Consider the following 528,776-nt stretch of genomic DNA (forward strand, 5'->3'; position numbering starts at 1 on the left):
TGGTATCTTTTACACGCTCCTCCAAATCCACAAATCAGGAAACGCTGGCAGACCAATTATAAAACGTATGCATACACACTCACTGAACAAATATCGGGCCTAGTGGAGAATATCCTAAAACCACTAGACACAAACACCAACAGCGTCATACTAGATACTACTGATTGCCCCAATAAAATTAACAACATCAAACAACTACCATCCAACACACTACTACAATAGTTACCATCGATGTAGAATCCCTGTAGAGTAACGGGATGTTCTGATTTATGGGTTCCACCTTTTCCTTAAAATAGTCAGCAAAGTCCTGAGGTGAGATGGAGGAAGAAGAGGCAGCAGAGGGTGGTTTAAGTAGATTGTCAAAGACAGAGAAGAGTCAACGTGGGTTGATTAATGAAGAAAAGTAGGTTTGTTTAGCTTGAGAGAGGGCAGAGTTGAAACAGGATAGCTTAAATTTTGTAGTGAAGGAAGTCTGCGAGAGTGTGAGATTTCCTCTAGAGGCATTCAGAGGAACGAGTGGAGGAACGCAGCATGCGCGTGTGGGAATTTAACCAGGGTTAGAAGGGAGGGGACGCCAGCGAGAAAGCGGGGCATCTAGATCAAGAGAGGAGGATAAGGCAGAGTTGTAGTTCCTGATTAAGTTGTGAGGGTCTGTAGCAGAAATGAGAGAGGAGAGGGAGGAGCGTAAAGTGGAATCAAAGGCTGGTAGGTTAATAGAGCGCAGGTTTCTGCAGAATCGAGGGTAGATGGAGGGGGAGAAGCGAGAGAGAGAATGAGATGAGGTGATGGTCAGAGACAGGAAAGGGGGAAATGGAGAAATCAGAGAGAGAAAAGTTTTTTAGAGAAAACCAGGTCATTTTTGTGGGTGCTGGCTGCAGTCCACTGTTGAAGGCTAAAAGAAGAAGTTAGAGAGAGAAAGCGGGAAGCCCAAGGGAGAGAGGGGTCATCAATGTGGCAGTTGAAGTCTGTAACAGGGAACTTATCCCTGTTCAGAATATGCGACTAATCCAGCAGTGTGTTGGTTAATTGGATCCAGCAGTTAACCAACTTCACCTGCTGATTAGAGGTTTGTTAGAAAAAGCCTGTTCCCAGAAACAGGAAGGAGATTTTCCTCAGTACACAAGGGTGCTGACAAGAGGAAAGAGGTCTTGAGCAGAAAGTCTCTGCTGAGATCAAGACACCCAAAGACCTATATTCCAGGACACAGGGGACCCAGGAACCTACCAGAGACTGACATGAAGGGCTACCTGCTTTAAGGTATCTATTGAGACTTTGGGGAAAAGGGTGGTAATGGGATTATCCCTTCAGCCCTGAAGAAAGGGACTCGGGAAGTAAGTTAGCCCTTAAACAGGACAAGGCGTTTGTTGTTTTCATATGTTTTGCTGTGTTAAAAGGGACAGGCGCAATAAAGCCTTATTTTAATTTCACCTTAAACGGTCTCCATTGCATACCTCTGCACACATCTCTTACAAAGTCCCCAAGGAGAAGAACAGGGGAGTCTGAGTAGAGAAAGAAAGAGAGACAGGATTCAAAGTGAGAGAGAAAGGCAGAAGGGGGATGAGTACAGGTAGGTGGGCGATACATGACCGCCACGTGGACAGGGAGAGAAGAGAATATCTGGACAGTGTGAGCCTCAAAGGAGGGGAAAGTAAGATAGGGATGAATAGGAAGGGTACGGTAACGGCAGAGAGAGGAGAGCAGGAGCCCCAATGCCTCCAGATTTTCAAATATAAATGGGAAGGGGGTACAGAAAAAAAAGGGAGGGGGGAGAAACAACCATTTTGTTACAGAATTCTTATAATCATCAACTTTCACATTGCATAGCATACAACATTTTATAAAAGAAACATATCCTACACTCCTCACTCCTAAAACCTCTTTCCCAATGAGGTCATCCCCCTATCTGACATCCCAGGGATCCCAGACCCTATCAAACTTCCTTGTGGTATGATTCCAAAATGAGGTGAGTCTCTCCATTAATTGGACATCATTAACCCTTCTAATGACGTCTCTCCTGGAGGGCGGAAGTGTCTTCCATGCTGCTGCTACAGCTCATCTAGTCGCCGTTAAAATATGCAGAATCAATTTAACTGTATAATGGTTCACACCTTCTATAGGCTTAGCTAGAATAATTAAAATTGGGTCCACCGGAATCTCAATCCCTGTCACATCTTCTATTAACCACAGAACTTTCTTCCAATATGTCTGCATTACTGGACAAAACCACCAAATATGTGCTAGATCCCCTATCTGTCCACATCCTCTCCAACATGCATCAGTAGCCTCCGAAAACATTTGCTTTTACCTTTTAGGAGTATAATACCAGCGTAACAAAATGTTATAGATATTCTCTTTTGTCACTGTGCATATAGAGGTTTTACCCGCATTCCCCCATATATCTTCCCAGTCCTCTCTCGTTATTTCAGTCTGGAAGTCCAGAACCCACTGATTCACATATTTATGGGCACGGGTATCCTTTTGGGGGATTAAACCTTGGTAAAGGGATGAAATCAGACCTTTTTGATACTTTCTTGTTTTACATAAATCTTCAAAACGTGTATATCTGGGGAATGCCTCCTCATAAAAACTTTGACGAACAAAGTGTTGGATCTGCATATATTTGAACATCTCAGTTAGGGGTAGGCCATATTTCCTCATTACTTCATCAATGTATCTTTTTGTATTAAATCTCCCGTCTCTTGAATCCCTCTGTCTCCAGATTTCAAAACTCTGGCCCTGGAAACCCGGAAGAAACCCCTTGTTCTCTTAACCAGGAGATACAATGAGAGTTACAAGCTTGTAGGTCTTTTTTATCTTTGAGAAAAGCTCAGGATAGTTATATTTATATAGTGAGTTGTAGTCTCTAGTAAGGCGTATCACCAGATATTTAAAATAAGTCTTTTTCCACTTGTTGTCAAAGTGCCGTTTAAGAACCTCAACCTCCATTTCCGTTAGCGTAAAATTTAGTGCTTCCGATTATCCTACATTTACTTTATACCCTGATAGCTCCCCAAACCCACAGATGGTGGATTGCAGTTTCGGAAGGGATGTCAAAGGGTTGGATATTGTAAGGATAATATCAACCACAAAGAGTGATATTTTGTAACACTCATCTTTTATTTTAATCCCTTGTATATTTGGAGAAGTTCTGATTGTGGCCGCGAGAGGTTCGATTGTTAAGGCAAAAAGGAGACGGGAGACGGGGCACCCCTGTCTAGTCCCATTCTTAATTGTTATCAGGTTCCTCTCCCCCCCCCCCCCCCCCTCTGGAATTTTCAAAATTGCTGTTGATGTCTGTTGATCCCTTGCAAAAAAAAAAACCTGAAAATCCAAATGCCTCTAACGTTTTATCCAAAAAAATCCCATTTTATCCTGTCAAACGCCTTCTCTACATCCAGACTCAACAATACTGCTTTCAGTTTAGATTTATGTATCTGTTCAATCACATTGATAACACTAGGAAAATTATCTGATGCCTGGCGTTCAATCACAAACCCCACTTTGTCATGATGGATTAATCTAGGAAGGATTGTCAGCCTGTTAGCCAGAATTTTACTATATTTTTCAGATTCGTATTAAGCAATGAGATTGGCTTATAGCTACCACAACATAGAAGGTCCTTACCTTCTTTATGGATCACCACTATATTGGCTTTCGTCATCTGTGGGGGGATTTGTTTTCCATTAAGAAAATCGTTAAATAAATCCAATAGACATGGTCCTAGAATTCCTACCAAATTTTTATAGTACAGATTTGAGAAACCATCTGGGCCAGCCGCCTTTGACGGCTTCAATGAGCTAACTGCCCTTGCTAGTTCTATCTGGGTTATTTTTGCATTTAAAATTTTATGGTCGTCGTCTGTCGGTTTTAGGAGGTTGCAATCTCAAAAATAATCCTCAAACTGAGTCGGGTCTGAGATTTTAGCATTTGGAGCTGAGTTATGTAGGTCATAGAGGTCCGTATAAAATGTTGAAAATCCCTCAGTTATCCTAGAGGGGTTGTAAGTCACTTCTCCTGCCTTCATTCTAATAGCATTGAAGTTCTAGACCTGATCCCTCTGAGTTTATTTGCCATTAAACGGTCCGCCTTGTCTCCCTTATTTTAATAAGTCTGTTTAGTCCATTTAAGGATCTTCTCTACATCTTCTAGTTGCAATTTCTTAAAATTCTTAGCCAGGCTAGAGAAGAACTTATCAATTTTCCTCACCAGTCGTAACCCTCTTCGCCTATCTATTGTCAACCTGGAGAGATCCTGGAAGATCTTGATAGTCATTTTCGAAATCAATTGAGCCTCTGTTTCTGCACACTTTTATAATCTATTCTTTGGTTGCATATTGATAGGAGTCTCAGAACCACGTCTTTGCTTCTTTTTGGGTCATCAAATCTCCGGCCCAGGGCTCTGTGAGCTCTATCCATCTGAAGATCGCCATCTTGTAGCTGGGGGTCAATTGACAAGGACAGTCTCTTAAGGTATGGCTGGATGGTTTACGTGGACACTGACTCGGGGATATGGCGAATTCGTAGGTTCTGTCTTTGCTCCCTGTTCTCCAGATCATCCATTCTATCCCTCCATAGCTCTTATCTCATCGTTGAGATGCAGGACCTCGTTGTCAGTATTTGCCTGGTTTTGTAAAGATACGTCCATCTTATTTTTCAGCTCCGTAGTTCTTTTGGCCAATAAAGAGACTTCTGATTTAAATTCCTTTACAGCTCTATCCAGGGCTGCCTGAAAACATGCTTGCATTTCTTTAAGCATATTCTGGAGGTCCTGCTTTGTAATCACTGTATCTCCCTCAACCATATAGTATTACTCTCACCTTCAATAGCAATCTCTTTTCCTGCTGTACTTTTCTCTGCAGAATTTCTTAAAGTTGCTCTTCTCTCAGGATTGTCCCCCTCTGGTCTCACAGCCTGTCTCTCTCCTTTGTTTGTGTGTGTGTATGTGTCCGCCGATGCCCGCTCCCAAGCGCTCTGTGCGGCGCCATCTTTGTTTTTTTACCTTCCCCAGCCGCTGACTGTCCGCGGCTGAAACGGGAGAGATCTGGGGTCCCTGGCTTTGGGTCTTTCTTCGGGGGCATCCCCACCGGTATGTCCCGCGTGGGGGGGATTTATGCACTGATCAGGGGTTACATATATTAGCGGAGTGTACGTAGCTTCCTCAGCTTGCGTGCATCCGCGTTGACGTCACGCACGCGCCCCTGAACGGCAATTCTTAACCATACACCTCCACAAACCTTACAAATATTACAGATACATACATGATCTGTTTTTAATATGGACAGAGGGTGAATAAAATCTAAAACAATTTTATGAGTGCTTCAATTCATCCCCTCCCCCCCCCCCATCAATTAAGCTCAAAATAGAGTATTCATCAAACCTAGTGAACTTCCTAGATACAACAGTAACACTGAAGAATGGCAAACTACACACATCTGAATACAAGAAACCCATGCACAGATGTAGTTATCTCCATAACTCCAGCTTCCATCCCACTAATACACAACAAGCCATCATACACAGCCAAGCTATAAGATATCAACGAATATGCTCTAACACTAAAGACAGAAATAGCCACCAAACAACCCTTACTGAATAATCAAGAAAAAAGGGATACAAGCCAAAGACTATTGCCACAGCAATCATAACTGCACTTAAAGCCCCACGAAAACACCTGCTCCAATATATATATATATATATATATATATATATATATATATATATATATATATATATATAAATAAAAAAATAAAAAACAACCACACACATACCACTAGTTGCTACATACAACCCTGCCCTAGAGGGAATGTGAAAAATAATCAAAGATCTGCAAGCCATGCTGACAAAGGATGAAACATTAAAATACATCTTCCCTTAACCTCCATGCATTCCTCTAAACCGCCAAACCTCTAACAGAAGTTAGTCAACAGAAAATCTCATAAGGAATTCAAGGAAGCTGAGAATGACACAAGACCCTGCAACATCCACGCTGCAAACTTTGTAAACATATATGCCAAGATCCCAGAGTCAATCACAAACCTAGAACACTCCGTGTTGAAGGATCGTACAGGCACATGCAGGAATGTGGTATATATGATTGAATGCAGCAAATGTGACCAAGGATGCTACAATGGTGAAACCAGCGAAAAACTTCAAACCAGAATGAACCTACACAGACACACAATAACACACCAAGAAGAAAGATATTGCACCCCAGTGGAACATCTCTTCTCACAGCCAGATCATTCCGTAAATGATTTAAAAATCTAAATCATCAATGGAATGTTTAAAAGCACTCAAGAACGGTAAACATTTTAACACAAAATGATAGTGCTCTTTGACACTAAAACTAGAGGACTTAATGCTGATATGGGGGTTCTTACACACTATAATAATTGTTTGTAATCTTTCTCCCTACCTTTTTGTTCATTTTCCTTCCAACCCCTTCTCCAACACTATGCACCGCCTTCTCACTGCTGATAGCTATAAGGTCCTACATGTTATCCACATTTCTCACTATCCCTTTCATCCATTTATTGATCTCTGTTTGTTTACCATCCCATTTGCCATGAATTCTCCACATCTTCTGCCTTAGATGGTAATCTTGTTTTTTTTTTTACCTCTGTGTTTAACTCCTGGAATCTCTGTAAATCAGTATTGCCGACCTGAGGAAGAGAGGAGAACTCTCGAAAGCTTGTCTTATAATATCAATTGTTAGTCCAAATAAAAAAGGTATCACCTAATACTGAAGTACTCATTTACTCTTCACTATCGCAACAGGACTAACACGTTTATTTCTACTTAATTCAACTTAAACTTTCAATTCACATGTGGCTGAAAATCTTTCACTCTCCTGACAAAGAACTGTACAATATTACTCAATATGCTGCCTGGTCCTCGGCTTACTGTAGACAACATCCATCTATAAAACCACCAACGCAGAAGTGTTTGCCAGGACTATAGGGACTATTCTGTTTTATGCATAGAGCTGCAGTCCTCTTCATAGCTGTAATTGCAAACAGCAGAGTCTTCACATTAGTGTACTATCACTTTTTTAAAATCTACTTTGTTTTTAATATGCTCTGAAGCTGACTTCTCCTTGCTTTAGAGATTTCACCCGTATTTAAATGAAACTCAGCTCTTGCTGAGCAAAGCGAACACAACTTCTTAACATTAAATAAGTGGTGGAGGTCAGCAATGTAATTTTCCTTAGAACCCAATTCTTTAGCTATAATTAGAAGGCCCTTCTCCAGTGTGCAGTGAAGTCATTGTTCAATTAAAAGTGCTCAATCCTGATGGAAAATGCTAAATTATAGTCCATTTCCAAACAAATATAATTTAAAGCCTCATTACTGGGTTTGAACGAGAAGATAATCATTTTGAAGGTAATGATTTCTTGCTTGAAGAATACATTGTAGATAGACACCAATAGGTTTAAATGTTTTGTATTTCAGATCTCTCAAACTTTGTAAATGTATGCTTTTTTTTTCTTCTTGTATTATTTATGTACTCCTCATTTATATTCATTTTACCTGTTATAACTTACGGCAAAACATTTCCTTTTAGGCCTTTTTTATATCTAGACTTCCTGACCTGACTACACTACGCAACACTTTGTTATACCTCAACCTGTCTTTTAACGAATTTCGACACTTTCCTACGGAAGTAAGTTACTTGATAACAGCCTAATTATTGTTTTGGCAATTAGTACTGCTAACACTTTTTATGCTACAGAGTCTTATAGACAAATCCACTGTTACTTCAGCAGCCCATTTTGAGATTCCTTTGATTACATTGTTAGATAGGATAACATAAAAAATGACAGAACCACAAATGAAAATAAATGATTTATTTAATGCAAACATATCACATATTCCATGCTTTTCTTTTTCTAGCGCTTCTGGGGGACTTGCAATAGTGTTTTTCTGCTTCTATGTTTTTACATTTTTGTGTGGGATTGGACAGTTAAATCCTAATTCATGGTTGTTTGAAAATGCTTGGGAAAACTAACTGTGATTGATTGAGGGACTGGATTAATTGACTGTTTATTTTTACTCTTCTGTATCGATGGCTGCTTTGTTTTTATCTTTATTATGTAAATCCCTCTTTTTTTAATATTTTATTTGGAAAATACAGGTTTCTTATAGTTTTGTAATTTTGTTGTTTTTGTTTTATCTTGTTTATTCTTTTATATGGGCACTGATATTCAAGGCCTCCATTTTCACAGGCTCAGTACCACAAGATTGGCATAAAGCAGATGTGGTGCCTATATTTAAAAAGGGAGCTAGATCAAAATCGGGGAATTAGTGACCTGTAGGCCTGACATCAATAGTGGGAAAGCTAAGGTTTAATATGGGATAATTTGCAGGGATACTTAATGGAAATCAAAATTATTAGTAATAGTCAGCATGGATTTATGAAGGATAGGTCATGGCAAACTAACCTTGTGTTACGGTTGTGCTCGCCACAAACCAAGACCAGACCGCGGGGCTGAGGTGGGGTTATATAATCACCGACCTTAATCCGCACAGACTGATCCGGAGTGCGCAGTTCGTAGTCATACATAGCAGGGTCAGGATTGGAGAAGGCAGCATCGTCGTTATTCAAGCAGGAGTTCGGCAACGGGTAGACAGGAGCTCCCCGCTTCAGCGTAGGAGCGTGAAAGTGACCTCTGCGCGAGGAGCGGCTTCGGCCCATGACACCGGTGTCTGTAGGAGAAGACAGCAGGCTGGCCGAGAAACACCTCAGGGCAGTGCCGGGAAAAACCAGCGCTTCAGCACAGGGCTCCAAAACAGGCCTCTGCGTGGAGAGTAGCGGCAGGTCTCAGGAAATGAAAGGTAACCTCTGCTAGGGGAGAATGCAGCAGGTACCAGGAACCAGTGCTGGCAAACCAATGCTTCAGCACAGGAGTCCGGGACAGGCCCCTGCGTGGAGTGAAGCAGCAGACCTCAGGAACACAGGAACTCTGGCCTCTGCGTGGAGAGTAGCAGCAGGCCTCTGGGAACACGGGAAGACAGGCCTCTGCGTAGAGAGTAACAGCAGGCCTCTGGAACACAGGAACTCAGGCCTCTGCGTGGAGAGTAGCAGCAGGCCTCTGGGAACTAATAACGAGAACTAGAAAGGTTAGTAGACAAACGAGACAAGCCAGGAGGCTTGTGGCTGAACACATTAACGTCCAGAGAAGGATTATGCTCAGCACTGAGTCAGTGCTAAAGCCTGCCCTAGTATATAAAGGGCAGTGAGCCAATCACAGGAGGGAGGTGTGTGAGAATTCCTCCAATGACGGAGCACCGACTAGGGCAGCAGAGATAGCTAGCACAGGTGCTTATAGATTGCCAGACGGAGTAATTAGAAACTGCACAGTTCTGCAAGGCTATAACCAAAAGCAGAACCGGATTCCTTACACCTTATTAGTTTCTTTGAGGAGGTAAGTAGGAATTTAGACCAGGTTAATGCAGTTTATGTGGTCGACTTAGATTTTGCAAAGGCTTTTGATACGGTTCCACATAAGAGGTTAGTGTACAAAATAAAGCAAATTGGATGCAGTAAAAATATTTGCACCTGGATTGAAAACTGGTTGAAGGATGGACAACAAAGAGTTGTCATAAATGGAACGTTTTCAAGTTGGGCTGAATTTGTGCGTGGAGTACCTCAGGGATCGGTACTGGGACCCCTGCTTTTTAACTTGTTTATTAATGACCTTGAGGTTGGCATAGAGAGCAAAGTCTCCATCTTTGCTGATGATACTAAATTGTGTAAGGTAATAGAATCAGAGCAGGATGTAATTTCCCTCCAGAAGGCCTTGGAGAGACTGGAAACTTGTGCAGTTAAATGGCAGGTGATGTTTAATATAGATAAATATAAGGTTATGCATTTGGGAAACAAGAATAGACAGGCAACTTACAAATTAAATGGGGATAAATTAGGGGAATACTTGATGGCGAAGGATTTAGGAGTGCTTGTAGACAGCAGGCTTAGCAATAGTGCCCAAAGTCATGCAGTAGCTGCAAAGGCAAACAAGATCTTATCTTGCATTAAACGGGCAATGGATGGAAGGAAAATAAAGATAATTATGCCCGTTTATAAAGAATTAGTAAGACCACACCTTGAATATGGAGTACAATTTTGGGTACCACTCCTTAGAAAATAAATTATGGAACTAGAGAGTGCAGAGAAGAGCCACCAAATTAATAAAGGGAATGGACAATCTGATTTATGAGAGGCTAGCTAAATTAGATTGTTTTACATTAGAAAAGAGGCATATAATTTCAACCGTCTCTCTCTCCAGCTGTGCCCTTATCACTATGTTCATTAACACCTGCTATGCCATCCTGTACTCCCCAACATTCTCTCAATGTCTCATTATTTTTCTAAGGCCCCTTTGTATTATGACCTTTTTCATTTCTCTGCTATTCCTTAACTACTTTGGTGCTAGCTATGCAGTTAGCGTGAATACAGACAACATGGTGTGTCTGTTGTTCAGGCATGAACCATACAGTTAACCCATTAAGGCCGTTATCCCCTTATAGAACTAGTAGTCCAGAAGACTACTGATCCCGAGGAACGCAAAAAAAAAAAGCACTATTAAATCATTAGCCAATTTTTTATAAGGTGAAAATAATAAATGTATTTTTTATTCCAGTATTGGCAATCCTGATTTCTCCCTGGATCAACATCTGTTTAAGTTTTTGGGTATATGTTTATATTCCTCTCTAAAAAGATGTCTAACTTTTTCTTAAATGAGCAGTTAAGCTTGCCCTTTTTTTTACATAGGAAGCAGAGGGTCTCCGGAGCTGCCCCATATAAATGTCAGCTTTGGGGACCCCTTCTTCCAAGGATGCTTACCGGGTAAAAGATGCTGCCAGTAGCATCTACGGATGGAGAAAAAAAAATGGCATTTTTAATGTCCCACTGTAAGGATTCCGCTCCTGGGTTTGGCTGGAACTCATATTTACAGAGCTATTCAGTTTCCAGTCAAGCCCTCCCTAAACCTGCAATCAGGTATCGCCTGCTTCTTGCTACCTCCTGTGCAGCTCTGGCCTGATTGGCTTCCTGTGCTATTTAGCTGCTGCCTTTCCTCCAGGAAGTTGCTGAGCATAAACCAAATTCTCCTTAGATGTAACTGTGTTTGCCACAAACACCTCTGTCTTAGTCTTTCCTGTTTCTCGTGCTGAAGCGCTGGAGTCCCCAGCACTAAGTTTCGTTGTTCCTGTTGCCTGTCTGCATGTTCTCCTTGCAGAGGCCTGCATCGTTGTTCCTGTTGCCTGGCTGCATATTCCTCATGCAAAGGCCTGCTCCGCTGTTCTTGAGGCCTGTCTGCATTTCTCCCTTGCAGAGGCCTTCCTCATGGGCCGCTCTCGTTCTTCACGCAGAGGCCATTCCTACGCGGCAGCTTCTATGCTGAAACGCTACGCACCTATCTTCCTGTTGCTGAACCCCAGCCTGGATATCGTTTACCCTGCCTTCTCCAACCCTGACCACGGCTTGTCTACGGATTACCCTGCCTTCTCCAACCCTGACCCGGCTAAGTCTGACCACGGAATCCGCACTCCGGACCTCACTCCGTGGCCTAAGATTGGTGTATTCACTTCCCCACCTCAACCCCGTGGTCCGGTCCCGGTTTGTGGCGAGCACGATCGTTACACCCACGTAACGCGGGGCAATAGGAAGCCGCAACATCATCCATCATGGCTTCATTAGTGGAAAGGGTTAATCTGGGTGTTTGGGCGCAAAGGGCTGCAACAAAGGAAAAGAAACTGTATGTAGAAGAGAACAGTGTTCTTATACTATTATAAAGCAGTTTCTTAACAGAAGATACAAGTAGAAAAATAAAGCAGTGCACTGCCCAAAGTAACAGAAGGAGGCTCACGGTTTTTAGCAACAAAAAAATAGATTTATTACATAAAAAGTGGACAAAAGGGTCCCCCCTAGGCCGCAGCAGGAGTCCACCAACTAGTTTCAGGCAAAAATGCCCTTTATCAAGGTGTACAGAACAACCCAAAAAGCCCCAATTTATAATACAGCACTGATCGTGCTATCACGACCAATCAGAAAGCAGCACCTATTAGATGTGTCCCAATTGGCCATTGGGATCACATCAATACACTAAACTTTATTAGACCTCACATGTCTGCAAATACAAGGCAATGAGTATGGGCAAACAGGTAGTGCGCTCTGATTGGTGCACTGACTTCTGGAACAATTGTAACTTTATTAAACTGACATTTAAAAACGTCCGTGACAACAAAAAAGGGGCTTCTTAAACCTTAGTGCAAAGATAAAAATACAACAAAATATAGAGAACAGACATTCTACATAAAGACTAACATTAATAATAAACTTAATAATAAACTTAAGAAAAGAATATTAATAACAATTACAGCTTAAAATTAAAAACATAAACATATGTATAAAGTGCTATTAATCAAAATTGTGAGAGACATAATAATACATATTATACATAATAATACATTTTAACAATGTCCTATATGCCGAGCACGATCGTTACACCCACGTAACGCGGGCCAATTGGAAGCCGCAACGTCATCCATCATGGCTTCGTTAGTGGAAAGGGTTAATCTGGGCGTTTGGGCGCAAAGGGCTGCAACAAAGGAAAAGAAACTGTATGTAGAAGAGAACAGTGTTCTTATACTATTATAAAGCAGTTTCTTAACAGAAGATACTTAGCTTGAGAGTCTCTGTTTGAATTCGAAGAGTCCTTCTGCAGTCTCAACAAATGGGGAACTGCACCTTAATGAAGGAGTACATAAAACAGCATGACATAATAACGTTTTAATAAGATTAAAAGATGATTGCAAACTCACAAACATAAAATTGCGAGCGCAGTCGAATTTCAAGCTTTCCAGCTATGCACCATGGGAGTCTTGGGTTCCTGCACTGGGTCTGCAACATTGTTTGCTCACTCTCGGGTTCGTGGGATTCTCCAGGGGCTGTCCGCTCCCCACGGTGTTGCTTCCCTTTGTTTTCCCCCTTGTGTGCGTCAGTACTTCACAGACCTTCTCCTAGGTAGTGCTTTGGACCAAGTTCCTGTCCTCCATTCGGTGTGTTGGGATGAATCCTGGCGCTGTTTAGTCAAAACTCTTCCAGGTTCCGTGACGTCAGAGCTGGACTACGGTGGCTCAGGACGGACACCCTACGTGTTTCATGAATTCAATTCGCTTCGTATAGGGATAGTTCATGAGGGTTGGTGAAGGCTGTTATATACCCACCGGCCTACCTGCTCGCTGTAACTGATTATTAATTTGGAACACCCTTGGGTGATCAGTGTGACGCTGTAGCTTATGTGTTACATAATACTTTATTTTAGGTATGCAGCCGTATGTGGATTACAGTGCTTGTGAGGCTAATTATAGCTATTTATAGATTCAATACATTATATAGAAGCAAATTATAAATATATTCGTTTTTTTTAAAGAATATTAAATAATTTATGGAATAAATAAATAAGCACATAGATGGAATTGCAGAGAGGAAAGCAAATTTGTGGCATAAGGGTATAATGAGTTAAATTGGTATTGTAGATTATTTAACTCAAGTATAATTTAAAGCATAGTAGTTTCTAATAGGCTGTAATAAATTAAAAAAATATATCTCTAGTACAATAAAAAGGGGAAAAATCTATGTAGGGGGTGGGGGGGATTTAAAATAATTTCTATAAAGAGTTAAAAAGACTATATAATAAAAGTAATTGAGTTGGTCCTCTTTATGAATTGATAGAGGAGGATAAGGCTAAGCTATGTCAGTGCATTGTTGGTATAAATTAATGTAGAAGGGAGAAATTGCCTTTAATATTGGTAGTATACATTTTATGTGTTCTTGTTGGTGAATTTCCCAAATAAAACTGCATTCCCATTTTATTAAAACATAAAATTGTTTTTTTACAGAAAGGACACAATCAAAATTTATGTTAAGACCTGATGGTTTCAGAGTATGTATCCAATAGGATTCTCTCTCAGAGATTTTCCTAACATAATCTCCACCTCTCCAGTCCACTGCAACGTGCTCAATGCCCCAAAATGTCAAGTCATTGGGGTTTCTATCATGCTTGAATCTAAAATGATTGGAAACACTACGGCTCTGAAGTCCTTTTTCAATATTCCGAATGTGTTCACCTATTCTAGTTTCCTTTCTGTATTTCCTATGTATTGGAGCTGGCATGTGCATTCCAAAATGTATACCACTCCAACCGTGTTGCATGTAATGTTTTGTTTTATTTTAAAAGATTTTTTTAAATTTATCGAGTGAAATTCTCTACTTGTTGTTTCATGTTTTCTATAATTTCTGCACGCTTTACAGTTCTAGCATCTGTGAAAACCACCAGTCTCTGTTGTGAGCCAACATTCTTTTTTTTTGTCTGTTTTAGGTAGCTGGAGACTATGTTTTTAATGTTAGGAGCGTGTGAGATTTTCAGATATGATATTTTTAAGCCACTCATCATTTTGTAGGATGTGCCAATGTTTTTTCAAGATATTTCTTATATTTGTGGCCTGTTGGCTATAATTGGTTATATAAGGCATCATCTCACTGTTGGAGGTGTCTTCTCTTTGTCTTGTATTGTAAACAAATTAAACCAATGTATAACATATTTGTGGAAAGGAAATATGACACAGGTCATTGATAAAGCATTACAAAAAGTTGAAGGGACCACCAGAGAAGAAATGCTTATTTACAATACAAGACAAAGAGAAGACACCTCTAACAGTGATTTTCCTGATGTTGCAGGGTCATCCTTAATTCCTTCTGCAGTTTCCACTGTAACCAGAGAATTTCCTTTCTTCTTTTTCTTTCTCTTTGCCTTGAGAAATTCTGAAGAATCAGTGGTACTGTGCTCACATTTATTGCTCAAGACTGTTTTCAAAGTGGGAGCCATAGATTCAGACATAGGGAAACCAACCTCCCCCAAAAAAACAGTAAAGAGGAAATGTGTCTATAAAGCAGAAGCATACGAATGAACAACAGAAATACCAAGCATGAACACGGTGACAAAAGATAGGAGAGCTGGTCTTTAGATTTTAGACCTTAGTATCAGTCATAGAAATATCATAAATTGCAGGGGGAAAAATCACAGCATACAGCAAAAAAAAACAAAAAAACAATGGGAGTACTCTTGTTTTTTAAATGGTAACCTGTGAAAACAGCAGTGGTATATCCAAGCAAATAAATCAAAGTAATGCAAGTCTGAAAATCTGCAGTGGCCCAACCAGGTAATGCAGAGAGAGACAAGCCTTGTCTTGAAAATGAAAGTCTGAGAGTCTGAAGTGGTGACACCAGTTACTGCAGGGAAATCCAATTTTTTTTTTAAGGGAATTCGTCCCAGGGAGAAAATACACAACAAATCCTGCAGAACACTTTGTGGCAAAAAAACTTAAAGATCCAAATGGGTCTTCCAAACACCAACAAAAGCACTTATCTTCCACCAATACAAGCAGAAGGGGTCTGCTGAAGCTGGCATGTTGAGGATCTGTTTCGGCAAGGTCCAGAGATGCCTTTGCTTTCTGTCACAAGGGAGACTCCAGGAGCAGATAGGACCTTGATGGCCGGAACAGCAGGGGCAGGCAAGGATCGTCGGCGTCACAGGCTTGGGTCAAGGACAGGCACCAGGAATCTTAGTCAGGGTTGCAGGCAGGGGTCAGCAGCAGGAAGGCAGGAACAGGACAGAGGAGCAAGACTGGACAGGGAGCAGGACTGAGCAGGGGAGCCGGAAACAGTCAGGGGCAAGCCAGTTCATAGGCAAGGGCCTTTAATATGTACAGAGCTCGATACAGAACATAAATATATCAGGGTAGAGTGAGTCAGTAACAAATAAAGCAAAGGCAAAGAGGTGCAGGAAACAAGAAACTAAAAAGGCATGCAGAGACAGAAGACAGGAGCACCAAAGAGGAGACAGACAGAGGAAAAACCCAGAACAGACAGAAAATAGCAGCACACCCGATGGGCAGACAAAGGAACTGTGAGAGGGGAGACTTAGGAAACTGTGTCAGGGTTATTCCTGACACCCCCACAGAGAAATCAATAGAGGAGGAGGTGTTCGCAAAAGAGACACTGAAAGTACGATGGGAGAGGTAAGAGGAAATCCAGGAAACAGCTTTGTTACGAATACCAGGAATATGGAGAATATGAAGGAGAAAAGGGTTGACCACAGTATCAAATAAGAAACATAAAGTTAAATCCTTTATCAATTGTGACACAAAATCTGTCATTTATATTTTAACTTGTGGCTGTGGTAAGCAATATGTTGGAAGAACAATCGGACCGCTCAAAAAGCGAATTATGGAGCACTTACGATTACTAAAAAAAAGGGGACCTAAATCATCCGGTCTCCAAGCATTCATCTTCTTGTAAACTAGTAATGAAAAGTTCAGTCCGCGCTCTGGCTCTTTAAGCTTGGAGTGTTGGTCCCTCTCAGTTCTCTTGCTGCTTCTGTGTTTATGAGGTGTCTCCCCCACCTCCAAATGTGGTCTCCACCGGAACCCCGATGGTGATACCAATATCAGCAAAACAAGAAAAAACACAAAAGCGCACCAAGATGAGAGATAGATATTGTATTAGCAACAAATAATAAAATTAGTAACTTACATATAAAATTTCTTTAATAATCCCCGATTCTGGTGTCTATCACAGGAGTAGGGCATCACATAGGAAGTATGAAGGGTAATCTCAGTTCTGAGAGATCAGACCCGCGCGCTGGGGCTGTCTCTGTTCACTCTCCTGTCCTCCACGTGTGGTAGCGTGGTGCAGAGTGTAGCACACATGTGCAGGAACCGGGGCCTTCAATAGGTGTCCTTAGGATGCCTGTCCGTTTTTGATAGCATAGAAACGATCGGAAATAAGCAGGAACGGTACACTTGAGTGTGTACTGGTGGTGGGTAGTAAAACCGCCAGCCACAACAGTCGCGACGCGTTTCGTTTAACAAAGTAAACTTCTTCAGGCGATTTCTGGGACACCTGTTTAGGGGTCCTTTATAGGTCTAATTCTGTGCGTCATTGGTTAATACCTAATGGCTGCATGGCCAATCAGGCTCATATACTGATAGGGGCGGGCCACAATAGGAAGACCTCCCTGTTAGTGCATTTAATCCAGTAATGAATTACACTAATTGAGTATATATATAAGTGTAAATAGAAAGGTAAACAGACCTTAAAGGGGAGCCAAAATCATGTGTCCCAAATAGTCAAGTGCAATAAAATATGCATAGTAGTAGCATAAAAAACAAAGTATATGTGCATACTGGATAACAACATTAATAACATTAAATGACATATAAATAACTTTTAAAATATGGGAAATAGAACAAATGGAAAGGTGGGTGGGGGGAGGGGAAGAATTGAAGAAAAAGTGGAAAAAATAAAAAAAAAAAATAAAAAAAAAGGCTTATAAAATGAATAAAAACCACTGTAATGATAAAATAGCTAAAAAAATCAGATAAAAAACAGATAAAAAAGGTATTAGACCAATGTTTGTATCAAATTGCAGTATGCATGGTTTCACCTCAAAAAAGGGGTTAATTCCACATAGTCGTTCAAGCCCCCCGGGTACTTGGATTGGAGGGTAAATATCCAGAATTGCTCCCTTTTTGCAATCTGAAGATCTATGTTACCAGCCCGTACATTAGTTGTTATATGTTCGATGCCCATATATTTAACCCCTATAGTGCTACACGGATGGACATCCTTAAAGTGTGACAACAGATGTGTCAATGGTTTATTAGATGCCAGTAGCTTGGGAATATTAGTGATATTTCTGAGGTGCTCCATCACTCTAATTTTGAGCTGACGTTTAGTACGGCCCACATACTGTAAACCACATCCACATTGCAGGATATAAATGACATAAGTGGTTACGCAATCGATGTAGCTATTAATTTCATATCTAATATCTGCCGCTTTAGATTTAAAGTAATCCTGAGTAAGCATTCGTGGACAGATTTTGCACCTATTGCATCTGTGGTTACCTTTAATGCCTAACATCTCCCTAAGATCTTTCTTTTTGTTTGAATCACTGCCTTTGAGGAGACTAGGGGCCAAGATACTTTTTAGATTGTCGGATTTTGTGAACACAATCATTGGTCTTTCTGGTAAAGTTTTTGCCAAGATTGGATCCATCTGCAAAATGTACCAGTATTTGTTCAAAATATATTTGATCTTTCTATGAGAACTATTAAATTTTGTTACGAAATATGGTGCGTGTTTCTCATTTTCCCTTTTATTATTTTTATGGTCTGTTTCACTGGAATCTGAAGTGGGCAATGTGATAAGAGAGCCATTAGTCACTGGATTCTCCAATGGTTGAACTAGTGTCTTTCCAGTGGAAACACACTTTTGTTTACCATTGGGTTTACTATTCTTAGGTTGAATCAGTTTCTTCCTATTAATGTTTAATGCTCTTTTGTAGGCTCTATCTATAAGAGTCACATCATAGCCCTTTTGAAAGAAACGCTCAAAGAGTATTTGAGATTGTACCTTGAACGTTTCTATATCAGCACAGTTACGCCTAATGCGCAAAAACTGGCTGAATGGGATGTTATTAATGCATCTCCTTTCATGTCCACTTTCTGGGTGTAGAAAGGAGTTAACATTAGTGTTCTTAAAATGGGTTTTCGTGTGTAACTCGTTGTTGATTATGTAAATTTCTAAGTCCAAGAAGATGATCTTACTTGGACTTATTTCACTGGTAAAAGTGAGATTGAACAAATTATCATTCAACCTTGCAACGAAGCTATCAAACGAGGTATCATCACCGTCCCAGATAACAATCACATCATCGATGTATCTGCGCCACATAATCAATTGCGGCGCAGATACATCAATGCCCCATATGTTGGCCGATTCCCACCATCCCATATACAAATTCGCGAAAGATGGTGCAAAACGTGTCCCCATTGCAGTGCCACACAATTGTAAATAAAACTCGTGTTCAAAAAGAAAATAATTGTGTTTCAATATAAATTCAATTGAACTGTGAATAAACCTATGTTGGAGAAAAGGTAAAGTGCCGTGTAGTGCCAAAAAGTGATCAATAGCATCCAAACCCCCTTCATGTGGAATAGAGGTGTAGAGTGATTGAACATCAAGAGTGGCTAGATGATAAGAAGATTTCCATGTGAAATCTGAAAGAATAGTGAGAAGTGAAGTGGTGTCTAGTAGATGGGAAGGTAATAGTGGTACTAAAGGTTGAAGAAAAGAATCTACATAAGAAGGAAGGTTAACAGTGAGGGAATTAATACCTGAAATAATGGGTCGCCCAGGTGGATTCGTGAGTGATTTGTGAATCTTGGGCAAATGGTACATTATAGGGATGGTGGGAGCCGAGCAGCATAAGAATTCAAACTCTTTTTTGTTAAGTACGCCTGATGTTAAGGCGGATTCCAAATGTACATTTAGTTCTAGTTTGAATGCAGCTGTGGGGTCTCTAGGTAACTTACAATAGGACAGTGAATCAGACAGTAGTCTGACAGCTTCGCTGCAATAGTCTACTCTGTCTTGGAGTACTATACCTCCACCCTTGTCTGCTTCACGTATAATTATATTAGGGTTTAATTGTAGCGTTTTTAGCGCATGTCTTTCCTGTGCAGTTAAATTGGAGTTCTTATTCATAAGAAAACCTTTCCCTAGTCCCAGAGTTTGAAATTCCCTTTCGACCAATTTATTGAATATATCAATATGATGTCCCCTAGAATGATAAGGGTGAAAAACAGAATTGGGTTTGAATAATGAATGTTGTATAGATATACTTTCGTTGGTATTGGTAATGCCCTCATCCATAAGTGACATCAAGTCCACTAGTTGTGTCTGTTCACTTGTAGACAATTTCTGTACAATAGGATTGATGGTATCAGGGGTGGTTTGATAACCCCTTTGATCCGAAATAAAGTGTCTACTTAGAGTTAACTTGCGATTAAATTTCTGCAAATCAATGTAAAGATCAAAATTGTTAACTCTACGTGTAGGGGCAAATGAAAGGCCTTTGCCTAAAACATTCATTAATGTATGGTCTATACGGGAATTAGATAAGTTAAAGATGCCCTTAGATCTCAATGTTGGGTCATCTGGGTAAGTTTGAGAGGGGAGTGTTGTTTTTCCTCCCTTTGTCCTAATTCCCCTATGCCCTCTCCTGAATCCTGCCTTTTCCTTGTGAATTTTTGGGGGGCTCCCAATAGAGGCGGATGGTTGGAGTCCCAAGTTGATATTGATTTTCTCATTTTTTCCAACCTGTTTAAAAAATCCTCATTCTCTATTCCCTCATTTGAATCCTTCAAAACTTCATACTTGTTTTGCAACGGTATGGCATGTGAGATATGTGCATGTTTCTCCCTAAAATTGGTATGTTTCTTAGGGGCACTAGTATCTCTCCTATTTTGCGGAGTATGTGATTTATTGCTATACCTCCTATTTTGTTTGGCATAATGAGGGTTAGATTGTTGTGGTCTATGTGTGTGGTTCACCTGTGCGGAGTGATCCATAGTTTCATTCCTCTGGTATTTGGATGGCCGTCTAGTATGTTTTTCATGGGTGGGTCTCGCACAGAAATTAGGGTCCCTTGGTGTCCTTGGGATAGAAACATTAGTTTTTGGGTTAGTATGTTGGGTTTGTAAGGGTCCTTTAGTTTGGTTAAAGGCTGTGACATTAGATGGATTAGTGTCACGTATAGCAGGGTCCCCGTCTGCAGTTATTTCCTTTCCTGTATCCCAACATCGCTGAATGTTAAGTGCATAGTCCCTCTTATCTCTAAGGAATTTTTTGTTTTTATTGATCAAAATCTGATTTTCTGATCTCCTTAGTTTGACATTCATTTCTTTAGTCAATTGGGGTAGTTTGTCAAGGCAGGGGATCTCCAAGATTTCATTCTTAGCTTGTGTTATTTTACCATCTATTTCAATGATTTCTTTCTTTCTCTCTAGAATTAACAACCGCATTAGCTCCAGTGAGCAATGGTCTTGGATCCTTTCCCATTCCTTGACAAACTCAGGACTATCTGTGTTATATGTGGAGGGTTTAAGGACTCTAAGTCCCCTTGGTATGCGACCCACCCTTATGTATTCCTCTAATGTGGCCATTTCTAGCCATGACTTAGTTTCTTTTTCCAAAAGTTTATGTAATTCATTCATTAGGGAAATTAAACATGGTGTTGCCACCTCTTCTATTGGTATATCTGAGAATATCTTACTAAACAGCTCTGGTTTGTTAAACCTGTTTTTAAGACAATCCAGAAATTGGCTGGTGTTTGATTCAGCCATAATACGTCCGTATAGGGATGGTGACAGGGGTGGGGAAGACAGAGAGAGTGGAGGTGGAGGTAGGAGGGGAGAGGGAAAAAAGGAAAAAGAGGTAGGAACAATGGGAGGGGGGGGGAAAGGAATGGGTAGGAGGGGAGGGCGAAACATGTTAAAAAACTATTAAATACAGTACAATAATATAACAAGTAATGCACAAATAATACCAATTAAAACAAGAATATGTAAAATTGGAAAAAATTATTAAAAGAGACTTAAAGTTGCTGCGTAAACTGGATGGGAAAAAGGAATGTAGTGACTGGGTGACTCAACAAGTGAGTCACACAGATTACCAGTAATGAAAAGTTCAGTCCGCGCTCTGGCTCTTTAAGCTTGGAGTGTTGGTCCCTCTCAGTTCTCTTGCTGCTTCTGTGTTTATGAGGTGTCTCCCCCACCTCCAAATGTGGTCTCCACCGGAACCCCGATGGTGATACCAATATCAGCAAAACAAGAAAAAACACAAAAGCGCACCAAGATGAGAGATAGATATTGTATTAGCAACAAATAAATAATAAAATTAGTAACTTACATATAAAATTTCTTTAATAATCCCCGATTCTGGTGTCTATCACAGGAGTAGGGCATCACATAGGAAGTATGAAGGGTAATCTCAGTTCTGAGAGATCAGACCCGCGCGCTGGGGCTGTCTGTTCACTCTCCTGTCCTCCACGTGTGGTAGCGTGGTGCAGAGTGTAGCACACATGTGCAGGAACCGGGGCCTTCAATAGGTGTCCTTAGGATGCCTGTCCGTTTTTGATAGCATAGAAACGATCGGAAATAAGCAGGAACGGTACACTTGAGTGTGTACTGGTGGTGGGTAGTAAAACCGCCAGCCACAACAGTCGCGACGCGTTTCGTTTAACAAAGTAAACTTCTTCAGGCGATATCTGGGACACCTGTTTAGGGGTCCTTTATAGGTCTAATTCTGTGCGTCATTGGTTAATACCTAATGGCTGCATGGCCTATGGCCTATGTGACTCTTATAGATAGAGCCTACAAAAGAGCATTAAACATTAATAGGAAGAAACTGATTCAACCTAAGAATAGTAAACCCAATGGTAAACAAAAGTGTGTTTCCACTGGAAAGACACTAGTTCAACCATTGGAGAATCCAGTGACTAATGGCTCTCTTATCACATTGCCCACTTCAGATTCCAGTGAAACAGACCATAAAAATAATAAAAGGGAAAATGAGAAACACGCACCATATTTCGTAACAAAATTTAATAGTTCTCATAGAAAGATCAAATATATTTTGAACAAATACTGGTACATTTTGCAGATGGATCCAATCTTGGCAAAAACTTTACCAGAAAGACCAATGATTGTGTTCACAAAATCCGACAATCTAAAAAGTATCTTGGCCCCTAGTCTCCTCAAAGGCAGTGATTCAAACAAAAAGAAAGATCTTAGGGAGATGTTAGGCATTAAAGGTAACCACAGATGCAATAGGTGCAAAATCTGTCCACGAATGCTTACTCAGGATTACTTTAAATCTAAAGCGACAGATATTAGATATGAAATTAATAGCTACATCGATTGCGTAACCACTTATGTCATTTATATCCTGCAATGTGGATGTGGTTTACAGTATGTGGGCCGTACTAAACGTCAGCTCAAAATTAGAGTGATGGAGCACCTCAGAAATATCACTAATATTCCCAAGCTACTGGCATCTAATAAACCATTGACACATCTGTTGTCACACTTTAAGGATGTCCATCAGTGTAGCACTATAGGGGTTAAATATATGGGCATCGAACATATAACAACTAATGTACGGGCTGGTAACATAGATCTTCAGATTGCAAAAAGGGAGCAATTCTGGATATTTACCCTCCAATCCAAGTACCCGGGGGGCTTGAACGACTATGTGGAATTAACCCCTTTTTTGAGGTGAAACCATGCATACTGCAATTTGATACAAACATTGGTCTAATACCTTTTTTATCTGTTTTTTATCTGATTTTTTTAGCTATTTTATCATTACAGTGGTTTTTATTCATTTTATAAGCCTTTTTTTTTATTTATTTTTTTTATTTTTTCCACTTTTTCTTCAATTCTTCCCCTCCCCCCACCCACCTTTCCATTTGTTCTATTTCCCATATTTTAAAAGTTATTTATATGTCATTTAATGTTATTAATGTTGTTATCCAGTATGCACATATACTTTGTTTTTTATGCTACTACTATGCATATTTTATTGCACTTGACTATTTGGGACACATGATTTTGGCTCCCCTTTAAGGTCTGTTTACCTTTCTATTTACACTTATATATATACTCAATTAGTGTAATTCATTACTGGATTAAATGCACTAACAGGGAGGTCTTCCTATTGTGGCCCGCCCCTATCAGTATATGAGCCTGATTGGCCATGCAGCCATTAGGTATTAACCAATGACGCACAGAATTAGACCTATAAGGGACCCCTAAACAGGTGTCCCAGAAATCGCCTGAAGAAGTTTACTTTGTTAAACGAAACGCGTCGCGACTGTTGTGGCTGGCGGTTTTACTACCCACCACCAGTACACACTCAAGTGTACCGTTCCTGCTTATTTCCGATCGTTTCTATGCTATCAAAAACGGACAGGCATCCTAAGGACACCTATTGAAGGCCCCGGTTCCTGCACATGTGTGCTACACTCTGCACCACGCTACCACACGTGGAGGACAGGAGAGTGAACAGAGACAGCCCCAGCGCGCGGGTCTGATCTCTCAGAACTGAGATTACCCTTCATACTTCCTATGTGATGCCCTACTCCTGTGATAGACACCAGAATCGGGGATTATTAAAGAAATTTTATATGTAAGTTACTAATTTTATTATTTGTTGCTAATACAATATCTATCTCTCATCTTGGTGCGCTTTTGTGTTTTTTCTTGTTTTTCTTGTAAACTAGGTGGCGCTGATATGTTCTAAATGAAAACAGATCTCACCACCCATCAGAGGAGGGAATAGGATCAATCGATTAGATCACAGGGAGATGTACTGGATATATATGTCATGGACCCGGACCCCGTTGCATCACAAATACTGACTGGGACCTTAGTAATTTTTTATACAATTGTTTATGTAGAGACCTTGATGGATACTTTGGTATATTCCCTTTTGCGTTCTCGTTCTCTCTCTCTCATTCTCTCTCTCCTCATTTCAGCAATATATTATCTTTGACCAAATATTGCCAGCCACTATTATTTAAATTATATTGGGTTTTTTTTTAAATATTTGTGAGCAATCAACATATCATTTTTGGTTGTGTAATTGTTTAAAATTTTCACTAAAAATTTGATAGGCATTGATAGGAGCAATATATGTCTCGCATATAAATTATAGCTACATATCAGAATAATGAATGCATATTTAGAGATCTAGTTTGTTTGTCTTTTTCATTAGCTATATTTTGTTACATTTGCATTGTTTATACATTTATGATTACATTATATATATATATATATATATATATATATATATATATATATATATATATATATATATATATATATACATACATATATATATTAGTGTTCAACAAATCACCCAAAAATCTACTCGCCGAACAAAAAATCTACTCGCCACCTAGCCCCGCCCCCAGACCCGCTTTAAAAAGAAAAATGAATAAATTCCTAGTAAGAACAACATTCGTTTTTGACATTAGTTTATTTATTGTATTACATTATACTACAATTAGTCCTTGTTATGTGTCTGTGTGTGTGTGTGTGTAAATGTTCCTGAACCCCATAACTAGTGCCTGGACGCCCCCGTGTCACAATATCTAAAGCAGCAATCCCGCCTGGGATCTTACCTGATCCGCAGTCCCTCAATGTCCAGGTACCCTCATTCCCGCAATGTTATACATTAGAGGGGAGGTGTTCCCTACCTGTCTTCTGGTTTAGGGGGGATTCCGATGTCTTCCGTGTGAAGCTCGAGAGTTAGATCTGGAAAAAGCAGTATAGGTTATTTCGGTGTAGGTATAGGGCTGTAAAAATATATAGGGTAAATAAGAGATCCAGAGTATGAGAGAGAGTGTGGGTGAGAGAGAGACACACACACACACACACACACAGAGCGGCGCACGCACACACACACACACACACACACAGAGACACACAGAGAGAGAGAGAGACACACACACCCACACACACACACAGAGACACACACAGAGAAAGAGAGACACACAGAGAAAGAGAGACACAGAGAAAAAGAGAATGAGAGAGAGAGAGAGAGAGAGAGAGAGAACACACACAAAGAGAGAATGAGAGACAAAGAGAGTGCGACAGAGAGAGGAGAGGGCGACAGGGAAAGGGTGAGGGCGACAGGGAGAGGATGAGGGCGACACAGGGAGAGGGTGAGGGCGACACAGGGAGAGGATGAGGGCGACATGGAGAGGGTGAGGGCGACAGAGGGAGAGGGTGACACAGGGAGAGGGAGATGGTGACACAGGGAGAGGGTGACAGGGAGAGGGAGAGGGTGACACAGGGAGAGGGAGAGAGGGTGACACACTCACTCACAGACACACACACACAGTCAGTCACACACACACACAGTCACTCAGTCTGTCACTCACACTCACCCGCAAGGCAGGGGGTCGCACATGGCAGCGGGGCCCTCTGCACTGCAGCAGGGCCCTCCGCACGGCAGGAGGGCCTCTGCAAGGGACTCTGCTTATTATGCTTGCTATATCAATGATACTGTTGCCAAGGCAACCTCATGACGCTGTCTGTTATGTTTTACTTCATACATGCGCAGTTGAGTAGAGCAATTAAGGAGGAGGGCTCTGGCAGTAATGTGTGCTGTGTGCACGCGCAAGACCGCAGGATGCCAGCAGCAACGTTTGTACTGGTGATAGCAGTGCCCGGTGGTTCTGAGCATGCGCAGTAGGGAGCGCTAGTAGGAGGAACATACTTCATGTAGGGCGCATGCGCACCAACATCTAGTGGTATCTCATGCACATTGCAGACATTCTGACTGTAGCGTCACTCAGGAAGTGACTTTATGATAAATTCTAAGATGGCGGTGCGTTCCAGGACAGGGCTGTGGTTCACAGACAACACACACACACGGTTTTCGCGGGCTTTGGGGGTTCTCACACGGGTGAGTGCAATGTTTTATTGATTGGTGTGGGTATTTATGATGTTTCACTGGCACTCATTCACTGCACACCCCTGAGGAAGGTCACGTTCTGATGACCGAAACATTGGATGCAGTGCCATGTACTTCTCATGAATACAGTTTTTTTGTACTCTTCTGGCTGTGTGCTGTCTCTATTTCCCGGACCAACATCTGGTAAATATCTATTTATATATATATATATATATATATATATATATATATATATATATATATACCATAATGGTTTTTGAGGCAAAAAGTGACACTGTGTGCTCATTTGCATGTCATTTCCCAGAATCCCTTGCTGCAGTGAAAGTGCTGTATGCTGGGTGATAATGGGGAAAGGCGGGGTTGCAGACCTGGCTAAGACATGCAGATGAGCATACAGTTGTATTTGCATATATATACAGTGTTCGACAAACCTATACCTTTGCACGCCCCGGGCGAGTGGATTTAACATCGTGGCGAGCTCCTATTGGCCCAGGCATCACACGTTTGGTACTAGGTGGCTAGTAGATTTTTTTGTTGGTCGAGTAGATTTTTTGGTGATTTGTCGACCACTGTATATATATATATATATATATATATAATATATATATATATACAGGTAAACCCAGTTATAACGCGACCCGTTATAACGCGATTCGGTTATAACGCGGTTTTCCCGTGGCTCCAGGTTTAAAAAAAAAATAATATTTTTTTTTTGCACACTGCACACACTGCACACACTGCACACACACTCACTGCTCACTGCTCACGCACACACTCTCACTGCTCACACTGCACACTGCATACAGCACACACTCTCACTGCTCACTGCTCATACTGCACACAACACACACTCTCACTGCACACACACTGCTCACTGCACATACTGCACACACACTGCTCACTGCTCACACTGCACACTGCACACACTCACACTGCTCACACTGCACACAACACACACTCTCACTGCACACACTGCTCACTGCACACACACACACTGCACACTGCTCACATTGCACACTCTCACTGCTCACACTGCTCACACTACTCACACTGCACACTGCACACAGCACACACTCTCACTGCTCACACTGCACACAGCACACACTCTCACTGCACACACTGCACACACTGCTCACACTGCACACAGCACACACTCTCACTGCACACACTGCACACTGCACACAGCACACACTCTCACTACACACAGCTCACAGCACTCTCACAGCACACAGCTCTCACAGCACTCACATGTCAGCAGCCCCCCCCCCTCACATGTCAGCAGCCCACCCCCCTCACATGTCAGCAGCCCACCCCCCCTCACATGTCAGCAGCCCACCCCCCCCCTCACATGTCAGCAGCCCACCCCCCCTCACATGTCAGCAGCCCACCCCCCCTCACATGTCAGCAGCCCACCCCCCCTCACATGTCAGCAGCCCACCAGCCCGTTTTTCACACCCACCCCCCCCCCCCCCCACCAGCCCGTTTTTCTCTCACACACACACCTTTTAGATCAGCTCAGCACATCCTCTCTCCCCGGTACTAAGCCCCGCCCCCTGCATGCTCTGACCTCTCCGGCAGCCTGCTACCGCGCACCGCAAAACCTGGGGGCTGGGAGGGAGAAGGAGGGGGCTGGGAGGGAGAAGGAGGGGGCTGGGAGGGAGAGGGAGGGGGCTGGGAGAGGGAGGGAGGAGGGATGAATCGCCGCCATTTTTTGAAACTTTTTATTTATTTATTTATTTAATTAACTGGCGCCCGGCCAGAGTCATCGCGGGCCGCACAGAGAGGCCAGACCGGCCGCATGCGGCCTGCATGTTGTGCAGACCTCTTCCTTCCCTCCTCACTCCCTCCCGATCAGGCACGCGGCGGCCATTTTTTTTAAAAATTAGCGCGACCCCGTTACTAACGCGGTGGTCTCGGGGTGGACCCCGAGGACCGCGCTATAACGGGGTTTACCTGTATATATATACACACACTATTTAGTACATCAATAGAGGTTCCTGTCTTATTATTTATCATTCTTTATCTTAATTTAATTTATCTGAGGTTATTTGGATTAAATTGAATTAAATAAAATTCAAGTATATATTTCTTAGAGATTTCTTTGATATTTATACATATTCGTATTAGGTGTTAGCCTCTTATTATTTAATGAGGCTTTTTTATTTTTGAGGTACTTCTTTGATTTGTTTATAAACGTGTATATGTATTACTTTAACAATAATTTGTTTAGTTTTGTTATTGTGTGTTATGTTATAATAAAGTTTTATTGTTTGCTGAGTATTTGGACGTGCGTGGTGACATGTCCAGTTTTGGAACGTAACCGCACACGGCGCAAACCCTCGACACTTCCGGGTACGCTTGCTATTTATATGCTCAGATTTGGGGTTTGGAACTAAACCTTGATAAAGCACTTGGGTGCGAAACGCATAGGTAGTTCTTTTTGTACCTCCGTCTTTTTCTCATGACCAAATAAATATTTTTTATGGCAGTCACCCTCTCTATTTTATTGATTTGGTGGTATACCGCACTTTTTCCATTTTTCCATTAAAACTCGCATATAACTGCACAAAAGTTCTCTTTTTTCATTATTTATCATTGCTTGTTTGTTTTGCAGATTTACAAACTTGAAAATTTGGAAGTGCTCAAGCTAAGAAATAATCCTATAAAAGAGATCCCTTTTGGTATTCACAACCTCAAAAAGCTCAGGACCTTCATCATGTCATTTTGCTTTTTATTTTCCCTTCCAGCTGGGTATGATGTCCATATTCTGTGTATATACAGTATAACAGTTATAAATTTCACACAAAACCAAATTTTGCATGTAGCAAAATACATACATGGTCTCTCTCTCTCTCTCTCTCTCTCTCTCTCTCTCTCGCCTCTGTAAACCTAACTTACCGTGGCTCCGGCGGCTTCCTCCCTGCGTCGCCATGGCAACGCGGCGTCAAAATGACGCTGCGAGGTCATGTGACGTCACGTTGCTATGGCAACGTGACGTCTAGGAGGGGGTAAGTGGTGGTTGGGGGGGGGCGAGGGAGTGAGGGGACCGCCGGGAAAAAAATTGCGCCCCCCTGTACTAGAGAACTCAATTGTAACAATGTAACCCTGTAGTAAAGAGTTTGTTTGTAGAGGTTATACAGTAATCATCATATTCTTCAGGCCATGATAATACTTTTCAATTAATGTTTTCACGGGAAGAGGTTGAGGTGGGGGAATTATATGTTTTCATTCCGCAGACCAGGGGACAAAGATGCAGCATTCTGTTGAAGAGTACAAGTGGCAATAATATAGTGAGTGTAGTGAGATGTATGGAGGAGCAAGGTAATGTAGAACCTTAAAGTAATGTATGAAGGTTTTATTCATAATGTGATGACAAGCTTGCAGAGGCATTTAACGAGGCGAGAAGCAAAAACTGATCCGATAGAGAATGAGGGATGATTCTAGCAGCAGCATTATAATTTGATTCTAATACAGAAATCCGAGATTTAGAGAGGTCAGTGTGCGGAAGATGGCAATAGACAACATAGAATGATGATATGTATTAACGTTTGAGGCCCTTCATTATGCAGTGAAGCTGCTTCCCAGTGCTGGAGAAGACATCCACGCCATTAAAATGAATGGGACTAAAATCTTCTCCAGCTCGAGATGCAGCTTCACAGCATGTTGGATACGTGCCTTAGTTGTACAGTGAAAAAGAAAAGCATGGCATTTTGCAGTGTTACACGTGAAGTAACAACAATATTTAACAAAAGTGCTAATGTACAGTAAGAGGAGGGGAAGAAGTTGAATGTCATGCCCATGCAATTTGTTAAGGGGTTCTGTAACTAGTAATAGTATCAACTGTGATGAAGCCTGACTTAGGTGGCAGAAGAGGGAACTTTGTCTTTGATTTATTAAGCTAAATGTGACAAAGTACCATCCAGGATGACATAGCTGAGAGGCGGTTATAGAGTTAAGACTAGATTTGACTGCAGGTCAAAGGTGAAGATAGGTTTGTTTGCAATCAGCTTTGTGGTAATACTTGAAGCAAAAGGGGTGTTTATTATACTACAGAGTGTTGTTTGGCATGAGTGGTCTTGTTTTAGGATAGTGCCGTTATGATAACAGCTGCTAGTGGCCTAGGCCCTAGACTATAAAATATACTGGCATGTATTCTATGTATAACAAAAATATATAATTGCAATAGAAGGTATTTATAGTATAATAAATCAGGGGAAGTAATGAGGGAAAGATTGTGCTGAAAGGAAAATGTGAGACAGCAAATGAGATATACAGCGATGTCATAAACGGCTTTCAGTTAATAAAAGGAGCATAAAACAACCTAAAGCTTCTTGTGCTTTGAAAGCATTGTTGAGATTTTATGCACACTGAAGCCCGAAGTAAGAATATATTATGCTGCTACGTTGCCTTTCTCCAATTCTGTTTGATAAATCGGACTAGTTGGAGGAGATTCACTAAACTCCAATAAGGGGTATCTGAGATCGATCATGCACCACCTGACATCCAAGTTAATGGCAGTTAGTGTAAGATCAAGCTCCGAAACCCCTTATCGGAACTTACTGAATCCCGACCCTTGTTTCTTCATTGTAGAAATGTGCGGAAAAGGGCAGCAAACTCACATTACCAACACATCCTGTTTCACTTAGTGGACAATTTTAAAATTGTAATTAATATTTACAATTTGAGGTTCCATCTTTTAATGCACTTCAATTATTTATTGTGCTAGTTGACATTGTAATTACTTTATCACTTTGATTTATTGAACCAATTCCATGTCACTTTAATGCAATATTGTGCTCCAAAAGTGAAGGTTTATTATTTAAGGATATTAACCTTTAATATAGGTACAGGTTATTGTCACCGGTTTTTTTTTTGACAGTATGTTTTTTCAATCTTCCTTAGGTTATTTCAGCTGCAATATCTTCAGGTATTGGATGTCTCCTACAATAGCATTTCATCAATTCCAAATGACATTTGTAATCTCAGGTAATAAAAAATAAGTGCTTCCCACTCTTGTTTTGTTAGACATGTTTAAAAGATACCTCTTATTATATTGTATTATTCTAAATCTTTTCTGAGCAGCGTTAGTTGATTCATGAAAGATTGATACTGTACTAACATGCAATTGAATTCTAATTTTTGTGCGACCACACACATCACACTTCCTTAAATCTGCTCTTTAGTTTCATAGGAACATTTAGGCCAATATTTACTAAGCAGCACAATGGCCAAAAGACACATTATGGGCCCATTCAAGTGACTTCTGGTGTCAGAAAATATCTTAAGGTTTAGCACTTCTTATGGGCCTAAATTTTGAAGTCAGGGTCAAAACTCATTGGTGATACTAAACCAACACAAGACAAAGTGTAAAGACTCCCAATAAGTACCCCATAATTCATATAAAAAAATATATCCATTCTTGACATCACCATGTTCTGCTAACACAGATATTTTATTACTCATGTAAGATCTTGCCCCTTAACACAATAATCCAATACTTATAACAAACTGTTCATCATATACATGATTAGGCAGCATGTGTATTACACTTCCCTAATAGATAATATATTAATAAAAACATACAATTATTCAAAATTATAAGGCATGAATGAAATCCCTGCTCACTGATTGGTCAAAATTCCAGGGAAGTCTGAGGAACCAGGGGACAGGAGATTTCATTAACCGGGGGGTCGGGAGGGGAGAGGTCTGATGAACTGGGGGGGGGGGGGGTGGAAGCGGCAGAGGTCTGATGAACCTGGGTAGCGGGAGGGACACCGGTATAATGATCCTGTAAGTGGGTGGGAGGGCAGATGATCTTGGTAATGGAGAGTAGAGATCAGACTGTGGGCTGGAGGAGTGGGTGGGAGGTCCAGAGGAGAACTGGAGACAGGCTGAATGAGCGCAGAAGGTGATAGACGGTCTCTTGTTAATTGTTTTTATTTTAATAATGAAAATGATAAAAATGTAGCCTTAGTAAGCAAGTTATCCACTCAGGAGAGGGCAGGATAGGGCGTTACCTGGCCACGAATGGTCTGTAGTTTAAGGGCCCCGGCTTTGCTTCTGGTAAATGCCCTGTTGTCCTTTGGCGATTATTACTTAAATCACATCCGTGGCATGATTGATCAGTTAATCTCATAAATTCAAGCATTAAGAGAATGAAGTATTATGGTGCACCATAAATCAGAAACATTTATTTTAGATCATACATTTATTACATTACATACCATGTCTTTTCAATCCACAAGTGTATAAATCAGAGTTGTGCATTAATTAATCACATCAATTGTATAGCAAACAGTGGTCAAGACCATTGTTGAGTGGACCTATATAAAGGAGGTAAAAAGCGGAGCACAGCGATGGCAAAAATTGGGGAGATGTAAATGGCTAACACGGTACAGATACCTCTACGTGTGTGTGTGTGTGTGTGTGTGTGTGTGTGTGTGTGTTATATATAAATATTTATATATAATAATATAAATGTATTATATATATATATATATATATATATATATATATATATATATAAATTTATATATATATATAAATTTTATATATATATATATATATTTATATATATAAATTTATATATATATATATAAATTTATATAATACAAGGCTCCTTACCAGGCAGACCATAGGATCCAGAGAATCCAGGGAACACACAGCAAGGAAGAGGCAGCACACTTAGAAATGATAAAAAAAATGTATTCAACAGCAGGCACAATCACCGACGTTTCGATCCTAGGGTCAGGACCTTTATCAAGGGAGTGCTCACCACACAGTGACTTCCACCACCTATATATACCCAACAACACCTATCAGCAATAACCAATAAAATAATACCAAAAATACATACACCTGTGTGACTGCAGCCATCTCCGTCGAGTAGGCGATGACGTCACTACCACGCGTCTATCACACACGCTGCCAACATTGAGGAGCATCGTAGGTAACTAAGGAAACCCCCCACTACCAGAAATCCCTCTCCTGCGCATGTGTGGCGCTCAAGTCCCGGCTGCATAGCAGTAAAGGGCATAATAAAGGAGAGAAGGGGGTTCCCAAAGTGCTCCGTCAGAGTTGCTCAAAAGTGCATGGAGTCAGAGGCAGCAGACTGAATTACACAGGATCTGTATAAAGCACCCAGTGTGAATATGAATAAAGTACCTAAGTGAAAACACCAAGGCTGGGCAGGGGAAATGAACAGGGGAGGGGGAGCAAGGGGGAGGGGGAGCAAGGGGGAGGGGGGGAAAGGGGAAGGTGGAGAACAGGGATGGAAGGACATAATCTTAAGGGGGAAACTCCTAAATTAAGTCAAACATGAATAAAGGGCAATAGTAAAAGGCCAGAACAAAAGGCCAGACAAAGCCATCACAATGATCACATATGGGGGACACTGAAATAAATGGAAACACTCAAATGAAGCACCCAAGTCTGAAGTCCTCATTGAGGCCAAAAGGGGACATAGTTTTAAGGTCGTGTATCATTTTAGCCTCCAACTGCAACAACAGTCTATTCCGGTCTCCACCTCGAGTCGAGGTGACAGCATGTAGGATGGGCATACATCTTAGTGTTGACAGACTGTGTTTCTCCTGTCTGAAGAGTCTAGCCACAGGAAGAAATTTGTAGTCCTCTGTGTTAGAGTCTATAAGCGCTTTTCTAATCGTTGACCTATGGACAGCCATGCGTTCTTTGAACATACAGCTAGTTTTGCCTATGTAGTAAAGCCCGCAAGGTGGAGACCGGAATAGACTGTTCTCTCTCTCTATATATATATATATATATATATATATATATATATATATGTATATATATGTATATAGGTAACAGAGCAGATGGCACACAAATACAGATGAGGACAGGTGCTTAGTCCCATATGGATGAATACAATCAAAGGCTCCTTACCAGGCAGACCAGAGAATCCAGCGAATCCAGAGCAGGCACAGCAAGGAAGAGACAGCACACTTGTTGTAACAAGTGTGCTGTCTCTTCCTTGCTGTGCCTGCTCTGGATTCGCTGGATTCTCTGGTCTGCCTGGTAAGGAGCCTTTGATTATATATATGTATATATATATATATACAGTGTTCGACAAACCTATACATTTGCTCACCCCGGGCGAGTGGATTTAACCCTCCGGGCGAGTAAATATTGGCCCAAGCAGCACACGTTTGGTACTAGGTGGCGAGTAGATTTTTTTGTGTGGCGAGTAGATTTTTTGGTGATTTGTCAACCACTGTGTATATATATATATATATATATATATAGACAACAGTCTATTCCGGTTTTATATATATATATATATATATATATATATATATATATATATATATATATATGTACCGTGTTAGCCGAGCTTTAATAATCAAAAATGAATAGACGATACCGCTCAGAACGGTATCGTCTATTCATTTTTTATTTTATATATATATATATATATATATATATATATACATACATACATACATATACATACATACATTTATACATTTATTTTATTTGATGGGGATGGACGCAAGAATTTAGTTTAAGCGCATTTTTTAAGGAGCTAGACTTATAACCATTTACATCTCCTCAATATATGAAAATGAATGTCAAGTAATGCAATAAATTATAAATCTTTTAGCATAACTCCTCCCTACCACCACTTATACACACATGCAAATGACAAATTGCAAGCATGCCTCTTTTGTGCTCATAATTGTCCGTCAGCTTTTTCTTGGCGTAAGAGATGCAAGTAGACGCAAACAATTATTAATGCATTCATATGTATGAACACAATACAAAGAATAAGAAAACATGCACCAAATGTAAAAACATGTATAAAGACATAACAAAATATATGCTACTAATTGTTTTAGGTTAAAAAAAGATGTAAGACACTTTCAATATGTTTTAAAAAAAAACACAACAGTTCTTTGTACATAGCCCCCAAAATCATTATAGCTCGCTGCACAACCCTTTCTAAAATGGGTCTTAATCAAATGACTGTGTAACTGCAGACACAAAGCAACGTAGTTAGGACAAACTGCTTTCTTGGACCTACACACAAAACTTCCATTGTATCTTTAGATGTCTAAATAATTTCGATAAACAATTATGGCAAATAATACAGTACAACCGGCCACGTTGGTGTCGAAGAATTGCATTTCTCAGCAGTTACACTTAGAGATCTTCACAGATGTATTCTACACGTGTGGCTTCATGGCACTGTACATCTCTTACTTTAGATTAATATTATGGTGACATGGAAGACTCATATTAACCTTAGTATCCGTGGAACATCACACATTTATTTCTGTTGCATTTCTTGTCGTTATAAATACCACTGTGTAACAATTCCGGTAGATGATCTGTGACCAAAGCAAATGTCATGTACATCTCTTTAGATTACTTGAGTTCCTGAATGTAGAAGGAAATGGCCTTCCAGCTTTGCCTTGTGGAGCATTGAAACTTCAGCTGAAACAACTACTTGTGGGGAATAATGCAATGCATCCTCTCTTTTGGAGAGAAAACACTTGGATTGAACCACAGAGACTCGCTGACCTGGCAGCCCTTTCCTTTATCAAAAATAATGTGTGGCAACATGTTAAGGTTATTCCCGAGGAAGCCAAGAAAATACTGCACAAGTAAGTCACTTGACAGTCACATTAGGAAGCTTTCAATGTAGTGGCATGCTTATAGTTTGTATGTGTTTAAATGCAAGTTAAATCGAATTTCTATGCATCCAAGGCTGCAAATTAGGTTCTTCAAGACCAGATTATCTGTGCCTACACATTTCTGTACAGAGCTATATAAACTGGTAAGAGGTGTATATATAAACAATATTATACAATGGATATGTCCAATAATTGCACTCTTAAAGCAGCAGTCCAAGTTGTAGTTTAAAAAAAAAAAAGTGTGCATCGATACAATCCACACAATAAGTAATTCGCTAAATTGCCGATCGATCTGTTCTCCTGTGATCGATCAGCGAAGATTCAGCTTGCGGGTTCACTAAATGGCTCTCGGTGCAGCAGAAGAGGACCAAAGATACAAAGATCTGCGCGGAAGATCCTGTAACCAGGCAATCCCCAGATACATTATGGCATGGGTGATCTTACTGTCCTGCATTGTGTTCATAATAAAAAGTAATAATTCTCCCCGGTGAGAGAACCCGTTGCTAAAAATGTTGAATCCTACCACTGATATAGGTGGGGGATAAGGTAATTTTATACAATCCAAAAATGATACAATACAGTATATCAGAAGAGTCCTACAAATAGAAAAAACAGTAGGAAGCTAGATGGGCTGTTTAAAAAAAAAAGGTTATTTCAAGTAAACATTTGAAGGGGAGCAGCTTTGAAAAATATATTTAAAGTAAATAATGTTGAACATACAGATCAAACGAAACCTTGGTGATGTCTCCAATAGTTTACCTGGTACGTTATATATTAATAAACTATAGAGAAACCCCCGCTACTGCTTGCAATAGTGAATTAATAATGGTGGGTGTAGGTGCTGATGGGGCAATATAAGAATGATAAACAATGGAGGAAAGAACCCCGTAGAGCACTCATACACTGTGTTGAGATGATGTTGTAAATGTAAAACGAAACTTTATTAGAAACATAGTAAAACAATGGGGATTAAAATAGGATTAAACTCTGTATCACTACGCTTAATTACCTAAGGGATATGATAGTCCCCAGGTAGGTAGTCGTTAGTGAAGTGTTGCTTGAGTACACTGGCCCCCAGCCACCTTAATTTGGGAAGCCTGGGGGAAAGATAGATTGAGGGATTATAAATACTATTCTTATATGGAATGCCAATTATATACTTGTAGTGCATTGGAGCAATAGTATTGAAATGACACTGCTAATGGTGGGTTGATTGCACAGCCTGTAGTTGGCAATTGAGTGTCATTTAAATCCTGATAAGATAATGCACCTATGTTGCCTTAGGGTTAAATGAACAGTGTAAATTGCTGCCCCAAGGATACAAAACAGCTATAGCTCTAGATCATATTGTTAAGACCTCTAGCTCTAGCTGATATTGCACAGTGTAGTTATAATAAAGTGTGCTGCACTTCTAAAACCTGTTGCTAACTGCAGTAGGTGATAGATTAAATAGAGCACCGTATAGACAAATAGTGGCAGTTGCTATATAATCTGCCCCAGACCTGAAGGGTGTGCTATTTAACCATATAAGATTGTGAACTGACTTAATCAGTAGATTGAAATAAACATAATCTCTGATATAGAGCACCATGTGTATACTGATTGCTATACCTGGAAATCCCTGTATGGGAGTTACTGTGCCGAGTAGTTGGTGTATAAGTGTAAAAACTATTCAGCTCAGCAAGTGTAGAACATGAACAGTACCTTAACAGCCCTGATTAGAGCTACTCTGCTGTAACAGTGAATGGTAGTGAGCAACAGCACAGGTAAGTATACTCTACAGCTGCTGTATAGTTTTTCAGTATAGATATATATAATCCCTAGAAGAGGAGGCTCCCTTAGACCATCAGGTAATACAGGAGTGTAAACTGTGCAGGAGCTGAGTCTCAGCGCTGCCTGCTCTGTCATTAAGCACAGATAGCAGCGTCTGTGTCAGAGGGCTCAGTGCCTGCACCTAACTGAGGAGTTCTGCCGACGTGCACATTTCGCTAGTAGTGCTTAATTATGGCCAGTGTGGAGGGGAGATCCCATGAGAGCTTGGGAGTATTTATAGCGCTGGTGGTTATGACCTAGAGCAGGCCAGCCCAACTCGTAAAGTGAGAAGGGCCGAACTGCTCCAAGGAAAAAAAAATCGGGCCACACGGGTTAAATCATCATCATCATCATCTCTCCTCCACCACCTCTCATCATCATCATCCTCATCCTCATATCTCCCCCAGAACCCCTCACTATCAATCTTTACGATACTCCCCATCTATCTCTCATACCACCATCTCTCCCCCTCACCCACACAATAACCCCCTCCACATCAAACACACAATACCCCCCTCCACATCCCCCCCAGCCCATTCCATGTCAGCATCCCCCCTCACAAGTCAGCATCCCCCCCATGTCTCTCTTCCCTCAATATGACACTCTCTCCCCCTCCCCTTAATGACACTCTCTCCCCATCCCCTCAATATGACTCTCCCCCTCCCCTCAATATGACACTCTTTCCCCCTTCCCTCAATATGACACTCTTTCCCCCTCCCCTCAATATGACACTCTCCCCCCCCCCTGCAACTCACATCACACCCTCCCCCTGCAACTCACATCACTCTCACCCTCCCCCTGCACCTCACATCACTCTCTCTCCCCCCCTGCACCTCACATCACTCTCTCCCCCCCCTGCACCTCACATCATTCTCCCCCCCTGCACCTCACATCACTTCCCCCCCCCTGCACCTCACATCACACCCTCCCCCCTGCACCTCACATCACACCCTCCCCCTGCAACTCACATCACTCTCACCCTCCCCCTGCACCTCACATCACTCCCCCCCTGCACCTCACATCACTCTCCCCCCCCTGCACCTCACATCACTCTCCCCCCCTTGCACCTCACATCACTCTCTCCCCCCCCCTGCACCTCACATCACTCTCCCCCCCTGCATCTCACATCACTCTCCCTCCCTGCACCTCACATCACTCCCCCCCCTGCACCTCACATCACTTCCCCCCCCTGCACCTCACATCACTTCCCCCCCCTGCACCTCACATCACTTCCCCCCCCTGCACCTCACATCACTTCCCCCCCCTGCACCTCACATGTCAGCAGCCCCCCCCTCACATGTCAGCAGCCCACCCCCCCTCACATGTCAGCAGCCCACCCCCCCCTCACATGTCAGCAGCCCACCCCCCCTCACATGTCAGCAGCCCACCCCCCCCCTCACATGTCAGCAGCCCACCCCCCCTCACATGTCAGCAGCCCACCCCCCCTCACATGTCAGCAGCCCCCCCTCACATGTCAGCAGCCCACCCCCCCTCACATGTCAGCAGCCCACCCCCCCCCTCACGTCAGCAGCCCACCCCCCCCTCACGTCAGCAGCCCACCCCCCCTCACATGTCAGCAGCCCACCCCCCCCCTCACATGTCAGCAGCCCACCCCCCCTCACATGTCAGCAGCCCACCCCCCACCAGCCCGTTTTTCACACCCACCCCCCACCAGCCCGTTTTTCACACCCACCCCCCACCAGCCCGTTTTTCACACCCACCCCCCACCAGCCCATTTTACACACCCACCCCCCACCAGCCCGTTTTTCACACCCACCCCCCACCAGCCCGTTTTACACTTTGCAAATTATATTAACTGGCAAGTGTACTGTAGGAGGTGAGACACTAGTAAATGCAAAACCATATCATGATGACAATTATAGGATGGTTATAGTTATAAGAAAGGACTGAACATGAAACCTTCATTTAACGCTTTTGGTGAAAATGCTTGCAGGGTATAGATCCAACGTGACTCTTTTTGTAAGAGGATCACGTCAATATCCCCTTTCCTTTGGCCCAATGAGAATTGATCTATGCCTCTGAAGGACATAAAATTTGTGTCACCATTATGGCAGTTGTTAACATGCCTTGATACCGGGGTGTCTGTTTTGTTTCTGATTGTGCCTAGGTGTTCAAGTACACGTTGTTTAAATTGTCTTTTAGTTTTACCGATATAGATTTTACCACATCTGCACACCCCTTGATAGATTACTCCAAAGCTTTGGCAGTTTATGTACTTCCTTATTTGGTACGTTTTAGTATTGTCCCAGTTATGGAAGGTTTTCGTTGTAGTGACATTTTTGCATGCTTTGCAGTGTTGGCAGGAGAAACTACCCATGGGTTTTGGTGGTAGCCATGTGCGTAGTGGTGACTCTGTAAAGTGGCTGTAGACTAAGATGTCTTTTAGATTGCATGCTCGCCTGCTTACCATAGAAGGGTAGGCAGGGATGACATCTTTGATGTCCTGATCGGCTTGCAGAATGTGCCAGTGTTTTTTGAAAATATTTTTGGCCAAATGTCATTGCTTATTATAAGTGCCAATGAACCTTATCGCCTTTTGATTGTATGTAAAGGTTTTGTTGGTAAGTAGGTCTCTTCGCTCAGAGTTTTTTGCTCTTTTGTAGGCTGTTTTAGCCTTTCTCTTTAAATCTTTGGTTCATGGCTTTGGCCTGAGTTTCAAACTCTATGATGGTGCTGCAGTTTCTCCTTAACCTAAGGGATTAGCATACAGGTATACCTTGTATCAACGTTTTGGGATGGTGGCTAGAGGCTTCTAGCAAGTTATTGGTGGCTGTGGGTTTCTTATAGACTGTGGTCTCTATGAGGTTATTGAGCCTTCTTTAGATTCTTAGGTCGAGGAAGCATATTGATTGTTTGTCATGCTCCAGAGTTAGATGTAAATTCAACTGATTACAGTTGAGATTATTGACAAACTCTTTTAGTAATGTTGCTGAACCTTGCCAGAGAATGAGCACGTCATCTATGAAGCGTGTCCATAGAAGTACATGTGACGTGAAGTGTTCTAATTCTTCCGTGAATACGTGCTTGGCCTCCCACCATCCCAGATAGAGATTGGCATAGGATGGGGTACATTTCATGCCCATGGCCGTCCCTTGTGTTTGATGATATATCTTATTGTCGAACAGGAAATAATTCCTTGTCAGGACAAATGTTAGGAGTTCTATCACAAACTTACTGTGGGTGGTATAGTGTTGGCCCCTTGTTTGGAGAAAGTGTAGATTGGCTACTAGGCCTTTCTGATGGAGGATACTGGTGTCTAAGCCCTCCACATCTAGGCTCACCAGTATAGTGTCCTCATTAATAACTATACCCTCCAATCTTTGAAGGACATCCTTGGTGTCCTTGATGTAGGATGGGAATGATGCCACATAAGGCCTCAGCACCTGATCAATGTAACTGCTGGCATGTTCTGTCAAATTTCCGACCCCAGAGACAATCGGGCGACCGGGTGCTGGCACTTTTTATGTATCTTGGGTACACTGTAAAATGTTGCTATTCTCTGGTTTCTTGTGAGGATAAAATCGTATTGTTGTTGACTTATGACCTTGTATAGTAGGCCTTTGTCCAGGATGGAGCGCAGTTCTAGAATATAATCACTGGTTGGATCTTTGTCTAGTATTTCATAACATGTACTGTCAGACAGCAACCTGAGGTTTTCTGTTTTATAGTCCAAGGTATTCATTATGACTAGGTTGCCACCCTTATCTGACGGTTTTATTGTTATGTTGTCATTTGACTCCAATTCCTGGAGAGCTGTTATCTCTGGATATGTGAGATTATCCAGTATCTTAAACTTGGGTAATGACTCCAGGTCCTTAGTGACAAGGTCACAGAATACATCTATATTAGCAAACTGTTCACTAAAGGGTAAGAATTTAGACTTTGCTCTGAGATTTGTAAAGGGCCCTTCACCTGGGGTCCTGTTTGACTCTTCTAAGAGAGATGTAAGGTTATCAAGTGTTTCAGTGTCTGAGGTTGAGGGGTGGAACATCCATAGCCATTGCTATCCTTTGTTCACGCAGACGAAAGAATTTGTGTAATTTTAATTTCCTAGTAGATTGGTATCCTTTACCCATTCAAAGGTATCAGATGAAGGGGAAAACGACAGTACCTTTATGTGTTCTTTGTTCAGTGTGAAGTCAGACAAATTGAATATTATGGTTTTATCAGTGGTTTCTGTTAGTAAGGTAGCTGTTTCTCCCTTGGTTTGTTCCGTTGGGGTTGGGGGTCCTTGCTCCTTAATAACCAGACCTTTTCCTCTTCCCTTTGAACCCCTCCCCCCGTTCTGTTCTAAAAAATGTGGAACCTGGGGTGGTGGGGCTAAAGTAGATGTTACTTCACCTAGAATAAGTCTTTCCTCATCCGTGTCAGAATTAGTCCAGTCAGTGGACGAGTTAAGACACTCCACTGTCTGTTTCTGTGTTGTTTTCTTAGATGGTTTGGCAAATTTATACTGAAATATTTTACCTTCTTGGAAGCTTTTTGTGTCTTACAAATTTTCTACGCTTCCTCTTTTAAATCAGCTGTGAACTTGTCTATGTTGGATTTAAGTCTGGACTCTAGGTCACTAAACTTTGGGTCAGATCTCCAATTATCAACCTCCTTCAGTTTTAGCTCTCGCTCTGTGTTCAGTGTGGTTAGTTTATCTTTCTGATGGTCCACTAACAATTGCATCAGCATGATTGAACACTGAGTTAGTACTAGTTCCCATGAGTGATGGAATTTTTCATCAGTTATATGGTGTGCTGGAGAGAGGTTGACTCTTAGGCCTCTTGGTATTATACTGGCTTCAAGGTATCTTTCAAAGCTAGTTACCTCCCACCAAGTCCTCAGTTGTGACTTTAGTGTCCTATCAAGTTCAGTGAAGAAGCGTGAGATGTCTTGTTTAACCTCTGTGGTTACAGGTGTGTGCTCAGATGAGAATAGGCTTTCTGCTTCCAGTTGCCAGTCCTGGTAGTTAGGTAGACATGACAGGAAACCTGACAATGGTGTAATGCGAGCTGGGGGCTGGAATAAGGTCCTGAAAACCTCATTGTAAGCTAATAAACTATAGAGAAACCCCCGCTACTGCTTGCAATAGTGAATTAATAATGATGGGTGTAGGTGCTGATGGGGCAATATAAGAATGATAAACAATGGAGGAAAGAACCCCAGTAGAGCACTCATACACTGTGTTGAGATGATGGTGTAAATTTAAAACTAAACTTTATTAGAAACCTAGTAAAACAATGGGGATTAAACTCTGTATCACTACGCTTAATTACCTAAGGGATATGATAGTCCCCAGGTAGGTAGTCGTTAGTGAAGTGTTGCTTGAGTACATTAGCCCCCAGCCAATAGAAAAACCAGTAGGAAGCTAGATGGGCATTTGAAGGGGAGCAGCTTTGAAAAATATATTTAAAGTATATAATGTTGAACATACAGATCAAACAAAACCTTGGTGATGTCTCCAATAGTTTAGCTGGTACGTTATATATTATACTATAAACAAATTGGTAGTTCTGCCAGGTGCCTGGCCATTTTGCTAACATTTATATTCTTCTTTCCAGCTGTAAAGTCTGTGACTGTTGCAGAGGATCCCTGTATGGTCAAGGACTTCGCTTTATCAGACCTTGCGACAAGATCTTTGGGATCCGCAAGCTTCCTTTTATGTTTCACGCCTGCTCGCCGTCCTGTTATAAAAGTTTCATGTCTCAGACGAAGTCTCTTGCACAAAGACTATATGAAAATTGATCCTAGTTGTCGCCTTATTGTTATGCACGAGCCCCAAGCAACAACTTGTAGCATAGGGAAGTTATTCATATTCTTGCTGCATCTTTCCAGCCATAGTCTCTTTATACCACATCTTTTATGAAGTCTTACAGCTATCATAAATCCAAATTAACTTATTTGGGTATACAAAGGGGTTGTAAATGCGGGTAATCAATAATGAGGTTTAATATTTTTTTTTTTTTAAGTTGACATTCAGAGGAAATAAATACATTTTGTAAAGGTTTCCATTTCATTATTTTAAATGAGAATTTATATCATGTATAAATAACTTCTGTTAATCACTTTTTTTGTCTTTAAACAAGAAGCGTTAGAAGTATGTTTAATGGTATTTTTGTTTTCAGGCCTGAAGGTCAGCATGGCAAAACTAGAGTTTCAAAAAGGACATTATAGCTTTACCTGAATAATTAAGGAATGCAAATCCAGCAAACCTAAACAGAGTAATTGGATTTAATTGCACTTCATACATTTTCAAAATACACATAAAAACAAACATATAGCTGTATGCTAGATTTCAACATAAAGCTCGTTCTCCCACCCCACACGTAAAATATCCCTCCACACTCTTACCAGGTGAGGTGAGATCCAGACTGGAGCAGGCACATTACAGAACTGGGTGAGGCAGCATGAGTGAGCTGGTGTGGGGGAGGGGCCTGTGCTACCACTTCCATGCTGTTCCCACACTTGACCGTAGCAGGTTCCCACACAGGCTAACCGGGCACTGCCATTAGCATGGCAAGCCTCAAGTGCGGGAGCAGCATGGAACAGGCAGAATAGTTTCCCTCCCCCACACCAGCTCTCCCGTTATGTTCCAGCACCATCAATCCTAGTCTGTGAGACAGAATGGTTTGTTTATGTTTGACAGCCCTGACCTAGACCCTAACATGCAGTGAAGAGGCTTCCCTTTGCTGGAGTAGATATTAGTCCCATTTGTTTGAACAGCCCTGATCTTTTCTCCAGCACAGAAATGCAGATTCACAACATTTTGAATAGGGGCCTTAGTACTACTTTGCATTGCCAAACATGTATTCCTGGTGTTTAAACATTGTATGTTGGATGATTGGCACAAACTTGGGGAGCTTTGCTATTTAGTATTATGGGAACATTTTCACATATGGTGGGTAAGGCCTGGGACATAGTGAATGGAAGCTCGCTGAGGCGGGTTGAGCCGCGCTGAGTAGATGCAGAAAGCCCCTGCATCTGTCATCAGCGCGGCTATAGTTTCCCCCTCCGCATGCGCGCTGATGCATGCGGAGGCTCTGAAACTTTGCAGAGACAGGCAAGTTTCAAATTTGCCGCTCGGGGAAGCGATGTGAGCAGTCACATGACCGCTCACATCCAATGGGAGCGAGGGACTAGCCCTGCCTCCTGGCACGCCTCCGCTCCGCCCCCAGAGCACGCTCACTGCAAGGACAGGAAAAGGCTCCATTTTGAGCAGGCGAGGCAGAGCAGGCGCACGGCTGAACCCTCTATGTCCCAGGCCTTCGAATTAACCTCTTCAACTGGATAGAGTTGATCTCTCCTCCAGTACAGGGAAGCTATCAGAACAGTTCGGAATAAGTTGAAACACAAACAATGCAGTAATTCTTCAGCTGCTTTTTACAAATTAGTATGATGGGAGCCATACCAAAAAATATGCTCACAAAGAATTCATAACAGTTAGCCTTCCCATACATAGGTGTGGCATACATTTAGTAACTTGTGATTGGATAGAGTTATACATCTGACTCATACACTAGTGTCCGATAATATTTCAAATTAGGAGATAACATTTCTATCCTATCGCGTGTAAAGAATGTGTATGGTATAGTGGGATGTCTTAGGAAAGAAAATAAATGACATCTGCCCAAGACCAATGCCCATGGGCAAAAATATAAGCACCATCCAGAGACAGACACCAAAGAGATTTATAGAAAGTTTCTTAAAGAGACAGTTACACAAATCCTTACACATGCACCATACATAGATATACATGGCTACTCACCCTTTACATACAAGACAAAAAAAAAAATTCATGCCACTACATAATATTTTCGATCTGTTTAATTATAAAATAAGGTTTTTGTGATGTGCCAATTCATAATGGACTACTTTTTCACTCAACTGTTAACTTGGCTTACTCATTCCAAGATTTAATATGGATTCCTGCAACAAAGGGTAGAGGCAGAACAAAGTTGCTGGTAGTGAGGGTGAAAGGTACACTCTTCTCTCCCACTGCTGCTTGGTGCCTCACACCAAATTGCATTTTTCTTTCCATTGGTTTTAGGAAAAATGTAAGGGTCAATTTTTCCAACGACCATTAACTGGAGTTGTGTGGTTATGAACTCTTCAGAAAAGAAAGGGTTAAATGCATCATTTAAATCCTTTCAGTATTACAATTCTGGTGATGTAGGAAATAGTTACACTAGCGTTTTCTGGTTATTCGTCGTCTCCTTTCCCAGAAAAAAAAATAAAGTGTGGCAAACCTGAGTGCGTTGGAACATGTACCAAAAAATAAACCCTGTGGTGATCTCCTTGGCCAGTTGGAGAAATATTGATAGATGGAGAGCAGGGAATTTGTACACTATGGTGATCCAGATTAATTGAACTGGTTTGCCCTGCACCCAGCAATAGCTTCGTTAGGCTAAGGCCCCGCTCCCAGAGTCAGCGCACCCGCACTGCTGACAAGCGGTGCGCTGAGATACACAGACCGCGATATGCGGTCTGTAGGGAGCCGGAGCGGGAGGTGGGCGGGTGGTGGGCGGTTTGACAGGGAGGGGGGGCGTGGCTTGAGCGGAGGGACCCGCTACTCTCCCCCCCCTCCCTCCACGGGCTCGGGCTGGAGCTGGAGCTTCGGTGTAAGTATTAAACACACACACACGCAGGCACTCATACATACATACATACACACACACACACACACACACACACAGGCAGGCAGGCACTCACGCACTCATACACACACAGGCAGGCACTCACGCACTCATACACACACACGCGCGCGCACACACACAGGCAGGCACTCACGCACTCATATACACACACACACACACACACACACACAGACAGAGGCAGGCACTCACGCACTCGGGCACACACATACACACACATACAGGCACGCACACACACAGACACACACACAGAGAAAGGCACTCACCTGCTTTCACTCCACACTCCTCCCCGCTCCCCGAAGCCTCCCCTCCCCATTGGCTCACAGCCTCACGCGTCAAAGCTAGAAAACACCATTCTGTGGTGTCTCCAGCGGCTGACGCGCGACAGCGTGTAGTCAGCTGTGCCGCCAGTGGGGACCGGGACCGACTCGCGAGGATTCCCCTGCTGGTGGGGAACTCGCTACATTGCCGCCCGCGCCAACGAGCGCAGCGGGACCGAGGCCTAACTTTTTAAATATTTCTACACAATACTGTACAATTAATGTTCACTTTTTTCCTGCTTATAGATTAATTTTTAACCCTTAAAGGAGCCCAGAATCCGAATTGATATGGCTTCCAAGCCCCTCACACTACAGCCTGGAGCTGTTAAGTGACATTAGGGCATCTTGAAAAGACGCAAAGCAAGATTTTCACGTGAAGAGCTCAACTGTCACAATCGTTGGTGATGGCATTACCGCAAATCCACGAGTCAGTTAAGGTTAACGCAGAGTCTAAAGATGGGGGTATATAGGGTACAGAACACAGGGGGTGGAGACCTCTCACCAACTATGTAAGGGGAAGAGAGAAAAAAAAACAGTTCACTTTCAACTAATACCCAAAAGCCAACCTAATTGTATGTGTCCGATGACAAACAAACACTAGATTGCATGAGTTTACCAACTTGGCTATGGGTTGTCGAAAATCTGAAGTAACCAAGTAGGCCCCATCAGGATTGTTTGATCTTTAATTTTACATTTAATTAAGCTGTGTTTATGTGCATGTACGACCAAATTAATGATGGGGCAGTACAAATTATGAAATGTCTCATAGAGATCAACATGAAATTCTGTAGAATCAGGAACCCTAGTTCTTATTAGAAGTATTTCTCAGTGGTGCACAGATCATTGCTAAACACAGGTGTAAGAGGATGGGAGATTCTAGGATCCTCTGCTGAACAAGGGATGAAGACATAGGAGGTCAGAGTGCAACTTGTTTCTTAACGGCTAAGGACCAAAGACTCATGCTAATCTTCATAGGCAGAGTTATCAGAAGAAGAAAAAAAATTCCAGGAAATGTTATGTTGTGTGCGTCAGGAAACAGGCGAGGTAAGTTCAAACGCTGACATTGAACAGATAACCTAAACTTTAACATTACAGAAATCCCAGTTACTGTATGCAGCAACGAGGGCTATAAAAATGTTTAACATACCACAAAGCATAAAAGGTATGCTTTCAAGCGTTTGTGCAAAACTGTAGCAAAAGCAGTCACACACACACACACACACACTATAGTTTCCTTTGTTAAATCAAATGCAATTCTTTTCCCGGAATGTTGAACTTTAGCGGTCAGACTTGGTAAATAAGCCTATAAACGGATATTCCTTTACAGAACTGAAAACATGCTCTTAAACTCATATTTCTCTTTTTTTAATGTGTGATTGTATATAGTAATACATTTGTAGTCTTAAAGGTCACACTTCACTTGGTTTATACTAACTGTTCAATAAATGATTTTCAAAATATAAACACTACTCAGGTCTAATAAAACGGTGTTTTAAAACTAAAAATCAAGAGGATTGTCTATTATTCAATTTTTGGTAATAAGCTTATCAAAACGTCACATTCAAAATTGCCTGTCGCTAAAGAATTTACATAAAACGTTAAAAAGCGAATATTTGAAGTTACTGTATTTAAATTGGCCAAATGAAACAATCAGTGCAGCCATGTTTGATTCCAGTTACATGGTCATGTGATCACAAGCATAGTTCTGAGAGCCGATCAGCCCTCTGTCCACAAAAACTGCAGTGCTAGGCTAATCTGTGTGCCAAGGCTTGCGACATTCACGGAACGTCATCAGGGCACTAACAACTATTAGAAAAACAATCAAATCAATAACTTTTTTTTAATTTACTACATAACTGAAATATAACCCGCTTAAAAAAAAAATCTTCTTTATAAAAATTCAATATAAAAATCTACAGTAATGCCTGTATCCCCAGTTAGAGCACCATGACCATTTCTTAAATAAACCTCCTGTAAACATTTCAAAACACAAAACGGCATATAAAAAGCTCTTTGTACAGCTTGCTGCATTGGGGTGACGTCCTCTTCATTGAGCGATCGGGGATGCGCTTCTTTGCAGGGTTTTTTTCCTAGCTTCGATCCTGCGACATTTTGGGCAGTCATTGGTCTTGAAACATTGCTTGTGATAGCATGTTTTGCAAACTAGATATATATTAAAAAAAAAAAAAAAAAGTTTAAAAAAAGTTATTTTCTAATTTGTCTTTTTTTTTGTTTAACAATTCTACATTTTTTTCACAATTTACAGCACTGTAGTAGTTGTAAGTTTATATTACGGTGAACAAAGTAGATATTTAAGGATAATTCCCAACTGCCAGATTCCTGCATTTTTATTGTCTTGTTCAACTGGAGAAAATGGGCAGGGTGGAAAAATAAGAAGTTCCCAGAGAATACAAGCAGGCACAGTGACCAAGAGGGCACAGATTTAAAGTATGTGCAATATTTTCTTAACCAACTGAATCCATAACACAACGAATAAGAGAGATATTTATATATCTATAAGGGCATTCACCAATGCAAATGTATTTTTGCACTGCACCTCTAGGAATATTCTTCAGGAAAGGTTTCCATGCGTTTGAGAAGTCTCTCTAAAGTGCAAGTATAAATAATGCTGCTGAAATCACTCTCCTAGAGACAGACAGGTCACGTCAAAAACAAATGCACTGACGCGTGCGCTTATAGTAAGCGTGACAGCTTGGTTGCAATCGCTGGAAGTGATCTCAATTAAATTTTTCTAGCGACCGTAGCCTGACGTCGCCGGCATTATAAGCGCGGCCTTAGAGTGTAAGCTCTTTGGGCAGATAGTCCCCTATTGTTTTATGTCTGAAGTGCTTATTCCCATTATGTGTTCAAATATTATGTCACATATTACCTTTGAAATTCTATATATTGCACACCTGGATGGTGCTATATAAAGGTAAATCCATCAATTCTAAAGGGCATTGTATGGATAAGTGTCTTATCTCTTAACAAGCACCGGTTATGAAGTTAAAAAAAATAATTGTATATCCGTGTTTCACCATTTGTTGTTACATACCTTCACATCTACTACATGTTGCAGTCTGGAATGGGAAGATGATATCAGCGCTCTGACAAAACTCACATACAAAACCCTTGGCTTGGCACAACTGCAAAATAAATAAAGACCTTTAAGGGGGTGAGGGGAGAAAGAAAAAAAAAACCCACCACAAAATACGAAGACTAATAGAATTTAAAATGGGCATTATGATTAAGGTGTGCAACAATTAATGTGCTGACTTCCAGTAAACATTGCAATAATTCAAGAATTGAAGTCAAGTCTTCATGCTCTTAGAGCCAGGAGTTCCAGTTCACTGCTGACAGATCAGAAAATGAAGGCGTAATTGTCTTGGGTATGTGGCAATTTGTAGTTTACAGCAGCAGTTATAGCCAAAGAGTTGAACGTTCATCAGGTGCAAACAGTTTACTTCAATGGTGACTTCATAGTGGAAATAGTAGTGATTAAAGGAAATGCTTAGAAACCAGCTAGAACAGTTCCAGAGATATAGAGGGGCAACATGAAATCAGCAAATACGGACATTTTAAATGTCAGTTTCAATTGCTCTACTAATGGCTGATGCTTGTGTTACAGAAAAGTTGGTCCGTGTGCACAAATATCAGTTTTAGGATAGCGAACAAACAAAATTGAAAATCGTACCTCACAAATGTCCACATGATCTGTAGAGGTGGTTAGGAGCTCACGGAGAACAGGCAAGAGCAACTTCTGCTTGACCTTCACTAGGTCATATAATGTGAAAAGATGCAGCTCATCTGTTAGGTGGGAGGGCAGTTTTCTAAATGCCTTTAATGCACCATCACTGTAGAAAGAAAGGAAAAAAAAATTTGGAACAGTCGAGAAGGGAAGGGAAAATTTTCAAACATTTGGGAAGTTGTAGGTTTAATCCCTTGAGTGCTGCCTGATCCAAAAGTCACCATGTAATGCTACATGACAGTAAAAGTTGTGCACAGCAAAACGAGAAAATATCAGACTGTGCAAAAAAGAAAAAAAGACTGTTCCTCTGACACGTTTCACACCCATCAGGACTCATTGTCAAAGAGGAATGAAAATCTCAAAGAACAGCTTTAGTCTCTGTGACGATCGAGAGGATTTGGCCCGGGATTAAAGGGGTTACACCCCAATTGGCCACCCTCTAACCTCACCAGGGAGACAAGGGGGTTAACTGGGCTGAGGTCCAGAAATGTGATTTAACCTTTCTTATAACATGAAAATGTATATTCCCCTGTGTAAATGTATTGTTATCCTAGTGTTTGCACCCACACATACACTAGGGTTGCTGCGGGAGGGAAAGGGTTAATGTTAAAACAGTGATTCTAGCTCTTTGTTTAAATTACCCTCAAAGATGCCTGCCTACTAAATGCAAATGGTCAGGAGGGCTACCAAATGGTTAGGAAACAGCCCTGATCAAAGGCCCAGCCACTCTACCTGTTTGCAGGAAGCTAGAGTGGGGGGTGAGCGTTATAACTCACACTTACAAACCATAGTATCCTGCCATGTGGTAGACTGGCCCAAACGCCTCTGATTTAGGAGTGGGGCTACAGAATGAGTGACCTTATTAAATATAAGAATATTATGAGATGTCCTTGGCTGAACGTGCTAAGAGTTACATAGGTGTATTTGTGGGACTTAGCCCCAACTAATGATTCTAAACACTTGATATCTAACAGATACTAAGAGCTAGATATTAATATCTCTCTAAATTTTAGTACTACCTGGTAATATTTAGTCTCATTGGGAGCGTCATGTGTGACGGAATGTATTAATGTCTCGCGTGCCAGTGAGTACTACTGAACTGAAGTTATGAAGTTATTTACAGTGTATATGGAATTTTGGTTTGTTCTGGAAACTGCAGACTCCCTCTGTTATGATAATGAGCAGGAAGGACATCTTGCTAGAATTTACATAGCCTGGTAATCAAAGGCTAAATTGCCTAATTGTTTATGTTGGAGGCAGGAACCAAGAAACTGAATATTTTTTTTAAATGTGATACTTCACACTAAACAAGGGAAGTCCAAAAGCTGCTTCAGGAAGCTTCAAAGACTTTTGCTAGCCTTTTCGGCATCTAGGGTTAAGAGATGAGTTTGACATGGTATTTAAGTCAGAGTCACACCTTACTCAAATGTCTTTTCATGCCTGTGTCTTCATGCATGAGTGTTTATTCATGGGCTGCATGTATTGCTGTGATGCCAACTGAATTATGGAAGAAATGGCCCATCCTGTATCCGGATGGCTTTCTTGTCCTAATCTTTAAGTAAGTGTCTATATTTTGCCTGTTATTTGTACATTGTGTGTTCACCTTTATCAAGGAATAAATTATATTTTATCATATCTAAGTCTCGTCCCAGTTCAACCTATATATATATATATATATATATGTGTGTATTATTAATAGCCTGTCACAAAGCTCCCGTCACAGTCTCCTCCACCGGAAGGGACACTTAAACATCAGTAACAGCTGATTCAATGGCACCATTGAATAATGCGACCAATAAGAATGCACAAATCCAATCCTAATCTAAGGTCTCTTGTTCGGCTTGGCTACATGCTGGGAGCACGCCGTGGAGTAGTTCCTGGGAGATTCAACTATGCGAGTGATTTACGTCATTTATTCAGAGTCTACAGCAAGGTAGTAGTCCCTCAACGCCAATTATCTGAGGGAGAGTTCTCCGGCACCTGGGGACACAGAGCAATCGGCGCCAGCAGTAAGTTGGTTGCTTCTCAGACCCTCAGGAGGCCATTCTTGTGCGAGTACAAATAAAAATCCACAGGTATTGGAGTATTTATGTGCAACACGGACCGATATCATTTTACTCACTACCACCAATAGTAGAATACAGGCACACATACCAAAGACATTTGTATTAAGAACTGTACATTTTCTCACGTGCAACTCAATAGCTGATACTATCAGCTGCAGTGATATTTAAAGGATATATTGTACGAGACCTACAACCAGTTTACTCTGCTGCCATAATGAGTGACCGTTGCGTCACATTCATCACTAGTAGGGGCTGGCAGAGGGTCTCAACAGCATCTCCCAAAACATTAAATATGTTAGAGGGATGCTTTCTTTTGAAAGTTAAAAGGGGGAACATCAGCATTGAAAACCTGGGACAGAGATTCCCTCTGAGAGATCCCAGCATTCCCTGGTAACCGTTTAATGTTCCTGTGGCTTACACATCTGTTTATGGCATGGGGAGGTTTCTCAGTAGTTTGAAGATGAAACAGGGAGGTCACCTTTTTCATTTATGGTGGAATTTGCCTCTTCAAAAAAGACTGTCTGGTTTATATATAGTGTTTTCTATCTATAGACCTTTAATATGGCTGCCGGGGGTGGGTGGCAGAAGTCTATGGGAAGGTTCGACCAAGTTTTAAAACGTTGGACATAGATAGTAATAAAAACCTAGTTTTACTACAAAAAAATAATAATGCATTAATAAAGTATCATTTTATTAAGAACGTTGTATGCCAAATCAAGGGAGGGATATTTTTATTTTCTATATTGTATGCGTTTGACGCAGTTTCAAGTTCTTTTATACTATTTGGCTCTTGGCAAATACGCTGTTCCGGTAACTACCAAGAAACGGGAATGTAATGATCTACAGCTTCTGCTATATTTCATGGGTTTTTAACTACTGTCGTAATGTCCGGCACGTTAGCCTTTTGAACACTTTGCCAATGTAGCTCTCCCTCATATTAAGCTGGCAGCATCTCCTGCTTGTAGAGAACAAATCTGACATTATACTGATCAGATATCAGTTTAAAGCAGCAATACTGCTTTTTTTAATTTTATATATAGTTATAGGATTGAAGTAAGGGTCTGTATGGAGCTGAACAGTGTTCATTTCAGCTCTGGGGAAACCCCGCTCCCCGATATACACACCTCTGTAGGGTTCGCTGCTAGCCGTCCCAGATGGGACATGTGGGGCTATCGAAACGGCAGATTTAAAGCTCACGCGTCATGCGGGCCAACAGGAAGCTGTGATCTCATCCCTTGCCGCTTCCTATTGACCCATGTGACCAGGACAATTATACCTGCGGAGCTGCTACCAGCATCACTTACAGAGATCAGTATCTCGAAAAGCAAGGGGTCGCTGGAGCCTGAATGAATGCAGTTTAGCTTCCGGAGACACTGATTCCCACCTAGGGGAAGGGGGAAATTGTTTTGGGGAACATCTGCTCCTCTAAGGAATAGAATGTGAAGCTTTACTGTCAGTAACAAAACACCTTGTGAGCACAGAAGTTATATATTGTAATAATGAAAACAATCAAGGCTTAAAGGGACATTTGCTCCCACAAACTCATGTCTAATAGGTGTTAAAACAAAGTATTTTCAAATAATTTGTAGTCAGTTAAGGGGGAATTTCAGCTCAAAAACAGCCCGATCAGACACACAGGATAAGGCTAAGGCCCCGGTCACGGCGCTGTAATGCGCGCCCGCGCTTTTGGCTGCGCGTTCCGGCGATTCCCCGGTCTGCAGCTCACTGCAGGAGCAGAGACCGGGGGGGCGTGGCGGAGGAGTGACGGGGGCGCGGCCATGACGTCACCGGCAGGTTCGCCCTCATTGGCTGAACCGCCGGGGGGCGTGCCTAGCCGCTCGACGCGAGTTCCTGCTCTCAATTCTATTGAGAGCAGGAGTAGCTCTCGCGCGAGCGCTGCGGCCCCCCCCTCGCAGCGGGCCCGGCGCCATTGGGGGGAGGGCTCTCGTGAGCGCAGCGTCCGCTGTAGCAGGCAGCGGGGGCAAGGCCTAAGCCCCTTAAAGTCTTCAAAGTAACCAAATTGTTGTTTCGCCTAAAATTTGTATCTAATCAAGAGAACATTTTTGTGAACTGCTGTATATACAGGTGAATTGCTAATCCTGAGTCTTCCCCTTTGTTATGTTTAATGTAATTATGCTGCTTTAATCAGTTAAAGAGATAAAATGAGGGGGGAAAAACCCAAAGTAGTAGACGAGATTTTGACTTTATTCTGACAGTTTCACGTATAGAATTTAAACAAATCTACAGAGACCAACGTTTTGCTCCATATTCCAATACACAAAATTTCTACATCACACACATTAATTACCTTTTGGCAAATCTGCAGGTCTTCAGCAGTTTTTTCATCAGAATTAGCTGTTCTTGAATTTCCTGAACAATTTAAAAAAAAAAAAAAGCACACGAGTAGAAAGTTTTACAGAGCAGAATTTGCCAATGTAAACACCCGAAACTAAAACAATGCCGCCAAACACTGCAGCAACTTACAGCTTCACATCACATTTTCCTATTACAAATCATCAGAAGGTGGCCACTCGCAGCTTATGGAAACCCAAAGCACCATCATTGTGAAAGCACCAACCCCCCCCCCCCCCTCATACTCCACATCAGTTATAGTTTGCTATTGGACAACTATTTAAATACCCTTTAAAAACCAGGACATAATACCGGTAAGAATCTTGGGAATTCGTCTCCTGCAGGTGGAACACTGATTATCACATCAAGTGACCCCTTCCAAACGCAGTGCTCCACTCCTAACAACCTTTGTGTGGATTGCATGCGTCGATCAATACAAATCGAGTCACAATGGCATCAGTAAACACCACGGCTCATAACAATTCGTATATAATACAGGATGATCATTGTGCCCTTTAATTTCATCTGCATATTGAACAGTGTGCTACCAATTTAAAAAAGATAGTGCATTTTTACAACTGGGATTATCCTGACAAAGCAAAAAAAAAAACCACAAGTATTACTACTTACTTTTACTCGGTCTAGGTCTTTCACTTTTGTATATAACGCCTTGTTGATACATTGCACATCGAAGTAGTGACTCCGCCATATATGGTCCACAAGTCGTTTTGCAAAGTTGCACACATAGTACTTGCTGAAGTCCCATTTCATCAGAATCCGGCCGGGGATGGAGCTCTCTGCGTAGCCATGACAGCAGTCACAGAAGTACTTCCCCAGGTAATCGCAATACCGCAGTCTTCTGATATACTCTAGAGAGAGAAAAGTGCATCTGTGTCAAGAAAGGCATGTACCCTTATGTCCTATTCATTTCAGATTTTGTTTGCTTTTAAATATTTATGCGAAATATCTAATCTGTTAAAATGCAGACCCCAAAAACAAAATGCCAGAGAAGGAGCGTACAAACCACCAAGATAAGGAGACTTCTGCACTGGCGGAAGCTTTAAGAAGTTCAGTGTTCGGAAAGAAAGGTCAAGATCTAATCCTTACAGATTGGCATGAGAGTTTAAATCTGACACTATCAACAGCTTCATTACACTGGGGAAAATTTTTTGTTGAAAATGATAAACAACCCCCCTCCATCCCCCCCGAGTATTTGGTATTTGGCAATGTAAAATCATAGACATATAGAAAAATTACAATGTTCTTGGTCATGTCCCTCTATTGCTTCTCTCATACTGCAAAGTGAGCATGCACATTTATACCCAACTGTTTTACAATAAGGCCTCGGTCCCGCTGCGCTCGTTGCCGCGGGCGGCGGGTCGCGAGTTCCCCACCAGCAGGGGAATCCTCGCGAGCCGGTCCCGGTCCCCCCTGGCTGCACAGAGCACTACACGCTGTCGCGCGTCAGCCGCTGGAGACACCAGAGAATGGTGTTTCCTAGCGTTGACGCGTGACGTGTGTGGCTGTGAGCCAATGGGGAGGGGAGGCTTCGGGAGGAGGAGAGGCTTCGGGGAGCGGGGAGGAGTGTGGAGTGAAAGCAGGTGAGTGCGTTTCTCTGTGTGTGTGTGTCTGAGTGCGTGAGTGCCTGTCTGTGTGTGTGTGTGCCCGAGTGCCTGCCTCTGTCTGTGTGTGTGTGTATGAGTGCGTGATTGCCTGCCTGTGTGTGCGTGCGTGCGTGCGTGTGTATGAGTGCGTGAGTGCCTGCCTGTGTGTGTGTGTGCGCGTGTATGAATGAGTGCCTGCGTGTGTGTGTTTAAACTTACCTTCCAGCTCCAGCCCGAGTCCGTGGAGGGAGGGGGGGGAGAGTAGCGGGTCCCTCCGCTCAAGCCACGCCCCCCCTCCCTGATCAAACCCCGATCAAACCTCCCACCTCCCGCCCCGGCTCCCGCTCCCTACAGACCGCAGATCGCGGTCTGTGTATCTCAGCGCACCGCCTGTCAGCAGCGCAGGTGCGCTGACTCTGGGAGCGGGGCCTTAGCCTAATGCTGAGCCCAATTACACAGTGGGAAAGCCAAGAAAATGCACCGCTCTTGCTCTGCAGTATTAATATTAAGGCTGTGGTCCCAGTCAGCACCGTAGCACGCCTGGCAGGCGGGGGGGGGGGGGGGTCTTGCACAGCGCTTCACTGCAATGTGAGGACTTGGGAGAGGAGAGATTGCGATGGGAGGGGGCGCGTTTCAGAAAACATCATAGAGCGCTGCTGCCAAAATGCGCACCGAGGCAGGTCCTGGGCCCGGTCTGATTGGGGGGGGCGGTGCTTGTGCACACAGCGCACGTACAACGCACTGGGACCACAGCCTAATGCTTTCCCAATCTCGCACTCCTTTTGCTTCAAACTATGATTACATTTCTACAAATATAATTTTCAGCGATTGGGAAGATCACATGTGCATCGATCTCTGTGGCTTACACCCACGGTGTGTTCCAGTCTTAATAGTTTCTGACAAGTCTGCATGGAGAGTGCTGCCCACGTCCTCTTCCATTGCACACGTTATATTGCATATTTTACAAATGACAAATTATAGGTAACTTTACTTTAATTTCACCGATACTTACTTGGTTCTAGCTTTGTGCCACAGCCAGTGCACAAATAGTTCTGTGATGCCACAACAACATCTCTCCTGCAAGAAAACAATAAGATTTGACGGTCAATTCAATAACATACCAGAAAAACACATTTGCATGAAGAAAATATTTCTACATCTCGAGCAGAAGGCAATTAGGAAATGTGAAATACATTCAGCAATAAAAGGATGGGTTGAAAAATTTCTTGATTTTCATACCCCAACAGAAAAACATCCCCCCTCCCCTACCCCCCTGCTATTTTGTCATCTAAAAATCATCATGCTTAGAAACAGGACTCAAGAAAAGTAGACATGCAGTTTTGTCAGTAGGTATAGATAAGCAAGGCCATTTACTCAGTTTTTAAGCAATGTGCCTGGAGAGGGGGCTGGGAGAAGAGGATGTATTCATGGAAGGATAGCCAGGATGAAAATCACTGCTCTCTAAAAATATTGCTTTTCATTTGAAGTTCGTCAAAGAGCACATAGATGGTCCACAAGACTTATGAAACAATGTTCTCTGGACAGACCAGTCAAAAGGTAGAACTTTTTGGCCTCAATGAGAAATATTATGTTTGGCAAATAGCACACACTGCGTTCGAACAGAAGAACCTCATCCCAACTGTCATGCATGGTGGTGGGAGTGTGATGTTTTGGCTGTTTTGCAGCCTCAGGATCTGGAGGGCTTGCAATCATTGACAACCATGAATTCTGCATAGTCCCAGAAGATTCTAGAGAATGTAAGGCTGTCCCTGTGAGCTGAAGTGAAAAGGGGTCATGCAGCAAGACAGTGATCCTAAACATACAAGCAGATCTCCAAAAGAATGGCTGCAGAAGAAGAAATTCCATGTTTTAAAATGGCCTTCGAAATGTTGTGGCAGGATCTGAGCAAGCTGTCCATACAAGGAAGCTCTCAAAAGTTGCAGAGTTGAAGCAGTTCTGTAAGGAGCGATGGGCCAAAATTCCTCAAAACCGATGTGAGAGACTGACCAGCAGTTACAGGAAATTTAGTTGAAGAAATTGCTGCTCAAGGGGGCGCCACCAGGTACTGAATCTAAAAAGGTTCATATACTTTTTCACACATGGATATTGAATGTCGAATCATTTGTGAATAAATGTTGAAAAAGTATCATGTTTTGGTATCATTTGTTTCATCAGGTTATCTTTATCTAATTAGGATTTATATTTCAACCCTAAAATGTTATTAGATCTTAATGTGTGACAATCCTAAGGGGTTCACAAACTCTCACCACTGTACAGTATATGTATTATACACCATACTGCTCAACTTTTTGGCATGTTAAAGCCTTTTCTTCTATGACCAACATAGAATTACGGAGTAATTCTGTTCAATTGCAGGAGTGCAATTAGAAAATATGGTACAAATACAATTCTCATTGATATTAAATAGTCACTCAGGAGTTATTATATTAAAAAAAAAAAAGGTAACATTACACTCAGAGGTCCAAAGGTTTAGTAATAATTGTATATTTTCCCGGTTTATATCGCTGGGGATTACACGGAGCTACGCTCTGCCTAAATAATTTCAAGTCGAGGTTTCTCCGGCTCCAAATACGGTCCTAAAATGTGCCTTAAGCTTCAAATTCTCTTCTGTACTATACACGTCTATCATCAAAATGTAAAAAAATAAAATGTTTATAGGTGAAAATATACCTATAGATCTATAAAACAAAAATAGTAGTATAGTGTCACAGAACCAGTAAGTGTATAGAAAATCCAAGCAATGGTTTGTGCGTAGAGTGGTTGATACAGCTACAATGTGGAAGACAAAAAGTGCGATTAGGAGTAAATGGGTCACTGGAAAAGTAACCATTGTTGCAGTCTGGTTTAATGAAGTACGGCTGTACAACCATCCTGTAAACCCGCTTTCAGTTTTCCAAAACCAAAGTACGTACAAAACAATAATAAAACAGTAAAGTAGAAGAAATAATGTTCTGGATGAGTGAATTTTACACTGCATTGATGAACACACACAAATGCTAAATAACATACTCACGTAAAATCAGAGACTGTACAGACTAATAACTTACTTGAGGGCATGGTGAATGGTGCATATGATCTGGAAGCGAGGTGGAGCCCAGTCTGAAGTGCCCCTTATTCTAGACTTCATCTTTATCTCCTCGGCCATTGTCAAGCTCGATTCAAATCCCTCTGCAATGGCCTCTTTGCTCACGAGCTATAGAACAAAATATATTTTCAGCTATACATGGCCACTACTTAAAAATGACTTTCGGACATTTTTTTTTTTTTTTTTTAGATGTCATCATCTTTGCCATAGTACCAAACATGACCCATTATGTAATCTGATAGTTACCCGATAGCCCAGTATCTTAAAATAGGTTGTAAAGAAAGATGCATATATAAATCTTTTATACAGTCAGTGATTAGTTGTTTGCGCGTCAGACAATACCCACTTTCTGAATAAAGTGGTCTGGCAAGCCAGGTAGTTGAACTTCTGCTTCGGTTTGTAGCCACTTCTTCCTGAAAACTCGGTACAGCTGCTGGGCGATGTCTTCAGCACGGTTTGATTCGGGTTCAGGGCCGGGTCTGAAAAGGGAGCATACATTTTTCAGGCATTTGCACCAAGAACCTACTCTTGTCCACAGAGAAGCGTGTATTATGCTAGCATAGAATGACAGGACTGTACCTTTCCGGTGTGTTGCTGGTGTGCCGAGAGGCTGCTATGGTCCTTTCATAGTCTTCTACTTCTGTGTGAATGGAAGAAAGTAGAGCAGATTATTCCTTTTCCCCAGAGACAAGGACGCGCAGACAGCATCTGGTCTGATGTAGCACTCTACTCTGACCCAAATTATTATCCATGGGTCATACAGTTCTACTATTCAGTAAATCGTTTATTTTCAAACATTATGCACACAAATGTTAGCCGATTTGCAATCCATTTTTCCTCTTAATAGAAAAAGCGCTTGGGGGGAGGGAGGGGAGAACGAGCCTTTTTTTTGTTCCCTTGCAAAAACAAATATTCCGTTTATTTCTTTTGGGTCTTTGACACTAACTAGGTGATTGCTTGTGTTGAATCACATTGGTGCAATTCTCAAATAGAACATGGTCGTTTCTTTGCATTCAGATTGCGTTTATAGTGATGAGCTCGATCTCCCTTAATATCAAGCAAAAACCTTCACATAAAAATGTTATGGCGTCCACTAGTCACCAACGCTACAGCCCCATTGGCAACAGCTGCACATGCACTGGAGCGTCTGGCGGCGCATGCACCCATTTCAGCCGCGAGCCATGACGTCACGCGGCTGGTTAGCCCTCATTGGCTGAACCACCCCAGCGATGTGGCCAATGCTCGGCCGCCGTGCCGCACAAACGCCGACTGGGGCCTGGCCCATAGACGGCTGTGCTCTGGTGTGTGGTGCCATAGTGCGCGCACCAGCGGCCACTGGGGACCTAGCCGAAGGACATGAGCATGCTAGCCCATGCGATGCCACAAGGTCTCCTTGGTGTAGACTCTCTTAGGAACCTGCACCAAGTGTTTATGGTGCTAAAATAAAATGGCATTTACCAGATTTAACAAATTAGATATATATATATATATCTAAAATATAAATATCTATAATCAATATTTAAAAAGCAGCAAGACCCTGTTGGAGAGAATTTTTTTCTTCATCTTGCCTGGGTTGGTCCACTGGTAGAATTGGGGAAAAAAAATAAAGTGCCAAAACCATTACAAAAACCGCACCGTCACATCAATGTTTGTAGCCTGCCGCTAAATAAAGATTTTTTTTGCATATATGTGCATGTCAAAACCAGCACACAAAAAACACCTTACAAATATTTCCAGAATCAGGGGGTGCACCCAGATGTCAAAGGCACCACTGAGTAGCTCCAGGGGACCCCGCAGTTCAGGCACAATAAAAATCAAAGTTCTCAGTTTGGTTTGCTGCTTTTGAGTTGTTTTCTCAAGCTAGTTGGAAGCAGACACGAGGTGAGGGGGTCGTTCCCAGCAATTCTATGTTGAGGAAGAGGACCCGATGCATAAAATCACACATTTCCTATTCTCATGGTTGGTACTGGGCAGCCTTTGGGAATCTCATAGTGGGTAAAAATTAAAATCAGGCCAGATAATTTAAAGACTACAATTATTTAACGACAGCCCATGGCCTTGTTCAGTGGATCATAAACCGTTGGGCATTGTCATAGTTTACAAACGTCAAAATACATTAATACTCTGGTTCATCGTGTTAGTGTACAAATGGTGTGTATTTGCACAATACAACCTGCAGCCCACTTCATCTGTACAATCCTAAAAGTGATTAAATCTAATAGTGATTACATCTAATTAACTTAAGAGTAAATATATAAATCATTAAAGAGTTCATTTGACACCGGTGTAAAAATAACATGCAAATAGATTTTTAATACCCAGAAAAGATAAAAAATATATTTTTTTTACCAATAATTACAAACTCATCACACTCTTCACTCTCAGAGCAAAGTTTTAGGCCATCTTGTTCCTGTTCTGGAGAGGAAAGTTTCAGGGCATCTTGTTCCTGTTCTGGAGTGGGATCTAGGTCAGAAGTCAGATGCAGTACAGCAAAACCTTTAAAAATAGAGAAACGGATAAAATTGCATGTCGCTCTTTTCCCACCTCACTTTGCTAGCCCCATCTCATATTCCGAGGAATGACCCTGTAGCAGCAGTAACATTATTATTTAGTGTGCTACTGTGCTTTACAATTACATTTGAGTCAAATCGGCCACCTACAAGATGGACATGTTGCAGCGCATACTGGCACAGTAGCCCAATATGCCACCTGCCTAAAAAGAGAAGTCACTATTCTTATTTACATTTCAGTTACAGGTGGCCCATGGAAATAAAGACATGCTTTGAATGAAACACTTTCCAAATGTCACCTGTGCGTCTGATCCAGTAGATCACATCAATGTTACAATCTGCTTTTTTGGCAACTTTGATATCAGAGCAATATGAAGACAGACTGGTCTGGATCATCATCACACACTGTAGGTGACCTATAGTCTGTCAGACATCCACACAAGAAGCTGCTATCAAACCCACAGATTTGGGTAAGCACGGCCAAGTGATGCCAGTGCTTAAAACATGACAAAGTATTTACTAAACCCATTTTGCCAGGCCATAAAATAAGACGGATGATATTTACCCTCATAGCCGCTGTCAACAGAAGTGGCAGACTCTGAATCATTTTTTTGCCTGGGGTAGCTAAGATCTTCATGATCTGTTTGACCCCAGACATCTCCATTGCCGTCATATGGATTCCATGGCTCACAGCGCACACGCCGATAACTGCATTTCATTTTCTCAACAGCTGATATAATCAGATCTGCCACTATGAAGTGGGAATTTTCCTGGGGGGGTGGAACGAAAGGACCATTGGTGTGTTGTACATTGGTTTTACACATACTTAGCACAAAATGTGTAATCTCATGAACGGCATGTTCTTTATAAGTTACACTTCACTTGCTGGATTTCTTAAACAGAAGTCTATTTTCCCATCTTAAAGCTGCAGTTCAAGTGGTCGTTTTCTCATTGAATTTGTGCATCAATACAAGCTACACACTAACAAGCGATTTGCTAAGTTGCTGATCGATCCATTCGCCAGTAATCGATCGCTGAAATTCGGCTGGGGTTCAGTAAATGTATCTTGGGTAATCTTCTGCTGCCCTGACACAAAGTTCTGTGAGGAAGATCATGTGACCAGACAGGCACTAGATTAAATTGTTTCACTGCTAGAGAGGGCAGGGATCAAAAAGGTGATGCTGTTACAAAAGGGGATGTTTCTTTGTAACTGGTTGCTATAGAAACAAAAATGCCTGTTACATTAGAATAGTTAAAAAGGTCTTTAAAATTGTTTTTACAATTATTATTTTTTTAAATGCTACAAGTATTCCCATAGTACAGAACTGATTTGAGGATATTGCTTGAACGGCAGCATTAAAACAACTTAGTTTTTATTTTGTCCCACAAGCTGAAATGACAAGTAATACAATGTAAAGATTAGATGTTGGTGCTGAACCAGCCTTAGGTGGTTTGCTTTGGCTGCAGCACTTCCATAAACCAAGACAGTATGAAGTGTAAAATGATTGTGTGCATTAGGGCAGCGGTGCGCAAACTGGGGGGTGCGCCCCCCAGGGGAGGGCGGGAGATTTTGCACGGTGGGGGGGGGGGGGGGGGGGAAAGGGGGACTCGCAGGCGTGATGCCTCTAACTTACTTACCTGCTGCTAGCCGGGTCTTCGGTGACGTGTTGCCATGGCAAAGGAAAGTAAAGTAGGGGGGGCACGAGCACCAGGGTGGTGGGGTGGGGGATGGGGGGGGGGAGTAGCACGAATAGTTTGCACACCACTGCATTAGGGCATGGGTGTGCGACTCCAGCCCTCACGGACCCCAAAAACAGGTCAGGTTTTCAGGATATCCCATCTTCAGCACAGGTGGCTCGCTTAGTCCAAGACTGAGCCACTGATTGTCCCTGCTTCAGCACAGGTGGCTCAGCCTGAAAACCTTGAGGGTTTTAGAACTGGAGTTGAGCACTCCAGTTCTATTTCTGCCACTTAATGCACAATTTTCAGATCCTGGGACCCCCACATTGTTAGATCTACCAGTATCCAATTTAAATGGCTGCCCAATAGGAAACCGCAACCGAATATGTTGCAGATTCGTATTTGCTGGAGATTTAGCTGCCATTTTGTTTCGCTTAGAGGGAGGAGGGAGAACTTCACTGGTAAGGATCTCTGGAACAGGGGATACCCAGCGCTAAAAACAAAGCTGGGCTCGGTGCTCAGGGTCCCCCCCCCCCATCCCATCAAGAAAAAACACTCCCACCACCAAATTAGTTATTGTAGGCTACTAAAACCAGGGGGTCCTCCAGAGCAGAACCCAAAGCATTAAAGCTTTGGGCACTGCCCTATTGCCACCACCTGCAAAGGAAAAATGGCTGTAGGGTCCCCCAATCAGAAGCTGCAACTTTTTTGCAACTTTCTACTGGCTGCCAAGAGTGAGACAGACAGACAACCATGGGTCCCTGTCACGTGGAGTTCTAGTGTGCGCATGAGACTTCAGCTCCAGAGAACCCTCCGATTCATACATGGAATGCGTTTTGGCCAACAAATTGTATACAATACAACATTTAGCTTCAGGTACCATGATAAAATATGTTGTCCAAACTCCATCCTGAAAAGCCACTAACAGGCCAGGTTAATGATGTCCCTGCTTCAGCAAACTGACAGCCACCTGTGCTGAAGCAGGAGCATCCATAAAACCTGGCCTGCTGGTGGCTCTTGACAGGGTTTGGCCACCCCTGAAAATTAGTAGGTTTTATAGCATTGCGGTTTACCCATGTTGTGGAGTACTCCTTTTGGTTTCCTCGGTAGTCAATAAAATAAATCTTTGTGCACAAATTACAAAAAATTGCCAAAAGAGGGAGGGGAAACAAAGGGAAGGGAAGAGAAGAGCAACCCTGTGTTTCATCACACCGGAGTTTAATTAAATACAGACTTATAGTGCACAATGTTTATTTACATGAGGGAGGTATGAATTTTTGCACAGGTAATTTATAAAACAGCTTCAAATAAAACAAACAGTACTAAATGAAAACAATAGAAACTTAATACTAAAACTCCTGTACCAAGTTTGTCATCGTGTTTTGAGTCACAAGTTAATATGGAGGGGAAAAAAAGTACTATGGGTCATACAAGTTTACAAATGACGAAATATCTAGTTATGCACTTTATGGATTACTAGCTGAGAGACCCGGCGTTGCCCGGGATGTGAACCATGGCGGGTTGCGGCCTGTGGAGGAGCTCCGTGCAGTGGGCTGAGGTGAGGAGCGGGGGGGGTTAATGCTGGGAGCCTGTGGAGGAGCTCCGTGCAGTGGGCTGAGGTGAGGTGAGGAGCTGGGGGGTTTAATGGCGGGATGCGGCCTGTGTAGGAGCTCCGTGCAGTGGGCTGAGGTGAGGAGCGGGGGTGTTAATGCTGGGGGCCTGTGTAGGAGCTCCGTGCAGTGGGCTGAGGTGAGGAGCGGGGGTGTTAATGCTGGGGGCCTGTGTAGGAGCTCCGTGCAGTGGGCTGAGGTGAGGAGCGGGGGGGTTAATGGCAGGTTGCGGCCTGTGTAGGAGCTCCGTGCAGTGGTGTACGGCGAGGTGAGGAGCGGGGGGTTAATGCTGGGGGCCTGTGGAGGAGCTCCGTGCAGTGGGCGTCGGCGAGGACCGGGGGGGGGGGGGGGTTAATGGTGTGTTGCGGCCTCCGGAGGAGATGAGCGGGTGGGGGGGGGGGGGGAGTTAATGGTGTGTCGGTAGGCCTGGAGCAGACAGCGATGTGGGCTGGGGGGGGTGGGGCTGGTGTTTTGAAGAGGCGGTGTGTGGATGTGATCGTGCGGTGTATATTTGCAGTGGTGAAATAAATATTTATGGAGGAAAGAGTCTGTACCTGATTGGTAGCAGGTGTGCAGGGTTTTGTCTGTTGAGAGTTGTGAAGCGTGGTCCCAAAAAAGTTTCAAATGTCTCAGAGGTGCAAATGTCTCAGAGCAGTGAGGGTTAGGTGCTGCGATTCCCAAAGCTCAGTGAGGGGTGGGAGAGTGTGTCAGTGGTGTAGCTCAGTGAGGGTTGTCACAGTGTGGCAGTGGTGTTGGCCGCAGACCAATGAGAGGTGTGCGGGGGCGGGCATAGTGCGGGGGCCGGCATGGATGACCAATGAGAGGTGTGCGGGGGCGGGCATGGCCTGAGGCGGAGTGACAGGCCAAAGGTGCAATGCGATTGTCCCTAGGGACCGGACATCCGGACATCCGGACATCCGGACATCCGGACATCCGGACATCCGGACATCCGGACATCCAGACATCCAGACATCCAGACATCCAGACATCCAGACATCCAGACATCCAGACATCCAGACAGGCATACAGGCATACAGGCATACAGGCATACAGGCATACAGTGCTTTCAATTATATATAGTAAGATTACGTATTTTTAAAAAAAAAAAAAAAAGGGGGGGGGCAAACCATGTCCAATAGTACTAGGTACAGATTTCATATTGAAACACTGCTTCATCAATATGAGCAAGCATTGTGAAACTGGTGGGTTCCAAGAATTTTGGGGTAAGATTGAAAATGAGAACGTGGGGTCATTCTTCCGTTAACATCTCCTGGCCAGTTTAACCTGCCAACGTGTGCAATGTGGTTGTAAGGGCATGGGGCAATACAAGTAATAATAATAAAAAATGTGACAAATTATAAACGTCTGTAGTACAAGGTAATGTATTACGTCGCTGCAGGTCATTTGCATGCATCATACCACCTTTTACAGCTTGTTCCAGAGCATGAACAGTGCAGATTTGCAAACTGGATATATGCACAAAATACAGAAAGTAGTCATTTTTTGTTTCATACCTTTAAGCATGCAAGTAGTGGCAGGCTAAAGCTTTTTTAGTATATTTGCTAAAAAGCAATAGCCTATTATGAGTGGCAATATATATCCATCCACAAGTACAGTATGAGACAACTGTTTGTAAACTAATGGAGGTGTATTCTATGCCTCATAAATGCTCCATAAGTATCAACTACTCAGATTCATCAAAAAACAGTTCCTAACACAATGGATCTAGAATGGATCTTCCCAACTATTCTGCACAATAAAGAAGACAAATACCCCATGCCAAGGCTCCTGAAACAGAGGAGCATTGTTTTGATAGCACTGGCTACCGTTCATGTTACAGGGCTTTTTGTTTTGTTTTTACCTTCTCCAGGTACAGAGTTTGTTCAAATAGATCTTCAGTAGAGCGACTCAAAGCTTCGTTGCTTGAAATCAAACCACCCTCGGTAGCTGCACAAAGAGAACAAATATTAACAACCACCCAAAACAAAACAGCAAACATGCCGGAAACTCTTTGGGGGTTTCCATAGTTTGCAATTTACACTTGATTCATGTCCCGTATCGTCTTAGTGCAGCCAACAGCTACTGTATTCTCAGGTCTGTGTTTGAGGATGAGGACAATGAAATGGGTTTGGGCTTTGTGATCTGGTAAGAACATAATTAGTCTGGCACAAAGCCATATCTGCTATTAACTGAGCCAGGTGAGCAATGTCCTTCAGGACTAGCAGCACAACTATTGTAATATTAAACCTGGAAATTTTTATACATTATTCCCTGATTAGGCCTCAAAACTAGTAAAAGCAATTTAGGTGTTAACAGCAATGCATGCCAGAAGGCTATGAGAGTTTAACTCATGTTTGTACATTTTGAATTATAAACTAAAGCTGCAAAATTCTGGGCATTATTGAAATCCCTGCTCTCTGATTGGTTAAAATTCCGGGCATTATTCATTCAGTAATGGCCAAAATTTTTGCAGCTTGCAATGTGTTTTATTTCCAGCCAATCAGCTTTCAGAACAGCTCTGAGAAGGGGCAGGGGATTGGTCAGGAGGCAGGAACAGCTCTAAGACTTGGCAGGGAATTGGTCAGGAAGTAGAAGCCAGGCAGTGACACCTCCCCCTCCCTCCATGAACAGAGCTGACAGATTCAGTTGAATTGGGGAGGGAGAGCCTGCCGTGTCTGCCTGCGTGTGTGCCTGCGTGTGTGCGTAGAGCTGCAGTGTATACACACACACACACACACACACACACACACACAGGGGGCGGCAGTGTGTGGATATAGATAGCTGCAGTGTAAGTGTATACAGGCATACCCCGCATTAACGTACGCAATGGGACCGGAGCATGTATGTAAAGCGAAAATGAACTTAAAGTGAAGCACTACCTTTTCCCACTTATCGATGCATGTACTGTACTGCAATCGTCATATACGTGCATAACTGATGTAAATAGCGCATTTGTAACAGGCTCTATAGTCTCCCCGCTTGCACACAGCTTCGGTACAGGTAGGGTGTCGGTATTGCTGTTCAGGACGTGCTGACAGGCGCATGCGCGAGCTGCCGTTTGCCTATTGAGCGAGATGTACTTACTCGCGAGTGTACTTAAAGTGAGTGTCCTTAAACCGGGGTATGCCTGTATAGAGGTGGCTTAAATGTATTTACCATTTTATTTATTTAAAAAAAAAAAAAAACCTATTTAAAACCACACAAAAGTGTCTATTATTTATGAAAAATACCTACATTTAGCCTATAATGGTAATAATCCCCTCCGAACAGGGCATTACTGGCCAATAATGCCCTGGCTGGGTTAAAGTCCCTCAGCTTCGCCTCGGGCCTTCAACTCTTCCAGCCAGGACATTGACCAGTAGTGCCCTGTTCTTCGAGGATTATTACTTAAATGCTTTAATCTTTAGACTGGACTGGGATCTGGGGAGAGCACCATTTTGACCTCCTGGACACTTATTTCAAACACTTCCATCTCCTGTACCAAACAAAAAAATAATAATAAATATATACATTTCAGAAAAGGACAAGAGGAAATATTTTAAAGGAAATTTAAAAATAAATCCCACATTTGTAACCAAAAATACTCAACAGGTCAAACGTGCTCTTCAGGAAATCCTTTTATGTAAGCTTGCGGACAAATACTCCTCGTTAAAGGGCACTTTTACCCAACATTGGATAAGCGCTTATTTTACTAGTCCTCAAGCGTTTCAGAAGTGAAAGGGACTTCATCACAAAAGGCATAAAAAAAGGGAGAATGAGACCAAACATATAGATGTAGCAGACGTTATTGCACAATGACAGGTTACTGTTACGGTTAAATGAACCCTGTGTCTATACCAGGGGTGGGTAACTAGTGTCCTCAAGGGATACCATCAGCTCAGGTTTTCAGGATATCCCCGCTTCCGCACAGGCGGCTCAATCAGTGTCAAAGACTGCACCACCTGTACTGAAGCAAGGATATCTGTATGGAGTGATTACACATTAAAAAATACCACCACACCTTTAAAAACGTCATTATGAGAAGAAGTGCTGCTGGGTGTCACTACATTTCGTAAGTGAACAATACCAATGCACTCATTTCTCTCAATGCTGCAGTAAGCACTGAAATTATTAACTCTAGCATGATTTTAACCATTTCAGTGCCTGGGTGTTACAAGGGCCGGCGTGCTTGTGGTCATTCTGTTCAATAAACCTCACGGACTAGCGAAATGGAGGGGCTTCAGCTTTTGGTCAAAACCCAAGACCACCACGGGGCCACTTTCATAATAATTGAAGCAGGCAGTGTAGAATGTGCCTAATAGAAGCCCCCTCACTCTCGTCCATGTAAGCACATGGTAGTTTATGATGCATTTGGAAGAGCAGATCGAGCGCCTTCAAACATATCAAAAAGTGGCTGTGTATTATGGTACCAATTTATTTCTAATAAAAAGGACTAAGTATGCAATGTTGTAAATTACCTTGGTGAATATTGGCATATGACAGTGACCGAGGTTTGAAGGATTTGCCGTCTTGTGCTGTATACAGCTCAGGGTCTGAGATCTCTGTACTTGAGGGCAGAGTGTGTACACCTGAAGTGGAAATTCGTGGGTTCTGATTCAGAGTCAAATTCTGACCTACAAGATTAGGTGAAGAAAATCTTCTTGTCTCCTTTTGTAAGCCCATCAGAGGCAAGTTCACTTGTGAGATGATCTCAGATCCAGTCAAAACTACTTCCGTGCAACCCTCATGTTTCGGAAAAGTTACAAGTTCCAGTGGCGTTTTATCCTTTAGTGCATTTGTGACCTTAATTTTGGGTGGTGAATCTTTCGGTGCATCTTTTGGCATAAAGTCTGTCTGTGTATTATCCCAAGATGCTTTGTTTCTACTGAACCGTACATCACTAAGTGGACAGATGTTTATTGGAATGCATTCAGGATCAAAGTCATCCATCAGATCACCATCACTGCTATTATTCTCCCAGTTTTCCGCATCACTGTCCTGAAAATCGCTCTCATTTAACATTAGCTTTGATTTTAAACCGCTCGATATGTTTAAAACAGAAGAAAGAATTTCCTTTATGGCAGCAGTACTGTCTGGGTACGACCCGCAGCTCACCGCTAATCCTATTACTGCTGGCCTGGGTAGCACATCTGTGTGAAACAAAAATCACATTAAAATAAAAAGGAAATGAAAATAGTCAACATAATTATCATATTTAAAACCAGAAAGGGGACAAAAAAAAAAAAAAAACATTTTGACTGTAGAATATTTAAAAAAAAGATATACACACGTTGTCCAAGCACATACTTCATTTAGCTCTTTGGAGAAATGCAAACATCTATGTATGGTCAATGCAGAGTAGGGGGAAAGCATACAAAATCTAGGAAAAAATAAACACATGGGTGTAAAAAAGCACAAATGAAATACCTGCAGAAATTGACATGGTTGGTATTCTTGGTAACATGCTTACAGGATGATTTGAAGCATCCACTGTCTTCATTGGAGCTCAATTGTTAAAATAACTGGTCACCTACAAAAGATAAAACCACAAGGTCATTGCAAGTGTACACAACTACGTATTTACTGGGAAGTCAAAGCTGCTTTGCTCCTCTATTGCATTTAGAACCAAGATCACTGGTTCCCAAAAACAACTATTTTTTTCTCCATTTTCCAAAAACACTTATTAAAAAGGCAAAGTTACATGTTTTCTACCTATTTTGGCTTCCATGAATTTTATTAGAATTGCTGTTGTCTATGTGGGGCCGACCATGTTTCAAGCCCCCTTACCTAGGAACTGCGGGGTCATGTGACGTTACCCTGCGACGTCATTTGGAGCTTCGCCCCAACATAAATTACAGGCCTCGCGCACCCCGGCATATACTTTAAATGATTTGGGGAAGAGCGGGAGCCTCTAACCACCACTCACACACGCCATCTTTCCCTCCCCCCCCCAAAAGTGTAAAAAAATAAATAAACTCGCGTCCCCCCGTTTGCGCACCCTTGCTTTAGAAGGCCTACCGAGCAGAGGAGCATCAGCCCAATGAGCAACAGAAGAACCAAGGAGTGCAATATCTTTGAAGTCTTAAGTTTGTTACATTTATGTACGGTCGAAACAGCTGACGGAGTAGGTTTACTGGCTATGCAATTTAACAGGCTGTGCTGAAAAGCTGTGTAATGTGGCAGGCATAAACTTATAGGGGTCCATGGCAAAATAGATTTGAGGCAAAATAGATTTGAAGCAAAGGTGACACTGCTCATGTGCATGTCATTTCCCAGAATCCCTTGCTGCAGTGGAAACTGTATGCCAAGAGATAAAGTGTGAATGTGCACACAAGTGATTTTAATTTGCTCTATGCCCTACAGTGGAGGGTTTTTGTCACTTTTACCCACCATAACTTATTTAAGGTTATATTTAGGCAAGAAAAGGGTTGGAGTTTTTTGTTCAAAACAGGATGATCCATGCTCAACCTTTCAGGGCTAGAAACAGGCCCGGTTATGTGAAACAAAAATTAAACTTAGTTAAGCACTGAAGCAACTTGCTTGGTTATGCCTTGTCCTGAAAACGTGGCCTGTTGATATCACCTGAGGACTGAGCTTATGTGATATATATTTGTTATAAAATTGTAGTCAATTAAATTATAGACAACACCCTCTCAGCAATGTTACCCATTGGTATTGAGGGTCAAGAGGACATCTGGATCAACAGCTTTACCTTATACAATATTTTTTTTATAATGCACGTTTTTGGAATACAAAAGAAACTGTTTTCGGAAGTTGGAAATATATGGAGAAAATTGAGAAATTAATCACTTTTCACTAGTGAAGCACATCGTTCGCTTATCACCGACATTAGAATTTTAAAAGGCAAGCAACAAAATGCATATAGTCGAAATAAAAAACAAAAACACCTGTCAGCTACACTTCAGAAAGGCAGTTGTATCTGCCAAAACGTCAGAACATTGGCTAAATAAATAGTTTTGTTTTTGCAGAAATCCGGAGTGCCCTGCGTCCAATTTGGCTTGCTCTTGTAGCTCTGAACAGAAGACTGAATTGCTCAACAAAATGACAGAAAAGGAGGCCACTCCCCACTGCTTTATCATGGCGAGGGGTGGGGGGGAGAAACAAAACTAAATTCTTCACAGCCGTTTCCCCATCAACAGTTCAACGTTTTTACTAGCTTAGAATAGATTAGAATAGAGCAACTAGGGTATATCTGTGCTTAAGCAAAATGCCAAAGAAATAAACTAGCACCACAGATGCTACGATAGTACGCGGTTTTAGGTTTCTACCACTTTTATACAATTCCCTGTGTAATTTTATTTATGCCAACAGTGTACCTAGTGCTTTACCAAATTTCAGTAGAGGAAATAAAAGTACAATGGGGATAAGAGCATAAAGGGAAACCCCTCCCTGAAGAGCCTAGCAGCTATGCGTATATTGGGGAACATACAGACGGTGGGAATAAAAGTGCATTTATAAGAATAAGTGCAAGTCAGGGAGGTCTGGTGCATCTGGAATCATAAGTGTAAGCATAGAGAAAGTGGGTAAAAGGAACATTCAAGTTGGAGGTGATGGACTATCCAGACAGAGGCTGCCTATGAGCAATATAGTGGGCGCGATTGCTGCGCCATATGCGCGAGGCAGTTTTAATTGGCTGTGGTTAGCCAGCCATTGTATGCTAGGGCCGCGCACGCACTCGGTAGTGAGCGTGGAGCCGGGCGATAGCGGGGAAGACTCAAAAGGTACGTTTTCGCGCCTCTACCACTGGTGGGTTGTATGTATGTATGTATATAAATATTTTATTATTTTACCGTGTCTTCATTTTAAAAATATATAATAACTTACACATACACAAACCTGTCACTCCCGGCAGCACGACCACCATACTCACAAATAGTGTGCGTCATGTGCACGCGCGTTCACACAGGCGCTCACCTACTATAGAACGCGCCTAAGGATCGTGATGCAAGAGGCAGCACAGCCACCTAAAAATAAAAGTTGAGCCCAGGCTGCCGCCTCCATGCCACTTCAGGTACCTTAATTTTCAAGCAAAAATAGAAGTTTTATACACCCTCCCCTCTAGTCACATCCACCAGAGGCCCCCTTGTGGTTTCTGTCCTGTGCGCTTTGTGCTTGATGGCACTATACAAAAAACTTATATAAAAGAAAGCTATACATACTGTCCCAAGTGGTGTATATTGTGGCTTTTTGCATGAGCTGTGTCACATGTAGCTTTGCCATTTGCTAGATGACCCCTGCGGAGAGGAGGCTTTTGAGGCTTGGAGACCCCTTCCTAAATCTCACACAAACCAGCACCCTTGGTTGGGGAATCATTAACCGGTTCTGGTCTGGATTCCATCTTATTTTCCCCCGTTTCTGTTAGATGTGAGCCTGCAGGCAAAAAATAAAAAAGCCCAGCTTCCAGTATGCACCTGCATGAGAAGTCCGGTGTGGGACAGTGCAGGAGAGTGGCAGGCCAGCAGCAAGGGAGATGCTGGGCCCAGCAGCAACAAGAGAGGCCCGACTCCAGCATGCGCAGGCAGGGCCCCCCCAAAGCCACTGCCAGGACAAGGGTGGGGGGCAGTGTGTATATTGGGGGGGTTGTGTATATTTTTTTATTTGGGGGTGGGGGGGGCAGAGAAACATCTCAAATGTAGCGATTATTCAACAGAAAGTGAAGCCACGCTGGCCTCGTATATAAATCTCTGTGTTTGGACCTCACCCACACAAATAATGGAGTCTCTGCCGGGTTCGATTCTCGTGATAGACTTCTTTCTCCATTTACTTACAGGCATACCCCGCATTAACGTACGCAATGGGACCGGAACATGTATGTAAAGCACTACCTTTTTTCCACTTATCGATGAATATACTGTACTGCAGTCATATACGTGCATAACTGATGTAAATAACACATTTGTAACAGGCTCTATAGTCTTAAAGATGTGCTGAAAGGCGCATGCGCGAGCTGCCGTTTGCCTATTGGGCGATATGTCCTTACTTGCGAGTGTACTTAAAGTGAGTGTCCTTAAACTGGGGTATGCCTGTATATGTGAGGGAGGGCAGGGGGGGTATTGAGTGTGGGGTAAATTGAGTGAGAGAGGAGTGAGTAAATACATACACACACCGGGGCAAGCATATTTTGATTTATTTTGCGGGTTTTTTTGCCCAAGGGTAGAAATGACAAAACTTTTGCGCTGAAAAACAATGGGGTGGGGGGGTATGGAGGTCTGGGGGAAATAAAAAAGGGACTTATTGTGAGATGCATTTTATTCCCCCCACATTTTTTCCTTTCCCCAATTCTGATTGAAGTAGGTTTGTCATATGTTAATGCTTATATAGTATACTCATATTAGTGAGTGTACAGAATATGTATGTGGTTGTGGGGGTGTAATATTCATACATGTTGTGAATCTCGGAATAGGTTGCAGACCCCTGGCCTAGTAAGTTATAGGACACGAGAGAATTAAGCCTGTGTAAAGAAATCAAACATTCTACAAGCAATAAGCAAGAGCGACAGGATATGTCAGTGGGTTGTAGGGTATTGTTCTTGAGAATGGGTCAGACAATAGTATGAAAAGGAGATCAAAACGTGACAAAATGGAGGCATTCAAAATATAATGGAGCATGGTAACCAGCATAGAACTTTTTAAAGGAGATGGAGGTCGCTCCTCAACTAGAGAACATTATTTAATGTTTTCATCTTATAGATTTGTATATTTTTATGTTCCAATTTATGTATTTTTTTCTTCTAAACTTGTTTCTTTTTTTAGTTTGTCATGTGCCTGAATGATCAATATTATTGATTTTTTCACATCGGCTTGTTAATCAATACCTTCATACTGGCACCAATGATCGTTTATGATCTTAGAATGCATCAGTGTATTATGCTTCACGAGTGGGCGGTCTCCGTCATTACTCTGCTTGGAGTTCCCGGATGCAGCCCTCTCGTTTCATTGGATGGCGGCACCCGTGTCCTCACAGGTGGGCGGAGTTTTCTGGCGGGGGATCTCCCCTATTTGTCGGGTTGTTTAGTGAGAGACCATTCTCTTTGGCAAAGGGCTGATAAGCCTGAAACGCATTAGAGGTCTCTCCCTTTGTTGTGAGCGTTAGGTTATTGGATGACAAAGTATTCGTTTTACTTAACCTTTTGATCCAGTCACCGTCATTTTTTCATGGTTCAACAAGCAGTGCATTGCTAGCACTCTCGCTCTCGGGACATCTCTCAACACCCTCAGGGTGAGGTCACAATCAGCACTGTGGCACGCGTGCACAGCGCTGCGATCTGGGGGGAGAGGGAGCGTCGGCGACGGGAGGGGGCGTGGCGGTGGGTTTGCAGGGGAGTGGCTATGACCTCAAGCGGCTGGTTCGCCCTCATTGGCTGAACCGCCGGCGGGGGCGTGGCCACACCTCCGTCACAAACTTCGATCTTAAATTCCCCTGCCTGAAAACCTGTCGCGCACCGCTGGGGAAAGGTGCGCGACAAGGTACCAACTGGGACCGGCCTGACTGGGGGGGCGGAGTTTGAACGCACAGCGCACGCCGTAGAAATTACTGGGGCCGCCCCTTAAAATAACAGTGTCTTTAACACGGTCGGTGCACCTTTGTGGCACATGATTGCTCTCTGGAGCGATCACGTGATCCTGGGAGGGGTGGGCCTGCCTCTTCAGTGAGGTACACAATTAGACCCTACAAAAAACTGTCAGGGAGCAGTGATTTACAATGTACATCTTATTGATGTGCATTGTACGCCATTAGGACAGTGAAGGGGTAAAAGCGCAGTCCGCGCTGATGGCCATTTGCAAAATATAATAAAAGGATTTACTTTTAAGGCACAGTGCAGGGTATTGCAGCACCAACGCCTAAGGGCTTGTCCAGGGTGGCGCTGAGAGGGCGCGCATGCTCATGCTAGACACGTTGCGACAATGCACATGTCCTGCGTGAGCAGGCGGGCCTTCTCGGCACCCACCGAGCCAGCAAATTTGAATTTGCTGCTCGCAAGCGCGTCACGTGAGCGGTTCACCCAAAGAGGGCGAACCAGCTCCGTGATGTTGAGGCCGCTCCCCCACACTCACGCACCTAGCCGGCCAGGAAAAGCACGGCCAAGCAGGGTGCAGCGTGCCTCTACCCACCCTGGACGAGGCCTAAGAGACATTGAACAAAAGCATAGTGGTAGACTGTGTACGAAGTTACCTCAGTGCAATCACTAAATAAGGAAACAGGACTCGGCGACGCATGCATTTTACAATCTGTGGAAGGTACCCAATGTTAATGTGCAGACAAAACCACATGCAGCCCTCCCATCACCCTTGTGTGAAAGCAACAGACCCAAGGTCTTTTTTTAGTTTATTTTACCATTATAAAGATTTTTCAAGCTCAGTTTCCCACATTACCCCAATGCCTCAGAGCGTGTAAAACTACTTGACCAGTTCTAAATCACACAAAAATTGCATGGTCAGTCAAATGCAGGTTTCTGAAAGACGAATGCTCTTTGTGATGGTTACATTTTAAAGATAGTCATTACAGGTATACCCCCCCCCCCGCTAGACGGACCTTCACTTTACGGACCCTCGCGAGTACGGGCATTTTTACAGTAGCACCATTCCCGTGTGTCGGACAAGTACAGACACTTATTCAGCACTAGATTGTCGTAGTTGTGTGACGCGCCGATTCCCCTCGCCCAATTGAAAACGCCAGCTTGCGCATGCGCCTGCGAGTAGGACACAGGCACGTCCTGAACAGCAATACCGACTCCCTGCCTCTACCTAAGTGAAGAAAAGAAAAAAAAGGTAGTGCTTCACTTTACGTACATTTTCGCTTTACATACATGCTCTGAACCCGTTGCGTATGTAAAGGCGGGGTATGCCTGTACTTTAACATGGATTGTTTTGGGAGAAAGGGGGGGGGGGGTTGGGGGAAGGAGAGCGCGCAGGTGAGCAGAGATTGCGGTATCTTATCGATTCAATGCAAATCATTGATTTAATGATTGGTGCTTACAAGACATACTTTGCATCGTTAAACTATACATTAGAGCCAGTGTTATTTTGCAACATATCATGCAGTACAGGCATACCCCGCATTAACATACGCAATGGGTCCAGAGCATGTATGTAAAGGGAAAATGTACTTAAAGTTAAGAACTACCTTTTTTCCCCACTTATCGATGCATGTACTGTACGGCAATCGTCATATACGTGCATAACGGATGTAAATAACGCATGTGTAACAGGCTCTATAGTCTCCCCGCTTGCGCACAGCTTCAGTAAAGGTAGGGAGCCGGTATTGCTGTTCAGGACGTGCTGACGGGCGCATGCGCGAGCTGCCGTTTGCCTAGTGGACGATATGTACTTACTCGCGAGTGTACTTAAAATGAGTGTCCTTAAAGCGGGGTATGCCTGTAAAGTAAAAACAGTAGAACAAGCATCATCTTTGTAACACTCCAATCCCTGTGCTGCCAGGAGGGATGTATAGCAGAGCAATATATTCAGTGGCATTGCAGTTTGGGCAGAAAGATACACACACTGATGAGTCCTACATTGTAAAGGAATTCTATTCTGCAAAATAGGTTTTTACTTCAGTGGAATAATAGATGTGAAAAACAAACATTTCACAGAGGGTTAGGAAATAAGAATAAATACTGTACAGTAAAATAAAGCCACTTTCCATATTTTTTGTAATTAGATCTTTATCCATCCCCCATCTGGGATCACTAAAGTAGTGATTTGCAATTTGCACCAGAACACCTATACATTTAAAAACATTGCAACCATATTGTTCTAGGGAAGGACTAGGTAGGCACGTCACATTTTCAATAAATAACAGCATCAGTAAATATTTAAACTACAGGAGGCATGGAGTTTAAAGGATTACTCGTTTTCCCTGCAATTCTTTACAATAAACGTCAGACAGAATACTCAAACCCGTTTCGTTTCCAAATCTGCGGAAACCATCCTTTGTGGTTTGGAGATTTACACAAAATGAAACCGAAGTGAGCTTATTTTTACAAGATTTAACAAAATGTGTTGTCAGCTCCATGTTAAAGTCGTCTGCTTTGCTAGCCCAATTTCACAGAAACTGATGACATCAGCTTCACATGACACGAGCCAAATACGTAGCAAGTTCATGGACCTTGAACGCTGACCGAGATTAGGCTCTACAAAATGCATTACATTTAAATCTTAAATACTATTTTGAAGGACTTTCAAAGGTCATAAGTTCTATTTTTAGTCGTGCACTGATAAAAATAAATGGAAGGAAATAGTTAGTCATGATCAGTGAGAAGCATGTTAAATAAAAAAATGAGGGGAAAAAATTAAAATTAAAATTGTATAGCCAAAACCAAGTAAATAGAAGGCTCTTTTTTTCTCCAAGTTTGTTATGCAAACCCAGCAAAATTAAAAAATCTGTGAGAAATTGCACTTACATTTTATATCTTATCCCTTTTGTGTAAGGCCTCGTCCATGGTTCTTGCGGGCGTGCTGAGGCGTTCATTGGGCGAACCGCTCACGTGACCGGCCCTGCGCTCCGGCGAGTACTGAAATTTAAAATTCTGGTAAGACCGAAGCTTCCGGACGCTTGCGGAAGCGTAGGCGAGCCCCTATTAAAGCCACTCTAATTGCGGCTGTATGGGCTCAGTGCTGAGCGGGAGCACGCCTCCGCCAGCAAGCAGCAACCATGGACGAGGCCTAATGCTGCTACAGTAATAAATACGTTGCTCTTCCCATGATAGAAGATAAGAGCTTGTGTGAAGAAATGCTTTATAGTCCTGTAATAAAATGAGGGCAAACCAGCTCTGTGACGTCACAGTCACCCGTTGCGTCTACTCCATGGCCACAAATCTGCTACAGGCGTGCGTGACACCACGCAAATGCTCGCACACCAACCATGGATGCGGTTTTAGCGTTTGCTAGGCTTCCCCCTGGGTTGCTATGGGGATCCAGACTTCACGTAGTGGTATATTAAGGAGGGACGTTTTAGAAGGTTCCAGAAGGAAAAGAAAGTTAAAGCGCAGATACCGTCTCGTGTATAAACCCAGTGAACACACTAGTGACAAGTGAAAAATGTATACAACGGAGGTAGTGCAGCTCCGGAAATGGACTCAATCCAAGTCCAGAAGGGTACATGAAGGCCTGTACTATGCTTTAGAATGCAATTGTTAACGTCCCATCCTGCTGAATGGGGAGTTGCAGTGAGAGCAAGGGAGCAGGGTTCTGACATTGCAAAACAAGTCTGTATTAAAATTATATGGAGGACAACACAATACATACTCATATCAATATATTAAAAACACGTTAACATTGTCCCCCGTCCACCTCCCAGTATGTCTGTCCTGTCGTCGTTGTCCCCCCCTTTTCTCCTATATGTTAAAATGTTTATTGGAAATTTCCATGTACCCTTCTCAGTCATGTGCTCATGACAACTCTGTATCCCTGGTTATATATTTCCAATAATAAAAAAAAAAAAACACGTTAACACAAATATAATAAATTGCAATACATGAGAATATGAATAAATAGCAGTACATCACAGAGCCACATTTAGTGCTGATCATATAGATAAAAAATGAATTAAATCCCCACATCTCTACTTTACACGAAAGTTGACTGCATTTCCCAAGTTAGCCATAAAAGGAGTAGACACACACACACTTTTTTTTTTTATTCAATTGACAGGCCAACGGCAGGAAATAGTTTCTGTGCCACTATAGTTAAGTACAGAGACTACCAGTAATGATTCCCATAGTTCTAAAAGTGCTTTGTATCCAATAATTGTATATTAAAAAAAAAAAGTTTATTTTCCACCTTACTTTGCTATAATAAGTATGACATTCTAGGTTGTGGTTTTTTTGTGTTTTTTTTTTTAGCATGCCATTTGTTTATCTCATTCTCCCAATGCTCGGAAGAGAGGGGGATACAAAAATAAATAAAAAATGCCACTGAAATACAGCAGCTGTGAAAACTTCCAGTCTTCACTGCCTCACAACAGTAGCCAGCATATGGAACCATCCAAGAACTGCCATATCAAAGCGCTGATCACGTCAACATTGGACAGCACACATTCCTCAGTTATAATGAATCTAAAGGGACATGTTTAACATCATGCATTGAATATTTGTGACAAAAGATTTGTCCCAAAGCTGACAAGCCATTACATTAAACTTTCTATTACAAATTATAACTTGAAGACAATGCACAGAGGCAACAGAATATTTTCTTGCAAACTGAATGATCCAGAAATACTGCAGCCTGTGCTGCTCTCTGCAGAGTTACTGGTTTAATCAGTCCTGCACTTGCGATGGAGTTATGAAGCAGGTCTGTTTACATCACCAGTCTTCTTATTCATCCATTCAGAGACGTGGCAAACAAGAAAGTATCTCCCGACCCAAAAACTGATAATCTATAGATATAGTCAACATTACTTGTGTAAATGGGATGAGTCAATTCTACCTAATCATTAACACGCTCTCCTTAAAGCTGCAGTTCAGGCTTTTTTTTTATTATTATTTATAGGTTTTTTTTTACAATAGTTTCATGTGGGAAATCTCTACTTACCTAAAGAACTGCATAGCTGCTGGTCAATTCGTTCTCCGTCTATTGATCGGCAAAGTTTGGCGACATCTTTAAATATGGGGAATGTATTTCCTCTGTTTCTGTCACTCAGTGGAAGCTCATGAATATTCATGAGCACTCCTGCACCGACATGTGCAAGAGGGAGGGCAGGGCTCACAAAGGGGTGTGCCAGGGCTTGTGACAGGACATGAAGGGGCAGTGCCTTAGTAAATGGTTGTTAAAATAGAATACAAGAAAATTGGTCTTTCAAAGTTGTTGTTTTTTAAAACAGAAAATGCTAAAAGTATTTTTTCTTACTACAGAACTGATTTATATAAAAAAAAAAACACACATGCAGGATATTGCCTGAACTGCAGCTTTAATGCGTGAAATATGTACCAATTATTATTGCGTTGTTTCTCGTTAACAGAGGGGGGGGACACACAACGTTGGCTACATCTGTAACTGTTAAACTGAGCCTTACAGAGTGATGCAAGGAGTCAATGCAAGGTTAGTGGGGCATGGTTAAGAAAAAGTACAAGTGCATTTAGAGACGGGACAGTGTCAATTTTTCCAGGACTCCGATATGCTTCAGTGACAAGGCAGGTTCTCACTTAAAATGGAGTGTGATAGCATATACAGTACCAGTTACAAAAAACACAAACTCTAAAATAGAAATGGATAACTAAATATATTTTTTAAATACATATGTGGTATTAATCATGTACTTCCTCATTTGTATAGCAACTGCATTCCAGGACAGTAACTGAAAAACTAAAAAAAAACTTGACAAAGAGGGGGGGGGGGGGGGGAGATAGGAATATATATATATTTCTTTTTTCTTCCTTTTTTCGTTTTTAAAGCAAGCGATTTGTCTCATATTTTCTTTGATATCCCTTCAATGAGATCAAAGGGCATCTTTTTTGATGCTACCTGACCTCCCCAATCAGCAGTTGTCAAACCCAGAAACAATCTTTTACTCACATTCGTTAGACATAAAATCATTGCCAGCTTGATGGCGGTGCCATTGCACCAAGCTCTGCGGTAATAGGGGCCCCGCGATCTTCCCCACAACAGTTAGCCCGCGCTTATAGTGCCGGCGACAGCAACGCTGCATCAAAGCAAATGTATTACCACCGTTGCGTGCGATAGTAGGTGCGACGCGGCGGCTTGATCACTGGAAGTCACTTCAATTTGATTTTTCCAGCGACCGCGTCTCCGACACTATAAGCGCGGCCTTAACGGATTGCCCAGTGAGAGCGCGGGGGGCCTCTGTAACCCGGATCTAGTGGTAGTGATTGACAGGTCACTAAAGCTCAGTGAGGCGTGAGGGAGATTAGTAGAGCAGGAGGCAAGAGGCCACACGAGAACTGGGGGCTGAGCCCTTCTGTACTGTTCCCGCCCCTGCTCTCATGCACACTGTGGCAGGTTGAGGCAGTGAAAAACATTAATATGTGCTGCTGTCCTTTTAACTAGGATTGCAAGCATCACAGTAACATTTTCAATAATAAATAAGGCACCTTTAATGAATTTCTCCCTTTTCTTGCCCGACTCCCCCCTCTTATGCAATCATGCGCTAGAAATACCGGCTTGCGTATAAATTTAAAGGTGCACACTCTACAAGAGCCAAAATGAACCAATGGCTGTAATTTGATTATGGGGGTAAGTGTGTGCGATTGATCTTTATAGAAAATCACACATCCAAAACAGATTTTTTAAATATCCACTAAATCGGTAACAGAGGAGCCTGCAATTCAGTGCAGCACAAGACGTAGTTTGGAAACATGGCTTACTGACAATTGAGGGTTTCTTTTATTTTAGAGATACTCTTTTGTGCGATGTCACAGTGTCGAGTAGGAACACAGGCAAAATGCCAGCCCACCCCTCCCCCCTTTTATTGACAGGGATAACATCTGGAGGAAACACTAGACCAGCGGGTGCTCAACTCCAGTCCTCAAGCCCCATCCAAAAGGACAGGTTTCCAAGATATCCCAGATTCAGCACAGGTGGCTCAAAATCAGAGGCGCAGTCAAAAGACTGGGGTTGAGCACCCTTGCACTAGCCCGACATGTCCATTTTGAGTCCCAGTTATATACAGGCATACCCCGTATTAACGTACGCAATGGGGCCGGAGCATGTATGTAAAGCGAAAATGTACTTAAAGTGAAGCACTACCTTTTTCCCCACTTATCGATGAATGTACTGTACTGCAATCGTCATATATGTGCATAACTGATGTAAATAACACATTTGTAACAGGCTCTATAGTCTCCCTGCTCGCGCACAGCTTCGGTACAGGTAGGGAGCCGGTATTGCTGTTCAGGACGTGCTGACAGGCGCATGCGCGAGCTGCCGTTTTGCCTATTGGGCGATATGTCCTTATTCGCGAATGTACTTAAAGTGAGTGTCCTTAAACTGGGGTATGTATGTATGTATGTATGTATGTATATAAATAACTAAAAAACAAACATGTTCCAAATTGAAATTAGGTTTAAGGAAGCCAATTACATTTAGCTGCTTACAATGTATTTTGTGAGCTACATGGGATTGGCTCTTGAAGAAAAAGATACCGTTTGTTTTTCCTTTTCCATTTGATTCGTGTTTGGCTCGGAAGCATTTAAGCAAATGTAAATCTAAAAATCACAATAGAAGTATTTCCCGATACAATATGAGAACATTTTGAATTTAAACAGATTGCTGATCTAATCTATAAAAAAGGAGTGGCATTTGTATAAAGATCACTACCAAATAGGCCTGCACACAGTGAATGTTACAGCTTTTCACTGGTGCGGTTACTGCTATATTTAAGCATAGTGCTTTTTCTCCCAATTTCAGTATAGTGCGCGGTACGCAGCGCTACGAATTTTTACAGACCGTTCCTGCCCAGGTGAGTCTATGCAATCTATGATTTTGGTGCCTGAGGCACAGGGAGATAAAGTGACCTGCCCATGGTCATAAGGAGCTGCACCAGGAATTGAACCAGGTTCCCCTGATTCGAACTCCATGTAATTGTTTTACAACCAGTGTCTTACTCACTGAGACACTTTTGTTTTGCTTGAAAAAGGCAACCACAGCCACCCAAACATTATTTATGCTCTCAATCTAAAATACAAATACATAAAAAATAAAAAGTGCAATAACACCCAAATTCAATTGTGTCTCAACATATAATATGAATGTAGCGCACTTTTCCCCCACGCTATGGGAGATGTGTGTGTGTGTGTCCTGTGGCTAACAGGAGGCCTGAACCTCCGCTGCTGGGAGCCCGGGGCGTACCTGATCCACCTGTGCGGGATTCCGTCACCAGGCGGAGGCGCTAACTATGTTAGATAACCCCATCACAGTACCCAATGCAAGAATACACACACTAGTATACTGTAAAGGTTTACTGTAGGCAAATAATAATAGGACTAACAATACAACACCCACACCAAAATAGGTCATGCACGGCCGTAACCACACAGTGCCCTCCAACACAGAATCCACACCCGAATGGGATATCCCCCCAAAGAACGGAGATGCCCCTGGGCACTCAACCACCCTGGTGTCCACAAGAGCCAACCCACCCAATGTGCGAGACAGTGCTGCCCAAAACTAAAGTGTTATTTGTTGGTGCACTTGGAGATACCCGTCGGGTGCCCCAGCACCTGATAGCGCTGACTGAAGACAAGGGGGGGCATGAAGTCCCACGCCGCCGTCGTCATCAGCAACGAGTCCGTCTCCATGTGGGGTGGTGTCCAGCTGGCTGGTCCCACCATGAAGAGTCTCTGTGCCTTGCGGTGGTGGTCTGGTCCCAGACCACAGGCCGCAATTGCTGTGCAGCGTCCTTCTGTGTCCCTGACACTATAAATGCTTAAAGGGGCAGTGTCCTGTCCCTATAGCAGCCACAAACTGAACAAGGGAGTGAGTCAGGGCCTATGAGGGTTTCTGGCCTAGTGCAGGGGCCAAAGACACCACACACACACACACCTCTCCTTGTCCCAGCTCCAACTGGCGTGGCTTGCAGCGTGCCAAATGTACCCACTAAGTTACAGGGGATCCTTGCAGCCCTATTGGCTTAGCCTAGCCACCTGATCAGCAACCCCTACGTATTCTGGGGGCTTTAGTCCCTTGCGGATCTATTCCCCTAATGGCCGTCTCGCGCCCAACACTGCATGCGCGGCATCTCGTGCATGCGGACCCTACCAAGATAGCAGCTCCCTGCAAAGGGAACTGTCAGTGACGTGATCACCTCCGCAGCAGCAGCCGCAACACTCCCCGCACTCTGCCCATCCTCCGCTGCCGGTCGCAGCAGAAGGTAAGGGGATAAAGGGGGACAGGGCCACATGAAGAAATGGCTAATTACAAGTACCACTATAGAATTTTCCCTGATAAATATAATTAATTACTAGAAACACACAAAAACCCACTGACTTCTAAACTCATGAATCAGGAACATTGTATGGTCCTATTTCCTCACCCAGAATTCCATGCATCTTAGCCTGACTGATAGGTCTCTGCCCTCACGTGGGAGAGCTACTGAGACTGGAAATCAAGGTTCATCTACACCAGGCCTGCACAACTCCAGTCCTCGAAGGCTGCAAACAGGCCAGGTTCAGTCATACTGAGCCACTAATTGAGCCAGCTGTGCTGAAGTAGGGATATCCTGAAAACCTGGCCTGTTTGTGGCCTTCGAGGACTGGAGTTGTGCAAGGCCTGATCTACACTCTAATCTGCCAGGTTGTGCCATCCCAGAAAAGGAAGAATTTTTAAAAAGGGACTGTCACACTTAGAAAGGTAAATTAAATTTTAATGCAGGCCTTCAAAAAACACAAATGGGGGTGGTTGTTCTTGTCTAGAAGATTTCAGCTTCAACAGGGCTACTTGTGTGATATCTCTTCTATTATAAACAAAAAAAACAGTTCTAAAGATTTGGGTATACTATTTATTTAAATGTTAAACACAATCATTTATATAAAAGCTAAACAAAATACACTGCAAATTCCCTTCGTTTTCTGGGAGCCAAAGATATGTCATTTAGGGTGGTTAACTCCTGGAAAGTCAAATAATTGCTCTTCAAACAACTCCTACAGGCCCAACATGCCTTTTTGGTATTGGACGATATTCATTTTGATACTGCCTGATATAGAAGCCACCCTGCTTTACCACAAAGCACCTTGCGCAGGACTTTGGGGGAAATTATAGTCAATCACAGTGGACAAGAGGAAGATTGTGAACGTGTAGCGTGATCCCCTTGCAGTGATTGATAGTACTGTGGCTAGGCAAGTTACAATTCTGCCCTGCTCTCAAAACAAATAATTTGCTGGAGGGGGTCTCCTATTGATTTGTTTATACGGCGTTGCACATCCTTCCAGGAAAAGGATTTGTTTTCCCCTCCCCCACAAAGAAAATAAAAACAGTGGCATTCAACATTCCCCTTTATGGATCAAGGAAATTCCTTCTACCCCTCCGTAACCAATTACTTTAAAAAAAAAAAAAAAAAAAGCTCAAAAAATATTTTTGGATATTTTGGATGCTGAGGATTCTTCAATTAGTCTACCTAATCTATTTTGCACACATTTAACTAAAGTGTACTTCCATCATATATATACCCAAGGCCACTGTGGCGCGCGCCACAGACCACAACCCTCTATGTGGCAGGCCCCAGTGGATGTGTGTGCGCGCGCAAAGCGTACGCTGGCAGGAAAGACAAGAATTGTGTCTTCCCATGCCGCGATCGGCACACACCAATGGAAGGTCAGATATACCCAGCCATGGCCCCGCACTCCCTACAGACCGCTGCTTTCAACTGTGCACGTGCTGCCAGGACGCCAGGCGCGCGCGTGCGTGCAGTAGTGAGGACTGGGGCCGTAGCCAACTTTTACCCACTACCTAGCCCTTACTTTATTTTCTTGTCCAGCACTTAAAGTTCATCTTTTGCTAAAAATTCCTCTTTTGGCATTGGCTTTAAATCAATTAGTACATAATTACATTTCTAACAAAATCAACATTTTGATGCCAATGGACACATTTGGGACAGTCAAACAGTAAAATTTTGGGTGAAACATGCAGCAAGTAAAAATACCACTTATGAGCACACATTCGCGTGTCAGGCTAAAGCCTGCATGCAGGCGGCACGCTGAGTGGCAATTGAACACTACCTGCGGTCTGTAGGGAGCGAGAGCTGGGGAGGGGGGGGGCGTGGTTTGAGCAGAGGGCTCTCCGTGCTGTCCCCCCCTCCCCCGCCGGTCCGTACACACACACTCCCCCCCCGCCCCCCTCCAACCTTTTGGAGGTGGGGGAAGCTGCCTCTCTAAGTTGATAGGCTCACCAGCGCACCACCGCTCGGGATCGACACTCTCTTGCATCCCCTGGCGGCTGACACATCACAGCGCTTAGTGAGCCATACAGCGAGGGGAGACTGGGACTGGCTCGGGAGGATACCAATACTCACGCGGCCAAACTGAAGGTGTTTAGAAAAACAAAGGATTAGCTTTGTCTCTCTCAGATAACATTTTTAAGATTACTCAGAGCAACCAATATTTTTAGACTTGATGACTGCTGCATAAACATTACTGGTGTAACCAGCTCTGTCTGAAAGTCTTTAGCAGTCTATACTTGGCATGTGTTTACAGTTTGAACATATGCCATAAAGGAGAAGCGAGTTAAATTTGAATGTGCTTTTTCAAGGTGGACATGCCTATTTTTTTTAAAAACCTTGCTAAAGTTTGTTATTGAAGGTTACATTGTAAATGAAAAGGTAAAAAGCAAGTTTCTTCTGGCAGCTCCAAGAGAGAGTGAGTGTGTAAGATAGCTCTTAGCTCTTATCTTTATAAGAAATAATTACAATTGGATTTCTTAAGGCCCCCACAGGGAAGGATGAGTCATTAGTTGACAAGATATCAGTTAAACAGTCAGCAGGCCTGACATTCCCCTGAACAGTTTTGCACATCAGAAACCACCCCAGAGAATTGGTTAGCGTTTGCAGGCTGATGGCAACATTTGGTGGATGCATCTATATAGTGGGGTGTTTTTTTTTTGTTTTTTTAAAGAGCTACCCAACACCAACAGTCCCTTGTATTGAAGGTTAATAATGTTTTAAGAAAGCCATCCATACCAACAAGGAATGGGGTGTGTCATGTAATTAAACAGATGTGAAGAAAATATATATTTTCTTCATTAGTCTTCTTTAAACAGAGACCAGGAGTTTCCAGTACACTTTCCAACTCTGAATACATTTTCAGTTCTCTTTTTGAGTGTGACCAACGTGAAAGGAAGTGTGTGCGCCCACAAAAGGCGACTAAACTGCACAATGGGTGAAATGAGAAACAAGGTTAATGTGCCGACAACAGCATTGCAACATATATAGGACACCAACGCTAAAACCTACATAAAGGATGAGTCCATAGAAGGACAGTCAGCGCTGAGTCGTACGGACGCTGCGCGATGAGCCCCGTCATCCTCAGTAAGGATGTCTTGAGAGGGGTCTCCCGCAGGCGTGCTGAGGCGCAGGGATTTTCAGCCGACAGCAGAACCTGTTTCTGAGCGCGATGTCGACTGAAAACCTCCAATCAGAGTGAAACAGCGTCAAGACGCCGTGACGTCGGCGCTTCGCTGGCTATTGGCCCAGTGACGTCAGTGCCCTGCCTCCCAATCGCGCACGCTGGCTCGTCTGCTAGTTCATGCAATCACTCCTGATTGAGCTGACGAGACTCAGCGTCAGCGCGGAGGAGCGCGGCTCCCCCCTCTATGGACGCAGCCTAAAGAGGGACTAGTAGTCGCCAGCCTGGAAAACTAGTGTAAAAAAATATTGTGCCTACACAACAGAAGTGTCTCATTAAGAGCAGTGTGATCTTTGCGGTAATAACCCTGGTTTTAGTGCACTAGTTTTACAGGAGACAAAGAAAAAAAAGAAAAAAAGGAGGGGGGGGGGGGGGAAGAGAAAGGGACCACAGTGACCAAATCATAAGTAATTATATCTAAAACCTGTCGCTTTTTCCTCCGCAATATAACAAAGATACCCTTTTCTCTGTTGCTCGACTGCTAAAACTCTGACACAAGCCCTCATTCTCTCCCGCCTCGATTACTGTAACCTCCTGCTATCCCTGCTATCCGGCCTTCCTGCCTCTCACCTGTCTCCCTTACAATCAATCCTAAACGCTGCTGCCAGAATCACTCTACTATTTCCAAAATCTGTCACAGCGTCTCCCCTGCTGAAAATCACTCTCCTGGCTTCCTATCAAATCCCGCATCTCGCACTCAATTCTCCTCCTCACTTTTAAAGCTTTATACTTTTCTGCTACTACTTACATCTCAGCCCTAATTTCTCGCTATGCACCATCCCGACTTCTGTTCTGCTCAAGGATGTCTTCTCTCTACCCCCTTTGTATCTAAAGCCCTCTCCCGCCTTAAACCTCTCACTTTCTGCCCCGCACCTCTGGAATGCCCTTCCCTCAATACCCGAATAGCATCCACCTTTAAGACCCACCTCAAGACACACTTGCTTAAAGAAGCATATGAGTAACACCGTGGCCAAAACTATACATATAACTTGGCCCCCTGCAGAAACTTACCTGAACGCCCTCCTACTGTCTCTGCATGTTCTCCCCACCAATTAGATTGTAAGTTCCCCGGAGCAGGGACTCCTCTTCCGAAATGTTACTTTTATATCTGAAGCACTTATTCCCATGATCTGTTATTTGTATTATTTGTTATTAGCTGATATACCCGGCGTTGCCCGGGCTTGCAGGGGCATGGAGCGGAAGGGCGGGGGGGGGGGGCAGGGAGGGAGGGAAGGAAGGGGGCAAAGGGCAGGGAGGGAGGGAAGGAGGGGGGCAAAGGGCAGGGAGGGAGGGAAGGAGGGGGGCAAAGGGCAGGGAGGGAGGGGGGCAAAGGGCGGGGGGACATGGAGCGGAAGGGCGGGGGGACATGGAGCGGAAGGGCGGGGGGACATGGAGCGGAAGGGCGGGGGGACATGGAGCGGAAGGGCGGGGGGACATGGAGCGGAAGGGCGGGGGGACATGGAGCGGAAGGGCGGGGGGACATGGAGCGGAAGGGCGGGGGGACATGGAGCGGAAGGGCGGGGGGACATGGAGCGGAAGGGCGGGGGGCATGGAGCGGAAGGGCGGGGGGCATGGAGCGGAAGGGCGGGGGGCATGGAGCGGAAGGGCGGGGGGCATGGAGCGGAAGGGCGGGGGGGCATGGAGCGGAAGGGCGGGGGGGCATGGAGCGGAAGGGCGGGGGGCATGGAGCGGAAGGGTGGGGGGGCAAGGGGGCATGGAGGGAGGGGGCAAAGGGCGGGGAGGGAGGGGGCAAAGGGCAGGGAGGGAGGGGGGCAAAGGGCAGGGAGGGAGGGGGGCAAAGGGCAGGGAGGGAGGGGGGCAAAGGGCAGGGAGGGAGGGGGGCAAAGGGCAGGGAGGGAGGGGGCAAAGGGCAGGGAGGAAGGGAGGGAGGGGGCAAAGGACAGGGAGGAAGGGAGGGAGGGGGGCAAAGGGCAGGGAGGAAGGGAGGGAGGGGGGCAAAGGGCAGGGAAGGAGGAGGGAGGGGGGCAAAGGGCAGGGAGGGAGGAGGGAGGGGGGCAAAGGGCAGGGAGGGAGGAAGGAGGGGGGCAAAGGGCAGGGAGGGAGGAAGGAGGGGGGCAAAGGGCAGGGAGGGAGGAAGGAGGGGGGCAAAGGGCAGGGAGGGAGGAAGGAGGGGGGCAAAGGGCAGGGAGGGAGGAAGGAGGGGGGCAAAGGGCAGGGAGGGAGGAAGGAGGGGGGCAAAGGGCAGGGAGGGAGGAAGGAGGGGGGCAAGGGGGAGGGAGGGGGGCAAAGGGCAAGGGGGAGGGAAGGAGGGGGGCAAGGGGGAGGGAGGGAGGGGGTCAAAGGGCAGGGAGGGAGGGGGTCAAAGGGCAGGGAGGGAGGGGGTCAAAGGGCAGGGAGGGAGGGGGTCAAAGGGCAGGGAGGGAGGGGGTCAAAGGGCAGGGAGGGAGGGGGTCAAAGGGCAGGGAGGGAGGGGGTCAAAGGGCAGGGAGGGAGGGGGTCAAAGGGCAGGGAGGGAGGGGGTCAAAGGGCAGGGAGGGAGGGGGTCAAAGGGCAGGGAGGGAGGGGGTCAAAGGGCAGGGAGGGAGGGGGTCAAAGGGCAGGGAGGGAGGGGGTCAAAGGGCAGGGAGGGAGGGGGTCAAAGGGCAGGGAGGGAGGGGGTCAAAGGGCAGGGAGGGAGGCAAAGGGCAGGGAGGCAAAGGGCAGGGAGGCAAAGGGCAGGGAGGCAAAGGGGAGGGAGGCAAAGGGGAGGGAGGCAAAGGGGAGGGAGGGAGGCAAAGGGGAGGGAGGCAAAGGGGAGGGAGGCAAAGGGGAGGGAGGCAAAGGGGAGGGAGGCAAAGGGGAGGGAGGGAGGCAAAGGGGAGGGAGGGAGGCAAAGGGGAGGGAGGGAGGCAAAGGGGAGGGAGGGAGGGAGGCAAAGGGGAGGGAGGGAGGGAGGCAAAGGGGAGGGAGGGAGGGAGGCAAAGGGGAGGGAGGGAGGGAGGCAAAGGGGAGGGAGGGAGGGAGGCAAAGGGGAGGGAGGGAGGGAGGCAAAGGGGAGGGAGGGGCGGAGTCGGGGGGCAAAGGGGAGGGAGTCGAGGGGAGTCAGGGACCCATTCCCCTGCGTTTCCTCACCTTGTACGCGGCCGCGCTCCTCCTCTTCCTCCTGGTACCGGCCGCCCTCCTCCTCCACCTCGGGCTCCTCAGTGGTGTCCGTGACCCCCGGCGATGCTGAGACGCTCCGGTGAGGAGGTGCTGTGCCCTTCACGGGAGAGGCGGAGAGAGCCGGAGGAGCGCTCTCGGGGATGGGGAGCGGCCTGTGTGAGCGAGAGCCGCAGAGAGGGGGGGGGGGGGAGTGGTGTGTGGGAGGGTGAGAGCGCCCGGGGGAAGGGTGTCAGAGCGCCGGGGGAAGGGTGTCAGAGCAGAAGGGAGGTGAGAGCGCCAGGGGAAGGGGGTGAGAGCGCCGGGGGAAGGGGGTGAGAGCGCCGGGGGAAGGGGGTGAGAGCGCCGGGGGAAGGGAGCGGCCTGTGGGAGGAGAGAGCATGCTCTGAGGGTCAATGAGAGCCGTGGAGGGGCGGGACACAGAGGGGCAGACACAACCTGCCAATGAGAGCCGTGGGAGGGCCGACCGACGGACCAAGCAAATGGTTTCCAGACACTCACAAACAAGATTGAGAAATAAATCTATATCTATATCTATATATATTATGATTCTCACGTGTATTACTAATGTGAAGCACTATGTACACTAATGGTGCTATATAAATAAAGACATACATACAATTACCAGCAATGCAGCAGACTTGAAGTTTTACACAACTAAATCCATTAAGAACATTTTAAAATAATTTTTTTAAAAAACAAGCCCACAACATGCATAAAAAAAATAATTATGTCACTAGTATACACTGCAGTTCTCTCAGGGTCCCCAATAAGGATGTTTTTGTTCACACATGAATTCTGGTGACAAAGTCAATTTCTGATGAAATTGAAGATTTTCACAAACCAAATTCTGAAAATATTCGCACATTTGGTCCCAAAACGACCAATTGGGGGTTGTTGCATTCAGCCAAAAGCACACAAACCGTGCAGCATAACGGCACATTCTTAATGGAAATAAATCTGGTTGCGGTCCATGTCACCGATCCCCAAACAAACACTCACCCAGATCAGAGGGACCCTCTCTAATCCTGCCCAGAATGCACAGACATACACCTACTCCCGCTGCCTTCCCCTTGCTTGTGTGTTGGGACAGGTGAGCGGAGCAGAGTATGTGTTAGCAACCAGGGCAGACATCCAAACAATGAGCAATGGGAGCGGTAACTGGTTCAGCTCAGAAATTAGCTCTCCAAGCACCGGCACATTCATGAGGTCAATGAACAGTCACTCCACTGCAAATCAACGCGTTGGAAGCCTCTCCAGCAATGATGGGGTTAAGCCTTTCAGTGCCAGAGGGGCTAGCAGCACATTGCGGTGTAGGGTTTGATTTCCTCATTGTATATCAGCTCTCCCGCCCAAGTGCGGGTACATAGCAAACTGGGAATAAAAGGTTCATCCAATCTGCCAAAATTGCCATATACCAAAGGGATGTTTTTTTTTTTTTTTTTTAAACCTTTCTACAGGGTCTGTTCCACCTGCGAAGGTTAAAGGAATTTTAAGAATGTGTGCGAATGTTTAAAAGAGGATTGCACCTTTACTACCCATGCCATTATAAACACGTCCATTACTTGTTTGCAGTGTTTCAGTAATAAAACCAGTCCGGAAAGTATCCAAATACGATTGGGGTCTTTTAGGGGTTGGGGCTAATAGAAAAAGCATTTCACCTGTGTACCACTAACAGCAGCCATCATCGCCCTCTTTGCAGTGTGTTGCTGTCCCCTCAGGCAGTGACAGGGTTAAAGGACCTTCTTTACAACAACAAAAACACACCAGGGGGAGGGGAGTGTTATCCCTTTCATTGGAGAGCACTTAATTGCAGGCCTGGCCACCAGATAGATGTGGACACCAATATTGTGTAGCAATTCAGAGACCTACGGCACCGAAATGATCAAGCCACTTCAACGCAAAGCAATGTAGCCATTCACCTGCTGCACTTATGGCCATTGGTTGTAGATCATTTATCTCCTATTGTAATGTGCTGCGTGCCTTGTTAGCGCTACATAAAAATGATACAACACAAGGGCCCCCGCCAGCACTAATAACGTGGTTAAATATCGTGTGCTGAGATCCAGTTTAACCTTTGAACTCCTCCAGCCAGCTGCTCCAGTTCTGCAGCCTGTGCCTCCCAGGGGGGCTGACCCAGATTAGCATTTCAATACAGCGCTCCCAGGAGACAGAAGAAAGAGCAAGAGACCAACTCTGCCTCTTACAAACACAGGCTTTCAATGCCTTGCAGGACCTGAAACTTTTAGGATTAAAAACTAAAAAGAAAGTGGCAAGGGGTAAAGAATGTTGTTTTATAATTGGTACCGACAAGCCCAAAACCAGAGGGGAATATTATAAGGAGGCAATAAGATCACAAAGCTGAGCGTTGTTACATCATTGTGTATGCATGCATCCTTATAGCAGTGACACTCAGACTGTAACTAAACTGTGCAACAGGTGGTAAATTGTACATGGGATTTGGAGTCAGGATTTTCCCGCTGTGCATAACAACTATGAAGTCCCGAGTGCATGGCTGATACTTTATATAAGACATCAAAATAAAAGAGGAAACTTATCACTGTCCTGAGATTTGTATTTATCCTACATGACTGGGTGCAAAACATACTGACCGAGGCTGTACTGCTGGGAGGGTATAACTACATTATAGCAAAGTGCCAGGCAAAAAACCGCCACGAATTGACATAGAAAACAGCAACACAAAGGAGAACTTGCACGGACATAAAAGTATGACCCAGTCTGCCCTTCTTAAACTGCACTCACCTTAATAAAACCACCGCCAGTATGTCTCCAGATAGTGTCCACGACCTCCTCTTGTGTGTGTTGTGTGTATTTGCCCTTTGCGCCAGCACAGACCTTGCTCTACTGCACTGGGAAAACCAAGACCCTATTGTGTGATGTCCCCTCGTGGTGCCGCCGGCAAGTCGTGCATAGGTAACTCAGCCCTTCTCATCACCACCAGATCCAGTTTCAGATACGGGCACCTCCCATAGCTTTTGTTTTGTGACTGCTAGACCAATAGGATTAGTATCTAAATAGAGCCAGCCCAGAGGCAGGGCGACACATGGATACTTTAATGGGGAGGAGATGTTAGGTAAGCTGCAGGGTGGGCGTCCCCCCAGCAGCTGGCGATACTCTGCTGGGTGGTAACAGCTCCTGTTTGGACTTTGTGAAAAGCTGCACTATCTCACTGTGTGTAATTATGTGAGTTCATGTGAAGCAGCAGATCATGTTTGACGATAACAAACTTAAATGCTGCTTGACATCAATGCTATGTTGGCTCGTAATATAGCAGTGAAAGTGGTAAATTAGTTATTAAAATCGGGTAAAAATAAAGCAATTTTTTAGTTTGTATCCTATTTGCTGTAGTACAGTATACTTTTGTATTACATTTATTTTGACAGCTTGGTTTTCTTCTGATATATTAAAAGGCCAGCTCAATCATGCTAATAGTTTAGATTTTGTTTTTTTTTCAGGGAGATCTGCATGGGTAACACCAAACAAAGGGCTTTCACTTCTTCCTAATATTGTGCTGCAAGGGTCAACCATGACCAGTGTTCAAAGGGTTAACTGACCAGTCATACTATTATATACACACAATTACACATTACATTTATTTTACCAGGAAGTAATACAGTGAGAGTTACCTCCCGTTTTCAAGTATGTCTTTGGCATAGAGATGTGGTTGGTGACAATACATGGTTACATTCAATGAACAGGGGTTATACATTTAATTGTGCAAGAAAGGTGAGGTTTTTAGAGCGCATGCAATCCTTCTCTGAGAGGTGCTATCTTTATGCTAGGGGTGGATTGCATATCAATGAAGATGGATCATTGGTAAGGGAGAGGATGTTAAAACGTTTGGAGGAGATTTTAAACTAGGAAAGAGGAAGGGAAAAGAAACAGATAATGAACTAGACAGAATAGATGGGAATGGAGAAATAGCTAGTGGTCATGGAGTCAAGCTGGAGTTTGGCAGGGAGACACCCATATTAGATACAGATAATACTAGTAAACTCCTAAAGACTAAATCCAATTGGAGTAGAAAGGCAGGAGCAGATAAGACAAGAGTAGCACAACTGGGGGGAGGGGGATTATGGGTAATGCAAGAAGCCTGACAGATAAAATGGGGGAGATTCCATTAATAGATAAAATGGGGGAGATTCCATTAATAGCTACAAAGGAGCAATATGGTATTATTGAAAGTGGGACGAAACTCAGGACTGAGCAGGTCATTTAGAGGGCAATTCCCTTTTTTTGGAGGGATCGAGCAAATAGAAGCAGTGGTAGTGTTTATATTTTAAAACCTATTTTAAGGAAAGATGTTTATGAAGGGAATGATGAAAATGTAGAGATCTTGTAGAAATTAGCAGTGGAGGTAAAAGTACAAAGAAATTGTTTGTAGGGATATGCTATAAACCACCAAATATCTGAGATTGAGGAAGCCAAAATACTTTTGCAAATGGGGAAGGAATCAAAACTACTGTAGGTTGTGTGCATAATGGGTGATTTAAACTTTGGACATAGACTAGAGCAGTGAGATTGGCATTACAATGAAAGCAAACTGTTTTTTGGGAGAATTACATGACCCAAGTTATTGAGGGCATTACTAGATTTGGTAATATCAAACAATGTAAAAGTATAAACAAATATGTAAGTCCAAGAATATTTGGGAAACAGTGATCATAACATAGATTTTAATAAACTGAAGAAGGATCTACAAGGAATACAATGGAATTCCGTTTTTGCTTGAAAAAATGTGGAAGATAAATGGGCAGTCACATTGTTAGAAAAGCACACTTACCAGTGTATAACCTTGGGTAATAAATATATATATATATATATATATATATATATATATATATATAAAAAACAAGTCTAAACTAATGTGGCTACATAAACGGGTAAGGGAGGAAAACGGAAAGGAAGAGGAAGGCATTTACAGTCTTAGGTCTGTGGTTAGTCAGCCTTTCTATAATGGTGCCGCGCTGCCGTGCGCATGGAGCCGGCCAACAGGGGGGAAGACAGGGAAAAGTAAGATTTCGCGCGCTAACGCCGCTGAAATGTGTGCGTGTGTGTGTGTGTATGTGTCAAAGTTGAATAAATAAAAATTATTTTTATTGTGCAACATTTTTTTATTTTAAAAATATGATTTAAAACATTATTAACTCACACAATCTATACACACATACACACACACAGTACCTTCGCCCACAGCATACACACAAAGCGTGCGTCACGTGCACGCGCGTTCGCTCAGGCGCGCGCACATGCGCCCACACCTACTATAGGACAAGCCTAAAAGTCAGAAATGATGGAGGCATTATATGAGGAATGTAACAAAAGTTGGAAAGGTGCAATCAAATTAGCAAAAATTGAAAATTAAACAAAGATTGCAATAGAAAGCGACAACCATAAAAAGTTCTTTAAGGACTTTAATAACAAAAATATTAGAAAAGATCATATAGGACACTTTCAGTGTGAGATGAGCAGGCAAATTCTTAGAGATAAGGAAAAGTAGAGGAAGAAAACAAATGATTTTCCTCTGTATTTACCAGAGAGGGCTCAATTGCCAAAATAGTGCCACAGGAGAAAGCCACAACCTCTATATTTACGAACAATTGGTTAACTGAGGAAGAAGTGCATAGATTCTTAAATTCTTAAGGAGCAAAGTTAAGTAATAGCCAAACCATTACATTTAATATTCAAAGACTCCATTTCCACATGCTCAGTACCACAAAATTGGCGTAAAGCAGATGTGGGACTATATTTAAAAAGTGAGCTAGATCACAATCGGAGAATTACAGACCTGTAAGCCTAACATCAATATCAGTGAAGTTAATGAAGGTTTAGTACGGGATAATATTCAGGAATACCTAATGGATAACAAATGAGTCATAGTCTGCATGGATTTATAAAGGATAGGTTGTGCCAAACTAACCTTATTAGTTGATGTGATCTACTTAGGTTTTGCAAAGGCTTTTGATACGGTTCTACTCGAGGTTAGTGAACCAAATAAAGGAAATTGGGCTCTGTAAAAATATTTGCACCTGGATTGAAAATGCTTGAAGTATAGACAGAGAGTTGTCGTACATGGAAAAACACAACATTTATAAATGGGGATGGATAATCTGATTTATGAGGAGAGGCTAGCTAATTTTGATTGGTTTACATTTAGAAAAGAGGCATCTAAGGGGAGATATGATAACTAGATACAAATATAATCAGGGTCAATACAAGGAGCTTTCAAAAGAACTATTCATCCCACGGGCAGTACAAAGGACTCAGGGTCATCCCTTAAGGTTGGAGGAAAGGAGATTTCACAGCAACAAAGGAAATGGTTCTTTACAATAAAGGAAGTTAAAATGTAGAATGCATTACTCATGGAGACTGATGGCAGATACAATACTGCAGATATATTAAAAAAAAAAAGGTTGGACATCTTTTTAGAAAGGAAAGGTATACAGGGATATACCAAATAAGTAAACATGGGAAGGATGTTTATCCAGGGAGAAATCTGATTGCCATTATTTGCAGTCAGGAAGGAATGTAATCCCCCCTCCCCCCTCCCCAATGAGACAGGATTGGATGATATTTCACTGGGGTTTTTTGTTTGCCTTCCTCTTGATCAAAATACTGCAAATGCAAATATAGGACAAAATATATTGTCTAAATGTAGCATAGGTTGAACTTGATGGCCATATCTTTTTTCAACCTCATCTACCATGTAACTATGAATTGCTTATTTAAAAAATACCAATAAACTGCAAACTTGTTGGCACTAACGTAGTTACTGACTATTACATGGCCTGAGTTTGATTTCAAACGCCGCAAAAATTATTTGGAAGGAAATCAGAAATAATCATCACCCTGATTTATTCTTTGAAAGTCTTTCAGATAAATAACACACACTTTCTTCATTCTGAACAAAAACAAGATTATATCTTGTGTAATGCAGCATAAATAATAATAATATGTTTTCATTATAATTTATTTATAAAGCGCCAGCATATTTCTCAGCGCGTACGATATACATAGAATTTTGCGGACACAATGAGTCCCTGCCCCGAAGAGTTTACCATATAGTTTTGATGCTTGTGGCCCTGGGATAAACGGTTACAAGAGCAGACATTGATTTATATCAGCCTCACCTGGTATAAAGAATAAAAGGCTTGGTAAACAAAGTTTGTTTTGTTTTATTGAGTGTCATGGATTGCACCATTTATTGCTTGAACATCGATCCTCTCAATACTCACTTTCTCCCATGGCCGTTCTTTGACATTTTTCCTTTTCTATAGCCCTGCGATATCCTTCTTCATGAAAGGCCTATGTGCTTCCTTCCTATTAGCACAGGAAAACTCATTCCTAATCCCAGTCTTTGTTTCCTTTAATTCACTGCATACTTCCTCCTCCCTTTCAACACTGGCAAGTGGCAGATCAATAGAACCACATTATCGCAGGAGAAGAGTCCAGACTGCGCTCCGCGGCTGGCGTCATATACGGTAAAGAAGACAAGTATTGGCAGTGCAGAGGATTAGTAACAAGGGATGAAAATCAACAGGACAGCTCCTGCAAATCAAGACTGTTCACAATTTCTGTGCCAACATTTTGCCGAAAGTGCCATTGCTATTTTGGCCTTAGAGTTATACAATCGCTGTGACCTACAAACGCTTCACCAGTTCTCCTGTGGATCTTAATAAATGGTCCTACAGTGTGCTTCTCATCTACTCATAGAAGTGTCTATTTACCCAGCAGCCATCTAAATAACCTCCCTCTCTTTATTTAGCTAGCAATTATTTGCTACCAGATTATTAGGCATATTAAGGTTCTAGTGAGGGTAAGAGTTAGGCTGGCATGTTAGGGTTAGGTAAGGGTTAGGCTGGCATGTTAGGGTTAGGTAAGGGTTAGGCTGGCATGTTAGGGTTAGGTAAAGGTTAGACTGGCATGTTAGGGTTAGGCTGGCATGCTAGGGTTAGGTTGGCATATTAAGGTTCTAGTGAGGGTAAGGGTTAGGCTGGCATGTTAGGGTTAGGTAAGGGTTAGGCTGGCATGTTAGGGTTAGGTAAGGGTTAGGCTGGCATGTTAGAGTTAGGTAAGGGTTAGGCTAGCATGTAAGGGTTAGGCTGGCATGTTAGGGTTAGGTAAGGGTTAGGCTGGCATGTTAGGGTTAGGTAAGGGTTAGGCTGGCATGTTAGGGTTAGGTAAGGGTTAGGCTGGCATGTTGGGCTTCGGTAAGGGTTAAACTGGTATATTAGGGTTAGACTGGCAAGCTGGCGTTCGGTAAGGGTTAGGCTGGCATGTTGGTGTAAGAGTTAGGCTGAACAAAGTATATATTCTGCTGCCAGTTAAATAAGGTTGAACAAGTCCCTTATTTAACTGGCTGCAGGTTAAATAAAGTAGAACAAGTTGGCTTCCTTCTCTCAAGAAAAAGATAGGTGACTTTGGCTGCACTGCAGATATTTTTTAAAATGTTAATAGTTTTGTCCAAGAATTTGCCAATCATACCACATGACCAGGTACAATGGAGAAAGTCTGCTCCGCTATCACTACACTTAGATAATGCCCTCTTTCATTTACCATACACAGTGTCTCCTTTGTCTTGGGGGCTATGTACGCTATTATTTATTCTTTTAATGTGTATTTCTTTTTAACACAGATGAATTCACTTGTTTTAAAGGCTTCTCACAATGACCTCATGTGAAATTACATCTGAAAAATCTTTGTTCCAAGCTTTTACTATATTTTTCTATTTAATTTCCACTTTCTTCTCTATTATAGAGTCATAAAACATTCTTCATTCCAGCTTGTATTTTATAGGTAGTTCTAGGTAATCTGAGATTTCATTTTTCAACTAGAAATTGTCTTTTATTTTTTTTTATTTTTACATTTTATTAGACTATGTAGTGTCTTACTATAAAAAATATAAACATCTGTGTATATATAACATTTAGTTTTCAGTGTTTCAAACGTTATTATTTATATTTGACATCTCGGACATGGGAGCGCAAACTTTTGCTGCTGCGCCCCCCTGTCTTGCCTGCCCCAGTGCTTGCTCCCCCCCTACCTTGCAGCTGCGTCAAATGACGCTGAGGGGTCATGTGACCTCACTTCACATGACCCGCAGCGTAATTTGCCGCGTGTGACACCACATCCCATGACCCGACGCCACGTTGCCATGGCGACGCGTCACACAGCCGGCTGAATCTCGGTAAGTTTAGTGTTGCAGCGGCCTCACGTGATCCCCCGACATTTAATTTAATTGCCTTGGGGAAGAGCGCGGGGCCTCTGCAACCGCCTCCCCCGTCCCCAGAAAAATCTCCCGCCCCCCTGGGGGGGTGCACCCCCCAGTTTGTGCACCCCTGATCTAGGAGATCTTTTATTTGTTTTACTTCTTTTTCTTTCCAGGAATTAAACAGTGCATTGTCTAAACCCCGAGTACACATTGGATTTTTCCAAACGAATTTCCACGCCTTGTATGTGTCTCTTAATAATATATTTTCTTCTAGACTATGTGCGGCTAACTTCCCTGCAGCATGGAGATTGCTGCATAGAAACCGCTGCATGATTTCCTCCTCTGATTCTTGGATTCCAAATGAATTTCTATCTAATTTCCAGTCTGACGCATATCTGAAGAGAGAAGCCATGTTAAATACTTTTATGCTAGGTAACGCTAGTCCTCCATGCCTCTTTTTTTTCATTTTATCCTCACGACCCTAATTCTTCTTTTTCTTGCCCTCCAAATAAATAAAGCCTGCAACTTCTGTATTCTAGTTTTTTGCGTCTTTATATGTAATCAGAATAGGGAGCATTTTAAGAGCCTCCAGACAGCTTTCCCGGGGCCCAGGACGAGAGTTTCCGTGTCGACAGCCTTGAGAATCCCCCCTTTTTCTCCGCCCCCTTGTCACATACCTTGCTCTCTCACCTCTGTATTTCTCTTCTCCGCGCACTCCCTCATACTCTCCCTCCCCCCATGTATTTCTTTCCCCTCCTGTGTCTCTCACTCTCCCCCTTCCTTCTCCAGCGCTGCCTGGGCCTACCACAGCCACCAGGCCCGGGACAGCTGTCCAAGCTACCCCATCTGTCAGTGCCCCTGAGCATTTGCAGTGCATATATAATTTTTGGAAAGATTATTGCTTTTATTACTGCAATCCTTCCTAGAGTTGACACATTCAGATTTTTCCACAAGATTAGTTGTTTCAATATCGTATGAAAATTTGTGTATATCATTTTTCTAATTTTGGAGATTATAATTCCTAAATACAGTATTTTATAAACGATCGTTGGCTAATTTAAATGGTTTCACCTTTTTGGCTTCAATACCATTTTCGCCTGAGGGATTTAATGGTAACACTTCAGATTTATCTGTATTCCTTCTTTACCCAGAAAAGGGGCTAAACATCTAAATAATTGTTATTATTTCTGGGATAGAAGTTTTAGGATCTGAACCAAGTTTTAGCATGTCATCCATCAATAGTGCCAATTTTAGAGTTTGGTTCCCTATTTTGAGCCCTTCATATTTCTCAGTTTCTCAATTTAATTGCCACGCGTGGAAGTGCCATTGCAAATAACAGTGGTGATAGTGAACAACCTTGTCTCATCCCCCTTTTTTATTCTGAATGGTTCAGACACATACCCATTAATTAAAGCTCTAGAATGTTTTTACTAAATTAACAAAATTGCCATCAATTCCAAACTGGCGTATTTTTTAAGGAGATGCTCCCAAGCTATCAAATCGTAATCTTTTTCAGTATCTAAACTTAGTATAAAGGGATTTGTGTCATTGGCTCTATTCTGCTTAAGATGTTGTATTGCCGACAAAACCTTCCTTATATTTTTAACTGGATTTCTTCCCCAAATGAATCCAGTCTGGTCTGTTGGAATTACATTGGGAGAATAGCTCTAAGCAACATACCTTTTTACCATTTTGTATATTCTACTGCACATTCAAGAGTGATATAGGCCTATTAGAGGCTGGGTTGTTTTCTTCTATACCAGGTTTTGGTAATGCTCTGATACATGCACTGTTAAATTCTTCTGAGATTGATCCCAAAAGTAAAATATATATCTTTGTATTCGTCAGGACCCGGGGATTTGAATTGTATTTATTTTTATTAAAATTGAGCTTTCGCCAATGTAATTTTCCTGTTTAGTTTTTTCCACTTGGCTTGAAATCCATTTGGGGAGATTTTTTTTCCCCCCAGAAATTCATACTTTTGCAATTATTTTTATTATATTCCACATACAACTTCCTATAGAAATTCTGAAATATCTGTAGCCCCCTGTAAATAGCACAGGCTATACCTATCTTCATCCTACTGTGGTAAGTCCTGTTAAGGGCAGGCACCAGTAGTCATCATTGGTTTTCCCCCTTCCAAGCCCTGCCCTGAGTAGTAGATGCAGGCCTCTGATTCTGCTGCAGGCACGAGACAGAGGGGAGGCTCTGCTGACATCATGAGGGGTGGGGCCGCCTCTATATTTAGCAGCCAGCTCCCGTAAGCGGTTGTTGTTCTGTCCGAGGAGTTGGAGGAGACAGTGCGGTCTCACCTGTGCCATCGTGCAGGAGCAAAGAGAGGAGTGGAGAGACTAAGCCACTTTGAGTAGAGCTGATAGTATTATAGACCCGGTGGACCAATGCCCCTCACTCCCTGCCTGGGGTGATGGGGAGAATTCATTCCCCACCCCGAGGATAACTTCAGAGGTGGTCAGCGGGGTATTGATGCCCCAGCCCAGACCATCCTGTCGGAGGAGAGACTTGGAGGGAAGGAGAGGAGGAAAGACCTGTGAAGGGAGGAGAGCGGAGTAATTAGCAGGACATTGATATTGTTGTTGTGGCTGCTGGTCGCCACTACATTTGGAGTCGCTGATCTGACAATAAAGAGACAATCCTTTTTATACAAAGACTGTTGTGTGAGTCTGGAGCATTCACCCCTGGACCAGGGAGGTTCTTCTATACAGGTCCTATCCCATATTCCTGGGAGTATAGAAGATGGAGGCGCTGCACCACTAAGAAAGCATGGAGGCTACCACCCCAGAAGCCTGGTCCTGTCTCACCAATAACAACGCGGGAAGCTCAGGCCCTCCTGTTCCTCGCAGGTATGCACCACCACTACGCATGTGATCTGCCCTCACGCACCCTAGACACCACAGATGAGTCTGGGGGGGGGAACAAGGGTTACATATGGAGGCGAGCTGCTGAGATGCCAGAACAGGTCAGGCTTACAGCGAGGCGGAACGGGAAGAGTGAGATGCACTCTCCGTGCAAGTGCTGGAGAAGGAAGGGCGCAATTGCACATACCGAGGGTAGTCAGGGGAGCGTAGACTCTCACACAGTACGCCTTGGGCGCCTTAGGAGGTGGCATAGGAGGGGTGAATAGCTATAGCTGTCCGAGTCCCTTGAGGCAGATAGCGTGAGGCAACTGGGGGGTCAGCCTGTTAACTAGTCCAGGGACCATGGCCCAGGGCCCGCGCTATGAGTGGCCAAAAGTAGGAGATGCCTGTACCTAAGCAAGAGAGGTACACTAGCTATCACCCACACAAACGCACCACAGAGCACTTGCACTGTAGACACCGAGTACAGTGCATGGAGGAGAAGAGTTCCGCTGAGCCTGGGGTACAGCCACCTCATTTTAGTGGGATACAGAAACAGAATGCAGAGCACACATTTGGAGGTCAGTCAGTGTTTAGGTACGAGATACCCAGTAGACACTGAGAATAGGGCACATATACATTTGGAGGACTCATCCAAGATGGCATCCGTCCCGACATGTGCTCCGCAGAGCAAGAGAGCTGATCTAAGATGGCAGTTCCCGCCAATCCTGGAGCAAGCACGTGAATTGTGCAAAGAGACAGTGAGAACAATGTGGCTGGAAATGTGCAAGAGTCTGGCGCCAAACCCAGATTCCTTGCAAGAGGAGCGGAGCGGCGCGAAAGCCGAAAGCCCACCCACCTGTGCCGTGACTGGTCAGAAAGCCAGGCCACGTCACACCAAAGGAGAAAAGGCCCCGCCTCTGGATTCCACCAGAGGGAGGAGGCCCCAGGAGAGCAAATCAGGAGAGTCTTCCCCAGGGAAGGGAGGGACCGGAAGCCAGAGCGAAGAGCTTCACTTTTGTCTGGCATTCGAGGCGCAAGGAGCTGAAACACTGAGCTGTTCCAACCCTGAGCGAATCATGTCCGAGATGCATACTTCAATTTACCAGCTACCAGGAGGCTTACTGGTAGTGGAGGTAGCTGAGCACGAATACCTCCGGTGTTTGTGCGTCCACTGCGGGATACTGGGCGCGGTACCAAGCACCAAGGCCCGATACCCTCAATGTGGCACGTTTTACCTTAGGCCGAACGAGCCGTGGCCTTTGATCGAGACCCCGCGGGGTGCCTCTCCGGGAACATTGACGGAGGTGGCGGAAGGCAAAGACAAGACTGCCCTGGTTCCCGTTACACCCAAGCGGGAGGAACTAAGGCCCAGCCCGCTACCAAGCCGAGCGAGCTGTCGACAGAGATGAGCGCGACCGCAGTGGAGGTACCGGAGCGAGACTACTTTGTACCTAAACCCACTGGTTGTATCGCCGAAGAACCAGGTGACTCCCTAACGGAGGAACCGATCTTGATATCCTCGGAGGAAGAGGTTGGCATGACATCGGTGGCAATGCGCCTACCGGCGAACCACCCCAAAGGCATCAAAAGGGAGCAGACAAGTCCGGAAACCATCTCGTCGGCGAGCGCTGGTGCGGCTGGAGGCCCGTAAGAGTCCCACGGCCGTGGTGACTCCCAGTGCGACGGAGACGGAGACCAAGACGACCCTAGAGGAGCCCGATATCATCAAAAAGCAGCGGAGCGGTAAGGAGACTCCACCACCCCCTTACTCCCACCAGGCGCAGACCATAACCACGGCGGGCGAGAAGGAGAGGCTTGAGGCCTACTTTCCGGCCGTGCACTGGATGCTCCGCCACCGCCCATGCCGGTCCTCGACGCACTTCCGGTGCGTGACCACGGAGCGGGTGGAGATTCTGCGGGCGACCCTGATGACGTCGTTTCCGGTTCCACCGGAATGAGAAGGCCTGGAGGAGTGTTCTCCTCACGAAGCATAGATACGGCCCTTGCCCTGACTACCCTACAGAGTCGAGGCCCCTCCAAAGAAGCCAGAAGCATGGCAGAGAGCACATCTAAGAAAATGTCCCTTGGGCGTGGTATCACCCGCTTGCTGGACAATGACATGGACGTTCCCCCAGCCCCAGCCCATAGCTCCATTGCCCCGGCCACTGCCCCTGCCCCGTCACGAGTAGTGCCACCGGGACCTACCAGGGATAAGTTATGTAAATACCCCAAATACTCCAAGGACTTGCGGGATTGGGAATTGAGTGATGAAGGGTCGGATGGGGAGATACCGTATTCAAGTGTTATACCTGTACCTAACCCTGTGCCGTTTTCTCCCGCAGCTATAGGGAGGGCCAGTGGGTCCCACACTCCAGTAGAGGCTGGGCCTACCAGCAAAGTGGTTCACAAGATGAATCCTACGGTGTATTATAATGCCAAAGGGAGGAGAGATTGCTCACGATCTACTGATGCGGGTACGTCCGGTGTATCATCTCAGGTAGAGTCTGATGTAGAACACACTAGTCATTCCGCAGAGTACGAGCACCATGACAAATGGTGGGCACCCCTATTCACCGGATACCACGAGGGGATGGACCGTACGCGGTTCCTATTAATTAAGAATAATATTGTTGACCATTGGTGGGCGGCTGGTTCTTTTACTCCGCAAGAGGTGGAGGATGAATTAGATCATAGGTACCGGGAGATAGAACAGAAACTTGTTGTATCCAGAGCCCCCAATATCTTATATGATGAAGTAGCTCCGGAAGAGCCTGTGTTTTGGGTACTGCCGCGCAGGGCAGGACACCGCAAACTCACCAAACTAGGTCGAGCTGACCGGGCCATAGTTGCTTGATACCGGCAGTCCCACGGATATGATTATCCCTATGTGCCTGAGCCCATCATGAGGGAGATAGAAGAGAATCGGGATAACTGGCTCAGGGAGGCTGTGCAGGAATATCTTCGGACCAAGCTCGGTCAGGGAGGGTATCACAATGAGGATAAGATAAGCGAATTAGTCCGCATATGGAGCATAGGTAGATGTATCTACATGCATGGTGTAACCTATCGGCCTGAGCATGGGCCGGTCCAGTCGTTTGCTGTGACCATCACGGATCATAATGGGCGGAGGGTAAGAAAGCCCGATCCAAGGCATTATCTGTAGGGCTCTCCATGTTGGGAGTACCCGGTTGTATTATTATTGAACTACCTCATTATGCCCTGTATGATGACAATGTCTCATGTGTGCTGTTTCCCAGGATGTTCGCCGCAGAATGGGTCTGCTAAAACTAGGACCATTGGATTCCACCATAGGTAGAGCGTAGCCCCCTGTAAACAGCACAGGCTATACCTATCTTCCTCCTACTGTGGTAAGTCCTGTTAAGGGCAGGCACCAGTAGTCATCATGGCTTTTCCCCCTTCCATGCCCTGCCCTGAGTGTTAGATGCAGGCCTCTGACTCTGCTGCAGGCACGAGACAGAGGGGAGGCTCTGCTGACATCATGAGGGGTGGGGCTGACTCTATATTTAGCAGCCAGCTCCCGTAAGCGGTTGTTGTTCTGTCCGAGGAGTTGGAGGAGACAGTGCGGTCTCACCTGTGCCATCGTGCAGGAGCAAAGAGAGGAGTGGAGAGACTCAGCCACTTTGAGTAGAGCTGATAGTATTATAGACCCGTTGGACCAATGCCCCTCACTCCCTGCCTGGGGTGATGGGGAGAATCCATTCCCCACCCCGAGGATAACCTCAGAGGTGGGCAGCGGGGTATTGACGCCCCAGCCCAGACCATCCTGTCGGAGGAGAGACTTGGAGGGAAGGAGAGAAGGAAAGACATGTGAAGGGAGGAGAGCGGAGTAATTAGCAGGACATTGCTGTTGTTGTTGTGGCTGCTGGTCGCCACTACATTTGGAGTCGCTGATCTGACAATAAAGAGACAATCCTTTTTATACAAAGACTGTTGTGTGAGTCTGGAGCATTCATCCCTGGACCAGGGCGGTTCTTCTATACAGGCCCTCCTGTTCCTCGCAGGTATGCACCACCACTACACATGTGATCTGCCCTCACGCACCCTAGACACCACAGATGAGTCTGGGGGGGGGGGAACAAGGGTTACATATCTGTAACACTTCCTTTGCCTTTCGATTTTAGTGATTCCTTATTGTATTGTATGTATTGTATGTCTTTATTTATATAGCGCCAAAAGTGTACTCCGCGCTTCACAAAGAATACAGTACAGGGAATTATAATTATACAATAAGTGCAGCAAAATCAGACAATAGGAAAGGAAATCCCTGCCCGAAGAGCTTACAATCTAAGGGGTTTAATGGGAAACTTACAGAGACAGCAGGTGAGGGAGTAAGTGCTGTAGATGCCAGTGCTTGGTCACAATGGCTGGTAGGAGTGACTGAGTGTGGGACATTAGCCATGAGGGCAGGCTATTGGGATGCTTGATTTGTGGGGTAAAATTTAAGGAAGGTCAGTGTTAACCCTGTTATTCTGAAGCCAGGGTCACGTGTGAAGTGTGAATAGCTCCAGTTAGCTTTAACTCAGCCCCCTTTCCAAAGCACACCAAGTCCTGCTATGTTTTCTTCACTTTATTAGAAAAGGAGCAGTATATACAGGCACTTGTGGAAGGCATGTTGTGATGAGAAATAAACAAAATATTCAGTGCGCAGCTGCTAATATCTACTGTGTGGTTAACCCAATAAAACACCACCTGGTGAAGTGAATAAACAAATATACAAGCAACCTCTATATAACTGGCGTCTGCAGCTGAAGTAATAGGGGTAGAGGAACCCCTATAGCAACTGAAAAAAAAGAACAAAAGCGCAAACGCACATAGTGAAGTATGCAAAGTAAATATATATATATTTTTTAGGGTAAGATATCTGCGTATCTATGTCTATGTACATGAATTGCTGGTAACCTTTTAATCTGATGTACGCAGATATCTTACCCTAAAAAATATATATATATTTACTTTGCATACTTCACTATGTGCGTTTGCGCTTTTGTTCTTCATGTTGTGATGAGAGAGTGCTTCTCTATAGGTGCTTTGTAGTTAAGGGCAGGTAAAAAGGAGATGGCCTTGCCATGAGGAGTGTATTATAGAAGAGTACTCACTCCGCCAGAGTCAGGGATGAAAAGGAAGTGAGGGGGAATCTGGGTAACAGGAATAGTCTGGGGACAGACTAACTGTCAGCAAGACAGGGGGGAGGGCAGAATAGCCCATTCTAGGAGAAAAGCTGAGGTTGCTATAGAAACTCACTGACTAGGGCTGTGTAAAAAACATATGTATCAATAAGGTTGCCTTTCACATGCAGCTAGCTGCTGGGACAGGGAAAATAACAGGCAGCTAAACTAGGGAGACATAAATCCTATGAGCTGCACAGGGAGATAGAAAAATATGAAATCCTGTTCCAGGACACCTGTGATATTGCTTTGTGGTTTATCATTTTGTAACACATTTGCTAAAACTTTACTTATCTTGTTACCATATTTGTGAAATGTATATCTTTGATATGACATTGCCATTTCTTCTATTTTGTTTGATATCAACTCTTATTCTTCTTTCGCATGAGAAAAAAATTTCTTTGTGGTTTAATTTAGATTTTGTTGAAATTTGGTAAGCTTTTTTTTTATGCATCAATGTACTGTATTGACTATTTAATAATTTTGCTATATAGGTAATTAAGTCCCCTCTCAAGACGTGGTTGTGTCCCAGAATAGGTTTATATTAGAAACATGTTATAATATTAATAATAATAATAATAACTTTATTTCTTGTAGCGCTTTTCTCCCAATGGGAACTCAAAGCGCTTCACATATACAATATAGTGCGCAGTACACAACACATTGACATTTTTACAGACACAGTCTTTGCCCAGCTGTGCTTACAATCTATGTTTTTAGGGCCAAAGCACAGGGAGATAAAGTGACCTGCCCAAGGCCACAAGGAGTTGACGCAGCAATTGCGTATCTGTGGCGCATTCTTGGTGAAACAGCAATGAATGAAAATGAATATGTGACAGTGACTGAGTGAATAAGAATGCAGACCAGATACATCACTACTTCTCTGCTTCAGTTCCTCTCCATATCGTCACAGAATGCAATCACATAGTCTGGTGTGTGGTTAGCCTCATACAAAGGGAAACAGATGTAGAAACATGAATAGTGTGATAAAGTTTACTACAGGTTACACACAGACAAACACAGAGGGGAAAGGGAACACTCACACTTTCCCCACTGTTTGAATACAGTGAGTGACTCAAGGTGCACTCCAATCTTGCTCGCAGCTCTGGTCCTCTGTGTACACAGCTGCGTATAGGGCTTCCCAGTTCATCTATCCGTCTCCACACTGCAGGGCTGGGTGACGTCAGCTGTTGGAGCTTTGGGCACAGTGGCCTCTAGGAACCTAAAGACCCTACGCGTTTCACCAAAATCCTCGGCTTCCTCAGGGGTTCTGCTAGGTTCAATTAGTCCTAAGGTATTTAGAAGCAAAATAGAAAAAAGCCGATTCAAGCTCTAGGAAAAGAAATGCCGATAGACAAATGTAGTCCAATTAAGTAGTATAGAAATATACTGGGTAATGTCTATGGAGGTATAAGTGAAGATATATCCATGGTATGTTGAAATAAGCAAATTAAGTGGATAATGGATGAACAGAATGAGGGAGCAACGTAAAGCTCAAGCGGAACAACCGGTGTAGGTAATGGCTATAGAGAAAGGTGAAATACCTCTAAGTCACGACCGGATTGGGAAGTTCCTCCTCTCTGGTTGTAGTCCTCAGTGGTGAGGAGTGTCAGTTACTCCGTGTGATCACCGTCTCCGATCCAGCTGACTGTTTGGCTCTGCCTTCGACTTGTAGCGAAGGTGGGTGTGCAGAGCATGGAACTGTATAACCTCAGCGCGTCACTCCAATCAGGGGTAAATTACAGCGGAATGATTAGGCTCCAGCAGACATCAGTTGTATCAATCCATGAAATTTCATGAATACAATGTTTGATCCTACTCAGGTGTTTCTGATTATGAAGGAGGGGTTAAATAGTAATTTCCCTGTCAACCCTTTGTACTCCTTGAGAAAGCGCCTGTTGGGCGTGAAACGCGTGGGTGGAGTTTTTGTTTTGTTTGTACTCATGTTTTGTGTTTTTAGTATGTAGTAAATAAACCTTTTTTATTTTTTTCATCAACTGGGTGAGTTTTTGAGATTTTTCTTGGGTTTCTCTGTCCCACCAATCTCCTTCTGTTTCACTAAGGTATTTATACCCTTCACTCTACATAGTCTTAACTTGATGCAGCTATTCACAATTGTAATCAGAACCTAATCGGCGCAGAGCTAGGTGACTGAGGACATGTGTCACTGTTTATAGTACACATTCACATACATTATACTGTATAATGGAAAATATTAAAATTATACAGTAATTAATGCTATATATATACATCTAATCCTATAGACACTATACAGAAACTAACTGCATAGAGGGGAGAAGGAGTGGCTCAGTGAGTAAAGACACTGACTGGCACTGAGAGTTTGAAGCAGGGGAGCCTGGTTCAATTCCCGGTGTCGGCTCCTTGTGACCTTGGGCAAGTCACTTTATCTCCCTGTGCCTCAGGCGCAAAAAAAATAGATTGTAAGCTCCACGGGGCAGGGACCACAGCCTGCAAAATGTCTCTGTAAAGCGCTGCGTACAACTAGCAGCGCTATACAAGAACATGCTATTATTATTATTATTATACTCCTCGCATATATTTTAATAATATAACATCACACTGAGTAACTAAATATATTAAATTAAGTAGATCCTTGATGAGGTTAACAACAGTGGAGACAAAAAAATTACGAGTTACCAAATACAAAATATTCAAATGTTTCTAGAATTTACAGCTGTTGGCCAGTTTTAATGATGCTTCTTATACTGACAATCAGTTGATATCTGGTCAATAGGGTTACATTAAACCTCCTCGGTTTAAACAGCCGGATATCTAATGGATCCAATCAAAAAACCCTGAGATTATAGGTCCATAACAGGAGTCATTTTATGTTGTATTGTATTGTATTGTATGTCTTTATTTAAATAGCGCCATTAATGTACATAGCGCTTCACAGCAGTAATACACGTGGTAATCAAATAAATAACAGATAATATAAATAACAGGTCATGGGAATAAGTGCTTTAGACATTAAGGAAGAGGAGTTCCTGGCCCGAGGAGCTTACAATCTAATTGGTAGGTAGGGAGAACGTACAGAGACAGTAGGAGGGAGTTCTGGTAAGTGCGTCTGCAGGGGGCCAAGCTTTATGTATCGTGTTCAGAATATCCACAGTGCTATTCATATGCTTCTTTAAGCAAGTGTGTCTTAAGGTGGGTCTTAAAGGTGGATAGAGAGGGTGCTAGTCGGGTACTGAGGGGAAGGGCATTCCAGAGGTGTGGGGCAGTCAGTGAAAAAAGCTGTGTGTGCTGTGCACGCGCATAGTAAGTGAAACTTCTTTGACTTTTGTCACAGAAATTGACTTATAACGCGCGTGCTCGGCACACGTGTCAGTCAGTGTATGTGTCAGTCAGTGAGTATGTATGTGTGTCAGTCAGTGAGTATGTATGTGTGTCAGTCAGAGAGTATGTATGTGTGTTTGGGTATGTATGTGTGTCAGTCAGAGAGTATGTATGTGTGTCAGTCAGAGAGTATGTATGTGTGTTTGTGTATGTATGTGTGTCAGTCAGAGAGTATGTATGTGTGTCAGTGTGTGTATGTGTGTCAGTCAGTGTGTGCATGTGTGTCAGTCAGTGTGTGCATGTGTGTCAGTCAGTGTGTGCATGTGTGTCAGTCAGTGTGTGCATGTGTGTCAGTCAGTGTGTGCATGTGTGTCAGTCAGTGTGTGCATATGTGTCAGTCAGTGTGTGCATGTGTGTTAGTCAGTGTGTGCATGTGTGTCAGTCAGTGTGTGCATGTGTGTCAGTCAGTGTGTGCATGTGTGTCAGTCAGTGTGTGCATGTGTGTCAGTCAGTGTGTGCATGTGTGAGTGTGTCAGTCAATGTGTGTGTGTGTGTGTGTCAGTCAGTGTGTGAGTGTGTGTGTCAGTCAGTATGTCTCTCTCTGTGTTGTGTGAATGTCTCTCTGTGTCGGTCAGTGTGTGTATGGTTGTCAGTGTGCGTGTGTATCAGTCAGTGTGTGTGTGTGTGTGTGTCAGTCAGTGTGTGTGTGTGTGTGTCAGTCAGTGTGTGTGTCAGTGTGTGAATGTGTGTCAGTCAGTGTGTCAGTCAGTGTGTGCATGTGTGTCAGTCAGTGTGTGCATGTGTTTCAGTCAGTGTGTGCATGTGTGTCAGTCAGTCTGTGCATGTGTGTCAGTCAGTGTTTGCATGTGTGTCAGTCAGTGTGTGTGTGTCAGTCAGTGTGTGTGTGTGTGTGTGTCAGTCAATGTGTGTGTGTGTGTGTGTGTGTGTGTGTGTTTGTGTGTGTGTGTGTGTGTGTGTGTGTGTGTGTGTGTGTGTGTGTGTGTGTGTGTGTGTGTGTGTGTGTGTGTGTGTCAGTGTATGTCTCTCTCTCTCTGTGTTGTGTGAATGTCTCTCTGTGTCGGTCAGTGTGTGTATGTGTGTCAGTCAGTGAGTGTATGTGTGTCAGTCAGTGTGCGTGTGTCAGAGTGTGCGTGTGTGTGTATGTGTATGTGTGTGTGTGTCAGTCGGTGTGCGTGTGTCAGTCAGTGTGCGTGTGTCAGAGTGTGTGTGTATGTGTATCAGTCAGTGTGCGTGCGTGCGTGTGTATGTGTATCAGTGTGTATGTGTATCAGTGTGTCTGTGTGTGTGTGTGTGTGTGTATGTGTATGTGTGTGTGTGTATGTGTGTGTGTATGTGTGTCAGTCAGTGTGTAGGTGTGTCAGTCAGTGTGTGTGTGTGTGTGTGTGTGTGTGTGTGTGTGTGTGTGTGTGTGTGTGTGTCAGTGTGTATGTGTGTGTGTGTGTGTGTGTGTCCTGCCCCCCTCTCTCCTGACTCTCCCCAGCACACTTGTCCTCCCCCCAGCACCCTTATCCTTTCCCTGCAGCACCCTTTTCCTGCCCCAAGACCCTTTCAGCAGTCCGCCCCCCCCCCCCTTCCTACCAGATCGCGGCACAGAGGAGATGGAGGCAGTGTCGGCGGGGGGGAGGGAGGCAGTGTCGGCGGGGGGAGAGGGAGAAGCGCGTCATCGTCAGCTGGAGCCGACTCGGAGGCTTCTGATGGTGCTGTGGGGGACATGGGGGACATGGGGGACGCAGCGCACTCATCAGCCCCCTCCTCCCCCCCCCCCGTTACCGGAGCAGGAGCAGTTCTATGCCTCGGCCGGGGCATGCACCGGGAGGAGAGGCCGCAGGAGATCAGGGCCTGCATAGGGCCCCGGGGAGCAGTGTGGGCTTCAGTGTCCCTGTGAGGAGAGTCATGGCGTCTTGAGCGTCGCCATGACTACCGGGCATGTGCAGCATATCAATGGGCGGGGAACGGCGGCAGTTAGAAGTGGCTGTATCTCCTCGGGCTGCGGTCCGGCACCGGGTCTCTGAGGAGTGGCGGCAGCGATTACATTTTAAGGGGGAGCGGCGCTTGTTAGGAGCTGCGGCGGCGAGTAAATGTTGAGCGGGTGGGAGTGTGTAAGCGGCCGTGTGGGGGGGAACAAAGACGATTAGGAGCTGAAACGAAACGGTTAGGAGCGGCGCCGGCGGCTATCGCCGCCGCCGCATGTGATTTGCCAGAACTCAGCCCGGCCTCAACTGCCAGCACTGTGACGTCAGCACTTTGACGTCACATCCGTTTCATTTTCTATCCCCACAATCCATTTTTGTCCCATCACGAATGAGGTGCCACTAAAGAAGTTTCACTTCAAAAGGTTTAAGGCGGGAGAGGGCTTTAGATACAAAGGGGGTAGAAAGAAGACATCCTTGAGAAGAACGCAAGAGTCTGGATGGTGCATAATGAGAAATTAGGGCTGAGATGTAAGGAAGGGCAGAAGAGTGTAAAGCTTTAAAAGTGAGGAGAAGAATGGAGTGTGAGATGCGGGATTTGATCGGAAGCCAGGAGAGGGATTTCATGAGGGGAGATGCTGAGACAGATCTCGGAAAGAGTAGAGTGATTCTGGCAGCAGCGTTTAGGATAGATTGTAGGGGAGACAGGTGAGAGGCAGGAAGGCCGGACAGCAGGAGGTTACAGTAATCAAGACGGGAGAGAATGAGGGCCTGAGTCAGAGTTTTAGCAGTCGAGCAACAGAGGAAAGGGCGTATCTTTGTTATAATGCGGAGGAAAAATCGACAGGCTTTAGAAATGTTTTGAATGTGAGGGGCGAATGTGAGAGAGGAGTCGAGTGTGACCCCAAGGCAGCGTGCTTGGGCTACTGGGTGAATGATCGTAGTTCCAACAGTAATGTGGAAGGAGGTAGTAGGGCCAGGTTTGGGAGGAAGTATGAGGAGCTCTGTTTTAGCCATGTTGAGTTTAAGGCGGCGGAGGTCCATCCAGGATGATATAGCAGAGAGACATTCAGAAACTTTGGTTTGTACAGCAGGTGTAAGGTCGGGTGTTGAGAAATATATTTGTGTGTCATCAGCATAGAGGTGATAATTAAACCCAAAAGATGTTATTAGGTCACCTAGAGAGAGTGTATACAGAGAAAAGAGAAGAGGTCCCAGGACAGAGCCCTGGGGTACCCCCACAGAGAGATCAATAGAGGAGGAGGAGGTGTTAGCAGAAGAGACACTGAAAGTACGATGGGAGAGGTAGGATGAGATCCAGGATAGAGCTTTGTTCCGAATGCCAAGAGTATGGAGAATGTGAAGGAGAAGAGGGTGGTCCACGGTGTCAAATGCTGCAGAGAGGTCGAGTAATATGAGCAGAGTGTAATGACCTCTGTCTTTGGCAGCATGGAGGTCGTCAGTTATTTTAGTGAGGGCTGTTTCCGTGGAGTGAGCAGTGCGGAAGCCAGATTGTAGAGGGTCTAGGAGAGAATAGGTGTTGAGAAAATGGAGCAAGCGAGAGAATACAAGATGTTCAAGGAGTTTAGAGGCAAAAGGCAAGAGGGAGACAGGTCGATAGTTAGAAAGACAGGTAGGGTCAAGCTTGCTGTTTTTGAGTAATGGTATGACTGTTGCATGTTTGAAGGAGGATGGAAAGGTTCCAGAGCAGAGGGAGGAGTTAAAAATTTGCGTGAGCGTAGGGATTATAGTAGGAGCAAGAGGTTTTAGGAGATGGGAGGGAATGGGGTCAAGAGGGCAAGTGGTAGAGGGAGAAGAGGCGATCAACAGCGACACATCCTCCTCTGAGACAGTGGAAAAAGAGTCAAGGAAGGCAGGAGGAGAGTTAGGAAGAGGTGTAGGATGGGAGGAAGAAACAGAGGGGATGTTCTGACGTATGGATTCCACCTTTTCCTTAAAATAGTCAACAAAGTCCTGAGCAGAGATGGAAGAAGGAGAAGCCGCTGAGGGTGGTTTGAGTAGAGTATCAAAGACAGAGAACAGTCGGCGTGGGTTAGACTTGTGCATGTTGATTAGTGAAGAAAAGTAGGCTTGTTTAGCTTGCGATATGGAAAATAGCTGAAGCGCTCAAATAAAGGTATATCTCAAAATGATAATAAGCCAGACCACTGTACCAGGGTACTAACAATTGATATAGTACCTATTGTGTCATATAATGGGTACTATCCTCCTGAAGACAGGTGGTGTGTGGTGCAACCCACTCACCATCAGTCTCATTGGCAGGTTCCCCTGAAAAATATGCAAATACTCACATCCTGGTAGGGCAGGCAGGCAGGCTGTGCAGCTACTCAATGCAATACAGGGAAAAGGGAGACCAAAAAGCGCACCAGCACAAACGGAGCAGGAAGAACCCAGGACAAAAAAATGATTAAAAGGGCACTTTAATGTGGCAAAAGACCCATCCAATGCATTTCGAACGTCGCAGCGTTCTTTTTCAAGGATAAAACACAATGTGATAACATCCATTATATACCCTCTTACCTGTGGGCCATTTCGCGCCAAAAATCAGAACCTGATGACGTCATAACAGAGCGACTCAGTGCCGATCTAAGGGCAAAAGGAAGTACCAATGGCAGTGTGGCCATCTTGGATGTGGGCAAACATAGGAACACAATAACAAAGCTTTATTGACCATTCCAGCAGAACAAAATACATTGCTCCTAACTGGACAAGCATATTTAAACGAAATAAAGCTATATTAAACTAAACTAATGCTTAATAAAGGGTATTATTATATCAAGAAAAAACATGAACAAGGTGGATTAAAAAACTAGCTGTGTTGCAACTAAGTTATATACAAAAAAAAGTTAAAAATAAAAACCTCTAGACATGATTAAAAATGTGCAAGAAAAGTAAATTTAAAGACATATTACACATACATACTGCATAACACAGATTGTGTACCTAAATCATAGGAACCAGGGAAATACAACCATTATAAAATATGAAGTATTATCCACAAGATACATCAAAGAACAATTTAAGCTTACATATTAGCATAATATTTGCATGATAAGGCATAGGTTCAAAGGTTATAATGATAAGAATATAATGTCCAATATAATGACAATTGTCTTATTTAATCTGTATTACCAACTAATTACACCATAATACGTCTATCACAAAAATGTTTACAAAAAATGTGTTAGTTGCCAGTCAATGTTCAAGCCCATAGGGAAGCGCGTTTGGAGAGTGAAGATCCAATACGCCTCCCTACGGTCCAGAAGGTTGATATGATCACCTCCTCTAGATTTAGAAATAACTGTTTCAATCCCCAAAAAGGAAAAATTATTAATTCCTCCCTGACCACATTCAGTGAAATGTTTTGAGACTGGATGATTAGTGTCTCTCAATTTTATGAGCCTTAAATGCTCTAACATCCTGACCTTAAGGGCTCTAGTCGTCCTCCCCACATACCTCTTACCACAACCACATGTTATTAGATAAATCACAAATTGACTTTTACAATTTATAAAACTGTTAATCTTAAATTCCTTATTTGGTAATATATTCACACCATGTGGCGGTGGCAAGGCAAACAATTGGATCCATGAGAACAATTGGATCTCATGTTTCACCAAGTAAACTCAAATCTTCTGGTCTCAAAAAACCTTTTATCACTAGGGGTTCCTTCAAATGTGGCTCTTGTAGTGCATGTAAACACATGAAGCCTGCCAAAAGTTTTTTCCAGTTTGCCTTGCCACCGCCACATGGTGTGAATATATTACCAAATAAGGAATTTAAGATTAACAGTTTTATAAATTGTAAAAGTCAATTTGTGATTTATCTAATAACATGTGGTTGTTGCAAGAGGTATGTGGGGAGGACGACTAGAGCCCTTAAGGTCAGGATGTTAGAGCATTTAAGGCTCATAAAATTGAGAGACACTAATCATCCAGTCTCAAAACATTTCACTGAATGTGGTCAAGGAGGAATTAATAATTTTTCCTTTTTGGGGATTGAAACAGTTATTTCTAAATCTAGAGGAGGTGATCGTATCAACCTTCTGGACCGTAGGGAGGCGTATTGGATCTTCACTCTCCAAACGCGCTTCCCTATGGGCTTGAACATTGACTGGCAACTAACACATTTTTTGTAAACATTTTTGTGATAGACGTATTATGGTGTAATTAGTTGGTAATACAGATTAAATAAGACAATTGTCATTATATTGGACATTATATTCTTATCATTATAACCTTTGAACCTATGCCTTATCATGCAAATATTATGCTAATATGTAAGCTTAAATTGTTCTTTGATGTATCTTGTGGATAATACTTCATATTTTATAATGGTTGTATTTCCCTGGTTCCTATGATTTAGGTACACAATCTGTGTTATGCAGTATCTATGTGTAATATGTCTTTAAATTTACTTTTCTTGCACATTTTTTTAATCATGTCTAGAGGTTTTTATTTTTAACTTTTTTTTGTATATAACTTAGTTGCAACACAGCTAGTTTTTTAATCCACCTTGTTCATGTTTTTTCTTGATATAATAGTACCCTTTATTAAGCATTAGTTTAGTTTAATATAGCTTTATTTCGTTTAAATATGCTTGTCCAGTTAGCAGCAATGTATTTTGTTCTGCTGGAATGGTCAATAAAGCTTTGTTATTGTGTTCCTATGTTTGCCCACATCCAAGATGGCCACACTGCCTTTGGTACTTCCTTTTGCCCTTAGATCGGCACTGAGTCGCTCTGTTATGACGTCATCAGGTTCTGATTTTTGGCGCGAAATGGCCCACAGGTAAGAGGGTATATAATGGATGTTATCACATTGTGTTTTATCCTTGAAAAAGAACGCTGCGACGTTCGAAATGCATTGGATGGGTCTTTTGCCACATTAAAGTGCCCTTTTAATAATTTTTTTTGTCCTGGGTTCTTCCTGCTCCGTTTGTGCTGGTGCGCATTTTGTCTCCCTTTTCCTTGTTTAGCTTGCGAGAGGGCAGAGTTGAAACAGGATAGCATAAATTTGTAGTGAAGGAAGTCTGCGAGAGTATGAGATTTCCTCCAAAGGCGTTCAGAGGAACGAGTGGAGGAATGCAGCATGCGCGTGTGGGAATTTAACCAGGGTCTAGGGTTAAAAGGGCGAGTGCGGCAGAGAGAAAGCGGGGCATGTAGATCAAGAGAGGAGAACAAGACAGAGTTGTAGTTCCTGACCAGGTTGTCAGGGTCTGTAGCAAAGCTTAGAGAGGAGAGGGAGGAGTGTAACGTGGACTCAAAGTCAGGTAAGTGAATAGAGCGCAGGTTTCTGCAAAACCGGGGGGGGTAGATGGAGGTGGAGAAGGGGAGAAGCGAGATAGAGAGAATGAGATGAGGTGATGGTCAGAGAGAGGAAAAGGGGAAATGGAGAAATCAGAGAGAGAGAAGTTTTTAGTGAAAACCAGGTCCTTGTGGGTGATAATCATCAACCTATAGAAGCATATATACAAATTAAATGTTGAAATTTGAACAACATTTGTGCTGTATTTAATAGATGGGTTTAGAGACTAGCATTTAAAAACAATAAAAAAAACAATACTGAATTAAATCAGTACACAATGGGATAAAATGATAAAGAAAGATATAAGGGAGAAACATAAATAAAAATATAAACACAGTACATGAATTATTCATTATAAATTGATAACAGAAGTCCCTCTAATAACAGGAAGGATTATCTTCTGTGTACTGTGGTGGGAATATAGTGTAGCATGAAAAAAGATATGATTTTGAAGGACAGGTAATAATAAAAATATATAATTTGGGTCATGGGTACATCATTGAAATAACTCTAGACCAGAAAAGCATTTATATCGAAATCCACATTGAGAACGAAGGGTTTGAGGGTTTTGAGTTTATGTATCCAAAAACTTTATTTTTGGGAAATAGTTTGTGTTCTATTTCCCTCTCTCCAATTTCTTGGGACATATTCTATTCCCAAAAAGAGTTACTTCTCTACCAAACTTGATGGAATCACATGGTACATCCACCAATCCGATTGGTGAATGTACCATGTGATGCCTTTCCTTTTTTGGAGTGATGTGACGTCACCTTAAAGGGAGGGAAGCTATGCAATCAGGTCCCATATGCTTCCCTTCCTATAAATTGACATCACATCACCCAATGCATGACTCATTGACAAAGCGCCCTTGTTTGGGGCTAAACGTGTCTGAGGATTTGCTGCCTTTTTTAACTCATGACATTGGCTTAAATAAACTTTATCTATTTGTTTTTTTCTCAAGTCTGGCTGCCTTCATTTTTGCGCTGTGCTCTGCATTTTTCTACTGTGCTCTGCATTTTTACACTGGTCTATTTTCTATAGTAATGTATTTTTTATTGTATGTAATTTTATTGCACTGTTTTGTTTATTTGAATGGGCAAAATCACTATTATCCATCTTTGGTTAGGGGGGTGGGTGAGGGGGTAATTGCCCCATGGTGGGTGTTTAGACCTTGCGGTAGGGGTTAACTCCTCCATTACCTTAGCGGTTCTATCCGCTAAGGTAAGGGAGGGGTTAAACCCTCCCGGAAGGCCTAAACATTCACAACGGGGCAATATGAAGGTGGTATATGGCGGGGGTGGGTGGTTAGGCCTCCCATGGTGGGTAGCGGGAGGGGTTAACCCCTTCATTAACTTAGCAGTAGTGACCACTAAGGTAATGAAGGGGTTAACCCCATCTCACAACCCTCCCGGTAGTCCTAACCACCCATCCTGGGGCAACTACAAGCTTCACCCAATCTCTATACCCCCAACAAACCAGGCACTGCTATTTAACCCCTTAATTACATTAGCGGTTAGCCACTAAAGTAATGAAGCAGGACTGTACATTTATTTTTATTACATATGATTGAAGCAGGGGGTCTCCGGTGCTGAAATGCATGCGGGTCAGCGCCGAAGACTCCCGGCATCAATCCTACATAGTAACAGTAGATTTTTCTCCTTCCTATACACATCACAAATCTGATCTCGCCTCCGATCTGAATATGTTTAAGGTGCGATATGCATATCGAAGCTACCTGAATAGCAGTTACTGGCATAAAATGCGAGTTTGGGCATTTTTTGATCTACCGCACGGCTTGTCTGAGCCAGAGTGCTGAGGATAGTTAAAAAGCCGTTTCCAGACCATTTTGACATGTTATCGAAGCTTTCTGAATAGCTACACATGCAATATATCGTGTGTACTCCTTTTCTAATGTTACTTGTATGTCTGAAGCTCTTATTCCCATTATTTTTGTATTATTTGATATTTATATTATTATGTCACATCTATTACTGCTGTGAAGCGCTACATACATTAATGGTGCTATATAAATAAAGATATACTGTACATACATACATACACATACAGTATATTTAAAAGTGGTTTTGTTTTTCAATTCTAGACGTATGGCATTTCTTTATCTAGCATTGTTCATGATTTCACTTACGTCTGTGTGTTCATTTCACATAAGATCTCACTTATCTCTTGTTGCATGTCTAACATGTTTGTGGGATGCAGCTACATAGCGACAGATGGTGTTTCTTTGTTGTGCTAATTTGCATGGAGTCAGGTACTGTCTGGCAAATGGTTTATAATTACAATGTTTATTGAGTTTGCTGATTGGGCCACACACTACTAAGAAATAATTGTGGCCATTGTATTTTATTCTCATCTATGCAAAATCAAACATTCCCATGGTTTGTTTAAATGTAAAAAATATTGTTAATGTTGATGTAGTCATTAAATAACTTTCCCCGTTCTTTGAGTCTTTTATAGTTTTTTCCCCTCCGTGGATATCAGCCTATATGTTTAAGATTTTTCAGAAGTGTATAAAATGACTGCTATAGAATCCCACTTGAATGGTTTTGCTGTCTATTGGATATTTATTATTTATTTATTTATTTTATTTATTTATTTATAAAATATTTTACCAGGAAGTAATACATTGAGAGTTACCTCTCGTTTTCAAGTATGTCCTGGGCATAGAGTAAAACAAATAGTACATGGTTACAAGTACAGTTACATAAATAAACAGGGTATACATTATATACAAGACATTGCGTGCACAGTTAAAGAAAATATATATTATGAGCGTATGAAACAGTTACAGACCAGGTTAAAATGTGAGACAGCCTTAGATTTGAAAGAACTTAAACTGGTGGTGGATGTGAGAGTCTCTGGTAGGTTGTTCCAGTTTTGGGGTGCACGGAAGGAGAAGGAGGAACGTCCGGATACTTTGTTGAGCCTTGGGACCATGAATAGTCTTTTGGAGTCTGATCTCAGGTGATAAGTACTGCAAGTGGTAGGGGTGAGGAGCTTGTTCAGGTAGCTGGGTAGCTTGCCCATGAAGAATTTAAAGGCAAGACAGGAAAGGTGAACTTTGCACCTAGACTCTAGTGTTGACCAATCTAGTTCTTTGAGCATTTCACAGTGATGTGTGTTGTAGTTGCATTGGAGAACAAAACGACAAATTGAATTGTAGAGGGTGTCAAGTTTGCTAAGGTGGGTTTGAGGAGCCGAGCCATATACTATGTGTATTGTATGATAAAGACAACAGAACAAAGAAAGACCTCACACCCAACAGCACTCAGAGTTAAAGCATCACTGTTGTCTTAAAAAAAGAATTCACACCAACTGCAGCATCTTGTGGAGAAATTCAAATGCCCTTTAATTTCAAAGAACAAGTCAATACATCAAAATACAATGTGTCAGGCTCAAAAATGGCCTTTCATCAGGTATGTGTATATACATGTGTATATACACTTCTTAAAACAACGGTAATGATGTAACTGTGAGTGCTGTTGGGTGTGCTGTCTTTCCTTTTTTGTGGTGTTGTCTATATGTGACCACACTTTTCTGAGACAAGCACCCCAAACTAAGAATGCTTTGAAATTGACTGATCAATTGTTTTGGATATTAGGTGATTACACCTTTCTTTTCTATATTGTGTAGCCATGCTGTAAAATGGTCTGCAGTTTTCTCTCCTGCTGGCAGTAAACCTGGTAAGTTACAGGGGTGCCAGCAGTAATCATGGAGGTTTGCCCTCACACCCTGGTGAGGTGCTCTATGTATGGATGGGAGTGGCTACATACTCTGAGTCAACTCAGACGTCAGTGTTAGTGACGTCAGAGATGTGCCTGTTTCCTGAGGTATATAAGGCACAGCACTGCCCAAAGTTAGTGCGTTGGAGGAAGGAATAAGTCTGTGTTAAGACTTGGGAATGAAGGGCCCACTAGTGCAGTAACTAGAGGCCCGTTTCTACATCAAGTAGCATCAAGCCTGATAAGGCCACACTGTGTCCAGGGACCTTGCACAGGGGTGATCTCCCTACGGGGAGAGGGGATCCCTCTCCATTGGGAGGGCGTACCTTTCAAAGGGACAGCGGAACGAAATGTGTGGCTGAGAAAGCTGGCTGTGAGGGGCAGCTTGCCTATACAAGATCAATAAAGATGCCCTGTTCAAAGACAACCCCACTGTGTGAGTGTGAAGTTACTCTCCAGTGGAAGGCACCACCAAGAAGGAGTTCCTCATCAGAACCATCTTCCTGCGGAAGCAGAGATCCTGATGAGGTGGAGGCGCTGCACGTGATATAGGTAGGACTCGCACACACTACCTCAGCTGCCTGTCTGGGTTGACAATCCCCAAACACCATCATGCGGGAGACTCAGGAGTCCTGTTGCCAACAGGTGCACCACCAGACACGACCATGTAATGGGGGCTGGATAGACCACAGGGGCCAATATGAGATTGGGTGGGTCAGACTAGAGGGAATACCCGTTACAATTGTATGATCAAGAAATACAGCATTATTGTATGAGCGATACTGCTTTTGGCTTTCACAAAAAAACTTTTGGGAGGCATTGTACACGGAGACGCACACACACATGTATAGGAACGCACACGTATAGGAATGCGCATTGCAATCACTGCACAAAGTAAATGCCCTTTACATTACAAATTAAGTTTTGAGTCAATCCAAAGCATTCCAGTACTCCTAAAGGAATTACTCACAATAGCAGAGTGTTTACGTGTAATCTATGAACATCTAAAGAATTTGTTTTTATATTTAGCTCCCAACAGCAGAGCACATTCCTTCATGCATCTGTTATTTAAGGCACTGAAAGATTAAGCCACTTTGCTTTGAAACGTGTTGCTAGCCTTTGAAACAGCACAAGAATTAGACAATCATGTTCACCGAAATTGATTTGCTACAATATAAAACCCTACTGATTGTGATTCAACTGTCTTCCATCTGGAGAACCCACACACATTATTGGACCATACCTGCTCATGCACTTCATTCCTCCGAAACACCACAGGAGTGAGGAGACACCACCATTGTGAGAAATGGCTCTCCTTTGGTTATTATTTAATAAGGTTTTAAGGCAGTAGAGCAAGAAATACACCCATAATACGTGAGCTCCAGCCTAAATCTCAGTGTTGGGGCTATTTTAAGCAAAGAGCATTTTAGATTACTTGAAAAGCATACAGTAGTGTTTCTCAACTCTCCTCAAGAAATCCCAGCCAGATCATATTTTAGGAGTAACCAATGACTTACCAAATACAATTGTAAGCTTGGTAGCATGCTTATTTAATAATATTTGTATTGTATTTTAGGTAGCGCAGACAGCATACATTAAACATGTTAAATTCTTACGTTCAATAGCAAGACTCGGGCCGCACCGGGAAGAAATAAAATACATAGTCACTCTAACCTATTCATACACTTTTTTTCTTGAGCTTTTTATATTAAAAAGATGTAAACGTTACTGGTATCGCTCTCCTCCATCCCCACGCTGCCTCTACCCATCTAGAGAAGAGGAAACAAAATCCTGGGAAGTGGCCCTGAGAGAGGGGGGGGGGGAGATAGACTGTCTTCCCCCCCCCCCCCTCCTCCTCTCATGCTCTCTCCCACTCTCTTACAGGCTCACACCCCCCCCATCCCCCACAATACCCACATAAGAAAACCACAACCCGCTACAATACCTAAACAATACACCCAGTAATTTACATTGGGGAGAGCCTCTAGTGACGTGCGGTTGTGAAAGTTGGGACCCGAGTTCCAGCTGGGTGGGCCCTACTTCTAGCGTACATCAGTGCGGTCAGGAGGCCTGGACCAGCAGAGGGGAGAGGAGGCAGGGACCAGCAGGGAGGAGAGGATGCAGGGACCAGCAGAGGGGAGAGAAGGCAGGGACCAGCAGAGGGGAGAGGAGGCAGGGACCAGCAGGGAGGAGAGGATGCAGGGACCAGCAGAGGGGAGAGAAGGCAGGGACCAGCAGGGGGGAGAGGAGGCAGGGACCAGCAGGGAGGAGAGGATGCAGGGACCAGCAGAGGGGAGAGAAGGCAGGGACCAGCAGAGGGGAGAGGAGGAAGGGACCAGCAGGGAGGAGAGGAGGCAGGGACCAGCAGGGGAGAGAAGGCAGGGACCAGCAGGGGGGAGAGGAGGCAGGTACCAGCAGAGGGGAGAGAAGGCAGGGACCAGCAGGGGGGAGAGGAGGCAGGGACCAGCAGAGGGGAGAGGAGGCAGGTACCAGCAGAGGGGAGAGAAGGCAGGGACCAGCAGGGGGGAGAGGAGGCAGGGACCAGCAGAGGGGAGAGGAGGCAGGGACCAGCAGAGGGGAGAGGAGGCAGGGACCAGCAGGGGGGAGGGAAGGCAGGGACCAGCAGAGGGGAGAGAAGGCAGGGACCAGCAGGGGGGAGAGGAGGCAGGGACCAGCAGAGGGGAGAGGAGGCAGGGACCAGCAGAGGGGAGAGGAGGCAGAGACCAGCAGGGGGGAGAGGAGGCAGGGACCAGCAGGGGGGAGAGGAGGCAGGGACCAGCAGAGGGGAGAGGAGGCAGGGACCAGCAGAGGGGAGAGGAGGCAGGGACCAGCAGAGGGGAGAGGAGGCAGGGACCAGCAGGGGGGAGAGGAGGCAGGGACCAGCAGGGGGGAGAGGAGGCAGGGACCAGCAGGGGGGAGAGGAGGCAGGGACCAGCAGAGGGGAGAGGGGGCAGGGACCAGCAGGGGGGAGAGGTGGCAGGGACCAGCAGAGGGGAGAGGAGGCCGGGACCAGCAGAGGGGAGAGGAGGCAGGGACCAGCAGAGGGGAGAGGAGGCAGGGACCAGCAGGGGGGAGAGGAGGCAGGGACCAGCAGGGGGGAGAGGAGGCAGGGACCAGCAGAGGGGAGAGGAGGCAGGGACCAGCAGAGGGGAGAGGAGGCAGGGACCAGCAGAGGGGAGAGGAGGCAGGGACCAGCAGGGGGGAGAGGAGGCAGGGACCAGCAGGGGGGAGAGGAGGCAGGGACCAGCAGGGGGGAGAGGAGGCAGGGACCAGCAGGGGGGAGAGGAGGCAGGGACCAGCAGAGGGGAGAGGGGGCAGGGACCAGCAGGGGGTATAAGATTCCCCGTAGCCGTGTGCAACTTCCAGCGCCGGGTGGCTGTTCCCCCGCAGCGATGGATGTCCCAGCTCTTCTCGCTGGTTCTTGCAAATGGTCTGTCAGCTGAGCGGCCATAGGCCACATGGCGAACCCTTTTGGACAGTATGTGGCCCGAGGGCCACTGGGCTGTATGTGGCCCATGGCCCGTGTGTTTGACAACACTGGCATACACCAAATGTTTCAGGCCCCGCAACAGTAAAAAAAATTGTGCCTTAAGCACACGGATAGTGACTTACCAGAAGTCACACCGAGAACTGACATTGGGATTCAAACTGGGTTTACTAGCTTCAAAGGCAGTAACATTAGGCTAGGTCCGCAGTGGCCGGACGACGATGGTGTGCGTGGCGCACACAAGGTACGGCCATCTATGAGGCCGGGCCCAGAAGATGCCTGCGCGCCCTGGAACAATGCGCGATGTGCAAGAATTTTGCCTTTTGGCGCGACGGCCAAGCATTGGCCACGTCACTACGGCGGTTCAGCCAATGAGAGCAAACCAGCCGCGTGACGCATGGCCCCCACCACCCCATCGCGAGTTCTCAGTAGTCCACCTGGTCGCGCTGATGCCGGGAAGAGCACCACAAGGCACCCTGTAGCATGCGGCGTGCGCACTGGGGTCTTAGCCTTACTACTAAGCCACTATGTGAGTGAATGAATGTGAATGTGGGATTGGTTACTTATCCTCTAAACCAGCGGTGTGCAAACTGTGGAGTGTAAGATTATTCAGAGGGGGCGCGGGCAGCGCCTGCAGGGGCCCCACGCTCTACCCCTATGGCATTTAAATGAATGCCGGGGGATCGCGTGAGGCATCTGCAACTTCACTTACCTTCTCCTCAGCGAAGCGTCGCCATGGCAAGCCGCGGGGTCATGTGACATCACGTTGGCATGGCAAAGTGATGTCACGTGACCCCACAACGTCATTTGACGCCAGGTGCCAGAGAGGAGGTAAGGGAGGGGGGGCGCGAGTAGGAAGGGAAGCAGGGGGGGGGCGAGTAGGAAAGATTGCGCAGAGCTGCTCTAAAGAAAGCTGTGCTTCCCTGCAGAGAGGGTTTAGAAACACTGGCATAGAGGCACTTTATATTATCGTACACTTCAGCATGCGCATTTTCCGAGATGAGCAGAATTCATTTTATTTGTACTCTTTATATTAATTTAGTTTATTCATGGCTAAATGGTACATATCTGTGAGAGTTGTTCAAGACTGCTGTGTCATAAATGCTTCTATTCCTCTGCCTTTGTAACATTCCGTTTCCTATATATGTCTAGACAGTGTTCTTGCTTGAACTATAAGTCAAAAAGGATTAAGTCCAGTGTCACTCTCCAACTTTGGGTCACAATAACCTTTGTATTATTTGTTCTTTGTTGTCATCAGACATATATGTATGAAGGAGAAGGAGTGGCTCAGGGAGTAAAGACACTGACTCTGTAAACAATGACTGAGTTTGGATCAGGGGAACCTGATTAAAATCCCGGTGTCGGCTCCTTGCAACCTTGGGCAAGTTACTTTATCTCCCTGTGCATCAGGCACCAAAAACATAGATTGTAAGCTCTCCGGGGCAGGGATTGTGTCTGTAAAAATTCCTATGTGCTCCGTACTGTGCACTATACTGTAATTGTAAAACGCGTTGAGTCCCATTGGGAGAAAAGCGCTATATAAAATAAAGTTATTACAGTATTGTTATAACGTACTGTATGTCTTCTATTTCTTTTTTCTAGGACGGTCATTGTGTTAGTCACTCGGTTTCCCCTTCCCTGATGTTTCTGTAATGCATTATATAATATTATTGGGGTACTGTAGTATGTGACTTGTGTCCTGCAGCCACCACTCTCCTCTTCTTAATATAGCAGTCCCACCACATAAAACTGAGTTTAACTATACCTTTAGCAGGTAATGTACCTATTGCACCTTTTTCTGCCAGTGTATAGAGCTGAGGAGAGCTGCACTGCCCGTTTCTTACTGGTTGATGCGAAGAGCCTTCAGCTAATTGCAGCAGCATATGACTCATTTCATAAATGATCAGAAGGATATAGGGATGTTATTATCACTGTTTTTATGTACATATAACCATAGACGAGTACATAAAAAAATACCTGTGTTTTATTAGTGAAATGCTTTTTGCAATACATATGTAACACCCTTCCCCCCTACCCCCCCCCCCCCCTTTTACGGGAGATCTACCTGTTGTACGCGTATACTGGTGATTATTAGCTCACCCGCTGTAGGCCAGGAAGCCTGAGTCTCCGCGATGGTAGTGGGAATAGCAACGGGACATATCGGTACTTCATCGGTGCAGCGCCTCCATCCTGTAGGGTAGATGCCGGGGGCAGATGATATTCTTTACAGGAACCCCCTTTTCCAGTAACGACACAGAGAAGTGGAACCGTTCACCTTTTATTTGGCGGGCCATCTCTTGCAAGAGAGGTCCTTCTTACACCGACCATCATATAATATCTTCCCTCGCATCTTGCATCACTGTCATTCCATGACCAGGCCCCCCAAGGGCTTGACGCCCTTGAGGCTTGTCACCACCCCTTACCCCCTGATGGGGTAAGGCAGATACCGTCTCACTCACAGAGGAGCAGGCTACATTCTGGAATGTCTCTATAAATTTTGGTTAGGAGCCTCTTACATACCTGGGGAGGGGTTAGTGACGCTGTCCCAAACTGGCAGGTGTTAGAGGAGGTCCCGGTGTCACACCATACTGTGTGCGACCCCTTAACACCCACCCCCCCCCCCCCCAACTGCCATCCAGCCTGCTCCTGGCTATGGCAACAATACAGCTAGTGTGCCAACAGACTTACATCCTGGCCATGTGAAGGAATTTAACCCTGACACTGCCTGCACTTACCAGGATTTACATGGCAGGGCCGGGAAACACATAGCCAGGGGCACTAGGCTACACATATGTTGTACGTTTTATAACATGCTTGTAAGCTCCTATATCTTACATTGACAGTACCTTTTTTCATGTGCCCAATGTTGGAGGGTCTGTATGAGTATCTTGCCCCCATAGCATATCCTGCTCTTGAAAAAAATTCTAGCAAAAAAACATGATTTAACCTTTAGATTGCTATAGTCTTTGTGGAAATCTTTCATTTTAACCTCCTGGACACTTCATATTTCATATTTCATATTTCAAACGCTTATATCTCCTGAAGAAAGCATCAGATAAAAAATGCAACCTTTGGAAAGGGCAAGAAAGGATGTTTTACTATGCAGCCTGAACAATGGCTGTGGTACACAACTTCTATAAAATCTACATCAACCGACTTAACTGGCAACATAATACCATCCTCATAAGAACTGACAGTACGGAGTCAGACGAGATGTTCCACCAAGCCCAGCATCCAGTGTCTTTCACTGTAGAAAGTACTGGAAGCTTCTGAATGGCCATCACTTCCTCTCCATGAATAATTCTACGAATGCTATTTGCTGTTACAGTCTCTAGTAGTACCAGGTTACAAAGGTTAAATGTATGAAAAAGCGCTTCCTTTTATTTGATTCATGGTAGATGAAAATGGCAAAGTGTCCTCTCTGATCCTTGTGTTATGCAGTGTTTATTTTTATTTTTAGAATAACATTTCCACATCTATTTTCTATGCAACCTCCTAGTTGGATTTAGAAGTAACTGCTGTGAGAAGGCACCGTCCTTGTCCGTGTTTTGAACCTCTCTCAGACGTAAATGAATCTCTGAAGGCCGAGTATGTAGCATGAGGTTTATTTCAAGTACATAGTTCCTGTCCTTAGTTGACAGAAATAGGGCATTGGCCCTTTAACTGAGCAAACCAAACCACAAAATAAAAGCCTAGCTCCCACTGAAGTTCTAACTCAGTGGTTTCCAACCTTTGTTTGGTTAAGGAACCATACGTGAAATTCTGAGGAACCCCAACCCTCTCTAATAGCAACTCTGTGATCAGATGCATTGTAACGTGTTTGGTATTTGCTACAATTTTCAAATGACCAGAACATTTCAGGGAACCCTTTAGAGATACCTAGGGGACCCAAGGGTTCCTGGGAACCCTGTTTGAAAAACACTGCTAACGAACCTAGTGGTTGATAATGCACCTAGTGGCTGGTTACTTCTCATTGGCCCAGTGTTGAACTGAACTAATATCACAGTTCTACTACGGTGCAGCATAAAGCATTCTGTTTTCTAAAAGTCCCAGTCAACTGGAGTCCTTTGAACAGGCTTCTTCATTGTCTACCCCAATGGACAGTGATCTTCATTACTACCCCCAGCAGTGTAGCTCAATGTCTCAGAAGGTGAGACCTTCGTCTAGCACAGTGATTTCCAACCTTTTTTGTTTGGAGGAACCCTTGAAGTATTTCAAAAAATCTCGGGGACTCCTCTCTGGCTGACACACATTAGGTTCGACAGGGGTCAGTCACAAAATTTCACACCTAACGAGCCACTTCTATTTCCCACCCCCTACCCATGTATTTCTCAACCATCCATCTCACTAACTGTCCTCCCCTCCTGCCTCGCATGTATTTATCCCTTGCGTCTCACTCTTACTCCCTCTTTTCCTCACTCACTCCCTCCTGCCCCCCCCCCCCCTCTTCTCTCACTCGACCCTATCTTCCGTCAATTACCCCACTCTCTCTCAATCCACCCTACAAAATACATACCAAAAAAAACCACCTGGGGGGGGGGGGGGGGGGCTGTGGTCCATAGGAGGAACCACTGAGACTGCTTCAAGGAGCCCCAGGGTTCTACGGAACCCTGGTTGGGAATCACTGGTTTAGCACATCGAGATAAATGAGCCAAGATTTTAACAAACAAAACTATTAAGGTCCAAGTCCTCATTCACACCCTTGGGGAAACTGTTTGTAAATGAGTCATTACTGACATGAGAACTCTCTTCCCATGAGTGCTAAGCCCATGTCCGTACATACTGCGCTATATATATATACATATATATATACACACACACAGCTGTCTCTTACACATACACTCCATGTAATTCCATCCCTATATATGCAATACACACACACACACAGCTGTCTCTTACACATACACTCCATGTAATTCCATCCCTATATATGCAATATAACAAAGATACGCCCTTTCCTCTGTTGCTCGACTGCTAAAACTCTGACTCAGGCCCTCATTCTCTCACGTCTTGATTACTGTAACCTCCTGCTGTCCGGCCTTCCTGCCTCTCGCCTGTCTCCCCTACAATCTATCCTAAACGCTGCTGCCAGAATCACTCTACTCTTTCCTAGATCTGTCTCAGCATCTCCCCTCATGAAATCCCTCTCCTGGCTTCCGATCAAATCCAGCATCTCACACTCCATTCTTCTCCTCACTTTTAAAGCTTTACACTCTTCTGCCCCTCCTTACATCTCAGCCCTAATTTCTCGCTATGCACCATCCCGACTCTTGCGTTCTGCTCAAGGATGTCTTCTTTCTATCCCCTTTGTATCTAAAGCCCTCTCCCGTCTTAAACCTTTTTCACTGACTGCCCCACACCTCTGGAATGCCCTTCCCCTCAGTACCCGACTAGCACCCTCTCTATCCACCTTTAAGACCCACCTTAAGACACACTTGCTTAAAGAAGCATATGAATAGCATTGTGGATATTCTGAACGCATGATACATAAAGCTTGGCCCTCTGCAGACGCACTTACCAGAACTCCCTCCTGTCTCTGTACGTTCTCCCTACCTACCAATTAGACTGTAAGCTCCTCGGGGCAGGGACTCCTCTTCCTTAATGTTACGTTTATGTCTAAAGCACTTATTCCCATGAATTGTTATTTATATTATCTGTTATTTATTTGATTACCACATCTATTACTACTGGAAGCGCTATGTACATTAATGGCGCTATATAAATAAAGACATACAATACAATACAATACAATAGGGACCACATAGTTTCCACACACTATTGTAGTTATACCACAGCCTCTTACACTTCCACACCTACCCACAACATTGATATACACCCCCACTCCACACACACATTTTGTAAAGCGCTGTGTACACTGTGGGCTCTTTACCTATTTATATACACACACACACACACACACACACACACACACACACACACACACACACACACACACACACACACACACACACACACACACACACACACATACTCTCACATCACTGACATTCAGGGACATTTTATCACCTCTAGCCATAAAACCGCACTGGGGAGGGATTGTTTTCCATCACAGATCACATTCCAGTATGCACTGTTTTTAAGTTAAAACCCCCTTTTTTTTTAGCTTCATTCATTGTAACATCGCTGGAAGAAGAGATCAGTGTATCTCGAAAGCTCGCAAGAATAAAAGCATTTCGTTAGCCACAAAACGGTATTGTCTATTCTTTTTTGATTATATATATATATATATATATATATATATATATATATATAAAGCAACTGTAAATATTACTGTATGTTCATTTGCATGTCTTAGACAGGTCTGCAACCCTGTCTTTCCCCATTGTCACCCAGCATACAGCACTTCCACTGCAGCAAGGGATTCTGGGAAATGACATGCAAATGAGCACTCAGTGCCACCTTTTGTCTCAAGCTCGTATTACACAAGCCAATCCTCAAGCCAATGCATGCTGTTTTAAACACAGCTTTTAAACAGAGGCTGGGATGAGATGCAAAGCCATTAGACCTACTCACATACATGTTTCAACCTTGATGGGTATCATCAGTGTGAGGCTGGTCTTAATGGCTAGCAGGTTTGAGACTAGACTAGGTAATCACCACTGTCATTAAGGTTATGGTGGGTAAAAAAAGTGACAAAAACCCTCCACAGTAAAGCATAAAGCAACTGTAAATATTACTGTATGTTCATTTGCATGTCTTAGACAGGTCTGCAACCCTGTCTTTCCCCATTGTCACCCAGCATACAGCACTTCCACTGCAGCAAGGGATTCTGGGAAATGACATGCAAATGAGCACTCAGTGCCACCTTTTGTCTCAAGCTCGTATTACACAAGCCAATCCTCGAGCCAATGCATGCTGTTTTAAACACAGCTTTTAAACAGCTTTTTTACCCACCATAACCTTAATGACAGTGGTATATATATATATATATATATATATATGAGTGACAATAGGAAAAAACCTGGCGCTTACCTTAAGCTTAATATATGAGGTGTGCTTACAATGTGGCAGTAAGTTAGACCACGGCTCTATGACAGATGCTTTGAGCCAGCATGGAGTTCCCCTCTGCTGCAACCCCAGGGAAGGGTTAATCCGGAACCCTTTTAAAGATATAGAGACATACAAGCAATGGGGGAGCGTGGGATTAAAAAAACATTTGACAATAAAAAACAATAAAATACAATAAAATTAATGTGGTTACAACAATATTGCTGGGGGTTGGTGAAAATATTAAATACACTTACACGGCCATGTGCAAGCGGACACGGTAATGTGGTTTCTTTAAGCAATTCCAGTCACTCCCAACAACAGGTAATGGTGGTTTAGAGGGTTTTGAAATAAATATATAAATATATCTGTACTCACACGGCCATGTGTGAGTCCTTGCAGGAAATTGGTAACTTTGGGGTTAAATTAACCCATCTGCATCTCCCCCCAGTGTAGACTCTTCTTTGTTTGCAACCAACGTGGGATTCTAACTCCAGTCTTGGGCATCAGATGGGGACTCTCCCCAGTGGTGGTAGTAGGGGGGGGAGTAGGTAGAGAAAGTGAGGCACGTTGTCAGTGGGGTTTAAAACACATTTATTAGTTTTAAAAGCAATTGGTACAACAAGACTCACATACATACATAGTGGTTGGACCCCTGGCCTCCTCGTGCAGTCCAGGATACAGTTTAAGCAGCCGTTATTGCCAATCACGCGTCCGTGATGCAGGAGGAAAAAAAAAAAAAAAAAAAAAAAAAAAAAAAAAAAAAAAAAAAAACGCGTGATTGGCAATAACGGCTGCTTAAACTGTATCCTGGACTGCACGAGGAGGCCAGGGGTCCAACCACTATGTATGTATGTGAGTCTTGTTGTACCAATTGCTTTTAAAACTAATAAATGTGTTTTAAACCCCACTGACAACGTGCCTCACTTTCTCTACCTACTCCCCCCCCTACTACCACCACTGGGGAGAGTCCCCATCTGATGCCCAAGACTGGAGTTAGAATCCCACGTTGGTTGCAAACAAAGAAGAGTCTACACTGGGGGGAGATGCAGATGGGTTAATTTAACCCCAAAGTTACCAATTTCCTGCAAGGACTCACACATGGCCGTGTGAGTACAGATATATTTATATATTTATTTCAAAACCCTCTAAACCACCATTACCTGTTGTTGGGAGTGACTGGAATTGCTTAAAGAAACCACATTACCGTGTCCGCTTGCACATGGCCGTGTAAGTGTATTTAATATTTTCACCAACCCCCAGCAATATTGTTGTAACCACATTAATTTTATTGTATTTTATTGTTTTTTATTGTCAAATGTTTTTTTAATCCCACGCTCCCCCATTGCTTGTATGTCTCTATATATATATGAGTACCTTTTTTATTTGGACTAACAATTTATGTCATAGGACAAGCTTTCGAACGTTTTCCTCTCTTCCTCAGGTCAAGCAATACTGATATACAAAGGTTTCTGTGACTTAGACAGGGATTGGAAAAGAAGAAAAAAGGAAGAATAAAGAACAGAGAGGCACTGGAGGGGTGTTAAAACAGAGATAAGGAAGGTGAGCATTAAGGATGGGGGGGGGGCTGTACATCCACAGCAGCCCAGAGGGGGAAGAGGATGCTGGGGGGGAAGGTATAGGATGGCACAATAGCAGGGAAGACCATTACAACAAATTATGATAGTGTGTGAGAAACCCCATGTCTGCATTAAGTCCACTTGTTTTGGTGTCAAAGAGTCTTATCATTCTGAGCTGAAATGTTTTCCGTTCTTGGGTGCGTTTGAACATTCCATTGAGAATTTTGATTTTTAAATCATTTATGGAATGATCTGGTTGTGAGAAATGATGTCCCAAGGGTGAGCAGTCTCTTCCTTTTTCGTGATGGAGTATAGAGTGTCTGTGCATATTCATTCTGCCTTGTAGTTTTTGGCTGGTTTCCCCAATGTAGCATCCTTGGTCACATTTGTTGCACTGAATCATATACACTATATTCATATATAACTACATTTGAGTTGCAGGTAAAGAATCCCTTTATTGGGGATTGCTTAACCGCTCCTCGGTTGACTAAACAAGGAAGCTCCCTTTATAATATTGTTAGAGCAATTCAAACCTGGAAAAGTAGCCCCCAAAATGTACTTTCCTTATGTTCTGTGGGCAATCAATCAGTGCGGAAAAAGCAGCAAAGATTTAAATAATTCCCTATACTTACAATCAATCCTCAAGATTTCCCAATGTGTAGAAATAGTCTTACATATGGAAGTAAAATTACATTGTATGTAGTGACGCAGGGTATTCCTTCACCACTTCTCCTATTACATTGTGGAAGCAATGTCCCTTGCTTTGGTTTCCCAAGTACCTCCTTGAGTGTTGACTTTGGAGATAACTTTTCATAGCCCCTCTTTATAAATGTGTTAATCAGTGTGCGCACTACGCTCATGTGCATATGCATTGGCGTCCTAGTGCCTCATCAACATATTAGTCCCTAGCCATAATGACAAGGGCTCTGTCCTGTTTAAAGACTAATGATTCGTCCCTATTCAATGTATCTAGAATATTCTGTTCTGGTTTTGTCAAATTGTGGTTCCACCACCCCATTTAAAGTGCACAGGATAATTGGATAACATCTTCAAAGATCTAAAAAAGGGAATTAGCCCTACCTTCAATGGTAAAGAATTTCCCTCAAAAGTGGCTACAAATCCTCATCCTCTTCTCAACAGAGTCATTTCTTCTAAACACCCCACTTTTTTAAATGTACCTGAACCGGTTGTACCCCAAAGCTAACCCCTAGTTCTCTGACCTGTGGGGATCCCTGGTACCCGAGATCTTTATTGATTGTTGTACTGGAGTAAGACACACAAAAACTACAAATATGGCGGTGGGGTCTCTAATAGAAAGTCGCAATGTCATGTTGAGATTTGCCAAGCTCAATAGCTCTCCTTTTTGACACTTATATACATATATATTTTGTGGGGGCTCAGGGGTTCCCAAAATGAGCTTGCTGGGGTTCTGTGTGTTGTTTGTTAACTCATGTTGAGATTGTAGCTTCCTATTGGCTACCGAAGCAAGGCTGACCCCACAAGCATCCGTGGCAGTCCCCGGAAGTCGGTGGACCATGTCTCAACTTCGAGAGACCCCTGGTTCAGATAATATCAAATAAATTCCACCCTTGTGTGGAAAACTGCTTTAAGGAACTTTTTCCAAAATTCCAAATGTTGTTTTTACATAAGGATTTCTCAAAATTAAAAAAAAAATAAACTATTACATTCACTGTAAAGAACAATGTAGGATGAATATGAAATACAGAAAATAGTGGGAACGTGTCTGTAATTAAAACAGAACGTGCATTTTAACACCTATTGTTCTAGCTCTACATTGTACGCGTCATCAGATTAATGCGTCTATTAACTGATTCGCGTTTTCTTTAAATTTGATGTGAAACTGTCAGTATTTACGACATCATTCGCCTACTGCTTTTCTTACCGTTGGTTTACGAAGAGGAACATCCTCTTTTAATGTTTGTTAATTTTAGACGCTGTGTTTATGTGCGTTTTCGTGGAGTAGTTTTGTTGTCTAGTTAAGTAGATGGGGTTTACTTACTTACAGTAGTAGCGTATATCAAGTTTTGCCTATAGAAATTTCGAAGTAAACCTGCGTTCCTTGGAAAACGGAAATGTGTGTGTGGAAACAAGACGCCCTTTTTGTCACTGCATTGAAATGTTGGCAATGTTTAGTGGCTAATTTAAAAGGCAAATATGAATATAATGCTGCACTAGGAAGAATAAAAACACGATTGGAATTTTTAGTCAATTGACCCCTAAACGTGAAATTTCCTAAAAATAAAAACTACAAAAAAATATATTTTTTTGGAATGTTCCAATACTAATTTCAGCAATTTCCTTTTGTGTGCATATCCTGCTTTTTGTATTTGTAAAAAGTATTAGTTTTTTTTTTGTCAGAACCCCTTTCTTAATTATTGCTATTGTAACCACTTTGGATGCAGCTCAAAGTCTGCCTGCACTTATACTGGGGCAAACCCACATACAGTACATTAGCAGGTAAAACAAGTTTATTTATTTCTGAACCACACAGCAATGTAATCAGTTTACAATCCAATCATCCTCAACTGATATTTTAACTTATTTCCCTCCTGTGTAGAATACGTTGCTATTTTCGTCAGATCTGTGTAGTTTGAACCTCATAAAGGTAATTATTGTTCTCTTTGGCTATTGATGCCACAACAATTAGTTGAACCCTTGGGCTGCCCCTCTGACATGCTTTGTATGTCAGGGCTATTCAACTCGCAGCCCTCAGACTCTCAGCAGCCCAAGCAACAGGTAGGAGAAGCAGCAAAGTGCGAGATTTTTCATACAAAAACTCACTTGTAATTTAAGGCAGTGGTATGCGAACTGGGGGGCGCGGGAGATTTTTCTGGGGGGTCGCGGGCGGTTGCAGACGTCCTGCGATCTTCCCCCAGGCATTTCAATTAAATGCCGGGGGATCGCGTGAGGCCTCTGCAACAATAAAACTTACCGAGATTCAGAAGCTGTGGCGCATCTCCATGGCAACGCAGCATTAAATTACGCCACAGGGTCATGTGATGTGATGCCACAGGCTTCAAATGACGCAGCAGCTGCAAGGTAGGAGGGAGGGCGCAAGCTCCGGAGCAGGCCAGACAGGGGGGGCGCAGCAGTAAAAGTTTGCGCTCCCCTGATTTAAGGTACATGTAAATATATAGGATACAGACGTTCTACATTCTTGCAAATGTTAACATATTACCATATTCAACTCTTTAAATGAATCTAAAATGACATTATAATAAGCTTGTGATCTTTCTACTTTGAAGTGTTTTGTGATCTGGCCCCTTTGAAAGAACTGTTTTTTTTTTTTTCACAATTTATTTTTTATTTTTTTATTAAGCATTAAAAAAAAGGAACAGAAAGCATAATCCAGACCAGATGTTTGTTGCTGCTAAACCATAGTGACACTGCTATATTCTTACATCACTGTGCAAAATAAAACGTTTGCAGTAATTGCGATCAACACAAAGTATATACAAACTAAAATGGTTATTAAAAAAATGACAAGTTAATGGTCCCTGCACCGCGTGCTCTCCAACATTACCCCAATGCAAACAATGTACGACCGTTTATTTAAATGCTACCCCTCCTGGGTGACGTCATTCAACCGCCTCAGCCAATCAGATGCTAGCTTGCCACCCCCTGCTAGTCGTTGCCAGGGTGGCCCCTGCCCGCTGGTGGTGAGAGCCAATCGGAGAGGCCGTGGATGGTTTCGAAAAAATTCCAAAAAGGAACAATGAGCAGATACAAGGTATCAAGCGGCTCGCTGCTCCGCAGAGTCCCGCTGCAGACCAGAGACATCGTTACAGCAGCAGCAGCCTGCTCCCGCCTCTTCCGTGCTGGAGGGGGCTGCAATGCATTGCTCCAGCACCCGAGGCAGCGCCTCCCCCCCTCCGATCATTACATACAACTACACGAATAAAGAAATAAAGTCAATGTGCTATGATTTTTTTTGTTTGTTTTTTTCTTTAAAGTCTGCACACCGTCCCCTCTGTCTGCAATATACCACAAGTCCTTGCTGCAGACAGCCCCCCTCCGCCTCTCATGCCTTCTTGGACTTGGGCAGTTTGGGCACGCTGGGTTTGGCGCTCTTCTTCACCTTCTTGCTCCCCCCGCTCGCCCCTTTCTTGTGGCTCTTGCCCTTGGCGGCAGTTCTGCCGCTGCTGTTACTGCTCTTCTTGGACTTCTCTTTCTTGGCTTTCTTGTTGCTCTTCTTCGGGCTGCTGCCGCCGCCGCCCCCGCTGCTGCTGCTGGCGCTGGCCGCCCTCTTGGCCGGCTTGGGCAGGGGGCTCTTCTTCTCTTCCCCCCCAGCTTCTTCTTGTTCAGCCGGAACGAGCCGTTGGCCCCGATGCCCTTGACCTGCAGCAGGGGGTCGTTCTGCACCAGCGCCTTGATGGAGTACTTGAGGTAGGTGCGGCCGTTCTGCTGGTCGAACCAGGCGACCTTCTTGGCCTCGCTGTAGATCTTGGCCAGGGATGAGCCGTTCCTCTCCCCGAGCTTGCGGATCGTGTCCACCACCAGCTGGCTGTACCTGCTCGGCTGGTTCTTCTTCTTGTTTTTTTTCTTGGCAGACCCGCTGGGAGCTGCTGCAGCTGCTGATAAGGATTTACTTCTCTTACTGGGGGACCTTTTATCAGCGGTGGATGATGCATCATCATCGTCATCCTCTTCTTCCTCCTCCTCCTCTTCTTCCTCCTCCGCTCCTGCCCCCTCTTCCTCCTCTTCTTCTTCTTCCTCCTCCTCCTCCTCAGTGGTGGGGAGATTCTCCTCTAGCTCTAAAGACATGGTGCTTTGGAAGGGGGGGTGGGGGTGTGTGTGGGGGTGTCTCGGTGCGCGGTATAGGCGGGGGGAGAGACTGTATAATGCGCAGCTCTTTTCTCCTCCTCTGCTCGGCTCACAATGAAAGAACTGGTTAAAGAACCCAACTGTACGTCATGAGGGCTAACACCCCATAGGCCTTTATGTGTATTGTAACTTAGTACCTTATGCCTTATTTCCGGTCGTGCGTAAACCTTTCAGTCTGCACCTCCGTGCCTGCTCTCCGCTCCTGCTCGCGCCCCCCACCTTACCTTATCTCCGGCGTCAAATGATGCCATGGGCTCACGCAATGTCACGTTGCCATGGCAACGCAACGTCATGTGATCCTGCGGCGTCATCTGACGCTGCATTGCCATGAGCCACCGGAGACAAGGTAAGGGAAGTTACAGAGGCCTCACGCGATCCCCCGGCATTTAATTTAAATGCCTTGGGGAACAGTGCGGGGCCTCTGTAAGCGCCTCGTCCCCACCCCCCCAGTTTGCACACCCCAGCCCCTTAGTACACAAGCCCTGTGTATTTTTGAAGTGAAACTTCTTTAGCGGCACCTACCACATGAGTAAAATTCAGTGGCAGTGAATGGAGTTGATGGATATGGAAGTCAGTGGTGACGGAAGTGACGTCACTGCTGGCAGAAGAGGCCATCAGCAACATTCACTGCCACTGAATTTTGCCAGCTTCCACCAGCAGGAGCCAGGAGGAACACACACACAGACACACTCCACCAAGTGAGCCCCAAACACAACCCCGTCACCCTCCCCCCCCCCCCGTGAGCCGCCGAGCACTCCCTCCTGCGCCCTCCACCTCGGGGAGCCAATGAGCACACCCTCCCGTACCCCCCATGATGAGCAGTCGAGCACATACTCCTGCCCCCCTGTAATGAGCCATCGAGCACGCCCTTCCGCCCCCCGTAAGCCACCGAGCATGCCCTCCCATCCCCTGAAGGCCGAGCACGCCCTCCCGTCCCCCCTGTGAGCCACCGAGCACACCTTCCCGCCCCTCTCCCCCCCCCCCGTGAGCCGCCGAGCACGCCCTCCCGCCCCCCCCTCCATGAGCCACCAAGCACACTCTCCCCGTGAGCTGCCGGGCACCCCCCCCTAGTGAGCCGAACGCCCCCGTACCTCCACCGGAGGGCTGGCTCCAACAGAAGGCACCAGCAGCAGGACACAGCCCCCCCCCCCCGTGTCTCCCTACCTCCGCTGGGAGGGGTGGTGCTGCTCGGGGGGGAGGAGTCAGGAGAGAGGGGGGCAGAATAACCCTGAGAATAACACACACACTGACTGACTCACACACTGACTGACTGACACACACACACACACACACACACACACACACACACTGACTGACACACACACACACACACACACACAGACTCTGACTGACTGACACACACACTGACTGACAACACACTCTGACTGACACACACACACACTGACACACACACTGACTGACACACACTGACTGACTGACAAACACACACACACACACACACACACACACACTGACTGACACACACACTGACTGACACACACACACACACACTGACCGACACACAGACACACACAAGGAATTCAGTTACTATAAATATAGAAGTGCAAATAGCTAAAACACACGTTCTAAGTCAAACGTCTTTGCGTTTTGGTACTGAAATTGTGTTTTGATTATTAATGAAAAACATCACCATTACAAATACAATTTCTGTGACAAAACAGTGACAAAAGACAAAGAAGTTTCACTTAAAATGCGCGTGATCCCCACACACACAACTTTTTGTTGTTGTTTGGCTTGTGTGGACAGTAATGCAGAGGGAGCCGTGGTGGGGTATATACAGGTATAGAGGATGATGGTGCTTGAAAATGTAAGGAGTATTATTTTTTTCTACTGCTGCCAGCAGTGAAGGACTGTAGAGTAAGTATAGTCAGGTAAATGCAAATAATAGAGGGGCTATGATGTGTCCTCAAATACTGCAGCAAGGAAAGAAGATTGCTGCTTTTCCCCCACATGGAGTTTTACATAATTCATTTAAAAAAAGCTCTTGTGCTTAAGTGCACCATCAAAGTACATCAATTTAAATGCAAACATGTAAAAGCATTCAGATAGCAACAGACTTAACACACAATCAGCATTACCCTCCTGCATATTGAAGAGCATGGAAGTTACAGTAAATAAACCGACACAATAGTAACTGATAGTGGGAGCTTCATTGTAAAGTTAATTTGTCCAAAGTTAAGTTGCGTATTTTTGCCTAAGTTTGCGGACGTGGTGAAATGTGCTGGCTATTTTTTCAACTGAGAAAAATCTAACTTGTTAAAGAGTTTAAATATACACAGGGGACACGTCGCTACACCAAACAAACATACAAAAACCTGGAAATAATCTACCTGGTGCAAGGGAAAAAACACAAAATGTCACACACAAATAATCAACTAAGATTATACAAATTCCCTTAGTAGGGTACCCTACTAAAGGAATAGGTTATTTAGTGGCCTTTGATGAGATGACAATACACTCCTCATTGTCACCTACTTAAAGTGCAACTATAGGGGGCTTTGTATAATCTTAGTTGATTATTTGTGTGTGACATTTTGTTAAAGAGTTTGCAAGCAGTTCCCCAAATAAGAATCTACACAGCATGCAGGGGAAGTAGAGAGGTCGCGTTTTGCTCAAATTCTGTTCAGAATTTGGGGCGAAAATTTAGTTTGAGGTTTTGCTTTGACGCGTCAATTTCGTCTGCAACTTTTTGAGGTGATAAGTTTGTTAGAAGTTTTCGATGAATGTTTCAGCTTTTAAAAAAAGTTGGAGTGATATATAAGCAAAGTGAATTTGGGCAAATTCACACCTCTTCATTTCGCAAACATTTGAATGGCTCCTGCCCTAACCGAACAGTGTTAGTGCTGAAGAAAGAAACATTCTACATATAAACCAAATTAAATTCAGTAATTTGCGAGTAAACTCACTGTGTTTTGCAATGTGGTTTACATTTCTGTATATTTTTTCTTTATATTCTACATGTAGAAAATGGGCTTCCTACTATACATATTTTTTTATTAAAGGCTATTCTTTACTGAAAGATTTTGTTTACTTAATCAGTGATGTTTACACAATCACTGTCAGTGTTGCAGCATTGCAGATTTAATCAAATGGTAATTAACACTTTGAGCTTCACAGTATGTGAACTTACTGCATGTTGTGCAGGTATCATCATTTCATTAATAATGTTCAAATTGTTCTATGAGAGCTGATCAGTGGAGAACCCGGCTGCAGAGAAGCGGAGCAGGAGACAGACTGCAGATAAAGGGGATCCCCCGCAGAGTCCTAGGGAAAGTGGTATCAGACTATATATCTGTGCAAAGTACAGGCTTGCAACTTACAGTGGTAATATACGAGCTCCAACGGGGTACCAGTACCACACAGAATAGCCTGATCACCCAGGATTGGGAGGCCTATTACAGTGGCTATAACACACATACATGAGCAGCACTTAGGTTGGACTTTGATGTTATGATTTGTATAGTACTTTGTATGTAGGGATTCTAGTCCCAACAACCACGTGGTCATTAACTACCTGTGGGTTATTATATCTATTCATTCTGTTCGTAAACCTGTTATATATATCCTGGTGTGGTGTCCCTTTTTTACTGGCCCCGCGCACGTGTGGCGGCTAACATAATTATACAGACTTAGGCCCTGTAAGAGATATGTGCAGAGGTGCAAACATGGAGACAGATTTGGGGAAATTAAACCGTGGCTTTTATTCAGCCCGTAGCTTTAAGCAATACATTTTCAGGAAGCACACAACTAAATAAACATCCTATCCCTTTGTAAGGGCTAACTTAGTCTCCCTGTCCCTATCTACAGGGCTGGGAGGCTAAGCCTCTTTCCAACCTATGACCCCAAAGTCCAAAAAGGGAACTGTAAGCAGGGGGCCCTTTATGTCAGTCTCTGGGTCTAGGTTGGTGTCTGGAGCCACCCTCACACCATGTTTATCCCCCTCCTGTTTTTCTCCACTCTTTCCCCCCGCCCCTTTTTTATTCACCTTCTATATATATTCATTTATCATTTATTTGTTCATTTTTATTTCCATGTCTATTAAGCATAATTCACACCAATTTTTATGATAATAATTTTTATTATCGTATTTAATTTTAATTTATATTTATATAATGTTGGTAATACAGTAGAGGCAACGTTTATTCTAACATTTGCTGTAAACTAGCCGGGTTACATTCTGGGTATGTGCTGGGTATGTTCTGGGTATGTTTGAGGCACGTTTAAGGCATTTCTGCATTGACTAACGACCCATAGGATTAACACAGCAGGGATCCCTGGCAGTCCAATTCAGTTTGAATGGGACTGCCAGGGACCCCCGCTGTTAATCTGATAGGCCATTAATCAATGCAGAAATGCTGGGGCTAGTTTAAGGAAAGTTTAAGGCATGTATTCAGAATGTACCTGGGTGTACCTGGGTCTTTTGAGGAATTGCCACTGGTTTTTGTTAGAATAAGAGTTGCCTCTACTGTATATGTATGAGGTGACACTTCTATACCAACATATGTAGTTCACTGTGATACCTATCATGGGACGTTTTCATGTCTATAAGGAACAAATTGAATACTCTGTTTCTCCAATTATTTATAATTGACCCCTGCTGTGCGGGTATAAAGTAAGACACTGGCCCTAAACGTGACTCCTGATGAAGCACAAAACCGTGCAAAATGTGTAGTGATCACGTTACACCACAGCTGTCCCATGTATTTCCTTCAGACATGTCGAAGCCTATGACATCAGAGTTTTCACTGCTGACATGTGATGATGCTCGTCTTCAAGGAAGCAGACCCGCAGGGCAGAGGTAGGGATGCAGAATAACCCACCAGAGCCAGGGACAGAGTCCTGTTAGAGTATCCAAAGTCGGTAAGCAGGCAGGAGGTCAGGGCTGGCGGCAGTGTTGCAAAGTTCAAGAGGCAGGCAAAAAAGGGCAGGCAGAAAGCAGCAAGGTCTGGGTCATGGTAAGGAGTCAGCAACAGGGGAATCCAATCAGGAAAAAGGGTAAAGCATGACCGCGCACACAAACAGGAGCTGCAAAACGTAGAACTTTGCTCTGCGACTCCCACCAGGAACTGCAGCCTTCTATAGCAGGCTGCCAGTAACCAAAATGGCCGAACTGGCCACAAAGGGCAGGCAAGCTGGAAACCCCGAACTGTAGCAAAACCTGGAATGGATCGGCAGAATCCTTACAGTACCCCTCCCTTCAGGAGAGACCTCCAGGCGATCTAGCCAGAAATTTGTGATGAAATGCCCGGAATAGGCTGAGGACATGGACCTCCATGGACTTAACCCATGAGTTCTCTTCAGGGCCATATCCCTTCCACTGGACCAAGTACTGTAGTCCGCCATGAGATCCTGGCCATCCACCAAGATCGGTCTTGGAGGAGGGAGGCTTGGAGAAGAGAAAGTGTTCTGGATGAACGGTTGAGGAGGGAGACAAAGAACACCGGAGGTATCTTGAAACTAGCCTGAATGCCACCGGGTTGATCTGTTTCAGGATCTTGTAAGGTCAAATGAACTTGGGCCCGAGTTTGGAGGAGGGCAGGTTCAGCCGGATATTCCTTGTAGCCAGTCAAACCTGATCTCGCTCTTGAAACGGGAGAGATGGTCGTCGACGTTTATCCACCTATATCTTTGCTGGTGGGTGGCTTTGGCAAGATTGCCCTGGATCCTCCTCCAGAGTAGTTGGAGTTCTTGGATTTTGTCATCGACTGCAGGAACTCTGGAGAGAGGACCGGAAGGAGAAAGGGCATCAGGATAGTACCCTTAGGCGGAAAAGAACGGTGATTCCAGTGTTGAATCATGCTTCATGGAATTGCAGGAAAACTTGGCCCACTGGAGCAGATCAACCCAGTCGTCCTGTAGCTCAGAAACAAAATAACGGAGGAATTGTTCTAAGAACTGGTTGGCCATTTCCATGAGTCCTTTGGACTGGGGATGATAGGAGGAAGAGAAAGCAGGGCGATACCCATTCTTTGGCAGAAGGCTTTCCAAAATCTGGAGATGAATTGGGATCCACGGTCCGAGACTATATCTGTCGGGACTACATGGAGGCGGAATATCTCCTTAATAATATCTCCGATAGTTCAGAGGCTGTGGGTAGATTCCTGAGAGGAACAAAATGGGCTTGTCGTGTAAATCGATCAACTACTACCAGTATGGTAGTCATGCCTCTAGAGGGAGGCAGCTCCACAATAAAATCCATGGAAAGGTGGGTCCACGGGCAGGTAGGAACTGGCACAGGCTGGAGCAACATGCAGGGTAACGTTCTCGACACTTTAGTCTGGGCGCATACAATGCAGGCTGCCAAAAACTCCTTCACATCTTTGCGGATCTCTGGCCATGAAAAGATCTGTTCAAGGAAATCACATCTCTTCCTAACTCCCAGGTGACCAGCCGTCTTGGAGTTATGACCCCATTGCAATACCTCACTTCGAAATAGGGGAGACAAATAGTTTAGATGAACGAGTGTACGTTGACCTGAGATCTTCTGCCTGGGCCTGTGAAATCTGTTGCAGAAGTGAAGATCAAACTGCAGAGATGATCTGAGAAGATGGAATGATGGGCTCTTGCTTTATCTCCTTGGTGTGGTCTGGAGAAAATTTCTTGGATAGAGCATCTGCTTTGATGTTCTTGTATCCTGGATGATAGGAGATCACAAAGTTGAAATGAGTGAAGGATAGAGCCCACCTCGCCCGACGTGTCCCGAGTCTCTTTGCTCCTTCAATATCTTCAAGGTTCTTGTGATCTGTAAGGATTGTGATCGGAGAAGTTGCACCATCAGGCAAATGTCCCCATTCTTCTAGAGCCATTTTCATGGCCAGAAGTTCCCGATTTCCAACATCATAATTTATTTCTGCTATAGAATTTATTTTAGAAAAGAAGGCACAGGGGTGGAGTTTCCCATGATAATCCTTCCTTTCAGAAAGAATGGCTCCGGCTGCCAGATCAGATGCATCCAAGCACGAAGGGTTTAGTAGGATCTGGATGGATCAGCACAGGTGCGGACGAAAAGCATATCTTAGGATTCACCCCTTTCTTAGTAAGAGCCGTAATGGGTGCAACCACCTTGGAGAAGTTCCTGATAAATCGTCGGTAGTAGTTGGCAAACCCAAGAAATTATTGAGTTGGTTTGAGGGCTGTCGGTAAAGGCAAATCTAGCACTGCCGATACTTTCACACGATCAATCTCAAACCCAAGGGAAGAGATGAAATACCCAAAGAAGGAAATCTTCTTTTGTTCGAACTGACGTTTCTCGAGCTTGACAAAGAGGGAGTGGTCCCGAAGTCTTTGGAGGACCAGTCTAATCTATGCCCGATGCTCGGACAAAGAACTGGAAAAAATAAGGATATCATCCAGATAACCATGAGAAATTGGTCAAGTAGATGCCGGAAACTCTCATTGATGACATTTTTAATTATGACTGGTGCATTGCATAACCCCAATGGCATGACCAGATATTCGTAGTGGCAATAACGGGTATTAAAGGCTGTCTTCAACTCATCACCTTCTCTGATTCGAATTAAATTTTAAGCTCCTCAAACATCCAGTTTGGTGAAGATCGTAGCCTTGCGTAAGCGGTTGAACAGTTCAGGACTGAGGGGTAGAGGATACCGATTTGTTACGGTGATTTTATTTATTCCTCTGTAATCGATACATGGTCTGAGAGAACCGTCTTTTTTGGAAACAAAGAAGAAACCCACACCAGCCGGGGAACTTGATTTGCAAATAAACCCACGCTGACGGTTCTCTGAAATGTATTCCCACATAGCCTTGGTTTCTGGTTCTGGAAGGAGGTAAGTGCGGCCTCAAGGAGGCATGGCCCTTGGGAGCAGATCAATTGCACAATAATAAGGTCGGTGTGGCGGTAACTCCTCTGCCTGTTTTTTGCCGAATACATCGGCAAACTCCTGGTAAGAAACTGAAAGGCATGACGAGGAAATCTCTGTAGGTAGTCGAACCTTGGATATGGTGCGGGACACCGGAAGACAACATCCATGGCAATGTTGTCCCCAGGCTGTCATTTGATTAGTTGCCCAATCGATCTTAGGGTTGTGGTGCCGCAACCAGGGAAGTCCCAGGATCACTGGAGGCGAAGTAGAGCAAATTACATAGAATTAGTGTCTCTTTGTGAAGTATCCCAACCGTAACCAGCAAAGGATTAGTCTCAAGGGTGATGGTCCCAGGTACTAGAGGTCTTCCATCAATGGCCACTACCGCTAACATAATCTCCCTAGTATGGAGAGGAAGGGAGTGGAGTTCGTGGTCAATGAAATTACCTATGGCTCCTGAATCCACAAAAGCCTGAGTGAAGATGGAGGCTGGTCCCCAGGAGAGTGAAACCGGCAGAAGCAGCCATGAAGGTTGGGATGGAGAAGGAATAGAAGAAGTGTCCCGGAAAGTCAGTTCGTCCTTTAAACACTCAGAAATCCCCTGCTGAAATGCTGCCAGCAGAGTTTCATTGTTCCAGCCCGTCTCCGCAAGGGTTCGGAATTCAATAGCATACTGGCCCAAAGTACGGGTTCCTTGCCGGATTCAAAGAAGCGAAGCAGAAGCAGAAGACCCACGACCGGGAGCGTCAAAAACTCTGTTGAATGCTTGGAGAAAGGCAACGGCGTCGTTAACCAGTGGGGATTCTTTCTCCCAGAGAGGGGAGGCACAGGCCAAAGCTTTGTCTGTCATTAGGGAAATGACGTCCTCTACAAGTCATAGGGTCCCTTCCATAACGTAAAGGCATCAGGATCCGTGGTTCCCTGGGCATAGAGTAGGTCTGCACAACATACGGCCCGCGATGAGTCCGGCCGGGCGCCAGTTTAATAAATATTTTTTTTTTTTAAATGGCGGCGATTCCCTGCGGTGCCTGCGCGCATGCGCAGGGCCCCCCCCCCCCCCCGCTTGCAACGTGGGACGGAGGGGGAAGTCACAGCCAGCTGAGCTCTTCTGCGGCCGCTCCCCCCCTGCTCCCAACGTGGATATGTGCAGGGGGGTGATGTGAGGTGCAGCTAGGGGGTGAGGTGAGGTGAATTGAGGTGAGGTGAAGGGGGGGTGATGTGCAGGGGAGGTGATGTGCAGGAGGGATGATGTGAGGTGCAGGGGGTGAGGTGCAGGGGTGATTGGAGGTGCAGGGGGGGTCATTGGAGGTGAAGGGGGGTCACTGGAGGTGCAGGGGGTCATTGGAGGTGCAGGGGGGGGGTCATTGGAGGTGAAGGGGGGTTATTGGAGGAGAAGGGGAGGTCATTGGAGGTGCAAGGGGGGTCATTGGAGGTGAAGGGGGGATCATTGGAGGTGCAGGGGGGGTCATTGGAGATGCAGGGGGGGTCATTGGAGGTGCAGGGGGGCATTGGAGGTGCAGGGGGGGTCATTGGAGGTGCATGGTGTGATTGGAGGTGCAGGGGGTCATTGGAGGTGCAGGGGTGGTCATTGGAGGTGAAGGGGGGGGGTCATTGGAGGTGGGTCATTGGAGGTGCAGGGGGGGTCATTGGAGGTGCAGGGGGGTGATTTGAGGTGAAGGGGGGGTCATTGGAGGTGAAGGGGGGGTCATTGGAGGTGCAGGGGGGTCATTGGAGGTGCAGGGTGTGATTGGAGGTGCAGGGGGGTGATTGGAGTTGTAAGGGGGAGAATGATGTGAGGTGCAGGGGGGGAGAGTGATTTGAGGTGCAAGGTGGGAGAATGATGTGAGATGCAGGGGGGGAGAGTGATGTGAGGTGCAGGGGGGGAGAGTGATGTGAGGTGCAGGGGGGGAGAGTGATGTGAGGTGCAGGGGGGGAGAGTGATGTGAGGTGCAGGGGGGGAGAGTGATGTGAGGTGCAGGGGGGAGAATGATGTGAGGTGCAGGGGGGTGGGATATGTGTGGTGTGCAGGGGGGTATTATGTGTGTGGGTGAGGGGGAGAGATGGGGGTATGAGAGATAGATGGGGAGTATCGCAAAGGTTGATAGTGAGGGGCTCTGGGGGAGATATATGAGGATGATGATGAGAGGTGCTGGAGGAGAGATGATGATGATGATGATGATGATGATGATGATGATGATGATGATGATGATGATGATGATTTTACCCGTGCGGCCCAATTTTTTTTTCCTTGGAGCAGTTCGGCCCTTCTCGCTTTATGAGTTGTGCAGGCCTGGCATAGAGGATGACGGAGCTGGCACCGGAGACGCTGCCAATAATGGTCGTGCAGGGGTAGAACCCACCTGGAGTGTATCCAGCCGGATGATAATGTCCTGAAGCCGGCTAGAAATTAGTGCCATCTGTTGGTTTTACTGGGCGAGGCGTGTCTCTTGATCTCCGAGCAGTTCCCTTGGAGAGATACGGCTCGCACTACCTCAGCGGTGTCCATGTTATGCCGAGCAAAGTGTGATGATGCTCGTCTCCAATGAGGAAGTGAACGCGCAGGGCTGAGGTAGAGATGCAGAATAACCGACCAGAGCCCATGGACAGATTCCTGTTAGAGTATCCGAAGTCGGTAAGCAGGCTTGACGTCAGGGCTTGCAGCAGTGTTGCAAAGTCCAAGAGACAGGCAGAGTTCAGGGCTGGTGGCAGTGTTGCAAAGTCCAGGGGGCAGACAAAAGGTCAGGGCAGGCAGAAAGCAGCGAGGTCTGGGTCACGGTTCGGGGGCAGTAACAGGGAAATCCAATTAGGCAAAAGGGTAAAGCGTGACAGCCTAGACAAACAGGAGCTGCAAAGCTTAGAACTTTGCTCGGTGACTCCCACCAGGAACTGCAGCCTTACATAGCAGGCTGCCAATAACCAAAATGGCCAAACTGGCCAAAAAGGGGCAGGTAAGATGGAAATCCCGAACTTCAGAAAAACCTGGCACGGATCGGAAGAATCCTTACACGTAACCCAGAAGTGCTGGACGCTTTGTACCCATAGCACTAGATCTGTTCCAGCGTGCGGGATGTGGAGTCGCTCAGCGTTGCACAACCCTGGACTTCCAGCTGGTCCGGCAAATAGCGAGCAGTAGCTCGCTCGCCGTACATTACCTCATTGTAAGTTTCTACTTACTTTTTATTATTGTCTAATACAATTTTATACTTGCCTCGAGTGCGCTTTGTGTTCTTTTCCCATATTTTTTGAGATTGCCTTTGGTGATACCTCGAGCAGCTTGGAGGGCTCGTACACCGCAGCGGCAAAGGAGTTTAAGTCATCCGGATTTATTTGAAAAAACCTTGGAAGCACGAGCGCGGTTTCAGCTTTTCTTCTTTATCCTATCTTTGTATTCACAATTTATTTATCCCCAGGAAGGCAAACAAAAAAAATCCAGATCACTGCATCAACATCCTTCCCATGTTTACTTATTTGGAATATCCCTGTATACCTTTCATTTCTAAAACGATGTCCAACCTTTTCTTGAAGATATCCATTGTATCTGCCATCACAGTCTCCATGGGTAATGAATTCTACATTTTAACTGCCCTTACTGTAAAGAACCCTTTCCTTTGTTGTTAGTCGTTTGTACTGCCCTTGGGATGAATAGTTATTTTCAAAGTTTCTTGTATTGACCCTGTATATATTTATAAATACTTATAATGCTCCTTTTAGATGCCTCTTTTCTAATTTATATGTATCCCCTCCTTGCCCAGCTTAAAAGGACTTGTTCCAATGAAATACTATATATAGTACAAGTGCTATGCACAGACACTTATTACCTTCTCTCAGGGTGCTGGTGTCCGCCGGGCTGGTTGTTGTAAGCTTTGATATAGCATGAAGATGGTAATAAAGGGAGCCAGGAACGTTATGGCACAAAACAGGACTGGTTTTATTGACATAGACATTCTTAAACACAGCTTCTCTGAGATCCATACAGTTTGACCCGGGAGGTACACACAGCGTTTGTCATCCTTTTCATAGCTTCCACAGTGGCAGGAACATACCCTCCATTAACTGAATAACAGGAGTTATTTCCAGACCCCTACCAGGGCTAGCTTCAGGGGCATCTTCAATCTAGGCTATCATTACCTGTCATCCTGTGCATGGTCCCTTTAGACCCTACAACTGGTGATCTGCAGTGCCTAGGTATGTAATTGGCGTTAGAGCAATCCCTATGTGGTAATCCCCCCAGTGAGTCCCTGTTCTAGGGCTTCCAGGCAATGAGTAACCACACACATTCCTCCTAATGGCAAAGAATGAGACGTGGCATTTCCACCTGATAGTGGTCATTTTAAGGCAAGGGACACTGTCCCCTAACATATGAAAAATAATAAAGGGGACCATTCCTCTTAGACATAAAGTTACCCACATAACAGGGTGAGCCCCCTCCTCTACACCTCCTGGGATCTAAGGCCAGAATCTCCCACCCCCAATATTTATACTTAATGATGGCATAATGGGTCACCATAGTAACGGGGAGTGATTTGGCTCCTTATAAACTATCCCCACCCTTGATGACAGAGAAGTTCTCTTATAGAATGGGAACAGGGCTTTAATTTCAGTTGGACTGATTTGCAACAATATTTGAACGGTCATTACATCGCAACATGCTACAATAGTTAACCCTCTATATGCAAAATAGTAAGCCCAACAGGGGGTGGGGGGGCGGGGGTTACATATTCAAATGTAATTTCGCAAGCCTTTCATCATAAATCAGATTTACCAATCCTTCATTAATTTAGTGTCTGTTCTCTGTACTTTTTCTTGTTCTATAATGTATGTTTTATGGAGTGGTGCCAAAAACTGTACTCCATATTTAAGGTGTGATCATACTAATGATTTATATAGTGGCAACATTATACTTTCTTCTCTTCCATCCATACCAACGTTTTATGCAAGATGAGAACTTCTTTACCTGCCTGACATTAAGCACTATTGCTAAACTTGCTGCCTACAAGCACTTCTAAATTGTTCTCCATTAAGTATTGACTTCATTTTGTCCCATTTAATTTGTATGTTGCCCGTTTATTTTTGCTTCATAAATGCATAACTTTACATTTATCTATATAAAACCTTATCTGCCATTTACCTGCCCAAGTTTCCTGTTTATCCAAGTCCTCCTGGAGAGAAATTACACCCTGCACTGATTTTACTACCTTACGTCATTTAGTATCATCAGCAAAGATAGAGACTTCGCTCTCTATGCCAACCTTACATAGTTACATAGTAGATGAGGTTGAAAAAAGAAATGCGTTCATCAAGTTCAATCTATGCTACATTTAGACGACATATACTTTAACCTATATCCATAGTTACGGTATATTGATACAGAGGAAGGCAAACAAAACAAAACAAAACCCAGTGAACTATCATCCAATGACATCTCATAAGGGGAAAAATAAATGTATTTCTGACTCCAAGAATTGGCAATCAGATTACTCCCTGGATCAACATCCTTCCCATGTTTACTTATTTGGTATATCCCTGTATACCTTTCCTTTCTAAAAAGATGTCCAACCTTTTTTGAACAAATCTATTGTATCTGCCATCACAGTCTCTGTAACAAGACTGTTACAGTCTCCATGGGTAATGAATGTCACATTTTAACTGCCCTTACTGTAAAGAACCCTTTCCTTTGTTGCTGGTGAAATCTCCTTTCCTCCAACCTTAAGGGATGGCCCCGAGTCCTTTGTACTGCCCTTGGGATGAATAGTTCTTTTGAAAGCTTCTTGTACTGTCCCCGAATATATTTGTATATAGTTATCATATCCACTCTTAGGCCTTGATTTTACCCGGTCCGACAGTGCACGCGCGCTCTCTTGTGATGTCACAAGGGCGATGCGCACGCCCAAAACCTGCACTGCAGGCAGGAGGCGACAGGGAGGAGTAGCCGTGAGTGGTTCGCCCTCATTAGCTGAACCGCTCACATGACACGGCCGCTGCACGCAAAAATCGAAATTGGAAATCTGCTTGGGAAAGACTTGCATGGTTGCTCTGCAGCGCTCGCGCCGCAAGCGAAGTATGTGCAGCTGCATTGGATTTAATTCATTTGTTCCGCAGAACACAGTGTCGCGTGCTCGGCCGTTTTTGGCATAAGCACGACTTTAGACGCCTCTTTTCTCATGTAAATAAATCTAATTTAGCTAGCCTCTCCTCATAAATCAGATTAATCATCCCCTTTATTAATTTGGTGGCTCTTCTCTGCACTCTCTCTAGTTCCATAATGTATTTTCTACGGAGTGCTGCCCAAAATTGTACTTCATATTCAAGGTGTGGTATTATAAAGGGGCATAATTATGTTTACATCCATTGCCTGTTTAATGCAAGATAAGATCTTGTTTGCCTTTGCACCTACTGCGTGACTTTGGGCACTATTGTTAAGCCTGATGTCTACAAGCTCTCCTAAATCCTCCATCATGGATTCCTCTCATTTATCCCCATTTGGTTTGTAAGTCGCCGGTTTATTCTTGTTTCCCAAATGTATAACCTCACATTTATCTGTATTAAACCTCATCTGCCTTTTACCTGCCCACGTTTCCAGTCTATCCAAGTCCTTCTGGAGAGAAATTATATTCTGCTCTGATTCTACCTTACACAATTTAGTGTCATCGGCAAAGATGGAGACTTTGCTCTCTATGCCAACCTCAAGGTCATGAATAAGTAAGTTAAAAAGCAGGGGTCCCAGTACTGATCCTTGAGGTACTCCACTTACAACTTTAGCCCAACCTGAGGTTCCATTTATGCCAACTCTCTGTTGTCTATCCTTCAACCAGTCTTCAATCCAGGAACAAAGATTGTTACCCAGACCAATTTCCTTTATTTTGTAAACTAACCTCTTGTGTGGCACCATATCAAGGGCAAAATCTAAGTAGACCACATCAACTGCATAACCCTGGTCTGAATATTAAATACAATGGTTTGGCTATTACTGAACTTAGCTCCTTAAGAACCCTTAGGTGCATGCCATCGGGGCCATGTGCTTTATACATGTAGCCGGGTCCCCCTTTCCCTCCCTTACCTCCGATGCGGGAGCGGAGAAGGGGGAGCTACGGATGCAAAGGCTGCGTGCAGTCAGGGAGTTGCTCTGGAGCTCTGCAGTGGACGCCTAGGCAGGGCGCCACCATTATTGATTGCTGCGCATGCGCAGAGGCATCTTGCACATGCATAGAAGAGTCCGAGGTCGCGGCGGCCATCTTAGAGCGGTGCGCATGCGCAGGACCAGTGTAGTAGCGGCGGCCATCTTATACATGCTCTGCAGGGGAACTACACATCCCAGGATCCCTTGGGGCGGCTCGATCACGAGGCGCGCAGCAGCCAATAGGGCTCAGATGATCTCTATGAGGAAAAAATACAGTTTGGCATGAAGGAACGCGAGCTGACAGTTGGAGCCAGAAGGCAGAAAGGGAAGGTAGTGTCCTGGTGCCAGTGGCTCCCAGACTAGGCCTAGATTTGCCCCTCAAGCCCCAGTTAGGCCCAACAATTGTGAGTTTGTGGCTGCTACGGGGAACGGCCCCCAGATAGGTACAGTTCCACTGTAGCTTTAGCATTGTTAAGCAACGCACGATGGCTTGCGGCTTGTGCTCTGGGACCAGACCACCCCCGATAAGAGACTCTTAAAGGTGAGACCCTCCAGCGGGAGTTCACCCCACACAGAGGCTGACGCCTTCGCGGACGGACCGTATAGACCTACGTCGGTGGATCAGACGGATCACTTGTGTTATTCGGCAGTACCCAGCTACTGGAGCGCCCGGGAAGGTACCACATCTAAGTGCACCAACGGTCCACAGGGGTAGCGCTACTCCCTTCACTTTGGTGGGAACTGACATTGGGGGAAGGACACCAGGGATATTGGTGCCAAGCACCCTATGTACTTTGGGGACACTCACCCTGTGTTATTGTATTGTGTGTGATATACAGTGTGGTACAGGTTGCCGTATCCTATGTTGAGTAAGCCAGTTGATATATACCCAAAGTGTGTGATTACTATTGTATTGGATCCTGCGAGGGGCTTATCCCGCTACACTGGGATCCCTTGCAGGTGGAGGCCCTGACCCGAGGCGAACAAGAGATCACCCAGGCTCCCAGTGGCGGAGGCTCAGGCCTAACAGGTAACGGCAGTACCGGTAGTTTCTTTAGTGACGGAAAAAAAGGGCTACAGTACATACATTTTAAATTTATCAAGCCACCTATGCACTTCCTCCTCTGTTAACAAATTGTTTGCTAATATTGAGTTTGTGGCTTCCTCCTGTGGCACTATTTTTGCAATGGACTATCCTCCTAGGTAAATTCAGAGGCAAATCATTTATTTAATACCTCTGCCTTCTTCTTATCTCTAATAATTTGCCTGCCCATCTCACACTGAAACAGTCCTACAGTATATTCTCTTTTCTAAACTTTTTGTTTTTCATGTACTTGAAGGGTTGATCTTACCAACTATAGTAATCCTTTTTTAATTTGACATTTTTGCCAATCTGATATGCAACTTTTGTTCCATTCCTTATAATTCGGATAAGATGCCTCCATCCCTTCTGACTTTAAGACTCTAAATGCCTGCCTCTTCCTTTACATATTTTCCCTTATCTCTTTATGTCGCAACATTGGTTTAGACTTGTTTCTTTTATATTTATTCCCAAATGGTATACACTGCTAGATGTGCTTATCTAACAATGTTTTAAAGACTGCCCATTTATCTTCCACATTTGTATTCCTCGGTTTATTAATATCTGCCTTTCTAAAATGTAAAGTCTTTGTTGAATCCAAGTAATCTGTTTCCAAATGTCCCTGACTTGAATATTTGTTATTACTTCCACATTGTTTGATATGACCAAATCCAGTAAGTAGAGGAGGGAGAAAACCATGCTGGGGGGAGGAGGAGAGAGAACTACATGCTGGTTGGAGGGGGGAGAGGGGAGGAGAGAGAAGAGAAAGTTATAAAGGGGGAAGAGGAGAGAAAGACATTGGGAGAAAGAGATAGATAAGGGGGGGAAAGAAATGGAGAAATGGGAAGGGAAGAAGAAGAATACGTTGGGGGGAAAGAATTGAGTGAAAGACATGAGGGGAAAGGAGAGAAAGACATGAGAAGAGGGAACAGCAGAGAGCGACACGCAAGGGGAAAAGATAGAATGGCAATAAGGCCTCGTTCAGGGTGCTGGCTTCGGAGGGAGGGCATACTGACGTGCGAGCTGCCGTGGGACACAATGTATTCAAATTGAATACTGGTTGTCAGGGTGGCAGCTGCCCTGTCTCCGAAGCCAGGAGTTGACGCTGCCTACAGTTTCAATAAACAACCCAAGTCGTTTTTGAAGCCGCAGCAGCATCACTGGGACCTCGGCAGCCAATGAAATCATTCTTGAGAATGATTTCAAGACTGCAACTTGGATCCCGAACCTCAGGTCTGTAGCCCCGCCCCCTCTCTGCCTCCTCAACTCCTGAAAAAGTCTGCTGGGGATGAACACACATCGCCCAGCAGACTGCCGCCCGCCCTCCAACTCCTGCCTCTGGCACCCTGAACGAGGCCTAAGGGTGTGAGAAAAACACTATGGGGAAAACGAGAAAACAAGGTGGAGGAGGGGGGGAGAGAAGGATAAGGGGATAAAGAGACATGCTAGGGCAAAGTAGACAGAAGTTTACATTGTATAAATCAGGTATGCAACATGACGCGATACATCAAAAATCATTTAAAACAACAAATTATGCGTCATATGGATAAAGTCTTCATACACAGGACATACATTTTATGAAGGCTTGTATTACTTTTTAGCACCAAAATGTTGAAGTACAAAAAATGCACACAGTTTGTTTTGTTGCAGTTTGTGTGCTGTTTTTCTGCCTGACCTTTGCACTACTGAAGAAAGTATGCCGTCATCTGTTTTTCCCAGTCCGAGAAATAAAGTCCTTTATTTGTAGAGATATTACTGTGTGGACTCTTCTCTGACCCTACCTACAAGGCAATCCTGCCACAGTGACCATACTCTAATTTTACCACTGCACGTGATAACATTAGTAATTGTTTATTATGAATCTCTTTCCATATCATCTCTTTTCCCCTCATTTAAGGAGGTAATATCAGGTACCATATTTAATGCATAGTCCACCTATTCATACTAACCCTTATGTTCAGGGGTGTCAGTGATCTATGTAGCCATGTAAATATCTTACTACACTGTACACTATAAACTGCAAATCAATCAACATATTACTTCTACATTTGGTATTAAAAAATGGGAATACCCCTTTTCCTAGATTATCTAGAGGTGGACATATTTGCTACATATGTCATTCAAAGAGCATTCTATTTCTAACAGTACGGTTACAATAGCTCTATGTTAGTTAACCAATGAGCATGTTAAGTGAATTTTCTTATGGGGATCAAAAACAGAGACATCAAGCGAAACAATTCCAACTCTCTAGCAAAACGAGAGAATAGTTAAATAATCCAAAGGAGAGAGAACCTTGGCACAAACAAAGAACTCCATATCCATGTGAACATATTGCAAAGACTTTACCAAAAGTGTACTACACATTCGATTATTCTTTTCAAATAAATAGATCATTTTCATCTACCAATCTCGGTAAATATGAGATAACCCTTTACGCACAGGGATAGCACAAGTCCGTACATACAACCACAAGTACTGACGGCACAGACCATATGTTTACAGCTGTACACATATTACCAGGGAATTGAAGAACACAGCGTATGTTACAACCAAACTTAGAGAGAAATCAGATGGTGAGGCATAACCAAGGGGTGTGGATGACAGCCACTGGAGCGTCATGAGACCTGATTGTCCACTGCCATAGACAGTAAAAGGTATATCGAACCTAGAGAGTATTTATAAAATATTTTACCAGGAAGTAATACATTGAGAGTTACCTCTCGTTTTCAAGTATGTCAGAGTAAGCATGGCAGAGAATGTTAGTGTTAAGAAACTGTAGCTTCTGGAACTTTGTACCTCTATAAGTGCTGTAAGTTATGTCACTACCCCTCACAGTTCATATAATACTCCTCATTCATACTGTTGGGAGTCAGCATTTGCAGTGTATTTATCCAATGCAGCTCTTTATGTTTCAGCATTGATACTCTGTCTACACCTCTCCTCAGTTGAGCTATGCCATCAATTACTTGGAATCTTAGTTGGCAGACATAGTGTCCTGCATCATGAAAATGTCTGGCCACGGGAAATGTGAAATGTGAAGTTTTCCCAAATCCACAATGCAATGAACAATTTGCACATTCTCCAATGTAATGAAACACAATCCACTGTGACTGGGACTGCTAAGGTACTCCCGGGGATCCCACTGATGATGGACTTGTGGCATGCTCCTGCCGACGGGAAGATACTACAGCTGAAAAAATGGAGAGGCGGTGCACAGCAATGTGAAAAATCAAGGGCTGGAACCGGTAATCTTTGAAAAATGTATTGGCGCATCTCGAAACAGGGTAAAAAAAACACTCATGTGTTTTGCGCCTTGCTGCTCTTTATCAAAGAGGTGACATAGCTAAGTAGCCTTCTGGATCTGCTATTGATTCTGAGGCTATGAGGGTTCTCAACATCAAATTTACACAGGAAGAGCTTGAGCTCCTAATAAATAGAGTGGTTCAGAACCATTCCAAACTTTTAGGCGCTCTATGCTCCCGCACTAGCACTGCATTAGGGGGGTCAGGCATTCTCGATGTTTATTGCACTAGGGAGTCAAAAGAGCCTGGCAGCGAACCTGCCAATAGGTGGCACTGGTGTTTATTTGCTGTTTATATTTGAGTTATTTCAGTTTGTATATGTTTTTAATGATGTGTTTTTTTCTTGGCACACACACTGAATTAACTGTGTGTGATTGAAATGTAATTTCCAAACTTCTGTATCTTGGTAATTCTTGTTCTTATATGTAGAATAATTTTTGTACACCCGTACTTAAGACTCAATATTATGTAGCGGTCATGTAAAATGCCTACAGTCATCTCTCCTGCTGGCAGTAAGGCCTGGTAAGTGTGGGCATGCCAGCAGTAATCATGGAGGTTTCCCCTCACACCCTGGTGGGGTGCCCTGTGTATGGCTGGGACTGGTCACATGCTCTGACTCCATGGTTAGTGATGTCAGAGGTGTGTCAGCCTCAGAAGCTTACATAAGGCACAGCACTGTGTCTAAAAGTTAGTTGCTGTGGAGTTGCTGGAAAGTTCTACCTGAGTTGCTGTCTAGTTCAAGTCCAGTTGAGGAAGAATTCTGTCAGTTATGATATAGTAACTCCATGGGAGGCTGTGTCCAGGGACCTGGCACAGGACAGTGATTCCTGCGGGAATAGTGAATCCCTGATCTAGGTGATATACCTATCTAAAGGGAGCACTGGCGAGATGAGCGGCTGAAGATACTCCTTGTGGAGGGCAGCTGCCCTGCCGTGTCAATAAAGATGAGTTCAGCCAGAAACCCTCTCGTGTATCTATCTGGAATGAGTGTACAGAGAGGAGCACCATGGAGGAGTTCCTCGCCAGGATCATCCCCTTGCGGACGCAGGGACCCTGGTGAGGTGGAGGCGCTGCACTGGAACTAGGTGAGACTCAGCACACTACCTCAGCTGCCTGTCTGACGGGTCCTCCCCACACACCATCATGCGGGAGACTCAGGAGTCCTGTAGCCAACAGGTGCACCATCAGGCATATCTACACTGTAATGGGGTCCGGTTAGACCACAGGGGCCAATGTGAGATAGGGTGGGTCAGGCCGGGCCAGAAATACCGTTACATTTGGAGGCGCTGCTGAGATCAGATCCGTCAACAGGACAGGCTTTTAGCTAGGTCACTTGGAAACAGGGAGAGTGTCTGCTGCCACTTTGTGCTGCGTAGGGACGGACCTAGGGGTAGTCAGGGGGCTGACGGGATATTGTCAGTTCGCAGGGACAACCTAGGGGCCTGAAGGGAGTGAGGGGTCTGGAGCGGGCTATAGCTGACCGAGTCACCTTGAGGCAGTGCTAGTTGGTAGGATGCCAGAAGGGACAGAGAAGGTAAAGGATTCGTGGTCCATCCGCTCCAGAGAAAATAAGGTAAGAACTCACCAGCAAAAAGGGGTTAAAAACTAATTTATTGGGCTACATAAAAACAAAAAATAGACAGTGACAAACTCTCCCACGCGTTTCACGCCCACTATGGCGCTTTCTCAAGGAGTACTGGGTAAGGGGAGGTCCTGGGTATTTAACATACTCCCCGTCATGCAAAACAGCTGATGTAAATAAACACTTGATTTTGTTTTGCAGATAGTAAAGAAACAAGACAGAACAGAAGAGAAGCAGGATGAGAAAAAACAGAATAAGGGAAAACAGAATAAATGTATATACTATATACAAATGAAAAAAGAAGGGTAATGATGAATAAGTGAAAATAAACAAATGAATGAATGAGATACATCTTGGACAAAGATGATTCCTGATGTTATGTCCCAATAAAATATTACCAAATCATGTCATGCCTCATATGTAATGATTGACTAACCAATGATTATAGCCTATCCAATTAGATAGGTAGAAAATTAACTCACTGGTATACAAATAAATTTTAGCATACAAAGCTTCGCATGAAATTGCAATAGAAATAATATTGCAATAAATAGGTAAGTGGACGTATAATAGTGTTGAACCATCTGAGTCTCTAATATGTTAAAACATCATAAAGGAATTTCAAAAAATAGTAGTAAGTCACCCTGGCAACCGATAAAGAATACAGAGTGATACTGGAGTCTGCTCACATGCACGACTAGAGGGGGGATATAAATGGTGGGATAAAGATGATACATTAATAAAGTAATACCTTTTGAAGCACATTATATGTGCTCCACACCGGGCGGCCAGCCAGGGTCAGGGATTGAGTGAGTACCTTTCCATTCTCCCGTTAACAGCCCTCTCTTGCGTTATTAGTCACTTACCTTGCTCCTTATCACAGTCCTACCCGACTTTATATACCCGGTGTCAACTCCATTTAAATGCTTTCATATTGACTTTGCCCTGCCTGGCACCTTTGTCTACACTCTTTTGAGCTCCTACACGGTTAATTTTTTCTATGCCAGAAGGGACAGCCTGTTAACTTGGTCAGGAGTCCTGGAGAGGGTCTGCGCTAGGCTGACCAAGACAGGTAGACGCCCCAAGTACTGCATGGCAGAGCCAGCCAGAGTACCTAGCCATTCCAGACACTCACCGTAGGGAGCACAGACTGGGAGGAAGGAGTCACAGCAGACACTGAGAGAGTGAGCCTAGCCTGAGGTAGTGCAACACTGGGTCACACCTAGATAAGGTACACATGTGGTGGTGCATCTGAAGCTAATCTTTATTGTACCGGTGTGGTGGCTGCCCCGCAGAGTGGAGCCCCATGTACGACAACTGTTACGAGAGAGTGGAGGATCCGCGTGGCGCGGAGAACGTAAAATGGCGGACAGAGGCTGATGGGGAGGGCACCCGTGGCGTGCAACCCACTGAAGAGCAGACTGTCGCCGAGTTGTCATTGACCAGGCTGCTCTGGAGCGGAGCGAAGGCTATGGCTGCCCCGTTTTTATCCTGTATGGGACAGCGAGGGGCCACCCTTGAAGAGTGTGAAGAAATTGTTATAATTGGGGGAGAACCCCGTGAGGAGAGCGAACGAATGGACTTTTTGGGTGCAAAAACCAACCAAAATGGCGGTTCCCGCTTGCTAGGGAAACCGCATGGGACAGTTACAGAAAAAATGGCTGCTGCAGGACTTGCACAGAGCTGGCCGGGAATGGCGCGAACAGCAGAGCCCCGCCCTGAAGGGGGGCATGGCGCGAAAGCTATGGCTGCGCCGGGATGGACAGTGACTAATTCAGCCCCTGTGCTGAGTCAACCGTTGAGTTTATGGGACCCTCCCCTGATTTCTACCAGGGGGAGTGACTTTCAATTATGGCCTGTGGGGATGCACCCACTGGGCCCAGGGACTGATATCCAGACGGCGCCACTACAAAAAGTAGTTCCGGCCGTGGAGGTGATTTGCAAGCAAAGGTACCTTGTGCAAAAAGCTGCTGCAAGGAGAAGGCGGGAACTAGCCGCGGGAAAGGACTCCAGCTCTGGGGAGGAGACTGGCGCGAAAACGCAGACCGCGCCCACCAGGACTGAGAGAGGTGCGGCCTTAATTAGGGGGCATGATATTCCCCTGTGGGACCCGCCCATTATTGCAACCCCTGGGGGCGGGTTCCAACTCTGTCAGAGAAAGGAGGAGCCGAAGCAGGGAGTGGCGGATCCAGCAACTTCCACCAGTCAGTTGCGAGGAACCACAGAGAAGGAGAGACCTGTACAGGAAGTGACTCCTGTACAAAGAATGGCCTGCTCCTCCACTGTGGGCACTATGGTCTCCACCCAGCCCTACTCAGTGCCCGGCGGGGTGCTGGTGGTGAGGGTGGCCAATACTGAGACGGTGGTCGGGCTCTGCCTACAATGCGGGCTGCCCGGAGGTACTGTGAATACGGTGGCACGTTGCCCTCATTGCGGGACTTTGTATCTGTGGCCTATGCCCACGTTCATCCCAATACAGCCTGCTGACCCCCCGGTGGATGTGACACGGCGCTCTGCTGAGTCCCCGGGCGCGCTGTGGATCAACCGCGCGAGTCCCGGAGACAGGGGACTGGAGCCGGTCAAGTCGGCTGGGTCACTGGCCATTGAGGCGGCTGGATTAACCCCCGCGACAGGGGCAAAGAGACTTTCACCCCGCCCCGCGACCCCTAGGTCGGGGCGAGGGGACTACTCTGATGAGGACCTCCGTGAGCTGGCGGTAGCAAAAACGGAGCGGAAAAGACAGACGGGAAGAACGACGCCCCGTGGGGTGAGTGACCGGACGTCCCCCGCAGATCGGCGATCCGACCGACGGAGTCCCGCCATTCCAGGACCTGGCGGAGACGGGAGAGAGACGCCTACACCCCTGCGGACGGGTAAGCCAAGCAGCCCTATTACTTACTTGGTTGCAGCCGACGGCGAAGCGCTGGAAGGGCCGCGCCAGGCCCAACGCGCACGTGGAGAGACGGCATCACTTCCGGTGGCGACGGCGGAGCAACCGGATGTCGTCATAGAGGAAGAGATCCCGCATGGGGGTCCCACGCGAGATGGCGACGCTTCCGGTTCCGGGGAGGACGTCACTTCCGGTGGCGACGGCGGAACCCAGGAAGGGGAAGCAGCGACGCTTCGGCGATTGGGGGAAGGTCCCCGACCGCTCGTATTGCCCAGAAAATGGAGAGACGGTTTCAGGACTGATGAGGGCGAGGAGACATCTTCCTTGGACCGGTCCACGGACAGTCAAGAGCGGGTAATAACCCCGTGGGGTCCTGTTCCATGCCCCTATACCCAACCCCATGCCCTAGCTAATGCCCCTACCCCTATCACACGGTCACCGGGTTCACCGCCCAGCTTGGAACTTGTGGACATACCTTTGGGGGGGGAGGAAAAACGGACTGGGGAGAGGCAGCTCAGTGGAGCTACGGAAGGCGATTCACGGGGAGGGGGAGAATTGAGGGTGGCGGATACAGCACCCCAACCGGCAGTAAAGGCTCCGGGGTCCTCGAGGTGGTTCAACTCGCGATCCACAAGGTCGTCAGGGGTATTTTCATTTGATGACGACAGGGAACCAGGACCTAACCCATTTAAGGAGACCCGGTGGTGGGCCCTGTTATTTGAAGGGTACTCCGCGTGGATGGACCGTACTCGGTTCCTCATCCGGCGGGAGGACGTGGTAGATTTCTGGTGGAAAGAGGGAGAGTTTACACCCGAGCAGAGGGACAGGGAATTACAGAAGAGGTGGTTCCAGCTGGAGCGTAGAGACATAGCGCCCATGGGTCCTGACACACTGTCAGATCCAGTCGATCCTGATGAGCCCCTATCATGGGTGTTACCTGGGAGGGCAGGTAATGCTGATCTGACCAGGGTCAGTAGGGCGGAGAGGGCTATAATAGTCAAATATAAAAAATCCCATGGGTTGGAGTATCCCTATGTTCCGGAGCCCCTGATGGATGAAATTGAGGACAATAGGGAAACGTGGCTCCAAGAGACTATAGAGCTGTATTTAGTCAATAGGGGGAGCGCCATTGTAGGTAAGAAGGCGGAAGAAAGGATAGACACCCTGATGCGAGTGTGGAGCATAGGGAGAAATGTTCACAAACATAGGGTGACCTATGTGCCAGAGAGAGGATCGCCTAGGCATTATTATGTCACGGTCCTGGATATGGGTAACCGGGAAGTGAGGAAACCTGACCCAGATCACTATTATTAAGGGGGTACTGAGACATTACGCGGGTTCGTGGCTGCTGGTCGGGGCGGGCTTGGCGGAATGTACTGAAGTCATGTTTACAATATGCTGAAAATTTGTATGGATGTTAACCTAATTATGTTTCTGTTGCAGTGCTTCCTGGCAAGAGGTATCTAAATTTAGGTCCCAGCGAGGACGATGGGATTCACCAGGGGGAGAATGTAGCGGTCATGTAAAATGCCTACAGTCATCTCTCCTGCTGGCAGTAAGGCCTGGTAAGTGTGGGCATGCCAGCAGTAATCATGGAGGTTTCCCCTCACACCCTGGTGGGGTGCCCTGTGTATGGCTGGGACTGGTCACATGCTCTGACTCCATGGTTAGTGATGTCAGAGGTGTGTCAGCCTCAGAAGCTTACATAAGGCACAGCACTGTGTCTAAAAGTTAGTTGCTGTGGAGTTGCTGGAAAGTTCTACCTGAGTTGCTGTCTAGTTCAAGTCCAGTTGAGGAAGAATTCTGTCAGTTATGATATAGTAACTCCATGGGAGGCTGTGTCCAGGGACCTGGCACAGGACAGTGATTCCTGCGGGAATAGTGAATCCCTGATCTAGGTGATATACCTATCTAAAGGGAGCACTGGCGAGATGAGCGGCTGAAGATACTCCTTGTGGAGGGCAGCTGCCCTGCCGTGTCAATAAAGATGAGTTCAGCCAGAAACCCTCTCGTGTATCTATCTGGAATGAGTGTACAGAGAGGAGCACCATGGAGGAGTTCCTCGCCAGGATCATCCCCTTGCGGACGCAGGGACCCTGGTGAGGTGGAGGCGCTGCACTGGAACTAGGTGAGACTCAGCACACTACCTCAGCTGCCTGTCTGACGGGTCCTCCCCACACACCATCATGCGGGAGACTCAGGAGTCCTGTAGCCAACAGGTGCACCATCAGGCATATCTACACTGTAATGGGGTCCGGTTAGACCACAGGGGCCAATGTGAGATAGGGTGGGTCAGGCCGGGCCAGAAATACCGTTACAATTACATACCACAGTATGCCAAAGAAATATACCCTACATACCTTTAATCATTAAAAAGCATATTATAGTTTATTACATGAAAATAACACAATTTCAGATGCATTTGTTGATATGTTTCCTGCGCAGGGCCTAGCCTGCAGTTGCAGACTGGGATGGGTACTATGTTGCCTTATCCAGGGGCAGGCCTAGACTGGCAGTTATAGTGTCATTCCTGGGGAGGGAACTGACTGGGTCACATGTATATGGTGTGATACCTGTTAGTACCCGGACCTGCCCTGTTATGGGGCGGGGTTACAAGCCCTTCCCCCAGGTATAAAAGCTGACAGCCCACCAATTGAGTGTAGTTTATTACGGGACAGTGTGATACACTTTTCCCTACAAGAGGGTCAAGGAGATTGGGAGGGGCTCTTGGGGTCTGCTCCAGTATATAGGAGCACAGCTAATCACCTTTGGGGATTCGCGTTTATGTACCTTTGGTAAGGTGTAAAACACTGGGGTGATGGGATTCTGTGACTTTAAGCACTTCTTTTGTTGTTGTGTTCTAATATTATTTTCTAGCACTTTCGTAAAGGTGATATACATTTGCTTTTTCATATCCAATCTGGGGTTCCTATCCACCTTTATGTAGCCGTTTGTTACATTTAGTTGTTTCAAGATTTCCGATCTATACTTCAATCTGCCCATGATGACCACATCATTACCCTTGTTTTCTGTCTCAAAGGACTATTGACCTATTCTCTTGCAATTCCGTAATATTTGATTTTCTTTTTGGGTCATATTGTTCAGTTCTAGTCTCTTATTTTTGCTCCCCCAATTTTTTTTAAGACGTTCAAAGTCTGTTGCCACCAAATCTATGTAAGTTTCTGTTGTGCGGTTTGTATGTGGTGCTACAGACTTTCTTAGGTCATTGATATGATCTTTTAGTGACTGTAGTACTTTGTCAGTGTCCAAATCTCTATTGTCCAACTCCGTTTCTTCATGCACTGGCCCCTGATTAATTTCCCCTGTGGAGAAAAAAGATCTTAGAAGGAGATTACGGAAAAATATATAGTTCAGTCTGCATTAGCACGTTGCTGTGCTGTTACTTATTAGCAGTATGTATCATTTCATATAAGCTACTGAAATTAATAAATTCATTTTATTTTTGAACAAGGGTGAGACAAGTAAGTTGTTAAGTCATACTTTTAACCAGATGAGTGCCGGTCCGTACATGTTTATTTCTGTAATTCTATAATGCTCACAGCAAAGACGTGCGGTGCGTGTGAACAGCAATTTCCTTCTAGAATATTAACAAACCTTTCTCCAAAGTCATGCTGGCCTGGATTAAGTAACTAGATTTCAGTTTAGTAACCAACTCTATTTCACAACTATTCTGAGACGTGATGCCCATGTCGAATGAAATCTTTCATAAGCGCACTTGCTTAATGTATTGAAACGTCATAATAAATTCATACCAGAGACGTCATTCATAATATAACCTTTATGTCAGAAGTGATGATACTGTAAAAAAAAACACACAATTTCACAAGTTTGAGTAAGAGTCATTGATATAGCAAACCTCTTCATTTTCAGACCCTTGAATCTAATATTATATGGTATAACTATACGGGATTGTGACATGGCCATATACATGAGGTATATATGGGTATTTTAAAATAGAGCTCTCAGTTTATTTATTTGTGTAAGTATAATCCATGTGGATTTATTGTGTGGCAGGTATATGATGTACATTACCACTAATCAAATGCATATTGTTCAAGTCTGTCACTTAAAATGGCAAAAATGTACCACAATAATATACATTCATTTTTCATTGATTTTCAGCAAAACACTTTTAATGGCATTGTAACAGGGTCAGCCCTGTTAACAAAAGCCTAGGCCTGTTTGGGCAGTGAATAGTTAACTTCTGCCTAGAGGAGGTATCTGGGCTGAGCCCTTTAAAAACAGGCAATCTGCAGTCTAGTGCTAGTGCCCTGGACTACAGAAAGATACAGGGTCCACGGTCTGTTGCCTTGCTATGTTATGGACTCTTGAACTTTGACTAAGGTCTGTTTACCCTCTTGTACTTTTTACTATTGAACTTTGCCTGGGAAAAATGTATACTTATACCGTTTAAATTGTAGCTGAGAAAAGGCTTATTTTTTTGTTAGTTAAATTTGGCTAAAAAAAGCCTACATTGATTACTCCAAACGCAAGTCTCCTGTCATTACCACTGCGGGCATCTCCTACAGTTGGTGGTAGAAGTGAGATGCTAGAAGAGGCCCTTGGATTTCAAAGGGGCCCCAGAGATCATCATGGAAACATGTTTTCAACAATTGCGGCAACAGCAGGCCTAGCTAGCAGAGAGGCAGGCCTAGCTAGCAGAGAGACAGGCCTAGCTAGCAGAGAGACAGGCCTAGCTAGCAGAGAGGCAGACCTAGCTAGCAGAGAGGCAGGCCCAGCTAGCAGAGTGGCAGGCCCAGCTAGCAGAGTGGCAGGCCCAGGAAATCGAGAGGCGGGCCAAGCAAACAGAGAGGCTCCTCCAATTGCTGAATCCAGCTCCGTCATTGGTTAGACCAGAGCTTCCAGGCATTCCGCTGCTAGTGCTGCTTAAAATGAACAGATCCTATGCTCCTACCAATTTGGGCTAAAATATACTAGTTTTCTCATGATCCAGGGGGAGCATGGGGGATAAAAACACACGAGAAAAACAATCTAAGTGTAGATGTAACCAATATAAATAAATAATCCCTGGTGAATCTTGCCCCTATGTGCAGTCTACTCACAAGAAGGTGTAGCCATGTATAAAAATGGTATACAGTTCTTTCTCATGCTGGCAGTAAAACCTGGTAAATATGCAGGATTGCCAGCATCAATCATGGAGGTTTGCCCTCACACCCTGGTGAAGTGTCATATGTATACAAGGGGAGTGGTAACATGCTCTGTGTCCACGATTAGTGACATAAGAGGTGTGGCTGTTTTATGAGTCTATATAAGACACAGCACTCACAAAAGTTAGGGATCAAGTTGGTTCAAGTGTGTTAACCAGTATGGTTCAAGAGTTATGATTCAGTTCTGGAGGTCTGCAGCAAGTAAGGCTGTCAGACCTAGTCAATAGTATCTGCACTGTGATCAGGGACCTGACACAGGTGGTGATCTCCCTGCGGGGAGAGGTGACCCAACTCCATTGGGAGGGAAGAACTTTCTGAAGGGATGTGCAGCAAAGAGATGAGCGGCTGAGTACGACCGCTGTGAGGGGCAGTCTGCCTATGATGATAATAAAGATGCCCTTATTCACCGAAACCCTCATGTGTGAGTGTGGAGTTACTCAGCAGAGGAAGGAACCAAGAAGGAGTTCCTCATCAGATACATCTCCCTGCGGCCGCAGAGATCCTGATGAGGTGGAGGCGCTGCATCAGATGTGAGTAGGACTCAATCCCCACTACCTCAGATGCCTGTCTTGCTGATATCCCCATACCAACCCAGGGGGAGACTCAGGAGTCCTGTAAGCCAGGAGGTGCACCACAACATACAGACGTAATGGGGACCAGTTAGACCACAGGGGCCAATCTGAGATTGGGTGGGTCCAGAAAAACCGTTACAAAGGTAACGATAATCAAGCAGAGGTAACAAAGGGTAGGCCGTGGACATCGATAATGCAGAGCAGCTCCTTCACTTGGGGAATGCGACCTCAACAAGAAAAAAATATACGCGATAGCACAGATCATATATTTAAAACAATTTATAAAACTCTTAAAAATGCACACTTACAGTGTTGCCAGAATAAAAAAGCATGTAAGCTATAATAAGCTTCAAAGTGACCACTGGGAGATATGTGCCGCCTCTCACCGGACCGATCCCGACGGGAACTTCGGCTGGACCCCACGTTGGTATGCTGGAGACGCCGCTCCGTCGCCGATCCCCGGATGTTGACGTCACTTCCGGTTTCGCTTCTGCGGTGTAAACTGGGATTCCTATCTCCACAGTCACGTCACGAATGGGCGGTACCACTCTACGCGTTTCGCCAACCAATCATTCGGCTTCCTCAGGAGTGTACCTCCCCCCTCACTATTCAAGGCTTATATGCTACAATCAATTAAAATATAATAAATGCTAAGTGTTCAACTTTCACCTGAACTCCGGCATAACGGAAGAATACCAAAACATGGGATAGTGATTTACTCCGTAAAAACGGATGAACACCAGTAAAAAAAATCCGAATCTTCTCACATATGGATATCAATCTTGGGGCATTAATTAACCACAATGAGCTAATGATCAACATTATACATAATCAACAACACATAGCATGTATCTAATTAGAATCTGTCTTAGTGAAGTGATTTATACAGGGACCAAACAAATATTAAAATATATGGTAGATATTGCACCTATATAGGGACTTATACAGGGACCAAAAAATAAACATTGGAACTTATACAGGGACCAGAAAAATGTACAAAACGTAAAAAATTAATCTAATTCCTGGCCTAACAGTAAATTCGTAGATTTATAATCCCTCAATTTATAACCAAAGGAAAACAGGGGAAAAGAGAAAATGATATTAGTGACAATGTCATAAACAGCAACCTTCAGACATTGAATAAAGAAAGCAATAAACAGACAACACTCAAAGAAAGGGGGCAATGTCAATTTCTAAATTTAGACCTCTTGGAGCCATTGTCTTCATTTTATGGATCCAAAAGGTCTCTCTTTTCCTTAATTCTAAATTTCTATCTCCCCCTCGCCAGTGCTGTTGAACGTGTTTAATCCCAATAAAGGTCAAACCGCCATTGTCCCCTTGATGAAATTTTGCAAAATGGTTTGACACACTATGTGTCTCTAATTTTCTTTTAATGCTACTCAAATGCTCCAGGATCCTAGTGTGGATAGGTCTTTCAGTTTTCCCCACATACTGCATCTTGCAGGGACACTCCAAAAGATACACTATGTGGTCCGTTCTGCATGTTATGCATGAATCTACCTGAAATTTTTCCCCTGTTACATTTGAGCAGAATTCGACATTGCCAGTGGTCCTGAATTGACACGCCCTGCATGTTCTACACCAAAAAAAACCTTTACTTTGTTCTAACCACCCATTTCTTATTTTCTTAGTTCTGAGTGCACTGGGTGCCAACTTATTTTTTAAGTTTGATGCTTTTCTAAAAATTACACTAGGTTTTTCCGGAATATTAGGTCCTAGAATGGGGTCGTTTTTTACGATGTCCCAATGTTTACTGATAATAGATTTTATATCTCCTGCTTCCCTGGTGTAAACCGGTAAGAAAAGCAAATTCAAACCTACCATCCCTGTTAGCAATTTTTGGTTTAGTTTTTAATAAATCCATTATATTTTTACCTTCTACCAGTTCCATGGCCTTATCTAAAATGCCTTTTTGATATTTCTTATCTACAAATCTCTGCTTTACCATATTGGCCTGTGATACAAAAGATTCATTCTCAGTACAATTCCTCTTAATACAGGAAAATTGACCTGCTGGTACATTATCCATCCATTTTGGCAGATGACAACTCGATCTTAATATATAATTATTTCTATCTGTAGCTTTAAAGTATGTTTTTGTCTTGATCTTACCCTCATCTATGTAAATCATTAAGTCCAGAACATTGATATGCTCCTGGCTTGATGTATTAGTAAATCTAAGGTTACTGTCATTTACATTCAATGTATCCAAGAACCTTTGTAAAGATTCTGGTCCCCCATTCCAAACCAGGAACACGTCGTCTATGAAACGGCCCCAGAGGACCAGGTTCGCCCCCGGTCCCTCCTCAGACCAGATGTTTTGGTATTCCCATACGGCCATAAACAAGTTTGCGTAACTTGGGGCGAACCTGGAACCCCATCGCCGTTCCACATTTCTGAAGATAATAGTCATCTCCGTAACAAAAAAAGTTGTGACAAAGAATTAACCTGATGCCGTCCACAATAAATTTTGCCTGAACATCAGGAAGATCTTTATCTCTCTTTAATATCTGTTCAATGGCCTCACATCCCTTAGTATATTGAATGGACGTGTAAAGCGAGGTCACATCGCAAGTCGCCATCAAAAAATGCTGTTCCCAATTTATTGTTTCCAGTGTATTCAAGATATCAGTAGTGTCACGTAAATATGCTTTTTGTTGTACTACATACTTTTGTAGAAATTTCAATGTATAATGAAAGATTTGCTGTAAGTGAGTCAATCCCCGAGACAATAGGTCTGCCTGGGGGATTGACTACACTTTTATGTACCTTGGGAAGGTGGTAAAACACTGGCAGCTTCGACTTATCATTATATAAAAAATTGTACTCGTCTTCATTTAGTATTCCTAGTTCTTTACCCTCATCCAGTAAACATTTTAGTTCATCTGTAAATAGTCTTAGTGGGTTTGATCCGAGTTTCACATATGTACACTGGCGACACACTTTATTCGAGCTCGGCTAGTCCCACGAATTCGGGTATACCCGGGTGTATTGAGGTTTATGACTGTTTTCTGCCCGAGTGCATTGAGGTATTTTCCAGGCAGGGATTGAAGCATTTTATTCCCGCTGGCTGCAATACTGCACAGTATATATATATATACTGCATTACAATTCATGAATTTATGCCATCTGGTAGACACACGAAGCATTGCAGCCTATTAAATCCTAATCATTATCATTTAACAGATCAGCCGCCCGTCAGCCAGGCATGAACCCAGGCTGGGAAGGCAAACGCAACGGGGCTTGTCAGAGTTGAGGAGCGGCGCATTCCAGGTATCTGCCAGGTACATACTGGGTATTTGCTCGAATAAAGTGTGTCGGTGCAGTATCCTGATCATTTAACAATCTATGAGATTCTTGATCATACTTTACTTTGTCCATAAGGACCACTCCCCCCCCCCCCCCCCTTGTCAGCTTGTTTAATAACAAGGTCTTCATTTGCCATGAGTTCCTTTAAGGCTAGATTTTCCTATTAAGTTAGATTATGTTTAATTTTAGATTTATTCAGCATCAAATCTTCAAAATCTTTGTTAATCATCTGGAAGAATACTTCCAGATGGTTACCCTTGGCAAAAAAGTGGGTTAAAGGTGGTTTTTGGTTAGAGGTCTGTATGGACAAAATTCAAATCCTGTTGGATAACTGGTGGGATACCTGTATCTACTCTCGGCTCTAGATTTTTACCCAAAAAGTACCGTTTAATTGTAAGTTTACGGAGGTATCTATTAGGGTCTATGAATAAGTCGAAGTTGCTATGTGACCTCATAGGCGCAAAAGACAAACCCTTCGAGATCACGCTCTGTTGTGGGCATGGTGACGTCGGACCCGTGACGTACACCAGAAGGGACGGTTGGGTAAGGAGGAATACACACAGCGCTGGATCCAACCGATTTCCACGTTTTTTTCCCTTGGTATAGTCGCAGCACATATAACTACACTAGCGTTTAAGCAGAGACAGTACTGCAGACTCTTTTGGATACTTCCACGGTTCCTTTGGTGATATCGCAGCACATGCAATAACATTAGCGTCCCAGTAGAGACAATACTGCAGGCACTTTGGGATATTTTCTATGTGCCACGGCATGCTACATTAGTGACATCCATATAAGTTTTGCTCTGTGCGGTTTGGGCAAATTGGATATTTATTCCCCGCATATGCCTTGACCAGCGACCTATGATTACTGTGTTACTTACCTCATTACTAAGTGGACATTAGTCCAAACACTTAAGCTACGGTTTATTATACACCTGCTTATCTCCCGGCTCCACCTTCCTTTCCACCTGAGGATTTTATCCTGTATGTATTTGTATATGTTGGTTTGTTAAATATAGTTTAATAAAATGTTGTTATTTTTGGTTTTAAATTAGCACTTGAGTCTGCTATTATAGGGGATTGGACCCTTCTTTTGGTCCTATATTTATATACAATGCCCACTTATCACAGTGTCTGATAGGGACACTGTAACTTTAGAGTGCAATATTTAGGGCTTTAGGTGACCCCTAGTGGTCACTTGCTCAAGTGTTGATTACATCTACACTTAGACTGTTTTTCTCATGTGTTTTTATCCCCCATGCTCCCCCTGGATCGTGAGAAAACTATTCTACCTTTTGGGGAAGAGTGAAGACAACCCCACCGGAGGGTAGAAGCAGGGGGGTGACACTTTTACATTGTTATTGCACTTGGTTTTGCACTTGTTAATATTTGTATCTATTTCACCATTGTATTATGATTAGAAAGCACTGTTTATGGTGTTAGCGCCTCTATATTCACCATATATTGCACACTAAAATATACTAGTGACATGTTTACATTTAGAACCTAAGTCTGTGTGACAAAGGAGTCATTTGGTTGCATCTTTTGATCAAAACATGATTCATGCCTGCCAACCTCATCAAGGTCAACTCCGTTTAGCAGGTTACCTACACTCAATGTATGTAGTCCAGGTCTTGGGGAGCGCAGGTATACATGAAAAAATACAAAAAACACACAATAGTGCAATATATTTCTAACAATGTGTAGACTCGATCTTCAGAATCCAACAGTGTGTTCTCACATATTCGCATTTCTTTTAAGATATCCAAAATCAGTGGCAATGTTGTATCCCTATACGTCTTGATGTGTGGTGACCTTCGTGAAATAAGACTGATATCATTTTTATCTATAGATGAATAAAAATGATACACTCACATGATGTCAAATAATAAAAGCATATATCAACATAGAACGAGTACAGCCAGTTGGTATTCTTGATGTTGTCACCACTCCTCTCCTCAGCTGTGCTTGCGTCTCTCGCCTCAGGCTCCCGCACTTCCGGGTTGAATCCCGGATGATGAATAGGGGAAAAGGCAGCACTGTGTTCGGCGTCATACACTGTGATGGCAATTTCACTCTACGCGTTTCACCGGCTCACCGTTTTCATCAGGAGTGTGTGACGGTGCTCCTCTCCAATCAGGAAGCGGACCCGCAGGGCTGAGGTAGGGATGCAGAATAACCGACCAGAGCCCAGGGACAGAGCCCTGTGAGAATATCCATAGTCAGTAAGCAGGCAGGAGGTCAGGGCTGGCAGCAGTGGTGCAAAGTCCAGTAAACAGGCAAAGGGTCAGGGCAAGCAGCAAGCAGCGAGGTCGGAGTCTGTGAATTATGTCTCTGCTATAGCGGCATTTGAGCTATTAAGAGTTCGAACGGGTAGCGATTGTACAGGGACAGGTAGTGGATTTATATACCTGATCCCTCTTTCCAAAATATTTTTAAACACTCAATAAAAAGGTTTTCAATTAATAATACTACAATATACATTCACACAGAGAGTGCATTCTGTAGGGTTCTTTGTCTCCTTTATTGGAGGCAATCCCAAAGCAGACTATCTGGATTAATCTCCTCAGTGGACTCGTTGGGGGTATAAAAACCCACAGAGACACAGTACAGGGATCTCGAGCACAGGGAGAGACTCTGTGCTGCCAGAGAATTTTCAGAGGAAGAGAGACTCTGTTCCAAGCAACACCGGTCCCTAGAACCCGCCAGAGGGAACCCCCACAGATACCACCACAGACCCTGGAATGGGGAGAGCACCCTGCCTACAGGTACCTCTATTTTAGACTTGTGTCATAAGCTTGGTAAAAGGCTTCGCCTTCCAGCCCTCAGATAGGGACTGCTGAAGTTAGTCAGTGCCCTGCATAGGGTTAAGGCTGGTTATTGTTTTCTATTCTAACTTGATTTCTGTCTAATGCTGCTGATTAATAGAGCCTACGTTTATTTTCACCTAAAAATGTCTCAGGTGTGTTACCCTCCATGTACATCTCCTACACTTCCCAATAGTGAGAGTAAGCTTTTGGTGAAGTGGCAGGGGGCCTTTGAGGTTCTATGTTACACACGAAAAGGGAACTATAGGAATGCTCAGCTAGGTTCCAGGAAGGGCAAGAACATATACCACGTAAACTTCCGGAAACCCAGGAAAAGCGAGGAAAATTGGGGGTTATTGAATTCTCACAGCAACTGGTGCAGTCCCCTTGTTCTAGTACCCAAACAAGATGGGAAAGTATGGTTCTGTGTAGACCTGAGGAAAATCAATGCGGTCTCACAGTTTGATGCATACTCAATGACCAGAGTAGATGAGTTGCTTGACTCCATAGGAGACGCGGACTACATAACACTTTGGATTTGACAAAAGGGTATTGAAAAAAGAATCCAGACCCAAAACCATTTTGCCACCCTGACGGGTTTGTTTCCATTTGTAAACATGCCATTTGGATTACGTGCGGCACCAGTAACTTTCCGTTGGTTGATGGACAGGGTGTTGCGTCCCCATAGAAGTTATGCATTTGCATATCTTGACAATATTATCATATTCAGCAAACACTGAAGCTCATTAGGAGAGGCAGCCCTGACTGCAAACCCAAAGAAATGCACCTTGGGAAAGGCGGACACTAAATACCTTGGTTATACCGTGTGAGGTGGTAAAGTAAGACCTTTAGCTAGTGTAACCATGCAGTAAAATGGCTGCAGTCATCTCTCCTGCTGACAGTAAGGCCTGGTAAGTTATGGGCATGCCAGCAGTAATTATGGAGGTTTGCCCTCACACCCTGGTGAGGTGCCCTATGTATGGATGGGAGTGGTCACATGCTCTGAATCCATGATTAGTGATGTCAGAGTTGTGCCAGCCCCCAGAGGATACATAAGGCACAGCACTGTTCAAAAAGTTAGTTGCTGAGTAGTTAGAGGAGGAGTTGCTAAGCTGTTGGAAGGTTATGTAAGAGACTATGAGACAAGGAGCAAGTCTGAGTGCAGGCTTGGGAGGAGACAGCTTATAAGACTGTGACCAGGGATCTGGCACAGGGACTATCTTCCTAAGGGGAGATAGGGAATCCACCAATTAGGGAAATGACACCTTTCAAAGGGAAGTGCGGTGAACATGAGCGGCTGAGTACACCCACTGTGAGGGGCAGCTGGCCGCCGCAAGTCAATAAAGATGATCCTGTTAAACCATACCCTCATGTGTAAGTGTGGAGTGATTACACAGAGGAGTGCACCACAGAGGAGTTGCTCACCAGGACCATCCATAAGCGGACGCTGGGATCCTGATGAGGTGGAGGCGCTGCATTGGATATAGGTAGGACTCAAGCACACTACCTCAGCTGCCTGTCTTGGTTGGCAATCCCCACACAACATCATGCGGGAGACTCAGGAGTCCTGTTGCCAACAGGTGCACCACCAGACACTACACTGTAATGGGGACTGGTTAGACCACAGGGGCCAATGTGAGATTGGGTGGGTCAGGCCAGTTGCAGAAAATCCGTTACACTAGCAAGGTAAATTGTCCTATTCCGCAGACAAAAACACAGGTCCACTCATTTCTATGGTTAGTGTTATGGAACAAGAGCCACATTTCTGACTCACCCCCCTCTCTCCTTTGCAGTTTCTGCCTGTCAGAGTTTATTCCCAGCTGCATGGAGTCTGCAGACACATACTGTGCCTGCGTGGCTTGCAACAATGTTGCACTCCTTGCCTGCGAGCATGACATCAGTGAGCTGCTACAGCAGTCTCTGAGATCCTCACCAGAATGGGCTAGTCTGCCCCCCCTCCTGTTTGTTCAGACATGGTCTGCCCCATGACTTTTCCTTTGCCCACACCGCACCTCACTTCCTTTTCAACCCTGGAGACAGTGAGTAAAGAACATTTCTCTGTTTATAACCCTTGGTGAGGCCATCTCTTTTTACCGGTTTCTAACTAATAATCACCACTACACACCATCCACAAGTATCTGTACCCTACTACCTTTTCCCAATAAAGTGGAGGAAATATTACAGGACTTGGAGTGATTTAAAAGGGAACTGTGTTAATGCTATCGGGAGCCATTCATACCAACGTGCCCTGGCTTCAGAATAGTAAAAAGAGGACCGTGTGCCTTGGGAAATACACACAGAGGAGCTGCTACCCACAGCCTTTATGCTAAAGATACAAGCGAGCAGCTTACGTAGCAAATAAATAAACAGCAGTCTCTCACCACATTGCACAAGCACGTTGCTACACAGAGCCACAAGCCTCTACACAGCAAACTACCACAGCTTTATGCAAAGACAGTGAGCAGCCTTACTTTGCTAATACTACACAAAGGAATCACACAGCAGCTACTACTCAAAGACTTTATGCTATACAGAATAGTCTCTGCACCCCAGGACAAGCAGCAGCTTCACTCTGCCAGACAGGGCAGCAAGCTTTATACAGCAAACTGCACACAGCCTTGCAACTAACAGTGCTTCTCTCACAATACCTAATTGCCTTTTTCTCTGTCTGAGTCCACCCGCTGCTCAGCCCCACAGTGAGGAGCCAACGGACATCTGTAAGCACAGCTACCCCAACGCTGCACGCTGCAGGACACCGCTCGGCATCATCTGAGACAGACGCCCATCGCTGACAAGGTAAAAGACCGAACGCCACACGCACTGGCAAAGGCCTACACACACCTACAGCATGGCAGAACTCAGAGCCTCACCAGACATCACGCAGGAAAGCGATCTCTCAGACACAGAGACCGCTGCGCATCTGCAACAGGCGCAGGCAGGCCTAAACGGACAGTCACACTGACACAAAAGGCCCGCGAAAAATATGAGAATGACATTGAAGCACACCGCGAAAGGTTAGAGAAGGCCTGGGAGGACACTGGTCGTGAAATATGTAACGTTGCAAGCACTAGTGATCAGGAGAAACAAATTAGGCAAGCTATAGCCCAATTGAGGTCAAGTCACAAACGTTACCAAATGCTGTCACAAACATATCTCGCCTACCTAAAAAGAATTAACACAGAGGAAAGCCTCAGCGAACGCGACCAGCAGGAGGCAACTGACCTGGAGCGTGACGGCTTCGTGCAGACCACTATTACTGAGGCCGAAGACCAGAGAAAAGACCTTTTGCTGGAAACTGCATCGCAGCGCTCAAGCACATCCAGACACTCATCAAGGTCAGCAAGATCAGTGCAATCTCACGCGTCTAGCGCAAGCGTGAGTGCTACCAAGGCGCGAGCCACAGCAGAGGCCGCACGTGCCAGGGCCGAATATGGTCAGAGAGAGGCAGCCGTAAGGGCAGAAAAGGCGCGCATAGAAGAGGAGGAGCAGGCCGCCTCCGCTGCCAATGCCGCCGCCGCTGCTACTGCCGCCGCCGCCAATGCCGCCGCCGCTGCTACCACCGCCGCTGCCAATGCGCGTAGAAAGGCCGAATTAGACGCGGATCTAGAGGCTCTAAGCAAAGAAGAGGACGCCGCTGCCGCCATAGCCCAAGCTGAAGTCCTAGAAGCAGCTGCGAGACAGGACGGCGGGGAGCTACCGTACAGACGGATAGCCTCAGAGGATCCAGCCCAACGCACTGAAGACTACGTAAGGAGCCTCTTCAGTGTAAACACCAGCGCACCATCTCAACACGGAGGGAGTGACACCACAGACACCGAAGACTCGCTAGGTCCACGAGGAGAAGACGCTGCTCCGTCAATGGCACACGCTGCCTGGGATAGCCACAGCCGCAACAGTGATCCACACGCCAGAGCGCACACGGATGCACCACAACAGGCTCGTAATCCAGGTACACCCACGCGGGAGAAAACAGCCCCTCACACTGGCCAGCAGCCATCACGCGTCCACGCCAAGGAAGAGGCGACCGCACAGACCGTCCCAGCAACTACCTCAGAACGGGGCAAACGCTCCGACGTCTCAGGTCTGACAGACATAGCCAAGTACATGATCCGGCGCGACTTGGTGCACGCAGGACTCATCAGCTTCGACGACCGCCCTGAGAACTACCGGACGTGGAAGTTCACGTTCAAAGACGCAATCGACAGCTTGGACTTCTCAGCAAGGGAAGAGCTCAACCTGTTAGTTAAGTTCTTGGGGAACGTATCCAGGGAGCAAGCGCAGAGACTTCGGACGGCAAACGCACATCAACCCCAAGTAGGTCTGGACCTAGTGTGGGAAAGGCTAGAAGAGACCTATGGCAGCCCTGAAGCAGTCGAGGATTCACTCTTCAAAAGAATCGAGAGCTTCCCCAAGATCACGAGTAAAGACTACTCGAAGTTACGAGATCTTGGAGACCTACTGCAAGAACTGGAGTTCGCAAGGAAAGACCATTCCTTAATAGGTCTCAACGCCCTAGATTCAGCTCGTGGAGTGAGACCCATCCTGGAGAAGCTACCCTTCAACCTCCAAGAAAGGTGGCTTTCACAAGGTTCCAAATACAAAAGGGAGAAGCAGGTTGTCTTCCCCCCATTCTCATTCTTCGTGAGCTTCATCTGCGAAGCGGCAAAGACAAGAAACGACCCCAGCTTCGTCTTAGGGGCGCAAACCACATCCAGCGCCAGCCACCCGAGGAACGAAAGGTCAACAGCAAGGTGCAAGGACTCCAGAACACCCATCTCGGTCCACAGGACGGACGTGCCCCCTACGACCCACGCGAGTCCCAGCCAGACGGCCGACAGGGACAAAAAACCAAGGGACCTTAACAAAGAATGCCCTATCCACAAAAAGCCGCATCCACTTAACAAGTGCTTCGGATTCAGGATGAAACCCATAGAGGAGCGAAAGAACCTACTCAGGGAATGGGGAGCCTGTTTCAAATGTTGTGCTTCCACAACTCATTTATTCAAGGACTGCAAAGAAGCTATGAAATGCACAGAGTGCGATAGCGACAGGCACATAGCCGCTCTACACCCGGAAGCTATGAAGCCCAAAGCAAGCAAAGCCCCTAACCCTCCGACAAAGCAGGCCGGGGAGGAAGAAGTGGGAGACACACCCCCCCCCGACGTCAGTAGCATCCAAATGCACAGAAGTATGCGGAGAAGGAGACGACGGTAGATCTTGCTCTAAAATATGTCTGGTAGCAGTGCACCCAGAGGGACAACCCCAAAGAGCCAAACGGATGTATGCAATCATCGACGACCAGAGCAACCGATCGCTGGTCAGGTCAGAATTCTTCGATATGTTCGGCATACAAGACAGTACTTCTCCTTACACTCTCAGAACGTGCGCAGGGCGAATGGAGACTACAGGGAGAAGAGTGAATGGCTACACCATATGCTCAATAGACGGCAAAGTGAGCATGCCCCTTCCCACACTCATCGAGTGCAATCACATGGCGGAAGATAGGACTGAGATCCCCACGCCAGACGTGGCGCGACACCATCCCCATCTAAAAACCATTGCCGATCATATCCCACCACTAGACGAAGATGCCCAGATCCTGCTGCTACTTGGCAGAGACATCATGAGAGCACACAAGATCCGCGAACAGCGAAATGGGGACCACAACGGCCCAAGCGCCCAAAGGCTCGATCTAGGATGGGTGGTAGTTGGAGAAGTATGCATAGACAGGATACGAGGACCCGACAACGTAGGCGCCCTACAGACGAACTTGTTGGAGAACGGTCGTATATCCCACTTCAAACCTTGTCCGAACCACTTTCAGGTCCACGAGAAGCTCGAGACCAAAAGGAACTACGGAGATGCGCCTGTGGCAAGAAAATACCCCAATGACCTAGGGAGTACAGTGTTCCAGACAACAAAGGACGACGACAAACAGGCGCCATCAATGGAAGACAAAGAATTCTTGAGGTTAATGGATAAGGAGCTCTTCAAGGACGAATTGGGCAGTTGGGTGGCCCCACTACCTTTCCGCTCGCCAAGAAGACGCCTCCCAAACAACAGAGACCATGCCATGTCTAGGCTCGCTTCGCTCTGCCGCAACCTACAAAGGAAAACGGAGACCAAGGAACACTTTGTGGCCTTCATGCAAAAAATCTTCCACAGTGGCCATGCAGAGTTGGCGCCCCCACTGAAAGAAGGCGAAGAATGCTGGTACCTCCCGTCATTTGGCGTCTACCACCCCCAGAAACCTGGCCAAATCCGAGTGGTATTCGACTCCAGCGCTCAGCATCAGGGAGTCTCCCTAAACGATGTTCTCCTCACCGGGCCGGATCTGACGAACAGTCTTCTGGGAGTGCTGATCCGCTTCCGCAAGGAACCTATCGCCGTAACCGCAGACATTCAACAGATGTTCCACTGCTTCCTTGTGCGAGAAGACAACCGTAACTACCTAAGATTCCTGTGGTACCAAGATGACGACGTAGAAAAAGAAATCACGGAGTACCGCATGAAAGTACATGTCTTCGGGAACAGCCCATCACCTGCAGTGGCAGCCTACGGCCTCAGAAGAACGGCCCAAGACGGAGAAGCAGAGTTCGGGAAAGACGCCAGGAGCTTCGTCGAAAGAGACTTCTATGTGGACGACGGATTAAAATCAGTTCCCACCGAAGAAGAAGCCGTAGATCTACTCAAGAGGACACAAAAGATGTTAGCGAAGGCCAACCTAAGGTTGCACAAAATAGCTTCCAACAGTGCCACAGTGATGAAGGCGTTTCACGCAGATGATCAAGCACCAGATCTCAAGAATTTGGATCTGGGGACCGACACGCCTCCCATACAGCGGAGCCTGGGGATAAGCTGGAATCTTAAAACGGACACCTTCACGTTCCAGGTAGCCATCGAAGAAAAACCCTTCACACGTCGCGGAGTCCTGTCCACCGTTAACAGTCTCTACGACCCGCTAGGATTCGTGGCTCCTGTCACTATACAAGGGAAGTCCCTCCTCAGAGAAATGTCCTTCGAAAAACAGGAATGGGACACCCCACTACCTCCAGAAAAACGGAAAGAGTGGGAAACGTGGAAACACTCCCTGAAGGCCCTCGAGCAACTGCAAATCCCACGCCCCTATTCACCTATATCTCTCACCGCCGCACACAGCAAAGAGCTTTGCGTGTTCTCAGATGCCTCCACCAAAGCTATAGCAGCGGTGGCCTACCTAAAAACCATGGACGTGTATGGAAGTTGCCACATCAGGTTCATCCTTGGCAAAGCTAAGCTGGCGCCACAACCTGACCATACTATACCCAGACTCGAGCTGTGTGGTGCAGTGCTAGCAGTAGAACTGGCGGAGCTTATCGAGAATGAGATGGACAGCAAACCAGATGCCGTCAAACTCTACACAGATAGCAAGGTGGTACTGGGATACATCTACAATAAGAAAAGGAGATTCTACGTATACGTAGCTAACCGTGTAGAAAGAATCAGGAAGTCAACCCAACCAGAACAATGGCGCCACGTGCCCACAGAGCAAAATCCCGCAGATCACGCCACCAGATCAGTACCCGCATCTCAACTGCAGAATACGTCGTGGCTCACAGGACCAATGTTTCTTGCGCAGCCTGCGGAAACGCTACCAACCCCAGTTGACGATTTTGAACTCGTGGATCCCGAAAAGGATACGGAGATAAGGCCCCTACAAGTATCCGTGGTACTCACCAATGTATCGCACAAAAACGCATTCGGATCACATCGATTCCAACGCTTCTCAAAGTGGACGGCCCTTCTGCGAACAGTAGCCCGTCTCGGGCATATAGCCTCCTCCTTCCGCCAGACACCAGACGGTAAAACTACCGGTTGCCACGGCTGGCACATCTGCAAAGAGCTGCGCACCGTAGAGGAAATTACGAAGGCTAAGGAAACTGTTCTGAGTCATGTTCAAAGGGAAACATATGCGGAAGAGATCAATTGCATTCGCGGAAAGAAGAGTGTTAACAAAAACAGTCCACTTTGGAAGTTGAATCCCTTCATCGACAACGACGGCCTCATGAGAGTAGGAGGCCGCCTCAATAAGTCCCAACTGAGCAGGGAGGAAAGCAACCCTCTCATCATCCCTGGCCGGCATCACATCGCCACTTTGTTGGTGCGTCACTACCACGAACAAGTCATGCATCAGGGACGACACTTCACCGAAGGCGCCATTAGGGCGGCGGGCATTTGGGTCGTTGGCATGAAAAGGTGCGTGGCCAGTAATCTCCACAAATGTGTTAGGTGCCGAATGCTGAGAGGCAAAAGCCAAGACCAAAGGATGGCGGATCTACCTGTCGACAGACTTAACACAGAACCCCCCTTTACCTATGTAGGACTCGATGTATTTGGGCCCTGGATGGTCATCTCACGTAGAACTAGAGGCGGGCTAGCAAACAGCAAACGATGGGCGGTACTCTTCACCTGCATGAGTACACGAGCTATACACATCGAGGTTATAGAATCTATGGATGCTTCAAGCTTCATAAATGCCCTCAGAAGGTTCTTTGCAGTCAGAGGACCAGTTAAACAAATACGCTCCGATTGTGGTACCAATTTCGTTGGAGCATGCAAGGAATTACAAATAAACACTAAGGACAATAGAGACAATAGTATCCAAAGATACCTGCGCGACCAAGAGTGCACGTGGACATTCAACCCTCCTCACTCCTCTCACATGGGCGGAGCATGGGAGCGCATGATCGGAGTGGTTAGGCGTATCTTGGATTCTATAATGCTAAAAACCGACCTGACTCGACTCACTCACGAAGTGCTAACCACATTCATGGCCGAAATATCAGCAATAGTCAATGCTAGGCCCTTAATCCCAGTGTCAACAGATCCAGAATCGGCAAGCGTTTTGACACCAGCAATGCTGCTGACCCAGAAAGTAGGGAACGTCCCCACCCCAGTCGAAGGCTTCCACTCTAAGGATATGCACAAACGACAGTGGAGACAGGTGCAGTACTTGGCCAACACATTTTGGGATCGCTGGAGACGTGAGTATCTGGTGACACTCCAAGAACGCCACAAATGGCAAACAGTGAAACCAGATATCCAAGTGGGGGATGTGGTCTTGTTGAAAGATAAACAGGTGGCAAGAAATGAATGGCCCATGGGACTTATAATCAGAACTATCCCAAGCGAAGACGAAAAGGTTCGCAAAGTGGAAGTACGAGTGGCCCAGAATGGGATCGTTAAAACCTTCTTAAGACCCATTACAGAGACTATCCTTCTAATGCCCAAATCGGACTGTGATGGGGAAAAACTGGTTACCAGTGCCGTGGACTTTTAAGAGACATTGTGGTGCGTCAAGCTAACCAAGAGCTGCGCACCCACCTGGCTTCCCTTACTGGAAAGCCTGGCCAAAGGACTTTGATGCCAGTGGTACCAGCCGGTATCACATTGCTATGGAAATATGGACCTTTGCAGTATATTGTTATGTTGTATGTATTGCACATATGTTCCACATAGCTTGCCATATAGTGGTATCTACAGATACCAGACGGGGAGTGTTATGGAACAAGAGCCACATTTCTGACTCACCCCCCTCTCTCCTTTGCAGTTTCTGCCTGTCAGAGTTTATTCCCAGCTGCATGGAGTCTGCAGACACATACTGTGCCTGCGTGGCTTGCAACAATGTTGCACTCCTTGCCTGCGAGCATGACATCAGTGAGCTGCTACAGCAGTCTCTGAGATCCTCACCAGAATGGGCTAGTCTGCCCCCCCTCCTGTTTGTTCAGACATGGTCTGCCCCTAGACTTTTCCTTTGCCCACACCGCACCTCACTTCCTTTTCAACCCTGGAGACAGTGAGTAAAGAACCTTTCTCTGTTTATAACCCTTGGTGAGGCCATCTCTTTTTACCGGTTTCTAACTAATAATCACCACTACACACCATCCACAAGTATCTGTACCCTACTACCTTTTCCCAATAAAGTGGAGGAAATATTACAGGACTTGGAGTGATTTAAAAGGGAACTGTGTTAATGCTATCGGGAGCCATTCATACCAACGTGCCCTGGCTTCAGAATAGTTAGCCAGATATTACCAGAGGTTTGTCTCTCACTACTCCACGACTACGGGGGCACTGACTGACCTCATAAAGAAAAGCACCCCCTACCCAGGTAATCTGGACATAAAAATATGTCAGTGGGTCTTTCATGAAAGTACTGACTTAAAAAAGACTTTTGTTGTCCAGACAGATGCCTTGAATATAGGCCTGGGTCAGTCTTGTCCCAAGAATTTAATGGCGTGGAACATCCTATTCTTTTCCTAAGCCGAAGTTGTTCCCTAGGGAGGTTAAATACATGGCGATAGAAAAGGAGGCTTTGCAGTGCACCGCCATCATCCCTCCCACGCAGGGAGGAAGTCTTCGTTGTGATTGCACCGGGCTGAGAGCACGCAGGCTCCAGGACTCCACAGGCGGAGGTCGTGAGTACCCTCATGGGAGATGTTAATACTAAAGGTCTAGCTCTAGGGGTCTTGGACTTTTAGATTTATGGGTTTGGGCTCCACTTTCATGTGGGTATCCTTACATCCTAAGACGTCTCATTACCAGAATTATACCCCCAAGTGTGAGCACTAATGACCTGAATTTGAATATACTCACATTTTATTCCTGGATATGTCAATACATGTTTATCATAGATAAGAAGATTATTATTTAGATACAGTATCTTGATATCTTTTGGAGCATTGGACTGGGAGATTAGTCTCCGTTTTTCTATTGCAGTGAAATGGGCAGTTGAGTCCCTAAAATATTATTTGACTGGAGTCTATTTTCTTATATTTACTGATCACGCTCCGCTAAAGTGGCTTCATGCATTTACAATTGTAAATGAATGTGTACTTTCTCCCATCTCTATTTTTTGTACCCTTCCTTCCCCCCCATATTTAATTTTCTTCATTCCCCCCTCTCCCTAAATTTTTTTAATAAAAATTAAGTTAAAAAAAAAAAAAAAAGAGCCATATTGGTTGTAGTTTTGGAAATTTGGCATAGAAGAGCTTTTGAATCATACAGTATAGGAGAGGGTTCAAACACCAATACCGTGGATCGAACTGGATCCAGCATTACCTGTCATTCAAGTCCATTTGCTAGAGTTTGATATTCATACCCATAGCACCATACTTGTATCAGCACCGTTCAAATAAATATTTTTATACCAAAAAAAAAAAAAAAACTGGCTTCATGCCATAAAGGACTGCAACCCCAGGTTAACAAGGTGGTACCTGTCCCTCCAGCCGTTTTCGTTTGATATACAACACAGGCCCGGGAAGGAGAATGTGAACACAGACTTCTTGTCCCTGGAGGGAGTTGAGGGACGGGCCCCAGATGCGGATAGACCTTACTACACACAAATAGCAGGGGTAGGGGGGAGAGTGAGTGTAGCAGGGTCAGCTCTGTTTGCAAAAGCCTAGGACTGTTCGGGCAGCAAATAATTAATTCCTGCCCAGAGGAGCACTAACAAGCCACCTGGGCTGACCCCTTTAAAAACAGGCAATCTGTAGTCTAAGGCAGGGGGGCGCAAACTTTTTTCCCTGCGCCCCCCTGCCGGCGGTCCCCTCACTCCTACGCCCCCCTAACCCCTACTTACCTGCACTCCGGCATCATGACGTCACGTTGCCATATCAACGTGACGTCACATGACCTCGCAGCGTCATTTTGACGCCGCGTTGCCATGGCGATGTAGGAAGGAAGCCGCGGGAGCCTAGGTAAGTGAAGGTTTACAGAGGCCCTGCAGCTCCCCCGGCACTTAATTTAAGTGCCTTCGGGAAGCGCGCGGGACCCCTGTAAACCCCTCACCGGCAGTCTCGCGTCCCCCCTGGGGGTCGCGCCCCCCAGTTTCCGCATTGCTGGTCTAAGGCTTTGATTATACCAGATGCTGGCAACACGATCCGGTGACGTCACCCTCACGCTGCGGCCGAGCGGCATCTTTATCAAGGGATTTGAGGCAGTCGAGGAGACAGACGAGCAGACAAGGAGGCGTGTCCGTGAGCGGTACGCCCTCATTGGCTGAACCGGTCACTTGACGCTGCCGTCGCCTGGGAATAACAATTTGGAAAGTCTGTTCAGGAGCCTGCTGCGTTGCAGTTCGGATCTGCACGGCCGTCGTGATGGCATGTTAGGTTTCATTTAATTAATACCGTTTGTTTTTCAGTCGCCAGCGATGTTTAGGTATAATCACGACCTAATACTGCTGCTCTGGACTACAGAAGGATACAGGCCATGTTGCCCTGTTGTGTTATGGATGCTGGAACTTTGACTAAGGTCTGTTTACCCCTCTTGTACTGTCTACTGTGAACTATGCCTGGGAAAAAGCTATACTTATACTGTTGGACATTTGGCTAAGAAAAGGCCTTATTTTTTTTGTTGATGACATTTTCCTGAATAAAAGCCTACACTGATTTCTCCAAACACAAGTGTCCTGTCATTACCTCTGCGGGCGTCTCCTACAGGCATACATATTATATTATACATTGGCAGCCTTTTTTTATAATGTCAACATCTTGCATCAGCAACATCCTACATGTCTGGATTGTATCTACAATTATATCACAGTCATTTCAGGACAATTAGCCTATACCATATCTTTCCATAATATATAGTTTTTCAGCACTTCACCAAATGACTCCCAACTTAGATCTTCGAATGTATACTTATTCCTAAGGCTGAAGTGAATTTGTCCACTGATTACAAACAAATTATATATCTAAATGTAATAAAGACATTTGGTCCTTATTTTTGAACAATGTTTACATTGCATGCAGTGAAAACAAAGAGAAAGTATTTACAAAGAAAATTGAACTTTAGGCAAGTAAAAAAGTAGTACTCTTTCTAGCACCATAACAATGCTGTTTTTTCCTTTTGTGTATGTTGAAGGCCAAAATGTAGGTATTGTGGAGACACAATCATTATGGAAATGAGTCTTTCTGGATTGTCCTGCCACACCCTAGTACTTTATACCACCCAGTCAATCAGAGTTGCCACCACTTTGTGTTTGACCCGGAGACTATGGGTTTCGGCCACGTACTCCAGGCTACGTGTTTACCCAAAATATCTCCGGGCGGCGGCATCTCCCGGCATCTACCCCTGCAAATCCCGTCAACATGGCTGTGCGACGTCAGATGGCGCCACGTTGCCATGTCAAAGGGACGCTAGGTGACGTCATGGTGTCACGTTGCCATGACAAAGGGGCATCACGTGGTGCCAGTTGCCGTGATGTTACATTGCCATGACAACAGGGCATCATGTGACGCCTCGGCTCCTTAAGGCCTCCTATTGTCAAGGCAACTTGACGCCGCGTGACACCGTGACGTCACAGTGTCATAGCAATGCGCGCCATTTGTCGTCACAGAGCCATGCTGAATGGACCTTGCAGGGGGAGATGCCCCCGAGAAATGCCACCACAGGTAAGAGAAATAGTTATATAAATAAGATAAATAAATGTTAAAATGTTTATTGCAAAAAGTCTCCGGGTTAGCCTTCAATAGGGGGTGGTACCCTGCAGTCAATACATGTTCCATACATCCTATGTGTTTATATCCTGGAAGGTATTAACATTGATACCCTTGCTAAATAATTGTATAAGTGTTGAGAATAAATTATATTGATATAGCTATAAATACAGCTCAACCCCCTTATAACACTGTGCTTGGGGTCCAAAGAATCACATCGCCTTATAAGCGGATCGCGTTAGGAATAATGTACAATTGTATGCATTGTACAATAAAGTGTTTAAGACACCAATAATCGTGTTATAAAGTATTCATAAATACGAAAATTGGGAGCCACACCTGCACCGCGTTATAAGTGGATTCGCATTGTAACGGATCGCGTTATAATGGGATTGGCAAACAGGTATGAGCAAGGCTACTCCGCACCGGCCTTGCCGGGGCTATGGGGACTATGTGAATATATTTCACCTTATTGTCCCTGTGTTGTTCCCCTCCTGTCCTCCCTAACATCCGTTTATATTTCTCACTGCATCACTGTTTATTCCCCATTACCCGGTGTTAGCTCATATATTGTTATTATTGCATTTGCAGCCGGACCACCTGGAGCTTGTACGTGGTTTTTGTTCTCTTTATAACGGGATTGAGCTGTAATTGTCATATTTTCCAGATTTACCTAGGTTGCTCACACATCTGGAAGTAAAATTGCATTTCCTTTTACTGCCTATTTCTGTTATGACCTCTCAAATGCAGACTTTGCTTGTTAAATCTAGGGGTAGAGAGGAGATAACGGATTTTGGTTTCAAATTCGAAATTGATTAGACAAATAGATTCGACAATTCTTTCATTGTTGTATCATTTTCTAAAACATTGATTTGCTCGGTTGATAGTTTGAAATGGAATTGCTTGTGGAAGGACCTTCTATCGTTTTCTCTTCTTGCTGAAAGTAAATGATAATGTATTACTTTGGCATTTATCTACTTGTTTTTTTTTTTCTCATATGAGAATGTTGTTATTTTCCAACACAAGGAAGACTTCTGCACAACATACTAAATGGGGGCCTATGTACACAAAAGTTATCACTGATTTGCAGAGATTTTTGCCTGTTGATTTTCCTTTTCAGGGTTGGCAAGACTAAAGCCATTACGTGATTCCTAGAACTTGATTGAGACATAGAGGATCACTTCCTCCTTTCTGGAGACCCCGTGCCTGCTCTCCCAGTAATGCAGAATTAAATTAGATAAGTGCTTTTATTTACATGCAGTAACTTATCTGTGCTGTGCACCTTGCTGTGTGTGACACACTTTTGCTAAGCCTTTGAAAAACATCCCTTAAAGCTGCAGACCAAGCAATATCCTTCATGTGTGTTTTCTTTAATAAATCATTTCTGTACTATGAGAAAATATTTGTAGCATTTTTTTTTTAAACCACTCTGACTTACATTTTTAATCTATTATAATGTAACAAGCCCTTTTTGTTTCTATAGCAACCATTTACAAAGTCACAGATACTGAGTCAATGCTCCTCTGCAGTCATTTAGTGAACCCCGAGCCGAATCTTCGTTGATCGATCAAAGGAGAACGGATCGATCGGCAACTTAGCTAATTACTTATCAATGTATGCATTGTATTGATGCATATATTAAAGTGAAAAAAATTAATTAAATTAAAAAACAGCATCTTGGACAGCTGCTTTAAGAAACCGTGTGTAAACACAACTTCACCTCCTTTATTGTCATTGTATTAAAGTTCCTTTACAAAGAATCTTACATGGCCCCTTTTTGCCTAATGTTATTAAAATATGAAGTAATAATAAGAGCAGACAAGTGAATGTAACACAGCATACTCAATGCACCTATTGCAGACCGGATAGCTATAAATTATTTTCTATGAGTCTCACTGATTTTTAGCATCAGTGTCTCATAGACTTCAATAGTGTCTCACTGATTAATAAGAAAAAATCAGCACTTTACTATTTTTTGGCCCTAACATACTAAATCTCAATGATTTCTGTCCTCGGAGGTAGAAATGGGCGATTTTTTTCTTTTGCGAATTTGGATCCGCCTCGGATTGGTCGGTTCTTTTATTCTGCAGATTTCCGTGAATCGGTCTCAAAAAGAGTGTTTCGTCTTTTCCAGATTTTTTTTTTTTAATATCACTGACATGCACCATCCTTTGGCGGATTCCACCATCCTTTGGCGGATTCCACCATCCTTTGGCGGATTCCACCATCCTTTGGCGGAGGGTTCCAGTTTCAACGTGTGTGGACTCATCAAAAACCGCCATTGGATACAATCCACACGGATTTTTTAGGGATCCAATCCACGGATTCCGCAATCCGCCAACAGATTTTTCACCGCGGAATGGATTTTGAATGAAAAGCCCGGGAAATTCCAGGAAACGGATTTTGACAGTTTCGCCCGTCTCTACTTGGAGGTACTTGACATCTCTGTTATTGCCTTCGACCAAGAACTTCTATCATCCAGTGTTGCTTAGCATTTACTAACTGGTCCACACGGTGGTGCTACATATTAACCAATGTAATAAGGCTTATTGTATTGAATAATGTCTGATTTATTCTGTTGCAAGAGAATATGACGGGCATTACTGTTTTAACAACATATTTTCTTCGGGGCCGACGTTCCTCTCCTGCATGTTCACGTAAAATATGATTAATATTGTGATTATATGTCTAAAGCATATTATTTTTAAAGCCTTTTAGATTATTTACTGCAGTTGGGGAAATAAGAGTATTGTAATTAAGGCATTACCATTTTTTGTTTTTCTGTCTTACTCTCCTGAAAAGAATGTTACCATCTTGTCCCTATAGAGTCTTTAACCAGGATCTATATATATATATTTTTTAAATTGAGAATTAATACGGGTAAGTCAGACAGTGAGTGTCCTGGTTGGGGAAAGGACGGTCCCACAGGAGTCTTGTATTGATGCCGGTTATGGTGAATCTGTGGTGATTCATCCTGGTCTAAAGGACCTGTTTGGTTTCTTCAACTTATGGGGAGAAGCACTAAGCTCCGTTAAATCAGGGAACATAAAGTGACATTACCTAGAACCATGGCTGTGTTCTTTTCATTCCTATATTCTGGTTAAGGGCCAATCTGTTTCAGATGAGTATATTGGAGAGGTCAGGAAGCTACTTGTCAGCTGTCATGGGTGGTTCTTGGGAAATAGTTTTTAGAGTTTTGCAGAACGAATTTCCCAGAACGTTGGAGATTTCCAAAATTCTGTACACAATAGACATTAATCTATTAAGTACAGGTATTCTATTCTTTATATGCTAAATAAAAATCTGCTCTTCTCCTTGACCAACAAAGCTACTAGACCTTTGAACTGCAATTTGTCAGTAACCTGACATTTTAGGTAAGTATTTTATATCTTAACCACCAAAACTACTCGAATACAGCAGATGTGTTTGAGGATCTGACAGTATCTAACAGTAGATAATAGCAATATTTTGTGAATGTAACCCTTAGGCTTGTCCATGACAAATCACTACACATTTCTTGTGGTCTTTTCTTTGCAGATATATTACTTGTCACAACACAAACATGAAATATTGTCAGAAACTTAGCGAGGAGATGTTACCTGTTACAACTCTTAATTAAACCATGTTCCACTTTATGAACTTGTCTAAAATGTAATAAATCTAACAAACGTAACATGTTGCGTACACCATTGCCTGGGGAATCCTGTTTAACACAGGGGAGTGCAAATTTTGGTGCTGCGCCCCCATGCCAGCTCCCACTTGCTCTCGCTCCCCCCTTAACTAACTCGGCGGCGTCATATGACGCTGCGGGGGCATGTGACGTCACGTGACCCCGTTGTCGTGGAGACGTGCGTGTGACGTCACTCCGCATGACACCGCGGCGTCATTTGACACCGCGTTGCCATCGCGACGCGTCACAGCAGCCTTCAGAATCATGATAAGTTCAGGTTGCAGGGGCCTCACACGATCCTCCGGCATTTAATTTAAATGCCTAGGGGTAGAGCGTGGGGCATCTGTAACCGCCCACGCCCCCCCCAAAAAAATCCTGCGCCACCCACTTTGCGCACCGCTGGTTTAACATATAGCTATAAGAAGAATCTAAAAGAGAATCTCAGGTTAACTCAATCAGCCTAAATGGAGTGTGCAGTATGATTCAATCACCTAGTTTGGGAATAACAGGGAAAACCCCACTAGTTCTGAGACACTCCTTACCTTGTCCCCGGCGGGGAGGGGGGGAGCGCGGAAGGTAGGCAGCTAGGAGGGGGGGGGCGAGACTGTTGGGCTAATTCCGCGGCTGCTGCCCGGGGCAGGAGACGGGCACGGGGGGAGCTGGGTTGGCGGGTGTGGGGGAAGCTGGGTTGATGGGTGTGGGCTCGCAATGGTGCTTCCCCTCTGTCTCATGTTGGGAGCGGGGGGAGTGCCTGGGCCCACAGGCAGCAGGCCGGACACCCTGCTCCCCTGCGTATGCGCGCCGAGACCTCAGCTCTGCGCATGTGCACGTGGAATCGCCGCCATTTTTTTCCTGTCTTTTTTTAATATAAAATGGGCAAGGGGACTGTGAGGATTCGGGGATTGCGTCCCTTGCGGCGCGGTTCCTCCTCTTTACATAACAGTACTGCAGCGGCGGCTGCCTCCGATCTGCCCCCCGCTGGTGCGCGCACCCCCGCTCTGTTTACAGAGCGCGTGCGCACCCGCGCCTCTTCTACCAGGTCACAGACCTTAGCTCCGCCCCCTCAGTCACGCCGCACCTCCGCTGCGCGCGGCGTGCATGCGTGATGTCGCGCAACGAGCCCCAGCTGCGAGTCAAGATTGCTGTGAGCCCTTGTCTCCTGCAGCCTATCCTTTGCATCTGCAGAGGCTCCGCCTCCACTCCGCCCCTTCTCTTACTGGTTCCTGTCTCCTATAAGAAACTTCCACTTCCTGTCATACCTTGCTGAACATAACCTTGTGTAGCCTTTGCGTGTGCCTGTCTTGTCCAGCCCAGTCTTGTCTTGTTCTCTGCAGTTAACCTCTCATGTACTGACCTGGCTTTGCATTTGGATTCTCTCTGGCTCCTGACCCCTGGCATACGGATAACGACAACGAGTACCTCTCCAACCCCAGACCACAGGCTTACGGACTCCAACTACGTGTACCTCTCCAACCCACGGACCCCGGCAAGTATTGGATTAACCCTTTCTACATACCCAGACCCAGCAACGCTACAAATCACCTTCTGGGCTCGCCCTCGCTACTGTGGGTGTGTGGCACAGTCCTTCCCACCTCAGTGCCGGGGTCAGGTCTTGTTTGTGGGCTCGCGCAAGCGTTACAGTATGTTCAGCCCAACAAACATTGACCCCCCTGAGGTGGGCCAAACCACAACTGTTGCTACTCTAGTGGGAAACATACCCCAGGAACCATGTCTTCCGTCACCCAATCGGTATGCGGGTGAACCCCTAGGATGCCGAGGCTTTCTAAACCAATGTGATGTCCACTTTGAATTAACCCCTTCTCGCTTCTCTACTGATAGGTCTAAAGTGGCTTATATCTTTTCATTGTTAACCGGAGATGGACTGGCCTGGGCAAATCCTATCTGGGAGTTAATGCCTGAACTCACGCAGAACTTTATTTCTTTCAAAAAAAGGTTTCAGCAGGTTTTTGACACTCCTGGCCGCAAGGCGACTGCGGCCTCTTCTCTTTTTCATATCACCCAGGGCCACTGGACCGTCGCGAAGTACGCTCTTGAATTTCGGATTATTGCAGCGGAAACCGGTTGGAACAATGAGGCTTTAACTGCAGCCTTCTGGCATGGCCTCTCTGACTCCGTGAAAGATCAATTGGCTGCATGTGAAAGACCCACTGCCCTGGAGGATCTGATCTCTACATGTATACGGATGGATCAACGCCTCCAAGAGAGACGAAGTGAACGCCGGATTACACGTATGCCGGTACCTATACCTATCTCTCCTACTCTCTCTCCTTCTTCTGTTCCAGTTCCTGAAGCACCAGACCCCATGCCGCTGGGTACTCACCATTTGTCCTTTACAGAAAAACAGCGCCAGAGAAGCGAGGGGCTATGTCTTTATTGTGGCCTAGCTGGTCATTTGGCGTACCGCTGTCCTACACGTCCGGGAGAACGCCAGCGGCCTAAAAGGTATGATGGAGTTGCTTTGGATACAATATCTTCTTGTTCCTCTTCCAAGGAAAGTATGCCAAAAAGGATCCTTCTACCTATCATAATGGAGGGTACGGACTTTCATATTTCTGCACTTGCCTTCATCGACTCTGGGTCTGGAGGAAATTTCGTGGACCAGAATTTTGCAATAAAACACCGGATCCCACTGCTTAGGAAGTCCACTCCCATAGGACTCGAAGCGATAGACGGTCGTCCACTCCAGCCTGCCTTTATCACCCTGGAGACCGTGATCTTCACCCTTTCCACCAAGGATGGACACAAGGAACAAATCTCGTTGGACGTCATTCATTCACCATCTGTACAGGTAATCTTGGGTCTCCCCTGGTTACAACTGCACAATCCCGTGATTGACTGGACTGATAAACGACCCATACGTTGGTCTACCCCATGTGCCATTCCTTGTGCTCTCACTTCACTCTCTCTTGCCGACTTAGAGACTGCGGATCCTTCCAAGGGGTCCCTTCCAGAAGTCTACCATGAATTTATTGATGTTTTCGACAAGGTCCGTTCAGAGACTCTTCCTCCACATCGTCCCTTCGATTGGCCCATTGATCTGAATCCTGGTGCGTTCTGCCTAAAGGCAAGTCCTACCCCCTGTCCCTTCCTGAGTCCTGAGCCATGTCCGAGTATATCCAGGAGAACTTAAAAAAGGTTTTATTAAGAACTCCACCTCTCCTGCTGGGGCAGGGTTCTTCTTTGTAAAGAAAAAGGACAGATCTCTTCGCCCCTGCATAGATTATAGAGGCTTGAATAAGATAACACAGAAGAAACGTTACCCGTTACCACTCATATCTGAATTGTTTGACCGTCTACAAGGTGCCTCCATTTTCTCCAAACTTGATCTCCGGGGTGCCTACAACCTGATACGCATAAGGGAGGGAGACGAATGGAAAACGGCCTTTAACACCCGCGACGGCCATTATGAGTACCTAGTAATGCCGTTTGGACTCTGTAACGCCCCTGCGGTCTTTCAGGAGTTTGTTAATGAGATTTTCCGTGATGTTCTCAATTTATTCGTCATTGTATACCTTGATGATATACTAATTTTTCCAAATCCTTGCCTGAACATATCCAGCATACCAAGCTAGTACTCTCTCGGCTTCGTCAGAATCGTCTGTATGCCAAGATGGAGAAGTGTATGTTTCACCAAAATTCTACTTCCTTCCTGGGTTATATAATCTCCGAGAAGGGATTTTCCATGGATCCTGAGAAACTAAAGGTGGTATTAGATTGGCCCCAGCCCACGTCGCTTAAAGCCATCCAGCGATTCCTTGGATTTGCCAATTATTATCGTAGGTTCATCCACAAATTCTCCACACTGGTTGCTCCTATTACCGCTTTGACCAAGAAAGATGCTGATCCTTCCTCCTGGCCACCGGAGGCTGATCTTGCTTTCGAGTCTTTAAAGAAGGCCTTCACCACCGCTCCCATTTTGCATCACCCCGACACCTCCCTTCCCTTCACGTTGGAGGTCGATGCTTCGGATATTGGAGCCGGAGCAGTGCTCTCCCAAAGACATTCTCCTCAAGATCACCTGCATCCATGCGGCTACTTTTCCAAGAAATTCTCCCCCGCGGAGATCAACTATGTTGTAGGTAATAGAGAACTTTTGGCTATCAAACTTGCACTCCAAGAGTGGAGACACCTTCTTGAAGATACCGAGAAACCGATCCTTATTCTTACTGACCCCAAGAATTTATTGTATATTGAAGGTGCTCGACGCCTTGGTTCCCGTCAAGCTCGCTGGGCTCTTTTTTTCTCAAGATTCAACTATGTAATCTCTTACATTCCTGGTACAAAGAATTTGAAGGCCGATGCTTTATTCCGTCAATTCATTTCCGGAGACCGATCCGACGACCTTCCTGAGACTATTCTTCCTTCAAGATTGATCATTGCAGCAAATTCCTTCGATATTTTGGACAAAATTCTGGACTCTCAAACCCGGATTCCAGAGGGCCTGGAGGTACCTGAGGGCTGCCTATATGCGGCAACCAAATTCCGTCAAAAAATTCTGGAGTGGGGTCATGCTTCCAGGTCGGCAGGTCACCCTGGGATCAGAAGAACCACCGATTTAATCAGACGTACTTTCTGGTGGCCAGAGATGTTGAATGACATTAAGGAATTTGTTTAATCTTGTTCCATCTGTGCTCATAATAAGTCCGTCCGAAAAAAGCCTTCTGGTCTGCTACGCCCGCTCCCCATTCCTGAACGTCCCTGGTCCCATTTATCAATGGATTTTATTGTGGAGCTGCCCATTTCCAATGGCATGAATACCATCTTGGTCATCGTGGATAGGTTCTCCAAGCAGGCCCATTTCATACCCCTCAAGGGCCTCCCTAACTCTGCAACTCTAGCTGATATCTACGTCAAAGAAGTCTTTCGTATACATGGGGTTCCTGTTTCAATTGTGTCCGACCGTGGATCCCAATTTGTATCCAAGTTTTGGCGAGCTTTTTCTCAAAGACTCAATATCTCGCTTCTTTTTTCTTCTGGGTATCACCCGCAAACCAATGGACAGACTGAAAGGGTAAATCAATCATTAGAACAATATCTAAGATGTTTTGTTTCTGATACACAGGATAATTGGGCTGATCTCTTACCGTGGGCTGAGTTCGCACATAACTCCCTTAGAAATGAATCCACCCGAGGGGCGTGTCTATGACGTCATCCAGGACAGTCGGGTAAAAGCTGAGCTCCAGAGACCCTCCTGAATAACCGCAGATCTAAACCCTTTTATCCCGGGCAAAAACCCTGAAAAAAGCCCCTGACAACCCTCTAAAACCAGAGAGATGGCTAATAAGGGTAAAAATCCCCTGACTCAGGGAGTGGGGAAGTACTTCTCTCCTGCAAAACAGCCTGCTGAGACAGGGAATAGAAAGCAAGATGGCCCCCAGGCTTCGGGCACACGAGGCAAACAAGGCCTCTCAGACTCAGCAAGCCCTACCGAGACCCCCCCTTCCCCGGACGGGGGGATCACAAAGGCATACCTGGAGGAACTCCATGCCAAGCTCCAACGTTCACTACAGGCTAATATAAAGGACGCGGTAGCGGAAATTAGGCATGATATCCAGGGGCTGCAGGAACGCACTACCACACTGGAGACCAGGCTGGATGAGGCCTTACACCACCAGTCAGAGGCCGATGACGAGATCATACGCCTGGGCCAAGAAATAAATATACTACGTGACGGACTGGAGGACCAGGAAAACAGGGATCGCCGCCAGAACCTGCGGATCCGCGGCATCCCTGAGGCGGTCCTACCCACGCATCTGCGCGCATACCTGAAGGACTTCTTCCTCTCCATATGCCCAGACCTTGATTCCCGGGACTTGGAAATGGATAGGGCGCACAGAGCCCTGGGCCCGCGCTCCGAGGACCCCAACCGTCGCCGGGACGTGATCGTGCGGCTCCACAGCTACTCCACCAAAGACAAACTAATAGGAGCTAGCAGAGGGAGGGACACGATCGCGTTCCGCAGCGACCGGCTTCAGGTCTATAACGACCTCTCCAAGCTTACGGTGGATCGACGCAAAGCACTACGTCCCCTAACATTACTCCTTCGTGCGAAAGAAATAAACTACAGATGGGGGTTCCCTTTCAAATTGATTATTCCCCACAAGGGTAAATTCCTCACCATCCGGCACCCTGAGGATATGATGCACTTAGTAAAAACCCTGGGCCTTCCCGTGGACTCCCTCCAACCTGCCCACCCAGCTGGTAACCGGGACCAGGAACAAGATGACCAACCTGTGAGAGCCTCGGAGCGGATTGCCGAGCAAAGACAATCCCGCGACAAATAAAGACACACTCAGAGACAAACCAACCTCCCGCCCGGATCCACGCCAACATCAGCCTTGAAACTCACCCAAAATGGTGCCTGATGCGACCTTACCCCCTTACCTTCCCATGGAGAAGACCTCCGGATCGTGGCAGCGGGGTGCCCTTCTTCCTCCCCGGTCCCAGAAGCCCCACCAAGGATAATCGGAGGGCGGACACTGCGCAACCAACTGCGGATCTTCGCGGCTACTCGCGGTGATCCACAAGGAAAACGCCATCGCCTGCTCCAAATTTCTCCCCAAAAATGGCGTCCGGAATGAACTTACCGGTCCACGTGGCGCCCCTGGCTGAGTTGCAAGCTCCCTCCACAAAATGGCGCCCGCTGGGGACGTCCCCGCCCGCGGGGCTCCGTGGGACCTGCTGGCGCGCCATGGCTGACGTCAGCAGGAGGCGCGCCTCACATCCGGCGCCAACGGAGACCCCGCCTGCACCCAGAAGCCGTCTCCGCCCGCGGAGCATCATGGGGCTCACGGACGAGCCGCAAATGACGTCAGCAGGGTGCGCGACCCGCGCCCGGCGCCGACGGAGGCCTCGCCTGCTCCTGGTCCAGGGGGCGATACCGGGGCCAGAGCGCCGGGCCCCCCGAGCGACTCCCAGCGGCTGAGTGACACACCGCTGATACCACAGGGTACTCCCGGCTCGGGGCAGCCTGGCGCTTCCCCCTCTCGGCCGATGGGCCCTTCCGGGGCAATCTTATACCCTCACCGGATCCCGGGCTCCCTCTCCCTCCCTGGAGGAGTGCTGCCAGCGCAAGTCTCCACAGCCCCACATGAGCCCTTCCGCGGTTATACTTCCAGGGATGGGGTCTGTAAAACTATGATACTCACATATATTCCCCTCTGAGTCTCTTCCTACCACCCCTAAGAGTCAGCTGGGTACCCCGCTCACTACCCTATAGTTGTGTTATCCCCCACTAGAAGGATTATCAGGATTTGACACTGACTCCTTCCCTCAAGCTCCCATTCCTTTATCGTTAGCGTTATAGAGGTTCCCCCATTTTGATGTTGATTCAGGGCCCCATGAAAGGGTTCTGTTGTTGCTGCTGCGAACGTTACTGTTATTGCTCCGAATGGAGCTCATGTTATTATGCTCGCTTCACTCACAGGCTGAGACTAATTGTTGCTCATATGGATATATGTATCTCCCCCCCTGTTCCCATACCCCCCCCCGTTCCCCTACCCCCCCTTGCCCCCCCCTCTCCCCTTCCCCCCCTCTCCCCTCCCCCCCCCCTCTCTCCCCTTCCCCCCCTCTCCCCTCCCCCCCCCTCTCTCCCCTTCCCCCCCCTCTCCCCTCCCCCCCCTCTCCCCTCCCCCCCCTCTCTCCCCTTCCCCCCCCCCTCCTCCCCCCTCTCCCCTCCCCCCCCCTCTCTCCCCTTCCCCCCCCCCCTCTCTCCCCTTCCCCCCCCCTCTCTCCCCTTCTCCCCCCCTCTCCCCTCCCCCCCCTCCTCTCCCCTCCCCCCCCTCCTCTCCCCTCCCCTCCCCTCCTCTCCCCTCCCCCCCCTCTCCCCTCCCCCCCTCTCCCCTCCTCCTCTCCCCTCCCCCCCCTCTCCCCTCCCCCACTCTCCCCTCCCCCCCTCTCCCCTCCCTCCCCCTCTCCCCTTCCCCCCTCCCCACCACCCCCTCCTCCCCACCACCCCCTCCTCCCCCCACCACCCCCGCCCCCCCTCTCCCCCCCTTCCCCCCCTCTCCACCCCCTTCCCCCCCTCTCCACCCCCTTCCCCCCCTCTCCACCCACCCCCCCTCGCCCCCCTCTTCCCCTCTCCCTCCTCCTCCCCCCACCCTACCCCTACCACCAACCCCCCCACCCCCGCCTTCACCAACTCACTACCCTCTCACTCTGCTAAAACTGTTCCCACCAACACACAGGTGAGAGAGACACTGCTCGGACTAAAAGCAGGAGGCAACGTTGGTATTGAATGCTATGCTTATGATATGTCAGAACTGTTCTCCCCCCCCCCAACCCCCTCCCGTATCATCCCCCTTTTCCTCCCACACCCTCCCCCAACTCCACCCCCCCACCCTCCTCTCTTTCCCCTCTTCTCACACCAAGGACCACTCCACGGAGGGGACGCACCCGAACCTCACCGCCCCGGGAGGGCCCAAGAGACCTCAGGCTCATTCAACACTTATAGACACCTACCCGAGCGGTCAAGGTACACTATATGAGCGCCTGTAAACACAGTACAGAAGCTAGGTACACATTAATCGGACTCTTCCCAGAAGCGGTCCCCTACCCAGCCTAACCCTGAACCCCCCACCCACTCACCTCCCCCCCACCGCCCACCCTCAGAACTGAGCAGCCCTGCGCCTGCCCTCTCCCCTTCCCACTCCCCATAGTGCCCATACAGGAGAGAAACCACATCTTCTAGGACACCCATGGTCTGCATGTTTTGGCTGTCACTTCCAATAGCTAAGGGTCTCTACTCGGCCCACCCTTACTGGAGACAGTCGTCGGACCCGCCCCCCTAGGGTCTTATACCACCCCAGCCGGTCTTTAAACCAGATCGGTTTCAAACTTTACAGACCCCAATAGGGTCTACCTTCCCTCTTTTCAACCTCCGCTGATCCTATCCCAGCGGTTCCCCTCCCACCCTACCCCCCGTCCCACTTGGCTGTCCAGCTACCATCTTAACTTAAAGTTTACAAATAGTCAACGTCCATTCCAAGCAGAATGTCACGCCAACAAGCTCTAAAGTTTATTTCCCTAAATGTCAAGGGCCTCCACAACACCAGAAAAAGACGCCTGGCCCTACAGGAACTTAAGAGGTTGGGAGGCGATGTTGTTTTCCTCCAGGAGACACACTTCACATCTCAGGAGCCGCCTAAAACATTCCAGCATGTGTATCCGATGAGCTACTTCGCCTCATATAGTAGTAAACGCAGAGGGGTCGCCATTCTGATTCGTCAGGGCACCCCATTTAATCTTGCTAAAATCCAGGCAGATCCAGAGGGAAGATTTATTGTGGTCTACGGTTCGCTCTCAGGCTCGGCAATCGCCCTTATTAACCTATATGCCCCAAACGAGAACCAGACAGATTTCTTAAAAACAGTTCTGGCAGAAATTGACCCCCAATACCTATCATCGCTACTTATTGCAGGCGATCTAAATATGGCTCTCAACCCTAAAGAAGATAAATCGAGCCTCCCAGGGCGACAACAATCCACCCAGTCACAAAGACTGGGGAAAAAATTCAAGGACATAATGGGGGACTTTTCACTTTTAGACATCTGGAGAACACAACACCAGGGACAAAGGGATTATACCTTTTACTCGGCCCCTCACCAGACATATTCCCGTATAGACTACTTTCTTGCTACCAAGAACATCCTAGAAGCCGCCCTAGATACTGACATCGGCCCAATCACGTGGTCAGATCATGCTCCCATCACCCTGACCCTATCCATCCCATTCGTGAAAACAACCTCGTATTCCTGGAGACTGAACGACTCCCTACTGAATCACTCAGAGACAGTACGGGAGATCAAAAAATCCCTTAAGGAATATTTCCGGACAAATATAGGTACTGTTACCTCTCCAGCGAGCCTGTGGGAAGCCCATAAGGCGACAATTAGAGGACATTTCATCTCGATTGCCTCCCATAGGAAAAAAACTAAACTTAAACGAACCAAAGAGCTAACAGACAAAATAATAAGTTTAGAACAACAGCATAAAAATAACCCTTCCCGGAAAATTTATAAACAGTTGACTTCTACCAGAAGCGACTTAAGAATAATCCAAATGGACAATGTCGAAAAAGCTCTTAAATGGACGGGTCAGAGGTATTACGATAAAGGGAACAAGGCCGACAGACTTCTTGCTAGCAAGTTACGAGGCATACACAAAAGATCGCAAATAACGGCTATTCGGAATAGTGCTGGTGAGCTCCTATACAATGAAAAAAAAATTGCAGAGGAATTCACTAAATTTTACTCTAAATTATATAACCTACGGGCTCACTCTGCTAGCCCAGACCCGAAGGAGCTATCGGCTACCATTGATTATCTAGCTGACTGCGACCTCCCCTCATTAACAGAGGAGGAACTCCTTCTCCTGAACGCCAAAATAACGGCGGAAGAACTAGAATGGGCCGTTAAGGCCTCCAAAATTTCTAAAGCACCGGGCCCTGATGGTTTCACAAATGCCTACTATAAGAAGTTTCTCCCCACTCTGTCCACCCACCTTTTACAATTGTTCAACTCATTCTTAGAAGGATGTCCTATCCCATCTTCAATGTCGTCCGCCAATTTGGCCATAATCCTTAAAGAAGGGAAGGACCCCACACAATGCGGTAGCTATAGACCAATCTCACTGTTGAACAATGATCTAAAACTATACAGTAAAATATTGGCGAACAGACTTAATCCAATTCTCCCGAGACTAGTACACATGGACCAGGTCGGGTTTGTCCTGGGCCGTCAGGCCTCAGACAATACCCGTAAAATCATTAACCTCGTTGACCAGGCCCACCTTACAGACTCACAAGCTATGTTACTAAGCTTAGACGCAGAGAAGGCATTTGACAGAATTGACTGGCTGTTCCTAGACCAAACATTAAAAAAATTCGGATTCAGGGACTCCTTTCTTACGGGTGTCCAGGCGCTCTACCAAACTCCATCCGCCTCAGTTAGACTATCGGGTGGAGGAGCGGAACAAATCCACATTCGAAATGGTACCCGACAGGGTTGCCCCCTCTCCCCTCTCCTTTTCGCTCTCACGATTGAACCACTGGCGGCCAAAATAAGACAAAACCCAAACATCCAGGGTATACCTATGGCCACGGAACAATACAAAATTTCCCTATTCGCTGACGATATTATCCTGACCTTGACCAGACCCCTAACTTCCCTCCCCAACCTCCAGATGGAACTGACGGAGTTTGGAAAGGTTTCAGGATATAAAATAAATAGCGACAAATCTGAGGCCCTAAATATTAATCTTCCCGACCCCACAATCAAACTCCTCAAGCTGAATTTCAACTACCGATGGTGCCCCTCATGCATTAAGTATCTGGGAATTAATGTATCTAGGCACTATCGGGACCTATATAGGGATAACTACCCGAAACTATGGGATCAGATCAAAAGGGATCTAGATCGGTGGGAAGGTTATCAGATCTCATGGATTGGGAGGATGATCTCTACCAAAATGAATATACTCCCAAGAATGTTGTACCTATTCCAGACGCTCCCAATCCAGGTCCCGGCCGCCGATCTAAAATATATACAGAATAGACTACTCCACTTCATTTGGCAGGGTAAGAGACCCAGGGTAGCCAGATCAGTCCTGATGACCACGAGATCCAGAGGAGGGATGGGGGTGCCTGACCTATACAAATATTATCTAGCCGCTCAGCTCAGGCAGGTAGTAATGTGGAACTCAGACCCGACCCGATGTTGCTGGGTGGGAATGGAAACTCGGTGTGCCAAACTGCCTTCTCTGCAAGCCTGCCTCTGGAGCCTGAACAGAGGTGATGGCCACTTACACAATCTTAAGCTACAGGCCTCACGATTCACGTGGGACACCTGGTCCAGATGCAAACTTAAATTTAACCTCACATCCATAAACTCACAACTCACCCCCTTCGTTAATAACCCTAAATTCCCTCCAGGATGCGGATCTAAGCTGTTCGCCCACTTTCACACACGGGGTATAGAGGCGATTGCCGACGTACTGAGCCTAGGGAAGCTCCTGAGCTACCAAGAACTGAGGAACAAATTTAAAATTACAAAATTGGACACCTTTAAATATCTACAAATTAGAAACTTTGTCAGAACTACGTGCCCTCATCCAGAATACCCCACTCTCACGACGTTTGAACTCTTGTGTGAGGACAAGTCTTACCAGAAGGGACTTATCTCTGATATATATAATATCCTAATGCGCTCAACGTCCCCTACACAGCACGACTATATGCTGCGATGGTCAGCTGACCTAAACGTTGATATAGAAAGAGAGACTTGGGAGGAAATCTGGCAGGCAGCCTCAGAAACTTCCCTTTGCACCACAATTAAGGAAAACATCTATAAGATCATGTTTGGCTGGTATCTTACCCCAGCACGATTGAACCAGATCTACCCTCTGGCATCAGACCAATGTTGGAGAGGCTGTGGTAATAGAGGGGACATGGCCCACATCTGGTGGACCTGTCCAGAAATTGTGAAATACTGGGCCAAGGTCCAAATTCTTATAAAAGAGGTCACAGGCCTAGAAATTCCTATTGAACCACTGACCTTCCTGTTGGCTGCACCCATGCCGAATATAGTTCGGCCCACCAGGAAATTAATATCCTTCATTCTCACTGCGGCGCGATGCTGTGTTGCGGCCTCCTGGAGGAAAACAGCTACGCCAGCGCTCAATACAATAAAGAAAAGGATTGGGGAAGTTATGACCATGGAAAGGCTCACAGCCAACATCAAACAAAGAACCCCGGCCTTTGAGGATATCTGGGAACCCTGGTTCCACTTTTCCAGAGCGCCCCGATCAACCCAGGGAGGTGGGAGACTAACTCCCCCCCCATAAGACAAAATCGGTACGAACCTCATCAACCACACTCTATCAGCCCTGTAGGACGACAATACCCTCCCCCCCCCATCCCCCTCCCCCCCTTCTTCCTCCCACCCCCTCAACCACCCCTCCACACCTTCTCTCTATGAAGGCTCCCCCCCCTTCTTTTTTTTTTTTTTTTTTTTCATGGACAACTTAGGTTGCCCTTCTTTCCCCCCCTGTAAAAAAAATATATGTTTTGGAAAATGTTAGGCAACAAAATTTGTCAGAAATGTTGTACCCTCTAAAAATGCCTAATAAAAAAAAAGAAAAAAAAAAAAAAAGAAAAAAAAATCAGTCGCAATTCCCCCGGTTTCAAGTACCTCTCGGGGTCCGAAAGCTTGGAACAGAACCACTTGTTGGGCCATTAAAATGCATCATACCCCATTCTCTCCCTCGTTACTGCATGGAAAGGACCAGCATGGCTCCTGTGCTCCTGCGCTGAATCGTGTCTGGTAACGATGGTTCTCATGCTATCGGGGTGCACATGGATCCCGTAACCCCTCACCTCCTCTCTCCAGCACAAAGTAAGGCGTTGCTGAGAGAGACTGGCGCTTTAAAGTAATTACTTACAACTTAAACATATACATACATATTATATGAATGTGTAAAGCATGAGGCAATGTATAATGCCACATTCTTACCTATGCTGGCAATCGTTTGGTGTTTGTGTTATAAAGCTGTCAAAATCCTGATTGTTTGCTTCAGCCAGTGTAACTCAGCAGCTACAATGTATCCTTATATTACCACAGTAACCTTATCTATTGTTACAGTTTGAAGTAGCAGTTCAAGCAATATCCTACGTGTGTTTTTAAATAAATCAGTTCTGTACTATGAAAAAAAAAAAAAAAAAATGAATCCACCCAAGAGTCGCCCTTCTTCATCAATTACGGCTATCACCCTAACTCTCTTCCCATTTCTTCTAATACCTCTGGAGTCCCTGCTGCTGATGCCAGAATCAAAGCTCTTCAAGAGTCATGGAATAAGATTCGGAGAACTCTCCAGGAATCCGTTCGGAGACAAAAGACCCAGGCGGATCGATTTCGTCTAGAGGCGCCCAGGTTTAAGACAGGAGACAAGGTATAGCTCTCATCAAAGAACATCAGATTAAAGACACCTACCTTAAAATTGGCTCCCAGATTCTTGGGACCATTCAAGATCCTGGAACAGGTAATCCTGTGGCGTACCGCTTGGACTTACCTCCTTCTATGAAGATACCATCGGTATTCCATGTCTCTCTTCTGAAACCTGTCAAACAGAGTTCCAGGTATCCTGATGTTGTTTCCCCTCCTCCTCCTGTGTTGGTGCATGGTCAAGAGGAATTCGAAATACGCTCTGTCATTGACTCAAGAATCTCCAGAGGGAAGGTGCAGTTCCTTGTACACTGGAAGGGTTTCGGTCCTGAAGAATGTTCTTGGGTCTCCTGTGACCAGATTCACGCTCCCGGCTTGCTCAGATGCTTCCACGCCAGGTACCCAGACAAGCCATTTATGGATCGTCCGGAGTTCGATCCTCAAGGTGGGGGTACTGTGAGGATTCGGGGATTGCGTCCCTTGCGGCGCGGTTCCTCCTCTTTACATAACAGTACTGCAGCGGCGGCTGCCTCCGATCTGCCCCCCGCTGGTGCGCGCACCCCCACTCTGTTTACAGAGCGCGTGCGCACCCGCGCCTCTTCTACCAGGTCACAGACCTTAGCTCCGCCCCCTCAGTCACGCCGCACCTCCGCTGCGCGCGGCGTGCATGCGTGACGTCGCGCAACGAGCCCCACCTGCGAGTCAAGATTGCTGTGAGCCCTTGTCTCCTGCAGCCTATCCTTTGCATCTGCAGAGGCTCCGCCTCCACTCCGCCCCTTCTCTTACTGGTTCCTGTCTCCTATAAGAAACTTCCTCTTCCTGTCATACCTTGCTGAACATAACCTTGTGTAGCCTTTGTGTGTGCCTGTCTTGTCCAGCCCAGTCTTGTCTTGTTCTCTGCAGTTAACCTCTCGTGTACCGACCTGGCTTTGCATTTGGATTCTCTCTGGCTCCTGACCCCTGGCATACGGATAACGACAACGAGTACCTCTCCAACAACAGACCACAGGCTTACGGACTCCAACTACGTGTACCTCTCCAACCCACGGACCCCAGCAAGTATTGGATTAACCCTTTCTACATACCCAGACCCAGCAACGCTACAAACCACCTTCTGGGCTCGCCCCCGCTACTGTGGGTGTGTGGCACAGTCCTTCCCACCTCAGTGCCGGGGTCAGGTCTTGTTTGTGGGCTCGCGCAAGCGTTACAGGGACTCGGGACGCTGGGCCCCCTGACTCACAGGGGCCCAGGACGCCAACCCCGGCAGAACCCCCTGTTGGCGGGCCTGCTCATCCCTCCCTACCCCCCCTTTCGTCCCTCTCTCTCCCCCCTTCTTCCTTCTCTCTCCCCCCTTCATCCCTCTCTACCCCCTTTCATCCCTCTCTCTCCCCCCTCTCTCATCCCTATCACACTCCTCCCTCTCTCTGTTCCCCCCTTTACACCCTCTCTCTCTGCTCCCCTTACATTCTACCCCTTTATTTTCCCCCTTACACTCTACTGTCTACTTACACTCCCACACTTCCCCCTCTCTCTTGCCCCTGTACACTATTCCCCCTCTCTCTTGCCCCTGTACACTATTCCCCCTTTCTCTTGCCCCTGAACACTTGCCCCCTTTTACTCTCTCTTGCCCCCTCTTACTATCCCCCTCACTCTTCCCCACTCTCTCCACCCACACTTCCCCATTCTCTTTTGCCCCTTTACACTCTCCCACCTCTCTTCTCCCCTTACACATCTCTTTCCAAAAGGGTTCCCTGCAATTTTCTGGTAACTTAAAATTGTACCAAATACAGAAGAATGTACAATACATCTGATCTCAGACACGCTATTAGAGAGAGTTGGAGTTCCTTACAATGCATCTGATCTCGGATGCGTTTTAGAGAAGGTTGGGGTTCCTTACAATGCATCTGATCTCAGACACACTATTAGAGAGGGTTGGGGCTCCTTACAATGCATCTGATCTCAGATGTGCTATTAGAGAGGGTTGGGTTCCTTACAATGCATCTGATCTTAGACACGCTATTAGAGAGTGTTGGGGTTCCTTTCAATGTATCTCAGACAGGCAATGAGAGTGAGTTGGGGGTTTTCAGAATTTCACAATATAATTATAGGGTTCCTTAACCAAAAATAAGGCTACAAAACACTGCCTTGGCTCTTAAAATGCTAACATATTGTGTCTTTTTTCACAGGTATGCACTGTTAACTCTTATCTCTGCAATTAACAGCTGCTGAGCTGAAAATATTATGGTAGTAAACTCAACTGCTAAAATAGGTATGAGAACTGCTGTCTGATTACAATTAACATTTGTCTTTTGTACCTTGTGTTAATTGACCCGTGTGCGAGCAGAACTTAATTGTGAACAGGTGACTTCTTATGCTTATGTAACGAGTATTCCCCCCCACCCAATCGCATATAGTGGGTGTGTGTGGGGAACCTTATGTTACCTGGTGTGGTGCGTTATACCTGTCAGGCTCACAGGAGGCCAGAGCCTCCCCTAGTGAGAGCCTGGGGTGAATCTCTGGAACGTTCTCGTCGGTCAGCGCCTCCACCTATGTAGGATTCTATAGGAATGTAGAATGGGCCTAGCATAGGAACCCACCCAGAAACCACATACACCAGGGTTATGGCTAAAAGGTTTACTGAACAAGCAAATAAAACAGTAACATCACATCACATCATATTGTATAGCAACACAACACAGAGTATCATACTTTAACATAGCAACATCATCAGTATGCACAACGATATATATGCCACCCTCTGCCACTAGCTGGCAGCTATAACCTTGCCCCTAACTGGGCTATAACCTCCTTACACAGTATCCCCAAAGTCCTTGTACCCAAAGTCCCAAGAGTCCCACAACCCCATCCACGTGTGGAACAGCGCTGCCCACTAAGATGAAGTGTATAGGTGGTGCACTTGGTGACTTGGATAATACCTGCCCGGTGCTCCTGCTACCGGGTGCGCAGATGACCTTTGCTTGGAATCCCTTGCTCCAGGAGATGATCCAAGATGCCTCCGCCTCAACGGTGGGTAGCTCCCTCATGGAATGATCCACCTTTATAATGTCTCTTATCTCTGCTAACGCAGAGGGTGTATTACCTTCACAGCAATTGCCAGGATAGTCACGGTTCCTGGCTGGACCCTCACTTGTCTAGGTTCTACAGGACCCTGTCCCTAGTCTAAGGGGAGTCCCTGTAGTAACCACAAGCTGAGGTGAGTGGGGCCTAGCTGGGGCTAAGGGGAGACTTCTGGCCTATGTACATATATGAAAGATAACAAAAGTATAACAATGAGATTCTTGCAATATTGTTAAAATGGTATCAAAATTGTATACAAATTCATGGCTATTACCATATGTGGATACATATCTATTACTTTATTAATTCTTTAATATACATTGATATGGTATTGGTTTATGTATATTATCCTTCAATGAATAATCAATTTTCATTTGGTCCTAATATTTGGGATTTATAAGATTCATATGTATATTTATTATCATTTTTTCCTTCTATAAATCTAAATACGTCCTCCAAGTGCAAAAGAATTATCAACATATTTTATATTTAGGTTGCTGCACATCACTTGGCTTTGTTTTTAATTTGTTATTAACCATTTGTATATTGATTTTTGTCATCACTTGTTTGTTGCATGTTTATTGTATATTCACAGTATATCTTTGTAGACAGGATTCGTCTCCACATAAGGGCTCAATTATAATCAGTAATTCACTAATGGCTTTCAACTGATTTAATTAAATATCTAGCCAATAGGAGACAGAAACCTGCCTACTTAAGATACTGGTGAACAGATTCATTGTACTCTTTGATAAAGTTCCTAACGGAATGAAACGCGTCAGAGGATGTGAATCTCTGTGATGTCCAGCACCAAGATTTGAATAAATATTGATTTTAATTCGTCTGTGGCTGAGTTCCTATGTTTGCAGTGACCGCCGAAGTTTTCCTCAATTTTGCTGATTCTACCCTCACGGCTGGGGCACGCTAAGGATCCCCTGCACTACGGAGCAGACGCCACGATACCCCCTCCCCCTGCAGTCACGGGGATAGCCGGCATTCGTGATGCGTCCTGTATAACCCTCCCGGACTCACCAGGCTGGCGACGGCGATGACGTCATTCGGAGGCGCCGCACACGTGGAGTAATGCCGGGAGTTGAACGGAGCAAGCAGTGAAGACACCAGGCGGGTTAAGGGCAGCAGGCATCGGTTGGCTTATACGTGAGTACAGGAGAGGAGTTTCTAAACAAAGCTTCTCATCCTGTCTCCTTACGAACCCCTGCACAACGGCCCCCCCCCCTAAGGTTTATAAGTCTGCATAATTGTTGCTTCAGTTATATATTCAACGCTTCATATATTGATTGCAGTGGGATCACTTTCTCCCCTTTTTCCACCAAGTTTCAAAGTATACCAAGGCTTATCACTCGACCCATATCTACATATACACTTTCTAGAGCACCGAACATCATGGGGTTTACTCCCCTTATTCTATATATAGTGCAGGAGTCTACTGTCCTCCCTGCACAAACACACCCTCCTCTCTCTGTGTCCCAGCTCCTAACTGACAATCCCTGTCTGCACACAACATTGTTGCAACTTTGCAGTAGAGAAGCTGACACTCTATTGGCTGTCTGGCTGCCTGTGACCAGGGTGAAAGTGCAGTCCCCAGAGGCTGCTTGGAATTGTAGTTCTTGGCACAGCTCTTTCCTATGGGGACCACGTGCGTGATCTTTACTGCGTGTGTCTGAAGCTGTAATGGCCGCCGCTACTCTTAACTGAGCATGCGCAACTTCCAATAGCTTCTGCACACATGTAATGGCCACCTCTATGCTTGCCAACCTCTGTGCATTGCACGGCACAGGCGCGAACTCCCGCGCCAACCTCAACATAGCCACCGCGATTGCTCTGCTTACGCGCAAGCCTCCGCACATGCGCGAACACATTAAACATGGCGGCATTCTTCTGCAGCTGCTGCCACCAGTAGCCCCCAGGAACGCGCTCGCCCCCGCAGCAGCACACACGCAAGGGGGAAAGAAACCTGCAGACAACGGGACCAGAGGGACCCAGGCTACAATCTCCCCCTGGTGGAAATACCAACGTCCCCGCTTGGAGGACAGCGTCACACAGCACAATAAAGTTATATAATGAAAATGCAGTGCATAGTATATACAACTTATCACAGGTGCTTTAACGTTATTGGTACATGGCATATCACACACAGTAATACCCGAGGCCAGCTGAGTGTTAGCTGTTTGCTGAGACCAAGTGTGGGATGCCCCTAACTGATAATGTGGGGGTACCTCACTTTGACTTTGGTGAGCCTCCGCCTGGGTAGTCTCCGTTACCGACACTGGAGTCTCTGTAGACTCTTTGAGATTGTGGTCATGTGCAACAGTCACTGGTTCCATACTACTTCCTCCCCCTGGTGGAAGGAATAGCACAGTATCTCTTGGCCAGACCTTTACCCGGCCATCCGCGGCATGGATGCGGTAGTCCAGGAGGCCTTGACCCTTTCCGCGGTCCACCACATGGTGAATGGAGCGCTCCTTTTTGGACTTAAAGGAGGCAAATTTCACGGTATGACTCACAACACAGTCCTTGTCCCTACGCACTTGGGAGGCTTCCACTGGGAAGCGAGCGATTAGCAATGTCTCCGTACTCAAAGTCTTTGTTACATCCTGCAGGGGGTAAAGGGTTGATACCTTACCACTGCGGTGATTCATGGTGGCCAACAGGTCCTCGGGGACGCTGTCAGTTCCTACCTCGGCTGTCTTGGGACCTGTCCCCGGCACTTCTGGGGCAGTCCACTCACTGTCTTGAAACTCGGGAGCGTTGGATCCCAGTCCTGGGACCATTTGGGTTGGAGCGCACGGGCTCACACTCAGTTCAATCACAGTAATACTTATGGCAGCACTGGACATCATGATGGGGCTGACTTTCCTCTTCACCTGGACGATAGGCGGTGGGTACTGGTCCACTCGCACCACTGGACAGCAATCTTCTAAGGGGGACACCTCCGCCAGGACGCGATGCCGCGTGGAGCCAATCGCCCTTATAGCCAGATTTAAGGAGCTACCGTGCTCCGCTGTCACCTAGAAGCTCACACCCAACACCCCTCGGGCAGTCAACTCACCCTTGTCGTTGTTAAGTACTGATCCCAAGCCTAGGACCGATGGTACCATCGTAGTAGGCCAGACTGGCCATTGTAGGGCACACGGGCCCACATCAGGGTCCTCTGCAATTGAGGTAGTTGGTTTTTTGTCTGCAGCTTCACTTGAGTGGTCCGCCGGTTGGCGCATCACCACAAGTCGTTGACTACTGTCTTCAGTAGTACAGGATGGGGGTAGGGACATCTCCGCAGGGCAACAGCGTCGGGGTGCCTCGCATTCACTGGCGGCAACCGGCATGAAGCGGTCCTGCTCCGGTGGTACCAGTGGTAGCGATCCCCCTTCTCCCTGGGTAGTCACCTTACCCTTCGTTGATTCCGTCATCTGTGGTTTCGTCATCTGGGGTTCTGGTTTTGGAACCGAATCTGGAGCCGTCTCTGTCATCGGGGCTTGGTACTCCTCCAGCGTATTCAGAAAAGGGCTAGACACAAGATGGTTTGCTCCATTCACAAAGAAAATAGCTCCCCAAACAATTTATTTTCCCAGGAATTCACAATAAGGGCCCAAACACCTCAAGCTGGTCTGTGGATACTTCCAGGAACCCTTTAGGCAATGAGTAATAGGCAAAGTCCATATCCCCCTTCCTCACTTTATGCAGACACGGGCACAAAAGAAATGGTTGACTTACTTTCCTCGCTCGCCATGCCCCTGGTAGCTGAGGTTGTGGTTTGCTGCATCCTGTATCTTTCTTAGGGGGAACAGCTGTTGCTACTGACAGTTCACTGTGCTCACTCCCCCTGGTGGAATTTAGAGGAGGGGAGGCACACTCTTTCAAGGAGTGTTTCTGGCTCTGCGCTGAGTCACTCATTTCGCAGGGGAGGGGCTCTGATTTTCGCGCCAAACCCGGACAGATTTTTGCAACACTTTTCTGTGCAGGCTGGCAGTCAGCAGCACGTGCGCTCTCCTGACTTGGCGGGAGACGCCATTTTAGGTGTGACTCACTTTTGGCATTTCCTGATGAGAAAACCTACATTTTGTGCACAGTTCCGTTAACTACGCTAGGGCTTTCTGCATATACAAGGGGATAGCCTTCTGGTGGGGTACCTGGGGCTGATAAAGTCCAAGAGCCATTTTCCATGCATAATTCCTGACCCGTCGCTATCCATAGGCGACTCCACTGGACAGTGATGTCAAACCTTTGCTCCATCTGCTTCCACCCTTGGTCTAGGCCCAGAAGTTTCTTTAGGGCCTCCCAAATTTCAATCCTATCCACATGACTGGGAACGTTCCCTACTACCACCACGTGACTAGGCAGTACTTTGCGCCAGCAGGCCCAAGAATGGACCTCAGGGATTGAGGGTATGAACATGGTGGACAATTTGACACAAAAATAAAATAGGGCACCCCAGGTCTGATCTCAGCCGCGCCTCCAAATGTAGCGACTATTCCCCCCCACCCAATCCCATATAGTGGGTGTGTGTGGGGAACCTAATGTTACCTGGTGTGGTGCGTTATACCTGTCAGGCTCACAGGAGGCCTGAGCCTCCGCTAGTGAGAGCCTGGGGTGAATCTCTGGAACGTTCTCATCGGTCAGCGCCTCCACCTATGTAGGATTCTATAGGAATGTAGAATGGGGCTAGCATAGGAACCCACCCAGAAACCACATACACCAGGGTTATGGCTAAAAGGTTTACTGAACGAGCAAATAACACAATAACATCACATCACATCATATTGCATAGCAACACAACACAGAGTATCATACTTTAACAGTGCAACATCATCAGTTTTCACAACAATATATATGCCACCCTCTGCCACTAGCTGGCAGCTATAACCTTGCCCCTAACTGGGCTATAACCTCCTTACACAGTATCCCCAAAGTCCTTGTACCCAAAGTCCCAAGAGTCCCACAACCCCACCCACATGTGGAACAGCGCTACCCACTAAGATGAAGTGTATAGGTGGTGCACTTGGTGACTTGGATAATACCTGCCCGGTGCTCCTGCTACCGGGTGCGCAGATGACCTTTGCTTGTGTAACGGGTCTTCCCCCACCCAATCTCACATTGGCCCGTGTGGTCTAACCAGTCCCCATTACATGTTCGTGTCTGGTGGTGCACCTGTAGGCAACAAGGCTTCTGAGTCTCCCGCTTGATGGTATTAGGGGATGTCATCCAGACAGGCAGCTGAGGTAGTGTGTGCAAGTCCTACCTATATCCAGTGCAGCGCCTCCACCTCATCAGGATCTGTGCTTCCGCAGGGATATGGTCCTGGTGAGGAACTCCTTCTTGGTGGTGCCATCCACTGCTGAGTAACTTCACACTCACTCAGTGGAGGTATATTCAAACAGGGCATCTTTATTGCATGGTTGGGCAAGCTGCCCCTCACAGCTAGCAGCTCAGCCACTCGTCTCACTGCAGCACTCCATTAGGAAGGTCCCTTCCTCTAATTCTGCATCTCTCTCTTAAGCTGCTCTGTCTCTCTCTGCTCCTCTAACTCTGCTGCGTATGCTCACTGACTCACAGCTAGCAGGAGACACTGCACTGTTGCAGACCTTCACGTGCCTCTCACTGCACAGAGGCAGCACAACAACAGGAAACTGAACTTCTAACTTTAGGCAGTGCTGTGTCTTATATCACCCCCCCCCCCCCCCCCCGGAGAACAAACATGCTCTGTATCACTAAGTGGGAACACACTGCATGTTGTCACTTCCTTTGGGGACATATGACACCTCACCAGGGTGTGAGGGCAAACCTCATTGATTGTTGCTGGCAATCCTGCATACTTACCAGGTTTACTGCCAGCATGAGAAAGAGATATGTACACCAATCTTAGACATGGCTACATTTGGAATCCCTTGCTCCAGGAGATGATCCAAGATGCTTCCGCCTCAACGGTGGGTGGCTCCCGCATGGAGTGATCCACCTTTATAATGTCTCTTATCTCTGCTAACGCAGAGGACGTTATACCTTCACAGCAATTGCCAGGATAGTCACAGTTCCTGGCTGGACCCTCACTTGTCTAGGTTCTACAGGACCCTGTCCCTAGTCCCAAGCTGAGGTGAGTAGGGCCTAGCTGGGGCTAAGGGGAGACTTCTGGCCTAGTGCAGGAGGCTACTTTCCTCCCTGCACAAACACACCCTCCCCTCTCTGTGTCCCAGCTCCTAACTGACAATCCCTGTCTGCACACAATATTGTTGCAACTTTGCAGTAGAGAAGCTGCCAGCTCTCTTGGCTGTCTGGCTGCCTGTGACCAGGGTGAAAGTGCAGTCCCCAGAGGCTGCTGGGAATTGTAGTTCTTGGCACAGCTCTTTCCTATGGGGACCACGTGCATGATCTTTACTGCGTGTGTCTGAAGCTGTAATGGCCGCCGCTACTCTTAACTGAGCATGCGCAACTTCCAATAGCTCCTGCACACATGTAAGGGCCACCTCTATGCTTGCCAACCTCTGTGCATTGCACGGCACAGGCGCGAACTCCCGCGCCAACCTCAACATAGCCGCCGCGATTGCTCTGCTTACGCGCAAGCCTCCGCACATGCGCGAACACATTAAACATGGCGGCATCCTGCCGCAGCTGCCACCGGGAGCCACCGGGAATGCACTCGCCCCCCACAGCAGCACACACGCAAGGGGGAAAGAAACCTGCAGACAGGGGGACCAGAGGGACACTGGCTACACTTATATATTTAGAGACAGTGTGGGGAAGCAGCATATGCAGGGGTTAGCAACGTCCCATCCTTTAAGTGACCCACAATATGGAGTTATTCAGGAGTTCAAGAGGAACGACAAGTGTACAACAGAACAAGTTTTGGCCTTGAATTTCAGAGTTTCATGTGCGCTACACTTTGTGTTCTGAATCCTTGAAACTGCTCTTCATCACTTTTTACCAGAATACTGTTGTAAGTTCATATCTCTTATATATAATGTTACTGACTGCAATTCTCTTACCTACTGTAACTTTACTTAAACATCTTATGCTTTCTCAGCTAAATAACTTTTCCCATATATACTCAGGCTTTGTAATCATACACCCGGCCTTAATCCAAAGCTGTGCACGACCTACTGAATGTTGGTAGCATGTTCTGAAATATAGCCCACCTATCGCCAATACATCAAACCACCATTGCAAACATCAATCCTTTGCAAAACACAAACAAGTGTTTACATTTCTAATCCTTTTGTTACTATCATTGGCAGGTGATATTGAATTAAACCCAAGCCCTCCCTTTTCCACTAACTTCCACACCACTGAAAATGTATTTTTTAAATTCACAAAAGAACTATCTGTTGTCCATATAAATATTCGTAGCTTGCTGCCCAAAGTACATGAACTAAGGGCCTGGTGCTTCCTGTATAAACCAAAAGCCATAGTTCTTACTGAAACACGGCTACGTCCCATAACTCTTGATACATCTTTTTCTATTCAGGGTTACTCAATCTTTAGGAAGGATCAGTTAAAGAGAGGAGGAGGGGCTTTATTTTGATGATTCCTTACATTTGTGTTCCTAAATAACCCATGTAGCCCACCCTCCTTTGAAAATGTAGTTGGCAAGGTTTACCTCCCTTATTCTAAACCTATTGTTATTGTAGCTACAGTTGGATTTTAAAAATACAAATTGCTTGTAGCATCCATTGTAGTAATCCCGAAGGAAGGGAAAGACCCAACCCAGTGCCCTAGTTATAAGCCAATCTCTTTAATCAAAATCGACATAAAGCTTTTAACTAAAATATTGGCAACATGTCTTAATAAATGTCTGGGCACCCTAGTCCACCCAGACCAATCAGGTTTTATACCAGAGCGGCAAGCCTCAGATAACATCAAAACGACTATGAATATCAATTCATAATAGCAACATAAATAAGAGGACAACGATGATTCTGGGTTTAGATGCTGAGAAGGCATTCGATATAGTAGCCTGGCCCTTTATGTTCCAGATCCTGGAAAGGATAGGCTTGGATTTATACGAGGGATACAGGCACCCTACTCCACCCCCACGGCCATGGTACGAACATCGGATTACACATCACACCCATTAACAATCTCAAGCGGTACCCGCCAGGGCTGCCCCATGTCCCCTCTTTTATTTGCTTTTTGTACAGAGGCTTTAGCCTCCACAATACAACTAAATCCCAAGATATCAGGGGTGATTATTGGGAAAGATAAGCTTAAGTTATCACTGTTCGCTGACAATGTCTTACTAACATTGTCAGACGCACAAACGTCACTACAGGAACTCATCATATCCATAGACAAATTTGGGAAGCTCTCTAACTTTAAGATCAACCCCTCTAAATCAGAGACATCAAGCTTACACATATCTCCAGAAAATCTTGTAAACATTAAATGACAATTCCCAATAAAATGGAAAACAAACAAACTAAAATATCTTGGGGTTTTTATACCTAAACCATACACTGAAATTTACGACATGAATTACCTAACAATTATGAGAGCTTTGAAGAAAGATCTCAAAACATGGGACTCATTCCTATTATCATGGTCTGGCCGTATAGTGTCGGTTAAGATGAATCTGCTGCCACACATTGTATATCTTTTCCAGGTTCTCCCAGTGGAGGTTCCTATACACCATATTAGAGACTTAGAGAAAGCTGTAACTGATTTTATTTGGCCCGGGAGAAACCCCACAATTAAGAGGAGCACCATGATTAAATCCACTATCTCAAGGGGTCTAGCCTAGCCAGATCTCATGTGTTACTATAAAGCCACCAGGCTTAGCCCCCTGATTTACTGTGCCCTAGCAAAGGGAATAAAACCCTGGATCAATATAGAAAAATCAGAAGCTGAAACTACAAATATGGAGGTTCTCTTGTGGTTAGAAAAATCTAAGAGACCCACCCAGGCCCATACACACCCAGTTATAATACACTCACTGAAAGTTTGGGACACTATCTGCAAACAAAAAATCACATCAACTATACTGTCCTCCCTAGCTCCCCTAGTAGATAACCCAGACTTCTCACCTGCTCATCAAACCGGAACTTTTATGTCTGGCAAAGGACGGGAATAACCGGGTAAAGGATATGGTTACGAGGAACAAGGTGAAGACATTTGCCGAAATCCAGACAGAGTACAATATACCCCTCAGATATACCTTTCAATATATGCAACTAAGACACTATGTATCCTCGCTTAGAGCCAGCAAAGACATCTATAGACCACTGACAACATTTGAACATCTTTATATGAATTCTGCTTATCACAAAGGGACAATAGCCCTACTTTACCAAACTCTAGTTGCCCCAGCTAACACCCTCAAGGATAAAAACATACGTCGCTGGGAGAGGGACATTGGGCAGAAACTGTATGAGGATGATTGGAGTGATATATTTGAGAGTATGGGTAATTTATCCAGGTACTCATCTATTAGAGAGATTTATGTAAAAATATTGCACAGATGGTACTAAACTTTCCCCCATTGCATGCCTTTTTTCCAGCGAACTCTCTCTTGTGCTGGAGGAACTGTGGCCATGTAGGCTCATTCAAGCACATATTGTGGTCGTGTCCTAAGATCAAAGGGTTCTGGAAAAGAATCAAAAGGCTAACTCTCCAGGTTATGGACTTTGTCCTCTGTGGAATATTGAATCAGTATTGATGAGTAGGCCTGCAGAAAATTTAGATCGCAGATGCTCTGATCAAACATAATTTTTTCTGCTGCCAAAAACAAAATTGCTAGCAACTGGAAACAATTTAATCCCCCAACAATAAAGGCAGCCCGTAACAAAATTAATAATATAATGGTTATGGCAAAGCTATCGTGCCTCCTTAAGGATGAACACACTCAATTTACAAATATCAGGAGCCCATGGATATCCCACTACGCTCAGACATGTAATTAATTGTGACAGTGGTCCTGCTGAACACCTGTGAGGTCCTGGCCCTCCAACACCGTGATTCATGGGTTGCCTCCAGTGAATTCAAGGTGTCCATACTGCACTGCCCTCCAGTCCATTATCAGTACTCATTAAATGTATATCTGTTATGTTATTTGTGTTATCCATGTGTATCTATTACCCTCCCCCCTACACTATTTCATTTCTGTATCCACCTACCATTCCCCCACAAATGTATTTTTTTTTTAATTGAGTTAAAAAAAAAAACAACAGCAACAACATATTGGGTTTATGACAGGTCAAGTGTCTTCCTGGCTCTGTCCAGAGCTTCAAAGAGAACTTAATTGGTGGGTTATCACATATGGCCCACTATAAGTACAAGATGTGTTGTATGGAGCTGATACACTCAAGATAAGGGTAGTTGTTTTGCCAGAGATGGGATTAAAATATGGCTCTCTTGACAACTTTTTAAACAGGATCCTATTAGAACTACTTTCAAATGTATTCTCTGCAAGGTTCAGGGGGCGTGGCTAAGAAAGTATTCAACCAAAGAGTGACTATTAAAAATGAGAATATTATGTGACGTCATCTACTCTGCATAAAGACAAAATCAAAGTGTACCACACACTACATGGGTAAGAGCTGCCAAGGGCAGATATCCACTTGTCATTCAAATTTAGAAGCAAGGCATTCAGAATTAGTCTTGTTACATCCGTCATAATCATCTGAATCTATTGATATGACTCACATCTAAGTATTAGAGAAAGGAAGTTATGAGTGCATTTATAGATTTAAACAAAGAGTTAACATATCTTTTAGGAGTTTTTTTCTCTGTTGTAAAACCGTTAACCTAGCAGCTAATTTACAACAGGGGGAGGGCTTATGTGGTATGTGGAAGAATGGAATATAGTTATTGCCCTGCACTTATGAAATCAGAATTCAACAGAGGTGTGTTGGATGAAAAAACATGAATTTTCATATTTCTACGCCAGTGACTTCTCTGGTGGAAAACCTATGACATGGTAACATACTGTATAGTGATTTATGTTTTGTCCTGTTATTTTAAGAAATTGTTCTGCATTTATTGTAACTGTATGTTCTTATAATTGTCTTTTTTTTGTAATCTGAAGCACTGTATTTTTATATATATATTAAACAATTATTTTTATACAGTAAGTAATGCTTTGGGGCTCTGCATGAACTGTTGCACGCTCTGGAGAGAGTATTTAAATTTTCAGACACATTTTGCTACAATAGATTTTTGTCTATTGTGCATAGTTTTTTCTATTATAAACAGGGACCTGAAACCCTGGCAGATATATTAATTTATTTTATTTATAAAATGTTTTACCAGGAAGTAATACATTGAGAGTTACCTCTCGTTTTCAAGTAGTTCCTGGGCATAGAGTTAAGATGACAAATAATACATGGTTACAAATATGTAGCCACTCTTCCCGGGATGAGTAATGTAGACCCCTACTCTGTACTAGGGTCTGGCTACATGACTGTATGTGGTGCATACCTGCTGGCAACAGGAGGGCCTGAGTCTCCCGCGATGGTATGGGGGATAGCAGGAACAGGTTTCTGGGGTGGATGCCTTCGTATTCATTCAGTGGTGCAGCGCCTCCATTTCTAGTAAGCCCCAGGAATGCGGGGTGGAATCCTTATAGAGAGTATTCCCACACAGGGATGAGAGATTCCAGTCTCACACACACACGGTAGATATCTTTAAAAGCAGCAGGTCTTTATTCACAGCAGCAATATCAGCAACAACAGCAGCAGTCTCAGCAGTCAGGTACAGTGCGTCCACTCCACTCTGATTGCTCTCCTTCAGGATGGTATCTTCCCCTGCCACCACCCTGGGCCAAGGGCACCCAGAGTGGGGCTAGCTCTTCCCTCACCCCCTAAGCAGGGTGAGAGGCATTGGTCCACCTCACTACACTGTAATTCTAGCAGCTCTACTCAGAGGCTGCTTCTCTTCTCCAACTGTACACTAACTGTCACACTGGACCAACCAGTGTCACACAGACTAGACTCTCAGCTCACACTAGACACTAACAGACTCTTACTAAATAGGAAGTGCACTGCTCTTTATGATTTCAGCAGGCCCCTCCCGTGTGCCTCTTGCCTTGACACAGGGTCAGGTGACCTACCTCCACCACTCAGGGCAGTGCTTGAAGTGGGGGAAACCCATGATAACTTCTGGCAGCCTGCCCATACCAGGGCTTATACCAAAAGGAGGAAAGAACTATATCCCAATTTCTTACCAGGGCTACAAATACATAGTTACATAAGTGAACAGGGTATACATTATACAAGACATTGCATGCACAGGTAAAGATAATATATATTATAGGCGTATGTAACAGTTACAGACCAGATTCAAATACAAGACAGCTTTGGTTTTGAAAGAACTTAGACTGGTGGTGGCTGTGAGAGTCTCCGGTAGATTGTTTCAGTTTTGGGGTGCACAGTAAGAGAAGGAGGAGAGGCCGGATACTTTGCTGAACCTTTGGGACCATGAACAGTCTTTTGGAGTCAGATCTCGGATGATAAGTGCTGCATGTGGTAGGGGCGAGGAACTTGTTCAGATAGATGGGTAGCTTGCCCAGAAAGTATTTTAAGGCAAGACAGGAAGATTAACTTTGCGCCTAGACCCAAGTGATGATCAATCTAGTTCATTACATATTTTGCATAATTTATCGGGTGGTGGAAGCGTCTGGATATGATTGCAATTGAGCAAAGGATTAATATTAACTCAATTAAATTACCTTATGTAGGAGAAAGGTGAGTTGGCTAGAGTAGCCATGTGTACTGTTTGAACCCAGGGGAGATATTGTTAATTTGAGGGACCTTTGTGAAGGTGAAAAGTGGGCCAGCTTGCAAGCTGTGTATTAAACCTTGTACTGTATGCGGGTCACGTGCTCACAGGTGTGCCATACGTGACAGTCATCAATAATATTTTTGAGCCCTGTAGCCATCAAGAATTTTCCATTATAAAAAATGATGACGTAATTTTGTCTGATCATTCAGTCAATGCCAACACATTCAATGAATAGTTTGTAGAGTGTGCTTCTTCCTTATTATCAGCGTGACGTTAATATAGAAGCCCAGATTGAGCGCACTTCAATATCAGTGCCTGCTCACTGTTCACATGAATTCCAATTTAGCCCCGTGTCTGAAGAGAAGATTCTACAAGAACTCCTTGTAAGGGTTCCAGTCCAGGCTTTGGCTGGAACTTGCCCTTACCTGGCTGCTGTTAACTTGGTTATTGGCTGCACCTGTTCCAGGGATCAAATTGCAGCCAGTGACTCCCAGCCCCTGCCTGAGCATTGTATACGTTTCCCTGTGTTCCTGGCCACCTTGAGTTCTAGTTGCTGAGCCTTCCTGTTCCTGAGCATTCACTGTTCCTGAGCCTTCCCCTGGCTTGCCTGTCTCAGTGGCTTGCCTGTCCCTGTGGCTTCTGCTGCTGTTGCTAGCCTGTTGCTGTGGCGAGCCTGTTGCTGTGGCTAGCCTGTTGCTGTGGCTAGCCTGTTGCTGTGGCGAGCCTGTTGCTGTGGCTAGCCTGTTGCTGTGGCTAGCCTGTTGCTGTGGCGAGCCTGTTGCTGTGGCGAGCCTGTTGCTGTGGCTAGCCTGTTGCTGTGGCGAGCCTGTTGCTGTGGCGAGCCTGTTGCTGTGGCTAGCCTGTTGCTGTGGCTAGCCTGTTGCTGTGGCTAGCCTGTTGCTGTGGCTAGCCTGTTGCTGTGGCGAGCCTGTTGCTGTGGCGAGCCTGTTGCTGTGGCGAGCCTGTTGCTGTGGCTAGCCTGTTGCTGTGGCGAGCCTGTTGCTGTGGCGAGCCTGTTGCTGTGGCTAGCCTGTTGCTGTGGCGAGCCTGTTGCTGTGGCTAGCCTGTTGCTGTGGCGAGCCTGTTGCTGTGGCGAGCCTGTTGCTGTGGCTAGCCTGTTGCTGTGGCTAGCCTGTTGCTGTGGCGAGCCTGTTGCTGTGGCGAGCCTGTTGCTGTGGCGAGCCTGTTGCTGTGGCGAGCCTGTTGCTGTGGCTAGCCTATCCCTGTGTCTTCCCTGTTGCGGAGGCTATACTGTTCATTTGGAATCCCTGTTGCTGACCCCGGACTGTGACCCCAACCTCGCTGCCTGCCGCCTGCCCTGACCCTTTGCCTGCTTACGGACACTCTAACAGGACTCTGTCTCTGAGCTCTGGTCGGTTAATTGGCATCCCTACCTCAGCCCTCCGGGTCTGCTTCCTGATCAGAGACGAGCACTGTCACACTCCTCAAACTAAACAATTAATGTGGGCCTGACCAATTAAAATCTAAGTTCCTACCTCTTGGTTTCCCCCATCATTGCTAAACCAATTGGCTGCATAATCAACTCAATTTTGTTGTCCGTCCAAATCCCTAAGACCTGGAAAACTGCAACCAGTTATCCCGGCCTTCAAAAGTGGTGACAAATACAACGTCTCAAACTACAGACCTATCTCTATTCTACCGCTATTATCCAAAGTCATGGAAAAATGCGTTAATTACCAATTAAGCAACTTTTACACATTTTCGTAGTTAATTCCAGTCTGGCTTCCGACCAAATCTCTCCACAGTAACGACCCTAAAGGGACAGTTGATTGTTGCAATATTCCAACATTTTGCAAAAACTTTTGATACAGTTGACAATGCTATTGTTAAACAAGCTCTAGTACGCTGGTATTGGACCACCTGCTCTAAACTGGGTTAAATCTAATTTATCAGAACCTAACCTGTGTCTATCTCAGGGTTCAACTGTAACCACCTGGAAATTACCTGTGGTGTCCCCCAAGGCTCTGTTCTGGGCCCTTACTTTTTTCTGACTGTCCACTGTTTGTAGGACAACTTCTCTGCTTATGTATGCTGATGATACTATCCTATATACATGCAGTCCCAGCCTCTCTGCCCTTGAACATTTACTGCAATCTGATTTTTCAAAGGTTGAAAACTGGATCACTCAAACAAAACTGTTTTTAAACACTGACAATGACAAACTATTGTGTTTGAGACCAAGGCTAAATTTCGCAAGCTTCCCATGACAGAGCTACTGATTAGAACCTGCTCTAACATTAATCTTGCCTCAGCTACTAGCTTTAAATATTTGTATTTATATGTATATATTGGTATGTGGCTTGACTCCAATTTAACATTTTGTTTGCATATTAACAAACTGACATCCAAAATCTATCCCAAACTGGGTGTACTTTATAGCAATAAATCATGCCTAAACCCATTGGTCCGAAAGCGCTAATGACAATTATGGGCTATGGGGATATAGTGTATCGTTCATCACTCCAAATTCACATCAGCAAACTTGAAATTCTTTACAACTCAATATGCCATTTTGTCATACTATGTAACTTCAACAGCCACCATTGATAAGGTGATCATACTTTTAAAGTGACAATCGGGGACAAAATACAATATTATTTATTAATCAGTTCACCTCTTATACTCCCTCTTTTGCTCTCAATGCCCCCCTCCTCACACATCTACCCCGCGTGAATCACTGACACACACAGTTCCCCCTCCTCAGACACACACACAGCTTCCCCAGACACACACACACACACACACACTCAGCTTCACCCCGACACACAGCTCCCCCCCCCAGACACAGCTTCCCCCACCAAGACATAGACCCACAGCTCCCTCCCCACACACAGCTTCCCCCAGACATATGCACATAACTTCCCTTCGTAAGAGACAGATACACACAGCTCCACCCCCCCCCCACAGACACAAAGCTACCCCTGTACAGACACACAGACTCCCCCCCACACACACACAGAGACACACAATCACTTTACCTTTGTGGGGGGGGGGGGACTGACTGAGAAGGCCCCATGCTGCTCCCATGGGCGGATGCGGACATTGGGCCCGCCTTTCGGGGGCAGGCCCTATGTCCGACGCTGACGCGATGGAAACAGTGGAAGCCGGGCTGCAGCAGCGGGTAAGTAAAACGTCTCATATGTTTCGGTTTTCAAATTGCCACTCCAAGAGGTTCAATTTCAAAACCGGTACAAATTTGATGTTTTACTCACCCCTTTGGTACAAGGCCTCAAAAACTAGAACTGTCTTGGTCAAACCAGTATGTATTGTCACCTTAACCACTGTGATATGTTAACTGAACTAGGTTGGCTACCTCGAGTCCAGACACAACATCTTTCCCGTCTCACCTTCAAGTACTTTTTGGACAAGATACCCAATTATCTGAGCAGGCTTCTCATACCTACTGTACACAGCACTTATCACATTAGATCCACCTCCACAGACCTGCTTATTGTGCCACGGTTCAGTAAAGAGTCCAGTCGCTCTTCCTTCTCGTACCGATCACCCCACTGCTGGGACAATTTACCTGAGTCCGTCAAATTCACTTACTGTCTAAGTTCCTTCAAGACTTTAACTGTTTCCAACTTAAAGCATGTTTGGAACTGTAAATTGTAATGTTGTCAGCTTTACTTTGTGCCCACGACATACTTGAAAACCTTTTTGTCTTGGTAAAATATTTTATATATAAATAAATTAAATAGAGGGCAACTGGTGAGGCCATTTTTTACCTCCAAAAATTAAAATCTTCCATTTAAGTGTAGAAGAGATTCCTAAAACATTTAATCTCCTATTTAGTATGGTAAGAAGTCTTAATTTAATAAAAGGTTATTGAAAGTGAAAGTCTTAATAACGATGTAAAATCAAAGTTTCACCATATTGTGTGAGGAGGTGACTGTTAAAGAAACATAAGGAATGCAAAACACATGAAAGCAACAACCCCCCTAATAGGTTTTTTTGTATCCCCATTTTATTTTACAGCATGGGAACAGGTGGTCCGTGGAGCAGGACAGGGCTATTATCAGCTCCGGGGAGTCCTCAGCTCCTGATTTACTTACTGTCATATATTTTAGGGTTGACAGGTATCCTGTATTGAACCGGTCTGTCCTGTATTTGGACACTCTGTCCAGTAAAATATTACAGGTAATTCTGGACATGTTTGTGTCCGGTATTACCTGTCTGGACATAGTTGTGACGGTGCTCGTCTCCAATCAGGAAGCGTACCAGCAGGGCTGAGGTAGGGATGCAAATTAATCGACCAGAGCCCAGGGTCAGAATCATGTTAGAGTATCTGTAGTCGGTAAACAGGCAGGGGTCAGGGCTGGCAGCAGTGATGCAAAGTCCAGTAAACAGGCAAAAGGTAAGGGCAAGCAGAAAGCAGCGAGGTCGGGGTCACGGTCTAGGGTCAGCAACAGGGGAATCCAAACAGACAAAAGGGTAAGGCGTGACAGCGTAGACAACCGGAACTGCAAACGTTAGAACCTTGCTCGGCGACTTCCAATAGAAACTGCAGCCTTATATAGCAGGCTGCCGGTACCCAAAAAGGAAAAAAATAAAGATATCGTCCAGATATACCACGAGAAATTGGTCAAGTAGATCCCGGAAAATCTCATTGATGAAATGTTGAAATACGTCCGGAGTGTCGCATGAGCCGAATGGCATGACTAGATATTCGTAGTGGCCATCACGGGTATTAAAGGCTGTCTTCCACTCATCACCCTCTCTGATCCGAATTAAAGCAGCAGTTCAAGCAATATCCTACATGTGTTTTTTTTTTTTTTTTAAATAAATCAGTTCTGTACTATGAGAAAATACTTGTAGCATTTAAAAAAAATGTTTTAAAGATATTTGTAATGTTTCTAATGTAGGAAGCATTTCCAAAGTTGGAAGAAACTTGAAGGCATGACGAGGAAGTCTCAGTAGGTAGCCGAACCTCGGAGATGGTGCGAGACACAGTAAGACAAGATCCATGGCAATGTTGACCCCAGCCTGTCACTTGATTGGTCATCCAATCAATCTTAGGGTTGTTGTGCCGCAACCAGGGAAGTCCTAGGACCACTTGAGTTGATGGAGAGCAAATGACATAGAATGACAGTCTCTTTGTGAAGTGCCCCAACCGTAACCAGCAAAGGCTTAGTCTCGAGAGTGATGGTCCCAGGTATCAGAGGCCACTACTGCTAACGGAATTAATGGCCACTACTGCTAACGGAATCTCGCTAGTACGGAGAGGAAGGGAGTGGAGTTCCGCAAATGCATGGTCAATGAAATTCCCTGCGCTCCTGAATCCACACAAGCCAGAGTGAAAATGGAGGCTGGTCCCAAGGAGAGTGAAATCGGCAGGAGCAGCCGTGAAGGTTGTGACGGAGAAGGAATAGAAGAAATGCCCAGAGAATATTCCTCCATCTTCACTGGGCACTGGAGTTTCACGATTTAGGACAATTACGGGCAAGATGACCTTTGATCCCACAGTACAGACACAGCCCCCTGACATGTCTCCTAGTTCTCGCCTGCTCAGGTAATTTGGTATCACCTAATTGCCTCAGTTCCTCCTCAGAGAGGTGTAGAAAGAGGGGTCTGAAAGTGGGGGGCAAGTCGGATTATTGGGATTTTTGAGGGGCGGTCTCGCTCGGTCTGTCGTTCTCACATCCGGAGATCCATTCTGATACAGAGAGCAATTTATTAAGAGAAGGAGTAAAGACACTGACTCTAGCACTGAGTTTGAAGCGGTGTTGGCTCCTTGTGATTTTGGGCAATTCATTTTATCACCCTGTGCCTCAGGCACCAAAAACATAGATTTTAAGCTCTATGGGCAGGGACTGTGTTTGCAAAATGTCTCTGTAAAGAGCTACATAAAAACTATCAGTGCTATACAAGAACAAACAATTATAATTATTATTATTAATTCCTCCAGATCCTTGGAAGTGTCCCGGCAAGTCAGTTCATCCTTTAAACCCTGCCAAAATGCTGCCAGCCGAGCTTCATTGTTCCAGCCTATTTCTGTAGCAAGGGTTCAATGGCAGATTGGCCCACAGTACGGGTTCCTTGCCGAATTCAAAGGAGCGAAGCAGAAGACCCACGACCGGGAGCATCAAAAACTCTTTTGAATGCTTGGAGAAAAGCAACGGCGTTGTTAACCAGTGGGGATTCCTTCTCCCAGAGAGAGGAGGGCCAGGCCAAAGCTTTGTCTGTCAGTAGGGAAATTACATAGGCTACCCTGGATCAATGGGTGCAGAACATGGAGGGCTGGAGTTCGAACTGAATCGAAGACTGGTTCCAGCAAGTCAGTTCGTCCTTTAAACCCCCAGAAAGCCCCTGCCAAAATGCTGCCAGCAGAGCTTCATTGGTCCAGCCCGTCCCCGTAGCAAGGGTTCGGAATTCAATGGCATACTGGCCCACAGTACGGGTTCCTTGCTGGATTCAAAGGAGCGAAGCAGAAGACTGCGACCGGGAGCATCAATAACTCTTTTGAATGCTTGGAGAAAGGCAACAGCTTTGTTAACCAGTGGGGATTCCTTTTCCCAGAGAGGGGAGGCCCAGGCCAAAGCCTCGTCTGTCAGTAGTGAAATGACATAGGTGTAAGGATCGGGGAGTTACGTCACCCTCTGCGCGCTCCCCACTCACCTCCGCTCTCCGTTCCCGCCGCCGGCACGGATGCCACTCTGTCAGGGACTGATCCGCGGATGACTCACGTGCACGCACTCCACTCCAGGTTTTATGCCTCCACTACAGATGCGCATTCTCGCGCCGATGTTGGGGGCGCGCGGCACGCGTTCGGCACGCACAGGTCCCTCCTCAGAACACTATCAGGAATACTCACCTCACCTGATTTCTTCTCCGGATTCTCCAACCACGTCCCTTGCTGCTGACGCTCCTCCACTCTGCAGGTTCTTCATTGGTTGCTCTCTCCTACTTATGCTCAGCTACCACACTGGCAAATTGGCTGAGCATAATTCAATGTTCTGTTGTGTTCATTGCTTCCTTTCATCGCAGTCTCATCTTGTCCTTTTATTCGCAGCTCTCTGTTATCGACCCGTCTGGTTTTGGACTCCGCTCTTCTGTTCCCCTGACCCGGCTATCTACGATAATCCGCACCTCTCCAACCCGTACCTCGGCATCGGTACAACGACCATTCTCCTCTCTCCAACTCAGAACCCGGCTAATAGTACCTGCAACGATCCGTACCTCTCCAACACAGACCCCAGCAAGTATATCGTCTATCCATACCTCTCCTACCCTACCCAGCTACCTCGAACAACCTACACACCAGACGCGCCCACGCGGCTGTAGGTGGTGTTATATCCATCCCCACCTCGGCCCCGCAGTCATGCCTTGTTTATGGTGAGCATATCGTGACAGTAGGCTACCCTGGATAGATGGCTGCAGAACATGGAGGGCTGGAGTTCGAACTGAATGGAACACTGGTTCAAAAATCCTCTACAAGTCATAGGGTCCCCTCCATAGTAGAGGCGTCAGGATCCGTGGTTCCCTTGGCATAGGGGATGATGGAGCTGGTGCCAGAGATGCTCCCAGCAATGGCAGTGAAGGGGTAGTTCACCTGGAGTGTATCTAGCCGGATGATAATGTCCTGAAGTCGGCTAGAAATGAGTGTCATCTGTTGGTTTGCTGGGCGAGGCGTGTCTCATTATCTCTGAGTAGTTCACCTTGGAGAGATACGGCTCGTGCTACCTCAGTGGGATCCATGTTTGGCAGAGCAAAATGTAACGGTGCTTGTCTCCAATCAGGAAGCGGACCCGCATGGCTGAGGTAGGGATGCAAATTATCCGACCAGAGCCCAGGGACAGAGTCATGTTAGAGTATCCTTAGTCCAGTAAACAGGCAGAGGTTAGGGTTGGCGGCACTAAAGTGAAGTCCAGTAAACAGGCAAAAGGTCAGGGTAGGCAGAAAGCAACAAGGTCGGGGTCACGATCCAGGGTCAGCAACAGGGGAATCCAAACAGGCAAAAGGGTAAAGCGTAACAGCATAGACAACAAGAGCTACAAACATTAGCAAACTCTGCGACTCCCACTAGGAACTGCAGCCTTATATAGCAGGCTGCCAGTACCCAAAATGGCCAAAGTGAGCAGAAAGAGCAGGCAACTTGGAAAATCCAAACTGTAGCAAAACCTGACACAGATCAGCAGAATCCTTACAATAATGATCTGAACGTCGTGGGGAGGGGGGCGCAGAATTTCCCAGAGCAGGGCTGTTGCGAGAGGGCTGGGCAACGTCCTCCATTCCGATTATCTGCTGCTAGGTAATGTAGCCAATCAAGATGAGGGGTCAGGAGCCCTGAGGGTGAGGCTTCTGAGGCGCGCTCGAGAGAGACGTGTGGGCGCGTGGATAGTGAGGGTGTGTGTCTCGAGTGGATCGCACCTTTCACTATTGTGTATTTTTTGAGTATTTTTGGAGAAGCCTCCTGGCAACCCTTCATATATTACTTTAGCTTCTGAACTTCCTTGCTTGTGTAAAGCTATATTATTTGCACTTGTCATCCTACAGACCATAAAATACGATACATACTGTATATATATAATATATAAATATTATATATTAGCATAAATAGGCACTCTAAATTTGAAAAATATAGCATTTATTTCAAAATTTTGGCTCCCAATGGAGCCTTACTAAAGTTGCTTCATTGGGAAATGAAATGTCGATATAAATGCTATATTTTTCAACTTTGGAGTGTCTGTCTATTTCTGCTAACATGTATTAGTGACTTGCGTTACAAGGTAGTTTCAGCAACCATATTAAATCCCAGTATTTAGAAGTCTGCAGAGATCCCTGTTTCTCTCTCTCTCTCTCTGTATATATACATGTGATGGGGAGGAAAGGGTTAATACCTGATTTGCCATGCATTACTGTTGTTGCCCTGTCCCCGCCATTTTTATTCCCCATTTGCAGGCCATTCCCTGTCTGCGAGGGTAAAAGACAAGATGCATTGCTTGCCATACCCTCTAACCGACACATGATGGCATATCTTAAATGTAAGGCAGGAGGTTTTTTTTTTTGTAAGTCCAAGCAGGAATTACTTTGACATCCAGCTGTGATATGGGTGAATGAGCTTGGGCTATTTTTATGACCAAGCTTCAAAGGGCTGTAGTTATTTTTATGACGGAGCCACAAAAGGCTCTCACAGATTTAGAGTCCCCCTGTCTAAAAGAGTGTCAATTATGAAAAGACCCAGAGACCCATAATGTATACAATACTGGCATACTGATGCACAGCAGATGTCAGGCTAGTGACACCTTTGAGTCAGAAACCAGACACAGTGGCACCAAGTTATGGGTGTAGCCCATGTATGCTAAGTGGCATGGGCGTCAACCTGACCCATGCGCCCTGCCCACCGGACAGCCCTTTTGACCAGTCTTATGAACTGTGGGTAACTTGGCTATTCGTGGTTTTTTTTGTACCCACGAGGGGATTGGATCCACATGTTAAAGATAGCTTTGGACAGTCTATAACTGTGGCTCCCCAAGTATCCCCAGTGTGATTCCTGAATTTTAATCCATGATGTAAAGATGCAAGACTTTGTTCCAGTACAGTAGCAACCAGTCCAGGAGTGAAGGGGTTAATAACCACATAACCACAGGACTTTTAAAACCAAGGCTGCATTTCTTGCACTTGCAAGCAGAGGACAATTTCTTTTGTTTCAAAGGACAATTTCTTTCATTCCCTTATTCCAGTAAGTGTTGTTTTCAAGTGTATTCTGCAGATGTCGTGTGTTTGTCTATTAAGGAAATAAATCACAATTTATTTTGCAACTTGTTCTGTTCAATCAAGTACCCAGAAATATAAATATATATATATATTATATTATATATATATATAAATATAAATGTGTTGATAAAAGTTGGTGTCATCGTGACAATACACATAAATAAATGTAGTATCCTACTGGTTGGATCTACTAGAGATGGGTGGGTATTATGGTAAAAATAAGACTGTGGTTGACTAGCTCTAGTTATCTAGGATCATTATATTGTGAGTGGTTGCTGATTATGTGTCTATTGTGTAAATATATCTAATATTTACAATATGTCAATACTACCCCAGGCAGGTAACATACGTGGTCCCTAGCGGGTTAATATTAGAAATTTGGGCCATATCAGCTCCTTGGATAAATCACTTTATCGCCCTGTGCCTCAGACACACGAAATGTGATTGTCAGCCCTATATAAGAAAAAAATATTCTTATAGCTAGGGGGAAAGTATAAATATATAGAGCTCATGTAAATCAGGGAGTGCCTGACAGTGACAACATCTAAGGCCAGGTGCTTGATAATATATAAGGCAAGAGAGCCTTGACACATCTAGACCAAGAAGCTGTCACATGAAAAGTTTGCTCCAACCAGAGGGAGAAATACAGGGATGAATACCAAGGATTTAGAGCAGCTACCGTAAGTGGAGCCTCTTTTAACTGTTTAAGGCACATAGCAGTATGGGTTAGATGTATAATGGATGGTTAACGGGGATACCCAAGATGGCACAGGACCACAAAAAAGGTCCTGTGTCTAAACTTATGGGATCACCAAATCTACTTTCAGCACAAGCCCCCTGCCTCTCACGTGCAGTGCCCTCACTGAGGAAGATATGGGGACCCACCTTGATGGGTGAGAATGTATTTTGATTTTGCAAGATTTACTGTATCTTGAAACCTATGCTATTATTTTACGTTAAAGACTTATTTTGGTTAAGCAAAAGTTTCTGGGCCCATTTTTACTTTATTAATCCTCCCCCGCTTGCCGCCAGTCCTAAGTATTCATGTAACCATTTACTGTACCAACCTCCTGAGTCACACCGTGGACCAGCCATACCCACAGGGCTGACCACTAGACAACCCTGTGGATTGCCCAGCCTTACCTTGCATTTACTATGTGGGTAGGATACAAGTAATATACATCTTTCGCCTTCTGTGTCTATAGTATGTAGACAATTACAAATAGAGAAAAAGACTTCACCCTGATGCACTCAAACCCAATGTAATGATAAGGTTGTATGTGTACAACTCAACTAAGCAGTGAAGATATATACACAGTGAGAAGAGTTCAAACATAATAAAATAATAAGGACATTAAGAGTTGGTATATATGAGGCTAACAACAGTCATTAAAAACTTAACTAAAGGGAGTAATTACCTACCCTGCATTATTTTGCGTATTGGCAATCTAACCTTCCTTAGGTTATGTGCAGGCCCTTATTATTTTATTATATTATGTAATGGGTATTCAGCCACCCAATCGCATATAGAGTGTATGTGAGGGGGAACCTATATGTTACCAGGTGTGTTGCTTTACCTGTTAGGCTCACAGGAGGCCTGAGCCTCCGCCAATGAGAGCCTGGGGTGTATCCTCTTGAACAATACTATATGGTGCAGTGCCTCCACCTGCGATGGCTCCCAGCAGAGCGCGAGTTGTTCCTCGCAGGACACATACAAATGAACACATACACTGGATGTAAAATAGCAACGGTCTTTACTATATGCAGAATGTAACTTAACACATACATCAGCAATCCACAACAAGATATATGTACCACCCTCTGCCACTAGCTGGCAGCTATAACCTTGCCCCTAACTGGGCTATAACCTTCTTAGCCCCTACTGGGCTATACCCTTACACCCCCTTCCCAACCCCGTGTCCCGAGAGTCCAAGCCCACCCAAGTGTGTGAACAGGCCTGTCACATGTGAGGAGCAAGGTAAAGTTGGTGCACGTGTGGAAGGTTGCAAATACCTGCCCAGGTGTCTCTACACCTGGGTGTCTTCGCAAAGGGTCTACCGGCGCCGCTTGGTTCAGCGCTGATCTGTACCTCTGCGTGGGACGGGGTCCAGCCGGATGTCCCACCGTAAGGACAGTCTCTGGATCAGCAACGCCGCATACAGGAACATGCGGCATACACTATACTCGGTCCCTGTACCAAAGAACTGCACAGAGTCTCTCTCTCTCTCCCTGCACTAAGGAACTGCACAGGGTCTGTCACTAGGTCCCTGCCTAGCACACAGCTGAAGGGGCACAGGGTCCTTACCTAAGGGCATGTCCCTATGATCACCCACCCACACTAGTGGGGAATCAGGGCCTCAACTCTAGCCTGGGGATTTCTGGCCTAGGGCAGAAGCTCGCAGCTCTCTGCCCCCCTTCTTTCCCCCTCTGTATCCTTAGCCTGACTCATGTGCTTCACAGTCTGCTTCCTGACTCTGCACACAACATTGTATCCAATTCCCTGCTGCAGAGAATCTGCAACTCTCAGGCCTCGTTCAGGGTGCCAGAGGCAGGAGTTGGAGGGCGGGTGTTCGGGAGGGAGGGCGGCAGTCTGCTGGGCGATGTGTGTTCATCCTCCCCAGCAGACTTTTTCAGAGTTGAGGAGACGGGGAGGGGGCTACAGACGTGAGGTTAGGGATCCAAGTTGCAGTCTTGAAATCATTCTCAAGAATTATTTCATTGGCTGCCGAGGTCCCAGTGACGCTGCTGCAGCTTCAAAAAACGAATTTTTTTGTTTATTGAAACTGTAGCCAGCGTCAACTCCGTACTTCGGAGACAGGGCAGCTGCTACCCTGACAACACCAAGTAACTTTAAATACATTGTGTCCCACGGCAGCTCGCACGTCAGCACGCCCTCCCTCCGAAGCCTGCACCCTGAACGAGGCCTCAGTGGCTGGCTGGCTGCAGGTGACAGGGATCATAGGGCATTCCCCAGAGGCTGCTGGGAGATGTAGTCCACTCAGGACCTCTTTCATATGGGGACCGCGTGCGCGATCTCTACAGCGCCTGTGCGAAGCTGTAATGGCCGCCGCTATGCTTAACTGCGCCTGCGCAACCTCCCAGAGCTCCTGCACACTTGTAATGGCCACCGCTACCCTTGCCAACCTCTGTGCATTGCGCGAACCTCGTGCCAACCACAACATGGCCGCCGCGGCTATCTGCGCATGCGCAACCCTTCGTGCATGCGCGAGCATCAGGACCCTGACGGCGCTGGCCCAGATGGCGGCGCTCACCAGGAGAAGTCGCCGTCCCCTTTCCCCTTTGCCACAGGGGTAAGGCAGGGGGCAAAGGAAGATCAGGGGAACCGGGGGTGACCCCCTTACAATTATAACTCCCCCCCCCTCACACCTCCCCTGACCTACCTGGGCAGTAGCAACAGTTAACCTTGTGTTCTCTGCAGTATGTACACACAACAATTCATATTACACTCAATAAAGGTAACTAGTGCTTCCAAAATAGGTATTACTGCTGTTTTCACTGTACATCTTCCTCAGATCACAATAAACATAGCAGCACATCATATGGCCATTCAGATGCTTTAGTATGGACTCTGTAGAACCATTCTTTCTTCAGACAATGTAAATAAGTGTGTGAGATATTTAATATTATGTTTCAGGTTGAGTCAAGGATTAGTGGACTACCTGGAATTTCAAGGGATAGCACATACCAGTGACCACTCCAACGTGTGATTTAATGTGGTATATTGTCCCAATTAGTCATATTTTCATTAGGTGGTCAGTGACATGCATCTGTCAGAAACAAGATTTGCAGAATTTTTACAAGGTCATTATTTTATATGAAGAATGTGCAACTGCTCATTTAAGAGCATATACATTTCACATGGTCATGCAAAAGTATTTAAAGCAGCAGTTCCCCATGTGTGTTTTTTTGAACCACTTACGTCTCCGTTACAGTAAAGCGCAATTTCCAGCCACGGGGACCTGCTGGTTCCTTAGTTACCGGTAAAAGTAACGCCTTTCAGTGTCCTCCAGGGGAAACAAAATGGCAGTTTAAATCTCCGTCACATGGGTCAATCCGAATCATGGCCTATTTGCAAGCGGATTTAAAAACCAGGAAGCTCCCTTTACCAATAGGCACCTCTGGAACCAGGGGTTCTCATATTGGTTAAAAAAGAAACAGGAGCAGAGGGGCAAACTGCAGCTTTAAAAGACTTACTATGAATGTGCTGCTGCAATACGAGCCCCTGCATTATACTTTGGAATTGGCTTTGTCATGTATTTTAGTTCACTCACCATTTTTTAGGCCATGGGTGCGCAACATTTTTAATCTGCCGTCCCCCCCCCCTACCTTGTCTCCGGTGTCAATTGATGCCGTGGGGTCATGTGACATCGCGTTGCATTGCGAAGCCAGCGGAGACAAGATAAGGGAACTTACAGAGGCCTTGTGTGGTCCCCCGGCATTTAATTTAAATACTTTGGGAAAAAGCACGGGGCTTCTGTAAGCGCTGCGCCCCAACCCCCAAAAAAAAAATCTCTCGCCCCCCAGTTTGTGCACCCCTATCTCAGTCTGACTATACTGCCTGCGCGCCGGCACGCAACGGAGCACATAGCCTCGCGCACTCCTGCAGCATGACGAAGTTGGTTCGCCCTCATTGGCTGAACTGCTCACGTGACGTGGACGTCACACAGCCGCGCTTGAAAATACATGTTTTGTCTCTCCAAATCGCGGTCACGCCATCGCGCTCCATCTTGCGTGCACTAGGAGCGGCCTCATTGGCATTAGGCAATTTGTGCTTATCGTGCGCGCTAGCACAATCACGCCGACTATAAACTCAGCCTTAGGCAACCTAACCGGAGCACAGATAGTGATTAAACTTGAGGAAATAGCAATAAGGTGTCAATCTGTAAAAGTCCAGGAATTAGGGTTGCCCAAAAATAGTGGACGCAATGGTGAAAGGTGTGATGCACTGGAGACACACGCACACACACACACACCAGAGACACAAAACTTTCTCTGCTCCATGCTGTTTCCTCCTCTCCTTGGCCTCACCCTCAGGCTCCTGACACCTCCTCCTAATTGGCTGCCATACCCAGCAGTAGCCAATCAGGATGGAGGAAGCTGCCCAGCTCCCTAGCAACAGACCTGCTCTCTCCCTGCTCGGGGAAATCCTGCTGCCCCCCCAAGCCAGTCGGGTCACTATGTCCAGAGAGGTAATACCGGAGACAGATACATATCCAGTATTATCTCTAATTTATTACTGGACAGAGTGTCCAAATACAGGAGAGTCCGGGTCAATACTGGACACCTGGCAACGCTAAAAGAAATGGCTAAATCTGCCTCATGCTCTGTATGATACATGCTAATGTATTTTGCTCATTACACTTTTAAGACAATCCATAACTCCTTTTGCTGATATAGTATCTAGCTGCTGCTTTCGATAGTACCTTCAGTTCTAATGTTCCACCTATAATTTATTATTGGTTATGTATGATTTGGTATCTAATACATACTGTGAGCAGTCTTATAACATTCACCATTTTAATACATCTCAGTTCACCTGATAGATTTTTTTTCTCTTGCTGACGTCTATTGTGAATTTACTATTAACATTGTTTGTCTTGGCGAATGAAACTGCAATAATGGAAATGAAATATATATTTCAGAAAACAATAAGACAATGATTACAGTATCCTGTTTTTATGACATATTTAATATGTTTAAGAGATTATGGAAAGTGCCCTTCGAATATAAACCACAGAGGACATGTGGATTGCAAAATGCAGCCTTGCACTGTGACCATGCACCGCTTGGAACTAGATGGTGCCATTTATCATAGTTGTCTAAAGCAGAAGCCACAAACATAGCCGACTATAAATCCATTAAGGTGCGTACTTTGGCGTGTACACCGTCATTTCTCTCCAGATGAGAGCAAAACCAAAACAAACTACAAATGGATATAAAGTCCAAAACAGAATGACTGTTAGAACCCTGGACCACCTTTTGTTACACATTCTCTCTCCCCATAGTAGCCAAGGCGTAAAGCACAGGTGTTCTGTATCTGCTCTGGACTGTGGCCACAATGCTGGATGGTTACTTTTCATGAGGAGTATGTAGGCCACCGTAGAGTGCAGTGCAGAGTCCTCGGCATTAAGTTCTCACTAACACACTACAGGCATACCCCGCATTAACGTTCGCAATGGGACCGGAGCATGTATGTAAAGCGAAAATGTACTTAAAGTGAAGCACTGCCTTTTTCCCACTTATCGATGCATGTACCGTACTGTAATAGTCGTATACGTGCATAACTGATGTAAATAACACATTTGTAACAGGCTCTATAGTCTCCCCGCTTGCGCACAGCTTCGGTACAGGTAGGGAGCCGGTATTGCTGTTCAGGACGTGCTGACAGGCGCATGCGTGAGCTGCCATTTGCCTATTGGGCGATATGTCCTTACTCGCGAGTGTACTTAAAGTGAGTGTCCTTAAACTGGGGTATGCCTGTATTTGACAGTGGCCAGAGAGCTATACCAATTCTACTTTGTTTCGGAATGATTTTTATAAGCCCCAAGAATATTTCCGTTTGACATAATGCAGAATTCAGTTTACCCAGATGTTTTACAAAGCACACATTCATAGGGAAATGGAGAACACTAAATAACCTGTTAAAGTTTCACAGCGGCAAGTAGAGTCTCCAACAACAACAAAAAACTTCTTGAAAAGCCTGAAGTCTAAACTAACTCAGAGCAAATCAACTAAGGAAAACAAACAAAGCGTAAAAGTGTGCATTTCCTGGTAGTAAAACCGCAGTAGGAGTAACAGCCAGGTGCCATACAGTAATTATTGACATGTGCAGTCTTGCTACATACTGAAATTATATGAAGGTCTAATGCGCTGATTCTCAACCTGCGGGGTGCGCCTCCCCAGGGGGGCGTATCAGGATTTCAGGGGAGGCGTGTGTAGTTTGAAAAAACAAACAGTCAATATTACAATATACATTTTTATTTAGAAAAAAAAAACAATACTTATTGCTTTCTCACGATCGAAAGTATGCAGCTTATTACAGCAACTTATGACGTGCAGTAGTGCACCGATTATGTTGTTTCCTTTGTCTTGCTGCATTTCAGAGTTACGCTGTAGTTCGGCGTGTGTGTATGGTGCCGCTGCGCTACTAAACAGCCACGTGATATAATGCTATTGCATTTTGTTCTGTTTTATGGAAAGTTCGTGTTTTATTTCAAAATAAACATTAGTATTTTAATACCGCTGAACTAGAGGCAGGAGACACTGTTATGGCCTGTTCACTTGGTAATCAATTTACTTGCAGAAACGAAACAGTAACCTTTTAAATACAAATCAATATAAATATGAAATGAACACATATTGTCTCCCACTAACTTAGTTGCAATGTCATTGACTGAGAAGCAGGTGGGCCTGGTTTTCCTCTCACTGTCAGCCTCTTGTGACCTTTGGCAAGTAACATTATCTCCCTGTGCTCAGGCATCAAACAACTACATTGTATGTTACTGTATGTGGAGCATGTCTGGGGCAAATTCTATGTCCAGTACTTTGTGTATTCTCATAAGAATAAAAACATTATACACTTTATTAAAGCAGCTATCCCACCTATACAATTGTATTATTATTTTTTTGCAATTACTGCATTCATTTGTTTACATAAATTGATTCAGGGGGTCTCTCTCCGGAGCTGAATAGTGCTATTTCGAGCCCCCGATAATTACTGGTGCACTCACCGGTGCTTCCCTCCTGGGGGAAATATATGTTTGTCAAATGTCAACGGATCAGCAGGTCATTAGGAAGCAGCAACATCATGAGTTGTGGCTTCCTATTAGTCAATAGCAGCGGCCATGGTGAATTCTCCAGCGAGTGAACCGGCAGTGAAAATGTTAATTATCTTGGTAACCACAATTCCAAATATGTATAAAAAATTTTTTTTTTTTTTAAAGAATTACGTTTCTGTGATTGATGCTTTAAGGCAGCGGTGCGCAAAGTGGGGGGCGGGAGATGGTGCTGGGGGGGCACGGGCAGTTGCAGAGGCCCCGCGCTCTTCCCCCAGGCATTTAAATTAAATGCCGGGGGATTGCGTGAGGCCCCTGCAACTGTTTACTTACAGGGATTCAGCCGTCTGTGTTGCGTCGCCATTGACGCCGCCTGCTTTAAGGCATAGAGGCCTGAGCAGGAGATACTGGCAACCACCCCCTACAGAAGTACGTATCTCAGGAAACAGGGGGTCCCTGGAGCAGAAATGAATGCAGTTTAGCTCCTGAGACCCCCCGTTTCCCACCTAGGGGACATTTTTTTGGGGGGGGAGGAGGGAGTCTGAGGGAAGAGGGGGTGTGAGGGAAAAGGGGCACCTTAATAGTGCTTTCCTAAGACCGCGCGTATAGTGCCCGCGTCGGGCGACGGGACGGGTGACGTCACCCGTTGCCGCTAGCGAAAGTTATATTTCGCTTTGCGGCGTCGCGGGCATACTGGCATTTGATTGGTTCAGGGGCTGTCACATGACGCGACAGCCCTTGAAAAATCAAATATTGCCAGGAACCAAAATTCGCGATGCAACGTGCTCCGTCGCATTGTTGCCATCGCGCTTACTATAAGCGCACGTGACGGTGGCAATGCATTTGTTTTTGGGCGACGTCGCGTCGCACATCGCGGGCACTATACGCACGGCCTAAAGGCAGCACACAACCTAGGGTCGGGCCTATGACATGTGAATGTGCTCACAAGTGTTGTTTTCAAAATACAGAAATTCTCAAGTTTATATCAAAGCCTCTACAGCTCTAAAGCTCACTACATTTCAGGAGACGGACCTTGACAGTAATAAGTACAATTGCTTATTAAACAGAATGGCTCGTTTCTTTATTTTTTTCCAAAAGGATTTGGACCAGGGAGTACTCTGGAGCCAAACCGTGCAATTTTCAGCTCTTGGGACCACTGATTTCCAAGGAACTTGCTAGTGATGTTAAATCTCCACCAGGAGAAACAAAATGGCTGCCAAATTTTGCTGGTCCCGCAGGGAAAATTGGAAGACACAACATCATTGGTCACCACCTACTATTGAACAGCCATTTAAAGTGGCTCTAACTCTTGGAGTTTTTTGCAAAAAAATATTTGACTTTGGTAATAATCAGGGGGTCTCCAGAGTGGAACCGCGTTGATTTCAGCTCCGGGGACCCCTATTTCCCGAGATAGATATATTGGAAGGGGCTGCCGCTGGTAGCCCCTGCTGGGCACAGAAAATGTTCATTAAAAAAGGTCCCTCGGGACCTATAAACAGATTTGAGATACATACATCTCAAGGTGATGCCGTATCTTGAGGAGCACAGGATTCCCGAGGCTGAAATTAATGCGGTTCAGCTCCAGAGACCCAATGCTTCCCACCTAGAGGGAAATATATATACAGTTGTGTGAAAAAGAAATACACCCTCTTTGAATCCCAGGGTTTTACATATCAGGACATAATAAGGAATCGTCTGTTCCTTAGCAGGTCTTAAAATTAGGTAAATACAACCTCAGATGAACAACAACACATGACATATTACACCGTGTCATGATTTATTTAACAAAAATAAAGCCAACATGGAGAAGCTATGTGTGAAAAACTAAGTACAGCCTTACTGATTCCATATAAATTAAGATGCTAAGTAGCAGACAGGTGCTGCTCATCAAATGCCCTTGATTAATTGATCATCAGCAAGTGTGACCACCTCTATAAAAGCCGAAGTTTTAGCAGTTTGCTGGTCTGGAGCATTCAGGTGTGTGTTAACACAATGCCAAGGAGGAAAGACATCAGCAATGATCTTAGAGAAGCAATTGTTGCTGCCCATCAATCTGGGAAGGGTTATAAGGCCATTTCCAAACAATTTCAAGTCTATCATTCTACAGTGAGAAACATTATTAAAAAGTGGAAAACATTCAAGACAGTTGCCAATCTTCCCAGGAGTGGACGTCCTAGCAACTTCACCCCAAGGTCAGACCTTGCAATGCTCAGAGAAATTGCAAAAAAACCATCACATCACTTCACACCCATCACACCCAGTTACACTGGCGACACACTTTATTCGAGCTCGGCTAGTCCCACGAATTCGGGTATACCCGGGTGTATTGAGGTTTGTGACTGTTTTCTGCCCGAGTACATTGAGTTATTTTCCGGCAGGGATTGAAGCATTTTATTCCCGTTGGCTGCAATACTGCACAGTACATATATATATACTGCATTACAATTCATGAATTTATGCCATCTGGTAGACACGCGAAGCATTGCAGCCTATTAAATCCTAATCATTATCATTTAACAGATCAGCCGCCCATCAGCCAGGCATGAACCCAGGCTGGGAAGGCAAATGCAACGGGGCTTGTCAGAGGTGAGGAGCGGCGCATTCCAGGTATCTGCCAGGTACATACCGGGTATTTGCTCGAATAAAGTGTGTCGGTGCAGTACATCTCAGACTCTACTTATATATTCTCTTGAAATAGGGTCATTTAGTTTAACCCTTTGGCCAAAGCGTTGTAAGCTTGCGAGCCACGTCAAGGCAGACACCTGTTCGCAAGTCCTAACACTACCAGATAAAATACTAATATACCTCTATTAGGATTAAAATTCTCATTTACCTCTATTAGGAGGGAGAAAGACCACAGTGGGTCTATATCCAGCAGAATGAAGAACTTGCAAACTAGGGAAGTGGGGAGGGGCGGGCTTAAAACCTGGGAAGGAGGAGCCACTAACCTCCACCAGCTGGAACAGCTGAGAATGGGTTAACAAAACACAGAACCCCAGCAAGCTCTTTTTGGAAACCCCTGAGCCCCCACAAAATATATATATGTATATGTGTATGTGTCAAAATGGAGTGCTATTGAACGTGGCATATGTATACAACAGACGACAGAGAAGCCCAATGCTACATCCAACATGACAGAAATACACAGTAAAATACTTATATATTCTCTTGAAATAGGGTCATTTAGTTTAACCCTTTGGCCAAAGCGTTGTAAGCTTGCGAGCCACATCAAGGCAGACACCTGTTCGCAAGTCCTAACACTACCAGATAAAATACTAATATACCTCTATTAGGATTAAAATTCTCATTTACCTCTATTAGGAGGGAGAAAGACCACAGTGGGTCTATATCCAGCAGAATGAGGAACTTGCAAACGCTCAATAGCACTCTATTTTGACACATATACATATATATATTTTGTGGGGGCTCAGGGGTTTCCAAAAAGAGCTTGCTGGGGTTCTGTGTTTTGTTAACCCATTCTCAGCTGTTCCAGCTGGTGGAGGTTAGTGGCTCCTCCTTCCCAAATTTTAAACCCTCCCCTCCCCACTTCCCTAGTTTGCAAGTTCCTCATTCTGCTGGATATAGACCCACTGTGGTCTTTCTCCCTCCTAATAGAGGTAAATGAGAATTTTAATAATAATAGAGGTATATTAGTATTTTATCTGGTAGTGTTAGGACTTGCGAACAGGTGTCTGCCTTGACGTGGCTCACAAGCTTACAACGCTTTGGCCAAAGGGTTAAACTAAATGACCCTATTTCAAGAGAATATATAAGTATTTTACTGTGTATTTCTGTCATGTTGGATGTAGCATTGGGCTTCTCTGACGTCTGTTGTATACTGCACCGACACACTTTATTCGAGCAAATACCCGGTATGTACCTGGCAGATACCTGGAATGCGCCACTCCTGACCTCTGACAAGCCCCGTTGCATTTGCCTTCCCAGCCTGGGTTCATGCCTGGCTGATGGGCGGCTGATCTGTTAAATGATAATGATTAGGATTTAATAGGCTGCAATGCTTCGCGTGTCTACCAGATGGCATAAATTCATGAATTGTAATGCAGTTTATATATATATACTGTGCAGTATTGCAGCCAGAGGGAATAAAATGCTTCAATCCCTGCTTGGAAAATAACTCAATGCACTCGGGCAGAAAACAGTCACAAACCTCAATACACCCGGGTATACCCGAATTCGTGGGACTAGCCAAGCTCGAATAAAGTGTGTCGCCAGTGTACATATGCCACGCTCAATAGCACTCCATTTTGACACATATACATATATATATTTTGTGGGGGCTCAGGGGTTTCCAAAAAGAGCTTGCTGGGGTTCTGTGTTTTGTTAACACATCTCAGACTCTACAGGCCTCAGTTAGCATGTTAAATGTTAAAGTTCATGACAGTACAATTAGAAAAAGACTGAACAAGTATGGTTTGTTTGGAAGGGTTGCCAGGAGAAAGCCTCTTCTCTCTAAAAAGAACATGGCAGCATGGCTTAGGTTTGCAAAGTTGCATCTGAACAAACCACAAGACTTCTGGAACAATGTCCTTTGGACAGACGAGACCAAAGTGGAGATGTTTGGCCATAATGCACAGCGCCATGTTTGGCGAAAACCAAACACAGCATATCAGCACAAACACCTCATACCAACTGTCAAGCATGGTGGTGGAGGGGTGATGATTTGGGTTTGTTTTGTAGCCACAGGACCTGGGAACCTTGCAATCATTGAGTCGACCATGAACTCCTCTGTATACCAAAGTATTCTAGAATCAAATGTAAGGCCATCTATCCGACAGCTAAAATTTGGCTGAAATTGGGTCATGCAATAGGACAATGATCCCAAGCACACCAGCAAATCTACAACAGAATGGCTGAATGGCTGAAAAAGAAAAGAATCAAGGGGTTGCAATGGCCCAGTCAAAGTCCAGACCTCAACCTGATTGAAATGCTGTGGCTGGACCTTAAGAGAGCTGTGCATAAACAAATGCCCATAAACCTCAATGAACTGAAGCAACGTTGTAAAGAAGAGTGGGCCAAAATTCCTCCACAACGATGTGAGAGACTGATAAAGTCATACAGAAAATGATTACTTCAAGTTATTGCTGCTAAATGTGGTTCTACAAGCTATTGAATCATAAGGTACACTTAGTTTTTCACACATGGCTTCTCCATTTTGGCTTTATTTTTGTTAAATAAATCAAGACACAGTGTAATATGTCATGTGTTGTTCATCTGAGGTTGTATTTACCTAATTTTAAGACCTGCTGAGGAACAGATGATTGTTATTATGTCCTGATACAGTATGTAAAACCATAGAATTCAAAGAGGGTGTACTTTCTTTTTCACACAACTGTATATATTTTAAAGGCAATGCCCCTTTAAGTCACTTGGAGAAACCAGGCAGTTATGCCAGTAACTTCACGAGTATGTATATTGGCGTATAAAGCGGTTCAGCTCTGGAGCACTCCCGGTTCCAATCCACTTTTAAAAAAAAAAATGAATCTTAATTATAAGGCGGTGTTACTGCTTTGACGTCCAAAAGGAGCAACAATGTCATTTTCATGGGAAAGTACTGACTTCTATTAGTAAGACTCCACCACTGTTGATGAAAAAAAAAATCAGATGTGCTGGCCCATACTTACAAAGCGATGTTATACTATAAGACACTTGACCTTGGAGCCTTCGAGGAAGCTCCCCCTCCCTCCCCACAACTTACATATAAATAAACACACAACAAAGATCTGGAGGTACAAAGGCCACGGCTTTATTTACACAAATAATAAACCTTGATAAGTGCCAACCCTACCAGCGTGTTCTCCACCCCCAAGTAAAGGCAGATGGTACCCAAACTATGGCCCACCACCAAGCCGGGTGCCCCACCGGGCTAGCCGTTTAGCTAGACTGGACCCCAGGGAACCACGCACAAATGAGACCTGCCCACTCGCAACCCCCAGCCACCACAGGGCTTTTCTGCACCATAGAGCCACCGCTGGCAAGGTTAATGCGCACTCCCCCCCCCCTAACAGCCGCTGCGAAGAAGGCAACATCCGCCTTGGAATGCCCACCTCAGCCGTGGCAGATATCAAAGTCTTTCATTCATTTTCTTCCTTTATTATTTTTTTGGAAAAGGGGACATCAAAATACAACAATATAACCACACAACTGTCATGGTATCACACAAAACAAAGGGACGGGTGGGTGGTAACTTCTTGGCAGGGAGCGGACTTCTTTTCTGCCTTCCTCTGAATCCCCTTAGCCCTGCCCCTATGACTCGGTGAGGAAGGGGGGGGGGGGGGACAGCGTGGGTCCGACTGCGCCAAAAGGTGAGGAGGAGGGGGAGGGGGTGGAGAGGTGAACCTAATCCCAGCGGTCAGGTGCCCTGTCGCCGAGGGGCCCCAGGTTGCTTGACCTTGGCGCATGCGAGAAAGCTCCCCCTCCCTCCCCACAACTTACATATAAATACACACAAGAAAGAGGTACAAAGACCGTAGCTTTATTTAGACAAATAATAAACCCTGGGAAGTGCCAACCCTGCCAGCGTGTTCCCCCCTGGGTAAAAGCTGATGGTACTCAAACCATGGCCAGCAAGACCCACCGAGCTGGGCACCCCAACGGCCCGGCCGTTTAGCGAGATGGGACCCCAGGGAGTCACACACAAATAAGCTCTGCCCACTCACCAGCCCCAGCCCCCACAGGTCCTATCTGTACCATAGAGACCCCGCTGGCAAGGTTTACACGCACTCCACCCGCCCACCCCCAGGGCTATTTAATCTCCTTAAATTAGCCCTGTACTCCCAGACTCGCAAGGACCCTTTCAAGCCCCTCCTAAAAAGTGTCATGTTAAATAGATCTAACCCTATTTCAGATAAATGTACCCCGCCTGGACGAATGAATCCCCTACTCGCTGAATCAAACTCTGGGTGACTGATCACCCAGCCAACCTTCAACATAAATTTAACAACTGCCTTATTCATTTCCTTTTTGGTTGACTCCACCTCCCCAGCTTGCTGCGCCCCGCTACAGGCCTTCCTGTGGACAATGTCTGACCATATCACATGGACCACCCCCCAACGCACTTGAATCTGAGAGAAATCATTCCTCATTGACCCAACCCTTTAGGGAAACCCAAGCGCCCCGGCCTTGCTGGTCTGTCGTACCAGGAGCCTGAGTGATCTGAACCCCAATTAGAGAATGTTCCCGGGAGTAACCGCTTTTCTATGTCTTCCTTCTTGGCCTTGCCCATTTTGACCTTGCCAGTGCATTCCTATACCTGGGGAGCAGTGATAATATCTCCACATACTCCCCTGCCCATACTTTTCCTTTTATTTCTGCCAGCAAGTGTAAACCTAACGGGCTTTTGAGGCATGCATAAGTATCTGTGAAACAAATATCAGATACCTTCCCCGCCTCCACCATACCTACAGCCGCTCAAGTAACCACCACTGTCACCACTGAGGAGGCTAATGCCATCTCCCCACTTACCAATCCCAAAGGAACCGGGTTGCTCTGAGGGGTCACTCATTCCCAAGCTGCTGCCACCCCTGGCAGTGTAGCCCTCACTGCTGCCACAGGGGTCACTGACAATTCCCCTAGCCCTCTTGCAAGCCCCCCCCTGCACTCCAAAGGCTTCCAGCACCCCTCCCACAATGGCAGCCACATTCACCGCCTCGGCAGGACCTGCAGGCCCACTCTACAGCAGCTCTCTCGCTAGCGGGCTTGTGTCCTGCCCTGCAGTGCATGGCTGCTGCCCTTCACCCTCCTATGAGGGCAGCACAGACACCCCCTGGCCTGACCCCTTCAGGGGAGTACCGCCCCGTGCCTCTGAGATATCCAGGGACCTCTGCCCCTCCGCACTTTCTGGTGAGAAGTGGGGGAGAGGGGAGGCTAGCCCCAGCAGTCAGATGCCCCGTCGCCGAGGGGCTTCAGGCTGCTTTCCAGCTCCAAAAGGCACATTCAATAGAATGGGCTGTATGGTATATTTTAACACCACTTAGTAAATAAAGCCCACTGACTCTGAATGAGTAAGACTCCCAGGAAATCAGCTGAGTTGCATGTCTGGGTGTTACAGCCTTGTCACTGACATAGTGCCATACTTGTGGCTTTGTGACATGTTACCAGGAGCACTAAACATCAGATCTCCTTTGAGACACATTGCAATATAATCTAACTTTAGAACTACAACAGTTAGAGAAACATCAGTTAAAAAAACAAAAACACATCTGTTGCAGCAGTTACTTTACCATCTCAATGTCCATTTTTTATTTGAAATACACTGTAAGCAAAAGTGCCATCTAAATAATGCTCCATCAATGAAAATCCAACACAAAGGATGGATGCTGGGCAGCTAGAAATCAGTTCCACCTTAATCTCCAGAGGGAGAAAAAAAAAAAAAAAAGTAGGCAGGAAATTTCCTCTGGCTATGACTAATCAGACAATAGTGTTTCATGGCCGGTCACAAGCTGTCTAATGAGACCAATCAGGGATTGGCTTACATGTCACTTTTTGAAGGACTTGCTTGCAGGCATGTGAAGTTTTTCACTGGCAGGAAACAGGCTGGGAAGGGAGAATTCGTGGTACCTTTCTGCACTCTGCATGCCAGGATACACAGCAGGGGGAGGACATGCGCCCTTTGCCTTCAGACTCCCAAAGGCAGGAAACCTACAGGAAAGAGCCTGCTGCTGCTGGTTCTGCAGCTGCCTAAACTCTGCTGCTCCATACTGTACTGTACATCTAGACACCACACTCACAAGCAGATGGGAAGATGGCGACGCTGGGAAGCGAGTCTCAGCTTTTCTCTGCCCTCCCAGCTAATGCTCTGATCCAAACCCAATACCAGCACCACAGCACTAGCAGCAATGTGACTAACTTCAGCTTGAACCTGCCCGTGAACCGCGGCTTGGAGAGAGTTCTGGAGGAGGCTGCAAACTCCGGAGTCTTAAATCTCAGTGCCAGGAAGCTGAAGGAATTCCCAGCCAGGACTTGTGTCAGCCACGATCTGTCCGACACTGTGCAAGCAGGTAAGCAAGGCGATGCTGTGCTGCTGCTGCTGCGGTGGATTAACCCCTCCAGTGCTGGGGAGGGGATCTCATTGCAGTGCAGGGATGCAGCACGGGAGGGCTCTTGAGCAAGAGAGTGAAAGTTGGTGTCAAGGAGCAATATGATTGTGCATGGAATTTGTGATGCATCTGCTCAGCTGTCATCATCTACTTACCATGTTATCCTCTAGAATTTGCAATAATGTGTATCTTTGTGTGTGTACACACACATATATATATAACTTTAGTATTGGGTGATGGTGATACTAGTACTCATTTATTTTGCATCTCAACTGGACTAACACGGCTTCTGCAGTTTAATATATATATATTATGTATTTTTGCTAGTTTGTGCAAGATTTGTTTTAGCAAACTATATATTTAGGGTGACTGAGTCTGCAGTGCCCATAATATAGATACATTTGAATGTGTGTGCTTGTTGCTTCTAAGGCTGAGTCCAGGGTCGTGCGGAGGCGCGCTGACGCTTGTCAGTGAGCCCCTGTAGCCGCAATGAGTGCGGTTTTAGCAGGGGCTCGCGCACGCGTGCGGAAGCGTAGGTCTTACCAAATTTCTAGTTTGAGCGTTCACGGGAGCGCAGGGCCGGTTATGTGAGCAGTTCGCCCAATGAGGGCGAACCAGCTCCGTGACATCACTGGCCCGCCCCCCCGACACCCCCCCGGACGGAGCGCGAACTAAGGTCAGGGAAAGCACCCACTTTCCCTCAGGCTCAGCGCGCCTCCGCACGGCTGAAGTCACCATGGACTCTGCCTAAGCAAAATGAATTGTCTGAGGTTGCGAAAAGTACTTGTGTTCACCTTTTTGGAAGAGATGACAGTGACTTTTTATTTGCATGTAATAAGCAGTGACATTGTTTCTCCATATTTGCATGTGTAATGTGATCTCTCTGAGATGAAAGAGCGCTGAAGCAGGGTGGGTGAGGCTAGCTAATGATTAGTGGTATAAGTTAGCAGCATGCTGTAACTAGTCCTTGAGAACAGCCTGTTCTGCAAGTTGTGCAGTGACAAATCTCTGCAGTCTTAGGGCCTCATGCAGAGAGCAGCGAATTGTAAAAATGGCGAATTTCATAAAAAGGAGCTTTTTTGGAGAGTTTTAATCTCCATATGCAGAAAAGTGCGAATTCTGCTATGTTTAACATGGATGCGTCTGGCGAGTTTAAATTGGCGAGATGCGCGCTTCGGAAACATGTAAAAACAAATTCGCGCCTTTTTTTTTCCCTTTGCAATGGCCGCGAGCGCCAGTTTTTTTTGGCGAGGCAAAACGGAGACAATCGCGCCATTTTATTGGCGCGAACAGCCGCTAGATGCCGTTCGCGCCTCTCTGCATACGGATATATTTTAAACTGGCGAGATTGCGGTTCTCGCCAGCCGCGAGGCGAGTTTTACAAATAGAAATGAAAAATTGGCGCGATTTTCGGAAATCTCCATTTTCTGCTGTTTTCTGCGCGATTATCTCCAAAAAATGGCGAATTTCGAAAATTCGCTGCTCTCTGCATAGGCCCCTTAATCTAAACAGTCTGCAGACTCTCTGCTGAGCAGAATATAAATGGCAAATCATGTGCTCATGTTTAATCACTTGTTCCTCAGACACTGAAGGTGTTAACATAGCTACTTCATAAACCCACATGCTGCCAGAGCAATCTGTAATACAGAGCAATGTATTGCAGGCCTCCCTTGTGACAGTACAATACATGTTTGAAGAAGAGGGTATTGTCAGCTGGATGGGTATACCGAGATAAACATACATGGGTTTATAGATCACAGTGACTGAAGTGTATTGGTTTTTGGGTTTACCAATATCAGTATACTGTATATTTTTTCATTTGCTAATTAAACCTCTGCATATATTTTGAAACAACATGTGATCTCTTAATTTTGTTTTCACAGATTTAGGGGCTTATTCTATATCGGCCAAAGTGAGTGACCCTGATGTTTTGGGCAGCAATTGACTTCAATGGCAATATTTGTCCAAAAACACTCAAACAGCCGCTTTGGTGGATGTGAATTATCCCCTTAATCTAGCAGAAAACAATGGGGTCCACATAGATTTCCCCCTTTATTTAACCTGACTTTGATCTCTCACAATCGGTCTAGCACTACTTTATTTATTCCATGGTGGACTACTAGGACAAAACAAAAATAAAATAAAAAAATATATATAGCATTTTTTTCTTTGTTAAATCATGTGCTTTTCTTAATCTAAGTTTTGCTGCTGGGAATCGTTATTAAACCCTAATTAGTGCAGTTCTTGTAGAGAAATATGTACAGGAACATTAAGAAAGGAACACAATCAATTAACATCCATACTCCAATAAATAAATTAGCTTTAAATAAAAAGGATTTGGAGACGCATTAACCATGGTCAGTTAGTATACCACCCCCCCACCCCTCCCCAACACCCAATTCCTTTTAATTTCATAATCCTTGCATGAAGTTTCCTGCTGATCCCTAAAAAAAGGTGCAGGATCTCAGCTACTCCACAAAAATAGCCCTGACCCTACTATTCCCCATAATTCCAGAGAGTAGCTTATCAATTGTACAAGCTGCTCCAAAATGCGAGTCTCCTTACTTGTGTCTTTTTAGCATGATTATGCGTTATTAGAAGCATTAACTGGAGATATATGGGGTTAAGTTAACATTACTGATGGCAATAATTTATATTTTGCTATAGATAAGTCTGGCAAAGCTAAAATTGCATCAGTACGTCACTTTAGCTTTTATGGGAGTGTTTCTACCTTTGTAAAATAGCCCCATTGTGTCATTTCTCCTGTTTCCTCATTGAATTGTTTACAAATGACTTTTCCCTCATGTCTCATGTCAACTTCCTCCTCACATTCACTCATTGTTTTGGTGCCTCAGTAACAATTGCCTTAGAAAGCTTTGGCCTGTGTGCATCTTACTGTACTTGACCATGTACATGGTAAATGAAAGCTGGATCTGTGGGGGAGGAGAGAATTTCCATGGATCTAGCATTTTTTAAAAACTTTTTTTGGTATACTGACGTTATAAGCAATAAATGCAAATTCTTCCCTTTGGTTATTGTATTGGAAACTATAATTTTTATCAATCTACTTACAGATATTTACCATTCTCAACAACATGAACGTTTTTGTGAATGGCATTTATTAAAGAACCATTAGAATCATTTTTCTGCACTGTCCATTACCAGATGTGTGTATATACATGTGTGTATATACATTTAAGTTACTCTAGGTTCATTATAAAAGATGAAAACTGTATATATAATTTTAACATTTCATGCATTGCATTTTGGAGTCTTAGGTACAGTATATGAAATTCTTAAAGTTTGGCTGTAACTATCACTAAATTCCTTGCATTCTGTATTTTCACAAGTTTGCATTATGCTCCAAATACTTATATGCAGTGGTTGACAAATCACCAAAAAATCTACTCGCCACACAAAAAAATCTACTCGCCACCTAGTACCAAACGTATGCTGCTTGGGCCAATAGGAGCTCGCCACGATGTTAAATCCACTCGCCCGGGGCGAACAAATGTATAGGTTTGTCGAACACTGCTTATATGTATGTACAGTATATCTTTATATAGTGCCATCCATACAGTATACATAGCGCTTCACAGCAGTGATACACCTGACATAATATAACACATCATGGGAATAAGCGCTTTAGACATAAAAGTAACAAAGTAACTGTATTTGTAACCATGTATTATTTGTCATATTAACTATGTCCAGGACATACTTGAAAACGAGAGGTAACTCTCAATGTATTACTTCCTGGTAAAACATTTTTATAAATAAATAAATAATTAGGAAAAGGAGTCCCTGCCCCGAAGAGCTTACAATCTAAGTACTATAACCTTCTCAACCTCCTATAGTATTTTTTTGTTTCCTTTCTCTTTTTTGATAATATTAGCCAGATGTGGCATAGATGATCTCCTTCCCTAGGAGCTAATTCTTGCCTGGAACTTCTTCCCTTCCATGTTCTTGTCTCTCCGTCCAGAACATTTATGTTTTTCCAATAAACACGTTCTCTTTGTCCCCTTTGCTCTCCTTTCTGAGCTTAATATTAATATGATTTTTTTTTTGTTTAAACTTGTATTTGATTGGTTTTATACATAGTGGAGGCGGGGAGGTGGTACAGAAAATAACAGGCAGTGGGAGTAGGGGTTAGGATCGGTGCTGGGATACTACATTGAAGGTACAGTCAATCTTTCCCAGGGATGGATACATATTATGAGAGGTGCCCTAGGGGGCACAAAACACCTCAAATACCCACAGTTTCTGCTTGGCAGTGATGTCCCAGAAGTAGCCACATCAACTCGCATGTGCCCTCCATGGTTCCCAAATGTTTATGAAACTAGTATGTCTGTCCTCTGGTAGACTGGTGAGTTTTTCCGTAATCATTATATTGTTCATCTTATTTTTTACTATATTGATAGCAGGTGGTTTTTCTTGTTTCCAGTGGCTGGCTATCACCGCTTTAGCTGCTGAAAGGATATGTTTAAGCCAGGAGTCTGAGTTTCTATCTATGTGGTCTATCGGTTTATTGATCAGAAATGTGCCCACGTCCCAGAGAGGGGTTATGCCCGTAACCTGGTTATCAGCCTCTTAACTTTCCTCCAGTATGGAGTAATTTTGGGACATGACCACCAGATATGTTTAAACGTGCCTACATGCCCGCAGCTTCGCCAGTACAGAGGGGATAAGTTATGGGAAAATACATGAAGGCGTGCTGGGGTATAGTGCCATCTGTGGAGGACCTTAATATTTATTTCTCTGATGGATGAGCTTGTGGAAGACCTGGCGACCCTTTTGTATATATATCTTCCCATTCCGCCCCTTCAAGACATATACCCATGTCCCTTTCCCAGTTGGTGGCATTTTGGTTAAGTGAATCGTTTGGCCTTGATATCTGTATCTGGTCAAACAGAGCTATTGTGCCTTGTTATGGTATTCGACTCTTGAGTAGAGGTGTTTAAAGGTCGTCAGTGGTCTACATGTAGCTGATTTGTTTGAGAACAAGGATATGTAGTGTTTCACTTGTAAGTATTGGTATAAGAATTTGTTAGGGACTTTATGTTCTGTCTGGAGCTTGTGGAACGTCCTTTAGTCTGTTGCTCTGCAGGAAGTCCTTGGTTTTGTTAGACCCAGGCTCCTCCATTTAGGGAAGGAATGGGGGGGAGCTGCTGAGACAAATCATGGGTTGTCTATAATTGGGACATTGGCTATAGGGTGGTGGAGATATTTTTGTTTTTACAGATTTGGTCCCAGATTCGCAAGGAGTGGGACAGGACTGGGTGGTCTTTCCTCCTTCTCGGAAAATAGAAGGGCTGACATGTCGTCAACTCTTGCCTCTATTTTTTTTTCTATGTCTACCGAGGGTTTAGTCCCTTTTTGGAGGGACTAGTATAATATGATTATTTTTTTACATTCATTTGCAAGGTACCAAGTTTACAGTACAATTAGCAGGAAATAAGCGGAACAGATAAAATAGGATATATTCATAATAAGATTAATTTGGCTAATGAGTAGTCCCTTTCGTATGGAAGCTTGCAATTTTATGGACTATAACCAATAGTACAGTATCTCTCAATGTCAGACTAAGCTATTGGAGAAGGTTTTCTTTCATTCTACGTCCATACATTTCAGTTGGAGCAGGAAGGTCAAAACGGTATGTGTAGCTCAGTAAATATGACTGTCATTCAGGAGTTGTTGGTTTTTTTTTTTATAGGAGCAGTGGCACTGATTAGGTTATTTGAAAAATAGGTTTACTGCTTTCTAACCTGACTGTTAGTTACTGGTGCTGAATTTAGCTGTTGTCTTTCCGGCGGATAATAAAGTTGATGAACACACTGGGCTATAAGTACTAAATAGCGCTACGTTATGAGGAGGCTCACGGTTTTATCACCTTCTGGTAAATCTGGCCCTTTGTCCCCAAACTCTGCAGTGTTGATTATTGAGCCGTTTAGCTCAGTGGAAGTGGGGTCTGCAACGTGTTCCAGAGAAATATTTGTATGATGCTTGCAGGAATGAAGATGTCACACTAGAGACAGCGATATTACCTATTTAGTCGTGTTAACAATACAGCAAGCGAGGGGTTAACTTTACTTTTTTAAATACACATTTTCTACGTCTCCTGTATCCTATGTTGTCATGGTATCTGCCTTAAGTGACCAAGAAAATAATTAAATAGGAATATGTTTATAAGTGAAGTGACTGGTGACAGTGTGCAGATGTACCAGAGATTTGAGCTGATCTGGCCATAGTGTCTTCAAAGCGGACATCATAAAAATTCCTGGGTCCCCTCTGGCTAGCAGACAGAGGTGAGAAGAGAGTCAGTATATTACTTATTAAAGAGCCCCATGATGTAAAATAATTCAAATCTGTTGCAATTGACAAGGATAAAAGATATAGATTTGTTAGGAGCTGAAATAAAGGATGGTACTGACAGTAAATATGACAGGGTGTTTGAGTTACATATCTCAGATATTTGTTTCCCCTTCAAAAGTAGAAGTTGTGTTGGCAAAAATGTTATCTACACCTTCGGCAAAATCTTACAAATGCAATGATGAGGGTAGCATTATTCTAGGCGTTATAGGGAGAGTGTTATGGGGTATTTTATACTCTTACATTCATTTGGGTTTAAAATCATCCTCTCTCCTCCAGCCTTAAAAAGGTCAAGGAAAGATTGATGAGTTTAAGTCACATCCACAAAAGACTGTGGGCTTATTTGTCTGTGTTTTGCAAAGGAAAAATTGTCTTTAAAAGCAAGGGCCTGATAGTACAAAAATCAGAATACATCGTAGAGGGCTGTTATACCAATAACACGGGGATTCTCATATTTCAATCTCATGACCTCTTGAAGAGTCTAGTAGGTGGTTGCGTATTAGGCATTTTGTTTTATTATTTTATTAAACCGTCTGCATATATTTGTATGTTTTTGTAACATTCCTTTTCAGTAAACAAGCACTGTACCTTTTTCGTATATTAAATCTAAAATATTATAAGTACTGTTTTTGGGCTCTAATGGAGCCTAGTACCTTTTTGAAGAGATTAACTAACTACATTTTCGGACACATTTTGCTATATTGGATTTTTGTGTTTATTTCATATTTTTCTAGTATCAAGAGGACCAAGGACTCCTGAGGGTGACCTTAAATTATTCTGGTGGTGGAAGCACATTTAGAGCTGTAGTGTGAATTTAGGGCCGGCTGGGAGTTTGGCGGGGGAGAGTGCTGGGCCTCTTACCTTCTGCCGCATCTCCTCCTGTTCTGCATCTCCTGAAACTGCATTGCGTTGTTGTGACGTCTCGTTCTCGCGGTGACACGTCATCACAAGGAGAAGAGGCCAGAAATGAGGAGCAGGAGGTTGAAGCTTACAGTTCTGGAGAAAAGGCAAGAGCCACTAACAGAGGGTCTTGCACGTCAATTAGGGAAAGAGTGTGTGGCCTCTGTAAGCGCGGGGCTAGGTGCGGCTGCACTGATGGCACTGCCATTGAGCGAGCCCTGATTTGGTTTTGGGGGAGTTATTCTCATTTTTAGTGCTCTGCTGGGAGGTAAGAGAGTCAGCTGGATAGCTGGATGTTTTTGCCCCTTTCACATCCACAGTCGTGCACATGGGTTGTGGCGTTCATGACAGAAGAGGTAAAATATTTTTGGGACGTCAGACAATATTGCTATTGATAATGTCCCCTGTGATGTCTGTATAGTAGATATAGCTCAATGATCCCACTATTTTAATAACGGTAATTTCTCATATTAATTATGCATATCTAACATACATGAAAACCAATCTATAGGAAATGTGACATGATTACAGGATTCATGACATTACTAGAGAGCAAAGAGCTATGGTGAGGTCTAACGCATGAAGCTCCTACAATGTTTCAACACAGTGACATGATCAGATTATGTAGGCTACATTAGATATATTCAAAAATAGAGGAGGAAATGGATCATACGAATAGAGTATTTTTTATCATGCATTTGGGGCTGTAAAATATATTCATTATCTGATAAGCTGCATGTTACCATTTTTGACATTATGAACAGTTTAAGTACTCTGTGAATTTATAATTTTCTATGATGAAATGCTATTTCCAGTACTTACCCACGTCTGTTTTCCTTTTTAGTTTACTAAAGTTCGATTCTTCTACTGTATGCATCACAGCACATCCAGATTTGAGACTGAGCATTTAGGTTCTTAGTAGCCAACATCCTAGTACAGATTATAGTGTCTAATGCATCACTTTGTGGTCCGTGGCCATAATTTCTGAACTGTTTTATGTTTGAACAAATAATCCTGTGCATTGGCAGAATATGTTTTTGTGTGGTATGTTCATAAATCACTCCATAGTCAGTGGAGGACAGGGGTGTTGAGCTGTGAAATCTAACAGCTCTTGATCTCCTTCCAAGAAAAGGGCTGAAAATTCTTTAATAACATTGTTGTGGGTGTATAATGGGACTCGTCGTAACAGAGTTTTTGAACCAAAGGAGGAAAACGCAAAAAAAATGCTTATATGCTAAATAGGCACAAGTAATTTTGTAACTGAATGTCTGTCTCGGTATTTTAATTAAGAGGACTAGGAACAGAAGGTGTTTATTTATTAGCTCGTTGTAATTTTTCTGAAAATTGAGAGGGCATGGTAAGAAATGTACTGAGGAAGTAAACCTATTGGTTATAATACGTGTAGATATGATGTAGGTTTATGATACTTTGTAGGGGATCAAAACATGGTAGTTCTTCATTGAGGAAGATCTTCCGAAACCTCTCAGGACTTTATCAAGGATACTGTCATTTTTTCCAGTGTATAGTGTACCTTAGGCCGTGCCCATAGTGCCGTCGATGGCGACGCGACGGGTGACGTCACCTGTCGCCGTCACCACCGGTGAAAGTTATATTTCGCCGGGGCGGCGGTGTCACGTGTTTCCGGCAATTTGATTGGTTCAAGGGCCGTCACGTGACATGACAGCCATTGAAAAATCAAATTTTGCCGGCTACCAGTTTTTGTCGTCGTCGCGCGCACTATAAGCGCACCCGCGGCGGCAATTCATTTGTTTTTGGGCACCGTCACCGGCACTATAAGCACGGCCTTAGGCTGCGCTTATAGTGCCGGAGATGCGACGTCGCTCAAAAACAAATTCATTGTCACGACGGGAGCGAAGCTGGCGGCGTGAATTTTTTAAGCAGGTCAAATTTTATTTTTCAGAGGCTGTCGCCACATGTGACAGCCTCTGAACCAATCAATGACCTGGTCACCCGCGACATCGCCGGAAAGCGAATTACAACTTTTGCTAGCGGCGACAAATGACGTCGCCGGCGCTATAAGCTCGGCCTTAAGAAGAAACCTGCAAGGTTTTGAAAGCTTAATCTACTGGTTTTGCCCGATTTATAAGACACCTTTTATTTTTTAAATAAAGTTAAATTGAAAAGTACATGCCCGCCCACTTTGTGAGCCAATCAGCAGTCGGATCTATGAGGAAGAAGGGTAAAATGGAGGAAGCTCCACCATGGGAGCCTGAAGCTGCCATGTTTGGGCCCGGAAGCTGAAACTGAGAGACACACAGAGAGATAGACATACAGTAGAAACAGAGACTCAGAGACCCAGAGAGATACAGACACAGGGTGTGTGTATGTGTATGTATGTATGTATTGTGACAGAGCCACTAACTCAGTAGGCTGGAATAGTGAATGGAGAGACGCTGCAGCCAGTTCACAGAGTGTTAATCTCCTCAGACAGAAAGAAGCACACCTGCAGCCTGATTAAACAGGGGCTGAACAATCAGTGAAACAAGTGCTTTAAAAAGCAGGAAGTTGCTCACACAAGGTGAGCTTGTTTCTCCACAGGAAGGTGGAGAGAACTCTCCCGGATGGGAAGCCGTTGCTGTTGCTCTGGTCCCCCAGTCCTGCGAGGAGCTAGGCTGCTGGGACCAGCTGGGACCCCAACCCAGGATAAAGTTACAGATACAGATTGCTGCGAAGAGCTTGTTTTTCCACAGGAAGGTGGAGAGAACTCTCCCGGCTAGGAAGCCGTTGCTGTTGCTCTGGTCCCCCAGTCCTGCGAGGAGCTAGGCTGCTGGGACCCCAACCCAGGATAAAGATCAAGATCGTGCGAGGCTGGACACAGCCTGCTCCCCGGAACCGTGTTCCTGTTGCTACTGGAGCGGCAAAACAGATAAGACTTTATTCTTATACGTATCGTTATCCTTTGTGTAGCATGTTTTGGGCATGACCAGATTAGCTGGCTGTCCTGTTAGTAAGGGCTCAAGAAGTGAGTTAGTGTCCCTAACGGGACTAGGCTTTAATTTTCAAGAAAGTAGTTTCTTAAAGGGACAGTGCACCCGTACTTTATTTTGGATGTGGCTAATAAACCACTATAGTTGAACATTTCCCACCGTGTCTAGCGTCTTACTGACCCTGCCGCGAGGCCGTCCTGCCACAGTATGTATGTATGTATGTATGTATGACGTTTTTCTTTCTAGCTACAACTGAAATTAGGGGATTGCCTTATATTCAGGGTTGCTCTATAAATCAGGCAAATACGGTATATTATATATAATTCAGAAATGTCCGTCACGCTCTCTAACCTACAATCTTTCTGCTACACTACAATGTTATACATTGATGGGAAACTGTAAAACTCTTTACAAGTACTTTCCAGAATTTTTTTTTTTGTGATCCCAAAATGTTCTCAGAATAGTTTTAGTTTCTGTTTTGCGGGAATATTCGATATGTTGTGAAGTGGCAGATTGCAGTGTGGTAGGCTGAAAACTCCCATTGATTTACTGGTAGATGGGTGTTTTCAGTGATTAGCTGCATTGTTGCATTTTGAATAATCCCACAAGGGGCTGAGTCTACATGTGACAAAGTGGCAGATCGGGCAGCTTTTGGGCAAATTCCCCATTGAAGTCATTGGTGAAATTTTGGCCGAAAATAGTCAGTCAGCTTCAGCGCATATAGAATCAGCCCCTAAGTTTCCGCTCTCCCATCATCCATTGCTCTTTTCAGATGTTTTATAGGTTACTTAAAAACGTACAATTTAAAACAGGTACCTAATCACTATGGGATTCTACAAACTTGAGTCCATTCATCCTATTCATATCCCGCGGACACAAGTGCTAGTAAACTATAATTTCATCTATTATGAACTCGCGTTTTTGTCTCCTACACGGTATCAAACATTCAGCAGATCTCTTCTATACTTCTCCAAGACCAACATGCTATAATAAAGGATACTTTAAGGCAGGGGAGCGCACATTTTTCAGTCTGCGCCCCCCCCCCCTGCTCGCGCCCCCCTCCTTACCTTGGCATGGCGATGCGTCGCAGAGGACAAGGTAAGTGCAGTCGCAGAGGCCTCACGCGATCCCTCGTCATTTAATTGAAATGCCTTGGGGAATAGTATGGGGCTTCTGCAACCGCCGCGCCCCCTGGAAAATCTTGCACCCCCTCTTTGCACCCCCCTGCTTTAAGGCACAAACACCAGTTTGCAACAAATTGTCGCTGTCATTTTCTGGCTTGTTGTATAACGCAGAACATGACAATTGCTTTTCAGTTTTTATAGGAAATACTACCTCTGCATTTGAGCAGCTAAATATTAAGTACATTGGGAGTCACTTTGTAAGGAGCTAATTGTGAACTCCTGTCTAAATAAGGGAAGAATGCTTCAGTGAGTACAAAGTTACACAGCTAAAAATAAATGATCCAAACTAGTTTTAAGTGTTGGAAATCCGGTGAGAGAAAAAACAGAGCACAGCAGCAAAAAGATGAGAGGGCTACAATATCGAAACGAAATAAAATCAATGTAATGAAAAAGTGACAACATGGCACAGATGGGGTAAGTGAACTCTAACGCGTTTCACGCTTCTCTCAGCGCTTCGTCGGAGAGTATGTGAATCTATTGGGAATGGCGATTTATGTAGTCTTTTCCCCAAACCGGGAATGACGTGACGCCAGGTGCCGTGTGAAAATTGAATGAGTAAAACTAAAGCCGAAGGAGAAAAATCTATCAGCTGTGAACAGTGACACCATCCGGGTGGGGGACTAGATGTATCATAAATGTTACTTTATGAAAAAGGCAATAATAATAATAATAATAATAATAATATAGAATGTATCAACATACACTGATCTGTATATAAAAAAAATCCTTTCTTACTATGGGGCAATAGAGAAGCAGTTCTCAATCGTAGAGAGATGTATTGGATTTATACCCTCGAGCCACTTGTACCAAGGGGTATGAATACAGATTGGGGGCTCCAGCATTTTCTTGTCTAGTCCTTGCATTATAGTCATGTTATGTCGTGGTTTATCATTCATTCTTCTTCTTGACATGCGCATAATGTATTTCTCTAATTGGTGCATACAGTGATGTATATATGTTTGCTGTCTCTATGTCTGGTATTGGCTTTTTAGGAATGCTATATCATTTGACTGGTTTGTTTTTATTTATATACACTATTATTAAGTTGTGATATATTTTTATTACATCTTTGTAAATTTATTTTTTGATTACTGGATTTATCATAGACTTTGTTTTCGAGAGTCCTTTTCTCTCAAAATTTGTCTTTAGTTCTTAATTTTATTGTAGTATCATTGTATCAATAAATGATCATACGTTTTAGCATACCATTAGCAATACACAGTACAGTATATGTATTAATGCATAATTAGAATCTCTACAGGGTAGTATACAGATCCATGGTGTTGAAATTGTACTATTCTTTGTTGTTTATATATCTATAACGAGTTAGAATATGTGCCATGGACCTTCTATAGTTAGCTTTGGAGACTGACTTAGAACGGTCATTCAGAGAATGAATACTGTAGTTATACAGGCAGTCCTCGGTTATCCAACGGAATCCGTTCTGGAAGCAGCGTTGGATAGTGAAACCGTTGCAAAGCGAGTCCCATTTTAATCAATGGCGGTGAGCGTTGGATAAATCATTCAGGCGTCGGATAAAGCATTCCGGCGTTGAAAAACGGCACATAGGGTTGCATTGTAAAGCGTTGGATATGCCATTCGTTGTAAAGTGAAACGTTGGATAGCGAGGACTACCTGTATATATTGATTTGCTTGCATTCACAAAATATTTTTTTGCTCCATAGTAAGTTATATTGTTGTTTTTAAAACATCATTCCCGGTTTGGGGGAAATGCTACATAAATCACCACTCGCAATAGATTCACATACTCTCCGAAGCGCTGAAAGAAGTGTGAAACGATTTAGAGTTCACTTACCCCACCTGTGCCATGTTGTCACTTTTTCATTAAATTGATTTTATTCCGTTTCGATATTGTAGCCCTCTCATCTTTTTGCTGCTGTGCTCCGTTTTCTTTCTTTCCTGCATCTACACACAGCGTGAGGCACGCCGACATAGAATGTACGGCATTGGAGTGTGAGTACCACCATTTCCTTACCACATTATGGTTTCTAGCAGTGGGAGGAATTTTGCTGGACATTGTAAGTGTCAGCTCTATGGAGGGAGTCCAACAAGGAAGAGAACCGGAGAGTGGCTATCTGCATTATAAACCAGGACGTTTACATATACCGCCCCTAATTGTGAGCTTTACACACTTGGTGATCGCTGCGGGCAGACCCCTCTGTAGCTCAGTCTTAGCTTCTTGCTCCTTAACAAGCTGTTCGTGGAGGAGATCATAGTCATGCTTGGCACCTCGCAATGCATCTTTAACCTGGCTCAAGGAATCATCACCTTTTTTCTCTCATCTTTTTCCTTTGCCGTCTCCTTTTTAATCCACGCCGTCATCACTGGATATTCCGCCATTCCCAGGAGAATTCCACCAGTCCGTATAGGCTGCAGAAAATCTCAGCTCCCTTCGGAATTACAATTTCCTGATGTCGCAGGCTCATCATTAACAGTTTCTATAACTTCCGCTGTCAGTTGCGAACTTCTTTTCACTCTTTTTTTTCCCCCCCTTTGTTTTGGTTGGGTTTGAGGCATGAGCAGTACCGAGCTCACTTTCTTTGCTCGAAACCTCTGCATTTTCTCCTCGCCCACCACGCGTTGCTTGCTGTCGCAGTCGCTGGAGGCAATCTTCCTCATACCGCCGGTACTCTTCATACTCAGGATGTCTGTCACACACACTGACACACATAGACGACAGGATCCAAACTCGGGCTCCTTAAAATCCGTCCAGGCTACTAAGTTTTTTGTATTTTCGTCCTTTCTGGATAATGATTGGCTGAATGCAAAATAAAATATATCATCAGGATCAAAAATAAACAAAATATAGTAATGTGGTAAGTAGGATTTCACCTTCTAACATGTGAAACATTGTGAACGCTAATATTATGAAAGACTTTATTTTATCTGGCACTTACAAAGCCCTTTTGTGCACCACAATTTGCATTCTCATTTTGGGGGAACATGTCAAAATGTGTCAGGGGAGATGCTCCAGCCAGCCAAAGATATGTGTATATTGTTAGAAGTGACAATAAAAGTCACTGAATATTTCATTACTGTGGTGTTTGTGAGGGATGGCTGGTGCACTTCGTTTATATAAAGTTATAAAGTTATAAACAATAATGTTTGTTATCCCAAGAACTCTCAAGAATTGACCACACACTGTGGAATATTCATCCAAAAAAATCCCCTGGCTAAAAATCTTGGAAATATCCAGTGCAGTAAAACTGCTCCAGATTTGTTCAAGGAAAGAACCCTATTGCTTTCAACAGACAAAAAAAGGCCCCTGTAATACAAAAAGAACACAAGTTGAAAGAGAAACTTTTAGTGACTAACTCGTGTTTTAATATAATGCAAGTTGTTGGGATCACCCAGGTACCTTCTTCAGGCCTGAGTGAAGGCCTGAAGAAGGCCTGTTATAGCACTCCCTCTCATGCCAGTTCTCACTTTCCCCCTCTGACTTCCTGTGAAAATGCAAGGGGGTGTACATTCTGGTGCCGGAGGGGGGCCCAACCAAGTGGTCAATACCGGAAGTCGGATCCGTCTTCCGGCCGGGCCTGACTTCTGGGATCGGACCGCCGGGCAGAGCCCCTCACCGCCGCCGGGCCCGGGACAGGTGTCCACACTGTCCCCCTTGTCGGCGGGCCTGTCTTCTATAGCTGGATCTCTGTGCCCATTCTGTGCCCCCTACCAGGCAGCGCCTGGGGCAGTTGCCCCGCTCGCCCTGCTCTGCCTGGTGTGAAAGGGAATCAAATAACAGGCCAGGTACAGAATTTGTCCCTTGTCTCCTGCTTTGAATGCTGCTGAGAAAACATACAATGACTTCATTAGGGGCAAACTGCCTTGACATGTTAAAAAAGGCATCGGTTTAACAGCAAAAATGCCTTTGCGGATATCTCTCTTTGGGGCAACTCCGTTATTAACTTAAGTTAACGTCTCGTTCAGTGCTAACGAGGATCTTCAAAGCTCACTAACCATGCGTTAAGTCCTGTCTTGCTGCGAAGACGGCCTGGCGTTAACTTTAACGGCCATTAGTGTTAATGAAGTGGAAAACATCAACGCAAATCCACAGCAGGCCGCTACAGTTAACGCAGGCCTTAACTCTATGTTATTTTATGTCATGGATACACCTGACGTTAGGTGCTTTGAGCACCTAATTCCGGGTCGCAGAAAATGTTTTGGTCTTGTGCATGGTGCTAAAGTGAGTACCCTGGACTAGGCCAAAAAATGTAGCCAAGACCTATGTATTAACACCATGGCTAGCTTAAATGCGTCCATAGTCGAACGCGCTAGCTTCCGCACTTCCTCCTCTCGGCGTCGCGCTTCAAAAACTAACTTGTTTGTATTGCGAAGTGCCGCTCTCCCTGTAGCGCATGTGCACGCGCTAGCGCGCACTATTCACATATGCATTGGCATCCTAGTGTTTGTTTCGGCGCGAGCTATGTTGCTCGTGACCATGAATTTAGGTATAATGTATGGCCACTATGGCTTTGGAGGGGTTCATTCATTATTTTATTTTTTTATTTGCCAGGTATATATTGCATTGAAATATGTACCTGCCTTCTTCCTTGGAATATGGAGAACGCGAGACAGGCAGATACCACCGTGAGGGGGAGGAGTGAGTTTATCCCAATGGTAGCCTTATGTTAATGAGGGCCGTAACGGATGTTGTTTATGCGCAAAATTAGCTTTGCGGATCTCCGTTAAATTCAGGGAAAATACCTATTTAGGTAACGTCACATTATTTGCCCTGATTTAATGGAGCTTTGTGGATCTGCCTCCTCGTGTGTAAGAAAATATATTCCTTCATTACATACATGAATAACATAAAGAGGTAGAAAGCACCTTTACAGTTAGACAGCTGAAACTGGCCATTGACATTAAACCACACGGAACACCTTTCACATGCTTCCATTCTAACCAAATATATGTACTGAGCCATAGCAGCTTAAAGCTCTGAGATGAAATCGGGGTAATGGGGCAGAGAGGGAGTGTAACACAGAGTACCACCAGATGTGGTATACGAGAGGATGGCAGGGGCAGGTAACCAATTAAAATTAATATGGGTGTGTGACAGAGTGAAGTCAACTCCTATCAGTTACGCCTGGGAGACATATGTCTGAGTGCTTCATCCAGCACTCATAAGGGTTAACTCAGGTGGAAGTTAGGAAATCAGAACTCTTTAGCTGACACCTGAGAGCCAGCAAGAGGAGAGAGAGAGCGAGAGAGAGAGCGAGAGAGAGAGAGAGAGAGAGAGAGAGAGAGAGAGAGAGACTGCTGCGTGAGCCCTTAGCCAGAGGGATTTCACCAAAGACTACTTCAACTAAAGTAAGGATTATTCATTTGTTTACTGACTGCTTAAAGTACCCTTATGGTTTGGTTCTGGTTTAGCCAGCCTGCTAGATAGGTCTGCTGTGTTATTAGTCAGTTTTTCTCCCAAAGTGGAGCAGGATTTATTTTGTTAAAGGGACAGTGTACCCGCATGTTATGTTACTGTGGAGAAATAAAGCCACTGAACGTTTTTATTTATCCTGAAACTATACATGTGGACTGTTCCCTGACCTCGGCTACAGGCCGTCCTGCCACAGGGTGTATATGTAAAAAGCGGATTACTGGCACATTTCCGGTGGCATTTTTTAAAATAAACTTCTTAACTTCATCCACTGATTTTACTAGCATTTCACATCTTGTGTGCCTGTGCATAATTATTGATGATAATTTAATGATGTCTATCCCTCATCTTAGGCTCCTCAGTGTATAGGTTGATTCTCATAAAATTATTTAGTTAACATAGTGCAGAGATAATAAACCAAAGCCTTGCATCTGTTATAAACATGTCATTATACATGGGTGGTGTTGCTTTAGTGGACTTCATTTATTCTTGGGATGTAAAGTTTGGGGTTATTTATTTATTTTTAAATGACACTAATTACAGACAGATTAATAGTTTTGCTTTGTTCAATGCTGTTCACCCCAAACAATGCAGAAACAAAAAATGGAACGGTGTAGCCATACTAGCCAAGTCTCCCTATTTATTTGGGCGATGATCTGGTTTTGCTGACCATGTCAAGTTTTTCTATGTTTGTCCTGAAAATAATTCCCTCAACCTATTGCAAGGAAGACATACTGTAATACTTGCCGAGGTCAGTCAGGGAGATGAAGCCTTGGCGTTTTGTTGGTGATCTCACACCCATATAATTTTTTTTTTTTATGAAGCAGCTTCGGGGGTCCCCCTGGTTTAAGTAATACTATTTTTTGTTGTTGGGGGGGGAGGGGTATTTGATGCCAAAGTCCTCCCGGAGTGATCACTTGATCAGGGTCTCGGGGTACAGGAAATGGAGGGAGCTTAATTTCGGTTCCGTTTGGCCTAGCTGATCCGTTGGAGCAGCCAGGCCGATCACTGCTTAAAAAATGAGCATATGCCCATGACGTTAAACCGCTTTTGAGGCAGTGAGATTATCACTGAGTTTTGGTACTATTTCAGCCCAATGCCAAATTGAACTAGTAACAGTGATATGTTTAATAGGTTAAAAGCGGTTGGATTGCTGCCTTTATAAACATCGTAAGAGTACACTTATTTTTTTAATTGTTTTTTGAAAGTGTAGAATGCAAATGCTTGTGAACATAGTAACCAAAAGATTGTGGAGGATACTGCTGCCCACGTCACAGTCTTGTCACTTGCTTGGTTTGTCTTCTGGTTGAGCATTTGACATGCAGGTGCTGTGTATAAATGTGACTCCGTGTTTTGGATTAAAAGAAACAAAGAGTGACTGCTTTTTTTTTTTATAGAAAGACATTAATGACCTTGTTTTAATATTCTAAATCTCTCCCTGCCATTCTTTCATCGTTGTCCTACATAGGGCTGCATCTTTACAGCATCAAACATTGTTTGCCATCTCTATAAGTTGGCAAACAATGGCCTGTAATGCATCTAAATATCTTGAAGGGAACACTTTCCCTATTCCTGTTACTTCTGACATCTTTTACATTGAAGTGTTGTTTTCCCTGTTCTTCAACCTCTGCTTTTCTTTTTCTTGGCTAAGCATGTCCTAACATAATAAGATCCAGTTATTGGAATAGGAAGAGTTGGCCATGTACCTCATGAGCCAAGACAGATAGTTACAGTTCTGCTATTATTTGTCTTGTTTTTCAGGCATTCAAGCTGCCTGCTTTAGCTTTATTCTTTGCTGGAAGATACCAGAAATATGTATCCAAAAGCATATGCCCCATGGTGCATTTATACACGTGATTTAATATACCATCTCTTTTTATACGAGTGCATTTTACAGGTTGAGGGAGTGTAATATAATTTGATTAGGGTTTGATTAGTAGTTTTTAAAAAAACATGATAATTTTTTATTATTTGATTAGCAGAAAAGTTATTTTACAATGAATGTACTGAGTAACCCATCAGTTGGCAGAAGGCCCAGCAACTCATTGGCTTTTAGAGAGAGGTTTCTTGTAAGTTTAGCACATTGGAATATTACTTTAAATTGGGTGGATAAAAACACAGACAGGAATGTAAAACGTTCTAGAGCTATATTGTGAAAAATAGCAAATCAAAGTCTTCACATGTAACTGTTGGGTCCTGTGTTGATACAGGAGGGCCCCAGGCATGCGGTGGTTCCGTTGTAAAGGCCCGCCGCAAAGTGAAAATCGCTGAAAAGCGGAACCGGCGATTTTCTGCATATGTGCATGCGCAGACCTGCATTTCCCTCTTCTGCACATGCGCAACCTCGGCTTTGCTGTAGTAAGAAATGTGTTACTTAGTATATGATGCAGGTCTATTACATCAGTTCAGACAGATGTTATTAACATAGAAAAATGGAAGAATGATGGCCAAATATTCAGTATTGGACTTGTCATATTGCAATATGTGTCACGTAAACACCTGATATTATCCATCTCTCTATGTAACTACTACCCAAATTGCTTGCTGACGCAAGTGCAACAAAAGAGTGTACTTTGACACCAAGAGATGCTTCCCCCAAATCTGCAAATCATTCTGTATTTGAATGTATGTATGTATGTCTTTATTTATATAGCGCAAAAAGTGTACTCAGCACTTCACAAAGAATACAGTATAGGGAATTATAATAATACAATAAGTGCAGCAAAATCAGACAATTGGAAAGGAAATCCCTGATCAGAAGAGTTTACAACCTAAGGCCGCGGGCATGGTCAGCGCTTAGCCGCTGACCCGCGCTCACGCTTGGCAGTGAGCCCCTGCAGCGCAATGAGAGCGGCTTTAGCAGGGGCTCGCGCACGCTTCCGCAGGCGTGCGGAGGCGTAGCAGACAGAAACATTTAAGTTTCAGCGCTAAGGGGAGCGGAGGGCCGGTCACGTGAGCGGTTCGCCCAATGAGGGCGAACCAGCTCCGTGACGTCACTGGCCCGCCCATAGACACGCCCCCGGACGGCGCGCGTAGTAAGGCCAGGGAAAGCACCCGCTTTCCCTCAGCCTCCGACGCCTCCGCACGGCTGCAGTCTCTATGGACTCAGCCTTAGTGGTATGATGGGAGACTTAGAGATAGCAGGTGAGGGAATAAGTGCAGTTGATGGCAGTGCTTGGCCACAATGGTTGGTAGGCGTGACTGTGGGTGTGGTACAGTAGCCATGAGTGCAGGCTGTTTGGGATGCTTGATTTGTGAGGCGAGTTTTAAAGGTTAGCCAGTATTAAATCAGATAGGCTAACCCCCTTAGAAGGGGAAGAGGTTGCAGAGAGGCGTGGGTTAGAGCAGGTGTATATATGTCTGGGTCCAGGATTAGGAGAGATTTCCCCAGCAGCAGGAAGGAGAAGATAGAGAGAGGAGGTGACTAGAGGATTTGTGTTGAAAATGTAAACCAGGGCTCTACCAATTGTGACCCACTAAGGGCCTTGGAGCGGACTTGGACTGTCTTCTCCTAATAAGTTCTTTGCCGTTGTTTAGACGGATAAGTGTAATTTTTCACACTGAACCTCACTGTTAAGCAAATGTAATGTAAATATATATGGTACAAATGTTATGAATACTTGCAAAATATTAAAAGAATAGTTATTGAAGTGAAACTTCTTTAGTGGCACCTATTCTGATGGGGTAAAACGGGAGTGATGGGGGACAAATGTGAAACGGAAGTGACGTCACGGCTTCCCCCCCCCCCCCCCCCCCACATCTACTGTGACATGCGGCGGCGATAGCCGCCGGCGCCGCTCCTAACAGCCGCTGCTCCCCCACACACACCCGCTGTGACATGCCGCCCACACACCTGCTGTGACATGCGGCGGCGGCGATAGCCGCCGGCGCCGCTCCTAACGGCCGCTGTTACCCCCCACACGGCCACTGCCATGGGTATAGCAAGATAGCTGCTGCAGAGCTTCCGGTGCTGCGGGTGTAATAAGATGGCGGAAGCCCCGCAAGCACTCCGGCTGAGAGAGGAGGAGGAGCCGCTGCTCAGCCTCTCTCCTCCCTCTTCCCTACCTCCGCTTCCCTGTGTCCCGCTGACTAAAGGGCGCCGCTCTCCTCACACGGCCACCCGCTGCGCCGCTCCTAACGGCCGCCGGTCCCAGCTGCCATGCCGCGCATGCGCAGTTGTGATGGCGCCACTGACGGACGCCACACATGCGCAGAAGCGGCAGGCAGCGGCGCCATTCCCCCCAAACGTGCACTGCCATGCCGCGCATGCGCTATTCCCCGCGCCCGCTGACATGCCGCGCATGCGGTAGTCATGGTGACGCTCACGGACGCCACATGCCTGCCTCCTGCTGCTAGCTCATCTCCGGGCCGGTCACCGACCCCCTGCCCGGCGGGATGTCTGTCGGACATGGAGACCCGCGCCCTGCTGGATATCTGGGGGGAGGCGGACGTGCAGGGATCCTGCCCGACCCGAGTCCCGGGATCCTGCTTCTCCCCCTGGACCCCCGTGCAGGGGAGGTGAGCAGGCGGAGGAGACCTAGGAGCTGAGGGGGGCCGAGCAGGAAGACGAGGAGTCGCCCCAGCCTGGGGAAGAGGGGGGGGCCCAAGTCATCCCAGGACAACTTCACAGGAGGACTACAGGGAGGGCTCTTCCTGCTACACCGAGCACCCGATCAAGGTGGAGGAGGGGCCCAGCGTTGACATCCGTCATTCATATATACTCGTACTCTCCTCCTGTGTCACACACACGAGCACTCAGACACACACTGTCACACACACAAGCACTCAGACACACACTGTCACACACAGACACGCGCACACACAGTCACGCGCGCGCTCTCAGTCACGCGCGCGCTCTCAGTCACGCGCGCGCTCTCAGTCACGCGCGCGCGCTCTCAGTCACGCGCGCGCGCTCTCAGTCACGCGCGCGCTCTGTGACGCGCTCGCTCTCAGTCACGCGCGCGCTCTCAATCACGCGCGCACTCTCAGCCACGCGCGCACTCTGTCACGCACACTCTCAGTCACGCACACTCTCAGTCACGCACACTCTGTCAGTCAGTCACACGCACACATGAGGAATTCACACTTAGCTATTTGCACTAATACAGGGGATGTGTGCCGAGCACGTGCATTCTAAGTCAAATTTATTTGCGTTTTGACAATGAAATTGTATTTTGATTTTTAATTAAAACATCACCAACACAAATACAATTTCTGTAACAAAAGTCAAAGAAGTTTCACTTACTATGCGCGTGCACAGCACACACAGCTTTTTTTTTTTTTAAGTCTTTGAACATATTTAAGATTACATTGTGATATTCATTTTGCCCTTCTCTTAATTTTTTTTTCTGAACTGGCCCTTTTGGAAAACTAGTTAAAAACCACCGATGTAAGCTCTTTAGAAATGTTTAGCATTCTCCTCCAGTCTCACGTAATTAGCATGTTGGCTGTAACACTGTTACTTCTCTGATAGAATATGCAAGCAATTTATAGCGAAACTTAAGAAATTAGATCTCTGGACAAAGCAATGTTTTTTAATTGAAGCTGCCAAATGTATGTACAGTATGTATGTGGGTCTTTATTTACTGCGTATAGTGCTATCCAGGTACATAGCACGTCCAAATGGGTGAAAAGTGTTATTTAGCGTTTGTTTGGTCTTTGAAATTTGTGCGATATTCAAAGTTGGCATGAAAAAAAGAATCTGGTAAAACAAAGTATTTCCATGGCATTCAAAAAAGTGTGAGACTGGAACAGAAATCTTGTGGGAAAGAGGAACAAAGACCAATCACTGTTGTCACAAACTATATGTACATGAGATTAAAAAAATTGTAGAGTTTTCTCTTGCATATATTGTATAATCATAATTGCATACGACGAGAACTTGCGATTTTTATCACTACAAACTGTCTTCCATTTAGTGGCAAACTTGCAATGATTTTCTTACACTTTAAAGTAGAAGTCCATGCTACGTGTTCTCTGACCCCATGGGGTGGAGATATTTGGGGGTTTAACTATTTTCACCATGGAGACATAACGGCTGACGCGGTCAGTCAGTGAGATGACGCCTTGGCTTTTTATTTATGATGCCACGGTCATATTTCTTTTTAATTATTTATTTTGGCAGCTCTGTGGGACCCTGGGGATCAGCAGTACCCCCTACCACACCCCCTTCTTGTTTTACAGCATGGGAACCAGACGCTATTTGTAGCTATGGGGGAACACCAGGATCCCAACATACGTACTGATAAGGCACCTCCAGTACATCCTGGTATTTCAATCCTGCATGTCACGCGGGCCAGTGGCAAACCGGCATGGATGACGTTGTGGCTTCCTATTGGTCTGCGTGATGTGCTAGATTTAAACCACCATTTTTTTCATTTGGAACCGACAGAGACACTGGTAACTTCATCAGTATGTATTTCAGGAACCGGGGTGGGTGGTGTGAGGGGGTAAAAAGATACAATTATTTGCAACAGAACTTAAAATCTAATTAACAACTATTTGGTATGTTTCTGTGAGTTGACTAGGCAAACCCCTCCCTTAATTGTTAGTCAAATGCATGTGATCAGAGTATTATAGACAGTCTATCTTGGTTGTGAGCCATATGGCTGTGTAACATCTTAAGTGTCACATTTAAAGTGTCTGTAGAGTTAATTTTGGAGTTGAAATTGGAGGTTAAGATTAGAGGAAGATCTGGACTCTGCACAACAACAACAACAAAAACTTTGCAACGGTGAGGACTTTCTTAATGCTGTGATTATTTATACTCTTCCTATCACCAATAACTGGGAAGTCTCTCCTCCTGCATCTCACTATGCCGTCCCTATAGCTTTTTCTGTTTACTGTTTCCTCACTCCTTTGTGAACGCCTCTGTTCTCTCCAATGTCCACACACCCCACTGCACCATTATTTATACACCTCTCTTCCAACAACTTGTTTACACCTCAATAAAAAACACCCACACAAATCCTCTATTCACACCCTCTATCTACTCCTTCCTGCTGCTGGGGATCTACCATAAGCCTGAACGCAGACATACACACCTGATCTCACCCACGCCTACCTGCCATCTCTTCCCCTGTAAATGGTGTCAACCTTCTGATTTAATACTGACTAACCTTAAAACTCGCCTCACAAATCAAGCATCCCAATAGCCTGCACTCATGGCTATTTTCCCACCCACAGTCACTCCTACCACCCATTGTGGCCAAGCACTGCCACCTCCAGCACTTATTCCCTCACCTGCTGTCTCTGTGTCTCCCATCATACCACTTAGATTGTAAGCTTTTCAGGGCAGGGATTTCCTTTCCTTTTGTCTGATTTTGCAGCACTTATTGTATTATTATAATTCCCCATACTGTATTCTTTGTGAAGCGCTGAGTGCACTTTTGGTGCTATATAAATAAAGACATACAATACAATACAATACATTTGGGGACTGGAGTTGCTGTTTAATGTATAGGCTCATATGTTTCTATTACACTACAGTTGTTAGCTCACATAAACCATCCAGCAGAAAAGTAAAGCGAAAGAATGCTGCAATTAGTGCCCGCTGAACTATATCATTGAGCTGCACTTGTAATCCTTGGTTTCTGGGAGCCCCTCGAGTAGAGACTATTGTAAGGGAGAATTGTGACTTTGAAAAGCTAGTACCGCATACTCCATAATTAACTACACGTTGCTGAGTAAGCATTACTGCTGTTTTATAATAACCTCAAGTTTGCATGTGAAGCTATTTGTTTCAGCTAGGATCTTATCCAGGTCTTTTGTTAACATGATGAAGTGAGGCTGCCAGAATGAACGGAGCAACATAAAGTCAATTTTTGGAGTGATCAGGCCTCTTAACCTTTCTAGTGCCTTAATGATATACCTTGTATGCCAGAAGCCATTGTAACAAACCAGGTACATCATAGGCACTTGCAGATGTTATAGAGAAAGATCTGGCTAACCACTCCACTGGAGAGGCCAACCTGATCGAAACAGAAGTGGAGCCGCCTCAACTTCTGTTTCCAGGGCTTGGTAGCAGACATGATCACCCAGGAGCTGTACTTATTCCTTCCTCTACTGCAGTGGTTTTCAAACTTTTTGGGGTTAAGGAATCCTATCATTCTATTGTCAAATTCTGCGGAATCCCAAAAACCTCCAATAGCGCGTCTGAGATCAGATGCAGTATAAGGAACTCCAACCCTCTCTAATTCCGTGTCTGAGATCAGATGCAGTATAAGGAACCCCAACACTCTCTAATACCGTGTCTGAGATCAGATGCATTGTAAGGAACCCGAACCATCTCTAATACCGTGTCTGAGATCAGATGCAGTATAAGGAACCCCAACCCTCTCTAATACCGTGCCTGAGATCAGATGCATTGTAAGGAACCCCAACCCACTCTAATACCACATCTGAAATCAGATGCATTGTGAATTCTTCTGTATTTGGTAGAATTTTCAAATGACCTGAAAATTGCATGGAACCCTTAGGGGGGATGCAAGCGATACCCCTGTTAAAATACACTGCTTTACTGTCTGTATGTGTACCAACATACAGCACAACTTAGATAAATCTGGGGCAGATATTGCTTTTCGTATCATGTTCTTTTAGGTTTCAGGCACTTAGATTTCCTTGTATTCTAATGTTTATTTTGTAAGGTGCTGGGTACATTATTTATTGGTACTATATAAATACATGCAGACATTAATATTGCAATTATACAAAGATTTCCAAAGCATTTTATTATTTTTTTTCCAACACTCAGATGCCTTTATTGCAACAAGTAGTTAGCCACTTCCTGCATTGTTCGACTCTTGCCGATTCTCAATGCTTCTCCTTGTTCCCACACTGTTGGTTATTTTTGGAAGCCACAAAAATAATGTACCATGGAAACAAACTATTAAAGTTAAGTTGTGCGTAATTCTACATACAACCAGTCTTACTCCTTTATTTCTATTAAACAAGATCTTTACAACATTTTGGAAAAATGTCAAAAGACAACAGGTGGAAACCCTATGAATTCCATGGGTTAAAGGAACATTGCACATAAGCTATTCATTATGTTCATGTGGCTGTTTGGGTAATTGAATTGCAGAAGGATGACTGCACTCTTGAATGTTCTTATTTCCCTTTTTATAGGCACTTTAATTACATGTTGTGTTGTTGACACGCAGTGAATGATTCACCCAAGCTGCTTATGTGGAAGTCACAAAGACTCATTCCAACCCAATTATTTCCCTACATGGGGGAGATAAAGGATGTATACATTCCGTGTGACATTTGAATATTGTACAATTTATGTAGAAAAGGTTAATGTCCTTTTTATAGTGCTTTGGACGGTATGAAATAGAAGTCTGCCATCTGCCAACTGCTGCCCAATTATGGACACTTGCACACCTAGCTGATTTGCTACCTCCAACTTAAAGCAACAAAACACCACGCACTACATCTCCCCCCCCCCTTTTTTATTATTGAATAGGATTGAAGTAGGGGGTCTCTGGAACTGAACCCCATTCATTTCAGCTCCGGGGACCCCCTGCTTCCAGAGATGCTTACCTCTGTAGAGGGTGCCGGTATCTCTGTGGAATTTAAATGTCCAGGTCATGCGGGCTAATAGGAAGCCGCAAGGGATGACATCACGGCTTCCTATTGGCCTGCGGGACATTTCGTTGGGCACACCAGTCCCCTGGCTGCAGAGATACCGGCACCCCCAACAGAGGTATGTATCCCTGGATCTGAAATGAATGGGGTGCAGTTCCGGAGAGACCCCTGCTTCAATCCTAGAACAAAAAAAGATGTATGCGAGGTGTTGTGCTGCTTTAATTCCTTTAATTGCTAATGAAGTTGGCCAACGTTGGTTCAACGTTTCTCATTCTATAGCCAGATGCCTTCACAGAAAGTGCCTCTCCAATTATGAGGGCAAATTGATGTGCATTTGGTAATATCTTTAAGTGTATGGCAGAACAGATGAGACGGCTTAATTGTTTTCTTATGATTTATTTTTAAATTTACTTCAATAAGTAAATCAATTACCCAAACCTAGTAATTAAATTAGGGATATCCAAAAAAAGCAAGTGGGAGACAAAACAATACATTTTGCTGACATGACTGGTAGGCCATTTGAGACACCACATTGCATAGTATTCTCACACTAAAAGGGTTTCCCCTCTCTCCTATCTATGAAAATATGTTGCTATCACTATATGCTAAACATTGTCTCTCTCCATCCTCAAGTAAGCGGTGGTGGTGCTTAGCAAAGTAGAACAGACCAAGCAATTGCCGTGAGCCCACATTCACTCGCAATATGTTTGACTACCTTTAGCAAAAAGAGAAAAGAAAAGTAATCCCAGCTGTTGTTCAGACCTCTGAATGGTGAAATGATTATGTGGATAAAAATTAACATTTAATAAATATAAATTAAAATTATTGGAGATAACTAAATAATGCCAAGTAAAAAAATAACACCCAAATAAAGTGCCTAGGTGAAGATGCTCAGTGTGACAGCAAGTACCCTTATATACACAAATAGTATATTGTAATCAGCAACACTAGTGGAAGGCCTAAGTAAGTCCCCTGGTTGGAGGATAGGTAGAATAGATAGAAATTGCTGTAGCTTTCTATGGTCAAAAAGTAAGTGTCCAATGAAGCCACTAGTTAGGCTACAATTCAAATCTATGTACCTCGTAACATGGGGATAATGACTAATGGAAGTGTTGCTAGGGTCTACAAGGATATATGAAACAGAATCACTAACCTGTAAGTCATAATAAGTGAGAGATCAATGCATGGAGCGCAAACCATCTAGAACAGCTGCTCGGTAGCAAATCAGCTAGGAACTATATTGCTATAAAGTAACAGTGTACATTTGCCACATAGGATACTCAGAATAGCAATCTCACTAAATGTGAGAAAGAGCTGTTACTGTTGCAATATGTAGTCCAATGGTAGCGATAGGTCTAGTAGTATTGAGCACAGTGAAGTAACCGGCCAAATAAGGAAATCCCTATCTTGTTAGTGCCATACCCGGTGGCATCTCCAATGGACCCGGATTGCTGAGAAATGCAGCGCGTAGAACTGAGTCTTAGGTGCCGAGTGATATTCAGCGCTAGCCACGTTTCATTTGCATCAGCCCCAGGATATTGTTGATTCGCTAAATTAACAACCATAGAAGGACTTGTATCAGTATAATAAAGCCGTCACACAAGGCATGAAGCGCTAAAGTCAGGTTACAAAAGGGGGCCACTGCGTTACATGGACGCCCTAGTGCGGTCGGTTAACCCCTATGACATCATAGCCTTTCACCCAATGTCACCCGCTTTCTCAAGGCTCAGTAGTTACAGTAATCCCGCAACAAGGATTACTTTTCTCTGTTTAGTATATTCTGTGTGCCTATCCCAGAGGAGCACCGACCTCACTTATTGAGGCTGAGCAGGGGCTTCCTTATATGTGTGTGACTACATTTAGCACAAACGTAAATCCAAATGTGCATTCAATAAAGTGGCAGAGGAGCGCGAGTGCACACATATTCCTGTTTAAAAGACGCCAATTAAAAGGTTTAGTCCCCAGCAAGACCAAGTGACCTAATTGTATTAGTGATATCATTAAATACAATTTTGATGAAGCGCTGAGAAGCGCATCCGATTTACTTGCCCGTACCTCATTCCATGATGTTACGAGTCCAATAAATTAGTTTTTATCATATTTTTGTGCCTAGCCCCATCATTTTTCGCAGTGCACCGCTTTTTCCATTTTCATGGATTTCTTTTTTTATTAAAAAGGTTAACGGGGTAATTCTATATCTGCCACAGCGGCCGTTCAGGACGTTGTCCGCCAGAAAACACCATTGACGTCGATAGAGATTTCCTGCTAAAAAAGGCCTGAATGGCTGTTTTTTGAACAATTTGCTTTGTCTTAAGTACAATTTAACTGTTCTATAAATATTTGTTCCTTCTACTACAAAATGATCTAATTACTGTATCTTCTATTTTGGAAACACATTGGCTGCCCTGTCTTTATGTCTTAGAAGCTGCTAGTTATTTCTTATCAACCCAGGTCATTAAACTCACCATAAATGCCTGGTTACAATGTTGAGAAACATTTCCCAAACAGAATTTCAAAAATAGTCTTAACATTATTATTATCTCTGTGTTTTAATAGCATCAATCACCTTGTATTAACCTGTCACTCAGTAGTTCAATTTGGTCGCACCTGATCTAGCTCAGCTTCCCATAGGAAGCTGCTACATCATCGGTTGTTGCGTCCCATTGATGGGCATGTAAATTCCCTTTAAAAACCAGGAAGTAATACCGGTAACTTCACCGGTAAGTATCTCAGGAACTGGGGCATCTCGGGAGCTGAAATCAGTGTGGTCCTTTAAAGAAAAATGAAGGTTTGATAGGGTTTTTTGGAGCCATATTTTCAAGGAATCATTTCAGCAAATGCCCATGTCACAGTATGTGTATCAACATATCTGCTGCAGCCATAAGATTTATTCATTGGAAAGACCATTCTGCTCTCTCGCCTACACATCTCTTGCCTACTGTTTATTTTTACATGGGTGGGAAGCAGGGGGCCCTTGGAGCTGAGCCATGTTACATTCAGCTCAGGTGACCCTCTGGTTCCCGAGCTTTTTACCAGATAAGGTACTAACAGTACGTCCTTGTATTTAAATCCCGCGCATGACATGCTCCACTGGAAGCCGTTAGGTTGTGTGTTCATCCAATCTATCAATTAGGAATTCAGGTTTACTGTGTAATTTTTTTTTAAATCAGTGTTTATTTTTGGGGGTATTTTTATTTTAGGCGAAATATTGGTGGTTATTAGTGTTAAAAATGAAAAACAAATGCGTTGCCTTTGTTTCCTACCTGTTGTTGGGTTGCTATAAGAGGTGGCACTCAATAGGTTTTACCAGAAGTGAAAGATAATCAGTCAGTACTGTTTCTCCACCTAAAACCGGAATCCCTATTCATACTCCTGAATGTGGACATGTATACAAGTATTCTGTTTGGGGTATACTGTAAGAGGAGAGGATTGTTGGTTGGCGACATATGCTTGTCTGTATGTAGTTTTGGCTAGTAGACTTCTCCACTTGGTAATACAGGCATTTAAGTGTTTTCTGTCATTCACATTAGTTTGAAAAACACATTGAATTGAAGAGACCAATGAAAATACATACCATGGTCATAAATGTGCATCAATACAATCTGCACACTGACGGGTGGTTATTTAACTTGCTTATTGATCCGTTCTCCTGTGATCGATCGGCAAAGATTCAGCTCGGGGGTTCACTAAATCACTATTAGTTCTGTAGAAGATTACCCAAGATGCAAAGTTCTGTGTGGAAGATCATTTGACCAGGCAGGCACTAGATACAATGTGTTCACTGCTAGAGAGAGGGCAAAAGGGGTGTGCCAGAGCCCGTATCAGAAGAGGAAGGGAATGTGACTTTGTAAATGGTTGCTATAGAAACAAAAATGCTTGTTACATTAGAATACATTAAACATGTCTTTAAAAATTGTTTAAAAAAAATAATTGCTACAAGTATTTTCTCATAATACAGAACTGATTTATTAAAAAAAAACACGTAGGATATTGCCTGAACTGCAGCTTTAGAGTAGTTACAAAATGTGAGTGTGATTGCTACATATTATGTTGTGAATACATTGTACTCTTCATACACTATGCCCTGCCTTTTCTTGATCTGTACGCGTCCTAAGTAAGGCTGCGTCCATGGTATGGACGACCACGCGGACACGTCCGCACGCTGCGCAATTAGACTGCCTCAAGGCAGTGATCGCGTCCATGCGTGCGCGGAGGCTGAAGGGGAGAAATCAGTTAAAACAGATTTCTTGCGCAATAGGGCGGTCACGTGAGCGGTTCGCCCAATGAGGGCGAACCAGCTCCATGCGTCACTGGGAACGCCCCCAGGAACGCCTCCCACGGCCCGAGTACTATGGCCAGGGAAAGCACCCGCTTTCCCTCAGCCTCCGCGCGCCGCCGCACTCTCTATGGACGCAGCCTAAGTGTGAGGCTCAGGGAGCCACACCGCCGTCGGCATGCTCCCCACTTACCTTCACCGCCGCGGGCTCCTCCACGCCGCTCGCTCCCGCCTCCTGCCACGCCGGGGCAACCACCGCTGCACTGGCGTGCTTGCCTGCGCCTATTCTTAATAGCGCTGATCACGGCTGCATGCGGTGCACACACACGCTCTAACTGAAGGTCCATCTCCTCACGCAACAATTCCCTCGGCACCTGCACCTTGCCCTACCACAGTCCTCACCTTGCACACACCTCCACGCTGCAGGTACTTCATTGGACGCTATCTCCTACATATGCTCAGTTGTCCCTCTGGCAAATCGGCAGAGCATAGAACCAGTTGCGTTGTACTTACCTCTGCCTTGTTTTGCTTTTCCTTATTCTATGTACCGACCCGGCTTTCCACGACGATCCGCAACTCTCCAGACCTGACCTCGGCATTCAGACAAACGACTATTCTACTCTCTCCAAACCTGACCTCGGCAACTGGACAATGACCACTCTACCCTCTCCAAATCCGAACACGGCTAATAGTACCTGCAACGTTCTGCACCTCTCCTTCTCTGACCCCGGCAAGTACATCGACCATCCGTACCTCTCCAACCCCGACCTGGCTACCCCGACCAAATTTACAATCCAGACGTGCCCTCGTGGCTGTGGGAGGCGTTATATCCTTTCCCACCTCAGCACCGTGGTCCCGCCTTGTTTGTGGTGAGCACAGTGTAACAGTAAGCGACGTAAGAAGATGACACTGAAGGGGGCAACAAGTAGCTGACCAGTCCATTTTAACCCTTTTTTACCTGCATTGGCTATACTCACCTGCGCTCTACCAATCCTTTATCATTACGCTTAAGAGTATGTCCGTATCTAATAGCCCAATTCAGAAATGAATGTGGGCCTGGATCCCAAAGATAATCAATGTGCAAGTCTAAACAGCATTCTGTGCTTGTATCATCACTGCTCTATAGTAGATTGGCTTATCTTGTAAATGTATTTCCTCATAGAGAAATACACGCAATTGCATTTGTAGCCAGGTCCCCCTTGCGTACTGACCCCCCCTCCTTCTGGTGCGCGAGCCGCGCGTTGCTTGGAGTTGCGGCCGGTTGCCAGGGATGCGGTCAGGCCAGTTGCCGCGGTCTCGGCGGTTCGCGGAGCAGGGCGCCGCCATTGTGAGATGCGTTGCGCATGCGCAGGGCATAGGAGCGCCGGAAGGACTCCAGGGAGATCACGCATGCGCGAGAGGGGGGCGAGAAAGCCCGCGAAGCCCTAGCCTACCAGGGAAGGCTCGTGAAGAGGACTACAAGTCCCATGAGCCCCAGCAGCGCCCCACGTGACGCCAGGGAGGCAATAGGGCTGAAGAATCTCCCTGGAGAGGAGATTGATACATTTCGCGGGCAGAGAGCACATTGGCAGTTGGTGACTGGAGCAGCTAGGGGAAGGAGGTAGGGTGCAGGAGTCAGTGACTCTCTGCAATAGGCCAGCAATCCCCTAGGCCCCAGATAGCCCTGAGTCATCCTAGCTGATGTATTGTAGGGACAGGCCCTAGGTTAGGGACGCTGCCCCATTATCTAGTTGCTAGTATTACATCAAGAATATTGAGTGGTGGCTGAGAGAGAGTTGGACTGTTTCCAGAAGGGGATCGCCCCTGTGGGATCCTCCAGTAGTGGATCCGGGTATCGTGCCAGAGGTCGCCTGGATCCTTTGAGAAGTTCGCTGCAGGTCCGAGCACTGGAGTGCTCGGCAGGTAATCCATACCCCCACGTGCACCAACAAGGCCTATCACCAGACATAGTGGCTGCGCAGTCACACACATACATTGGTATATGATTTGGTATATGATTTGGGAGTGCGAGACATTGGGTGTGGGTTTACTGGACACGGGTGGGATCACTCTGTGGAGGTGTAAGCGTCCGCCGCGACGCATAGAGGTTAGCATCCGCCGCGACGCATAGAGGTTAGCGTCCGCCGTGACGCATAACATGTGGGCACCCGCCGTGGTGCAAATTAGCGTAAACGTCCTGTGCGACGCAGTAAGTGTCTCCTCCAGAGAGGGACACAGGTTATATAATGTTGTTGTGATATGTTGTTTTGCGGGAGAAGTAAAGTCACTAGTTATTATATATCACTGTGTGTGAGTATTGATTGTCCTGCGAGGAACCACTCCCCCTCTGGTGGGAGCCATCGCAGGTGGAGGCGCTGCATCGTTGTAAGTGAGTACCCCTAGTATAAGAGCCCCAGGTTCCCCGTAGCGGAAGCTCAGCATTCCTGCGAGACAACAGGTAATGCACCACACCTATGGTAACATTGTATTTTCCCTTGCACCCCAAACTATATCTGTGATTGGGGGGGGGGGAAACCCGTTACACATTTTTATCCAACGTCTGCCTGCATAAGTTCTTTTTTTTAATGAGGCTTGGCGATCTGTATTAGAATAATGAGACTAGAGGACTTATATTGCCTCTTGTATTATAAATACAAGGTTTTCTTTTAGTGTTAGTAAAAAAAACAGCACCAAATCATTGGACAATACTGTAACTGTGCAAGGCATTGTGAGGGAGTGCTACACCTCATTTTTTGCTTTTGAGGGGACAGATCATTTATAGGTGATTGATATGATAGTGATGCAGGAGAGAGATGTATGGCAACTGACAGGAAATCTTATGTTTCTCTTCTATCTGCAGCAGACACAATGAGTAGCTCTTAATACTGATATCAAAGCAAAAAAACAGGGGGCTCAAGAGGAAAATGAATAAACAAAATATACATTTGGAACGTATTGCTCTTATGAGGAGTGGGTGCTGGAAATTCCTGGTGGGATGAGGCCTACATCCCACCAAACTAATGTTTATACAAGAGTGAAATATTAGTGCTGTAGCCCACCTAAGTACAGAAAGCAAACCTAATTTAGTACTTAGTTTAAAAATGCAATATTTCGACCCTCACAATATGGGTCTTCCTCAGGGCAAACGTCTAAAGGGTCAATGTGGTCAATACGATGTTCATTGAACACAATGTGGTTCTCAGAAAGTCAGAGACGTGTTTAAAACTCAGAAGGCTCCCTTCTTATTCCATATAGGCCAAGATAAGACGGCTCTGTCTAAGGGGGAGATTCTTTAAGCTCTGATAACCAGTATCTGAGTTAATTTGCCATTAACTTGAATGCCAGTTAAGGCCAATCAAGCTGCAATAACTGTTATCAGGGCTTCATGACTGCCCACTAAAAGTCTCAACATTGCTACCAAAGTATCACCAATATGCTGCTGTTGAACATGTACTGTGAGTATAGTGTGTACAGTATTCACTTCTTCGATTGCAGTGGAGATAAATGGTGGAATGCATAAACTTTTACCTCTGATTTCCAGAAGTACTACCCCACTGGCTCATTAATTCTATGCCTGAGACACATGGCGATCCACCCCGGAATGGGATGTTTTGACGCCGCCGGCCTTCCATCGCCAGGACACTATGCCGCAGGGCAGCTCGCCGCAGGACACCTCGCCGCAGGACACTTCGATCCCCCTGCTATTAGATATGACAAAAAATATGGAGTGACTATAACTGTATCATACATCTTGCATATCCATCCAAAATCCTATGTGTTTTTTTTGGATTCCTTCCTCCCCCTTCTTTATGTCTTTTTAATGAGTTTTAATGTATTAAGCTTCCTTGGGTTCCTATAGCAACCATTGACATTGGCACAGCACTTCCTCTTTTGAAATAGGCAGCCATAGTGTGAATGCGGGGAAGCAGGGTCTTTGCTGATCTATCACAGGAGAACTGATCGATCGGCAGCTTACGTAATTGCTGTACAGGTACTGTAAGCAACTGCTGCATCTATTAAAATAAAACAAAATACAAACTGTTTTGCCACTTTCAGTCCCGCCCCATTCAGCTATGGATTTTAATTTAACAGAATTTGAACTCCAGAGGTTCTCCAGAGCGGACTGGCACTATGTTTAGCAGAAGGGATCCTCCAGTTCCTGAGATCGTTACCGGTTTAGTTATCGACGTTTCCTCAAGGAAACATCCGACCATTAGGAAGTAGCAATGTAATCCCCCTGATGATGTTGCGGCTTAACCTGCAAGATTTGGCAGCTATCTTGATTTCCCTAAAGGGGAGGAAAACACCCGCAACTATAAGTGTTACTATCTTGGGGTATCCAGACCTAAAAATAGCGTGGTTCATCTTCAGAAAATCCCCCGGTTCCAATTCTGTAAAACAAAAACAAAAATCATAGTTAAAAACAACAAACAAAAAAACAAACTGTAACTAATAAAGGGGTTTGCTGCCCTATGGATGATGTCATTCAACTACATGCGTTTAGCTTTAAGAGATCTCATGAATTGTGTATTCTAGTTTTTTTTTTTTAATGAGAACTGCTGGGTTTATTTTTGGCTTCTGTGCTGCAAAGTGAATGCAGCTTCTGTGGAATGTCAGAACATTGCCTGATGCCGGGTTTCTCTGCGCGAGTGGAATAACAGCAGCAATTGTCAGAGGCATTCAAGTTATGCAGTCAAATGTTTCTTTGTGGGCTCACAAAACATTTTATTTGCCCCCTGCCCAGAGCTGCGCACCCTTTTTGTCTGTTAATCCCTCTAGCATAAATAAATCAGGAGTTTATAAAGCTACCAAAGAACAATCATGATTTGGCACTGAACGTATGTTACATCATATCTTTTTTTCAGTAGAGAACGTAAAACTAGAGATGCGCACCATATTAGCTGCCACATTGAATAAAGGGATGGCAATGTGGACTAAGAAGGAAAAAGTTGCAGCTGCCTCACATATGACCTTTTGATTTCACTTGATTGCGTTTTAAAAAACTCTGGATGCTTGCACTAACTTTATTTCAAACAATTCACCGTAAATGAACGCCTTGTATGTTATTTTTAGCAATGCAAACAATAGACAATAATTATAATTACAGACATGATTACAGGTGGTTGCGAGGGGCCGAGAATGGGAAATTTGTGGCAATGCCAGAGATTTTGCTGTGATCAGGTAACTTGAGTTTAGGGGCTTGGTATAAAAAAAAATGGCAGCTTTTGCAGGATATGGACAATATTCAGTTATCAGACATTCATATTAGGTACTCATTTGATCCTCTGCTTGATTTATGTGCAATTTATTTCTTTTTCAGTGAAGTTGGTTGTTTGCATGTTTTTTTTTTTTAATGTAGTCTGCACTAGTCTTTCACTGTATACACTTTGGTTTAAATAACAAGAAGCAGATTTTCCTTGCTTGACTGAAAAGTAAGGACTCTTCAAATTCTTAACCATATCCTATAAAGATCTTGGGCGCACCCGGTTTTCAGAATAACCAATTTATTAGTAAAATGTGAATAAACTGAGTACATTTGTAGATGAAATCATGGTTAGTTCTTCTGTACACAACATGTTATCTGAGTCACGTTCCCTTGGGATACGTCTGAGAACCACTCTCAGACTGTAAACAAAGGAGGAGTTTGTGCATGCTAAAGTTATCAACAAATAATTATTACATGAATTACATACAGTACAACAAGAACAACTGGCATTGGTAACATGTCTATGCATGCTACAAACTTCTTAGTTAAGTTTAATAACATCTTAATTCCTTGCATAAGTAATTCAAAAGGACACTGACAAAAAATCAAAAAGTGTCTGCTATCCAGACTCACCCACTATCTTTTTTTTTAATGCTTGATAAGTTTTTGTTTTTTGATAATCCACAAAAATGTAAAATGTACATACATCCTCTTGATCAGTCACTGTAATATATGTCCATAATTAAGTAATAATCCCCGAAGAAGAGAGCATTACTGGCCAATAATGTCTGGAAGAGTTGAAGGCCTGAGGCGAAGCCGAGGGACTTTAACCCAGCCAGGGCATTATTGGCCAGTAATGCCCTGTTCTGAGGGGATTGTTACTATTATAGGCTAAATGTAGGCTTTTTTATTTTTTTTTATTTTTTTCATAAAAAAATATACACTTTTTTATAGTAATATTGATTTTTATCAGCATGATTGTCTACATTCTTATCCTTTTACTGCAAGTTTATTAAAAGGAAATTGTACATACACACAGCCCCCGCCCCCCCCCCCCACACACACACTGAACCCCCCCTCTATATACACAAACACTCTGCAGTCCCCCCTACACACTGCAACCAGCCCTCCTCTGCACCCACAACACACTGCATTCCTTCTCCACCCTCTACACTCACAAAACACACACACACACCACACACAGCAGCCCCCCCCTCTACACGCACAAACACAGAAACACACACTGAAGCCCCCTGTAAACCCACAAAACTGCACACATACACAACCCCCCCCCCACACACACACCAAAACACACTCTGCAGCCCTCCTCCACTCTACACCCAGCCCCCCTCTACACCCACAACACACACTGCAGACACACATACACCAACAAAACAGACTGCTGCCCCCCACTTCATCCACAAAACACACACACCAACAGCCCCCCACTCTACACCCACTGCTGCCAGGCGCCACTTCATTAGGATTACACAGTAGTACTTCCACATCAGTGGGGGTTTCAGGTCTTCCAAACCTCGGGGATGCAATGAGGAGATGTGCAAGTTTGAATTTCCTGCTCAGATCGGCACGAGCCTCTTTTTGTGGTGTCTCAGGCACAGCCTCGGAGCAAACCGCTTAGTCATCTTACACGCTAACTCCGGAACAGTCGGTAGAACTGTGATTGGCTCCCATTTACATACTGAAGTTTACCCGTCTCCAAGGGAAAGCATGGAAGACAGGGTCTCTACCAATCACAGCACAGATGCTGCATGCGGGCCAATCACAGTGCGAGCGCTCATCTGTGGTGGTCAATCCAGGCGTGACTGCGGCCAGGGTGGCTCCCAGGCGTGCTTACAGGAGAGTTGGAATTACAAACCCAATTGGAAAAGCATCAATGGTTTCCCTGGAGTAATTGTCATGTGGTGGGTAGGGGGGGGGGCTGCATTAAAGGGACTCCAGTCACCCAAAACATACAGTAGACAGATGCACACTTCAAAAATTCACTCATATTATTATAGAAGGGTTATCACAAATTACCTTTATGGAGGTCACATTGTGAACCGAAATGCATAATTCAATATCAACTACCACATATAGGAGATTGATATTTGCAAAATATTAAAACTACAATTCCACATTGTTCGAATACTACCTGCTAGTAATTACTCGTGACCATAAAGCTCGTAATCTCCACTTCTGCAGGAGGTCTCCAATTTCTCTGTAATACAGACCTCTTCAGTTTAAGTAATTGGTGGAGGCAACACACCATACAAAGTCCAGGAAAAGAACATGTATAGACTGCAGGAGAGAAGTGACAAAGTTAATCTTTAACGATTTCTTGGCAACCACCATCATCAATATCAACAACCAACTTAACAGTTTGAATATGTTATTCAGAGCTGCCAGTAGCTTCCACTGTTGCCTTCGGAGCAATGCATCTATAAGTGGAGGTTAAACGATATCCAGTTATCTTCCATACTATTCTCAACACTGTTTTAGGTGTTATCCGAATGTGTTATCTTGGCTGCAATTTATAAACACAGTTACTGCAACGTTTGGGACAGTACATACCTGCTGGTGATACAGCTTTATAATGGTCGTATGTTGAGAGAAGTTTATTTTTTCAGATCTCCTTTTTTTGTAGACCAGTATAAAGAGATTACAGGGTTAAACTCTCACTGTAAATGTCTCTTCAGAAAATATGAGAGAAGGCTGTATGGGAATTAGTTTAGAACATACAGTGTGTTGTAAATGAGTGCTACACCCTTTACAATGAGCCCCATGGGCTTTCAGTGCAGTACTTCAACAAGATGAGTTTACTCTTGACAATACCACTCAGCACTCATTGAGCAGATGTGATTGAGCCCCTGAGGGACCTCTAATTATAATGAGAAATAAGAGTCAATTCTGAGATGTGGATGTGTAATGTTGCCAGATTTTCTGCCTGGATGGAAGGCATTTGGCGAAAGGCTTTGTGCTTTTTCCCATTGTTTTTTAAAGCAGATACCCCCCACCCCGAAAATCCTATACGAGTTGAGATGATATATTGTTAGTGTCTTGCTCCCTGAAAAAAAAATGTTTTAGTGTTACAGTAGCTACTGAGGTTACCGTTCACTTTTTAACTTCCCAGACACTTAATATTCCAAACTCTTGTATTTCTTGAATGGGGCATCAGATTTTTTTAAATAAAAAATAGTGTTGGAAAAGGCAGCAAGAGATCTCTCAAAGTACAAAAACAAAGTCTGGCAATGTTGGGGAGTTTGAGGAATGTTCGACATAGAACCAGTCAGATTCTAGTGCTGTTTTCGGTTTCATCAATGAGTTCAGTGATCTTACAGGCCCTGCAGTCAGCATGATGATTAACTTGAGGTTGCAATGAAAGCAGACGTTATTGCAACCATTGATGTGATGTGATATGTGAACGCTAATAACGTGGCTCCATTGGACACAATGGTAATGCATGCGTTATCTTTAACAAACACAATATTTTCCACGTTGTCTAGCGATGATGGGGATAACAACGTCTGCTACATTTGTAATTTATGAAAATAGATGTATGTTACTTGCTCACCAACTGATCACAAATTATTCTCCCTCTATTTGTCCTAGTTAGTTTGTGTGCCTGTTTGTTTCCCATTTTCATAGTCTTCATTAACACTACTATCAGTTTTAACTTTATAGGTGAACATTTTGTCTCTCTGTCATTTTCTGCGTACAGTAGATCAGACTTTTCTTTGCAATTAATAATTGCTTTAAGACCTGAAACAATAACCATCTGGAAGTATTTTTATACCTACATGGGGCCAGGTCCACAACGCTCCGTTAAAAGACCTACGTTAACGTCACATGTTATGCCTTAGCGTGTATCTTCAAAGCCCTCTAACGTAATGTTAAGTCCTATTGCATTAACTATAGTGGCCGTTCGTGCTAAGGATATACAAAAGAGGAGCCCCCCTCACAGCCCTTATCCACACAGATCCATTAAAGTTAACACAGGGATTTAACATGACCAAGTCATACCTAACAGTGGAAAGAGAGGTAACGTCCCGTTTTGGGCCCTGACTTAATGATGCTTAGTGAATCTGGCCCATAGTTGTTTAGAATAATTTAATAAAACCTTTTTTTATATTATGTTTAATTCAAAAAATAAATTCTTGTCAAACTTTAGATTAATTTATTCATTCAAAAACGCTCTTATACAAATGATCAGTAGACACAGTTGGGCTACTCCTCGTTAGATCAAGTGTTCAATTTAATAAAAGTACAAGAAGTACTGTATGTGATTCTCATTTTCTTTCAGAAGCCAATATATATATATATATATATATATATATATATATACACACACACACACACACACACACACACACACACACACACACACACACACACACACACACACACACACACACACACACACCAAACTATTCCAACTCCTCGGGCTATGGTTAAAACATGGTGAGCAGAGAATAACCTATTTTAAGCTCCTATAAATCTATTTATGTCTCGAGAGTTGGGAGTCTCATCCTAGTAAAACAGCAGGACCCAGAGATCTCAGAGTTGCAACATACAGTATGAGAAAAGTATTGGAGTAGTCTAGATTTCTCCTTTCCAGTTGTCCCACTCATCAGTATACTGTAATAGGCTTCTTTGGAGATATTCAATCACCCCTTATGGTAACAATTCTACTTATTTGTATGCTGTTAAAAAAATATTTTGTCTTTTCCTTATACTGAATTTAGGTTTGTTAGTTATTTATGTTTATCTGTCTGATTAATGATAACAACATAATAACTTTACAAACAAAGACCAAAAAAACCCCCTCCATTTTCTTTTTAAATTTTAGGATTGCCTAATCACAAAAAAGATTAGATACAGATTGTACAAACCATCCAAACCATATTTTCACCAGGGACATATTTTTACATTTAACCTATTGTATTTATTTATTTTCCAAGCACAAAGTGCAAGTGTGCAACTGCACATCCGGCACTATCGGACGCGATCACATGACGGGAATCAGGCCTCAGATACAAGAAACAGAAGTGGGGCGGGCTCTGTCAGAGTTGTCAGCCCGCTGTCAGAACCCCTAGAAAATGACCAAGTGTCTATGAATTGCCTTGTACATCAGGGATGGCCAACTCCAGTCCTCAAGGGCCACCAACAGGTCAGGTTTTCAAGATATCCCTGAGCCACGTGCTGAATCAGGGACTGCCTATCAGTACTGTACAGTAGAAGTAAAATTTGATAATGGTGTCAATGACATCACACCAATCATATGGTGTTGCAGGTAGAGAATGCTACAAGTGTATGAAGGGTCATGGGTTCGATTCCTGCATGGTATGCTAAAATAATTAGTGTAGGGGGGAGGTGTGCAATAAAGCATTGAATGTTATAAAAAAATAAAAAATAAACCTTGGAGATGTGGAGCACGTGGGCAGCCTGATGAAGCAGGGAGAGGACACATCCACACTAGTACAAGGAAAGGATCCGAAGCCGATCTCAGTACATACCCAACCAGGCAAGTGGAAGTGGAAGTGAAAAGCCCTGCACAACCTCCGACTGCAAACTCCACAGGAACAATCTCACGTGATCTCTACAGATCCTTTCCTTGTACTAGTGTGGATGTGTTATTGACCTGCCTCACCTTTCCGCCCCATGTTGGCCTTCAGCCAGCTATTTAAACCTTCGTTTTAATTTGTAATTGTTTTATCTATTAAGGATTGGTTGCGTATGCCCCATACTTATATTGTGTTTATTTTTATTAAAGATACATTGTCCCTTAGTGCGCCTGTCTGTCATTTGTTTTCTTGTTTGTGAGCTCCCCCTTGGGAGCTCACTCTTATAGGGGGTGTGTGGAGTCCCCCAGACTGACTGCAGCAAGAGGGACTTATGCAGTGACAGCCCTAGCGCGGAGTGACACTCCTGTTGTTTATGTATTTACCACTATTAAAAAAAATGGGCTTGTTCTCTTCTACAGTTGTTGTTGTACTTCAACCATCTAGAGAATTTCAAGATACCTCCCCCAACACACACAAATGAAAGAAACATCACTACACTTTTCAAAAAGTTATCTTTTTTTTTTTTATCAGAACACGGTGACTCCAAATATAATATAATTAGTGAGTGATGTAGGCACTCCAAAAAAAAGAATCGATCATACAGAGTACAAGTGCCAGTGCTCCATACTAGAAAGGGATATCCAGCACATCCCAGGTATTAGCCGTCAAGTAGAGGAACGATAGGAAGAACGGACAAAATAAAGCACAAAAGTCCGACTTTGTCAATCTGAGGGTTTACCTTGACAAAGTCTGACGTTTGCAGGCGAACCGTTGGTCTCTCTGGCTTATGAAATATTTTTCCTTTATTTATTCCGTCGTGCCTGTGCCTATACTTTTCTCTACTTGACTGCAAATATAATTATATTTATTTATATTATTTTGGAGGAAATTTAAAAAAAAGTAGGAAAAAAAATATGTTGATCTGATATATGTTGTGTAAGACGCTGCTTTGTTTATCGGTGAAAGAATTAGTGAGACCTCTCCTCAGCCAATACCAACCTAATCCCAATATATGAGGAGTGGCGGTGTGAGATTTACTGTAGAAATCCTTGATACAATACATAGAGCTACAGTAGGTATCAAAGATCCCGACCCAAAAAACAGACAAAACTGGAGGGAAATAAACTGCGTAATAATAATTATCAAAGCAAAAAATCCTGGCGTGTGCATTCGATTTCTTTGCTAAATCTGGTGAAGTTATTATGCTGCAATATTATGTCCAATTTTACAGCCGAGAGACTTTGATACATCACATAACTATACATGTTTATTTTTAACGTTCCTTCTAAAGAAGGACATTTGCTAAGCAAAGAACTGGGTGGCAAAATTAGCCGAGGATTTTGTTAATATGTTTGGTATATCATTTACCATGACTTAGTTTGGAAACATTCTGTGCTTCTTTTAAAGCGAAACTGAGAGGAAGCATTCACTGCTATATTGGTCTAGCCTGTTCTAGATCATCTTGCACTGCTTGTCACTTAATATTTTGGCTTTTGAGGGTAAGTGGCAAGTGATTTAAAGTGCCACATTAACTGCAATAGCAGACCATAGGAAAGGAAATCCCTGCCCTGGAGAGCTTACAAGCTAAGAGGTATGATGGGACACTTACAGAGACAGCAGGCGAGGGAATAAGTGTTGTAGATGGCAGTCCTTGGTCACAATGGGTGGTAGGAGTGACTAGGTGTAGCACAATAGCCATGAGTGCAGGCTATTGGAATACTTGATTTGTGGGGCAAGTTTTAAGGCCAGGATTAAATCAGAAGGTAAGCACCTTTTTACGATACGCATTCTCCTTTAAGTCCTTCTCTTGTCGCTCTTGAGGGGCCTCCACATGCAGTTCTGGTTGCACGTCTCCCCACACCTCGTCAACCTGCTCCTGGCATTAGCCAAACTGGCTATATACAAGTCCAGGAAGCAGCGTTTGGCTGGGGAGGTATCCCTTACTTGCCAGGCCCTATTCCGGGTGCTGGTGTGCTCCCATAGCAGAGATCACCCACGCTGTGGCCACTGGGCAAGTACCTGCATTTACCTCCCAGTGGGCCTTAAGCGGGGTGCTCTGCCAGCCAATCAGTTATAAGGGTTTTAAAAATATATCTGGTTCATTAAAGGTAAACCAAAATGAACCAATGGTAAAAATCAGACATAAGTAATTTGAAATATTTTTTTTTTTTTACGTTCGCTTGAAAACATGGTAAACTGAGACATGGGAGGTTTGATTTCCTCTTGTGTTATGTTACATCCCTACGTGCTGAAAAGAAGATTACACTGGCAAACCCATGATTTTTCCTTCTGATCCTTACTGGCCCTCCAACAGGGGCAGGGAGAGCCTGAGGTTGAGTAAACACTGGATAGACAAGCACTCACTCCCCCATTCAAATGCCCCAAAGAAAAGTTAATTATTCTTAATTTGCATAGTTCCAAGTATGATTACATTTGTTTAAGAAAGACAGGTACACGCAGAAAAAGCGTTCGATAGGGTGGCCTGGCCCTTTAGGTTTCCAGCGCTCAGAGAGGTAGGACTACATGAAAATTTTATAAATGGTATAGCAGCCCTATATTCCAACCCAACAGCTACAGTCCGCACTTCAGGCTACACCTCAGCACCTTTTAAGATTACAAACGGCACCAGACAGGGTTGCCCGCTATACCTCCTGTTGTTTGCAATCTGCATAGTCTTAGCCACAAGAATAAGATCAAACCCAGAGATAAAAGGCATTCCAATAGGCAATGAAGTCTACAAGACATCCCTCTTTGCAGACGATATTCTACTTTCCTTGACCAGCCCAGAGTCATCCCTGAGAAGCTTGTTTGATACATTAGATGAATTCGGCAAAATTTCAAATTTCAAAGTCAACAAGACTAAATCTGAAGCTATAAATATTTACATACCCATAGAGAAAGAACTCAAAAAGAAATTTCCTAGAAAGTGGAAGACAGATAAGATAAAATATCTGGGGGTTTTCATTACACAACAATATGGGGATACGAGGATATTTATAACGCAAACTACCCAAATCTAATCAAAACTTTAAAAAAAGATCTGTCGAATTGGGCGATCCATCAGATATCCTGTTCAGGTAGGATTGTTTCAGTTAAAATGAACCTACTACCAAGAATATTATACTTGTTTCAAGTCCTCCCAGTAACGGTCCCAGCGAATGTCATTAGGGACCTGGAAAAAGAGAGAGCCAAATTTATCTGGAATGGCAAAAAGCCTCGAATTAAGAAAAAATTAATGACACTCCCTCTGACCAGAGGAGGCCTGGGGCAATTTGACCTAGCTAAATATTATGAAGCAGCTAGACTGAGTCCGTTAATTTATTGGTCTGCAACCCCAGGTACAAAGCCATGGGTAGATATAGAAAGAACGGAGGCCAAAATGCCAAATATGGCAAATCTTTTGTGGATAAAAAAAGATAACAGTGCAGACCACTATAAATCCCACACAGTCTTAACACACTCTTCAAGCATCTGGGACAAAAACTGTAAATACAAACAGATCTCATCTATCCCTTCGCCTCTGACACCAATCAGACTCAACCCAGAGTTCCCAGCATCGCAACACTCAACTGTTTTTAAAAGATGGGAAGAAAATGGGCTATCCTTTATTGGTAGCATGCAAAAAGGGGGTAGAGTTAAGCCATTCCCTGTTTTAAGCAAAGAATATGATATCCCGAATACACACACACTCCAGTATATGCAGCTTTAACATTATGTTTCCTCGATACGGCCACAAGAAATGTGGACTAGATCCCTGACCACTTTAGAGAGGCTGTATCAATCAGGCATATACAATAAAGGGACAATCGCCCAGTTTTACCAGGTACTGATACAGCAACATAGAGGAGCAAACAAGCAAAAATATATCAGATTGGGAAAAAGATATAGAAATACCATGGAGGAGAAGGACTGGGAAGAAATATTTGAAAGAATAGCTAAAGCTTCCAGATGCTCAGCGGTTAGAGAAACGAATGTGAAAATCCTTCACAGATGGTATTACACGCCTGTGCGCCTCCATTCTTTCTTCCCATCAACCTCCCCTATGTGCTGGCATAATTGCGGACAAGTGGGCACGTTTAAACATATCTGGTGGTCTTGCCCCAAGATCATCCTATACTGGGGAAGAATCAGAAGACTAATAAAGGGCGTACTAGGCTTGGACTTGACATGGGATATGGAAACTGTACTTTTATTAAAACCTACAGAAGGTCTCGAAAGGAAGGCAGACTATTTGATAATACAAATTCTCTCGGCAGCTAAAGCAATGATAGCGAAACACTGGAAACAGAACGATTCCCCACCAATCACAACAGTAACGAATAAAATGAACCATGTTATGACTATGGAAAGACTAACCAGTCTAGTCCATGATAGATTTAATAGCTTCCTGACAACCTGGGACACTTGGGCGACTTATATATGGCAAAATCCAAATCTGACCTAAGACCGTGAACTCAGATACGACTTCAAACCAAACCGTTTGCATTTCTAACACATAGGATGTCTTTTATATAAATATATGTATACCTCTACTTGCAAGATCCCTGCACGGAGACCATTGTGGATGATTCCCCCGAACCCTCCCCACCCACCCTTTTCATTTTCTGTTACCTCCCCACCCACCCTTTTAAGTTTTGAAAAACAATAAAATACAAGTTAAAAAAAAAAAAGAAAGACAGGTACATGGCTTCCTGTTGTAAAAAAAAAAAAAAGTGATTTATTTTCCCCATTGTGGTGAATATTTTTTTTCTTCGTTTCTAAAGTGTTTGATATTACTATGGGAGCCACAGACTGCACTGGGCTCTGGGGAGACATCCATTTTGACCACCCAAACCTCTCTGATCTCCTGGATGAAGCAACAGATTTAAAAATAAAAAAGATCCCCTGAAAGGACAGGAAGAAATATTTAAAAGTAAATATAGAGAATATTTAAAAAAAAAAAACACATTCAGCATGGACTGCTTTGTTAAATTAGCTATATCCCAAACTTACAGTTACTTTTTTTTGTGTTATCTGGACCAGAGTTTCCGCGGAGCCTGGGAGACTGAAGATTGGCTCAGGACAACCACCGAAATCTTAAAAAACAAACAAAAAAGAACCAAACATGAGCAGCACGTATTGTATGTCTATATTGTATGTCTTTACTTATATAGCGCCATTAATATACAGAGCGCTTCATTGCCGCTTTAACAGAGTTCTTGCTAAGTAGACAAATCAGACACTCTGTTGACTGACATAATACAATACAATGCAGGTAGCGCAGACAGAAATTCACACCAATATAGTGATATAGCAACTGCAGAGCTAGTATAACCAGCCTCCCACTGATGAGGAGACAAGAAAAAAAGCGCAAAACGCAAATAGTGAAGTATATCAAAATCAAATTCAGGGATCCCTGATGAAGAAGCATTCCTAGCTTCGAAACGCGTTGGATTATATCTATATACATTTTTATTCCTATGTGGTACCTTACAGTGTATTTGCATTGCCATTATTGTGTGTCCCAGCTATTTTGAGCTTTTATTGGACTCACGCAGCCCCTGGCCTAGCCGCTTGGACTTGCCCTGCACCTAGCTGCGTCCCTACGGGTGACGTCATACTGGCGCGCATCTACCGGGACTGATTCCTCATGCCGAGCAGTGTTTGACCTGACTGCGTTCGGGACTATCTTCTAGTGTGCTCACGCCGACAGCAATACAACTGCTTGGAGCTAACTTGTTGCTCGCGCTGAATGTGGAAGACAAAGATAGATGGTCCGGGCTGTTTCCAGTTCCACTCTTTGGATCATCCGGCTGCAGACTGCTGATACCACGCCAGACACAGAGGGCTTCTAGATCTTGCCGTGTGGTAACCTTTGTGTGTTGATACACGTAAATGCTAATGTTCTATGTTTTAAATGTACGCACAATACTCACCAATTTTACGTAAAATTTGATTTTGATATACTTCACTATTTGCGTTTTGCGCTTTTTTTCTTGTCTCCACTTCTAGTTCGTGAGAGTGCCGAGCCACTCTCTATTTAAAGCTGCATACGCCCACTACCAACGGTCCTGTATGGTTGTGTATATATATATATATATATATATATATATATATATATATATTTTTCACTTCCACAGTAGGGTTGTGCCTTACAATATTCGCTCAATGTTCAGTGTTTAAGGAATTTATTTATAGACACTGTCTTTCACACAATTAAGCTGTTTTAGGGTTGCGCACTATATTCTTTGTACACTCCCACTGATGAGACCCAAAAGGTCGAAAAGGTTTACTGGCTACAGTATGCATCTTAACCCAGGCTGTGCTGAAAAGCTGTGCAATGCAGCAAGCATAAGCTTGTAGAGGTCCATGTCAAAATGGATTTGAAGCAAAAGGTGGCACTGTGTGCTCATTTGCATATCATTTCCCAGAATCCCTTGCTGCAGTGGAAGCAGTGTATGCTGGGCGATAATGGTGAAAGGCAGGGTTGCAGACCTGTCTAAGACATGCAAATGAGCACACAGTAATATTTCCATTTGATATATATATATATATATTTCTCCACAGTGCTGCCTATAAAAACGGTCTCTAGTACCGTGTGAATGAAGAATGAAGTGATACAGAATATAAGGCGTAATTGTGTGTGGATAAGGTTATAACAATCACGTGCCGTGCTCAAAATATGGGATAAAGCTCTCACAGCCGGTCCGTTTTGGGCTGATAACCAAATGCAGTGGTTGATGATCAAACTGCAAGCTGAAGTTCTCGAAAGTAAACATAAGAAGAACATGGCATAATATCATTTAATGAACAATGACAGAACAGGGTGGGTATGAGAAACTCACATTTTCCCAGTCTGTTCGGTGCAGTACGTGTGTTAATGGTGCACTTTAACCACTCAGGATAGTCCCAATATCGCAGCGTGATTGCCAGAAACCCTGGGGAACCCCTGAGGAAGCCATTGACTTTGTTGAGGCGAAACACGTAGGGTGTTTTGACCCTCGGAGGACACCATAACAGCCAGCCTAACTCCATTGGGACACCGCACTGTGTGCGCGCGCAGTAGTGGAAGTGCCCACAGAGAGAGGGGAACTGCCGGCAGGGGGGCGCAGGGAAAAAAAGTTTGCGCTCCCCTGCCATAACTGACCGTCAGTGAGTGCTTTAGCCCATATTTTGAGCACTGCACATGATTATTATAACCTTATCCACACTCAATTGTACCTTATATTCTGTTTTCACTTTCTGTTATCCTAATTTGTGATATTTCTGATACAATTGCTTTTAAAACCATAGAACAGGGGTGGCCAAATCCAGACTTCAAGGCCCACCAACACGTCAATTTTTACGGATATCCATGCTTCAGCACAGGTGTCTCAATCAGTGCTGAAGCATGGATATCTCTAATACCTGCCCTGTTGGTGACCCTTGAGGACTGGAGTTGGCGACCCCTGCTATAGAACAGCGGTGCACAAACAGGGGGCGCAACCCCCAGGGGGGCGCGACACGGACTGCTGGGGGCGCAGGGTTTACAGAGGCCACGCACACTTCCCGAAGGCACTTAAATTAAGTGCCAGAGAAGCAGCGAAGGCCTCTCTAAACCTGACTTACCTTGGCTCCGGCGGCTTCTTAGACGCGTCACCATGGCAACGCGGCATCAAATGACGGCGCGAGGTCAAGTGACGTCACTATGCTATGGCGTCACGATGCCGGAGCTGACGCTGGAGCCGAGGTAAGCGGGTGTGGGGGGGCTTGGGTGCGGAGAGAGGGGAACTGCCGGCAAGGGGGCGCAGGGAAAAAATGTTGCGCCCCCTGCAATAGAACATTGCTATACTGACTGGAGTGAAACCAAATAGTTAAATGAATAAACCACCAAAAATGAAGCTGCATCATAATAAAACATGTTTCTCTTGCTTAAAACAACGTGGTTTTTGGATTATCGGCTTCAGAATCTGCTTGAAAGCGTGTTCAGTTTCTACAAGCAGGATGTTTTTGTTTTTCAAATGTTCCTTTTCTGGAATCTATTCCAGAAGCACATTTGTCATTGTCTCTTCACTTACATGCTTACAACATAATTTTCGACATACTGTACATAACCGGCTCATAAAGAGCAGTTATTAAAGCAGCAGTCCCCTGGAGCCTGATTGATTTGCCATACCACTGGGACGACGTAGGTCAGGAAATCTGTATCTCTATACGGTCATCGCACCCATGTAAGCAAATATGCACAGGTTTACAGCTGCATCCGTATATAACAAGATATAAGCGTGTGTGGGTCTTCAAACGTGTAAGTGTACATGACGTGCATGACGTATCACACATTCAATTCTCCTCGTCACTTTTAAAGCTTTACACTCTTCTGCTCCTCCCTACATCTCAGCCCTAATTTCTCACTATGCACCATCCCGACTCTTGTGTTCTGCTCAAGGATGTCTTCTCTCTACCCCCTTTGTATCCAAAGCCCTCTCCCGCCTTAAAAATAAATTGCACTGGTGAAAACACCTGGAGTGCAAGATGGGTGCGCTAATAATACACAGACTACTTCAAAACGTAGATACCAGGGAGGGGGTGTAGCAAAGGAGGGATACTCCAGAGTGCATGAATCACAATTGTATAATGATGATGAGAGTATTAGACAATACAGTTGCTTACAATCCTAATGTGCAAAATGATAAATATAAAAAAACCATAAATAAATAACCACTGATACTTGATGCAGTCCCTAAAAACGGCTCAGTACTAGTTTACCTCATGTGTCATGCATGATTCTATTGAAACGTCCAATACAAAAGTCCAATTGAAAGATGAATATATGGAAAATCCTCCAAAAATTGGTGAAAGAGAATCCTTGTAGGTGTATACTACTGCCTGCCCACACAAGAGGATACCACTCCTCTTATAGATAAACCTCAAGGGAAAAGAAAAGAAATTAAGTGGAGGCGCAGTAACAAGTAAATTCAACTTTATATTAACCTTTGAAGACCATATAAACATGAAAATTGCACATAAATTACACTAGTCCGTAGACACAAACTAAACAACCACATAGAATAAATGTAGTTCTGATAAAAATAGAATTGCTATAATGGTCAGTTCAAGAAATTATTTATTTATTTATAAAATATTTTACCAGGAAGAATACTGTACATTGAGAGTTACCTCTCGTTTTCAAGTATGTCCTGGGCACAGAGTTAGGACAAATAATACATGGTTACATATACAGTTACATAAATGAACAGGGTATACATTATATGCAAGACATTGCAAGCACAGTTAAAGAAAATATATATTATGGGCGACTGAAACAGTTACAGACCAGATTAAAATGTGAGACAGCCTTAGATTTGAAAGAACTTAAACTGGTGGTGGATGTGAGAGTCTCTGGTAGGTTGTTCCAGTTTTGGGGTGCACGGTAAGAGAAGGAGGAACGGCCGGATACTTTGTTTAGCCTTGGGACCATGAACAGTCTTTTGGAGTCCCATCTCAGGTGATAAGTGCTGCATGTGGTAGGGGTGAGGAGCTTGTTCAGATAGCTGGGTAGCTTGCCCATAAAGAATTTGAAGGCAAGACAGGAAAGGTGAACTTTGCGCCTAGACTCTAGTGATGACCAATCTAGTTCTTTGAGCATTTCGCAGTGATGTGTGTTGTAGTTGCATTGGAGAACAAAACGACAAATTGAATTGTAGAGGGTGTCAAGTTTGCTAAGGTGGGTTTGAGGTGCCGAGCCATATACTATGTCTCCATAGTCAATAATTGGCAATAGCATCTGCTGTGCGATACGCTTTCTGACCAGGAGACTTAGGGAGGATTTGTTCCTGTAAAGTACCCCTAGTTTGGCATAGGTCTTGGTTGTCGGGGTATCAATGTGCATTCCGAATGTTAAGTGGGAGCCAAACCATAAGCCCAGGTATTTAAAACTAGTGACAGGGGTTAGGGTGGTGTTAGCGTTGGTTCTAATCTGGAGTTCTGGGTTTTTGTAAGTTTCAGTGCAGTGTGGTTTCAGTGGTGTGTATCCCTTTAATTCCGATCTCTGCTGCATGAGGTTTTTTTTTTTCTCAGACTGTTTGTAGGCAAAAAGCATTAAAAAAAATTTCACATAAAAATCTCCGGTCCTTTTTAACTACAAAGACACCTCTTGTCCCACCTCGGACACCATATGTAGACGGACGTTCACAGAGGTACACAATTTGGAGACGTTTATAATGTGAAATTATAATAAGGCTTTATTGTGCCTTTTCCTTTTCATCAGGAAATCCATCCAAACACAGGGGGGGGAACAAAGCTTCTATTCACTTGGGAGTATTTCTAGTGAAACACTATGCAATAATTCACATCTCCCTTAGTAAAGCATTTCTCGCAGCCCAAAAACATATACCATGAAATAAGCAGATATAAGCAGTCTCTTAAGAATAAAAGTCTTATCTGTTTCTTGGAGGGAAAATCTTCTCACTTCCTGGTTCAGCTTCAGGTGTAGTAGTTTTCCCTGTGTCTTGAAATCAGCTCTGCTGTGCAGAGCTCAAGACTGGTCAGCTCCAAAGGTCAGCTCTCAGTCAGAGCTAAGGAGTCACTTCCTGTCTGAACAGACAGGTTTTTGTAAGCAATCTAATCAGGCAGGTGGTGTTTAGTAATTAACTACCACACTGCTAGATTAAAGGCACATTACTGAACAGGGATAAGTCCCCTGTTACAAGGGGTTTTATGGATTAACCATGTTTCTGTAAGAACGATGGCTCTGGGTTTATGAATAAGGCACCATGCCCTTAGTTCGTACAGTTTGGGCAGCAGGCTCCGGATATTTATATGGGCGACAGATAGCCCTTTTTGGAATTTGAAGGGGGAATTCTCAGAGCCATGGGACAGATTTGAAATGGGAGGACCTGGGTTAGGTTCAATATCACCTGCTAACGAGAGTAATAGTATGAGCAGAAATTTGGGTAGTTGTTTGCAACTTGTAAATTTGTGGTGTTTGCCATTAGAGTGAGCAGTGGTTGGTGTGCTGGTTTTTAGAGTTCTCCACCAACATTCCGTAGATAGTAAAAGGCTTTTGAGTAGTCCAGGGTGTATGGTGATGTTGGGTGTGGGCCAGGATGGAGGAGTTTGTAGTGGATAGAGGGAGTAACATCTCCATGAGGCCAGGAGAAAGAAGTAGTCTAGTGACTGTGGAAGTCTAACAGGAGGGGGTAACTTGTAGACACCCAGGACTGTACATCTGACGGCGCATGCCAAGGAGACCCACAACCCCTGCTTACTTACTTATATATTTTCTTTAACTGTGCACGCAATGTCTTGTATATAATGTATACCGTGTTCATTTATGTAACTGTATTTGTAACCATGTATTATTTGTTTTACTCTGTGCCCAGGACATACTTGAAAACGAGAGGTAACTCTCAATGTATTACTTCCTGGTAAAATATTTTATAAATAAATAAATAATAATCACGGAGGAAGTGAGTCCCAACAGTGTATACGCCCGATCCAGCCCTGAAGCAGGAACTATCTGGTATTAACCCCAGACAGGAAAGACTTTGCAGGAACTGACAGCCAACAGCTGCAATCCAGACAGCACCCACCCAAACAGGCAATATCTCTGTCCTTTTACACACCACTATCAGTTCATTTCTTGAACTGACCATTATAGCAATTCTATTTATATCAGAACTACATTTATTCTATGTGGTTGTTTAGTTTGTGTCTATGCACTAGTGTAATTTATGTGCAATTTTCATGTTTATATGGTCTACTAGGTTAATATAAAGTTGAATTTACTTGTTACTGCGCCTCCACTTAATTTCTTTCCTCTCCCGTCTTAAACCTTTCTCACTGACTGCCCCACACCTCTGGAATGCCCTTCCCCTCAATACCCGACTAGCACACTCTCTATCCACCTTTAAGACCCACCTTGAAACACACTTGCTTAACACCGCATATGAGTAGCTCCTTGGCTTATACTTTACACCCCATGCAGAAACCTTGGCCACCTGCAGACGCACTTACCAGAGCACGTTCCTACTGTCTCTGTACATTCTTCCTACCTACCAATTAGATTGTAAGTTCTTCGGGGAAGGGACTCCTTTTTCTAAATGTCACTTTTATGTCTGAAGCGCTTCTTCCCATTGTGTGTTATTTGCATTATTTGTTATTTATGATTGTCACATGTATTACTACTGTGAAGCGCTATGAACCTTAATGGCGCTATATAAATAAAGACATACATACATATGTGTGTGTTTTTGGTTATGCATATCAGTGTCTTTGTCTTTCACTCCATGTTATTGTGTATACTGTGTACATCAGTGTGTCTGTGTTTGCATCATTGTGATAGTGTATTAGTGCATTGGGGTTACAGAGGAACAAGTGCTGGCAATATTGGTCAGCAGATTATGAATGGCAGAAGACACCATTAAAATGTGTACTTACAAAATATTTGCCCTGTCTGACTCCCGTCTCTATTGGTCCTGGCTGGTTTGGGACAAAATGACAACCTCCAATGTCATTGTGAAAAGGTCAATGAATCGGGTGATAATAGGTTTTCAAGTAGACTTTGCTGCCATTTTACAGGATACATTAGTGAGACTCTCCCTAGGGTGGAAGGAGCGGCTCAGTGACTAAAGGCACTGAGTGTGCCGCAGGGGAGCCTGGTTCAAATCCGAGTGTCAGCTCCTTGTGACCTTGGGCAAGTCACTTTATCTCCCTGTGCCTCAGGAACCAAAACATAGATTGTAAGCTGTGTGGGGCAGGAACCTGTGCCTGCAGCAATTCTATGTACAGCGCTGCATACACGGTCAGCGCTATACAAAAAAAAACATTATTATTATAATAATTATTATTCTATGACCACGTGACTACAAGCATTTTACACTGATTACCATTACCAGGCCACACATTTTGGATGATAAAAAAACAAGCAGGATGGAAAAGGAAGGCAATTTTGGAAAAATTTGAGTATTTTGATATTTTTATTGGAGCAACAAATAGCTCAGTTGACGGTATACACGTTTTAAAAGGTTCTTCTTTAGGCCTCAAAGTCATCTATTTGTTGGCCCAAGAAAATATATCATACTACTGTACCTACTTTTTGTTCCGTTTTCTTTCTATGTTTTGGTTTTCACTTAAACTAATGGGCCACATTTTGAAAACCTGAATGATTGTTTGTTTTAATTGTACTTCTGACCCAATAAAGCATGCTTTATCTCAACAGCCCTTTTTCATTGCATGTCAGCTAAAAAAAAGTCCCTCTTTGTCTGCTATTTTTATATCAGCATTAGAAGTTAATAGCACTGTTATTTCCTTTTCTAGCTGGCTTTAATGAATATCCAGCGGCATGTCGTTTTGTTTAGCCAGCGCTGCAGCAAGTTAAAATGAAGGACTTCAAATAGTTTATTTGTTAACATTCCCAACAAGAATCCAAGACTACAGTTAGGGTTGCCAGGTGTCCGGTAAAAAATTAGAGGTAATACCAGACATGTATGTGTGCGTGTGGGGGGGGGGGAGGGGGAGAGGGAGGGGACATGTATGTGTGCGGTATTACCTCTCCGGACTTAGTAACCAATCTCGGGATTTCCCCGGAGAAGGGATAGAGCGGGGTTGCTGCTGCTAGGGGGCTGGGCAACTTCCTCCATTCTGATTGGCTGCATTACACAGCAGCAGCCAATCAGAGGATGTAGCAGGAGCCTGGTGGTGGGGCCAAAGAGCGGAGGTAAAGCATGGAGCAGAGAGAGGTGAGGCTGTGTCCTGTGTGTATTTGTTCTATTTTGTCCTGGTGTGTGTGTGTATTTGTACATGTACTGTTTTGTTTTGTGTGTGTGTTTATTTTCTCTGGATGTCCTGTGGGGGTGATAATGACAGGCAGGGGGGATGAGAGAGGATGAAGGGAGGGGGGTGAGAGACTGAAGGGGGGGGGTGAGAGGATTAAGGGAGGGTGGATGACAGAGGCTGAAGGGAGGGGGGATGAGAGAGGATGAGGGGAGGGGGGTGAGAGGATAAGGGGAGAGAGGATGAGGAGGGGTGCAACAATCTTGGAATTTGTAGGAGGAGCATTAAGATCAGTATTGCTCGCCATGTACAGTATGACTGCAGGTTATTTATAAATGATCTGACCATTACGTCATTTGTTCTAAATTTCACTCTAAGCATGCACCAATTTGCACTATTTCATATTCTATTTCCTAAATAAAATCCTCGGAAGGGCACTCGCTCCCAAGACTCTTCCCCAGATTTTTTTACGAAACAGAATATAAATTGGTGAATACTTGGAGTGAAATTTATAAATAACATTCTTCCTCATCAACGATTCTCGCGCGAGTCGCACCTTTCACCATTTTGTCTAGTATTTTTGGACAAGCCACTTGTCAACCTTAACTACATTACAGAGCATGCATTGGCTTTAAGGGTTGTTCATGTAATGTGAGCTTGAGACAAAAGGTGGCACTGTGTTCTCATTTGCATTTCATTCCCCAGGATCCCTTGCTGCAGTGGAAGTGCTGTGTGCTGTGTGATAATGGTAAAAGGCGGGGTTGCAGACCTGTCTAAGGCAGCGGTCCTACTAACTACTACGGTGCACGCCTCACCGTGCGCTGTACGATCAAACCCAGCCCCCCCAGTTACTCCGGTCTCAGTTCCTACCCTGTCACGCACCTTTCCTCAGCGGTGCGTGACAGGTTTTCAGGCAGGCAGGGGAATTTGAGTTTGGCATTCGCGAATGAGGCGTGGCCACGCCCCCGCCGGCGGTTCAGCCAATGAGGGCGAACCAGGCAAGGCATGGCCACGCCCCACAAACCAACAGCCACGCCCCCTCCCAAACCTTCCCTCAGACCGCAGATCGCGGTGCAGCACTGTGCACGCGCCGCCCCCCCCCCCCCCCCCCTCTGCCGGTCGCGCGTGCCACAGTGCTGACTGGGGACTCAGCCTAAGACATGCAAATGAGCATACAGTAATATTTCCATTTGCTACATTACAGACATAGAAATGGAAAGACAAACTCTGCCTTTTGTGGAGTGATAGAAATGTTTCCCTATACGTTTGCACACAAATGAGTAGCAAGGGCTTTATAAGTGTAAGTGGGATAGGAAGGACTGTATGTTCTCAGCTCATAATAATAAAGAAAAACAGACCCAATGAGATGTATGAAACTGCTAAATATTGAGCAGAAGGCTGCAAACAAACCAGATGTTCACAGTTCTACTATGGGTTACTCTAGCCGTGAAGTTTTCTAAATGAACAAAAGCCTTATATTGAACCACCCACTACTTTGTAAAGTGACAAAGGGCCCTCTATCAGAGTTAAAGGTTCGTATACCAGAGATATAAGAAATATCCCCTATTTATCTGAAACTTGTGTAAAGCCGTTAAAGCCCACTGAATGTGTCCACAATGCGGTCTCTTCTCTCACAATGGCAAAGTGCAGGGTTAATGGTGATAATGTTCTACTAAAGAGGAAAGGGACCTGGGAATCAGACAGTAGGCGAGCAATGTAACAGCAATGGGGAAAGCCAATAGGATGTTAGGTCGTATTCGGAGAGGTATTAGTAGCAGAAAGAGACAGAGGCCGTGATGCCACTTTAAAGATCATTATTAAGACCTCACCTAGGCAGCGGTGCGCAAACTGGGGGGTGCAAGATTTTCCCGCAGGGGTGTGGTGGCTATAGAGGCCCCGCGCCCTTTCCCAAGACATTTTAATTAAATGCTGGGGACCGCGCGAGGCATCTGTAACTTCCCTTACCTTGGCTTACAGCAAAGCGTTCTCACGGCAACGTAGCAAGGTCGCGTTGCCATGGCAACATGACGTCACATTACTCCGCTGCAGTCGGTATCCGTGGCTCTCGGTGCACCCGGTGCTTACCCAACCCGTGCTTGGGACCCCCGCTCTACCCGTCAACCGTGACGCTCTTCTTCCTCCTCCTGTTACATAGTTACAGAGTAGATGAGGTTGAAAAGACGTACGTCCATCAAGTTCAACCAATGCTAAATTTAGACAACAGATACGTTACCCTATATCTATACTTACTTATTGATCCAGAGGAAGGAAAACAAAACCCCCCAGTCATATCATCCAATGATATCTCATAAGGGCAAAAATAAATTCCTTCCTAACACCAAGAATTGGCAATCTGATTAATCCCTGGATCAACATCCTTCCCATGAATACTTATTTGGTCTATCCCTGTATACCTTTCCTATCTAAAAAGATGTCCAACCTTTTTTTGAACAAATCTATTGTATCTGCCATCACAGTCTCCATGGGTGAATTCCACATTTTAACTGCCCTACTGTAAAGAACCCTATCCTTTGTTGCTGGTGAAATCTCCTTTCCTCCAATCTTAAGGGATGGCCCCGAGTCCTATATACTGCCCTTGGGATGCATAGTTCTTTTGAAAGCTCCTTGTACTGTCCCCGAATATATTTGTATATAGTTATCATATCCCCTCTTAGACGCCTCTTTTCTAATGTAAATAAATCTAATTTAGCTAGCCTCTCCTCATAAGTTAGATTGTCCATCCCCTTTATTAATTTGGTGGCTCTTCTCTGCACTCTCTCTAGTTCCATAATGTCTTTTCTAATGTAAATAAATCTAATTTAGCTAGCCTTTCCTGTGACCAGCCACCATGCTATAGTCACGCGCGCATCCCGCACGGAGGTAAATACCCTCTGGTCCCGCCTCCAGACTCCGCCCACGTAGAGGCGCCATTGGCACACAGCGCGCACATGCGGTCCGCGGTCAGCACGCGCACGAGTCACGTCATCTGGCGTCATCAGGGATATCTCCCACACCTGTCTCCTGCATCCCTTCAGCCTATCACGCCCTGCCTTACTGACACGCCTCCTCCAGCCTTTTCCTCATTGGTACCTCTCTCCTTTATATGCTCAGCCGTCACACTGGCAATTCGGCTGAGCATAAACCTTCCTATGTGCGAATTGTACACTGCTACCCTTGCCTCCACAGTCTTGTCTTGTGCCGTTCCTAGCTTCTCTGTTCCTGACCCCGGCTATTCCTCTGGACTCTGCTCTTCTACAATCCCGACCTCGGCAAAGTACCACGACGATCCGCACCTCTCCAATCCAGACCACGGTAAGTATCTCTGACTATCCATACCTCTCCAACCCTGACCGGCTACCTCGACCATTCTACACTCCAGACGCGCAGGGGGAAAAGTTTGCGCACCCGACCTAGAGTAAGGTATTCAGTTCTGGAGGCCATATATAAAAAAGGGCATAAATAAATGAGGGTTTGTGTAAAGAAGGGTTATTAGGATAGTGCAGGATCTACACATTAGCAGGAAATTCTCAAGGGGGGGGGGGATATGCTCAAAACTTTGAAATACCTAACAGTTTTGTTAACAAAGGAAGCATATTTCCGAGAATGTTGTAAAAATTGTCACGCGCAGGGTACCTGGTTGGTGCTGTGAAAATATAAACATACGTATAGAAAAAGAGAAGTGCTAGAACAAGAGCTGATGCTCTGAACCCGGAAGGTGGCAGGTTCGGGAAATGTGAGGAAGTTCTTACTCATGGAATCCACCAAACACAAGAGATAATAAAGGCTAAGGCCGCGCTTATAGTGCCGGCGACGGCGATGCGACGTCGCCGAAAACAAATGCATTGTCGCCGTCGTGTGCGCTTATAGTAAGCGCGACGGCGACGGGGCGACACGATTTTTGGTAGCTGTAATTATTTGATTTTTCAGGGGCTGTCGCCTCATGTGAGGAAACAATAGTGAAACCCAGTGATTTAGACCGGCGCTAAAAACAGTGCTAGTGATTAAGTGATGAATTCACATATAAAGCGAAGTGTAACTGCAACAAACTCTCAACCTTCCTATATGGAATATGTACAGATTCCCCTCAAGTGGAATGGACGCGGATGGTTGGAAGGGAGCAGATTGCAGCAGGAACACCCCAAAAGATAAAATACAAATGGTAATTGTGCAGTATATTAGGTTAAGGCGACAGAGTAAAATCTTGGCCCTATAGATTGCCTACTTACAACAAGTAAGTGGTAAAATCAGCAATGGACAGGATCATAGGTGTTATGTAGACTGGAGTGACAGGATTCCAAACGAAACAGGTAAATGATGTTGTCAGCATATGGACAGGACCGCAGGGATGTGGCAGACCGCAATAACAGGATCCCAAACGACTGGAGATGAGAGATTTTGAGGTTTGCCGGGACAAATCTAGTCACCCTATACATGTAACATATTTTCCTCAGCAGTAGTCAAATGAAAGGACAGAGTCTACCTGTGTGATGTGGATGTCTAACTGTCTTTATCATAAGCAGTTAAATAAAACTCCCATTGAAAATGCGATACTGCCAAACTCTAAATACATTGCTAGTAAGCATCCCACACACATCTGATTTATATATACTGTATATATATATACTGTATATATATATATATATATATATATATATATATATATATATATATACACAGTATATATATATATACTGTATATATTTTTTTTTTTTTTTAAAAGATGCGTAGTTTCCCTTGTTCTTAGCATTGATCACTTTCAACTTTGACTGATTGTAGCATATTTGCTTTAGAGTAATACATTGGGAAGTGTAAAATAAATAAAACGCTGTTGTTGCTATTGTAGTGTCAGAGTTGAGTGCAAATGGTAAATGGCTGACATTTTCTAATGATTTTTGTAATAGCAGAAACCATAACGCCTTCACTATAAATCTAAATCATATGGAAAGCATGAAAGATTTATTTATTTTCTTAATTAAAAAGGCCATGCAAGAAAACACTATTGGCAGCTATCTGCACAGTACACTTCTTTATGTGACTACAAAGGGCTGCAGTCCCAGGACAAAAAGGGCAATTGCTCCTCTTTGTTCCTATTTCACTAGAGAAAGAACATTTTGGTACTTATGAAGGTCAAGAAATAAGCAGTAATATGCAGCTTATAGTTTCAGCACCTTCCTTTCAGTGTGAAATTAGCGTTTACCGAAAAGGTTCTTCCTCTCAGGGTTGGAGAGGCAAATTGGTCTCGATGCCAGCTTTGCTCCCTGCAGAGTTCAGAGTTATCTTGTCAGAACACCCTCAAGCACGTGTGCACAGGCTGTCTCCAGCCCTCTCTAATTAATAACTGTGAGACTTTTCAAAGCATAGGATGATGCATGATTTTTGGCATATGCAGGCTGCAGCCTGTTATTAATTCTATGACAATTGTGTGAATATTTAGTCTGGTTTACTGTACCTTATACTGTGGAGGGCGTTGTCACTTTTTTTGTACCTTGAAAGTGACAGAACTGTTCTTAAGTCATTCTGTATTTTTTTTTCATTTGCTCATAAATATAATTTACGCTATCTGTAAGACCTTTTTCAATTTTATTCTATTTTATCACCCAACTCAAAGTTGAGGCCTCTATGAATGTTTTGATTTTTTCAAAGTACTGTATATCTTTTTTCAAGATGTTTTCCTTAATGTATTTGAGCACCCTCACACAATCTTTGCCAGTTCTTATGTTATATGTGGCTGCCATTAAGGAATAAAACCGAAAACCTTATACATTACTTGCATCATGATAAGGCCAAAAAATATTCAATATTTTATTAAATCTGGCACACCAGAGGTTAATGTGTGTTGCAAGTCGTATCTTAAAAATACAAAGATTTTTTTTATGGCAGATCGGACCCTACTTGGCATTTATGTGTTTGTCTATAAGTGAAGTTATCTGAGGCCAATGTCTGGTTTTAGGAAATTGGGGAGTCACAACTCATTTCTGGACAGCAGAAATAACACGAAACCTCTTCATATAAAGCGGTTCCTGAAGGGTTCTGGGAATACCAGAGGGTGCGGCTAGAAAGATATTCCATGTTACTGTGTATTTACTAAAAGTGAAATGGCATGGGTGTATTAACTCTTGTCACAAATACAAGTCACGTGTTCACAGGTGTGATGTTCGGAACAATTACCCACGAATAATATTAGATGCGGAGGTCATGAAATAGGAAATGGTAAAATCCACGTGTTACCGGCATAACACACGTCTGAATGGATTCTGATTTAAGGATTAAAAATCACCCATTTTAAACCTAAAACTTTGCCTCTGTGACAAAAAACAGACAAAACAAAGGCTGGCTCTTAAATCTCCCACCTATCACTCTTACTTCCCTGTGAGGGATTTATGGCTGGTTAACCATCAGGTTAATGATACCCGCGTCCTTGCGATCAGATTAATCCGTTGTGATAGTTTCCCTCTCAAGGGTACAAGGGTACTATCAAGGGTACTCTCCGATATTTGCAGTACAGATATCTTCTCACAGTTCATATCCGTTCCATTATGTACTTTTACCTTTTTTAGATTTATAATTGATGTTCTGGGTTTTACCAGATATGAATTACCTTACATAATGGGAATCTATAATGATAACTAATAGTGTCCTTTCTGTGACCTCTGAGTCTCCTGGTTAGAGAGAGCCTCAGAAATGTACGACATCCTTTAAAGCTTTCCTGGCAGATAGAATAATATCTGTCGTGTCATTTTAATGTAAGCATGGCTTATGCTTAAAGTTTTTCTTGCCACCTAAGAAATAGTGGCAAAGTGGGGTGCGTGAGATTTTCTGGGGAGTGTGGGGGGTGCGGCTGTTACAGAGGCCCTGCTCTTCCACAAAGGCATTTAAAACAAATGCCGGGGATTGCGCGAGGTCTCTGTAACTTTTAACTTACCGTGAGTTCCAGCGACGTGTCTCCATTGCGACCAGCGTCGCGTGATGTCACGTTGCCACAACGTGATGCCGGAGCCATGCGGAGGGAGGGGGAGCCGGAGGAAACAAGGGGGCGCATGCGAGAAACCTTGCACAGCCCTGACCTAAGGCATGGACCTAAGGTATGAGATTCCTCGGGTAAACCCACCAGAAACCGGAAATAAAAGACCTTTAAAAAGAAAGCGAACTCCTTGGTTGTTGGACTGCTCCCATTTCATGGCTTTATAGTGACAGTCATCACTTAAATTCAGGAATATTTAATAAATTACGTAGGCACATTGTAGAAATGGCCGTTATTTCAGGTTATCAAGTTAAGCTTAAAACCAGAAATATTTTTTTTTTTTACAAATGATTTATTACTTCCATTGAAGCAGGGAGTGTAATGTCTGGATTTATTAATGTTAATAAAATATAAAATCGGCATCAAACCACATTTTGTATTGTGTATTTAAAGTGGTATAGTGGTAAGCATGGGGGTCTCTGGAATTGAACCACGTTGATATTAGCTCCTGGCCGCCTGGTTCCAGAGCTAATGATCTCCGATGGCGCCTCTGGTACCATCTCTGCAAGGGAAACAATAAAGGAGTTTTAAATCTCCCGCGGTACACAGCCCTAAAGGAAGCTGCAATGTCATCCAGTCCGGCTTCCTATTGGCCCGCGTCACCCGGATGATTTAAGAACAAAAAAGTACCTACAAAGGTAAGTATCTCGGGAACCAGGTGACCCCGGAGCTGAAATCAACTCGGTTCATAACCATTTAAAAAGAGCAAAAAGAAATTGTATTTCCCCTAACTATGAATAGAGTGTGATTGATTGATTGATTGATTGATTGATTACAAGACAACTGTTGGGAGATACCTGAAGAAGAAAAGGGGTGTGGCTAACTTATGACATACAGCTGGTTTGTGAAGTCTGAAGAAGGGCCAGTTAGTGACGTGAAACTGATGTAACCACTTCTGATAATAGATAACAAAATAAGAATATTGGGGGAAAGTGTTCTTGCGTCAGCCTGTTCAGACAAAATAAAGGCGCAAGAAGGGAGAATAATCAGGTAGACGTGGAAGGAAAGGAAACCCTTAACGACTAGCACTATTTTTATACTGTAACTGTAAGGCCTCGGGCATGGTCAGCGCTTAGGCGCTGACCTGTGCTGAGGCGCGCTGGTGCTTACCAGTGAGCCCCTACAGCCGCAATGAGAGCAAGCGTGCGGAAGCGTAGGTCTTATACAAATTTTAGATTTGGCGCTCGCTGGAGCGCAGGGCCGGTCACGTGAGCGGTTTGCCCAACGAGGGCGAACGAGCTCCATGACGTCACTGGCCCGCCCCCCGACACGCCCCCGGACGGCGCGCGGACCAAGGCCAGGGAAAGCACTTGCTTTCCTTCAGCCTCCGCGCGCCTCAGCACGCGAGAAGGCACCCTGGACGCAGTCTAATAGTGAATGGAACTAAAACTTAACTTGTACTAAAAACTCCTTATAAAATATAGTCCCAAGATAGGTGTAGAGTGTATCCATATCAATCGTGGAGACGCTTTGTCAGTCCGGCTGCACAATTGATAGGCATACACTCCACACATATCTTGGGACTATATTTTATAACAGACGACAGAGAAGCCCAATGCTACATCCAACATGACAGAAATACACAGTAAAATACTTATATATTCTCTTGAAATAGGGTCATTTAGTTTAACCCTTTGGCCAAAGCGTTGTAAGCTTGCGAGCCACGTCAAGGCAGACACCTGTTCGCAAGTCCTAACACTACCAGATAAAATACTAATATACCTCTATTAGGATTAAAATTCTCATTTTACAAACAGGTGTCTGCCTTGACGTGGCTCGCAAGCTTACAACGCTTTGGCCAAAGGGTTAAACTAAATGACCCTACTTCAAGAGAATATATAAGTATTTTACTGTGTATTTCTGTCATGTTGGATGTAGCATTGGGCTTCTCTGTCGTCTGTTGTATACATATGCCACGCTCAATAGCACTCCATTTTGACACATATACATATATATATATATATATATATATATATATATATATATTTTGTGGGGGCTCAGGGGTTCCCAAAAAGAGCTTACTGGGGTTCTGTGTTTTGTTGACTATATTTTCTAAGAAAGTTTTAGTTCCATTCACTATTACACTCACAGTATAAAGGGTGCTAGCCGTTAAGGTTTGCCTTTTCTTCCACGTCTACCCCATTTCTGATAATAAGCTTGAGTTCCTTATGCATGTACATAAGGAGGTATGCCATCATGTTAAATGGACTGGAGTGTTCTGTAAGGCCCGTAGTATAGTGGGCGCGCTTGCTGCGCCATGCGCCCACGGCACTTACAGTTGGCTGTGGTTAGCCAGCCATTGTATGCTAGGGCCTCGGGCGCGCACGGCAGTGAGTGTGGAGCCGGGTGATAGGGGAGAAGACTCCGAAAAGTAATATTCGTACCACTCAGTGTCTGCAATGTATGTGTGTATGTATGTGTGTATGTATGTGTATATATATATATATATATATATATGTGTATAAAGTTGCACAATATTAATAAATAATTTCTTCTCACAGCATGTCTTTTTTTAAATTTTTAATACACACACACACACACACACACACACACACACACACACACACACACACACACACACACACACACACACACACACACACACACACACACACACACACACACACACACACACACCTTTCCCAGTGACACACAAACACACAGTGATACACTCACAGTACCTTCCAAGCCTGTCGCACACAGCAGCACGGACCATACGCACGAAAAGTGTGCGTCACGTGCAGGAGCGTTCGCACAAGCGCGCCCACAATATTACTGGCCTAAGACACATGATGATACCATATTCGATCATGGTGCTGGGAGGAGGGGGACGGTGTAAGGGCTATTTCCTGTATAAACGTTGGCAGGTTTAGTTAGAATAGATAGCCAGGATGACATCACGATAACAGGCGAAAGAAGGTTTCCTCCCAGAGAAAAGAATAATACGCAATCTCTTGGAAAAGAACAGAACTTATTTGATGTAACCACCTGCTGTGTCTGAATGTAAGTAATATCTTCGGATAATAAAAGTTTCATTTTTGTGTGCTAAAAACCAGCAAACATGCCCTGCTTGAATAACTGATTATTTTGTACGTGCAATATTATCTCTTATTATTAATTCAATATAATTACTTATTAATCCTGAGTCGTGCGCTGTTTCTTTCTTTTTCATAAAAACCAGAATGAAGAGTTTTTTTTATATTGCTGTTGATAATTTTTGTATTTTTTTTTTAGCATGTTCTTGTATAGCGCTGCTAGTTATACGCAGCGTGTTACAGAGACATTTTGCAGGCACAGGCTCCTGCCCCGTAGAGCTTACAATCTATGTTTTTGGTGCCTGAGGCACAGGGAGATAAAGTGACTTGCCCAAGGAGCCGCCACCAGGAATTGAACCAGGTTCCCCTGCTTCAAGCTCTCAGTGCCAGTCAGTGTTGTTACTCACTGAGCCACTCCCTCTCCCATGTTAACACAAAAGACACAGTACATTTTACAACATTAAATAAGGCCAGCCAATGCGATCAAATGCCTTTTCTGCATCAAGTGGTAAGCATGCAGAAGGACCATCTAATCTGTAGCCATATGAAATATATTGTTTAACCTTCTACTAGATGTCCTATTAATAATACTGTAAAGCCAACTTTGTTAGGGGGGACTATTGTTTCTAGACATCTATTGATTCAATTAGCGATTATTTTGGCTCCAATTTAATCCCTGAATGTATTAAAGGTACAAGTCTATAATTGGCTAAGGTAAAACTTTATTTGTAAATGAATTATTGTAGACTCATTGCAAACAGTCTATAATTGGGTCTAAAAAAATCTTTGTAGAATTCAATTAAAAAGCCATTTCCTCTTGCAGATTTACCAGAAGAAAGATATGCCTCAACTATTTGTTTAGTTATTTGTTTTTCTAGATCTATTATTTGTTCGTGGCTTACTATTATCGCTTATATATGTTTGTGAACATGTGTAGGCAACATTGCTATTAACTTATAATATGGCTGAATAATGACAAATAATCCTTGCTAATGCACCTGACTAACGTCATAAGCATTGGGGGCGATTTATTTTTCTTTTATAAATGGCTTAAATAAATTATTGCTATTTTTCTTTTTTACTTTTGTACACTGGCATTCCTGTGCTTATTTGTACAGTAGCAATTGGACTGTGCGTTCATAGTTTGTTTCCCCAATTTTTGTTATATGATTGCACTTTCTGTTTTGTTTCTATGTTTGCAAAATAATGATGATCCTGTGTAAGAGAAAAAAAAAAAAAATCTTGATTTCTAAGGCCTCGGCCATGTTTCTTGCTTGCTGGCGGAAGCGCGCTCCCGCTCAGCACTGAGCCCCTACAGCCGCAATTAGGGCTGTGGATTACAGGTACCTTGTCAGCCAGCAAGTGTGGTCACAGAAAATCAATCTTTCCTGAGATAGAGACTTTGCAGTCTAGATGGTTTACACCTAAACTTTCAGATAGCCAATAAAATGATATCTCTCAGGAGTACTCAACGCCAGTCCTCAAGCTCCCCCCAACAGGTCAGGTTTTCAAGATATCCCTGCTTCAGCACGGTGGCTCAATCCGTCCCTGCTTCAGCACAGGTGGTTCAATCAGAGGCTGTCGAAGACCTGCGCTGAAGCTGGGATATCCTGAAAACCTGACCTCTTGAGGGGGCTTGAGGACTGGCGTTTAGCATCCCTGAGAGCCAATAAAACGATATTGGACCACTGCAGGCACCTTACAAAACTGCTGTAGTCCTAAATGATTTAGTTGCAGAGTTGGCATATCTCAGGCCTGCACAACTTGTAAAGTGAGAAGGGCCGAACTGCTCCAAAGAAAACTGATTTGGGCCGCACGGGTAAAATCATCATCATCATATTTCCCCCAGCATCCCCCATCATTATCCTCATCATATCTTCTCTCCCCCCACTCCCACAGATCATCATATCACCCCCCCACCCAACACACTGACCTGCACAGGCACAGACACTGACCTGCAGACACAAACACTGACCTGCACAGGCACAGACACTGACCTGCAGACACAAACACTGACCTCTGCACAGGCACTGACCTGCAGAGACACTGACCTGCAGGCACAGACACTGACCTGCAGACACAAACACTGACCTGCACAGGCACAGGCACTGACCTGCAGAGACACTGACCTGCAGGCACAGACACTGACCGGCACAGGCACTGCCACAATGCCACTGCCACTGCCACTGCGACACACTACCACTGCCACACAGCCACACGCTCTGAGGAGCAGCTGCAGGGGGGTTTGGGGGATGTCCTACCTTTCACTGTGGAGCATGGCTGGAGGGGGGGAGCCATCTTGGGCCCTGGCAGCAGGCACCTCACTTCCTGCTCTCACTAACAGGCTCCGCTGTCACTAAGATGCACAGTGATGAAAATATGGTGCTCAAGTACATGAAACTATATATTGTTGAAAGGAGAAGAGGCTAACTGGGGAATAATCAATGCTGATAATTAGTACAGACCTATAATGGGGCTCTAGTCACCCTGAAGGTAGGGGTAGGTGCATGAAACACCCTCCTTTACCTCATTGGGCTGGCCTCAGGTAAAGTACTCACAGTAATAAAGCCTCCAGTTGCTGTCTCCAGCGGCGTGCAGCTGTATCCTGGTGAGGGAAGTCCAAAGTGGTATGTGTGCAGCGCACAGCCAAGAAAGGGATGATGAGCAGGTCTGGCAAAAAATCTTTATTTGGGTTCCATAAAAACGGGGGTTACAACCTTCGACGCGTTTCGTGCACCGCAGGCACTTTGTCACTTTCTTGACAAAGTGCCTGCGGTGCACGAAACGCGTCGAAGGTTGTAACCCCCGTTTTTATGGAACCCAAATAAAGATTTTTTGCCAGACCTGCTCATCATCCCTTTCTTGGCTGTGCGCTGCACACATACCACTTTGGACTCCGCTGTCACTAACCCTGCCCCCACCCTCTGCAGTCAGACCGGCCTCAGCTCTGTTCTTGCTCTCCTCTCTGCCTGCAGGGGATCGCATCAAACTGCTGCCGTTCCTTCCCTAATAGGCAGAGGGGGTTGGAGGGAGGGGGTGGGGGGGGGGGGGGGGAGTGCATCGCGGGCCGCACAGGGAGTCCGGCCCGTATGTTGTGCAGGCCTGGCATATCTTATCGTCGAAATTCCATCCAGTTAAAGCCTGTTCCACATTGTTCTTTCTCATTAGATGAATATACACAAAGGAGGTTCTTTTTTAAGCACATTCATTTTCTTCCTTTGCTGACGTATTGGTATCAGCAGTTTCGGTCTAGTAGTAAATACAGCTCTTTCATTGTATCGCTTCATTATAAAACAGTGTCATTTTATTCCCATGTGCCATTTACTAAAACCAGTAGAACGCTACCTACAGGTTGTGTGATTCCTAGAGATTACTATCCTGCTAAATACAGTGCTGGAAATACTTGTAATAATGATTAGGGTTCAATTTCTCATTACATTGTGTGGAGAGAAAATAATTGCGCTGCAGGAAACCATGGTGTTTTGTTTCCTTTGTTTTAACATGATCATTTTCTAACTGGCATTTCACCAGTCAGTTTAGACTCAATTTAACTTCTGCTGCATCCAATATGCAGCAAATAAATGTGAGTTACATTTGACAATATGTAATATAAATACTATTCACGCACATCACTTGGCCTCGTTAGTTTGGAGAGGAAGCCAAATCAAGTTTAGTCTTTTTAAGAAGAACTTCTAAAAAGTCATTTCTCTGCAAAAATGGTCCAAAATTTAGATTTGTATACTGTACAACCAACCGTATTCTATGAGAAATATTACTGTAATACTGAAATGACATGAGCAAGATTTATTCATATTTTTTCCTATATTACGTTGATAATGCATTCAGCACTGTACATAAAACTGTTGCAGGCATAATGATTCTCTGCCCCAAAGAGCTTACAATCACATTTTGGTGCCCAAGGCAAAGGTAATTCAAGTGGCGTGCCTAAAGTCACAACGACATCTGACGCTGAATTGAACTTGAAAAGCAGCAGCTTTATCACTATTCCTTTAACCATATTCTTAAGAAACTAGCAGAAATAAGTTCTTCATGGGCAGACTAATTGGGCCACGTAGACCACAATTCAGGTCAACTCTTTTTTTCACTTCGTTGTGCTAAATACTGTACCTTTTTTTAAATACCGGTAGTTGCTCTCAAAAGTAATAAACTCTCTCTCTGTCTCTCTTTCCTTCTTTTTCTCTTTCCTTCTTTCTCTTTCCCTCTCTTTCTCTCTATCCCTCTTTCCTATCTTTCCATTTTTCCCTCTCCTGCCCAAAACCTGCACCTCTCAGGGAGTGAAGGTTATTAGTCATAAATTGGGCAAAAGATGCATACATATGATGTCACATTGTGAGATTCTCCTGCATAGACCATTTAGAAAACAGCAGGGCCCCGCTTCTCGGCGCTCTGCTATTCGGCGATTTGCCGATACGGCGGCACCGAGACGGGGGCCACCATGTTGGATCCTAAGTCGCGCATGCGCAGAACAGACTGTTGCGCCCGGCGCGAATGCGCAGACCGTAGTTTCCGCGTGCAGACCGTAGGTTGCGCATGCGCAGAACGGCAGAAATGTCGGTTTGCGCATGCGCAGAACTGAAAATCGCCGGATCCGCCTTCCGGCGATTTTCACTATACGGCGGGCCCCTAGAACGAAACCCGCCGTATACCCGGGGCCCTCCTGTAAATACATAGAGGATGCCAGATTTTGATTCCGTTTTCAGGCGACTTTGCATTGTCAGTATCGGAGTTTAAGGCAGAGGTCCCATTTGATCTGAGATGCATATTAAAAAGGACTTTCTTACCAGTGGTTACCATTTGCAGTTGTCCATACAGTTGGCAGTTTCAGCAAGTGTGCATCAAATACATTTTCAAGTTCACTTTCATGGCTTTTTGCACGGACACTTAATCCAAAAAAGAATACGCATGTTAAAGGAACTCCTGGCATTGTACTGAATTCATTAAAGCCATGTTGCTGATGTTTGATCTTCTTAATTAACCCAACATTTCTTGTACATTTCATGTCTAACATGCGAAATGTGCGTAATATAATGTAATCTTAGATTGATAGTAATCATGACGGACAAACATTAGAAGGGCATGTGTCTAAAGGGTATGTTTCTAGTTCCTCTGCAGAGTGTGGGAGCGATTTATCATTGAGTGAGCACTCCCTGAGCTGTCATCTATAGCAGGGGTGCTCAACTGCAGTCATCAAGCCCCCCAACAGTCATGTTTTCAGGATATCCCAGCTTCAGCATAGGCTCAGTCAAAGACTGAAAACCACCTGTGCTGCAGCAAGGACTGATTGAGCCACCTGTGCTGACGCAGGTACTGATTGAGCCACCTGTGCTGAAGCAGGTACTGATTAAGCCACTTGTGCTGAAGCAGGGATATCCTGAAAACCTGACCTTTTAGGGTGGTGGGTGGGGGGGAAAGGAGAGGACGGGGGCTTGAGGACTGGCGTTGAGCACCCCTGATCTATAGTGAATACATTTGGTGAGGAAATCTTGTGTATGGTGTACTTTTTTTTTTTTTAATTGGATATGCTTCCAGGGAATAAATAGACTCTCAGCCGTTTCTGCAAAAAGGAAGTCGAAAAATAGCATTGTGTCTATGTGGGAGCACAAGCAGCAATGTTCCGTGGCGTAGCACTTTTAATTAAAGATGTGGAGGGGAGACGTGTTGTTTTTCCCAGTGGGAGATAATTAGGCCATGTGAGGGGGTACATTTGAAATTGTGAAATACCAAATCGGCTCACCCTAAGGAAGTCCCTCCTTACTTTGACGACATTTTTCAGGCAGTGTTTTCCTGTTCTGCTTACACTATAACGTGATGAAATAAAATACAGCACAGAGTTGTTTAACTGGCACTACACCTCCGTGCGGCTGTGTGTTGTGTTTCTCGGGTACATTTGAAAACATTTGGAGGTTGTGGAAAAAAACAAACAAATATGGCAAAAAGGAGGAAACCATAACATGGTGTTTTATATGATTTTAGATAACATGGTCTTAGCACTAGATCAAATCTGCTGTATTGTGGATAGTTTGTTTTAATGAGCTTATTCAAGATCCAATAGATACTAAATCCATGTGTAACCCTGTGTCTGCCCAGCAACACAGAACTCTGCCCCCCAGCAGGTTCCTCTCCATGGACATGTGACTATGATAAGCCAGTTGCAAGGCTGGTGAAGGAGAGACTATGAGGGGGAGTGAGCCTTAAGAGCTGGGGGCAGCCATGACAGTTCAGATCTGCACGGAACTGAGGAAGTGAGGCTGTATCCAGGGCCTCCTGCATAACGGGACCTGCACGTGTCATATGAGGTCAGGAAAACTGATCAGCGGAGAACCCAGCTGCAGAGAAGCGAAGCAGGAGACAGACGATAGAGGAGAACCCACTCAGAGTCCTAGGGATAGTCGTATCACACTACATATCTCTGCGAAATACAGGCCTGCAATTTACAGTGGAAATACATGAGCTTCAACAGGGTACGGTACCACACAGACCAGCCTAATCACCCAGGATTGTGAGGCCTACTACAATGACTACGACACACACCCATGCGCAGTGCTTGAGTAACTGTGATGTTATGATTTATATTGTATTTTGTATGTAGTGATCCTAGTCCTAAGGACCACGTGGTCACTGACTACCTGTGGGATAAATCTATTCATTCTGTTCATGAACTATATATATACATATATATCCTGGTGTGGTGTCCCCTTTTACTGACCCAGTGCACGGCTAACCTAATTATACGGACTTAGGGCTGTTATATATACTGTGTGCAGCCGTGTGAGCCTGTGCGAAGGCGCGTGCCTGTGCCACACACGTTTTGTGTCTATACTGTGTGCGAGTGAGGTACTGTATGTGTATGTATATGTGTGTGTGTGTAAATGTATGTGTAATTTATTATTTATGTAAAAAAAAAAACACATTGGTAAAAATAAAATATTTATTAACATTATGCAGACACACACACACACAAATACATATATACACACACACACACATACATTTCAGCACCGGTAGCGGCGTGAAATCATTCTATTCCCCGTCTTCCCCGCTGTAGGCCGGATGCACGCTCACTGCCGTGCGCGCATGCGGCCCTTGTATAGAAGGGCTGACTAATCTCAGCCAATTATAAGTGCCGCACGCGTGCACGGTGTAGCACACGCGGCCACTATATAACAGCCCTTAGGCTCCACCTCATAGTCTGAAGTATAGTCAAATAAAGAGGGGTTACACATGCTAAGAATCTTGCTCTTCCCATTTTTTTTACTAACATTATTTTTTAAAAATAACTGCTTTGGATGCATTCCCAACATTTATTTTCATGAAGTGTGAGCGTTCATTTGCACAAACATACAAAGGCCAGAGCAGTGCATAAAAATAGGCGTACGATGGTCTGAAGCAGCCGTCTAATGCAACCGACCGGAAAAATGAGCTCTCTTATAATGACGTGAATGATTTGACTAGAAATGTGTCTATTTCACTAGAAATTGCACCATGACCTAAAATGAAGGGGTATTTAGCATATTTTAATGTTGTTATGATTATTTTTAGATAAGTACGAATTGCACACTTCATGCCATATTGACATTTCATGCAAGATTGTGTTAAGTCTGTATCTATTATTATTTGTTCCTAATAGTTTAATTTTCTAACAGCACAGGAAAATCCAGTTGGTGCCCAGCAAATGATAATAATGACAATAATAATATTATTATCATTATTATTATCAACTTTATTTTATAGCGCTTTTTTCCCAATGGGACTCAAAGCACTTCACAGTTCCAAAAACAAAAAAGAAGAAAACATTAAAGGTTATAAAAGAGACCAAACACAGGGAAAGATACCATACAGGATGGGACGGTACTGTAGTTATTAAATACCGGACAGGTTGTCGTTCATTAATTAAATGCTTGGTTAAACATGTAGGCCTCGGGCCTGTTTTTATGGATTTCCAGAGAGGGGGGGTCTCTCGAATTGTACGGGGCAGATTGTTCCAAAGAATGGGAGCAGCGTGGGTAAAAGCTCGGGCCCCAAAAGGAAGTTAAGGAGATTCTGGGAAAAGTTGGGAAGCCTTCATCTGCAGATCGAAGTGAGCGAGTGGGAGTGTAGGGAACTAGAAGCTCTGTCAGATAGCTGGGAGCCTGGACATATAGTGCTTTCAATGTCAGCAAGCCACTCTTTAAATAAATTCGCCATTTTACAAGCAGACAATGCTGTTAACATTACCATTTCTCTAAGATCCCTATGAATTTCTGCCTCTGGTGGGTTGCTGGTTTGCAAACTGACACATTTCTCACCTGAAAATACAACAATACACCATAACCCCTGTTTAATATGCTGTGAAACTGCTTCTCCATGTCAGGAAACCCTCTCATCTCAATTCAAATGATACTGAACATCATCATACAGTACAGTTCCAAATGCCCAGAGATCCCTCTCCTTGGATAAGGTTGTAGTAACAATTTGTAATACTAGATTTTAAATAGACTGAAGGGGTCACAAGATTACCCAACACTGAATAAGTCAAGAAACCTACAGTAAAGTGAAGTGCCTGTTACAATTTGCCTTGTGACCCTGCAGTTCACAATGAAAGTAACTGCAGTGCTCCTGAAGGCATGTAGTTTCATCACAGGTTGTGATGTCTTTTAATGACACAACAGCGTTCTTCATAAATAATATACAGTAGTATCGCAAAACTTTCAAACCATACTTGTCATCTAGTACATATCAGTCTGAAGAAGTATGCATTAGGTACAGACCTCTGTACGAAAGGTCGCTATTTAATTTGACATCAATGAAGAACTTTGTTGATGCCGTAAAAGGTATCATAACCTATTGTGTGTCCTACAACATATATGACCTTATTTAGTTATGAAAGAGGAGTGTAAAGAAATCCCGAAGACCTCTTTCGCATGTCTAAAGTTCCCCTTAATGTGTCGTCAAATTAATAGTAAATCATTTCAAAACACTTTCATACTAAAAATAAATTAAGGCAATTTTTATGTTATTTTTTTACCATTGTTTTACAATTGTATCCAGTTTCCCTTTTTCCCCCTGTACTCCGAACAAAATTAATAAACTATAATAAATATTGAGTAAAAAAAATAAATAAAAAAAGACAGATTTTATATTGCACATTCAAGTGCATTTATTGCTATGCTGTTTTGCATTATGTCCAATCGTAGTAAAACAGCAGACTAATAAAATGATCAACAGTGGGAAACATTATGAAGAAAAAGGGAGTGTCCTTCAATAAAATCCTGCATTAGATACAAGTCGTTTCAATGAAGCGGAAGTGGAAGATGACAGACACTTACAAATAAACCCTCTCCGTTAGGTAATAAACGGTTACATTGGGGTTGTTCTGGAACCAAAGGGAGTACGCTGGGCAATGTATGGTCAGACAGCTTAACTAGTTTCCTTTTGCAAGCACCACAAGTTCTTATCTTTTCTTCACTTTATTAAAAGGCAGCAGATAACAAAGTTACTTGTAGATGGTGTAGTGAGAGAGAGTTTGTCTCCAATAATAGTGCTTGATAGTAGGGATAAAAAGGTAAAAACGATGCTTCTTACCAAGAGCTAGAAGGCATAAGTAGTGCTGCTTAGCCTGCTGAGATTGAAAGAAAGCAAAATGGAGGGTATCTCACAGGAACAGAGCCTGGGCTAAGGAAAGTGAATACAAGCAGGGGGTAATGGAACAGTCCACTATGCCAGGGGAATAACAGGGGTTGTCATAGCAACCACTTGCAGTAGGCTAGGACAGCGGTGCGCAATCTATGGGGCGCGACCCCCAGGGGGGGCGCGAGACTGCCGACGGGGGCGCGGGGTTTACAGAGGCCCCGCGCGCTTCCCGAAGGCACTTAAATTAAGTGCCGGGGGAGCTGCAGGGCCTCTGTAAACCATACTTACCCGTGGCTCCGGCGGCTTCCTCCCGGCGTCGCCATGGCAATGCGGCGTCAAAATGACGCTGCGAGGTCATGTGACGTCACGTTGCTATGGCAACGTGACGTCATTACGCCGGTGCGAGGGTAAGTTGGGGTTGGGGGGGGCGCGGGAGTGAGGGGACAGCCGGCAGGGGGGCGCAGGGAAAAAAGTTTGCGCCCCCCTGGGCTAGGAGATAGAGAAAGTAACTAATGTATCCATATCGCCTGCACTGGGAATAATAATTGCAGGGAAAGTACTACAACATAAAGGGCCAGCAGGCAGAGCTGCAAAAAGGGGGAAAAGAAACAGAACTAAGATTCTAGTTCCAGGACAAGGGATCAGCGCTTCCCTATTTTTTGCAATTATTATTTCAGGTGGCACAATTCCAATGTCGATCTTTATTCAGTCGTAAACCATAAATACATTGTACCTGCTACTTTCCCGCATGGGTAACCCAGTACTGTGAACAGTGTGAATAATGAGGAAATGAAGTCTCCCGACTAGTCTCTGCAGGTTTGTATTCCACAAACAGACAAAGGGAGCCCTCTTAGAAGCACCTTCTTGTAAAACTTACCTTCACATGACTGAATGTTTATGAGCGTGAAAACCCAAGTCTTGGATATTGCAAAAGAATGTCAAATTTGCTTAATGAGTCTGCATAAGACATTATTGAGGCAGATTCACTATGGTCCGTCGTAGGTTAACTCAGGGGTGCCCAACTTCAATCCTCAATCCCACCCAACAGGTTTTCAGGATAACCCGGCTTAAGAACAGGTGGCTCTATCAGTCCCTGCTTCAGCACAGGTAGCTCAATCAGACTGAGCCTTTTCTCCTTTCTTCTTCTTGAAGAGGAGGGACAGAGCACATCCTTAGGAATTACATGGACTCACTTTATACATTTTTTATTATATTTTCTGGCATTCGTTGACTTAAATAGATGTTAATACTGGATCAGGCGCATTAACCCAGGGGTGCTCAACTCCAGACCTCAAACCCCCAACCAAAATTTGAAGAATTGTTGAAGACATTCAATTGGGATAACAAAGGAATCAAAATCAATGGTGAATACTTCAGTCACCTACGTTTTGCTGATGACATTGTTATTTTTGCCACAAGTCCAGTAGACCTCCACAAGCAGCAAACCAGAGAACGAGCGGAAGAAAGAAATGTGGGCCTCCATATGAATCTCAGCATGACCTAAGTGATGTTCAACAAATGTGTAAACTTTGCAAAGATTGAAATAAATGGAATAGAACTAGAAGTCAGACTATGGTCCTTATTCTGTAACGTGCTATCACATGAAAGCTCCCTCATCTGCGCTTATCACGCGTTACAGAATAAAGGCCTATATCTATCTTGGCCAGCAAATAACAATGGATGGGAACCAATAGGAAAATGGAGATGTAGCTTTAGCTTTTTGTTTCGACTTTGTAGCTCACAAGACAAGAATTAGGCCTCGGTCCCGCTGCGCTCGTTGGCGCGGGCGGCGGGTCGCGAGTTCCCCACCAGCAGGGGAATCCTCGCGAGCCGGTCCCGGTCCCCCCTGGCTGCACAGAGCACTACACGCTGTAGCGCGTCAGCCGCTGGAGACACCAGAGAATGGTGTTTTCTAGCTTTGACGCGTGACGTGTGTGGCTGTAAGCCAATGGGGAGGGGAGGCTTTGGGAGGAGGAGAGGCTTCGGGGAGCGGGGAGGAGTGTGGAGTGAAAGCAGGTGAGTGCCTTTCTCTGTGTATGTGTCTGAGTGCGTGCCTGTGTATGTGTCTGAGTGCGTGAGTGCCTGTCTGTGTGTGTGTGTGCCCGAGTGCCTGCCTCTGTCTGTGTGTGTCTGTGTGTGTGTGTGCCCGAGTGCCTGCCTCTGTCTGTGTGTGTGTGTGTGTATGAGTGCGTGAGTGCCTGCCTGTGTGTGTGTGTGTGTGCGCGTGTGTGTGCGCGTGTATGAATGAGTGCCTGCGTGTGTGTGTTTAAACTTACCTTCCAGCTCCAGCCCGAGTCCGTGGAGGGAGGGGGGGGAGAGTAGCGGGTCCCTCCGCTCAAGCCACGCCCCCCCTCCCTGTCAAACCGCCCACCTCCCGCCCACCTCCCGATCAAACCTCCCACCTCCCGCCCACCTCCCGATCAAACCTCCCACCTCCCGCCCACCTCCCGCTCCGGCTCCCGCTCCCTACAGACCGCAGATCGCGGTCTGTGTATCTCAGCGCACCGCCTGTCAGCAGCGCAGGTGCGCTGACTCTGGAAGCGGGGCCTTAGCCTTAGAATTAGGCAAACAAATAAAGTAGAAATAATATACATAATTGTGAGTATTTTTACACTAGAAGACTCACCCAAGGGCGACTTTTAGCAAATAGCTTTTTTGTTATGAACTTGTTTCCTGCAGCAAGGTTAAATAAATACATTTAATATCATAATTAGTACTAATAGGACTCTGTACGACGCGTAAGGTACTATGCACAGAAAAAAACAGACAAAATTGATTTACATAAATTCAACAGTCTAGTACAGTCTATATGATGTTACCGAACGGCATGATGATTCATTAGTAGAATAAAATAACTTTTATTGATAACTGATGGGTGTGCTGTGCTTTTATGGGGATTGTGATGAAGTTTAAAAGCTCTTCTTCTCTGTGTGAACTGCAGCTGCAGAAGGAAAGAGAGCTCAGGGGAAGAATAAACAACCCAGACAGACGTTTACATCTGTCCCCTGAGATGAGTTTAAAGTGTATGAGACCACTTTCCTGGGGTTTGGTTTCTTTACTATTAGTACAGTACAGCAGCAGACTTTATACTAAAAGAACACTCCATTAGCATTACATTCTTTTCCATTTAAGCTTAAAAGGTGCATCAAAACATTTATTATGTGATTCTTTAGTGGCTCTGTTGATTCAATATTTTGCATCAAATGTAAAACGATGGAACGAGAATTTACACATACATTTGCAAACACTGTCGTTTTGACAGATAAATGTACAGTATGTACCTGTAAATGTAAAATGGGGAAGTAATTACATGTATTCTCTATTCTAGCCAGTTTTAGAGGAACTTTAATGAATTTGACTATTGACAAACTGATAAGGTTCTCAATCCACTAGTTTATGTGATACGGGATCATCAGGGTTGAGAAAATACCACACATGCTGATTAGCTTCTCCTTTGTATCATCCAAAATTGGTTTCAATTAGGGTTGCCAGGTGGCTTGTCCAAAACCACTGGACAAAATGGTGAAAGGTACGACGCGCGCGAGAATCGTTGGGGGGAAGAATGTTATTTATAAATGACCTGACTGTTAAGTCATTTTTTCTAAATTTCACTCCAAGTATTCACCAATTTGTATTCACCAATTTATATTCTGTTTAGTAAAAAATCTGGAGAGGAGTCTTGGGAGGAGCGCCTTTCCGAGGATTTTTTTTTGGAAATAAAATATGAAATAGTGCAAATCGATGCAAATTGGTGCAAATTGGTGCATGCTTGGAGTGAAATTTAGAACAAATGACGTAATGGTCAGATCATTTATGAATTACTGACCTGCAGTCATACTGTACATGGTGATCAATACTGATCTTAATGCTCCTCCCACAAATTCCAAGATTGTTGCACCCCTCCTCATCCTCTGTCTATCCCCTTATCCTCTCACTCCCTCCTCTCATCCTCTTTCACCCCCTCCCTTCATCCCCCCTCCTTTTATCCTATCTCATTCCCCCTCCCTTTTCATCCTCTCTCACCCCCTCCCTTCATCCCCCCTCCCTTCATCCTCTCTCATCTCCCCTCCCTTCATCCTCTCTCATCCCCCCTCCCCTCACCCTCTCTCATACCCTTGCCTTCATCTCTCTCATCCCCCCTCCTCCCTTCATCCTTTCTTATCCCACCCTCCTTCATCCTCTCTCACCCCCTCCCTTCATCCTCTCTCACCCCGCCTCACTTCATCCTCTTCCATCCCGCCTCACTTCACCCTCTCCCACCCCAAAAATCCTACAAAAAATGTTTGACCCTAAATAAGTCTAATCCATTGGGGTCTTCATCTTTAGCGCTTGAAGTCTTATCCAAAAAGTTAAAACATAAAGAGTCCAACAATCTTCAGTCTGGAAAAAGGGCTAAATCCACTGAGCAAGTGGAAACCTTCTTGGCCCCCAATCAACCACCATCAACTTTTACTGAAGAAAGGGATTCTCAGTTGTTTGTAAAGGCTTCTACATTTCTGCACAGAAGCTATTGTCCCCTCATCCCCCTGGATTTTAGCTTTACATACTGTGAGTGTGTATGGCATTTTATATAAATGTTGAGTTGTGACATAGAATGGTTAGTGCTGCTACTACTGTATTTTATTCTCTTAGCGGTTAGTAAAGTATTGTTTTACAAATCCTTGTTAACCCCTATTTGCATACAAGAGAGGGGTTCATAAGCCAGCTAGGGATTGTGGGTAAATATACAGGGTGGTCATGAAGGCATGCTTTTGTCATGCATACAAAGGGGTTAATTAAAAGTAGATATTTTGATATCGGCTTTGTTTCCTAGCCAGGCCTTGTGGACAACTTTCTTATACTGTAAACATCGCAGCAATTATATGGATTTCCCATATCACCATCTTGCACTAGGCGAACAGAAAACTGCAAAGTTGACCATTGAAATCCTGTTATGCAGTTTATTGAATAGTATGTGAGTTAGGGGTGTACCGAGTACCCGGTACCCGGTGTTACCCGGCACATTTCCAGCTACCCGGACATTACCCGGACCCGGCAACTGAGAAGTGGGTCCGGCGCCGGGTAATGTCAGGATAGCTGGAAATAATCTTATTACTTACCTTTCGGACGACATCTAGGAACAGCAGCCGCGGTCCTGTGGCGGTGGCAGCATCAAAGGTGTTTTCAGCCGGCGGGGGACAGCAGGAATCCATTCCACAGCACCGCAGCAGGTAAGCAGTGTGAGTGTGTGAGCCGCCGGGGAACCATGTGCCCGGAACAGGAGCGTTCCTATTGGACAGACGTCTGTCTAATAGGAACGCTCCATCTCCTGCTCCGGTCACAGGGTTCCCCGGCGGCTCACACGCACTGCTTACCTGCTGCGGTGCTGGGAAATGGATTCCTGCTGTCCCACGCCAGCTGAAGACACCTCCGATGCTGCCACCGCCACAGGACCGCTGCTGCTGTTCCTAGATGTCGCCGCCACCCTGCAGGTACAGTAAGTGCCAAACCGGGTAACTGGGTACCCAGCCAGGTAGAACCATTGATTTTGGCCGAGTACCCGTTACCGGGTTTTTTTTTTAACACTACCCGGTACAACATTATATAAATGTTGAGTGACAAATTAACAATGGTTAGATAATTTTTCTTAAATAATTGATGTAGCTTCATATACATTATCAAGCAAAAAAAATGTTTATTGAACACGGTGAAGCATTTTTTTGCAGTATATTGAAATTAACCCTAAAAGTGATCAAGCCCTAAATCCCTTTACCACTTCAGAGGTAGGTAATTTAGAGCAACAGCATATCCTCAATCCAGTCAGGGGCCTACAATGGTGACCTCCCAGGGAACTTTCTCAGACTTCGAGAAAACTATAAAAATAAGTTTAAGCTTTGCCTATCTGAAAATGTATTTTCTTTGTTTTATACTCTGGTGACCGCTGTAACAGAAATTTAAGATGGGAGTTTAATGCCAATGAAGCTTAAACTATGTACAGTAAATTTGCTTTAGAACTAATATAAAGTTACTGAAAATAACCAGAGAACTGCTGTCTTATTATTGGTTTGCTTACATTGAGAATAAATATTTAATAAAGAAAGAAATGTGTTCGTTAACATTAATATAATTCACTTAAAGAATCAAACGGATATCTGATAAACATAGCAGCAGCGCTAATTATATTTCTAAATTGTAACATCCTTGTGCACAAAACCGTGTTGTTACTGGGCCAAAAAATTGCCTCCTGTCTGTCTTGTTTACTGGTTCTTGGGCATCAGGTTTATGAGGCTACTCATTTCCTGTACAGCTATTTACATGTACAGATATCATTATTATCTATGTAGCCATGTCTGGTTTTGGCTACCAGTCTGCCCTCCCTGACATGCAAGCCCTGGTAACAGTCCCCACAGAAGCATCTTCCTTGAGTGACAGGGGAGGAGGTGGGACAAGGCCTGTGTTCTGCCCAATCTTGGGTTCAGACCTGGTACCTTCTTGTACAGCGCTGCTAGTTTACGTTGCACTTTACAGAGACATTTTGCAGGCACAGGTCCCTGCCCCTTGGAGCTTACAATCTATTTGTTGGTGCCTCAGGCACAGGGAGATAAAGTGACTTGCCCAAGGTCACAAGGAGCCGACACTGGGCATTGAACCAGGCTCCCCTGCTTCACACTCTCAGTGCCAGTCAGTGTCTTTACTCACTGAGCCACTCCTCCCATATAAAGGCCAGTAATGTACCTCAGAAGCCTGTCCAGAGGTTCCCACTACCACCGGTGGACAACTTGGCATCCTGTGAACCAGCGGATAATCAGCATCATGCACCATGTAACGGCAGAATCTCCCAGAGGGTGGGGGAAACATCGCTACACAAGTAAATACAAATATTTAAAACAAACAAAAAATAACATTGTTTATTTGAAATTATTACTGTATTGTGGAGGAAAAAAGGTTCTGTTTTTTTTTTCTATTAGTATTATCCTGAATTGAAAAAAACTAGAGCCATTTCTTCCGAAGTGAATAATAGTAATAAAAATAATAAGAACAATAATTGTATAGTAGAGTATTTGCACGTGTATGATTCTCAGAGACATGGATTCTACATAAGAAACTTTCCATTAGTTTTCAAATAGTTTCTCTCTGGTTGGCACACACTATGCTGTAGTGAGAAAATCAGGGCATTAATCAGGAGGCAGAAGCTGTAAAGTGTGTGGAATGAGGCTAGGGAATTTGTGCCAGGTTATTTACTGAGCAATACTGCAGAGGAACAAAAAGGCAATACAAGGTTACAGACTAGACAGAAGTGTCATGGTTTGATGGAAGAGAGCACTTGTGAAGGGCAGAGTGCAGGAACATGAATAACTTTGTCAAAACTAGTTGACCGTTTTTGTTCACTTTCTTTACGGCAGGTTGGTGCTCTCAGGAGATAGTGTACGCATTTGCATGTATGAGTATGCAGATTCCCCAGCATTTGCACCATGAAAATAGGTATACTGTATTTGCTATGTCAGTGCGTGATTGAGGAGCTTCCAAGCAAGTGGCACCTACGCAGCAGACATTGACACGCGTGAATTATAATATGCAAAGATCACACAGGCGGGTCCTCGGTTATCCGACAAAATCCGTTCGGCAAACCGCCGTTGGATAGCAAAATGTCGGATTGCGAATCCAAAGTTAAACCGCGGCCGTGACCGTGGGTTAATCCGTTTTGACATCGGATAATGCGTTGCGCGGAATGCATTATGACGCGTCGGATAATCCGTTAGACGGATAACAGAATGACAGATAGCAAGGACCACATGTATTACCAATCCAATGTCGTTGTTTTTTGGGGGTATATACTTTGTGGCAGGATGACTGGTGATCAGTGAGAAACAGACCGTTTGCAGCAGGAGTGGAATTCATTATGGTTTATATTATCCACAGACTTAAATCAAACAATACAGTACTTGTGGTTACTGTCCCTTTACAGCAGGCCGGCACAACTCCAGTCCTCGAGGGCCGCAAACAGGCCAGGCTTTCAGGATATCCCAACCCCAAGTCATACTGAGCCACTAATTGAGCCAGCTGTGCTGAAGTAGAGATATCCTGAAAACCTGGCCTGTTTGCGGCCCTCGAGTACTGGAGTTGTGCAGGCCTGCTTTACAGCAAAGTAAACGGAAAACCTCCACTCAGGATGCTAACAAAGCAAATTAACTTCACTAAATACCAGCACTGGGCAGCTAAGCTGGGTCCCAGTCAACAGCCAAAATGTGTAGCAGAATTCCAATGTGTAGTCCTCACTCCTGGGTAGACTTGCTGCATCTCAGGACTCCAGGCTGACGGATTTCCCATAGACCTCTGTGTGACTCAATGGCTGCGTTCTCAGGCTGCCTGTTAAGCCCCACAGCCCTGGCTAACTGCTTAGAGATGGAGGCTGTTGCCTGCAGAAGTTAACACCAACAGCGCACGCGCCAATCTTCTGCTGATATAGAGTCTATGACGCTGTCACAACAAGTGTGTGTGTGTGTGTATATACACTGTTGAGAACCCCTTTTATTTTTTGGCATATCTTGCAGAAAAATTACTACATTTAAATGAAAATTTGAGCAATTAGTTGTCATTCACGGTAGATTACTACTATTTAAGAATTATTTGATAATCTAATAAATATTTTTGGGAATTGGTGACGGCATGATGACCTCATCAAGGGCAGAGTTACAAAATGGTGTTTAGCAAAGAAGATATGCACATTATAAAGTGCTTGAGACAGCGCAAGAATTATGGATAGATACACACAAACACATCAGAGAAGTTCTTAGGCTGAGGCTCCGCTGCGGTCGGCAGGCGACACACCAGCCCCTTGCCTCCAGTCTGCTGGTCCCCGCTGCCTCCGTCCGACGTGGCTCACTGCGTGTTGTGACGCGTCAGCCGGCCGGAGCTACAAGCCTCTGGTGATCAGAAGCGCTGACGCGTCAAGTGGTACACGAGTGAGCCAATGAGGAGGGAAGCAGGGGAGCTACGGGAGGGAGATGGCTTGGGAGGGAAGTGTGCAAGAGCAAAGTAGATGGCCCGATCTATCCCTCTCCTCCCGGACCCACAGCCTCCCGGACCCACAATCCCTACAACTCCCCCTCCTGGGGACCCACAGCCTTTGCTCCTTCACCCACAAATTCCTCCACCCCTCTCCCCAAGCTCAATAGCTGTGCCCCCACCCCCGACCCGTTTTGGCCACGCCCCCCCGTACCGACATTTTTTACTGCAGACTGCAGATCGCCGTGACACACTGTCAAAGAACTACTGTTCGAAACGCGTAGGAGGTTGCTCTCCTCCGTTTGTTGGATGTTTTCACATCAATAAATATTTATTTTTGTTATCCTGGGACCCACTTCATTGGACTGTGCGCCAGTTTCCTCTTTTCTCTACACCTTTTAAAATAGCTGCCATTTTGAAGATCTCTACTCTGCATTTGTTTTATTTCATGAACTATTGTTATAATAATTTTCCGATTTTAATGGATAAAATACAGTTGGGTTCACAGTTCCTGAGAAGTCCTTGGATCCCAACTTAAAATCACCTTCAGAAAACTGAAAAGGCTGTTATAGCGATTGGAGAAAGCTAGGAAAACCATCGATGGACCATTCAGGGTTTTCAGTGATTGCTATAACATCAACAATGATATTGAAAAAAGAGCACCTGTGATTTATTCTCAGACTATATGTCCTTTTACAGCCAGAAATAATGTTTCTCCTTTAGTTGTGATTACAAAATAAATACTCTCTGTGAAAGGCCTGACAGTGATATTTACCCTAATTTTGAGCCAATTCAAATATAGTTGTGTAGCCATGCTCTCTGTGGCTACTAGTCTGCTTCCCACCTGGCAGTAAGCCCTGGTACAATCACGCTGCAAGTAGTCAATATGGGGTTTTCCCCCTCCTTGATGTTGCACTTGAGTGACAGCGGGTGCGGTGACATCAGGCCTGAGCATGTCCAATCATGGGACGGACCTGATGTCCTCCTCCTGGTTGTACTTAAGGGCAGTGCCGCCCCAAATTCAGTAGTGCCTCTACCCCCTTGAGAGAGGCAGGCCACACAACCAAGAGCCTGAATATTGGGCCTTCTCTGGTCCTCTTCCCTTCGGGGGAGAGTGAGTGTGTACCATGCCTCTGCTAGGAGGTGAGGAAGAGCTGGGACTGCTGCGGGTGCCCTTGGCCTGTAGTGAAGGTCCAGGGACCATCCTTCAGTGGGTAGCTGAGAGTGACTGTGTTGGGAAGAACCTGCCGTGTACAGTGCTGCACAGAGAGAGAGAATAAACCGTTCCTGTTTGCATATACGTCTGGCCTGGTGTGTGATCTTACTGGGGGGAGAGGTAATCGGTTCTACCGTCGGAGATCATCTTCAGTTCCCTGGAGCCTACAGCAGATGGAGGCGCAGTGCTGCTAGAGAACCACGTGGGTAATATACCCCAGAATCTTAGTCCTGTGTCCCCACTACCATCGTCGGACAACTCAGCCCTCCTGTTACCAGCAGGTATCATGCACCACACGATCCGTAATGGCTAAATCTCCCACCGGTGGGGGAAACACTGTTACAGTTGTAACAAGCCAAATTGGATTAAACCAGTATTAGTGCTTTTTAATCTTATGGTGAAATGCAAGTTCACTGTAGAATTACTGATTGTGATAGAGTTATTATAGCTTATCAGGGCAGTACAATGATTTAAAAATATTTCCCAGCCTTACTATATATAGTAGGCCAGTGTGTCTGGTTTCAATACATTGCCCAATGTCAAGACATCTGGTGTGTCTGTGCTATTTTCTGAGCCTTGAGAATACCAGGATATGTCTGTGTGTGTTTCTGTCAGTGTGTGTGGTTGTCTGTGTGTGTGTGTGTGTGTATGCCTGTCAGCATGTGTCTGTGTCTTAGTGTGTATGCCTGTCAGTGGGTGTCTGTGTGTCACAGTGTGAGAGCCGCAACGGGAGATAGGGGAGGGGTGCGGGGTGGAACAGTCGCCCCCCCCCCCCTTTTTTTTTTCTAAAGCAAACTGGCTCACTGAAAATGCAGACTGGCTCCTCAGTTTCTTATATTTTTGGCCCCCCACGCGATATGCGTAACATTTACAATATGGGAAAAATATAAAGGCTCATATTTAATAAGCAGGGATTCCATAAGCCACCTCCCAGCCCTGGAAGACAACTTGAATGGGTCATGTGGTCCCTTCCGGTACCAAAAGGTGCTTATGGAGTAGCACTGCCTGGTAAATATGCCCAGAATACCTCAATTGCGTTCCTGTAACCATGTCTATACTTTATTTCCTACTTTTATCTTTTAAATTCTCCTTTACAACATCCATAGACAGGCCTGCAGTGAAGAGAAGACTCCATTCTATTCTCTTCCTGTTTTTGAACATTAAGAAAAAAATATTACATTATATTGATTGACACCTCATGCAATCAACATAATTAAATCTAATCAATTAGAGCAACTGAATGGCAGATAAAGATATATTAGAGTAAGGAGCATAACAGACGAATAAAACATCTTCTGCGATAAAAGATGTGTACTTCATAATTATGAGAATATCTGGAAACCAAGCATTAAAAAAATAGGGAAAATAGTTAATAGTTTAGTCCTGTTTATCTATTATTTTGACTATTCCTTTTATTTAAACTCAAGATATTTGAAAGCGCAATCCTCACTAAATAGTTCAAAGTGTTTTTAGCCAGCGTAACAGGCGTAATATGTTTTGGCTAAAACATATAAATATATAAATAATTAAAGCAGCAGCGCATGTGTTTTTTTTCTAAAAAATATAGGTGGGATGCAGTGGTTCTCCGGAGCTGAACACGTTAGTTTCAGGTCCAGGGACCCCCTGGTTCCTGTGATACCTCCATATGGGGTGCTGGTAGCAGCTCTGGTGTCACAGGGAGCGACTGCACGGCTGGAGTTCCGGGTCTGGGACAGGCTAGCAGGTGGGTAGCGATGGTCAGGAAGCATGCAGAGGTCAGGAAGCCGCAAGGGATGACTTCAGGGCTTCTTATTTGCGGGACGTTTAAATCCACCATTTCGATAGCCCCACACAGCACAGCAGGAGGTCCAACCTATGGAGGTAAGTATCTCGGGAAGTAGGGGGTCCCGGGAGCTGAAACTAACGTGGTTCAGATCCGGAGACCCCTTGTTTCAATCCTATAATGCAAAAAAAAAGTAAAGCAGTATTGCTGCTTTAATAAAATATGTATTTAATAATTAGCTGGCAATATTGGATGAGAAGTAAGATTTTTTTCTATTGTAAATCTGTGGTCTTATTCTCTTTAGTACTCCTTTGGACATTGAGTATTCAGTGTTGTGAATATTGGATTTTTAGGCTAGTTAAGATTAGTTATTTGTATTTTTAGCCAGCTGCATTGGTCCTGGTTATATGCAGATTTGCTGTGGGTTGTGATACATTGTATGGGACCAACATGAAAGTACTTTATAGATGTCATTATAGTGTACAGTAGGGCCCACTAATACGGCAGGTTCCGTTTCATGGCCCCGCTGCAAAGCGAAAATTGCCAAAAAGCGGAACCGGTGATTTTCACCGTCTCCTACCCTTGTGCGCATGCGCAGACTTGCAGTCTCCCCTTCTGCGCATGCGCGAACTCCGTTCTGCGCATGCGTGACCTCAGCCGCCCCCGTTCTGTGCATGCGCGACCTCGGCCATCCCCGTTTTGCGCATGCGCAGTCATGGCGACCCCCTTCTCGGTATTGGCGGATCGCCGAGAAGCGGGGCCCTAGTGTACAGAGCTTTCCAAACCGCACAGGTCTCTTCTTCAAGTGTACTGTGAAATTGTAAGTATGTCAAGCAGAGTATATTGGAGGTTGCCCCCCAAACTGGTGCAAATTGCATTATTTTGACATTGCGTCACTTGGCAAATGTATGAAGCTGCTTTGCTCCAGTTTTCCTCCATTTGCTCCTCTGAGCATTGTGTGAATCAACACTAGAACACTCTCGTTCCTAGCACCAGGAAAGGTTACTCTACTGCCTGGACCAATTCGAGGGACTTTATTGTCTCTCATTCAATCTGCAGTTCATTTCAGTCATTTTTGGCCATCTTCACCTTCAGCTTCATGTCCCTCAGACTATCACCCAGCATTATAATTCTAATGTTTTTTTTTCTTCTAATGCACTGCCAGTGTACGCAGCGATGTACATAGAAATTTTGTAGGCACTAGTCCCTGCCCTGGAGAGCTTGTAATCTATTTTGTGGTGCCTCGGGCACAGAGAGATAAAGTGACTTGTCCAATGTCACAAGGAGCTGACACCAGGATTTGAACCAGGCTACCGTGTTTCAAACTCAGTGTCATTGTTCTTAGAGTCAGTGCCTTTACTCAATGAGCTTCTGCTATCAAGTTTTACATCCAAGGCATCCAATACACCTCACAATCATTCTTCCCCGGACAGACCCTCCACCATGGCAAATCCATCTATAAAGTTACCTATAAAGGGTATTCAAAAAAATACTCACTACCAGTTTTGAATCGTCGCCTCCTGATTGAAGGTCAACTGTTTTGTTATGTTCTCAAACCCTAAGCTATGTTCTGCCTTGAACCAGCAACACACTTAGTAATTACAGCGATGAGCCAATTAGTTTTTCATGAATTCCGAATGTCGTAGAATTGACCACATTTTTTACCGTATCAGCTGCCTATCTCACAAAGTCCAATCTCAGCAAATCACAAGCAGTATCAACTTCATCGTCACTAACACCTACCAAAGGCTGATTTGGTCCAGCTGAAGCATTTGACCTCCTGCAGTCTCACATTGCTAACCGAAACACTGAAACCCTCTCCTTCCTGTTAATCATCAACCACTACTGCTACTCCAACTCGGCCTTAATCCCTTCTCCTTTCAATTCGCTCCTCCAGAATTGGTGTAGCTTCATCAGCCTCCAGAAACAAAGTTCCACCTAACATCATCAAAAAACTGGGCAGATGGAGCTCCTCCTGCTCTAAATCTCACATCCCTAGTGCCAGAAAATCCACATTGCTTTCCAATTATCCTCTTAGTGCCAAGAGATTGGGCTAATCTTTCAGCCATGGTCTCCTTATTGGCCCTCTTTGAGGCTTAATCCATACACACGTCCATGCCAAAGTCAATTCCAATTTCAACTCGTCTCATTCCTTCTCGGCCTAGACACACAATTCTAAGGCTGAAGCCTGTGATTTTGGGGTTGGCTGTAGGCTTCATTTCTACACATCAGTAACACAGGATAGGCCTTCTTTCAGATATAACCTGTACGCATGACCAGGCCAAAGTCAATTCCCATAACAACTCGTCTCATTCCTCCTTAGCCAACCGTAGGCCGCACACACAATTCCTATTAAAGGAGCAATCCATGTTTTTTTTTTTCATTACATTTTTAATGCAGGTTTGAAGCAGGGGGTCTCTGGAGCTGAACCCCATTAATTTCAGCTCGTGGGATCCTCTGCTTCCGGAGATACTTACCTCTGAAGGGGGTGCCGTTTCTCTGCAGTTTAAAGTACCCTCGTCACATGGGCCAATAGGAAGCTGCACCAGGTAACGTGAAAAACAGCCATAACATGAACTTTGGAGTGGGTACTGGTACCCCCTACGGAGGTAAGTACCTCCAGAAGTAGGGGGTCTCCGGAGCTGAAATGAATGAGGTTTAGCTGTGGAGACCCCCTGCTTCAATGTTGTCTTAAACAAAATGAAAAAATACGGCTTTGATTGCCTCTTTAAAGAGACCGCACATCAAATGATGCCTTTAGCACAAAACCAGTGTTTCACATGAGTCAGTCTGAGTCTTTCCTACTGCTGTCTTGTTTATTCTCATTCAAAATCTGACCGAGATCCCATCTTCTATAAAAACAGCAAAAGTAGGAACTTCACTGTCTGTAGAGTCTGAGCTGCCAATGATTTATAGCCAACACACACCTGAGTGGAATGATAAAACACAATGCAATTCAACTTACTTAGCATAGAGTTAAAATTGCAATACACTTGTGTTTAGAGCTATATGTTGCAGTTCAAAATAGTTTTGCACTACACCTGTACAGTTATACTAAATAATAATAACGCATTGTACATGTTAGAAACATATTTGGTGGAACGTGTGCTTGTTTGCTTTGTTTATTTGATGTAATGCTATCACTGCATGTGGATAGTGCATGTGTCATTTTATTTACAGTATATAGTGCCTACACTGTACGAAGTGCTTTACAAAACTACAATACGAGGAAAATAAAGCAGCAAGTAAATGATATCATAAGGCAAAGTGTCTCAATAGCTCACAATCTAAGTGGTAGACGTTGGATCTCTCATTACACCCTTACTGGACTTTTGCTCTCAAACCAAGGTCATCTCATCTTTGCACCTTTTACCTCTACAGCCCTCTCCCGTCTTAAACCTTTGTAACTAGTCTCTCCGTAACTATGGAATGCTCTCACTCAATATTCACAAAGCACCTTTCCACATTCAAAACCCAGCTGAAAAGTAATCTCTTGAAAGATGCATCTCAAAAAAGGTTGACCTTTCTGACTGCACCTTTACTAACACTCTTTTACTCCTCCTGTGTCTGTAAACCTCACAACATAATAATTAGATTGTAAGCTCTACAGGGCAGGGCCTCCCTTTGTATTACACTGGCGACACACTTTATTCGAGCTCGGCTAGTCCCACGAATTCGGGTATACCCGGGTGTATTGAGGTTTGTGACTGTTTTCTGCCCGAGTGCATTGAGGTATTTCCCGGCAGGGATTGAAGCATTTTATTCCCGCTGGCTGCAATACTGCACAGTATATATATATATACTGCATTACAATTCATGAATTTATGCCATCTGGAAGACACACGAAGCATTGCAGCCTATTAAATCCTAATCATTATCATTTAACAGATCAGCCGCCCGTCAGCCAGGCATGAACCCAGGCTGGGAAGGCAAACGCAACGGGGCTTGTCAGAGGTGAGGAGCGGCGCATTCCAGGTATCTGCCAGGTACATACTGGGTATTTGCTCGAATAAAGTGTGTCGGTGCAGTATGTGGTCATTTACCTGTTGCACTTATCCCCATTGTTTGTACTTTATTTACCTTGCATTGTCATTTTGTAAAGTGCTGCGTATGCAGCCGGTGCTATGTACATACAATTATGCATACATACAAACAAGACTTGCAGGAGGAGAAGTGCAATGATTCAAAGTGCAAGTCACGAAGGTCAAGTGTATTTGGAGTCAGTTGTGTAGGTCTAAATAATCTAACTACTGTATATCCTCCTTTTTAAAAGGTGACATTTTCAGCGGGCATTTCAAAATGTAAAGAGAAGGGGCTTGATGAATATTGAGTAGAAGAGCAGGAGGGAGAGATGAGTGAAAAGGGTTTAAGACATGAGAGGGCTGAAGATGTGAGAGATTAAAAGGGTTGAGTGTAAGAGGCGAGTAGGAGCATAACGAGAAGTCGGAGTTGAGATATATGGAGGTGCAGAGGAGCGTAGAGCCTTAAAGGAAAGAGGAGAATGTTGTAGTTGATACAGAGATTATTAGGAAGGCAACGGAGAGAGTTCAGGGGGTCAGAGGCAGCTACAGGTCTAGAAGAGCCACAGCATTCTTTAGAAGTAACAAACTGAGGTATGTAAAGAAAGAAGGTGCTCCAGAAGTGGGTGAGTTAGTAGTTAGTAGGGAAGGAAGGGTCAAGTGTGTTATTCTTGAATAGATTTATATATATATATTATATATATATATATATATATATATATATATATATATATATAAATATATATATATACTGTATATACACTGTGATAGGCTAAAATAAAAAAAGTAACAATAGTGTGTGTGAGTGTATAGGCACAATGAATAATCATTCTTAAAGCTCGTAAAATGAGCCTTAATTCCAGGTGTACTTATAACCTTATTACAAATATCCACATGATCATGCCCTTACTTGCTGAATTCAAAGCGTGTAAATCTCCTTTAATGTATACATTAACCTTCTTAATCTGTTTATTCACTTTCTTCTTGCAAGTTTGGGTACAGAACTCGTGCATGCAAATCCTTTAAGAGGCAATTGAAGCGGGCAAATTATTTTGCGCTTTAACATTGTTTTTTTATAGCATAGGATTGAAGCAGGGGGGGTTTCCGAAGCTGAACCCCATTCATTTTAGCTCTGGGGACCCCCTGCTTCCTGATACTTCCCTTCGTTGCAGGGATCACCCAATGGTCGCTTTTCAAAGCTCCCGCACCCTGAGGGCAAATCGGAAGCCCTGACGTCATAAAGTACGGCTTCCTATTATCCCACGTGACGCGGGAGCTTTAAAAAGCAGAGAGATACCGGCACCCCCTCCGGAGGTAAGTATCAGGAAGCAGGGGGTCCCTTGAGCTGAAGTGAATGGGATTCAGCTTCGGAAACCCCCCCTGCTTCAATCCTATGTTATTAAAAAAAAATGTTAAAGCGCAAAATAATTTGCCCGCTTCAATTGCCTCTTTAAAGGATTTGCATGCACGAGTTCTGTACCGAAACTTGCAAGAAGAAAGTGAATAAACAGATTAAGAAGGATAATGTATACAATTAAGGAGATTTAAGCACTTTCGGAGACTCGCTGCTTTAATCCTATAAACAAAAAAAACTATTGCCTGCTTGAATGGCTCCTTTAATTTCCCCCTTATGTCATGTGTAAACTGTATCACTAACTCTCAGACAGATCAATAGAAGTGCAGCCCCCTACCTGTTTCTTTTACTCAGTCAGGTGAAGAAACACTTTTCATCCTAGGTTTATATCTTAGGACATTTTTGTTTAAAGGCATATTTAAAAAAATATCATGGCTCAGAACTACGGCAAATTTTGTCGGCGTGGTTCTATTGCAGGTGTCCCCAACCTAAGGGTACACTTAAGGCTGCGTCTAAGATGCCGCTGACCGCGCTTAGCACAATCAATTTGAATCTGTCCGGCCACGCTCACATACGCTTGCTGGCGCTAAGCGCTTGCCGGGACTGATAAAATTGTGTTTGAGGCGTGTTGAAGGGTCACATGACCTCACCCCCGCTCGCGCTAACCAGAAAAGTTGCCGGACCTCCGAACGCTCATGCTTGGAAAGTTGTTGACGTCACCACTCTCAATCATAAGCGCGGTCGGCGGAACGGGGGACGCAGCCTAAGAGTTCAAGAGAGAGTGGCGGGCACCAACCAATTAACACACACGCTAAATACACTTTCCCTTGGGGGAGGCCTTCAGTGCCGGGCCCGCTCACAAATGCAGAAGTTGGGCCGGACTTCCGGCACGAGAGGGATGCACGCAGCAGCTGTTTGCGGCGATTGACGTGTTGAAGACCCCTGTTCTACGCCGTATTATGATCTGGTTAGCCAGTCCGTCGCGGGCACCGACAAAAGGCTTGGCGGGCAGGCAGAGGAAGAGGTGGTTATGTTGCCATGTGGGGGATCCCTGTTCTATTGAGCATAGCCTCCTGCTTTCCAAGTGTCAACTAAAAAGTCACTAGCATTCATGTTGTTCTGTCCTCAATCATCAGTTACCACAGAGATGAAAAAGTAAGCCTCTGTTTTGACAAAGGAGATCACCTTGTGATTTAAGGGGGTAATCTTTAACGCTATAAAACGGGAAAACTAGAAAATAGGATTGCATCGTACATAAAGTATCCCTCCACTGAATAAGAACCTGGTTTTATCCAGGACCAATATAACAAGTACAGATTGTAACTCTAAGCACAAAGGCTTTCAGTGAATCAAACACCTCTGTTTATACATTGAGAGAGAGATGGGAGTCCCAAGCTCCCTAGCGGCGCCACTACACTACCGAATCCAGCAAGGTATAAATGTTAATGTTTCACTGTTGCACTTCTCAGGGACGTCCCATGGGTGGATTTTAACCCCTTATTATCTCACAAATAAACGATACCGTGTTAGAATCTCCCCAATAGCCTCTGACCCGGGGAATGTCTTGCATGGGGTACACTGATGAATAAACAAACTCACTGTTTTGCTGAGAAAGGGCTCCTGGACGTCAGCGTGCTCCAACCGGGATAAACATAAATTGCGGATAGGAGAAAAAACTCAGGCGGTGCATCTGCTCCCAAGAAGAAATACTGCAGACCAGGACTTCTTACTGGTCAAACAACTTTATTTGGCACATAGCAGCCGAAAGAAGACACTCTTACGCGTTTCGCGCGTCACTCCGCGCTTTATCAAAGAGGATATGATAAAGCGCGGAGTGACGCGCAAAACGCGTAAGAGTGTCTTCTTTCGGATGCTATGTGCCAAATAAAGTTGTTTTGACCAGTAAGAAGTCCCGGTCTGCAGTATTTCTTCTTGGGAGCAGATGCACCGCCTGACTTTTTCTCCTATCCGCGTTCTCTGTTTATAGACTAGGAAGATTTATGTTTTCTGATTGTGCTCACATATTTGTCATTCACGATTTTAAAATGACACCATATGTAAAATTAGTATTGTCTTGTAGTGTTGTGATATTACAGTGTTGTGTAGTTATATTACACGGTATTACAGTGTTGTGTAGTGATATTACATGATATTAGAGTGTTGTGTAGTGATATTACATGGTATTACCGTGTTATGTAGTGATATTACATGGTATTACAGTATTGTGTAGTGATATTACAGTGTAGTGTAGTGATATTACATGGTATTACAGTATTGTGTAGTGATATTACAGTGTAGTGTAGTGATATTACACGGTATTACAGTGTTGTGTCGTGATATTACACGGTATTACAGTGTTGTGTAGTGATATTACATGGTATTACAGTGTTGTGTAGTGATATTACACGGCATTACAGTGTTGTGTAGTGATATTACATGGTATTACAGTGTTGTGTAGTGATATTACACGGTATTAGTGTTGTGTAGTGATATTACATGTATTACAGTTTTGTGTAGTGATATTACATGGTATTACAGTGTTGTGTAGTGATATTACACGGTATTACAGTGTTGTGTGGTGATATTACATGGTATTACAGTGTTGTGTAGTGATATTACATGGTATTACAGTGTTGTGTAGTGATATTACACGGCATTACAGTGTTGTGTAGTGTAATGATATTACATGGTATTACAGTGTTGTGCAGTGATATTACATGGTATTACAGTGTTGTATAGTTATATTACATGGTATTACAGTGTTGTGTAGTGATATTACACGGTATTACAGTGTTGTGTAGTGTAGTGATATTTCACGCCATTAAAGTGTTGAGTAGTGATATTATATGGTATTACAGTGTTGTGTAGTGATATTACATGGTATTACAGTGTTGTGTAGTGATATTACACGCCATTACAGTGATGTGTAGTGATATTACACATTATTACAGTGTTGTGTAGTGATATTACATGGTATTACAGTGATGTGTAGTGATATTACACATTATTACAGTGTTGTGTAGTGATATTACATGGTATTACAGTGTTGTGTAGTGATATTACACAGTATTACAGTGTTGTGTAGTGATATTACATGGTATTACAGTGTTGTGTAGTGATATTACATGGTATTACAGTGTTGTGTAGTGATATTACACGCCATTACAGTGTTGTGTAGTGATATTACACAGTATTACAGTGTTGTGTAGTGATATTACATGGTATTACAGTTTTGTGTAGTGTAGTGATATTACAAGGTATTACAGTGTTGTGTAGTGATATTACACGGTATTACAGTGTTGTGTAGTGATATTACATGGTATTACAGTGTTGTGTAGTGATAGTACACGGTATTACGGTGTTGTGTAGTGATATTACATGGTATTACAGTGTTGTGTAGTGATATTACATGGTATTACAGTGTTGTGTAGTGATATTACACGGTATTACAGTGTTGTGTAGTGATATTACACGGTATTACATGGTTGAGTAGTGATATTACATGGTATTACAGTGTTGTGTAGTGATATTACATGGTATTACAGTGTTGTGTAGTGATATTACATGGTATTACAGTGTTGTGTAGTGATATTACACGGTATTACAGTGTTGTGTAGTGATATTACACGGTATTACGGTGTTGTGTAGTGATATTACATGGTATTACAGTTTTGTGTAGTGTAGTGATATTACAAGGTATTACAGTGTTGTGTAGTGATATTACACGGTATTACAGTGTTGTGTAGTGATATTACATGGTATTACAGTGTTGTGTAGTGATATTACATGGTATTACAGTGTTGTGTAGTGATATTACACGGTATTACAGTGTTGTGTAGTGATATTACATGGTATTACAGTGTTGTGTAGTGATATTACATGGTATTACAGTGTTGTGTAATGATATTACACGGTATTACAGTGTTGTGTAGTGATATTACATGGTATTACAGTGTTGTGTAGTGATATTACATGGTATTACAGTGTTGTGTAGTGATATTACATGGTATTACAGTGTTGTGTAGTGATATTACACGGTATTACAGTGTTGTGTAGTGATATTACACGGTATTACAGTGTTGTGTAGTGATATTACACGGTATTACAGTGTTGTGTAGTGATATTACATGGTATTACAGTGTTGTGTAGTGATATTACACAGTATTACAGTGTTGTGTAGTGATATTACATGGTATTGCAGTGTTGTGTTGTGTAGTGATATTACACGATCTCTGGTGTTTGTTGTATTGTTGTTCTGCATGTATTAAGAGTGTTTTTCAGGATCATCATTGCCTAAAATTAGCTGTCATAAGGCACATATGACATTATAATTAATAGATTGTTCTGATTATTATCATAAACCATGAAATCATAAGGTTATAAATACTCTATCAACTGGGGATTATGGATACAGGACTATGAATACATTTTTATTTTGAAAAGTAAATTCCATAATGGTCATATTGTTTATTTTGTTTGTTTCAGAAATGTAACTTGGGGTTAAGAGCATGATATTGCTCAATGGTCTTCTGGGTAGGCGTACATTTATGGATGGACGTGCTGAAGAACAGCCTTGGACATGATTTTGTCAGTCTTTTTCTCTAATAGAGATAAGTACTAACTTGCCCTTCTTGGCTGCTTTAGATATTACTAAAATATTCCGATGTCAAATTATCTGCTGCAAAAACAAAACAAAAAAAACCCACAACGTTATCTTACCAGAAAATGTGTTATTGTCTGTACAGATCACTCCCTTAGTAAATTTAAAATGTCTTTGTTCTGCAAAAATCATGTTTAGTTAAAGGTATGATAAGATAAGTCTCAGGGCTGTTCCATACTTCGTGCGCTTGCTGCACACGCGGCAGTTATAGATTGCTGAGGTTAGTCAGCCTTTCTATAATGGTGCCGTGCGCGCTTTCGTGGAATCGGCCGACGGGGGAAGATGAAGAAAATAATGTATTTGCGCCGCTACTGCCGCTGAAATGTGTGTATGTGTGTATGTGTGTGTATGTATGTGTGTATGTACTATTAATAAATAATTTATTAACGTATTTATTTCAAACGCATTTATAACACACACCTATACACACACATACACACACACAGTACCTCACTCGCGCACAGTACACAGTATATATCAAGCCTAACGCCTACTCCCTTTTCTTAGAAGCAAGACATTGTATGGAACATGCATTAGCTACTGTACCAAGGAAGGAATTATCATCTTCTTAAGAAATCCTGCAAGTTAATACAGACAAGTCTGGTGCCTTGATGATGTTTACTGGCCACGGTCAAATAATAATAAAGAATTGACTATCTTACAGCTTTTATTATAACTTCCCGTCTCTCCATAGAGCCACACTCCTCTGTCACGACCAACTGGGTATTTCCAAGTAGGACTGGCGTGTTTCATGTCTTAGCCAGATCTGGTTGTATTATTATTATTATCTTATATTTATATAGAGCCAACATATTCCCCGGTGCAGGACAATATGGGGCAAGGAACACAAACAAAACACATATAGTACAATTTAAAACATAATGATACAATAGGACCAATCTCCACCCTAGGTAACTTCCCACCGCCCTCCCCCAAAACCTTAATGGAATCCAGCTGTCAGGCTGGGACATTTTCTAACCTGAGCCACACCTTATCCTACAATGAGCAGCCACCTTACCTTCTTGTTTCAACATTGTCCCTTGTTCCCTCTAGACTGTAAGCTCTCACGAGTATGGCCCTCATTGCCTCTCGGTATCTGTTTGCGAATGTTTGTCCTCACTTGTATGTAACTGTTTGTTTTTGTAATATACATAACTCTGTATCCCATGGTTTCACGCTGGTAGAATATGTTGGCGCTTTGCAAATTATCCATTGTAATAATCAAATAGGTTCTGTGGTCTACAAAAAGTACTAAGATCGGTAGTTCAAATTGCTTTTATTTTCATGAACGGTGAAGTTTCTATCATTTATTGTTACTAGTGTACTGCATTTACAGTAGTTCAGTTCAATTAGTGTTTTTTTTTAAATGTTATATTTTATTAAAGTTTTCATACATTTTGTTGGAAGTGCAGAAGAAAAAAAAAGGGAAAGTGGATACAATTATAAAATACAATTATAAAACACATATAAAAATATAAAAGGGAGGATTTTGGGATAAGCTTTTGAGAAATGTGCTTAGGTGATAACGCTTATTTTCTCTTTCTTATTCGTACTAATAACTAGAACTCGAGACCCAGTGTTTCATTTCCAGTAGACCAAATTGGTATTGATGACACGCGACTGATTTGTAAACTATTGATTCATTAAGAGATTTTTCTATCCAAATATTCCATATTCGTAGAAACTTTTTGTAATTATTTTGAAGAGTGGTTATTTGGGACCAGGTAGATTATAACCAACATGTTTCACAAGACGTCGTAAAAATGAAAGACAGGAATTATTACAAAGTGGATGTATTTTTGTTTACAAAATCGTCACTAAAATGATTTTGTGTTTAATAAGCCAATGAAATGTAACACTGTTTAATTTACAATGTAATTATGTCATACTCCATATGTTTAATTAGTTGCAGTGAAATAAAAGTGTACACCTCCTAGAGCAGGGGTGCGTAAACTGAGGGGGTGTGTGCAAGATTTTCCCGGGGGGGTGCGGCAGTTGCAGAGGTCCCGCGCTCTTCTCCAAGGCATTTAAATGAAATGCCGGGGGATCCCGTGAGGCCTCGGCAACTTCCCTTACCTTGTTTTCGTCACCACGTCGCCATGGCGAAAAATGAATCTGCGGGGTCACATGACGTCACGTGATCACGCATCGTCATTTGACGCCGAAGACACCCCTGTACTAGAGTATCTGTAACTGGAGTACTGTATACATTATATTGTGTCAGCTTTCATTTTAATAAACAAAGAATAATAGTTTCTGGATGGCTTTCAAGTGATAAAATCAGTATCAAGGCATGCGTCCCAGTAAATTGAAAGCCATTGTTGTATTACTTCTCCTTCTTAAGTACACTGTAAAGTGCAGGAAATACACTCTGGCCATTGCTTGGGAAACAACATACTGTTGTGTAATCCAAAACACACTGCAATTCTAGATCTGTTACTTGCCTACTCTATAATATATGAATCAATGCAGTACATTTAACTGAAAGAAAATTAAAGCATTGCTTTTTCACTGTCCAATTGGGGATGAGTAACAATTATGCATGTGGGGTCATAATTGCTTAGAGCAGGGGAGCGCAATCTTTTTGTGCTGCGCCCCCCTATCTTCCCTGCTGCGTCGTCCGCGCCCCCCCTCCCTACCTTAGAGCTGCATCAAATGACGCTGAGGGGTCATGTGACCTCACATGACGACGCGTCACATAGCAGCTGAATCTGGGTAAGTAAAGTGTTGCAGGGGCCTCACGCGATCCCCCGGCAATTTAAATGCCTGGGTGAAGAGCATGGGTCCTCTGCAACCACCCACGCCCCGCCCAGCAAAATCTCACGCCCCCCAGTTTGCGTACCCCTGGCTTAGAGCAGCAATCCCCCAATGTTTTTTTTAAATCACACGAAACCAGTGGGTTAAATGGAGCTGAAATGTGTTTGAGCATCTGAAACATCTTGGTTGCAACGGTATTGATATATTTATGTGCAAGTAAAAAACACAATTCTCCCCCTAGGGTAATCAAATGGAAACAGGTGATGTCATGGTTCCTATGGTTTTCTATTGACTGAGTGAGGCAGACCATGCAGCTGTATTGATTTTCTGAATGGGAAAACACAGTACATAAAAAGGTTACTACCGTGGGAACATAGGGTTCCCAGAACTAAATGTAGCTCCCTTTCCCCCTGTGTCAGGGCGACTACGTATGCTGCTTTACCTGTGTGGCAAACAGGAGGCCCGATCCTCCGCCACTGGGGAGCCTGGGGTGTATGTATATCTACTAAACAGCGCCTCCACCTGAGAATGGTCCTCACATAGTAGGATAACCCCTCCAAGACAATATGCCCAGTAATACACACACAGAGTATGGGAAACAGTATTTACTGGGAGGTAATAAACAATGACATCAATAGGAACAGCAATAGACATACAGTATATGTATACCAACAGGCGGAATATCCCCACAGTACTTGGGTGCAGGGGCACCAGTGTCCCAATGACCTTTCCCATCCCCAAGTGTGAGACAGCGCTGCCCACCTGAATGTTGGGGCACTTATGCGGATACCTTCACAGGCACTCCAGCCCCCGGGGGTAGCTGAACAAAAGTCAATGGGCAGACTGCTCCAACGACGCCTTCCGCATCTGCGTGGGGTGGTCTCCAGCAGGAGCGTCCCACCATATATAGTCTCTGAACGTAGGTGGTCTGATCCCAGACCACAAGTTACGCGTCACCACGTGGCGTAGTCACTGTGTCCCTGATACTGCACAACACAGGAAAAAGGGTCCCTAACTATGGGTTTCCCTATACAGCTGTAGGTGCCTACTGTGAGTCGGGGACTAACTGGAGCCTGCGGCTAAAGCTGGCCTAGTCCCAGGGCTACTGGCACCTGGGACCCTACCTCCCTCTTCTGTACCCTGCTCCCAAGTGACAAACTGCCCTAACTGTTATCACTGTTCTAACTGTTTTAAATGCAGCAGCCTTATTGGCTGCCTGGAAACATGTGGTCTGCAGCCCCTGAGGCTGCTGGGACTTGTAGTTCCCAGCGGATCTATGAGTGTAATGGCCGCCACTGGCATTATACTGTGCATGCGCCAGGTGTACAAAGATGGCCGCCACAACTTTAGATACTATCTGCACATGCGCGAGTCTTCTCTGCGCATGCGTGCGTACAAACAAAATGGCGGCACCCTCGGCGGAGCACAAGCGACCTGCTCGCCGGCTAACAATCTCCCTTCAGCAACCACCCAGCCGCCCCCCTCACGCAGCTTGGAGGTAAGAGGGGGACCTGGCTACATCAAAATAGCAAAATATACTTAACATGGAGGTTTTCTGGATTATTGACACTATTTAACATGGATGATCCAGGTTTACAGGTCACCTGAGCTTGTTGCAACTTCAGATGCAATGAACGTTTGGTGGCGAATGCGCCGATAGATAGCTTCCTGCTTCTTCCTGGACTCAGAGTTTTCCCGCTTCTCAAATCCTTTCCCCGTGATCCACCGGGGCAAAAAAGGCACAATATACAAAAAAAGAAAGAGCGCAGAGAAACAACTCTATTTAGTATATAATTCACATGAATATTTAATGAAGTATATAAAACACTTGCAATTTAAAATCACACCATGGGCATCGCTGGTATCTAATCCCTGTATCGCCTGATGGTGAGGACTGTACGACCCCCTGCTCCTAGGAATAATCATTTATCCCAATGGATGCCTTCCTATTGGCTCATCTGCATCAACGAAATGTGCTGTAATTGGACAGTCACCCCATATACACAGACAACATAGATTGACATAATTAACACATACCACAAAAAAAAACAAAGCAACATAGAAATGTACATAAAAAACGTTAAAAAAAACATTAAAAAATATAAATAATTAAAAATGCATTAAAAAACATCATATTACTGAGTATCTCAAATGAACATATTGGACCTACATCCCTCTTTGAACCAGTAGAACCTATTGCATCTAGCACAAATTCAATACTTACCCTAATTTTACCCACATAAAATGTAATTTAAAACACTATTTAAATGCATTAAAATGTTAAAATGGTACCACTTCACATATCAGCAACTCAAAAATACCTTATTGGAGCCCAACCCACTCTATTTTAAAAATGGCTGTAGCTCCAGTTGTTAATTTAGCCCCAAGGGGCCATGCTACATAACGTGTATATTCAGAATTGTTCTCGCTGAAGGAGTTTCAGATCCCTATCTCCTGTCCTAGAATCCTTTTTAATTATTTTACATTTTTAATGTTTTTTTTAATAACGCTTTTTAAGTAAATGTCTATGTTGCTTTGTTGTTTTTTGTGGTATGTGTTAATTATGTCAATCTATGTTGGGCCAATAGGAAGGCAGCCATTGGTATAAATGATTATTCCCAGCATTCCAAAACCCTCCTGATGAAGCGTGAATACACGGGAAATGCGTAGAGGGAAATAAGCTGTGTCAGTGTCCGAGGGCTGGACGTGGTGTCAGGACACTGATAATCTGCCCCCGTTCACTGAAAGAACCGTGAGAGCGCCGTTCTAGCTAACCGGCAGCTCTCGCGAGACTGGTTGGACCCGCAGTGCATCCTGGGATCCGTAGTTCGGTTACCTCAAGCAGGGTGGCCGTTCGCTGCTACAGCAAAAACGGAGCACAGAGAGTGAACTTCAGATGCAAGCCTTTCATTAACTTGGCTTGTTGGTAAGCCTGCGAGGAAACAGTGCGCCCCTTCCTGTACTGCTGTCATTTTCCAATATTGGACTACTTTCAGATATATGACCATGCATTTGATTGATGAAATCCAGACTGTAAACTGCTCTATTTACTGGACTAGCAGCAGCAACCCTACTGGGCAAATGTTTCTTTTGACTGCAGCATTTTTACTGTGAATGATTGAACTCTGGTCAATTGCTCTGTATTTTGCAATTGGCTTAACTCCTGATAAAGTTCTAACATTAAAACTTTTGTACAGTGGCCGAAATGAGTTAACTTTGGTTAAACATGCAGGTAGAGATAGGTCAAGCTACAGAGCAAGGAGAGGAGTACTTGGGGCTATGGGTCATGGCACTCAGTATACTGTAGAGAGAAGCAGCATAATGCACAGTTAGTGATGCATTAATTTAATTAAAGTGAATCAAAGTTTACAGAATTGTTAATTGCATGTTGCCCTGCTTTTTACCATACTGAATGGAGGGATGTGTGGCCTTTACTCAATTAACCGTGTTAGTAAGTGGTGCTTGTTGGTGGCTAGCCGTATGAATGGCTATTAAAGGTTACTAACAGCTAGTGCTATTCATAGAATGAGCTCCTAAGCTTGATAAAGAAAGCTCCTTATCCTCTGATTATACTCCTACCCCAATAGAAAGTTCCACTTCACGGGATGCCAAGACCAATTCAATAACTTGATTGGAAATGTGATCATTTTCTCGATGTTATCGCTATGTATGAAAGACTTACTGGTGAGGCCAGAATGTACAACAGTTGAAAAGAACTGCCACAAATGGAACATTTGATTAGCAGCTTAATAAAACAGCATTTTTTTTGTTTTGTTTAATTATAGGCAGCCTTTGATTACCTTTAATGAAAACAAATTACATAAGCTGCCGATCGATTAATGCTCCTGTGATCGATCAGCGAATATCCTGCTCTCTGGGTTCACGCAATGCCAGGCACTGAATCAATCCTTCAGTCAGTGAAATGCCTCAAATACAGTATAGGTAAACGGCAAAGAAGCAAGAACCCACTGGTAGCACTCAATACCCTCAATGAAGTAATATGATAATATTAAAAATAATCTTTAATACAAAACTGATTAAAATAATGGGTGTTAAAATGGGTGTTAAAATACAACTAAGAATATCTGTGTATTGGGAGACAATCAGCCCTACCCTCACCATGAGCTGCCGAGTCACCACGTAAACTCCTGCCGAGTATCGAAGGGAAGTACACGCGTGCAGTCTGACAGCTGCGAGTTGGAAGGCTGCCACGTCAGTACTGACTGCGCGCGTGCACGTGACGGGTGCCGACGCACGCGGTTCGCGATTGAAAGCTTGAGAAAGCGTTCACAGATATTCTTAGTGGCACTAGAGTCTCTGACAGTGGCAGCACATTCATGAATATGTGCACAGGTATACTCATAGCCACACCGTCTATAGGGACCAAGTAGCCACTGTACTATTGTTCTGTGTATGATAGCTAGCTCTTTGGCATCAGGAGTTTATTAGCTGTTCATAGGTGAAAATATGGGAATATAATTAAGTGGGATGTATGACTCATTATAAATCTCTGGAGCAGTACAGTACCTGTGAGGAGAGCACACACAGAGAAGTGTGCACAGATATATTGCCTTAGACTTAGGTATCTCTATCTGCTTCATATTATCCATCCACTTAACCCATACATTACCTTGGGACTTGTCTGTTACCTAAGACAGGTTTTTTGCAGCCCCTCCCCACCCTTTGCCTATACCCAACCACCACATTTAGGGAATACTGCATATCATTTCTCTTGGAACATTTGATTTAATTCACCTAATTTTGTTCCCCTATTATTTATAACCCGGAGTGTCACATACACTCAACCTAGGGTTAATATATATGTGTGTCATTTGTTGTATTTTAACACCCATTATTTTAATCAGTTTGGTATTAAAGATTATTTTTAATATTATCATATTACTTCATTGAGTTTATTGAGTGCTACCAGTGGGTTCTTGCTTCTTTGCCGTTTACCTACCACGTTACCCATTAGCACCTTACCCCTTTACACTTATTTATCATTTAGCTGAAGCGGGGTTCACCTTGACAAAATCAAATACAGTATAGCCTTATATTACTCAGGTAACATTGTCTATTCTTCCAGCTTGTAGCTCAGCCAGTCCCCTGCTGGGAACACTGCAACACTTAAAAAAAATGCACTCAGTATTATCTAATACTACAGAACTGATTTATTTATTTATTTTAAACCCACACATGTAGGATATTGAACGTTTTGCTGCTTTAAGCTACATAATATCAGGTTTGCCAACCTAGCCCAGGTCAGCTGAACATGGTGATCTCCTGGACTTCAGTTATTTTAGTTCTCTTTTCAGAAAATAACGAGGGCTAATAAAAACTGATTACCTTGTGAAAGAGGTGAAAAAAGGAGAACTGAATCAACATGTCTTTGCTTGTATTAATGCAGTTGGTAATCCTATACATAAAAACACAGCCAAAACCATTAGTAACTGCGCATAATCCCCAACAAAACCACGATGCCGTTTATGTTCCACAATGTATTTTTAATTATGTTTCTCTACCAGGCCATACGAAACAAATATTATGAAACAACAATTACAAATGAGGAGAAGGAGCTTCATGGTTTCACTTTATTCCTGTTCCAGTATACTGTATGTGTTAAGTGGTTACTTTTCCTAAAAAAAGGATGTAGCTATGGAGTCATTAAATAAACACACAAAATGCTGCCTTAAGTTAAAAATCTGCTCCCCCCTCAAAACGTGTTCATGCTTCCTAATAGCATTTAATATGCCAAAGCAAACTTAGTTTGTTGTGAGTTTAAATCCTGTCCACACATACACTCAAATACCGTGCTTCTTGTCTGTTTAGTATACGATTTCCTTTCATCAACCCACTTGAACCTTCTTAGCTTAGCAGATTTGGTTTCTTGAAAACCTTTTGATACCAGTCTTTGGCCTGTGTCTTAAAAAAAACATAGCTGTCTACATTGCAGACAACATTTCCGGGGAACATAGTTGCTTCGATCTGCTGGAGAGTTTCCACAATAACTTTGTGTCACTTCCCACCAAATAATTTGTTTTCAGAAACTGTTTTTCTGCTGCTAGCTGTTACTCAAATGTAAATAAAGGCTGGTAATCTACCTTTATGATCAAAATCGGGCAGCTATGCTGACCCAAGAGAAAATTGTTCTTCTAAGGTGTGATATTTTTTATTAAAAAAAGTTATTGTGGGGACATGCAAATGAGCACAGTGTGAAACTTTTTATTTGTCATCCATTTTAACCTGAACCCCTATAAGTTTATACCTGCGTATTACACAGCTTTTGAGCTGTGCATAGCCTGTAAACCTTAAGGTTGAAACAGCTGTCTGTGAGTAGGTTTACTGACTATATACTTCTTTAACCCAGGCTGTGCTGAAAGGTGTGTAATACAGCAGGCATAAGCTTGTAGGGTCCATGTTAAAATGGGCAAAAAGTAAAGGGTGACACACAGAATGCTCATGTGCATTTCATTACCCAGAATCCCTGGCTACAGTGGAAGCAGTCATTGTTAAGCTATAAGGCCTCGTTCAGGGTGCAGGCTTCGGAGGGAGGGCGTGCTGCCGTGCGTTCTGCCGTGGGACACAAAGTATTCAAATTGAATACTGGTTGTCAGGGTAGCAGCTGCCCTGTCTCCGAAGCCAGGAGTTGACGCTGGCTACAGTTTCAAGAAACGAAAAAATCGTTTTTTGAAGCTGCAGCAGCGTCACTGGGACCTAGGCAGCCAATGCAATCATTCTTGAGAATGATTTCATGACTGCAGCTTGGATCCCTAAGCTGCTGTGTGTAGCCCCGCCCCCTCCTCAACTCCTGAAACAGTCTGCAGGGGATGAACACACATCGCCCAGCAAACTGCCGCCCTCCCTCCCTCCCTCCCTCCGAGTCCTGTCTCTGGCACCCTGAACAAGGCCTAATGGGGGAAAGACAGTGTTGCAAACCTGTGTGAGACATACAAATGTGCTACAAGTGGTATTTTTATTTACTGTATACTTTTTATTATAACTCACAAAAGCGTACAGATATGTTGTTATATCTTTCTATAGCTTTCTATATGGTCTCAAAAAATCTCTGGCCTGCCTACTTGCATCTTCTTCTGTCCTGTCTTTTTCTCATGTACTGTATACACCCCCATGATATACCCCCATGGGTCTCCTAATGCCTCCAGTTCTCTCTTATAACTTCACACATCATGCAGCTCCATTTCGTGTAACTAACAGTTGTATACATAGTTTGCTAAAATAATACCTCGTCATTCATAGTTTGCAATGACGCTATATTCACTATTTCACCGTCTATTGACCATTACCACCTATAATAAATATACTATGGTCCGTGGTGACTTTTTTTCTAGTAAATCTATTTTTGCATTCCTGTGTCAATATTGTTCAGTGGCTCCTCATCTAAAGTGCGTCCTTGAGCACATTATTCCAGATTTATTTAGAAAATGTTTTACCAGGAAGTAATACATTGAGAGTTATCTCTCGTTTTCAAGTGTTCCATTGTAGGCGAGCCCATTGATGTTTAATATTGACGTTGTGTGGTATAGAAATGGTAGGTACTCTAAATCAAGCTCCTTATTAACATAACATTCAAAATACTTTTAATTATGGAAAATATTCTAGCGGTGCAGCTGTGATGTTTCACTTGAAAGAGTTGACAAGATTAAGCCATTTGGACTGGAAAACGTCAGCGAAAAGAAGACCTGCAATGGGATTAGATGAGACAAAACATCTGTTATAGCAGCAATCCCCTCTAGTTGCTTTTTTAAACCTTATTAGGCATCTTACAATTGACTTTTTCCTTTCAAAGCTCACTCTCTCTGTGCAAGAGACATGGCATATCAAACACTTTTCATCCTAAATTGCTAACCTGGTCATCCCTTGTGCTGACATCTGTGTCTTCTGCTGTAGAAGACATGGAACAGCTGGGAATCTCTTCGGCTCTTGTGTGATTGAGGCGACACAGCAACAAACATATGATGGGGGTTTATATAGAGATGAATAGGAATAGAATTTACGGTATTTCTGTTCAGCCTCATTACGTGCAGAAAACGTTTGTGGAGTTAGACGTATTACTACCGGAGGTCATACATGCTACCCTCAAAAACTGCACACTGCGGGACTGCAATTGTGACAAATTGGCACTTCCTATTGATAGCGAGTCTGGCTGGAGCTTGAGTTATGTCCCTATGCTGCACACATATAATGCTACATTTGGGTGGAATTTATCTGCAAGAGCACAGGGACTGGTGGCTTGATGAATGAAAAGCTGGAGACGTAATAAAATAAGTGGACTCATGATTTTTTAAGTGATATTATTTCACACCAGGGGCCATGAAGGGATGCAGCATGAAAGGGTCAGTCTCTTGTAGGTCAAATGTGAAGTGAAGGACAGTGGCTTATTTAATAGCCTGCCATCAGTGGAGTTAGCTTGCACCTTTTTTAAACACACTAGATAAGAAGTATTTAAAAATATTTTTTTACATGTAACTTTTCAATGGTGAACAAAAGCTTTGGAGGGCGTCTACGATCTCTTTTGGTGATCAAACTGTTTGTCAGTCTTCAAAACGTGTTGTTTTTTCTCCAGTTGTTTTCAAAATAATTATGAAGCTATCACAAGTCAAACAGATGAACACACTTTGCTGATTTGTTTGAATTCAGCAGCCTCCGAGAAAGGGAAAACAGATGCAAGTAAGCGAAACTATTACTTTAAGGCTGATTCAGGAAGACGATAAGTTATTTAATTTTTTATTTTTTTTAATCAGCTATGAGGGATTGGTCCTTTAAGAATATAAATCAGTGTCTCGGATTCCTTAAAAATACACAATATGATACATATTAAATTAGATATAGAGGTAGTTCTCGCTATCCAACGTTTCACTTTACAACGAATGGCATAGCCAACGTTTTACAATGCAACCCTATGGGCTGTTTTTCGACACCGGAATGTGTTATCCGACGCCTGAATGCGTTACCCAACGCTCACCGCCACTGATTAACATGGGACTCACTTTACAACGGGTTTACTATCCAACGCTGCTTCCAGAATGGATTCCGTTGGATAACCGAGGACTGCCTGTATAAGAAGTGACTGCAGCTGTACATTCCCTCAGGAAACTGTTAAAAAAAGCACAGCATTGTAAGCATTTCTTGTGAACAACTCCCTTAGATTCCTGCTATTTCTGATATAGACTCAAAATGCCTGCTCTTAGTGTGCAATTTCCTTTTCTATATACACCCAAAACTATGCTGCTATAAACATACAAATATTACATCAATTTAACATTTTTAAGAGCCATCTCACCTGCCTTAAGCAAGTAACCCGTTTATATCCTTATATAAATTATATCATTATATCCTTATCTACTGTATGTCCACTCCCCTCTCACCCAAAAGATACCATACCCTTAAACGGTTAACCTGCTGCATTACAGAAAGTCTCGTCCCAGGCCAGGATCTTTTAGTCCTCAGTTTACAATAGCACCTGCTATGCTACAAGATGGGGCAGTGATGGTTAGCGCAGAGGCAAGAATGGCTGAGCTATTCGAGCTACAGTATGTGTGGCATTTAAGAACTGCTGATCTCTGACATGTCATTGCACAAGGCACAGGGTGCTGGTGTCATCCTTCAGCCCAACCAATTAAAGCCTTAGGCACTTAGGAACCCCCTAATTCATTGTCAGGGTGTAAGCTGAGTGCAGCTGCAGCCTAATGGTCCTTACTTTGTATTGCTTTCTGTCTGCCATTCTGATTCTCAGAACTGATGGCTGGTTGTCCCTGGTTTTGGGTAGTGTTACGTAGTCAGCATTTTTTTTTAAAGTTATTAGCTCTGGTTGTGAGAAGTTTAGATCTGTTGTTAAACCTCTTATTGAACAAAGACCTTCAAAGCTATAATCCCATATTTACTGAGCGGTGCTATATCATAAATCCTTTTTCAGCACTGGAAGGCACCCTCTGCCCATTCACTTGTATGGCCTACAAGGTATCTTCCGGCTTGAGAGGTGTTTTATATATTAGCACTGCTTAGTAAATATGGGCCACCGTGTGTACAGTACACAACTCTATATAAGCTATTCTATTTTTGAAGGTGCCACAACCCATGACTAATGTACACTTCAAAATGGCTTAGACAATGTCACTTTAAATGAGCTAAAGCAGTGGTATTGTTACATTAATATTAACTGTGTGTGTGTGTATTTTCAGTGTGTTTCCCGTGGGAGCTCTCTGACCCTCAAATATGAATATAGAACAAGCACATAATGTTATCAATCATTTATGGTTAATAGTTCAAGGTTTTAGTGCATTAAAATAAAATAGAGCTTCCTAACTGAAACAAGCCTGCAACGGACTGGAGCCTTATCTATTGACCTTGCTAGGAAACCAGAGTCCTACTGTGAGAATTGAGCTTGCTATCTGAGGCCAATCAATTGGGCTTTCCCTTAAAATGCATATTATAAACAAAATATTCTTAACCAACAATGTTTTAAGAAGTACTTGTTCATATTTCCTCTGAATTGACCTATCCCGGCTTTCAATGCAAAGCTTTTTACTGCAATTCCTATATCTTATTTAAGTCTTTGACGCATGGAATCTATCTTTCCTTTCTTCCATGTTGTACATGGCGAAGATCTTTGAGTCTTTTATCCGAAGGCTATTATTACAAACTATGAACCTTTTCTGTGCCTGTATTTTCTTGATGTACTTCTAAAAATAGGGCCGCAGACTGCTACACAGTACTTCCTGCAATCTCACCAATGATCTAAACTATAGTCTCTTGCTGCTTCGGGGTTTAGCATTTATAATCTGCACAATGCCATGGCCTTTTTTCTCCATATGACTGTAATGTTCTCTAAAGTCTAAAATATTATTCACTGCCTGCCCCAAGATCTGTAAATTCATTGTCATCATCGTTGTTTAACAACGTTGTCCTATTTTCAACCCTTTTTAAATGTATTTAAAAAATATATATATATATTTTCTTTTCAACAAAGCCTTTCCATTCATGAAAGGCTAAGGTCTGTATTGGGGGGAATAGAGACCATCAGGTTCAGCTTCGTACCCTGAGTACATCTTTGTTTCTATTCACAGATATATATATATATATATATATATATATATATATACATGTAGAGGTATCATGTTCCAGAGACACACGATCAGAGTTCACGATCTGAGGGTTGCCATACTCAAAGGTAATCTTAAAACCCCGAAAGAGAGACGGTTGCATGAATACAAATTTATGCAACTGTTCGGGACACTTAGCAGTGGCCTAAACAGAGATCGAAATTTTATGAGTCATTACTGACACTAGCGAACTCTCTTCCCATGAGCGCTAAAGGCCATGTCTGTACATACTGTGCTATATGTATGCACACACAGCTGTCTCTCACACAACTAATACTCCTTATTTTTCCATCCATATACACCAATAGGGACCACATAGTATCCACACACACTTTTAGTTGTGCTACAAACTCTCACATTTCCACACCCACCCACACCATTTATATCCCTCTCACTCCACACACACCTTGTGTAGAGCACTGTTTATACTGTGGGCTCTCCATTCATTTTTATGCACACTGATACACATACACACTCTTTCTTCACTTGCTTTCAGTTACCCTTTGACACCTCTAGCCATAAAACACATCCACACCGGGGGAAGGACAAGCACAGATAACATTCCAAGAGACATTGTTTTTAAGTTATCCTTGCTTCATTCATTGTAACATCGCCGGAAGAAGAGATCAGTGTATCTCGAAAGCTCGCACAAATAAAAGCATTTCGTTAGCCACAGAACGGTATCATCTATTTATTTTTTGATTATATATATATATATATATATATATATATATATATATATATATATAGGTAACAGAGCAGATGGCACACAAATACAGATGAAGACAGGTGCTTAGTCCCATATGAATGAATATAATCAAAGCTCCATACCAGGCAGACCAGAGAATCCAGGGAATCCAAAGTAGGCACAGCAAGGAAGAGACAGCACACTTATTAGTAAAAAGAATTGTATTAGTAAATCAGGCACAAAACACCTATTTTGTGCCTGCTTTACTAATACAATTCTTTTTGCTAATAAGTGTGCTGTCTCTTCCTTGCTGTGCCTACTTTGGATTCCCTGGATTCTCTGGTCTGCCTGGTAAGGAGCCTTTGATTTTATATATATATATATATATATATATATATATATGTATATATATGTATATGTGTGAAAAGACATGTGAGCGCTTGAAACTTTGCATGAAAACTCATGCTGGTCACATAAACAGAACGTACAAGGCACCTATATTTCTTTTGCACCAATAAGGGCAACAGAACTCCTGCTGAGATATACAGTATATGAGGTTTCCTGGTTTGTCTGCCGGACAAGATTTATTGTCTGTAAACCTTGGGTTTTCGTCTTCTTTGCCAGTCTCCTCTTTGCTGTGCAGTTATTTCATATAAAAACCTATTAGTTAGAAAAGGAAAAAGACAGTAAATGATTAAATCAATTTTCACCTTTAGAAAGCAATATTGTTGAAATAAGAGAAACGGCATCATTATCGTCTCCCGGGACTCCAATACTTCTATTATTATTATTTTATTTTTTAAAAGGGGGATTTAAATGGCCTTCCAATCTGCAACCGATGATGTTACCACTTTGTATTGGCCTAAGACTTGGTGGCCATTTTGTTTCCCATGGAGAGAGATTTAAGCCAGGTAACTTCACTGTTGCGTGTCTCTGGAACTGAGGGGTGCTGGAAGCTGAAAATAGTGCCGTTCAACTCCAGTAAAACCCCATTCGGTTCCCATCATGTAAAAAAAACCCAACGGGGGTGCAAAAAAAAACAAATTGATATAGAGAGGATATCTAGCACACGTCTCGTGTGTGTGAAAAAAAAAAGTTGCAACTGCCGGTGCTCACGGATAAAAGGGATAATCCAGTGATATCCCAGTAGGTTCACAGGAAGAGAGGAATAATCCAGGCACACAGTCTTCTCTTTAGGGGATTTAGTCAGCAATAAAGAAACCAAGGTTTCGACCGCCACGCAGTCTTTGTCAAGGTGAGCCAAAAAAAACAAGTAAGGTGGTTGCTTTAACCCTTTAGCTGCTGGAAGATTGACGGCATGTGAGTGCAACCAGTCTTCTGGCTCTGAACGAGGTGATTTGTTTTTGTGCATCGATCACGTGGCGCGACCTCAATTCCAGTCATGTTCAGTGAAATACAATGTCACACAACATATAAAACCCAAACTACAACCGGATTTTAGAAAACCGTGACATTAGGCAACAGGAAAAAGATACAGATATGTGTCTTGTAAGATATTATTGAGCACTTTTATTTCTGCATTATGCAATATTTTTATTAGGCAACTTTTATTTTTGCCTGCTGACAGATCTGACTGTTACTTGCGAAGGGGAATCCCCTGAATCTCAAATCATTTTGCAGGTCTCAGGTGACGCCAACAAATCACATCAGAATAATCCTAAAGAATACAGGGAGAAGGCTTGGTCAGTCTGGCCATTAAAGTTCAAATAACAATTCAAACAACCAGTAAGGAGCCAATCTGTGAGTATGTTTCTAGAATCACCGAAACATGACATTGATTGATATTATCATGCCACACAAAGCCAATATTTTAGCATTTCACAAAAGGGTTACAGGGCCCTTCTGGACTTTGGCACAAACAAGGACATTAATTCTCACGGAATGTGACAATTACAGTAATTATAGGACAGAAGCATTGAATTATTATGGTCAGCCCAGACTCTTAGAAGTTGAAAATTAATGCTTTTATTCACCGAGGTGTCACAAATCAATGAATTGATAAATAGTGATGTTTTTTTTTTCTTGCATTAAAGCTATTCAAGAAGCGAGCCTTTGCATACCGATTTGAAACTATATGATAAGCCTGCTATTTTGGTAACTGTTCTCAATTTGGAAGTAATGTCTTCACTTTTTAGGGAAATATATGATTTTAAGCTATAATAAACTGTGCAAATCTGGAAAAGTGTATCTGGGTAGGTTCTGGTTAGATGTAAGACACACCGCTCCATTTGTTTAGCAAATTAAGGGCAGCTGATAGACATTTTCAGCATCACAAGGAAACAAGGGTACACATTCCCCCCCCCCCCCTGGATTACTTCAAACGAGCAGTCCTGCCTAGGATGAAAGGGAACGAAGGACAAGTAGCATGTGATAGCTCAAATGTAGCCGATTATAGGTGCAAACCCACATAGTCGGCCAGTTGAATTTCTTAGGGGTCTCTGATAGGGTTACCAGGTGTCTTATCCAAAACATACTGGATACAATGGTGAAAGGTACAAAGCGCTCCAGGAAAGTCGGTGGGGTGGGGTCTGTGGAGAGTGCGACCTCCCCAGAATCATCATTATCTCATCTCCCCCCCATCATCTTCATAGTCATCCCCTCATCATCATCACCTCATTTCCGCCCATCATCATCATCCCATCTCCCCTCATCATCATCATCATCATAGCCCCCCTCATCATCATCTAATTTCCCCATCATCATTTCATTTCCCACTCCCATCATCATCATCTCATCTCCCCCATCATCATCATCATCATCATCATCATAGTCCTGCCATCATCATCCCATTTCCCACTCCCACGTCATCATCTCATCTCCCCCATCATCATCATAGTCCTGCCATCATCATCCCATTTCCCCCCCATCATCATCTCATCTCCCCCCATCATCATCATCTTATTCCCACCCCTTTCCCCCTCATTATCATCATCTCAGCCCAAATTGTATTTTGTCCTTACCTTATCTCCTGGTAGGCCGGAGACAGCACCGGAACCTGTCTCTGGGCCGCCGGGGTGTGGGCTCCGACCGGTCATCCTCTCCTCCACTCAGACAGCACAGGAGTCCTCCTGACTGCTCTCGGCCACCTTCCGCGGCCCACTCTCTTAGCACCAGCACTTTCAGCTGCTCTCGCGCTTGCCGCCGCTCTCGTGCTTGCTGCTGCCCTCGCCACAATGCTGCACTCCAATTTTATACCGGACACACAGCAGAATTACCGGCCTGTCCGGTTGAAATCCGGACATCTGGAGAATCAAAAGGGTGCTGCAGGATTTCCCCGATCTCACGGAGCAGGGCATTTGCTAGGGGGCTGGGCAGTTTCCTCTATCCTTATTGGCTGCTGCTGGGTAATGCAGCCTATCAGGAGGAGGTGTCAGGAGTCTGTGGGGTGTGGCCAAGCAGAGTAAGGCCTCGGACATGGTGCAGTGAGCGGCGCTGACCCGTGCTGAGACGCGCACATGCTTACCAGTGAGCCCCTGCAGCTGCAATGCAGGGGCTCGCTCACGCTTCCGCACGCTTGCGTAAGCGTGTGTCTTACCAAATCTTTTGTTTCGGCGCTCACGGGAGCGCATGGTCGGTCACGTGAGCGGTTCGCCCAATGAGGGCGAACCAGCTCCATGACGTCACTGGCCCGCCCCCCAGACACGCCCACGGACGGCGCGCACTCTAAGGCCAGGGAAAGCACCGCTTTCCCTCAGCCTCAGTGTGCCTCCGCACGGGCAAAGTGTCTATGGACTAAGCCTAAGGTCTCGTCCAGGGTGGGAGCGCGCTCGCTGGTGCTCGAGCGCCGTGACTTCAGGCGCTGGGCGATTCCTGGCCAGCTAGTTGCGCGCATGGGGGGCGTGCCCGTGACATCACGTGAACGGTTTGCGCTCTATGGCTGAACCGCGCACGTGACCAGGGCAAGCTCCACAAATAAAAAAATATTTGTCTCGCCTCGACACGCTCACGTGTACGTGCACCAGCGCAACCTGGACACAACAATTTACTTCAATTGTTGAGCAAGCTGTCAGCCTGGACGAGGCCTTAGAAACAGCATGGACTGGTGATAGGTGAGGCTGTGTGTCTCTATCCTGTATGTTTTTGTGTGTGTGTGTGTTTTCTGTGACTCTCCCCCTCTGATTCATGTGACTCTCTGACTCTCTGCACCCTCTGCCTCCTGTGACCCCTCTCCCTCCAGGGACCTCTCTGCCTCCTGTGACCCTCTGTCTACCTCTGTCTTCTGCGACTCTCTGTCTCTTTGTCCTGTGTTTTCTGTGACCCTGTCCTGTTGTGGGGGTGCCTCAGCAACTGAGCACTGTGGTTAGGGGTGCCCCGAAAGAAAAAAAAAAGGTTGAAAACTACTGCACTAGCTGATCAGACAATGACATCACACAAAAGAGGAAATCAAACCCTTCCCAAGCCTAAGTTAAAAAAATAAATAAATACTTATAGGTGCCAGATTTCGATAAAAAACACGTATCAATTAACCTGATGAAATCCCTTAAATATGTCACTGTAATTAGTTCACATTAGTCCTATGAGTAAATGCTCCTTTCACTTCTTTAAAAAAATTTTTTTTTTTACTTTTTCATGCGAAAAAAAATAAATTGTTTTGGTGAAACGGCTCCATTTTACCATATGTAGGAAGGTTGTATTTGAAGTGTCTCACATCTAGCACAGATTGTTCTGCAAAGAGGTTAACTTTTGTTATCCCAAAACAAAGGGGACAACTATTCTTCTGTCGCTGCTTGTGATTGATGTGCAATTGAAGCGGCAGTTTAAGGTCTACATAGTCCTTTTATCTACACCGCAAACCTTTCGTATAATGTCTCTACCTAGCCTCAGTAACAAGCCAAACACATTGTCCTCCTTCATCGGCAGACATGCAACCTTACTGCACTCGTCCTTGACCTTCGTTACAGCAATACTCTGAAAATCGTCTTATATTTTATTGGCCGGTAACCCGTACACATCACGATATCTGCATGGGAATATTAATACAGCAGCCCTATGGGGCCTATTAATTAAACTGCCAGTTTTGCCATCCAAAACCACCCGAGTTTTTGTTGTTGTTGCATATTCATAAAGAAGGAGAAGTGACTCAGTGAGTAAGGACACGGACTCTGATAACATTGATCCTGAGTTTGAATCAGCTCCTTGTGACCTCGGTTATCCGACACAATGCGTTACTCAAAATGGCGTTGGATAGCGAAACGTTGTAAAGCGAAACATGTTTTCCCATAGGAACAATGTTTAAATGAAAGGTTCCGTTCCTGAACCTGAACCTTTATATATATAAATACCTTCGCACTGGGCTCTGTTTGTGTTTGTTTGTACTACATATTGCCATTCCCAGTAGCACTCCTTTTTGACATTTATATACATATATATATATATATGTTGTGGTAACTTTTGGGGCTTAGATGAACTTACTGGGTATCTGTGTGTTGAATAAGGTATTACTCAGGGAAAATAAAATTTGCACCGGTTTTGGTAACGTCACATTATTTGCTCCGATTTAACAGGGCTTAGGCAATCTGGGCCTTACATGTTTGGTTGATGATGAGATCATAGTACTTTACAACAGGAATAAAGGAAACAAGGTTGGGAAATGACAAGTTGCCTGAATTTACTGCAGCTGGGATTCACTAGACAAAGGGCGGCCAACTCCAGTCCTCAGGGGCCATCAACAGGTCAGGTTTTAAGGCTCTCCCGGTTTCAGCACAGGTGGTGCAGTAATTGACTGAGCCACCTGTGCAGAAGCAGGGATATCCTTAAAACTTGACCTGTTGGTGGCCCTTGAGGACTGGAGTTGGTCACCCCTGCACTAGACGATGAGGATGTATGAGAGCTGTCTCCTGCGTTAACTGCTAATGACGTGAGTGGCAGATAACGCGAGATCGCAATTGCCATTAGATATCGGCTAGTACTGCAAATATATAAACCACCTCTTTGTGATTTGCTTATTGTTATTTGTATGTTTTTCCACAGATTTTTCAAAGAATAGACTGGCTGAATTTCCAATGGAGGTGTTTCAGTTTGTGTCACTCGAAGCACTGAATTTATATCACAACTGTATCAAAATGATTCCAGATGCTTTTGTCAATTTGCAAATACTGACATACTTGAATATAAGGTAAGTTACCGTAGCAATATTACCTTTCCTTATTATCACACTTAAACCGCTTCTTCTTTTTAACATAGCATGCATGGCATATATCTTGTGTCTGCATTTATCCATTAATAAAATGAAATGCCCTTTTACTTTATGTAGCGTTGTACAGAGCATAAGGCTAAGGCCCCGCTCCCAGAGTCAGCGCGCCCGCACTGCAGACAGGCGGGGCGCTGACATACACAGACCGCGATATGCGGTCTGTAGGGAGCGGGAGCGGGAGGTGGGCGGGAGTGGGAGGTTTGAGCGGGAGGGGGGGGCGTGGCTTGAGCGGAGGGACCCGCTACTCTCCCCCCCCTCCCTCCACGGCTCGGGTAAGTAAAGCAACACACACACACACAGACAGAGGCAGGCACTCATGCACTCAGGCACACACATACACACAGACAGGCACGCACGCACTCAGACACACACACAGACAGGCACTCACGCTGCTTTCACTCCACACTCCTCCCCGCTCCCCGCTCCCCGCTCCCCGAAGCCTCTCCTCCTCCCGAAGCCTCCCCTCCCCATTGGCTCACAGCCACACCACACCACAGGGGGGACCGGGACCGGCTCCGCAGGATTCCCCTGCTGGTGGGGAACTCGCGTGTGGCCGCCCGCGCCACCGAGCGCAGCGGGACCGAGGCCTAACAGTTCAGGAAGCAATATGTCACTGAGATGTTTTTCCTTGTTACTGTAGTAATTTATTTGCTCTTATATTAGAGTGTGTGTGTGTGTGTGTGTGTCAAATGGAAATATACTGTAACTGTATGCTCATTTGCATGTCTTAGGTAGGTCTGCAACCCCGCCTTTCACCATCACCCAGCACTTCCACTGCAGCAAGGGATTCTGGGAAATGACATGAAAATGAGCACACAGTGCCACTTTTTGCTTCAAAATCATTTTAAACATGGTTCCCTATAGGCTTAAGCTTGCTGCATGGTCACAGCTTTAAGCACAGCCAGGGTTAAGATGCATAGCCAGTAAACCCACCCACAGACAGCTATTTCGACCTTAATGGGTCATCAGTGTGGGGTTGGTTACACTGGCTATGCAAAGCTGAAGCAATGAGGATGGGGTTTACCATACTTAGTTAAGTTATGGTGAGTAAAAAAAGTGACAAAAACCATCAACAGCAACGCATATAGCAAATGGAAATATAACTGTATGCTCATTTGCATGTCTTAGGCATCTTAACCCTGTCCATTTCCATTTGCTATATGCTTTGCTGTGGAGGGTTTTTGTCACTTTTTTTACTCACCATATATATATACATTTTAAGTTATGGTGGGTGAAAAAGGCGACAGAAAACCTCCACCGTTAGCATATAGTCAATAAAGAATATCACTTGTGAGCACATTCACATGTCTTAGACAGGTCTGCAACCCTGCCTTTTCAACCATTATCACCTAGCATACAGTGTTTCCACTGCAACAAGGGATTCTGGGAGATTACATGCAAATGAACACACAATGTGTCACCTTTTGCCTGGAATATCCATTCACATGGAGCCCATTTAATCATGTCTGTGAGTGGTCTGTACTTGCTTTGCTAGTCCCATGCTGTGTTTAAAAGCTGTGTGAATGGCGATGCATCAGATGTGTGAACCCGATGTGTGTAACTGTTAGGGTGATGTTTTATTGCATAGAAAAGATAGATCATGCTGCCACATCGTGGCATCATGTTTATACAGGGGAAAAATAATAAGTGCAATATAAGCGCTAGTGTAAACAGAATAATACAGTGTTATAAACAGTACATATACAGTAGAACAAAACCTGTGATACAGTTAATGAAGGTAGTCCTTGAGCTGCCTGGGAGGTAGATCCGGTATCTTCCAACCGGATGAGAAGATTCGTGTGGAGTAGCCTCCTATGGCGCTAAGGATGTGGAATGGAATCTTCTATGGTGTTTCTTCTAACAGGGAATACCTCAGAGAAGGTGACAAGAAACAAACAAAAAACACCGCAATAGTGTATTATCTTGGGGCATAAATGACCATATGGGGCAAGATATAAAGAGCATTTATTGGTTAAAACAATTGTAACCTCAATTGACATAAAACATGTGTATAGTTAATAAACAGTTGACTTTTCTCCTGCTAGGACAAGGAAATAGTTCTCCTGCTAGTTTAAGAATTGTGCTTCCAAGCGCTTGTGCTTTAGGAAGCTACTTTGCTCCGCCGTTGAGTAAAATTGAAATCCTACTCACCGTCCATGAGTAGGACATGTACAGTGGTTCGGGGTCTTTTTGCAGGGTTAGCCGCTTGCCGTGGGGTGCAGGACGTCCTTTCGATGCGGGGGGAAGTGTTGCGGTCCTCGTGGTTTGCTGCAGACAGAGTAGTTTCACCGTCTCCTCCCGCTGACGTCACCGTCTGATTTGCACAGCTACGGTGTCCCTGGAAGACCAAGAATCCTCCTACGCGTTTCGAAACTCCTCAATGCTGGGTTTCTTCGTCAGGGATGTCTGATACATGGGATTGTGCTTCCTTTTAAACCCTTGATGGTTCAATTGTAGTAGTAATACAGGACACTCATTAAGACTTTATTTGGGCGTTCCCATCAAATTACTACTACAATTGAACCATCAGGAGACGGTGAAACTACTCTGTCGGCAGCACCCCACGGCAAGCGGCTAACCCTGCAAAAAGACCCCGAACCACTGTACATGTCCTACTCATGGACGATGAGTAGGATTTCAATTTTACTCAACGGCGGAGCAAAGTAGCTTCCTAAAGCACAAGCGCTTGGAAGCACAATTCTTAAACTAGCAGGAGAACTATTTCCGTGTCCTAGCAGGAGAAAAGTCAACTGTTTATTAACTATACACATGTTTTATGTCAATTGAGGTTACAATTGTTTTAACCAATAAATGCTCTTTATATCTTGCCCCATATGGTCATTTATGCCCCAAGATAATACACTATTGCGGTGTTTTTTGTTTGTTTCTTGTCACCTTCTCTGAGGTATTCCCTGTTAGAAGAAACACCATAGAAGATTCCATTCCATTCCACATCCTTAGCGCCATAGGAGGCTACTCCACATGAATCATGTTTATACAGATGCATCAAATGCAAGATTATTGTTAATCAAAGATCTTACGTTGTTGATCAGTAATGTTTTTGCAAACTCAGACCGCATGTGTCTGTTAGCAAATTAAAAAAGAACAGTGCAGAGAGAAATATAGTTTGATCCCATAATAATATGTGGCAGAATAATGCCGTTTGTACCTCATTCTGTTGCATGTCAAACTGCCACACACAGAACACAACTGGAGCAACGTACTCACTGAAATGAAATTGTCCCTATATGGATGTTTTGTTTCAAAATACCCTTGATATTTCTCACCCATAGTAATAGTTGAAGGTATCACAGCTTATGAAGAGGCCACAGGTGCAGCCTTTTATATCCCAAAGGGTGACACGTGCCTCTCGGTCAGATTAACAAGGTCAATGATAAATATTAAATAAAGCCCAGTCCCACTTGGAAACATATATCAGAAATGCTATGAAGTAAGCAAACACTGCCATTTAATACCTTTTTTTTTTTTACCATCGGTTACTTTTGTGTCACAATCTAAGAAGTGTGTAGTAGCTTTGCAGATTTTGCCGCCAAAAAGGTTAACATGAATATCAAATACACAAGAAAAACAAAGAGACAGAAGGGGTGGTCTAGAGAAAAATAACAAGAAAGGGCGACACTATAAAATTAATAGTCTGAGCATCAAGATGGTTTTAGGGTAGCCCTGTCCAACTCCAGTCCTTGAGGGCCGCAAACAGGCCAGGTTTTCGGGATATCCCTACTTTAGCACATGGAATAGAAAAAATAGGGAGAGGAGCTCCCGTGGGTGTGCTCTAATGAACTCTAGTGGAAGTGGTATATTACTGATAGGACAAAGTGTGGGACGGCAAAATAAAGTATGAAGGTTTGAATGGTCACGGTGGGGGTAGGTGTGAAACCACTATCACTGATTGTAATCCGGATGAATATGAATGTCTATGGTAATTCAGTGTCCCTATAAGGCGTGAGTAACCACCTCTCCGTGTCTGGACCCAGCGCTGGGGATGTAAAAATCTTTGTCAGTCCTTGGTTACACGGTATATAACTGAGGCATGCTCACCTAGCCAAAGAGTGGAGGATACACTTGCCTTGAATCCGATGTAGTGATCTTACTTTAATCCATGGGCTGGAAGTCTGGTCTCACGGGAGGCGTCAGTGCTGCAACAACCTCTTCTCCCGGCTGACTCGTGGGAGACGTCGGCTTCACTATGACGTCATTCCTCAACGACTCTACCCGACGGGCGTCCTGATGGAGTTCCACGTTCCCCGCTAGAATTGCGGACACCTCTTCACCACCGCGTCACCAATAGGTAGCTGGCCCGATGATCCATGGATGAGGGCTCTAGATAATGCCGTCCCAATGCGTGCTCCAATGCATGATGTGGAAAGAGATATGAAGAACAAATTGGGCACTGCAGATAGTGGGAAATGAGTCTGGTCGTAGGTAAAATAAATTATTGTATTTTATTAGGGCATGAGAGCCAAACGATTAAAACAGCACAAAATATCCCCTGACGCGTTTCCCGCCGCTCAGGGCACTTTCTCAAAGGGTGAATGAAGTCTGGACAGATGATGCCATATATAGTGAATCCCTTCAGTCAGGTGCCTCTAATCAGTGATTGCTGCTCGAGATGGTAATTAAAGAACAGCCAACCATGAAATACTATAGAGACACACCTAGACCGAAAGTAAGCCAGCTACATATGACTGAAAAAATAATAAACAAATATACTTATCAATAAATCTAACAACAGTATAATCAGTGATCATAGAACTAAAATAACACCACTCATATTGAAACCCTAAGTGTGGTGATGTGCATATGAAGAAAAATATGTGTTAATCATAGTGAATAAACTGACAATAAACATTGTAGTGAAGTGTGGTTAGATACTGTATGAGACAAAAAGATGTCTATACAGGCATACCCCGCTTTAAGGACACTCACTTTAAGTACACTCGCGAGTAAGGACATAGCGCCCAATAGGCAAACGGCAGCTCGCGCATGCGCCTGTCAGCAGGTCCGGAACAGCAATACCGGCTCCCAACCTGTACCGAAGCTGTGCGCAAGCGGGGAGACAATAGAGCCTGTTACAAATGCGTTATTTACATCAGTTATACACGTATATGACGATTGCAGTACAGTACAAGCATCGATAAGTGGGAAAAAGAAGTGCTTCACTTTAAGTACATTTTCGCTTTACATACATGCTCCGGTCCCATTGCGTATGTTAATGCGGGGTATGTCTGTAATTAAGTAAAGATATAAATATGTGAATACCCAACTTATATGTGCACTAAAAGTATGTCAATGTGAAAATCTAACAAAATATATTGAAAAAATAAAAGAAAATGAAGAAATATAAAAGATTGAAAAATATACATAAATACAAAATTACATGAAAATAAATATATAAAAATGAATATATATGAAGAATTGTTAAAACAGCATAATACACACCATATACTGTCGAAACATATACGACAGTAATATAATGTGGATCTCCAACCTTGGGACTAGGTATGCTGTATGGACCTGAATATAGTATATAAACACTCTGTGTGTCTTAACTAATAAAGATACATTGATAAATGTATAAATGTATATTATAATAATTGCCATGATTAAAGTCTATATGCTAGAACGAGGGAACAATGTCCAAAAGACAATATTAATAAAAAATACCAAGAACAATGAATATAAAATGCATGAATAAACATTGGCTTAGACAAATGTTAGATTTACAATGGAATAATGTACATTCAAAAGTGCTTTGTAATAAACTTACAAACATTATTATTTATATGTTATTAAAGTTAATCAATAAACCTATGGTTAAATATTAAATAAATTGTTGTAAATATGCAAAAACATAAACTCAAATATATGAAATGAAATACAATATATGTTAATCAATATTTGATACATAATTAATTCTATACACCAAAATTGTATATATCTTATAAATCTGTCACTTCATGTACATAATGGTATAGCGTGATATCTAAGAAATCATGAATACAGTCAAACAATAAAACAAGCAATATAAGTGATTATTCATATATAAGTGATAACTTTTCCTAATGAAAATGTGTGAGCTCCCAGTCAACATTGATGCCATTGGGATATAAAGAATCAAGCTTAAAGATCCAGAACATCTCCTGTTTGTTGAGCAGGTTCAATCTATCGCCCCCGCGTACGTGGGCCGGAACATGTTCAAGACCTGAAAAGGAGAAGTTCTGGATCCCCCCCCTCGGACATTCTGAGACATATCTGGGGACTGGATGCAACAGATCTCTTTTTTTCATGGCTCTAACATGTTCCATAATCCTCTTTTTGAGAGGTCTAAAGGTCCGTCCTACATAGATTTTTTGACAACCACATTTCAGAAGGTAGACAACATGACTGGTGTTGCAATTGATGAAAGTTTGTATTGTTTTAGAAATTTTGGGTTTTATGCATGTGATGGTTTTAATTAAGCGTGCATATTGACACACTACACAAAATCCACATTTGTGAAATCCCTTTGGAATGTTCCTCAATCTCGCATGAGAGTCTCTAGAGCTGAAAAGAGAAGGAGATAAATAGGACCCTAGTGATTTATCCTTTTTAAAAACAAATTTGGGCCCCTTATCTACAATAGAGACCAAGTCTTTATCAAGTCGTAGAGTCTCCCAATGTTTTAGTACAATGGATCTCACTGTATGTGCCTGTTGGCTTTGTTGGGTAATGAAAAATGGTGTACAATCTTTAAAATGTGATTTATGTTGTTTAGATCCCTTGTTAGTGAAAACGGATTCCTGTCGATCCATTGCCCTAACTACATTGAGAGCCTCATACAGGTCTGCACTTTTATAACCTCTAGCTTGAAACCTTGCCAGCAAATCTAGAGACTGTTTCTCAAAGCTCTTCTCTGTAGAGCACAATCTCTTGAGCCTTAAAAACTGGCTCTTGGGGATACCCTTTTTAAGGTATTTAGGATGGTTACTGCTGCCTAATAAAAATGAATTTCTTGAATTGGGTTTCCTATATAGTGTGATCTGAATATCACCATGTATGTCTATATACAGCATCATATCTAAATAATAAATATGTTGAATATGGTGCTCAAATGTGAATTTTAAATTATAATTATTAATATTGAGCCCATCTATAAACAACTGAAGTGAAGAAGTGTCTCCGTCCCAAATAAACAGTAAATCATCAATATAACGTGTGTAGAATTTTATATGGTGTCTAAATATGTTGTGTTCACTATAAATGAAAAGTGACTCCCAGAAACCCATGAATAAATTCGCATAGGAAGGTGCGAAGGATGTACCCATAGTCGTGCCAGTGGTTTGTAAATAAAACTGTGTGTCAAAACTAAAATAATTATGTGTCAAAAAAAAAGGGATAGATTCCAAAAGAAATGTGCACAGTGCTGGTGATAAGTTGGAACGGTCCAGAAAATAACATGTGGCTGCGATACCTTGTTGGTGTATGAGGACTGTATACAGTGACATTACATCCATGGTCACCCATCTATAATTACTTTGCCATTTAATATGTTGCAATTTATCGATTAAATCACCACTATCTTTCAAGAAAGAAGGTAAAGATTGAACAATTGGCTTTAAGTATGCATCTATGTAACGTGAGAGACCATCTCCCAAAGATCCAATGCTAGACACGATAGGCCTGCCTGGCGGACGTGTCAGCGATTTATGGATCTTTGGGAGATGGTGAAAGATGGGCACCACTGTATGTGTAGGACATAGGAAATCCAATTCTTTGGAATTGAGGACATAAAGTACATGACCCATTTCCAACAAGTCTTTTAATTCTCTTTGAAAGATATTGGTAGGATCCGAAGGGAGTTTTTTGTAGGAATTAATATCATTAAGTTGTCTACAAGCTTCCTCTCTGCAGTCACATGAAGACTGTACAACAATGGCTCCACCCTTGTCAGCATTTTTTATGACAAGGGATTTGTTGTTTTTAAGGTTGTGGAGCTCACGTTGTTCACTGGATGTGAGATTCTTGCACAGAGAGGGGGCTAAGTACTAAACCATTTGCCAATGCTCTAAGGTCCCTTTCCACCAACTTCTCAAAAGTGGCAATATAGGGGCCCTTAGAAGCATTGGCACAAAATGTGGATTTATTGCGCAAACGTGTATGTTTATGACCAAAAAAGTCTGAAGGAATACCTCCTGAGGGTGTGGAGTCAATAGTCTCAGTTGCCGTGTCCAGGTAATTTCCGGGTAGCTGAAAATCCACCGGGTAATTCCGGGTACTCGGTACATCACTACTCTCAGCCCTAACGTATCCCATTATTGTATTTCTCTCCCCTCTTGTGCCAGCTTCTGATTTGGGAGTGGTCACAATGAGAAATAGGAGGAATTTGGTTTTTGTTACAGGACACACAGCTTAAAATGGGACGTATTATCTTTGTGTTGCGTTGCTTGCATAGAGGTTGAGGCTTTGGGTGCTAACATCTAACTTACAATAATTCACCACCTATTCTTGAATTTTAACGGTAGTTTGTTATACAAATATGTCTACTTGAAATTAAAAAGAGCTGATGAACAGGTATGTATTTAATACATGACATTCAGTGAACATCACTATGGACTTTGAATTCACAGCTGCATTCAATCTGAACACCTTCAGTGCACGTCTACGTCGCCCCAAAGGCGGACAGCCTTTGGTGCAGCTAAAGGGTGTGAGCCATTTGCTGCCATTCGGCTACTGTTTGGTGATGTTAAAGCTTCTCTATTTCAATCTGAAACTCACCAGCCCTTTTATCCCCTGTACCCAATTTTCCAACTCTATCTGTCCATGAAATGTCTGTGAATTGACTGTAGAACCCTATTCATTTAATGTAACCATGTATTGTTATAACTGTGTGCCCAGGACATACTTGAAAATGAGAGATAACTCTTAATGTATTACTTCCTGGTTAACCATTTTTATAAATAAATGGCCCCTAGCGTGCCAACACTTATAATGGTCGCTAAGGTAAACGAGGTTAACACTAGTTTTTAAATGTTGTAATGGATCAGTATTCATTAGTTAATCTATGAGGAATTCAGCTCAGTGTATTCAAATGGAAAGGCCACAAAATGCATTTTCCTGCCTCATTTTTTGCAGGCTGTTTCTTCCTCCCACACATTCATTTTTGTACACTGAGATCTGGCTGCGAAACAGGCTTTTCGCACAACCCCTACTCCTTCTCTTGGACATTGTTCAACTACACTTCTGACAACACACAAAAAAAAAAAAACACAAGGGAGTTTGCAGCTCTTTTTCTAAAGCCTCTGTGAATCACTTAAGCAAATTATAGTTTGGCTTTTGTTTTCTTCTCTGTTGCAGTCGAAATCAGCTTTCCTTTTTGCCAGCCTGCCTATGTGGCCTTCCTCTGAAAGTCCTAATTGCAAGTAATAATAAGCTTGGCTCCCTGCCAGAAGAAATAGGTCAGCTGCAGCAGCTAATGGAACTGGTATGTCAATGGCTTCAATACTTGTATTCCTCTGTTTTATTTTTGGGGTGTTACTAACGTAAGTCTGGTGCGTGGGATCAGAGTGAGACAGATTTACGCTAAAATCTTTTGGGAAATTGTTGAACTTCGACTAACGAGTTGGAAATGGGTACTTTCTTGTGAAATAAGGCAGAAACATTACAGGAAATGAGAGCTTACTGAAAACATATTTATGAAAGGAGAAGGGGAGCAGATTGGTGCTAAATTGATCACGTGTGAATTAGGTTATTATCAACGTTGATTAACAACAACGGGGAAATAGGTGTAATAGGTATATAGGTGACACAGTATGTAGTACGGTGGGGCACTACTCAGACTGGCAACTCAATACCTTGTACGAAATGGAACTAAGCAACTGAACAGATATCCTGTGCCGGTTTCTCCTTAATACAAGCACGTTGCTTATTAAAAAACCTCCTTATCATAATCAGACTGACTTCCATCAGGCTGCTATTAACCCATAGTGAATCGACCCCAAATATTCAAGGTTTTTATTTTCTTCTATTGTGTGTGGTCGTATAGTGCTGTCTATTCTTCCAATGATCAAAAAGTAGCCGAATGGGTGTCACTGTGGCTTCAAAGCTGTGGCCTGTAGGGGGCTATGATCTATCTAAAACAAAGGTACTATAGAAACAATATAATTATCCCCAACCTTCTTTCACATAGATAACAGAAGCTGTAATTATTGAAGGGAGCTAATCATGTTTTGGGTACTTGATTCTTGACGTTAAGAAAAGCATAGACTACTGGTTGTGTGTACTGTAATAGTGCTTAATAATGCATCATAGTGTAGCACATTTCTTTTTAGTGTGTGGGAAGGAAAGGTACCCTTCTAGGACTTCTGTTTTATATCAACTATTGTACAGTGAAATCCTTTTGGGCGCAGATAGAATTAGCTTTCCAACAATCCCCCTGGTGTAATGTACAGCACATTACTGACAACAAGATCAATCCAGAACTATATTAATATGACTATAATTACACTGTCCATACATGGTATTATTGAATTGGGTCATCATTAACATAGACAAACATGATTCCAGTGTGTACTATGTCCACATTCCAGATATATCTTGTTTCATATAGTTCCCCTGCACTTCATCAAACTAAAGCAATTGCGTGAAACTGAAGTGTTGAAGTGCACTGAGTGTGATTAGTATTTGCTCATGTTACTGACATTGTGTTTGGTTCAGGATGTCAGCTGCAATGAAATCACATCTTTGCCGCAGCAAATAGGTCTTCTGAAATCCCTCCGAGAGTTAAACGTAAGAAGAAATTATCTGAAGGTCCTACCTCAAGGTAAGTGTTAAAGGGAGCTGGTGACAGATAGGTAAAAGCATGAACCAGGCTGAGTTAATAACATCAGAGACTCTTACTAGATTACAATTGTGGGCCACTTGCCAATTGTTAAATAATGTACAAATAACAACAAGGTGGCGCAATTAATTTCTGGACATTTTGCTTGCACTCATGTTATGCATTCTCTCCCACTGCATACTTCTTAATCAAGCGCAAGACAGTTCTGTGTGTTCATGCAAATGTTGGATAAAGCCAGGTCCATATTGCCTTCGCCCGTGCGGAGGCGTGCGCGGCCGTAACGTCACCCGCGTGAAGCGGGTGTGTTTTTCGGCCATGGTAGATGCGCCGTCGGTGGGCGTGTCTAGAGGGCGTGCCAGTGACGGCACGGAGCAGGTTCGCCCTCATTGGGCGAACCGCTCACGTGACCTGTCTGTCGCACCAAGAAACCAGTTTCAACTGCTTGTTGCGCCGTATGGGCGCAATCACTGCCCTAAGGCAATCTGATCGCGCCACGTGCGGCCGCATCCGCACGGTCTACGGCAGCATGGCTCCAGCCTAATATTACGCCAGTGCAGCCATTTACGGAAAGTCATGTCAAATAAGGGGCAAGGGTTTTGGTCTGCTAGAGGTGCATTGCCCAAACTTTATTCTGATAATAAATGTTTGTTGTCACCTTTAAATAAAACCTTTTAGCTCTGTGTTATGTGGCACGCCATAAATATATGGTCATCCTTTTTAGAATGTTGAGAATAGGAAATAATGGATTACATTCATCTATTGTACTGTTTATTTGTTTTTAACATAAAAATGAAATTATTTTACAATACTTTGTATTCGGGTTTGATTCTCAGAAATATTTTGGGAGATCTTGCCTTTAAGATACAAGCTGAACCTCCCACCTCCTCCGGTTGCAGAGATACTTACCAGTGAAGTTACTGAGCTGTTGCCCCCTCCAAAATGGCCATTTGAATCTCACGTGTCCCGCAAGTCAATAGAATGTCATCCATTGCGGCTTCCTATTGGATGACCAGCACAAATATATAGGTCACCTTAAAAATTAGTATTGACAAAGACTTTGCCAACTGGAATAGAACCTTCGTCTTTCGACTCTAACCCAGGGGGTGCTCAACTCCAGTCCTCAACACCCCCCCCAACAGTTCAGATTTTGAGGATATTCCAGCTTCAGCACCGGTGGCTCAATCATTGGCTCAGTCTTCGACTGCATTAAGGAACAATAATATTGGCAAATTCATTATGATATATGTTGAGTTGGTAATAAATCAGTTATTAAGGCTTAAAGTAGACTTGAAGAACAGATCTACAGGTCTGTAAAGTGGCAATGGCCACTACATATGTATGATGTATTCACAGCTTTGCACACTACAATTCTGTCTATGAAAAAAATCTCATGTTGGTCCATTAAAAGATAATAAACCATGCAACAAATCTACAGTTCTCCAGGATGAGTATGACTACTGGTACTTTGAATAATACAGCCATATAAAGTCTTAATGCATTTTGAGTTTTATACATTGCTAAGGGTAAGGGGAGTGCCCTGCCGAAGTCAGGGGTAGCCAACTCCATTCCTCAAGGGCCACCAACAGGCCAGGTATTAGGGATATCCCTGCTTCAGCACAGGTGGCTCAGTCATTCTTACTGAGCCACTGATTGAACCACCTGTGCTGAAGCAGGGACATCCTGAAAACCTGGCCTGTTGGTGGCCCTTGAGGACTGGAGTTGGCCATCCCTGTCCTAAGTATTTGCCTAGGTAGAGTAAGCCTAGATCATATGCATCCACCCATTCCTATCACAATAGCATTAGTTGTCGTAGTGCCGTAAAACTGAAGCAGCCTTTTGGTACTGTGCTGTGTTATGTATCGTAGTGTTCAGCGCCGCTCAGTGAGTGTCTTGAATATCATCTTGATAGTGGCTCATTTACTCATTGATTCCCAAAGTCAGTCCATTCCAGTAACAATTCAGTAGTGTGAGTTGGTAATACACATTTCCCTTTTCTGAGGAAAGTGTCCATAATTAATGCCATAGTCAATTTGAAATCATATATCTAGGAATGTCATGTGTCATGTGACAAAGCAAATACCACCATTTCGTGAAGGGGGGACCTGAATGTATTTTGAAAATGAAGACCTCAGAAAAATGATTTTGAGAAAAAACACAAGAAAGGAAGTCTTACTGTATATGTAGCAGTCATAAGGGGAATATAAGGTGCACTCGCACGACTCCACAGAAACGCGTCGGGTGCGCGCCCATCACCGGGCCAGGGTGTGATCACAATTGCAAGAACATCTCTCAATTGAGGGGAAATGCGGCACTCCAGAGGATCCTTCTACATCATGCCTGCACAACATGCGGCCCGCTTGACCTCTTTGTGCGGCCCGCGATGACTCTGGCCGGGCGCCAGTTAATTAATTAATTAAATAAATAATAATAAAAAAAGTTACATTTTTTTTTTAAATTGGCGGCGATTCATCACCCCCCCTTCCACCACTACCCCCCCTCCTCCACCCCTTCTCCTCCACCCCCGGTTTTGCGGTGCGCGGGGGCAGCAGCATGAGTTTTTTTTTTCAATAGCAGGATGCCGGGGGCGGGGCTTAGTACCGGAGAGAGGATGTGCTGATCTAAAAGAGGTGTGTGTGTGTGTAAAACGGGGGGGGGGGGGGGTGTAAAACGGGGGGTGGGTGTGAAAAACGGGCTAGTGGGGGGTGGGTGTGAAAAACGGGCTGGTGGGGGGTGGGTGTGAAAAACGGGCTCTGTGAAAATTGGGCTGGTGGGGGGTGGGTGTGAAAAACGGGCTGGTGGGGGGTGGGTGTGAAAAACGGGCTGGTGGGGGGTGGATGTGAAAAGGGGCTGGTGGGGGGTGGGTGTGAAAAACGGGCTGGTGGCGGGGTGGGCTGCTGACATGTGAGGGGGGGGTGGGCTGCTGACATGTGAGGGGGGGTGGGCTGCTGACATGTGAGGGGGGGTGGGCTGCTGACATGTGAGGGGGGGTGAGCTGCTGACATGTGAGGGGGGGTGGGCTGCTGATATGTGAGGGGGGGTGGGCTGGCTGCTGACATGTGAGGGGGTGGGCTGCTGACATGTGAGGGGGGGTGGGCTGCTGACATGTGAGGGGGGATGGGCTGCTGACATGTGAGGGGGGTGGGCTGCTGACATGTGAGGGGGGTTGGGCTGCTGACATGTGAGGGGGGGTGGGATGCTGACATGTGAGGTGCAGGGGGGGGGAGAGAGTGATGTGAGGTGCAGGGGGGAGGGAGAGAGTGATGTGAGTTGCAGGGGAGGATATGATGTGAGTTGCAGGGGGGAGAGAGTGTCATATTGAGGGGAGGGGGAAAGAGAGTCATATTGAGAGGAGGGGGAGAGAGTGTCATATTGAGGGGAGAGAGAGAGAGTGTCATATTGAGGGGAGGGAGAGAGAGAGTGTCATATTGAGGGGAGAGAGTGTCATATTGAGGGGAGGGGGAGAGTGTGTCATATTGAGGGGAGGGGGAGAGTGTGTCTGAGGGGAGGGGGAGATTGTCATATTGAGGGGAGGGGGAGAGTGTCATATTGAGAGGAGGGGGAGAGGGTGTGATTTAGGGGAGGGGGAGAGAGTGTTATATTGAGGGAAGAGAGACATGGGGGGATGCTGACTTGTGGGGGGGATGCTGGCATGGGATGCTGACTTGGGGGGGGGGGGCTGCTGACATGGAAAGGGCTGGGGGGATGTGGAGGGGGTATTGTGTGTTTGATGTGGAGGGGGGTATTGTGTGGGTGAGGGGGAGAGATGGGGGTATGGGAGATAGATGGGGAGTATCGTAAAGATTGATAGTGAGGGGTTCTGGGGGAGATATGAGGATGATGATGAGAGGTGCTGGAGGAGAGATGATGATGATGATGATGATGATGATTTAACCCGTGCGGCCCAATTTTTTTTTCCTTGGAGCAGTTCGGCCCTTCTCACTTTACGAGTTGGGCAGGCCTGTTCTACATTAATATAATTTTTCAACTTTGAAAAAGTCCTCTGGAGTGCTGCTTTCCCCCTCAATTGAGTGATTTAATTCACACTGTGTTTGTGTATATATATATATATGTGTATATATATATATATATATATATATATATATCTGCAGCAAGATGAGAAGATCCACCATCAAAAAGGGGGAGGTGACGTGAGTTCTTGGGGAGGTGCCACAACCTCCATACAACTGATGTATATATATATGTGTGTGTGTATATATATACACACACACACACACACACACACATGTCCAGGACATACTTGATGACGAGAAGTAACTCTTATTGTATTACATCCTGGTTACTCATTTTTGTTATAAATAAATGGCCTCTAGCATGCCAACCCTTATAATGTTCAAAAAAAAATGTAATATTTAAAAGAGGAATGTGCAAAACACTGCTGTATAAATTCCTGCAATCCAAGGTATATAAAAAAGGTACTTTAGTGTTATTCTTATGTCAAATCAACTCACACTAACTAACTTCTCCTTTTTGTCGCTTCAGAAATTGTAGATCTTCCCTTGGTGAAATTAGATTTTTCCTGCAATAAAGTGCTGGTTCTACCGCTTTGTTTTAGAAAAATGGTGCAATTACAAGTATTAGTACTCGAAAACAACCCGCTCCAATCTCCTCCTGCACAGGTAAGCGAGTCTGAACCAATCTGTTAAAGCAGAGTGACGGTCTAGTGCGGGGCAGGCCGACTCCAGTCCTCAAGGGCCACCGATAGGCCAGGTAATCGGGATATCCCTGCTTCAGCACAGGTGGTGCAGTCATTGGCTGAGTCAACTGTACTGAAGCAGGAATAGCCTGAAAACTTGGCCTGTTGGTGGCCCTTGAGGACTGGAGTTGGCAACCCCCTGCACTAGTATGCCCGCTTCACACTACCCATCATGCACCACTTGGCTTCCAGCAACACCTTTTTAGAGCGCACAGCAACAAATGAAAGGGGTCTTGTCTCATGAAAGCACAAATTTGGGCCGCTCGTATTTTTATGTGTATATATAATTTATATTTTTTTACATTTCCTGGCTCATCAGGAGGACAGTATTGCCTCCGCAATGCCTTCACCCACAGTGCTGCCCGTAAACATTTGTCTGGACATATTCTTAGCCACAATATCCTTTTGTTGACTAACCCTATTTTAGTGTGGGGTTCCAAACCAGTCCTACAATAAGAGGCCTATGGGTGCCGAGCAATTTTATAATTGAACGAGATTGGCTCCCAGGCAGTTTCCTGCCTGTGAGCGAATCAGCAACAGTAGATTCCTACTGCTGACAGCTTCCTGCTGGTGGCCATTTTATGTTTGTGCACATACACCGACGTGAACGTGTGTTAAACCAAGGATTAAAAAACAAGTCCATTCAAACAACTGAAAGTAAATGAGCAGTACAGCTTGCTGCTTTTTTCCCCAGAGGTGCTATTGCTGTACTATTTGGGGTAATGTTAGGGTCAAATGTGCATTGGGATTTCGTGTTGTTGACACTCGTAACTATTATTATCTTAAGTTTAAAATTGTAATTTAGTGAGGAACCACACAAACTCCCAAGGCACATTTCACAATAACACTATCCCAAGTAGTACAGCTATTGCACTTTTTGTATGTAAGTCTCTAAAAATGTAAAAATAGCCATTATTCAATCCATATGTTATTTCTGTAATACTGTTTTTTTTTGTTTTTTTTTAAATAAACATTTCTTAACTAAAGTTCCAGCTGCCCAGATGTGCCTGGATATGCTGCTAACTCTCTTACACTCTTTTGGAGCTTAGCTGAGCCACTGTGGATCACATAGTTTGTTACAGAAAGGTAGATTTTGGATGCTACGTATAAAGTTTCACGATATGTGACTGTCGTAAAACAGGCGCACAGAAGATTATTGCGTCTCCGTACACCAATGTATAATACTAATTTGTATTTGTTCAGCGGTTTGTGTGTCAACTTTTTTTTCACAAACAAAAAATATATGGTAGAGGTGGAGATAGAGGTGGAGTTTGGATGTTGTGTGTGGTGCACATATGTAAATTATATATAATAATCTTCAAGTACACCATCAATGTGTGAAAAGTGTAAGTCAAGTTTTTTGGGCATGATAGACAAATACACACAACACCCCTGTAAGCTCAAAACTCGGACCCACCACACCATATATATTCATGTCAAGAAGGTGTGCTGCTGGGTATGTGACAATGTATATAACAAAAGACAGAGAACCCCAATGCGACATCCTACATGACAAATCATATAATTAAATACTTATCTGCCTGTCTTTCATAAGTGAGAGTCACTTAGTTAAATTATTTGGCCAAAGCATTTGTAAGCTTGCAGACTACGTCTGTAATATATAATGTTTACATATGTAAATTACATATTATTAAACTTCAATTACGCCCTCCATGTGTGAAAAGTGTCAGTCAGGTTTTTTGGGGGGCGTGATAGACAAATGCAAGTAGACATGAACAAGTCTTAGGCTGAGTCCCCAGTCAGCACTGTGGCACGCGTGCCCGGCGGGGGGTACGGCGCGTGCACAGCGCTACACCGTGATCTGCGGTCTGAGGGGAGAGAGAACGTTTGCGACGGGAGGGGGCGTGGCTGTGGGTTTGCGGGGGCGGGGCCATGATGTCCCGCGGCTGGTTCGCCCTCATTGGCCGAACCGCGGCGGGGGCGTGGCCACGCCTCCGTCGCAAATGCCAATCTCAAATTCCCCTGCCTGCCTGAAAACCTGTTGCGCACCGCTGGGGAAAGGTGTGCGACAAGGTAGGAACTGGGACCGGAGGAACTGGGGGGGCGGGGCTTGATCGCACGCCGCATGCGCTGTAGTAGTTAGTGGGACCGCAGCCTTAATGCATTGACATGTATGAACATGGCACACACCATACAAAGAATAAGAGTGTGCCAAATGTACGAGCATGAATAATGACATGCCTACATGAGATTAGGTGAGAAAAATTTTCATGCAATTCCCTCCTTGGAATAATTAAAAAAAAAAAAAAAAAACTATTATTATACATGGCCCCCATAATTATCTAGTGTGCAAGTAATAAGAGAGAGATAATGACCTGCTAATTCATAGAGTATTCTTCTACACTCAACAGATCTCTCAATGATTGGATCAGAAATGGTCATTAAGATCAAAGCAACATTTAGATGTAAATAACTTTTGATAATTAGAATGATTAAGAGGAAAAATGTAGCTGGATGAATTCACCTTGTGTGATGTGTGTTGATAATTGTGCGTGCCTTGTGCTAAGTTGCTGCCTCTATTTATATTTTAAGAGAAAAAAGCCAATACCAGTCTAGATGAATATAGTTAGTATGAGACTGGGCTGTTATCATTCAAAATGCCAAATAGGACTGCGATTTGAAGGTACCATTGGTGTATGGTGAAAACAATTCAGGAGGGAAATCACTTCTTTAAAATGTGTTCATTTTATACAGTACACTATTTTATATCCGGGGCTCCATACTTTGATGCTGTGAGGCATATATCCAAATGCCTCAGCCTTTTAGGCTTAATCCATAGCTCAATAGTAGAAGGCAGCGAGCACTTGTAGAGTTGAAGGAAAAAATGTTTACTTATTGAATTGTACATATTCCTCCTATGCGTTTTGATCCTATCTCAGAGCGAAACGCGTAGGAGGAACATGTAAAATTCAATAAAGAAACTTTTTTCTTCAACTCTACCAGTGCCCGCTGCTTTGCTACTATTGAATCTATTTACACAATGGGATCTACCACAGGATCAGACCCCTGACAGCAATTAGTGCGCTACAATTTATTTGTTCAAGTACAGTGAGTTCCTAAAGGAGTGCAAGCTCTAAAATGCCTATTTTCTAAATTAATCCATAGCTCCCCATTAAGCTGACGTGGCTTTAACAAAAAGAAGCGTTCCACTTTTTTTTACCTTTTTTCGTAGATTTGTATCAAGGGCAGAGTACACATATTCAAATACTTGAGTATACAGGCTTGTCAGATGGAAAAGACGGGTGACGCATTGTATCTTCATTCCATTGAAAGACCAATTCTGCAGCACAACATTGAAGAAAGGTGAGTTGGTTGACAGCTTGAGTTTTGAGATTGTCATAGTAGATTAAAATTTGTGAATAAAATGTGCATTATTTGAACACGGGGCGCAATGTGTTGCAGGGTCCTTTGGCAGAACAGTCCAATGTTGTGTTTGTTTGAAGAAAAGAAAAACACACAATCCTATGTTTTCACTATATTTATGGAATAATAATAGAACATGATGGGTTCAGTTTAACACGGATCCCATTTTCCTTAAAAAAGTTTACTTTTAGCTTTCAACCAGGCTTTCTAAAACTGGTCAGTTGATAATTTTTCTCAACTTTTCTTGCTTTTTTTTATGAGTTTTTCTCTCTCACTGTTTTTCTACTTCTATTCCCTACGATGTCGTTGCTTTCTTACCAGCACTTGACATGATGGCCTCTAGTCCTATTTATAGACTCCCAGGGTTGAGTACAGGCATGACCTACCGTATGGCACTGACTTGGAGCTTATTACAAGCAGACATAGTGCTAACTGGGCAATTAATAAAAATACAGTATATGAATACTAAATACATGCTTGTAGAAAGATGCATGGCTTAGTAAGTTAAGGTATTGCAAAGGTATAAACCAAGAAGGGGTGCTATTCTATGAAATACATTCAATGGGCTGGAAGGTGTCATGGGATAGCACAACTTAGTAGATAGTGGCCATAAGGTTTACACAACTGATCACTGCTTTTCTGCCTGATAACATTATCTTCAGGGCACTTTCCTTCAAATATATTACAAGGCATACTTTCCCTATCTATGAATGTGTGTAACGGGTTTTCCCACCCCAATCGCAGATTATACTGTGGGTGCGGGGAAACATACAGTGTTACTCGGGTGTGGTGCGTTACCTGTTGGCTCACAGGAGGGCTGAGCTTCCGCCACGGGGAACCTGGGGCAATTATAACACTATGGGTAACCACTTACTCGGTGCAGCGAATTCCACCTGCGATGGCTCCCACCATAGGGGGAGTGGTTCCTCGCAGGACACATACAACAGTGATGTATAATAACTAGTGACTTTACTAACAGGCAATATTTTCTCAACCCAGGGGGAGCATGTGGGAGAAAATACAACAAAAAAACACACTAAGTGCAGACTGGAATGTACAGGTGTGAGATGATTGTGATGCTTGGCCTCTAAGTGCTGCCTACTCACAGGATGTAGGTAGGATGTGTATAGTGGCGTGATCAGTAGAATCTGGTGGGTCCCTCTGAGTAAACACAGGAGGTGGCTGGAACTGGGGTATCATTAGCAGGTGTACATGGAAAGATAAAAACAGACCTCCATGGTGCAGATCAATGGTATACAAAAAACTTTATGAAAGGATATAAAATGTGCACTCACAATATTTAAAAGCAAAATAAGCGTTTTTCACTATATAAGTGATGGGAGGGTAGGAATGGTTGCCTCAGCTCACCGCACCGCCGATATCCTGGATAGTTCTCCTCCGCAGGCTCCCTGCTACACCCAGGCAGTGTGGGGATCTCCAGCTGCGGTCTCTCCGGTGCGTCGCGTCACTTCCGGTCTGCACGATCAGCTCCGTCGCGTCACTTCCGGTTCGGCGGTTGATTGGCAGTTCGCGGGCACCAATCCTCTCACCTCCTGGGCGGGTCCACTCTACGCGTTTCGCCAATGGAATGGCTGGCTTCGTCAGGAGTATGGACCCCCCCCTTCCAGTGTTGCTTTATATACCCTATACAATTGCTAGTTTAATTAACCTCTGCAGTACTGGTATGAAGTCTATAGACATGGTTAGATGTATTCACAAATTCATGCTAAAAAACGGGGTCAGAGTGGGGAGATTTGAAATACCTCTCCAGTCAATTGATAATCCTTTTGATTAATTAATAAGTAAATTTAGGCTGTAGGTAGTGGGGGGAGAAAAACGAATAAACAAAAAGTGGCAAAAATGTATCGGCTAAAAAATAAGCTTAATAAAAGATCTATAAATAATCTATAAAAATACTATAAAAATACTATAAAAATACAATTCGTTATAATAAAGTTCAGTAAAGTAGGTAAATTGAGTAATGAGGATGTGAATACATCCCTAAAAACATGTTCCAGCATGGTTCTTAGTTAAAGGGACAGTGCAGTAGCAGCATGTACATCACTAAAATTCATGTTAGGTACTATTAGTTTTTATATAATATTTCCAAAAAGACTTTAATCTATTCTGAACTAGACCTTATGGACAGACACCTCTTACATGACACTCAAAAAGGAATATATAATATACTAACAAAGTCTAAACCTATAAACGACGCATATGGAAACGGAGGTTCCTGATTAACCTATGGAGGGCGGAGATGAATAGAGAGGAAAGGAATCCATATTAGAATACATGTGACAATCACAAATGCTATAATAACGTATACGATTATGGCAGTGTAAACAATGACAATATAAGGAAAGAGACAGTCCTTAAAAGCATATAAAAAAAAATATATATATAAAAAACATATAAAACCACTAGAATTAATGCAAGGATTTTATTTTAGAGAGGCTTTTTATTTCAGGAAGGGGGCCACATCTATCTCCATGTTTAATCCTCTGGGATGGAGTGATCTCAATTTGTGTATCCAAAAGGACTCTCTTTTGATAAGCTCTGTATTCCTATCTCCTCCACGCCAGTGTTGTTTAACGAATTCTATTGGCATGTACGTTAGTCCCTTGGGATCCCCCTGATGTTTTTCTGAGAAATGATTAGGAACACTATGAGTGACTAACTGCCTGTTAATGCTGCTAAGGTGTTCTAGTACCCTTGTTCTGACTGGTCTTTCTGTTTTCCCCACGTACTGCAACCCGCATGGGCACTCCAGGACATAGATTACGTGGTCTGTCCTGCATGTCAAACATGATTCTATCTGGAAAACTTCTTTTGTCACATTTGAACAGAACTCGTTTCTTTTATCTGATTTGAATTCGCATGCCCTGCATTTGTTGCAGCCAAAAAAACCTTTTCCCGTTTGAAGCCAGCTATCAGGATTTGTGTCACTTTTTTTCTTCAATGCACTTGGGGCCAATCTGTTTTTGAGGTTGTTTGCCTTTCTGAAGATAATGTTCGGTTTCTCAGGAATGGCCTCACCCAGAATCGGGTCATTTCTGAGAATATCCCAGTGCTTGTTAATAATGTTCCTTATGACTTTCGCTTCCCCACTATAATTTGTGAGGAAAGCAAAGTCAAATTTCTCATTTCTCCCTTTTTTCTTTTCTTTAGGTCTAAGTAGATCCTCGCGATTAATACCCTCCACTCTCCTTATATCGTTGTCCAGCTTCTCTTCCCTATATTCCTTCTCCATAAATCTTTTTTTGAGATACTCTGCCTGTTCACGATACGTGGTATTGTCACTGCAGTTCCTTTTTAGCCTAGTAAACTGTCCAGGGGGTACACCATCCATCCACCTGGGCAGGTGACAACTTGATCTTAATATATAGTTGTTTTTGTCAGTTTCTTTAAAATAGGTTTTTGTTTTAATCCTATTCTCATCAATAAAGATAACAAGGTCTAAAAAATTTACACTTGTTTGGCTAGAACTGCTCGTGAATTTTAGATTATTCTCATTCACATCTAGAGATGCCAGAAACCCTTCCAAGGATTCCTGACCCCCCCTCCATATCAGGAACACATCATCGATGAAACGGCGCCAGAGGACAAGATTCTCCCCCAGAATGCCCCCCGGCCAGATCTTATCATCCTCCCAAACGGCCATAAATAGGTTCGCATAACTGGGGGCGAATCTTGTCCCCATCGCCGTTCCACATTTTTGGAGATAGTATTCTTCTCCGTACCAAAAGAAATTATGATTTAAAATAAATCTAATGCTGTCTATAATAAAACCAATCTGAGTCTCAGTGAGGTCCTTGTCCCTAGATAGTACCTGTTTGATCGCTCTACACCCTTTTTCATGTTCTATTACTGTGTAGAGCGATGTTACATCGCAGGTGGACATAATAAAATGTTCTTCCCATCTTACTTTATTTAAGGTATTAATGATGTCTGTTGTGTCCTTCAGGTATGCCTTCTGCTGCACTACATATTTCTGAAGGAATGTATCTATGTACAGTGACAGATTAGCCGTAAGCGAGTCAATCCCCGAGACTATAGGTCTGCCTGGGGGATTGACTACACTTTTGTGGACCTTAGGTAGATGGTAAAAGATAGGTAATCTAGATCTGTCACTGTACATAAACTGATACTCATTATCGTTCAATACATTTAATTCCTTCCCCTCATCTAAGAAGTTTTTCAACTCCTCCGTAAATTTTCTCATTGGGTTTGATTTTAATTTCTCATACGTTTTTGTATCTCCTAAAAGTCTGAGGCACTCCCTGTCATATGCCTCTCTGTCTAATAGCACTATTCCCCCTCCTTTGTCAGCAGGTTTTATGACCAGGTTATCATTATCAGTGAGGTCTTTAAGGGCTGTTTTTTCTTCTTTTGAAAGATTATTGCGCATTTTCCCTTGATTTGCAGCTAGGTCTTCAAAATCTTTATTAATCATTTTAAAAAAGACCTCTAGATGGTCACCTTTGGCATAGTGGGGATAGAAGGTTGATCTCGGTTTCAAATTTGTATGGATAATATTCCTCTCTTCTAAAACCACTGGTGGAATAGTTGGTTCGGGCTTCCTCGCTCCCTCTCTACCTAGGAAGTACCTCTTTACGGTCATTTTACGGAGGAATTTATTTGCATCTATGAATAGGTCGAATGAGCTATGACCTCTCATAGGTGCAAAACTCAAACCTTTTGATAATACACTGTGCTGAGCTTTATTAAGTGTTACCGAACTTAGATTAAAAATGTTTGTCTCCCTCACTTGTTGCTCCTTTTGTATCCTCTTTCTTCTCCCTCTCTTTCCTCTGAATCTCTGCTTCTTTTTGAATCTTTCCTTGTTTTTGGACAGGGTTGCGTCCCCTTGTCCCACAAAGTGGAAGGTCCCTCTCCTAAAAAATCTTTCTCCCTATTGTGATTTTTGGGGCTTACATCCCTCTCTTTATCCCTTCTATCAAAAGAGTTCACTCTTCTCTCCGTCTCAACTGGAGATTTATTTGCTTTAGATGCTCTTTCTTTTTCTCTTTGATCTCTTTTTTCTTTATTTATAGGGGTATAATTGGACCTTCCTCTTTCTTGAGATTCATGCCTCGATCTGGACTGGTCTCTATATGACTTTGTATTTGTTTTCTCCCCTTCTATTTTAGTTTTATCTCCCATATATTTAGATCTTTCTTTACTTTCATGATGGTTTTTCTTAGAGAATTGTTTTTTATGGGAACCCTGGTGTTCACCTACATCTCTGCTCTTTCCTCGTCCCCATGTTCTCTTATTTGTCCTATTTTTCTTCCATGTACGTTGCTCCCCTTTATTATAGTCTTCTTCATCTCGTATAAATTTACGCATTTTTGTTGTTTCTACCTCCTTTTCCAAAGTGTTTAATTTCTTTTGAAGTGCTGTGTCTTTTTCAATAAACTCTGGTGTATTAATAAGTGGTGTAAGAATATCCTGTATGGCATCTATTTCCTCCCCTAATATCTTTAGGTGTGCTTTTTGTTGTTTAATAATGAGATCAATTAGTGTCTGAGAACATAAGTCTAGCACCTCATTCCATGTTTTAAGAAACTCATTATCTTCTAAATCAAAGGAGGGAACTATAGGAATCCTTAGACCCCTAGGAATCCTATTGCAATTTTTATATTCTTCTAGGAATACAACATCTAACCATTTTCTAGTATCTTTCACTAGGAGTTTTTCTAGTTTCACAAATTCAACCTCAACAAGGTGTCCCACACTTTCATCTACTATAATTTCGTCCTCTAGTTCTTTGTTAAAATTAACATTCCTTAGTAATCTTTTCGCGAAGACATTCAAACTACTTTTAGCATTCTCCATATTTAGACTAGCAATAAGCAGCCAAAACACCAAAGACAGACAAGTAAATGTGATAACGTGATTGGTGAAAAAAACTGGCGCTAATTAAGTGCTAGTGATCACTTAAATTATAGTGAATATATATAACTCATAAATAGTGATATCAAAGAAAATCGTGACTCAAATAGTGCAAAGGTGAAAGTATAATATAAGTTGCAACCCCCTGCTCAGACCCTCTGGAAGGGACTGTCTTGACTGGTCCCAGAAGATCAAACGATATTTTCTCAACCCAGGGGGAGCATGTGGGAGAAAACACAACAAAAAAACACACTAAGTGCAGACTGGAATGTACAGGTGTGAGATGATTGTGATGCTTGGCCTCTAAGTGCTGCCTACTCACAGGATGTAGGTAGGATGTGTATAGTGGCGTGATCAGTAGAATCTGGTGGGTCCCTCTGAGTAAACACAGGAGGTGGCTGGAACTGGGGTATCATTAGCAGGTGTACATGGAAAGATAAAAACAGACCTCCATGGTGCAGATCAATGGTATACAAAAAACTTTATGAAAGGATATAAAATGTGCACTCACAATATTTAAAAGCAAAATAAGCGTTTTTCACTATATAAGTGATGGGAGGGTAGGAATGGTTGCCTCAGCTCACCGCACCGCCGATATCCTGGATAGTTCTCCTCCGCAGGCTCCCTGCTACACCCAGGCAGTGTGGGGATCTCCAGCTGCGGTCTCTCCGGTGCGTCGCGTCACTTCCGGTCTGCACGATCAGCTCCGTCGCGTCACTTCCGGTTCGGCGGTTGATTGGCAGTTCGCGGGCACCAATCCTCTCACCTCCTGGGCGGGTCCACTCTACGCGTTTCGCCAATGGAATGGCTGGCTTCGTCAGGAGTATGGACCCCCCCCTTCCAGTGTTGCTTTATATACCCTATACAATTGCTAGTTTAATTAACCTCTGCAGTACTGGTATGAAGTCTATAGACATGGTTAGATGTATTCACAAATTCATGCTAAAAAACGGGGTCAGAGTGGGGAGATTTGAAATACCTCTCCAGTCAATTGATAATCCTTTTGATTAATTAATAAGTAAATTTAGGCTGTAGGTAGTGGGGGGAGAAAAACGAATAAACAAAAAGTGGCAAAAATGTATCGGCTAAAAAATAAGCTTAATAAAAGATCTATAAATAATCTATAAAAATACTATAAAAATACTATAAAAATACAATTCGTTATAATAAAGTTCAGTAAAGTAGGTAAATTGAGTAATGAGGATGTGAATACATCCCTAAAAACATGTTCCAGCATGGTTCTTAGTTAAAGGGACAGTGCAGTAGCAGCATGTACATCACTAAAATTCATGTTAGGTACTATTAGTTTTTATATAATATTTCCAAAAAGACTTTAATCTATTCTGAACTAGACCTTATGGACAGACACCTCTTACATGACACTCAAAAAGGAATATATAATATACTAACAAAGTCTAAACCTATAAACGACGCATATGGAAACGGAGGTTCCTGATTAACCTATGGAGGGCGGAGATGAATAGAGAGGAAAGGAATCCATATTAGAATACATGTGACAATCACAAATGCTATAATAACGTATACGATTATGGCAGTGTAAACAATGACAATATAAGGAAAGAGACAGTCCTTAAAAGCATATAAAAAAAAATATATATATAAAAAACATATAAAACCACTAGAATTAATGCAAGGATTTTATTTTAGAGAGGCTTTTTATTTCAGGAAGGGGGCCACATCTATCTACATGTTTAATCCTCTGGGATGGAGTGATCTCAATTTGTGTATCCAAAAGGACTCTCTTTTGATAAGCTCTGTATTCCTATCTCCTCCACGCCAGTGTTGTTTAACGAATTCTATTGGCATGTACGTTAGTCCCTTGGGATCCCCCTGATGTTTTTCTGAGAAATGATTAGGAACACTATGAGTGACTAACTGCCTGTTAATGCTGCTAGTGTTTTCTCCCACATGCTCCCCCTGGGTTGAGAAAATATCGTTTGATCTTCTGGGACCAGTCAAGACAGTCCCTTCCAGAGGGTCTGAGCAGGGGGTTGCAACTTATATTATACTTTCACCTTTGCACTATTTGAGTCACGATTTTCTTTGATATCACTATTTATGAGTTATATATATTCACTATAATTTAAGTGATCACTAGCACTTAATTAGCGCCAGTTTTTTTCACCAATCACGTTATCACATTTACTTGTCTGTCTTTGGTGTTTTGGCTGCTTATTGCTAGTCTAAATATGGAGAATGCTAAAAGTAGTTTGAATGTCTTCGCGAAAAGATTACTAAGGAATGTTAATTTTAACAAAGAACTAGAGGACGAAATTATAGTAGATGAAAGTGTGGGACACCTTGTTGAGGTTGAATTTGTGAAACTAGAAAAACTCCTAGTGAAAGATACTAGAAAATGGTTAGATGTTGTATTCCTAGAAGAATATAAAAATTGCAATAGGATTCCTAGGGGTCTAAGGATTCCTATAGTTCCCTCCTTTGATTTAGAAGATAATGAGTTTCTTAAAACATGGAATGAGGTGCTAGACTTATGTTCTCAGACACTAATTGATCTCATTATTAAACAACAAAAAGCACACCTAAAGATATTAGGGGAGGAAATAGATGCCATACAGGATATTCTTACACCACTTATTAATACACCAGAGTTTATTGAAAAAGACACAGCACTTCAAAAGAAATTAAACACTTTGGAAAAGGAGGTAGAAACAACAAAAATGCGTAAATTTATACGAGATGAAGAAGACTATAATAAAGGGGAGCAACGTACATGGAAGAAAAATAGGACAAATAAGAGAACATGGGGACGAGGAAAGAGCAGAGATGTAGGTGAACACCAGGGTTCCCATAAAAAACAATTCTCTAAGAAAAACCATCATGAAAGTAAAGAAAGATCTAAATATATGGGAGATAAAACTAAAATAGAAGGGGAGAAAACAAATACAAAGTCATATAGAGACCAGTCCAGATCGAGGCATGAATCTCAAGAAAGAGGAAGGTCCAATTATACCCCTATAAATAAAGAAAAAAGAGATCAAAGAGAAAAAGAAAGAGCATCTAAAGCAAATAAATCTCCAGTTGAGACGGAGAGAAGAGTGAACTCTTTTGATAGAAGGGATAAAGAGAGGGATGTAAGCCCCAAAAATCACAATAGGGAGAAAGATTTTTTAGGAGAGGGACCTTCCACTTTGTGGGACAAGGGGACGCAACCCTGTCCAAAAACAAGGAAAGATTCAAAAAGAAGCAGAGATTCAGAGGAAAGAGAGGGAGAAGAAAGAGGATACAAAAGGAGCAACAAGTGAGGGAGACAAACATTTTTAATCTAAGTTCGGTAACACTTAATAAAGCTCAGCACAGTGTATTATCAAAAGGTTTGAGTTTTGCACCTATGAGAGGTCATAGCTCATTCGACCTATTCATAGATGCAAATAAATTCCTCCGTAAAATGACCGTAAAGAGGTACTTCCTAGGTAGAGAGGGAGCGAGGAAGCCCGAACCAACTATTCCACCAGTGGTTTTAGAAGAGAGGAATATTATCCATACGAATTTGAAACCGAGATCAACCTTCTATCCCCACTATGCCAAAGGTGACCATCTAGAGGTCTTTTTTAAAATGATTAATAAAGATTTTGAAGACCTAGCTGCAAATCAAGGGAAAATGCGCAATAATCTTTCAAAAGAAGAAAAAACAGCCCTTAAAGACCTCACTGATAATGATAACCTGGTCATAAAAAATGCAGACAAAGGAGGGGGAATAGTGCTATTAGACAGAGAGGCATATGACAGGGAGTGCCTCAGACTTTTAGGAGATACAAAAACGTATGAGAAATTAAAATCAAACCCAATGAGAAAATTTACGGAGGAGTTGAAAAACTTCTTAGATGAGGGGAAGGAATTAAATGTATTGAACGATAATGAGTATCAGTTTATGTACAGTGACAGATCTAGATTACCTATCTTTTACCATCTACCTAAGGTCCACAAAAGTGTAGTCAATCCCCCAGGCAGACCTATAGTCTCGGGGATTGACTCGCTTACGGCTAATCTGTCACTGTACATAGATACATTCCTTCAGAAATATGTAGTGCAGCAGAAGGCATACCTGAAGGACACAACAGACATCATTAATACCTTAAATAAAGTAAGATGGGAAGAACATTTTATTATGTCCACCTGCGATGTAACATCGCTCTACACAGTAATAGAACATGAAAAAGGGTGTAGAGCGATCAAACAGGTACTATCTAGGGACAAGGACCTCACTGAGACTCAGATTGGTTTTATTATAGACAGCATTAGATTTATTTTAAATCATAATTTCTTTTGGTACGGAGAAGAATACTATCTCCAAAAATGTGGAACGGCGATGGGGACAAGATTCGCCCCCAGTTATGCGAACCTATTTATGGCCGTTTGGGAGGATGATAAGATCTGGCCGGGGGGCATTCTGGGGGAGAATCTTGTCCTCTGGCGCCGTTTCATCGATGATGTGTTCCTGATATGGAGGGGGGGTCAGGAATCCTTGGAAGGGTTTCTGGCATCTCTAGATGTGAATGAGAATAATCTAAAATTCACGAGCAGTTCTAGCCAAACAAGTGTAAATTTTTTAGACCTTGTTATCTTTATTGATGAGAATAGGATTAAAACAAAAACCTATTTTAAAGAAACTGACAAAAACAACTATATATTAAGATCAAGTTGTCACCTGCCCAGGTGGATGGATGGTGTACCCCCTGGACAGTTTACTAGGCTAAAAAGGAACTGCAGTGACAATACCACGTATCGTGAACAGGCAGAGTATCTCAAAAAAAGATTTATGGAGAAGGAATATAGGGAAGAGAAGCTGGACAACGATATAAGGAGAGTGGAGGGTATTAATCGCGAGGATCTACTTAGACCTAAAGAAAAGAAAAAAGGGAGAAATGAGAAATTTGACTTTGCTTTCCTCACAAATTATAGTGGGGAAGCGAAAGTCATAAGGAACATTATTAACAAGCACTGGGATATTCTCAGAAATGACCCGATTCTGGGTGAGGCCATTCCTGAGAAACCGAACATTATCTTCAGAAAGGCAAACAACCTCAAAAACAGATTGGCCCCAAGTGCATTGAAGAAAAAAAGTGACACAAATCCTGATAGCTGGCTTCAAACGGGAAAAGGTTTTTTTGGCTGCAACAAATGCAGGGCATGCGAATTCAAATCAGATAAAAGAAACGAGTTCTGTTCAAATGTGACAAAAGAAGTTTTCCAGATAGAATCATGTTTGACATGCAGGACAGACCACGTAATCTATGTCCTGGAGTGCCCATGCGGGTTGCAGTACGTGGGGAAAACAGAAAGACCAGTCAGAACAAGGGTACTAGAACACCTTAGCAGCATTAACAGGCAGTTAGTCACTCATAGTGTTCCTAATCATTTCTCAGAAAAACATCAGGGGGATCCCAAGGGACTAACGTACATGCCAATAGAATTCGTTAAACAACACTGGCGTGGAGGAGATAGGAATACAGAGCTTATCAAAAGAGAGTCCTTTTGGATACACAAATTGAGATCACTCCATCCCAGAGGATTAAACATGGAGATAGATGTGGCCCCCTTCCTGAAATAAAAAGCCTCTCTAAAATAAAATCCTTGCATTAATTCTAGTGGTTTTATATGTTTTTTATATATATATTTTTTTTTATATGCTTTTAAGGACTGTCTCTTTCCTTATATTGTCATTGTTTACACTGCCATAATCGTATACGTTATTATAGCATTTGTGATTGTCACATGTATTCTAATATGGATTCCTTTCCTCTCTATTCATCTCCGCCCTCCATAGGTTAATCAGGAACCTCCGTTTCCATATGCGTCGTTTATAGGTTTAGACTTTGTTAGTATATTATATATTCCTTTTTGAGTGTCATGTAAGAGGTGTCTGTCCATAAGGTCTAGTTCAGAATAGATTAAAGTCTTTTTGGAAATATTATATAAAAACTAATAGTACCTAACATGAATTTTAGTGATGTACATGCTGCTACTGCACTGTCCCTTTAACTAAGAACCATGCTGGAACATGTTTTTAGGGATGTATTCACATCCTCATTACTCAATTTACCTACTTTACTGAACTTTATTATAACGAATTGTATTTTTATAGTATTTTTATAGTATTTTTATAGATTATTTATAGATCTTTTATTAAGCTTATTTTTTAGCCGATACATTTTTGCCACTTTTTGTTTATTCGTTTTTCTCCCCCCACTACCTACAGCCTAAATTTACTTATTAATTAATCAAAAGGATTATCAATTGACTGGAGAGGTATTTCAAATCTCCCCACTCTGACCCCGTTTTTTAGCATGAATTTGTGAATACATCTAACCATGTCTATAGACTTCATACCAGTACTGCAGAGGTTAATTAAACTAGCAATTGTATAGGGTATATAAAGCAACACTGGAAGGGGGGGGTCCATACTCCTGACGAAGCCAGCCATTCCATTGGCGAAACGCGTAGAGTGGACCCGCCCAGGAGGTGAGAGGATTGGTGCCCGCGAACTGCCAATCAACCGCCGAACCGGAAGTGACGCGACGGAGCTGATCGTGCAGACCGGAAGTGACGCGACGCACCGGAGAGACCGCAGCTGGAGATCCCCACACTGCCTGGGTGTAGCAGGGAGCCTGCGGAGGAGAACTATCCAGGATATCGGCGGTGCGGTGAGCTGAGGCAACCATTCCTACCCTCCCATCACTTATATAGTGAAAAACGCTTATTTTGCTTTTAAATATTGTGAGTGCACATTTTATATCCTTTCATAAAGTTTTTTGTATACCATTGATCTGCACCATGGAGGTCTGTTTTTATCTTTCCATGTACACCTGCTAATGATACCCCAGTTCCAGCCACCTCCTGTGTTTACTCAGAGGGACCCACCAGATTCTACTGATCACGCCACTATACACATCCTACCTACATCCTGTGAGTAGGCAGCACTTAGAGGCCAAGCATCACAATCATCTCACACCTGTACATTCCAGTCTGCACTTAGTGTGTTTTTTTGTTGTGTTTTCTCCCACATGCTCCCCCTGGGTTGAGAAAATATCGTTTGATCTTCTGGGACCAGTCAAGACAGTCCCTTCCAGAGGGTCTGAGCAGGGGGTTGCAACTTATATTATACTTTCACCTTTGCACTATTTGAGTCACGATTTTCTTTGATATCACTATTTATGAGTTATATATATTCACTATAATTTAAGTGATCACTAGCACTTAATTAGCGCCAGTTTTTTTCACCAATCACGTTATCACATTTACTAACAGGCAAGACAACATATCATCGGCAATATCATAATAACCTGCGTCCCTCTCTAGAGGAGACACTTACTGCGTCGCGCAGGACACTTCTCCAACACCAGGTGATCCCACCCAGTGTCCCGAGAATCCCCACCCAATGTCCCGTACTCTTGGAGAGAACGTGGGTGACTGCGCAGTCCCTATTAAACTAAGGGCCCGTTGGTGCACTTGTTGACTTAATAGTACCTGCCCGAGCATTCCCGTGCTCGGATCTCCAACTGGCTTCACAAAGGATCCGGCGACCGAAGAACACCGGAACCACCTCCAGGACGATCCCACCCAGAGGACTGCTGCCGCCGCAACGATGAACTGCGCCCACCTCAATGCATGGAGGCAGCCCCCGCTGAGTCCCTAACTGACTCCTATAGCTACATGGACAATACTGCACTATAGGCCGTCCCTACAGCACAGCAACCTTGATGTCTTAGAGGGGAACTCCTAGGGGCCTACAGGGGTTAATAACCTGCCCCACTCCCCTAACTCTTCCCAATCCTGACTATTACTTAACTGGTCCCAGCGCCTGCAGCAACAAGCTGTGACCTACTGGATGCGTGCAGCCAACGTGCTACACAACACTGTGTCTGCCTGTCAGACCTAACGGCACTGACAGCCGTGACCCTGACCAGACAGCACACTTACACTAAGGGCAGCGTCCCTATCTTGGGCCGTCCCTATTCAATTACCCACTAATCTGGTGGGGAGTTGGGGCCTATCTGGGATGTGGGTACCTATCTGGGTGCAGGAGCTGCACTCGCTCCCCGCACCCTTCCTTCCCTCACAGCTCCCTGGCTCCAACTGACTAACGTGGTGCATTCGCGCGAAAATTTATCAAATCTGCAGGGACATCTTAAGCCCTATTGGCTCCCTGGCATCACGTGGGGCACGCAGAGGCTCATGGGACTCGTAGTCCCTGCTCAGAGCCTTCCCTGGTAGGCTAGGGCTTCGCGGGCTTTCTATCCACTGCCCTGCGCCTGCGCAAGCTATAGGGGGCTGCGTGACTCTCTCACTACCTTCCCTACTCTCGCGCGACTTCTCCCTAGCTCTGGGGCCTTGCCTGCGCGATCACTGCGCATGCGCAAGTCTCTCTTCAATGGCGGCGCCCTCTTCGCTAGCCGCCGGGACCCTAGCGACGCGACCGTGGCCTTAGCAATGGCCCGATCGCGTCCACGGCAACCGGCCGCATGCAGGGGAAGACGCGCTGCTCCCTGCTCCGGCCCCCACCCTTGGAAGCAGCCGTCGGGTCCGTCGGCACCCGCGACCGCGCTGCAGAAGAGGAGGGGGGTCTCCAGGAGCCACGGGAGCTCCAGGCTACATGTGAATGGAGAGTTTTCTTGCCTTCTTGCTTAAAAACACTTTTCCAGCCAGTTATATTCCTCAGAAAAGAGATTCTTGGCCCGTTTATTCGTGTAACGTCAATACCATTGCTTAACAATGTTTCCGCAGAACATCATCTTTACTTAAATCATTTAACAAGCTTTCTACATTTCTTTACTGACCACAGTCTAGCAAGTATGTGTTTCCCTCTGCGGCCCGCATGTTGATAATGCTGTGTGCCTTGTGCTAAGTAGCTGCCGCTGTTTAGATCTTAAGGAGAAAAAAGTCAATACAAGACTAGATTAGTATAATTATTATGAGACTGGGCTTTTATCATTAAAAATGCCAGTGAGGATAGACACAGGTTGCTAAACTCCAGTGAGCCTCGCTCTGCAAAGCAAAATCACGCTGGGGGAAAAAAAAATCAATAAAAAATAAAAAAAAACACAGTGATCCACAGTGCAAACCCTGGAGCACCGTGGCCATCTATCTGGGAAGCAAATTCGCTGGGACAGCTAAGCAGAAGAGAGCTGAGAAAAAGTGACAAGAAAACAGAATCTCCTAAAATGGCCCCTGTATGAAGAGTTAGGCTGAGCTCACGGTGCCTGGTTCACGACGTGCGCGCGCACGTTGGGCACTCTTTGATGTTTAGTGTATTAACGTGTACAATCTAGAAACTACTCCTGGCGGCAAAGTACAGCGTTGACGCTGCGACACTTTGCCGCCACAACCGAAATGGAAATTTCGGGCTGCAGTCGCGTCACGTGAGCTGGTTCAGCCAATAACGACGAACAAGCTCTGCGATTCGTTCACCACGCCCCCTGCCACACCCACAATTGGGTCGCGACCCAACTCCTACAGCTAGCACACAGATTGCTGGGGCTGCAGGAGTGAGCGGCGGAGGCGTGCACAGAAGAGCGCGGCCGAAGAAGGCACCATGAGCTCGGCCTTACAAGGCAGCAGGGAGAGATAGAGGAACAGCAACAGGATACAGCCCTTAAAGAGACAGACTGAATATGCTACTATGGCTAAAACGCTTGCAAATGAGTTAATACCTGCAGTAAATAAAAGGTTTGACTCCCTGCAAAAGTCCCTTGAAGATTTTAAAGAGGAACTCTCCTTGCAAAAGTGGGAGATTTGCAAGATAAACTGGGAGAAACTCAGTCAGAAGTCCAGGAACTAAAAAAAGAAAAATCAAGCCTTGGAGGAAAAGGTAAATGATCTTGAAAATAGATCCAGGAGGAGCAAAATAAGAATTATTGGGATACCGGAGTCTGTAAAACCATAGCAACTTATGGATTTCTGCTCAAGATGGATCCTGGAGATTTTGGGGTTACCTTTGGATCTGGCTACAATCAAAGTAGAACGTGCCCATAGGCAGGGTCCAGCAAAATATCAAGGAGAAAGACCAAGAGCAGTGATGGCTAAATTGTTGGACTTTAGTAAAAAAAAAACAGACTTCTGCGAGCTTACAAGGATTCAGGAGGAATTGCAGATGAGGGATCCAAGATATTAATTTTCCAGGACTATTCGGGGCCGTCTCTAACAAAAGGAGAGAGTTTGGAAAACGTTGTAGCTCTTTGTTTCAACAAAACAAGAGATTTACTTTGGGGTTTCCAGCCACTCTGTGACTTTTTACGGCGAATGGCGTAAAAATCTTCACTGAGGCCACAGAAGCTGAAAAGTACACGTGCGCACAACAAAGATATTGAGGACAGGCGAGTGGACCGTAATCAGAGGCGAGCGCAGGATCGTCATTCGCCAACCGGAGAAAGAGGTCGCAGCGAGGATACAACGCAGAGCTGATTGCAGCAGAAGATACCTGGTTTAAGTATCAAGACTTAATTATGGGTCTTTTTGTTATAAGGAGTATATATGGAGGCTGATTTCTCCAACTGCTCCTATATAGTTTGAGACTCTATGTAGATTTTAACCGTACAGATATGTATGTTCAATATTTGTAGGGTTAATTTTGCAAGAAATGATTGCAAATATAGCAAGTTGCTATTATATAATTATAAATAGTTTAACGTGTTAGAAGCTCAGGTGTTAGAATTAGATTAGACCAGTGCAACAAACAGTATTGTTCAGTAAGTAGAAGGCGGGCTGGGGGGAGCTGAAGGGAAAGTAAAACTGTTGTTTTTTGGGTTAGTTTTGTGTTTTTTTGTTATGTATTTTACATGCCACACTTGGCTGTTCATCCACACGGTCTCTCCACTGTGCTAAGAATGATGATGAATAGCTCCACTGGGTATATCCTTTGAGAGTGTAAGTTCCCTATGATAATAATTTCATGGAATGTTAAAGGAATCAATTCCCCTATTAAAATTAAATTCTGTAGCACCTTAAGCGTCTTAAAGCCGAAGTTGCATTAATCCAGAAAACTCCTCTAGATGCGACAGAAAGTGAAAAACGTAGGAGAGACAGGGTGGGTAAATGTATATAGTCCCCAGCAGTAGGGAAAAAAGGACGAGTATCCATCTTAATAAACAAATCTTTGCCTTACGAAGTTCTCTCCATTGGAGGTGATGTGGAGGGGAGAGTGGTACAATGCCTTGTCAGAATATATAATGAGGAATTAAAAATATAAATGTTTATGGCCCAAATGAATCAAAATTTTGTTCAAACTGTGACTGATTCTATACTCGCTGGAAAAGACAGTAATTTGATAGTAGGGTGGGATATTAATTGGGTAATGGATCCATTTATTGATCAGTTCAGATTCAAGGTAAATCAAGGTTAAAGTTGGCGCAAAAAGGTGCACAGGGGTTTAAGGATATTTTGGGTCCGGAAGACTGCTGGCGAATGTTTAACCCTTTGGAAAGAGAATACACTTTTTTCTCATACCCACATAATTAATTCTCCAGAATAGATTATATTTTTGCCAATTGTCAGGTAATAGGGAAGGTCACAGATACTAAAATAGAAGATATAATCATCTCGGATCATGCCCCAGTATGGGTGGAGGTTAATATGGGACAAAGAGCACATGGAGATAGAATATGGAGATTTCCTTCTTACTTGTATAATAACGAAGAATTGAAAGCATTTCTTCAAAAAAATTGGTTTATTTTAAGGAAACGAATGCGGCTCATTGCAACGCAGGAAAGTTATTTTGGGAGACTGGGAAGGCAGTTTTAAGAGGGAAAATAATTGCATATATAAATAAGAGAAGGAAGGAGATTGATTTGTAGCTCAACTAAGGCGAACAAAGAGTTAAATAATAGATTCTGTGCTTTTAAGCTAAATCCCACTACAGATAACAGAGATGGTTATATGAGAGCCAAGGATATGTGCGACGTTTGGCTGCATAGAAAAGAACAAAAGAAAATGCAGTTTAGAGATCTAAACTTTTACAAGCGTGGAAATAAAGCAGGGAAACTGTTGGGCAATATGGCTAGAAAACCTATGAAGTCAAATCATATTCTGAGAATAAGGGAAAAATCGGGAGATATCACCACTAATCCTAGAGAGATAAATAAGGTTTTTCAACATTTCTACCAAAATGTATATAGTAAAAGCAATATAGACAAAGAGGCACAGTGTGGGTTTCTGGGAAAAATTAAGCTCCCTAAGTTAGAGAAGAGCAGTAGATATCAAATGCTCCTATAACGATTGAAGAGATAGAAAATTCTATTAGAATTTATTGATGAAATTGGGGCCCCCCTAAAAGAAGTGTTTAAAGAAATTCTAGATGAAGAATATAAAGAGACGGGTAAAACTGCCGTTGTAAGAATAATTCATAAAGAAGGTAGAGACCCCTTGAACCCAGAACCCTATAGCCACATCTCTCTTTTGAACCAGGATGAATGAACCTATCAAAAATATTGGCCAATAGACTTGCTACAATCCTACCTAAATTAATACATGCAGATCAGACGGGCATTGTAAAGGGCAGAGCCTCTGTTAAAAATACGTTAACTATGTTAAATATGTTAACTATGTGCTAAACGTTTCTCACCGTATGGAACAAGCGTAGGGAATGCTCGTATGGCTGGGATAATTCACTGCTTCAAAATGATGGGGGATAGCAACTACACAATGGTTATACAGTACTTTAAAAATCTACTTATATTTTATTTGAAGGTACTGGAATACTAACAATCAAATGTTTTCATTTGGGGCACATATAGCATTGAAGACATATTCCCAACAAAAAAGGATTCAGACTCAGGTGTTGGCAGTGACAGTGGCGAGAAGCGGTTGTCAGCCATAGAGGTAACCTGATATTGTCTATGTTATTGTCTTAGTTGTGATTTCTATTCAGTGTTCATTATTGATCTGGCAAAGCCAGAGCCGGAAAACTGCACGTGCCTTCCACAAGCTCGGAATATAATATTTACTTGCCTGTTTTTTATTTTTTATTATTTCTTCCAAAACTCACAATATGTTTCCATATCCTCCCCCATTGTGCACTAATCTCCCCTCATCATCTCCACCACAGATAGCTCCTCTCGTTACTTGTAGGCACAAGGCAGATAACATGGTTCCATGGGGCCACATGTCTCCCCATTGCTCTCTCCTTCTTCACTGTAGGCAGCCACATGGGGAATCAAAGGACACTAGATTGGCGCTGTGGATCACTTTACTGACATCACATGGTCCTTACATTCTCAGTGCGGCTTCTTGTGTTACAAGTGAAGCGCAGAAGCTGTGCTCGCCTCGTGACCTTGGGCAAGTCACAATTTCTCCCTATGCCTTAAACACCACAAATGAGAGTTGATGGTAACACTCACGATGGGGGCGATTCATTAAGGTCTGTTATGGGTTAATGCACCTGCATCTGATCAGGGTTAACGCCTATTTAAGTCAATGGGCGTTAACGCCGGATCACGTGCGTTAACGCAGTACCGACTTTAATAAAAGACCTCCTAAATTTGCCCCAAAAATGTATGTCAAGGCATTACCAGTGCAAGATAAGGAAACATTATTATTATTATTATTAATAAATTAAAGCGCAGTCAGAAAAAAAGAAAGCAGCAGTGAGCACGGAGCCCACGATTCACACCACGCAGGTGGAATACATGCACTTGGCCACTGGGAGAGTGCACTTTTTTGAACCCTGTGCTAAGTCTCATAACATACTGTGTGGTATATTCTGCATTCAAATCTTGCTACATAATTGCGACAAAAAGCAGCACAAGGTTTACCAGAGAAAATATTACAATTGCTGTCAATAGAATGTGAGCTGTTTTTGCAGCATTTTGCCCCAGTTTGGCAGACTGTGATACGGTACATGCATATATTTAGATAAAAGAATATCTAGCATATATTTCACTGTTTGTGTTGTTCCAGATGTTGTCTATTCTACACAGTGTTGTTTTGACACATCAAAGACTATAGCGCATATTAGCTCCATTACTTCTAAAAGTAGCCGAAACCCATTAGGGGTTATTAAGCAATATTAGGGATTATTAGTGTCAGAGCTGCAAATCTGTGGGAAAAATACTAGTTCAAAAGCAGAATTATCAACAAAATAACGTTTAAGTGCTCACAATCTGCTTTATTTTCTGTAATAAATCTGGAGCTGATCTTCTGCAATAGTCATACAGCCCATAGATTCTGAAACAGGATCCACATTTCCTGTACCTGGGTTGCATGGCTCACTGGCAAGGAGTTGGTTAATTAGAATTTAATCTCTGGTCACATGGAAAAATATCCTTTACATAACCAAATCAAAGCTTTGGGGGCAGGAAAAAACCCCACTACTGAAATTAAAATCCATAAAGCAATGGACCCAAATGAGTTCAAGCCCCATTTAACTAATTGATTGATATTCACTTTGTGAAACTCCTCCTTCGCTTTCATCACACATTTCGTTCTTTGCAATGGAAATCATTTCTCTCTTTGATCCCTTCAAATCAGTTCAGGCCTTCCTTCCTGGCAGGTTAAAAAAAAATAAAGCTCCCCAGCTGCAGGAAATGAGATAGAGGTTTTCACCTGTGAAAGAACAGTGCTGGTTTAAGTGTAATGACAGGGCCACCTTCATTACCCTCTTAGGAAACATCTGGCTACAAGGGTGTCATGCCAAGCCACAGTCAGATATAACAAGCTCTCTGATGCTACTGCATGACTGGCCAGATGATTTCAAGAGATCTGAAATAGCTTAGTCTCAGAACACTTTGAAGTCTTGCAGAGACTCGTCACATGGTGTTTAAACTTTGCAACTGAATGTGACCCGGCAATCGTGTGTCTTTGTGCCAAATGTTTCTCTTTTTAATTTTGTTTCTCAAGATGCTTGTTATCTTGGTACACAGATTTACTAAGGAACCTCAACAGAAAATGTGCCTGTTGTTACATTACAGCAGCAGTCCCCTCTACTGTTTTGTCCCACCCCACCAAATATTTTTCCTTAAAGAATTTTAACAGGGTGTCCCGCCGGAGTCGAGCCCTGCCATTTGTAGCTTTGGGGATTCCTCCCTTGCCTGGTTCACAGGACACTGGTTTAGTTGCCCGTGTTTTCTCTCCCTTCAGGGTCCCTGGAGTTAAAAAAAATAACAAGGTTCACCACTGGAGGATCCACAGTTCGAAATCAGTAAAGAAAAATCAATTTACAAATGAAGCAGGACTGCTGCTTTAATTGATTAGTAAGATGACTGTGTCGTCTCACTGAGACTGCCATGTTGAAGCAAAAATGAAGAAATTAGATGGGCAGGGAAATGCAGTGCAGAACTTGCCTTCTGCAAAGGGGTTAATACTGGTGGTACCAGGAGTTTACAAATCTACCCAGGGAGCTGGCAGTGCTAGTGTCCGTTTTTGTTTATTCTAAAATCCCTTCCTTCTTACTGGTTAGCCACAATTTTATTTTATGTTGCCCACACTTTAATCCCCTCACTTTGCTTTGCAGTGAAGTGCAGACGGGCCCATTCAACATTAAGCCAAAGATGCCCATACTGTAGTGATCATTTTCTATTTAATTATGTTAACCCCTTTATTGAGGAGTATGTGATGTGTTAATTATGCACCCGGCTCTCTTTTCTTAAATATATCACATTGCCAACAAATCTCCCTCTTCCTATGGATTTCTTTTTTTTAAATATCAGGTTCAAGTTCATGTGTACCATATGTAATAAATGTAAGCAATGTATACTTTTGGTTAGAATACTTTTTATTTTATATATTATTTGCAAAGACCAGAATTCTGAAGATTGCTTATGACTGATAAAAAAATATATTAGACATATTGTTTTTTTTGTGTCGACATTGAGTCTGTATTCTTATTTTCAGCCTTGTGATGAAGACCCAGTCAGCCCCAGTATGCCAATGTCCAACATCTTGGAAGAGGAAAACCTTGCCAAAGAAGACTTAGACCAACAGTTCAACAGCCAAGCAAAACGTAAGAGATCAAACTAATAGCGGGTCTATTATTCTACTGAATCCACATGAGTGTCTTTAACCGAAGAACATGGGACTTCCCTGCATTTGGCTAATCACTATTTGCCTCTTTGCACCGTCAGCCTTAGAGTATGTTAAAAGTGCACAAATTTCTGACATAATTTTCATGATCCAGTAAACATTGCATTGTTACATGGAGATCTATTAAGCTTTATGGACTTTTGCAGTTGATTGTCACATCATATTACAGTAGATTTGGATCATATTAGACCAACTTGGATGTAATATCAATGTGTTATATATAAGGTACTGTATGTCTATTATTGACTGTGGTTTAAACCCAAATGACCATGAATAATGCGTTGCAGAAATTATACTGATATAATAATGTTATCTGAGTCACTTTCTTGCTTGCTTTTCACCACACCTACAGTTTCAGACCTTATGATGAATACCACGAAATCAGTTTTTATTTTGTCTTCCACGCACATTAGCACTTTTCTGACTGATAATTATTTACACAATGCTACTTTTCTTGCTTTAGTTGAGTCTCATCAGAATTCTCCTCTCCTGAATGTTGCTGACAAATCAGAAAAATCAAGGTGCCAATTTCAAAACGAGACAGGTGTCCTCCGCACTGAATGTATTAGTTACAATGAGGTATGTCTCACATGTATCACTTTTTAATAGAAACTCTCCTTGCTCTTTCACCAAGTCCACAACTTGAGGGGACAGAGGGGTGTTTAAGAAAGTGCATAGGGTATGTATTCGCATTCTCAAATCAATAGTGATTGAAGCTCATCTTAGGTAGACTGAGGTAAAACCTTAAAGTCTTAAGCGCTATAGGGGGTCCTGTATGTAGCACATTGAAGAGCAATATGTAATGGCAAACTGTTTTGGAAGTGACCTTATATCCTCAATATCAAAAACAATATGCAAGTAGATACATTGTTTCTGTTTTGTAAGTGCGAGGTTTGGTATACACATGAACGGACATCCATTGTCATTGGGTCCAGTCTCTTGCAAACCTCAGTACCATTCCCTTCATTGACCAACTGGGTTCTTTATTAAGGCTTGCTAAGGTGTTTATTTTTTTTTATTGAATTCTCTGTTGGCCACACGCACACGCACACGCACACGCACACGCACACGCACACACAATGTTTGACAAGAAGGATACAAATGAATAGGCTGGATGATCATGTATTGTTCGGTGCTCTTATTTTAAATTAAATGCTTCCTTGGAAAGGTATATCTGACCTGTCTGTATAATGTACGTCTATACCAGTCAATCTGTTCCAATTGGGTTAACATCATTAGGCTACATGTGTGTGTTGGGTATATAGTATAGTTACTAGGTTGGCATTGAGGTGCCACAATCTGACATGTCTGTACTTTTTGCCGCTATAGAAGTCCATCTGTTGCAGTTGGGTTAACAGCATTAGGTAAGCTGTGTGTGCTAGTTATGTAGTATACTGGGTTGGCATAGAGATATCAACATCTGACTTCTTGCAACTTTGTAGCACTATACCAGTAGATCAGTTCTAGTTGGGATATCACTGTGGTTACCTGGGTTGGGTTATTAGTCTGGAATAGGCATACCTCCAACTGACCACTCTCTCTTTTCTAACACACACATTAACCTCTAATAAATTATTTTCAGTTACATTATTTTAGTTTGCTAATTGTTTTTATGATTCTATACTTATTTTAAGCATTTATTTTAACTTCCTTTATGGTGTTATGTTAGCACGTTCCTGTTTTATCTTCATTTTTCCCCCCCATAATGTTTTTAAAAACAAAAACAAAACCCCAACTAATCACATTTTGGCAAAATCAGAACACCAGTGAAAGTGTCTGCCCTTGCTTAAAATATACATGAAGACGGAAAATAGCACACAATGGGTTAGATTTACTAACCTCCGGTACGGGTTATCGCACCGCTCTCCAGCATTAGCTGCCATGTGAGTCAAGGGCAATTAACGTGGGATTGCCATTTGATAACCTATATGAGAGGTTAGTAAATCCCAACAAATAAATCCTTGGCTTAAAAAATCTGCAATACCATAGAAGGTGTCAGAGCCCCAAATTCCTCAGGTAATATGGGTGCAGTGATGATGACTCAATCTCACTCACACAGTATTGGATGAATTAGAGCGTTATAAAGCTCCCCAGAGAAGGGGTCAAGCTTCAATCGTGATGATCCCAGGGGTCATATGGGTATTGCAGTTCAGTTTCAGAGAAAGACAAGTGGACAAAAGAACACGGTGCAATACTGTTTTATGGGTAAAAAGATAAAGGGGTGGAGGTACACACACATAGTTTCCAAACAAAAAACGCAGGTAGACCACAATTGCAGGTCAAAAGCACGGCACTGCCTTCACAGTCTCCGGGTCCAGGCGCCCTCGTCTATGCTTGTGACGACACTTTGGGAGCGTGGAAGATTTCCTCCGGTGCTTGTTAGTGAAGGCGGTCTGCAGAGTCTGATAGGCCATTGTATTTCACTCAACCAGCTTCGTCACGGGCTATCTTATCCATGGAAAGATCCTCCTAATACACCATCAGGGGATGGTGACGTCACATCGCAATAATAAGTCCCAAAAATGTCCTAAGAGAAAAAAACTCATATTTACACAACCAGATCTAAAGAACACAGAATGCTGTGCTGTAAAAACAGAGATAGATATTCAGATTAGAGAGATGCATATTAATCTTCATCATTTAGATCTGGTTGTATAAATATATGAGTTTGTTCTCTTGGGACATTTTTGGGACTTATTATTGCATTGTGACAGCCTTCGCTAACCGGCACTTGATGAAATCTTCCACTGTCCCCGAATCGTTATTGCCAAAAGTGACGTCGCAAGCTCCAGCGAGGGCGCCTGGACTGTGAAGGCAGAGCTGCAGCGCCGTGCTATTGACCCGTCATTGTTGTCTACATGTGCTTTTTGTCCACCAAATTTGTGAGTGTACCTTCACCACTTTATCATTTTTACCCATAAAACAGTATTGCACCATGTTCTTTTGTCCGCTTGTCTCTCTCTGAAACGGAACTGTAATACCCATATGACCCCTGAGATCATCAAGATTGAAAATTGATTGCTTGCTCTGATGAGCTTTATGACACTTGAATTTATCCAATACCATGTGAGTGAGACTGAGTCATCATATCCATTGCACCCATCTAGGTGTCTAACTATACTTCATTATATGTTCTTTCATTTTACCAGAGGACTTTTGCGCTCTGACGTTTGTTGGCATCTTTGTGAGGGATGTGGGCAGGGCCGCCAACAGAAATCATGGGGCCCAGGACGGCAACCCCGGCAGATCCCCACTGTTGGCGGCCTTGGATGTGGGGAAGTCCTTTTTGACGGAGCCGCAGCCTTCTCATGGGTTCTACTTCCATCATTATATTTGCACTTGGCAATTTTTATTGGCACTTACTTTTTAAGAACGCTCCATGTGGAGTTCACTGGGTTTTGTCACCCATCACGATGTATAAATACTCCACATTTGTTTATTGCCCTATTACATGTGATGGTGTTTATTTGCGCTTGTTCACTTGGTTATTAATACCATAGTTGGTGCCTGAGGCATAAAAGTATAACATGACTTTCCAAGGGTCATCGACACCTGTCGCTCAATCTCAAAACTGACATCTCTTGGATCAAATACCAGTACAGTTACCTAAGCAGTACCCATTAAGATCTTGTCCCTCGTAAAATAAGGAGTAACATTTTTTAAATGTTAACAACACATTTGTTTGTTTGTTTTTAACAAAATAGTAAATCAAGAGGTACCGAATCATTTTTTTATAAATGGAATCAAAAACATTTAGAACAAAATCCCCCAAGAGTGCCATATTTCAGTTTATTCACATTCAAATAAGTCCCATATTTGGTAAGCTGCATTATGCCATAAGACACTTTTCAGCATCAAAAGATACCTTATGCCCATTTCAAATGAATGAACTGTACGGTGCCTTCCAGCACCAGAAGGCGTTGTATGGCATAGCGCTGCTTATTAAATATGGCCCTATATGCTCTGTCAAGGCACCATGGGACACATACGTAAAGGGCCACTATGGGTTATTGCACCCGTTCCGGTGTTAACTCCCATTGACTTGAATGGGAGTTATTGCCGTAATGGGTGCGCTAACCCGTACCGGCACTTGATGAATAATAATAATGGCTCATATTTACTAAGCAGTGTCTTGCGCAGTAGCACAGCTAATGAAATATGGCTCTATATGTCTAGTAACTTCTAGTTGTTTTATATGTTCTTTGAAGACAGCATACTGTGTACATGAAGATTATCTGAAGAAGGAGTCATTATATGGCATCAACATCTTGTATGCAAGCTCAACATATAATTCACATCCGACAACATGTTTCTCAGTATCTTTATTTGCCAAGTGATTTCCTAGATATTTGTTAGTCTTGGAATTTGACCTGTTATATCTGCATTGCCTGCTGCATTTACGCTCACTGTTGACCGAGGAAAAACAACTAGCAGGTGAACAGTGTGATCAGTTAGAGAATAGATTGCATGACCTTGTGTGAAGTGTCTGATTCCCACAGTGTGGGGCAAAATGTTCCTTCTTATATACAAAATCTAGGCTATTGCTGTGATTCATTTGTACCCCTCCCTCATTCTAGACCAGAGGTGGCCAACTCTTGTCCTCAAGAGCCATCAACAGATCAGGTTTTCAGGATATCCCTGCTTCAGCACAGATGGCTCAATCAGTAGCTCAGCCTTTGACTGCACCACCTGTGCTGAAGCAGGGATATCCTTAAAACCTGACCTGTTGGTGGCCCTTGAGAAACAGTGGTTGGCCACCCCTTTTCTAGACCATGACATCCTACATATCAAAATACGGCTAGGAGAATGAAGTGCTATCATATTTTCTATATAAATATTATATTCAATATAAAATATTGTCTGACTATAGGGCAGTTCTTCTGAGTTTGATGAACCTTTACAAATAGAAGAGGAAGCACTATGGCTAATACAAAACTCGTGAGTATATTAAGTAACTGTAACGTCTGTGCCTATTTTTGTTTGACAACGTATATTTTTGTGGCTGCTCAGTCTCATGCTACTATAGAAACACAACAGGACTCCAACACTACTAGTATGATAATACACTGCAGCTACGTTGTAAACTGGTCAACAAGTATTACAAATGAATAGATACAGTATATATGGGCTGCTACAGCAATTATTTTACATGTCAGACTCTGACCACTTGAACGTCAACAGCAAAACAATTGTTTGGCAATTTTTTATTTCTCATAAGCATGCAGGTACATAGAAGTACATATTTTTATATTTCTTTCAAAACACAATTCATCTAAACATATACACCGTGTAATCTGTACATATGTCTATGATGTTATCTAGATTTAAATGTCCACCCAGGCATCAGAAACATGTGTAAAAGTTCTGGTTTGGTTTGTGAATAAAATGACTAATTAGTGTGTTATTTATTTTTACATTTGCAGGAAAAATACTTCAGAAGATCAAGGAATTAATACAACAATGATAGACCAGTTAAGAGAAGCAGTGGATATGTTGCAAGATCCTACAAGGTGTGGCATAATGTTATTAAATCATTTTATACTTACTGTAAGAGATGTGTGCAGAGGTATGCAAATGGAGACCGTTTACGGTGAAATTAACCTATGGTTTTATTGAGCCTGTCCCTTTAATCAGCACAGCAAACAAAAATAACAAACACCTATGCCTTTGTAAGGGCTAACTTACTTCCCCCCAGTCCTTCTATTACAAGACTGGGAGGACAAGTCCCTTTTCAGCCTACCACCCCAAAGTTTCAGCAGTGGGGGCGGGACATTTGTCTGGGGCGCGCGGGTGGTTGCAGAGGTCCCACGCTCTTCCCCCAGGCATTTAAATTAAATGCCGGGGGATCGCTTGAGGCCTCTGCATGCAAATAACTTACCGGGCTTCTGAAGAGCTGGCGGAGTGACGTCACACGTCCATCTCCATGGCAACGGGGTGACATCACGTGACCTCCGTGGTGTAATTTGACGCTGCCGAGCAAGGTGAGGGGGGCACGAGAGCAAAGTGGAGCACAGGGGGGTGCAGCTAAAAAAGTTTGTGCTCCCTTGGCATATCCAACGCTTTACAATGCAACCCTATGGGCCGTTTTCGACGCCTGAATGCGTTATCCAACGCTCACTGCCACTGATGGGACTCACTTTACAACGGTTTCACTATCCCACGCTACTTCCAGAACGGATTCTGTTGGATAACCGAGGACGCCTGTATTGCACAATTAAGTTGTCCCAGTTCCATTCCACTCTGCATGTCATTGTTAACTTTTAGGAGGGTAGTTACTGTGGAGTGTTTTGGGCAAAAGCCATATTGTAGTTGGCTAGGGAAATATATGTTGGTATAGTAATCGCTTAATTAGGAGTTGACACATTTTTACATGACTGAATAGTATTGGGAGTAGAGAGATTGGTCTGTGGGTGGAGACAATGTTTTTGTCCCCACTTATGGAGACTGGGACAACTCTGGCTGTTTTCTAGGTCTTAAGGATATGGCCTGCAGACAAAATAGAGTTGATTAGGGATGCAAGCGGTTTGGGGCATGGAGTCATAAGAACTTTGATTGCACTAGGTCAGGTCTACATTGGCTGTTTAGTTTTAATGTTAGAAGCGCCTGTGTAATCTGTTGAGTTACTAGATTGGTATCATTAGTCCCCCACGTGACTAAAATATAGTCAACAACCCTGCAATAATTAATCTACACGCAGGTTTAATGCTTGGTATATTGTGTTAATGCATTACTTTGCCTGCTAAGATTTTGCATCATATTTCATTACAATGCTTTCAGAGTCCCAATGATGAAAAAAGATGTTAACACAACTTGTGTCAAAGTGGATTTATCAAGCTGTTCACAACTTTCCTTGGCTGATTGAGCCAGAGTTACTTGATTGGGAATGAATAGATTTCATGATTAGGAACAAAGAAAATGATATGTTAACATTGCTGCAGGTGTTGGACTAGGAGTAAGGTGCTGCAATGTAATCAACATCACATTTGCAGACAGAACATGAACCTCATTCACACTGAGGGGAGACACAATTGGGAAATTCAAAACATGTAATGCAACAAGGATTTTTAATACTTAAAGAAGAATTGAATGAATAATGTAAACCATAGATCAGTGTAATGTACACATTGCAAATATGTCATTAATTATGCTCCGAACAGTCATCTTTTCTGGTTATAATGCATTGAAGTTGCTAGGTTAAAATACTACTTCATCAGAAGAGCCATCTTGTGTTGATTCTTATGTTGTGCAACTTCTGTTAACCACTTCAAGACTGAAGGCGTTGGCTATACATTGAAGACCTATGTGCTAAGCGTCACAAACTGCTTTTTTGATGCAAAATTGACACACAGCAATGTTATTTTAAAGCGTCTGCACTGATCATTATTATTTTAGCACTTTTTACTTCCTTTAAGAGATCTCGTGTCGCCCTTTCCAACACTGTTTTTATTTTTAAATCTCTTGCTACGTTCAGGACATATAAACTTTTGAAATATTAAGTGTCCAGGATGTGAAAATGGAGCTCTCATCAGAGCCCAGTGGAGTCTAAAGGTGACCCAGATTAAGAAGATGAGGCTTTTCAACACAAATGCATGTAGGCTTCTGGGGGGTGAGGGGGTATTGCTGATTTAAATTGTGCATGTGTGTGCCTATATACTTTCTGGAAGTCTCTCAATCTATCCATCGGCGTAACAAATTAGTACTTTTTTTTTTGGCTCACAGAAATAGACTTTGATAGCAGTACAGGTGTTAATGGTATGTACTAAACAAATGTTTCTATGCACCAAACGTGCATCAAACTCGTCCGCCGAGTTCAACTTGGCGTAAACCCTAAAAATTAATGTTTCCCCCGGAACCCTCAATAGCCACTTAATCTGGCTTTGGACCTTAGTAACTTTATGATACATTGCTACATAAGTTTCCGTCATTGTTGGGCAAAGGCAATATCTTGAACAATCAGCCCTAAAAAAAAAACCCCCATAAAACGTACAAAAACCACTTATTTGAGCACCCATTTTATGCAGTACTGTATGTAGACACAGGTAAAACATACAGGTTGTAGAAAAATTTGGGTGAGGCGAATGGTGAGAAAAGGATTGCCAGTTTATTCCTGCTTGGGATCCCCAAATGCTAGCATCGCCCCTAACGCATAGGTTTCTTTCAGAGGCGAGTTTTGCTTTCCTTGGAGTTGCTGCGCAAACTTTGTGAATTGCAGGCAGCAAGACATTTTCCAATGTGGTGGTTGAGAATGGCCAAAGCCGTTTTATTAAGAAACATATGTAATAAATATTTTTCTATATGTCTCCCTACATATGTACACAATACCTAGAAACCTAAAGCTGTTTATTATGATGGTTTGGGGGCGGGGGAGGGGAGGGACTTCCTTTCCAGATCAGGTTCTCCAGTGCATTTTTACATAATATATGTAGCAGATGTTACAGCCCCCGTTAGGACACAATTTTGCATTACCGATGGCGATTTACTGCATCTGCACTTGTAACAACATTGCAGGATTTCTAAAAAAACAAAAAAAACAATAAATATAGAATAATGTTGCACATGTTACTGCTCAGTAACAGGAGCGGTAACGACTACTAGATCTGTAATTGATCACAGTTGATCCTATCTACTCCTCCTCCTTATTTCACGTGCACTTTTCTTCACTTCAGAATGGATCTTGCTACAGTACATACAGTTCTTAGGCCAGGTCCCCGCTAGCTACTGCAATGCCCACTGTGGCGGATGCTGCAGGGACAAGATCCGCCCCACAATGGGGCCGGGCCCGCTGCGAGGGGGGGCCCGCCGCACTGCGCAGAGAGAAACTCCTGCTCTCAAGAGAATTGAGAGCATGAGTCGCGACAGAGCACTAGGCCACGCCCCTGGCGGTTCAGCCAATGAGGGCGAACCTGCCGGGTGACATCATGGCCACGCCCCCATTACTAGTCCCTGTCACGGTAGCTTATGACAAGATATAATGAACACCAAATATCTGGGTTGAACTGAACGAGGCTTAGATATAATAAAATATAATTTATTCCTTAAATAAGGTGAACACAGCAATATAGTACAATTAACAGGCAAGAAGATAACACTTACTTAGGGTTGGGGGATGGAGAAGTATCCGCTAGCAATTCTCCATCAATCCAGTGACATTCAAGATGGAATCAGAAGCACAACTCCAGCAATCCAGTGACATTCAAGATGGTATCAGAAGCACAACTCCAGCACAACTAAAAACTGTAGGGTTGATACAGTTTATATACCTGTGCAACCCTATTCTTAACATTGAACACATCCTATTGGTGAACAATTATCTGTATCCACTCTCTAATGTGGAGACACAGACTAACAGACTAACCCATGCCCTCAGGCAACAATCAGACTGGCAGAATTTGTTGATTGATTAATACTTAATCCCTAGACATTGGGTAACAATCCAGGCAGTTAACTTTTTGATTGCTGTGCTTAGGCTACTCAGCCGCCTGCCCTTCATGACCTATTAGCCTAGCAAATGGCGTCTGCATTTTCAGAACAGATCCAAAATAAAATACATATACACTTTAATATCTACACATACTAATAAGTTCCATTCTGGTGGGCTCAGTGGGTCGACCTTTGCCCGTTTTTAATGCCTACAGTGACTCCACATGTTGGCCAAATATGAACTCTCTGCGACCTCCAGAACTGGTAATACAGAAATGCACTTTAAAACATTAAAATACATGCTTATAATGAAACATGGGAACAGGGGAACATACATTTTCAAGGTACAACAAGGTGCAAACCGCATCCCTGGACCGCAGTCCAGTTAACCCCTTGTCTCTCTGGTGAGGTCAGGGGATGGCCATATGGGGTGCAACCCCTTTAATACCGGGCCACCCCCTTTCTCCCCCTACAGTCCCCTCCCCCCTGCCGCTCACTGCAGACCGGGGGACCCGGCTGCACGCGCGCCGCCTGCCTCGCAGACGCGCGTGCAGAGCAGGCAGCGGGGCCGCAGCCTTATCGTGTACATGATGAGAAATGCAATGACTATTTTACTAATAACTGCAACTTAGCTATTTTAAAAGGGTGCATACAAGCTTCAAAGTGATGTAGAGCAACACGTTTCTTAAAATGGTAATAAATATGCTCACAATGAGACAAAAACATACCAATGGTGGGAATAATATGCTTTTTAGTTCATTATAAAATGCGGTTGCTTTATTTTCAATGCTGCAAATATATAGTGATACTTGATACTTGATGTTCGCGCTCACCTGGGGGCATGGCCTCATTGGGCGAACCGCTCACATGACACGCTTGCGAGCAGCAAATTCTAATCGCCGAGCAGGCGCTCCCGCCCGCTCACGCTGGCCACACACATTGTCGCAATGTGCCTCATCGTGGCGAGCGTGAGCCCGCCCGCTCAGCGCCACCCTGGACGAGGCCTAATATGCTGCTTATTTTCTCTTGTTTTCCAGGTTAAGTATGGATATTGAAGATGGCATTAACCTGTACGCTTTGCAGACCTCCCCAGCTTCTGACCTGAACAAGTCTACAGTGAAGTGTGTTTCTCTACCTTTTTAAGACATATATATATATATATAGCATAACTTTTTTTTTAAACGCATGCATCTGTTTAGTACATAACAAGACATTTATTTTCCCCCCACAGTGGACAAGTGGAACTACAGATGTCTCCAATATATCAGGTAGTTCCTAATTTATTTGTCTTTTATTTATTTATTTTGAACCTGTAACATGTGTGTGTATTTTAAAGCTAAAAATAACAGCATGCTTTTAAGATGGAAAATGTGTTAACACATTTATAGAGGGGCCTATACAATGTTAGAGGGCAATGAATCTAAATATGTTCAGTTATATGACCTATGATTTATGATACTACATCACTAACACTTTTGATTTGATTTTAATGTGCAGAATGACGTCATCATTCAGACCCCAGCACCTCAGGATTTCCAGGAAGAGGTAGGTTACATTTGATTTTGATTTAGTTCTACAAGCTTGAATTGATTTTTTTTTTTTTCATGCAGAATGAAGTGATTAGATTTGACATTCTGCCGTATGAGATCCTAAAGGAATTCAGCTTCACATACATAGTTATTCATTTGGAAAAATGAAAAGCGATTTGTCCAACGAAATAAAAAAAAATTATGGCGCTGGATTAATACAAGCCAACATTAATTTGTACCGTATTAATTAGCTTTGCCAACCCTTACTCTGCCCAACTGGTTTATTTTATCATTTACGAAATGATATGGCTCCTTTTATTTGTCTTGAGTAATCTACATGTTTTGTTTTGAGTTCTTGTTATAAATATCATTCAACGGATAATATATATATATATATATATATATATATATATATATATATACTGTATATATATATACTGTATATATACACACACTCTGTAGTCTGAGACGACTGCTAATTACACAACGTTGTAACAGAATATCTCAGAGTTTACATAGGATTAAATGGCAGTGATAATGCAGAATATCACAACATATCCCAGCATAACGTGACAGAGGGAGCAATAACCTTTGCTACATGTGGAAGGCTATGCCTGTATTTATCGCGTGGAGGAGTAGAAACTCGTGTCCTGCCTATCAGTCTCAGTTTAACTAATCCAGCTGAGTTATGCCTTTTAAATGTCAGACACTTTCCAGTCTCTACTGCTGTCAAATGAGAATCCACCATCCACCCTCCTCCTCCTTTCCATACACCCTCCTCCTCCTTTTCATCCACACTCCTCTTCATCCACCCTCCTCCTCCTTTCCATACACCCTCCTCCTCCTTTTCATCCACACTCCTCTTCATCCACCCTCCTCCTCCTTTTCATCCACACTCCTCTTCATCCACCCTCCTCCTCCTTTTCATCCACCCTCCTCCTCCTTTCCATACTCCCTCCTCCTCCTTTTCATCCACACTCCTCTTCATCCACCCTCCTCCTCCTTTTCATCCACCCTCCTCCTCCTTTTCATACTCCCTCCTCCTCCTTTTCATCACACTCCTCTTCATCCACCCTCCTCCTCCTTTCCATACTCCCTCCTCCTCCTTTTCATCCACACCCCTCTTCATCCACCCTCCTCCTTTCCATACTCCCTCCTCCTCCTTTTCATCCACTCTCCTCTTCATCCACCCTCCTCCTCCTTTTCATCCACCCTCCTCCTCCTTTCCATCCTCCCTCCTCCTCCTTTTCATCCACCCTCCTCCTCCTTTTCATCCACCCTCCTCCTCCTTTCCATACTCCCTCCTCCTCCTTTTCATCCACACTCCTCTTCATCCACCCTCCTCCTCCTTTCCATACTCCCTCCTCCTCCTTTCCATACTCCCTCCTCCTCCTTTTCATCCACACTCCTCTTCTACCCTCCTCCTCCTTTCCATACTCCCTCCTCCTCCTTTTCATCCACTCTCCTCCTTAGTGTGGGCCCCACAAATCAGGGCAAATAACGTCAGGTTACCTAAATAGGTAATGGATGTTATTTTCCCTGAATTTAACGAGTATTCACTAAGCTAATTATATGCAAAAACAACGGTCGTCATGTTACTCCTTTGCATCGGGTTAAATTAGCACATCTTGCGTTAGGTTCAAATAACCTGATGTAAATTCCTGTCTTACCTGAAGGTGGCGTTAGCTCCGTACAGACTCTGAGAGAAAGAGTCCTATTTTACTAGCAGCCCAGTGCTATATAGATCCCCTCAAACCCACCTTGAAAAAAAGTGTAATGATTAAACTAATGTAACTGTAGGTTAATGTTAAGTTAAATAGCAGGTCATTGGTTTGAAGGGAGAGCCCTGAAATCTAGAAATGTAGCTTGTTCCTGGGACCACCTCTGCTTAGGCCTCGTCCAGGGTGGAAACTGGCGCTCCAGCACTGCGCTCTGCTCGGCCGTGCTTTTCCTGGCCGGCTAGGTGCGCGCGCGCGTCTGGGGGCACGGCCACAACGTCATGGAGCTGGTTTGCCCTCATTGGGCGAACCGCTCACGTGACGCGCTTGCGAGCAGCAAAATCAATTTTGCTTGCTCTGCAAGCGGCTGAGCGCCGAGCAGGCGCGCCCGCCCGCTCACGCAGGCCACGTGCAGTGTCGCAACGTGTCCAGCGTGAGCGCGCCCGCTCAGCACCACCCTGGCCGAGGCCTTACCCAGTTCTGATCTCCTCCCCTGTAGATGAGCTGTAGCCTGTATATACTTGATCATTTATTGAAGACAAATAAACTCGACCTTTACTTTCAGGCCCTGTACGGCCCTTGCCTCTCCCTTGCCAGCTCACAGTATACAAAAGGCTGCTTAATGTACATTTTTATTCAGAAATTAACAATTAACAACTAGAAACTGGGCATAGCACTGTGTGTAGGCTGTGGCTAGAAGCCAAACAAATTCAGCTGAAAAATGTTTAGTTAAAAAAATAAATAATGAAATCACTAGCTTTTTGAGCTCGGCAATACTCATGCAGATAACTTTCTGCTGACCGAGATCTTACCTGCTTGGCTCATCTATTCTTGCATAACAATCAAGTCTTGCCTATAATGTTGTGCTAATTATTTCTCACCATAAGGAAATCTTATGGTTCATTTACTTTCAGCCATGATTGTTAGAACATATTTCCATTCCTAATGTAAAGAAAGTATAATGCAACCAAGAATGCATGTTACACTACCCATTAAGGAAAGTGTGCTTGAATGGGAACCAGTTGTAAAGCTGTTGCTTTTATTCAATGTATAGCCCAGACTGCTGTACAACAAATATAACGGTACAAATTGCATTTGTGTTAACAAGAAGTGACTGTAATTGTTACAGTTCCCTGAACAAACACTAATTTCTATCCTTCCTGTTGATACACAGACTGAAGACAGCACTCCTACAATGTCCCCAATACACAGCACAGTGGCCTTTGGCCTGAAACCTCGATCCGGTAAGTGTGCCATCTTGAGATCTGGAAAAAAGTACAAAGAGCATACAATCTATTCTTGTAGAAATATACTGTCTATATTCACACAGCTATTTGTCCTCTAAACATATACAATTCCACACCTGAAAGTAACTCATATTGTACATTTGTAATATCCACTTACCATGATGTTTCTTCAATGGTGTGGCTCAGTTACACATGATCACAAGATGGTTGATGCTATTAACTATTGTTTGTATGAACCAGGTAGAGATTGAAAACATATATTGATGTGATGAACAATCATGAATCAACTGATTACAAAAAAGAAATGCCTCCTATGTTTGTAAACAAAGCAAAAATGTCATTTAGTTAAGTACATTATAGAAATATATCATAATAATAATTGTTAATAATAATAGCATGTTCTTGTATAGCGCTGCTAGTTTTACGTAGCACTTTACAGAGACATTTTGCAGGCACAGGTCCCTGCCCCGTGGAGCTTACAATCTATGTTTTTGTTGCCTGAGGCACAGGGAGATAAAGTGACTTTCCCAAGGTCACAAGGAGCCAACACCAGGAATTGAACCAGGTTCCCCTGCTTCAAACTCAGTGCCAGAGTCAGTGTTTATGACATATCATATATATATCATATCATGACAAGTCACAAACATATCTGTTGATATTTACCTGAGGAATGCTCCCTATATATTGCTTCAAAAAATCACATCTAAATTCTGATACAAGAGCAGGGATATTTTATAAGCTAGTGTCAATATCATTAGCATATTTTAAGTACCTTTCTTATTGATGGTGGCGGTGTATTCTTCATCACAATTTGAAGGTGACAATTTAGCACACATACCGAGTAATGTTTACTAGAGCTCCTTGGAGAAACGCCTTACAACATATTTTTTTTCCTTATGTTTGAATTTCCAATGCTTATGTAGGCTCTAATACAATGTACTGTATTTGCTGGGGTTATTGTATATTGAGTAGTTTGCATTGGTTGTACCTCTATTTTTAACCAGGACAATAAAGGTAATGTGGAAAGAGGGTTATTAAATGCTCTAAAAATCTGTGTGATCCATGCAAATTGTATTTAATTTGCCAAATGCATACCTCCACCTAATGCACGCCTAGCAGAAAAAACTGAAGCACTCTCACTGGGAGATCACCATGCCAGGAGCCTCAATTACACTCCTTCCAAGATCCTCAATTACACTCCTTCCAAGTTGTAACAAATTACGTATGAGACATGAAATGGGTGAAACCAGCCCACAGATTTAAAAAAAAAAAAAAATGGTTCTAATTCATAGGATTCAAACCCTTGAAGGGGTTTAATCCACAGGTGAGCTCAAGTCAACAGACCATGACTCGTATACATTAATCACCAGCCTCCACGTGGCCTGGTGCTTCCCTAATGATTTATTACCCTACACCATGCTCACCACACTTGATGTTTATTCCATCTCTACTGACAACTCACTTTGGAGCCCCTTATGGTCGGGTTTCTCGTTGTCCCCGCATTCCTCCATGATGGAAACAATGTGCATGATGGGGGGGAGGAGTACATGCTGCTAATCTCACCTGTTGCCCTTAGTGATTTAGCCTTTAGATCCCCATTAAGCACCACCACCACCCCTGACTAACAGCCTCTTAAATCATCTGGGGTTATTAAAAATGTCCACCACCCCACTGTTTTTATTATGAATTACTTAATTGACACTGTTGGTTAATTATTTTGAAATCTGTATCTAGAGGGTCTGAGAGATACTGTGGCAGGATACGGTGTTAGAAAGGAAGTAGAGTTGTAGGTAACCAATGCACTGTGGAGGTTTGCAAGAAGCATTTGTATGATATCAAAAGGACACGCCAGAAGAAACAGGTGATGACAGCAGGACTTCCTAGACCACTTTTTTTTTTAAGCAACTCCTCTCACTGTGCTTAATGTGAAGTTCTCTGGCCAGAATGGGGAAACTTCCAGGAGACCCAGACTTTCAGGAGAGAGCATTAAGAAGAATGTCTTTTAGAGAACTGTAAGTATTCATGTTGAGATTTTGTATGTACACACTGGACACTTATTAAAAAAATGTGTTCTCTTTGATATCTTTTAGCTCTCATACTCTCATATTAGTTTATCCTTTATTACATAACATTCAATATATGTATCATTTCACAATGTTTCCATTTTTCCTTAAGACTTATTTCTTTCTTGTGTTGTCTTATTTTTTTCAGCTAAGGCGTCCTTCTTAATCACAGAGTATTTTTTTCTATCTGCTACAAATCATTATATATTATTTATTAACTCAATTCTGCCCCAGAGCAGATAGAGTCAGTACTCAGGTTAGTTCCTGCCCCCTGCCAAGCTGACGGGTTTTTGTATGAAGTCCTTCAAGAGAGGCCATCTCCACTCAATGCTGTCTTCATAAATCGGGACCCTGCCCCTTGAGAATAGGCCACTGGAGCACTTGCTTATCCTGGATGTTCTCTTCAGCTGAGGAATGGGGAGGCTGGAACGTTGCAGCTTGATTTCTTTAAACGTACAAGGGGCTCCTTCCATTAGCTCCTTGATTCTTAAAAGATTAAAGAATTGGCTTGGTTAAATTTCTCTGATGGCCACTTGAGCCAATAGATGCATTCAAGTGTCATGACCACTTGAAATCTCCAAAGAGGGGAAGTTTTGGATTAAGTATATAATATCCTAATAACATGCCCGACGTTCTCTTTCCATCGTATTGATCAGCCCTCATCTGAGCCATTATTCTACGAGGAGCCTCAATTTTGTGTTTATATGATGGCTGCAGGAGAAAGTAATTAGTTATGTGTCTAATAGGAACGTTGACATTCATATCAGCCTATTTTCGACCGGTTTTATTCGCCGGCCAATAAGAGGAACAAACTTACTCGTTGGTGATCCAACGAGTAAAAAGAAAAACCTATATTACGACTACATGATATTGTTCTAAATGTGTTTGTTCAAAATTTACTGTAAAGGGAAAATTATATATATATTTTTTGTTTATTTAAATCGTTTTCCCCTTATTGTGTTTACTGTTGCTTTATCATATTGATAATGAATTGATTATGTTTAGCTTTTTGCCTTGCTTTTACCAGCATTTCCTATACAAAAGTAAAAACCAAGGCAAACTATAGCTTAAGACTAATCACTTGCATTTTGTATCCAGTAATACTAATTGTAATGATTGCATTCCGTAGGATCTCATAATATGCATGTGTATAAGCGCCTTTCCCTTCAGCAAGTGAAAAGTTGGGCATTTCTATAAAAAAAAATGTTTAACACTTTAATAAACATTTTATTTGTAACACGTACGTTTTCATACAGCCTGTGGTGCATCTACTGTATCTGTCCTCTCTTCAATGCTTAACATGGCCTGGTTGCATATAATAATGTCTCACACGCAACTTGTGCCATCTATTTTGAACCAGTTTAATTAAAAAACAAAGGACATAACTGTGTGTAAAAAAACAATGGGAATATTATTAGTACTGTATATTGAGCACAAGAAATGCAACCACATTTTCCAGCAATTTGCTTTGCTGCTGTTGTCCTTTTCCTCCTGATTAAATACTGTAGCCTCATATGAAGGAGTTTTGCAAAGTTACACCCACCATTCTTATACAAATGAAACCATTCTGTTGTTTTCAGTGAAACAAAATGGTACAAAATGTGGGCCAAGGCACTTTCCCACTGTCTACCCGATGATACGTTAAATCAAAATATATGAATACATGGGCTAATAACATATCATTTGTTTGAAAATAGCATTAGGATACTCAATGATCAAAGTGCAGTTATTAAAGTGTACAAAGGAATAAATTATAAAGTCTTATCGCTTTTTATTTTAAGACTTAGTTATTTGTTTTTTTTATTTAAAGAAAAATGTACTTTTGTGAACAATGTCTCCTATATGCTGTTATATCACAGCAGATATCTTGCTGCCTTTGTTTGAAAGATACAGACTTGTACATCCTGAGCATACTATATTTACTATTACCTTACTAATAACCTTACTAATTGTACTGTGACCGCCGAAGACACTGTCTAACATAGAGATGCTATAGATCAGTCCTCGTTGACTGACCCACCTGTGCTGAAGCAGAGATATCCTTAAAACCTGACCTGTTGGTGGCCTTTGAGGAATGGAGTTGGCCACTCCTGATATAGATGATACGGTTAAATAAAAGGTGGCATACAATTCTCAATTTAAAACATTTATAATACCAACTACCCTGTAAAACTTTCACAGGTAAAATAGCCTTTAATATAGAATTCTGGAGGGATATGGAGGATTCTCATAATTAATTGGCAGTGCTATTCAACTGGTGAGATCAGTTAGCAGATGGATTATAGAACAACATTATTATTCCTTCTCTATAAAAGCTGTCAAGTCAATATCAAATCTTTTGCCCATAGATCTTTCAATGATTCTCAAGAGACAATCGTATTGTAGAAAATACGTATACAAAAAATGCTGGCTCTGCCTTCAGCAAGACAAAAAACTTTTACTCTAGAAGTGTCTAAGCAGCGTGTACTTGAACAATCATTTCCATACCAACTGGACAGAGACGTAATGAAAAGCAGAACATGCAAACACTACGAGATATTTAATGATTATTTTTTGATTTGAAACAAAATGTTCATGAGGTCCTGGCACACGTTACCAAAATACTGAACTAGTTTATATTGGAAAAATGCAAAATGAATAACCAGCAAATAATCTGCGCTGCCTCTTTCTTTTCACTGACACAATATGGTTGTGATCAGCAAAGAATGAAAACATGTTAAGCATTAGATTAAAGATATTGAAGCAGCGGTACTATTAGCGTGGCACTGGTTCTCATTTCCAGCAAGTACTGAGCAGTGTTGTGACATCTTTGCAAGAAGGGACATACTATATTGTATAGACCCACTGGTTCCATGTGTTCTGTTCACCACCATGTTTTAGAAAGCAATCAATGCATTATTTGGAATATCTTGTTAATAGTGTGTCTAACATGGCTAATAACGTTTGTTTTCTGCAATCCATATACAGTAGTAGCTGCATAGAAGCAGTTAGTATAATAGTATGATATGTTAACATATATTATTGCATGGTTTAACAAATACAGCAGTTTACAGAAATGGTGTCATTTGTATATTTTGTGCAATTCGTTCAGACATATTCTGTAGGTAACATACAGTTGTGTGAAAAAGAAAGTGCTGTACACCCTCTTTGAATTACTGTATATGGTTTTACATATCAGGACATAATAACAATCATCTGTTCCTTAGCAGGTCTAAAAATTAGGTAAATACAACCTCAGATGAACAACACATGACATATTACACCGTGTCATGATTTATTTAACAAAAATAAAGCAAAAATGAAGAAGCTATGTGAAAAAGTAATTACACCCTTACTGCTTCCATAGGAATTAAGATGCTAAGTAGCAGACAGGTGCTGCTAATTAAATGCCCTTGATTAATTGATTATCAGCAAGTGTGACCACCTCTATAAAAGCCGAAGTTTTAGCAGTTTGCTGGTCTGGAGCACTCAGGTGTGTGTTAACACAATGCCAAGGAGGAAAGACATCAGCAATGATCTTAGAGAAGCAATTGTTGCTGCCCATCAATCTGGGAAGGGTTATAAGGCCATTTCCAAACAATTTAAAGTCCATCATTCTACAGTGAGAAAGATTATTCAAAAGTGGAAAACATTCAAGACAATTGCCAATCTTCCCAGAAGTGGACGTCCCAGCAAATTCACCCCAAGGTCAGACCGTGCAGTGCTCAGAGAAATTGCAAAAAAAACCAAGAGTTACATCTCAGACTCTACAGGCCTCAGTTAGCATGTTAAATGTTAAAGTTCATGACAGTACAATTAGAAAAGGACTGAACAAGTATGGTTTGTCCGGAAGGGTTGCCAGGAGAAAGCCTCTTCTCTCTAAAAAGAACATGGCAGCACGGCTTAGGTTTGCAAAGTTGCATCTGAACAAACCACAAGACTTCTGGAATAATGTCCTTTGGACAGACGAGACCAAAGTGGAGATGTTTGGCCATAATGCCCAGCGCCATGTTTGGTTAAAACCAAACACAGCATATCAGCACAAACACCTCATACCAACTGTCAAGCACGGTGGTGGAGGAGTGATGATTTGAGCTTGTTTTGCAGCCACAGGACCTGGGAACCTTGCAGTCATTGAGTCGACCATGAACTCCTCTGTATACCAAAGTATTCTCGAGTCAAATGTGAGGCCATCTATCCGACAGCTAAAGCTTAGCCGAAATTGAGTCATGCAACAGCCCAATGATCCCAAGCACACCAGCACATCTACAACAGAATGGCTGAAAAAGAAAAGAATCAAGGTTTTGCAATGGCCCAGTCAAAGTCCAGACCTCAAACCGATTGAAATGCTGTGGCGGGACTTTAAGAGAGCTGTGCATAAACAAATGCCCACAAACCTCATTGAACTGAAGCAACGTTGTAAAGAAGAGTGGGACAAAATGCCTCCACAACTATGTGAGAGACTGATAAAGTCATACAGAAAAGGATTACTTCAAGTTATTGCTGCTAAAGGTGGTTCTATAAGCTATTGAATCATAAGGTGTACTTAGTTTTTCACACATGGCTTCTCAATTTTGGCTTTATTTTTGTTAAATAAATCATGACACGGTGTAATATGTCATGTGTTGTTGTTCATCTGAGGTTGTATTTACCTAATTTTAAGACCTGCTAAGATTGTTATTATGCCCTGATATGTAAAACCATGGAATTCGAAGAGGGTGTACTTTCTTTTTCACACGACTGTACATAGTAACTGACTGATATATTGATTTGTTTAATGCATATCTAACATACAGTACTATTGGTGCAAGTTTGATTTATTTTAGTCCTCTTTTGCTTTATATGGACCTCCTCTGACAACCCCTCCTACAGACACATCCCTCACTCTTCCTCCTATCTCCTTCAACAAACTTACACAGGCACAAAATTGGGACTGCTATAGCCTGGATATCTCAACAGAAGGAGACATTGACAATGGTAGGTAGTAGGTACTGTACCTAGTGTCTGTCAAATACATTGGTTGGATATAAAGTGTGGATCATCAACCGCATGTTCAGAGAGATGGATTGTACAGCTGTTTGCATGCAACGTTCTGTCCATAATAAGTGCCTTTGTAACTCGTGCTTAGTTGGAGCCATAGAACAATTACCTTTTCTTATGTTATTATTATTCAGCAACCTTTTTTCCCAAATGGGTTTTTTGTTTGCAGGATTTGCATACACTAGAATATAGAGTTTGATTACAAAATAGGCCTCCAAAGAGAGAGAATCACTTAATTAAATGCCAAATAAATACTTCGTGAAAAATTGCCCACCAGAGTTACTAACAATAATGTAAGTGTACATTTTCCCCGATCGCTTCGTGATCATGTTTCAGTTCGGCTACAATACAGTAGCTCAGTTTTCCGTCAGAGACTTGCGCTACGTGTCATCATATTTATTGTATTCATGTTGGCCATATTTGAGGATGAGCTACCCTTGTTTAGTGGTCAGTTGTCTGTGTTTTGGAGTACATGCCTGATTTAATAAAACTGTGTTACTAGAATATTTAAAATTGCACGTACTTCAATATTTACTTTGTAACAACAATCCCGGACAATGCATATTACAGCATTCTTACTAGAACATAAATACTCCACACTGGGGTAAAGTATCTCGCGTGACTGTGCCTAGTCACAAAGCAATATACAAATGTGCGTAAATATGTCTATATCTATCTAAATACTGTGTGTGTGTAAATATATATAAGAAAATAAATGTATGTATATTTGAAGCTTTCTATCTTTTTTCTTTTAGCATTCACTATGCCATCATGTCTGTTTTTTCTTTTTATCCCCATTGATCTATGCATATTTACCCAAGCTGTTTTCTAGCTTATTAGTTAGCAATGCCCCATTCTAGACACTGAAGGCGAAAGCTTGTCACCAATAGGGCAATAGCCCAAAACACTCTGGGCCTTTTCTATGCAGTTGGGCCACTGTGGTAGAAAGGCAGAGTTTCAGCAGGATGAGGCAGGAACACAAGGTGGGGTTGTGAAACGGCAATGTTCGATTTTACTTACCACCCATCCTCTGTGCTTTGACGGTAGCTAAGAAATAGTAATGAGGAAGGGGAAGAATAGTGACAGCCCTAGAACCAAGATTACAAATGATCCACAGCCTTTTCTTTCATTGGTGTCCTACAAGTTAACATCAGTAGCTTGAGTCATGCATGGCATAATCACGTTAATAAGGCATAATGTTTATCTGTTATTACTCCATGTGTTACCCATCGATGAATGAGACATACAGTATATGACTTTTGATAACCTGTGTGTTTACTATTACCTGCTAGGAGCATCATCAATGCATTCCTGTAGAATACATTTCTGACTCATCTGGCAGCAGGGGTTCGTGTGCAGGAGGTGTGAGAATAAATAGTGGGTCCAACAGCAAAATAGCTTTGCACACAAAAGTTTAATGGGAGGCACTTTAAGCTCCAGACCAAGCAATATCCTACGTGTGTTTTTTTTTTTTTTTTTTAAATAAATCAGTTTTGTACTATGAGAAAATACTTGTAGCATTTAAAAAAAACAAACAAAAAACAACAACTCTGAATAACATTTTTAATGTATTATAATGTAACAAGCATTTTGTTTCTATAACAACCATTTACAAAGTCACATCCCCTTCCTCTTCTGAAACAGGCTCTGGCACACCCCTTTTTGAGCCCTGCTCTCTCTAGCAGGGCACCAATTGTATCTAGTGACTGCCTGGTCACATGATCTTCCCCACAGAACTTTGCATCTTGGGTCCTCTTCTGCTGCACTGACGCCATTTAGTGAACCCCCGAGCCGAATCTTCGCCGATCGATCACAGGAGAACGGATCGATCGGCAACTTAGCTAATTACTTATCATTGTGTGGATTGTATTGATGCACAAATTAAAGGGACAAAAAAACAAAACAAAAAAAAATGTAAATAAAAAACGGCAGCTTGGACTGGTGCTTTAAAGGAGCAATACAGTATTGGACATTTTTTTTCCAAATCAGTTCTGTAGTATTAGATAATACTTACTACATTATTTTATTTTTTTAATTCAACTCTCAATTACATTTTTAATAAGTTTTAATATAATGAGCATCCTTTGATTTCTATTGCAGGATTTAGCCCACCTCCCCAGCAGTGCAAAACCTTTGCAACACTTTCCTGTTTGTGATAATTTGTTGCCTATATTCCCAGCAGTTTGAGCTGCAAACTGTAACAATAGATAATGTCACCTTAGTAATATAATGTTACATTGTAGCTGCTGAGTTACACTGACTGAAGGATTGATTGAAACGGAAAGGCAGCCATTTAGTGAACCCTGGGAAGCAGAATCTTTGCTGATCGATCCCGGGAGAACGAATAGATCGGCAGCTTAGTTAATTAGTTTTCAATAAAGGTAATCAAAGGCTGCCTATATTTCAAAATAAAAAATAAATATTTTTGTTTTAAGTGCTGCTTGGATCGCCTCTTTAAACAAAATGTATAGGAAAATGAAACTACGCGCTCCCTGTTTTTCATGCACACAGGTGATATGAGCTCATTGTACAAGTAAAGCTTTTGTACGTTGTGATAAGAAAGTAAATTCTGCACAGGTGGAAGGCAACATGAAAGAAAGCCGGGTGGAGGAATAGATTTTCACCAGATAATATAAGCAATAAGTTTGCTATGTATCATAGTCCTACCTGTTCTGAGATAAACAAAGAGAAGAAAAGATGACATCACTGGAACCTGTCAGCCTAAGTAAATACAGCGACAATTCTGTGCAGACCGGTTATTTATACCACATAAGCAGATCTTTTGTTTTTTTTTGTAGCTAATGGCCATGAAGAGATCTGCTAAGTGCATTTCATAAATATGATCAATATATGTTTAACTTTCACGTACTTAAACTGAGCAGCTAAATAGAGATTTGCTGCATGGACATACCCAACGGAGCAGTTCTGATCACCAAACTGCAGCCAAGTATGTCCCAGGACACACTTGGAAAGAGGAGTAACTCTGTGTATTATTTCCTGGTAAAACATTTCATTAATAAATAAAATAAAACCTCCAGCTGGTTTACACGGCAGGACGGCTTTGCGCTGCTAAGATGCAGCAACCCCTCATTTTACCGTATTTGAGCCCCACCAAGGCAGCCGCTTTACTGCAAAAGCTGCAAGAGCTTTAAGAACATATTTTAAAGGAATACGGGCATTTTTATTTTACGTGTAATCTTTAAAGGAGGAATCCAAGCAATATCCTACGTGTGTTTTAAAAAAATAAATAAATCTGTTCTGTAGTATTAGATAACACTTACAACATTTAAAAAAAAAAAATTCAAATCAATGCCATTTTTAATGAGCTTTAATATACTGAGCATCCTTTGATGTCTATAGCAGGCTTTAACACAATTCCCCAGCGGTGCAATATCTTTGTTACACGTTCCAGTTTGTGATAATTTGTTGCCAATATTCCCAGCAGTTTGAGCTGCAAACTGTAATAATAGATAATGTTACCTTACCAATATAAGAATACATTGTAGCTGCTGAGTTACACTGACTGAAGCAGGGGTGCACAATCTTTCCCTGCTGTATTCCCCTACCTCCCTCACCTTCTGTCCGGCGTCAAACGATGCAGCGGGGTCACCTGATAATGTTGCCATGCCAACGTGACATCACATTAACCTGCGGCGTCATGCGACGCCATGTTGCCATGGCGACACGTCGCCAAGACACGGTAAGGGAAGTTGCAGAGGCCTCACGCGTTCCCCGGCATTAATTTAAACACCGGGCCTCTGCAACCGCCGCGCACCCCCCCCTGAACAATCTTGCGCCCCCAGTTTGCTCACTGCTGGACTGAAGGATTGATTGAAACTTAAAGGCAGCCATTTAGTGAACCCTGCAAAGCAGGATATTTTTTGATCGATTACAGGAGAACTAATTGATCAGCAGCTTAAATAATTAGTTTTCGATAAAGGTAACCAAAGGCTGCATATATTAAAACAAAACATCGATTTTATTTGTTATTAAAGTGCGGCGTGGACTGCCTCTTTAACATTTGAATGGCAGAAAACTTTCTATACTGTATGCCTGGAAACATTTGTATATGAAAGCAGTCTCCTATGCTCAAATACGTATTTATTATTGACTTCCTCAAGAGAATACAATACAGAAATGGAAGCAGAACTTGAGAGTTCCCTAATAACCCTCCAGGGTCACAGTAATATTCCTCATTTTTGGTTCATCCACATGGCAAATAATGTGATTGATTGGAAGCATGTCAGCTTTAAGGTAAAATGTATCAGGTCCTAACAAACCGCAATCTGAGTTTCTCCATATATTAATCACTGCTCCTATTATAGCCATTTAATGAACACGTTGCCTATTTTAATGTACAATGTATGAAGTGAATTGGAATTTATGGCTTATTGCAGCGGTGCGCAAACTGGAGGGCGCGTCCCCCTGAGACTTTATTGGGGAGGACGTGGGGGGGCGTGGCGGTTACAGAGGCCCCGCGCTAAGAGCGCGAGGCCTCTGTAAATGTACTCACCAGCTTCTTGTCCACGCGTCTCCATGGCAACGCGGCATCAAATGACGCTCATTACCATGGAGACATGACGTCAAATTACGTCGCGGGTCACGTGACGTCACATGACCCCGCAGCGTCAATTGACGCTTCGTTGAAGGTAAGGGGGCGCGATCGAGCAGAAGAGCAGGGAAGGGGGGGGGGGGCGCAACAGTAGTTTGCGCACCCCTAGCTTATTGGTCCTGGACAAATATAATCACAGAAAAGTAGAGGTTTTTTACCCGCCTAAACAAGGGACTTGATCAGCGTTCCCCTAACCCTAATATGCTAACCTAACCCTGACCCTAACCAGCACTGTGTGAGTCCCGATAATCTGGGAGAAAATAACTTCCGGCTAAGGGAGAGGGACGAGTTCTAGAGCCAGCAGATGGGTAAATATACACTTTCAACACACAAGAAAAATAGAGTGGTTTGAGAACGTGCACGTACACCTTATCAGAATTGTGAGACTGTTTCTAACTGCATGTAGTGCGAAAGTTGTACTTGGTTTGCCAGTGCTAAACGCGGCAATGTTCTGAGACAACCGCAGAACACGAACGCACGACTCGCAAGTCTGTCTTTTTACAATTCGAAATGCGACCAATAAATATTTTTTGCACAAATCCTAAAAAAGATGGAGATGTACAACATGAAATAGACAAAGACAGCAATTGAAGTGTAATGGCATCAGAAGACATTACGTTTTCATTTCACAGCCTACACAGTACTCTTTTGTTCTAATAAATATGAAATTGCTGTACGTGTGGTAGTCCATATATCAAGCAGTGCAATTCTAGAGCAACCAATTGCACACCAGATGTATCTGAGAAACATTTCTATTGCTTTCAATTCAATTTTTACTTCGATACATGAGATACATTTTGTTTGCCTCAGAATTGCATCATTTTGCCCTGATACATTGGCAGCAACAGGGGTTATTTATTAATCCTTTAAGTGTCCTGTGACATACCCTGAATGCCGGAAGGGCTGGCTCTAGGGGCCCTGTGACAGAAAAGGTACGTCATACTAAAGATAATACTTTTCTAGGTCGAGAGAACAAGTGTGGAGTATCCTTCACTTCTTTTCAGCTCTGCTCGTGACTTTCCTTTACATAAATATGCATGTAACTGAGTGATGCACAAGTGTTCCAAACCGCTTTACTGCAATCAACATTGCCATCATAAACATGCTTTCATAGGAAATACATTACCACAGTTTGAGACTCAATGCAGGGGGCTCATAGGGAATACCAGTGCAGAGTCATAACATTACACCCGGTGTGTAATCCCTTCAGATTAGGATTCTTGGATTAAGCCTGAAACATTACGCCCCTGCATGGATTCACTACGGGCCAATTGTGACACTGTTCATTTCAAATGGGGATAACATGTATTTGTTATGAGATCATGTGTAGAAGTGACGTTTTGTTGATTCTAGTAAAAATGTTTCCATCGGAATGGGACGTTAGGCCGCGGGGGAACCCTCTGCCACGGCCGCCTCAACCAGAATGTACGTTTTAGGGCAGGGGGTTAACTTTAGTGGTTTTAGCACGTACGGTAAGGGGCTACGTTTTTTTGGGTAGGGGGTAGCATTAATATTAGGGGTTAACATTAAGGGGTTTAAGGATAAGGGGTAAGGTTAGTGACTTGGCGTCTGAATGTCCCGGCGGCGAGGTGAGCAGTGGCTAAACTCCGGCGCTCATTTGGTCACGGCAAACCGACTGCCACCAAATTCCTTATACGCTTTTTCCTGAGTTGGTGTGCATGTTCTGTCTGGTTTCGTTCTGATGTCACGGTGTAAAAGTGGATTCTCATTTTGTCCATAGCACCCAGCATATCTTTTTTTTTCTTCTGGTTTCGTCAAACTAATGTGTTGTTTTACATTTTAACCCATGCATTGCCGTGTTTGAACTAACGCATGTAACTGAATGTTGGTTTCTGTTCATTACAATGTCTGTTTTGTATCTCACGAAATGCATCACAATGTATCTTTTCTCGTCAAATATTTGAAATATATCAATAAAACACATTTGGACAAAGCTCTGACATCTTGGGTGCCCTAGGGTTTTTTGAGATGTGGACTCAATTTGCACCCCATATATATGTTGTATGTGATATGTCTACCCAAAGACTCTCTTCATCTTCAGCTCTCTTGTTGCCATTCACAGTGGTGTGTGCAAGTGCTCTGTCTCCCCCATGTGGTGGAAATGTGTAATGCTACATTATAAATAATGGGATTACTATACTGTACAGTACATGGGTTTGTGATAACAAGGCTACTAAGGTCATTTTCTGACTGACCTGAGGAAGAGAGCATTGTCATCGAAGGCATGTCTTTAAAATGTATTGTGTCGGTGCACATAAAATAAAAGTATCAGCTCTTATTGCTGTACTCATTCAGTTTTGCACAGTTTCTACTTGACTGACACAGCTTCAAGTACCACATTTCATGATTAAGCTACAAAAAACTTTACAGACACATTTTTAATGTGAAAAATCTGAAAAATCAAACAGTGTATCACATAAATTAGTCTGGGCCCATCGTGTTCATTATAACTGGCACTACAGAATATTTCTAAACAGCAGCGCAGTGCTGTCTAGGAATATAAAAAGATGTATGCTTTCAATAGTGGAGAGATATGTAGTGAAACGTTTAAGAGGGGACGAAAAGAAAACACGTGTACTACATTTTAATACCCCCAAAAAGTCAGTTACAATCTGATAAATAACAAGAATATGCATGTTTCCTAAAAAAAATAATCTAATATTTAGTTAGAATTGCTTTTTTCACTTTAGAGAAAGTCACATGACATCGCAAATGGGAGACTGGCTGCAATTGTACACCTGGCACATACATTCAAAGTGTCTCCAATGTTATACACTCTCACATGTAGGACCTTTACAAGCTAACATTTTAGAAACCTGTAATTTGTCTATACCAGGGGTGGCCTACTCCAGTCCTCAAGGGCCACCAACAAGTCAGGTTTTCGAGATATCTCTGCTTCAGCACAGGTGGTGCAATCTTCAACTCAGCCACTAATTGAGCCACCTGTGCTGAAGCTGAGATATCCTGATGACCTGACCTGCTGGTGGCCCTTGAGGACTGGCTTGAGTTGCCCACACCTGGTCTATAGTCCATGATGCTGTGAATGACAGAGACCACCCACATGGCAGAACCTCTGCGTGTCTTGTTAACCTATACACTGCCAATGGGACAGGAAGGAGATGCAAAACAATATATTGCTGGTCTCTCTGGCAGCAAAGGGATAATCTGTGCTGGCAAGGACTTCATGATATTTTTTTTTATGTTACACATTGTTATGGTTTTGTGACATCGCTTCCATTTCTGTGAACCATTATACATGCTGAGCGTGTAGATGACAGGCATTGAGCTTGCATATTGTAGAATGTGGGCGTGAGGGTGGAGTAATGACGGGGTGTATCAAACTATCGCCTCTCTATATCATTTATTTAGGTTCTACTGGCATAACAACGATCACTTTACCTTAACAAATCTATCCCAAATGTTAAGAAACTTGAGGACATGATTTTTCTCGCTCTGTATCAGTGAGAATCCACCTGCAGTGGTGCTGGCTTTACAAGCCGTGGGATTTAAAAAAAAACAACTGCTTGCTATAACATAAGAGAAATCAGAAGTGTCAAATGGTGCTAAGCACCTCTCTATATCTCTATGTACATATATTATAAATAACGAAAATCTCCCCAAAAGTGAACTCTAAAAGAAGTGCACTTTAGTCTTCTCAGGCCACAAGGAACATGGAGGCAATAGCTGCTCAGTTTGCAATAAATACACTTTTTGCCTATTTTAAAGCTGGATTGCTCGAACATGAATAAACAAAGCTCTGGTAATTGTAAAAGAGACGTGATCAAACAGAATGAAGAAAGTAAAGGGATGCAGAAGACGTCCAGGATGACAGGAGAAGTGAATGCAACGCTTTGTTAGTTTTCTAACTATTGCATTGCTCTCCTAAATGCATATTTACTTTTAAATGGATAGAAATACTGTGCTAGTAAGAAAGCCTATGTGGCATACCACTAACATACACCCCACCCTAACCCTATTGGGCTCATCTGTGTGGCTGGACCAAACTCCAGCCACTTTACCTTTTTGTTTCCAGATTGCCCCCTATTCTCTCCAGATTGTAAACGCTCCCACTAGCAGGGCCCTCATTACCTTGTGTCTGTTGGAATTTTTTTGTCCCAATTTGGTATGTCGTTCTTATTATGTAAATTATATCACCCTGTTACCCCGTTGTACCGCTCTGCGGAATATGTCAGCGATTCTATAAATAAATGATAATAGTAATAGCTAATAATCACTTGTATATTTATTCAACATATATATATATATATATATATATATATATATATATATATATAGTTATCCGTTACCGTTCCAAGGATTGGTAAACAAGAGACAGCACTCAATGTTGAAAATCAAAGTGTATTAGTGAAAGCAAAAATACACCCAGAAACCCAACGTTTCGGTCCTACAGAATGGGACCTTCCCATTTGCTTTGTATCCCCCTGAGGAAGGTCCCATTCTGTAGGACCGAAACGTTGGGTTTCTGGATGTATTTTTGCTTTCACTAATACACTTGGATTTTCAACTTTGAGTGCTGTCTCTTGTTTACCAATCCTTGGAACGGTAACGGATAACTACATTCTCTATATGGGACGTGCACCTGTGGCTTACCAGCACCTATTGGAGTGCCAACTGCCTTATCTGACTATATATATATATATATATATATATATATATATATATATATATATATATATATATATATATATATATATATTCTTAAAAAATGCATTTCACTTAAAGAGAAGTGAGGACAGGATATTTCTGGGCCAATGCATCAATTCATCAGGGTATTGCAAAGTTGTGTAGAAGTAGTGAAACGTACACATGTTGTACACATAGTAGGGGGTCTGAAACTAGAGAAGATGTCTGAATTTGTGCGTGAACCCATTGTGTTAAATGACATTCATCAGTACATGTTCATGAAATTGTGGAGACAAGCCACTGTTCGTGGTTGTTTGTTCAGTTCCTATAAAATGAATTAATATGTGAGACAAAGTGTATTTCTTTGATTGTATATATTTTCTTGCATTGTGTTTTAGTTTTCGTCAGACCACCGAGAAATTTGGAGTCCGTGGACCCTCAGTTCACAATACGAAGGAAAATGGAACAAATAAGAGAGGAGAAGGAGCTCCTAGATTATCTTCGCGAGGTAATCTTTTAAAGATCTGCGGAATGTGTCCAAAAGTGGCTCGCAATTGTTACATATTTTCCATAATTTCACCAAAGTCGCAAAATTGCTTTTCAATGATCAAGACCAGTTTAGAAGAGGATCCACTGATTTATATGCATGCAAAAACACTCATCTATACCACGCTGTAGAGATAGCTTTGAAGTTAAATACATTGGTTTCCAAGTTGCCCCATTTTTTTGATAATTTTGAACTCATTCATTTAGAAACTAGTATTATACTATAAGTTTTGTGAGGGAACAAAAAAGTAATTTATAGCAATAGAGACATAACGCCCCTGTAATACAGTACAGAATAATGCACTGTTTTACCTCTGGGGAAAAAAAAAAGTACAGAAAGCGTAAAATAGAGGAGCAGTACTTAAAAGCAGCATTGCCCCCCATTTTCTATGTTGATTTATTTGGCTATTCAAAGATGGCTGGTAGAGTCATCCAATATGAAGCTGCAAGGTCACTCCCCTGCTGACATTGCAGCTTCCCATTGGCTCACAGGTTCAAAGCCAATTTGGTGACCATTTTGATTTCACGAATGGGAGCAAAAACATGGGCATTTTAGAAAGGTGTTCGTGGGTCCCCAGAGGTAAAAATAGCATGGTTGAGCTTGCGAGGACATCCGTACTCAAACTCTCTAAAACATGTTTTTAAATAAAAGTAGTCTGAACAAGGAAATGAGTAGGGGGGATTGCTGCTTTCGGACACATATTTAATCAAACATACCTTTTTTTTAAATGTATTGCAATTTGTTGAACACAGTGATACTAACTAAAACAAACCTTTAGGACAGGAGATAATGCCCTTCAATACATGTAAAGTGTTTCTTACAATGTTTTATAAGAAAAAATGATGCACCCCACTAATGTGTAAATGTCTTCACTGGCACTTTTGGCAGTGAAATGGCATTTTCTTTTTAGCCCGATTATATACTCATGTGTACTAGCCTATCTGAAAATATTAGAGACATTTCCTATTTTGGAGAAATATTTATGTAGCATTAATGTAATGTGGGGTCTCTTAAAAGTTTTTCCAAAAACTACAATACTGTATAAATCATCCTTAATCAGTGTTCTTTTGGAATTGTGTCAGCGCTTGAACTCAAAAACACATGGTATGAACCCCTAATTAGCCATAAAGATGTCGCTGTATATATTCGATACTAAGCACTGCTAAACCATAAGACACCTTCTGGTTAGTATCTTGGAACCCGGATGTCCCCATAGCTCAAATTTACGTGATCCAGCTCAGACCCCCCAATTCCACATGCTGTAAAAAAAAAAAAAGTATGAGTAAAAAAAACAATCGCAGCTAGGATTGATGCTTTAAGGTATTAAGTGATATTTAAAAAAATAAACATGCACTTTTCCAAAATATACAGAATTCTTCTCATTAGAAGTCATGAAAAACAGCATCAAAGGATTATTACTACTGTTTTGATTAGAAGAAACTACAGACATTTCTGAAGTGCTACAGCATAAAAAAAAATGAAAGGACAGAATTATTGTGCAAACAATTAAACACCCAAAAATGGTGTAATTTTAACATCTAAGAAAGGGTAGTTCATTTTAATTTGTCTTATTTATTTTTATTTGCAGAATATTGAAGTAAGGTTAAAGATTTGTCTGCCTGAAGATCTGGGATCTGCTCTCATGGATGGAGTTGTTCTCTGCCATTTAGTCAATCAGATCCGTCCTCGGTCAGTAGGGAGTATTCACGTGCCCTCTCCAGCCGTTGTAAGTCGAATGAAGCTCTTATTAATAGGTTCTTTATTATTATTATAAACAGAAAAAAAGGTTCTGTCGGGGCGCAGTAAATGGCTTTTGCTCAGCTAAAAATGTTTTTTTTTCTATGCACATTTCCACTATGTTCTTGTGCTAATAGTGCCATTGTTTTTATAACGCGGGACGCTGAGATCCAGTATGACAGTCCAACGTCACAATGAGCGATGAATGATTTGCAAATGCTGCACGCTGAGTGGTGTCTCCCGCGTGACCGTTATATTCTTTGGGTTTTATCATGTCTGCTCTCGGCGGTTCGGGGAAAGACGCGCACTGAGTAACGCCTATACGGGTGGGTGTCATGGGATTATGAGATGAGCAGGCAGTGTCCTAACGTTATTATTTTAATAACTGAATTAAGAAACATCTATCCGAAAAGGCAACTATCACACTCAACTAGAAATCTGTTACATTGTTATGACTGATTTAATGACATTAATTTTAAGCTCAGGCATTTCACGTCAAGGCACCAAAATACAGGACAGTTATGAGTCGCGACAGACCTTTCCGGGATAACGGGACATGTCAATAGAGTAAGGAAGAATCCCGTATATACGGGACATCTGGCAACCCTATGCTAATTGTATATATAATATTAATATTGTTGACAAATAAAATAAATGGAAATGTGAGTGACATCTCTTTATATGGTACGAGTGGCCAACTCCAGTCCTCAAGAGCCACCAACAAGTCAGGTTTTAAGGATATCCCTGCTTCAGCACAGGTGGTGCACTGAGCCACTGATTTAGACACCTGTGCTGAAGCAGGGATATCCTTAAAACCTGACTTGTTGGTGGCTCTTGAGGACTAGAGTTGGCCACCCCTGATATAGTAGTGTGACCAAAACAAAGTGAAATATTCTGCGATATTTATCTGTACAACCTGATTCTCACGATTAGTGTACTGGTTTCATATTTTGTACTCCCTATAGAGGAATACAGACTATGCTGTGTGTGTGTGTGTGTGTGTGTGTGTGTGTGTGTGTGTGTGTGTGTGTGTGTGTGTGTGTGTGTGTGTGTGTGTATATATATATATATCCAGTGTTCGACAAATCACCCAAAAATCTACTCGTCCAACCAAAAAATCTACTCGTCACCTAGTCCCGCCCACAACCCAGCCCCTAGTCCCGCCCCCAACCCTAGTCCAGCCCACAACCCCGCTTTAAAATAAAATATATAAATAAAATCCATTTAAATGACATAAATATATTTATTGTATTACATTATACTACAATTAGTCCATGTTAAGTGTGTGTGTGTGTGTAAATGTTCCTGAACCCCTTAACCAGTGTCTGGACGTCACCGCTTCACAATATCTAAAGCAGCAATCCCGCCTGGGATCTTACCTGATCCGCAGTCCCTCAATGTCCATGTACCCTCATTCCCGCAATGTTATACATTGGAGGGGATGTGTTCCCTACCTGTCTTCTGGGTTAAGGGGGTTCCGATGTCTTCCGTGTGAAGCTTGAGTCAGTTCTGGAAGAAAGCAGAATAGGTTATTTCAGTGTAGAATAGGGCAGTTAAGATATATAGGGTAAATAAGAGATCCAGAAACAGAGTGAGAGACAGACACAGGGAGAGAGTGAGAGAGAGGGGATGAGAGAGAGAGGGGGTGAGAGAGAGGGTGAGTGAGAGAGGGTGAGTGAGAGAGAGGGGGTGAGTGAGAGAGGGGGTGAGTGAGAGAGGGTGAGTGAGAGAGAGGGTGAGTGAGAGAGAGGGTGAGAGAGAGAGAGAGGGTGAGTGAGAGAGAGAGAGGGTGAGTGAGAGAGAGAGAGGGTGAGTGAGAGAGGGAGAGGGTAAGTGAAAGAGAGAGAGGGTGAGAGAGAGAGAGGGTGAGAGAGAGGGTGAGAGAGAGAGAGAGGGTGAGAGAGAGAGGGAGGGTGAGAGGGAGAGAGAGAGAGGGTGAGAGAGAGAGAGAGAGAGAGAGAGAGAGGGTGAGAGAGAGAGAGAGAGAGGGTGAGAGAGAGCGAGAGAGGGTGAGAGAGCGAGAGAGGGTGAGAGAGAGAGGGTGAGAGAGAGAGGGGGCGAGGGACAGGGGGCGAGAGACAGGGGGCGAGACACGGGGGGGTGATTGGGTGGGAGGACGGGGTGATTGGGTGGGGTGACGGGGTGATTGGGTGGGGTGATTGGGTGATTGGGGGGTGGGGTGATGTGACACTTCTGGTATCCTACACACACTCCCATGTACACACTCTCCCATGCACACACTCTCCTATACACACACTCTCCCACGCACACACACACACTCTCCCCCATATACACACACTCTCCCATATACACACACACACACACACACACACACACACTCCCATATACACACACACACAAACACACACCCATATACACACACACACACACACACACACACACACACACATATACACACACTCCCATATACACACACACATGACAGGGGGAAGAAAGGAAAGGCCGCGCGACCGAGCACCACCACCCACGGCCCCGCTCCCTCCCCCCGCTCCCATCTCCCGGCCTGCTCGGGCAGCCACGGGACCGTGGGGAAGCGGAGACCAAGGAGGTAAGGGGGGAACACCCCCGCTACCATCTCCAGCCCTGCGCGGGGATCGGGGAGAGAAGGGGGGGAACACCCCCACTACCATCACCCGCGGCACGAGTATCGGGAAGTGGCGCAGGACCGGGGAGAGAAGGGGGGGACACCCCCACTACCATCACCCCCCCCCCCACGGCGCGAGTATCGGGGGGGGGGGAGCGGGGAAACACCTTGGCTTGCAGGGAAGGAGCAGAGGGGCCGGAGGATTAGAGTACTTACTCTGCAACATATCTCCGGCCAGAAAGAATGGCCGCTCGTTGGGGACGGGCTCATATAGAGCCTGACCGCGCGCCCACAAAGCCTGGGAGCGCACGCCAATCAGCTGTCAGGTAGGGAGAGTTTTTTTTTTTCAGGCAGTGCGAGCAGGGAAAATTTTAGCGCGAGCAAGGAAATTTTAAAAAACAAACACGTGTGCTTGCTTGGGCCAATATTTACTCGCCCGGAGGTTAAATCCACTCGCCCTGGGCGTGTAAATGTATAGGATTGTCGAACACTGTATATTTATATAATATGTACTTGGTTCACGCTAACATAAGTCTGCAACTTATCACTATTGTAACCCCCGGCAATGGATTACTCTGCAATTATAATACAATAGCACATCTGACAAATACATTTTGAGTGGGACAATGCACAGAGTTACAGTAGCACGCTGATCTTCCAGAATGTTAATTATGCCATTCACCAAACATGAAATGCTGGTCTCATTGTCTTCTTTTGGATGTTACTCTCTTGCTGCTTTTAGTAATAATTATAGGCAAAGCTGTAAACAAAAAAAGTCTGGGCATTTTTTAAATCTCTGCTCTCTGATTGGTCAAAATTCTGGTAATTAATAGTCCGTAGTGCCTGGAATTGTTGGCACCTTGCTAAATCAGAGAGCAAGGACTTTATCTTCTGGGGGGCTGGTGCTTGGGGGGGGGCAGGTATGTTCCTGTTGGGCTGATGGGAGTAAGGTCTGATGGCCTGGGGGGAGGGTATAGATCTGGTGTGGCCTGGAGAAGCTGGTGGGTAGGTGGTCCATGGGTTGACTGGAGGCAGGCAGAGAGGGGGGTGGGGGAAGGAAACGTCCCGTTGGTAATTTTTGTTCTATTTTAATAATAAAAATGTAGCCTATAATGGTACCAATCCCTTCAGGACAGGACATTACCTGGCCATTAATGCCCGGGTGTGTTAAAGGCCTTTGGCTTCGCCTCAGGCCTTGAACACTTCCACCCTGGTCGTTAATGGCCAGGTAATGCCCCTTCCCGAGGGAATTATTACTTAAATAACGGCCCTTTAAAATGGCAGTCAATAGGGTGTGTTCAAAGGATGTCAATTTGTTAACCAAAATGTAAGCTTTAAGTGTTGATTTAACATTTGGATGTTTACCCTTTTGTTTATTTGCAGTCAAAACTTAGCATGGCCAAATGCAGAAGGAATGTCGAAAACTTTCTAGATGCATGTAGAAAAATGGGAGTACCAGAGGTAAGAGTCACCACGCATGGTGAGAAGTGCAGTAATGTATTTTTATTATACAAAATGCAATGTTATTTACACATTCACATTACTACATGAAATAAATTAATAATAATAATAATAAAATAACATCATTCAATAAGGACCATGGCTTAATGTAAACATTTTTGGAATCTTTCACAATGATAGCATCATTGCATATCATTATATATCAGCTATTTTACAATAACATATAAATTCATTGCCTCATAAGCATGGCATCTGCACCAAACCATGAGTTATTTAGATTTTTTTTTTACCAGACATTAGCAGAAAGTGAAATCTTGTCTTTACGTGCAAAACTAGATGAATATGAAGCAGAATTTCCCAATATAATTTGTTTCTAGAGCACACAGAACAGTTAATGAGATTTACTATATATTATTTTAAAAAAAGCGTTTCCATGTAATGAATGTGCCCATCATGTATGAAAACGTGTGCAAAATATGTTACGGTGCATACAAAGAAGCAAACAATATATTGTTTACGCAAGGGACTTGCCCATTTTCCTGTGTGTTGGGAAACCTCAGATCTTATTTGATCCCTGACTTTCTTTCATATTTAGGACATAGGCCTTATGTCAATCCCAAATATTTTTGAATTTCCTTAATGGACTAGCCACTACCACCTCTGTTGGAAGGCTATTTCAGGGATCCACCACCCTTTCCACAGAGAAGTACTTCCTCAGAAAGTGTCTTGGTTTACCTAGCCGGAGATGGTGAAGAATTTGATGTTTACCAATTTAATATGTACAAACACCGAACTCCTCCCTGACTGCTGACACTCTCCAGATTGCAGCTGGCACAACTAGTTGAGGCAAAATACTTGGGAAGTGCCTTAATACATGGGTGCTCAACTAAAATCCTCCTTCAGTGGTTTATTTTCCACAACCAAAATAAACACTAGGCACACTGTCCCTTTAAGGAAAGCAAACCATAAAATAAAACTCTACTCTCTTAGGAGGCTAACTATACAGTAGGTCCCTAGATATCCCCTGGGTAGCTAGCATACTTCCAGGATAAACAAGATTATGCAGTGGAAAAATATAAAGTTCTTAACTGTGTTTGGGGAGTTTTGTCCTTAGAGAGTCCATGTAATCCCTTCTAGATACTGCAACAGCAGCTTTAGTTTCCTCTGCAGGGTTGGAAGGCTGGTCACTATTAGACAGGGCTGTGCTCAGCAGGCTTGTCACTGCTTGTGGAAATCCTCTGTCTGGGGGAGCAGAGCCTCCGGTGTACTTCCTGGTTTGGGAAAAATCTCTCTACTTCCTGCTCTGGTCTGGCAACTTATGCTGCGCTTATAGTCTCCGCGATGCGACCGTGTGACGTCATCCGTCATCGTTGTAATAGCAATTCCTGCTTGTAGTGCAGGAGACAAGAGAGGGCGACCGGGGGCGTGGCAGTGGCGTGGCCATCAGCGATTCGCCCTCATTGGATGAACCGCTCTCGTGCCGCTGACGTCATGCGGGGATCGCCGAAAAAATCTAATTCTATTGACTGCAGCGATTTTTGTTGCTGTGTCGCGCCGTCGTGGTCGCGCCCAATATAGGTGCACATGACGGATTACATCAACTTGTTTTGACATGGCGGGTCGTCGCCGTCACTGTAGCCGGGACTATAAGAACAGCCTTATACAGCTGCTTGACAGCTGCCTTAACTCAGCCCTGATTGCCAGGTAGGTCTGACTGGGTTAAACCTCTGACTGCTGGGCTCAGCAATCAGAGATATGTTTCCCAGGAATAATGAGCAGCACATGGCTTCACCATGTCACAGTCAACCTTCTAATCAAAGTGGGTAAAGCTGTTGTAGGAGACCAAGGGGCGATGACTGGCCGGGGAGCTGAGGCTGGACGTGTGGGATGAAGGTCGGCCGTCTGGGTAGTCAGAAACTGCAGGGCCACCAGCCTATAGCTTCAGTGTAGCCGCATCCCCCAGGGCAGCCAATGCGACGTTGATCCGGCTGGCAGGACCTGAGGTTGAGTTCCCCGCGTTGGCTTCTTCTTCAGAGCTGGTAGCAGATACCTATGATTGCCGGGCTGGGGGCCTTCTCACTTGGCCCCTCTCCCAGGGCTGCTGGGATGGCCAGCGGCGGGAATCCTCGCCAGACAAGGTCCGCGACCAAATCCTTCTTGCTCTGGGACTTTGTCTCCAATTTCTGCTCTTCACAGAGGTTCTGAAATTGGTCATTGGTCCAGGCTTTGTAGTAAGATGCATAACTGGTTACTTGGGGGGGGGGGGGGTGTAAGGTGAGCTCTGACTGAACGGAGGGCCTGGAATGCTTTGTTCTGCGGTCTTGAGGTTCTCTAACTTGCCCACTACTATAGGAAAGCATGGTAGAGGGTCTAGCGATCAATCACAGTGCGGATGCTGCTCACGGACCAATCAGGGGTTGGGCTTAGAGAGTTAAAGAGCTTGTGGAGGAAAATACAAATGGGCCAATGGGAGAAGCGCCTAAAGAGGGACTCGGCACAGCTTCCCCTGGCTAACAGGATATCTCCCGCTGGCCTGGTGCCGCTATGACTGGGGAGGTAACCATTTGCCCCGCTTTTCGGGTGGATTTCTCCCCGGCCCTATATCCGCTTCTAGACACTTTCTCATTTGTCCCCTACATCTCTCCTCCCCCTCCAGACCCAGCAGCAGCCACTTTCTCTGGACATGCCGCTGCACAAAGGATTTCTCAGCCCTGCATGTCCAGAAATTTTGGCCCTGCTTTACTGTTACACAAATCACATTTTTATACTTTCAATAAATGTATACACACAGGAATAAAGAGTACACTTATACATGGGATGCAAGGGGCTACCGGGCATGTAAAGGCAGGGTAGCTCAGGGGTCTGGTGACCAGATGAGCCCCAGGGAAGGACAGGGCTGGGACCCTTTTCATCACTATCCCTAAGCCTATGAATACATGTTTTTTATACACACATGTGCCCCTAGTTTACAACTAGAAATGTAAAAAGAAATTCAGAAATCACATTTTCTGCTTGAAACTGCATTGTTAACATACACATAACGGGGTAAAATCAAAACAAAATAGTGTAACATCTCTGGCGGTACATTGTACGATATTGGCTTGAATTCTTTGCAAACAATTTGCAATTTTTTGTTCCAGTTTTTGGTCTTTTACCCCCATTTCTACAAAAGCCCTGTTTCAGAGTCCGGATTTCTGTCTTGCAAATTTTTGCTCAATTCCTGCAGCATTTAAGACTAATTTTGCAATTATTTAAGCCCACTTTAGGATACCTAGTTACTTTAAATCCATCCATGGGGCTCGGATTTGAACGAATCTGACGTCAGAAGTAAAACTGGTCCACTGAACGTGTTTATATCGAATTCGATATCTGGTCCAACATAAATCCAACATCGGATTGGATTCCGTTTGTGCAATCAGATTCCGTTAGTCTGATTGGATTCCATTTGTCGGATTGGATTCCATTTGCTGGATCGGATTCCAAATCCGACGGTCGGAATTTTAGTAATAGAAAAAAATATGTGAATCACCCTTTTTGAGACAGATCCGCTAAAATCTGCGGCTCAAAGGAACTGGTCAATCCGCGCCCGATTCGGATTTAGGCTGAAAATGTGCCCATCTCTATTTTGTACTACAGACATAGTGGCGTTCCTTTAACGGGTATCAACATAACATAGCATTGCTTTGCTTAGAGGTGAAGTCTAAGGCCTGGGATATGGTAGGCACAGGCGCCTGTAGGAGAAACGATCCGTGGCCTGTAGGATTCCTATGACGTGCATGATTAGGAGGGTGGCCATGACGTCACATGAGCGGTTCACCCTCATTGGCTGAACCGTGCAAGTGACTTGGCAGCCGCGCGGCAAAATAAATAAAATTTGTCTCGTGAAAAATTGGCCGCGCCACGCTCTTGTGCACGTGCGTGGTCACGCGCTTTATGCCTGTCCTCATGGAGGTACGGCCTTTTATTTGTGCCGCGTGCGGCGATGCACGGACTGTGGAAGCGACCTAAGCTTTAAAAATGATTTCACTTAACGGAGCCTTGTCATGCTCTCTACATACTATAGATGTTTTCTTTTCTAATGAGTTCATAGTGCCTAAGGCCTCGGTCCCGCTGCGCTCGGTGGTGCGGGCGGCCACACGCGAGTTCCCCACCAGCAGGGGAATCCTGAGGAGCCGGTCCCCCCTGGCTGCACAGCTTACTACACGCTGTGGCGCGTCAGCCGCTATGGGATACAAGAGAATGGTGATCCCTAGCGTTGACGCGTCACGTGGTGTGGCTGTGAGCCAATGGGGAGGGGAGGCTTCGGGAGGAGGAGAGGCTTCGGGAGCGGGGAGGAGTGTGGAGTGAAAGCAGCGTGAGTGCCTGTCTGTGTGTGTGTCTGAGTGCGTGCGTGCTTGTCTGTGTGTGTGCCTGAGTGCGTGAGTGCCTGCCTCTGTCTGTGTGTGTGTGTTGCTTTACTTACCTTCAATCAGCAGCCCGAGCCGTGGAGGGAGGGGGGGGGGAGTAGCGGGTCCCTCCGCTCAAGCCACGCCCCCCCTACCGCTCAAGCCTCCCCCTCCCGCCCACCTCCCGCTCCGGCTCCCGCTCCCTACAGACCGCATATCGCGGTCTGTGTATGTCAGCGCCCCGCCTGTCTGCAGTGCGGGCGCGCTGACTCTGGGAGCGGGGCCTTAGCCTTAATGTTGTGGTACATGTGCGCCGACGAGTATTCTAAAACTTGCCTTGGAAAATCTGGGGCTATCACCAACAAGACCCAGGTACATGCTGGGTACATGCTGCAACATTTCAGTGACATTTCTGCAGAAAGACTAATGGCCCATCGGATTAACACAGCAGGGGTCCCTGGCAGTCGCATTCAGTTTGACACAGCAGGGGTCCCTGGCAGTCCCATTCAGTTTGAATGGGATTGCCAGGGACCCCCACTGTGTTAATCCGATGGGCCATTAGTCTGTCTGCAGAAATGTCACTGAAATGTTGCAGCATGTACCCAGCATTTACCTGGGTCTTGTTGGTGATAGCCCAAGATAAGTTTTAGAATACTCGTCGGGCACCTGTACTGTGAATTTCAGAAGAGACTTGCATTGTTACATTTGTGGACAATTGGAACATGGGGTTATTTCAATTTTCTATCGGTCATCAGGTTGTGTGGAACTTCAGAGAGTTCTTGGTAGATATAGCGAGCAGAGCTGGTGTCAGAGGATTGGACTGTTAATGCTAACATTCTAAATAAAAGGCGTGGCCTTTAACATAGTGGCCAACCCTACTTGTTTAGGAAGAACTCTGCATCATTATTCACGGAAACGTACTGTGCATAATTTGTTCCTAATTTTGCCCTGAAAACAATTATTTTAACCTTATTGCAAGTCAGGGGAGCATAAAGGGGCCTAAATATCTACTGAAGTCCCCTAGATGCAAAACTGGGGTACAACCAGTGCAAAAACAGTACCATTGGAAGGTATAAGACATTTTCCTTTGCTAAATCTGTGGAATTTCTTTTGCATTGGTTTCACCCCAGTTTTAAAGCCTTTCATAGCAAATCTCCATGTAAAGAGTTTACTGATCAGTATGGTCATGGATACATTTTCAAAATGTTGTTAAAATAGGTGAGGAAATCCAAAAACCTCTGTTATTATTTTTTATTGATTACCCCATCCCCGTCATGTTGCACAGCATGTTTACAATGCAACTGTAACAGGTTTAGGTCTGCAGATCCCGAACAGGTTTATGATTAGGTCTGCAGTGCAGCAGTGACCGGGTTACGTTTCAGCTGGGAAAAGGTCTGGTTAACTGGTTAGGTCCCAGCTGCCTTGTTAAGAGGATTTAAAACCCCAGGCTGCTCACACATGCCTGGCTGTCTGAACCAGTGAGACACACTGCAACTGGAGGAAAACTGCTTGCTGTAAAGGTCTGTCGTTCCTATCATTTCTGTTTGCTATATAAAGACTCTGGACTTTTAACAGCCCTTTTTTGGAAAAGGGAAAAGCCCTGCACAGGACTTATCTTTCTATTTGTTTATGTTTGCTGAAAAGAAGCTGTATTATTTTTGTATGCCATATTTTTGAGGCTAAATAAACCAGCCAATTCAGAAACCCACGCGTGGTGTCATTGTCCCTGCTACAGCAACGTTGTCCATGAATTACTTCAGCATGAACACAAGTCACTGTTCTTATATTTACATGTCCTAAGAAAAGCTTTAACCAGACACATCACATACAACATAACACTGTGTGTCCTCCATATACGGAGGATGTTTTTTGTCACTTTTTTTTACACACCTTAACTTTTTAAACGTCTGGTTATACTCACAACCACAACCGGCTGAATATCCAGCAACCAACCGCGCACTGATGAGACCGAAAAGGTTGAAATACTGTAGCTGTCTCTGAGCAGGGTTACTGGCTGTGCACTTCTTACACCCTGCATGTGCTGAAAAGCTGTGTAATACGGCCGGCGTAAAGCATATATGGGTCCATGTTAAAATAGACTAGACGTAAAATAGACTAGACGTAAAGAGTGATGCACTGTGTGCTCATTTACATATAATTACCCAGAATCCCTAGCTGCAGTGGACGCACTGTATGCTAAGAGATAATGGGGAAAGACAGTGTTTCCGACCTGTCGGTGCTCACAAGTAGTATTTTTAGTTGCTGCTCTGTATATGAAAATTCATACACCCAGACATTTAAACAAATGGCTAAATGGAATAATACGCAGCTTTTAAACATTTGGGTTTAGCAGAAAACACCTTTTGTTCTTGGTCATTTTCCTGTTTTTTTTTTTTTTTTTTTTTTCATGCTCCCTCCTATTATATAATTTCCCTTTTTAATATTTCTATCTTTTGATACTCTTGTACTGAAAAGGCTTTGTCAACAGCGTATTAGAGATGGGCAAAACTTGGTGTGAGAAATTTTATTTATTTATAAAATGTTACAATACATTGAGAGTTACCTCTCGTTTTCAAGTACGTCCTGGGCCTTAAGTTAAGATGAGAAATAATACCTGGTTACAATACATAGTTACATAAGTTAACAAGTTAAACATTATATACAAATAAAATCAGAAATCAGAACCAACAAGAACCTAACATTCCAAAAACAAATATAAAACCAAAACGCTTTAGATTTTTAAAACCAAAACATTAATTAGAACCAAAACACCAGGCCACGAGCCCATTTCTACTGTGGCGTTACCAGTGGAGTTTAAAACGTAGGGTGTTTCTCATTATCACATTGAGTTTTAGGCAAAACTAGAACCAAAACACCTTTAGTGAATATCCAGTTGTTTATGCAATAATGTTAATAATATTTTTCAAAGATTTTGTATGTTTCAAGCAAATTGATTTCTGAACTTCATATGGAGATAATGTGGGGCAAGGGATTGATAGATCCCATTATAAGGAACTCTGTCCTGAAACCTCTCTACATATTTGTTTCCCTGTTCTGAGGCAGCGGTTGCTGCTCAGTAAAGTTGCAACAATGTTGCGATCCCTTGTGGGTTTTCTTGGCTTCAGCCAGTTGCCTTGGTAACCCCCCTGCCTTTTTACCAGGATGGACTGCTCCACCTCCCCTTTCCAGGTGGTATTGTCCCAGTACATTTTCCATCAGCACAGACCAGCATGCTGTCTTTTAGTACCAGCAGCCATCTTGAGCAGTCATCTCTCCTATCCTGGTAAAGTTACTGATTTTAACCTATCCGTATATCTTGCATTAGCTACTTCCCGCATAGGTCCCCTTCCCTTCTTATGCTCTCATGTCCCAGTGTTCCTCAGTACTTTCCCCCGCCCTTTTTATTTGTATGTTGTTGCCCCAAACACTTCAGCCAATAAGAAGGTTCCCTTGCTTGATATATGGGATTGAGTTAACCTGGCTGTCCCTATTCATCTATCAGGGTTTGCTTGGTCCAGAACAGTAAAAATCAACTCTACAGGAGACAGGCTGAGACAACTATGCAGATCCTGCATCTTTATACAGCTATACACAGCCCGCAGCTTTAAACAGCTATACAGAGCAAGCAGCTTTACACAGCTATACAGAGCTTGCAGCTTTAAAACAGTTTCACAGACACAGAAAAATAAAAGAAAAAGAAGTCAGCGCACAACTCTCATAGTATAGTATATAAAATATAATGTGGAAAATTCAAATGGTGGTAATAAATGCACGTACAACAAAGCAGGGCATGATTCGGGTTCATGTTACCACTACAGCAAGTCGCGGATCAGCATGTCGCCATCAACATCACACGGGTCCTCCCTCAGTGGAATAGCAGATTTTTACACGCTGGCACTCTGGCTCCTCACTCCACCGTGACGTTCGCTGGCGCTGTATTGGCACTCTCCCCCACCACAGGGACCTCCCGATGTCACTGGGAGGGTTCTTATTGGAACAATATGTGAACAGTCCCGTACTGGTGTTACCAGGCTTGCATGATCCAAACTTGAAGCTCTCTCTCTACTCCGACGCGCTGGCAGTGACGTCACCGAAAGTGCAGAGCTTCACTGTGCACATACATGGGCAGCTAATGCTTAAAGACGGTCCCGTCAGTAAGAACAACACATTACCCAGGAAAAACAACGACAGTTGCTTGCTGAAAAATCCTACGCGTTTCATAGAGCTTGTCTACTTTGTCAGGGATCCAGGTATCGATTGAGGGGAAAAACCCTACACCCAACCTGGAGTCCTGTCTACGGTCAACAGTCTCTATAACATACAAGGAAAGTCTCTTCCCAGAAAATTGTCCATCAAAACGCGGGACTGGGACACTCCATTGCCTCCAGGAAGGCGAAAAGAGTGGGAGACATGGAAGGATTCTTTGAAGACCCTTGAACAACTTCAGATTCCACACCCCTACTCGGCTACATCTCTTACCACCGCGTGCAACAAAGAGCTTTGCGTTTTTTCAGATGCTTCAACAAGGCCATAGCAGCTGTGGCCTACCTAAAGGCCACAGACATAGATGGAAGACACCATATCAGATTCATCCTTGGCAAGGCTAAGCTAGCACCACAGCCCGACCATACCATACCAAGGCTCGAGCTATGTGGTGCAGTGTTAGCAGTAGAGCTGGCAGAGCTCATTGAGAACTAAATGGACTGTAAACCAGATGCTATCAAGTTCTACACAGTCAGTAAAGTGGTGCTAGGCTACATATGCAATCAGAAAAGGAGATTCTATGTATATGTAGCCAACAGAGTAGAAAGGATCAGGAAGTCGACACAACCAGATCAGTGGCACCATGTGCCTACAGACCAGAATCCTGCAGACCATGCCACTAGATCTGTGTCTGCAGCGCATCTACAGAGCACGTTGTTGCTTACAGGACCAAAGTTTATAACACAACCCGATGAAACGCCATCAGCCTTAGTTGATGACTTAGAACTTGTAGATTCTGAAAAAGACACAGAGATATGTCCTCAAGTATCCCTTTTGCTCACGAACATAGCACCTAAAAAACACTTTCGGATCACATCGATTTCATCGCTTCTCAGTGGACAACTCTCCTGCGATCAATGTCACATCTCAGACACATAGCCATTTCTTTCCGCCAAACGCTTGGTGGTGAAGCAGCCAGCTGTCACGGCTGGCATCTCTGCAAGAGCTTGCACACAATTGATGAAATCACAGAGACAAAAAAAGACTGTTCTTCGATACGTTCAGAAAGAAATGTATGCAGAGGAGATTAGTTGCATCAATGGAAGAAGAGTATCTCTAAAAACAGTCCCCCTTGGAAGTTGAATCTTACCATCGATGAGGATGGCCTCATGAGAATATGAGGTTTCCTCAGTAAGCCCCAAATGTTCAGGGAGGAAAGCAATCCTCTCATTGTCCCTGGCCAACATCACATCGCCACTCTGTTGGTTCGTAACTACCACGAACAAGTCATGCATCAGGGACAACATTTCTCAGAAGGAGCTATCAGAGCAGCAGGGATATGGATCATTGGCACAAAAAGGTGCGTTGCTAGCGTTCTTCACAGGTGTGTTAGGTGCCGCATGTTGTGGGGGAAAAGATCAATGAATGGCAGACCTGCCACCCGACAGACTTAATACAGAAACCCCCTTCACCTGTGTAGGACTCATTATCTTTGGACCATTGGACGGTCATCTCAAAAAAAACAAGGGGTGGACACATGGACAGCAGGCGATGGGCAGTACTTTTCACTAGTATGACTACACGGGCCATACACATTGAGGTCATAGAATCTATGGGCGCATCAAGTTTCATAAATGCCCTCAGAAGATTTTTTTTGCTATCAGACGACTAGTTAAACAAATACATTTGGGCTGACAGAAGGAGAGCAGAGAAGCCTGCACACAGACACTGTCTTGAGCACAAATGCTGTCCTGAGATCAAGACACCCAGAGAACTATATTTCTCCACAACACAGAGGACCCAGGAAACTGCCAGAGACTTACACGGAAGGCCACCTGCTTAAGGTACCTACTGAGACTTTGGGGTGATAATCTGGTAATGGGAATATCCCTCCAGTCCTGCAGGGCCTGGGGAAGTAAGTTAGCCCTTACAAAGGGGGGGTTGTTATTTTGTTGTTTTTGTATGTTTTGCCTGGATAATGGAACAGGCTCAATAAAGCCAAGATATAATTTCACCCTAATCGGTCTCGATTAAATGTACCTCTGCACACATCTCTTACAGGTATCTACAGATACCAGACAGGGAGTGTCCTGGAACCTCACTACATATTGGTTTTCCTGTCTGAGGAAGCCATTGCTGCTCAGTATAGTTGCAACCCCTTGTGGGTTTTGTTGGCTTCAGCCAGTTGCTTTGGTAACCCCTCTGCCTTTTTACCAGGATGGACTGCTCCCCCTCCCCTTGCCAGGTGTTTTTTTCCCAGTACATTTTCCACCAGCACAGACCAGTATGCTGTGTTTTAGTACATTCAGCCATCTTGAGCAGACATCTCTCCTATCCTGGTAAAGTTACTGATTTTTACCTATCCCTATATCTTGCATTAGCCCAATTCCCTCATAGCTCCCCATCCCCTCCTTGCCCTCATGTCTAGTGTTCCCTCAGTACTTTCCCCCCTTTTTATTGATATATTTTTGCACCAAATAAACACTTTAGTAAGTAAGAAGGTTCCCTTGCTTGATTATATGGGATTGAGTTAAACTTCCTGTCCCTACTCCTCTATCGGGGTGTGCTCTGGCCAGAACAGAAACAGTGAACAAAAAAAGCCAAGCTAAGTATATTAATAGGCTACTTGATCTGAAGTTTAAGTTGTACTCATTATCATTATCACATAATTGTCAGATGACAAAGTTTTGAATATATTTTTTTCCAACAGCCCTATTGATTTGTCTATGAAAAAATGTTTTTGTGTTACAATCCAGATCCACTAGAGGGCATGACAATGCCATCAATGGAACAAGATGCCTGCAGAACGTAAAATATGGCATAATGTAAAACATTGAACAGTCACAATTACTTCTCATATAATACTATTTGTATTTTATAATGCTAATAATGTAAACAGTGTTGTGCATATAATTTTGGAGGCACAATAAGTCTCTGCCCCAAAGACCTCACAATTAAATTTTTAGTGCCTGAGCCAAAGGGAGATAAAGTGACATGTCATAAGGAAAGCTGACACTGGGGTCCAAACAAGGATCACCTACTTTAAAGGCAATGTTATCACTAACCCATTTCTCCAAATACAAGTACATGTTGTATCCAGACTACGCCCGCCGGGAAAGCAACGCGGTCCTACTGATCGTGAGGGATTCCCACTAGGGCAAAAAGGTGCTCAAAAACCTACACCGGCTAATGCCAACGTACTCTGTTAGGATGGTAGCATGACCAACGAGGACTACTATGGAGTGTCCACCCAAGAGCCATGCTCTTATATCTGGGTACCTCCCACCCAACCCCAATAGAACTATTAAACAGGGGGTTTAATATAGAATTGAACAATACACAAAATATTATATGCAAATTGGCAGCAGCAAATAAAAGGGGAGGGTAGTGAAAGCGTCTTATAACTTACAAGAGTTTAGCGTGGGTGCGGATAGGGTTCTTTGGACTGGCGCAGAGATGGAGGAAACTGCCAAGGCAAATGTCTTACAAAGAGTTCATAGCAAGATAAATCGCTTCCCCAGGTGAATCTGATTCCAAGGGCAGTGTGGGCTCCTTCAAGGGATTCTTGCCCCATTAAGAGTCTATGGGTTGAAGCTGCACCAATCACGGAGCTTGAAGGAGATAATCAGAGCAAGCAATTTCAGGGTGACATCATAGCCCCGCCCCCTGGCCAATCAGATTCAAGGGATGGGGCTTATAGCCAATGAAAAGGCCAGGTTTGCAAACACAGAATGAATGGTGGAGGCAGGTGTGTCCTGGACGAATGACCCCGACATGTCTCCTTTCCTTTTCCGCGCTGAATCGTTGCCATGGCCATCCCCTGCCTCCTCCATCCCGCTGCTGAAGTGGGGTAGGGGAGCAGGGAGACTATTGGCGGTGTGCTGGGGGTTGTGGGAGGGAGAGCGGCATCTTGTGGGCCAACCTGGGTGGCCCACTCCTTTTCTTCGCTGCACGCCCTTCCCACTCCCCCTCCTCTCCGCATGCCGAGCGGAACAGGGGAAACAAAATGAGGGCACCAGCGGTGACCAGGAAGTAGAAGCAGACCGCCGACAGCGTGAGTGCAGGGAAGGTAGGAGGTACAGGGGTGGAGGGTGGGGGCAGAGCTGAGCTCATGGAGGGTGGCAGGGAGGCAGCCTCTATCACACATGTTAACATGTATTAAGGTTTTTTCATGAAACTGCGATAGTGCAAGTCAGTGGAAGTTTCCGTGCAATAGTGGTCCGATCAGCATTTTTATTTTTTATTACTGATGAACTGGAATACATTTGAGCGGTATTAAAAATGCACATTTGTTCAGTTTAGTGTTAGGACCTGCAAATTTGGTTATGCCTTGACGTTGACTTGCAGGCTTATAACGCTTTGGCCAAAGGGTTAACTAAATTACCCTTATTCATGAGAATATTATTATTGAAGTATTTAACTATATACTAATTACTATATATTTTGTCAAATTGTATGTAGCATTGGGCTTTTCTGTCTTTTGTTGTATACATTTGTAAATTAACCATATTTGTACTATAAATTACATAAAAAAAAAAAAATCTATCTATATATATATATATATATTCCAAATTAAACTTTCAAATATCACACACATATATTTTTTCATTTATAACACCAGAAGTTAAACATGCCAAGTATATATATACATATATATACACATATATAAGTACAGTATATGTACCTAACAAATACACCAATCATGTGCTCCTTGTCTATGAACAAAAGAGTCATTTAGTTGCATCTTTTCATTAAAAAAAATTATTCAAGCCTGCTAACCCCATCAAGGTAAACTCTATTTCATCAGGTACCTATACAAAATCTATATTATTTCTTATTGTCCTATGGACTGAATTTAGTGAAATGTGTGAAAGTGCCCAAAAGGTTGAATTAATTGAATGAATGATGATTCAGTGATATATAGTTACATAGTAGATGAGGTTGAGAAAAGACATACGTCCATCAAGTTCAACCTACTGTATGCTAAATTTAGACGACAGATACTCTATCCTATACCCCGGCTTACAGTATATTGATTCAGAAGAAGGTAAACAAAAAACCCCAGTGAAATATCATCCAATGATATCTCATAAGGGGAAAAATAAATGCCTTCCTGACTCCAAGAGTTGGCAATCAGATTTCTCCCTAGATCAACATTTTTCCCATGTATACTTATTTGGTATATCCCTGTATACCTTTCCTTTCTAAAAAGATGTCCAACCTTTTTTTGAACAAATCTATTGTATCTGCCATCACAGTCTCTATGGGTAATGAATTCCACACTTTAAAGCTGCAGTTCAGTGGTTTTTTTTTTTTTTTAATTTATTTTTTTACTTCAATAGTTTAATGTGTGCAATCTCTAATTACCTAAAGAACTGTATAGCTGCAGGTCAATTCGTTCTCCATGTATTGATAGGCGAAATTTGGTGACATAATTAGTGAAGGGATCTGTTTTTCTTCTGCTTCTGTCTCTCAGTGGAAGCTCATGAATATTCATGAGCACTCCTGCACTGACATGTGCTAGAGGTAGGGCAGGGCTGACAAAGGGGTGTGCCAGGGCTTGTGACAGGACATGAAGGGGCAGTGCCTTAGCAAATGGCTGTTAAAATAGAATACAAGAAAATTGGTCTTTCAAAGTTGTTTTTTTTAAAACAGAAAATGCTAAAAGTATTTTTTCTTACTACAGAACTGATTTATTAAAAAAATCACACATGCAGGATATTGACTGAACTGCAGCTTTAACGGCCCTTACTGTAAAGAACCCTTTCCTTTGTTGTTGGTGAAATCTCCTTTCCTCCAACCTAAAGGGATGCCCCCGAGTCCGTTGTACTGCTCTTGGGATGAATAGTTCTTTTGAAAGCTCCTTGTACTGTCCCCGGATATATTTATATATGACTCATGGTAGAAGCACCTTTTGCAGAAATTACTACTATGTACTGACTTAAGAGGCTGAATACTTCTGCAACCAGTAAATGTCACTGTTTTATGTTTCCGTTGCCGAAATTTTAACCTCCTCCTCATATGTGTTCAGTTTAACCACTGCAGATTTTTAGCCTTGACTAAAAATAGTTTGTTTGAAAAAATACGCACACATTACTTCAACAATAGTAATTCAACAACTTGTGACCTTATTGGTAGGGTGTGAATACTGCTGCAAACCACTGAATGTAACTAATTGTCTATATTAATGTGTACAGTTCTATATTAATCCAGGATAAGAACCTCCTTAGCCAAATTGATTATTATAATGTAAAGCAATGCAAACATTTGTATACATAATATATGAATGCAGCACATTTGGAATGTGCTTGTATATAAATATGTGGTCCCCCATGAAAATGAAGAATTGAATCTTTGGTAAACATTCAGATACCGTACAGTTAGCTAGCATAAAGTCACAACAAACAAAGGTAACTAGACAATACTATTTCATCGTGCGTCACTAATGAAGGGTTACAAACCATTCTAAGCACACAACATATATATATATATCTAAGAAGAAAAAGTATAATGTGCGCAAAACTGATTTAAAATAGTGTTGCAATGATGTCTATGAGTGCTGCCACAATGTAATGGGTGTACACCACCCCAAAGGAAATACAAAGTACAAAAAAAAACACAAAAGGCGCAAATCAGAGACACAGGTGCATATATATACACAACACTGGAAGGATAAATACATGAACAAGTCCTATATTCGAATTCCACAACGAGATGTACATATAGATGAAAAAGATACCAATATGGTGAAGTACGTTTATGAATAAAATTATTGCGCAAGCAACAGAGGCTACTTACAATGTAGCAGAAATAACAGGCACATGAGTAACATGCTTTCAGATCGCTGCATCAAAAGGGCTGATAATCTCAGGAACCGCTCACTCCGTCTGTGTGCTCGGACGCGGAAGCTTCACTGCTCAGCTGTAATCAGCAGTTGCGCGGGTCCTCTGATGGTGAAGTCCCTCCCCTAAACGGGGATACCGCTGGCTCCGTTCACTTGGTGAGATTAGCCACCGGGCTCAATTCCACAATGGATATTACAGTCCCAATAGCCTTTAAATAAGGCTTTGCAGCAAATAGAAAGACAGTTAAAAGTCTTGAATATAACAGAAAATAGGGAGATGTACTGAGAGACCCACAACTTACTAGTTTCGTCTGAGTTTAGACTTCTTCTGGGGCATCAGTATATATATATATATAACGCACACACACACTGTGTGTATATAGTGAAAAAAATGTGTGAACCCCTTGGTTTTTTTACATATTTCAAGCCTAAAATGTTATTAGATCTTAATCTAAGTCCTAATAATAGATAAAGATAATCTGATTGAACAAATTACACAAAACATGATGAATTTTCCAGTTTTGAGGAATTTTGTCCCATTCTTCCTTACAGAACTGCTTCAACTCATGACCCACTTTCGATTCAACTTCAGCTCAATTAGGACGGATTGCCTGACATTCTGCTCTGGAATCCTCTGATACAATGCATAATTCATGGTTGTATCAATGGTGGCAAGCTGTGCAGGTCCTGAGGCAGCAAAGCAGCCCCAAACCTTCACACTCTCACACCATGCTTGAAGGTTGGGATGAGGTTCTTCTGTTCAAAAGCAGTGTTTGTTTTTCGCCAAATATAACATTTCTCATTGAGGCCAAAAAGTTCTACTTTTAACTTGTCTGTTTAGAGAACATTGTTCCAGGAGTCTTTGTGGATCATCTATGTGCACTTTGTCAAACTTCAGATGAATAGCAATGTTCTTTATAGAGAGCAGTGGTTTCCTTCTGGCTATCCTCCATGAACACCATTCTTGCTCAGTCTTTTCCTGATAGTTGAGTCATGAACACTCACATTAGCTAAGGCGAAAGTCGCCTGCAGATTCTTGGATGTTACTCTGGGTTTCTTTGTGACTTCCTGGATGATGTGCTGGTTTGTTCTAGGAGAGATTTTGGTAGGACGACCGCTCCTGGGTAGAGTGAATGTAATCTTGAACTTTCTCCATTTATAGTTTTGAAATGTCTCCATTCTGTCTGACAGTTGATTGGTAGAGCCCCAAATACTTATAAATGGTTTTGTAACCCTTTCTAGACTGAGCATCAATAACTGCTTTTCTGAGGTCCTCATGGATTTCTCGGGCATGATGTGTTTCCGCACATCTGTATGGTAAAGACCAAACTCACAAAGTTTCTTATCTTTATATAGGTTGGGGCTTCCCAAATTCACATCTGACGTTCTACCTAAATATTTAAACATCTGATTCTAATTATTCCCTTTAATTTAGCTGATAAAACCAGGGGTTCACTTACCTTTGCACATACCCTGACTCTTAATCACTCTTTGTTTGTCTAATTCATATGTAGCCATGGCTGGTCCAGGCTATACTTTCTGCCTCCTGTCACGTAAGTCCAAGTAGCTACAGGCAGTAGCAGGCTATCCTGTGGGGTTTGCCCCCCCCACCTCCCTCCTCATGCTGCTCTGAGTGACAGGGGTGGAGGCGAACTGGGTCTGTGTACAGCCAATCATGGTGCAGACCTTGTGCCCTCCCCCACTGTATCTTAGGGAGGAAGTGTTCTAAATTATAGTCAGTCCAGCTCTCCCCCTCCTTGGGTAGAGACATGCCGTTCTAATCTCTCCTTCTTGGGGCTGACTGCAGTCAAAGATCTGCGCAGAGCACAAGGCCTCAAGACTGCAAGAAGTTCAATACCAAGCAGAGGTCTGGGACCTATCCTAAAGAATCTATGCATTCGCTGTAATAACAACTGCAGTGGCTGCCTCAATAAAGGATCCTGTTTTATATACCTCTGCCTAAGTTACTGTCTATTGGGTAGAGGTATGCATGATAACTGTCATGGTGGGGACTGTCTCCAGTACACCTGGAGCCTGCTATGACTGGAGGTGCTGACACCATGAGAAGAGCCTGAAGGATCACCAAAAGCCTGTCCTGTTTCCGCTTACCATCGCGGATGCTCATCTCTCCTGAACCCTCACAGGTAACAAGCACAATAACACCTATAGCAATAGTAAGATCTCCCAGACGGAAGGGGGGGGGGAGGGGCAATTGGTGGCGCTGCTGAGATGCAGAACAGGGCAGGCTTTCAGGTCATTGCAGCAGTGCAGCACAGGAGAGGCAGGGGCCGGGCCCCTGAGGCTTCACCAGGAACCCTGGGCACATCATTTCAAGTTAAGGAAGTGGTGAACCTCTCTGAAGTTACACCAGGGAGGTGGTTGGCTAGACTCTTACCAAAGATAAAGACTATGTTGGGGCGTACCCTGAGGGAATTGTTCTAGGGAGCGTGGATACCCTTCATAAGAGAAAAAGAGACCGTTGGGGCGTACCTTGTGGGAAAGTGTCCAGTGAGCGTGTACCCTTCTAGCTGCATACAGTTTAATGTAAGGAACGGGCCCCTGAGGCGTCGCCAGGGACCCCGTGTACCTATTTTCTCTATGGACTGTGCTAGTGTGCTCAAAGTGGAGTCCACCGCATGGACTGTGTTCTCAAAATGGCGCTCCCGCCAGAAAACCGGGACCGTGTGGGCTTGCAAAGCAAGATGCAAGCTTTTCTGCAAAGTTAGTTGCAAGCTATTCGGCGCCAAGCCGACGCCCCGCCCATCACTATGACTGACTCAGCCGGAACCAAGTCAGTCCTTGATCTGCCATTTCCCTGCCCTATATTCCACCTATGGGGGGGGGGCACCAACCAAGAGCCAATCGGATGCTGCTTCCACTCTGGAAGGAGCCGACTACACCCTGCCTAATTCAGTTCCACGGAGCTGAGCAACCTCTGTCTACACTACCTCACTAAAGAAAGAGGAAAACATTTCTGAATTGGAGCTAACCAATTACTATCTACTCGGGGGCTATATGGTAATCACGGTGAATGCCCAGTGTCACCTGCAGTGCATATGCCCGAACTGCCGGCTCCCAGGGGGCGACGCCAGCCCCACTGCGTGTGCCAGCACTGCAGGGCTTTATTCATGCAGCCTACTAGCCTTAGGCTCGCTGACTCCTTCCAACCCATCGATAGGGCCTCCACACCCACCGGTGCGGCCCCTACAGATTTCCCTGCCGCGGACTAAATCATGGGCCCTTGTGCCCTGACCATCGCGCCCGGATGTCCACATGGTTCGGTGCCAAAGGTACCTACTCGTGCTTACAACCGAGCCCTCACGCTGGTGCGGCCGGCCCTGACCTGTACAACATGGAGCCACCCATGAGCTCTATTATCTGTGACCAAAATCACCAGTGTACTGTTGTCTGAGACGGTACCCACCGAGCTACCACTGATGGTTCCAGGTCCATCATATATAAACATACATACCTGTCTAAGACATGCAATTGAGCACAAAGTAATATTTCCATTTGCTATATACTTTATGGTGGAGGTTTTGGGGTGCACAGTAAGAGAAGGAGGAGCGGCTGGATACTTTGCTGAACCGTGGGACCTTGAATAGTCTTTTGGACTCAGATCTCAGATAAGTGCTGTATGTGGTAGGGGTGAGGAGTATTTGAAGGCAAGACAGGAGAGATGAACTTTGTGCCCAGACTCAATTGATGACCAATCTAGTTCTTTGAGCATTTCACAGTGATGTGTGTTGTAATTGCATTGGAGAACAAAACGGCATTGAATGGTAGAAGGTATCAAGTTTGCTAAGGTGGGTTTGGGGTGCCGAGCCGTATAGTATGTCCCCATAGTCGATAATTGACATTAGCATCTGCTGTGCGATACACTTTCTGACCAGCAGACTTGGGGAGGATTTGTTCCTGTAAAGTACATAGGTTTTGGATGTCAGGGTATCACTGTGCATCCCAAATATTAAATGGAAGTCAAATCATATGCCCAAGTATTTAAAACTAGTAACAGGAGTTAGGGTGGTATTAGCGTTGGTTCTGATCTGGAGCTCAGTTATTGGAAGCTTTAAAAATTTAGCTTTGGTCCCAAATACCATTGTTACAGTCTTGTCAGTGTTTAAAAACAGTTTGCTTTGGGAAATCCAATTTTCAAGTCTCAAAAAGTCAGATTGAAGTATGTGTTCAAGGTCGGAGAGGCTAGGGCTGTGTGCATGTAAGAATGTGTTATCTGCATACATGTGTATTGAGCTCCCTTGAAGCTGTAGGAAGATCATTGAAGAACACTGAGAAGAGTAGGGGTCCCAGAACAGAGCCTTGCGTGACACCACGGGTAATATCCAATGGGTTGGAGTTAGAGCCTGAGATAGACACATGTTGGGATCTACCTGATAGGTAAGAATTAAACCAGTTTAAAGCATGATTCCCTATTCCAGAGCACTGGAGTTTGTTAAGCAAGATAACATGATCAACAATATCAAAAGCCTTTGCAAAATCTAGGAATACTGCCAGTGAGTTGTCCCAGTTCCATTCCATTCCATTCCACACTGGATTTCATTGCAAACTTTAAGCAGGGTAGTTACCGTGGAGTGTTTGGGGTGAAAGCCAGATTGGAATTGGCTAGGGAAATTTGTCTTGGTATAGTAATCGCTTAATTGGGAACCTATATATTTCCATTGGCTTTCAGACTCCGCGTTAGTCTAGTCATTTTTTGTGTGTCCAGAAGTATACAGGTCGATATCATACGGTAGCTGAAGTTTTTACAATGTCAACAATGAGAGAAATGGCAGAGCTTTTTCAATTCAAGACTGGTGACACTAACTAGCTGTGCTACGTGTTAATTTTCACACCCCATTGTACTGCGCAGCGGAATATGATGGTGTGATATTGATAAATAAGTACAGGAATACCCCGCATTAATGTACACAATGGGACCGGAGCATGTGTGTAAAGCGAAAATGTACTTAAAGTGACGCACTACCTTTTTTCCACTTATCGATGCATGTACTGCACTGCAATCGTCATATATGTGTATAATTGATGTAAATAACGTATTTGTAACAGGCTCTATAGTCTCCCTGCTTGCGCACAGCTTCGGTACAGGTAGGGAGCTGGTGTTGCTGTCAGGACGGGCTGACAGGCGCATGCGTGAGCTGCCGTTTGCCTATTGAGCGATATGTCCTTACTCGCGAGTGTACTTAAAGTGAGTGTCCTTAAACCGGGGTATGCCTGTATAATGATTGGAAACTTTTCTGAAAGCTGCAAAATATATATATATATATATATATATATATATATATATATATATATTTTTCCCCACATGTATTCATATACTGGTACAGGTAAACCCCGTTATAGCGCGACCCGTTATAACGCAAAATCGGTTATACCGCGGTTTTCACGTGGCTCCCGTTTAAAAAAAAAAAACACACTGCACACACTCTCACTGCACACACTCTCACTGCACACTCTCACTGCACACAATGCACACTCTCTCACTGCACACACTCTCACTGCACACACTCTCACTGCACACACTCTCACTGCACACACTCTCACTGCACACACTCTCACTGCACACACTCTCACTGCACACACTCTCACTGCACACACTCTCACTGCACACTGCACACACTCCCAGCACACACTCTCCCTGCACCACTGCACACACTCTCACTGCACCACTGCACACACTCTCACTGCACCACTGCACACACTCTCACTGCACACACTCTCACTGCACACTCTCACTGCACCACTGCACACATTCACTGCACACACTCTCACTGCACACACACTCACTGCACACACACTCACTGCACACACACTCACTGCACACACACTCACTGCACACACACTCACTGCACACACTCCCAGCACACAGCTCACAGCACACACTCTCACTGCACACACTCTCACTGCACACACTCTCACTGCACACACTCTCACTGCATACACTCTCACTGCACACACCTCACAGCACACTGCACACACTCCCAGCACACACTCTCACTGCACACACTCTCACTGCACCACTGCACACACTCTCACTGCACCACTGCACACACTCACTGCACACACTCTCACTGCACACACACTCACTGCACACACACTCACTGCACACACACTCACTGCACACACACACACACACTGCACACTGCTCACAGCACACTGCTCACTGCACACACTCTCACTGCACACACTCTCACTGCACACACTCTCACTGCACACACTCTCACTGCACACACTCTCACTGCACACACTCACTGCACACACACACACTGCACACACTCCCAGCACACTGCTCACACACACTGCACGCACACTCACTGCACACTCTCCCAGCAAACTGCTCCCAGCACACACTCTCACTGCACACTCTCACTGCACACTCTCACAGCACTCACAGCACACAGCTCACACAGCACACCACTCACAGCACTCACAGCACACTCTCACAGCACACAGCACTCACAGCACACTCTCACAGCACTCACAACACACTCTCACAGCACTCACAACACACTCTCACAGCATTCACAGCACACTACACCACACCTCCCACTCCCGCTCCCTACCTTTGGTGTCGGCTGCTGAGATCGGAGCGGAGCTGGCATCAGGAGGAGGGGGGGGTGTCGGGAGGAGGGGGGGGGTGTCGGGAGGAGGGGGGGTGTCGGGAGGAGGGGGGGTGAGTGAGGAGCAGGCTGGGACTCGGAGGGCCGCGTAGGCTATGCCGCGGAGGGCCGGTAGGTGGGGGCCTGGGGGGGGAAATGGATGCCGGTGGTGGGAGGTAAGGAGCAGGTTGCGGCTGGACTCGCCGTTGCTAGGGGACGTGTAGGGCTTCCGGCCACCTCTTCCTTCCTTCCCTCCTCACTCCCTCCCTCCCGATCAGGCGCGCGGCGGCCATTTTTTTTTTAAATTAACGCAACCCCGGGTCTAGCGCGGTCGGATCGGGTGGCCCTTGAGGAACGCGCTATAACGGGGTTTACCTGTATATTAATTATCTGTGAATAAATCAACGTACCTATCCCTTAAATATATACATATTCAAAAACATTCTAGCTTAGCACGTTAAGAAAGATTGATCTGCATATTCTCATCTTTTCCAAACTCATACTCCAGTATAATTCTTGTTATGCTTCCTATTACTGTGTATTTCATCTCTGCACCTCTACTTTGCTGTGTGTCAACAAAATGATTTTGTCATTTGTTCAGCCACCCGTATCCTCCATTTCTTACAAAGAACATAATAACGATTTAAAGCAGCAGTTCCTTCTGTTCTTTGTATTGCTTTTTTTAATGTACCTGAACAAGGGGTCCCCTGCAGCGGATCCATGGACCTCCGGGCCCCCTCAGTTCCTGAGATATTTGAGGTTTTTTTGTCTGTAAGTGACACAATAAAACTACAAATATGGCAGCGGGGTCACCAGTAGAAAATCTCAATGTTAACTTTCTACTGGCTGCTGGAGCGAGCTTGACCTAGTGGCCATATTGTGTTTGCCAGGCAAATATTTTGGACCAAAGGACAAAAACCATTTATATCTTGGGAACCAGGAGATCCCCAGGGGTCAGGACACCGCAGAACATCTCAGAGAGTCCCCCAGGTTCAGGTAGTATTTTTAAAAAAATGATACCCCCAAAGAAGAAGTGTGTACTACTGCTTTAAATGTACATCAAGGTTTCTGTAAGTGTGCTTGTATACACACAGAACATTTCTAAAGATTTGCCTTTAGGCACCACCTACTTTATCATGTGTGCTCTAATAACTTACTAGTTTGGAGGGTTTCTCTCTTGTGGAAAATAATACATGTAGCAGACCGTCCCTGATATTCACCCCTAGGATATTATTTACTTTCTTTATTAGATTCTGTATCTGTGTTGTCTTTTTAATGTTGTGCACTGTTTCTTTCTGTTCTGACGGCTGCCCTTCGGATAGACTGACCTCTGCTCGCCAAATGACATCCTGCAATTGAATATCCGTCACACTCAAAAGACTGTTGATGCTCTTCTGGCTCTGGGGGAGAAAATCCCACAATCGACCACTTTCTTACACTCCTGGGACCTGATAGGCTTTTGCCTTCTACACATACTTCTTATTGTGTTAATGTATTTAAGCTATCATTGGAATGCAATAGTGGCCTAATCTTTTTTGCATGTGCACACTTGCATCTTTATATCTGGCACTACAAAGGTACTTATTTTCATTTCTCTTTTATCGTCTTGCATTCACAAGTCACTTTCTGTTGCTCCGTTCACCACTGAATTCTGTCACTGCAGAGCCCTATGTGTATTGATTACCATTGAACAGTTCCCAGAGGTTGAATATACAGCACATCAGATGCCAGCTTCCTGTGACTGCACTGTATTGACCAATAGATTGGCCTCCACTTCAGTTATTACATAGAAATAGCTTGAAAAGCCTAGTTATGGGCTTACTCTGTTCCAGAATGAAGACACAGTAGAATATAAATGTAAACGTTAATACTATTTTACATATTCCCAATTGATGTGCAAAGCTGGCAACTATATTTCAGTCTCTGATCCATTACAATAGTACAGTATTTCCCCATCATTCTTGGCAACACAACTGTGGTTTATATTGACACATTTGTAAATACCACCCTCCAAATATCTTTCTCAGAGGTGAAGGGGGCTGAAATAAAATGTTTAACATGGAGGCAGATAAAATCTTGAATTAAACTGGCTTTTATATTCGCTTATTCAGCTCCTGTAGAGCATGCATTGCTTTCCTGCTATAGCAATGTACCGTATTACATGTCTACATTTAAATAGACACTGGAAGCATGTTGCCTGAGTAAGTCAAACCATTGTCTTCATTCCCAGGTTCCCAGTAATGATCATTACCTGTCTGAGCATGGAGAGTCTGTAGACCAATGCCATGCAATAGGTTGCAATCTTTAATGATTCCCACCTGCACTAAGGTCATATCTCAGATCACTTTATCCTTAATCTCGTGTTTGAGAAACGACTTAGCTGCATCAATTCCATTGTGACCAAAACATAAGTAAATACGCATCTTAACCTTTTTGTTTTGATCAATGCATGGCAGGCATCTTTACATGCAAAGAGGTTCAGATGTTTATGAATATTTTTTGTCCAACAACAAAATCAGAAATCAGTACAAATTATCCTATAGTCACAATTTCTTCATTTGGGGGAAATATTTTTTTTTTTTATCCGTTAACATTTATGGGTCACTTTACTGACACAGGTACAATTCATGAGATGATACAGGCTTTTTGTGATCAGTAATGTTGTTCATGTGAATAACCGCATATGTGGTGAGTTAGAAGACAAGTTGACTGAAAAATGTATACACTTCTTTAAATATAGCGTTTGAACTTTAGACCAGACTAAACACAAATACAGATGTAGCAGTCTATTTCTCCTTATGGTTGGATATGTAATGATACTCTGTGCCATCACTGCCATTACATGGAAATTCTGTGATATTCTGCATTTTAGCAGGATACAGTATGCTGTGTTATCAGTAGTAGCAATAACTATTGCTACATCTGTATCAATGCTAGCTTACCTGTTATTTCATGGTTATTATAGAAATACTTTCCACATTTGGCTCCAACAATGAGTACAGCTTTCCTTTACTATTATTTAGTAGTAAGCTTAGGCACTGTCACTCCCTCCTGTGCATCTGTGTAATTCCACCCCAAAATGATTTTAGCTTAACAGAACCACCGGTGGTTTCCCTATAACTGATCCATTCCCTCCCGCACCCCCCCCCCCCCTCCCACGACCTTCCTGTGATATTTGTAGTTTATTTGTATTGTATTGTATGTCTTTATTTATATAGCGCCATTAATGTACATAGTGCTTCACAGCAGTAATACACGTGGTAATCAAATAAATAACAGATAATATAAATAACAGATCATGGGAATAAGTGCTTTAGACATTAAGGAAGAGGAGTCCCTGCCCCGAGGAGCTTACAGTCTAATTGATAGGTAGGGAGAACGTACAGGGACAGTAGGAGGGAGTTCTGGTAAGTGCGTCTGCAGGGGGCCAAGCTTTATGTATCATGTGTTCAGAATATCCACAGTGCTATTCATATGCTTCTTTAAGCAAGTGTGTCTTAAGTTGGGTCTTAAAGGTGGATAGAGAGGGTGCTAGTCGGGTACTGAGGGGAAGGGCATTCCAGAGGTGTGGGACAGTCAGTGAAAAAGGTTTAAGGCGGGAGAGGGCTTTAGATACAAAGGGGGTAGAAAGAAGACATCCTTGAGAAGAACGCAAGAGTCTGGATGGTGCATAACGAGAAATTAGGGCTGAGATGTAAGGAGGGGCAGAAGAGTGTAAAGCTTTAAAAGTGAGGAGAAGAATGGAGTGTGAGATGCGGGATTTGATCGGAAGCCAGGAGAGGGATTTCATGAGGGGAGATGCTGAGACAGATCTCGGAAAGAGTAGAGTGATTCTGGCAGCAGCGTTTAGGATAGATTGTAGGGGAGACAGGTGAGAGGCAGGAAGGCCGGACAGCAGGAGGTTACAGTAATCAAGACGGGAGAGAATGAGGGCCTGAGTCAGAGTTTTAGTAGTCGAGCAACAGAGGAAAGGGCGTATCTTTGTTATATTGCGGAGGAAAAAGTGACAGGTTTTAGAAATGTTTTGAATGTGAGGAGCGAATGTGAGAGAGGAGTCGAGTGTGACCCCTAGGCAGCGTGCTTGGGCTACTGGGTGAATGATCGTAGTTCCAACAATAATGTGGAAGGAGGTAGTAGGGCCAGGTTTGGGAGGAAGTATGAGGAGCTCTGTTTTTGCCATGTTGAGTTTAAGGCGGCAAAGGGCCATCCAGGATGATATAGCAAAGAGACATTCAGAAACTTTGGTTTGTACAGCAGGTGTAAGGTCGGGTGTTGAAAAGTATATTTGTGTGTCGCCAGCATAGAGGTGATAATTAAACCCAAAAGATGTTATTAGGTCACCTAGAGAGAGTGTATACAGAGAAAAGAGAAGAGGTCCCAGGACAGAGCCCTGGGGTACCCCCACAGAGAGATCAATAGAGGAGGAGGAGGTGTTAGCAGAAGAGACACTGAAAGTACGATGGGAGAGGTAGGATGAAATCCAGGATAGAGCTTTATTCCGAATACCAAGAGTATGGAGAATGTGAAGGAGAAGAGGGTGGTCCACGGTGTCAAATGTTGCAGAGAGGTCGAGTAATATGAGCAGAGTGTAATGACCTCTGCCTTTGGCAGCATGGAGGTCGTCAGTTATTTTAGTGAGGGCTGTTTCCGTGGAGTGAGCAGTGCAGAAGCCAGATTGTAGAGGGTCTAGGAGAGAATAGGTGTTGAGAAAATGGAGCAAGCGAGAGAATACAAAACGTTCAAGGAGTTTAGAGGCAAAAGGCAGGAGGGCGACAGGACGATAGTTAGAAAGACAGGTAGGGTCAAGCTTGCTGTTTTTGAGTAATGGTATGACTGTTGCATGTTTGAAGGAAGATGGAAAGGTTCCAGAGCAGAGGGAGGAGTAAAAAATGTGTGTGAGCGTGGGGATTATAGTAGGAGCAAGAGGTTTTAGGAGATGGGAGGGAATGGGCAAGTGGTAGAGGGCAAGTGGTAGAGGGAGAAGAGGCGATCAACAGCGACACATCCTCCTCTGAGACAGTGGAAAAAGAGTCAAGAAAGGCAGGAGGAGAGTTAGGAAGAGGTGTAGGATGGGAGGAAGAAACAGAGGGGATGTTCTGACGTATGGATTCCACCTTTTCCTTAAAATAGTCAGCAAAGTCCTGAGCGGAGAAGGAGGAAGGAGAGGCAGCTGAGGGTGGTTTGAGTAGAGTATCAAAGACAGAGAACAGTCGGCGTGGGTTAGACTTGTGCATGTTGATTAGTGAAGAAAAGTAGGCTTGTTTAGCTTGCGAGAGGGCAGAGTTGAAACAGGATAGCATAAATTTGTAGTGAAGGAAGTCTGCGAGAGTATGAGATTTCCTCCAGAGGCGTTCAGAGGAGCGAGTGGAGGAACGCAGCATGCGCGTGTGGGAATTTAACCAGGGTCTAGGGTTAGAAGGGCGAGTGCGGCAGAGAGAAAGCGGGGCATGTAGATCAAGAGAGGAGGACAAGACAGAGTTGTAGTTCCTGACCAGGTTGTCAGGGTCTGTAGCAGAGCCGAGGGAGGAGTGTAAAGTGGACTCAAAGTCAGGTAAGTGAATAGAGCACAGGTTTCTGCAGAACCGGGGGGTAGATGGAGGTGGAGAAGGGGAGAAGCGAGATAGAGAGAATGAGATGAGGTGATGGTCAGAGAGAGGAAAAGGGGAAATGGAGAAATCGAAGAGAGAGAAGTTTGTGCCGCGTCTGTGACAAATATGACTGTGGGGTCATCTAATGACGATACTGCAACTTTCTATTGGTTTTCCCAACAGCCATTTTGTGTCCACTGGGCATATAGTCTTGTCTGGTGGATATACTTGCTCATCAACCACGGATTCGCTCCAGGGAACCACCGTGGTCAAGTAAGCTAAAAAAAAAAAAAACAATAAATTCCGAACAGCATGGACTGCTGCTTTAATTAAATAGTGATCTCTGTTGTAACTAAATACCTGATCTCTACAGTAGTTGTCAGAGTAAAATGATTTTTCCACATTGCAATCCAAAACTCATACTGTACAGACCTTGTAGCTATCTAGACATTTTCTACTGCCATCCTATTTTGAACATGCAGTTCTACCGTTTTGTACAAATTGGCTTTTTTATTCCCCATTTCATCTTGATTAGATAGTTTCATTGTGACGTTCTCCTTCTTAGTTTTCATTTTTTGAAAAAATGTAATTTATTTTCGCAGGGACTCTTAAAGTGTCTGCCTGTGTGATTGTGAAAGACTGCACAATCACTGTGGCACTAATCCCAGGTTAGTGCAGTGTCTTAAAGCAGCAATACTGCCAATTTTGTGTACTGATTTGATTACAGAATTCAATATGACTGGTCCTCTGGAAGTGGACCACATTGGTTTTAGCTCTGGGGGGGAACCCCCGTTTTTTTAGATACTTACCGGTTTTGTTGCTGGTGCTCTTTCTGGATATTTAATCATTGCTGCTGGGATCATCCAATAGGAAGCAGCTGCAGCCTCCTTTTGGCTCGCGGTAAACGCTCAAGTTTGGCATCCTTTTTGCTTCCCCTAAAGGTAGAGATAACCATGGCAACTAATTAATACATATCTCAGGAACAGAGGGATTACAGCAGCTTAAAATAGAATGATATATAACCCCCAGTTCAAATTCTGTAAGGAAAACAAACAAAATCAATAAAAATAAATAATGTATGGTGATTGCTTTTTACATTGAATAAATTTGTCAGTTTGGCATTTATCCACATCTCACTCCACCCCCTGCCCCATCATTTCATATGGGCACACCTCTCTGACACATCATACTATCCTTTAATAATTCTGACCTATTTTCTATGGAAGTTTTCATGTATGTATTTGTATTTCTGGGATTCCCATGTTAGCTGAATTCTTGTGTACTCAGTGGGTTTTAATCAATTGGAACATCATTTAAATTGCGGTTTCTATGTCTAAAACTTTGACTTTGTAACTTGCAATGAATGTCCAGAAGTGTGTGTAGAGCACACCTGGGAGACATGCTAGTTTACGTCCTTTAAATATACTTTGCGTACCCATATTGCCATACATCTCCGGTATCTCAGGTGGGTTCCTTTTGGTGCACAGGTGTCTATACGTGTGTTGTTGAAAGGGGTGTTTGGGAGAATATATATATAATGTAGCACTTGGAACTCTCTCCCTGCCCCTCACCCTTTTTCTCCCTCACTTGCAAAACTCACATTTCAGGATCTAGTGGGAGTTAATGCAACCTGTACTTAAGACGGACTTAAGGCGGGTCATGCTATTTGATGCTAATGAGAGGCAGTGCTAACTTAACATGGCGTTAAACCTATCATTATGAGATCAGTAACGGCCGTTGTTTTTGTATATAATTAGCTTTGTAGATTTGCGTTAACCTCGGAGAATGGAATGTCCGTTACTGATTTTGATAACATGGCATTATGAGCCCTGATATAATGGAGCTTTCTGAATCTGGGTCTAAATACTTACACTGACTAGTTTCTTTGAAACTATGGTGGCGATGTATCAACGTAAAGACAGTGACCTTATGGAAATTACTTTATCTTCCTGTGCTTCAGGCACTAAAACTAGATTGTAAGCTCTTTAGGGCAGAGACTCACTGTTTCTACACATTGTCAATGTTAAATCAGAAAAAAATATGGCTATAGTACAAATTAAATAAACTTTTTTTATATATATATAAAGGAAGTTACCCCAGAGATGGGCGGATCTGTCAGAATCCGTTCCGCGGAATGAAATCCATTTCCCTGGGTTTTCCCAGCCATATCTAATACATGGAAGTAAATCCGCCATCAGATAACTTCATTGTAAGGCCGCCCGGATTCTTCAAAATACGTTGTTGGGTCTCGGCAGAACAGATTTTTAAAAAAAAGTCAACATATTCAATGTATATGCAAGGTACGGATTTGGATTCCTGAACTTTTACATGGAGAAGGACAAGGACTTACATTTAGTAGTCTTTACAGTTGTAGATATATCCCCTCAAACCTCCCTCCAAATAACTTAGGGAGAGACACCTGTGCTCAAAAAGGAGTTATTCATAGTATATTTAAATAAATCCCATCCTACACATCCTAAAATCTTTTCCATACCAACTATACCCGGTTGACAAGCCTAAGGTACCTAGTGTGCTGGTGTCCGGCCCAACAGAATCATAACCCACAACCTCTGCCTCTCTGAGCAGCAGCTCTAGTAGTGTGAGCTAGGGTAGCATTACTGTAACTGTCTACTAGCATATCTAGCATATCTCTAAGGGATATCTATTTTGTTGAACTTTGATAAGGATGGTAACCTTGAAAGGACCTAAAGTACAAAATAATATGTACTGAGGGCTATGAGTTACTGAGGACAGGTGAGATTAAATAAAACACTGTTTTTTTTTTTTACACACAGAAGTAAAAACAAGGCGAAGTGCGGAAAATAAAGCAGTTGCAGAGAAAGTAATATAACAAAGGGAGCTTGTGGCTTGAGTTAGTACATCTAATCTTATAAAGGATAAAGATAGTGGGCCATAGTTATTAAGCAGTGTTTGGTGCTGGAATACATGACAGCCTATTCAAATAAATGGACTGTAAGGTGTCTTCCCACACCAGAGGCAGAAAACTCATGGCAGAAGACTGCTTTTTAGATACAGCAGGGGTGCGCAAAGTGGGGGGGGGTGGAGAATTCCCATGGGGGGCGCGGCTGCTACAGAGGTCCCATGCTCTCCCCCAAGGCACTTAATTAAGTGCCGGGGGGACCATGCAAGGCCTCTGCAGCTTCTCCTACCTGATCTTCAGTGATGCGTTGCCATGGTAATCGTCGGCAAACGGCACCACGTTGCCATGGCAATGTGACATCACATGACCCCGCAACATCATTTGACACCGAGCAGGAACAGGTGTGCGATCTGGGAGGTGAGCAGGCAGGGGGGGCGCAGGGTCAAAACTTTGCGCACCCCTGAGATACATTATGCTTCTCTATCACAGGAGAGGGCAAAGAGCTTTGTACAGGTATGAGCACTAAGTGAGAAGTAGAGCTCAAAAGTACTAAGAATACTGTGACAGTGATGCTAGCCATCTGCTGGTTTAGCTTGCATTGCTAGAGCTGATGTCCTGAATAACAGAGGTTGTGTGGGTTCTGATTCTTTTGGGCCTGACACCATACCCCATTCCTCATAAGGTGCCTTAGGCTTGTCAACCCAATAATACTTTCTGCGTTGTGGTCTGGCTATTGGAAGCCAAGGGAATCACTTCCTGCAGTTTGTAGAGTTTTATTTATTTTAACTTCAATTCAGTATGTGTATGGCAGATGGCACAGTGAATATTTTTGTCCCTGGCCATTGAAGGGTTTAAGTACTTAACAGTACAAATAATGTTTTTACACTAATTTTGTTGTTGTTGTCATGTTATTGGTCTGTTGTAGGATTAACTGTTACATCATGCAACTCTTTATTGAAATGACAATTCTACCACCTCTGTGCGTATCTGTCATGTAGCACCACTGTCACTCACAGCAGCCTAAAGTTTTGAGCTCTACAGTACTTCTCACTGAGTGCTCACACCTGTAATAGCACTCTCCCCCTTGCTTCCTTTAAAAGCAGACCACGTACACTTCCTCGTTGTGGAGCACACCTGAGATACCTCAGATATATGCTAATAACTAGATTAGCAACATGTGTGATCAGTAAGCAGCTCAAAAGTGTGATGTGACCAATGTTGTCCAGCTGTTGGTTTCGCTCACACTACTAGAGCTGATGCCCAGAGTAGCCGAGACTGTGGGTTCTAATCCTGTTGGGCCAGTACAACATTCCAGTCACAAGGTGCCTTAGGTTTATCAACTCAATATAGTTTTCATGGACTGCCTTTTAGGAAGTGTGGAATGGGACTCATTTAAATATACTTTGCATAGCTATTAGCATGTCTCCCTAAGTTATTTGGATGGAGGTTTGAGGACGGACACCACACACCCTCCCCATGATCAGAGCTGTTAAAAAAAAGAACTTTGATAACGTTTGATGTGGACTACTCTTTCCAGTGCCAATCTGAAAACATTACAGCCCATATTGACTAAGTGGTGCAAAGCTAGAAGACATCTTCTGGTGCCAGAAGAGAGACTGCGGCCTATTCACTTGACTGGGAGCGAGAGAAAGAGAGACAGGATGTGTAAAAGATAATACAAATATACAACCCATACATTTGTCTTTTTCTGGGTTAATTCTGCACTTCAGCAGATGACATTTCTATGCAGGTTTACCTGCTTGCTGTTGCCTCTTACTGTCATGGGAATACTTTTTGTAGTTGTTATAAATAGACAGCTGTCTTGGAGGAAGCATGCCCTTTTCATAATGAAGTAAAAGATTATGACAGCCAGGTTTGGCGAGCTGTAAGGCTGCAGTGTCTCACATACTCCACACTTCACTGGTCATGACGAGATTATTGGTGTTAGTTTTTTAATTAAGAATAAATCCCCTTAATACTAGATAAACGTACCGAAAACAACCATACTTTAATAAATATCCGTACCTTTTATTATTTTGACAGGCTATTTGCTTTTGGAACAGCTGTATATTAACCCCTTAAGTGTCAAATGCACCAACCACTGAACGCGTTATAATATGAATTATAGGCTAGATAGAGCCACATTGAGTCCGTGAGAGAGAGTCTCTTAACAGTGAAGTGTATCGTGATGTGGGTTGTTAACTGCAGCCTTTGGTAAAAAGTCATTTTCACTACTGTATGTGACTTTCTTACCCCAGTGAAAATAACAGAATGAACCATTTTAATTGAGCTCAGCACCAGATCCAACATGATAGAGGAACATCTATTTTAGCAATCTCAGCTTAATGCTATGCAAGAAGTTCTGAGTATCTGCACATAAGGCATGGTGTCTATAGATTCCATGTAAGAACAGATCGAAAGTTACAAGTGACATTTGTGCTGTCCTCATTTCCATGTCACTATTAATAATCCTTGCCTGCAGCTGCACCAGTGTGACAGGGCACAATGGGGTAAAGGAAGTAGGTTCCACATCTCTGTTGCAGACATTGATATAGACATTCATTTTTCATATTTGCATACAATTGAGAATCCCCCTTCAACCATCATATATTTTATGACATTAAAGGTACAGGAATAGAGCATGGAGCAGGCGTGACTGCAGTTGCCGGCAAAAAATGCACTAGCCCTGCCCCTTTTTGTGTGCACAGCTAATGTAGACACAATGGTGTCGGCTCCCACTGGCGCTTTGTTAGAGGTTAAACTAGCGGATTGCAGAAAGCATTGATGGAATTAGTTCATGTAATTAATATGTTCAGTACAAAGAAAGATAGTGTAACATAGGGAGTTATTGAATAAAGTGCGATGTTGCCTATCAAGCACTACCGCAAATCAAGTCAATAGGAGTTTGTGTGGTAATTCCTGATTTGTACTTTAATGAATAAGCCCCATAATGTTTTATTATATAAAGCATTTGGCAGACAATACATTCCCAATATTTGTGTACAAATGTCATCCATTTGTTTTACATTCATTATTTGTAGTCAAAGCTTTAATAATATCTCTGTGGGAAAAAGGAGGTGGATTAAATGCTTAGGAGTGCATTTATCAACCGGAGCAAGACGAGAGCTAAAAAAAAATGGCACCAGATTTATTCAATTAAACTTCCCATAGCTTTTAATGGGATTTTCCTCAGCTTTGCAGCTGGGAGACTCTGATAAGTGGAACCCCCTGAGTCTCCAACTAGTCATGAAACTAATAATAAAATAGAAAATGGAATAAAAACTAATCTGAATGCAGGTACCAAGAGAGACGGAAGGAAATTGGTGAAACCAGCCTTCTCCATTGTCATTTATATTGTTTGCGGTATCTCCATCAGAGTCACAACCACACAAAGGAGCAAAGGTTTGGTGACAATAGGACAATGTGTTGCCTGCTCCCTTATCAGCGATGGGATTACAATTTAAAGTTTTATACTAATTGGATTGAGTATTGTTAAAAAAAAAAAAAAAAAAGTAACAATAGAATAGAGGAATTGAAAAAGTATTACTTTTTGACATTCTACACGTTTTCTAAGTAACATAACTATAAACAATAACTATATTCATAATAATCATGCTGACTTATTAATATAAAGCCAAATAATGTAGATATAAACATAAGACACAGCCCATTAAAGTGAATGGGACATATGGGGTCAAGTGCCATAGCAACACTGTAAATATGCCCCTATGTTTTGAAAGCGTGGGATTATGTAAATTTTCTAATGACAATTTTATGGAGTTTCACAAAATCTATGTGTGTGTTATATTTTGTAAGATTTTATAATGTCAACCTAATAAAACATTAGGCATAAAATAGAATTCCCATTTGAGTACATTATTTTCTGGTTCACATGCTGTACCAGAGATTTGTGGTTTTTAGAAAGGACAATAAAATACTGTGTGTTTTTATCCTGCTAATTTCAAAGTCGGCAATTATCCTTTCATATGTACTGTATAAGACTGTGTTTAGCACACTTGGGGTTTTATACCATTAGTGTCTGATTGTGGTAGGAATTAAGAAAGTTAGCATATATTACTTTTTAATTATCTTAATGTATGTTGGTGTAATTTCATTAACCAGCAGCAAATTGTGCATTCAAAGAATTGGAGTGAGGATTGTGGCTTCCATATATCCTTTACAGCCCAACGTTTGTTGGCACCCCTTTTTCTCTAAGGCCAGCAATTGGTTAGCACCAGCTTTCTGGCATCAGTCTTTAATAGATAATGAGTGTATCTAGAGAGGTACACAGAATAGAATCCCATAACTAGTGTCTTTTAATATAGTAAATACTAGTTTTTTAATATTTGCTATTTTTATTACACAATCACAAATTTGATTAAAAATATTTATTATTTTGTTAAACACATTTTTTTCCCCTGACCACATTTATTCCATAACGGTCTGCGGTGCGCCTACAAAGGGATTCTATTCTGTGTACCTCTCTAGATACACTCATTATCTGTTCATAGATCCACTCCCTAGGCAGCACGCCCTAACCAACAAGGGGTTTTCGAGCGAGGTTTCTATCTATAGTTATCAGTCTTTAATAATAACTTTATTTCATATAGTGCTTTTCTCCCAGTGGGACTCACTTAGGATGTATTTATTTTTACAGACAGTCCCTACCCAGATGAGCTCACAATGCATGTTTTGGTGCCTGAGGCACAAGGAAATAAAGTGACTTGCCCAAAGTCACAAGGAGCTGAGTCAGTGTCTTTACTCACCGAGTTAGTCCTCCCGCCCTTTTTACATGGTTGACTTTCTGTGCAATGTAGTATGTTTAGTTTATAACATGTTCTTTTTAATATTGAAGGTATTTGTAGGATTACAATATCGCGCAATGTGGATTTAACATAGAAGGTAAATAATAACTACATCAACATAATGTCTGTCTCTCAAAAACTAGCTGATGAAATTGATTCTGAAACATCCTTAGTTGTAAAGTCTTCAATAACAGTTTTTTTGTCTACAATAACTTTAATGCAATATGAACTCAAATATAAGCAATCATCTTTTGTACAGACAAATGTGGAAGTAAATCAAGAATTTTGTTTTATAACTAACTATGACAGCCTACAGTATCTCTGAGTACTTTTCCCACCTCTCCCAGTCTCCACACTACTGTATGGTTAATCGTTATACAACCAACATCTGGCAATGACGTTTCTCAACATACATCACCAGCTCACCTTTATCTTCAATTTCTCTAAGTAATTTGTAGCACCTGGAAGGGAATTAGAAAAACAAATGCATTGTATGATCATAAAGCATACCAATCAGCCACAAATGGGAAGAGAGAATCGTGATCAAGTCCAGCTGAGCCAGTCTTCATGGGCTGGTGTCTAGAAGTGAAGTTACAGCCCCGCCATCAATGTAATCACGTAACCTATGACCACCTCTGGGAGTACTGTTATTAAGTAAATGACCTCTTTCCAGACCTAGCCCACCTAATGTTCATTGCAACGGAGTTCAGCCATGCGCCTGCTTTCCTGGTAAGCCAAAGAAAATGTAAACCTCTTCATGGTATTGGTGCTGTGCTGGGATCGCTGACAACAGCAATAGCTTTCTACGCCATTGTCCTGGAGAATGTTAGCTAGGCTACGTCTGTACTCTAATTATAATCGCTAATTTAAAAAACAACAACAACATTGTAACTACATAATATCAATCAGAAGAATACTATTAATAATCAAATAAGAAAAAAGTACCTAATGTATCAGAACAGTTAAGCTTTAAAATATAGATATGAGATTATATAAATGGATGGCCAGCAAAAAAAACTTGCGCTTTACAAATAGAGCAACCGGTCTTCAATAAAAGTTAATAATCTACTATTGACAAAATAAACAGTAAATAAATAAAGCCTCTACAGAAGGAAAAAGTGAAAACTATATAAAAGCATGAGAATATAAATACTGTATTCATACAGTATATGCAAACATCTACCAACCATTATTGCAAAATGAAGTGTTAGAACCGTATAGACCTATTACACATATATCATTACAAAAAGGTTCCTATTAAAAATGTTAAACTCTTGATGAGTCAAAATTATGGATATACTGAAGGGCAATAAATTAAAAAGTTTCAATTACCAATACAAAAAGGAAAATAATGAAGAAATATATTAAACAAAAAAATGTACACTTTAGTGCAAATGTAGTAAAAAAAAGCAAACCATTAAATTCTCGAAAGGTAAAAGAAAATAACCTATTGTGGATTTATTATTACTGGATATCCAATACAGGACTGGCTTCAATTGGGAGCATCACATCTATTTTGTTTCCAAAAGAAAATATCTTCACTTATTGGGAACATCAATATTATCTGACGGTCACATGAAACCCCCCTGTTGACACTCACACTGCGATTGGTTACTTTGGATTATTTTGAAAAGGGCTTCACTGAAAACAATCGATAGACACCTGCAAATGTTTCCTTCGGAGGAATAATTAAATCTCTTACAACTAAAACATATCTCTCTTGTACACAAAAGCATCTCATGAAGCATACTGTAGCTTTTTCATCAGTCACACTGAGCGCTATTTGTGGAGATGACTCATTCCTTATATATTAAGTACTCAAAGAAGGTGACATTTCGAGAAGGGAAGGGGAGGGCGGATTTGTGGGACTTTCTTTGCCAAAATGGCAATATTTGCCAAGCATTAAAAGTAAATGAAAATGTAAATTCCAAGACCGAAACAAATGGCATCAGGTCACATGGTCCCCTGTATTAAGAAAAAAAGTGTGAACTGTGTAGCGCTATTTGATATAAAATTGTATATACAATAAACGCTCTATCAAAAATTTTAAGTGAGTATAAATAACCTGGGCTGCCTCCTAAAATAACACTGACTACCCAAAGCAAGTGATAAACCATAGAAAAAACAGAAAATAGGGGCACCCTAACCTCTGTATGCAGTGATAAAAATATAAATCACAATAATCATAAAATATTACAACGATTGAAAGTGCTCAAATACAACCGTGCAAAAACAGTGAAATATGCTGTAAAAGTCTTCAAATGTCCAAAACTTGTATGAATACTGGAACCAGCCGTTGCTCAGCACATGGAATGAAATAAATGAAAAAACAACATAGTGTGATATTGCTATGATATACAGCACATATAATAATGCTATGGAACCTATAACCATATATAAAAAAAACAACTAAAATCATAAAAATGGATTAAACAAGCACTAAAAATAGATAAAAAGACTATTTATTACAAAGACAAAAAAACTAAAAGCTAAAAATGAACAAATAGACATCAATCACTCCTGATCGAGGTTCCCTGTTGCCACGCCAGTACCAGTTCCTGTTGACGGCGAACTCCCCAGCTGACGGACACCCAGCGGGCCTGGGTAGGAGAAGGAGAGGGCATCCAGATACTATACCTGAAGCGGTGGAGCAGCTATTCAGACCACTACTTATGCGCATGATCTACTTGCAGTTTGTAAGTAGGATACAGATAGATGCCGGATGCAGAGTGATTGATGTCTATTTGTTCATTTTTAACTTGAAAATATGGTCTGCTTTCCGCCTACGGTAGCAGGTCTACCCTGTGGACTAGACTGCCTCCCAGGAGGTCCCTTTCAGGTTCAATGTGCTGGACAGGATAGCTGGACAGGCGCCTGGAGACAAGTGAATAATTCGGACACAAGGTATCGTTCTCACTCACTGGTCTGCTTTAATGGGCACATGCATCAGTTCTTATAGCCCTTTCGGGTTGTTGTCACATAGTTACAATTCATTCAGGTTGCCAAGTTGCCATGTACACGTAACAGAAGCCAGTTGTCCTTAACAATGCCATATTCCTTTCAGTTACCCCCCAGCCGAGCTGTCGTTGCTATAGTTATCCTTAACAAAGCTATTTTCTGTCAGCTAACCCCCAGTTGCCGTGGCTATCGTACATTGCTGACAAGACAGTTTGAATATATCAGGATTCTGGTCAAACAGGATATATGGGGCTTGATCTCAGCAAGGAGCAACTGTATTAGAAGTGACTTTTGCTCTCTGTGTTAAAACAGAGTTCCTATACTTTTCCCTACAGCTATACACATTGTACCTGAGCTGACAAAAATGGAGCATATATTCTTAAACATATAAACTTAGGACCCCTACCAAAATATACATTAACATAACTTTTAGTTTTTTTGTCTTTGTAATAAATAATCTTTTTATCTATTTTTAGTGCTTGCTTAATCCATTTTTATGATTTTAGTTTTGTTTTTTGTTTTTTTAATACGAGCAATGTTAACTTTTGCACAAAACTTAAAAATAAGGGGACAATCAGGTTTGCTTTTCACAGTGTCTGTCATCACTCTATAGCTAAGGCCCGCCTTGTGTCATGGCGGCGCATGCACGGCGCTTCACCGCGAACTGCAGGCAGCTTTTTTAGGCATGGGGTGTGTGGCCAAAATGGGTCAAGTGGGCGCGACTATGTCACACATTTTCCGTGTGTGTCTGTGTCCCCGTCCTCCCCCCCCACACCATGGCCAACGTATCACCTCTCCCTTCCCACTCCAGATACCTGCTGTACCCGCAAGCATTTTTCTGCAGGTTTAAAAAACCACCACACCCCCCTGTCCATGCCAGGCTGCCGATCTCCCCTCTTGATTGGCTCCCTGCCGTACCACGTGACACGTCGCCGCACGGGAACACAATCCTCTTGTATCCCCTGCTGGCTGACGCGTCAGTGTGTAGAGAGCAGGGAAGCGAGGAGGGACAGGGGACAGCCAGGAAGAAGGTAAGGGGCTGGTGAGAGGCACGTGCGCCGCCGGCTGCACTAAGGACCTAGCCTTAGATGTAAAAAAAAAACACTACAGTATGTTCTCTTAAAGGGGGATTCACCAAGCCCCAATATAGGCTATCGGAGATCGATCTGCATGCATTGCCATTCCGGTCAATGGTAGTTAACACCGATTGAGCTCCTAAACCCGTTATCGAAGCTTCATGAATCTCCCAACCTCTACAGTATTTCAGACTTAACAAAGAGTACAATCATTTTGGAAAGTGATAGTGATGGTTTTCAGCCGATGGAAGATATTCTAATAATAATAATAATGATATTTTTGGGTAACAAGTCAAGTTTCACACAGTTCTGCTTTATGCCCTGGCATTTCTACACATACAAAGGCATGAAGATGGTTGATTAAGGTTAGTAATGTCATAAGTGCTTTGTCAAAAAGCTACTCTTATCTGCAGCGTGCATGCAGCTTACTGAAACTAATGGGTTTTCTGCACTACAGATAGAGTAACTTTAAGGATAAGCCCAAAAGAGGGACGTGCTGTAGAATGAAGGGTTTAACTTGAGATATTCTATGTTAAATGAGAATGAAAAGATTTATGAGAGCATATTGGTGGGGTCAAAAAGTTGTATAGAGTGTCTAAGGAGAATACTTGACAACACTTCAAATCTTACACACATTGGGAGAAGTTAGGAAAACAAAATCCATGTTCTTTTGTTAGTGTTGAACTGTATGATCATTTTCAGATATTTTCTCATTTTAAACCCACTGTACCTTTGAGGGTCCAATAAGCTACTAGTTCACTTCTTTAGTACTTAGAGGCAGCTCAAGCTGGCAATTGATTTTTTTTAAAACATAGGATTGAAGCAGGTTGTCTCAGAAGCTGAACCCCATCAATTTCAGCTCCGGGGACCCTCTGCTTCTGGAGATACTTACCTCCGTAGTAGGTGCCAGTATCCCTCGGCTTTTCAAAGCTCCCATGCCCTGCGGGCCAATAGGAAGCCGTGACGTCATCCGCTGCGGCTTCCTATTGGCCCGCGTGACACGGGAGCTATAAAAGCAGAGGGATTCTGGTATCTACTACGGAGGTAAGTATATCTCTGCAAGCAGGGGAAATTAATGGGGTTCAGATCCTGAGACCCGTTGCTTCAATCCTCTGTTAAAAATGAATTCATTAAAAAAAGTCAGAGGCTTGGATTGCTCCTTCACGTAACATATCTCCATTCATTTAGGTATCATGGAATTCTGGGAAAAGCAGGTTTACTAAGTGGTGCTATGTCTTAATACTCCTCGTGAATGGGCCAGAAGGTATCTTCCAGTGCTCATGGCGTAGCACCACATGGCCATTTATCTCACGGCACCACAGTTTACTCACTTGTACTTTAGTAGAAATCATGACCATTTCTAAACCACGTGCGTCGTGCTAACTAGAGAGTTACCAGGAATCCATCCTGGAAGTGGCTGTTTAAAAAAAATAGATTCTCCAAGGGTCTCGGGAGACTTGAAAAGGGGTGTTCAGGGGGGCAGAGAAACATACACACTGGGAGATTTAGAAAGGAGGACAGAGTGATAAAAAGAGAGGGAATCATGCAGAGTGACAGAGAGAACAACACGTACTGTAGAATAAATGAATAACCCACTTATTGGAATATATTAAGTGGAAACCTTATTCTTTCAAATTAGATTTTTTTTTCTTTTTTTTTTCTGGGGCCAAAAATGTATGTGTATACCAGATAACAGAATGGAACTACTTTTGGGAGGGGGTATTTAAAAATTGGGAGTGAAGATGCAGGAAATCACCTGTAAAAATTTAGAGATGAGACTGTTTATTTATACTTATCAATAAAAATAAAAAAAACCTGTTGTAGAACTATTCTGTGGTGTGTTATCCCTCAGTTCACTGAGAGCAGTGAGATGCATTTGCACAGCCGGGATCTCCGTTGTATCATCATCTTCTTCTATAATGAGAGAAACTAGAAACGTATTAAAACACGTAAAAACTGTTTTACAATAAAATACGCCTTGAAAAACCCTTAGCGATATGTTGAGAAGAAATCCCCTCTAATAAAGATACTATCACTTAACGTTAACTTTGAACTAATCCTTATTGTTGCATGTTTCTCTCTTTCAGGAGAAACTGTGTTTACCACATCACATCTTAGAAGAAAAGGGATTGGTAAAAGTGAGCATTACCGTTCAAGCATTGCTAGACGTAACCACAGCCAGACAGGCCTTATTTATATGAAACGCCTGCATCCTGCTGAATGTGACTGCAACGCCAGGCTTTCTAAAGCTTGTCTCAAGGGAATAATGTTGAAAACAAGTTGCCAGTAAAAGATTCATCGCAAAGAAGATGGTTTGCAAAACTCCGTCTTCAAGAGAACAAAATGTGATTGAAAGCAGCATTTAACAGTCCAGAGGGAAAGAACTAGTTCTGTATAATATAGTGAGTGAATATATATACACACCCAGACCCAATATCACCAATTCAAATGCTTTATAAAAGAAAATATACTGTATATTTAAGTAGCTCTAAACACATGGATCTTTATTATTTACCTGTAACTGCTGTATTAGAGTTCCCCAACAATTTGTATGGGGTCCATCCTCCAAGCAGAAGTGATTCAAACCTTTGAAGGTGTATAATCTTGCACATCATATATTTATACAGCACGATGTTCATTTCTCAATCACAAATATTAAGTGCTGCTTTAACTCACAGCAGAATTGCTAATTAGCAGTTCTAGCAGTAGAATTGTCACTCTGTCTTTTTGTTCAATTATATGTTTCTACATACTGTACTTTTAGTGGAAGGGCGCCCAGCTTAAAAAATTAAGCTCCAACAGTTACTAATTGTTTTTCAGAGACTGCAGCACTTATCCATCTGTTAGGAGGTTTTTTTTTGACTCTTATACTGTCCACACACACATTTATTGACAGAAAAGCATTCATGTATGTGACTAATGAATGTTGGCAGACTGTTACAGTCTAATTAATTAGGATGTGGAGGGTCCAAATCACTACGGTATATTTTTATTTTTATTAGGAAAGGAAACTAAAAGCCATTGGTAACAGAGGTCAACCACATTTAGGACCATATTTACTAAGAGGTGGCAAGCCATAAGTTATCTTACGGACCATTTATGGAAAAAGGTCCTGTGCATCACTTCGGTGGTAACATAGGAGACCTAAATACTTTGGTACACACTCCTATGTGCCGCCATAGAAGCAATGGAAGAGCCAGCAATGAAGGCCATATTTACGAAGCGGTACTATGGCATATGACCTTTCACCCCATTAACTTGATACATTCTGAAGCCAGAGTAATCTTACGGTCCATTCAGCTGAAAGTCACATTGAATTAATGCAGGATACTTTTTCCATCTTAGGTTGTGGTGATACTGCACCGACACACTTTATTCGAGCAAATACCCAGTATGTACCTGGCAGATACCTGGAATGCGCCGCTCCTCACCTCTGACAAGCCCCGTTGCGTTTGCCTTCCCAGCCTGGGTTCATGCCTGGCTGACGGGCGGCTGATCTGTTAAATGATAATGATTAGGATTTAATAGGCTGCAATGCTTCGCGTGTCTACCAGATGGCATAAATTCATGAATTGTAATGCAGTATATATATATATACTGTGCAGTATTGCAGCCAGCGGGAATAAAATGCTTCAATCCCTGCTTGGAAAATACCTCAATGCACTCGGGCAGAAAACAGTCACAAACCTCAATACACCCGGGTATACCCGAATTCGTGGGACTAGCCGAGCTCGAATAAAGTGTGTCGCCAGTGTATGCCTGGAGTACTTGTGCAAGGCTGATCTCGTACTGCAATTAGGTGGGAGGACCACTAAGTGAAGATGAACTGTTTTGATAGATTAGAAAGATAGGTAGCAAGCCCACAGTCAGATAAGAGACATGCTTCATACACCTTGTAAGCATATCAGAAAACCTCATGGTGAGGAAAAATTGGTTCAGAGAAAGAAATGGGTAGAAGCCTTTGGAAGTAATGAGGAGCCTGTTGGTATAATCAGTTAATCAAAGTTTAAGCTCTGCTGGGAAAAAAGGTAATTAAGAAGCCATAATGTGCTACGTTGACTGCCCAAATTTACCTCCACGAAGGTTCTGACAGACTTATTTACCTAAATCGTACATGGGGTGAGAACTGAATTACGTATGTCCTTTTTATCTAATACACCAGAAGTGGCCTCTGAGTACACTACACTGTGTCTCTTACGCACATGCATAGATATTTATAATCATGCTGAATGAATCAATCATTTTAACAATGACCAAGATTGCACTCACATACAGTATGTCTGTTCTCCATAGCAAATAGGTTTATTATCACAAGCATGAAATATCTCCGCTGGTATTTTAGCTGCTGGTTACTGTTGGGTTGGATTAGTAAAGCAAATGCCATCTTGACAGTATTGTGTTAACAGATAACTCCCCTCAGGTTATACCTGCCTACGGAAACAAGTAAATAGTCCTCTTTCAGTTAACTCTATCTACCATGTAAATGTGTACACATTTATGTACACGTGTTTAAAACATTGTCTATTCACCATAGTGTAACAAATAATAAGTGTAAGTAGGAATGCAACAATGTTTGCAGCCTAGTGAATAGACCTATTGTATGGGCTCACAAATATTGTTTCCACTGATTCCTTCTGACCAATGTTTTTAACAAAAAAATAATCTATTTAGACATGAAATATTTATGAGTAATATTTATTAGGAAACATATTCATCCTTTTGGGTGCAAGCTGTAAATTAGGAAGAGTCCTTTATTACTGCTTTTTTGTGGTCACTTTTCTTTGATATTACAGATGTTGTTTTTATCATGCTTTTTATGGTTCGTTTTGTGCTACTGTTATCTGTATTTTTTTAATTTTTGCTGTATATATCTCTATCTATCGGGTAAAAAGAGTACTCTCAGGAGGTGCTGGTGAAAACATTAACTCACATGTGGCAAGGCATATATTAATAGCGCAGCTGAATTTCAGATCTCCGATTGCCTGAAAAATACGTTTGTTAAAGAATCTGAGTAGTTGAGCAACCTCACAATAAACTTGAAAATTACAGGCGGTCCTTGCTATCCGACGCTTTGCAATATATACCAATGGGCAGTTTTCCAACGCCAAAACGCCTTATTCGAAACTCACAAAATGGGTTTCGCTTGATGACGATTCACTTTCAAATGCTATTTTCAAGAACACCTTGTGTCAGAAAACCTAGACCGCCTGTACATTATTTATATAGATTTTAGGGAAATGTTGCTTTTGCAAAAAAAAAAAAAAAAAAATGGTCCTAAGGATAAATGTATGTTATCAGAATCTCTGCTAATCCATACTGGCCATCTAGGATGGCACTATTATGGCGCTATGATCATCATTGACAATACATACTGTGCTCTTTATTGTAGCATGTTTCAGATGGTAATCAACATCAAAAATTGATTTGACAGATTACAAAATTTGAGCTGGTTAAAAGTTTGACCTGCATTGCCAATACTCATAGCTCTCTAACCAGACTTTTAACTAAATTGTCAGCTTTTTTTCCAGACTACTGTCTTCCATTATACATTTTAATGACATTATTTTGGAATTTACAGTGTCCCCTGTATCTAAGTATAGTATTAATGTGTTATGGGTATCCCCAGAAGGGAGAAATATATGTCCCACTATTGTCGCATGGTGACATCGGATCACTACCGCTGTTCTGGAATCTCCTAAAAGATGACATCTGTGTGTGCCACAATGTTACAACTGTAAATATGTGAGGCCACCATTTGGGACATCATTTATGATTTAATGATAAATAAGATATCGGGATTAATGGTCATGTTATGTTTTCATTAAATTCTGGGTAGGGGTCTGCAATTAATCTGACTATTCTGATTGCCCTTTTTTAAAATATTCATATTCAACATGTAGCACCTGTGTGTGGCCAGAATCGCTACTTCACAAGTGTTGAAGCCAATTGTTTCAGGAAACAAACCTGAAAAGCCGTAAGAGCTAAAAACTTCAGTTTATCCTAAAATACTAAATAAGAGGCCATTCATAATCCAGACGTATAGAAAGTTCGGAGTATATCTGCACAGTTTTTTTTTTTTTTTTTGTCGAGGACAAAAAAAAGTGATATTTAAACAAAATCATTTTTTACAATCTTGCATAACATCACTTTTTTTCCCCATCAAATTTGTAATACTTGCTGAGACAAGATGTCAGTTTTCAGTCCGATACAATTTCTAGTCAAATTATAAGCGATTCTAATGGACTTTTAGGTAAACCCATTTCAGCTGCCATGTAACCCCCATAGGAAAAAATAGTAAGCACTCAATTTTTAGATCTACTGAACAATGAAGAACAATGGGTAGTTTTATTTCAGTTGGAGAAGATAACCAAAACTTGAAAAACACAATGTGAAAATATTTTTTCAACTAATGCTTATTTAACTATGCAACATTCTTCCATTTTTACCGCAAAAACGTAAATGCGCTTTCGTATGTCTTAACATTTTATTTTGTACTATATATCCTAAACATTTTTAATTTTAAAATTAAAACCAAAAAGAGCACAAAATGGAATATCTGTAGTTGGTAATTTTGTCCCTTGCATCCCAAAAATGAAATATTTCATGTTTAAGATCCTGGAGTTCACTTTTATTTTATTTGGGCCTTAATCTCTTCTGCTAATCCCTTTCTGCCACGCCCAATCCCTTTCTGCCACGCCCAATCCCTTTCTGCCACGCCTTATCCCTTCCTGCCATGCCCATAGTTTTCTTTTAAAAAGTGATGTTGCAAAATGTAATTTAAATGTATACTAAAACATTTCCTACCCTGCTTAGTATTTACTTTACATACAGAAACAAACACTCTCCAGACTCGCTCTTCCTTTTTCCTCTTCCATCGTATTTCACTTTTCCAGATACTGTATATACGGTATGTCTTCTCTCTGCTCAACCCAAGCGTTTTTTTTTTTTTTATTGCTGTATATTCCTCTTTGGATGAACCGCAAGCCATCATAATTAGCTGGAATATAGTCACCCTAAAAGCAGCAATCTGTAGTAGCACTGCTAACAGGTAGTTGAGTATACTCTACTTATTGCTATTCTATGTAAATGTAGACCTCTTGCTATCTTTTCTACTATTTACTATTCTGCTAGATGGGAAGTTCTAACAACATAACCAATCTTGCATGTGTGTCTGCTTTTGTTATTTTTTTTTTACCACTAGACCTCTTCATATACAGTAGCATGTTTGTCTGGGTTTTTTCCCTTCTCTTTTTATCTGTACATTGAGGGTTGCATTGTTTACCAATCAACCTCCTCCCTTATCTTTCCCATCTTGTCATTTTAAAATCCGTAAGCTCAGCATTTTGGGGACACATTGTATGTATAGTATAGAATAATATTAACACACTGCTCTCCTGCAAAAGCTTCATAGTAAGTCACATTCAATATTTGTCTGGTACCCTACATTTGAAACATAGTAATACGAAAAAAGGATTACAACACCTTGTTTCTGTAGATCTTTTAACACCATTTTTTTTACATAAGAAAAAACTGTGGTTGGTAATATGAGGAAACCATATATTACACAGATACCTATGGGAATAGTGATACAGCACAGGATAACAGAAGGTAGAATAAAGGGCGGGGGGTGTAGCAAACTGTGTGATAACGCAAGTAGCATTTTGTGGGTTTAACGAATTATACCATGTATTCGAATGACCGTGTTTGGAGACGGGGAAAAGGAAGGAAATATTAATACTGAACCGTGTAAATGTTAAAAAGTATCACATCATTGCAGTTACATGCATGTCCTCTGTGTACTGCACAAGTACTAACTGGTCATAATTACTATCTTGATTACCTGTAAATATATTGCATTGTGACATCACAAGCAGGCTGCACTATATCAGCAGCAACTAATATGGATAAAATATATCTGTGTTATCATAAGTATCACATGATACACCTGCAAGTGGGATATACAAGAGAATAGAATTGGCAGCTACAATATTGTTCGCTGTGGCTCATACCTGTGCACTGATATGTTACAATGCGGCACAAACTTACATGCGTTTCTCACTAGCACGCACAATAAAAGAAGAATCTGTTTTGGAACCTCAACTATATGAAACCATTGCGAACCATTTCAGAGGTTGAATGTAAGAATAGAAATAATGATGGCTGTAACAAGAGGAAAAAGTGCAGTTATCAAAGATATTTTTTTACATGTATATATGACAACAGCTTTGTAATGATTTTGTCAGGTTTTGCTTTCTGAATGAAAATGATGCCAATGTCTTAAGATTTTCATTCGACGTTACTGCAAGCTGTAAAATAAAGATGGCTTTAAACTTTTTTTTTTGTACTACGGTTTTTATATGCAGTCTTTCGCACTCTGGCTATAAAATGTCTGAAGATGTTTGTACTGTATTTGTTTGTGCAATAAAACATGCATGGCCACATGGCAATACCATAAGCAGTGTACATATTGTGTATAAGGATATGCATAATATTGAAACATTCACATTTTGTTTTGACATTAAAAAGAGCTTTCAAAAGCTCATAGCTTTCTGTATAGTGAGCGCTCTGTACACCAGGGGTGCGCAAACTATTCACGCTGCGCACCCCCCTGCCTAGCCCCCCCCCTCTCCCAGTGCTTATGGCCCCTCCCCCCCCACCTTGCTTTCCGGCGATCATGTGACATCATGCCATGACCCCGTGGCATCATTTGACGCTGCATTGCCATGGCGACGGGTCATGTGCCATCACGTCACATGGTCCCGCCAGCTGAATCAAGGTAAGTAGAGTGTTGCAGACGCCTTACGCGATCCCCCGGCATTAAATGCCTTTGGGGAAGAGCGCGGGGCCTCTGCAACCGCCTGCGCCACCCCAGAAAAATCTCGTGCCCCCCCAGTTTGCGCACCGCTGCTGTACACTATCATTTCATCAATGAAGAACCTTAATGTTGGTCCCCTAAAATGTCCTTGTTTCATAACCTACGAGTATACAGTACATTTCTCCAGGACCAATGCGGCTACTATAACTTTGAATGACCTTACTGTAAATGGCAAGCACCATGGAGACGAACACAAGAATCACGGCTAAATGTAAACAAAGCAGAAAAGAACACACACTTCCTTCAGCAACGTGTAGGTATGTGCCCCAATTTAATGGAGGATGGTTGATCCAGACAACAGTCCTGTGAAAATGAGAAAAGGTCAAAAGAAATGATGAACATGTATTATGTATTGTTCAGAACATCCTGTATATGTAGAAACGATGAGACTACTTAAAGCTACAAAAAAATAGCATTAGGGAAGCCTCACAAAGTCCCATAAATCATATCAATATGGCAATATGTCTGGATAAACAGTTGCTGTACTGTGACAGGCAAGTAGAGCGCCGGATCCACGTAAAGAGGTGAAAACGAGCAGGGTGCAGGAAACCGGACAATAGAGTGAGAGCTGCTAGGGGTGTGTGTGTGTAACAGAGAATTAACAAGTTACCTCTATCCTCGATCCACAGTGATGCTCTCTGTCCATGAAGTCCATTTCTGGTTGCTGTGTTAGGCGCTTGAAGAAAGTGCCGTCCTCTTCTGTTTGAGTTATGGAGCTCCCGAGTGCCGGAGCAGATGAAAAATAATTTCAAGCTCCGATCCGTCCGGGAACACTCCGTCTGTCGCTCCGGTCTGCTAATTCCACGTGGAGTTGTCTGCAATATGTTAGCGTTCTCCCGTGGTGCTGTGCGGGGATCCGGTAGCGCAAACCTCCACTGCAGCTGTGCGTTAATCCAACCAGCATGAGAGCATGAGCAGGTAGAAGGTTGGTTCAAACAGCCAAATCCAGAAAAAAAGCACCGATCAACTCACCAGGTTAATTGCAAAAATAAAAAACTTATTGTACTACATTAAAAAATAAAAAACACACTAAGGACAGAACAAAAAAAGTTTTTTATTTTTGCAATTAACCTGGTGAGTTGATTGGTGCTTTTTTTCTGGATTTGGCTGTTTGAACCAATGTTCTACCTGCTCACACCCTGTATATGTACTTGTTATATTTGTAGATTTTATTTAGTTGGTATCTAATATACATAATCCAAGCAAGTAGTACTATATTTTTTATATCACTTCCTGGATTATTGAAGGCAATTTGAGGTTTTCTGCGAGTGTCCCGATTGGCATTATCGTAGTTTAATGCAGAGGTGCGCAACTTTTCCCTGTTTGCACCCCTGCCTTCTGTCCTCTGCTGCTCGCGCCCCCCCCCTCCCCTCCCTGCTCAGCTCCGGCGTCAAATGATGCGTGGGGTCATGTGATGTCACGTTTCCATGGTAACACACAAATGCCTTGGGGGAGAGCACAGGACCTCTAACTGCTGCACCTCCCCTCCCCAAAAAAAAAAATCTAGCGCACCCCTGGTTTAATGAATACCTCCCATTCCTTTTTTTGCTCTGACTTTTTTTTTCTTTTCCCCCCATTAAACACATCTGCATCACCAGGGCCAGCACGATGTTGCTTATTAAATATACTATCCTCAAACAAGGGAGCAATGGGTTAACACAAAGTTATGAGTGGAGTACCTCAGGGATCAGTACTGGGCCCCTGCTTCTTAACTTGTTTATTAATGACGTTGAGGTTGGCATAGAGAGCAAAGTCTCCATCTTTGCTGATGACACTAAATTGTGTAAGGTAGTAAAATCAGAGTAAAATCAGAGCTGGATGTAATTTCTCTCCAGAGGGACTTGGATAGACTGGAAACTTGGGTAGGTAAATAGCCGATGAGGTTTAATACAGATTAATGTAAGGTTATTAAATGTAGATTAATTAGGGGAATCCTTGATTTAGAAGTGCCCAAAGTCTTGCAGTAGCTGCAAAGGCAAACAAGATCTTATCTTGTATTAAACATACAATGGCTAGAAGGTAAGTAAACATAAGTATGCCCCTTTATAAAGCATTAGTAAGACCACACCTTGAATATGGAGTACAATTTTGGGCACTAGTCCTTAGAAAAGACATTATGGAACTAGAGAGTGCAGAGAAGAGCCACCACATTAATAATGGGGGTGGACAAGCTAACTTATGAGCAGAGGCTAGCTAAGTTACATTTATTTACATTCAGGAATAGTACAAGGAGCTTTCAAAAGAACTATTCATCCCAACGGCTGTACAAACGAAACAGGGTCATCCCTTAAGGTTGGAGGAAAGAAGATTTCACCAGCAACAAAAGGAAAGGGTTATTTACAGTAAAGGCAGTTAAAATCATTACCCATGGAGACTGTGGTGGTAGATACAATAGATTTGTTTAAAAAAATATATATAAGGTTGGACATCTTTTTAGAAAGGAAAGGTATACAGAGAGGGATATACCTACAGTGGCGACACGTTTTATTCTTCGTTGGCTAGTTCCGCAAGCCGGGAGATTTCCCGGCTTGCTAGCCAAATCCCCTCAGTGTGCTGCGCGTCACCGATGCGCGGTCACGCTTCATCGGGTGCCTGCGCCCCATGCACGCGTGCCCAGGGCTCCCGAGGGAGCCCTGGTGTCCCGCGATGTGGGGGACGGCGGTGGGGGGTTCCGGGGGACCCGGCGGACCCGGAGAGGGGGAAGTCATGATCGGAGGACCGCTCCTCCGAGGCTTCGGCGCGCGCACGGGACACCCCGGCGCGCACCCGGTTACTGTCGCGGCCGAGACCGGGCAAAGGTAAGAATAAACTCGGCCGCGACAGTGATAAGTAAATGTGGGAAGGATGTTGATCCAGGGAGTAATCTGATTGCCAATTCTTGGAGTCAGGAAGGAATTTCTTTTTCCCCTTATGAGATATCATTGGATGATATTTCACTGGGGGTTTTGTTTGCCTTCCTCTGGATCAAAATACTGTAAGTACGGATATAGGATAAAGTATCTGTCGTCTAAATTTAGCATAGGTTGAACTTGATGGATATGTCTTTTTTCAACCTCATCTGCTATGCAACTATGTAACACAAAGTAAATGAGATTAATAAAACAGACAAACATAAAAGAGAAATGGACCAAATATAGTGTAGGTCATATATACGTGTTAGTTGCACTCACACAAATAAGATGGTTAGTAGCATTAAACCAGAACCACTCACTTCACATAGCGTTCTTCATCCACAACAGAAGGCGCCCATCTAAATCTTCTTTCAGTGGTTAACATATAAAACAAAAAGCATACAATGGTGCTATATTGTGTATTATACATATTCAGATGTATAACGACGAAAATCACTACCACGAGTAAAACGCTTTAGCGCATGAAAAAGATGGATCTGGGTTCCCAGGAGGTTCCCCGTGGAGTGACAAATACTAATCATTACTTGTTTATATACCAACTGTTACACTATATTTTGTTTATTTCTCTTTAAAGTCGTTTGTCTGTTATACTAGTTACATAGTAGATGAGGTTAAAAAAAAGTCATATGTCCATCAAGTTCAACCTACGCTAAATTTAGACGACAGATACTTTATCCTATATCCGTACTTACAGTATATTGATCCAGAGGAAGGCAAACAAAAAACCCCAGTGAAATATTATCCAATGATATCTCATAATAAATTCCTTTCTGACTAAAGAATTGGCAATCAGATTACTCCCTGGATCAACATCCTTCCTAGGTTTATTTATTTGGTCTATTCCTGTATACCTTTCCTTTCTAAAAAGTGGTCTAACCTTTTTTTGAACAGATCTATTGTATCTGCCATCACAGTCTCCAAGGGTAATGAATTCCACATTTTCAACTGTCCTTACTGTAAAGAACCCTTTCCTTTGTTGCCGGTGAAAATTCCTTTAATGGAACCTTAAGGGATGACCCGTGACCTTTGTACTGCCCTTGGGATGAATAGTTCTTTTGAAAGCTCCTTGTATTGACCCTGATTATATTTGTATATAGTTATCATATTCCCTCTTTTCTAATGTAAACAAATCTAATTTAATTTAGCTAGCCACTCCTCATACATCAGATTATCCTCCCCTTTATTAATTTGGTGGATCTTCTCTGCACTTACTCTATTTTCATAAAGTATTTTCTAAAGGAGTGGTGCCCAAAATTGTACTCCATATTCAAGGTGTGTTCTTACTAATGCTTTATGAAGGGGCATAATTATGTTTACTTCCCTCCCATCCATTAACCTTTAATGCAAGATAAGATCTTGTTTGCCTTTGCAGCTACTGCATGACTTTGGGCACTATTGCTAAGCCTGCTGTCTACAAGCACTCTTAAATCCTTCTCCATCAGGGATTCCCCTAATTTATTTCCATTTAATTTGTAAGTCGCCTGTTTATTCTTATTTCCCAAATGCATATCCTTACATGTATCTGTATTAAACCTCAGTTGCCATTTACCTGCCCAAGTTTCCAGTTTATCAAATCATCTGGAGAGAAATTAAATCCTGCTCGGATTCTACTACCTTACACAATTTAGTGTCCTCAGCAAAGATTGAGACTTTGCTCTCTATGCCAACCTCAAGGTCATTAATAAACAAGTTAAAAAGCAGGGGCCCCAGTACTGATGCCTGAGGTACTCCACTCACAACTTTAGCCCAACCTGAAAAAGTTCCATTTATGACAACTGTTTATCCTTCAACCAGTTTTTAATCCAGGTGCAAATATTTTTACTGGAGTCCAATTTTGCTTTATTTTGTACACTAACCTCGTGTGTAACCGTATCAAAAGCCTTTGCAAAATCTAAGTAGACCACATCAACTGCATTACTCTGGTCTAAATTCCTACTTATATACTCAAAGAAACAAATAAGGTTAGTTTGGCATGACCTATCCTTCATAAATCAATGATGACTATTACTAATAATTTTGTTTTCCATTAGGTATTCCTGAATATTATCCCGTATTAAACCTTCAAGTAGCTTCCTCACTATTGATGTCAGGCTTACATGTCTATAATTCCATGGTTGTGATCTGGCTCCTTTTTTAAATATAGGCACACTGCTTTACACCAATCTTGTGGTACTGAGCCTGTGGAAATGGGAGTCCTTTAATATTAAATATAATGGTTTGGCTATTACTGAACTTAACTCCTTAAGAACTCTTGGTTGTATGTCATTAGGACAAGGTGCCTTATTTACTTAAATTTTATCAAGCCACCTATGGACTTCTTCCTCAGTTAACCAATTGTTCATTAATATAGGAGGCGGTGGTTTCCTCCTGCGGCACTACAATTGCAATTGATTCTTCCCTGGTAAACACAGAGGCAAAGAATTTGTTTAATACCTCTGCTCTACTAATCTCCTTTACACTGTGTTAACCAATTTGCGCCTTGGGTTTGAGTTTAATGTATAGTTCCACATAATTGCTGCTGGACACTGCAAAGTTTTTCTCGCCCCCTATATCAAGAAAACAGATGGTAGCTCTGAACATTACCTTCCTAGGAAATCTGCCTAATACAGGCCTCACTATCAAACATAAGTACAGTATTAAACATAAGAAAAACAAAACAGAGAGCGCACGCCCCATAGTGTAACACTAACATTTAATGTGGGGAAGAGTGGATGGGGGGATTAAAAACACTCACAATGTAAAGGTAAAATATAAGCAGTATGTGATTAATAATCACCACCAAGGCAAGTCCAAACTGCAGCAGAGAGTCCAAGATCAGCTGGAATCAGTCTCCCAAACAGCGTTGTCTCTCCGGTTCACTCGTGGGCCCCTGGATTCTGTACATTGTCCTGGTGTTACCTGTCAGGATTCTTCTTAGGGTTTGGACATTGGACTTTGATTTTGTTATGTTATATATGTAAATGTTTATTTTAGTATATTATTTTTTATTGTTTATAGATAATTAATGATTTTCAATAGGGTGATTTCTTAGTATCATTTATTGTCATTTATATTCACATTTGTATACCTGTTGGCGCTACTTTCTTTTTCTTTTACAGTATTAAACATGATTATATAGTGCCGACGGTTATTCTAACACAAACCAGTGGCAATTGCCAAAAAGACCCAGGTACATGCTGGGTCTAGTTTAAGGCAAGTTTAAGGCATTTCTGCATTGCTTAATGGCCCATCAGATTAACAGCGGGGGTCCCTGGCAGTCCCATTCAAACTGAATGGGACTGCCAGGGACCCCTGCTGTGTTAATCCGATGGGTCATTAGTCAATGCAGAAATGCCTTAAACTTGCCTTAAACTAGCCATGTTACACCCAGCATGTAAGGCAAGCTTTAAGTGCCATGTCTGTAAGTGCCACTTGGTTCATATTGAATCTTTGTGTTTAAATTGTTTGAAATATCAGGTTATAGGTCAGACTTTCTCTTAAACTCCACCACATTAGATCCGTGGTGTATAAAGCTTCAAAAAGGCAGAAGCTGTGACTGAACTGCACAATGGGATTAGGGGATTGTTTCATCTAAGGGAAGAAACATGCTTGCGTCTAAATCCTTAGCTCTGTAGTCATTTTGAATAGCTTTCTCCTGGCCTTAAACGTGGTTATAGATTCTCCACAAGAGACGTGATATTAAGATGGTCAATAGTGGCAATCCCATCCATCATCCTATAAAACTTTCATAAATATACGTAGATAGATTAATTTCAATAATGTAAATTGATTGGTATAATATTCTGCGTGCACATAGAGGAAACTAACTGTGATAGCTGTAGGGATAAAAGAAAGGGGGTTACAATAGTACAACATACTGGCAATGTTAAGTCTGTTTATGTGTAATTAAAATTCCCTTTTTTTTTTACTGTACTTTCTCCTGGTTCAGTGGGTCATCATGCTTACATCATTCTTGCAAATGACTCATTAAGTTTTAGCATGGTAGGCTATATTACAAAATAGAAGGGATATATTAATAGTAGGCATGTCTAAAAATGTATTCATTAATAACTACTAGTGTCATTTTTTTTATGATTTCTCCTCTGAGTAATCAGCTGACACCCTTACCACTGACACAACCAGTTCTAGCTTGACATTTTCTGTTCCAAGAAATCTTGCCAAATATAAACTGACCTGATTGTGTACGGAATGAGTACTACAGAACGACCCCATTCTGTATTTATCTGTGCATATACTGTAGAGCGTCTCTTGCATTACTATAGGGACCTGAAATGCATTGTGAACCAGTATACTAAATATAGTATTTGTGAATTTTAAGACAGGCAACATTTATTCCCTTAAAATGTTTAAGATATTTTTCCTGGTACTCCAGTGAGTTCATTGAATTAATGTACTGCAGGTCAGCACAATTAGTAACTTTGTTTAAAAAGGCAGGAAAAATGTTATGGTATAATATTTCCTTCTTAGGTTAGAGAATATGAATTTGGATATTCTGTCCTAGGTAATAATGGCTGAAATGCCAATTCCCAAATATGTAATTTTTTTAGTAGCTTATTTTCTACTTTGGAGAACTGCACCAGTCCAAAAATATACAATTTTGAAGGAAACTGTAAATGGTTAATAAGGAAATAAACATGTCTTGATTACTACTTACACCCAGAACAAGCATATTTTTTGTCTAGATTGTGCCTGACCAGGCAATATTACAGAGAATAAAACCACTTTCAAAACAACCCCTGTTGACTCCTCTTGTAGTGAGCTATATGTGCTTTCAATGGGATTATTACCTTTGATAAATATTTTTGCAGCAATTTAGTAGCCTAGAGACTATTGTACATAAACCCCTGTATTAATGAAGCAGTGGTAGAGATGTAAAGCATCTTGCTTAAACTTCACACACTGAATATTAATCAAAATAACTTTGTATGGTTAGTACATTTGTGTAAACCACAGTCATGTTCGGGTAACAAAAAGGAACTTAAAAATAGATAATGATTACAAACATATTTCTATTTTAATTTGAAATGCAAATTGAACAGCAGAATTAGCAACGTGACGTAATTTGGCTAATACAAAGTCAGATTCATTAGCCAGCCAACTGAAGTTGCCCCATCCATTTGGGCTGCAGAGTGACGTGTTTTCCATTGACAATCTCAGGCATGAAGGTATTTTGCGTGATGCTCGATGTGATTACATATAAATGAGGTGATGAAGAAGTAGCTATGATCATATCCCTGAAACGAAAAACAAAAACCTAAGCAAGGAAAGTGCATTCTACTAAGATCACAAAGATCAAACAAAATGAAACCTATTAATGTTTGAAGCGTTGCTTGAAAGAAAAGATAGACAATGTTAAAGAAATAGGGGAATGTGAGCTTTTATGCACAAATGAATAAAACTGGCAGGTATGTAATAGAGGATTGTGGTCAACTCCTTTGACTTTGGTTTCCCTCCAACCTAGTCGCAGAAAATAAATATATAACTTCTATACAATAGATGTCTGATAGTTCTTTCCTATATACAGAAAAAGGGGGGAGTAAGGGAGTGATCAACTAAACCATACTAAATGTGTAGAAAATTTGCAATAGTAATAAATTCAATTGATAATGAAAGGTAGGTGCAACTGTGAACTGAAGTGAATCAGAAAAAGTGAGGGGTACAATGGTTTGTACACCAAAAGAAATTCACTCAAATGCACACTACCCAAAATTTTAAATTTAACCTTTAATAGTTAGTACTTAAATTTTAAGTACTAACTATTAAAGGTTAAATTTAAAATTTTGGGTAGTGTGCATTTGAGTGAATTTCTTTTGGTGTACAAACCATTGTACCCCTCACTTTTTCTGATTCTTTCCTATATGAATGAAAGAGGAGGTACTGTATGGGAAAATCAATTCTGGAAAGGCTGTTCTGCTTGTAATGAATTGTTCATATGCTCATGAGATAAATTATGTAAGGTCCGATGAGGTTCACGTATATATTAAATTTCTCCATTACTCTATAACAGTCTAAATTTTGTTAGGGTTAGGCAGTAATCTGGTTAAACAGATGCTACTTTAGAATATTTCACCTTATATATCAGTGATTATGAGCAATATTGGGGTATTGAATGTGTATATTGGATATATTTGTGTTAAACACGATAGATAAATGTCTTTAAATATAACCAAATTACCGTTATGTAGCCTGTTCTTGACGTGTAAGGTCTTATCACTGTAATCTATTTTTGCATATTGTATACTATGTTAGTGCATATACATTTGTCTTTGTTTGTTTTTATTGTAGGAAGAGAGAGCATGGGTTAGTTCTATGCAGCTGCGCTCCTGCCGTGGCACTGCCCCTGCTGGCGGAGACTGGTTGCGGGGATGCTCTTCCGGGTGCCTGATCAGCCACATTTCAGTGGCTCCAGGAAACTTGGAGAGCTCTCTCCTTGTTAAGAGGTATCTGCGGTTGGGCCAAGTTTCCCATGCATACGTGAGCACGAGCTAAATACACTGGTCGTAAACGTTCCTCGAGGCACAGTGGAAGTTTCCCTTGAAAGATTGTCTTGTTTCTTACCAATGCACTCCCTCCCATCTTGATTCTCCTGGTTATTTAATTCAAAAAGGTTTCCATACATAGTTACATGCCGGCCAAGGAAGACAGGCTTCGACTTCTAGTTCTATTCCATTTATTTTGATCTTTGTGAAGGTGACATTTGTTGAACATCACTTTGATCTTGCTGAGATTGATATGTATGTCCATTTCTTACTTGCTCGAGTTCTCAAATTTCTTGCTGTAGGTCTTCTGCACTTGACAAAAATAACAATGTCATCTGCTGCAAATCGCAGGTGACTGAAGTTTTCACCATTGATTTTGATTCTTGTTTTCTCCCACTTCAATGTCAAACAATTCTTCAAGTGTTGCAGTGAACAGCTTTAGTGACATGGTATCTCCCTGTCGCTCTCCCTCGCTGATTTATATGCTTGTAGCTTCCTGTAATCCAATGGTTGATGTGGCATTCTCGTATATGTTCTTTATGATATTAATATATGCTTCTTCACACTTTGTTTTCTAAATGCATTTAGAACCACTGAAGTGTAGGCAGAATAAAATGCTTTTACGTAATCTACGAATCCTAAAGCGAGTGATAGATCGTGTTCATTACCTCAGGAAATCACTTCTTGTACAACGTGGTCCATTGTGTTCTCTTGGCTGTGAAAAAGTCCCAGGGTCTGTTGCAGCCGATTAGCGAGTATCTTCGTAATAATCTTGTGATTGTTAGTAGACCGATTGGTCTTTAATTTTTGAGGTCCTCTTTGACTCCTTTCTTATGGATGAGGATAAGTATTGCATTGCTTTCATTGTTTCTAGCATGTTCCTGTTCTTCAAGCACCATGTAAAGAGATTTGCAAGGATTTTCTCAACTTCTTCCCCAGCTTCTTTCAAGGTTTTAGTTGTAATTTAATCTTCCCCAGGGGCCTTGCCTCTCTTCATGGATTTTATTGCCTTTGCCATATTTTCTGGAAGGATGTTATATCGATGGTAGTTTCTTCTCGCTATTCCTCTGCTGAATTATATACTGTGTCATCTGAATTCTCGTACAATTTCATGTAGAAATCTTCAACTCTCTTCATGAGTGCACAGTCTTATTGTTGATCCATCCTCTTTGAGTGCAATGATTTGCTTCTTCTTGATGTTGATTGTTTTCATCTTCTTTTGAATCCGTTTTCTTCTTTCCAATTGCTCACTCCTTTTGTCAAAATGGTTAAGGCATTTGCAGTTTTCAAATCAGGGGTTACTTGTTGGCTAGGTATAGTGCATTTCATTCTTCATTCCATTGGGTCCACTCCATGTCCATTTGCATTCTCTTTTAAGAATGAATTAATGATGTAGACGTTTTCAAATTCTGCAAATCTGTCTTCATGTTAATGCCTTTTGCATAACCATATTACCAACTCATGTTTCATCATTCTGCTGGGCACTAATATTTGCATTGAGATCTCCCATAATGATCTCGGTGACAACTTCCTTTGCGGTTTGCCGTTGGTGGATTTCATGGTAGAAATATTTTGCTTCATTGTCTGTGGAACTTGATGTTGGGGCATTCACTTGATTATTTGAAGCCTGTATCTCTTTGTCAACTTAATGACCATTCTTGCTGCTCTTTCCAATGAGCTTTCATACGAAACTATGTTGTTTCTCCAGCTCTTGTTAATAATTAATCCTACTCCACTGATTTTTCCATTTTCTGTACCTCTGTAACAGAATAGGTATCTGCTTTTGAGCTCAATGATGTCTTCATCTTTTCTTCTTATATCACAAAGGCCAACAATATTCCATTTAATCTTTTGAAGTTAGCCTTGCAGTGCTGCTTCACTGGAGAGGGTCTGGAAGTTGTAGGTAGCCAGATTGAGGTTTGAATTAAAGATTTTGTTTAACCTCTGGGGATTCTTAGCATTCTCTGCCTTCATGTCCTTTTTTTGAACGCTGTCAAGCCACGGGACTATTCAGCCACCGAAGAATGAGAGCCATTGCTTTTTAGTGCATTCCATATTTGGGATTTGAGTGAGGCCTTACTTGGCATGCCAGCCTCATTTGCATAATGACAAGTTCCTTTCCCACTTTCGCTGGGTATATTGTTCAATCTTTCATTATATGGTTGAACCTATTAGCACAAGTGCCACTGTACATCTTCTTGAATACCGTTGCCCCCTACCTGTCATTTTAAGGCAGTGAGATAAGGACTTGAGGGACGGTATACAGTATATAGTGTGTGCGTAATACAAGACAATGTTTATATATTACTTGCCTCTTGCAATCTAAAAACCACTGGGATTTTACGCTCAGTGCAGGCAGCAATAAAGTTGTCAGGCAGTAACTGTCCTGCAGCGAGGAATTGGTCATCCTTTCCTTGATCAATAAGTATATCTAGTTGTGGTCCAGAGTATGTTTTCACAAGCTCGGTAGCATCATATGCCTGCAGGAAAGAAGCAAAATATTTAATCTGCAATAATATTTTGGTTAGACTTAACTTATTTTAATATTATTTTTGCAGTTCCACCTTATAATTACAGTCGACTGTCTCCCTATCCTGAATCAGCACTAAGAGATGGCTGCTCATTGCATTGTTTATGCCTTTTGGGGAATCCTTGACGATTTTCTCATGTGATTCCAAAAAGGAAAAATCACATACAATAATCAGCCAACAATCTCTCTTTTTACTTACACTTCAGCCTGAGCAAGATAAACACCTTTCAGACGGCATATACATACGATACAGCTGTTGCTCTATTTTGCAAGCGATTTGAAAATGATAAAGCTGGATAGATTTGTTGCAGGTTGTGATATCTTTTAGGGGATCGACATCTTCAAAGTGTACACCTCAATCTACAGAAGGCAACATCTTGTATATACAACCTGCAGCAACACACACACGTGCTGGTGAACCGCGGACCAAATGTCGAGCGTTCGCTGCACAGTGCTTGGCAAGGGGGGGGGGGGAAATTGCCCACCAGGATTAACAAAGCAGGGGTCGCTGCTTCTGAATGGGACTCCCACTGTGTAATTCCTATCGGGCGGCATCAGTCTGACAATCATTGGGTAGACGGGGTGGGGGATGGGGGTAGTTCATAACCGCTAAAGTGATTAAGGGATTACAGGCAAGAATTTTTTTATTTTTCTATTTTACGGTCGGTGCCCACTGAAGGTGCAGAAGACCAGAAGGATGAGGACGGCCTTCATCCTGGTAGGGGTAACTACATCTTTTATTTACTATGTGCTGGCTGGACAAAGTTTTAATTTATGGGCAAATGCGCTATTTGTGTCGGGGGTGGTACTAGGGTGCCCATTCACTCCCAAGGGCATAGGTAACCACATTGGCAATCAATGGGTGCTATGGATAGTATTGGTTGTTGCATTGTATTTTAATATTTTTTTGGGGGGTAGAGAGGGATGGGGGTAGTTAGGCCTACCAGGGGTGTTGCGCGAGGGGTTAACCCCCTTCATTACCCTAGCGGTTATAACCACTAAAAGTAATGAAATGGTTATCCCATCCTGCAACCTTCCCGGTAGGCCTAACCACCACCTCCTCTACCCCTAACAAACCAGGTACTTTGGTTCAACCCCTTCATTAGTTTAGCGACTAGCCATTAAGGTTATGAAGGTGCTTTTATTTTATCAACATAGTATTGAAGTAGTATTGCTTCCCGAGTTACGGCCCCGGTATGGGGTTGCCGGTATCTCCCTGCATGTTTAATTCTCTCGGCGTCACGTGACCGTGACCTGTAAACACGCAGGAGATACCGGCACACACCATACAGGGGCCTGTATCTCGGGAAGCATGGGGTCACGGCGCAGAAATTAATCAGCTACGGAGACCGCCTGCTACAATACTGTGTCATTAAAATGAGAAGCCGGGCGATCGTCTGTTAGAGGCGCGCAGCGAGAGTGACTGATTCTATCTACTCTCACTGCGCGTCTCGTACAGACTGATGCAGCCCGAGTTCCATTCAGAAGCAGGGACCCCCGCTGTGTTAATTCTGATGGGCAAGTAGTCTGGGCGCAGGAGCATGCAGGTGCCAGGGCCGTACACGTGGCGGATTCCGCGACCAACTATCGAGCTACATCCGTCTGACGAAATGGATATGGCTGCTTTGTACTACACAAATGAGGATGATGATAATAATAATGCAACAGTCTAAAACACAATAAAATAGGTGATTTAAGGCAGGGGTGCTCAACTCCAGTCCTCAAGCCCTCCCAACAGGTCAGGTTTTCAGGATATCCCAGCTGTAGCACATTGGTGCAGTCGAAGAGTTGGACTAATTGAGTCACCTGTGCTGATACAGGGACTGATTGAGCCACCTGCGCTGAAGCTGGGATATCCCGAAAACCTGACCTGTTGGGAGGGGGTGGGGGCTTGAGCACCTCATTAAAAGGCAATGGTAACTGTTAAAATGTTTTTTTTTTTTTTTTAAATGTGATTTTGCACCTTGCAGCCAATGCTTAAATATGCACCTTTTCCGTCTAAAATGTCTAAACTCACCTCCCATTTACCGGTTTCTGATCCCAGGTATCCGCTGAACGCTTTCTGACCCCATGGGCACTGGATCGGGTTACAGATAGGAGCAAACGCGGAAACAGTCTGATAAGAAATATAAACAATAAAATTGTTGTATTTTACTGTATATCAGAATCCCGTTCTAATTCTCAAGTATATGCTGGATACAGATGCATGTCTCAATGTACCTTTCCTAATAAAATGTTACGGTTTGGGTAGACCTCCTGTATAAGTTTGTACATTCAGTATTTGTTACTAGTAGGATTAATAATAACAGTAAACGGTACACTGTCATAATACCACTTATTTTATAAGCACGTTATAATTATATTTCACATGCACCCACACAGATTAATAATCAGCACAGCTGGTAATAGTATTAACCCCTTCAGTGCCCGAGGATCCTGCCCCCTCTGTGGCCACGTCCCTTCTGGCACTAGCGACCATGCAATCACTCTCCTGAGTGCTGACAAAATCGCTTCCTCCTCTTGGTGGTGTTTACTTTGCAGATTGTGAGTGCCCTCTAGGAAACCGGCATCACCTGAAGAGGTACAACGTACATCATAAGTGCCTCTAGGGTGCCACCCTTCATGATATACGCTGTGCGCCAATAGGGCACCAAAAGCAACAGACACTTCTGAAATAGCAGTTATCAATGGTGGAGATATTGATCTCCACTCATACTTGTAAGCTTCCATGGTTTTAAATCATCCTTGAAAAGGAGGTAGTAGAATGCAAAGGTAAAAACAACGCTTCTAATCTACATTGCATATCTCCATGGTACCGTTATAGCATGCCAAATTCAGATTATAAACGTGGGTTTTTGTGAGGGTCTTGTCATTGTTGGGAAATCTGCACAAAGTGGGTATTGAGAAAGAAGAATGTGACTAGTTACATACATGCAGTATACACTGGCAGAACAAATAATAACAACAGTACATTAAGGAAGGTTTTTCCTATAACTACAGTTTAAAAAATGATTCTCAGTTTAGAATAAAAGGCATAATGAGGAAAGGGATGAGCAAAAGAGAAGCAAGAGCACCAATGTAAGAGCATGAGAAAAATAGCAATTATGTTGCATGAGACTTGAACCCGCTTAAAGTTAGGGTAAATTGCTCAATAAATGGGTTACAAACATCTCTGATTATACTTCTACTACCTTGCAAAAACAGGTGAGGTACCTCGCTCTACTTATATGTCAGAAATGAGGGTGCAACCTCAGGATTGAGCTTCACCAAAAGCTTCTAAAACCACATAACCAAGAACACCAGACAATCCCTTAATTGAGCTTGCACACCTTGAAAAAAGAAAAAAGCCTGTTTATTGAATTATGTACATAGACCTATGTGAGTGAATATCCCTCAATACAAATTAAGACTTCACTTTAAAAGAAACCCTATAATTAAACTTAAAGGACCTCCAACAGTAGGGGAGAAGGGAAGAGGGGGAAGAGCACTCCAAGGCAAGGGACGGAAGATAAAATAGCTGTCCCACAGATTTTCAAAAATAAATCAATCTCCACATGTTGCATTTCCATTGTGCATAAGTTTAAACAGAGGATTTCGTCTCTTCTCAAATTATGTACGTATTTAATGCTCTCTCTCATTAGTGCCTCCAAATCCTTTTTAACCAGAAATTAAACCAACATTTATTTTCACATTTACAGTACCGTAAAAACGATTCTGATATAATAAGACTATAATCAGTTTTATATCAGGCCGTAGAAGACATATTGGAATCTCCATGTTATTTTTCCAGTCCCCCAAGGGCAATGAGGTGGTTTTAGAGATCTCCCTTATCAAACAGTATTTCCTATATTGTTCCCTAACTCACTGAAGGATTATATTGAAAGCGACTCTTTTCTAGAAATATCTTTTTAAGGTTAATTTCCTTATATATTTTGGAACATGGACATTGAGTACAAATGTATTGTGTCTGCTTGTGGGTGCAAATGAGACCATTTTGTAAACGGGTATTATTTTCCTTGATTAATATCAGGTTGGAGAGTAAAAATGTTGGTGGGCGTTTGATCTAGTAAATTGTGGGTCTGTCTGTTGTCTGCCCCCTCTTTTTTCTCTCCCCTTCTATTTGTCCCCCTATTTAAGCTTCCTTAAAACTCATGGGTCTTTTACTCTAGTCAGTGATGTTTCCTCCTGTCTCTCTGTATCTGTGGTGCTTCCAAAAGCATCTCAAAACGATTATACGTCGACATCTTCGGGCAAGACACCATATTTTAAGCTCTCTGATTCTTGGCACATGGAAACCTCTAGATACAGAACTCTTCTCTAATCCCATCGCCTCCATCTCCGATACTGTAGGTTGCTAGCCTTAGAGACTACAATTAACATAACCCATGATAACATAACCCATGCCGGCACTTGTTGTGTGTACCCCTGTGTTTATTGCTGAATGTCTAATACATTCTGCTTGAACCATACAATTAAACAATTCTGCATGAGTTGGTAAGATGTCACCTACGAGGGGCTAGTACAGTAGCTAAAAACACCTTTCCGTTTTGCCTCAATATTATCCCAGGCAATATAATCACAGGTTTAGAGCATGTGAGCTTAGGAAAACTATCATAAAAGGGTTTTCTGAAATGAAGAGTTAAGTCACAAAGAGCACACTAAGCAAATAAAGCAAACAGATGTTAAACAAAATGTGAATGATAATTGTTTAGTAAATGTACATTCACATATCAATATATCTTGTACAATTTGTACTCGGTTACAATAATGGAACACTTATCTTTGTCTGGCGCACTTTCGATCTATTAATCATGTCTTGTTTTCTGCATGATACTATTGTCCCATTCTTAATTACAGAAATACAAAACATATCTTAACGGATGCACCAAGATCAGCGGGAGACAGACGTACAAAGGCTGAATCATGCTTTGAGCCATAAACAGACGACTTAATTGCAGCATTACACTTAGAAAGAAATACTCGTGGGTACAGATCACCAACACTATTTTACAACAACAAAATGAAGATTAAATCTAGAAAGCATGTTGCTAATCTTTGACTCCTCTGCCAAAAAAAGTACACAAGCAATGGCAATAGGTATACAAGCAATCCTTCAGTTAACAGAGGTTAATGTATATAAATGAACCACATACATTTATTTATAAAATATTTTACCAGGAAGTAATACATTGAGAGTTACCTCTCGTTTGCACTGAATGTGATGTCCCTTACGGATTTTCAGCAGCACATATTTTGCAAGTGCTTATAACTGCTCAATGGCTGAAATATAAAAAAGTTAAGAACCTCACAAGACGAAACAGTTGTTTTCCCACACAAGATAATATTACCTTATATTTCCCCGGGTTCTTCAGTGCACATATTAAAGCACCATGTCCTCCCATAGAGTGGCCAAAAATAGACATTCTGTCTGGGTCCGTCGGGAAATTGGCATTTATAAGATGAGGCAGCTGAAATACATTAAGAAAAAGAAGACGTCTCTCGCAACTTATGTAAGCACTTTAGCCTTATAATCTTATGTTGTTCTTTGCAATAATCTTTTGTACATGTATATTTAAAGCAGTAGTCCATCATTTTTGCTTGAAATTAGAGTATAAGTATATAACACTATTAAAAAAACCATCTTAACTAATATCAATTTGTTTCAAGGTGTTACAGTGGAGTCATTACTTTTCTATGGTGTGGGTAGAGGTCATATATTTCAATACTGCACTCCTGGACAGTGTGATCGATAGCTGCAGTACAGTACATTGCTGCAAGCACAGCATAGTCATACAGCATCATGGAATGATGAGAACTAGGAAAGGAAACATTCCCAGCACAGATTACAACAAAAGCACATATTCTGCATTAAAAAAAAAATGTTCTTATTAAATATAAAGCAATCTGGAGCATTACACTTTATGGTACAAGTTACTTTTTACTAGCTGACATGAACGGTCATTTTCACAGAGCATAATCAAGAAAAGGTAGTAAATGGTTTACTGATTTTCTAGTTAATCTGCTTGCTGATCTCTGCAGAGTATGGTCAATTTGCAGTGGAAAAAGTTTTGGGTTACAAATGAAGTTGAGGTTCGTTGTAATTCCCGCAATGAATAACCTACTGTAGAAATGGCAGATCTGTTGTAAGATAATAGGTGATATCAATGATGTCTTATGGAATAATAGGTGTATTGTCGTGCTGCTTGGATAAGAGGGCAGCGAAACATCACTGGACCTTTTGTTCCCCACAGCATCTCTTACATACATTAATAAGAACTCTCCCTGTCAGTGCCTGTTAGCTTCTTATAACAACCTTACAAATGTTCTCATTAGCAGGGGCTTTAGAATGGGGATTCTTTAAAAACATCACTCCTATTGTCTTGTTATATATATATATATATATATATATATATATATATATATATATATATATATATATATATATATATATATATATAACCCTAAATGTTTCACAATAAGTTGCTTTGTTCTCATGTTGGGCTTTAAAATATTTAAAAGAACATAAAAATAAAAAACAAACAAAAAAAATTCAAACAAACAGTATTCACATTTCATGCTACCTGTGTGCAGTTGTTTGAGCTAATGTATGTGGATTCGAAAACAAAATGATAGAAAGAAAAGCCAATAAAGCAGGATCTCTGATTTCACTAGAGAAATCCCCTACAAAAGCAGTTGGACATTTTTTTATGCACAATATTTCTCAAATACACGACAACAGACAAGAAATACACACACTGAGGTTTTACAAATAAAGGAATAGCACAGTATATAATTTTCTTAAACTTGATTTAAAGTGGCAGTCTAGAGGACCAAAGTGTACTAAGAAGTTAAATGGTTAAGGGGTTAATCCTAGGTGATTGAAGCCCTACCTGCACCCTTTACCGGCTCTTTGAAAAGGGCAGGGTGGGCTAATGCTAGAAAAAAAAAAGTCCGTTAACACCCCTATTAGACTCCCCAAAGAAAAATACTTGCTTAGTTTCCATATAAACAAAAGTAACTAAACCTTTCCTGTAAGGATAGTTACATTTGTTTATGGAAGCCAATTAGATTTTTACGACCCTCCCCCTCCCCCCCCCCAAAAAAAATTATATATACTTATATCTTCAAGGGACTGCATATTTATGGGCAAAGAGCTTTTGGTTTACAATATCAATAATTGCATGTATGTGGGTGTTAATAAGTTGAGATGCCGCTTTATAATGTTAAATGCAATACAGTAGATGTCATAAAGGTAAGTTACCTCTTCTACAATGTAGGAGTACATTCTATAGTTCGTTTTCCAAGGCTCTTCAGTGGCATTGACATAGAAACCAGCCCCTGTACCAAAATCCCAACTCTCTTCTTCTCCATCTATACTGCAACCGCCTTAACAGCATGGAACAAGGAAAAAGTTGGCTTGAGTGAAGCTTTATAAGTGTAAATACCTCTAACTCTAAACAAACTCCTTTCATTCTTGCATTGCAGTTTAGAAAGAGACACAGTAACCATAAACCTTACTGTCGTTAGCAGAAAAAAGGGCTCGGCCGTATAAAGCACTTGTAAAAGTGGTGATCATGTAAACCTGGTGTTTTCCGGTTCAAATAACACGTGACCTTGTAAAACATAATGCAGCACAATTGGCTATTGCACCAACCAGAAGTGAAGTTGTTACTTTCAGCATTTTAATATTCAGACATATTTTTATATGTATAATGATTTAATAAAATTCTTACTATACATACTTTGAATGTCGGCAATAATCAAAACCTCGAATGTACCTTCTAATGCGGTTCCTGCCTTTTCTTTCTATGGCAATAAGACACTTAACCATTATAAAGTAGTCTCATACTGTATAATCCTTAAGGGCTGAAAAGCAATATTCTAACCCCCAGATAATACATTGGAGGTTAATATATTACATAGGTAGAGACAGGTAAAATGGAGTAGTATTACAGATTTACAGATTAAAGCTGCAGTTCAGTCAATATCCTGCATGTGTGTTTTTTTTAATAAATCAGTTCTGTAGTAAGAAAAAAATACTTTTAGCATTTTCTGTTTTTAAAAAAACAACTTTGAAAGACAAATTTTCTTGTATTCTATTTTAACAAGCATTTGCTAAGACACTGCGCCTTCATGTCCTGTCACAAGCCCTGGCACACCCCTTTGTCAGCCCTGCCCTCCCTCTTGCACATGTCAGTGCAGGAGTGCTCATGAATATTCACGAGCTTCCACTGACTGACAGAAGCAGATGAAAAACATATGCCATATCTAAAGATGTCGCCAAATTTTGCCGATCAATACATGGAGAACGAATTGACCGGCAGCTATACAGTTCTTTAGGTAATTAGAGATTGCCCACATGAAACTATTAAATAAAAAAAATAAATATAAAAAATAAAAAAAAGACTGAACTGCAGCTTTAATGGATTGTAGCTTCACAACCTGTAGTTCAAATACCACAAGTGATATACAAGGCCCTCCACAATTTGTGACTTCTACAAATGTAGCAAGACTTACTGTCCCCAGCTCCACTGACGTAAAAGCAAAAGTCTGTGGTGCAGAGGACAGTGTCTGCTGCGATCGCACTGTGGGGGGACCATGCTTCTGTTCTGAATGGGTCCCCCCACAGCGTTAATTCTTCGGGGCAATGCAACCGGTAAAGTTTGCTACATCTGTAATTCTCTGGTTACTGTAGACGAGAAGAAAGAAGTGCCATATTCACAGCTAAGGTTATATTAGAATTTAATTCCAACAATAAAAAATAAGAGAATTTAAGTATAGTTATAGATGCTCTGACATACAGCTAGAATGTTGGTGATACAAAAAAATATTTTATTTTGCCCCAGTGATAACAAAATCTCCAAACTTCCAAGAGCTTTTTCCCTTCTTTACCATTCTAGTCTATTTATACCTACCCGGCTCTGCTCTCTCTCTATTAAAGATACCTTTCTTAATTCTTGGTTACATTTAAGTTCCTTTTAAGCACCCCAATATGTTTTTCAGATGGCCCAAGGTATTGCCCTATTTATATCATCAGGTAAAATACTATTTCTCAAGAATAGGGTGTTTAAGACAAACGAAAAAGGGTAAACACTTTCAGTAACTGTACACATAAAACACATTTTCCAGGAAATGTATAACATACGTGGGCTGGTATCCGGTGCCACTAGTATGAGTTCGTGTTCAGCAGCAGCTTCGTGAAAAGCTGCTTTTGTGATGAAATTCTGCTCTGTGCAAGTTAACCCTGTGGAAGAAAAATACAGACATTTCTTATATATCATGTTTACTAAATCACGCAGGCATGTGTGCTGCATGTGTGTCCCCATGTAGAAATAATAAATCAAAACGATCTAAATATTCATGTGCTAAAAATACCACTCCAATGAAAGTATAGCAAATTCTTTTGGGATATTTTATTACAAAAAGTAACCCTGAATCTGTGACATTTGTTTATCCCAAGGCTGATATGTTAGTGTTTGGGACGGGTCAGTACCTTCTGTGTGGCAGGAGCTATATTAGAAACTCCTGTTTTCACATTGCTTACTTGACTTCTAAACAAAGGAGAATCAAAGGAGAAGTAGAGCTTTGCACAAGGGCTGAACTGTCAGTTAATGTCACAAATCTGCACACTCCATGTACTCAGAGGTCAATATGTAACCCACACATATACACTCTAAACTCTTGAGTTAGCTTTGGTGAAACAGGACGAGTGGGAACATTTGTGGAGCTGAAAGACTGTGGCTGCTGCAGAAACTCTTTACAAACAGAACTGTCAATCATTGCTCTGCTTCCCGAAGTTGCACCAAACAACTTGCATAGCACGGCATTTTGGGGTGCGACGTCGGCAGCCAGGAAGGTGATTGACAGCTCTGCTTTCCAAGAGGTTTTGCAGCAGCAGCTGTAGTTTTTCCTATGCCAGCCCCCGTGGTGGCGAGTGGCCTCCCGTGGTGAACTGGTGCAGGTAAATCAATGTTTTCGACCCATGCGCATTAACTCCATAAGTTATGGGTTTGCAACCGATGATCATTTTCTGAGACCATAAACATCACTGTATCAAAAGAATTTGAGCTTTGCACAATAAGCTACTTGAAGGAGTTTCCTCTATGGAGCTATTGTAGGAGTTATGGAAAATGATAATGGATCAAGTTTTATGTTTCAGATTACTTGGTTTAAAACAACTTGGCTAACAAGTCTGAATCAAAGGTTAAAAATCAGTACATACACTACACTAAATACCTATTCTGTGGAACGGAATCTTTAAAGCTTAAAATGTCACCTTAATCTTTCAGCGTTTCAGTTAACCCATTAAGATGCCATAGTGATCCTGTACAATAGGTTATAATGGATCTCAAATCCTTGTGCCACAATACACCGAAAACTATGCTGCAAATGGACAAAACCATTGTTAATGTATTTATTTAGAAGCCTCATGTCCTAAAATATATCATCATGTGCATTTCAGAAGGAAACTCTTTGTACAAGTTATCACTTATGCAGCTTTGCATAGGAGCAGAAAATAAAGAAACATATACAGCAATGTGTGATGTATGATTGGTAAAAGTAGGGGTTTTTGGTTGGCACTGTTGCCAAATACATTTTTTTAGCATTTTGAAAACAAATGGTGCGCTGGCTAATTTGATCTTTTCTGTATTCCGTAACAAAGATGGACACACACATGACATTATATTATTGTCTATAGCCCTACACAATGTAGTTTTAAAGACAAAAGCACACACCTGAAAGCCAGTACACAACTGGACATTTTGCACTTTCAGCTTTAGGAGGCAAATAGATTCCAAATTTCATTTTGCACTTCAGCTCAGTGCTGTTAAAGAGAGTAATTTTCATTATTTTAATGTACAAAACCAGACATACTGCAAATAACACAGTAAGATATTAATAATATCAAAAACGCCTTTGAAAATAACCACCAACTCAGATTAATAGCTATTTGTCTGTCCGGTCACATGTGGATTGACTTTCTGTTTAAAGTGACAGACCCATGTAGGAATAATGTTAGCAATATGTCTGATGGATTAATATAGGTGATGGGGCATTTCAAAGCAAATACAAGATAAAAATGATGTCAGACAACACTTTTTTTTTTTTACTCTTATTCTCCAAACTAACTGCAGGTTTGGCTGATTAATTAATAAACAAAACACAGTCTTTTAATACGCAGTTCACCACTGACTAGCTACTTCCATCATCATGATGATTACAAGTTTTGGGAGCTTGTCCATGTAGATACATTATTCGGCAATGACAGGAATGAGCACATAATGAGATGATAAAAAAAAATATATATTTATATCAGCGTATTGTATAGTACTTCTCACTATTCAAATATCGAAAAAGCAAAATGTACTGGTGTTGAAAAAGATGAAATACCAATTATATGGTTATTTGTATTATTTAAAATATACATTAATTGTGTACACACTGAATAAACGGTTAATTATGAGAACTTTATTTTCAGTGAACCACATAATACATTTCATATAGCGGTTTTCTCCCAATGTGACTGAAAGCTCTTCACAATTAGAGTATAGTACATGGGAATTTTACAGACACAGACCCTACCCAAATGAGTTTACAATCTATGATTTTGGTGCCTCGGGCACAGGGCGATAAAGTGACTTGCCCACAAGGAGCGGACACCGGGAATTGAAGCAAGGAACGTGTCATAGGAAGTGTTGCTAAAATGGCTTATTTTTGTCAGTAATACAAAGCCTGAAAAAAGGACCTATAGAGACATTGGTAATAAACCCTCCTGCTTCTTTGATCCCAGCTTATTATTTCTTTATATGTCTATACCGGTTCATTGCAGTAACGAATCTGGCACCCACAAATTATTTTACTGTTTGAAATAACGTTTGGGATTTTCTAAGTGTGCAAGTATCCTGCGTAATATATTAAGTACATGTGCATGTGTTTGCCTCCCAAAATGACTTAGGATTACTATTATCTAATGTATTTAAAATGGATTTTTAATGTAATTAAAATCTCATCCTATCTGTAATCGTATTCTAAGGTTTGAGGTAGAGCCACATTCCACCGCCTTTTCTAAATGCACTAATAAAGATTATGTCTACGGATTTTATTCAGCTTTTCCAGTGACCAGATGAATGTATAAATTTAAATGATGTACTGTATTTGTTACATTGTGCTGAATATTGGCAAATTTGTTCCAACTGATAATCTGCTGACTACGCAAATCAGGACACTTTGTGCTTTCCTTATCCTAGATTTCCAGCTGCTTTTACAGACACTTCAGACGAATCTGCAAACCTTTTATCTGAACGAATTTCACAGATATTGAAATATTCCACACATTTATCAGACTACACTATGCTATGGTGAAATCTATACATTTTCCAAAAAAAGAAGTGTGAGTAAATTTTGTAGGAACATGTCCACTATACACATTCATAGAAAATGTATTCCACAATCTATCCATTCCCGAACACACACTCTTTAATGTCCAAATATGAATTTAAGATCAAAAACATGGTTTGGATTCTGCAGATTAAAAACAATGCTCAATTCTAAACTAAATGAACCTAAATTAAAAAGTGGTTACTATAATTTCTTAGTAATAAAAACGTCATAGACTGTGTATAAACCTCACTTCCTCAATGAAAATACAAACTAACACACAAGCAGTACTTTTTTTGTATAGTAAAAACACAATGTGGCACTTTTTTTTTTTTACCTGTCATGTTCAAACACTTTCTGGAACCCCTCGAAACACTTATTGCTGGAAAGCTGTTTCAACGACATATTCAAATCTGTTGGAGAAAGTTAAACTGACATTACAAAGTCAAGAAACTCATATAGTACAGTATAATGAAATCACGCAATTAAGTAAATAAATTGTGCAAACGAGCTGTCCAAGCTGAAACCATTTTAATAGTCGAATGAAGCATTATAGTTAAAGCACTAAGAAAATCGGTAATGTTCTTATACGATGCGTCTGGAGTTTATTGTAGACAAATGCAACTCAAACTGAAATTTCAATGTTCTTTATACAATGTCAAGACGATCCAATTCTCCTAATGGTGTAGTGTTAGAGAGCAACTAAAAGGTTCACAGGTTCATTTCCAGAGAGATCAACTCAGGCTTTCACACTTCCAATTATATGAAATAAGTAGTGGTTGTAACTTGGCATGTCATCTTGCAAAAAGTAAAGTACATTGTATCAAAATTGGTACGGAATTGGAAACAATATAGTGTCAATTATGCTTTGCTCAGTTTCAGATAGGCGTCTCCTTTTCCGACTTTGGTTATGTAAACTCTAATTTACTACAGTGCACATTTTTGTGGATAGTACAAAATGTTATCATACAGTACGACAAGACAAAATGTCAATTCATTTAATTAAAACGCCATTAAACTAGATAAGTATTTTACAGAAATATTAGACAAATACCTTTGGATCTCCCAAACTTATTGGCTCACTAAGGCACATAGATACCCTATCCTTCACTTAACCATTAGAATTCGGGTGACATTGTCAATAAAACGCTATGGAAGTTATTCATTAACCCTTTGGGTGCCCCATGCCACAGTTACCACGTTATCGGGACTGGCACACTAGGGGCCCCATGACGGCCTAGGACGTTTGGCTGCGGCCATTTGACCATGCCCGAAGCACCACCGGCTTTCCGCCACACTCACTACTGAACTCACTACTTGAACTACTCACTCACTACAGGTCGCCACGCTGCCCTCTGCCATTCCCGCGGGAAATGTTAAAATGTGCCCTGGCTGCTTGTGGCCTCGCCGAGTGTCCTGCTAGTGCGCATGCACGGGCCCGCTCATAAATGCAGTCGGAGTGGCAGCCATGCAAGGGGCCCTGCGGCTGGGGAGGTCCGAGGGCAGAGGGGCCCTGCGGCTGGGGAGGTCCGAGGGCAGAGGGGCCCTGCGGCTGGGGAGGTCCGAGGGCAGAGGGGCCCTGCGGCTGGGGAGGTCCGAGGGCAGAGGGGCCCTGCGGCTGGGGAGGCCCGAGGGCAGAGGGGCCCTGCGGCTGGGGAGGTCCGAGGGCAGAGGGGCCCTGCGACAGGGGAGGTCCGAGGGCAGAGGGGCCCTACGGCTGGGGAGGTCCGAGGGCAGAGGGGCCCTGCGGCTGGGGAGGTCCGAGGGCAGAGGGGCCCTGCGGCTGGGGAGGTCCGAGGGCAGAGGGGCCCTGCGGCTGGGGAGGTCCGAGGGCAGAGGGGCCCTGCGGCTGGGGAGGTCCGAGGGCAGAGGGGCCCTGCGGCTGGGGAGGTCCGAGGGCAGAGGGGCCCTGCGGCTGGGGAGGTCCGAGGGCAGAGGGGCCCTGCGGCTGTGGAGGTCCGAGGGCAGAGGGGCCCTGCGGCTGGGGAGGTCCGAGGGCAGAGGGGCCCTGCGGCTGGGGAGGTCCGAGGGCAGAGGGGCCCTGCGGCTGGGGAGGCCCGAGGGCAGAGGGGCCCTGCGGCTGGGGAGGCCCGAGGGCAGAGGGGCCCTGCGGCTGGGGAGGGCAGAGGGGCCCTGCGGCTGGGGAGGCCCGAGGGCAGAGGGGCCCTGCGGCTGGGGAGGTCCGAGGGCAGAGGGGCCCTGCGGCTAGGGAGGTCCGAGGGCAGAGGGGCCCTGCGGCTGGGGAGGTCCGAGGACAGAGGTGTCCTACGGGCTGGGGAGGTCCGAGGACAGAGGTGTCCTACGGGCTGGGGAGGTCCGAGGACAGAGGTGTCCTACGGGCTGGGGAGGTCCGAGGACAGAGGTGTCCTACGGGCTGGGGAGGTCCGAGGACAGAGGTGTCCTACGGGCTGGGGAGGTCCGAGGACAGAGGTGTCCTGCGGGCTGGGGAGGTCCGAGGACAGAGGTATCCTGCGGGCAGGGGAGGTCCGAGGACAGAGGTGTCCTACGGGCTGGGGAGGTCCGAGGACAGAGGTGTCCTGCGGGCTGGGGAGGTCCGAGGACAGAGGTGTCCTGCGGGCTGGGAAGGTCCGAGGACATGTAAAAGATAGCAGAAGGGGACAAGGTGACTGGCAGCGAAGAGGACCTGTGGCGAGTAGTTTTAGCGGCAGAGCGCTGGTGGCGATTTAGTCACGGCCAAACGTCCCATTCCACCCCATGAAGTAGTACCTACGTTATTAGCTTTTGGCTGGTTTGCTAGGGGAAATTGCATTCAGCACTCCTGATTCAATTCCTATGTGAACGCGATCTAACTGGACGAAGACAACTTTGTATTATCAGTGACCCACCCCTGGTCTATAGGCTCCTCAGGCAGTGACGTGATAATTATAAGATGTTGAATAAGCAGCTTTAAGAATACAAGGAGAAAAGTCTCCCCCTTTTTTCTAATGTCATAACATTAGATCTGGGAATGTTATAACGCATATTCGATTTGTATTTTTCTATTCAATTGCAAGTGTCCACACAAATGTCCCCTAATGCAGACCTTAGTGGGGCGCCGCGCACTAATGTTTATTTATATTAAAAGCGGTGAATATGCTCGACTGGAGATTGAGCCGAGAATATTATCAACTCCCCATTCGCAGCAAAGTCGAATGTGTGCAAATAATTTGCACATTTCTTGTCAGGCCTCGGACATGGTCAAAAAGACCGTGCTGATCCCTATCAGCGCGGCTTTAGACTGCACTTGCGCAGGCGTGCGGAATTTCAGCCTGCAACCCAATTTTAGTTTTCCCGCTGAGGGATGCGCAGGGCCGGTCACGTGACTGCCAGAAGCCAATGGCAGTCCGTGATGTCGGCGCCGTGGCGCGCTAGCCCGCCTCCCGCTCTGCCTTCAGGCCCGCCTCCCGCCCGGCACACAAGCGCGCTCGCTGACGCTCATGCAGTGACACGAAAAAGCTCCTGCTTGAGCAGGAGAGTCAGCGCTGCCCAGCGCTCTTCCCTGCACCATGTCCGTGGCCTTAGGCTGAACAAGTGCTTTATGGACCATGCTGCCAATTAAAGTAGGCTGAACAAGTGCCTTATAGGTAAATACCTCTGCCCACTATTAATCCTAAGGAGAAAAAGCTACCAAGAGTTGCGTTGGACATCATGGCATGTCTTTTTCCCTCCTTCATACAGATGTATGTATATCTTTGTTTATATAGCATCCACTGTACGCAGCGCTTTAAATAGACAATACAGTACAGGAAATTATAATAATAATATAATAAATGCAACAAAGTCAGACAATAGGAAAGGAAGACCCTGTCACGGAGAGCTTACACTAAGTATTATATTGGGAGACTTAAAGAGACAGGGAAGCAGCACATTGGGCCCGTCAGGCAGAAAAAAATAAAATGGTCACGCGCTGTGAAAGTGCCAAATGGATCCGTGGCCACAAAGGTGGCACGACCCTCCAGCACTGAAAGGATTAACTGCCCACAAGAAACGGATGGAAGAAAACAGCAGTGACCAAGTCGGAGATAAAATCCTACATTACATGTTTTTCCAAGTCCTAGCAAATAATGTTAATGAGGATATCCATGAATTATATGTTAAAGTTATCTCCATCTGCAATAGATAGGGAAGAAAGGGGTTTAGGGTAGAACCCTGTTTTTTTTTTTTATTAAACTACATTAGGACATCTCTCTCCCTAGTTTTGCCAAGGGCTGGTCTCCCAGCCACTTTCCCCCAGCTCAGCACTGACACATGGGCGGGGCAGCCCCCGACACACACACCCCCTGCAGCAAATCAACTTTAGACATGGAGAACTCCTGAGCCCTGACACTTTCAGTAATGGAGGCTCGTGTTGTGTTAATAGTGTGTGTGTGTGTGTGTGTATATATATATATATTATATATATTACACAGACTAACACGTGTATATACACGCGCGCGCACACACACACACACACACACACACACACACACACACACACACACACACACACACACACACACACACACACACACACACACACACACTATCCAAGTGATATAAACCAGATTGGGACAGTACCACCCCCTCTCTTGGCCTAAGTAGCCCGTTGTTCTGGCAATGAAGGGGGTTAACCCGCTCATTGCCGTGTTATACCAGGGTGTCACACAGCCCCGCGCCTCTGTCTTCTCACCGGGACCAGAGCCCCTTCCCCGCGGCTCACCTGCTACTGCCCGAGGCCCCGCACTGACAAGGCCAGCGAGTGCAAAGATCAGGACAGACAGGACGCGAGCTCCACGAAGAAGAGAGCCTGTGGCGCACTGCCCCCTGCAGGCGGGGATGCGAAACAATCTGCTCACTGCTCTTACCTCCAGCTGTAGGGATTATGCATTATTACAGAAATGACCATTTCCAAGTACATTCACGGAATGATGCTGCTGTCAGAAATTATCCAATCTAATGTAGTCTAAAGTCTGCACGTGCAAATAGTGGCAAACTGGATTCTGAGTAGTGTGGTCGAGGAACTGAGAATAGTTACATTAATTGGCAATACTTTTGAGAACAGTTGAGAGCAGAGATGCCTGCACAGTACTGGGGACATGTCTCTTCTGTTGTTGGGACGCTAAGGGAATAAAGGCCGAGCTCCTTCTATACTGGCATTGACCATTGTGCACACACCTAATGTATGGATCAAGGTAATATAAACTCCCTGTTTGTGATTCAACGTATTTTATTTTTTGCCACTCAGCCGCAAACTGGGGCAAAAAAGTTGGTGCAAATCTAACCGTAAGCAAATTAATTTCCAGCACTCATGTCTCATTTTGAAGTTGAAAAATGTTAATTTTATATAATTATTACTTTTCTTTCACACTCTCCTAAAACCCAGCATGTGTCAATGAAATTTGTACATATGTCTCTTGTTTCTGTCTTAAATCTCTCAATCTGATAGTGCCTGATCTATATATTTGACTGATTTCTATTACAATTTGCGTTTTACAGCACATAGGATTTTTCTGGGTTATTTTTAGTTTCAATTTATGCATTTTATATTTTTCTTTTTGGCTATTATCACACACACGTGATAATAGCATACTTTTACATTATGAGATGTTTGTTTTTGTGATTTTTCTTGTTACTTCAAGTTGGAGGCAGGGTTTTAGCTCCAGGACTAGAAGTTTGCATGAAGCATCTGCAGTGGATCCTCAAACACCTGTTGTAGCTATTAATTTCTCTTTAGTAAAAGCATTCAGCACTATTGTACGCACTTCTTTTTTGTTTTTTGATGTTCACTTGCTAACGACTGTATTCTGAAGCCAGGGTCATGTGTGATGTGTGAATAGCCCCAGATAGCTTAACTCAGCCCCCTTTCCAAATCATGCCAAGTCCTATAATATTTCCTTCACTTTATTGGAAAAGCAGCAGTGAATACAGGTTCTTGTAGATGTTATGTAGTTGTGAGTTTGTACTTGAGGGCAGGTAGAAAGAGATGGCCTTGCCATGGGAGTGTAACGGAGATGGGTGCTGTACTCACTGTGTCCTGGGTGGAAAAGGAAGTGAGGAGCAAGGGTCACACTAGAAGTGAGATGGGACAAACTACTGTCACCAAAGACAGGGGGGAGGGCAGAATAGCCCATTCTGAGAAGAATCTCAGAGGTTGCTATAGCAATTCACTGATTAAGGTTGTGTAAACAACATGTAACAAAAATGTTGCCTTTTCACATGCAGCTAGCTGCTGGGACAGGGAAAATGACAGGCAGCTAAATTTAAGGAGACATGAATCCTATGAGCTGCAAAGGGAGGCAGAAAAATATGAAATCCTGTTCCATGACACTCCCTGTCTGGTATCTGGAGATACCACTATATAATAGAATATGTGGAACATACAGTATGTGGAATGCAAACAAATAAAACATCACATTCTCAAACAATGCGAAAGTCCACATCCACATAACGATGTGATACCGGCCGGTACCACTGGCGTCGAGATCCTTTGGCTAAATTTAAGGAGACATGAATCTTATGAGCTGCAAACGGAGGCAGAGAAATATGAAATCCTGTTCCATGACAGACTGGGTCGTGCCTTTAAAACTGCTACCATTTATTGAGTAATCTGACATTTTAACTCCTACATAGACTTTTGGTACTGTTGATGGCTCAATTTTCCAACCATTTTTTAAATGAGTGTCACTTTTAGCAACAGCACATTAGTCTTTCATTGTTATACTGTCAGTGCACACGTTTATATGTTGACTTTCCATTGTTTACAATTAGACACACAATTTTCGCAAGCTCAAAACCCAGTCCCACAGTATTATACATTTATATATTTAAAACCAGAGACAGAACATGAAACACAGACAGAGCTCAGTGCACATCCAGTGAAACTTATACACGGTACAGTGCCTAAATATATATGTATAGATATCTATTAAATAAAATGGTCTTTTAGTTTAATATATTGGCCAAAGTGTTGTAAGCCCCTGAGCCACTACACGGCAGACCACATCTCAAGGGTCCCTAACACTAATATAAATTCTTAATAGCCTGTGCATTACCAGGAAGAATGATTTATAACAAATCTGCCAAAATTAGTTGCATAGTTCTAAGTGAGAAGGAGGAGGTTTACGAAGGTAAACCAAAAAGAATCCTATTTGCTCTCTCTATCCATACGAAATGGCTAGGAAAAATTAAATCCTTGGGAGAGGCCCAATAGCCATTCATTACACATATAAAAACATTTTATTAAACATATATACAAGAACAGGGGAAGCCACTATGTGGCCATAAAATGCTCGGGGGTAGGTACGAGAAGGGTAAGCTACTAAGATGGTATTGATATTGGACACAATGTACTTGTCCAATTGTAGATGAGGGATCTAGGGCAGGCATGTCAAACATGCGGCCCGCAACGGATATTTTTGCGGCCCGCTCACAACCAGTGTGGCGGTCGTGTGTGTCGGCGAGCGCGTGGGCGGCGGTTAAAAGTTTTGGCCGCGGGAGAAGCGAGCGCGGGTGTGGGGGAAGCGAGTAGCACGGGCGGAAGTAAAATCTTTCCTGCAGGGGCTGGAGGCGTACGGTGGCCGGGTGCAGTCAATATGATGATAATGGGGCATGGGGGGGGAATATGATGATGGGGCATGGGGCATGGGGGGGGATATGATGATGGGGCATGGGGGGGAATATGATGATGGGACATGGGGGGGGGGGGAATGATGATGGGGCATGGGGGGAGGAATATGATGATGGGGCATGGGACATGGGGGGAATATGATGATGGGGCATGTGGGGGGGGGTGGAATATGATGATGGGGCATGGGTCATGGGGGGGGAATATGATGATGGGGCATGGGGGGGAATATGATGATGGGGCATGGGGGGGGATATGATAATGGGGCATGGGGGGGGAGTATGATGATGGGGCATGGGGGCCAGCCTGGGCAGATAAAGATGGGACTGGGAGGCAGGGGCTGGGGAATATGATGATGGGGCATGGGGGCCAGCCTGGGCAGATAAAGATGGGAGGCAGGGGGTGGGGAATACGATGATGTGGCTTGGGGGCCAGTCTGGGGAGATGAGATCATGATGATGGGGGGAGTTGGGGGTATTTTTTATATGTATTCGGGGGAGTGAGGGTATTTTTAAAATCTATTCGGGGGAGTGGGGATATTTTTTATATGTATTCCGGGGGCGTGGGGGTATTTTTTATATGTATTCGAGAGTGTGGGGGTATTTTTTATATGTATTCGGGAGTGTGGGGGTATTATTTTTATATGTATTCGGGAGAGTGTGCGTGTGGGGGGGGAGAGTGTGTGTGTGGGGGGAGAGAGTGTGTGTGTGGGGGGGAGAGAGTGTGTGTGTGTGTGGGGGGGAGAGTGTGTGTGCGTGGGGGGGAGAGTGTGTGTGTGTGGGGGGGAGTGTGCATGTGGGGGGGAGTGTGTGTATGTGGGGGGGGAGTGTGTGTTTGTGGGGGGTGGGGGAGTGTGTGTATGTGGTGGGGGAGTGTGTGTTTGGGGGAGAGAGAGTGTGTGTGTGTGTGGGGGGGGGGGGAGTGTGTATCAGTGGCTGTGTGTGTGTGTGTCTGTGCAGGCCAGCAGAGACTGTGTGGGTGTCTGTGTGTGGTCAGTGTCTTTGTCGGTCTGTCTGTTTGTGTGTCTGTAGGTCAGTGGCTGTGTACGTCTGTGCAGGACAGAGAGAATGGGGGAGGGGAGAGAGAGAGAAGAGGGGATTGAGCGAATGGGGGTGGGAGAAGGGAGATGGGTGGGGAGACAGAGAATAGTGGGGATTGAGCGAATGGGGGTGGGGAGGGAAGGGAGAGAGAATAGGGGGAGACAATGGGAGAGGGTGAGAGAAAATGGGGGGGGAAGTAGAGAGAGAATGAGGACAGGGCCGCCAACAGGCCCGGTGAGTCAGTCAACCACCCTCTCTCTCTCTCCCCCACCCTCTCTCTCTCTCCCCCACCCTCTCTCTCTCCCCCACCCTCTCTCTCTCTCCCCCACCCTCTCCCTCTCTCCCCCACCCTCTCTCTCTCCAACCCTCTCTCCCCCACCCTCTCTCTCTCTCCTCCACCTTCTCTCTCTCTCCCCACCCTCTCTCTCTCCCTCTCCCCCACCTTCTCTCTCTCTCTCCCCCACCTTCTCTCTCTCTCTCACCTTCTCTCTCTCTCCCCCACCCTCTCTCTCTTCCACTCTCTCTCTCTCTCTCTCTCTCTCCCACCCTCTCTCTCTCTCCCACCCTCTCTCTCTCTCCCACCCTCTCTCTCTCTCTCCCACTTGCTGCTTTGGAAATTGTTAAGAGGGGGCATCCTGACACTGGTTAATGTGTTCAGAAGTCATTCACGTCTGGCTTTTTTTTTGGTTCGGTTAGTGAGGTCAACACACACACACACACACACACACACACACACACACACACACACACACACACACACACACACACACACACACACACACACACACACACACACACAGTACTTTTCGAAATAAACCTACGTTTCTATGAAAATTTAAGTTTTTTTTTTTTGAGGCCCACCTAGACTTAAACCTTGTTTATTTGGCCCTTGTTAGCATTTGAGTTTGACATGCTTGATCTAGGGTGTAGATGGTAGTATGCAGAGGTGTTAAGAGTGTATATATAGTTAGTGTGTAACCATATATATTCATATATGTAAATGTACTCTTAACAGTAAAAGGTATTATACCTGTTAGTGCGGCTGGCACCGCTATTAGTGTAGCTACCTCTGTATACTCAGGCACACAACTATAAGTCACCTATAGTCCCAAAAAGAAACCCAACACTGATCGTTCCTATTCATTGGTAACCGGGTACATATATAGCCAAGAGTGTTAGTGATCATATATGCGGGTTAGGTGTCCCGTTTGCCGGTGAGAGCAAAGAGTATATTTTTTCTGTTAATGCGGTTGGCAACGCTACAAGTATAGCTTTCTCTATTGTAGCTACCTCTGTATACTCAGGCAACCAACTATAGGTCACTTATAGTCCCAAAAAGAGAACCAAACACTGATTGTTCTTAATAAGGTTAGTTTGGCAAGATCTATCCTTCATAAATCCATGCTGACTATTACTAATAATTTTGTTTTCCATTAGGTATTCCTGAATATTATCCCGTATTAAACCTTCAAGTAGTTTCCCTACTATTGAAGTCAGGCTTACAGGTCTGTAATTCCCTGGGTGTGATCTAGCTCCCTTTTTAAATATAGGCACCACATCTGCTTTACGCCAATCTTGTGGTACTGAGCCTGTGGAAATGGAGTCCTTGAATATTAAATATAATGGTTTTGCTATTACTGAGCTTAACTCCTTGAGAACACTTGGATGTATGCCATCGGGGCCAGGTGCCTTATTTACTTTAATTTTTTCCAGTCGCTTATGAACTTCTTCCTCAGTTAACCAATTGGTCATTAATATGGAGGTTGTGGCTTCCTCCTGTGGCGCTACTATTGAACTTGATTCTTCCCTGGTAAACACAGAGGCAAAGAATTTGTTAATACCTCTGCTTGTTCCTTATCTCCAATAATCTGCCTACCCATCTCACACTGAAAGGGTCCTACATTTTCTTTTCTCATTTTTTTGTTATTAAGGTACTTAAAGAACTTTTTAGGGTTGACCTTACTTTCTATTGCAATCCTTTTTTCATTATCCATTTTTGCTAATTTGATTGCCCTTTTGCAATTTTTGTTACATTCCTTATAATTCTGATACGATTCACATGATGTCACATGGTGTCACAGGGCCCTGCGCCCTAGGCCTCCAGCGGCCCGAATCGGCCAGAGATGTGATCCTCAGATTACACTACTACAAAATTAAAGAGGCTCTCCTACGAGTGACCCGCGAGGAACTATCGAAAAAATGCCCCTTCAGATGTTCCAGGATATAGCTCCATCTACTCTGGTTGAACGGACGAATCTGAGACCGGTGACTGAAATTCTGTGTGACAAGGGTGTTGATTTTGGTGAATCAAGAAGGCTGTACTCATGCTCTGAGAGATCTTGACAAAGCTGCCACTTTTTTGGAGAGTCTGGGTATCACGCCACCGCAACACCTCCAAACTCCTAGACCTCAACGAATTACGACAACAGAATTTTATTTATTTATAAAATGCTTTACTAGGAAATAATACATTGAGATGTACCTCTCGTTTTCAAGTATGTCCTGGGCATAGAGTTAAGACAAATAATACATGGTTACAAATACAGTTACATAAGTGAACAGCGTATACATTATACACAAGACATAGCATGCACAGTTATAGATAATAAATATTATAGGCGTATGTAACAGTTACAGACCAGATTAAAATGTGAGACAGCTTTAGTTTTGAAAGAACTGGTGGTGGCTGTGAGAGTCACCAGTAGATTGTTCCATTTTTGGGGTGCATGGTAAGAGAAGGAGGAGCGGCCGGATATTTTGCTGAACCTTGGGACCATGAACAGTCTTTTTGAGTCAGATCTCAGATGATAAGTGCTGCATGTGGTAGGGGTGTGGAGCTTGTTCAGATAGATGGGTAGTTTGCCCAGAACTTATTTGAAGGCAAGACAGGAAAGATTAACTTTGCGCCTAGACTCAAGTGATGACCAATTTAGTTATTTGAGCATTTCGCAGTGATGTGTGTTGTAATTGCATTGGAGAACAAAATAGCATATTGAATTGTAGAGGATGTTAAGTTTGCTTAGGTGGGTTTGAAGTGCCAAAGTCCAAGACAAGCGATGCACCAACAAACTCTCATCTGATCCAGCTCCCGAGGCAGTTGGTTGATCATTCCA

At 43.4% G+C, this 528,776-nt stretch overlaps 5 protein-coding genes and 1 long non-coding RNA gene across 15 annotated transcripts in view; 3 read left to right on the forward strand and 3 right to left on the reverse strand.

Annotated features, from left to right (window-relative positions):
• Positions 1-43,871, forward strand: part of LRRC63 (leucine rich repeat containing 63) — an 83,624-nt gene extending 39,753 nt beyond the window's left edge. The window contains exons 8-12 of the mRNA XM_075591141.1: positions 7,563-7,661; positions 29,005-29,141; positions 31,293-31,376; positions 35,774-36,013; positions 43,426-43,871. Coding sequence (XP_075447256.1) covers positions 7,563-7,661; positions 29,005-29,141; positions 31,293-31,376; positions 35,774-36,013; positions 43,426-43,609 — 744 coding nt within the window. The 3' untranslated portion in view covers positions 43,610-43,871. The remainder of the gene's footprint in view (positions 1-7,562; positions 7,662-29,004; positions 29,142-31,292; positions 31,377-35,773; positions 36,014-43,425) is intronic.
• A 3,574-nt stretch (positions 43,872-47,445) lies between these two features.
• RUBCNL (rubicon like autophagy enhancer) lies at positions 47,446-94,668 on the reverse strand. Of its 5 annotated transcripts, XM_075591137.1 has the most exons (16): positions 94,442-94,668; positions 78,914-79,024; positions 70,918-71,020; positions 69,969-70,640; positions 67,373-67,458; positions 62,787-62,991; positions 62,061-62,207; positions 60,291-60,351; positions 60,058-60,190; positions 59,674-59,819; positions 57,618-57,682; positions 55,632-55,870; positions 54,958-55,019; positions 50,530-50,689; positions 49,891-49,981; positions 47,446-48,998 (listed from the first exon to the last, which is right to left on the reverse strand). In XM_075591137.1, exons 3-16 carry the CDS (start codon positions 70,988-70,990, stop codon positions 48,883-48,885), a joined length of 2,256 nt encoding a protein of 751 aa, XP_075447252.1. In that variant the 5' UTR covers positions 70,991-71,020; positions 78,914-79,024; positions 94,442-94,668; the 3' UTR covers positions 47,446-48,882. The 5 variants fall into 5 exon arrangements, with proteins under 5 accessions (XP_075447252.1, XP_075447251.1, XP_075447253.1 ...); XM_075591136.1 differs by lacking the exon at positions 78,914-79,024; XM_075591138.1 differs by lacking the exons at positions 78,914-79,024; positions 94,442-94,668 and adding an exon at positions 92,681-92,825.
• A 44,695-nt stretch (positions 94,669-139,363) lies between these two features.
• Positions 139,364-140,139, reverse strand: LOC142491094 (uncharacterized). Its single transcript, XM_075593401.1, is given in 2 exon segments — positions 139,364-139,521; positions 139,524-140,139. Coding segments are annotated over 2 exon segments (741 nt in total). The 5' UTR covers positions 140,113-140,139; the 3' UTR covers positions 139,364-139,369.
• Positions 140,140-161,047: 20,908 nt separating this feature from the next.
• On the forward strand, positions 161,048-161,506 carry LOC142491095 (uncharacterized). Its single transcript, XR_012800279.1, has 2 exons — positions 161,048-161,092; positions 161,303-161,506. It is a non-coding gene; the product is annotated as an uncharacterized LOC142491095 (long non-coding RNA).
• An 87,273-nt stretch (positions 161,507-248,779) lies between these two features.
• On the forward strand, positions 248,780-487,316 carry LRCH1 (leucine rich repeats and calponin homology domain containing 1). 4 transcript variants are annotated; one of them, XM_075591142.1, is made up of 20 exons: positions 248,780-249,352; positions 366,764-366,908; positions 376,341-376,467; positions 377,700-377,805; positions 382,324-382,460; positions 385,731-385,861; positions 404,587-404,671; positions 407,681-407,789; positions 408,333-408,448; positions 412,740-412,807; positions 413,293-413,379; positions 418,327-418,410; positions 418,521-418,557; positions 418,787-418,834; positions 421,711-421,780; positions 428,698-428,802; positions 438,541-438,650; positions 440,278-440,415; positions 444,415-444,492; positions 467,861-469,120. In XM_075591142.1, the coding sequence occupies exons 1-20, from the start codon at positions 249,097-249,099 to the stop codon at positions 468,065-468,067; spliced, it is 2,244 nt and encodes a 747-aa protein (XP_075447257.1). In that variant the 5' UTR covers positions 248,780-249,096; the 3' UTR covers positions 468,068-469,120. The 4 variants fall into 4 exon arrangements, with proteins under 4 accessions (XP_075447257.1, XP_075447260.1, XP_075447259.1 ...); XM_075591144.1 differs by lacking the exon at positions 467,861-469,120 and adding an exon at positions 485,934-487,316 and having other exon boundaries at positions 248,783-249,352; XM_075591145.1 differs by lacking the exon at positions 428,698-428,802 and having other exon boundaries at positions 248,782-249,352; positions 467,861-469,117.
• A 13,306-nt stretch (positions 487,317-500,622) lies between these two features.
• Positions 500,623-521,817, reverse strand: ESD (esterase D). 3 transcript variants are annotated; one of them, XM_075591147.1, is made up of 9 exons: positions 521,720-521,817; positions 517,358-517,433; positions 515,379-515,467; positions 513,788-513,886; positions 511,904-512,028; positions 509,991-510,110; positions 506,660-506,758; positions 504,425-504,592; positions 500,623-500,867 (listed from the first exon to the last, which is right to left on the reverse strand). In XM_075591147.1, exons 2-9 carry the CDS (start codon positions 517,423-517,425, stop codon positions 500,787-500,789), a joined length of 849 nt encoding a protein of 282 aa, XP_075447262.1. In that variant the 5' UTR covers positions 517,426-517,433; positions 521,720-521,817; the 3' UTR covers positions 500,623-500,786. The 3 variants fall into 3 exon arrangements, with proteins under 3 accessions (XP_075447262.1, XP_075447263.1, XP_075447264.1); XM_075591148.1 differs by lacking the exon at positions 521,720-521,817 and adding an exon at positions 521,653-521,675; XM_075591149.1 differs by lacking the exon at positions 515,379-515,467 and having other exon boundaries at positions 521,720-521,738.
• Between the last annotated feature and the right edge of the window lie 6,959 nt (positions 521,818-528,776).

This window comes from Ascaphus truei, chromosome 3, assembly GCF_040206685.1.
Source record: "Ascaphus truei isolate aAscTru1 chromosome 3, aAscTru1.hap1, whole genome shotgun sequence".
Classification (NCBI taxonomy): domain Eukaryota; kingdom Metazoa; phylum Chordata; class Amphibia; order Anura; family Ascaphidae; genus Ascaphus; species Ascaphus truei.

Coding starts and splice junctions, on each gene's coding strand:
- RUBCNL (XM_075591136.1), bottom strand. CDS start 70,990: ATGAAGACAGTGGATGCTTCAAATCATCCTGTAAGCATGTTACCAAGA. Junction 57,683..59,673: donor ACCATTCACCATGCCCTCAA/GTAAGTTATTAG, acceptor GTTTTCTTGCAG/GAGAGATGTTGTTGTGGCAT. Junction 48,999..49,890: donor AACATGTAGTAGATGTGAAG/GTATGTAACAAC, acceptor ATATATATCTAG/TTTGCAAAACATGCTATCAC.
- LRCH1 (XM_075591142.1), top strand. CDS start 249,097: ATGGCGACGCTGGGAAGCGAGTCTCAGCTTTTCTCTGCCCTCCCAGCT. Junction 421,781..428,697: donor TGGCCTGAAACCTCGATCCG/GTAAGTGTGCCA, acceptor CCCCTCCTACAG/ACACATCCCTCACTCTTCCT. Junction 438,651..440,277: donor TCCTAGATTATCTTCGCGAG/GTAATCTTTTAA, acceptor TTTTATTTGCAG/AATATTGAAGTAAGGTTAAA.
- ESD (XM_075591147.1), bottom strand. CDS start 517,425: ATGTCGTTGAAACAGCTTTCCAGCAATAAGTGTTTCGAGGGGTTCCAG. Junction 510,111..511,903: donor ACTCCTACATTGTAGAAGAG/GTAACTTACCTT, acceptor AATGTATTTCAG/CTGCCTCATCTTATAAATGC. Junction 500,868..504,424: donor TGGTTTTTAGATTGCAAGAG/GCAAGTAATATA, acceptor TTTTCGTTTCAG/GGATATGATCATAGCTACTT.